Source organism: Puma concolor, chromosome B2, assembly GCF_028749965.1.
Source record: "Puma concolor isolate L17-30 chromosome B2, mPumCon1.1.hap2, whole genome shotgun sequence".
Classification (NCBI taxonomy): domain Eukaryota; kingdom Metazoa; phylum Chordata; class Mammalia; order Carnivora; family Felidae; genus Puma; species Puma concolor.
In genome coordinates, this window is record NC_141671.1 from 80,934,338 (window position 1) to 81,480,646 (window position 546,309).

The 546,309-nt window shown below is 38.4% G+C and overlaps 5 protein-coding genes, 2 long non-coding RNA genes, 1 other non-coding gene and 1 pseudogene across 18 annotated transcripts; 6 read left to right on the forward strand and 3 right to left on the reverse strand.

Annotated features, from left to right (window-relative positions):
* Positions 1-24,392: 24,392 nt before the first annotated feature.
* On the reverse strand, positions 24,393-338,439 carry RNGTT (RNA guanylyltransferase and 5'-phosphatase). Of its 2 annotated transcripts, XM_025925311.2 has the most exons (16): positions 338,309-338,439; positions 329,040-329,149; positions 323,066-323,169; positions 322,878-322,966; positions 308,930-309,005; positions 307,405-307,645; positions 295,994-296,103; positions 294,695-294,796; positions 252,546-252,681; positions 237,628-237,699; positions 232,233-232,397; positions 185,422-185,490; positions 162,462-162,562; positions 77,410-77,476; positions 28,617-28,740; positions 24,393-27,136 (listed from the first exon to the last, which is right to left on the reverse strand). In XM_025925311.2, exons 1-16 carry the CDS (start codon positions 338,370-338,372, stop codon positions 26,973-26,975), a joined length of 1,794 nt encoding a protein of 597 aa, XP_025781096.1. In that variant the 5' UTR covers positions 338,373-338,439; the 3' UTR covers positions 24,393-26,972. The 2 variants fall into 2 exon arrangements, with proteins under 2 accessions (XP_025781096.1, XP_086563525.1); XM_086707399.1 differs by lacking the exons at positions 24,393-27,136; positions 28,617-28,740 and adding an exon at positions 57,344-57,817.
* On the forward strand, positions 192,842-194,643 carry LOC147581075 (ATP synthase F(0) complex subunit f, mitochondrial pseudogene; annotated as a pseudogene).
* On the forward strand, positions 338,314-385,141 carry LOC147581076 (uncharacterized). Of its 5 annotated transcripts, XR_015251383.1 has the most exons (7): positions 338,747-338,889; positions 339,735-339,855; positions 351,948-352,619; positions 368,705-368,881; positions 381,081-381,705; positions 384,730-384,811; positions 384,971-385,141. It is a non-coding gene; the product is annotated as an uncharacterized LOC147581076 (long non-coding RNA). The 5 variants fall into 5 exon arrangements; XR_015251382.1 differs by lacking the exon at positions 384,730-384,811 and having other exon boundaries at positions 338,748-338,889; XR_015251379.1 differs by lacking the exons at positions 384,730-384,811; positions 384,971-385,141 and having other exon boundaries at positions 338,314-338,889; positions 381,081-382,030.
* A 19,217-nt stretch (positions 385,142-404,358) lies between these two features.
* On the forward strand, positions 404,359-411,404 carry PNRC1 (proline rich nuclear receptor coactivator 1). The gene is made up of 2 exons (XM_025926174.2): positions 404,359-405,051; positions 407,045-411,404. Exons 1-2 carry the CDS (start codon positions 404,512-404,514, stop codon positions 407,486-407,488), a joined length of 984 nt encoding a protein of 327 aa, XP_025781959.1. The 5' UTR covers positions 404,359-404,511; the 3' UTR covers positions 407,489-411,404.
* Positions 411,405-412,657: 1,253 nt separating this feature from the next.
* SRSF12 (serine and arginine rich splicing factor 12) lies at positions 412,658-438,788 on the reverse strand. Of its 5 annotated transcripts, none has more exons than XM_086707400.1 (5): positions 438,566-438,760; positions 429,502-429,608; positions 428,130-428,231; positions 427,834-427,975; positions 412,658-422,243 (listed from the first exon to the last, which is right to left on the reverse strand). In XM_086707400.1, the coding sequence occupies exons 1-5, from the start codon at positions 438,628-438,630 to the stop codon at positions 421,874-421,876; spliced, it is 786 nt and encodes a 261-aa protein (XP_086563526.1). In that variant the 5' UTR covers positions 438,631-438,760; the 3' UTR covers positions 412,658-421,873. The 5 variants fall into 5 exon arrangements, with proteins under 5 accessions (XP_086563526.1, XP_086563527.1, XP_086563530.1 ...); XM_086707401.1 differs by lacking the exon at positions 438,566-438,760 and adding an exon at positions 438,112-438,409; XM_086707404.1 differs by lacking the exons at positions 429,502-429,608; positions 438,566-438,760 and adding an exon at positions 429,031-429,165 and having other exon boundaries at positions 428,130-428,241.
* Positions 438,789-439,764: 976 nt separating this feature from the next.
* LOC147581077 (uncharacterized) lies at positions 439,765-461,346 on the forward strand. The gene is made up of 3 exons (XR_015251384.1): positions 439,765-440,169; positions 452,837-453,002; positions 461,217-461,346. It is a non-coding gene; the product is annotated as an uncharacterized LOC147581077 (long non-coding RNA).
* Positions 461,347-466,720: 5,374 nt separating this feature from the next.
* Positions 466,721-482,049, forward strand: PM20D2 (peptidase M20 domain containing 2). The gene is made up of 7 exons (XM_025925884.2): positions 466,721-467,458; positions 469,548-469,696; positions 476,687-476,829; positions 478,131-478,285; positions 480,397-480,532; positions 481,556-481,663; positions 481,876-482,049. The coding sequence occupies exons 1-7, from the start codon at positions 467,003-467,005 to the stop codon at positions 482,028-482,030; spliced, it is 1,302 nt and encodes a 433-aa protein (XP_025781669.1). The 5' UTR covers positions 466,721-467,002; the 3' UTR covers positions 482,031-482,049.
* Positions 482,050-496,519: 14,470 nt separating this feature from the next.
* GABRR1 (gamma-aminobutyric acid type A receptor subunit rho1) lies at positions 496,520-534,390 on the reverse strand. 2 transcript variants are annotated; one of them, XM_086707406.1, is made up of 9 exons: positions 534,189-534,390; positions 508,392-508,498; positions 506,644-506,711; positions 505,417-505,640; positions 504,544-504,626; positions 501,741-501,881; positions 499,690-499,842; positions 497,831-498,027; positions 496,520-496,919 (listed from the first exon to the last, which is right to left on the reverse strand). In XM_086707406.1, the coding sequence occupies exons 1-9, from the start codon at positions 534,245-534,247 to the stop codon at positions 496,626-496,628; spliced, it is 1,326 nt and encodes a 441-aa protein (XP_086563532.1). In that variant the 5' UTR covers positions 534,248-534,390; the 3' UTR covers positions 496,520-496,625. The 2 variants fall into 2 exon arrangements, with proteins under 2 accessions (XP_086563532.1, XP_025781101.1); XM_025925316.2 differs by lacking the exon at positions 534,189-534,390 and adding an exon at positions 523,982-524,480.
* Positions 534,391-536,360: 1,970 nt separating this feature from the next.
* TRNAK-CUU (transfer RNA lysine (anticodon CUU)) lies at positions 536,361-536,433 on the forward strand. Its single transcript has one exon. It is a non-coding gene; the product is annotated as a tRNA-Lys (tRNA).
* The last annotated feature ends 9,876 nt before the right edge of the window (positions 536,434-546,309 follow it).

The window sequence follows — 546,309 nt, forward strand, 5'->3', positions numbered from 1 at the left end:
AGCTCCCTTAAAGATCTTCCTGCTCTGGCCACTGATGGCAAAACTTGCTCAGAGCAGAAGGGTGGGAAATGGCTTCTTCTGGAACCAAATTCAAGTGGAATCCCAAATCTGCAAAAAATGTGGCTATGCTTCTTGTTTTAGTCCCTCTTGGAGGTGTTCCCACTCTTCACACACATTCTTGATGCTTCTCCCCTTCCCTTCTTCAATTTTCAGGACCTCAGAATGTAACCCTGAGGAAGTCGGCTACGTTAGGCATTAAGCTTGAAAGTACAGACATTTCAGTGAAAGCAATGTAATTGGGGTGTAGACTCTGCGAAATCAGCTTCTTGTGTCATCACACCCCTAAAGGTGAAGTCATGAAACTCAGGATACTGGAGGGTTTTTTGTTTTTTTGTTTTTTTTTTACTCAAAATGGATGGATGGATGGATGGTTGAGTGAGTAGTTGGGTTAGTGGATGCATGGATGGATAGATGGGTAAGTGGGTAGATGCATGGATAGAAAGAGGAAATGAAAAGTGAGGAACAACAGGCTCCATGGCCCCTTGAAGACCCTATCCAGTGTGTAGCAGGGAAAAACTACCAGTCTTCTTGTCTTCCACGACCTGTCGGAAAATCCAGCTCCTCCTTGGCCCCGGCCCTGACTGACTGCTGCGTAAGTAACAGACAGGACTGGGAGTACTCTTACGCATACCGACACCTGTGTCTCTGCCTTGGCTAATGCGAGAGCACCGTGTCTTCCAGAAAGACAGATAGTAATAGGAAAAGGCCCTGGGCTGAGAACCAAGACACAGAGCTATTCAGCTTCAAGGCTAAAATCAATGAGCCACCATTACCCTATTCTTACCTTAAAAGTGATTCCGCAGAATAGAAAAAAAAAATTCTGTGTTTACTGGCCATGCAACATGTCTTCCTATCCTAGCAGGAACGGGAACCTGGGCATCAGAACAGTGTGCCCAGCAGATCTCCTTCCCAGCTGCTAGGCAGCATCTTGGCCCCAGGCACCTTGTGACTCTCAAAGCCTTCGCCTCCCAGTGGGTGGGAGCCGGGCTGGGGCCTGGAACCCGCTACCAGGCCCGATATCTGAGGTCAGTGGTGCTGGGACAGTAGCCTGCAGGACCCCAGATGGGAGCGTCACAACGAAGGCAGAGACTACTCTGCCCCTCCTAGCTCACCAGGGAGCTCTGTAGGGGCCAGACTGGCTCCTCCCCCAGACGCCTTCTGGCAAATGGTCCTTTGCTGGCACATACCTTGAGGAACATGTTTGCTGGCTCTGAGCTGGCAGGTGAGATGGGCATGAGTTTCATGGGGGCCTTCTTGGAGGGGGTTACGCTAGTCTGCTTCCTTTTCCTTCCTCCTCTTTTCAACAGTTTTCCGGCTTTCCACTCTGTCTTAATGCTCTGGTCCTAAACTTTTTCCTCTTTTCAGCTTTGTCAAATCTTCCCTACTCATCTGTTCTGCCTGCCTCCTCCATATCCCAGCATGTTACGGGCCTCCTGAGATCCAGCTTCCTCCTTGTCAGGAAGCCCCTGCGCCAGATCCTGTCTAACTTCCAGCCTGGAACTTCCCTTTAAAGGGTGGGTATTTTCCTCCTCAGATCCCCAGAGCAGAGATCCTGCTCCTCACACCCTCTCTGGGCCCTGTGGAGGACCCAGGACTGAAAACTGAACAATCTGCCCCACCGTACCCTCTGCCAGCCCTGCTCATGCCTCAGGAGCCGCTAGCCACATGTGACTCTGTGCGTTTACATTTACAGCCATTAAAGTGACACAAAACGTAAAATTGATTATTTCAATCAGATTAGCCACTTTTTGGTAGTTACCTGTGGTTAGTGGCTACTATGTGAGACCATGCAGAAAAACATCTCTATCATCACAGAACGTTCTCCTGGACAGTCCTGCTCCCCACAGGGTTTGGGTCCTAGGGCTGAGAAATGCCCTGACATATGGAGATGGCAGACACAGTCCTAACCATTCCAATCTGAACCCTCATGCCCCTAATGTCCTCCTACATTTCTTTCTGAGAAGACTTTAGCACTAAGTGTGAGTCAGAGAAAGACCCCCAAGTCCCTAAACATAAATACATATTGAAATTTTAAGTAGTCAGCCCTCTGCAGTCACCATTGTCCATTCCCCATACCCACTTCCCTGGCATGCCCCGCATGAGAAACATGAGGACTCAGGGAAGGCAGGGACGAACCAGACCATCGTGTTACCGTGAAGGGGAGCCAGCTAGTCTTGTCCTCTAGGGCAGGAATTTGAAGCAAGACTTATGTTCTGAGAATTCTCCCAGCCAATGCAGGCTGGGATCAGAGGCTGCCTCAGCTTTCCAACCAACCCAACTGATCAGGAAGAACAACCACCAGTCTTGTTCCGCTTGCACTTTTGGGGCCCCCCTGCCCTCCATGCACACTCCCACGTGGCCACATGACCAGCAGTCCTCAGATAGGACCTGAGTCCCTGTGCACACAACACAAGAGACACAAGGAACACTACTTGTCTCTGCCCTCTTGGCACCAAGAGTCCAGAAGGTGAGGCAAGACCAGCCTTCAAAGCGAAAGGCAGATGGGTGTTCTGTGGTCATCCTTCTATCCACTCCCCTTCCAGATTCTGTTCTTACAGAGTCCAGAAGGGGCCCAGCTGTCTGCAAATGTGGGAGCCTGCCAAGTGGATGTGGGAGCCCTGGCCCTTGCTTCCTTTTCAAATGCTTCCCTGATGGGTTTATGGGCAGCAGAACTTTCCCACCTGGTTCTCCTCCTGCCTTGAGATCTCATCTTCACCTTCTTACTTGTAGGCACCTCTGCCTCACTTTGCCCTTAAATGTTGCATGCCCTGCCTTTCTGCCTAGAGCCTCTCCTTCATTCCATTCACGTCTGCTGATTGGTTTGCATTTGCTGTTGCCCACGTGTGTTCTCCACACCACCACGTGGTCTGGGAGCCTGGCCTCCACACACTGAATTACTGCCTCCCTTGCCCCCTAGCCTGCCACTGAGTCAGCCGACGAGAGACATCAGCAGGAGACGGGATGACCAGAGGAGAAAGAATGAGGTCATTTATGACCCTTTCCTCCTCACCCTCCTCCCCTGTCCTGTTGAGATTCTAGTACGCCTTCATTTTTCTCAGGTCTCTTTTTCACATTTGTCATGGCCACCAGGCCCCAGTCACACTGTCCCCTCCTGTTGTTCTTGGCTGGGTACTTCATCATCCCTTATCGGTCCCCTTAGCCTTGCCTACACCTCTGTAAATTTCTTTAAACTCTCTTCTTCTAACTCTTCTGCACGGGCCACCTGTGCTTTGCCAGGACCCAGAATGATCCAGCATCCCTTCCCCATTTGGAGCGGATTCTGCTTACCTACTGCTACATAACAAGCCACCCTTCACACAGTGGCATAACACAGCAGTGACAGAAGTCTGTGTTACTTCTCACGGTTCTGGCTCTTGACACAGCCCCACTAGGTGGTTTCTCACTTCAGGTCTCTCATGAGGCTGTGATCAATGGTAGCGCGGGCTGGAGCCATCTCTGAAGGCTTTCTTACTTGCACAGTCCAGCTATCAGCACCTCATCTGGGGCACCTACCTTAGGTCTTTCCATTTGGCCTTGCCTTCCTCATAGCATGGTAGCTGGGGTCCAAGGGCAAGAGACTAAGAAGGAGCTATGTGGAAAATGATTTGACTTGTTACCTGGTAAAAGTCACATAGCACGACTTCTATTGCATTGTATTTGTTAGAAGCTAGTCACGAAGGCAAGTCCCTATTCAAGATAGGAATAGTGTTAAAGAATTTGTGGACATGTTTTAAAATCTGCACAGATGGTAGATTCCAAATCTGATCCCTTCTCCTCCCACCTGCCACCTTGATCTATGTCCTCCACACCCTGTTGGGTCCCCGAGGCAGAAATGAGAGTGTCTCTCCAGACTCTTCCCTGCTCACCCCACACCCACTGGGCACCAGGCCTGTTGGCCTCCCAAATTTCTCTCACATACCTCAGCTCCCCTCCATCCCTCTACCACTGCAACAGTTGGGCCTCCATCTTGTCCATTGGGTTCTCTACAGGGTCACTGCTGACCTCCCTCCTCCCTCCCAGAGGTATTTTAGGCCACCACTGGAACGTACCTCAGACCATCACATGGCCTTTCACTTTCTTGAGTAGGAACATGAGGACTAGAGAAGGGAAGGACTTTGTCCAAAGTTACACAGCTAACCAGAGGCAGAGGCAGGCTGGAACTCAGCCCTGCTGTCCACAAGGGCTGGGCACCTTCCAGCAGCACCCTCACTGCTTGAGGGCAAATCTTTAGGTGTTCTTGGAAGGCACTCTCCCAACAGAGGCCTGGGGCAGTCTCTCTGCCTCTTCCTTTCAAGCCCAAAATATGGTCTCAAATTACTGGGTTTTGCAAAGAAATTGTTGCTAGAGGAATAAATAAATGGCTACTTTTATTATTTTCTTTATTCCAATGTACCAATTTACCAGTTAAGTAGGCATTTCCAGATTTCTGAGTGTCATCATCTCATGAAGGAACTATTCTTGCTCTTAAGGAACTTCCATTCTAAAATTAAACAAGACAGACAGAGGAGATAGACACACACAGAGAGACACTATGCCTTTCTTTTTTTGGTAAGGGCTGGGGGAAGCGCAGAGAAAGGAGAGAAAATAGAAGAGGAGAGAGAAAGATCAGCACTGTTTGGTGGATGGAAATAGCATGAGAGACAGCAGAGAACTTGATGGGATCCGTCCCCCAGAAGAAGGGATTTCGAAGCTGCAGCACAACTATTTATTTATTTTTGCATGTGGAATCAGCCATTTTATGCGACTGATAAAATCAAGGACAATTAGACCAAATTGAGCTTTAATTTTGGATTGAAAGTGTGATTCTTCCACAGAGAACTCCCTCCCACAACATCTGAAATTACTAACTAGCTGCGGAAGGCACCCGGAGCCAGCAGCCCAGATAAGTGTGAGCTTATTGCTTGTCAAAAAATGTAGACACTGATAAGATCCGGTGCTCCTGCAGGGGCATTAGAAAGTCTAGACAAGATGCAGATTAAGGTCGCACCTTAGGGAGCATTATTTAAAACATTTGCTTGTTTACAGTTCGTTCAACTTTGGAACTGAGGAAGAAAAAGGGGCCCAGAACCCCTGGAGTACCTGGGCTGCTGGTTTGGGTTGGAGAAGAATTGAGGTGGAGGAGGTATTGGTAGGACACATTCCACTCAAGAGCTAAACCTCCCTTGTAATGTCATTCTTCAAAATGTGCTGAGCCTCCCCAAAGCTTCAAGAAACAAAAATTCCATCACCTTTTTTCTCTTTTCTCCCTCTCCTCTCCTTTGCCAACCTGGTCCATAGCAGCATAACATCCATGTTAAAAGTTCAGACTCTTGGAGGCCAGCTGTGGGGTGGGACCCCTCCTGACCTTACCATCTCAATGTGACCTGGACAGGTGAGTTCTGTCTGAGCCTTGGGGCCCTCATCGCTACGTGCCAGTAGTGACGGCACCTACCTTGCAGGTGTTGACAAGATTGATGAGATGATGTGTGTAAGGCGTTAGCACCATGCCAGGCACAAAGTCAGAGTTCAAAAAATGCTTGCCATCATTATTCTATTTATAACCATCATCGTATACAGCCCGTCATGCTTCTAGGCCACTTTCCCTGGTGCCTGCTGTCGCTCACTAGTGTCCCTCCTCTCTTGGCTGGTCTTCCCTTCAGAAGTTTCCATTCCTGTTGGGAAGCCAGAATGCCAGGCCAGGATGGGTTTTCTCACTGTGAGGAGTGTGGCACTCCACACGTGTCCCTCCTTGGGCCCCTTTGGCCAGACAGAAGGGAGAATGAACCAAGCTTTTCCCAGCTGCAGCAGGGATGCATCCAGCTAAGGTCAGGGGAGGGGTGGACAGAGTTCATCACTGGCCTTCTTCCCCTAGGGAGCAAACTTCGAGCTCGTTGGTGAGGAAGTGCCAATGGTTGAGATATAAGGCTTCCCGCTTCCTGGAAGCATTCAGGAAGCACAAGAAGACTCTGTAATGAGAGACTACCCAGCAGGGGGACACTTGGCTGGGCCTTCAAAACCTTCCCTCTATGTTCTAGATTGGTGTCTGGTCTTGAAAATGTCCGACAGCACCCAGGCCTTTCCTTCTATGCTTTTTGAACCGTGTTTGACTCTCCCTTCCTCAGTTGAACCTAGATTTCTCTTTCCCTCAGGAGAAAGAGAAGCAGAGGCTGAGCAAGCTCTTGGTGAGCACAGGGGCCTTGTGGGCAAATGAACTGGATGGAGGAGGGAAAGGAAGATGCAGCGAAGAACTTGCTGTCACCCTGTGAGAAAGTTCCTGGAGGAGTCATTCATTTGAGTAACACTACCGAACACAGTTTCTGTCCTGAGGGGGCTCACAAAGGAAGGGAGGGATGACAGATAATGTAAGATACACACAGGGCCTGCTGGAAGCCTACAGGAGGGGTCAGTAAAGGCTTTGGGGAAAAGGAAAGGTCTGGCCTAGGATGTCAGGTAACAAAGCAGGAATTAGGGGGTAGCCAGGCTATGGGTTGGTGGAAAGAAAGTCTGGCATGGTGTGTGTTTGTGTGTGTGTGTGTGTGTGTGTGTGTGTGTGTGTGTGCTACAATCTGTTTAGGGTGGCTGGAGGTATAAGTGTGAAGGGGGTGGGGGGGATGTTAGGAAATGGAGAGGTTGGCAAGGGCCATATCACAGAGGCCCTAAAGGCAGTGTTACAGAATTGGTATTTTTCTCAAGTGGGTGATTGGAAGGCCCTAAAGACGTTGAAACAGATGAATGCCACAGTAGGACTGCATTTTCCATCAGCCAAGACTGCCTTTGTCCCAGCAACAACTGGTTAGGTATCGGAAGGTCACAGCCCAGCCGCTCCCTTTCTGCTTTGGTAAATTGAGACCCGAGACAACATTGTTGTCCCTGCCTTTGCTTAGCAATTGAAGTAAAACAAAGTCGTCTCCCATGTCTTCAGAGGCCCTTGAAAATGTATTTTTAGGGGTGCCTGGGTGGCTCAGTCGGTTGAGTGTCCGACTTCAGCTCAGGTCATGATCTCTGGGTCTGTGAGTTCGAGCCCCATGTCAGGCTCTGTGCTGACAGCTCGGAGCCTGGAGCCTGCTTCAGATCCTGTGTCTCCCTCTCTCTCTGCCCCTCCCCCATTCATGCTCTGTCTCTCTCTCTGTCAAAAATAAAAAAAAATTTTTTTTAATTTAAAAGAAAATGTATTTTTATTTTGTATCAGAGTAGCACATGTATATAGGCTGAAAAAGTCAAAGATGTAATAGAAAACAGCTGTCACTGACTCATCTGTCTCCCTCCTGAATTTCATTCTTCAAAGACAATGTCTTCTGGTATTTACCTCCACATCTGCAGGCAGCATGCATGGAATGCTGTTTTCAGTTTTAGACTCATCGTGGAAGACGACGCCGTCTCTCCCATTTATATACCGCCGCCTCCTCTCCATTTTCTCAATATATTTACATCACTGCTGTTAGCGAAGTCAGTGGCTGCTTTAAGTCAGCACAGCTGAGCCACCTGATATACTAGAACATTTTTTTCAGTTCGTTTTTTGTCTTTCCTGGAGTTAGTAATTGTCAGTGTGCTTTGTTTTTTAATAAAACAATTGCTGACTCATTCCCAAACTCTCCAACTGAGCCCCAAACCTCCTTGCTGGATCTTTGAAAGCAAACCTTCTATAGGATCCCTTGTTGTTGTTGTTTTCTCTTAGTTCCAGGTGGGAGGTGCTGCTTTCCAGGCTGCCAGCTGGCACAGGGGGGCTTCTTTTCACTCTCAGCCTGGAAAACCCATTTGCCTTCACAGGCCCTTTTGGGAACCATCTGGGGACCCTGCTTCCTCAGGGAGAAGAATCTGTACAAAACTTGAAAAAAAAAAAAAGCTAGAATAATTTTTTATTTTCCCTTTAATTGTACTAGAAACTACTCTTAGCCACATGCATGCCTTGGCTTTCTGAGGGTGCAAAACTGAATCCCCTCTTGGGTTTTAAATCCACTATAGCCTCTATTTTGCCAGTCTGATTTATACAATGGCATGCAAGAAATGCAGCTGTTATTACTTCCAGGTGCACGCGCAGTAATTTAACTAAATGCCATCAAAGCCTTTATAAGTAAAAAGGCCTCCTGGGCTTATTTCAATGAATAGATAAAGCTAATTTGTAATTAGTACATTTAGTTGTTAATATGCAAATGAGGCCGGCTGTTATCTGTAATTAGCACCAAATTCTTGATTGCTAAGGATGCTGCTAAAATACTGAGGCGAGTCTGTCATCCTCACTCAAGTCTCCAACTACCTGAGGCTCTCCCAGACCTCACTCTGGCCCAGACTCCCCCCCCACCCCCCCGCCGACCCCATACCCCCCGCACTCCGCTCCCAGGTGTGCAGCTGCCTGCTGAAACCCTCCTCACTGTTCTAGAAGCACCTTGAACCTGCCTAATCTGAACTCATCCAGTTCTGTTCCTTCCCCATATTTGCAGCCCCTTCTAAAAAACCATTCCTCCAATACACCATTGTCTTCTCTTTCTCCTCCTTCTCTGGCAGAATTCCCATCACAGAATACACCACCATCCAGCGAGTCACCCAAGCCAGAAACACGGCTTCCACCTGAGCTTCTTCCTCTTCCTCTCCCTCTGCATCTCATCCATTTCCAAGGTTGCTGCTTCTTTTTTTTTAATTTATTTTTTTTAATGTTTATTTATTTTTGAGACAGAGGGAGACACAGCATGAGCAGGGAAGGGGCAGAGAGAGAGGGAGACACAGAATGTGAAGCAGGCTCCAGGCTCTGAGCTGTCAGCACAGAGCCCGACGCGGGGCTCGAACTCACAAACTGTGAGATCGTGACCTGAGCCGAAGTCAGACGCTCAACTGACTGAGCCACCCAGGCGCCCCCCCAAGGTTGCTGCTTCTTATTCCACCCTCCATCACTTCCCTAGGACAGGGCGCACCCACCCTTCCCACAGTTTCCCCTCCTTTCTTGGCACTCCCATTTATTGCCCACGTGCCAGCCAGCATGATTTTTCCGACCGCCCCCTCACGTTACACCTTTCAAGTCTCAGTTTTGACATGGCATCCACTGGAAGAAAGATATCCAAGATCCCCAATCCCCAGGTCCCCAGGTCTGACACAGCAGGTCAACCCACTCCCATAACACCCCATACCATCTCCTGTAGCATTTAAGCATCCAGCACAGTATTGGCTGTTCATTTATCTGCTTCACTTCTTAGAATGGGGATCCAGTAGACCATCAACAAATACTTGTCAAACGAATGACTGAATTGGTTTTCTCAGATTGTTTTTACAAGTTCTCCATCAACTTTTGCTATTTGATTTTTGTTTGCAAATAGACTCCTACCCCTGCGTGCAAGGGAAAACTGTCTTAACCTTGATCAAAGGTTGGTAGTGAATACTGAGTTAGAAAGGCCTCAGTGAACCCTTGTGTCTAGTCTTATTGCAGCCTCCAGGTAAATGCACAGTCCACTCTGGAGGGCTGGGATCTCCCCGTCTCTGAGCTGTGACACCTTGCACCTATGGGGCCCCCTGTTGGGTCTGGGTAGCTTCACAGGTGCAGGCAGAGGGCTGCCGATGAAGCCGGAGGGCCGTCAGCCCCGCCACACTTTGTACGCTTCCAGCCTCCATCGCCCACATCTGCAGCCACCCAAATGCATATTAAGTCCTTTGATGGCAGGCTCTAAAAACATGGGGAAGATTTTCTCTTTGGTAGGAACATTTGAAATAACATCTTTTCAAGTGTGTTGAAGATCAGAATATGAATAAGATGGGGGTGTGGTAGGGAGGAGTAGTGGAAGGAGGGGCTGGGCCCCGCAGCTTGGTCTTTTCTGAAAGGGGTGGTGGTGAAGCTTGCTTTCTTTTCTCTGCAAAATGACAAAATCACTGTGGGGACATTTACAGCCAGAATTTTTTTGACATCTTTTTAAATCTCTGAAATCATCAAAAAGAAAACATTCTACCATGTGCATTGGCACGAGAAATGCTTTATGTCGTGGGGTTGTCTACAAGACACTAATGGAGCCTGGTTAGCTTCATGGAGATTGCTCTCTGAGTTTTCGGATCTTTGAAACGTTACTTATAGTCCCCTGGGCAGCATTTACACCATGTGAAAGGTGGGGTGGAGAGTACTAAGTCCTTACTTCCAAGTCACTGCAGACACGGCCAGCCCGTCAGGTTGGAATGGAGGGGCAGGGACAGCAATGAAAATACTCGAAGTACAGGACACTGTCCAACTGCCGGTCACTGACTTAAACCAGCCTTCACAGTTGGGTGCTGGAGGCCAGTCCTGGACCCCTAACTCACCCCTAAAAATTGAGGAAAGTGAAGGAGACTTAGAGCTTTATTCACAAGGACTAGGAATGGAGCCCAGCGATCTTGGAGGGTCATAGAGCCTTTGGCTCCCTCCCTCATCCACCCCACCCCCCACCCCTTGCGGGTGGTGACTTATTGGGCAAAGTTCATGAACAAGCACTTGGCCTGGAAGACAAAAAAACCATAACACTGAAGTCCCAATAAGGAGGCAAGTGGCTTTCATCCAAAGTCACATGACCACCTAGAAATAAATCACGTACTTCCCATATTTTCCACCTGACATCCCATTGTGGCCATCAGTCCAGCCTCAACTTTTGCTGCCCAGTTCATTGTCCTTTAGGATCCAGTGTGATGCCAAATCCAGCACCTACTGGCACTTAGTGACAACTAAGCAAAGATGCGCTGACTGTAGGGACACCTTTTCATGTTGCTGACTATACTGTTCTTTGTGTGGAAGGGCAAAAATGGCGGTGAAAAGAAGCTGGGGCCTCTCAGAGGATGAGCCTAGGTGGACGCCACAGCCAGAGCCTGAAATAGACTCTTCAGCACAGCGTGACCCTGGACTGTGCCCTTCTAGGAAGCTCAGGACATATTATGGGCTGGTTCTGAGGCATAATCTCCACATCTGAGAGGGGCTCTGAGTAGTATAACCCCATATGATGGATGAATGTAGGTTGGTCTTTCCGTTTGGATGTAGGAGACAAGGTCAGCTTTGTGTCCAGGATTTCTCTCCTATCACAAATGCTTAAAAAAAAATGTCTGATAGCTTGCTAGGTGCCAAGAATAAGGGAGTCACCTGGTCAGAACGTATTTCATGGCAGTAAGCACATGGAAGTGACAGTGCTGCACAGGTGTGCTCAAATGCCACAACTCCAAACATGTCCAAGAAACTGCTCCTGGATCGTAGAACCCTCTGGGCATTAATTAGGCAGAAGCTCTAGACCATTCCACAAAAACATGTACATAGACACAACTTTCGCCTAGAATTCCCCCCAAAGCAAGACCTTTGAGAGTTCAGTTATAGCCTCCAAGTTAAGATACTGGTTTAGAAGTTGACAGAAAAGTCCCTCTAAAAAGAAGATTCTTCACCGTAGTAGTGTGCAAAATATTGAGTTCTCTTTGAACACATTAGAAATTATCGGTTTTCTCCAAACTAAGATTATTTACAACATCTCAGGAATCTTTCTGTCAATAAAGCAAGACACACCTGTGGCATGAAAGAGAAACAATTTGTCTCCGAGGAGGAAGGCTGGAAGGAACTGGTTTTCTCCAGAATGCACATCAAATGCAATCCTGATTCCCTCCAGAGATTGTCTGAGTTGGGGTGTGTCACTGATGTTTTCTTGGGCAGGTCTGCTTCTGATCACTTATCTGGGCAGCGTTTGTCTAGGGTGTGTATGGCGACAATGTTACTAATGACTTTTGTGTGGGTTCACTCACCCTGGTGTGATTTATTGCCAACGGATTTATTGAGCTGTGATTTGGTGTAGCTGAAGCATACATTACCTCACAGCTGGAGCAAAGCTCCAGGGGGGTTGGCTCCTTGTTTTCATCTATTTCTGTTACCACCTTTTCCTCCCCAACATTCCAGATGCACTCTCCAGAGTAATCACCAGAACTGGAAATTTTAAGAATTCACTGTCCAATCCCAACTCTTCACTGGGATGATGGAAGCACTGGGTTTGGGGAAAACGTTTCCCCTGGGGCAGCTTAAATGGAGTGAGCTGCTTGGCAGGGCATTGGCTGGCTCCAGGAAGGGCTGAGAGAGGACAGCTTACGATGCACAGTCAGCGTTCTAGGAGGTTGATGAAGCCCACTCTCCGCTTAGCAAGCTCTGCCACCTCGGTGCGCCTTGCCCAGAGGAGGCAGTGTTTCTAATCCCATGGGCACATTTTGGGCCCTAGGAATGACCCCCTACTGGTGGGTGTGATGACAGGCCCAGGTCAGGGGTGGAGAAGGAGGGTCCTCAGAGTATGCCCCTGTCTGACCACGGTCGAGGCCTGAGCCTCCGCAGTAACAACAAATAGGATAGGGCCCAGCTGTCTGTTGGGTATTGGTATTTGGGACAGGGGTTTGCTGTAGCATCCGAAGATCTCAGGCCTCTCAGGCTAAGGCACTGCTCCCTGCCAGGAACATTCGAGTTGGTGGCAGATGCGAATCAATATCCTTTCTGCATACAAGTTGCTGCAAATCATTTTCCAGGGTTTTCTCTCTAGCTACCTTATATCTTCTCAACCTTGGGGTGAGTTCCAGGAGAAGAACTGGGTCTTCTGTTTTTTTAAGGTCCGCCCACTGCATCCGCCTGGCCCCAAACCTGTAGAATTGTGTTTCTGGGCTCATGCCTCTGTACATGCAGTCATGAGTCCCCCTGCAATGTGTTTCTGGCCACCAGCAAAATCTGAACCGACTAGAGCACACCCCACCCTGAAGACCCATGTCAAACGCCACCAAGAGGCCACGTGGAGAAAGCAGGCAAGGGGTCAAGCCCCAGCTCCGCCTCGTCCTGGCCACATGATTGCGAGCCCCAGTCCACTCCCCTGTAGAGCGGGAACAGTGGTGACTACTTCCCAGAGCCGCCAGCAGGGCTAGTCACGGGCTGGAAGAGGCTTGTTCATTGTAAAGTTCTCCACGTGTTTGTTCAAGAATACGGCCCTTCCTCCAGGCAGCAATTCCCTGAAGCCAACCAAGCCTCTTTCAAACCTCCACAGCCGTGTGTACGCTTCATATCTCGCCCTTCTTCCGCACGGGATCATTTATCACTCATCCGTGCAATACGTGCTTGCTGTCCGCCCCACCCCCAGCCTTGGCCTCAAACACATTCCCACTGGGGAGCTTGTGAGGGCCAAGATGACAGCTAGCTCAGAGGTACACGCGTGAGAGCCTCCAGCACATACGAGGATTGCTGCCTGGGTTGTGGGATAAATATTCAGGTTCTAAGAAGAAAAGACGTGCAGATACACACCGCGGTGAGGTTTCCAACTTCAAGTTTTCCTCTGCAACAAAACTGTGTTTTTCTATTAGCAGCAGGCTTAGCCAGCCATGTGAATAATTTTAAACAGCCTGAAAAATTACCATTGATTTCAAAGCATTGATTTTCTGCACCACAGTAACACATTAAATCTCTTTTCTGAAAAAGACAAAAGAGAGCTAAAAGAATAAACTTTCAGTCCAAAGGGTGGGGGTAAGGGGTCCTTACACAACAAAATTAATTTAGTAAGTTGCCTATTTTTATAGTAGATGACCTGTGAAGGACATTCAGCTTCTATCCAGAAAATCTTGTTATATAAGAAGTAAAATTTGGAGCCCCTGGGTGGCTCAGTCGGTTAGGCTTCCAACTTCGGCTCAGGTCATGATCTCAAGGTTTGTGAGTTTGAGTCCCGCAACGGGCTCTGTGCTGACAGCTCGGATCCTGGAGCCTACTTCTGATTCTGTGTCTCCCTTTTCCTCTGCCCCTCCGCTGCTTGTGTGCGCACACTCTCTCTCTCTCAAAAGTCAATAAATGTTTAAAAAATTTTTTTAAAGACCGAAGAAGTGAAGCTAATGAACTGCTAGCTGCCAGAGTGGAGGACAGTGTGGTGTGGACTACAGGGCTGCCTCTGTCCGCTAAGACCTAGTGCCCAGAGGCAGGCAGGGGGAGACTGAGACCAACCCCCCAGGCTTGCGTCCACTCACGGTTACCCCAAAGGCAGATGTTAGGTCTCCCAATTGGAGTCCTGTGAGTCGGGTCATCTCTGGGTTTGACTTGTTTTGTTACTGAAACCACAGGTTTAAAAATGGAATGTTCGTTTTCAGCTCAGAAGAAATCTCCTCAGGCATATGTGTGATGATCTAAATGTATAACCACCATTCATAATTTTTTCCAAGACAACTTTGTTTCTGTGACCTTTAGCAATCTTGTTATACCCAGTAGAAAATGCTCAGAGCTAAAACGGTTCAGTAATAACTTGGTCTCTAGGCTGGAAAAAAAAAATTCCCACTGTCCTTTACCCTGTCACTCCCCGACTGCCCCCCTGCAAAAAAAAAAAAAAAAAAAAAAAGACCCTGAAACTTCTATACTTGGTTTCAAACTCAAAGCATATTTTATTTATTTATTTATTTATTTTTAGAATGCATCAGTTAAATCTGTTCATCTTTTTTGAGTTGAGGGACTGGAAGAAATCACACATCGTTTCTGATGTGATATACCCATGGGCGGTTTTGCATCCTACCCAAAGATAGCTCAACTTCATTTTAAGATGTTTTGCCTTCTATGGCAATCAAAATCAAACTTTTCTAAGTAGACATGTGCTTGTAGGTTACGCAACTCTGAACACCCATCAGCGGTGCGTGTGGTCTTTGCTTCACCTTGAATAAACTTCTAAGTCCTGGAAAGGTGTGTGTGCACCTGTGCTCCCCATGGGTATCCGGGCGCCTCATGTTGCACAAGCCCCAGGATGAAAAGAGGGCAAAGGGCGGACACTTCTGTGGTACATATGGGCCTTGGCAAAGGTCAGACTGTCTGCCTAATTGGAGGCAATTGTCTTTCCTCCCATCTTTATCTCCATAGGGAGTAACACCAAATGAGCACAGAATCAGAAAAACAGGGACCAGCTGTGCTAAAGTCACCTAATATTTCTGGGTCTCACTTTACTTACCTCTAAAATGGGACCAGATGCCCTAGAAGGGGACTTGCAACTCAAAACTCAGTTTCATGCTTCTTCTCTCCAGGAAGATCTCAGGATGTGATCAGGGTCCAGGAAGTAACTCTCTCCTCCTCAGATTTCCTCCATCTATCTGGCCTCCTGCTTGTTGTTACACTTGTCTTGCTTCTCACCCCAGGGCAGTACCGTCCCTTCCACATGCCTACCTGGGCTCCCTCTAGCCCTGCACCCTACAAGCAGCCCTTTCCACTGGATCCCATCAAGAAATCTGGGGTAATATATTTGTCACCAGGACAAGCTCTAGATAAATATTTGTCACTGTTCCTGGGCAACTTGATTGTGTCTATTAACATAAATCCCTTAGAGTCATTTCAGTTTCCTCAAACTTTCTGCTTACCCCTTCTCCTAAAGGAAACTGGATCTTTCTCCAACTGTAACACTCTTTTAAAGGAGGCCATTACATTCGGTGAAATTATTCAGGACCTACTATTTATTTGTTGGGTTCAAGAAATGCTTGTTGAGCAAGTAATTGAATGGACAAATGTACCTTGTTGGGTGCTATAGTAGACTCAGAAACAGACAGGCCCTCTTCCCAGCTTTTAGGAGGGTGGTCTATCTATGATGGTGGAAAGGATGAAACACACATAAAATAGCTGGAATACTAGCAGCCCCACTCTTCTTTTTACAGCAACACTGCTTGTAAATAATGAAAGACACTAGCTCAATATTGATTGAGAAATAGTCACTTCCCTAACCACCCCCTGCAAGTTCCTCCTCCCAGCTATCCTGCCTCTCCCTTGGTATCCAGACCTCCCTACAACCTAGCAACAGAGAGGGTTCCCTCGGCAGGGAACGTTCAGTATGCTGTTCCAGAGCTGTTCTGATTGGTCAGCACCAGTGCCTATCAGTTGGTTAATATTTTTTCTATCACTAATGAATATGAATTAACCTCAGGTAGATGCCAAAAATAAATGATAAAAGTAAGTAAAGGAAGGAGATATTGAGAGACTTGGTTCCACTCCTTAGAAGTGGACACCAGTCTTAAGCCTGGCCATTTAGAAAGGGCATCATTATTTCCTGGCCACAGTGATTGGTTCACTAAGGGGTAAATGACCAATCAGATACAGTGAAATGTAATGAAACTTTTGCTGGGACTGTTAGTAGATAGACAATTATTCTTTATGATGGATGTGAATTGAGATGGGATTTTTGAGGGACCAGGAGCTACCATATGAAGCCCAATGATACCTGAAGCTAAGAGTTGTAAAGCTCCTGGATAAGCCACTCCTGAAGTCATTCCTGCCTTCTGGACTATTTAGTCATCTCGAGTAGGTGAGTTTGTTTTCCTGTCATTGTATAACAAAAAAGTTCTGACACTGGAGTGAGGCAGCAAAGAAAATACAAGTGTATGAGAGATGGAAAGCAGTGCCCCGCCATTTTTCTGTGTAACTTGGCTCTACACTCTGATCTTTCAATCTGGTCTCCTCACTCTCTCCCATTCACCCAGGCCATCATCCCCTTCCAACTTTCTTGATTTCTTACCCAGTCTAGGGTTAAATCCCTCATCTTCTCAACCTTGTTCTGTTTTTTCTTTGCCAATCTCTAGCCCTAGGCCAATGGAACATTCTTCTCAGCTCTTTTCACATCATGAAAAATATAGAAAATGACAGTCTTTGAAGGGCACCTGAGGGTAAGCTAAAGCATTAAAGGTGTCTATGTGGGTCTGGGCAGTTAAAGGTCCATTAGATTTTCTTTATATTATAAAATTGTGGTAAGTAAAATACAAAGTCCTGAGAAAAATACAGCTTTATATGAAACTTCAAAATAAAATCCTTTCATGGGGCGCTTGGGTGGCTCAGCCCGTTAAGTGTCTGACTTCGGCTCAGGTCATGATCTCACAGTTCATCAGTTCAAGCCCGGCATCGGTCTCTGGGCTGACAGCTGGGAGCCTGGAGCCTGGAGCCTACTTCAGATTCTGTGTTTCCCTCTCTCTCTGCCCCTCCCCTGCTCTCTCTTTCTCTCAAAAATAAACATTTAAAAATAATAATAAAATCATTTCAAAATGATAAATGAGAAATTTGAGCTTGCTTCCATGAACATGCCTTTCTAATATCAGGTTTAGTGTTTCAAATGCTGTCCTAAGATCCTGATCAAAACTTTTTAATGATAATCTCTTCAACTTCTTGGTAGTCACTATCAGTGAGAAACCTTGCACATGTTGGGAATAAAAAAATTAAAACCATTTTTTGGCAATCTTTCAAAAATGTGAACCATTGAAATGGTATTTAAAGAATCCAATTACATGTTCTGTTTTTCACTTCTACATATGAATTCATTGTGATTTCTTGCTGACAATATTTGTGATAAAGCAAACGGACTTCCAATCCAAGAAAATTATTCCTACATAAATTACTTCTAAATAATGGCGAGGCCGTAATGTGCAGAAGGCACATGCATTGTTAAAGCAGTATTCTCGTCCTGAAATGAATACCACTATAATAGTTTGTCAGTCACAGTGGACAGGAATATGTGACACACAGGAAGGCAGAGACAGCGCCACCCGCTAATGCCCTCCCCAGTTCCCAGGAGCCCCTCCTGATCAGCCACACCCCAGGTCATGTGCTCAGCTGCTCCACGCTCTTCGTCCCAGCTGGGCAGTGTCATGCTCTGCCACCGACCTCACCCGGTCTCCACGGTAGCGCCCCAGCATCATGTGTACTTCAGGTTGGTCATTGGGTTTTCACCTGAAGGAACCCCATGGTGCTCCCTCTCAGGAGCCCAGAGACTTTCTCAGCTGGAGGCAACAGTTCAGGTCCCACCCCGCCACCCCAAGGGCTAAGAGGTTCAACACCTCTACAGCAGACCTACTACCCCTGGCCACACACAAAGGGGTCTTGAAACAGGATGGGAAGCTGTCCGGACAGGTCATCGCAAAGGAAACACACGGAGTAACCGTTACCCTTGGGAATATTCCTTCCTGTGTTGACAGATTAAGCCCCAAGTCCAGCCACCTCCTTTTCCTCATATTTTCTCTGGTTTTTCCCTTGACTCCAGCCATCCCCATCATGTTTCTGGAGGTTATCTAGAAGCCAAATTCAAGACCCTTTTTCTCAGTCCTTCGCTCTCCATGACTTTCCTGGAGCAATCGCAACTATTTTTTACCTCCTCCATCAAGAAACCTTTCTCTTGGCTCCTGCAGGCTGTGGCTTCTTGACATGATTTTCTTTTCCTTACTTTCTTGATCTTTATTTGACCTTATTACATCTTGATGCCTTACTTTACTATTTTTTTCTTCCACCCACTAACATGAGGGATGCTGACCCTCTTTTTACTTCCTGTCTTCTACTCACACTGCTTTTACCATCACTGCTGTGTGAACAGATTTAAAATCTGTCTGAGCTCCATTCTAAATTTCTGCCTTGTCTTTGGCCAGTTGCATCTGAATCTCCTGACAGCACCTCCCGCTTACCACGCTCAGAAGCCCCTTCCCCGTCTCAGCCCCAAATCAGCTCTTCCTTCTCACTTCCCTGTTTCTGGGCAGGGTACCACCATCCCCCCACCTTGGTTCGATCCCTTGAAGGTAACCTTGGCTTCTCAACTGATTATTGAATCTTGATGGCTCCTGAAGGCCTGCCACATCCCTCTCCTCCATTTCTGTACATGCCACCCTTTTCTAGGTTCTTGACCTCTCACCGGGATTAGTACAGTAGCCTCTCGGCTGGCCTGTCACCTTGTTTCTCTTTCTTCCGCCACCTTAGACAAATTACTACCAGTTCCTTCTCACAAAGAACTCCCATAGTTAGAAGGTTTCAATAGCTCTTTATTGTGGCCCAAGTCGAGCCTAACTTCTTAGCCAGACATTCAGATTCCTTCGTAATCTGTCCCCGGCCTATCTATGAAGCCCTAATTCACTTATAGATTTAGAAATACTTAATGAACTTCTATACTTTGTGCCAGACTGGCCTAGGCCCTGGAAATACAACAGTGAATGAAATCACATTTTAACTCCCATTCTAAATAGGAGAGTGTGACAACAGCTAAATGTGCAAACATGTTAGATCAGCACTTGTAGAAGAATAAATGAGGGTAAGGGGTAGGTGGTGATGGGAGTAGTTTAGATGGGATGGTTGGCCAGGCCTTTTTGATGAGGTGGCCTTTGTCTCGAGACTTGAATGAAATAACAGTGAGTCTTATGAACAGCTAAGGAAAGAGCATCTGGGTAGAGGGAAGAGAAAGTTCAAAGTCCTTAAAGTGGGAACATGCTGGGCAAGATGACAAAACTACAAAGGAACCAGTGGGACAAGAATGAACAAGGCGGCAAGAGGTGAGCTCAGAAGAGGTGGCTGGGTGCCATGTTATGTAGGCCTTGTGGACTATGACATGCTTTTAGAATTTAATTCTGAATGAGGTGGCAAGCACTGGAAGGTTCTGAGTAGTTGAGGGACATGTTCTAAAAAATATTACAGACAGCTGTGTGGAGAATAGATGGGTGAGGGGATGAAGGAGAATGAAAACTGGGATACCAGTTAGGAGGCTATCACCACAATGTAGGCAAGAGATGGGACGAGAGACGGAGAGGTTGAGGAGTTGTCAAGTTCTGGTTACAGTCTGAAGGTGGTGCTGACAGCACTTGCTGATGGATTGGACGTGGAGTGTCAGAAGAAAGGAGTCAAGGATGATTCTGAAGCAACTGGAAAAGTGCAGTTGCCATTAACTAAACTCTACAAGAAGACGGTGGGGAGGGAAGCAAGTCTGTGGGAGGAGGAAAGTTCAGTTTGGGGTGTATTCAAGTTTGAGGTGACTGTTAAACATCCAAGTGAAGATGTCAGCTTGTCAGTTGGATATTTGAGTCTGGAACTCATGAGTGGGATCCAGGCTAAAAATAAATTTGGAAATTATTTGTGTATAATGGCATTAGTGTTCAGGGATTAAGAGAGAGCTCTTCCAGAGAGTCTACACAGAGGCCAGGGCACTGAACCTGGCTCACTACAACATTTAGAGGCTGAGAAGGTGAAGAGGGCTCAGCAAGGGAGACCAGTAGGTAAGACAAAAGAAAACCAAGATACTACAGTGGCTTGGAAGCCAAGTGCAACAATGATTCAACAAAGAGAGAGCAGTTTGTGATTTGCTTTAAAATAATTGTGTGTGTGTGTGTGTGAGAAGGAGGATGGGGCGGAGACAAGAGCAAATGCATCTTGACTGAGTCTCGAGTGCGGGTACAAACAGGAACTACAACAAAGTGATCATTGCTAAATATGGGTAGGTGGGAGTTCACCATACCATTTTCCTTACTTTTGTGTATGTTTGAAATTTCCCATTAAAAAGAGAAAAGAAAAACAAGAACAGGAGTGAGAAACTGTTAAATGATGATGGTACAGACAGGTCAGTTAGGAGAGTGGACCGGACCCTGCAGAGGGCACTGGCAGTGGTGATAAGAGCAGTCTCAGTAGAGAGGAGAGCCTGTCGGCAGTGGGTTCAAGAGAGAACATAAGGAAAGCATAGGAAATGAGCGAGTGCGATCACCTCCTAGGAATTTTGCAGGAAAAAGGAATAGAGAAATGGGTAGCCAGAAGGAGATCAAGGGGCCAAGGGTGGCTGGTTCATTTGTCATTTTAAGTCAGAGTGATTGCAGCCATATTTGCTACCGCTGTCTTCCACACAAGCTCTAGACAAACTCTTCCAAAGCACCCTTCCTTCCCCACGTTTTCTGTCCACACCGGCCTACCCCATTCACCCTACCCATCCATTAAGGTCTAGAACGCCCCCTACCTCCTGCACCATCCCAACTGTATGTAATGTTTCCAGGCATACAGTTTCTACCCACATGCAGAATTTTCAAGAAATTTTTTATGTTAGACTTTCAGTTGCCGTGTTGCCTGGCTAGGCTCTCATGTTCAACGTGTATCAGAGCACACAGTGTGTTTATACCAGAGATCAAAACTACACAATGTTCCCCTGACAGCTTTCAGAAGGGAAGCAGAACTTCTACAGAAACTACAAAGTTTCTGATTCCTTTAGATCCTGGAAGATAGCTTTGGAGAGTAGCAACAAGAATCCTATCTTTCACTTGCCTTTCCCACTCTAAAAAGACATGGCTAGAAGCAGCAATTTACGCTAAGGGATCACGGACTGGTATTTATTTTTAAAACTAACTGCAAAGCCTTAGCAGTTACCAGAGGACTTCTCTTTGAAAACATCAAAAATTGGGCGCGAGTAGGTGGGTAGGGAGAAGGAGCCTTCTAGTTTAAGATGTGGCAGTCTCAGTGAAACTGCACCAAAAAATAAGACGTGATTAAGAACACTGCTTCCCTCACACCTCCCTCAGAGCGTATAACAGCCAGGAGGCCAGGGCACTTTAAGATTCCTCCTGCTGAGAAGTTTCCTCAGCATTTTCGGTGCAAACGGCAAGAACAGACAGGATGCTTCTAATCAGGATTAAATACAAGAGGCATCATAGATGGCCTCTGAAGAAATTCTTAAGAAATGAGATGTTATCAGAGCTTGTATTATGAGGAGAAGGCCAGAGTGACAAAAAAAAAAAAAAAAAAAAAAAAAAATCACGTTCCATGTGCAGCTAAGCCGAGGGAGACCAGAGCAAATGCATCTTGACTGAGTCTCGAGAGCGGGTACAACGGGGCATCCGAACCTATCTCCTGCCCTAATTACTACCAAGGGCCTGCTGCTGTCACCCCGGGTATGGGTCGAGAGCCTCGTCTGGAGGGGAGACCAGGGGAGACGATCACGATACAGTGTGAGATCTAAGAGGCTACCTATGGCAGGAAGGCTCCCTTGATCCTGACATCAGGGGAGGCTGGGGGTTTCTGGCAGCAGTGGCAGCACCACGAGCAAAGGTTCCTGGGTTTATTTATTTATTTATTTTTAATTTTTTTTTTGTCTTTAGTTGGAGATAGTATTTTTTTTTTTTAACATTTATTTATTTTTGAGACAGAGAGAGACAGAGCATGAATGGGGAGGGTCAGAGAGAGGGAGGCACAGAATCCGAAACAGGCTCCAGGCTCTGAGCTGTCAGCACAGAGCCCGACGTGGGGCTTGAACTCACGGACCGCAAGATCATGACCCGAGCCGAAGTCGGCTGCTTAACCGACTGAGCCACCCAGGCGCCCCAAAGGTTCCTGGGTTTAGAGGACACGGCGTTGTGGGAACAGCGAGGCATACAGCTGTATCAAGGGGCAGGCATGATCCAAATCTGGATGCAGGCTGAGGCCGGATCATGGAGGCCCTTTGATGTCATGTGCCAGGGAGCTCTCACCGGGGAGCAGGAGCGGGTCTGCAGTCATGAAAGGTCATTCTTGGTGGCAGTGATCTAAAGGAAAAACAGACTGACTACGTGCCCACCTCAAAGTTGTGACCATTGGCGACTCTGTTGTTCGGGTTCGTTGTCAAAGCCAAATTCTGTTTTTCTGTGTTGTATGTGACATGTTTATTTTTGTACCTTAAACAGCTGAGGGTGTCATCCTTTTGGAGTATCTGTCAATGTTCAGACAACTCATTTTTCGCCTGTACGCTTTACATCTCAAGGGCACAATATAATCAACAGTTGTGAGGTAATTATACTCTGATCAGCTCTGGCTATGAAAATGACCTCTAGCTATGGAACCAGGGGCCGCTTCTTCCCTTAGGGGCTTCTTGCCTGCCTCCCCACTTACATACAAGCTGCCTGGAATTCCACCTATGCAAGGATTCCCAGCACCGGTCCATGACAATGATTTTACCAGTTTGTGGTGAAATGTAGAAGCAAGGGATAGTGTAGAGAATCTTTCACAAAACAAAATTTGTTCTATATAAAGACATGTCCTTTCTTCTAAGTTATGTCCTACTTCCTTTTTGGGTGTTAAGATTCCCTTTATTGTATGCAGTAATGGCAACATATTATTTCGTAAAGCCGTTGCAAGTTAAAATAGTTGGCAACCCCAGATCCATGCGCTCCTTTTTTGAAATGTGAAGTCTTCTGCTTAGAAGCCTGGGGGGCCCCTGCTCTGAGCGCCCTCCACCCCCACCTGTTTATCATGCACAGTGGCCACCCGATACCAGAGTCCAGTGAGAGGAGGGACACTTCTGGGTTAACCGAGGCTGACACCAACCTGCCAAAGCATCAGAGTTGACAGTCAACTATGCGACAATCAGGAAAATTTTGGCCCAGTGTGTAATTTAATCGCTTATTTCTTCCTAGTTATGTCTTCGGAATTTAGCATCTTAATGAGAATATTAAACTTGTTTTCATGGCCTCTGTGTCACTCACATTTAAATATTGCCAAATAAGTGGTTAAATAATAAGGCCCTAAAAATATGTTTACTTTGCCGATCCCAAGTTCATCTCCTTGGTTTGGAGAGAGATGCTTGAAACCCATTTCCTGTTGGCACCAAAGAAACAGAGTTTGGGGCCCCTGGCACAGAAGCAGCCCCCAAGCCGGGACTGCAACAAAGCTGTGAGGAGTACCGAGCAATAAATCAGGAGCTGGAGTCAGAAAGGCCTTTGTTGGGGTCTCAGCTCACAACTTACTAGCTATGTAACCAAGGGTTAGCTATCTAAGTCTCAGGTTCCTCAACTACAAAATGAGGTTAATAATGGTCCCTACCTGCACAGAGGAGTTGTTTTGGGGACGGTCTTGGTGCTTGGTGGATATTCGGTAGTGGTAATACTCCCTTCATTGTGAATATGGGCTATTTAAAATCCATGAGCTTTTACAAGAATCATGTCAGACCTGAAAAGGCCCTTTTTGATCATCTGGCTCAATCTCGGCCTCTTATAGATGGGGGGAGGGGGTACAGGGTGAGACCTAGAGAGAACACAGAGCCGGTGAGAGGCAGAGCCTAGACTTGGTCTCTGGGGTTAGCCCAGGGTTTTTTTCCCCACCACATTAGTTTTCCCTGCCTGCGAGTCGAGTATTTGGTTGACTTTCAAGGTTTTTTGACTGGAAACGATTATACACATAATTCAAAACCGCATCATTTACAAATTTTAAATGGCAAATTCCATGGTACAAAAATACAGAGTCGACAAAAAAATGGACAGGTCATTACTTCATCATTTCAGAATATTTACTGCTGAGTATTCTGAAAGAATTAAATGTGTTCAAAATAACGTGACAGGATATCCACCCATATAATAGAGTGCTAGGATGAGGTACACGGACAGAAGTACTATAAATATCACTTAAAGATGTGCTCTCCCCTGCTCCCCTACCCTCCAAAAAGAAAAGGCGCAAGCTACATCCCCCACGTCAATCCAATTTCTTGGTTTCTCAGGAAGAAGAATAGAGGATTTTCCAAGTCTTTATGCTAATTCTAGAATGCAACAAAACCAGATGGATTACAACGGGTATGGCTGACAGAGGCAGGATAACACCAGCAATAAAAGGGACACAAAATCATTAGGTAAATAGAGGGACACAAAGGCATCACCAGCCAAACTGTTATTTTAACTCAGTGGTTTTATTACAATACGCACTGACACACAATTAGAGAAGGAATGTCCTGACGTTTTCTGAGCATTTCATGGAAAGCAAATGTAACCATCCAGGCAGTCGAGTCATCCGCATCTTTTCCAAATACAAAGCAAAAGCTTTTATATGTGATAACTCAAGAAAGCAAAGTTTTCTTATTCTTGTCTACAAAACTTCAGTGTCAGAAAAGAGTTGCTGTGAAGTGGCCTGAGAAGGGAAGGGTTTCTTTCCTTCCTGATGTCCCAATTCCTGCCTCTCAATTCTCCCCCTTGACTTTCTAGATGACTTCTGATGATACTGCAGACGACAGTGTGTTCGGGGGCTAAATGGGATCTACTTATTAGGCCGGCTATTATACTTCACTGTAATCGAAAGGAAAGGACAAATTAAGAAAATTAAGTTTTAGAAAATGCACAAAGGCAAGGAAAAAGTATCTGGGTGTATTAAAAATGAGATGCTCTTTTCACATAACTCATTTAAAAGGTTACAATTACCATAAACATTTTAACTCCATTAAAGATCACTGGCAAAAGCTAGCTCTTATATCTGCAAAAGGGCTCTGCACTTATACAGGCTCAGGAGAAAGCAACATAGCGTGTGAAAAGTCACTGACCCTGGTGAAGCAGGCATCGGACTGTTTGGAGTTGCATAGGTATTTTTTCAGATCCACTTTGTACAAGACACTATGGAACCTTACAAATTTCCACCTTTCAACAATCATTGTGGCAGTCAGGTGTTTTAATCCCTTTAGTGCCCAAACTCACAAAAGCACTCTAGGAATGAAATACTAAAATGACATTCTAGATAAATTCACTACATGTTACATAACTTGGAAAGAATAAAGGAAAAAGCCCAAGCATGACTCCTAGTATTTCATATAGAAAAGCACTACAGGAGAAAACTTTGTTTAAAAACATTAAAACTCAGCTGAATATAAATACATTTTTGGTTAATCTGTGCTATATCAAATAGAAATCCTGTCAGATATTCAGTCAGCTGGGTAACTCATTTGGATTTTTCATGTCTGATTGTATTAGTAGAAGAATATACACTGCTGCGTATACTTACATATATATGCATATCATATATAAAATTCAGATCATGAAAATTTGTTTTAAATACACATATACTTAAAACCTGTACCTCTAAAAATAAATATATTCGCCTCTAATAGGCAAATTCTGAGAGTTCCTTCACAAACCAATCAGAACACGGCTTCTCAACAATGGCAGATGACCAATTAGCTGCTCTTTAAATCCATTACCTACAAGTAAATGTTTTAAAATTCAGGTGTACAACAGAAATAGCATCCTGAGAACAGAACACAGATAGAATTCTGGCTTTGAAAATAAATGTCTTGGCTTCCTTGATGTTTAGTTTCTACAGATTAGTCTACTCTTTGCCTCTGCATTTATCTAGCAGTGGGAGAGCATTTTCTAGTGACAGCATTCTATTCCATTGACATCACCTTCTAATCAAAGGAGTCAGCTGGCATTTCCTTTGCCGCTTTGTTCGAGGGAACTAACACAACATCGTCTGTATTTGATATCATTCCCATCATCACAGTGAGTTGTGTGTTTTAATGTAATTTACAATGTGCTGATACCACTGAGGTAAAGCAGAAGTAGCCCTGACATTAAAAAACAAAAAAGGGAGGGAGGGAGGGAGGGAGGGAGGGAGGGAGGGAGGGAGGAAGGAAGGAAGGAAGGAAGGAAGTAAAAGGGTCTCCCAGGAGAACAACACATAAAAGGAACCTGGTGGTATATATCTAAGTTCTATGAAGTAACTGAAAACCACTGCCAGAATGGACACATTGGATATCTGATATTTTAGTTCAAAGAATAGAAACAGATGAAAATACTCAATATACTTCCTTTAGACAGGATGCAATTCACAAAAACGGGGCTTTACTTTTTTACTTTTACATTTCTAAAAAAACTTCTTAAAATGAGATAAGCCAGACTGAGTTGTTTAACATAATATAATATATAATACTTGACAACCTTGTCATTTGTTTTTGAACACAAGAATCTCAGAAATGTAGGAAATCCATGATAAACGACAGCAAGAATGTTTAATGCCATTGCCTAGATTTTTCAAAAGGAGAATTTACCATAGTTGAAATACAACTTCTAAAAAATACAGTGTTTTATATGCTCACAGTTCCAGATTACTAACTTTATAAATTAAAGGTCAAAGTTATCCATATACAAACAAGGCCTCTTTTGCATTGATTTCAATCTCAATTAAACCTTTGGATATTTCAATCTTCAGATTCCACAAGGTAAGGCTGAGTTTATCAGATATAAATAAACTGTGTGAAGTCCATGATGTATCGTAGCACTGAGGAAACAAATGCATCAAATATTTACAGGCCGGCTACAATACCTTTCTTTCTTTTCTTTCTTTCTTTCTTTTTTTACAAAAAATTCAAATGCGTATCAGCATCAGGCCACATTCACTTTTGAATTTCTCTGGCTGCAAAAATGGGGCAACAGCATTCTTTCTCACTCTTTTTTCCTCTCAATCCTCAAGTCAGAGGCGGGTCTTAGGTCAAAGGGCGAGGTCTTTTGGGGGGCGGTGGAGGCATGAGCTCTGTGTCAGGGTCCAGATGATGCTTCCGCTTCTGTCCTTGAGAAGCCGCCGCACATCTGTCGATGAACTCAAACAGCATCTCCTTGGTGACAGGGTTGGAGATGCTGTTGCACACAGCTGTGGACAAAGGGAGACACGTGTCTCACGCGAGGGTTAATTAAGGCAGCTGACTCACCACAGGGGGATGCCAAAGGGGAAAGGTTTGCATCCTAATATGCTAAACACTTGCATTTTACGGATTTGGGTGACTCGCTTCACACATTAAACTATTCTCCTCCCTCCCCCGCCCCCTAAAATGGGTGCTTTTCTGGTGCCCACTCTTTCTTGAACTGTTCATTTTAAAACAAAACGTTAAGTATCTGAATGATAAGCATGCCTTCACTGTGGCTGTCCATCGCTCCAAAACTGTCTTCAGGTTTTGAACGGAGCACACAGCGCATCACACTCTAGTCTATATTCAACCAAACTTCTACGGAAAACGTGTAGTCTCTTCTCTGAGAAAGAGCTCCTCCCTGTCACGATGGCACCGGCCACCATTTCCACTGAACAGGGAGGCTCCGCTGTAGCTGGCAGATCATACATACTCTGTTGTTTTAACAACTTGTTTGAGGAAGTAAGGTATTACAACAACATTACGAATAAACGAGGCATCCCTTCTTATGTGGTCAAAATTTACTACCAGTCCTTTAAATCCTATTTACATATTTAGCTCTGGAAAAAAAGACACTGGCTTAATTTTTCCCATTTTCAAAATTAACTCATCTTGTCTGAACACAGATGCTAGTTCCAACAAAACCTTTAAATGTACAATAGTAACTTTTCATAAACTGCAAAACTGAAACTGGCAATTTCTGTATTTTCTCATAAGCTTATCATATAATCAGCAACATCACTGACTGAGCAGTCTAACAGCACACAATGCTATTAACCTTCAATCTTGGTTTTTATGTATGTTTTTCAAATTCACTAAAAACGCGGTCCAGAGCAACTACTGCTACTAGTTTAGCTTGTAAACTTCATTACTTTGTGATGTTCGCCGTGAAAGAAACTTACTATTCTGAATTCGCAAAGCATTCAAGTTGTACCCAAAGAACACTATGAAGGATAGCAGAGCAGGTTTTAGGAGGTTTTTGTTTTGTTTTGTTTTGTTTTTTAATGGTTTTCATTTACTTTGTTCTCCATTGTTTGTAAAGCTATTTTAGGAGCTGGAAATTACATTTTCCCCTGCTAATTTTGTCTTTTACCATCTGGCAAACAATGGTTTTTATAGTTTTGAATAGATCTGAAATTATCGTGGCTTTTGTTGTTGTTGTTGTTCAACAAATTCAACTTGTATACAGCCCATTATCCTGCCCTTTACACTTCTCTTCTGGGCGCAGGGCGTGAGCCCACAGGCCTCGGGACAACCTACAAGCCCACTGGAGCCAGTAAAGTCACAACCCCTTTCCCAGCCACAAGGGTAGGGTCCGAATGACCCTGTGGGTTCGCCCCATCAAACAGATCAATAAAGACAGCACATTTTGACTCCAAAACCTTAACGCTCTCTCTCCCTCTCTCTTTTTTAACATAACAAACACTGGTAGATTGTCATACTCACCCATGGCAGTGTTGTAGGCATTAGGAAAACTTTTGTCTGTTCTCTGTCTCATGAAGACCCAGCTGTTATTCTCGAATTTGCATTCTATAATTTTGTTGTCATACTGTTTTAGCTCTTTTGTCACCTGTTTTAAAAGAGAATTGAGGAAAATATTTAAATCATTTAAAAGGCTTTTTGCTTCCACTATGTGACAGACACATTAGGGAATGCCAAAAACACCTCGGTAACTCTTCACGCAGAGCTTTTTGTCATCTCAAGTGTCTAATCAAGCCTAAGGATGTGGTGTGCACTCCCTTGTACACACATGCTCATTAATCCAACATTTTATAAATAGTTGTGGAAACGGCTGTCAATATATAGCAATTAAAAGAGGCTAAGCAGAAACCAGCCACTTCTGGGCCAAATGCAAATATGTTACCATAGGGACCAATGCCTTCAATATTTCTGTGTCCCTATGGCTTTCAGAAATTGCGTATGCTGCTTGGGTTCATCAGCTTTCAGAAGGGTCTCACCATCTAAATTCCCCTGTCAAAACCTAAGAAGTTCCCTTTACTAGTTAAAAGTAAAAGTTACCCATAAAAGGTAAACATTAGGATCAGATTCAGGTAATGCGCATCCTAAATATTTTGCTTTTCAAGCAGTGATAACTAACCCAAACGCTAATCTCAGGTTATTTATTTACCCTTTCCATCTCTAAACTAGTATGAGTATACAGAGGAAGCCACTTTAGATTTTGGTTGGTGGGTTTTTTGGCTACTTCACCTCAGATGATTGAATATGAATTACAACTTACTCTATCAAAGCTAACAAGTATCCATGGTAACTATAAAACCTTTTAAAAGATATTTCATCAGGCTGTGAAGATGGCTTTCATAAATAGGAACCTAAGCTTATCTTTGCAGTTTTCAAATCAAATGCCAGTCATGGTAATATTTTAATTCAGTCTTCATCTTTCACAGCTAACAACTTTTCCTCACAATATGGTAGATTGCAATCATTTAAACTTCATTAGCATTATTTGAAATGCTCTCATTTTTTTTCTACACACATATTCAATACCACCTAGGAATATGAAGGGAAGCAAATTTTTATAAGATGCTTTCAACTCAGAGATTAGGCAGTACATGTCTTCATAAAAACTATCAGATTGTATTCCTTTCCCTTAATGAGTATCATACTTGATTGGATTATTTGCATTTTCAACAAATCCAATAGGACAGATACATTCAGTGGCTCTGGAACAGATCTGCCCAAAAAAGTGATGTTCTACTTATAGCAAACTTTTGCTAAAATTATTCTCAAATATTCATTATTCTAGTCTCAATTCCCCTCCCTTTCTTCCTAAGGATCCACCACCTTTAACTTTTGATACGTTATCTATAGCCAAGTACTAGGCAACTCATTCAGCGAGGTAACCACATTTATCACAATGTAGGGTCTAACAGAGGTACAGTCGCCAAACCTTTCAGAATCTCCATTTTGTAATTTCTAAAATGGACAAGGAGTCCCTAACTTACTGGGACACCGGAAGAATAATAAATGAAAGGACCTGGCATATAGTGGCCAACCAGTAAAATTCTTACGATAAATATAAAATTAGGAACTAAAATACTGCCTTCAAAAAATAAAAAGTAAAACATACTTTCTAAGTAAATTCACTAAAGAAACCAGGATGACATGGAAAGGTACACTTTGAAAACAGGTGTCAAGAAAATTATATCACATGTATCACAAAAGACAGGCTTGTATCGCCTGTACTTCACTGACCAGCAATTGTCCTAAGTCTGTATCACAGAGCATATCGTTCTGGTGTTCCTGGTTTCAGAACTGCTATAAATTATGTGTTGCTCAATCTGACTACAGCAATTAAGCAGTATTACTAAGTATCTGTGTATCTATTTGGGCATGCATTAACAACAACTGGGAAACAGCTTTCTGAGAAATGCAGGCACCTGCCACTATACTAACCTAAATGTATGTCCATGTTCAAGAATAATCCATTATCCTTATTGATCACATCAGTTGTATTCCCAAGACAGACACACTGCAAGGTACTCAATCGGGTTAGGTAGTAAAATATATTTAACTGACAAAAATAATACTTCTCATATGTGCACAAACTAAAGACAGTTGTCACTAATGGTCAGATCAAGAGAATGATTGCCATACAGGGAAGAAGTTTAATTTTAGTATCCAAATTCTAATTTGTTACTATGACAATAATCATCCTCAGCCAATTACGTATTATTATTTACTAAAACAAGACCTTGTCAGGCCTTCTATAATCAACTGTGTTACCCTAGTTTGAGCTAATAAGAACAAAATATTTATAAATCAAGATTTCATATCTGTACCCATAATTACATTGGATTAATGAGATTTTACTGTTTTTTTAAAGAGCAATATACTATGTATTTTATATTGTAAAACATTTTGTTCATGTATCCATCTTATTGAGAACCACACTTTTTACACTATTTGAATCTACCAATATAATGGGATTGAAAGACAGTCCAATGAAACTGGATCTTGGATCTCTGGAGATTTTAAATTAGCAGCTCAACAGTAAGCCCTGAACAAAGAGCCCACAACAGAGTCAGGTACAATCACAGGTGCTCCACTCTGCACTCTTTTTACAGAATACGTTTTGTAACTAGGTGCTGGGCAACCTACACTACCAAGTCACAAAAGGCAAACCATCAGTGTTGGCTGAGCTGACCTACACCGAGCAGGCAAAGTTGCATTTCTATTTCTAGTGGTGGGATGAAACCTCTAGAACTTACTTTCCCTGTTTCGGGAGAGTTGTTTTGCTATCAAGAGCGCATATTTCTTTTATAAAGAGACTGCACAAAGGCTTGGGGGAGGGGGATTTCTCTGAACTAATTTGCTCTGGAGACTTTTTTTTTTTTAAGTTTATTTATTTTGAGAGAAAGACAGAGAGAGACAGATGGAGAGAGACAGAGTGCATTAGCAGGGGAGGGGCAGAGAGAGAGAGAGAGAGAGAGAGAGAGAGAGAGAGAATACAACAGAATCCCAAGGAGGCCCCACGCTGTCAGCAAAGAGCCCGACACGGGGCTCGATCTCATGAACTGTGAGATAATGATCTGAGTCGAAATCAAGAGTCAGACGATCAACTGACTGAGCCACCCAGACACCTCTGGAGACACTTTAACAAATACCTTAGAGAAGCCATCAGTGGGTTGTTCTATTTTTAACGTTTAATTTTGGAATAATTTTAGATTTACAGAAAAGCTGTGTAGACGGTATAGAGAATTCCAGTATTCCTGTCACCCATCTTTCCCAAATGTTCATATTTTATATCTCATGGTTCATCTATCAAGTCAAAGAAATTCACATTGGTACAACACCATTAACTCCACTGCAGACTCTTCAGGCTTCGGTTTTTCCACTAATGTCTTCCTCTGCTCCAGAATCCCATCCAGGAAACCACACTGCATGGAGTTATCATGTCTCCTTAGTTTCCTCTGATCTGTGACAGTTTCTCAGACTGTCCTTGATACTTTTGAAAAGTACTAGTCAGATACTTTGTAGAACATTCCTCAATTTGGAACTTTCTGACGTTTTCTCATGATTAGACTAAGGTTATGGAGTTGGGGACAAACGCCAAGAGGTGAAGTGTGTTTCTCATTGTGTAATATGTGGGGGTATGTGATACCGACACAACTTCTTCCTGGCGATATAAACCCTGACTACCTTGTTAAGATGGTGTCTGCCATGGTTCACTACTGCAGAGCTACTGGTTTTCTCCTCTCCATGCACTATTGCTTAGTTATGAGTCACTGTGAACAAACAGCCCCACTCAATGCTAAGGGAAGTAAGCTCCACTTCATGGAAGGAAGAGTGTCAGAGAAGTTGTGGACGTTTATTAAAACCACCACAGATATTAGTAAGTTTCTTGAGGTATTTTAAGACTGTACAAGTATCCTGTTTCTCCTTCAAGTTTTGCTCATTAATTTTAGCATTCATCTGTGAATCTTGCCTACAGCAATTATTCCTGTGGTGTTCTCATGGAATTTTCTTTTTTCTCCATTCCTTCTACATTTATTATCTGGACTTTTTTTGTAAGGAACTTGTCCCCCTCCCTTCCTTTATTTATTTGTTTATGTATATTACTATGAACTCATGGATATTTATTTTAGTCTTTGGGTTATAATAAACTACTACTGTCAATTATTTGGTTGGTCAAAGTGTTCCAGTTTTGGCACTGGGAACTCTCTCAGGTTGGCTCCTGTGTCCTTTTAATTTGCTTCCACTTTTACTTACTTATTTATTTTTAGACTTTACTTTCAGGCAATGCAAGATAGTACTCCAGGCTCATCTCGTATTTTTCTCTGCCTCAGCACTAGAATCAGCCATGAGGTCCTCTACCAGGAATTTAGAAGAACAAAATCACTCCTCAACAGTCCAGGCTATGCTAAGAAAGTAATGCTACCACCTGTTCAGGTCAGAATTTAAAATTATTATTGAGAGAGACAGAGAGAGAGACAATGAGACTCCAAACATGAATATATGTTTCATGCATAGTTTCCACTCCCATCTTTTGTGAACTGTTCTCTGGAGCTAAATTAAGTTGACCATTTTTTTCTTTTTAAAGTTATAATTCTGCTCTTTGATAATTCAAGTTCTATTTCTATAGTATGACCGAAGGTAAATCTTAAAAACATATCTTAAGTAGATAAAACAAAACTCTTATTTTCATGTAAGTAACTCTAATTTCTAGTACTTATAAAGGTGTAGAAAATAAAATAACAAATTTGAAATGAAGTTTTCTGGGGCACCTGGGTGGCTCAGTTGGTTAAGCGTCCAACTTCAGCTCAGGTCATGACCTGGTGGTAGGTGGGTTCAAGCCCTGTGTCGGGCTCTGTGTTGACAGCTCAGAGCCAGGAGCCTGCTTCAGATTCTGTGTCTCCCTCTCTCTGTCCCTCCCCCATTCTGTTTTCTCTCTCTCTCTCTCTCTCTCTCTCTCAAAAATAAACAAACATTAAAAAAATTGAAAAGAAAAAAAGAAATGAAGTTTTCCTTGTGGTGTCAGAACAATACAAATAGCTTAAATCTGAATTATTAATCTTTTAGAAATACTATATTATAGTAGGGTCTTGATATATTACTTTTAGAAAGTGCATCCACTACTGGAGAAACTAAAAAACTGGACAAGTTACCCTCTTAAAAAAAATGTTACACTTACCACCACCACTCTGTATAAATAACACACTTTGCATTTTCTAGGTTGGAAACAGAGCAGAAGTCTCTCCCTCATGAATGGTGGGTCTTCAAGCCACCAATCAGGTGTTCAATTAATGAAAGTGGCCAATAAAAAAAAGGCAGCTAGAAATTCTGTCTTATTTATTGTAAAGGTCATTACTGACAAGTCACAACTCTAGGGTATGGAATTGCCACTAAACTACAGATTATTACCTTCTAATAATATCAGAGTTAGTATAGTTCTTACTCAAAATGTAATATACAGATAAAAAAACATTATGACCATGTTGGCATGGTCATGGTGGAGTGTAGAATGAGGAATGACTTTTAACCTGTGTCATGCAGTATTTTCCAAACTTTCTGTATTATATGTGCTTAACTCTCATAATTTTTAATAATGAAAAATTCCTTAAAAAACTATTTCATAAAATGTAATAAACATCAAATTGGTTTTTAAAGCAGAGGTACAGAAAAATAAGATAGACATTTATAGAAAGCAAAGTCTTGGAATAAGGCCCTAACACCACAGTTCCCAAACTAAGCAATGAGGTATCCTGGTGTGCTGCCACAAACTCACAGAGGCATTGTGGGGTATTTTAAATCTTTAGGGAAACAGTGGCATGTGTTGGACATCATACAAACTACTAGTTGCAGGGAGTTCACAGTTTCAGTAGGAGATTCCTTGAGATGACATTATACCTTTGCAAAGCTGAGTTTTTGGCAGTTATTGTGATAAAAACCAAGTACCACAAAAATCAATGTGGAACAGTAAACGAAGTTGGTGGTGTATAATCTGACTCCAAGGATGGAGAAGTTATACAGTCCTTAACATGTGCTAAATTGTTAAAATCTAAATACTTCTTAAATTGCTTGGCTCTATTCCCTCAATCAGTGGAGGTGTTAGGTACTTCTTTTGGCTTAGAGATGCTGTGTATGAGGCAAAATGAATGAAGAAAGTTTGACAGTCTCTGCCCTAATTCCTTTTCATTCATTTCATTCATTCCCAGATTCTAATCCCTAATCTTACATGTAAGCTTGTATCTAGCACTTAGTGGAAACGAACCAGAGTTGTGAACAACTTTGCTTGAGGTGTAGAATATAGATTCATGGTAGAGAAGGAGAATTTCTATCACGTTAATTTCACTGGTTTTGATCTAGATCACTCAAATATGTATTCCCTGGGACACCTGGGTGGCTCAGTCAGTTGAGCATCCAACTTCAGCTCAGGTCATGATCCTGCAGTTCGTGAGTTGGAGCTCCACATCGGGCTTGTTGTTCTCAGCGCAGAGCCCACTTCAGATCTTCTGTCCCCACCCCCACCCCGGCCCTTCCCTGCTCATGCTGTCTCTCTCTCCCTCTCTCAAAAATAAAATTAAACACATTTAAAAAAACTTTAAAAAATATATGTATTCCCCACTAATTTCCCCACTGTCAGCACAGTACCCAGTCCAGGGTAGATACTCAAAGAGAATGTTTACCGAATTCAAGAGAATCACGAGCCTCAGATTATCAACCAATATATGCTGCTGATGGCTGGTTAGGTAAAGTAACCTAGTACAATCTCTAGTCTTTCTCTGCCTCGTTCCTCCTTTCCACCTTTTCCTTCTTTCTCCCCAAACAAAACTAAAGGTGTTAGGGCTTAAATATCCTAAGTCTGTCATCTGAATAAACATTTGTACTATTTTTGGATGCCTAACATGGAGGTGATACCACTACCAGTCTTTGCCATCATGGCATTAAAAGCAGCACTTCTGCTTCTGGCAGTAAAGAACAAGTATAGAAAGTGAAAGATTTCTTTGTGCCCTCCCCCCACTGGTCAAGCAGTATCAACCATTTCTAGAATGGTATGACCTCATTTTTATATAAATGAATCTTAACTACTTATTCATTGAGCACTTAGTATGTATCAAGCATTATAAACTTGTGGCCCATACATATAATCTCATTTAATTTGCACCACAATCTTATGAGGTAGGAATTATATTACTGCCCTTTGACAGGTGTGAAGCCTAAAGCTTAGAGTAGACGTCCCACCCAAAGTCACAGATCTAGAAAATGGAACAGCCAAGTCTCAAATACAGGTCTTCCTGTCCAATACCACAATGCCATTTCACACCCACCGGCTATTACAAAGCCGGGCACTCTGTGGCCAATAAATGTAGAATTAAACAAATAAGGTTATTTTCCTGCTCAGAATTTGGCTGAAATTGGGTGTAGAAACCTCTGCATATGTAAGTGTAAGAAGTCAGTCATATGCCAACACAAAGAAACTGGAGCTAATTCAACCACGGCAACGTGCTGTAGATCCATCCTTCCCACCATTTGACAAATATTGAGCAGTGGTGTGTCAGGAACAGGGTTGTAGACTAGAGATACAGACACAGTCCCTGCCCTTTGGCATGTATAGTCTAGTAAACAATCAAGTAGAAAATTACAAATTATGATAAGAGCTATGCAGAAAACAGATATGTAATAGAAGCTAATACAGGGAGAAAGATATCTGATTTTTGTGGGGTAGTTTGAGGAGATAATATTTATTTTGAGACTTAGAATATGATGAGAAGCCAATTTATAGAAATAAGGAGGGAGAGGGAGAGCAGGAGAAAGAGAGAGAGGGAAACAAATGGGAGTGGTGGAGGGAGAGGGGAGTCACACATCTCAGGCAGTGATTACCAGTAAGCCCAAAGGTCTGAGGTGAAAAAAATCTTAAGATCTTCGCATGCTGAAGGAACTGAAAATAAAAAGTGTTCTCTACAAGCCTTTACAGAGGGTTCCATGTAGCCTGACTCCTTCCCAAGCTCTTCCTCTTCTATGTGATTCCCTATATATACCCTTTCATACCATATATATAGAGGGTCCAGTTGCCTACTTGATACCTTTATTTGAAATTCCCTTAGACTTACCAAACCTGACATGTTCAAAACTCAACTTTTTATCGTCCCCCAAAACTGCTTCTCTATCTCTATACGTGGGAGCTCCATTCACCCAGTTCCTCATGTCAGAAACCTTGGTGCCCTTTTCTCTCATATTCAATTCATTACCAGGGTCTGCCTACCAATTCTACCTCCAAAATATATTCTGCATATGTCCATTTGTCCCCTCTCTCACTGTTTCTCAGATTCCTACAATAGTGTCTTCATCCACATTTTCCCCATCCTATCAATTCTTTACAGTGCAGCCCGATTGGTCTTTGAAAAGTGCAAATCCAATCAAGTCATTCCCTTGCTTAAAATACAAATAAAAGACATACAAGTTGGAAAGGGAAAAATAAGACCGTCTCTATTCACAGAAGACATGATTACTTACATAGAAGGAATTTACAAAGATGCTCCTAGAACTAATAAGCAACTTTAACAAAATTGCAGAATACAAGTTTAATACATTAAAACCAACTGTATTTCTCTGTATTAGCAATGAACAGTCAGAAATGTAAAATTTATAAAAAATAGAACTACCCTATGAGCCAGCAATTGCACTACTAGGTATTTATCCAAGGGATAAATTTATTTTGAAGGGGCACATGCACCCCAATGTTTATGGCAGCACTATCAACAATAGCCAAAATATGGAAAGAGCCCAAATGTCCACCGATGGATGAATAGATAAAGAAGATGTGGTGTGTACACACACACACACACACACACACACACACACACACACACACACACACACAATGGAGTATTACTCGGCAATCAAAAAGAATGAAATCTTGCCATTTGCTACTACATGGATGGAACTAGAGGGTATTATGCTAAGCTAAATTAGAGAAAGACAAATATATGACTTCACTCATATGAGGACTTTAAGATACAAAACAAATGAACATAAGGGAAGGGAAGCAAAAATAATATAAAAACAGGGAGGGGGACAAACCATAAGAGACTCTTAAATATGGAGAACAAACGGAGGGTTACTGGAGGGGTTGTGGGAGGGGGGATGGGCTAAATGGGTAAGGGGCATTAAGGAATCTATTCCTGAAATCATTGTTGCACTATATGATAACTTGGCTGTAAATTAAAAAAATAAAAGAAAAAAGAAAAAAGATTAAAAATAAGAAATGTAAAATTTAAAGGCTCATTTACAATAATTTTCAAAAACATGAAGTACTTAAGTGTAAATAAAAAACATATGTAAGATCTGTATGCTGACAATTATAAAACACTAATAAAAGAAAAAAATTAAGGAGGACCAAAACAAATGGAAAGATACACCATGCTCATAAATTGGAAGATTCAATACTGTTAAGATGTCAGTTCTTCCCAAAATGATCTATAGACAATGTAATCACAAGGAAGATGCCAACAGGATTTTTTTTTTTTAACAGATATCAACAACCTGCTCTAAAATTTACACAGAAAGTCAAAGGAGCTAGAACAGCCCAAACAAAAAGAATAATGTTGGAGGGATGATACTGATTTCAAGACTTAGTGGCAAGCTATAGTAATCAAGACAATGTGGTACTGGTGAGCAGAGAGACACACAGATGAGTGGAACAGAGTCCAAAAGTAGAACCATAATTACAAGGTCAACTGACATTTGACAAAATTGCAAAGGCAACACAAGGAAGAAAGGACAGTCTTTTTAACAAATGGCACTGGAGCAACTGCATACCCATGTGCATATCCAAATGAGCAAGTAATCACCTCAACCTAAATATTTCACTTTACACAAAAATCAACTCAAAATGGAAAACACACCTACACAGGAAACCTAAGACTATAAAACTTCTTAAAGAAAACGCAGAAGAAAACCTTTGTGACATAGGGTTAAGCAAAATTTCTTAGAAACAACACCAAAAACATGACCCATGAAACAAAAAGTTGATTAAATTTTAAAACTTAAGCTCTATTTTTTTTTTATTTTTATTTAAAAAAAAAATTTTTTTTCAACGTTTATTTATTTTTGGGACAGAGAGAGACAGAGCATGAACGGGGGAGGGGCAGAGAGAGAGGGAGACACAGAATCGGAAACAGGCTCCAGGCTCTGAGCCATCAGCCCAGAGCCTGACGCGGGGCTCGAACTCATGGACTGCGAGATCATGACCTGGCTGAAGTCAGACGCTTAACCGACTGTGCCACCCAGGTGCCCCCCCCCTTTTTTTTTTTTTTAATGTTTATTTTTTATTTAATGAGAGAGAGACAGAGAGAGTGCAAGCAGAGGAGGGACAGAGAGACAGACACAGAATCCAAAGTAGGCTCCAGGCTCTGAGCTGTTGGCATAGAGCCTGATGTGGGGCTCAAACTCACGAACCATGAGATCATGACCTGAGCTAAAGTCGGATGCTTAACAGACTGAGCCACCCAGTTGCCCCGAAACTTACGCTCTATTAAAGATACTGCTAAGAGAATGAAAAGTAACACACAGATTAGGATAAAATATTTGCAAATCACATATCTGACAAATTATTTGCATTCAGAATACATAAAGAACTCTTAAAACTCAGTAACAAGCCACAATTTAAAAATGGGCAAATAATCTGAACAGACACTTCACCAAAGAAGATATAGGAATGACAAATAAGCACATGAAAATATGCTCAAAACATCATTAGTCATTAGGAAAACACAAATTGAAATCACAGTGAGATACCAGTATAAACCTATCAGAAGGTCTAAAATAAAAAAAAATTACAAATATGAACAATATCAGGTGCTGACAGAAATGTAAAGCCACTGAAATCTTATACCATTTTGCTGGTGGGAATGCAAAATGGTATAACCACTTTGGAAGGAAGACACTTTGGCAGTTTCTTTACAAAGTTGAACATACACCTACCGTAAGAACCAGCAACCTCACTCCTAGGTATTTACTCAAGAGAAATAAAAGCAAACATTCACAGAAAAACCTCAATACAGATGTTTATAGTAGTTTTACTCATAGTCATCCCAAACTGGAAACAACTCAAATGCCCTTCAACCGCTGAAGAGATAAACAAATTTTGGTATATCCATATGAAGGAATACTACTCAGCAATAAGAACCATTGATAAAAGCAATAACATAAGATGGATTTCAAATGCAGTATGCTAAGACATGACATCCTGGAAAAGGCAAAATTATAGGAACAGAAAACAGATAAGTGGTTGCTGAGTTTGAATGTGGGAGGAGTGGATGATTACACAGGGGTATCCCATGGGATTTGGGGAAAAGGTGATGAAACTGTGCTGTCAGTAGTCCCCCCTCCCTTATTTGTGAATGGTGTGTTCCAAGACAGATATCCAAAAATGTAGATAGTACTGAACCTACATATTCTATGTTTTTTCCTATACATACATATCTATGATAAAGTTTAATTTTATTTATTTATTTATTTAAAAAAAATTTTTTTTTTAACGTTTATTTATTTTTGGGACAGAGAGAGACAGAGCATGAACGGGGGAGGGGCAGAGAGAGAGGGAGACACAGAATCGGAAACAGGCTTCAGGCTCTGAGCCATCAGCGCAGAGCCTGACGCGGGGCTCGAACTCACCGACCGCGAGATCGTGACCTGAGCTGAAGTCGGATGCTTAACCGACTGCGCCACCCAGGCGCCCCGATAAAGTTTAATTTTAAAATTAGGTAGAGTAAGAGATTAACAACAGTAACTAATAATAAAATAATTATAGCAATATACTGTAAAGAAGTTATGTGAGTGAGTCTCTCTCAAAAGATGACAAAATGCTTACATGAGATGAAGTCAGGTGAATGATGTAGGCATTGTGACTTAACCTTAGGCCAATACTGACCTTCGGATGATACTGTATGTCCGAAGGAGGATCATCTGCTTCCTGACCACTGCTGACTGTGCAGATAACTTGAAACCACAAAAAGCAAAACCACAGATAAGGGGGAACTACTGTATTTTTATTCCAGTTATGGTTATACACCTGTATGGATCTGTCTGAACTCACATAACTATACACCAAAGGAGTGAATTTACTGTATGTTAAATTTTAAAAGGTGAATTGAAACAAAAAGAAACAACGATATCAGTTTCTTAAAAAAGCAAACCTGGGGTACCTGGGTGGCTCAACTGGTTGAGCATCTGACTCTTGATTTTGGCTCAGGTCGTGATCCCGGGGTCATGGGATCGAGCCCCATGTCTCTGTCTCTCTCTCACACGCTCTCTTTCCCTCTGCCCCTCTCCCCCACTTGCGCGCGCGCGCTCTCTATCTCTCTCTCTCTAAAATAAAAAAAAAATTTTAAATACTATAAAAAAAAAAGTAAATCCAATCATGTCATCCTTTGCCAATGGCTTCATGACAAAGCACTAATTATCTTTCTAGCTTGTATGAATTGTCTTATAGCTCCCTACACCTTTCCAATATTTATCATTACTTGTAAATACAATTTTTGTTGATTATCTATTTAATAGCTGTCAACCAGAATGGTTAATAATTATTGAATACTTAGTAGGTGTTGAGTACTGTTCTAAGTGCTTTACATGGATTAATTTATTTAATCCTCATAACAACCCTAGGAAGTTATCTCCATTTTTCTAGATAGAGAAGCAGAGGCACAGAGGAATTGAGTAATTTGATTAGGATCTCATAGCTAGTAAGTGACAGAGAAATGCATTGTATTCCTACTAGGTTTCCAAATACATTATCTAACTTAATCTGTATAAGTATCTTTTTCCTTTAAATTTATTTATTTGTTTTGGACAGAGAGAGAGACAGAGAGAGAATGAACATGAGCAGGGGAGGGGCAGAGAACAAGGGAGAGAGAAGACCAAGCAGACTTCACACTGCTGGTACAGAGCCGGATGCAGGGCTCAAACCCACAAACCATGAGATTATGACCTGAGCCTCAATCAAGTCAGACGCTTAACCAACTGAGCCACCCAGGGCGCCTGTTAATCTGTATAAGTATCTAATAAGACTTACAGAGGTAGAAACTGAAGTAATATGCATAAGGATACAGAGTTAATTTGTTTTGGTAGCAAAATTCAAAGTCTAGGTCTTTATGAGTCAAAAACACGTGCCCTCCTTATCCTTAAGAATCTAGGCTCTACACTGAAAAAATATTAAAGGAGGCAAAGATAGATTCCACTTGTGGAAAATTTCACTTCTTGTGTATAAACTGTAATTTAAATAATTATTTCCAGGGAGTACATTCCACTTGGGAGAGTCTGTGGGTGAGAGACAAAGTGATGTGTGACGGATGAAGGGCAGAAGGGCATAACATATTGGCTTGAACAGAGCACAGTGTCTAACAAGTTTCTTTTTCTTCACTTTCTCCAAATGCACACCATTCTGACCTGCATCATCTCTGCTATTTGCTATTCTAGTTGCAGCACAAACCACAAATCATAGCAAATTGCAGAATTTCTCAATCATTAAGGATTTACAATAGGTTAATTTTAAAATGGACCACATCTCACAGCTGCAAAGCTTTTGTCTGGTTTCTAGACCAAATGTGAAGCCATTAGTGGATTGAAGACCTTTCTGTGGGCATGACTCGTGAAAAGAAAAGGTCATGTGGACAAAACAGGCAGCTCTGCCAGGTAAGGTGAGGTAATGGTAATGGCTTACTAAACAGGGCGCCAAACTTTGTGACACGATGCATCGCTCCCTGTTTAGTACCGAGCATGATGAGAATTATAAACAGATCGTGGATTCAGTGCATGATTGGGATAATAAAAACAATACAGAACCAAGGAAAGCTTTAAAATCTACCATTAACATGGGGAGAAGGCTAAAAGCAATATGCACATCTAACACTTTTTTTCTTCCTAAACAGTTATAAGTATGATGAAAGACTCATCTGATGTTGCTTCCTTTTATTTTTTTTTTTTAATTTTTTTTTTCAACGTTTATTTATTTTTGGGATAGAGAGAGACAGAGCATGAACGGGGGAGGGGCAGAGAGAGAGGGAGACACAGAATCGGAAACAGGCTCCAGGCTCTGAGCCATCAGCCCAGAGCCCGACGTGGGGCTCGAACTCACGGACCGCGAGATCGTGACCTGGCTGAAGTCGGACGCTTAACCGACTGCGCCACCCAGGCGCCCCGATGTTGCTTCTTTTTAAAGATATCTGTCCCATAGCCAATGCAAATAATTCATAAGATATATTAGTTAGATTGAATTTGATAAATGGTCTATTCACTTCTGGCAGTAACAAACTCCAAACCAAAACTATTTTAATGACCATTAAATATCCACGCTTAACAAAGTTCACATTATACTAGATCTAAGGTTTTAGTGAGGCAATCGTTAAGATGTCAATGCATAGTTCAAATTTACTTCAGTGAGTCCTTCATATACTTTCCAAGGACTTGCTAACAATTTGGAGCCAATCTATGTTCATTTTTTTAATTCCTGTAGCAATGCGTGCTAGGTTTATATAACTTTATCTCTTTTCTTGAACTCAATTTAAACCCAGCTATTCAACTGTGCTCTTTTTATGGTGTACAGACCTCAAGAGAACTGTCCTCCACATGAATCTACACGCTGTGTGGCAATAAGCCAAAATGCTATAATAATAAATGAAAATTTCCTTCCTAGTCTGCCTACCATTTAGAACACACCAACAAAAATGTTTAAGTTCTTCCCTTTTGATCATCTTCTAGAGTAAATGCTTTCCTTTAAAATGACCCAGCTTGCTCTAGTAGCACTAATGGGCACCAAAACCCACAGACCCACACATCCCTGAGTCATTAGCTTAGGTACCCACAACACCTTAGTATAGTGATACCGCTTTTGTGGTAACTAGGACCCATCTGAACAAACAAAGCTTTCTAGGATTCCTTTCCTACAAGTTTGTACCTCAGGTCAATGCAGATTTGCACTGAGATATTCTGACCACAGTACCTGTAACCTGCCTTTGCTATGTCCACTCGGCCATTCAGAGTCATTCTTTCACTCCTTGCCATGCACACTGCATTCTATCTTTATATATGCTTTCTCACCAACTATATTTCTTCTTCTTTTAGAAAGAAATCCTGGAGTTACTGACAAAGGTTTTACACAAATTCAGAGAGATAGTAACACTGCTTAGAATCCAAGGGTTTTATTTTGTGTCTTTATGTACTCTTTGAAGGATATTCACAACAGATTTATTTAAATCTGCCTCATCAGCTCCATGTATCAGGCAATCCAAAACCACTAAAAAGATGTTGGAAGTTTGAAAATGATTACAACAGGGGTGCCTGGGTGGCTCAGTCAGTTAAGCTGAAGTCATGATGTCACCTTTGGTGAGACAGCCCTGCATTGGGCTCTGTGCTGACAGTGTGGAGCCTGTTGGGATATTCTCTCTCTCCCTCTCTCTCTCTCTCTCTTTCTCTCTCTCTCTGCCCCTACACCTGCTTGCTTGTTCTCTCTCAAAATAAATAAATGGACTTTTTTAAAAGAGAAAAATTATTTTCTCCAAAACATCACAATCCCCTTTCATAACATCCAGTATTTCTGACCTGACAGGAAACTTAAGATCATCAAATCAAACACTTTTATTCTAAAATATTTAAATACTAAAGTGCATCCTCCATTATCTCTATTAATTAGTGTATCTTTATGTTTGTGAACATTCATGTATTGAGGAAGTATAAAACTAGGAGTAAATAGAAAATTCATTATTTTGGTAACTGGTATGCAAAAATAACTTAATGTTTGTATTTTCATCAGAGCTATTGACTTTTTCAATTTTGACTGAGATTTTTCCTTCATAGGAAAGGGAAGGGAAGGGAAGGAACTAACATTTATTAAATAACTACTATGTAGCTAGCACTGTGCAAGTCTCCTTATATACATTATTGTTTTATAATAATTAAGACATTAAGGATCAGAGTCTTTAATTAATTCTTTCAAGGTTGTGTTTAGATCTAGAGCTCTTTATCAAACTGTCTCTTAGTAATATCAAGGAAATCCAACATACTAGAGGAAAGGAAAATTTTATTATTATTCACTCCTAATCAAGAAATTACTAAATAGCTAAACCAAAGAGTTAATGGAGTATCCTTTGCAGTCACCACAAAATTAAAGGAGACACATGAGCTCTAGCAGCAGGTCATGTTAAGTTTAATGTAGTGATCTTCTAAAATAGAAGTAAGAAACTCAGACTGCATGGGACAAAAACAGATAAAAAAACCCCACCAACCTCAAGTGTCATGGGTTAATTAACAGCAGTCTGGAGAAAAGAGGTCTGGAAAGAAGTCAGGAGGAATGAAGTAAGAGAAATCTCAAAAGTGGAAAGGGAAAAAACGTGGAGAGAAGACAAAGGACGTTCCAAGTGTCCTAAGCCAGGTCTGTGAAATGAAGATAAAGTGCTTTTCAGTTGAGTAATACATAACCAAGGAAGATTTCAGTGATGATTAGAGTTGTTTAAATTTTTAGTAGGCTTCAGTGATTTAAAACAGTGTTTTCGGTCCTGGCAATTGGTTTATCTGCTTTTATTTTCAAATTTGAGGTGGGGGCGGGGAGGATCTCTGCAAAGAATTACGCACGTACATAAAATGCGCAAAACCACTGGTTATTATCTAAAGATTTCTACGTTTAGAAGCACCAGACTGCTGAACCTTTGAGAGATCAGAATTGTCACAATTCACAAATCCTGAGGATTACATGTGGAACCACATTAAATCTGTCATTTAGTCTCCCCCTCCCCCTCCCACTCTCTTAGGCTTTTGTTCTAACCCCGTCCTGGTGAGGATAATTGGAATGTCTCCTAGTGGATATATAGAACAAGAATCAAAATTTCATGGGCAAAGAAAACCCTACAGCTTTGGACATTACCACTCAACTGCTCTTATCAAGCCTTCAGAGAGTCTATTCTGAATAAGGTAGCCGTGGTTAGCTATTATTTTCTGGGCTATAGTGCTGAGCTACTTGGAATTAAGTCTGAAGATAAGTAAGGTCAGTGGCTTTTATCTTTCCTCTAAAAAAGTATCTGGCACAATCTTGATGCAGAATCAAAATAACGTATCGGGTCATATGGTTGGCAGGAATGCTATTAAATCACCAGTACTTTCATAGGATATTGTCACACCAGTGTGTCTCCCTCTAATTTTGACTAGGTCAGCTCAACTCTGTGACTATCAGAAATCACCATTTGGGGGGCACCTGGGTGGCTCAGTCGGTTAAACTTCCGACCGGCTCAGGTCACAATCTCGTAGTTTGTGGGTTCGAGCCCTGAATCGGGCTCTGTGCTGACAGCTCAGAGCCTGGAGCCTGCTTTGGATTCTGTGTCTCCCTCTCTCTCTGCCCCTCCTCCACTAGCACGCATGTGCGCTCTCTCTCTCTCTCTCTCTCTCTCGAAAATAAACAAACATTAAAGAAAATTTTTTTAAAGAAATCACCATTTGAGTCTCTGAAGAGTGTTCCTCCTACCAACACCATGCTGTGAACCTCTGCCCACTTTCAGGCCACTATACCCGCAACCCTGAGCTCCCACCGCTTCCACTGTGGTGGACTATTGTGCCAGGAGCACACTTGCTACATGAGGGTCTGCTCTAGCCAAATGACAATACAGGAAGGATTTCTGTTTTGGGGGTTTATTCAAAATTGGAAAACACTATGGAAAAGTTACAAGCTGAGAACACATCATCTGCTTTGTTTGCCAGCTGCCAGCTGTCACAGAAGACACAGTGATCACCTCCTGGTACTGTGCCGTGCCCAAAGGCTCCAAATTGTCACTGCTCTGTCTTACCACCACACTTGAGATGTTACCACTATGATTTCCATTTTTGCTTTTGGAACATTCCAGGAACAACAGTCCTTCAGATTCTACCATCTAATTGGTGCTAAATTTACATATAGTTATGCATCCCCCACTTTGGTGTTAAATGGGATATTCTAGTCCTTTTCTGTCCTTAGGACAGGAGAGGGGGAGAAGTCCCTGTTTTAACTACTGCACAGCCTGGAGTTTTACTAGCAGATAAATGCTGTGTAGCCCCACTCCACAGACTACTGATGGCAGAGCAAACAGCTGAATCTAAGCCACAACTAAACAAAACTAATCACGAAACATGAACTCAGAGTTAAATAGGTTGGCAATGGTTGGGCAAGTTAGGGGAAGAGGCAGACTGAACATCTGGGACTTTTTAAAAAATCTGACATGATAAAAGGAAAAGTAGCTCAATCTTAGTTACATATCTTTTTGGTGGTTTTGTTTTCCAGCAATGTTTTTTTTTTCTTTTTTTCTTAAATAACTTTTTAGAAATCAAAATCCAACAGTGAGAACAATTATGTTAATAATGCCAGGAAATTTGTTTGCTTTGTTAAATTGAGCTTCAAAAGCACTTCAATTGAACACACATTTGTGATCACAAGTAATGCCTACTCTTACATCCGTTTAGAATGTTTACTTTATTACAGCTTATTATAAATGTAAGTCTAAAATGCAGCACCATGGCTGCTCAATTTCCAGCCCATAGCTTTATGATAATCATACGAAATGTATTCATGTGTCAACAGAACTGTCTAACAATGCCCCAAATGGGGTCGTTAGCTGCTCTGTCTTTCTGATGGCTACACAGTTCTGTGCTCCATAACATTAAGAAACTGCCACAAGCAGAGAGCGCTGTTGGAATTTTAACTTAGTTTGTACCATGTACTGTTTTGCCACACTTGGCTCAATTTAATTGCTACTCTCTCAAAATACAGGTGAGCTCCTACAAAACAACTGACCCTAAATACCCAAGCACAAGAATGGGATAAACTGGCTCTGTTACTTTATTTTATGGTTGGGTTTCACGTGGCAGAGGGGATGAGGCTGGAGAACTCCTCTGTACTGGATGTTCCCTATTGCAGGCCGTGGTAAAAGGTACCTGGGAGATACCTTCTGTCACCCTGGCATCTCACAAAGGAGTAAAGGAACACCTATGTAGATCCGAGAACTGGAAATGGATAGGGGTGGAGAGCACCCATCCCTCTCAAGTCCTGGTTGCCCTGCAGCTCTCTGGCCTTCCTCACTTTGCAACAAGTAGCCCATATAACTGTCTGGTGCAGGGATTGAGGTCTCAGGCAACATTTTCTCAACTCAGCATTTTTCTGAGGCTCTATTACACAGGGGCCAGGCCAAGGGTTTTACTGTCAGGAAACAGGGTCATGTGGTAGTAAGCTATATATATATTTCTGCTTCAGGTTTTTGTGTGTACTCTTAAGAACACCTATTGATAGGGGCGCCTGGGTGGCGCAGTCGGTTAAGCATCCGACTTCAGCCAGGTCACGATCTCGCGGTCCGTGAGTTCGAGCCCCGCGTCAGGCTCTGGGCTGATGGCTCAGAGCCTGGAGCCTGTTTCCGATTCTGTGTCTCCCTCTCTCTGTGCCCCTCCCCCGTTCATGCTCTGTCTCTCTCTGTCCCAAAAATAAATAAACGTTGAAAAAAAAATTAAAAAAAAAAAAAAAAGAACACCTATTGATAAAACTGTGCAAATGCTTAATCAATTTTAAGACAATTCACTTTTTAAACCCAGCTGCCTTACAAAGAGTAGTAAGTCCAGAATCTTGCCTGGAAGGGAGCATAAGAGCTCACCTAGGCCAAATCTCTTTTCAGATCAAAAACACTGAAGCTCACAGAAAGCTTATCTTTGTCCAAACCATATGTCTCTTTAGGAGCAAAGTTAGAATGAGGGTCCAGACTTCTGGCACTTTGGTCCAGTCACTGATTCTGTGATCTAGAAGACAATCCTTAATAAGCAAAAGGGATAATTTTGCAGGCCAAATTTTCACTCGCAGTCCTACAGATTTCACCAAAGAGAAGACAGTTCATATCCCAACCTACTAACACACACACACACACACACACACACACACACACACACACACACACTTCATAAAACATTTATATCCTTACGTCAGGCACTTTATATCCTTGCTTCATGCACTTTGCCATTTTCTCTTCTATTTCATTAAAAGAAAAACAAAATTGACTGAGATCCACTGAACTGCTTTCAAGACCAACCTCCAAAGTTAGAAAAAAGCCTCACAAAGTATGCAAAAAAGAATGGATGGTTCGAGCAACTATTAAGGAAGTGGGGGTGGCATTTCACCTTTTCTGTCTTGAATTGTATGAAAAATGGAGGTGGACACCTCTCAGGACAGGAGTCCTCCCGCTCAGGATGCCAAGCTAGACCTCATCTCAGGGCTCCTGCCACCTTGCACATGTCATCTCCTTCTTCAGAGTGACTGCACTGTGAAGAAGCTGCCCTGGGCCAGGCACAGACTCTCACCTGTCTCTTCTGTAGTCCCTTTGGCACAACATGCTGGTGAAGAAGAGCTGATGCTTGACTTTAATAATTTCAGATAACATTTTTATGGCATTTTTCCCTAGGGAATTGAGCCTATTCTGTCAGTTCCTGAAACAGCATGTGATATATTACTTTATAGTAAAACTTCTTCCTTCTGTTTATATTCTCCTCCTCTTAGATGGCAAAGCTTTCCTTGAGCAAACAAAACAAGTGACCTTGTTTTGTTCACTGCCAGGTCCTGCTGAACACACAATGGGTGCTCAATAAATATGTGTTTAAAACAAAAATCAAACTTGATGAGTATTACAGAAAGAAATTATAGAAATGACATCACATGTTACAACATTCCAGCCACTATTCAATGACTTTCATCCTCTGGACTGACCTGGCTCTCTTCCTGATCCAGGCATTTGTACTTATTCTTCCCTCTGACTGGCACATCATTCACTCTTCCTCTCTGGCTAGCCACTTCTGCTTTACCAGGACCACTTTCTTTGGAAAAACCTCTCTGATTCCCCAGATTTTTGTGCTTTCACTGATCTACTCACAGTATGCTAATCGTCCCTTATCTTACTTAAAAAGACAGCCCACTGAATTCTCTGCATCTCCAATTTGACAATAAGCTTGATCAGAATGGAACTTTCATACAGTGCCTAGCACACAGTATGTGCTCAGTTAAAACTTTTCCATGCATACATGCATGAAAAGTTATGTACTTCTGGCCTGAGAACAAAACCAAACCAAACTAGAAGTCCAACCTAATGACCCAGTCATATAGGCAATTAGAATGGATCAACCATAGCTTTCTGAGCAGAGGTCCCTTTAAACCACGCTGCCACATGGAATTAGGCTTCTCCTAGCTTTGTGGATGTGGACATGATTTCTAGTGAAAGAGGAAATAGGGATGTTAGCTACTGGGGAGATCTGAAGAGGACAAGAAGAAGGAGAAAATAAGCAAGCAAACCCACTTGCAAGCATTTTTAAGTCAGATAGGAAACAAACATACAAAATAGTTAAGATACCCTGTTCATTATAAACCAAGAACTTTCTGCCTCCTAAAATATGAAAGATAATGACACATCCATTCAGTATTTATCAATACTGTTCATGGTAAGAAAAAGGATGAATGCATCAAAGTGGCCAAATGGGAGAAGCACTAGATAATACACACTGTAAACATGTAAATTTTAAATAAGTAATTCACTTATATAGCCTTACTGACAATAACTCAAATTTTATAAACATTATAAACATTAACCCTTTAGATCAAAAACGTCTTTATAAACATTAACACTTCACATTCTTGTGAGCTAGTTTTACAAGACTGTAGATTTAAACAGTGACTTAGGACCCATGTAAATAAGGATGAATTCAAAATAGATGTCTACCTTCTTGCTGTTACACTATACTGAGCCTTTATTTCCTTCTTGAAACAATTTCCATGTATTTTCCACAATAAAAATCTTAAAAAAATATCTCCATCAAGATTTTCTACCAAATCTGCAGATACAAGGATCAGCAAATTGTCTCAAGAAACAGGACTGGCCAAATTAGTTCAAAGTGGCTTTGGTAAAAATATTCAACAGGACTACACAAAGCTAAAAGGCCACAGGCTGAGAAAAGACATATGACAAGCCACTGAAAGTCTGCCCTCAGAGTGTACACAGGGGTGGCTTCAAGATTCTAATTTATCATTTTACTAATGATCCAACAGATGATTTCATGAATAGCCTACTAATAAGATCTAAATTCAAATTTGAAGACTCTTTTGAATATCCATTAGGGAGTGTAATATAATGAAAGAATTTCAGAGGAGAAAGTTTTGCAAAAGAAAATTACAGAAAATAAAACATAATTTGCAAAAAAAAAAAAAAAACCATAAAAGATGAAGTCCTGGTAAATATTTAATATGTAAGGGAAAATGGAAATGCTGTAATCACCATGGAGAGAGAAGTCACAGTAGACAGATTGTCAGAACAAGATTTAAAATGAGACATTCCATTATATTCATATATTATTGCTATTAATAGTTCTCACCTCTTTTAACAGAAAGAGAGGCATATTATTGTAGCAGGAGGTACTTTTGGAGGAAAGACTCTTGAAGGGAGAAAATATACCTTACTGCTGACTGGAGAATTAGGGTTAAGTGTGAGCAATTTGTTAGGCTTGCTCTTTCTTCCATCTTTCTCTCTATATTCGCCCAGAAAATTATAAAATGCTTTTAAAAAGTAACAGGGAAGATATAAACACAGAAGCAATTGTTCCTTTGTATTTGTTCTCTGTGTTTGGTGTGTGGTGTGTGTGTACATGTGCACATACTTTGCAAGTACAGGTATGTGTATGTATATGATGCACATGATACGTGTGTGTGTGTGTGTGTGTGTGTGTGTGTGTGTGTGTGTGTGTGTGTATATATATATATATATATATATATATATATATATATATATATAATATATGTAAGTATTTTCCAGATTTTACATATTAGATCCAGACCTTTCAAAAAGCATGTAGGTGATGTTTGGATACAAAATCTAAACAGGTGCCCTCCTCAATGGCACCTGTTGGGATGAGCACTGGGTGTTGTATGGAAACCAATTTGACAATAAATTTCATATTAAAAAAATAAAATTTTATTTTTAAGGTGCAAAAAAATAATTCTAAAAAGTTAGACAAGGATAAATCAAATCTTCCAAATGAGGATAGGATAAGAGCAGAAGACTTGGCTTTCATTTTTGAACCTTCTAAGGCCTAGAATGATGAACAAATCCCAGCCCTCTATGTACATATACATCACTGCCTGTTTAGTCAGAAAATGGCATATTCAGGAATAGAATCCTACATCATTGGTGATCAGTCCTGCAGCCTTTAATTTCATCATTTGGATGTATGTGCTTATTTTTATTTATAGCCTCCAGATCTGCAGATATAGGATTTGTGATTTCTAGTATTTACCCTATGTGGAAATGTATCAGATTCAACCCCCTCCTGCTCCTTAGTCCAAGAATAGGAACATATTCTCCTTTTTTTAGGGATATAGGTCATTTATACAACAAATATTTCTTCAGCTGGTATCACTGTGCAATCATATTCTAATGAGTCAAAAGAGCTTCCCCTACCACCACCTGGGGGGAGGTAGCTGAGAATACATTTGTATCAGAAAGAAACCAACCACAATTCTTCTACGGTCAGGGCTATCTCTAGCATCTGCCCTGCAGCATGAGGAGGAAGGGCATCATTTGACTGCTGTCTCTGATGCATACATTGTCAAGCACCCTGACTCCAGTAGATCTAGTTCTTTTAGGAAAGCCAGTATGGTTGCTTCTTACAGACCTAACATTTTGAATTCTGCTTTATAAGGAATGCTGTTTTAGAGTAATTCCCATTTCTTACTGCTAATTAATATATCACCCTTTGGTAAACCATATCAAATTTATAAGAAGGAGCAGATCTATGTTACCATGTGGTCAGTCATGGAAGGTTTCAAGTTTACTTTCACCTGGCTCCAAAGCTGTTACTCATATAGTCTGATAGCACTCTCAACGCATTTTATTTGACTCTGAATATTTTCACTTTCTTTTATAAACCTCTAAAGCCAAATGGTCATAAATGTATTTTAGTTTGGGTGAAAAAAAAAGAAAAAACTAGAAAGGATCTTGCACAGGATTTAATGAAAAACCGTATTTCTGATTTGAAAAAATTGTTTTAAGGCAAAGATGAGAACCTCAAGTCTCCTGTCCAATTCTGAGCTCCTTCCAACATACCACACTGCTTTCTTTTTACTTCTTCACAGATAACTAAATAACATGCAATTTAAGGGCAATTCTGTACAGTATCTTCCTCACCTTGCTACATTATTGAGACAATTTAGGAAAGAGGATGACAAGAAAACAGTAAGAACTTTAGAGTAGGTAGGACTAAGTTAAAATCCTGACTCGGGTCCTTCTGATACATGTGCAGTGCACTCCATGCTACACAATCCTTAGGCTCCATGCTATTTAATTTGTAAGCCATGTAACCTGGAGTACAATGCTCGCAATCTGCCAGATGGTTGCTGTTGGGACTTAATGAGTTAACTTATGTAAACCATTTGGTAGACATCAGGGGACACAACTCCATTAGTCTGCTTTCTTGTTATTTCCTGGGGTTATTCTGCACTCGATTTATGTAGGAAAACATGAAAATGTATTACATAAACAGAAGAATTTTTCTTCCATTCCAGTTCCTTTGACTTCCATTTTAAACAAGAAAATAAAACTAAATAAACTGAAGAAACTAAACCCCATTGTGGTTCACGCTTACTTATTCAATATATGCTTTATAATAAAACTATTAAGGGTAGTAAATGAAGGCAAATAATGAACTATTTGGTTTATTTGCATTCTATTTTTTGTCACTCTGAATTAGAAAACTGTTGGCTACACCAAGAGGTTATTTATGAATTAAAGTCAAAGTAAAACCTGGTTTTGAGACAGAACACCTTGAGCTCATAATATCTCCTAAGTTGGAACCCTGTGTCACGGACATGATGAACTCCTGAGCATAGCATCCCCGTGTGCCCTGTTTTCTCAGGAGAGGTGTATCAAGTTTTCGGCAGCCCACGTCCTCTAGGTCAGATATTCAAAGAACATACCTGTGGTTTTAGTTATTTACTCACTCAGTTTCTCATGTCATAACTTCTCATGTGAAAAAAAAACTGTAAAAAGAAAGGATATCTGGAGATCCTAATGATCTGGATCAAAAGGTAATAAAAGTATAAGGTCCCTATTTGCAATGGCTTATTAAATGCCTTGGAGGAAGGGTGATGGTGGTAGAAGGAAACACCATTTTTTTAAAAACGGCTTTTATAAACCTGGTATTGTGGTAAGTACTTTGTCCACGCTATTCTAAATACTTCATACAATAATTCCAAAAAGTAGATACTGTTGTTCCCATTTTATAAATGAAAAACAAGGTATAACCCATCAAAGTACATAAATTGGGTTAAGAATCTCACCAGGTTTAGGGGCGCCTGGGTGGCGTAGTCGGTTAAGCGTCCGGCTTCAGCCAGGTCATGATCTCGCGGTCTGTGAGTTCGAGCCCCGCGTCAGGCTCTGGGCTGATGGCTCGGAGCCTGGAGCCTGTTTCCGATTCTGTGTCTCCCTCTCTCTCTGCCCCTCCCCCGTTCATGCTCTGTCTCTCTCTGTCCCAAAAATAAATAAAAACGTTGAAAAAAAAAAAAAAAAAAAAAAGAATCTCACCAGGTTTGTCTAGTTCTAAAGTCCATCCTAAGGTTTAGGGGTTAATGTGATTTTCAATTGAATGGCAAATCATCCTTGTGCATTTTAATAGATTCATGAAAAAATTTCCATAAAGATTCCTAAAAACTAATTATGAAAGTTAATCCTACACCCCATGAAGGACATAAACATGTCTCACACCCCAGCCTGCCACATTTCTCACAATTAAATCTACATAAAAAAAGCACAATAGCCAAAACAAACTAAAAATTTAAGGGTTCTATTATTTTGGATAAGATATACTTTTTCTCTAAAATGCTAAATTTCCCTATTGGTTACATAGCATGAGCAATTTTCTCCCAGGAAATCTCTTATATTTATAGCAAGCTAATTACTCTCTAGAAGTGATTGTCACATGCATGCGGATGGTTTTAGGATTCAATTTTGTCAAAAGCTGGAAAATTAATTCATGCCTCATCCCATGCAAGCCTTATGTTTTAAGAGATTAAAAGCCACCACAAAGACCTATTACCATGGAATTTCTAAAGAGTACCCTTGACTAAAAAATTCATTAATCTAGTTTTCTTTAGATGATATAAGCTACCAGACAGTTTGTTTGCTGTGATAAATTCAAAATTCCACCTAATTACAAAGGGAATATCTGTTTATTAGAAAGAACAGTGTTATGTCTTAAAGTTTAGCCAAAAAAAATCTTACATCTTAATCATGAATGTACTTTATTACATTAAAGCAAAAGATTTCAGGAAATCAAATGCTCACTAATTTTCTTTTCTTTTCTTTTAAAAGCATATCAGACATATAGGCATTATTAGTTGCACAAATTGAGGTATTCACTCTGCTCTCTACCAGTTAAGAAAAGGCACTTTTCCCATCTTTACAGCTGTTTTTAATACACACTTTTCTCAAAAGCTACAATAAGCTATTTACTACACAATAACTGTTTTCTCTCAAAAGACAAATGTAAGCAACATTTTGAAAACTTCAATTTGTTGCAATATATAACTGCTGAGTTTCTTAATTTGTATCAGCAAAAGTGAATTATGCTACTTTTGCTGCTGTCAAACAACAAACACTTAAAACGATTACCAATTTTGACTCTTGAGTTTTTTTCAGCTGAACATGGTAATACATTTCAAAAATGATGTCAAAGATGCCACTTGACTACCACAAATATGGAATCAACATATGGTGTATCCCTGAAGAATATGAAGAACCTTTTTTATTTTAGAGGAGGCAACATCTATTTTTTTTTTTTTTTAATGTTTATTTTATTTTTGAGAGAGACAGAGCACTAGCAGGAGAGGGGCAGAGAGAGAGGGAGACACAGAATCTGAAGCAGGCTCCAGGCTCTGAGCTGTCAGCATAGACAGCATAGAGCCCCGACGAGGGGCTCAAACTCACCAACTGCAAGATCATGACGTGGCCGAAGTCAGACACTTAACCGACTGAGCCACCCAGGGGCCCCAACACCTATTTCTTAATCTACAGTGAGTCTCACTAAAGCATGTCATACTATTATACTCCAGCAGTTATGATGATTTCGTACAAGCAACCCTAAAAAGTTTAATAGGTTTCCAAGATTACCTATCGACATATACAGCATGTACTATTCGCATACTTTAGTCTGTGAGGTAACTTTCTCATGTCAAGCATGGAAAGTGGCAAGTTAAGATATACAAAGGTAGGGGCACCTAGGTGGCTCAGTCGGTTAAGCGTCTCACTTTTGATTTCAGCTCAGGTCATGATCTCACAGTTCATGAGATTGAGTGCCAGATGAGGCTACACACTGACAGCACAGAGCCAGCTTGGAATTCTCCCTCCCTCTCTGCCCCTCCCCTGCTCACGTTCTCTCTCTCAATAAATAAACTTTTTAAAAAATTATAAAAAAAAGATATAAAAAGGTAAAATCTTAAAAGGTAAGTAAGAATACAGGAAAATGCAAATACAACTCAGAGACAGTGCAGGTTCGGTTCCAGACTGCCACAATAAAGTGAGTCAAACGAATGTTTTTATATAAAAGTTATGTTTACACAATACTGTAGTCTATTAAGTGTGAAACAGCATTGTGTAATAAAATGTACATGCCTTAATTTGAAAGTATTTTATTGCTAAAAAATGCTAACCATCATCTGAGCTTTCGGTGAGTTGTAATCTTTTTGCTGATAGAGGGTCTTTGCCTCCATGTTGATGGCTGATAACTAATCAGGGTGGTGGTTGCTAAGAGCTGGGGTGTGACAATTTCTTAAAATGACAGTGAAGTTTGCTGCACTGACTGATCTCCTTTCACCAATTCCTTGCAGTAAATGATGTTGTTTGACAGCATTTTGCCCACAGTAGGACTTCTTTCCAAATTGGAGTCAATCTTCTTAAATCTTGCTGCTGATCTATCAACTAAGTTTATGTAATATTCTAAATCTTTTAATGTCATTTGAACAGTCTTCACAGCATCTTCACTAGGAGATTCCATCTCAAGAAACCATTTTCTTGAGATTGCAGCAATTCAGTCACATCTTCAGGCTCCACTTCTAACTCTACCTCTCCTATTTCCACCATATCAGCAGTTACTTCCCCTGCTAAATTCTTAAAATACTCCAAGTCATCCGTGAGGGTTGGAATCAACTTCTTCCAAACTCCTGTTAATGTTGATATTTTGACTTCTTCCCATGAATCACGAATGTCCTTAATGGCATCTGGAACAGTGAATCCTTCCGTTTTCAATTCACTTTGCCCAGATCCATCAGAGGAATCAAAACGTATTTCTTAAATAATAGACTCGAAAGTTGAAATTATTCCTTGATTCATGGGCTACAAAACTGATGCTGTGCTAGCAGGCGTGAAAACATTATACATCTGCATCAGCACTCTTGGGTGACCGGATGCATTGTCAATAAGCAATAATATTTGTGGGGTTTTAAAAATTATTTTATTATTCGTTTTTTCATTATGATAAGTAATCACCAATTTTACCCATCCTTCCACCCACCTCCCCTCTGGTAACCATCAGTTTGTTCTCTATAGTTGAGAGTCAATTTCTTGGTTTCTCTCTCTCTCTCTCTCTCTCTCTCTCTCTCTCTCTCTCTCTCTCTCTCTCCGCCCCCCCTTTGCTCATTTGTTTTGTTTCTTAAATTCCATATGAATGAGATCATATGGTATTTGTCTTTCCCTGACTTATTTCTCTTAGCATTATTGCTAATGCTACATTAATGCTACAAAAAAATACAATAAATATGCATGCATTCCTCTGAATTTGTGTTTTTGAATTTTGGGGGTAAACACCCAGTAGCAAGATTACTGGATCATAGGGTAGTTCTATTTTTAACTTTTTGCGGAATCTCCATGCTGTTTTCCACAGTGGCCACACCAGTCTGCATTCCTACCAACAGTGCACCAGGTTTCCTTTTTCTCCACATCCTCACCAACATCTCCTTTTTTCTTATGTTTTTGAAATTAGCCATTCTGACAGGTATGAGGTGATCTCTCATTGTAGTTTTGATTTTTATTTTCCGGCTGATGAGTGACGTTGAGCATCTTTTCATGTGTCAGTTGGCCATCTGGATGTCTTCTTTGGAGAAGTATCTGTTCATGAATGAGCAGTAATATTTGGAAAGGAATCTTTTCTTCTGAGCAGGTCTCAACAGTGGGCTTAAAATATTCAGTAAACCCTGCTGTAAACATATGTGCTGTCATCCAGGCTTTGCTCCATTTATAAAGCACAGGAAGAGAAGTTTTAGCATAATTCTTAATTGCCCTAGGTTTTTCAGAATGGTAAATGAGCACTGGCTCCAACTTAAGGATACTGGTTTCATTAGCCCCAAACAAGAGAGTAAGCTTCAGAGCCAGGAATTGACTTCTCCTCTCTAGCTAATGAAGTCCTAAGATGGCATCTTCCAGTATAAGGTTGTTTCATCTACATTAAAAAATCTGTTTAGTAACTAATCTTCATTGATTATCTTAGCCAGATTTTCCAGAGAATTTACTGCAGTGCTACAACAGCACTTACTCCTTCACCTTACACTCTGATGTTATGGAGATGGCTTCTTTCCTTAAACCTCATGAACCAACCTCTGCTAGTTTCAAGTTTTACTTCTGCAGCTTCCTCACCTCTCTCAGCCTTTGTAGAATTGAGGAGAGGCAGGGCCTTGCTCTGGATTAGATTTTGGCTTAAGAGAATGTTATGGCCGCTGTGATCCTTTACCTAGACCACTAAAACCTTCTCCATGTCGACAACAAGACTGTTTCACTTTCTTACCATTTGTGTTTTCACTGGAATAGTACTTTAAATTTCCTCTAAGAATTTTTTCATTGCAATCACAATTTGGCTGTTTGGCACAAGAGGCCTACCTTTTGGCCTATATTGGCTGCTGACACACCTTTCTCACTAAGCTTCATCATTTCTAGCTTTTGATTTAAAAGGAGAGTATGACTCTTCTTTCACTTGAACACTTGGAGGCCACTGTTGGATTATTGCCAGCTCTGAGGTCAGTATCATGTCTTAGGGAATAGTGAGGTTCAAGGAGAGAGAACAGGCCAGTTGGAGGAGTCAGAACACACACAGTTATCAATTAAATTAGCCATTGTAAGGGTATGGTTTGTGGTGCCCCAAAACAATTATAATAGTAACATCAAAGATCACTGATCACAGATCACCATAACAAATGTAACAGTAATGGAAAAGTTTGAAATATTATGAGAATTACCAAAATGTGACATAGAGGCACCAAGTGAGTAAATACTGTTGGAAAAATAGTACTAATTATGGCATTATGGCTGAACCATTTCTGAACACGTATTATTCATGTATGCAAGAGAACTCAACATCCTATGTTTAAGTTGGAAGGCCCCTAAATAAAAATTCAGAAAGGATCCTTACTAATTATAAAAGAGATAAAACCGTTTTTTAAGAGGTTCCTCTTAATAATATATTGCTTTTGGAGCATGTTGGTAGCTCAGTCAGTTAAGCATCCGACTTCGGCTCAGGTCATGATCTCATGGTCGGTGGGTTTGAGCCCCGCATCAGGCTCGGTGCTGACAGCTCAGAGCCTGCAGCCTGCTTCAGATCTGTGTCTCCCTCTCTCTCTGCCCCTCCCCTGCTCATACTCTCTCTCTCTCTCTCTCTCTCTCTCTCTCTTTTTCTCTCAAAACTAAACATTAAAAAAAATTTTTTTGGGGGGCACCTGGGTGGCTCAGTCGGTTAAGCGTCCGACTTCGGCTCAGGTCATGATCTCGCGGTCCCTGAGTTCGAGCCCTGCGTCGGGCTCTGTGCTGACAGCTCAGAGCCTGGAGCCCGTTTCAGATTCTGTGTCTCCCTCTCTCTCTGCCCCTCCCCTGTTCATGCTCTGTCTCTCTCGGTCTCAAAAATAAATAAACGTTAAAAAAAATTTTTTTTTTAATAATATATTGCTTTTATGAGATTGCCTGGAATCTAACATTAGCATATTTCTAGTTGGGTAGAAAAGCTCCCAGCTTCTGTGAAAGCTCCTGTGTGTTTTCTTTAAGATGCCCATGTAAAGTTGAAGTTTACTGCTACCATGATTATAAATCATAAGGACTCAGACACAGAGATGAGCTCTATGCTATAGAGATAAACAAAGTATCTAAATCTGCATGTGACTTAAAAGAGGAGTATGGATTATAAAGCACACTGCATCACTAGTGCTGTGACAAAAGGGAAAGCCGTGAGGCACTGACTGACAAGAGAACTGAAAGCAGACCTGGTTCAGTCACTTTGCTGGAGAAACTTGAAGATACACATGTGCAAGTTAAGTTGGAGAAGTATTTTAAGCTTCAAAGCTCTTTTATATCAGTCGGTATGGTTGTGAGTAGCCGTGACAGAGACATCAGCTACTGCCACAGTGAAGAAAGGGAGACTTGGAGTAAAGACAGCAGGCTCACTGAAGAAAAAAACCCACTGCAGACAAAAGATTCCAAGCGTAACGGCTGATGCTTTTTGTCTTCCTGGCTGTATTCAAATAAGTAAGGAGAATCACATTCAAATATTTAGAACCACAAGAGCAATGCATGTGATTAAAAGAAATACAAGTTAAGTGTGTAGGCCCTTTAAATATACAACCCCCCCCCCCCCACCAGTGTAGGACTACTGCATGAAGGAAAACACAGAACAATTAGCACCCACCCCCCTCATTAAAAAAAGAAAAGACAGGAGCACAATGTCCATGAATGAAAGTACTATATTTTTCCAGGAGGATGTAGAGATCCCTTAGGCTCACTGGTCAAAGCTTATTGATACACATAATTAGTTGCAAATTAAGGTTACTGTATTTGACAAATTCAGTTACCTGATTTTCCCTATAAATTTTGGCACTTAAGTTACTGGCAGGGGAAAAAAAAATAGAAGCAGTATGAAAAGAACTGTCAGAATCTGACTGAGAAATGACAGCTGACAGCAAATCACCAACCACAAAAGCACAGTAATCTTGAACCACTTTCTGAGGCAGTAACTGGCTTAAGAGTCATTAACAATTCCTGAGGCCATCACTTTATTAAAGTACAAGCTAATAGCCTAAGATGACACTTGAAATAAAAGTTATATAAATTATAGAACACTTTAAGAAGGTAGGGAGAAGTTATTAACTTAAATGCTTGCTTTAAAAAGCTATATGGGAAATATTTCACGAAATGATGATGTTGGATAACTGAAGTCTTTACTGCCTTGGACTTTAAAAAAAATTTTTTTTAACATTTATTCATTTTTTGATAGAGAGAGACAGAGTATGAGTGGGGGAGGGGCAGAGAGAGAGGGAGACTCAGAATCTGAAGCAGGCTTCAGGCTCTGAACTGATAGCACAGAGCCCAACGCAGGGCTCGAACCCACAGACCGTGAGATCATGACCTGAGCTGAAGTCGGACGCTTAACCGACTGAGCCACCCAGGAGCCCCTACTGCCTTGCACTTCTGTAGAGTTTGTTTTTTTGTCAAAGTGTTGTATGGGCCAATTCCCTTGAAATACTTGATCAACAATCTTGAATGAAAAATTTAAACCACCAATATTTACACAAAAACAGCACTGCAAGAACAAAGAAAGTGAGTGGGCTTAGGGAGTCAGAGAAACCTGGTTTCCAATCCCAATTATATGATTTACTGGTTGCATGATCATGGGCAAGTTATTCAACACTTAACTTCTCTGTGTCTCAATTTTCTTATCTAGACATACAAATATCTACTTTATTAAGACTGTTATAATAGTATAATGTGTCCTGGGCACATATGTCCTCAGTAAAAATGATTTCTTTTGCAATTTATAAAAATACCTTATTTCTATTCACATCTAGTACAATTAAAATCATATGTTACAATTCCATAATGCCAGAGCTAGGTATTTAAAATTATCATTGATCTTAACACAAACCTCTAACTTTGAAAATAATGTCAAAACATTATTATTTCCAAAGAGAAGAATAGATATCAAGCCAGAAATATGCAATTTCTACTACTGGGTAGTATATATCACTACAGTATGGGTTTCTGCTTTCAGATTACCATACAGAAATACTGAAAAAAATGTTTAATGAAAATAGTACAGTATAGGAAGTAGAAATTTAGAATTATGTCTTATTCAATACTAATTATTATTTATTTTTAACTCAGTAATAGACTCTCGATGCTATGTTTTAAAAGTCACAATTTTAGGGGTGCCTGGGTGGCTCAGTCAGTTGGGCGACCAACTTTGGCTCAGGTCATGATCTCAGAGCTCATAACAGCTCAGAGCCTGGAGCGTGCTTCGGATTCTGTGTCTCCGTCTCTCTCTTGCCCCTCCCCAACTTGTGCCCACTAGCTCGTTCTCTCTCTCTCTCTCTCTCAAATAAATAAACATTAACAAAAGTTTTTAAGTCACAATTTTAGAGATAACTCTCTGAACAAGCTGTGAATACAATAAAAAGGGTAATTACCACCTTCCATGGTGGAAGGGTATACTGAACTGATTTCTTTTTCACAATAAAAAATATGCATTGAAAAAACCTGAACCAATCAATCTATTGTCTTTTTCCAGAATACAAGTCTCCTCTGAAAAATATATCTAACAGTCTTAGGCTTAGTCTTAATTCCTCAAGACACACACAAAAAAGAGATGAAAACAACTGAAATAGCAACTATGGAGAGGCAGGCTCTTTTATGACTTGAACGGTCAGATTCAAAGATATAACTAGCCATATTAAGAAACGTTCTCTAATGCATTTTCTTGTCACAAGTAAAAGTTCAACTTGAGCAGCAACATAATGTCAGAAACAACTAATAGAAACATTAATTTGAACTATTTTTATATTAGTTCCATTTCTTTCTCTTAGCGAACACTTCAAATAACATGAAAAAGACATAAAAATATTTTACTATCTGATAGTTATGACTTTAGGAATTCAGGACCCTTTTCTTATTGTCCACGCCAGTGACCTTTATTATTAGTTTATTTAGCTGGGGCCTAAAGAAACCATCTGGAATACTTATATAAATTGTCAGGGAAATGTCATTTCTTTACGCTGAGCTTGGTTCTCACCTAAAAATTTTAATGTTTCTCTAAAAAGGTATTAGGGTCCCCTTGCCTTGTTCCAACTTAGAAATCCTTAAAGTGGTCTGTACGGTCTTGCTGTTAGTATGGTTGGGTTTTTAAAAATATTCTCTAAGGGGCACCTGGGTGGCTCAGTCGGTTAAGCGGCTGACTTCAGCTCAGGTCCATGAGTTTGAGCCCCACGCTGGGCTCTGTGCTGACAGCTCAGAGCCTGGAGCCTGTTTCAGATTCTGTGTCTCCCTCTCTCTGACCCTCCCCTGTTCATGCTCTGTCTCTCTCTGTCTCAAAAATAAATAAATGTTAAAAATATTCTCTAATACCAAATCACCTCTTCAACCATATTTCCTTACATAAGCTTTTGCTCTTGTATCCAAGGCAAGTCTTTATAGTTCCACAACTTTGCATTTTCTGTTTTCCTGAAACACCTGTCATCCTTCTATCCCTACAGGGGGTAAACAGAAAAAGACAAAGACAAACACTCACTCTCTCTCAAACACACACACATTCTACTATTCACCTTATTGGTAAGACAACACAGTTTGCATTTCCTTTCTAAATCCCAACCCAGCTACCTCAGTCCACAGTTTTCCTCAACTTTTGACATTTATAGCTAATTCCAAGCATTTGACACATCACATCCTATTCTGAATTGTTCATGATATTTTAACAAAGAGATTTCTTCCATCTCAGCAGCCAGACTATAAATAAGTTGCAGGCATATAAAATATCTTATTAATCTTTATATCCCTATTCTCCACCAAAATACCTTAGATATATATACTTAGTTGATGTTCCTTTTTGACTAGCAGGTAAGTTTTGAAAACAGTATGTATAGTCAAGGGAACAGGGAACTGCAAACATCAGAGAGGAGTGGAAGTTAGGGAGAATAAAGGTACAATGGGATGGGAAAGGCTAATGGGAGGAACTTACATTTGCTACAGTGGACAGTAGGAAGCCATGTTGGTGGCAATTAAAAATGAAAAAAAAAAAAAAGCAAACAAATGCAGGGTAAACTTATGAAAGGCTCTGAAGGCCATAAATAGACTGACTTTATGCTAGAGAGTGTCAAAATGCCTAAAACAGAGACGATCAAGGAGTGTAAGGTGTTGAGGAGGAAAGTGAGGTAGACCAACCTCAAGTCACTCAGGAGAGGTGGACATTAACTGTCATGGCTAACAGAACTGAAGCCTCAAGGAAGATTATGTTCTCATTAAGGACATTTGAGACGCCACCGAGGAGTGGAATTCAAAGAAGAGACTTGTCTTTACCTTTTTTCTACCAAGTGATAATTTTTCACGAGTTTATTGCTTTAATAAATTATTCAGCCAGTAAAAGTGTCTAAAAATCAACATCAGACTTAAGATTTTACTTCTTATGGATAAGGATGACTTCTACAAGAGCTTGGGGTCTATATCTTTTAACAGGCTATAATAGTGTGGAATAGTTCACCACTAGTAGTAACTTACCCTCACCAATATAATTTTTACCTTTTCCTCATGTGGTTCCATTCCACTCCAGAAATCCCCACTTCATGACATCTAATGACCCACATCATGTACATATTCCCTTATTTCATTCATCCTTTTGCTAAACCAAAACCACCCTGAGAGTATCTCCTTGCTTATTCTCACAGTCACTGCGTTTTACATCATCCAATTACCCTTGTGCTATGCAACCAACCTACTCATCCTGAAACTTAAAAAACATCTGTTCCTTCTCCTTGCAATTCTGCTATAATTCTTTTTGCAGCTAAAATCAGCCCTGAGTCATCAAAATGCCTCCAAGATACACTGATCTTGAAAAACATTAAAATGTTTTAATTCCAGCTATGCTCACAAAGCAAATTCAACTTTGAGCCAGAAAATGAGAAACTGTTTATCACTATATCTAGCAAAACTGCCACACCTGGTTAAAAAAAAAAAAATCTTGTAAATGAGATATTAACTTTTTCTTAAGCTAATCAGAGCACTCAAAATCTCAGGTGATTTGTTTATATACCTGATTTCCTACCACCTGGTATCTTTCTTAAAGAAATAAATTAGATTTCCAGAGACTGTTTAAAATTAATAACCATACAAGACTTTCACCCAGATCTCTTGAACATTAAGAAGTATTAAAGGTAAAAGAAGAAATATTTAATATAAAATAAAAATAATAAGTAGGGTTGGCCCTTCTAAAAATAATACCTGAGGAGGGATATATGACAAATAAACTTCAAACTAGATGCTTTGGGAACAGAAAGAAAAATACTTCATAAAGACATCAGAAGATACTATAATTAGAAGGCTTTTAATATCTCACAGATTCACAAGTGTTCCCAATACAAGAACACTCAGCTCTTGCTGTTAACAACCAATGAACATAAACACTCAACGCTAACTAAATAAGTAGCAAAGGTAAGATTATAACTTTGAGTTCTTTATACTCCAGTATCTTTTTACATAAACAAACCACAATGATGCTCTACCTTGATCCTCGTGGTGAAACCATATTTCTTTTGGAAGAGTCATAGAGTCCAGCCAGCGTCTTAACTAGTATTAATCAATTATAGGGATAATTTGGCCTATTATACAAGCAAAACTCAGAAGGAATTCAAGGACTATAATAATATCGTATATGATAATAATGCAACATAAATAGTAACTATACAGTATACACTAAATACTAGACACTTAAATAATACTCCATAGAAGGCAATAACTGCTACCTGTTGGCAACATAATCTTGGATTTGTTACTCAGCCTTCTAGGTCTTCCTAATCTGTAAAACTGGAAATGCTAAAAGTACCTGCACTTTATATACTGTTTCAGAATTAATTAGAACAGTGCCTGGCATTAGTGCTCAACAAATGTTGTCTGTAATATTTTTTTTGCTTGATAACAGTACTAAAACTGTGTTTTCAGTTTTAAAGAAATTAATTATCCTATTTTTTCCTTTTTCATGATAGAAAGTTTTCAAATACTGACAAAGAAGAAAAAAGATGAGATGCCCAAAGAGGTATCATATGGTTACAATATTTGATGATAAATGAGAAAAATTATTATACATTAGGCATACATTAAACTTAAATACTCTTATTTTGTTTCTTAAAGTCTAAGCCCCTTTGCCCAAAACAAACAAGCAAATAAAAAGTTTACATTAAATGACTTTTGCACTAGATAACTTCTTTTATTTAACTAAGACTTAGAAAAAATAAAATCTGATATTAAAATATTGCAATATATTGAGAACAGATTCTGGACAGTAAATAACCCAAAATGTAATTTCAGGTGTCTATCCAAATAGATTCTGAATAGGTATTTTTGTTTATTAAAAAAAAATTTTTTTTAATGTTTATTTATTTCTGAGACAGAGAGACAGAGCATGAGTGAGGAAGGGGCAGAGAGAGGGAGACACAGAATCAGAAGCAGGCTCCAGGCTCTGAGCTGTCAGTACAGAGCCCGACGCAGGGCTTGAACTCACAAACCATGACATCATGACCTGAGCTGAAGTCGGTCGCTCAACCGACTGAGCCACCCAGGCACCCCTGAATAGGTAGGTATTTTTAAAAGAATGTGTATATAATGTATGCTGACTGATAATATTTTGAGTGTTATAAGATTTAAGTCTTAGAAGAAATCTTAATTAAAAGTACTTTAATATCATAAACAACATATTATTTAGCAGATGAATGATCACCTGTGAAACTATTTCCTGGGTATCAGAAATGCTCTGATCTGGTGACACTATAGAGAAGAATTTAAATATTAATATTAATATTAATTAATAAAATGTTTTAGTAAAACCGTAAATATTCAAATGGTACCTCAATGCTGACCTATATTTGTAATGTTAAACTTAAATTTGTAATAGTTTCTCCAAACCTTATCTTGCATTGCATTTAGCATAATTTGTGAATTTCTAAAACTATAGAGTTGTCATTTTTACTTTCGGACAAATAATTCTACAGATAATAAAACTAGGGGATATGGAGAAAATGAATATTAAACTCACTATTTATAAAAAGCTATTTTAAAAGAGTATTAGATTTACTGGACTATACTTCTGTATTTTTGTTTTAGAAAATTAAAGATCCCTCCTATCCATGTCCCACAGTATTTATTGAGGACAGGGTATCACTTCATGCAGCAGTTTCAAACTTCTGAAGGTGCTCAAAGTAGCAACTTTAGTACTGCCAATTAAAATTTTGGCAACATTCACTGATTTGTATTATCTAGTCTCAGAGTTTCTGCGTTTGTTACTGTTGTTGAAGAGCCAAAAAAGACAAGAGCAATCTGGAGCTTTCCCAACTGCCTGATTCATGGTCACAGACACATGAAATGGGTCTTTTCTGTATTCTTGGCAACTGAGGAGGGGAGGTTGTTTTTTGAAACTTTATTAGGCAAGAAGATGTGTGAGTATTCATAACGGAGTCCTAGAGAAATTATTTTTCTGTTTTGTGGGAATAAAGTAAAATATATAATTTCTAGAGGTCTCATAGAAATCTAGATCAGAAACTGGAATTATTTGTCTGAAATATGACTTCAGCCATAGTCACTTTAGGTGTAACCTTTTGTACTGAAATGGTTATCAGTGCCTTTGAAATTCCAGTCAGAGAACTACTTCGTTTTAGAAGTAAAATATTGGTAGGAAAAAACGCAAGGGGATGAGACGTACCATGTTATTTCCTTTCACCAAAACTGGAGAGCCACTGCATTATAAATACCCAAACATGCATGATATAGTATCATTCACTTCTCTGAGAACATTTCAAAATTACAAAAAAGAACTGCTTATTCTTTTTCTCTCCAAACCACATTTAAGAAGAACTAAACTTGATATAACTAAGCTAAAATAATTTCTAACATTTGTCTATAAAGTGTCTGGCTCAAGAGAGAATGAAAGTCACTGGAATTTCCAGCTAAGAAAAATGCTAACTTTCTTAATTGGAAAATAATTTGAGAACTATATTTAAAATGTTCTCAGAATAATGTATTCATAAAATCTACATTTCAAATAAAGCTACTGATGTTAATAATTTACAACCACAATCTTAAATTAGAAAATAAAATTAATTTATATTGCCTCAAAGATATCCCAACTCAAGATGTACTATATATTAGAAAAATAAAGTTCTAAGGCACTAAATATAAATATGTATGTTAGAGCCAGAGTTCTAAATACTTTATGATTTCATGGCAAATACTTAATAGTTAAAAAAAACATCAAAGAACAAAAACCAAACCAAACCAAACCAAGCTCTTAGATACAGAGAACAGACTGGTAGTTGCCAGAGGTGGAGGGGAGTGGATGAAATAGGTAAAGGGGGTCAAAGGTGCAAACTTACAGTTATAAAATGAATAGGTCATTGGGATTTAATGTATAGAATGGTGACTATACTTAGTAATACTGCACTGCATATCTGAACATTGCTAAGAGAACAAATCTTAAAAGTTCTCATAATAAGAAAAAACAATTTGTACAACTATGTACAGTGATGGGGGTTAATTAGGCTTTGGTGATGATCATTTCTCAATGTACACAAATATCGAATCATTGTGTCATGACACCCAAAACTAATAAAATTTTATATCAGACCTCTATAAACAACAATAACACTTGGTTTTCTAAGCATCCTTAATAATAATGGTAACAAGTATCTATTTTATGTGCTTTTATGTCTCAGGCACCATAACAAATGCTGAGGATCTAGAATTGTACAAGACCAGTGTCGACAGGGCTTATCGTCTTGTAGACAAGTATTCTAAGGACAGGAAGATAAGAACACTAAAACTGAAATGTGTGACTATAGACAGGCCTTACGTGTTACTAAATTTTGGCAATAATGCTGCCAAAACCACTGCGGTAAATATGGCAGGATAACTACTACTATGAATACCTGTTAGAAGCCTAGTCTGCAGTTACTATGTGACTTGTTAGTAGACAATGCATGATTTTAACATCCAGAAAGTTACAACATGGGCTCACCTGACAGCCCTGCAGTAACCCTGAAGCACTTTGTGAGCAAGTATGCAGGAGAAAAAGTTGTCAGAGACTTAAGAGCTATTGCATACAGGTAGGAAGACTTTTAGCTTCCCTGAGGGTTTGTTTTTTTGTTTTTTTTTTTTTAAAGCTTCTCTCACGCTTTGAATCTGTTTTCAACAAAGGGATAACCATGTCTTCCCTTATTACTACATGAGACACTGAAAATGTGCCTCTTCTTACAGTATTAAGAAAATTTAGCCATTATTCAATGAATATGTTGCACAAATCCAGATCTGATTCCATTGCTTTCTCTCAATTTCTCACCTATCTCCATTTCTTTCCAATTTCTTCTCCTAGGGGAGATGTTACCTTTATTTCTTTCTCTATCCTCAAAATACATGAAATTACTTGGAAGACAGAGTAGGCGTGGAAGGCTCCCTTCTGTTCTTGAGAATGAATTTTTTTAAAACAGAAAATAGCTTTACTTGGCTGTATGAAACATCTTAATTCATTTCTCATTTACCTTTTTCTCTACTTTCCTCCTCCCAACAACTATGACATCTTATCATTTTCTTCTCCCTCCAAAGCCACTCAGAGGGCTGTCATCAACTCAGGGGCAGGTAAACTTCCTCATGATCATCTGCACTGCAGAAGGACGGCAGTCTGCTGCCAGAATCTTAAGGCAGCATGAGCTGGACAAGTCCTACCCTGCAGCAGTGTTTGCCAGTTTGCCAAACTGAGTTGTGACCCGTATTCCAAGAGAGAAGTCAATTTAATGGGTTAAGACCAGCATTTAAAAACCAAATCAGGAGTTCCTGAGTGGCTCAGTTGGTTGGGCATCCAACTCTTGATTTCGGCTCAGGTCATCTCAAGATTCGTGGGATCGAGCCCCACAGAGTGCAGAGCCTGCTTGGGATTCTCTCTCTCTCTCTCTCTCTGCCCCTTTCCTGCCAGAGTGCCCCACCCTCACACATGCAACTGCACATGCACAGACGCTCTCTCTCTCTCTTAAAATAAATAAACACTTTTAAAAAAAACAATAGAAAAATAAACAGAACAGAATGGGAAGTAACTATTGCATCACACTTACTTTGAAATTCCAGTCTATATTGTGTGTATATAAATATATGTATGTGTAGAACAGAATCTTAATAGAAATACATTTCTTACCTTCCTACAGGTCATAGTCAAAAATTTGGAAGCTACTAAACTAGAATACTCAGTTTTAAGGACTACATCTTTACCTGATGTAATACTTCAGACATTTTAGAAATTTAAAATATGGATGCTAAATATTTTCTTTTAGTAAAAAGTGCTGATCTAATATATATATTATTTCCTAAACTCAAATATTTTCTAAAAGATCATCAGTCAAATTAGTTTTCTTAGTGTTTTTCAGTCTTTTAATAATTCAGAGTCCCCACTTGACCTTTATAAATTTAACCAACCCAAGAAATTAAAACTGCCAAGTCACTAGCAATCTCAAAAATATTTTTAAGTAACAAACGACAATCCGAACACAATATACCTTAAAGAAAAAAATATTCTACTTTTTTTAAGAGAAAAAAGTCTGAGGGATGGTATGAATTTCCAAATATGTTTTCAAAAATGAAGAGATCACCATTTATTTGCATCTGTTGCATATGCATATGAATGCAAACACCAATACTGTATTTCCTTGGCTATAAAGAGATTTTTAAAAATTCAAGCTCCAAAAGCTTGGAGTAGGAGACTGTGATGAATGGCACCCCGTTCCTCGGGAAGGATGGAAGCAGGATCTAAGGCAAGAACTTAGCTGTACTGACTATAAAATAACTGCCTCAGAATAATGGTTATATTCCTTACTTTTCACATATGGTTGCTGTGTGGAATTCATAGTTAAAATACAGAGGACATTTTTGAGCCATTCTGCAGTGTCAAAGTGGAAACTGTCTGACTGAGCCTCACAGCCTCTCCCACTTCTTAGGCTGTCAGAGCTGGAAGAGGCAACTAATACCAACCCCTGCAGGGAGGGACAGCCCTGTGGCCTTGAGTCTTTCCAGAACAACCCCTGAGTTGATTAAAAGTGATGTTGACAGGCTTCAATTCTTCTTGGTTTTATGGATTCTGGCTGCTAAGTAGAGCCTCCAGGACTAGAAACCTACAGGAATAGCATTAAGATTTTTACTAGACTGTGAGACTCTCTAGAAAACAAAACAGAATAATAAGGATAAATTGTAAACTATTACTTAAACTTGAACATGTCTATAAAAATAAGCTACGAATAACAATTTATATACACACAATTAAGACAAAGGTATTACATAAAGATATATGGAAATACCATCCCCCCAAATAAGGGATTACTGAAAAACTTCTGACAGCCTGAAAGGATACAAGTAGAAATTAAGCAAAATTTTGCTTTAATCAAAACTCCCCTGTTTAATTTCAAAGACTGAATATAAAGGTATAATGAACTGTATCTCTTAAGAAAAATTAAGTCATGTATAACCTAGTACATTTACAACATTAATTTCAATAAAGTTAAAAGAAGTTAGTCTTGGATGAGGGTGAAATCTGCTTCATTTATAGCATAAAACAATAGCGGTGAGTATGTGAGGCAGTTCCTGACTCTGAATGACAACTCATCAAATGATCAGTGTTTTATTTAGTTTATTATATTTTAGGATAAAACAAAAGACAATCATGCATGTTTAAAATCAAGATGACAGGGGCGCCTGGGTGGCGCAGTCGGTTGAGCGTCCGACTTCAGCCAGGTCACGATCTCGCGGTCCGTGAGTTCGAGCCCCGCGTCAGGCTCTGGGGGCTGATGGCTCAGAGCCTGGAGCCTGTTTCCGATTCTGTGTCTCCCTCTCTCTCTGACCCTCCCCCGTTCATGCTCTGTCTCTCTCTGTCCCAAAAATAAATAAACGTTGAAAAAAAAATTAAAAAAAAAAATCAAGATGACAAACTTCCCCTAAAAACTTAAATGTATATGCTTTCAATACCTTTTTGGTTAATTGAAAAATCTGGGAAAACATATTTTATTCACTTTTTAGGGTTCTTAATTTGAGGTCCCTAAATAACCTTCAATAGAGTCCATGAACTCTCTGAACTTATAAATAGAAGTGCGTGTATGTACATTTTTCTAGAGAGAGGGTCCACAGCTTTCATAGGATTCTGAAAGCGATTAATGATCTGAAAAGAGAGTCACTGCCTTGGGTGAAACTTATCTACACAAGGACTGAGGTTGTTTGAGAAAAGAATGTTCCTGATGACTTACAGAAGTTGTTAAGAAATAAAGGTTAAGTTGGAAAAACGTCCCCTAAAAACAGTAAAACCTGAAACTAGTATGAAGATGTATTAGTCTAAGACTATAATGAAGTCACATGTTTGTATATATTTGTGTCTTTATCTAGGACTTGGCTAAGAAACTAGAACTAAAAGATGGGTAATAATGGAAGGGTGTGTATGTGTGTGAGAATGGTTGTAATGACTTATGTTATACATTAATAGTGCAGGTATCTCTTGTCATGCTACAGCAATTTCTGAAGTCATTTAACATTGGTCCAAATATCTATTATCCTTTTTGTGTTTTTATTTTTCTCTCTTTCATCTTTATAAAATGGAGCTGCTTTTTAGAAATACAACTGTAAAATGTATCTAATAAAAAGAGCCTCTAACACCAAGCCACTCAAAACTTAGATCTGTGATGTTAGTGAATAATTCTTTTTCCTAAATATTCAAGTGAACAGTTTCCTAGCTTATTTACCAAAAAAATTCAACTAATCTGCTCTTAAGGAAAGCAAACCAGTTTCCATTTATTAAAGGTTTATCTGATATCTATGCCACACAACACTGTATCATTACACTTAGTTTATTTAATGAGAGAGAAATGAATCTAACAAGTATTAGTATTTCATGTCCAAAGAATCAGGTGCAAGGTAAGGGAGGAAATGAACCTTAAATTTCTAGTCTAATCTCAGTCATTTAAACTATGATTTTTTTATTGTTTTCCAGTTAACTTATAAATATTCTAATTAGGTGAGGATCTATATAGCATTTTTAAAGACACCATAAGAATTATGAAGGAACTTGAATAATTAATAAAGATAAGAAATCCTTTCACGGTTTATGAGAGAAACCTTTCTGACAGCAACATCAAAGGATAAAGGTGCCCTACAATAATAGGCCCTTTTCTTTTGAGTTGATTATCTAGGCATAAAGGGTTGACAAAGGATTGACCTCTGTCACTGAGCTTGTTAGGAAAGGCCTGGATAAAGAAAATGTTATGTTAATAAATCAGGTGAGTGACGGAGGAATTAACCTCATACATATATTAAACTATGTTTTTGAAACATGTAACACACACACAAATTCTACCCCTCCCTAAATATATAATACAAGCCTCTCACTTTTTAGCTATTTCAGTTCTAATAAGGAAAAACAGGATTTTCCAAACCAATGGACAGAAAAAAATTAGGCTTTCAAAATGTTCCTGCAGAAACTTATTAGGATTCCTGGCAATTCTATTGAATTCGGTGAACAGGATAGTGAGAGAGGTTTATGAAGAAACTCTTGCCAACTCATGTTCCAGGGACATTAAAAATAGAAGAAAACAAATGTACCTGAATGCTTGTCATTACTTAAGAAAGAATAAAAGTTCAAGAGGGTCCACAAGTTAAGATCCTGATGATGAACTTTTGAGAGTGTTTTTATTTAAATTAAATGAGTGGAAGTATTTAAAGAGGTGCTGATGCTATGCTAACCAAAATAAGATTTTTCATTAAGAAAGTCCAATAATGTTACTAAACCTCAACATTAAATATTTTTTATGTCCTCTATTCAGGCTCAGTCTTTTCTCAAAAATCCTTGTTTTTCAAAGCATAAAAATATATGTTATTTACACAGGTAGAAAGGAATTTGAACTCATACCCCTCAACTGGAACAAGAAACAACTCATGGAGCCAAGACACAAATGTGAGGAAAAATCAGAAAACTAAACAAAAAACATAAAACAAATTTTATTGGCCTATAAGAAAATATTAACAAAAAGTTATAATAACAAGAAAGAATGATCTCAAACTGTCCTTTATATTACTACTTTAAAGTTCATAACATTATTCCACTTCTTACATGAAAGCTTAGATGGACTCTAGGATTCAACCCTTAAGTAATATTACTATAAAAACAATGTTTGATGAAAGATTGAGCACTTTCCCTCAAAGATCATAAATAAGGCATGGAGGTCTGTTCTCACCATTTCTATTCAACTCTGTGTGTAGGCTTTAGTCAATGTAGTAAGGCAAGAAAAAGCAGTAAAAAGCATCCAGATCAGAAAGAAAGAAGGAAAACTGTCTTTTATAGTAGATGGCATAATCATTTATGTAGAAAATCCTATGAATATGCAAAAAAGGACTAGAATAATTGAGTATAGTAAAACTGCAGGATTTAAAGTAAACACATAAAAATCTTTTTATATACTAGCAATGAACAATCAGAAATTGAAATAAAAAATATCTCCATGGTCAATGTCAAAGCAATTACTGCCTCTATTTTCTTCCAGGAGTTTTATGGTTTCAGGCCTCACATTTAGGCCTTTAATCCATTTTGAGTTTTTTTTGTGTGTCGGGTGGAAGAAAGTGGTTCAGTTTCATTATTCCACATGTAGTTGTCCAGTTTTCCCAACACATCTGTTGAAGAGACTTGTCTTTTCCCATTGTATATTCTTGTCTCTTCTGTATTAAATTGATCATATAAGCATGGGTTTATTTCCAGGCTCTCTATTCTGTTCCACTGATCTGTGTCTACTTTTGTACCAGTAGTATCCTGTTTTGATTACTACAGCTTTGTAGTATATCTTAAAATCTGGGATTGTGATATTTCCAGCTTTGTTAAATTTCTCTAGATTGCTTTGGCTATTTGGGGTCTTTTGTGATTCCATACAAATTTTAGTAATATTTTTTCTAGTTCTATAAAAAATTCTGTTGGTATTTTGAGAGGGATTACAGCAAAATAACAAGCTTTTGCACACTAAGGAAACCATCAACAAAACAAAAAGGCAACCTTTCACTGTTGGCAAAAATGCAAACTGATACAGTCACTATGGAAAACTGTGGAAGTTCCTCAAAAATTTAAAAGCAGAATTACCATATGATCCAGTAATTTTACTACTGGGTATTTACCCAAAGAAAATAAAAACACTAATTCGAAAAGATATATACATCCCTATGTTTATCACAGCATTATGAAAGCAACCAAGTGCCTATCAACAAATGAATGGATAAAGAAAATGTGGTGTATACACACATACACCACACACACACACACACACACACACACACACACACACACACTGGAATATTACTCAGCCATAAAATGAATGAGATCTTGCCACTGCCATCTGCAACAACATGGATAGACCTAGAAGATATTTTGCTAAGTGAAGTAAGTCACAGAAAGACAAATACCAAATGATTTTATTCTTATGTGGAATTTAAGAAACAAATGAATAAACAAAGAAAAAAAAAGAAACAAACAAAAACCCAGACTCTTAAATACAGAGAACAAACTGGTGGTTGCCAGATGCGAGGTGGGGGAATGGGGATGGAAGGAGTGAAATAGATAAAAGGGACTAAGAGTACACTTATTGTGATAAGCATTGAGTAATGTACACCACAGGTGAATAATTATATTGTACACCTGAAATGAACATACGATTGTATGTTAATAATATTTCAACTAAAAAAAACCCCTTTTTTCCTGCATTAATTGTAAACAAAAATTATGCAAAAAATTTTTTATAAAAATGTTAAAAAAACACTTTTATAACACCACAAATATAAAATATTTGTGGATAAATCTATGAAAAATGAAAAAGTTCAATTTAATAAAACAAAATACTGTTGAGTAATATTAAAGATTTAAATAAATGGAGAAATATGTGGTCTTCACGAATTAAAAGATTCAGTATTGTTAACATATCATTTCACATCAAATTGATCTATAGATTTAACATGATACAAGTTAAAATTCTAGTGGGCATTTTTAGAGAATTTGGCATTTTAAAATTTGTATGGAAATTAAAGGAACCTAATTAGTCAAACAACTTTGGAAAAGAACAAGGTTGGAGGATTTACCCTACCTGTCTCCATGACTTATTATAGAGACACAATAATCAAGATAGTGTGGTATTGGCGGTGGGGTAGACACGAAAATCAATGGAACAGAATAGAGTCCAGAAATAGATTCGCACACACATAGTCAATTGATTTTCAACAAAGATGCAAAGACAATTCAGTGGTGGCAAGAACAGTTTTTTAAAAAATGGTTTTGGAATAACTGGATATCCACGTGCCAAAAAGATGGGGGGTTCGACATTCCTCTATACCTTGAACTTTGAATCTTATATTAAAATTAACGCAAATAGATATTACATCTAAATGTAAAATCTAAAACCGTAATGATTCCAGAATACAAAGGAGAAAAATCTTTGTAACTCTGGTTAGGCAAACATTTCTTAGATCAGTACCAAAAGCATGAGCCATGGGGAAAAACTTATAAACATTAACATTAAGAACTCTGCTCTTTGAGAAGCCTGTTTAAGAGAATGAAAAGACAAGCCATAGCTGGGGGAAAAGCTGCAAATCTTAAATCTGATAAAGGACTTATATCCAGAAGATATAAGAATGCTCATAACTCAACAGTAAAAAAAGAGAAAAACAACCCAATTTAAAAAATGGCAAGATTTGAACATGCACTTCACTAGAGATGTACAGATGACAAACAAGCACATGGGAAGATGCTCAACATTAGTAGCCATGACAGAAATGCAAAATAAAACTGTAGTGAAATACCACCCTGTAACCATAAGAATGACTAAAACGGCCATTGCAAGGAAATCTCACACCCTACTGGTGGGAAAACACTTGGGTTATTTCTTAAATATTAAATATACAACCGCCATTTAATCCAGCCATTCTCATCTTAGGCATTTACCCAAGAGAAATGAAAAGTATATATCCACACAGAGACTTGTATACAAATGCTCAGAGCAGCCAAAAAGTAGAAACAACCAAATGTCCATCCACAGGTGAAAGGATAAAGAAACTGTGCTATTACCATACAATGGAATACTACTGTAACAATAAAAAGAATGAGCTATTTGTAAGTGCAACAACATGGATGAATCTCAAAATAATTATGCTGCGTCAAAGAGGCTGAGAGAGGAAAAGGAGGAGAGAGGGACAGGAGAAATACTGTATAATTCCATTTATATAAAATTCTAGAAAATGCAAATTAGTCTATGATGACACAAATCAAATCAGTGGTTGCCTGGAGACTGGAAGGGAAAAAAGAAGGGCAGGAGTGAGGAATTTCAAAGAGGCACAAGGAAACTTTTAGGGGTGATGGATATGTTCCTTATGTTGACTACAGCAATGGTTTCACAAGTGTTAAGAAGTTCAAAATTTATCAAATTACACACTTTAAATACTGCTTTGGCCAAATTTAACTCTACCATGGGCAAGAATATTAAAATAATCAATTCTTTGAAAAACTGAATTACTTCTTCAGCAGAAATATGCAAAAACAGTAATTCACATTCATAATTTTAGTATGTTGATAGTTATCGGCAGGTGCCTGGTGGGTTCTGGACAAGTGAACTACACCTAAGAAAAGTATACTGGAAAACGAACAATCATACCTTGATTTGGGCAAAGGGTCTTTCATAACCTCCAACATAGAGCAGGCCAACGTTCTGAGGAAGTAACCTACAAAAAAACAAAAACAAAAACAAAAAACCCACATTATTTTGAAAATACTCTTCCCTATATAAGAAGCTTATATAACCAACAAAATTTGTATAACAGATAAGTAACATGAAAATTTAATATCTTTGCAATTATTCTGGTCTTTTGCACTATGGGATAGTAACTAGCGAAGGAATAATTCTTTTTTTTTTTTTTTAACTAATTTGGAAACAGATTATCACAGGAGGGTACTTTATTTTTGTTTGTTTATCCAAGTATAATTAACATACAATGTTACATTAGTTTCAGGTATACAATATAACGATTCAACAATAATTCTTGTATTTCAGAAAATAGTGGTAAAGGCTGAGAATGGAAACTTCAGAAGTAGAACAGTATGACATTTAGTAATTCTTGAAAATTACTACACGATGTCTCTGGAAAAAAGTGAAAATAAGTAAAGTATGTAGTTAAAATTCTATAAGGATTCAATTCAAGAAACACTATCTATACCATGTACTACAGGAGATAATACAAACCTAAATAATTCAGTCCCAAAATTCTAACAGGAAAACTAGACACATAAATAAATAACCCTTCCAAAAGGTGGTCTCTGATAAGTGCTACATAGATGTATTTGCCACTGCAAAGTAGTGATGTAAGAGGTACTTCCTATGGAGGGAGCTGGAAAAGTTCAAATAGTTGGCATTTAGTTTAGTCTTAAAGGGTAGATACGGCAAAGGGATAAATTTAAACAAAGCCCTGAAAATGCAGAAGATGTGAGACAAAAAGTGGACAAGTATGGCTACAATGAGGGATAATTTAGTTGAAGATGAAAAGTCAAATGATGTTTGGAATAGACCAAGAATGTCAAATGTCATTTCTTTATTTTATAAGCAGTATGGAATCATATTTTTATAAGATGTAATTATTCTTATAAAAAAATAAATGCATATGAAAATAAAAAGCAAACCATATAGAGAGTAAAAAAATAAATAACTAAAGGTTACCTTCCCTGCATCATCCTTTCCTTCCTATTTCTACTTCAAAGAGACCCATCATTCCTGACTGTATTAAACATTGTGAATGAAGAACCACAATCATTAGAACTGTGTTTGGGGAGTGTGCAGTGGCACAGGGTATGAGAAGAGTATAATTAAACATTCTTGTGAGTATTTCCTTTTTCTTTTATATCTTTTCTCAATGGACACTGTGAGTAAATGGACACAATTCCAGTTTTAACGTTACTATACATAAAGAATATGAAAAAAAAACTCGCCTGTACTCCTTGCTCAAAGCAACTAGGCCAAAATACATCTCCTCAGAGTCTAGGTAATTAAAGTTAATAGCCTTTTATGGCAGCAGGCAAAACAATTATCTCAAGGATGACTGTATATTCTACTGCATGAATCTGAGAATAAAACACTGAGTAGTATTCTAAAGTGAACAAAAGACTGCAAACTCCAAATTATCAAATGGAAAATTCTCAGTGTACTATATTGGTCTAATCATAAAAAACCAGAACACAAGATTATCATAACCACTCTTTTTTTTTTCTTTTTTAATTTTAAAGAGAGTGAACCAAGGAGAGGAGCAAAGGGAGACAGAGAGAGGGGGAGGGGGGAGAGAGAGAGAGAGAGAGAGAGAGAGAGAGAGTCAGTCTTAAGCAGGCTCCATGCTCAGTGCAGAGCCCGACATGGGGCTCAATCCCACAATCCTGGGATCATGACCTGAGCTGAAATCAAGAGTTGGAAACTCAGCCAGCTGAGCCACCCAGGCGCCCCTATCATAACCATCCTTTTAATTTTTTTTTTCAACGTTTTATTTATTTTTGGGACAGAGAGAGACAGAGCATGAACGGGGGAGGGGCAGAGAGAGAGGGAGACACAGAATCAGAAACAGGCTCCAGGCTCTGAGCCATCAGCCCAGAGCCCGACGTGGGGCTCGAACTCACGGACCGCGAGATCGTGACCTGGCTGAAGTCGGACGCTTAACTGACTGCACCACCCAGGCGCCCCACCATCCTTTTAAATTTATCATTAGTGACTTCAAAAATCCTACTTAATTCCAAGATATGCATTTCTTCATATTTTAACTTCTCTGAACATTGGATGCCTCTGATATTCTGTGGTGTCTTATAATCATTGTCACCAGGTGACAGCTGTGAGATGGTTTTGCAGTTAACTTCCATTGACTCAGTCTAGGAAGGCTAAAAAAGGATACTCTCAAAGTACCTTAGACTTCATGAAATAAGGTAGATATTTAATCTCCCAGGAATATCCTCTGCTCCTTGACATTCTTTAAAGGCCCAGAAAGCATTAAAGGTTACTAAAAGAATGTTACTAGATGATGAACACAATCCTGATTAAACCAAGTTAGCAAAAAGCTACTTAAGTTTAGAATATAAGTGATACTTGTAGTAATTCATTTTAGCAGGTTGTTGAAGGTCATAAACACGACTAAAGGGATTTGTTCACTGAATACAAGTAGAAAGCATCAGAAATGTCTCTGCCATCAATTAACATATAAGGAATTAAATTCCTCACAAATCATTGCCAGTATCACAAATTTAATGTTAGTTATATATAGCAGTGGTAATTTATTTCCTATATAACAAATGTTCACAAAAACCTTAATAAACCCCCTTCAGAAGTAAGAATAGTCACTGTTCATACAAATAGATGTTAGAGAAAGAAGAGAGTAAAAGCTGGCTGACATTTAAAAATCAATATGCATCTAATTACTATGTATACGCATTTCAGGAAGCTTGCCAATATACCATTTAGGGTGTCTCCCTTCCTCCAAATTGCCTATCTTACAGCTAGCTACCTTTCCTTAAACAGGAGATTTCTCTAATGTATCAATTATGTAGCATATATATGTGTTTCACTTTTTAAATACTGTTCTTTTTTCATTCATGTACCTATTATTACTTACCACAGATTATATTACCACCACCAGATGAGTGGGTTTTAATATGTACCATAATCTAAAGGCCTGCTATGTGCAAAACAATGAACACTTTGAGACATTTTAAGATGGGGTATTTCTTTAACCATTGTACCTCTCAGAAAATTATTTTGCCCAATTGTATACATAGTTATTGTCAAATAATAGGCACCATTTTTTGGTGATAGAGTACTTGTGTATAATACAGCAATCACACATTTTAAATCCCCAGAGTAAGGCATTAATTGAGCACTCACATGTGCATTCACATTTATATGTTAAAATAGAAACTCTGACTCATTCAGTACCAGAAAATTGCTTTGCCCTTAAGTTATATGAACATCAACATAACCCTTATACAAATGCTAACAACTCCTAAAATATTTGCTTGTAACTAAATATTTCTATAGTGTGGCTATCAAAGGGGATGTTTTTGGAAAGTAGCAATAAGACAGGGGAAGTGGGGGGCTGGAGGAATGAGATGTACCCATTAGAGTTTTTGAAAAAGTAAACCTAGGCAAGACTAATGTTCATTTTGCTTCAACTCCCCAAATACAAATATTAACAAATACTTGTCCTGGAAAGAAAGATGAGAAGTTATTTCCAGAAAAGTTTCTCACATAAAGGAAAAATAAAACTTGTCAGGTAACAGAATGAACATTATTTAAAAGAAACAAATTCACCATAACCTAATGCTATATCTATATCAGATGTAAAAAAAACAAAACAAAACAAACAAAAAAACCTGCTTTAAAAGGAAACTGAGTCTATAATTGCTTCAAATTAAAAGTTAAAAAAGGAATCATTTTAAAATATGTAAGCTAAGTAACTCAAAATTAGCAGTTCTGTCTACAAGCCCTAATTACAATACCCCCTGATATATTTTTCATCTGTAACAAAATATCCTGAAAAAATTTACAGTATCTTTAACACTGATTAATATATCCTACATCTTACAGAAACAGCATCCAATGTATCTACTAGTAGGAAAATAGAGAATGCAAATGCACTTAATATGGTATCAATAGTGGCCTTTTGCATTTGAGAAAATGCATATTACTGAGAAGACCTCAATTATTCTCTAAGACTCCTTGTAGGATGTAAATAAAAGTAGCATATGCCGTTAGGCCCCAAAAAAACTTGGATGAGCCAATGAGTAAGTTTATTATTATCTTTAGAGACTTTTCATAGCCTACACTTTTCTATTCTGGTTTATTTTCTAAACCTTAGTACAGGCTTAACAAATGCTCTAGACTTTTGTTTAAAAAAACAAAAACAAAAACAAAATAAAACAAAACAAAACAAAAAAGCCAACCACCACCACACCACCAGTACCACGTTTATATAAAGAATCTGGGTCGCCGGGGTGGCTCAGTCAGTGGAGTGGGCTGACTCTTAATTTTGGCTCATGTTCATTTTGCTTCAACTTCCCAAATACAAATATTAACAAATACCTGTCCTGGAAAGAAAGATGAGAAGGGTTATGGAATTGAGCCCTGTATCAGGCTCTGTGCTGACAGTGTGAAGCCTGCTTCGGATTCTCTCTCTCTCTCCCTCTCTCTGCCCATCCTCCACTTGCACATGCATGCTCTCTCTCTCCCAAAATAAATAAACATTAAAAAAAAAAAAAAAAAAGAATCTGCATGTCAACAGAAATAAGTTACCTGAAAATGATGTTTGACTAAGTGAAATATACATTAAGTAAAATAAATAAAAGAAATAATAAATAAGACTGGGGAAGGATAAATACTGAAGCAAACAACAGAAAGCTGCATCATTTTGCAAAAGGATATAAGAAGAAATGTTGACCTACCAGTATTCAGAGAATAAATATACTTGTAACTATTTTATCACCAGAAAAAAGTCAAGGTAAAAAATATTACTGAGGTAAAGCAAGATACCTCAGAATAATAACAGTTCAATTTGTCAAGAAATTTATATGCATTTAATAACCTAGCTACAAAATATGTAAAACAATTAACAGTGTACATGATGAAATTAAAGAAATCCACAATCACAGTCAGAATTTAAACTTTCCTCTCTCAGTAAATGATGGGAAAAAAACAGAGCACAAAAGCAGTAAGAATATAGAATAACTCAAGGCACCTGTGTGGCTCAGTCAGCTGAGTGTCCAACTCTTGATTTCAGCTCAAGTCATGACCTCATGGTTCATGGGATTGAGCCCTGCAATGTGGAGCCTGCATTGGATTCTCTCTCTCTCTCTCTCTCTCTCTGCCCATCCCCCACTCACACTCTCTATCTCACTCTCAAAATAAACAAACATAAAAAAAAAAACTATTAAAACAATAATATAGAAGAACTCAGCAACACCACTAACAAAAACATATAGGACACCATCCAACAGTTGCATGGATCACATGCATGGATCACAGAATATGCATACACAGAAACTGTATAAAAACTGGCAATATGCTGGACCATAATGCAAATTTAAAAAAATAACTTCCATTACAGTCTCTAAACACAAGATGTCAGTTAGAAGTCAAGAACATAAAAATAACCAGAAAATCCTCATGTCTAAAATGACAGAAATACATCAATAAATAATCTATAGGACAGAAAGGAAATCCAGAGGAAATTATTAAATATTTTTAACTAGATAACAAAATAAGAATATATCAAAACTTATGAGAGGGGCGCCTGGTTAGCTCAGTTGGTTAAGCCTCCAATTCTTGATTTCAGCTCAAGTCATGATCTCATGGATCCTCCCACTGGAAACTGCACTGACAACAGGGAACCTGCTTGGGATTCTCTCTCTCTCTGCCTCTCTATCCCACTTGCACGCATACATACACTCACTCTTTCTCAAAATAAATAAACATTAAAAAAAAGAAAAAAAAAACTTGTATAGCTAAATCCAACTTAGACAGAAATTTATAACCCAAATGTATATGCCAAAATTCAACCACCTTAAGAAATTAGAAAAATAGCACTAAATTAAACTTAAGGAAAATAGAAGAAAATAATAAGCAGAAATTCACGAATAGAAAACGTACATTAGACAGGATTAAAAAGATTTAAAGAAACTATTTCTTCTAAAAAAAAAAAAAGGTTGAATTGATAAATCCCTAATGGAACTGACAAATAAAGCACAAATAATCACTATCAATGACAACACAAAGAACACAGCTACATATACCAAAGAATAAGAGGATATTATAAAAACTTTTACACCAACAAGTCTGAAAACTGAGGCTAGAAAAACTTTTAGAAAAATACAATGTACTAATAAAACTGACACAAGAAAAAATAGAATATCTCAGTTGTCTTACTGTAAAAATTTTTTAGTGATCTCTACAAAGAAAGCAAAAGATCTAGATGGATTCTTCACCAAATTCTACCAAGTATTTAAGGGAAAATTAATTCTAATTATACACATTTTTCCAGAAAATAGAAAAAGGAATATATTTGTATTTTACCAAGTCAGCATAACTGGCACTCACACATGAAAATGCAATGTTGATCAAGAGAGAATGAGAAGATAAGCCATAGACTAGGAAAAAAATATTTGCAAGACATATCTGAAAAAGAACTGCTACCTGAAATATTAAAGAGCTCTTAAATCTCAACAATAAGAAAATAGGCAACCTAATTTAAAAAAGGCCAAAGACCCAGACACCTTGCTGAAGATATATATGGCAAGTAAGCATACAAAAAGATGCTGAACATCACAAGTTATTAGGGAAATGAAAATTCAAATAAGCTACCACTCTCTACCTATTAGAATGACCAAAATCCAAATACTGATACTGCCAAATGTTAGTGAGAATGTGGAACAAGAGCTGTCATGTATTGCCAGTGGGAATACAAAACAGTATAGCCACTCTGAAGAACAGTTTGGTAGTTTTCTATAAAACTAAACATTTTCTTACCATATGATCCAGCATCATATTCCTTGGTATTTACTCAAATAAGTGAAAAACTTATGTTCACCTAAAAACCTAGCAGCGAGGTGATAATAACAGAAAAAACTATGTGCTAGGAAAGAGAGGATATATGGGAACTCTCTGTATTTTCTGCTCAATTTTTTGTAAACATAAAACCGTTCTAAAAATAAAGTTATTTGCTTTAAAAAATGCAATGGTGATAATATAAGAAAGAAAATGTATAGGTCCATTTCTCTCATGAACAAAAATGCAAAAAGGAGAAGGAAAGCCCCATATTAATGAAGTGAAATAATTTATCATGTTAATGGATAGGAAATCCCAATGTTGAATATACTTAATGCAATGTTAATAATCCTGACAGAATCCTTCTGAGAAACTTGTTAAGGTCATTACAAAATAGACATGGGAAAGCAAAAGAACAAAAATATAAAAGATTTCCCTAAAAAAAAAGAACAGAGTAAGAAGACTGGCTCCAATAACAAAAACGTGGTATTAGCGTAGAGCGGGCAAGTGGACCAGTGGAATATAACAGATTCTGGAAAGAGATCTATACACACAAACACTTGATTTATTAAAGGTGAGACTGCAGGAAGTGGAGAAAAACCTTGTAAGTGTTAGAAGGAAAACAAACATGGGTAAATTCCCCTTTAATCTTAATATGACAAAAGAAAATATTGGTAAATCATACTATATAAAATTTTTAACCAACTATCAGGGCAAAACTAGCATAAGTAAAGTCAAAAGATACCCGACAAACTTTGAGAAAACATTTGCAACATACACCACAGGAAAGAAATGAATAATTCTATTACTAAAAACTCTCAAAAACTGAAGGGGAAAAGGGCCAAAAACCTGATGAAAAAAATGAGAAAAATAAATAAAAATACAAACACACACAAAAAGGACATTAAGAATATATAAAAATATACAGGGTGCCTGGGTGGCTCAGTCGGTTGAGCGTCCGACTTCGGTTCAAGTCATGATCTCGTAGTTCACGAGTTGAAGCCCCGTGTTGGGCTCTGTGCCGACAACTCAGAGCCTGGAGCCTGCTTGGGATTTTGTGTCTCCCTCCCTCTCTACCCCTCCCCTGCTTGTGCTCTCTCTTTCTCTCACTCTCAAAAATAAACAAACATTAAAAAAAATATATTAAAATATTCAAACTTACTCATAATCAGAGAAATATATATTAAAACAGCCCTAAGATACCATTTCTCACCTATCAGATCGCCAAAAATTGAAACATATGGAGAATACATTCTCTTGGATAGGCTGGTAAAAACAAAAGGTCTCATAACCTGTTGCTGAAAAAGCAAACTAAAAAAAAGACTACGGCAATGCTTCTGGAAGGAAACTTGGCGAAATCTAACAAAATCACATATGTACTTAGCTTTTGACTGGGTAATCTCTCTTCTAACAATCTGCCTTGAAGACATGCGTCCAAAAATTGAAAAGTACGATATACAAGGCTATTCATTACACACTATTGGTATGCAAAGTATTGGAACAGCCTAAATACACAGCACGGTAGTTATGGTAATCCACACAATGGAGTAATATGCAGCTGTAAGAAATAATGAGGAAGATCTTTATTTACTGATAGGGAGCAATTTCTAAGATATACTTACTGTTTAGCAAAAAAAAGAGAAAAGTACAAAAGGAGAGTATGTTATTCTTAATGTAAGAAAAAAAAAGTATTAGAAAATATTCAGGTATCTGTTCGTTTGTGCAAAAGGATTTCAGGAAAGCTAAAACAGACACTCAGGAGATTGTTTCCTTTAGGGGACAGGTTATTAGGGTGAATGAAGGGAAATTCCATGAGAATATCTTTTTGTAAATCATGACTATTATAACCATGATAATGTTTCATACAACAAATAAATAAACAAGTAAGTAAACAATCAAAATCAATCAGAATGTTGAGGGAACCCAAAATGGAATAAAAATAACTGTATTACAAATGAATAACATCTGACATTAAGGGGGATGGGGATGAAAACTGACTTAAACTAACTTCAAAAAACAGTATTTTGACTATATTTCATAGGGTTACAGATTGAAAGAACTGTACACAAATACAGTCCTTGAGCTAGTAAACTTCTTACTCACAAGGGTATGGGTTAGTAATTCTGAAAATGTTGTATGTATAGTAGGATTTAACAAACAAACGTTAAAGATAAGGAGATGCAGCTTTCTCACTGTACAAAGAGTTACATATAAGCAAAGGGGAAAAGCTAGAATTAACACTATGCTGTATTAGAATCAGACGTATTAGCAGGAATTCATAGCTTTTAATATATTCACAGATGGATAAAGAAATAAATATAAATGTGTGTATAGGTACATGTTAGTATATGATACATTCCTAACTCTGCCAACTGAGAGGGCTGTAATGACACTAAGCAGCAATAACTAGACCAAGAATCTAGATTTTTCTATCATTCACCACACACAAACACAAATAAACACTGGGGTCCTTGTAGAAATGGCTGATCCCCGGACTGAGAGAGGGAAAATATAAGAAGATCCTGGAACACCTTATAGAACTAGAAAGTAAAAAGTGCAGAAAAATAATGAGAATGTCAAAAAGACATAGGGGCCCCTGGGTGGCTTAGTCGGTTAAGCGTCAGACTCTTGGTTTCAGCTCAGATCATGATCTGATGGGTTCATGAGTTTCAGCACTGTGTCGGACTCTGTGCTGACAGTGCAGGGCCTGCTTGTGATTATCTCTTCCCCTATCTATCTCTCCCCTGCTCATGCTCTTTCTTTCTCTCAAAATAAATAAACAAAAAAAAAAAAAGACACAGAAGCCAAACTGAAGAAGTTCTCAATAACCAAAGTCAAAATAGCAACATAAAATGACAGAGCTGGATTATAACCTACAAACTAAAATATTCTTAAATCCTTACTAATAAAAATAAACATATGAGAAGAGGGGACAGTTCTTCTTTAGAGTAAAATCCCCATTGATACATTGAAAAAATGAGGGAAATTGAAATTCACCATTATTTGAAATATGCACCACATCAAAATTGAAAAACACAATAGTGATGATTATTGTAGGCCAAAGCCACTGAAAGATATTAGAACTAGAAGATGAGAGTATGATGAGAAATCTGATATTTGCCTAGTCTCAAAGTTTCTCTCCCCAGAAAACACTTACTAAATCCAAAGAAAATATAGCAACTTTAGGGAAACCCAACAAAGTAACCAAACCTAACATCACAGTATTAAGATTTATCAACATGTCCCTCCTTGCTTCCCGAACATGCTCACTGAGGACACAATATCACTTCCATGGTGTTCCTGCCAAAAAACACGAAAAGGATCAAACTAAGGGACATTCTATAAAATATCAAACCAGTATTGACCAACAAGTGTCAAGATCATGAAAAACAAAAACGAAGTATTGTCACAGATTTGATTAAGGAGACATGAAAATTAAAAGCAATGTGGAATCCTAGAGGAGAAAAAGTGGGGAAATCGTCAAAATTAGAATAAGTAATTTGGTTAAGTTCATAGTATTGTACCAACATTTATTTCCTGATGTTGACAATATGGGAAAACAATGTGAGAGATATACAGGAATATTCTGCAATATTTTTGAACTTTTCTATATGCCTAAAATAATTTTAAAATAAAAAAATTTTTAGGGGCACCTGGGTGGCTCAGTCAGTTAAGCGTCCGACTTCGGCTCAGGTCATGATCTCACAGTCCATGAGTTCGAGCCCCGCGTCGGGCTCTGTGCTGACAGCTCAGAGCCTGGAGCCCATTTCAGATTCTGTGTCTCCCTCTCTCTCTGCCCCTCCCCTGTTCATACTCTGTCTCTCTCTGTCTCAAAAATAAATAAAAGTTAAAAAATTTAAAAAAAATTTTTTTAATGTTTATTTATTTTGAGAGAGAGAGTGTGCAAGCAGGGGAGGGGCAGAGAGAGAGAATCTCAAGCAGGCTCCATGCCACCAGCACAGGGTCCAATGTGGGGCTCAATCTCACAAACCATGAGATCATGACCCATGCTGAAGTCAAGAGTTGGATGCTTAACCAGCTGAGCCACCCAGGTGCTCCTAAAATTTAAAAAAATATTTTAAAACATGTCATTTGAGACAACATGGATGGACTCAGAGGGTAAGTATGCCAGACAGAGAAAGACACACACCATATGATTTCAAGTATATGTGGACTCTAAATGGGTGATGGATATTAAGAAGGGCACTTGTAATACTTTTAATACTGGGTATTATAAGTAAGTGATGAATCACTAAATTCTACTCCTGAAACTAATATTACACTATATGCTAACTAACTGGAATTTAAATAAAAACTTGAAACAGCAAATAAATAACAAACAAAGCAAATGAACAAATAAGAAAACAGATTCTTAAATACAGAAAACAAACTGATGGTTTGCCAGAGGGGAGGCAGGCTGGGCAATGGATAAAATAAATGAAGGAGATGAAGAGGTACAAACTTTCAGTTACAAATAAGTCATGGAGATGAAAAGTACAGCTCAGGTAATATAGTCAATAATACTGCAATAAGTTTGGTTAATTATACTTATTGTGGTGAGTATTGAGTATATGTAGAATTGTTGAAACAGTATGTTGTACACCTTATTAACACTGTCCATTATACTTCAAAAGGAAGGGAGAGGGAGGGAGGGAGGGAGGGAGGGAGGGAAGGAAGGAAGGAAGGAAGGAAGGAAGGAAGGAAGGAAGGAAGGAAGGAAGCCTGCCCTACCCCCATACCATACCCAAATATTATCTCAAATGGACTGAAGAACTGAACGTTAAGAGCTGAAACCATAAAACATCTACAAGAAAACATTGAAGTAAGCTCCTAGACATCAGTCTTGGCAATGATTTTTTGACACCAAAAGCAAAGACCATAAAAGCAAAAATAAACTAGTGGAACTACATAAACTAAAAAGCTTCTGCATGGCAAAGGAAACTAAACAAAATGAAAAGGGAACCTACACAACAGGAGAAAGTATTTGTGAATTATGTATCTGATAAGGGGCTAATAACCAAAATATACAGAGAAGTCATACAATTCAACAGTCACACACACACACACACACACACACACACACACACACACACACACACAAACATACACACACACACTTAAAAAATGGGCAGAGGAACTAAATGACAAAAATGGCCAACAGGTACAAGAAAAGGTGCTCAACAGCACTAAATTACCAGGGAAATGCAAATCAAAACCAGAATGAGATATCACACTTCACACCTATTACAATGGCTATTATAAAAAATAAATAAATAAAACTAAAACAAGAGATAACAAATGATGGAGAGAAGGCGGAGAAAAGAGAACCCTTATACACTGCTGGTGGAAATTTAAATTAGTACAGCCATTATGGAAAATAGCATGATGGTTCCTCAAAAATATTAAAAACAGAACTAATATGTAATCCAGCAATTCCACTTCTGGGTATATACCTGAAGGAAATGTCTCAAAGTGACACCTATACCCCCCATAGTTACTGCATCATTATTTTACAACAGTCAAGATATGGGAATGACCTCTGTGTCCACCAGTGGATGAATGGATAAAGAAAATGTGCTATGTATACGAAGTGGAATATTATTCAGCCATTACAAAAAGAAAGAAATCCTGCCAATTGCAACAACATAAACGTGGAGGACATTGTGTTAAATGAAATAAGTCCTACAGAGAAGACAAATAAATACTAGATGATCCCAAAGTATGCAGAATCTAAAAAAAAAAAAAAAAAAGAAAAAAAAAAAAAAAACAACCTCCCAGAAACAGAGAACAGATGTGTGGCTACCAGTGCTAGGAGCTGGGGGAAATGGGTGAGGGTAAAGTTACAAACTTCCAGTTACAAGATAAATAAGTTCTGCAGTTTGTGATGTACAGCACGGTGGCCAGAATTAATAATACTGTACTGTGTATTTGAAAGTTGCTAAGATATTAGATCTCAAAGTTCTCATCGTGAGAAAAACATTTTTGTAACTATGTGAGGTGATGCATGTTAACTGAAGTTAACGTAATAATCATTCACAAGATATACACATACCAAATCATTATGCAGTACACCTTAAAATAATACAATGTTATACGTTAATAATATCTCAAAACTAGGAGGAGGAGAAATGGCAATTTTTAAAAGAGATCATTAAGCTACTGAAAGAAGCTACTGAGTAGAAGAAATTTATAAACATGCATTATATCCTAAGTGGGGCACATGCATATCCTAGGACACAGCCATTCCAAGTTAGGTAGATACCCGTCAGACGTGTGTGTGTGTGTGTGTGTGTGTGTGTGTCCCCTAAAGCACACACAAATAATGTTTGACTGTATGGGTAATCACCCCAAATGCCATCTATCCAAATGCCTTTATATAATATGATGTTTTAGACAGTGTGAAATGTGATGTTTTAGAGAGAGAGTGAAAATGAATGAATTGCACACATTATGGATGAATTTCAAAATAATGACACTGAGTAAAGGAAGCCAAACCTAAAACAACATAAGGTTGCGTTTATGTAAGGTTCAGACAGGCAAAACCAAACTATGCTGTTTAGAGATCCAAACCTAAGTTATAAAAGTATAGAAAAGTGAAAGGATATAAGTCTGGATAATGGTTATCTTTGGTGTGAGGGATATGAGAAAGAGCATGCAGGAGGCATCCAGGATTTCAGAAATATTTTCTTCCTTGTCCTGGGTAGTGGTTAAATGGGTTCTGGCTACACAAAGTTTCACAAAGCTGTATATTTAATTTGTTTTATGTACTTTTCTGTAATATTACCTTTCATAATGTAAGAGGTCTTTATATAAAAAGCACAAAGAAAGAAAACAATATAAGCAATCAGTAAGAGGGTGAGAGTGACTCCTAAATGAGGGGTATAATATTAATTTATAAATTAACATATTTTAATATTCCTGTATAAATAGATGAGTATTTTAAGAGATAAGCTCCTAGGGAATCCAAAAGTCACTCATCTCTTAGTACTCGAGCTACATATTCTATGGCATAAATAGGAAAACAGAACTCACATATCAGGCCATAATGGTATTTTAAGATTGAAAAAAGGAAATATAATTACATTAAAAATATATAGACACATTTTCTACTCCCAGCCAAGACTGAGTCACAAGAACTCCATTAGGCCCTACTTCCACTAAACAACTAAATATACGATGTTACACAACGTTTTTCAGAAACTGGACAAGAGATAGTACAGGTCAGTGGTACCTGAGAGAAGGAAAACAAAGGAAGTGATTCCCACCACTGTCACAGCTCACTACCTGGAGTTTTTGTACCACCATGCAAAAGAGGAGAATCCAGGCCTATAAAACCTAAAATATTTACTATCTGGTCCTTTAGAGAAAAAAATTGTCAACTCCTATCTAAAGAAATGAAAGTAGATGTCCACAAAAAGACTTGTACCCAACTTTCATAGTAGCTTTGTGCCTAACAGCCAAACACTAGAAACATTTCATATGCCCATCAACAGATAAATGGATAAATTGTGATACATCTATGTAATAAAATGCTATTCAGCAATAAAAAGAAATGGTTTATTGATAGGTTTAACAACATGGATGAATTTAATATTGAAAGAAATGAGGGGGAGCACATATTATATGCTCCTATTTATATAAATTCTAGAAAATGAATACTGAACAGCAGACTGGTGGTTGCCAGAGAAGGGAGTGAGAAGAAGGACGAATTAGAAAGGGACAGGAGGAAATCTGGGAGGGTGATGGAAATTTTCATCACTTTATCCTGGGAGTGATTATTTTACGTGTAAAAATCAATCAAATTGCACACTTCAACTGTGTGTAGTTTATTATATATCAATTTACTCCTTGATAAAGTTGTAAAAAAAATGTACAAACTTCACTTCCCAAATTTTGTTAAATATATTTAAAAAAGAAAGTCTACAACTGTTCACAGGCCATATAGCAAACTGAGTCTACAAGTAAGTCTAAACTGATTATTTAGACTCTGACTTTTTCTTTTTTAAGTTTCTTTATTTTGAGAGACGAGACAGTGTGAGTTGGGGAGGGGGAGAGGGAGAGAAAATCCCAAGCAGGCTCTGCACCTTCAGCGCAGGGTCCAATGTGGGGCTTGAACACACAAAAGTATGAGATCATGACCTTAGCCGAAAACAAGAGTAGGACGCTTAACTGAGTCACCCAGGCACCCCTCTGATCATTCTAAAGGAAGAGATCTGTTATTTGAAGAACTGTTTGTGTAAACATGAAGCAGAATCATATGAAAGTGGATCTTAACAGGGAAACCATTAAATATATATAGCTCCCTGCCTAATTTGTTATCTAATGATCCTAAAAATTATTCTATGGCTTACTTATACCTACAAAAGAAGAAATGGGAGAATGACTTATGCAGGAATTAGCCTCAAATCTAAACATCTGAAATCATGGGAATCACCATCATATCCATAAATGTTCATCTCCTTGACAATGACACCATGATGGATGGATGTGTAAAGCACATTTGTTAAAAGGTTAAATGGAATAAAACTTTCATTTCCTGTACTGGCAAACTCTGAATCTTATTTTATTTTTTCCCCTCTATTTTTGTTGTACTAGCTTGCCCTGTATACCTTTGGACAAGAATTTCACGGTGGAGTCCTCATTTTCCCCTGGGAAAATGTAGGAATAGTATGGTAAGAAGCCATTTCTGCAGGAAAAGAAGTACAAAAGATGCTCTGGAGAGTAGAAACAGAGAAATTTACACTGAGTGGATATAATTCACAATTCAATTTTTTTCAGTCTAAATTATAGCACCATGTCACATGTTACCAGCTATTTCAATAATAGCTATGATCAATCAAAGAGAAAAATGTTGTTGTTGTTTTTTTAAATCACAGACCCCAGAATGACTGAGATTGTTAGATTCCACACTGAAAAAAGAATTACCGCAAATCTGAATTTCAGCCTCACTGAGCTCTTTACAAAATGCTGACATGTGAACTATAACCAAAAATACAGAGAACTGCCTAAGTATCTCATTGATAGAATACATATTAAATTGGCCTTCTCTCTGCTATTAATTTTAATTTGAATATTCCTTTAGTAAACATTATATACTTTACATATTAAAGTATAAATTACAGTAGGTACTGAATTATTATTTTTTCACTGCTAGCCATGTACTGGCAATCTTTATTTCTTAAAGTAATTAATTCATTTATCTTTTTCATGACTCTATAAAAATGAATCAGCCTATTCTGAGTTAGCTCAATAGACAGTTCCTCCTTAATTCATCAGTATGTTCTTTTGTTCAAAGTAACTACTGTAGTCGCTACTGACTGAAGAGCTGGCAAAATAAAATAAAAGAACTTGAACTACCACAATTCATTTTATCCTTTATTGTGATATCTGTTCCAAATGTATTTTTAATTAATGATATAATACTAAAATTCTTTAAAAATTACTTCAAAATTTAAAATGACTGTCTAGAATGTTTAATTGCATGCAATTATTTTGTTTATAAATAACAATATTTATCCTTGATATATGCCTCAATCAACTAACAATTAAAAGTTAAAACGTGTAAGTTAGTTCAACCTCAATAATGTAACAACTATAATCAAGTAATCAAGACAAAGTTTCAGAATCTCGGGTACTGGGCTGATAAGAGGAAATCATGAAATGTCCTAAAGAAAGACACTTTCACCAGATAGTGCCATCAATGTTATAAAGCATGATAATTTTAACAGTTCTTAAAACGATTAATATAAATCAAATGTTACCTAACTAGGACCACATTTTATAAAAGACTTAAAGACCCCCATATCCTGATGGTTAGGCTAATTAGATTATCCCTGAAAAGCGAATAGAGGTTATCTAATAATCACAATATTTTTCCACTTACTTTTCCCATTCTATTAAGTGATTGATATGAATTCTTGAAATGGGTTATGGTCATTACAACTTTAAAATATGTTCAGCACATGGGGCGCCTGGGTGGCGCAGTCGGTTAGGCGTCCGACTTCAGTCAGGTCACGATCTCGCGGTCCGTGAGTTCGAGCCCCGCGTCAGGCTCTGGGCTGATGGCTCAGAGCCTGGAGCCTGTTTCCGATTCTGTGTCTCCCTCTCTCTCTGCCCCTCCCCCGTTCATGCTCTGTCTCTCTCTGTCCCAAAAATAAAATAAACGTTGAAAAAAAAAATTAAAAAAAAAAAAAATATGTTCAGCACAAACATTATGGACAGTCATATAATGTTATCTTTTCCTCAACCTAACCAGGCTTTCAGAATGACTTAAACAAGACATAGTTTAAAAGCCTATTTTTTTACGCATCAATAGTTATAGCAGTTATTCACAATAGCCAAAAAAGGTAGAAACAATCCATATGCCATAAAAAATTAATAAAGAAAATGTGGTACAGGGGCGCCTGGGTGGCGCAGTCGGTTAAGCGTCCGACTTCAGCCAGGTCACGATCTCGCGGTCTGTGAGTTCGAGCCCCGCGTCAGGCTCTGGGCTGATGGCTCAGAGCCTGGAGCCTGTTTCCGATTCTGTGTCTCCCTCTCTCTCTGCCCCTCCCCCGTTCATGCTCTGTCTCTCTCTGTCCCAAAAATAAATAAACGTTGAAAAAAAAAAATTAAAAAAAAAAAAAAAGAAAATGTGGTACACACTACAATCTAATTATTATTCAGCCTTTTTAAAAAGAAATGAAATGCTGGGGGTGTCTGCGTGGCTCAGTCGGTTGAGCCTCCAACTTCAGTTCAGGTTCATGATCTCACGGTTTGTGAGTTCAAGCCCCACATCAGGCTCTGTGCTGACAGTTCAGAGACAGGAGGAGCCTGCTTAGGATTCTGTGTCTCCCTCTCTGCCCCTCCCCCACTTGTACTCACTCTCTCTGTCTCTCAAAAATAAACAAACATTAAAAAAAATGGAATGAAATGCTGACATGCTACAACATGGATGAATCCTGATAATACTATGCTGAGTGAAATAAGCTAGCCACAATAAGATAAATGTATGATTCTACTTATATGAAGTGCCTAGCATAGCCAAGTTCATTGAGACAGAAAGTAAAACAGTGGTTAACAGGGACTAAGGTGAAGAAAGAACGGTGTGTTATTATTTAACGAGTACCCAGTTTCTGTTTGGGATAATGAAAAAGTTCTGGAAATGGACATTGGTGATAGGTGCACAACATTGAGAATATACTTAATGTCACTGATTTGTACACTGAAAAATAATCACAATGGTACATTTTATGTTACACATATTTTATCACAATTTTTTCAAAAAAAACTTTTAAGTTTATTTATTTTGAGAGATAGAGAGAGAGTAGGCAGTGGAGGGGCGGAGAGAGAAGGAGTGAGAGAATCCCAAGCAGCCTGATGTGGGACTCGAATCCCGAGCCTGATGTGGGGCTCGAACTCACAAACTGTGAGATCGTGACTTAAGCTGAAACCAAGAGCCAGATGCTTAATCAACTGAACCACCCTGGTGCCCCCATCACAATTTTTAAAAGCCAAAAAATATCCATTCCTAAATATAAGTCTATCAATGACTTTAAACACTTTTCTCTTCTTGATTCCCAAAGATTGTTCCAGACCTCCTCCTTTCTTCAAATCTCAAGCCCATCCTTTCATCACCAAAAAACACTTCGATTTCTCACTGAATGGAGAAGATCTAGTCTTGACCTAGAAGTTTATCCATCTTCCATTCATGTGTATTTCTATACATATATTCTTAGCTTCTTGTCTCCATACTAAAGCTCTCTAGTCCTCCATTTAGTCGATATCTTCCAAACTTTTAACACTTTCTCAAAGATCTGTAATCTTTTATTTTCTTCCACTCTTAACAAGAAGGGTTATAAGGTCAAAAATGGTAATTCTCAAGTTGAGTCAACTAAAAATCACTACAGAGTGGTAATATTTATGGAAGTAACCCACCTAAGAGAGATGACTCATGATGCTATGGAAATGGTGGCTTGAAATTATGGAGTAGGGCCGATTCCTAACTGTAGTGCTTATTAACTACATAGCTTTAGGCAACTCATTTAACTCTTTTTTAGCCTTTTTGTTGGGCAAATGGGTATAGCTTACTTCACAGCGATGTTCTGAGGATTAAATAATATATGTACTCAATGTCTATTAAATCAAAATCAGTTGAATGCGTTAAATGACCAAAGTATACTCTCAAGATACATAACATTTTAAAAAGAAGAAAAAATTGCCTTGTGTGAAATATATAAGTTTGTGGTTAATGACAAAGAAAAGAGTTTAAAAATATAAACCTGTCAGAATTCATATGGCACATGCATGTCCACATGTATGAAAAAGAAAAAGGGAGGCAGATGGTCAGAAGGGATAGAGACTGACATAATGCAAAGATAAGTTATCTGGATGCTAGAAAAGTATTTACTAACATGGAAAACCTGACTTTCCAAGTTCTACAGCTTGAATGATATCCTTCAGGGATCACCTAATCCTTTTTCTTTAATTACACAGACACAAGGCAATCTTCTGATGAGTAGTTAAGTTTCCTTAATTTACAGTAGTTAGACTGGAAATGAGATACTGTAAATAGCAGGCCTAAATACGTCTGTACAGTTGACCCTTGCACAACATGGGTCTGAACTGCACGGATCCACTTACATGCTGATTTTTTTTTCCAAAAAATACAGTATAGTGCTCTAAGTGTATTTTCTCTTATGATTTTCTTATAACATCTTCTCTGCCTTACCCTTACTACAAGAACGCAGGACATAATACATATAGCATACAAAATACATGTCAATCAACTGTTTATGTTATCAGTAAGGCTTCCAGTCAACAGTAGGCTGTAAGTTTTGGGGAGTCAAAACTTATACAAAGATTCTGACTGCATGAGGAGTTGGTACCCCAACCCCTGTGTTGTTCAGAGGTCAACTGTGTATTTGTGTGTGTGTGTGTGTATACACATACATACGTCATGATATATCATTATAAAATGGTACTAAAAACTACAAAAGCAATGATAATAATAATTATTGTTATTTATTGACAACATCAACATGAAAGACCATGTGCTAACTTAATTTTACATTACAGTGGTCTTCTCCTCTCTAGTATTAATTTTTTTTTTTTTTTTTTTTTTTTAAATTTTTTTTTTTTCAACGTTTATTTATTTTTGGGACAGAGAGAGACAGAGCATGAACGGGGGAGGGGCAGAGAGAGAGGGAGACACAGAATCGGAAACAGGCTCCAGGCTCTGAGCCATCAGCCCAGAGCCCGATGCGGGGCTCGAACTCACGGACTGCAAGATCGTGACCTGGCTGAAGTCGGACGCTTAACCGACTGCGCCACCCAGGCGCCCCACTAGTATTAATTTTAATTTAGGACTGTCATTTAATCTTGCCAAAGAACCTCAAGAGTTCCATTATTATCCCCATTTAATAGATATGGAAGCTAACAGAAATGACTAATTTGCCTAAGGGCACACAACTTGTAAGAGGTAGAACTGGGAATCAAAATTCTCTTTCCTCTGCCTCTTCTTAATTTTCATGTTGTACAGGTACTGTTTTAATAACTAAGAAGTTTGGTTAAGGATAATTAATTACCCACAGCATGATCAACTCCAACAGAAACAGTGTGGGGCTTGCAAAGCTCTAGCCAACCTCTTCAGGTGTGCAGAATATCTCTTCAATCAACATGGCCTACTTAAGAAGAGAAGGGGGAGAGGAAAGGCAACAACAAGGGAGGAGAATTAAGTCAAACCTGTATTCGTCTTGGCTCTCCCCCATCTTCTTTCTCCCTCTTTATGAAAACTGAATCATTTATTGTATATGCCAGACTTTGGGCCAGCTACCAAAGATACACAGACAGTGCCTGTATATAAGTCCCTCGGGAGCTTACATCCTTAAAGAGGCAACAGATTTGAAGTAGTTAAACTACAAGTAACTAAGACAAACTGGTAAGTCCTATTATAGACCCACATGAAATATGTATTGTGGTAATCTGAATACTAAAGACTTAAATTCTGAAAGTAGAAGGGAACATGTTAAGTGGAAACCCACACACTGGTTTTTAGGGAATTCCTTTTGGATGCACTATAATTTCACACTGGAACCACTAACAGGAGCTTTCATAATTTAAGACTCTCTTATCAAACATCATGAAATGTCATCATGTAAGATTTTGGATTAGAATCCCAAGTTTCTAGTACAGTGTACAGTGCCTGACACAAAGTGGGTGTGATCAATGGTTGCTTGCTAAGAAAAAACAAAAGTAAAAAAAGGGAAGAAAAAACGAAACAAAAAACAACACATACCTCCTTGGGGAATAACTAACCACTGACAATATGCTTGGAAAAAAAATACTTGGAAAATGTAATACAGATTTTTAATTTTTTTTTTTTCAACGTTTATTTATTTTTGGGACAGAGAGAGACAGAGCATGAACGGGGGAGGGGCAGAGAGAGAGAGAGACACAGAATCGGAAACAGGCTCCAGGCTCTGAGCCATCAGCCCAGAGCCTGACGCGGGGCTCGAACTCACGGACCGCGAGATCGTGACCTGGCTGAAGTCGGACGCTTAACCGACTGCGCCACCCAGGCGCCCCTGTAATACAGATTTTTAAATGAATGGATATAAAGCAAATTTATATGTAGATTAATTTGCTATAAAATATTTTGATATGCAAAACCAAACCTGACAGCTAAAGTTATAGCACGATCTAAACAAGATAAAGACTACCTGGTCTTAGGGAAATTTAAAGTAGGATTCCTACAAATGAGATGACACATAAGGCATAATAGAAATAATGAGGAAGCTTAACAGCTTCCTAAAAATCTTTAATTTAGTTTTAGAAAAATAAACCTGAGGTACTCATGCAAAATTAAAAAATGTTGCTGTGTTACAGCCTTAGCAGACTAAAACATCTGAAACTATCTGTGGCATAATAGCAAACATATATTATTTTGTAAATTCTCTGATTATGGCTAGTAGGGCCCAAGATACTTTATTTCTAAGGTCAAACGTAAATATTTTACTTCATTTCCTAAAGTTGGTTATTATTATCAATTCACAGGTTCAGAGCCTCCTTTCATTTTCTAGCAGGTGATACCAAAAACAGTTTGGGATTTAAAACAGCCTCTTTTTAAGACTAGAATTTCTGCTTCAGGTATCTGAATTGATTATATGTGAATTATTGGGATGGGAATGGGAGGAATGAGAATAGAGAAGGAAAAAAACAAAGTCAGGAGAACATAAGGGACACCAAAAATAAAAGAACTTCAGTTTACTAGCCAAGAAGTATTTTTTTTTAATCTGCTAATATTCCTTGACTCAAAAAAAAAAAAAAAAAAAGTACCTTTAATTAAGAAGAGCAAGGCAGCAGCAACAGCAGGCAAGAGGCATGAGGCAAATCTTAGAATCAATATGAACACTGAATACGTCATCAATGCATTGAAATGCCCTTTTTAGGGGGAGAGGGTGGGAAAGTAAGCCTGTTCTAGCACTTAAGTGAAATAAACCAATGTGTTGCTTCTGAGATCAGATTGATTTAGTGGAGGTATCATTACATTGTATCCTACCAAGTACAATGCTTGTAAGAATAACAATCTTTGCTATCAAATGAAACACATAGCTGGGGCACCTGGGTGGCTCAGTTGGTTGTGTCTGACTCTTGATTTCGGCTCAGATCATGATCTCATGATTTGTGAGATTCAGCCCCACATAGGGCTCTGTGCTGATGGCACTGGGGCCTGTTTGGAATTCTCTCTCTCCCTCTCTTTCTGCCCCTCCCTCCCTCCCTCTGTCTCTCAAAAATAAGTATTTTTTTTTAAATAAGAAAAATAAAACACATAGCTAATAAAAACAAAAAGAGAATGTGGAATTTTCTAGATATGGATGCAAAGAAATTGTTACTATAAATAAGCAGCAGCACTGGTAGATTTTCTATCAGATATCATATAAGAAATGCACTGTAATATGATTCTATAATTTAAATGGTTCCAAGCAGAAAATTGGAAGATTTCAACTAGTACTGTTTTTAAATAGAATTCTACTACTATACCTGAAAATAGCAAGTACATTTCAACTATTTTATGAGGTAAAATATAATTTGGTAAGGCAAGTATCAAGGTAGCCTGAAATAAACAATTCCATGTGTATACAAGGCACAACAAAATTAAAATCCAAAAGTGCACAGATACTGAGTGAATTTAACTATTTTATAAGTACTTAAGTTAAATTTCAACAGTCTGTCATTCATTAGAGAGGTACTCAAAAGATTATAAGTACAGTACTGAAGAACTCCTGAGGAGAGACAGTAGATTAGAGTCTTTATCTAATATTGCCATAACTAAAATCATCCAAAATACTCTGCTTCATTTTTTTTCATAGAGTACAAATGATGTTGTTTATAAAGTACCTACCGATGTTGCTTAAAAGTACCAAATTTGCATTTACTAAAAGTTTTTTTGAGTGTTTTATTTTGTATTTACTGAAAGTTTTAACCATAGTTTAAAAGTCTCATGTGAGAATGAAACTCAAACTATGTAGCTACTCACAAAATATGAAGAGCACAGTACTTTCAATTATAACCAGTCCAGGCTGTGAAAAACATAAAATAACCTCATACATGTAATGCCAGTTTGAGATGAAGAAATTTCATGGATTAAGTATATGTTGATACAAATAACTGAACACAAGTATGATGGTTCTGTTTAAGCCACTGATTCTCCATACATCTCTCTCAGGGCAGGGAGGGGAGAGTTGCAGGTGCTAGGAACATTATGAAAGGAAAGAATCCCTTTATACAAAGACCACTTGTAAGACAGAATTAATATACTAATTTATAATTCCTCATAGGAATATGTAATATTTTAGCTTAACTTTTCTTCTGCTTGTTAATATTGTATAATTCTTCCTTCCATTGTTATTCCCCAAGAGGGTGTTCTGCAGAAATAAATGTGGAAACTGAGCCATCACAATGTAACAAAAAGCGGTAAGAATAAAGAAAATCGATGCTGACTGCATCATCAAGAAAACACAATGAATTACACTGACAAGAAGTCCTCTTGCAGTAATAAAAGTGCAGAAATACCTTGATGCTTACAATGCCTTGCCTCAGAGAAAGTGACATGTCAGCATTCATATGAGACCATGGCGGTAACAGGTTTATATAGTTACGTGTATAAAAGAGAAGAGCTGAGAAGTTTCAATACAAGACTTTGCTATCAAGATGCTTAACATCTAAGAATTTAGATCTTATTTTCTGATTTCCTTATCATCAGCAACTGGAGGAACTGTGCTTCTTTACTGTCTTGTGAATGTGCCACAGTCCCCTCTACCCGAAATATCCTACCTTCTTCCAGTAGTACTCATTTCTCCAGATATAGCTCTAGTGCCATCTCCTGTGGAAAGCTTGCTTTGACAGACCCACCGCCCTCCTAATTTATGACTGTTCTGAATTCCTGTGCAGCATCAACAACCTGTGCCACACAGTTTGATCCTTATTTGTATATTGTCATACACAGTACACCATTGCCTCATGTTCTTTCATTTTGTTTTTCACGTTTTTTAAAAAAGGCAGACTGCCACACGTTTCTGAAGAAAGGCAGAAAACACTTCATTTGGATGTGTCAGAGTCTTGGAAGCTTGACCACCCTACATTCTCCTACAAACATACTCTGAGAGTCTGCTGGAGGTTCCAGCAGGGGAGTGCAGCTACTCTTATACCCTTGACAGAAGTACGGTTCTCTCTGACCACACACGCAGCTTAGGGAACAGAGCACACGGAGCACATGGAGCGGTGAGGGACGAAAGAGATCCCTGCCTAGCCAGCCAGATCACCCTAATCAACCCTGACAATCATTGGGGTGACAGATGTCACGGCCAGATTGCTCTCACATCCTCATGTATTTGTTTTATCACAGCTATGTCATAATTCCCTATGGGAAAACTGTATGTAATATTTCTTCTACACCCCTCACATGGCTTATCACTGTCCTAGGTATTCACTAAGTTATTCAATAAACATTTGTAAAATAAATAATAATAATTATACTAATGGCCAGTATCAGTATATACTAATATCAGTATATACTAATAGCCAGTGAACTAATCACAGTATCAGACACTGTGCTAATTGACTTGCATTCATTTAATCTTCAGAGTACTCCATGAGGCAAGTTATAATTAATATTAATGATATTAATATTAACCCCATTTTACTTATGAGAAAAGTAAAGCTTAGTTTGATAACAACCAGGATCATAGTTCTGAGCTTTCATCTTGAAGTAATATGCTATCCATAAAAGACATGGAAACTATTACACTTGTCTCAATCCACGACAAGTTTCCTAAGTAGAAAAGTAGGGAAAATGAAAAGGCTAACTACCCAATTAATGCTTCAAAATCACCAAATTGTCTGGCGTCCTTAAAGTCAGTGCCTCTATTTCCACCTGGAACTCAAAGGCAAATGCCACACACTAGGCTCAGTAACCTCAAACAGGTGAATTTCATGTTAAAATAAATATGCTTTTTTGGGGCGCCTGGGTGGCGCAGTCGGTTAAGCGTCCGACTTCAGCCAGGTCACGATCTCACGGTCCGTGAGTTCGAGCCCCGCGTCAGGCTCTGGGCTGATGGCTCAGAGCCTGGAGCCTGTTTCCGATTCTGTGTCTCCCTCTCTCTCTGCCCCTCCCCTGTTCATGCTGTCTCTCTCTGTCTTAAAAATAAATAAACGATGAAAAAAAAAATGTTTTAAAAAAATAAAAAAAAAATAAATATGCTTTTTAGCTTCCCTCATATTTAAAGAACATAAGTAAATGACAGGGAATCCATCATTCTCTTCCTTATTAGGGTAAAATAGTCATTAATGAAGAAGGAATGATAATGGCTTTACTGAAAAAAGACTAACTGTCCCTCTCCATTAAGCTCATTGCCTCCCAGCAAAATTCAGAATTTCATCTTAAGATTATCAAACAAAAGATCCCAAGATTAAGAAATTTAGCTAAAGTTTTAATTAGATGGAACAATCCCTTGTTCAAATGCCAGGATAATAGGGGATAAGGGGTCAAGTATAATTTCAAGATTCCTTTGAGGAGATAATGCATAATTACTTCAATAATGGAAATGCACAGTATATATAATGTGACCTATGATGAATATAAATTATATATATATAAATTATATATATGTATATATATATACCTACAATGCATCTATAATATAAAGTAATAAACCATGTTTACTAGATTAGATATTTAAAAGATCATTTTTTTAAGGAAATTTGGTTCCAAATTTCTCTTTCTCTCCCTGAATCCTCTAAAACTAACAATAGATTTAAGACTAATCTACCGATGACTGGCCCTATAAAAAGACACTTGCTATATCAAGAGATAGGATGTTACACAGAAAACAATTCCAAATAATGATTAAACCAATAAAAAAAAATCTAGCTCAAAAGTAATGAGGACATAAATGTTTTCTAAAGATCCTTGAATAAGGCAGAAAGGCTGTGATTGATCCCACACAATGAGGTTGTATTCCTATCATTTCACAGTGGTTGTCATTAAGAATAGGTAAGTTAATAGAGGGCTGAGAAGTTGATTTCCCAGCATCTCATAATATCAAGAAACACATTCAACAACAAAGACTTTTTTCCTCATAAAAATTTGCTATTCTGCATTTGCAAACTGTTGGACCCAAGAGAATAAATCTTCTACTCTCCAAGACTCAATTTTCAATTTCACCAGTTATAATCTATCTTAAAGAATAAGCATGGAGATTTAGTTTTTTAGTGACTCTTATTCCATGGAAATAAACTTTCCACAGTCAAAAAATTTTAGTACATTTAGAAATAAATGATGCCCTATTATAATTTGTGAAAACTAAAAATACAAAAAGTCTAGTAGCACCCTAGGCCTTCACCAATGATAAAAAATACCAGAGTAGGAATGTAATTTTTAAAGACTTCTTAACTCCTGACTGTGTGCAGAACCAGGTGACACGTGTTTTTCAAACCAATACACCAGCCAAAGTATACAATATCCAACATCTTTCTTTCTTATGTTTAATCTCACAAATGATACGATTATAATCAGTAAGAGAAAGAATGACTGCTCTCCACAAACAGTATAGGCATTAACTCTACTATTTCTCTTCCCTAACAAAATTTACTAGGTAGAAATCCATTTAGGAAAAGGAGAACACAGTGGTCATATCAACTAGATTGTTCCATCTTAAAAGTTTAAATTATATATTTTTTGTTCTATCAATTTATGACCAATAAAAAACATTTTTAAAACACCAAGGAGTCACAGCTACGTAAAGAAAAAAGGGACTTATACCTGACATACAGGACATGTAAGCTGAGATAGATCCATCTTGTATCTGCTATCTTTGTACTTCATGAAGGTGTTGATTGGCTATGCTAGAAAGGGATAAATCACATTTCGGGGAACAACTATCATTTGGTTTAATCAGAGATAAATCTAAAACAGAGTGACTCCATCAGAGGATTAAGAAAATCACTACCGTGAGCTCTTCATGACTTCTTAGAGCATAAGTCTCAGGGATTTTATTCTTGTGGGCAAGGAAATGGGTAGGAACTGTTTCTCAGAGGATAGGTAAATAGTTCTCTAAAATATGGGAATACAAACTAGGTCAATTCCTAGCTGTCACTTTTTCCTAATTTAGAGAAATTTTGATGGCAATACTTTTCTAAATCATGACAAATGCTATTATCTAAAGCACTCATAACCTCTCCAAAATACAAAAGGCCTTCAAAGCCACAGATACTATGTTTTATGCTGGAACAATAGACTCTACCCTCAAGAACATTATTTTTTAGTGAAAGATACACAAAAATCAAACTCCATAATTCAATGTAATAAGCTGAACACATAGAAGAAGGACCAATGGATTCAGTGCAAAGGGGACCACCATTAAGACTTCATGTGCTTCTGTTTCATTAGAAACAGTTGGGTTTTTTTTTTTTCAGTAGTACTTTAAAAAAAAAAATTTTAACTTTTATTCATTGCTGAGAAACAGAGCAGAGTGTGAGATGGGGCAGAGAGAGAGAGGGAGACACAGAATCTGAAGCAGGCTCCAGGCTCTGAGTTGTCAGCATACAGCCTGATGGAGGGGCTCAAACCCATGAACCGCAGGATCATGACCTGAGCTGAAGTCACACGCTTAATGGACTGAGCCACCCAGGCACCCCTCCAGTAGTATAATTTTATTTGATGCCATATCAATACATTTTGTAATTTAGGTTGAAGAACTTAGATTCTCCTAGGCCTGGTAGGAAGTTCCAGTAAAGCCAGGGTCAGGGGAAGGAGAGATGGCCTTTCAGACTTAGAATCCAAGGGCTCTCTTTTCCAGGTCACAGTAACAAACTATTTCTTTCCAATCTCTGTTTTGCATTACTGGGCCCTGGAGGGCTTCTGCAGCCAGCATAGTTTGCCCTAGGTACCTGGCTACCTCACTGACCACTGTCCCAAGAGTAATAGCCCTGCTTTCTGGGGTGACACCTGTGAACTTTGGAATGTATGTTTTTGCTCGCAGGCTGAGATCTGCTGCTGTTAGATTCCTCCACAACTCCTGCTTCTCTCTTCTCCCTCCTTGCCCTGGCAGCTAATGCCCAATGTCAGATGCCAGCTTTGGGCATGGAGATTCAACGTCTAGCTTCTAGACTATAGGGCTGGTGGCCGGCCTTTGTGTAGTTCCTTGGTGCTGCTACTTTCTGAAGTGTTACCGCTCTGGCCCCTGGGTTCTTACTCATGGCTCTGCTGGATTACAGCCACTTCCGGCAGCACTTTGGAATTTGAAGATTTTTCTCTGTCTTCTTATTTTAGTAAAAATGGAATTTATGCAGTTTCATTTATTTTCCCTGTTGTTGTATATGTTTTCCAGGAGGAAAAGGGATGGTTTTTAATGCTAATATAAGCATCAGATTTTGGCAATAACATCAAGTAGGCATATGCCTTCCTCTGAGAAACGAGGAACCTAAAAGGTGACTAAGGCCACAGTTTTCACCTCTTCAAAATGCACCGTATTCAATTATTCATATGCAAGGGTGCCTGGGTGGCTAAGCGTCTGACTTCAGCTCCGGTCATGATCTCACAGTTTGTGAGTTCGAGCCCTACATCAGGCTCTGTGCTGACAGCTCAGAGCCGGGAGCCTGCTTCAGATTCTGTGTCTCCCTCTCTCTCTCAGCCCCTCTCCTGCTTGTGCTTTCTCAAAAATAAACAAATGTTAAAAAAATATATTTTAAATTATTCATATTCATTCAGTGAGTGAATTGCCAATACCTATGACTTTTAGAGGAAGGAGGATGAAATCTCAATTAACAAATATTTATCTTAAGAAAAAAACCTATGCTGGGACACTAAACAGCTTTCAATCTAGATTGAGACTGAATGGGAGAAAAATATAAAGAAAGAAAATAAGGTCAAGAGGGACTCCACAACTGAACTGCTTTTGGAACACAAGTTAAGCTGCTGTAGTCATTTAAATACATGTATGTACTGCAATATTTAAGATCATATGGCTAAGTGCTGTCCATAAATACAAGGCACGTAGTTTTAAATTTTCTAATAGCACATTAAAAACAATAAAAAGATGAACAAGATGACATTAATTTTAATTAGTCATACAAAATATTATCATTTCAATATGGTAATAAATATCAAAGTTATTAGTGAGATATTTTACTCCTTTTTTTTGTACCAAGTCTGCAAAATCTGGTGTGTGCTCTGGGCTTACACATCTCACTTTAGACTAGCCACATTTCAAGGGCTCAATAGCCCTGTGTGCCTAGTGACTACCATCCTGGTGAGTGCAAATGGAGAGTAAGCAAACCATCTGTTCGTTCAGGGATGTAACTCAAACAAAAATTCGCAGAGAACTCTACTGAACAAAGAAAAGAATTCTGCTGCATCTCAAAGTAGAATCTATTATACTCACTGAAGCCAAGAGTGGAAAGTAACCGCTCATAACACTATCTGCCTCTGTGAAGACTAAACAAACTAACATAGACCTGGGCCATGCAGCCAGAACCTATCACCAGACAACTTTCTGGAAGGCTAGCAGATGGAGATAATATGCAGTAAATAATCATCTTGAACCCAGAGGCCATACTCCCTTTGTAGAAAAAGATTCCACCTTAATATCATCTATTTTGTTTAAATCAAACTGGCAAATTTCTCATTTAGATATCTTAAACTTTTATAATCTATAAGGTTACCTCACATTACTTAGATTAGCTTACTTTTTAAAATCAAGAGTTCTAACTATATTTCAGTCAGCTTGATATTCCTCTATTACATATTTCTCTCTTTCAGCCTTGTACTGTTACAAAAGTACAAAGTAGGAGTTATTCTAGATGATGTAAATAGCATAATGTTTGTATACAGATGAATGCAATTAAAATTGCTTAGTGATTCTTTGAAAGTTTTTGTTTCTTCTTCTGCTATAAACTGAATGTGTCCCACACAAATTCATATGTTGAAACCCTAATCCTCAGAGTGAAGGTATCTGGTGGTGGGACCCTTGAGAGAGGATTAGGGTTAAATTAGGTCATGAAGGTGGGCCCCTCATCATGGGATTAATGCCCTTAAAAAAAGAGGAAGAGACCTGGGATATCTCTCTTTCTCTCAGCCCACACACATCAAAGAAGGCCATGTGAAGACATAAGCAGGCAAAAGGCCCTTTCTGAGAACCCAACTATGCTGGCACCCTGATCTCCAACTTCCAGGCTTGAGAACTGTGAGAAGTAAATGCTGTTTAAACCATCCAGTCTGTGGTCTTTGTTAGAGCAACCTTAGCTAAAACACCCTCAGTAAGACTAAATATACTTTCAAAAACATAGAGCATGAATTTATTAAGCAATATATAAGTACACTTCTACTCAACCTGTGTGCAAACTACATCCAGACTTCTAAAACAGCCTAATCTAAAATAACAAGGTTTTATTGTATGTATGTATTTAAATGCACTATATTTGGTCTAAAGGTTAAAAACTACTGCCTTCATCCAACAAAAATTCTAAGTATGTTCTTAAAAAGAAAAAAAAAAACATGAGCAATAGATACACGATTTCAAAAATGGGAACAAAATATAAACAAATGGTATTTTCATTGAAATGGATATTACACACCAGATTTTAATTATCATTCACACCATTTCCAAGCATAGTATTTAAAACTCTTCTCCTTTTTAAATGCTGCCTTGCAACCACACTAATCTAAACAGTGAAGTATAATCTGTTCATGACTGGTATGCAGAGGTCTAGAAGGCAAATGATCTCTGAAGAGACATATTTCCATTAAATAGTAAGTCCATAGCATTTTGTACTATCCTATTATATACAAATTTAGGGGACAACAAAATGACATCAGAAAAGGAAAATTTTATAGAAAAAGGTATATTCTCTCTCTCCTTGAAGGAGTTGAAAGAAACTGGGCATCTTTTTCAATGACATGATACATTTACATCTACAAATGAACCTTTGTTTCCTTCATCATTTCTAACTTTAAATAAACAGAAAACTACCTTATTCTTGAATAATCTCCAAATACAACCTTTAATCTTTCAATATTCAACCTTTCAATATTTCTTATAAATACACCCAAACTAGTAATATTGTATCCAAAATGATTCCCCCTAAAGCTTTACATTTGAATTATAGCATTGCCATTTAGAAATTTGCTTTCTAAAAATCATCAAGATTATATTCTATATACTTAGTTATTAATTCTTTGTAATTTGTAATTGTAATTTCTTATAATTGCATCTTTCTAATTATTTAGGACCCCTAGAGACACCTTACCAAAAATAAGGTTTAGTCTGTATCTTGACAATCTATAAACCCAGCACATATGCCCAAACACACATGTATATACCCAAGACAACATATAATGTAGTTAAAGTACAACAGTATTGTGTAACATGCATTACTGGTTTCATATTACTAATAAAAGCTTGCTTAATGAGGGGCGCCTGGGTGGCGCAGTCGGTTAAGTGTCCGACTTCAGCCAGGTCACGATCTCGCGGTCCGGGAGTTCGAGCCCCGCATCAGGCTCTGGGCTGATGGCTCAGAGCCTGGAGCCTGTTTCCGATTCTGTGTCTCCCTCTCTCTCTGCCCCTCCCCCGTTCATGCTCTGTCTCTCTCTGTCCCAAAAATAAATAAACGTTGAAAAAAAATTAAAAAAAAAAAAAAAGCTTGCTTAATGAACAGACTAATTTTTACATAGTAGTTTACAGACTCTGTTCACACACACTATATCTCATTTAATCTATTTACAATTTTATACAATTATGCTTAATGGGCCTACACTATCAACTTACTTTGGATAACTATTGATTGACAAATGTTAATTTAACAGGTTAACAGGCTTCATGTAGTGTATTCATAGAGAGAATCAACCTTCAGTGCCAAGAAGTTTAAATTTAAATTAAGAATTCTCAATAAATACTTCAACATAGTGACCCTCCCTATAAATACCTAAGTATATAAACTATTAAACAGATGAGTGGGGAAAAGAGAAGAGAAGGAAACAAACCACAAGAGGCTCTTAAGGTAGAGAACAAACTGAGGATTGATGGAGGAAGATGAGTGGGGGATGGATTAGATAAGTGATGGGCATTAAGGAGGACACTTGGGATGAGCACTAGGTGTTGTATGTAAGTGATGAATCACTGAATTCTACTCCTGAAACAAATACTGCACTGTATGTTAACTAAAATTTAAATAAAATTTAAAAAGGCAGATGGAGTATAAGAACCATTCATTAGGTCTCTCACTGATCCATTTATTCAATTTTTTGAGTACCTACTTAGTAGCAAATATGATTCAGGTTGGACTGGCATCTAAGTGACATTTATTAGAATGGAATTTATATTTTAAAATAATTGAGCTATGATCACCTGATTTTTCTTCTTTTCAAGTTTTTATTTAAACTTCAGTTAGTTAACAGAGAGTGTAATATTAGTTTCAGGGGTACAATATAGTGGTTCAACACTTCCACATAACACCCACTGCTCATCACAAGTGAGTTCCTTAATTCCCATCACCTATTTGACCCACCTCACCCTCCCCCATCCCTGTCCACCTACCTCTGGTAACCATCATTTAGTTGAGTCTGTTTCTTGGTTTGCCTCTCTCTTTTCTTCCCTTTGCTTATTTGTCTTGTTTCTTAAATTCCACATATGAGTGAAATCATATACTATTTGTCTTTCTCTGAATGACTTATTTCACTTAGCATCATGCTCTCTCTAGTTCCATCCATGTCATTGTAAATGGCAAGATTTCATTCATTTTTATGGCTGAGTAATATTCCATTGTACATATATACACATCTTATTTATCCATTCATTAGCTGATGAACACTTGGGCTGTTTCCATAATTTGGCTATTACAGATAATGCTACTATAAACATCAAGGTGCATGTATCCCTTTGAGTTAGTATTTTTGGATTCCTTGGGTAAACAGCTAGTAGTGCAATTGCTGAATTATAAGGTAGATCTATTTTTAACTTTTTGAGGTCCCTTCATACTGTTCTTCAGAGTGGCTACACCAGTTTGCATTTCCACCAACAGTGCAAGAGGGCTTCCTTGCACATCCTTGCCAACGTTTGTTGTTTCCTCTGTTATTGATTTTAGCCATTCTGACTGGCACAAAAATGGACACACAGATCAATGGAACAGAAAGGAAAACCCAGAAATGAAACCACAACTACATCGTCAGTTAATCTCCGACAAAGCAGAAAGGAATATCCAAGGGGGAAAAGTCTCTTCAACAAATGGTGTTAGGAAAACCAGACAACAATATACAAAAGAATGAAACAGGACCACTTTCTTATACCCTACACAAAAATAAATTCAAAATAGATTAAAGACCTATGTGAGACCTGAAACCATAAAAATCCTAGAGGAGAGGCAATAAGGCAGTAAGCTCTTTAACATCGGCCTTCTTTCTAGATAAGTCTCCTAGGGCAAGGTAAACAGAACCAAAACTAAACTACAGGTACTTCAGTAAAATAAAAAGCTTTGCACAGTGAAGGAAATAATCAACAAAACTAAAAGACAACCTATGGGATGGGAGAAGATATTTACAAATGACATATCTGATAAAGGGCTAGTATCCAAAGTTTTACAAAGAATTTATAAAACTCAATACCCAAAAAACAAATAATGCAATTAAAAAATGGGCAGAAGACATGAATAAACATTTTTCCAAGGAAGCTATACAGATGGCCAACAGACACATGAAAAAATGCTCAATGTCACTCATCATCAGGGGAACAAAATCTTAATAATCTAACCATGTTAAGAAAATGGACTATTTCTTAAAATTAAAATTTTTAAATAAAATTAAAAATTAATACATTGACTTGACAGCCCAATGAAAAGCAAGCTGAAATAGAAACAAAATCAATATATCCATATTAAAAAACCAGCTATCAGGAAGGGGTCACTTGTTTATCTTATCTTACGGGAACTAAATTCAATTCAAAACATGTACTTGAGTATAGGCAAAGTATAGGCAAAAATGTAAAACACTTTTATAGGTACTGTGGGGTCAAGTTAACAATTCACTATAAGGCAAAATACAATAAATGTTAACAACAACAAAAAAAAAACCATGAAACTGCAATTAGTTTGGACTTGGGAAATAAAATTTGTAATAAGTTTCATTATATGCAGCCCTAATCTTGGACAACTGAGATAAGAACTTTAAACTTTATTATCAACTCAAACAGAGCCATTTTAAAGAAAATGCCCACTGTGAAAAACAGAAGCGGTAAATGGAAAAGCAATACATTATTACCCAGCTTTACCTCACAATGACCAGAATCTTAACAATAGAGTACAAAAGGAGAGTCCTAGAAATAGGAGAAAAGGTTCAAAAAATAGCAGAGAAGAAATCTCCACGGGGCTACAATATTAATCGCTACATCAGGATTCTACTTCCAGACAATACTGCAAATATGTTTCCCTGGTCAATATATTTAGCAGAATAAGAGCTAAATCTAGAACCCAAGACCCTTACTTTTTTTTTTTCAACGTTTATTTATTTTTTTTGGGACAGAGAGAGACAGAGCATGAACAGGGGAGGGGCAGAGAGAGAGGGAGACACAGAATCGGAAACAGGCTCCAGGCTCCGAGCCATCAGCCCAGAGCCTGACGCGGGACTCGAACTCCCGGACCGCGAGATCGTGACCTGGCTGAAGTCGGACGCTTAACTGACTGCGCCACCCAGGCGCCCAACCCTTACTTTTTAATGATAACCACTCTAAAAAGAAAACATATCTTTATTTTATATAAATATTTCAAAATGAGAAGATAAATATGGAGTAAAATATTATTAAATAAACTAGTTCCCAAATTCCAATTTACTTGATCCAATAGTATTGTTTACCATGATAGTATTGATTATAAACCTAACATAAATTTTCAGTAAGTTTTATATTGCATATGTACAATATATAAGGTATAGCTATGCAATATAATTAATGGCAAGTATATGCATTATGTCTGTTATATATACACCACTTTTTCAGTTTTTCCATAAATTGTAAAAATTCAAATAACTATCATAATTCTTGATAAGGAGAAAATATTTTTTGAAATTATTGTCTTGTGTGTACAGACATTTTATTATGCTGCATATGAAAAAAGGGATACAATAATGATGAAACATTCTTGATGCATCAGACTGAAAAATTAGATATTTATGGACCATGTCTGAAGCTAAAGTTCTAACTGGATAACTCTTTTTCCCCCCTTGCTCTCATTTTGAAAGATATATAAATTTAATTTGGTTACTGCCATGGTCTACTGGACTGAGCACAGACGGCATTAAAAAAAAAATTCAGAGTTCCAATCTTGGCCTATTGTTCCAGTTCTAATCTCAATTCACTGAATGCTCTTGGATAAGTCATAAACTAAATGACATTTTTCAATTTCCTCATCTGTAAAATGGAGATAACTATCCTATAAGTCATTATTTAAAACTGAAATTAAAAAAAAAAAAAAACTTAAAAATCTGAACTGAATACTTGAACATTTGAAAATCACCTGACTCATGGGAACCTTAATCTTTCAAATGGTGTGAAGTAGGCTCCAAATAAATGAGAATTTATAATTTAGAAAAGATGCTTTGACTGGATCACCAGTTCCAGAGGTGATCTATGGTTTTCTAATAAAAGACCAGACTCCTTTACAATCTGCAGCACAAAATTAAAAGAGAATACAAATTGATATATTTGAAAACTACGTTGGTAGAAATGCGGCAGGTGTTTATTTTAGTTACATCTTCCTGTCCCTCAATTCACAAACATCTTGAATGGAGACAAATAGCTTTCGTAAAGAAACATGCACCACTTTTGACTCAATTCAGTAAGTAATTAGTGAGTAGCAACACTGTCAACTGTTCTTAAAAGGTTACATGTAAATTAAATGATATGTTCCTGGGACTTCAGCTTACAGGAAGATGAAGACGACAAGCTTTTCCTTATTTCACTCGCTAAGTACAACTAAAACCTAGGGACATGATATGTAACACAAGAGTAAGGAGATTCTAAAAGGTGGAGAGGAGGCACAGTCCAACTAGGGAAGTCAGGACCCTAGGGACAACATGATAATGAATATCCTGGGTTTTCTTTTTGCTTCATATGTTTCAGACAGTACCAGAGAAGCCAGCAAGCCAAAAACATCAATGGGAAAAGATAAAACCCCCCAAGGAAAGTCTGCTCTCTTTATCCAGGAAAGGGGCAATCTAACAAGATGGAAAACTTTCAGATAATTATCACTCTACTCTAGCAAAACACTACAGAAAAAACTGCCCATCCCTAGCCGTAACAACAAAGGCTAAGTGGGGAGCCTAGACTTCCAACCTCACCAGACTAGAACAAGGAGCTCCAACCCTTTGACAGTGTATGGACAGAGAAAGCTGAGTGGGGAGGCAAGGTGTATGAGACACTCCCTGCCATAAAGTCAGTGAAGACCATGGTGAGAACCTAGACTTCTATTTCCACCCTGCTCTAAAGAGGCATGACTCCATCTGTCACCGGGGTGGTTTAGGAGAATCAGGATTTCACCATCAGCCAGTGGTAAAAAAGGTGATTGCCCTTTCAAGATAGTGTCTGTAGAGACCAAATCGGGATTCTGAATTTATATCCCTGCCCAATGGAAACGAGGGGCAACCTCCATTCTCCCTACAACCCCTGTTCTATAGACCCCAGTGGGAAACCCAGAATTCTATTCCAACCTGTCAGTAACTAAGCAGCATTTCCTTTCCCCTGCTAAAGAGTTGTCAGGGTAGACCTGCTAAAACAAGAAGCTTAAATAAGACAAGATGCAGAGTCTGATAACACAATGTCCAATATGTCCAGATTTCAATAAAAAATGGTTATACTGAGAATCAAGACAATCAAGACAATTCAGGTATGAATATGTTTTTACTTACTTTTATATAATTTATGAATATCACTTAATCATTTTTTAATGTTGACAGAAGTTTCTAAAATTAATGACAAAACCACAGATCCAGGAAGCTCTGAGAACACAAAGCAGCATCACTACAAAAACCAAAGACAAAGAGAAAATTTTGAAGGATGTCTGAGGGGGAAAAAAAACCCTCACCCTACCTATAAAGAAACAAGAATAAGAATTACATCAGATTTCTTGGCAGAAATCATGCAGGCAACATGAAAGTGAAGAGAAATACAAAGTGTAAAAAGAAGAAAAATCCACCAACCTAGATTTTTTTTACCCAGCAAAATTATCCTTCAAAAGTCAAAACTGAAGGAATTTGTTGCCAGAAGACCTGCCCTGCAAGAAGTGTTAAAAAGAAGTTCTTAATAGAAAAAAAAAAAAAAAAAAAAACATTACATAGGTCAGAAACTCAAATCTACATTAAAAAAGGAAGAATGTCAGAGAAGGAATAAATATTATTTTTCTTATTAATTTACCTAATTAACTGTTAGGTCAAAGTAGTAATAGTATATATGTACTGAGTGATTACTGCAATTGCATAAATGAAATGAATGACAGCACTGTTTTTTAAGGGATGGGTCAGAGAAACTGGGAACAGTCTGTATGGGGGCTGGGGGATGTATAGGGGAATTCTTTGTACTATCTGCTCGATTCTTCTATAAACTTAAGATAATTCTAAAAACTAAAGTCTATAAATAAAACAGTCACATGAAAGCATATGATGGATATATCAAAAAGTAAGAGAAAAACTATTTGATTTTCACTGTAGCCAAGAGAAATGATACAGCACTTGATTAACGGAGATAATATGTGTAACATGCATGACATAAAAAGGGAAATTTAGCACATTAAACACAACCAGTCTATACATGATATTATTATTATTAACAAAGTAGTAAGACAAAAAGTAAAGCAAATTATGCAACTGAGAGCTTTTGTTAGGAGTTTTTTAAGTTAGAGGATTCCTCATGTGGGATCAGTAACCAACAATCCACAACTGAAATATTTCTAGCTGGATTTGAGGTGAGCAAGATGGAAAACAAGAGTAAAGTGAGGAAGCAATACAAAGAAACAACAGCTTCATATAACACAAAAATCATTCAAAAAGTATCATTAAATAAATATCTTTTAACACAGGAAAACACCTTTGGAACAATAAAATAGGAAACAAGTTATTTTTATAAATCCTAAGATACAATAACTTCCCAGTATCTGTCTATATAAACTTCAAAAGTAGAAAACATGAAATTTTGATTGCAGCTTCACTGGGTGATATCCCTGTCTTTGTTGAATAAATATTTTAATTAACATTTTCCTATCCATAAGATACAACATTAGCTCATTAAATTATGGCACAAATAAAGTACAGATGTAGGATCAATAAAGTAGCTGGCAAAAATAACAGCACCAATCTAGTAACGGCTGAGGAGGAAGCTAAAATGCATGAGCAGGTTGAAACATGAAAGAAGAGTCATAAGAAAGGGCAAGGTATGAGTTTCACATATTCAAAAATAAGAAGTCTTCACTGATTTCAAAAAAATAATTTGAAAATATGAAGACAAGGTTTGTGTTTGTGTATGAAAATAGAAAGTAATTAAATAAAAGAATTTTTGCTTTTAGAAACTATTTTCTATCAGATAATGATAGATTTTTTGTAATTGCATCTCATGTAGAACAGATTGAAAAGACTTTAAAATGTTAAAAATGTTTACAATTCTACCAGTTCAAATTTCACACTTTAGAATTAGGATATATTCCCCCCCATGCAACTGCTGTGTAAAAAATTTTTTTTAAATTATGTCCTACCTAACACATGTTCCATGTATCTAAGCTAACATTGTTTAATTTTATTATAAAACCAAAGTAAGTCCAAAATTTGAATTGCTATATAAAGTTCCTATTAAAATGTATCCTTCAGATATAACATGAAGTAGCAGAAACTTTTTAAAAAGAGTATCAACCAAATATATGAAAAGTATTCAAGTACTTCTCATACCCAAGTAGATGACTTCTCCTAATCTCTTTAGTTGATCATATTTAATTTTTATACACAAACCATTAAATAACATATAGAACACATATGTACACATTAATACTATCTTAGAAGAATCAATAAAATGAATTCATCAATTACCTCCCAACCTGCCAATAGCTAGATATCATCCTAGTCTTCTTCCAGAAAACCAAATTTATGCTGAACTCCCAATGTTCCTTTTCCAGAAACAAAGATATCACAAAAGAAAATAAAGGAATTCTGAACAGAAAAGTAGAAAAGGCTGCTTAGGAGAAAAATCAAGAGGGCCACTCTGGAATTTAAAACTGCTCAGAAATAGAAGAGCACAATCAAAGGCAATCAAAAAATGATACAGAATACTGCTTTACTTTGTCAGCCCCCACTCTCCTCCACATACTGAAGCCCAAAGATGTAACATCATGGTCCAACAACCATTACTCAGGTCATCAGCAATTATATGGTCAAGAGCATACTTTCAAAAGACCTAACAAAGAGCAATTAGATACAAGAAACTATTAATACTGGTTGTATGGGGGCGCCTAAGTGGCTCAGTCCATTAAGTGTCCAACTCTTGATTTAGGCTCAGGCATGATCTCACAGCAGTGAGATTGAGCCCTGGGATGGCTCGGCATGAAGCATGAAGCCTGCTTGGGATTCTCTCTCTCCTCCTCTTTCTCTGCCCTTCCCCGCACACATGGGTGTGCTCTCTCTCAAAATAAATAAACTTTAAAAAAAAATTAAAGAAAATAGTGGTTCTATGTGAGTAATACAGAGGAAGAACTTTTACTTTTCACGGCTCCAAAGTTTTGTTTTCCCCCCTCATAAGCATCTATTAGTTTTATAATTGAAAATAAACCCAAATAAATAATTATCAGTATAATTTCTTAGCCTTCCAGTTGCTATAAGCAAAATCATGTATTCTCTTCACAGGGATAGAGATCATAAAAATAATCATATAACCTAAAATACTATAAGAAAGAAGCTAGAATAATCATATGTACTTCATCAACAGATGATATGCCCTTCCATTTATGGCATGATGACAATGCAGCATAAAAACAAGAGGTCCTGCATTCTGTGAAAATACAGGATAAACAGAAAATGTTGGCTCAGACAAGTAAGACGGATACAAAGCCTAAGACAAAACAAAATAGTGCTTTTAACAACATGTATTAAAGTAGAAAGTTGAGAGTTTACTTTCCAAAAGGGAGGAAGAGTCAATGACACAGAAATCACAGACAACTAAGAGGAAATGATTGTTTAACTGTTTAAAAGTTCATCAATTCTGTTCAAACATATTCTAAACTTACAATGGAAAAGCATTTAAGAATGCTTTATGGGGCGCCTGGGTGGCGCAGTCGGTTAAGCGTCCGACTTCAGCCAGGTCACGATCTCGCGGTCCGTGAGTTCGAGCCCCGCGTCGGGCTCTGGGCTGATGGCTCAGAACCTGGAGCCTGTTTCAGATTCTGTGTCTCCCTCTCTCTCTGCCCCTCCCCCGTTCATGCTCTGTCTCTCTCTGTCCCAAAAATAAAAAAAAAAAACGTTGAAAAAAAAAATAAATAAAAAATAAATAAATAAATAAATAAATAAAAAAAGAATGCTTTAAAACGATCTAAAGCTCCTGACTTTTATGTTGTATCTGCTTTAAAAATTAGTTGAAGGTTAAGCATTAAATATAGGTACATGACAGCCTATCAGAACACCTCTCTACAGCAGCATCACCATCAAAACTATATGCTTCCTTTATCTTTCCTATTTGTGATCTGGAAGGAAAGGTTTTAAATACATTGGGGAAAGAAAGATATCACAAATTTTTAGTGGAGACATGAGCAGAACAAAGGATGCTCTGACTGTGATGAAGAGTATTATAGTTAAATAAGGATTTCCAGTCTCACCACTTATATTCAACATAGGACTGGAAGTCCTAGCCACATCAATCAGAGAAGAAAAAGAAATAAGAGGCATCCATGTTGATAAAGAAAAAGTTAAATTGTCACTATTTGGAGATTACATACTATGCACAGAAAATCCTAAAAACTCCACCAAAAACTATTAAAACTAATAAATGGGGGTGCCTGGGTGGCTCAGGCAGTTAAGCATCTGGCTTCAGCTCAAGTCATGATCTCTTGGTTCGTGGGTTTGAGCCCCACACCAGGCTCTGTGCTAACAGCTCAGAGCCTGGAGCCTGCTTCAGATTCTGTGTCTCCTTCTCTCTCTACCCTTTTCCTGCTCATGCTCTCTCTCTCTCTTTCTCAAAAATAAATAAACATTAAAATGTTTTTTTAAAAACTAATAAATGAATTCAGTAAAGCTGTAGGATACAAAATTAATATCCAAAACTCAATAGCATTTCTATACACTAATAACAAAGTAGCAGAAAAAAATAAAAAAATAAAAAATTCCATTTACAGTTGCACCAAATAAAAATGAAATACCTCAGAATAAATTCAATAAAACCAAAGAAGTAAAAGACTTCTACTCTGAAAACTATAAAACATTGATAAATTGAAGATGGGGGCATCTGGGTGGCTCAGTTGGTTAAGCATCTGACTCTTGATTTCAGCTCAGGTCATGATCTCACAGTTCATGGAATCAAGCCCTGAGTCGGGCTCTGAAGCTGAAAGCATGGAGCCTGCTTGGGATTCTCCCTCTCTCTCTCTCTCTCTCATATCCCTCCCCCACTCATGCTTTCTTTTTCTCTCTAAATAAATAAATAAACTTAAAAAAAAAGAAATTGAAGATTACACAAATGTAAAAATATTTCATGCTCATGGACCAGAAGAATTAATAGTGTTAAAATCCCCATACTACCCAAAGCAATCTACAGATTCAATGCAATCCCGACCAAAATACCAACAATGTTTTTCATAGAACTAGAACAAATAATACTAAAATTTGTGTGGAACCACAAAAGACCCTGAATAGCCAAAGCAATCTTGAGAAAGAACAAAGCTAAGGGAATACAATCTCAAATTTCAAGATAAACTACAAAGCTGTAGAAATAAAACAGTATGTTACAGGTGCAAAAACAGACACATAGATCAATGGAAAAGAATAGAAAGCCCAGAAGCAAACCCACACTTATATGGTTAATTAATCTACAAAAAAGGAGGTAAGAGTATACAGTGCAGGAAAGACAGTCTGTTCAATAAATGGTGCTGAGAGGGGCACCGGGGTGGCTCAATCAGTTAAGCATCCCACTCTTTGTTTCAGCTCAGGTCATGATCTCATGCTTTCGTGAGCTTGAGCCCCATATCAAGCTCTGTGCTGATGGTGCCAAGCCAGCTTGGGATTCTGTCTCCCTCTCTCTCTGCCCCTCCCCTACTCGTGCTGTCTCTGTCTCTCTCAAAATAAACATACATACATACATACATACACACACACATACATACATACATAAATAAACAGCGCTGGAAAAAACTGGACAGCTACATGCAAAAGAATGAATGAGACACGTGTGTGTCTGTATGTGTGTACACACACACACACACACATACACACATACAGACACACACACACACACACACACAGAGTGGATTATTATGTAGCCATAAAAATGTTGCCATCTGCAACAACATGGGTGAACTGAGAAAGACAAATACCATATGATTTCACTCAAATGTGGAATTTTAAAAACAAATGAATCAACAAATGACACTGTAACACCATATTCAAAAATAAACTCAACTTGGATTAAAGATCTAAGGGTGAGACCCCAAACTATAAATATGCTAGAAGACAACACAGGCAATAATTTCTCTGATATCGACTGTAGCAACATTTTTCTAGATATGTTTCCTATGGCAAATTAAACAAATGCAAAAATAAACTATATGCATCAAAATAAAAAGCTTTTTCACAGGAAAGGACACCATCAACAAAACAAAAAGACAACCTGCTGAATGAGAGAAAATGCTTGCAAGTGATATACCCATAAGGGGCTAATATCCAAAATATATAAAGAACTTACACAACTCCAAAAAAATCTAATTTAGAAATGAGCAAACAGGGGCACCTAGGTGGCTCAGTCCATTGAGTGTTCGACTTTGCATCAGGTCATGTTGGGCACTGTGACAGGCTCTGTGCAGACAGCTCAGAGCCTGGAGCCTACTTCAGATTCTGGGTCTCCCTCTCTCTCTGCCCTCCCCTGCTCACACTCACTCTCTCTGTCTCTCTCTCAAAAATAAACAAACATTATGTTTGTTTTTAATGAGCAAATAGGCAGTTAAGTGTCGAACTCTTGATATTAGCTCTCAGGTCATGATCTCATAGTTGTGAGATAGAGTCCCACCCATGTCATGCTCTGCACTGGCAGCATGGAGCCTGCTTGTGATTTTTCTCTCACCCTCTCTCACTGCCCCTCCCCCGCTCATGCTGTCTGTCTCTCTCTCAAAATAAATAAATAAACATTAAAAAAAAATAAGCAGAGAACCTCAATAGACATTTTTCCAAAGAAGACACACAAATGGCCAACAGACACATGAAAAGATGCTTAACATCACTCATCAGGGAAACGCAAATTAGAACCTTACATCTGTCAAAATGGCTAAAATCAAAAACACAAGAAATAATGAGTGTTGGCAAGGATGTGGAGAAAAAGGAAGCCTTGTGCACTGTTCATGGGAATGTAAATTGGTTCAGCCACTGCGGAAAACAGCATAGAGGTTCCTCAAAATCTAGAAATACCGTATGTTCCAAAAAATTCCATTACTGGATATTTACCCAAAGAAAATGAAAACATTAATTCAAAAAGATTTATGTACCCTTACGTTTACTGCAGCGTTATTTGTACAACAGCCAAGATATGGAAGCAACCTAAGTGTCCATCGATAGACAAAAGGATAAGGAAGATGTATGTGTGTGTCTGTGTGTGTGTGTGTGTACACACACACACACACACAGACACACACACACACAGAGTGGATTATTATGTAGCCATAAAAATGTTGCCATCTGCAACAACATGGGTGAACTGAGAAAGACAAATACCATATGATTTCACTCAAATGTGGAATTTTAAAAACAAATGAATCAACAAATGACACTGTAATAGCGTTGTATGGTGACATATGATATACACTTGGGGTGAGCATAGCATAACCTATAGAGAAGCTAAATCACTTCGTTGTATACCTGAAAGTAATGTAACATTGTGTATCAGGTATACTGAAGTTTAAAAACAATTTATTTTATTATTATTTTATTTTAGAGAGAAAGAGAGGGCACATGAATGGGGGAAAGACAAGGGGGAGGGGGAGAGAGGGAGGGGGAGAGAGAATGAATGAATGAATGAATCTTTTTTTTTTTTAATTTTAATGTTTGTTTATTTTTGAGAGAGAGAGAGACAGAGTGTGAGCAGGGGAGAGGCAGAGAGAGAGACACAGAATCGGAAGCAGCCTCCAGGCTCTGAGCTGTCAGCACACAGCCCGACGTGGGGCTCAAACTCACGGACTGTGAGATCATGACCTGAGCCGAAGTCAGACGCTCCACCGACTGAGCCACCCAGGCGCCCCTGAATGTATGAATCTTAAGCAGGCTCCATACTCAGCACAAAGCCCAACACAGGCTTGATCCCAGAATCCTGGGATCAAGACCTAAGTGGAAATCAAAAGTCCAATGCTCAAACAACTGACCCACCCAAGGCACCACCACTGCAAAAAATTTTTTTCAACAGCACTGTAGTTAAATGAACCAGATCTATTGACAAGGCTGAGAGAAAACTTACCATCAAATAGTTCTTCAAGAATTCCAAGGTAAGATTAGATTGCCAATAGCTAACAACTAAAGTTTGGCAGCATTTACTTAAAATTTATGTGTCAATTTTTCAAACTTTAAAGAGTGGTTACTGAATAGTGATTAGAGATTAATTTTCTAGAGTTACAGTTCTAAAGAAAAATAGATTTTTATCCCTATTCTTCCATTTACATGCCAGGCAAATGGAGAAGCATTACCTTTCATTTGGAGAAAAATACATAGACCACAGAAGCAATGTCTAAGAGGAAATAATCAGGCATTACAGGCTAACCCTTCAATATCCAAGCACATAAAGGTATGCTAAATTTCACAAAGCTGTACCAACAGTTTTAATCTGAAATAGTAATAGAAGAAGTTTACATTAGTCATCTTTTATATAAAAAGTACACAAAAGGGAAGTATAGAATCCTTATTCAAATAAAATATTATTCAGGGAGCAGTCTGAAAATCAGAACTATAATATAGAAAGTTAAGTCTTGGAGTAAGACAAGAATTTGAATACTGAGTCCTTTATTTAATAGCCATGTGATTTTAGGCAAGTTACTGAACCACTTTAAATTAGTTTACTTACTTCAAATGAAGATAGCAAAACCTACTTTATAGTCTTATTGTGATGAACTGAAAAAACAAATATAAACTGCTTACTAAAAGCCTGGAAATGTATTAACACTTTGTTGGTACCCTTCTCCATTTTCCCCAAAGATCTAAAAATACCTTATTTAAGCTACATTCTAATACTGAACTTATATTCACATTTGCTACCATAGAATGAATTTCAATATTAAATAAACTTTATCATCTCCAGAATATATCACTTCAAAGAAGGAAATAAAACAGCTCTGTAAACAACCAGTAACTGCTCTAAAATAGTTGAAAAGAATAGGATCACTATAAATACATAAGATAATAGAGAAAGAGAAAACTGATCACCACATTGGCTCTTTTTCTCAGGAGAATCTTACTTTGGTTATTTAACATGAATAGTTTTATGTTATAAAGTGAGGCTGATCCCTCATAAGAAAAAAGGATTTCTGTGTATTGTCAACGTAACTTATACCAAACAAGGTGAGTAATTTTGGAGAAAATAATTTGAAATCTCAGAGTTGTAATAATCTGTCACCAAAACACAGCAATACTTTGAAAAGGATGGTTTTTTTATCTACTAAAATAAGATAAATCTAGAGTATTTAGAAAGTTAACAAAACAGCTCTCATTTTCTTTAAAAATATGTTTAATAAAATAAGCAGCTAAGGAAATTTATCGAATTATGAATATTTTTCATTGCAAATAAATCAACTTGTTTCTATATGTATATAGTTTTAGTCTACTTAAAGACCAAAACAACAAAAAAAATTTCTAGAAATAGAAAATTACCATTAGAACACTGCAGTAATAATTGTTGCAAAGCAGGATCCACCAATGGAAGCTAAAACTAATGGGTAAAAAGAAACAAGATATTTGCATAGACTGACTCCATCTTCCCCAAGCATTTATTAACAACAACAACAACAACAACAAAGCACCTTTACAGAGGAGACACCTAGCAGCCACCACCTTAACCAAGTGTTGAAGGAACAGCACCGGAACTAAGACATAGCTATTTACATCATCTATTCTCTGATACGATGTACTGAGAAGGGCACATCACTTGTGTGTTATTCTTAGGAAAAATGCACAACCTCAGTCTAATCAGTTAGATACTGTACTGTTTCCCCAAGACCACCCTCATGCTCAATCATTCCCTAGAAGGGCTGACAGGACTCAGAACTTGTTACACTCATGGTTATGGCCTATTACAGCAAAAAGAAAAGAATAAAAGTAGCAAAGGGAAAAGGCACATGGGGCCAAGTCCAGGGAAAACCAGGCACAAGCTAAGTGAACAGTATATAGGAACTCTGCAATATTTTTACAGGTATTCTGAAAGTCTAAAGTTATTTCTAACCAAAAAGTTAGTATTATCTAGATTTTGAATTGTTATGGGGTGCCTGAGTGGCTCAAGTCAGTTAAGCATCTGACTCTTGATTTCAGCTCAGGTTATGATCTCACAGTTTGTGGGATCAAGCCCTGCATCAGGCTCATGCTGACAGCACAGAGCCTGCTTAGGATTCTCTCTCCTCTCCCCCTCCCCAATTCACGCATGCATGTTCGTTCTCTCTCTCTCTCTCTCTCTCTCTCTCTCTCTTACTCTCACTCTCTCAAAATTAGTAAAGTTTAAAAATAAAATAAACATTATTATGGAATTTTCAAACAAATTCAAAAGTAAAAAAAGGAGTACATGACAATGAACATGAAAATGAACTGTCACATAAACCTATTCTACAACAAACATCACCTCATGGTGAATCTTGTTTCATTTATTATCCCCATGTTCACTCATACCTCCAGATTATTTTGAAGTAAATCACAGACATGATACCATTTCATACATACATATATATATATATATATATATTTCAATATGTATTTTTACAAGTCATTTCTAAACACAACTACGATACTCTTGGTTCCATCTAAAAAGACAGTTCTCCATATCATTAAATACCTAGCCTATGTTCAAATTCTTCCTATTGTCTAATGTTTGTTTGTTTGTTTGTTTTTTAAGAATATCCTTATATTTCAATGAGTTAATAAATCAGTGACAGCTCTTTTGGTTCTGTCTCCCCTGACTTTGCATTTTATTTTTCAAAGAAACCAAGTCATTTATTGTGTAGAGTATCCTATAGTCTGGATTTTGCTTTCTGTATCACCACAATGTTATTTTCCATACTACTTTATTCCACTGTACTTCTTGAAAACAGGTGGTTAAATCTGAAAGAGATTCATGTATGTCTATTTTGGTATAACTACTTCATAGGTATGTATCAGAAGATGCATAATGTCTGGTTACCTCTCTTAATGTGATGTTACTGCCACTGATGATCACTGCCTACATCTAAACTATCCAGTATGGTAGCCACTAGCCAAGTATGACTATTGAGCACATGGAATGGGGCTAACTGAAACAGACATAAGCTGTAAGTATAAAATACACACCAAATTTTAAAGCCTTAGCACAAAAAAAGGGACTATAAACTATCTTGTTAATATTTTTATTGATTACATGTTGAAATGGCAATATTTTAGAAATACTGTTATATAAAATATGCTACAGAAATTAAATTCATCTGCTTCCACTTTTTAACTGTAGTGATTAGAAAATTTTTAATTACATGTATACCCACATTATATTTCTTTTGAACAATGATGACCTAAATTAGTTAATGTTTCACAAAATGATGATAGTCTATCATTCCTTCTTCATTACTTGGCTGAAAAAACTTTGATAAAGAAAAACCCAGCCTTACTGACTATTTGCTTACCTGAAGTAAATTTTATATAGTAAAGTCAGAAGAAAAGACTTGATTCTTTCCCTTAACAGCTTTCAAAACAATGACTTGGTTTCCTTATATCCTCTAAATATAACAGTGCCAGTTATCCACTGTAATTGATTTACTACTTCTTAGCTCTAAATCTACTTTTCTTGCTTTGCTTTTGGATTCCAGATCGGGACCCTATAACACTTCTCTCTGGCCAGCTGGTACAATGCCAGGCTTTATCAATATAGAACAGTGAAGAGACACTACAAGGTCATTGCATACATTCTGGTATGCTTTTCTTCATTGATGCAACTGTCAGTTGAATACTGTGTAGGAGGCCAAGTGGCCCTCACCTCAGAGGCCTGAGCAAACCAGCTCTGGCTTACTGACATTCTCTGGCAAATTTCTTCATCACCAGAGTAGCTTTCGGCAGAGACTGGCTCTGGTTTTCCGCCATTCTACCGCAAACTTTTCACCACCTGCCTGCTTCCTGCAGTCTACTGGGGGCCTGCTGCTGTCCTCTCACGCAATTTTCAGATCTAAGTCATTCCTCAAATCCACAGGCCCTTGATGAAAGGGAAGCTGGGTACTTCTAAGGAAAGACCTTGTAGTATTGCTGCAACTATAAATTTTCTACCAAATCATCCCCAGAGGCGCCTGTTCCTTTTTAATAGAGTAACCGTGCCATGGAGAAAAATAAATATACAGCCCTTTCAGAGCTTACTATACACTAACTCCAGGAGAATGAATGCTAATTCTTGGGGACATAAAGCACCACTATGGCCCATGAGTCAAAGTCAGGACTTAAAGAAGCCAAGTGATAGGTGAAGTCTTAGCACAAGTTTGATTCACAGTGCACCCTGTTAGTCCACACACTCACCCTGTAGTTAATTCTCCATTGGTGAATGCATACCTGGAATCATTAAACATACCTGGCATCTGGAAGAACCTCTAAAGCCACTCTCTTACCCATGTGCTAAGGGTCATTATAGTAAAAAAGGATAGGAAGAAGCTCCTGGAACTTCTCTGTATAACAAGATATTAACAGCAGAAGCAATATTGTATCCTTGGGGGTACTGCAGAGATTATTGTTACAATCAAAATTAGAAAGAAGCAACAAGAGTGATACCTATCACATTCCCATTTAATTCACCAGTTTGGCCTGTGCAGATGTCAGGTGGATCCTGGAGAGTGACTAGACTACTGTAAGCTTAATCAGGTGGTGCTTCCAATTGCAGCTACTGTTCTAGATTATTACTAGAGCAAACTGACACAACCTCTGGTATCTGTTACGTAACCACTGACGAGGCTAATGTCTTTTTCTCAATACCAATCTGTAAGGAACTATAAAAGCAGTCTGTTTTACCTATGAGGGTCAACAGTATACCTCACAATGTCTATTCTCTTACTCTCTACCATAATATAGTATAGAGAGATTCCCAGTGCTATTTTACCAGGGTGTTCCTCATGATTTTTGCTTGCTCTTTAACCTTCCAAATAAACTATATAATCAACTTGTGCCACCCCAGGAAAAATAATTAATGGCATTTTTATTGAAATTTGGTTAGATATATAAACTAGCTCAAGAAGAATTAAATCTTTGTGCTGAGTTTTTCTATCCAAGAACATGGTATGTCTTTCCAAATGTTTATTTGGGGGACTTTGAAAGATGTTTTATAGTTTTCCTCATATATATTTGGCACATTTTTTTTATCCACTTACCCTGAGGCATTTTCTCTTTTGCTACTGTAAATGAGATCTTCTCTTCCAACATATATCCTAATTGGTTTTTGATTTTGCATATACAAGGCTATTGAATTTACAAAAATGTTTCACTGTATCAGTGTTTCTATACATTCCTGTGGAATATACTCATCTAAAAACAAATAGTTTTACTCCTTTCTTTTCCAATTTCTATGCCTCTGATTGTTTTGTCTTGCCAAACTGATTGGCTAATACCTACAATATAATATTACATAATAGAGTAGATATTGACCATTTTATTACTCCTGAATGTAACAGAAAGACTTCTAGTGAATCTGACTTCTAGGGAAGTTAGTGATTTTTGGTGAGATATATAAAATCACGTTAAGGAAGGAGGCACCCATTAATTCTTATTTTACCAGGTGGTTTTTATTTTTTTTTTATTTATTTTTTTATTTTTTTTTCAACGTTTTTTATTTATTTTTGGGACAGAGAGAGACAGAGCATGAATGGGGGAGGGGCAGAGAGAGAGGGAGACACAGAATCGGAAACAGGCTCCAGGCTCCAGGCTCCGAGCCATCAGCCCAGAGCCTGACGCGGGGCTTGAACTCACGGACCGCGAGATCGTGACCTACCAGGTGGTTTTTAAATGAATGTGTAATAAGTAGTGTGAATTATCAAGATAATTGTATGATTTTTTTATCTGTATCTCTAATGAATTTTACTACACTTGATTTTAGCCAAAAGGCTGAGAAGCGATTTTAATGAATTTTACTAATGGATTTTATTGACATGCCCTTGTATTTCTAGAATATAGCCCACTTGGGCCATGACATGTTGTATTATTTTTTTAATGTGATATCTGTTTCTTCATGAAATAAGTATTTATTTTTTTCTTTTTATTTCAGTGCGTACTGAAGTTGTGTTTTTAAAAATTATTATTTTTTTACTGTGTATAGGTCTGGCTCTGTAAAGTCTGGGTCAATAAGCAAAGAAGTAATTACCACACAGTGTGATAAATACTATACACACAGAGGGGCCTAGCCCAGATGGGAAAAAAAAAAGGGTTAAGGATGGTTTTCTGGAGGAGATTCTTGAGCGTAGATGTGGTAGTAGTAAGTAATAGTAGACAGCAATAGTAAGATATACTAGAGTAGATAGTAGTAGTAAGATGTAAATATGAGTAAGAAGAAGGGACCAAATCAGGAAGCTTCCACTCTTCACCATACTGAGAAGTTTGGACTTTATAATGAAGTCAGTTAAAGGGCTATGGATAGATGGAGAAGTGATAAAATTTAATATCTGGGTTGCTTTCTTTATATGTAGATTACTGCAGTTAGCCTTCTAGCTGGTCTCCTTGCTTCCACCCTTCATTCCTGCCCCCAGTCCATTTTCAACGCAACAGCTAGAGTGATTCTTAAAAAAATAAAATAAAATTTTAAAAAGTCTAGTTGTGTCACTTCTCAAAACCATACAATGCCTCCTCATTCACTCAGAGTAAAAGTCAAAGTCCTTAAAATGACCCAAATAACTGCTCTGTGATCCCTCTGTTCTCCCTTTGCTTACTGTACTCCAGCCAGTTTCTGAAATGCACCAAGCACATCACTTCTGCATTAGGACCTTTGCATTGGCTGTCCACTCTCTATATTTTCCCTCTTCCCCCATTATCCGCATGGCTAAATTCCTTTGTCTTTCACATCTTGGCTCAAAAGTCATATTCGCAGTAGAAATATATTTAAAGTTGCACCTTCCCCACAAAACATTCCTGATCCCTCTTACCTTATTCTACTTTTTCTATGTAGTCCTTTATAATAGCCCATAAAATTTCCTTATATTTTAATTCAAATTATCTCTCTTTACTAATGTACCTATAAGAATTCTTTTTAGTTATAATCAATCTATTACTTTATCTTAAAATACCACTTGATATTCCATTTATCCTCTTTAATGTTATCTCATTCAAACAATAATGTAAACTTATATCCATTAAGATGTGCTACAGAGTGGTGGTTTCAAATAAATTTTTAGTATTTAATTTCTTCCTTTTCTTTTTACATTTTGACCTCCTTCACCCATTTTTCCTACCACTTGGCTCTGACAACCATCAATCTGTTCTCTGTATCTAAGAGTTTGTTTGTTTTTAGATTTCACATATAAGAGAGATCATACAGTGTTTGTTCTTCTCTGACTTATTTCACTTAGCATTTTCTTTACCCATTCATCCACTGACAGGCACTTAGGATGCTTATATGTCTTGGCTATTGTATATAATGCTGCAATGAACATGAGGGTGCAGATATCTTTTCAAGTTAGTGTTTTCATTTCCTTTGGATAAATATTCACAAGTAGAATTTCTGGATCACATGGTGATTCTATTTTTAATGGGTTTTTTTTTAGCGTTTATTTATTTTTGAGACAGAGCATGAATGGGGGAGGGTCAGAGAAAGAGGGAGACACAGAATCTGAAACAGGCTCCAGGCTCTGAACTGTCAGCACAGAGCCTGAGGTGGGGCTCGAACTCACGGACCGCGAGATCATGATCTGAGTCGAAGTCGGCCGCTTACCCGACTGAGCCACCCAGGCGCCCCTATTTTTAATGTTTTAAGGAAGCCCCATATTGTTTTCCATAGCAGCTATACCAATATACATTCTTACCAACAGTACACAAGGGTCCCTGTTCTCCACATCCTCAGCAATACTTGTTATTTCTTGTCATTTTGATAAAAGCCATTCTCACAGGTGTGAGGTGATATCTCATTGTAGTTTGGTTTGCATTTACCTGACGATTAATGATGTTGAGCATCTTTTAATGTACCTGTCGGCCATCTATAGATCTTCTCTGGAAAATATTTATTCAGATCTGCCCATTTTTTAACCAGCTTTTTTTGTTATTGAGTGGTATGAGTTCGTTATAGATTTTGGTATTAGCTTTTATATACAATTTGCATATTTCTAACCACAAAGCCAAAACCTAAAATAGTACATACACAAAAGATAAACAAAAAGGAATATAAGCATGCCATTAAAGAAAGCCATTCAACAATAAAGGAAAAGAACAAGAAAGAAAAATAAAGAGGAACAACAATAACAAAACAGCCAGAAAACAATTAACAAAATGGCAATAAGTACATACCTACCAATGAATACTTTAAAATTTTTTTAATGTTTTTTATTTTTTTTTAATGTTTATTTATTTTTGACAGAAAGAGACAGAGCATGAGCAGGGGAGAGGCAGAGACAGAGAGAGACACACAGAATCTGAAGCAGGCTCCAGGCTCTGAGCTGTCAGCACAGAACCCGACATAGGGCTCGAACTCGGGAATGGTAAAGACCATGACCTGAGCCAAAGTCAGGTGAGATCTGACCTAAGCCGAAATCAACGCTTAACCAACTGAGCCACCCAGGTGCCCCTCAACAATTACTTTAAATGTAAATGAACTGAATTCTTCTATCAAAAGACCTAAAAATGTTGAATGGATTAATAAACAAACAGGAACTCTCTATATGCTGCCTATAGCAGACTCCACTTCAGAGGCAGGAACACACACAGAGGGAGAGTGACGGATGGAAAAAGATATTCCACACAAATGTAAGTCAAAAGAAAGCTCGACTAACTATATTTATATTAGAAAAAATAGACTATAAAACAAGATGTAGAGTAAGAGACAAGGATAGGCATTACATTACGATAAAGGGTCAATCCAACAAGAGCATATAACATTTATAAATATTTATGTAACCAACACAGAAGAACCTAAATATACAAAGCAAACATTAACAGACCTAAAGGGAGAAACAGCAATACAGTAATAGTAGGGGACTTCAATGCTCCATTTACATAAACGGACAGATCATCCAGAGAGAAAATCAACAAGGAAACACCAGTCTTAAATGACACATTAGACAACATGGACTTAATAGATATATATAGAACCTCCCATCTTAAAAGCAACAGAACACACATTCTTCTCAAGTGCACATGGAATATTTTTCCAGGATAGATCACCTGTCAGGCCACAAAGCAGCCTTAATAAATTTAAGAGGACTGAAATCATATCAAGCATCTTTTCCAACCACAATGGTATAAAACTAAAAATTAACTACACAAAGAAAACTGGAAAATTAACAAATATGTGGATATTACACAACATGATACTGAACAACCAGGGCCAAAGAAGAAATTAAAGGAAAAATAAAATATGCCTTAAAACAAATGAAAATGGAACTATACCAAAATTTGTAGGAAGCAGCAAAAGCAGTTCTAAGAGGGTAGTTAGTAGTAACAAATGCCTACCTCAAGAAAGAAGAAAATCTCAAATAAACAACCCAACTTTATACCTCAAAGAAACAGAAAAAGAAGAACAAACAAAACTCAAAGTTAGTAGAAGTAAGGAAATAAGGATTAGAGTACAAATAAATGAAAGAGAGGCTAAAAAGACAATAGAGAAGATCAATGTTAACTAAGAGCTGGTTCTTTGAACAAATACACAAAATTGACAAGCCTTTTGCTAGACTCACCAAGAAAAAAAGAAGACTCAAATAAATGAAATCAGAAATGAAAGAGATCTTAAATTGATACCACAGAAATAAAAGAATCAAAAGAGACTACTATGATCAATTATATGCCAACAAATTGAACCTAGAAGAAATGGATAAATTCCTAGAAACATACAACCTACGATTATGATGAAATAGAAAGTCTCAACAAATAGATTACTAGTAAGAAAACTAAATCAATAATCAAAACCTCACAAAAAATAAGAGCCCAGGCATCACTAGTGAATTCTACCCAACACTCAAAACAGGATTAATATCAAGCTTTCTCAAACTCTTCCAAAAAATAGAAAAGGAGAGAACTGTCCCAATCTATGAGGCCAGTATTATCCTGACATCAAAACAAAAAAAGAATGCCACAAAAAAAGAAAATTACAAGCCACTATCCCTGATGAACATAGACAAAAAAATCCTCAACAAAATATTAGCAAACCAAGTTCAATAAAACATTAAAAGATTATATACAATGATCACATGGGAATTACTCCGGGGATGCAAGGATGGTTTGACTTTCACAAATCAGTCAATGTGATATACCACATTAACAAAATAAAGGATACAAATCATATGATCATCTCAATAGATGCAGAAAAAGCATCTAATAAAAACTCTTTACGATAAAAACTCTTAACAAAGCAGGTATAGAAGATAGATACCTCAACACAATAAAGGCTATATATGACAAGCCCATAGCTAACATCATAGTCAACAGTGAAAAGCTGAAAGCATTTTCTCTAATCTCAGTAACAAGACAAAGATGCCCACTCTCACCACTTTATGTAACATAATGTTGGAATTCCTAGCCAGAGAATTAGGCAATAAATAAATACTTTAATGCTGGTGTCTATGTTATAATTAAATTGAAATAAATTTTGCTTCAATAGTATATTATATATGCATTGTTTTGGAAAAATAAACCTTGATTTTGAAATTACATATTTAAAACTTTAATGCTACTTCCCATGAAGGCAGAGATTCTCTTTTCCTTTTTTTTTTTTTGTCCTAAAATATAAAACTGTATCTGGGCATATTAAATATTTAACAGATGCTCACTGAATGAAGAAAACAAGAATAGAAAATAAAATATCAGCAGTTATTGAGTACAAACTCTGTACAAGGCAATATGCCCTTTACATATATTATTTTACTGAATGAATGAATGAATGAATAACTGAGTGAAGGATAGGAAGATAAAGGTTATATTTTAAATATTATTAATGACAACTACAGAGAAAACAAAAGTTCACTCTCCATGGACCTGTTAATAATTCTATTTGCTATGCTACTTGTTAATTCTAAGACCATTTGCCTTCATATTTATCCTACAGGTGAATTACATATTTGGATGCATACTGGAATATTTAACCCCAGGAACTGCTAATGGATAAAACTATTAAAAGGTTAAATGGCTAACATAAGTTAGTACTTAAGTTACATGAAATTTATTATCGAAGAGCAAAATATTTTGGAGTATGCCTGTTTTTTTAAGTTTACATCACATGGAAACTATAATCTCCCAGAGACTTAATATCAGACAGACTGTACTAATGACATGATCTCACATGTAATCCTTGTGTTTTTATTTAATTTCATAAACTGTGCATATCAGGAGGAATACAAGTTATCTCACCAACATATTTACTTAGTGAGTAAGCAATGGGGTTTGACTGAAATTTAAAAATACTATTACTTCTACCTTTCTAACTGTTTAACAACCCAGGAAAGATTCTATATCTCCAATTTTTTGTGAACAATACTGAGTACATACTCACGTATAATTAAATGCACAATGTTTTTTAAATTATAATGCTCCTCATGACAGAATTACAAAATCTAATAACATTATAAAAATCAAGTTTATGAAGCATATTACACAAAAAGTCCCTCATTCAACCCCAAAGGTTTTAACAATTTAATCATAAAAAGGCTCATTAATTTCCACAAGTGAGGCAGAAAATTCCTTAGTAGTAAAACACCTTAATCAGGATACATCAATCAAAACCAAAAAACAAAAACAAACAAACAAACAAAAAAAAACATCGATCAAGAAAGCTAGCATGTCCTTACAAACACTTGGTCAGAGAGTCATATTAAGACAATATCAACCTTAAGGTCGATATCAAATTATACATAGCTATGTAAGTGTCATACCACCTGACATACAATACATATATCTGTTTGCTTTGTCTTCTTCCACTGGGACGTAAAATCTATGATGGTAGGGACTTTCTCTTTACTATTCAGTGCTAGACAGCCCTGCCCCTAAAACATCATTTAGTATGTGGTAATGACTCAAAAAAAAAAAAAAAAAAAAACTTTTTAATTGAATGAATGAAAGTGTATAACTTTTCATATGGCTATGATAAATAAACCAGACAGATCTTTCATTCTGTCTTCTTGAACACATTTTATCAATAAAACCTTAAAATTTTTCTTGAATATACCATGTTGTATCAAATCTAAGAGGCTACTGATATAAAGAGCCACAATTAACTTACTTACCACTAAGAAATAAAGAGCCACCACGTGACAAAGGCAGTGGATGCTATGGTTGGCTACCAGATCTCTCCTCTCCAGAAACGAGGCACTCATCTTCCCAGGTATCAGGAGTACTGGATGTTGACAGCTCCCACTTAAGTAACTCTCTGGGAATTGCCCACAGCTGAAGGGAGCCCCTTCACCCAAGGTTGGGACTTCCTACTGTTACTGGCATATAATGATGTGGAAGTGCAAAGGGCCAGCCCCTGTATCTCAGTTAGGGACAATTTTGAGGGACAATCTCAGTTCCAGAGCTTCCCACATGTCACCCGAGCCTTCTGCTGCAAGTGCACCACAATTCAACTTTTCTCCAAACCAGCCCTACTTCTGTCATTCTCTTACAGATGATGTTCCCGAGGAAATTCTCCAATAAACACATGCATGCAAATTTCTGCTTCAGAATTTATTTCCTAGAGAAATCAACTTAAGACAGACACCACTGACTGAAAGTCCATCCTGATTTTAGAGATGTTAAAATGTAGGGTGGGGGAAATGTGCACCTTTTTTTTCTTTAATTTTTTTTCAACGTTTTTTATTTATTTTTGGGACAGAGAGAGACAGAGCATGAACAGGGGAGGGGCAGAGAGAGAGGGAGACACAGAATCGGAAACAGGCTCCAGGCTCCGAGCCATCCGCCCAGAGCCTGACGCGGGGCTCGAACTCACGGACCGCGAGATCGTGACCTGGCTGAAGTCGGACGCTTAACCGACTGTGCCACCCAGGCACCCCAATGTGCACCTTAAAATTGTTAAAGCACTGTAAATGGAATTAAAGGATCACAGAGAAGTTTTAAAATTTAATAAAGTACCACGACTTACCACTACTAGTGCCTTATGTGAGGAAAGAGTTGACTTTCTCATCTGGGTCAAAGCAGAGTAAAAGACATCAGGCTAGAAAGCAGAAGTCCAGAAACAGATCACCATGAGAAGGTGAACAAACTGTCCTAATATCTGTTGGTGTCTGGGACTCTGAACTTCAACAAGGCTCATAACTGAGTGGGGGGTTGGAGGGAAAAGGGTGGCAGGCGGTGAAAGTCAAACCAATTTCATCTAAAATTCAAAAGTCAGGAGGTCCTAGCTGACATCTAAATTACAACAAAAAGACCTACTGAAAAATCTTCCCCCAAAAAACACAGTAAATAAATAAAGCAAAGACCTGGAGTGAACACTGGGTCAAACCTTACCAACACAATTACTGAGTAAACTAATAGACCTACTCAATCACTCTCAAGTTCAATTCTCCTTATACAATAATGAAATATAAAATAATACTAATACAAGCTTATTCAACAAGTCAAAGGGAGTCCCGGTGTTGGTGCATATGAAATACGAATGGAAATCTTATTAATTGGAAACTAATATGTGTTACCCAGGTAATTTCCATACTAAACTGTATAGGTTAAATAAAAGGAGACTGAGCTATGAGTAAAAATTATAGAATGTCATTGTTTATAAAGAACTATGAGAGCTCCACTTTTAGAATGACAAGCAAGCCACTGATTTATCTAAGTAACTGAAGTACGGTTAGTTGTTAATAGGGCTAATATTTATCCCTATGCTTCACTGGGCAGTGAGGTTCAAAAAATTTCATTTTCAGGGCTTCCAATGAGCAGAAATATATAATGTATTAAAACATTCTGTTATGTATAACATAGGATATACATGAAAAATAAACTTTTAAAAAACATGACACACTTTAAAGAACTTCTGAAGAGCAACTTATGTAAGTAGCCACTGAAATTTTGGCAGACATAATTACAGGAAATTTTGCCAGAACATGTCTAATGCAATTATTTCAAAAATACTTCCAGGACTTTTTGTAAGCATAAGGATTCCAAATCTGAGGTACCTTCAAAATGACACCTTTGGTGTTTCACTGAATTATTACAATGTTCTAGGGCATTAGAGAGGGAGGAAAAAAAAAAAAAAAAAAGCCCTTGATCAACAACAGTTGTATCTGTGTATGTCTCCAAAATGCTAAAAAGTCTAATCTAATTTCATTTCTGAAGCATGACAAAATTCTAAAATGAAAGCTGGTAATATTCAAGTGTAGTATCTTTTATACTCAAATATAAATTATTCAATACTAATTTATCCAACAAAAATGTATTGATCATCTATTCTGTGAGAGATACAAAGATTCATTTATTCATTGAACAGGTATTTATTAAATGTTTCCAATGTATAGAATGGTATATCCTGGGGGAAAAGGAAGAGCTTATTATTCCAAGGAGCACAAGGATAGAATAAAAGAAAAAAAACATTTAGTCCATTCTTGTTATTCACAGTAGATATGTTCTATAAAGTCACCAAGAACACCAAATTAGTGAATACTGAACTACTGCTCATAGGGGAAATACAGCATTAGGTTCCTATAATCCTCTGATAATATTTTTGTCAACCAAATAGTACATAACCTTGCTTCCTGTGTGTTTCTGTTTAAAGACACATTATTTAATATATATTGTTGATTAGCACTGAACTCACAGCCAACAACACTATAACTCATGCCTGAATGAGATTTATCTAACACATATTTTCTCCAAAATGCACATCACTGCTTTCTTACACTAAGAAACACTAGACAGCAGTTTAGCACTACACTTGGAGGTCATTTAAACAGCAAAATCACCAATAAAAAGCACAAAAATGTGAAAAACATAGCACCACAAGAAGGAGACTTGTTTACAATATCGGAGTTGAAATAAGAAAGCAGAGCACTGCCTTGTTCAACCTCAGTTGGGAACATGTACATCAGAGGATTCCAACTTTCTGTCACCCTGTGCATGTCCATGAATGATTGCAAAAGCTCCACAAATATTAATTTTGAGGTAACAAATTTTAGCAAGTAGGCAAATTCAAAGCCAGAATCTGAAAATAATAAAAATCAACTGCATACAGTCAATCATATATATTGAGAGCAGAAAGTTACTTCAGAGATAATTTTTCTAACATTTTCATTTTTCAGATGAGAAGAGTATATGATGTTGCATGATATAAGAAAGGTCAGAATCTAATCAATGAAGGTCCCAAACCAAAAACATACGGCACTTCACAGAGAACGAAGAATATCAGGATAGCTTAATTGACTCTGCAGCACACTGAGACCTTAGTAAATTAAGGCCCAAAACACTATTATTAGAAAATTTAGTAGCTGGGGCACCTGGGTGGCTCACTCAGTTAAGCATCAGACTTCAGCTCAGGTCATGATCTCACGGTTCATGGGTTTGAGCCCCATGTTGGGCTCTGTGCTGACAGCTCAGAGCCAGGAGCCTGTTTCAGATTCTGTGTCTCCCTCTCTCTCTCTCTGCCCTCCCCCACCTGTGCTCTGTCTCTCAAAAAATGAATAAACGTTAAAAAAAAATTATTAAAAAAAAAAGATAATTTAGTAGCTAAACATCAAAATGGAATGATGAGCTTTCACAGCTTTCTTTTCTAACATATATTTGGACTGACCATGCAAAAAACAATGGAAATAGACAAATGCAGAAGACAGAGCGGGGGGTTGGGGGAGGAATGGAAGGAAAGAGAATTATGTTCATGGACCAAAGTCTGATTAAATGGTATGCAAAGTGACAGGTGATTATAATTCATTTAAAAAGAGTAAATTTAGTAAATTAAAAGGAATCTAGTGAAATGTTTATGACTTTCTAACATCAAAGAAAACAAGAATAAGTAAGTGGTAACTTACCAATATCAGAATTTTAAAGTACAACATATTTCTCAATGCAGACAGATACATGGGACAAAATAACTATCCTGGACAGATGTTAGGATATGTAAAATTATGGCACAAAATACAAACTATATCATACCATATCAGAAGACAAGTTGAATATTTTAAACAAACAAACAAACAACAACAACAAAAACAGAAACTAAACTTGAATCCAAAGGGCAATTCTCAGTTGTCATTAAGTTGACTTTTAGACATTATTTGACCAAAGCCATCATTTCTAATTCCTTGCCAAGTTTTTTCCAATCGTCTTTTTTGCTGATTCCTCCTCTTCTCCCCAGTGTCTAAATGTTGCCAGGCCCAGAGCTCAATCCTTCAACCCCTTCTTTGACATTTCTTATTTAGCTGTATAATCTAGTCTTAGAGTTTTAAATTCCATCTGTATACTGACAATGTCCAAATATATCTCTAAGTCTAAATTCTTTATATTCATCAGCTACTTAACATATAGAGATGAATAACTACTACACTATCAAACTCAACATATTCAAAACTGAGCTCTAAACCTTTCTTCCTAGACCCACTCTTCCCATATTCTTCCCCATTTTCAAATGATGGCAACTTCATTCTAGGTTTCAGGCAAAAATCCTAGAGTCAACCTTGACTCCTCTCTTTCTCTCACATCTGTCAGCTCTATGTATCAGTTATAGTTTAATCTGGAGAGCAGAACCATCCAGTGATATGGACTCAGGAAGTGATTATAAGGATGAGACCTTACACCACGGTGGAAGAGGAGAAGGAATAAAGATCACAAAGGAGATGATTAAAGGATCTGAGAAAAGTCACTGACCAGGGACCATAAGGAGCACTTATAAAGAAGTCTGTGGAAACCTGGTGCCTTTGTGTTTGATGGTGGGCCTGAAACCAAGGACAGCTGGACACACAGATGGGGAGAAAATCTGGTTGTGAACTGGATGTGAACTCCAAGGACAAACTAGAACCATGTCTATTTTTTACAGCATCTACACTTGATGACGTTGGTGACTTGAAGAAGACTCTATTTCCCTTTCCCAGAGCTGTACATGTACCTGGCCCAGCATTCAGAGAAGCTAAAAGAGGAGATCAGTGCCAACAGCTTGCAGGTCCAACTACTGTCCTACACCATTCAGGTAAGCCAGCAGAGCAATGACAATGTGCACATCTGAATATAACAGCTACTATTGCACTTCGGCCACCCAAATATCACACATCTCTTGAGGCCAGCTTTAAACTGCTACCATACAAGGAAAGGAATTGTAATTTTAATTCAGCTAAATTTAAAAAAAAAAAAAAAATCACCACACTTTACCTCCAAAAGATATTCAGAATCTCACCATTTCTCACCATCACCAATGTTACTACCCTAGTCTTATTAAGTCAAAAGGACTCTTGCCTGGATTCCTGCAACAACCTCTTCATTGGTTTCCCTGAAACTTTCCTATCCATTCTCATCACAGCAGCCAGAGGGGTTTTTACAAAATGTAAATCAAATCATGCCATTTCTCATCCCCAAACCCTGCAATGCCTACTTCCCTCAGACTAAAAGCTGAAGTCCTTACACTTGCCATGAGGTGAGATAATACAAGGTCTGATCTTTACTACTTTTCCCTCCCTCATTTACTCATCTCTTGCCATACTCTCCATCATACTGATCATGGAGCCTTTTGTTCTAGCTGTTTCTTTTGTCTGGTATGCTCTTCCCCCATATATCTGTTTGGCTAGTTCCTTCATCTCTTTCAACTCTTTGCTCAGATCTTACTTTATCAATGAGACTTAAAATACTTTAACTTGTCCTTCCCCCCTTCCAGGCTACAACACTCAATCTTTTATTCTATTTCTTCAAAAGAAAAAACTTCCATGCTACTTGCCTGTCAACATATCATTTAATTCACTTATCTGTTATACTTATTGTCTGTCTCTGTTGCCTAAAATGTAAATTCCATAAGGCAGGGATCTGATTCTTTACAAATGTATCACAGTTTCTAAACCAGTAACTGGCAAATAGAGGGTGCTCAATATTTATCTGCTTAACAAATGAGTCGACTGTAGTTCTAAAAGAAGAGAAGAAATGCGGTAATGATAATATTTGAATAAATAATGGCAGGAGATGTTCGGAACTGATAACAAAAAAATACATATAACATTTTCCAGAAGCCTAATAAATTCCAGTTGGGAAAAAAATCCACACCTAGGCTCATCATAGTATATCTGAACTACACTAAAGACAAAGATTGTCTCTTAATCAAAGAAAATAAAAGTTACCTTCAAAGGAGATAATTACACTACAGCTGATTTCTCAACAGTAACAATGAAAATCAGAAGGCACTGGAAGATCATCTATACATTAAAGACAAAATTTGTTTACTTCAAATCCAATGCCCAGTGAATAAGGATAAAATAAACACTGCCATAAAAACAACTGAATTTACTACTAGCGGGACCAAAAAAAAAAAAAAAAGTTAAAGGATGTAAGTAACTACCGGCAGAAGTTCAGTAATTTCACAGAGTAGAAAGTATAAGATGATAGAAGCAATGCATAACAAAGGAAGTTATAAGTAAATAGGAAAAGCAATCAAATATTGATTGTACATAATAAATTAATGTCTGGTGGGCTTTAATATAAAAAAGTCAACAACAACACTTAAGTTGGAAAGGGGGTGATTAAAGTACACTACTTGAACAGGTAAAGATGTCAACTTTAGACTGAGTTAAATATGCATGCTAAAACTTCTTTGGGACGTCTGGGTGGCTCAGTCGGTTAAGCATCTGGCTCTTATTTCAGCTCAGGTCACAATGCCACGGTTTGTGAGTTCAAGCCCCGCATTGGGCTCTGTGCTGACAGTGTGAAGCCTGCTTGGGATTCTCTCTCTCCGTCTCTCTCTGCCCCTACCCTACTTGCTCTCTCTCTCAAAATAAATTTAAAAACTTAAAAAAAATTTTTTTTTTTAATTTCTAGAGTAACCATCAAAAAATAAAATTTCAAGTTGAGCAGGGGGAAAAATCTATCAAAATAAAAGAAGGCAAGAAAGAATAGCAAAGTAAACACAGAAAAGGTAAGATACAAAACATGAGAGGGCAAAATTTTTTCATATACATGACTAATTCAGGTAAATGTAAATAAACAAAATGCTTCATTTAAAAGATAAAGACTGTTCATTTAAAAGATAATGATAACCAAAACAAATAGTAAATCCATCTAAATGCTGTTTACAAAAGAGAAGTCTAAAACTATAAAGAAAAAGAAAGATTAAAGTTAAAAGATAAACAATATATAGCAGGTGTATTCATTTCCTAGGCCTTCAAGAGTAACACAGTACCACAAACTTGGTGACTTAAAACAACAGGAATTTATTGTCTCACACTGCTGGAGACTAAAAGGCTGAAATCAAGATGTTGGCAGGGCAGGTCCACACTTCCTCGGAAACCTGTAAGAGAGAATCTTTTTTTTTTTTTTTTTTTTTTTGTCTCTTCCTAGCTTCTGGTGGTTTGCTGGCAATCCTTGGCATTCCTTTGTTTACAGCTGCAGCCCTTCAATCTTTATCTCCATCATCCCAGGGCATTCTCTCCTCATGTATCTCTGTATCTCTTCCTTTATTATATCTCCTCGGATGACACCTGTCATATCAGATTAAGAGCCTACCCTATTCTAGTATGACCTCATCTTAACTTACATCTTAATTACATCTACAAAGACCCTATTTCCAAACAGGGTCACATTCACAGGTACCAGGATATTCAACATATCTTTTGGAAGGACAAGACTCAACCTCCTACACCGGGCAAATAGTAACCAAAAAGAGATGAGGAGAGGGGGAAGAGAAGAAAAGCTGTCAGAGTTCTAGTAATATCTAATGTCAGAATGTACTAGGTGAGAAGAAAGGTATTACAGTAAGACCATTAGGAGTTCTTGCACTAGTCCAGGCAAGAGAATGCTAGTTTGAACTAAGTTCACGTCTAAGACACAGAGGAAAGTCAACAGATTAAGTAATATCTGGGAAGTAAAACGATATTACTTCATAGGATAACCAGATAAAGGAGGACAAAGATGACTTAATAGGTTTTTGGCTTATGAAACTGGTTGAAATATGTTGCCAATCTCTGTCTTCTAGCCAGAGTAACTTTCTGAAACACAGATAATATAGATTCTTTTTATAGTCTTCACTAATTCTCCAAGGTTAGTCCTTGGGAGTTAATTCTTTACTCTGGCTTTCTTGGTCTATCACAATCCGGTCCTGGCCTCCTTTATTCAAATCGCCACTTCTACAAACTCTATTCAATAAACATTCCATGAGATTACATGACTTCTTTCAGACTGTACTTTACCTTAAATGCCAAGTTGACGCATTTACAAAGCTCTGCTTAAAGGAACCATCTTCGTTAGAACCTTCTTTCTGCTATTATTGACAATTAAGATATTTTTATATGTAATACATAAGATTGTCTGGGCTCCTGTAGTACTTTATTCACAGTTATAGTACCATATCTGTCACACTGATGTTTATCTACATTTATCTCCCCAGTCAAGCTACTCACACCTTCAGAGTAGGGCTTATCCATCTTTTTATTCCCAGCACCTAATAACATGGTTTGCACAGAGTTTTCAATAAATGCTTACTGAATAGTGATTCATCAGTTATAACTAACACTGCTCCTTACTATGAGGCAAATCTAAAAGTAAACGGAACACAAGTAGGATTGTGATTTTTTTTTTTATAAATTAGATTCTGAAAAAGATGAATAAATGTCTTTGTTTCTTAGTAATGAATTCATGCAATTTATAGTTAATTTATTCTAAACTCCCTTGAGACCATGTAATATGGTCTATACTTTCTACAATAAGCCCATATTTAAATGCCCAAAGCAATTTTTAAATCTAAGTAATACACATGGCAAGCTCTACCCATAAAAGTTAAAACATCACCCAAAAGAGATACATTAGATGATATTTAAGGAATTCAGGTATCATATAAATAATTTAGATTGTCAATTTCCAAATAATTAAATGAAAATAAAATGTACTTTTTAAAAAAGCTGTAAAAGCTAGATTTCTTTTGATGACTGAAAATGTGTCTGAAACCTGCTGTGGCTTCTGTTTATCAATTTGAACCTAAAATATCTTTAAGCTGCAGACACACAAAACTTCTACTTAATATAGGTTTCTAATTAAAAGAATATAAGGTAGTAATTTAGTGTAAATACAATTATTACATCTATACTATTACACTGGACAATGCTGGTATAGTATACGGGCATTTAGGAAATCCAGAGCCTCAATTTCTATTACATAGTGAAATGCATTTCCAACAATTAAAGTGTAATTTTTTTAAACAAAAGTCATAAATAACAGGTATCAATATACTAATAAATTAAGATATTAAAAATAACCATGAGCACCACTACTACATGTAGATTTACAAAAATCTTGGATCATAATTGTTCCTACTATCCCATTATTCAATACTTGGAAGTCCACTTTGCTAAGATAGTTTTCTGATGTACACAAAGACAAAATGAGCTCCTTTCATACCCTCCCCCCATATTCTGTCCCCTGAGAGTCAAAGCTTAATATGAGTTCCATTTTCCAGAGATAAAAGGACTGCATTAACAATGATGTGCCCTAGCTTTCTTCTTTTTACAATAAATTACCATATTTATATTTTGATGCTGTCATACGCTACAGGATATTAAATATCCTCTTGTCATAATTAACTCTTTAAACCAAATTAAATGGCTTGGCTCAAAACGGACTGTGGAAGTTAAAAGAATATAATTCTATTACTCATTATTTTGCAATTATTTTAATAATCAGAGCTATTTAATTTATTCCATAATTGATATTAACTGAGAAATACAGTGGCTAAAAAGCTCAAATCTTTCCTCCTTTAAGATATAAACAAGAATTTGAAGTTGGGAGTATTTAGCAATAAATATTTGGTAACTTCACAAATACTTTAGGCCAAATCCTAATGCAAAAACTACAACCAATTGCTAATTTAAAAAATCCCATCCGGAGCACCTGGGTGGCTCAGTCAGTTAAGCGTCCGACTTCGGCTCAGGTCATGATCTCGCGGTCTGTGAGTTCGAGCCCCACATCGGGCTCTGTGCTGACAGCTCAGAGCCTGGAGCCTGTTTCAGATTCTGTGTCTCCCTCTTTCTCTGACCCTCCCCCTGTTCATGCTCTGTCTCTCTCTGTCTCAAAAATAAATAACATTAAAAAAAAAAAAATCCCATCCATAATTATATCAAATATAAGCCACTAGGCTTAGTGATATTTTTATTAAAACATAATTGTTTCTGCAGTAGACTAATGTAATGCCAAGGAAAATTAACTCTCCTTTATATAGTCACTACAAACAGAGAAGTACATTTTTAGGAGTAAATGGAAATTCTCTACTTTTCAAGGACAACCTAAAAATTTCTGAAGACATAAAGGTAAAGAAAGATTCTAAAAGAAAAACAAAATTTGTTGCATATGGTCTAAAAAAAAGTTTCTTCTAAATAACAAACAGAAATAACAAAATTAGGATTTCAAATTAACTTTAGGATTTTAATAAAAATACAAATCAATGAGCACTATTAGAATGTAACCTTTTATTTCCTTCAACATTAAGGTGATAATTTTTTTTGCAAGTTAAACCACAATAGAAGGATTTATGGTTATGTGAAATTACTAAATAAGCATTCTTCTTAAAAATATTATGTGAAAATATACTTGAACTTAGAGAAAGGTTCTGAAAATAGGGTATATTCAAGGTATGAAATGACCACCAATGAGCACCAGAGCCAGGTGAGTTTAAGTAATTGATAAAAATCTGATAATTAAAATATAAATTCCAACAAACTTTTTGAAAGAAGTATAAAGAAAAAATAAAAACACAATGCACATGATTTATATCTAAAAGGACAGATTTTACTCACAAAAAGCAAGAGAAGCAGGGGAGTAGCTAAATAGTGTATCAAGCTTCTTGTCTTACACATGGGAGTTAAGAGACAGTTTCACTCCAGAGTGAGACATTTAGAGTTTAAAAAGCTTTTGAAAAACTTAAGGGTGATTACAAATAGAAGTTAAAACACAACACACAATACCAGACCATAATGAAAATCTCTATCCTCTCTGTTACAGACTGAATGTTCATGTTCCCTCAGATTTCTTATGTTGAAATCTAATTCCCAATGTGATGGTATTTTGAAGTGGGGCCTTTGGGAGGAAACTAGGGTCATGAGAGTGGAGCACTCAGGAATAGGTTTAGTGCTGTTATACGAAGAGTCCAGAGGGGTGCCTGGGTGGCTCAGTTGGTTGAGTGCCAGACTCTTGATTTCAGCTCAGGTCATGATCTCAGGGTCATAAGATCTAGCCCCACACTGGGATCGGTGCTGAGTGTGGAGCCTGCTTGGGACATTCTCTCTCTCTGTCTCTCTCTTTGTCTCTCTCTCTCTCTATCCCTCTCTTCCACTCCCTCTCTCTCTAAAATAAAAAAGCAGCAGCAGCCACCACCACCGCTGCCGACAGAGAGCTGGCACCCTCTTTTACTGCCATGTGAGGATACAAGTCTGCAACCTGGAATAAGGACCTATACCAGAACCCAATTATGCTGGCACCTTGATCTCAGACTTCCAGCCTTCAGACCATAAGAGATAAATGTCTGTTGTTTAAGCCACCCAGTCTATGGTATATCGTTCTAGTAGTTTGAGCTGACTTCTGGATGTGGGAATGAGGTAAGAGGGTTATGAGGAATACTTTTGTGATCATAATTTATAAAACAAGTAATAAAAATGAATAAATATATTTTTTAAAGTCAAAACCCAGAAGGACTACTTGAAAATTAAAAACAAAAGATTAAGGGGCGCCTGGGAGGCTCAGTCGATTAAGTGACATCAGCTCAGGTCATGATCTCACAGTTCCTGAGTTCAAGCCCCACATGGGGCTCTGTGCTGTCAGTATGGAGCCTGCTTTGGATCCTCTCTCCCCCTCTCTCTCTGCCCCTCCCTGCTGGTGCTCTCTGTCTCTGTGTCAAAAAATAAACATTAAAAAAATTAATAAATAAAAGATTAAGGATCATAGTAAGATAATCATTTAAACATGTCTGACTCATGTCCAGCTCCAAATTATCAGCCTTTTAAGCCAAGTAAGTGTCTTTTGAACATGGAAGGAAAGTGATTTGTGGCTCTCTCCTGCATAGGCTGAGAAGAGCCCTAAGATGAAGACTGAAAATTATCAAACTGTGGAAAGAGCACACACACCACAGAAATCTGTGAAAATCCTAGAGATAAAAGAAACACTGACCCCACGTGATGTGCCTGACCTTCCTGGCCCATTAGGGGCTAGGGCTGAAAACGTCTGAGGCCTGAGATGGGAGAATGGGCAGAGTAAGAAAGCAGGGAGGCTTTCCCAGTTATTTACTACAGGAAACTAGAAGCTTCTATGTAAGTGATGCAGTGGAATAAAGATCACATATCTTTCCTTCTTGTGTGGGCAGCCACCATTTATAGCACTCCAACAATCAGATCTGAGCCCCAATGAACCAATACAGAAAAAATAAGAACACGACAGCCCATCAAGGAAGGAAAAAGAACCAAACTGACATTAGGCTTCTCATCTTCAACACTGGAACCGAAAGAGAATAACAACGAGAGAAAACAACTGCACCTCAGGAATTCTATACTCAAGACATGATTAACCTATCAGGAAAAAGAAAGATACATGCAATTATGAATGAATTAAGGGTAATAACCTATGCTATTACTGAAAAACTTACTCAAGAAAAATACTCCTGAGAGAAAAATACTCAGGAAATGATTATCCAGAGAACAAGTGAATCTGAACAAAAAATGGAAAATGAAGGAAAGAGAAAAGTGGTAGGCAATAAATCTTGCCCTATATAAATGCTACTAAACTTAAATTAGATAATGACAAACTGGAAATATGTAGTACAGCAGCCAAAACTCTATATTCTTCAAATAAAAGGAATAGGCACAGTTGTAAGACAAATTCTTAAAAAACAGCCTTGAAGTGAAATTTAAGATGTTTTAGTAATATCTGTAGGGTTGGGTTGGGTAGAATTTCTGGTAAATATTCCAATAAAACTTAGGTGGGGAAGGGTAGTGAGAATAAAAACACAATCACAAAGTTACACCTTTCCCAAATTAATCCTCAACACTGAAATTTTCCAACATCAGGCTCCGAAGAGCATCTTTTACTCCCATCTTTACAAGTTTAGGTAACAGCCTTAGGCATTGCCATCTGTCATATAAGCATTTGTTTTTTTGTTAAGTTCCAGCATGTCATACATCAGACGCATGATTATTTATGTGAATTAAAATATTTCAGGGGCGCCTGGGTGGCTCAGTTGGTTAAGCATCCAACTTTGGCTCAGGTCATAATTTCACAGTTCGTGAATTTGAGCCCCACATCGGGCTTTGTGCTGACAGCTCAGAGTCAGGAGCCTGCTTCGGATTCTGTGTCTCCCTCTGTCTCTCTCCCCAAACCTCTCTCTCTCTCTCTCTCTCTCTCTCTCTCTCCCCTGCCCCTCCCCCACTCATACTCTCATACTCTGACTCCATCTCTCAAAAATAAACATAAAAAATTTTTTCAAAGATATTTCTAAATGGATTTCAAGCCTATTTTTCCTTGCTAGACCTCAATTTCAGTTATCCCAGATTGTTCTTACTCATTTGATAGTTTTTCCCACTACAGTGCAGCTTTTAAAAAGGTAAAGACGTGGAGCACCTGGGTGGCTCAGTTGGTTATGCATCCAACTTTGGCTCAGGTCATGATCTCACAGTTTGTGAGTTCGAGCCCCACATCGGCCTCTGAGCAGACAGCTCAGATCCTGGAGCCTGCTTCAAATTCTCTGTCTCCCTCCCTCTCTGCCCCTCCTCTGCTCACGTTCTGTGTCTCTCTCTCTCAAAAATAAACATTTTAAAAAAATTTAAAAAGGTAAAGATGCCCCCTCCACATAAGGAAGAGGAAAATAAAAAGCTCTGAAGTGATTAACATTTGGTAGAAGTGTTTTATAAGCATTACTTATTGTTCCATAATAAGTAAAAGCCTGTTTGATAGAAAATTACCAAAATTAATTTTATAACAGTGTTGTCATAAAGGTAATTCAGAAATTCAATTTAGAAAATATTAACTAAATATACTCCAGGGCCTGGTACATCAGAAAAAAATAAATGAAATGAATGCTCAACAAGGAAAGGGTTGGCAAAGAAGTAAAGGAAGCGAGCTTCTGAGAGATATTATGCTTTTGTTGAAAGGTGTGTACTGCTCCAGGCATTATCTGACCTCCTCAGATCATATGCAACAGTTTATGCACACATTCCTTAGATGTCATGTTTTATAACACTGACAAGTTTAAATAATATAAACCCTCTTTTTAAAAAACATAGAATGTTCCATATTTGGGATATGTTTAATGTTTCCTCATGGTTAGATTTAAGTTATATATCTGCAATCAGAATACCAGATGAATGAAACACATGATGTCCATTGTCTCCCACTGCTGATGTTCATTTCGATAAGCCAGTCACAGGTTTATCCTATTTCTCAACTGAATAATTACTATTTTCCCCTTGTAAGTTAGAAGCAATCCATAGAAAGATATTTCATAACCATAAAAATATCCTACTTCTCATAAAAATTTCTCCCCTAGACTTAGCATCTATTGATTATTCTTGCTTGAACCAATCTTTACTAGGACAGTGGCGAAATGTTTTCTACCTCCAAGATTCCTTCCACATTTCCCAATGAACATTCTACTTCAAGCAAGACTACATTTTCTCTCCATTTATTATCAGTATGGGCTCATGGATTCCTATTTTTATCAAGGTTTGTGATTCATTACTGTCCTTCATTATGTTGGTGCTCACCCTGTCCTAAGATCTGGCCAGTGGGAGTCCCTTTTAGTTGACTCCTGTATGCCCCCATTTTTTCTTTTTTGACCACTTTCTTACTTTCTGGCATAAGAAGATGTTCTAAGTTCACCCTTTTGCTTCCCTCCCTAGCCCTAGAATAAGCCATTTCTTTGAGGATGTCGGGTTCTTTCGAGTGGGAAATGGTATTAGAAAGCAGCATCTTGGTGGTAGATACACTCATGGTAACTGAGGTGTCTGCTTCCGGGTTCTGTCAGTGCACAGAGCTAGGAAAAGTATTTATATAAATATGTATACTTATATATGCCTATATATTTGTATATATGTGTAAACATATATACATATTCAATTACTTTAAAAATTCTAATCCACTCCATAGGATTCTTCACTGTCTTCTATTCCATATTTGTGTCTTCCTCATTCCTCAATGAGAACACTGTCTCCTAAAATCAGTACTCATTTGTTCAATCCCATAAAACAGTTTTACGTTTCTACACTGCAAAAAACAAATCTACTAAAAAAGAATTTAAAATTTGTTTACAGTTCTCTCCATCTCACTCCTCCAGAGGGTCTATAAGTCAAATACGGTGTTCATAAGTTATTTAAATGCTCCCCCACCCAGAATGTGATTCAAAGGAGCAATTTAACTGTACTTAATTCATACAATATTCCCCAGAGATATCTACCAAGTGACAAGCTTCTTGTAATGTAAAAGCTAACTTAGAGAAATTTCAATTAAGGAATACATACCTGAGATTAGAGCAAAAGACACAGCAAAAAGGTTCTCATCATAAAGAATCATTTTAAAGTGAATAAATATAAAAGTTAAACTCCAAAGAACCAAATGATGAAACAAAGATGATCCCAGTTTCTCATTTAAATTAATAAGTGAAAGGAAATAATTTGACTCCAGTGAGGTCACACGCAGATGTTCTGAAACCACATGCTCCTATTCTCCTAATAGTTACTCACAGGCACTTTGACTATGATATTTATTCTTGGTAGATGGACTGAGAAAGATTTTCTGCAGGAAGTAGGGAGGATGAAACAAAGGAGTTCACAGGAATTAGTAATACCTAATACAGATAGCCAGGCAGAGGAAATGAAAAGCCAGCTGAAGCTCCTCCTTTCTTCTCCTAGCCCACAGTGGAAATAAAACATAACCAAGAATTTGAGATGGGCTACATGCGTGATGGGCATTAAGGAGGGCACTTGTGATGAGCACTGGGTGCTGTATATAAGTGATGAATCACTGATTTCTACTCCTAAAACCAATATTGCACTGTATGCTAACTAAAATTTAAATTAAAAAAAGAAAAGAATTTGATACAAAAACCACCTAAAGGACTAAAATCTAAGGAAGCATCTGTCTTAAAAAACGTTTAGGCGATGAGACTATTTCAAATAAGATAACTAAAGCGTTATTATGGACCATTTGCTAAAAGATGAAAATAGTCATTGACCAACTATGCCAAATAGCTTAATCATTAAGCATACCATGTAATAACATTGGCTACAGTAGTGTTTTTATCTCTAATATCACTTATTTAAAATAATTTTTAATGATGCAAGTTAAGAGTGAAGCATTTCATTACAAAATAGAGGCAGAAGAGAAAAAAACAAGAGAGAAAAAGGCTCAGTTCAGCAAAGAAATAACTTTTCCCCGTATAATTTATTAGCTATATTCTTGCTGACTTAATCCTTTCTTATACAAGAACATTTTTTTCAACATTTTGAATATTTTACCACTATTATTTCCTTCTTAAAAATAAAAACACTAGGTCAAACAAGCATGAGGAATAAAATTAATCATTCTATTTCTTAAATAAACTTGAGCAGAAGGAAAAAAAAACCCTCTAGTCAGCAGAGTAAGAGGACATTTTCATACATTTTCTTTTTTTTGTTTTTTTTAATATTTATTTTCAAGAGAGAGCAAGTGCAGAAGAGGCAGAGAGCAAAGGAGACAGAGAATCTGAAGCAGGCTCTGAGAGGTCAGCACAGAGCCCCACGTGGGGCTCAAACTCACAAACTGTGAGATCATGACCTGAGCTGAAATCAAGAGCTGGATGCTTAACTGATTGAGCCACCCAGGCGCCCCTTCATACATTTTCAATAGGAGGTAAAGTGGAATCATGTAGTTGATTCTACTGATTTCACTGTGCCAGCATTTCTCAAATTGAAATGCATAGACCTGAGCAGGTTAAGACCTGAGCCCCTTAATAGAAGGCAGATGTCAAGACCCTTGCAGAAAGACCTAGCAACACTACCTCATGTACAGAGTATAAACCTTCACTGGCAAACAAAAACCTGTAGGCCATATCTAGCCTGACACCTGTTTTTGTAAATAAAGTTTTATTAGAACACAGCCACACTCATTCATTTACATACTTTGTGACTGCTTTTGCACTACAATGGCAGAGTTAAGGAGCTGTGATAAAGACTATATGGCCTGCGAACCCAAAAATATTTACTATCTAGCCTTTTATTAAAAAAATATGGGGGCGCCTGGGTGGCGCAGTCGGTTAAGCGTCCGACTTCAGCCAGGTCACGATCTCCCGGTCCGTGAGTTCGAGCCCCGCGTCGGGCTCTGGGCTGATGGCTCAGAGCCTGGAGCCTGTTTCTGATTCTGTGTCTCCCTCTCTCTCTGCCCCTCCCCCGTTCATGCTCTGTCTCTCTCTGTCCCCAAAAAATAAATAAACGTTAAAAAAATAAATAAATAAATAAATAAATAAATAAATAAATAAATAAATAAATAAAAATAAAAAAATATGTGCTGGCCCTTGCTGTAAATCTTCCTCTAATTATTCTTCAGAAGACTGGCAGCGCTTGCTAGGGTGATTATGCCCTGGAAAAAAGAAATACTTGAACCAGTCAGGGATTACCAGACACTCCCTTTAAACAGACATTAATTACCAGGGATGCAAAATGCCAGCAAGACCTGTCAAAGAGAGCTTAGGGTGGGTGATCAGGTGATAAATGGGTTTCTGGCTCAAGTTTAAATCTAAATGGGGCAGTGTGTCCACAGATATAACCTGTGGTTATTTTCCAGTTCCTGAAAGTATAACTGGAAGAATTTCCACCTTTGCTCTCTGACCCAGGGCGTAAGCCTTATTATACTAGGAAAAGCCACTGAAAGCCCCTCGAACTTGCTCTCCCTACCAAGGATAGAAAGCAAAAGCAATAATGCAGCCATATCCCCAAGACAGGTACAGAGATTAGTGCCACCATCAAAGACTTAAAAAGATACTGGAGTGATAAATATCAATCATATATCCATTTAATTTAGATGTTTAGCCTATACAGAAGGTGGATAATCATGAAGAATGATTACAAATTACCATACATTTAATCAGATTGTGACAGCAAATGCTGCTGCTGTTCCAGATGTGCTATCTTTAATGAAGCAAATCAACACAATCTGAAATCTTACATATAACTACAAGTTGGCAAATATGTCTCTATATTAACTGAGGTACTATCAGAAGATACTTGCCTTGGCCTGGCATGACCAACAATATAATTTATGGCCATCAACTCTCCTGCTTTTTGCTATAATATACTTCATAGAGACAGTGGTCATTTTTTCTTAATAGTTTAATATAGTTTGTATTATGTGACATGCAGTGGACTGAATGTTTGTATGTATTATCTCATTCACTTTCCACAAGGGATAGGCACTTCTATTATCTACATTATACAGCTATAGAAACACAAGTTAACACAAAGATTTAACCTAAGAGTGGCAGAGCTGAAATTAAAATCTAAGTGGTAACCTTCCAGAGCCTCTTTGCTTAAGAGGATCTACTATACTAAGTCTGGTGAATAGAAGAGCTATTTTGTTTGCACATTTATCTATTTTTTAGTTGACTGATATTTGGATTGTTTCCACTTTTTGGCTATTATGAATAATATTGCGAAGAAGATTCATGGACCAATATTTTGTGGACACAGGTTTTCATTTCTCTTGCATATATACCTGGGAGTAAAACTGCTCAGTCATATGATAAGTCTATCTTTAACATTCTAAGGAACTGCCAGAGTGGCTGCACCAATTTACAATCTCAATATCAATGTTTGAGGGTTCCAATATCTCTATATCCTTACCACCACTTTTATTATCTTTATTTTTTCCAGAGATGGTGATCATTCTAACATTACATAGAATAAAACATTTATCCACAATACTGATGATTCTGGACTTACACTTATTAAAAATGAGGAATGGGGCGCCTGGGTGGTGCAGTCGGTTAAGCGTCCGACTTCAGCCAGGTCACGATCTCGCGGTCTGTGAGTTCGAGCCCCGCGTCGGGCTCTGGGCTGATGGCTCGGAGCCTGGAGCCTGTTTCCAATTCTGTGTCTCCCTCTCTCTCTGCCCCTCCCCCGTTCATGCTCTGTTTCTCTCTGTCCCACAAATAAATAAACGTTGAAAAAAAAAATTTAAAAATGAGGAAGAAGCAAAAAGTTCTTTAGATCCCTTAGTAATACATATATGTGAGACAAAAGATGAGAGAGCAAATCCACAAAATTAAGGAGTCCATTACTGAAGTAAGATTTTAAGCAGTCCAATGGCCTAAGAGCTGTCAGATAGCCTCTCCAAGGTAAAGACAAGTTACTACATGTGCACTATTTACTACTAAAAGGGGGTTGGGGGAGCGGGGACACAATGCTTGAAAAGCATTTATAAGTTGGGATCAGAGAAAGAGAAAGCTCTGTAACAAATCCAAGCTATAGTATAAGCCATTCTGCTACTTGAACCTTATAGCCCATCATATCCATTGTCTAGAGCTTTGGGCAAGGCCCAATAAGAGAATCATACCAGTCTTCAGGGTTTTAGAGCAAAAACATGCCATTTCCTAAAGATCACCAATCTTTTAAGAAACAGATCCTAGCTTGCTATTGGACTTTGAAAGAGACTGAAACACGTAACCACATGATGACTTAAGTTGCCCATGATGAAATGGGTACTATTTGACCCACTAAGCCATAAAGTGTCAGGACAATAGGAACATACTATTCATTAAGTAGAAATGCCACATAAGATACTGGGCTTGAGTAAGTCCAGAAAATACAGGTAGAGGTATGGTTTCTTTACTTAGGCAACTGCTTTCTTCTCTTCAATCCACACCTAATATCAAGGGGGAATTTCTTATTACCAGATGGGGGAAGGAAAAAACTCAGAAACAGTTTAAAGTTCCATGATGTCCTAGAAAAAAAGGGAAATGGACTGCTGCATGACAACAGCCTGAAGACATCAGTGATGGGAAATTCTACCAATGGGCCAAGCTTTGAAACATACAGCCTGGACTGAGAGATGATGGCCAGAAGCATAAATTTACACTGACTGCCGATAGTTCAGAAAACTGGTCAAGGATATGGAAAAAACAGGATTGGAAGATTAGTGACAATGAAGGTATGGGGAAGGTGGGAAAGGTACGTAAAGGGGACACTCAGAATAGGCATGGATTATGAAGAAATAGGTATTCATTACAAAGGAGGCTTTCAATAATCAGGTGGCCAAAATGACTCATTCTGAATGTCAATTCTTTTATTTCCCCAGCCATCCCAGAGTTTACTCAAGGAGTCCTTGTGAAAATGGCAACAGTGGAAGAGGCAAGGCTATGCCTGGGCTCTTTCCTCAACACGGATCATCTGGCCACAGCTACCACCAAGTGTTCAACCTGCCAACACTTGAGACCACAATGAATGAGTCCCTTGATATGGCATCATTCCCCAGGAAAACTAATCAGCCACTGACCCACAGAGCAAGGATCACTATGATCACTAGAATGACAGCATATTGTAAGTCTTTTGGTAGGTTGATTACACTGACTTCTATCATGGAGAGAGAAGCAGTTTATCCTTACTAGATCACATAAATATTCTAGATAACATTTTTTTTTCTCTTTAACACTTCTACTAACATCACCTTCTATGGACCTATTGAATGTCTTACTCATTAACATGAGTTGCCATAGGGGCACCTGGGTGGCTCAGCTGAGCATCTGACTTCGGCTCAGGTCATGATCTCACGGTTTGTGATTTCAAGCTCTGTGTTGGGCTCTGTGCTGATAGCTCTGAACCTGGAGCCTGCTTCCAATTCCAGTCTCCTCTCTCTGCCCCTCCCGTGCTCATGGTCTGCCCACCCCCCCCCCCACTCTCTCTCTCGAAAATAAATAAACATTAAATTTTTTTTTTTTTAATTTAAAACATGAGTTTCCATAAAACTTACTTCAAAAACAATTGGGGCAATGGGCTCAACGCCTTGAAATTCACTGGCCTCACCTCCCACCTAGAAGCAGCTGGCTTAACAGAACAGTATAATGGTCAACTGAAAATTCAATTACAACACCAGTTAGGAGACCACATTTTAAAAGGATGGTAGTGGGCTCGGACTTTAAATCTGTGACTAAATATATGGTGTCGTTTCTCCTTTAGCCAAAATACAGGAGTCAAAGACCATCCTTATCTCAATATGATTCCTAATTATCTACTCACAGAATTTTTGTTTTCCATCCCAGCAACTTTAATGTAGAAATTCTGGTTTGCAAATAAGAGTGCTTCTGTATCAAGGGACACAAGAATACCCCACTGAATTAGAAACTGAAACTGCTAGTTGACCATTTTGTGCTTCTCATGTTATCTGAACCAACAAGCAAAAAGAGAGACAGACAGAGAGAGATGGATTACTCTGCTAGCTGATGTGACTGATTCTATTACCAAAGACAAGGCAGATTGTTGCTACAGAAACCATTAGGAAGGGCTATGTCTGGAACCTAGGGTATTCTCTGGGGTGCTCCCTGTCCAACAGTAAAAGTTAATGGAAAACTGCATAAACAACAAAAAAAGGTAAGACCACTGAGGACCAGACCTATCAGGAATAAAGGTTTTGTGTCACCTCACCACATTTATGTTTTAGCCTAGATCATCTCAGAACAAAGGCAAAATGAAATGGACAGAGGAAAAAGAAAGCTTCAGCTATGGTCTTATGACCGGTGTCAAGACTGCCGATGCCGACTAACTTTACAATTCAGTCATTAAGCAACAGTATTTGTATGGAATCATGACTGAATCTGAGGAGTGATTAACATCGCCCAGTGATAGACAGCATGACTGTCTCCTAGAAATGGGTAAATGATTAACTGGGAATTTGTGTCCCTGTACTTCGAAGGGACAGTAAGAATATATGCACCTCAAGTGAAAGAATACCATTTTTGCTGTTTTATGGAAATTCAAGCATGTGTAGAAGTGAATGGATGATAAGTAACTAAAGACGTGGACTGAGGTAATATTAAGCTATCGTCGCTTCACTTCAAACTCATTCTCTTTGCTCCAGTTTGTTGTATAATTCTTGGGGGCAGGGGGTAAAAGACTAAAGAAGAAAGAAGGGACCTATTCGCTCCTGTCTGCAGCAAAAGTTCTCTACCCTGGGGTGACAACTGATCCCAGTAGTACCAGTTGACTCCCCTGAAGTTTCCAGCGCAGTCCTCAGATCAACTGCATTGGGCCTCCTCTGAAAACTCAGCACCTGCTAGCCAGTACTGTACACGTCTTCAGATGTCAAAATTTAGAGCCATAAGATATATCCTCCAAGATCTTGAGGCAACACCACCAGCAGCTGGCAGTGACCTTCTTATAAGCTCTCCAGGGCCTTCTCCAAGCTTTTCAGTTTTTTTTTAAATATTTCATTTTTTATTTTTAGAAAGAGAAAGCAGAGGAGAGGGGCACGGGGGCAGAGAGAGAGTGAGAGGGAGAGAGAGAGAGAGGGAGAGAGAGAGAGAGAGAGAGAGAGAGAGAGAGAGAGAGAGAGAGAAAATATGAATCACAAGCAGGCTCCAGGTTCAGTGTGGAGCCCAATGCAGGGCTCAATCTCACTATGTGAGGACCATGACCGAAGCCAAAATCAAGAATCAGATGCTCAACTTACCGAGCCACCCAGGTGCCTCTAAGCTTTTCAGTTTTAATAATTCACCTCCATTCATTTGTTCCCCTTTGCATGGTAAGTGCTTCCTGCAGTTACTATCTCTTCAACATATTTTTGCCTTTTCAGTTCTTTAATAACTGATTACCATTCTTCATATTAAATCAATTATGTTAAAATATTTGCTGTTTTTGTTTTTGACTATACCCAAATTGTATCTATTAACATCACATAACTATATGTGAATATAAAATCAAACAACAAAGTTGGATGGTAGGTCTGAGTTCAGTTTCAAACCTTTAAGAAAATCTTGTATCTCAACAGTCTGGACCAATTTATAAAAGACACTATTTAGAATGTTATTAGCAACTTTCCTAGAAACACATATGAAGATATAGATGGAGATCTCTCAAAAGATTTATACAATAAAAAAAAAAAAAACAACACTGGATATTTCCAATCTTCCTATTATAGGTGATAACTCAATATAATTCTTTTTTTTTTTTTTTCAACGTTTATTTATTTTTGGGACAGAGAGAGACAGAGCATGAACGGGGGAGGGGCAGAGAGAGAGGGAGACACAGAATCAGAAACAGGCTCCAGGCTCTGAGCCATCAGCCCAGAGCCCGACGCGGGGCTCGAACTCACGGACCGTGAGATCGTGACCTGGCTGAAGTCGGACGCTTAACCGACTGCGCCACCCAGGCGCCCCATCAATATAATTCTTATACACACACCTTTTTGTATTTTTATGTTTATATATACAATTCACCATTTGATATTTCTTGAGTGTTTATTATATTCAAATCACCATGAACCACATAGGGGCGCCTGGGTGGCTCAGTCGGTTAAGTGTCCGACTGTTGATTTCAGCTCAGGTCATGATTTCCCGGTCTGTGGGACTGAGCCCTGAGCCCTCCTGCATTGGGCTCCCCACTGAGAGCACAGAGCCTGCTTGGGATTCCCTCTCTCCCTGCTCCTCCACACTCTCACTCACATTCTCTCTCTCTCTCAAAATAAATAAAAACTTTGAAGAAAGTAAATATGCGCTTTTAAATCAATTTTAATTAAAATAACAACAAACACTTAAATGCTTATCAGGTGCCATCTGTTCTAAAATATTTTACATATATTAGTTCATTTAATCCTTGTAAATCTCATGACTCCAATTTCTATTATATGAATGAGGAATATGAGGCACAGAAAAAAGGAGTGTGCTCAAGGTCACACAGCTAATAAGGATATTTAAACCCAGGCAGTCTAACTCTAGAATATGTGCTCTAAACTACAAGGCTATACAAATAATAAGCTTACTCCACTCACTATAAGTCATGGAGACTGTACTCAAGAGTTAGCAGTTTCCAGAATATAGACTACCTTCATAATCCTAGCTTTTCACACAATGACCACGGTTTTTGGTTGCAGATAAATTAATATAAACCCACAATATTTTTAAAATAACATATAGCTCTCAGATGAAAATCTATATAGTGTGCCTATAAAGTTCAACACAATGTAAATAACTGAGATATAGAGAAATTATTTAGGTCATGATAAATCAAAGTTAATGCACCCCAAATTTTCAGAAATGATACTAAAAGGAGTTAAATAAAAAGCAAATTTTAGGTTTTAATTGCCATTAACAGGGCATTCAACATAATGCATTTTTCTATTTGTATTAAATTTCAATCTCATAAGAATCTATACTATACCCACTTTATTACAGCAGCTGGAGACATTTTCAAGGATTGGTACTTGTATTCTATCTTTTAAGACATTCTACTCCATTCTATGCTTTAGATTAGATGAGCTTTTAGATTTAAAAATACTTACAAGTACAATCAAGAGAAGAAATGAGCTTGTCTGATGGTATTTTAATATCTTAGAGTCACTGCATTGGTCACATGCTATGACTCTTACAATTTAGAGACCTAGCTATTCTCCTTTCAAACTATTACAGGCAGATTTCTTAAAATGCTCTCTAACATACTGCATCTAACATAAGCATTAGATACAAGCTCATTTATTTAGTGGAAACTGCTATAACACATAACATTCTTTGTGTTAAAAACCCATATTACTCTGGCTAACTGAATATTACATGTTTTATGTAATAGTTATCACACCATTATTTCATATTAAATAAATACCCTATTTTTGAAAACTGACACCCATGTTTTATAAATAAATTATGTACCTACACCAATGTAACTTCCATATTCCCATCATAAAATCACCTTCAATGCTGACATTTTGATGTTTTAAAAATGCACTAGGATCAGGGCGCCTGAATGGCTCAGTCAGTTAAGTGTCCGACTTTGGCTCAGGTCATGATCTCGCCGTCCGTGAGTTTGAGCCCCACATCAGGCTCTGTGCTGACAGCTCAGAGCCTGGAGCCTGTTTCAGATTCTGTGTCTCCCTCTCTCTCTGACCCTCCCCCGTTCATGCTCTGTCTCTCTCTGTCTCAAAAATAAATAAACGTTAAAAAAAAAATAAAAAAATAAAAAAAGCTGCACTAGGATCAAAAGTAAATCCTTTTCTTTTTCGGTAAGAAGACATTGAAAAATAGCTAAAATTTTAAAAGAACAAAATGTACATTAAAAAATACTAAGAACAGGGGCGCCTGGGTGGCGCAGTCGGTTAAGCGTCCGACTTCGGCCAGGTCACGATCTCGCGGTCCGTGAGTTCGAGCCCCGCGTCAGGCTCTGGGCTGATGGCTCAGAGCCTGGAGCCTGTTTCCAATTCTGTGTCTCCCTCTCTCTCTGCCCCTCCCCCGTTCATGCTCTGTCTCTCTCTGTCCCAAAAATAAATAAACGTTGAAAAAAAAAAAATTTAAAAAATACTAAGAACAAAGCAAAACTGGGATGACAAACTACTAAACTGAATTCCATTCTGCTGTATTCAAATGCAGTGGACAACTGCAAGGAAACAGTTGTTTCCTTGCTACTTAGAAAATGGACATTCTATATATGGCCTCATGTAGCTTTTTAAGTGCTAACAATTATGACCCATAAAAAGCAAAACAAAATAATTTTTCAAAACTCAAAAAAAATCAATAAAACACACACAAGGGTTTATACTCCTTAACTCTGTATTATAAATATAGTATTAGACAAAATAGAAAATTAAGTAATAAAGCAATTTAAAATTTTTTATTTTACCTTTGTACTCATATTTCACGAGAACCATATTCATCTATGTCTTTTATGGGAAAAAACGATGCAGGCAGCCTATCAGAATCAATCCCTCAGCTTCCACTGCTAGAAGTGAAGCAGTCTTCCAAAAGGCATTTCCGAAAAACATATCAGGCCTACACTTGGCTTGCAGGACTATCGACATACAGGTTCCAGAATTTACTGGCAACTCAGAATATCTGTACACCAGATACTTTGTCAGGAAGAATGATCTTGAATTTAATACTTATTAATACTTATCCAAAGATTTTATACATATAGTTTGGGGCAATTTCAAAAAATTGATTGATAAGATTTAATTATCAATATTAATAATTAATAGCATATTAATATAAAGCATTTTTATAATGTTGATTAACAACAAAAACAAAATGTTAATGATTAACATTAATTGGTATTGATATTAATATTGTTTCCCAAGGATTAAATAAGAGAAATAATGTTTAGGTAAGTACTGATAAGAAGTAAACTCAAGGTTATCCTTTCTCACAAAGAATCTGGTATACAGATATTCTGGGTTGCCATGTTATTTCTTTTATCTACTCTTTGATTATATATATATTCCATACAGTCCTATATATAGTCCTATAAATACATATATTCCATACCATCCTATAAATACTTAAAAACTCATCTGTCCTTGGATAAACTCAGACCAATACAGAGTGAAATACTTCCAAGAAACAGTATTTGGGGCCCCAGATAATTGTTCTAACTAAACTATACTATATACTAAGTCACAAACTCTTATTTAAGGATGTAAAATATTAAATACCCTTATTTTATGAAAATTGACACTCATATCATTTATTACACTCCCTTTTTTTACTTAGGATTCACCACACTGCACAGTATCCTTCATCTAAAAATGCACAGTCTTGCGGCACCTGGGTGGCTCAGTCAGTTAAGTGTCCGACTTCAGCTCAGGTCATAATCTCACAGTTTGTGAGTTTGAGACCTGAGTCAGGATCTGTGCTGACAGCTCAGAGCCTGGAGCCTGCTTTGGACTCTGTGTCTCCCTCTCTCTCTGCCCCTCCCCTGCTCACACTCTGTCTCTCTCTCTCTCTCTCTCTCTCTCAAAAATAAACATTTAAAAAAATAATACCAAGAGCACACTTTACACACTGTATGTTAGCCAATTTGACAATAAATTATATTTTGAAAGAAAGAAAGAAAGAAAGAAAGAAAGAAAGAAAGAAAGAAAGAAAGAAAGAAGGGACTAACCACATTTCTTTAAAATAAATTAATTAATAATAATAAATAAATAAAAATGCACAGTCTCTTAAGAAACTTTATCTTCTGGAGTCTGGATTCATATAACTGATCCTTTGTTCCATTAGCTACAAAAAACAAATCTGTAGTTTACCTTTGGCAAGCAAAAAGGATTCCATAGCATGTACTGGTAACCTTTTCATCCTTTTGTCACTGTTATTTACTTTATGATTTCCTTGACCAAACATTACTTACTTTGTTGTTATATATTTATTTAACATCATAAAAATTTGTGGAACAAGGTGAAATGAAACAAGGAATTCTAAAATAGCAACCAATAAAGTCATATAAGGAAGATTAACCAGTAAATGAAAAAAAACACCTAATGAATATTATGAAAAATCCTAATGAAAATCAACAATTAAAACCTGACCCTAATAAACTATGGATAAACGTTTGCTATGTAAACGCAAGCATGAAGTAGTTTCTTTCAAAGTAAAAAGGGCTTACCTCAAAACATTTAGTTATAATAACAATGATCATATCTTACTTTTATAATTCACTTGACAGGATTACTTAAGTGAAATCTATTTTCACTTTTACAATTTAACAAAGTTCATTTTTTATATGAGAAATATCTGTACTTTTAAAGACCAAAATTAGTAAAGTTTAAAGGATGCTACAAAACATTACTAGCTCTAATAGCTGAAAATCAGATGCAGAGGTATTATACATACATTGTAAAATAAAGTATTTCACTTTTGCAGAGGGAGGGTAAAGTATATGTAAAATATCCAGTAAACAGTGAAGCCTTATACAAACAGTATTATTTCATGTAAAAATGATGGGAAGTGCATACTTACCCTTCTCCTCCCATTCTTGTTATCTTTAGGCGAAAATCCACAGAATTCAAACTAGGAGGCTTCCATTTCAAAATATCATCACATCGACCAGGTTTATATTTCTAAAGTGAATTAAATGACAGTGATTAATAACAAGCTAAAAAATAAACATATCAACTACTTTTTATAGTATGCTTTGTATTTTCTTAAACTGCAATACAGCTGATATACAATGTTATATTAATTGCAGGTGTACAACGTAGAAGTCTGACAATTCTACACATTACACACTACTCACCACAGTAAGTGTATTCATCATCTGTTGCCACACAAAGTTATTACAATATTATTGCCTATGTTCCCTATGCTGTACATTTCATCCTCATTACTTATTTATTTTATAATTGGAAGTTTGTGACTCTTAATCCCTTTCAATTACTTCTTATTAAGCAAAACCACTACTTCTTTTCTAAATGTAAGTTTTATCTTAACTGATGAGCGAAGCTAGTTACTGACCTTCTTAGTGACAACCTTTCTCCTTTTCCTGCCAAAGTATGCAGACCCTTATTTGTGAAAGTCCATAAAAAGAATGAAACCTGTTATTCTCTCCAATCCTTCTAAAACTGGATAGGAAGTTTGATAGTTTAAAAAAACAAAAACAAAAACAAAAACTGTTTTTTTCTTGTTCAGCTTTACTGTGGCATAATTTACAATGAATAAAGTTAACCAGTGAATTTTAACGCATGGATTCAATCCACTTAAAAATTTCATAATTTGTGCTGCCTTTTGTGCCCTCTTTAAGGAATCTTTGCACATCCTAAGATTGCTACAATTTTCTTAGAAAATTTTACCATTTTAGCTGTTATTTGGGGGTATAAGACCCATCTGAGGTTAATTTATTTATATAGTATGAAGTAAGGGACTAGGTTCATTGGCATATGGATGTCAAATCAATACAGGGCCATTTGTTGAAAAGATTATCTTTCCTCCCTGAGTTGCCTTGGCACCCTTGTCAAAAATTAACCACTTACAGCTACAGATATATGTCTATTCTCACTAATCTGTTACACTGAATAATATGACTTTCCTCCCACTAACAGCACACTGTCTCAACTACTGTGACTTTATAATAATTTTGAAATCTAGTTGTGTAAGTCCTTAAACTTTGATCTTTTTCCAAACTCTCTTAGCTAATGTTTTATTTATATTTCCACATAAATTTGGGGCACCTGAGTGGCTCAGTTAAGTGTCCGACTTCGGCTCAGGTCATGATGTTACAGTTCGTGGGTTTGAGCCCTGCATCAGGCTCTGTGGTGACAGCTCAGAGCCTGGAGCCTGCTTCGGATTGTGTCTCCCTCTCTCTCTGCCCTTCCCCCACTCACGCCCTGTCTCTCGCTCAAAAACAAATAAACATTAAAAAATTTTTTCCACATAAATTTTAAAATCAGCTTGTCAATTCCTATGAAAAATAAGTCTACTGGGATTTTAATTAATATTGCACTGAATCAAAAGGTCAATATAGGGAGATATGACATTTGAACAACACTGAAACTTCCAATTCATGAACATTGCAAATCTGTTTATTTAGGTCTTCCAAAATTTTTTTCAGCAATGTTTTCTGATTTTCAGTATATAAGTCATAACACAATTTTTGTTAAATTCATTCCTAGTAATTTAATATCTTGGTAGGATTATCAATACAAAAAATCAGATGTGTTTCTATAACAAACAATCAAAAAAGGAAAGTAATTCCATTTACAGTAACATCTAAAAGAACAAAATACCTAGGAATAAATTTAAACAAGGAAGTAAATGATCGTATACTGAAAACCAGAACATTACTGAAAAAGTTAAAGAACTAAAAATGGGAAAACATTCCGTATTCATAGATAGTGTGATATTGTGATCTACAATAAGAAATAAACATTTGGTCTTTCTAGTACAAAACTCCTAAAACCCTTGGAATTCCCTAAACAAGGCAAGCAATAGAGGTCTTTTGTCCTGTCAATTGAAGTAGATTTTGGAAAGCACTTAACATTGAAGGCTGGTTGCCAGAGCAGCCAACCAAGTGATTAGCGGGTAGGAATTTTCAGTGCCACTCCCCCAACTTCTGAGAAGGAAAGAAGGGCTAGAGGTAAGATTCAACCACCAATGGCCACTGATTTAATCAGTTGGCCCTATCTAATGAGGCTTCCTTAAGAAAACTAAAAAAAGAGGGTTCGGACAGCTTCCAGACTGGTGACCATGTGAAGACTCAGGAAGAGTGGCAAGCCTGGAAATGGCATGAAAACCCTGTGCCCCTCCCCCAGTCCTTGTCTATGCACTGATTCCACCCAGCAAATTAATCAAACCTGAGGGGGGGTCATGGGAACCTCTGATTTATAGCCAGCTGGTCAGAAGTACAGGTGATAACCTGGGCTTGCAACTGGCATCTGAAGGTAGGTTGAGGAGGCAGCAGTGTTGTAGGACACAGCCCTCAATCTGTGGAATTTGACACTACCTCCAGGTGTCAAATTTGAGCTGAACTGTTGTACACCCAGCTGGTGTCCTAGAATTGCTTATTGATGTGGGGAACCCCCACATACACACTGGAATTGGCCTCAGAATACCAATGTAGGAAGGCTTACTATTGCTAAGATGTCAATACTACCAAAGCAATCTACAGATTTAATGCAATCCCTTTCAAAATTCCAACAGCCTTTTGTGCCTCAAATTCGTAAGGAATTACAAGAGACCCAGAAAAGCCAAAATAATCTTGAAAAGAGAACAAACAAAGTTGGAGGATTCACACATCCCAGTTTCAAAGCTTGGTACAAGGCTACTTGTAAACAGAGATACTGGCATAAAAGTAGACATACAGACCCAACGGAAAAGAATTGAGAGTACAGAAATAAACCTATACATCAATAGCCAACTGATTTTTTTAAGAAGAATGCAAAGTCTGTTCAATGGGGAGAGAATATTCTCTTCAACAAATGATGCTGGGATAGCTAGATTTCCACATGTAATATAATGAAATTGGACTGCTTTGTCCCACCATATAAAAACTAAGTAAAACTGGACCAAGGACCTAAATATAACAACTAAAACCATACAACTCTTAAACAAAAGCATAGGGATAAATTTTTATAATCTTGGATTCTTAGGTATGATACCAAAAGCACAAGCAATAAAAGAAAAAATAGGTAAATTGGACTTCAAATTACAAAACTTCTGTGCATCCTAAGACATTATCAAGAAAGTAAAAAGACAACTTACAAAATGGGGAAAATATACAAATCATATACCTAATAAAGATTTAGTATCTAAAATATATAAAGAATTCCTACAACTTAATAACCAAAGACAACCCAATTTAATACTGGCAAAGAATTTGAATAGACATTTCTACCCAGAACATATAAAATGTCCAATAAGCCCATAAGGAGATGCTTACTATCATTACCCATGAAAGAAACGCAAAGCAAAACCACAATGAGATACCTACTAGGGTGACTATCACCAGGGGAAATAACTAGTGTTGGAAAGGATAAAGAGAAATTAGAACCCACATACATTACTATAAGGAAGATAAAATGATGCGGCCACTAAAGATAACAGTTTGGTAGTTCCCCAAAAAGCTAAACACACATTTACCCTATGATTCAACAACCCCACTATTAGGTACACAGCCAAAAAACAAACAAACAAAAACAAACAAAAAACTGAAAACACAGCCCCAAAAAACTGAAAACAGGGACTCAAACAGATACTTATATGTGAATGTTCAGTGTAGCATTATTCACAGTAGTCAAAAGATGAAAACCTATGTTCCATCACTATAAGAATGGATAAACAAAATACGGTATGTATACTCGATGGAATATTATTCAGCCATAAAAAGGAATGGAATTCTAATGCATGCTACAAAAAGAATGAACCTCGAAAACACCATTACAAGTGAAATAAGCCAGACACAAAAGTATAAAAGTTGTATAACTCCACTTATAGGAAATATCCAGAGTAGGCAAATTCATGGCAACAGAAAGTAGATTAGAGGTACCAAGAGCTGGGGTGGGGAAAGGTGAGCTCTCACTTAATGGTTACAGAATTTCTGTTTGGGGTGATGTAAAAGTTTTGGAAATAGTAGAAAGAGTTGTAGAACACTGTCCATGCAGTTAACGAGATTACAGGAAAAATAAGTGTTTTAAATGTATTCTGGCAACACAGTAAGAAAACATTTTAGTTAAGTGAATTAAGAACTGATTATAAAGGAATGATCATTGTAAGCCTTGACAAATGGGTAATATTCACTTATGCAGACTTATAGCATGAAGTAAATACAAATAAAACACAGGAGTAGAAAAATATTAGGATCTACTGAAGGAGAGGCAAGTATGTCTACAGGGAGTGGAGCCATATTATGAGAAAGATATTCACTGGGATGGAAGAATTGCTAAGTGTTCTCATTACAAATATTTTTCTTAAATATAAAAGTCAAACTGCATTCTAACACAGTTTTAAAAATTTGAGAAAAACTGCAAAAACCCTAGTCACAGGATTAGTTATTTCAAACATAAGTCCAGGGGCACATGGGTGGCTAAATTGGTTAAGCATTCGACTTCAGCTCAGGTCATGATCTCATGGTTCATGGGTTCGAGCTCTGCATCGGGCTCTGTGCTGACAGCTCAGAGACTGGAGTCTGCTTCAGATTCTGTGTCTCCCTCTCTCTCTGCCCTCCCCCACTCATGCTCTGTCTCTCTCTCTCTCTCTCTCTCTCTCTCAAAAATGAATAAACGTTAAAAAAAAAAACAAAAAACTTCAAACCGAAGTCCATACAACATCAAATTTAGTAAAACTTACATTGTACTAACAAAGACAAACCATTGGAGCTGATATTAAAGATATTTTATCTGTAGCAAATTTAAAAATATATGCTATTTCCCCCAAGTCTTATGTTTAAACATGAATGAATATAAAATCAAATATATAATATTTCAGTGGAAGTTTCATGCATTTATTTGCCCTGAGAGATTCACTTAGGTAACATACATCTTTCAGAATGATCACAAATAAATCTCTTTAGACTTATTGAATATAATATTTTTAAAAATGCCAAAACTGCAGAATTTTCCAGTTGTCAACCCATTAATGAGAAGACTCTGATAAAATTCAGTCTTTTTTTCTAATAAAGCATACCTGACAGAAATGTCATCGACCTTTTAGTGAGAGTGGTTCACTGTGGTAGTGAGGGGTAAAAAAAGAGCAAGGGAAGAAAGGAAAGTCAGCATCCATCTCAACCCCATTCACGACCTCAGCCAAGAGAATGTCAGACAAACCATCATTTACTTCTGTTCTCTATTTATGAGCATGAGTATGAGACTACTTAGAAACCAATACCAATCTAAGTTATTAAATGCAGGAAAGGTTAATTGTGTACAGTTTTAAAATATTTCATAACAGGTAGCTAATGACCAATTCTAAAAAGAATCTGAATATATAATGTTATTTGTATAATAAATATTAAATATCCTTCACATTCTTCTCTCCGGAAATCAAGAGCCAAACTTGAATCTAATGAGAAAACAGCATGTACTAATTCTGTTTTTACACAGCAATAATTCATAAACTTAAGTCATTCCTCATCTCCTTGCACACCAAACCATTTATATTCATTTGAAATACCAGACTTGATATTATTGGGAATTCAAAGCACCTTTATGAAAATTAATGAAATTCATATTAATAAATTTTAGAAAAATATGGTAGTTCTCAATTACTGAATGTAAATTCTACAATGACATAGATTCCATGAATAAAATGTATTTAAATACTTATTAGAATGTGAATTCTACTCCAGCAAAAATCGTATCTAATTCTGTGCCTACAAAACACCTAGTACAATGCTCAACAAATACTTAATAAAAATTTGCATTTTATTGTGCTAAACTTTTAAATTCATTACAAAATATTAGTCTCGGTATATTTAGGTTTACTTTTTAAATAGAATAATTTAGATTATGAAATGACTTAGATTAGCAATATTTGTGAAAGATTAGGTGCATCAATCACTACCAAAAAATCCTTTTTTCATGATCCCCAAAATGATAAGGGCAAAGATATTATATAATACAGGGACTTAGTCTTTTAAAATTAAATATTTATGAGTTACCCAACTTAAAATACAGAATCTTGCTGAACTATAAACATGGATACAAAAACTTTTTTTCAAGCTACAATTTTCAGTGTTTAATTAGGGAGTAATGCATTTTAATTTCATTAAATTCACCAGCATGTATCTAGATTTAAATAATTATTGAACCTATATCTAACTGATACATATTTAGTTCTATAGAAATAAATCTGGTTTTAGCAGGTAAGCTGTGAAGTACAAACTTGGGGGTAGATTATGTCTGAATGCAATCACCGATATAACCCAAGATATCTATCATCCTCTTAAAGAAAAAATGTAATGGATACAAATTCAGAAACAGAGTAAAAGATGTTTGGGAAAGTATTTATCAAATGAGAACAGAACCTGGCGTAGAGGTAGAGGATGGCCATATGCCAAACAGAAGTCTCTAAAACAGGGATAAAATGAAATGGAAGCATAAGTGATATATTAGTTGGATAAAGCTGCAGTTCTCAGCTAGGGATGATTCTCCCCCACTTTCCGCACCTCCATATTTGGCAATGCCTGCGTTTTTGGTTGTCACACTAAGGAGGGGTAGGGAGTGCTGCTGCCATCTAGTGGGCAGAGACCAGAGATGTTTCTAAACCTAAAACCTGCAGGGCAGCTGCCCACAACAAAGAACTATCCAGCCCAAAATGTCAGTGGTACCAAAGTTGAGAAACTCTAATGTAAAGGAAGCTGACAGTAATAACAGCAAAGAGGAGAAGACATTTATTTCCTTTTTGCCTCTACTAACTACTAACTTCATGATTTTAAGAAAGTTCAAAGTGGGACTTTATCTATCTTGCTTGTAAAAATGCAGGAATAGCATTGTTTGCCTAAAAAATGGTATCTAGACCAGAGATACCTAATACTATGCAGCCCTATGCTACTCTATGATTCCCACTAGTAAAATGTGAGCAGTTATGTTATCATATTCCATCTAGGCCCTACACTGAAACCTGAGGCATAATGCCTTCTTCACAAGGATCACACCCTGAAGCTAAGAAAGATCCCTGGCCTTACTATATTAATTTTATTTTGATTATTGTTCTAGCATTTAGTTTTAAGGAAAACAGAAGAAATCCTATCTGGTACTGCTACTGGATACAGGAGTAAAACAACTCCAGACTTAGTGACTTGGTTATTTGTCCATGTTTCATGGAGAAGCAAATAGCAAATATCCATTGTACAAAATCAAGACATATAAATACCCTATATGGGAGAAAAGTCATTCAGTCAACACACAGTACTTAGAGTATGTACCCAGTTATCACACCAGTTGGAGAAGATAGACTAACAAGATAGTGAGCTCAACCACAATGAGGCTTCTGAACTCGTCATTTGAGTGTAAAATTATTAGAGAATTGAAACAATTTCTTGGTTTATTCAGATTGGAAAAATTACCCAAAAATATTTTCAGATTACTATTTCTGCTCTCTTATTCACAAGTCTAATTAATTTCTTCTTGCTATTGTTGTAAACCTGTGGCTAATGAAACAATTTTTGAAAAAAAAATACAGTTATACAAAGACTTCTGAAACTTCAGCTTTAACTTCTGTATCTGGGCAGTTCCATAGAACTACAGTGATTTTAAAATTTAGCCAATAAGGAAACTGGGATAAAGGTGGGTTAAATTAAAATAGCCAATTAATATCAAGACCAGTTAACTGACCTGAATAAGAATACTAGAGAAATGAGCAGACCTGAAAACATGCAGTAAACTCCCTCTTTACAGATAAACAAAATGACAACCAGACTGGTTACAACTTGTCCAAAACACTCCCAAATTGAAGTAATGCAAAAATCTTCATACCATTAACAAAATAAAATGTATCATTTGTCCAAAAGCAAATGATGAAAGGTTGAAAAGGGTAGATTAAATGATCTCATGAGTTGAGATTATAAAACTGTTCCAAAGGAAACCAATTTTAAGTCAGTGGTTTTCTAATTACTCTAGTTTTGTGCAGGGGGATGAGTAGGAGGAGAAAGCAACTGGCAAGTGGCCTGGATAGTGGGGAAAAGACAGCTCAGAGAACCTAATAAACTTATTCAGCATCTAACCATTTAGCTCAAACTACCCGTGAAAACCGACTAAGCCAAGTATCTAGACCTATCTTCAGCATGGGCCTAAATCTCCTAGGGCACCCTGATCCTCTCTCTGGGCCCACTAAAGTATCTCCACTCCTCCATCAGTCTGCACTCTCTCACCTCATACACTGTAATGTAATGTGCCACTATTTCAAGTTTCTCCATAGAATGCAGGTGCTTTATCCATTTTTATTATTTCTAAAACTCAGCAATGTATATGACATATAGTAAGCACCCAGTTTATTAGATGAAGGAATGAGCTAATACATTCCACAACTCCAGGTTAATACCCACTTAATACCTAAGATTATTGTCATATGGTAAAAAATTCCATTAGCTTTTAGACCTAGCAGACTCACAAAGTTTCTCCTTTTCTCTGGTAGACACAAGTCTAAATAAAAGCAGTCTACTGATAGATGATCAAATTCTAGATACAAGTAATACCTGCAGCCTAGTGACTTTTATACATCAACTAAGTTAACCACTTTTTTGCTAATTTATACTACATAATATCACTAAAATACTTTTCTATGCTTCTAGCATTGGTATGAAGAATTGCTATGACACACAGTGCTCTCAGATGGAGGGCAGATAATTTAGTTAAAAAAGGCAACCGGAGTAATTTTGCCCTCCTGTCAAAACTTTAGTTTAAGAGAACAACTCAATTTCTTTATAAAACAGTGATTTAATAAATCTGGCTTTAAAACAACTCCAAGAGTCCCAATTATCTCAGGAAGCAAAGAAGCTCTCAAAAACTTCATAACAAAAATAATTTTATAATTTTATGTTACATTGCTGAACATGGAAACACACACACACACATACTCCTTAAAAGAGAGATGACAGAAAGCAAAGAATAGCAAAGAAAACACATACACAGATAGAGGTATCACACAACAGGGCATGGTAGACAGGGAATGGAAAAAAAATCAATATATATTACTACATAGGCTTATTCTGCTTCATTAAAAACCATCAGAGAAACATTAACATTAAACATTTATCAGAGGTTTTAAAAAACTATTAAAGTCATATGGGGTAAATTTCAACATCAGAATCAATTTTGAATATACATTCTTCAAGTATCTATTCTCTCCCCTTTTTTACAGTTACTCACAGCATATAATCCACTCCTTTAAAGCTCCAAGTACACCCACAATAAAAGTGACCTCTAAATCTTCATCTGTAGTCCAAGCCAAGTGTTCGCTTGAGGTGTGGGGGCGGGGGGCGGGGTGCTGTCCTCTGCATCATAGAAGGTTTAGCAACATCCCTGGCCTCTGCTCACTGATACCAGCACCAACAACCACCCCCTTTCAGTTGTGCTAATGAAAAATGTCTCCAGACACTGTCATATGTCATCTAGTGAGTGAAATGGCCCCAGTTGAGAACCACTGGTCAGAGTATGCATTCACTCTTTTTCTTTTCTAGCAAATATCTATTGATCAACTAGAAGGTCTGTGTCAACCTCTGCTAGAGGCCAGAGAGATGAAGGTAATGTGGGTTTTCAGACAAATAAGCAATTAAAACAGATTGTGAGTTTTATGAAATGTGCAGTTCAGAGCTGTAACGGCAGGAAATAAGAAGATATAACATATAATCAAAACAATCGAGAAGCTTCCCAGAGGAAGTGAAATTTAAACAGAAGAGTTATGGGGGGGTGCCTGGGTGGCTCGATCGGTTAAGCGACCGACTTCAGCTCAGGTCATGATCTCACAGCTAGCTCGTGGGTTCGAGCCCCGTGTCAGGCTCTGTGCTGACAGCTCAGAGCCTGGAGCCTGCCTTGGATTCTGTGTCTCCGTCTCCCTCTCTGCGCCACCCCTACTCGTGCTCTGGCTCACTCACTCGCTCGTGCTCTCTCTCTCTCTCTCTCTCTCTAAAATAAATAAACATTAGGGGCGCCTGGGTGTCTCGGTTGGGTGTCCAACTTCGGCTCAGGTCATGAGCTCACTGTTTGTGGGTTCAAGCCCCGCATCAGGCTCTGTGCTCACAGCTCAGAGCCTAAAGCCTGCTTTGGATTCTGTGTCTCCCTCTCCTGCCCCTCCCCTGCTCATCTGTCTCTCAAAAATAAATACACGTTAAAAAAAAATTTTTTTAATAAACATTAAAAAAAATTTTTTAAGCAGAGAGTTATAGGGAAAAAGAAGGAGTGTAAGCACAAACAAGAGAAAGTACAGTGAGACATTCAGAATGTATACAAAACACAGCACCTAATACTCACCCTCTGAGAACCTACTATGGTATAGGTACCAAAAATATCAATGTGAAGGAGATCAATGTGGCCTTTGCTTTCATGGTACTTATAGTCCAGTTAGGAAAATATGAATTCTTAAAATAACTAAAAATCACAGTATGGTGTGAAATGCTTTGGAATCAACAAAAGTTCTGTGGTAGCTGGGGAGAGTCGCACTCACCTAGCTGGAACTGGCTTTCCCAAACAAGCAAAACACCTAATGTGACATTCAAAGGATGAATGGGAGTAATACAGGAAAGAAAAAAACAGTTTGAGGCAGAAGAAACAGCTTGTATAAATATGTGCTCATTATAGAATACTTCAGTTTGCAGCTTTTACAAAATCAACCGGTCTACCAGCAGAAAGAGCCACTAAAGTTATCACCGAAGTTCAACAAAAGGAAAATAAATTTTTTTTCATTCTAAATGGACAGAATGCATCCTTTCAAATACTTCCTTCTAAAATTCTGAATTGTCACAAGCATAAGAGATGGGAGATGTCAAAAATAAGCCCTATCTTGTTGCTGACCCCAGTATGTCCCCAGATGCTAAAATTAGAGCATTAACAAAATATACATTTAAAGATACAGAGGAACAAATTCTGAAAAGCAAAGTGCTAAATAACATGCTACCTTATGTTATTATGTATTAACATATGTGTAATTGAAATTGAAAAGTTAAATTAAAAACTAACAATAATAGATAACAAGAAGGGAGGACATGTGAGAGGGAGGCTTTCTTCTATGTATTATTATTTTTTTTTTACAACATGTTAAAATTTCTGTATTGTCTGGTTAAAAATTAAAAATATACCACTGTAAAACACAATTTTTAAAAAGTATCTGCCATTAACATTTCAACATTAAACCTAAGTTCTCCATAAAAAAGAACTAACCTTAATTCATTGTGTTTAATATGTATCATTTATACGAACACTGATTTTGTACATTATATATTTACCTATTGGAATTCACTGATTCGTTCATTTTTGTTAAGTCCTTATTTGTATTTATTTCCCCTTGCTCTGCTACCAATATGTCATCATTAGCAGTGTCTTTTAGTTGTACAATAACATTATTTATCTATATTCAACTGAGACTGATTATGAATTATTCACCTTTAGCTGTTTATTTTGTCAACAAAATTCAATGGAAGTGAAATATCTTATTTATTAAGAAAACTAGAAGAAAACAAAGCAAGCTAAGAATATTTTGCTGCGTTCTAAAAGTTGAAAAAGGAAAAAAATTAAAAATAAACAAGGTGTATTTTCTTTCTTGGCACTTCACTATCACAGTTCTTTGGAAATTATTATATTTTTCAGTAAAAAATAACACATTTTGAGAAAAGATAGAATGACACTTTTCCAGTCTGCCAGGAAACAGAGCCCTTCTTCAAATGAAGACCTATCAAAATATGCAAGCAAATGTCATGGAAACAGAAGCTCTCACCATGGTAACATCATCTCTGCTTCAGAGGAAAACCACTCTAATTCGTCATGTACTCCAAGACAAGGCATTAGACTAATTCCAATTTTCATTTTACAATCTATCCATAACATTCAATATACCTGGCAGTAGTAAAGGTTTAATAAAAACATTAATATTTCACAAGAAAGCAATATTAAAATCAAAGCTGACTCAATTTACATGCAAACTGATTAATGCCAGATACAAAATCAAGCTGACCCACCTTACAGAAAATCAAGATAGTGATGAAAACAAAAAAAAATTGTATCACGACAGCTTAAGAGTAAATACTCTTGACTCAATATGGGAACAATTATATGTTTAATATTCACACTATAGCTGGTAGATAAAGAAAAGCCTTTTTTAAAAATAAAACAAAGAATTTTTATTATTTTTATTATTACTACTATTTTGCAATTCATTATATATTTGTTTTTATTTCCGTGATGGATTATTAATGGCACAAAAATTCTTACTTAGAAACATGAGTCTCCAGATGACAAAAGTAAAATCAAATATGAATTTTAAAAGGCTAGAAATTAATCAGTTACTACCATGAATAAAATTTTACTATGCTACGTAAATCATTAAAATCTTGTAAGAGCCAGTTAACAAGTATTATCAACTTTGTAAATTAAATTAAAAGATCTTATAGCCATCAAGTAAAATAATTTACTACCTATAGCATATTAAAATGCCAAGTCATTTTAAAATATTTATTTTTAGATGACAAACCACAAAAGGTTAGCAATTCAAACTGTCAATAAAATCATAAAACTGAAAACCTTGTATATGAGTCTAATAAAACCTAACTGGTTTATGGTATAGACTAATAATCAGATGATCACTTCAGTTTGATCAAAGTTTGAACCTCAACCCTTAAAAATACATAGGTTTATATTAAAATAAATAGCTAATTTTTTCTTTGAAGAAAATACCCATTTTCTCTCAAAATATTTAAATATTTTATCAAACAGCTTACATATGAAATTTTTAAAAACCATGTTCGTGAATAAAGTAATATAAGTAAGTCACCTTTAAGTAAAAATCAGTTATTTTTACATCAACAGCAAAGCACATGGGGAAACGAATAAGCAGCATGTGATAAAGAGAGTAAACTGCCTTCAAATCTAATTTTGGTTATTAAATTGAGAGTAAGGGGAAATCACTAGAGAGAAAGAAGATCACTCTAGATGCAACAAGAAAAAAAGACTGAAGGGAGACAAAGTGAATGTTGCAGGACCAGTCAGGATGCCACAGCAGCTGACCAGGCAAGAGGCAACAAATGGTAAGTCAGATCAGAGCCATGGTAGTGGTTATGGAGAGAAAAGGGAATAATTTATGAGATATTTAGGTGATAAAGCAGGAAGATTGGCAAGACTTGGACATGGATTAGAGGGATGAAAGAGGGGAAGATGTCAAAGATGACATCTAGATTTCTCATTTAAGAAGCTGCATTTAAGTAAGTGGGGGTAGGAAATGCTGGGAAAGGAAAGGTGTTTACAGTTTGCATATTTGCTTGTTTCTGAAAAATTCAAAAGGCAGTATCAAGGTAGGCAATTAGATAAATATACATGGAGTGTAAACAGAAATTAAAGTCTGGCTTACAGGAAATAACTAAAGCCATGAGTGCAGATGAGATTTCTAGGGAGAGAGTAGAGAATGAGAAAAAAATGAAGGTCCAGGACACTGAGCCTTGAGAAAGTCCAAACTTCAATGATTAGTAGAAAACGAAGAACTTGAATGAGATGGAGGAGAAATAGTATGACTAGAAGAAATTAGGAACATGTGGTGTCATAGAAGCCATGAGAGTACTTCCAAAAACAGTGCTGAAAAATAAAATGAGCTGAAAAATAATCTTGATTTTGCAATGAAGAGAGATTATCAAAAAAGCAAATGATTCAAATGATATTTACTAAGGCAAAGCCCTTTTAAAAATACAATCTTATCCAAAACTACAATATACAAAAGAAATAAGTCGGAGCTGCTGTGATGTAAACACAATGCTTACCGAGTAACCTATCCCTCCATGTGATCCCGAGGTAGTTCACAGAAAACAACAATTTTGGAAATTAGTGTTTTGAAACCATTGGGCTAATCTTGGAAGTATCTTTTCATCTCAGATTTTCTATAATTCTATAAACAATTTAATCTACTTTGTTTAAATTGAGGCTTTCACAATAATTAATGGCTGCTCTGTGTTTTAGTAAATATCAGATACTGGTTTATTCCTTTATAATCACAAAAAAATACTCTAAGCTCTATTTTCCTGAACACACCATTAATTAACTTTGCTTTCCTTTTTCTTATAAAAATAATAAACTACGTGAAACACAGAACATTAAATGAAATGGTAAGGAAACTTTCCTCTAAGCTGGTGCTGGGAACTTTGCCCTCAACAGAATCACCACTTTTATGGTATCTTTATCACTATTTTTCAGTATTTTCTCAAGATTCAAATATTTTCTCTTTTTTCTTCTTTTTAGCAGGAGTAACATTTTCTACCTTTTATTCAACTTGAATTCACTCACTGTAATTAATATAATAGAGCAGAATTAACTTTTTGCTAAGTTTTAAGTAACTAGCACCAAATAAATATAGGCCAAAGAGTTTTTTCACAAGTAAAAGCACCAGAATCCTCTCATCTTTCACCATTCATTTGTTTCTGGAATATTTCTGTAGTATCAGAGAAGGGATCAGAGGTTAAAAATCAAGCTCTGTCTACCCCAACCAGGACCGCCTCTCCACTTTACACAGACTCACTCGGATTGCTAGAATGGTCACTCAATCAGTTCTTTTCTTAATTTATTTGAATTGTTGGGTCAAGGGAGCCAAGAGATGCAACACCACACTGTGAGAAGTTTTGAAGATCTTCTGATAAATGTGGTGGACTGAACAGGTGCATTTATACCCACTTTGATTTGAAACCTCACTAAAGTAGGAGTTACAGAATAGAGTTATCAACAGAAAAGGAAATACAGGAGAGAAGACAACAGCAGAAAACAACATGTCAATACATTTTTGAAAGACAGAAAGGAGCTGGAGAAGTTAGTAAGGCACAGAGCCCAGAAAACTGAATACTCAGTGCTTGCAGAGGAGGACACCAATGAAAGCAATTCATGCTACATGCCACAGTTCCCCAGAATGGATTAAATAACGTAGGAAACAGATAACCAAGAAGGCTGCCAAGGGGGACAGAACTGAAAATAAGGAGAATGGTTGAAAATCTTTATAAGGAACATTAAAGTCTCTAGTTCCCTCCTCCACCCTGGGCAAAAGGCAGGAGATAGATACCCTTATTCTGTGGAAAAAGTGAAGGACAGAAGCTCAGTCCAGAAGATTCAAGCATAACTGAAGAGGCAAACTGAAAGTTCAGCAAAGCTTACCTACTGAACCTTGGGCCCTCGCCCCCTTTATCTTCTCTGTTCCAAGAATGCTAACAGCCAAGCAAAGCAACCAAGAAAGACCCTGAAGTCTTGATCTTTAAAGAGGCCAAAGAATTCCAGAAAAAAAGAACTATAGATTCTAAAATTTGGATAACTCCCAACAGGCTGTCAGCCAGAGCCCGCCTTGGATCCTCTGTCCCCTTCTCAGTCTGCCCCTCCCCCACTCGTGCTCACTCACACCTGTGCGCGCGCGTGCTCTCTCTCTCTCTCTCTCTGAAACAAACATTAAAAATTTTTTAATAAAAGGTGAAAGATTTACACATATGATTTCATTCATGTGGAATTTAAGAAACAAAGCAGATGAACACAGGAGAAGGGAAGGAAAAACAAAATAAAAACAGAGACGGAGGCAAACCACAAGACTCTTAAATATAGAGAACAAACTGAGGGTTGCTGGAGGGGTGGTGGGTGTGGGGATGGGCTAAATGGGTGATGGGAATTAAGGAGGGTACTTGTTGGGATGAGCACTATGTTATTTGTAAGTGATGAATCACTAAATTCTACTCCTGAAACCAATACTACACTATATGTAGTAGTAAATTCAACTAACTTGAACTTAAATTTTAAAAAATTTTTATTTAGATTTAAATTTACATGTATTTTAACATGATAATAAATACCATATTATATATATCACTATGACTATATACCACATTAATTTGCCATAAGTGCCCATCACTTACCCTGCCTGCACTTAATTATTAAAGCTGAGTTCATGAAAGTTTTTAGATTTCCCCAGAAGAAAAATGTAGAAATGTTGGCAAATTTTACATTAAAAATTAGTTCTTAGTCTGATTAAGGTTCCTAAATTCTCATTCAGAACTTGCTTTAAATAGCCCAATGAAGGTAATTTACAAATCATACAAGGGCAGAATAAAAATTTATATTACGTATTAGCGTCTACAGCTATTAGATGGAAATACTGTATCAAGCTAGATAACTGTGGAAGGTTGAAAAATGGCCCCAAAGATAATTGGGAAAGTTTATCCAAGTTTATCCAAGTTTTTTTTAATGTTTATTCATTTATTTTTGAGAGAGAGAGAGAGAAAGCAGGGAAGGGACAGAGAGAGAGGGGAAACGAAGAGTCCAAAGCAGGCTCCAAGCTCCGAGTTGTCAGCGCAGAGCCCAATGCAGGGCTCGAACCCACAAACTGCGAAATCATGACCTGGGCCCAAGTCAGAGACTTACCTGACTGAGCCTCCCAACCACCCTGATCCAAATGGTATCTATACCATAAATAGAAAATGGTATTGCTTACCCCTAATAAGTAGTCCTAAAATTAGCTATGATGAATATGAATCAGGGATACTAAGTTATCCCTGACAATATATTGCCTTTAAATAGTGGAAAACCAGACCCACACTTATTTGATTGAAAAGGGAAAGATTAGCAAGCCTTCGATATTAAAAACTAGAAATAAATAGACTTTATAAACAGAGTAAATAAAAACTGGAATGGGATTGAATTTCTCATTGTGTGATGCAATGTCATTTAATACTCCATCTCTGGACGATTTAAACTCACATCTCCCACCACTGGAAACTACAACTGTGTGTAATCAATGCTGCTCTTACCTCTTTACACAGAAAACTTAGAGCTGCTGAAAAGGAAAATTAAGGTCTTTCCTTTGGATATGCAATAGCAATCACAAAAAGGCCATTTTACTTGGTAAAGACAAGGAACTTGATGACAACACATAAGCACAGTGGTTTCAATACCAAAGAATTAGGCAAAAGAAAAAATGTAAGTATTCTTTCTTTGAAAGCAGTGAAAAGAAATCATAAGAGTCATGAATTATTAGAAAAATAGATCTTAAACTCTGCTTCCTTTAGCAGAATTATCATGAATACAGTGCTTGATAAGGTCATTCAAGTTCACCTACTTAATAGAAACTTATGCCTTCATTTTTTGAAAGACGTAGAAAAGTCAAAAGTCTCTGTGTAGAAACCAAGTACATTCTTACCTGTGGCTTTGGTAAATCAAAAGTTTAAAAATGGAATATATAGGACCCCACCTGTGGTGGTGGCCCAAACTAAGAACACAGTATGTAAGAATAGAAAAATCAGATCGAAATTGCAAAGTAAAATCATAAAAAAATAATAAATGCTACAAAGTTGGATACAATGAAATTTTGGATATGAGCAAGAAAATAGCTCTCCTGGATACATTTATGCTAAATTGGAGCCTCTTCTGGATGGCAGAGTTAATACATTTTATACTCAGAATATCCTTTTGAAGATTTAACACAAATACAATAGAAATGAAAAAAAAATAGAATTGGCAGACATGTCAGTAAGTACCACATCCTTCTTATAGCCACATGACAATCTATCAATTAACAGTGAAGTCTCACTGAAGGGCACACTTATACACGTTGTGAAAGGTATGCATTTGTGGTAAAAATTAAGACATAATTGACAAAGTGTTGTACTTCTGAGAAATAAAACTAGATGGAAAATGATCATGAGAAAATACAATTACAAATGAAACACGGACTAAAATCATTAAACTTTCATGGAAAATGAAAAGGATTAACCAAAGACTAGTACAGTATAGTGCTATATTATCAAGTAAACTTTTATCAAAATAAGTAGTTGTGAAATATTTTTTATAACAAAATATTGTTATAAGTCTTTTGTAGATACATACTAACCTAAGGATCTGTTAGGCTAAATTAATAAGAAACTGACGTCCACTGATGAACAAAATGTGATCTTTGCAAAGCCATTCCATATACTATGTATAATTTAGCATGCAAAAGTGAGAATTCTATTGAAATGATGGCAGGAAAAAAAAAAACAATAGAAATAAACTCATAATGGTGACAATGATAAACTTCACAAAAACTCTATCTATTGCAACAGTCTAAATTTCCATTTAAGAGATGTATTGTTTTTAGGAAAATAAAATAAGAGTTTATTCTCTCTCTTATTAAGAATTCTTTACCCAAAACATTTTCCCAGATGTTGGCAGGAAGAAGGAATTCTTAAGTGTTGATTTATATTGACATACATTGATCATAATATGATCATTTCAGAATTTCAGAGCTAAGTTATTAATTATAGCCTGTACATTTTACAGATAAAGAACTGGAGAACCAAAGAGATATTAAGTGGCTTATCTTAATCAGAGACCAATTCTAACCCACTGAGAAGTCTCTGAGAAGAATATTCAAGTAGCAAATCTAACATTATTGTTTCATGAAGAACAAATAGGTGTTTGCATTTGGGACTCTGCAAGGAAACAAGTGAGACTTTAAGTCACTGAAGACTTCCATAAAAGAAAAAAAGACACAGCATAAAATAGATTATACATATGCATGTATAACAAGAAAAATAAAATAGCTATAAATTTTTAAATAGTCTGCCTATATTTCTTTTTGGTCTGATTGCTGAGACTAGGACTTCCAGTCTGCCCTGTTCCTGACCACAGAGGAAAAGCTCTCAGGTTTTCCCCACTGAGGATGTTATTTGCTGTGAGCTTTTCATATGGCCTTTATTATTTTGAGGAATGTTCTCTCTGTCCCAACTTTGTTGAGGGTCTATATCGTGAATGGATGTTGTATTTTGTCAAATGCTTTTTCTGAATCTGTTTAGAGGATCACATGGTTCTTATCCTTCTTTTATTGACGTGGCATATCACATTGATTTACAACTGCACCAAAACCCATAAGATAGGAATAAACCCAGCCAAAGAGGTAGAAGATCTGTACTCTGAAAACTATACAACACTTATAAAAGAAACTGAAGAAGACATACACAAAAAATGGAAAAACATTCTATGCTCAAGGGTTGGAAGAACAAATACTGTTAAAATGCCTATACCCAAAGCAATCTACACATTTTTTAAAATGTTATTTTTAAGAGAGAGAAAGAGCACACAAGTGGGGCAGGGGCAGAAAGGTGGGGGAGGGCAGAGGATCCAAAGCAGGCTCAGTGCTGAAAGCAGCAAGCCTGATGCGGGGCTCGAACCCATGTCCTGCGAGATCACAACCTGAGCCAAAGTCAGATGCTCAACCAGCTGAGTCACCCAGGTGCCCCAGCAAGCTACACATTTAATTCAATCCCTATCAAAATACCACCAACACTATTTACAGAGGTAGAACAAATGATCCAAAAATTTGTATGGAACTACAAAACACCCCAAATAACCAAAGCATTCTTGAAAAAGGAAAGTAAAGCTGGAGGTATCACAACTCCAGACTGCAAGTCATATTACTAAACTATAGGGATTAGGACAGTATGGTACTGCCATAAAAACAGACACATAGATCAGTGGAACAAAATAGAAAACCCAGAAATGGACACACAACTATATGGTCAACTAATCTTCGACAAAGCAGGAAAGGAATATCTAATGGAAAAAAGTCTCTTCAGGGGCACCTGGGTGGCTCAGTCAGTTAAGCGTCTAACTCTGATTTTGGCTCAGGTCATGATCTCACACTTTGTGAGATTGAGCCCCAGTCAGGTTCCACTCTGACAGCACGGAGCCTGCTTGGGATTCTCTCTCTCTCCCTCTCTCCCTCTCTTTCTCAAAATAAATAAATAAAACTTAACAAAAAGTTCTTTTAAAGAATTTAAGGAAAGAAGCAGTGATAATCATAACAAATGAAAATACAAGGCACTTCCTAACTCTAGGCAAAAAAAGTTTTCTATGAAAATAAAATATTATACAACTTGACTCAGATGTGAACAATATTTATGTTACAACAGAAATACAAATACTGAATATTCATTTGACCCAAAATGTGATATAATTATAATGGGATGACAGAAGGAGAAGGGGTGATGTTGGAGGAGTGAAAGAGCTCAATCCTGTTCTTCAACAGCAGAGAGTAGGCAGATCATGTATAAAACAGAAAACCAAGGAAGAGCAGCATAAACAGATTTTGTAGAAATAGGGAGGGAAAAGAAAAAAACACAGCTAAAACAACAAAAAATAATCCCCTCCAAGGAGTGGTACTTTGAGTGTGGGGAAAGTAGAAGAGAGAGCGCTATTTTTCAGTACAAGCCAAGATATTTTACTTTTAAAACCATGGGCATGTATTCTTATGTGTTACTTGAAACTTATAATATTTTTCCATAATATTACCTTCTATATTTTGAATGTACAAAAAAAAAAAAGGAAAAAACTGTAAGTAATAAGGAGGCATAAATCCTCAAAAAACTATTACACCCAGATCTAAATTACATATATCATGATTGAGCAGCATTTATGTCAGAATGTAAGGACAGGTCAACATGAGAAAATCACTGTAACTTACTACATTAATGTTATAAAAAGGAAAACAACATGGCAATCTCAATCAAGAGATACCAAGAAAGCATTTGTTAACTCCCAAAATCTATTTATGATGGGGGGGGGGGGGAACTTTGTATGAACAGAAACAAAAATTTCTTGGCATGATAAAAGTTATCTAACTGAAATCTACCAAAAACATACTTAAGAGAGAAAATTTAGCCACATTCCCTTTGAAGTTGAGAATAAGGTATGAATGTCTCCCCCTCCTCCCCCCAATAAAGTGTATGTTTCAGCCAGTACTAGAGGTCCTGGCCAATTGGTAAAATTAGACAATTATTAGAACTAAGACTATTCAGCAAGATTCTTGAATCAACAAAATAAATCAATCAATGTGGCAGTACATCAGAAGTACCAACAAAGACACCATTTACTGTGAAAATGGAAAATAAATATATAGAAATTAGACAACAATTAAAAACTCAAACTCAATTAGAGAACAGAAAAAGACCCGAAAACAGCTAAACCTTATTCATTGAGATGATTTAACACTGTAAAAACATCAATTTCTCCAAACTAAATTCAAAGCAATTCCAACTGAACTCGTAATTCCAACTGAACAAGAATTTCTGGGTAACCAGAGAAACTATTTCTGAAATTTATATGTTAAACCAAATGTCCTCACATACTTAAGAAAATCCTGGCAAAGAGAGACTTGCCTTACCAGATATCAATTACAAAGTCATTATAATGACATGTGTGGTTACTAGGATGGAAACAGACTAATACATTGGCTGACTTTCCTAGACATCCCAGAGACTGACTTCCATGTCAGATCATTTCTCTTACATTTACCAAAATCTCACATACACGTGAGTATGAACCGATGAGTTTAACACAGTAAAATTTACTGTAATTACTGTTATCTTTAGACTTTATTTCAATCTAGGGAGATTAAACCTGGAAAATACTAAAACTCAAAGATCTAGTAACTTCCATCTTCCTAAGATAGCATTTTCTACAATTTCTATCCCCAGCCTCTAACTTTCCTTCATCACCTCTTCCCTCAACCACAGAAGAGTTTCCCTCCACCTGTTTGGCAAAGGGGACTGGAAGGAAGACAGAAGACAATCACATATCTACATTATTTTTAAGCCTACATATTAAAGTTCTAGTATTTATGTAACTTATATATAATATAGTGTTTAATACCCAGTTTTCAAAAATATTAGTTTCTTTCCCTTTTCCACAGGCATCCAGGTTGAGGTCTCTCAATACAACTTCTCAGCTACGCCCGTGCCCTAATTTCTAAGGATAGAGTTACTGACGGACCAATGGAGCTTATGAGACAAACTGCAGCACGTGATGAGGTATATAGCACATGAAATACAACTCTACCAAACATGAACGTGAGTTAGAGTCACATGGAGAGCTTATTAAAGCACAAATTGCTAGGCTCCATCCCAGGGTTTCTGATCAGTAGGTCCAAGGTGAGCTGCTTTTATAACAACTTTCTGGGTCAGGCTAATATTCCTTGTCCACAGGCTACATTTTGAGAAAGAGTGCCCTAGAGAGAGCACAAGTTGTCATAGGAGGGTAATTTTGCTCTCTGGGGGAAAGTAGGCAGTGATTGCATATATTTTTGGTTGTCACAAACTGAAGAGATGGATTAGGGGAAGAAGTAATCCTGGCACTAGTAAATACAGACCAAGGATCCTGCTAAACACCCTACAACACACAGGACAGTCCTCCACAGAAAAGAATTATCTGGCAAAAAAAAGGTCACTGGTGCTAAAGTTGAGAAACCATACTATAGAGTAAAATGTAGCTTATTCCAAAATATGACTTGATCATTCAAAGTTCTTCAGTGAGTCTCAGAAATTTGACATATAATATCCAAAGAATTGTATTTTAAGTATTAAAAATTATTTGAATTTTACTCATCCATCCATGACAAATTTAGAAATATTAGTATTTAAAGGTAGATTGGGCTACAGAAAGAAATAAGCGTTTATGTAATATTACTGGTAGATTTCTAGTACAGAAATAATTAACATTCATTTTGCAAGAACTAACTTCCTTGAAAAATAAGGATCAATAATATTTACTTCTTAAGCTGAGTGAAGAGCTAACAATTGTTCATTTGACCATTACATATATTTAGTAGAAATATTTTATAATAACTTGTTTTAAGGAAAAGCAGTTATCAATCCTAAGTAAATATACCTCAGGAAAATGTACTTTATATATACAAGCAGGTATAGACACATATTTACATACATAATACATACTACAAGTGCTCACGCACATGCACACGCACAAACACACACACATTGCTATACACACACAAATGAACTTACTCCAATAGGCTGAAAGATAAGTCCATCCATTTCATGGCTGACTTCTTTGGCAAAATTTCCTTCAAGTAGCTATAAAATAAATACACATATTTTAAAAAATAATCACTTAAAGAGTATTTTGATTTTTTATAAGCTTTATAAAAACAATATATATGCTTTAAGAACTGAAATACAAGGAAAGGGCTCAGTCGATTAAACATCTGACTCTTGATTTTGGCTCAGGTCATGATCTCACAGTCATGAGACTGAGCCCCACATTGGATTCCATGCTGAGTGTGGAGCCTGCTTGGGATTCTCTCTCTCCTCTCTCTCTTACCCTCCCTAGCTCATTCCCTCCCCCAACCTCTCTAAATAAACAAACAAACTTAAAAAAAAAAAAGGAACTGAAATACAAAAAGGGGGAGATAGGTGATCCAGAGAGACCTAAGTTAGTTAACGTTTGCAAGATATTCTTTTTTTTTTTTAATTTTTTTTTCAACGTTTATTTATTTTTTGGGACAGAGAGAGACAGAGCATGAACGGGGGAGGGGCAGAGAGAGAGGGAGACACAGAATCGGAAACAGGCTCCAGGCTCTGAGCCATCAGCCCAGAGCCTGACGCGGGGCTCGAACTCACGGACCGCGAGATCGTGACCTGGCTGAAGTCGGACGCTTAACCGACTGCGCCACCCAGGCGCCCCTGCAAGATATTCTTAATGTACGAAGATTGTCATTCATGTCAGGCTAAATATCTTAAATAGTCAAAATAACAGAGAAAATATTTTTAAAAATATATATTTGAGCCAGCACAAAAGGAAGGAAGACAGAAGCCAAAAGCAAAGTGAAATAAAAAATTGAGAAGTAATAAATACAGGGAATAAAGTATAAAACATACACAAAAAAAGGAAACAGCAGAACTTGTGAGGGGATAGATAGAGGCTGGGGGCAGGAGACACATCCCCTGAGAATCTGTAACCATTAGTGAGCTCAGACATGGGATTGCAGTCCAAAAATATAGTATTTGTGTCTTCCTCACATGCATAAGCAGAGGATTTTTAATTTTTTTCTTTTTTGTCCTTTTTGTCGTCTTTTTTAATATATTTTTTCAAGCAGAGAAATTCATTACAAGGGATACACAGTATAAAATACAAATGACAGTTTTTTCAGTGTCTTTATCTACTAAAGAGTAGGTATAGGCCCAAAGCTATCCAAAATTTCTGAGCATGTAGTTTTAAATGCTTCTGTTTACCTTTTAAATGCTTTTTATTATTATTTATTATTAAATGCTTGTTTTCTGTTTAAATGCTTATTTTTACTTTTTAAATGCTCTTATTACATTGAAGAAAAGAAGATGTGTATCACTGATGGAAGCCCAAAACATTGATTTCTGTATTTCAGAGAACAGACGCACTTTCACAGAGCCATAGTCTGACGAACTTAGAGTGCAGTCAGGATAGGTCTGGAATTCAAATACACTGTATCCAAAATTTTAGATATGCTGTGGGTGATACATCTCTTTAACCACAATCATATCCTCTGGAAACCACTACATCTACAGGGAAATTTGTATTCCAAAAGCAACAACCAAAATTTCAAGTTTATTTCACATGCAACAAAATCTGAGTCTCTTCCCCAAGTGTGGCTTCATCTTCTCTGCCATTTCATTCTTCAGAATCTGTAACTTCTCTAAACTGAGGGCAGTTCAGCCAAGAAAAATAAGAGTAATCCTAGTATCTAACTAGTTTAAGACCAATTTGGCTTCCAACATCTAAATTCATTTAAAACTATAATGCTCCTTAGTCAAATTCATAGGGACAGAAATTAGGGAGCTGGGGGGGGGGGGGGAGGATAAGGAGTTAGCGTTTAACAGGTACAAAGTTCCATGCAGAAAGATGAAAAAAATCTGAAGATGGATAATGGTGATGGCTGTACAACAATGTGAATGTCCTTAGTGCTGCTGAACCATTGTTTAATGATGGTTAAAAAGGTAAATTTTATGTATATCTTAAGACAATTTTTCTTTTAAAAAAACTGTAATGCTCTTGAAATTTTCTTTATTTCTTTTGTTTCTTCTCTTCCTCTTATCACAACACAGAATTCTTAAGTGGGGAGCTGGCCAATTGGGAATCTTAGAGCCATATTATCAAGGGTCTGGCCAAATGGGCAGAAATTTCAGGATAGTTCTGGCATTCATACATTTGTCTCCAATGCACTCATAGGTTTAAATGACCTAGCCACCTGAGGAAGAAATTTGCCAAAGTAAAAATTCCATGTGGATTAAAAATACCTATTTCTTATAAATTCCTTTTAAGAGAAAAAAAATAAACTATAAGCATCAAAGAGTCAAAATAGGTTACATTCTTGCTGGGAATTTGGAAAGCAATGTTAAAGCCTTTATTTCATGTATGTGATATATTTACCCTAGAGGAAAAATTTTTTGGAACTTGTACTCATATTGAGAAGTATATATATTAATACCTTCATGTTCTATTTCATCTGTTTTTAAAAATCCATGAGCTATGATGTATAAAATTTCAAGCAAGGGAGAAAAGTATAACCTTAATATTTCCTGCACCCAATTATGTAAGAAAAGGTAACCTCCTACATTCATAGACATTCATAGCCCAAATTCTGCCGAGGAATAACACAATGAAAACCAAATGCCACAATCACGTTTTTAAAAAAAAGAAAAAAAAATTCTTGGCTTTTTTTTTTTTTAATTTTAAGTTAAGGAGGGTCTCAAACTCATGACCATGATATCAAGAGTCCATGCTCTACCAACTAAGCCAGCCAGGTACCTCTAAAAAACATTTTTTTAAGTTTTATTTGAGAGAGAAAGAATGAGCAGGGGAGGGGCAGAGAGAGAGGAAGAGAGAAAGAATTCCAGGCAGGATCTGCACTGTCAGTGCAGAGCCTGACGCGGAGCTTGAACTCACAAACCATGAGATCATGACCTGAACCAAAACCAAGAGTCAGACACTCAACCAACTGAGCCACTCAGGTGCCCCCCCACACACAATCTTTTCAAAGGTTAAAAGAATTTGTCCTCCTTTAATTGTAGAAACATCATTTACAGCAAGTAAACATAGCTTTTCCATTCTTAAATCAAAAATCTCCGTGTCTCCCTCTCTGCCCCTCCCCCACTTGCACTCTGTCTCTGTCTCTCAAAGTAAATGAACATTAAAAAAAATTTTTTTTTAAATCTCAAATTCATATAATGGATCGTTCCTGTATATAAAGTATGTATAAAGTAACATAGAGGTGGCAAGACTCTAAATAATATGATGCTACCTGTTGAGAAATGAAAGTAACTTCATTTTTTTATTTTACTCTGACTTTTTGTGAATCAGAAACCTCTTTGGTCAAAACAAGAAACACTCCTTGTTTTACTCCTTGTTGATCACTACAGACTTTCTATATTTAACTTTGTATACTTAACACATCAACATTTATAGTAGCACCTATCATGTATTAAAGACCAGTAATAAAGTGTTGTTGTGCTTGGTTCTTAACATATATCATTCAAATTACATAATTCCTCACAAGACATGTATTTCTGAGCTTTGTATTATTACTTAACTTGCCTCAAAAGGAAACTGAGTCTATTGGAGATTAGGTAACTAGCAGCTTCAAGTCAAACAGCTAAAAAAGTAAAATCACTTGGAATAGACTGCAATTAAAAATAAGAAAATAACCAAAGAAAGACTTCTTTGCCTCTGAAATAAATGTTCCAAAGATATTTGCAACATCTGAGGGGGTCTGACTCAGTCGGTTAAGTATCTGACTTCCACTCAGGTCATGATCTCACAGTTCATGAGGTTGAGAGACTGAAGCCTGCTTTGGATTCTGTGTGTGTGTGTGTGTGTGTGTGTGTGTGTGTGTGTGTGTGTGTGTCCCTCCCCCACTCATGCTCTGTCTCTCTCTCTCTCTCAAAAATAAACATTAAAAAAACCCAACAGACTTTACATGTATTGTACCATGTACTGTACGAAAAAGGTACATACAAAGGGAGGTTAAATGCTTGAAAAAAAGACTTTCTTAGGAATAGACATGAAATCTAAAAATTTTATTATATAACTTATCATTAGTGGATTTACTTGTTAATATTTGAAATTATATACATAAAATATGTTAAATTAAAAATACTCTTTTTGCCCATTCACAATTCTTGAAAGAAAATTTATCCTAACTTGTTATGGGCATCTTCTATATATCACTGCCTTCATGATTACAGCCAATATTTAAGTCATTTAACATATTTCCATTATTTTCACTCCCATCTCTAAGTTATAGCATACTTCAAATTACACATGCAACTGTCACAACAGATATTATCCCAAGTTAAAAGTACCAACTGAGTAACATTAGTAAATTTTTTCTCCATTCATTCTATAGGCCTATATTCATAATCTTAAAGTGTTTAGCTCCTTTAAAGTTATCTTGGGGCACCTGGGTTAAGCATCCAACTTTGGCTCAGGTCATGATCTGGGGGTTTGTGAGCTCGAGCCCTGCATCGGGCTCTCTGCTGTCAGTATAGAGCCCACTTTGGATCTGCTTCCAATCTGCTTTGGATCCTCTGTCCCTCTTTCTCTCTGCCCCTACCCTGCATGTGTGTGTTTTCTTTCTCTCTCTCTCTCTCAAAAACTAATTAATTAATTAAAGTTATCTTTAAAAGGCTGGTTTAAGAGAAAGTTCCACTTTCACTTACTATAACAAGTGTCAAGAGAATGATGCTTCTAATCTGACAATTATAAAAAGCAGATAATCTATAAATTCTTAACTTTGGTTAAGGCTATAGAGAGCTGAGGTCTCTAGGCAACAGAATGAACTGAACCCCAAGCTCTTCCAAGGGGAGATGAGATATAAACTGATTCACCTTTGGGAGAATTCAATTTTGTATTGATTCCACTTTTGGCAGAAACTCTTTTATGCTCCACACTCTCAATAAGCTCATTAACAGCAGTCATGTGCTGAAGGAATGTGGGGTTTTTGGAGCATCAAAGATACCTATATAGCAACACAAACCCACCTGAAATAGAGAACAGATTGATTCAACCACTAACCACCCCCCTTCAAATGAGACCTAGTAACAAACTGAAAAAAGAGATATACCCATTACTAAGCACAAATACATTTACCTCAGTCTCTACTGTTCAAACAGGAAAATATATATATATATATAAATATATATATATATATCAACCAATAAAAAATATATCACACATACACAAAGCAAGAAAAAAAATGATCTACATTCAGTAGACAAGACAGCCAACAGAATAAGACTCAGAGATGTCTCATGTTTTAGAATTATCAAAGACTTTAAAATAACCTTAATAGCCGAAATGTCCATTGACAGATGAATGGATAAAGAAGATGTGTGTGTGTGTGTGTATGTATACACACACACACACACACACACACACACACACACACACACACACACACACACAATGGAGTATTTATTACTCAGCAATCAAAAAGAATGAAATCTTGCCTTTTACAACTACATGGATGAAATTAGTCAGAGAAAGATAAATATCATATGACTTCACTCATATGATGACTTTAAGATACAAAACAGATGAACTAAGGGAAGGGAAGTAAAAATAATATAAAAACAAGGAGGGGGACAAAACATAACAGACTCTTAAATATGGAGAACAAACAAAGGGTTGATGGAGGGGTTGTGGGAGGGGGGATGGGCTAAATGGGTAAGGGGCATTAAGCAATATACTTCTGAAATCATTGTTGCACTATATGCTAACTAACTTGGATGTAAATTTTAAAAATAAATATATAATTAAGAAATAAAATTATGGGGCGCCTGGGTGGCGCAGTCGGTTAAGCGTCCGACTTCAGCCAGGTCACGATCTCACGGTCCGTGAGTTCGAGCCCCGCGTCAGGCTCTGGGCTGATGGCTCAGAGCCTGGAGCCTGTTTCCGATTCTGTGTCTCCCTCTCTCTCTGCCCCTCCCCCATTCATGCTCTGTCTCTCTCTATCCCAAAAATAAATAAAACGTTGAAAAAAAAAATTAAAAAAATTAAAAAATAAAATTAATAAACAAAATAACCTTAATATTTTTTTAATTTGTATTTATTTTTGAGAAACACACACACACACACACACACACACACACACACACACACACACACAGAGTGTGAGTGGGGGAGGGGCAGAGAGAGAGGGAGACACAGAATCCAAAGCAGGTTCCAGGCTCCAACCTGTCAGCACAGAGCCTGACACGGGACTCAAACTCACAAGCCGTGAGATCATGACCTGAGCGAACTCAGACCCTTAACTGGCTGAGCCACCCAGGTGCCCCAAACCTTAGTTATTTTAAAGGAAAAGGTGGAAAATATGTATGGACAAATGTGGAATTACAGCACAAAGAGATGAAAACTATAAAAATGAGACAAATGGAAATGAAAGATATAAAAAACAGTATCAGAGAAAAAAAGAATGCTAATCAATGGGATTATTGACAGACTGAGCACAACAAAGGAAAGAATCACTAAAGAAGAAACAATCTTGAAGAAGAAAAGTGTAGCACTTCTTCCAACTGAAATACAAAAAAGGGGGGCGCCTGGGTGGCGCAGTCGTTAAGCGTCCGACTTCAGCCAGGTCATGATCTCGCGGTCCGTGAGTTCGAGCCCCGCGTCAGGCTCTGGGCTGATGGCTCAGAGCCTGGAGCCTGTTTCCGATTCTGTGTCTCCCTCTCTCTCTGCCCCTCCCCCATTCATGCTCTGTCTCTCTCTGTCCCAAAAATAAATAAACGTTGAAAAAAAATTAAAAAAAAAAAAAAAAGAAATACAAAAAAGGTGGCAGGGGTGGGGGGAACAACTGAGAATCAAAGACCTGAGAGATTAAAAAGACAGAACATCTGTACAACTGGAATGTGATTTTAAAAAAGAAAAGTGGTAAGGAAACACAAAACAACTAGGAAGAAAAAATGCCTCAGATTATGGCAAAATTAAACACACATATGAGCATGCACACATAACACACACCCCAGTGGAAGCCTAGAGAACAAGAAGGATGTAAGAAGAAAGTATGTACAAACTCCAGCAAGAAGGAAAAAAACCTTACATGCAAAGGTACAAAAATAGGAATGACAGTAGACTCTTTGTCATGAATTATATAAGCCAGAAGATAATAGAACACCAGTTTAAAAGTACTAACAGAAAAACTGTAAACCCAAAACTCTTTAGCAAATGAAAATCTTTAAAAAATGAAAGCACAATAAAAAAATTTTTCAGACAGACAAAATTTGATAAGATGAATTTCCACCAGGCCAAAACACAAAAGATTTTAAAAGAAAGTTTTCTGGCAGAAGAAATAAGATCTAAACAACAACAATAAAACCTGTATCTAAACAAAAAATAGGAAGAGTTGTCAGAAATGGCTGACAACTAGATATAACAGACACCCAGGACTCTAAGATGGCATTCTCCATACCAATGAAGAAGAAGCTCATGGACGTCAAACGAGGAGAACAGTCAAGCTGGATACTGATGTGGGATTTCACCATAAGGGCATTGCCAGAGCATTGCAGAGAGGTTATTACCAGTATTACAACAAGTATGTCAATGTGAAGAAAGGAAGCATCACTGGCATTTCTATGTGCTGGCAGCTTATGTGCTTTTCAACTATGTCATTACACGGAACACACACATGAGCCGCTATGCAAGCACCACCGAAGAGGGCCCGGTATGGAGGCACATTCACATTCCTGACTATGACCTTTGCCTGGCACCTTTGAATCCTTTAATTAGGATGAATCACATCCTAATTAAGAATTAACACCAAATAAAAGATGACTGGTGGAAAAAAAAAAGGAAAAAAAGAAAAAGAAATGTTTGAAAACTAGAATAAATATAAAATATTTGTTCTTCACTTCATTAAAAGATAACTAAAGCAAAAATATTAAAACATTGTGTGGTTTATAACATATTTAGAAGCAAAATATATGATAGGAAATAGAATGATATTGTTGTATGGGTCTTACCCTAACTATAAAGTGATATAATATTATTTAAAGGTCAACAGTGAACGATTAAAGGGATATACTCTAAACCTTAGAACAACTCCTAAAATATAAAACCAAGATTTATACCTAATAAGCCTAAAGTGGTGCTATAATGAAATCAAAACATCAAGTAATCCAAATGATGGCAAGAGGGAAAAAAGGAAATGAGAACACATGGGCAAACTGAAACCAAGTAGTAAGGGGATGGATCCAAAACAAGCCACAGTATTAGTTAATTTTAAGTGGTACAAGCACCCCATGGTAATGGTAATAATTAAATTTAAATGGTACAAGCACCCCATTTGACAGAGACTGTCAGACTGGAAAAAAATAATCAAGAACCAACTATATGCTGTCCAGAATAAACCCATTTTGTATATAAAGATTCAATTAAATTAAAAGTAAGACAGATTAAATTTACACGATGTTATAGCTCAATTATACCTCAATAAAGCTGTTTGGATGGAGAGACAGAAAGATAAATGCATAAGGACAGAAAAGATATTAAATCCTAACACTAATGAAAAAAAAAGTGGCTAGCCTATATTAATATTGGACAAAGACTTAAGAACAAGAAATATCACTAGAGATAAAAAGGACCTATAACAATCTTAAATGTATATGCACCTCAAAAAAAAAAACCTCAAAATGTATTTTTTTTAACTGACAGAGCAGTTAATAAAAATAAGGCAAAAATCTCAATTATAAATGGAGAATTTAATACTCTTCTCTGCATAAATGATTCAACAAGCAGAAAAAAGTAGAGGTGAAGATGTTTTGAAAAGACTATGTCATGGCGCCTGGGTGGCTCAGTCGGTTAAGCATCCAACTTCGGCCCAGGTCATGAGCTTGTGGTTTGTGGGTTCGAGCCCTACATCGGGCTCTGTGCTGACAGGTCGGAGCCTGGAGCCTGCTTCGGATTCTGTGTCTCCCTCTCTCTCTCTCTTCCTCCCCCACTCATGCTCTGTGTCTCTCTCTCAAAAATAAATAAGGTTAAAAAAAAATTTTTTTTAATTAAAAAAAAAAGACTTAGAGTAAGCAATTAGTGAGGTTCTGACAGGATTCCTGGAGGCCAGCAATAAGGAAATCAAGGCCAGCTATCTGGAAAGTCAGAAGCCTATCCTGGAAGCACTCCAAAACAAAGCCACAGGAAGCCTTAGCAAACCAGCCAGCCTCAAGATGGCTGACAAAGGCCAAAAATCCCTGACCAAATAAGGAAGAAACAGCACGAAATCCCCACCCCAAGTAATAAGTATTCTACTACTTAACAAATGTCAAAAAGAAAAAGAAACCCAACTGTCAGGGCATACAGCTTCTGCCTGCACCCGCTCTTGCTCTCAAGGTCGTTCTTTCACGAGCTCTCACTCCCACTCCCACTCCCTCGCGCTTGCTCTCTCACTCTCTCTCAATCAAGCTCATGCACTCTCATCTCTACTTTTCACTTAATAAACTTTCTTGCTTGTGTTACTCATGCCCTATGCTGCTTGTCTGTCCTTGAATTCATTTGTGTTAGAAGACCAAGAACCTTCTGTGACTCTTTTGTGATTGGCTGGGTCAAGGTCCCAGGGTCTGAGGTCTCTCCAAGTCACCCAGTAACACTTAATAGAAGAACATCAGACAGAAAATCAGTAAGAATACAGAACACTACAGCCACACTGAAACAACCTGACACCACTGACATTTATAGAACACTCTACCCAAAAACAGGAAAAAACACTTTTTTCCAAGTACATACAGCACATTTATAAATCAAAGTCATACAAAGTATGTGCTCTAATCACAATGAATTAAACAAGATATAAGAAAAAGATATCTGGGAAAACCTCCCAATTTTTGGAATCTTAATAACGCGCTTCTAAATAACCAATAAATAAAAGAAATCAAAAGGAAAACTTAAGTATTTCAAACTGAATGAAGATGAAAATATAGTAATTGAGATTTGAGGGATGTGACTAAAGTGTGCTTAAGGGAATTTATTGCACTAGATGACTAATTAGAAAAGAAGTCACAGGGGCGCCTGGGTGGCGCAGTCGGTTAAGCGTCCGACTTCAGCCAGGTCACGATCTCGCGGTCCGTGAGTTCGAGCCCCGCGTCGGGCTCTGGGCTGATGGCTCAGAGCCTGGAGCCTGTTTCCGATTCTGTGTCTCCCTCTCTCTCTGCCCCTCCCCCGTTCATGCTCTGTCTCTCTCTGTCCCAAAAATAAATAAAAAACGTTGAAAAAAAAAAAAAAGATAGTCAGGAGGTTTGGATATTTCTTGACAACTATTTAAAAAAAAAAAAAGAAAAGAAGTCACAAATCAATGATATCAAATTCTACCTTAAGAAACTAAGAACTCCATAGAGAATTCAGGAAGTTCTGAAAAAAGAAAAGAGCCACCTAGACTGAGATCTTAAGTCCAGTGAAGGGAACCATGCACCCCTAAGGTGAAGAGGGTACAGTCTCAGCTCACTGGATGACAGAGAAGTTGATGAAATGTCTTGAGGAAGTGTCTCACAAGCTTTTAGAGATGGAAGTTGTGGTTAGAAAGCAGTATGTCTGAGTTTAAAACTTCAACGTAGGAACAGTAGCCAGAGAAAAGCTGCCAAAGTGAAAGTGACTAAATCAGAAGAAAGTCACTAAGATGACAATTGCAAAGAAATGGAAAACCCAGGGTAATAAACAGATCAAACCAAACATTAGGGAAGATGTATTCAACAAGGGCGATGGGCAGTCTGAGAGAATTTAAGTCAGATGCAATCTCCAAGGAAGGAATTGTTAACCAAGGAGCCAAAAAGACTTTCCATATACACAGTTAAAATAGTCAGGTTTTATTTTAATAACTTAAATAAGCAGATAATTTAAAAGCTCACTTTGGTATTCTCTTGTCTCCAGTATTATATTCCAAGATAGAATGTTCTATACTTTTAAGCTACTTTGGTTTTTCCCTCTTCTATATTTTAAGTAAAACTTATTTATGAGTTGCCCTGCTATTCTTATATAAGAAGTGCTAACCTAAGTTTTTCTTAGATAATTTGTTGGAGGATAACAACTCAATAAAAATAAAATTTCAGTCAGTGTCCATTAGACAGGTATTTCCTGATTGCCTACTAATGCTAGAAACCTAGCTAGCTTTAAGGATACTGGGGACTCAGTGATAATATAAGCCTAGGCCAAAATGCCTAAACAACACCTTAATTTTAATTTATTAGTAAAAACATTAAATGCAATGATGTAATTAACCACTTCCTGTCAATCCTTATGCAGAAACACAGTTCAATTTAAATTACCCAAGTTGTTTCTAAAACACTTCTAAGAAATTTCTTAAAAAGCTATCTTACTTTTAAAATGTAAAAAAATTGTTTAAATAAAATATAAAAGTTTAACTGCAAAACCCTGAAGAAGCTTTAAAGTGAAATATGTGGTGAATTATCCTAAACTAGGATACATTGTTTTACAGAATTACAATCTTATTTTCCACCAGATCAAATCAGAAGACAATTAGATAACAGGTAAAATAGCAGACATAATATACTGAATAATTATTAATGAAGCATTATAGTGTGTCATAAAGTCTTACTTATAAATTTTTAACTTGCTTACCTATTAACATAATCTTATCACTTGAATACCATCTGAAACATCCTAGAGAAGGCATATAACTTTCTATTGACCAGAGATTGGTGGAAATGACAAAGGTTATATCAGGTGATTGAGTCTGAATTGACATTTTATGTGTCTATGAATCAGAAAGTAATTGGAAACCAAATCATTATAAATGCATAAGCAGAGTAAGATAATGCAAAAGGGCTTGAAATTAGAAACATTAGAAACCAAACAGAAACTGCAAAGTTACAAAGCATAGAAAGGAACCTTTTACAAATAAGTAAAATGACAGCTTAAGACTACAATGAAGAAGAAAATGAATCTGCAATGTAATTGGGAATGCAAATTGGCAATATCAATTCATTACAATAAAGAAAAATACACCAAGGGAATACTTAAACAAGAAAAGAATAAACTATCTCCATTTTTCTCTTCTGGACTGTTCTACTCACATCAAACATTATCTGAGCAAATATCGCCACACAGCCTCAAGTGACTGCCTGCGAATACTAAATACAGTTGCTTATATCTGCTGATTATTTAAATATGCTTTCATAACTCCCCTAAAATTCAAGGCTTTATTTTACCAATCCCCCCAAAATGGAAATTTCCACCCACCTAGATATTATTCTTCATTCCTTTTCATTTCTAAAGTCTAATTTCTGGTTTAGGCTAAGACTATTCAATGCTTCAAAACCCTAAATAATTCTTCTAATCAGTACAAAATCATTTTACAAAACTCATCCTTCCTGCTCACCAAAAAGCCACTATCATTACCTCATTTTAAAAACAATGATTTGGGGTGCCTGGGTGGCTCAGTCAGTTGAGCGTCCAATTTCAGTTCAGGCCATGATCTCATGGTCCATGAGTTCGAGCCCCACGTTGGGCTCTGTACTGACAGCTCAGAGCCTAGAGTCTGCTTCAGAGTCTGTCTCCTTGTCTCTGCTCCTCCCCCACTCACATGGGGGAGAGAGAGAGAGAGAGAGAGAGAGAGAGAGAGAGAGACACAAAGACAAATAAGCATTAAAAAAATTTTTTTTAAAAACAATGATTTGTGGGGTGCCTGAGTGGCTTAGTTGGTTAAGCATCCAAATCTTCATTTCGGTTCAGGTCATGATCTCACAGTTCATTAGATGGAACCCCACAATCTTGGAACATTCATCCTCTCTCTCTCCCTCTCTCTCTCTCAAAATAAATAAATAAACATTTAAAAACAATGATTTGATTTCCATTATTAACCAATGATGATTCAACAACTGTATCATTCAAGGTAGCTAATCAAAATATAAATAGCTTCTGGAATACTATTACTGGCCCTGTCATTAACTCATATTGCTACAATTAAAATTAAGCATAACAGATCTGATGAGCCCCATGTGACAAGTTAGAAAATCTTAAGAAAAAATTTCTCTGGGAAATAGGGGTTCTTTATTATTTGTGGTAGCGGTCAGTCTTACTTTCACCAAAATTCCCTCATAATTCTACAAAATAAAGTCAACTCACCCTCAGGGAACAATCAAAGTTCTTTGTGCCAGACTTCTTTTTAATCTCAAAATTGAGGCATCATTCATTTACTCAACAAATAATCATTTAGTGGCAATAACTGACAGCCATTCTATCAAATGTTTGAGATTTAAAAGAGATCAGTTTTTATCCTGAAGGAACTAGCATCAGGGTCTAGCATGGAGGTCTCAAATTCAAATATTTCTAAGTGCCAGGCCATGAACCTCAACAGGACTGGGCATAAGATACCAAGGACTAGTAAGAACTATGATGAACTGGACAGCACACCCTCATCTATAAGCAAATTCAATGTTTTTTTGGTTTTTTTAAGTTTTATAGGAGCTTAAACCTTCTGGATCATACCAGCTTATTACTTCTGGTTAATATGGATCTATAAAGACATAAAATAATAATTTTATAGTAAGTGCCTTTAGTAGAGTTGGTTAAAGACTTTTGAGAAAATAGAAAATTATAATTTCATCTCTCATTCAATTATATTCAAACGTTTACTGAGTACTAATTATGTATCCATGAAAACGAAAAAAAAAGATGAGAAGAATGAGGTAAAACATCTAAACATTTTGTGATGTGCCAGGCACTTTTCTAAGCACTTTATATATAATAACTCATTTTAGCATCATAACAATTTTATGAAGTAGGGACCATTATTATCCCCATTTTAAAAGTGAGGCTTAGAACTTGCCCAAAGTCACACAGCAAGGAACTGAGAATCCAAAATCATTCTGGCTCCAGAGTGCATGTTCCTAACTGCTTTTCTATACTAGTGTGTCACATTTCTAGAAATTTTCTCCTAATCTCTTGTCTAGCTTATATGCTCCTTTAACATTCTCTCACAGCATCCTGTGCTTCCTTCCATCACAGGATTTTCCTCTTTAATTGTCTGACTACCAAATTGAGCTGTAGGTTTTTCAAGGTCAATAAAATCACACACATATCATTGAATCTTCAGCATCTATTACAGTAAACTGGCACAGAGTAAGCTCTCACTCTCACAAATGTGTACTAAGTAAATATAAAATGAATAGCACAGTTTTGGGAACAATAAAAATAAGCCAAAAGATATAGTTAGATAGAAAACACATGGAATGTATTATTCCAAGAAACTGTGTAAGATGAAAACATAAAAAATTGTAAGAGAGGTTTAAAAGCTGGTAATATACGTACAGATTATTAAAGCGTAAGATATTTTTAAAGATGAAATCATCTCTCATAGCTAATAATTTCTTCCAAACCATTCCCTTTATTACCTTCATTATATTCAGCATAACACTAATACGGTCCTAACTGGTCTTCTTGCTTGTAGATTAATTTCCTCTCTCCAAACTATTTCTACTCACCTCCACTATTTAAAACAATGTTATAAGTCACAGTCACAACTAAAAATCTTTAAGTCTTCCTCACTGCCTATATAGTCCAAGCTTCGTTAGCATAGTTTTTAAAGTACTTTTTTTCTGGGATACCCTTCCTAAATGTTTTCCAGGATGTTTATATAGACTGCAGCTGGTAAAAAAGTATAGACGAGTATCTCCTTTGTGGGTAAAAAAGCATGACCTACTAGTTTGGAAAAGTATTAAGCACTTTTGGCAAGAAAAAAACAGAATTGATAACCATAAACATGTATGTGATACATAAAAATAAAATTAAATTACATAAGTGGCTGGTCTGAATACTGCCAGAAAGGGGACAAAAATTAGAGAAAGAAAAAAAGAAAGAAGTTAAATATTTGTAGTATGAGCATAAAGGTGAAATCATCATAAATTTTAAGACTTTCAACAAAGAGCTCTCTGGTAAAGGGCAAAACAATACTGTATCTCACTAAAAAGTACATCCTTTGTTTGAATACGTGTGTCCTGAAGCACTAACTTTACCAAAAGAGAGGTCTGGGCTTTGCCCTCCACTACTGAGAGATGATCTCTAGGACCCTGAATGTCCTGCCTGACAAGCACATCTTTGTCTGCCTGAGGTGTCTGGTTACCAGAGACTCTACCGATGTGATTTACAATGGAAACTTTGGAACAGGCCATATTAGTCCCGCCCTGCAGAGAAATGGAGACTAAATCTATTAGCCCAAATCTTCAGGGGCTGAAGACTAAAGGTCAGCCATGCAAGCAATACGTGACTGAACTACAATATAAACTTTGGACGCCAAAAGCTCAGGCAAGCCTCCCTGGTTGGCAATACTCTTTGGGTATTGTCATGCAGCTTATTGAGAAGAAATGTTGTCCTTAACTCCCTAGGAAGAGGACCACCAGAAACCTCACATTTGGGTCCCAGATTTTGCGCCATGTGGTTCTTCTTTTGTTATTATAAAATTGTAATCGTAATTACAGTACCTTCCTGAGTCTCTGAGTCATTCTAGTGATTATCAAACATGAGGGAATCCCCAGGAGTCCCAGAATTTGTAGCCAGCAGGTCTGAGGCAGAGGTGGGCCTGGCAGCCAAATCTTAAAGCTAGTGTTGCAAGTGAGGACAGTCTTGTGGGGACTACGCAGTTGGCCTGAGCTCACTGCAATAAGTTTTTGTCAGTGAATTTCTCTAGTTAATACAATTTAAACTGTCCTCAAAGTCATAATGGTCAGCAGGAAAACATATGATTTCCCTTGTTGGGCATTACTGCCAAGAGGCTGCTCAAGAAGTTGCAGAATTATAGAATGAAGCTATAGTTCCCCTGTCAGTTAATGGGTAAAGTGACCCAATTAGCCACCACAGATGAGATCTTCAAGAGACACTGACTATCTCTGGATGAAGATAAGCCATACGGGGATACCAAATGGCATTTACCTGTGAACTAAACATGTTCTGTAGCCTAATAAAATATGGAAAAATGGTAGTGAGACCTTAAGAAATATACTTTGCTTTCCATAATATAGAAAGTATATAACATTTCCCTTACTTTTTGTATTAACTTTAAACTAGCATAGAAATAGAGATCATATAAAAATAGGACCTAAGATTTATATCTAGACTGCTGTATAAAACACTTCATGAACAAAATAGCAAAATATATTATACCTCTGTTATAGTCCCCCCCCCCCCCCCAGGTACTTAAAGTTAGGCATTTATCAACAATTCAATGCACCAAAGCAATTACATGGTTCACTGGAATTTTACATAACACCTTTAAAGAATATCTGCGGGGCGCCTGGGTGACTCTGTCGGTTCAGCATCCTACTTCAGCTCAGGTCATGATCTCATGGTCCGTGAGTTCGAGCCCTGCGTCGGGCTCTGTGCTGACAGCTCAGAGCCTGGAGCCTGCTTCACATTCTGTGTCTCCCTCGCTCTCTGCCCCTCCCCCATTCATGCTCTGTCTCTCTCTGTCTCAAAAATAAATGAACATTAAAAAAAAATTTTTTTTAAAGAATATTTGCTCTCATTAACTGTATTATCATTAGCCTCCTATGTCCAACTTAAAATTCTTACCAGTTCTCTTTCATGCATCTATTTACAGATTCTTTCCCAGAAACATAGTTCAGCCTGGTGAGAAGTTTCCTTCTCATGAGGTGTACACGTGTGTAAACAGCATAGGTGGACAAATATGTGCACTCACAGTCCCTAGACTAAGACCAAAAATTCTAAGGACATGCAAAAAGAAAGTCAAAAGATAAAAATAGGGAAAGAAATGAAAATCCTTGTGAATGAGGAAAAAGAATGGAGAGAACTAGTGGAAGAAACCCATGGCTTATGATGGGGTATTTGACACAAAATAATAGGTTTCAGAGAGAAGACTTAGCAAAGTATATTTCAGGTACTGGAAAAGCAATGTGCTTAAACCAGTAACAACCCCACTATGGATTTACTACTCTTTTGTTCTTGGGTATATAAATCTATGAGTCAGTCAAGATTCTACTTGAAAATAACATTAAAAAAAAATTCTTAGGGGTCCTCCTAGAATCAATAATAAAATCTAATCATATATTGATAAAACACTGATCTACAACACACCAACGTTTTTATAAAAGGTAACCCAGATATGTGAGTACTTAAATCTCATGTTTTCCTGGATGTGATCATAGTCTAAAGACCAGGGTAGGGGAATGAGGGAAAGGGGGAGTGCTGCAGGCTGAGGGAAACCACCTCTCTCATCATTTCCAAACAGGAATATGGATACCTTGTACTGAGCATAAACAACTCTGGTCTCATGTGCATAAAAGAAATCCTAAACTTACTTAAAGCTTTCACTTAAATGCTCTTCTTCTCAGACAGCAAAACGTAACATACATGGTATCATGAACCTCCTCATACTAGGCATCTGAATTATAGTTACTGTACCTCATCAATATCAGACAGAACTGAAAGCTACATTCTTGGGTCTTTCAAAGCTTGGTTTCTCTGATCATCTCATCTAAAATAAAATGTAGTCAGGGGCACCTGGGTAGCTCAGTTGGTTAAGTGCCCGACTTTTGATCTCAGCTCAGGTCATGAGCTCATGGTTCCTCGGATCAAGCCCCGAGTCAGGCTCTGCACTGACAGCTCGGGGCCTGCTTGGGATTCTCTCTCTCCCTCTCTCTCTGCCCTGCTCATGCTTACATGCTCTCTCTTTCTCTCTCTCAAAAATAAATAATAAATAAAATGAAATGAAATGAAATGAAATGAAGCGTAATATTTTCCCCCTCCAGTTGTTTAAAAGGAAAAAAAAATACTCTCATGCCTCTTTCTTTCTGATTCTATGCCAAACTCTGATTATAAAACATAACCTGTCCCTATGCCTCCTTCATTACACTCCCCCACCTCACTCACCCATTGGTTTCAAAATATTCTATCTATACAGAGGTAGGATGATTCAACATTTAACAGTTTAAGTTTCTCTATCCAAATGTAGTCTCTGTGAGGTTAAGTATTATGTCTAATTGTTCCTGAATATTTTAAGCATCTAAAAAAACATAATCAAATACACTATCATAAAAAAGTCAAAACAAATGTGGAAGATTACTTCATTCAGAAAGATATTAATTCAGAAATATAGTTATTATTATAATACCAATGGACTAGAAGAAATTATTTAATATTTAGAATACTGTTTTTCCTTACCTTGAGTATCCTCCAAAGTACTTTTTACATAGTTTTAAAAGATAAAGTGGATAATATAAATCATCTTTTTTCTAAAATGACTTAGCATCTCAAAAGAAAAAAGAAGGGCATTAGAGGAACATTTCAATACTACCAATACTAACAGAGACAGTAACAGAGAAAGTAAGATGGGGTTCAGAGATGAAAGAGCCCCACGAAAAAAATAATGAAAAGGCCAAGTTCTGAAAAGGTGCTGGAAGAGCTCGTGCAACCAATAAACATGCTCCGCAACCCCCATCTGAATGGTTGGATCTGCCTTCTCATAGTAATTTAAAGCTATTTCCAAGACTTTACTTTTTACTTTTGTATAAAAAGTCCTAATCCTCTGGCATCAGATACACCAGCCACTCTAACGCTAACTCTAATATTTCAGTGCCAGCTGTCAAACTCCCAGAAAGGACATGTGCACATGAATCATGGTTTTCTTCTTCCTGTGCACCAGCATACATGTGGACAATCCACCCCAAATCCCAGTGTCCAAGTTCCTCGACTTTTCAATGCCGGTGACATTCTCTTCTATTTTACCTCATTCATGTCTTACACCACTCACAAACTTAGAGTCACAGACCTCACTGTGAAACACAAAATAATAAAACGTCTGGAAGATAACAAAAGAGAAGATTTAGATGACCTTGCGCATGGCAACAGCCCTTCTGGTATAACACCAAAGGCCAAAGGCGTGATGCACCAAAGAAATAATTGATAAGTTGAACTTCTTTAAAATTAAAAACTTCTGTTCTACAAAACAATGTCAAGAGAATGCGAAGACAAGCCACAGACTAGGGAAAAATACTTGGAAAAGACAACGTATCTGATAAACAACTGTTACCCAAATATACAAAAAACTCTTAAAACTTAACAATAAGAAAGTGAATAATCCAATTAAAAAAATAAGCAAAAGTCCCGAACAATCACCTCACCAAAGATATATAGCTAGCAAGTAAAGTAAGCATGTGAAAAGATACTCAACATCCTATGTCATTAGGGAGCTACAAACTAAAAGGACAATGAGATACCACTACACACCTATCAGAATGGCCAAAAACAAAAAAAACAGACACTACCAAATGTTGGAGAGGATGTGGAACAATAGGCTCTCTTGGGCCCTGCCAGCGGGAAAATGCAAGACGGTACAGCCACTTTGGAAGACAGTTTGGCTGTTTCTTACAAAATTAAAGATACTCTTACCAGATAATCCAGCAGTAGTGCTCCTTGGTACCTACCCAAACGAGCTGAAAATTTATGCCCACACAAAAATCTACGTGGGAATATTTATAGCAGCCATATTCATAATTTCCAAAACCTGGGAGCAACACCAAGACATCCTTTAGTAAGTGAATGGATAAACAAACCGTAGTACATCCAAACAATGGAATATTATTCAGTGTTAAAAAATGATTTGGAGCACCTGTGTGGCTTAGTCAGTTGAGCATCAAACTCCTGATTTCAGCTCAGGTCATGATCCAAGGGTTGTGAGATCGAGCTCCATATCAGGCCCTGCACTGAGCATGGAGCCTTGCTTAAGATTCTCTCTCTTCTCTCTCTCTCTCTCTCTCTCTCTCTCTCTCTCTCTCTCTCTCTCTGTCCCTCTCCCCAACTCACACTCTCTCTCTAAAAATGAATGAATGGGTGGATGGATGAATGAATGAATGGAATATAAAAATATGAAAATTAAAAAAATTATCTATCAAGCCACGAAAAGATACAGAGGAACTTAAATGCATATTACTAAGTGAAAGAAGCCAATCTCAAAAGGCTACACACTGACATTCTCAAAAAGGCAAAACTAAAAAGACAATAAAGAGATCAGTGGTTGCCAGGGGTTAGGGAGGAGGCAATGATGAACAGGCAAAGCATAGAGGGTTTTTAGAGCAGTGAAACTATTCCATATAATACTGTAATCTATAGAGATCCATGTCATTATACATTTGTCAAAACCCACAGAACGTATAGCACCAAGAGTGAAGCCTAAAGTAAACAACAGATTTTGAGTACTAATGATATGTCTAAGTCAATGGAGGTTCATCAATTATAGCAAATGGTGCAAGACATTGATAGTCAGGGAGAGGCTGTCCATGTGTGAGGGCAGGGAATATATGGGAATATTCTGTACTTTCCCCTCAATCTTGTGGGCCAAAAATTGCTCTAAAAAAATAAACTATTTAAAAAAAAATTTTTTTTTAATTTTTTTTTTTCAACGTTTATTTATTTTTGGGACAGAGAGAGACAGAGCATGAACGGGGGAGGGGCAGAGAGAGAGGGAGACACAGAATCGGAAACAGGCTCCAGGCTCTGAGCCATCAGCCCAGAGCCCGACGCGGGGCTCGAACTCCCGGACCGCGAGATCGTGACCTGGCTGAAGTTGGACACCTAACCGACTGAGCCACCCAGGCGCCCCTTTAAAAAATTTTTTAATGTTTATTTATTTTTGAGAGACACAGAGTGTGTTGGGGGGAGGGGCAAAAGGAGAGGGAGACACAGAATCTGAAGCAGGCTCCAGGCTCTGAGCTGTCAGCAACAGCCCCAGACAGCTCTTTAACTCACGAGCCATTAGATCATGACTTGAGCCGAAGTCAGATGCTCAACCGACTAAGCCACGCAGGCGCCCCCAAAAATTAATTATTTTTAAAACGAAAGAGAAGGGAGGGACGGATGGGGAAGGGTGAGCTATTGAACCATAAAAAGCACTAGAAGAACTTTAAATGTATACTGCTAAGTGAAAGAAGCTAATATGAAAGGATTATATACTATATGATTTTAACTATATGACATTCCGGAAAGGGCAAAATTACAGAGATAGCAAAAAAGATCCATGAATGCCAGAGGTTCAATGAATGCCAAAAGGGACGAATGCAGGAACACAAATTACAAATTACTCTGTATGAGCCTGCAATGGTAGATACATGACATTTTGCATTTGTCCAAATCCATAGAATTATATAACACAAGGAGCTAACCCTAACATAAACTATGGACTTTAGTTGATATTAATATTGGTTCTGCAATTGTAACAAATGTACCATACTAATGCAAAAATGCACCATATTAATGAAAGATTGTAACAGGGGAAACTGTGTACTGAAGGAGAGAAGGTCTCTAAGAACTCTGTACCTTCAGTTCAATTTTATGTAAACATAAAACTGCTCTTAAAAAATAAAGTCTTTTAGGGGCGCCTGGGTGGCTCAGTCAGTTGGGCGTCCGACTTCGGCTCAGCTCATGGTCTCGCAGTCCGTGAGTTCGAGCCCCGTGTCAGGCTCTGTGCTGACAGCTCAGAGCCTGGATCCTGTTTCAGATTCTGTGTCTCCCTCTCTCTCTGACCCTCCCCCATTCATGCTCTATCCCTGTCTGTCTCAAAAATAAATAAACGTTAAAAAAATTTTTTTTAATAAATAAATAAAGTCTTTTAATTTTTAAAAATGCAGTATTGGAAAGGAAACATATAGACCAATTTTTATCAACAATGTACATAGAAGGGGGAAAAAAAAAAAAACAATGTACAGAAGGGAAGGGAAGGGGAGATCCAGCTGATACAACACTACTTACTGAGCAGACCCATTCTTTCCCCACTGCTCTATAATGTGACATGTGTCATAATTCAAGTGACCATGTATTTGGGCCTGTTTCCCAACTATTTTGTTCCTATACGTTTTTTTTAAGTACATGTGGTACACCAAGATGTTCACTGCAACACTATTTGTAAGAGTCCAAGACTAGGAACAAGCCAACCATCTATCAATAATAGAATGGATAAATAAATTATGATATACACAGTATACTACAATAAATATGATCAAACTATGTCTACATGTAACAACAGAGATGAATTGTACAAATATGAACTGAGAAAACACAAACACAAAAAACTCATATACTATTTGATTCCAAAACAGTAATATTACTGCTCAACAAGAATATTATTAATTTATTATGATACAAGTTTAACAATAGTGATTATCTCTGGAGAGAAGGGGTTGAAGGACAGAGACTAGGAGGGCACACAGGGAATACTAGTAGTGTTCTAGATTTGTGTGAGTTCGTTTGTTTAAAAACATTTTCTTTATATAAAGAAAGAACTGGCTAAATTTTAGAAAACATATGTTTCACATTCTAAATAAATTTCTGAAAAGCACACTAAAATATAAGGAGCAGAATCAACTATGCTAAAAAACAGATGTGTGAAGTATAGGAACATTTTAAGAGCTTTCCAATAGTACAAAAGAAAAGAAGAAAAAGATAAAAGATAATCTATACAGAAAAATACATATTAAACAAAATTTTAAAATAAAAAATACATACAGTAGGTAAAGCTATATTAGTGGACAAACAGAAGTAGTTAACATTTCTAAGCCAAACAGGGCTAAAACTTAAACAGGAAAAAAGTATGTCAACTTATTTTGATAATAAAATTCATAATGGACAAATAAAAGTAATAAATGTTTATGTGTAAAAAATAACATGTTAAAAAATAAAAGAATTTAATACTAAGAGACTTTACTATTATTCCTCAGAGAATGTTTATAAAAACTGATGATCTATTAGGCCATAAAGAAATTCCCACCTAATTCCTAGAGGAAAATTTGTCCCAACAGAACAAAATAAGTTACAACTAAGAAAAAATAATAAATTGAAAACAAAGGGAAAAAGTTGATAAACTTGAAATTTAAAAATATTCTGTTAAGTGTTGTTTGTCAAAATAAAAGAAAATTACAATCATCTGCTTCGGGGCAGACAGCTATAGCAACAAAATTACTAACACAGACCAAGATTAGGGATAGAGGAAAAGTGGCCAAAAGTGAGTTAGACAGTTTTTCCTTGGGAACTTTTCCCAATTCTAAACATTGGCAAAATTTAGAAAATCTAGGCTTTCCCCTGAGCAGAGGGACACTCTGAGAGACAGAGAAACAAAGGAGAAATTTTGTTTGACTCACAATAGAGAAACAAAACTGGGAAGGGATTTAAAGATATAGCTGAATTTTCCCTCAAGATTACTGCAGAATTTTGAAGTTACACAGATACACAAAAAACAAAAGTTAAGAGATAACATTTTATCTAACAACAATAAAATATGAAAATTTTAATGAAATTTATACCTTTTAAAAAATTACATATTAACAAAATTCACTCAAAAATGTAAAACCTTGAGGGGCACCTGGGTGGCCCAATCAGTTACGCTTCCAACCCTTGATTGAGGCTCAGGTCATGATCTCACGGTCATGAGATGCGGCCCTGCATTGGGTTAAGGCACAGAGTCACCTTTTTCAAAAAATTTCCTTCTCTGAAGTGCCCTACAAATTATTTTAGGGCTGAGTGTATTTAAACTTGCACAGAACAGTTCATTATTATGTAAATAACACTACTCTCAGAAAAAGTTAGAAATAATCCATTTCATGTAACATAATGAATACAAAAGCCAACTATAAAATCAACCTCTATCACAGCGCCTGCATGGCTCAAGTCAGTTAAGCATCCAACTCTTGATTTCAGCTCAGATCATGGTCTCACGGCTCCTGAGTTCAAGCCCTGCATCTGGCTCTACAGTGACAGTGCAGAGCCTGCCTGGGATTCTCTCTCTCCCTCTCTCTGCCCCTGCCCCACTCATGCTATCTCTCTCCCCCCCTCTCTCTCTCTCTCTCTCAAAAAAAATATATAAAATAAAAAATCTCTATCTACTATCAACTACAGATCAATCTCTATCAGTTATTCAGCAGTTCTAGGTGGTGGTCTAGGCTCTAGAAATATGTCAGCAAATCTTCTCTCACATTATCTATCTTATCAAAAAGTGTGTCTATATCACATAGGAGTATAAATGGGTGGCATACCAATTAAAAACAAGTGATCTAGAAATACATCAACACTTAAAATATGATGGCTTAATTTTTTTTTTTTTTACAAAGCTATCAGTACAACCCAGTGAGTATTTATTTGCCAATAAATAGTATTGGCATAACTATGTATCTATATAGAGAAAAAAATGAACCTCAATTCCTACCCCACACTATAATTAATTTGAGTTGGATAAAACATACAGACATAGAAACTAAAGCCACAAAGCTCTCAGAAGAAACAGGAGAATATTTTTCTGACAAGATTAAGAGAAGAAAAGATTTCAAATTTAAGCAGGACACACAAAAAAAGTACTAACCATAGAATAATTGATATTAAATTCACCGAAGTTTAATTTAACTCCTGTTTATCAAAAGACACTATTTAGAAAATGAATCAGCAAATTACAAAATTGGGAGAAATTATTAGGAAAACATATATCTGACAAAAGATCGATGCCCAGGATATAGAAAGAACTTTTCCCACAAAGAGATAAAATAACCTAATTAAAAACGAAAATTAAAAGTGAATGGAAGTCTATAAATTTCTTTGAAATGTATCCAAAACATGGACTAATGGGTGAATAGAGGAAGAGGTACATGAAATAAGTCGTGTTAAATCAGGGGCACCTGCATTAAGCATCCAACTCTTGATTTCTGATCAGGTCATGATCTCGCGGTTCATGAGTTCGAGCCCTGCATTGGGCTCTGCACTAACAATGTGGAGCCTTCTTGGGATTCGCTCTCTCTCTGCCCCTACCCTGCTTGAGCGCGTGTGTACACACACACACACACACACACACTCTCTCTCTCTCTCACACACTCACACACACACACACACACACACTAACTAAACCAAAAAAAAAAAAAAAAAGGAAAGATGTGTTAAATCAGATATAGAAAAATGTAAAATCCAAATGGTATGTGGGCAGTACATTCAGTACAATAAAATTCATTCAACTTTTCTACATATTTAAATGTTTCTTAGTGAAATCTTACTGAACAATATCAGAGATCAGAAAAGGACTAAGGAGGTGTGCTGAAAACTAGAAAGAGGCAGCCATAAGATCTGAAGACAGCTCCAAGCACACTATAAATGTCTTCAAATGAAATAAAGTATCACAAATGAAAGAAGCAGCACTGGTGAATAGCAACTAAATGAAAAAGTCATAGAAAATGAGAAGAAAGGTAGGCAAAAGCTAGATCACATAGTTTACTATGTGCCAAGATAATGAATTTAGATTCCACTTTAATGTTTTAAAAAGGATCTATGGTATAGGCACAAAAATCCTAAATAGTAGCAAATTAAGTTTAAATATACATTAACTGTGCTATATAATATGGTAGCTGCTTGTCTATTTAGACTTATGTTAATTTAAATTAATTAAAAACCAAGTTCTTCAGGTGCACCAACCACAAGTCGAGTACTCAGTAGCCTATGTGTCTAGTAGGCACTGTAGTAGGCAACAAAGTTTATAACAGAACATTTCCATTGTCACAGAACATTCAATTGGACAGTACTCCTTTCAAAGAAAATACACATAACACAAACATAATGTCAACAAAAGAAATAATTTAAGAAAGTGAAATTTTCTGTAAGTTTTCTTAAATCACAAAAGTAGAAATAAAAATAAATGTAGAAATATTTACAAAATGCCAAAATTCTTACCAAATAAAATGCTTTTAAAAAATTCTGTCAGTTATCACAGAACATATTTTGAAAGGTACATTCAGAGCTGAGACAATAAATTGATAACCAACACTTCCAGGGGCACCTGGGTGGCTAAGTCAGTTAAGGATCAGACTCCTGACATTGGCTCAGGTCATGATCTCACGGTTCTCTCTCTGCCTCTCCCCTGTTCACTCACACGCATGTGCACACATGCTCTCTCTCTCAAAATAAAAAACATTAAAACATTTATTTTAAAAATTCTCCTCTAAAATGGTAAAGGATCCATCAGGCCATATTCAATTTCAATAACAAACAACATTATTATCAGACTAGATCATGTAAAACTGAACACCAGAAATACGAGAATACATAAAGTTATCCTCATTTTATCTTGCATCTGCCTCTAAACCAAAATGGTTTCACCATTATATCTGTAACTGCATAAATAAAAAACAACAACTAAGGATAATCCCTGCAAAACCTCTAGAGTATGAACAGATCTTCACACAAAGTTTTAAACAAAGATTCTTCTCTTCACCCATAGTTGCATAACAACCTCTCAAAAGTTCTTTTTCTTTTACTATAATACAAGTAATACAACATAAAGTCACAGACATATATATATATAAATCACAAACCTTAAGGCTTGATTTTCTTTATGAACTACCAGTCTTGGACATACTCTTAAGAACTTTCTATTTAGAGATAGAAGAAGAAAATAAAAGCAGGCCATACCTAGAAAATAAATCTGAATGCCAGATGAAATGCATAAATATAAATAAAGCCTCAATTTCCTACCTAGCAAAATATACAAAAAAATAATAAATGAATAGGAGCATCTGGGTGGCTCAATCAGTCAAGTGTCCAACTTTAGCTTGGATCATGATCTAGCAGTTCATGGGTTCAAGCCCAGTGTCGGCCTCTGTGCTGACAGCTCAGAGCCTGGAGCCTGCTTCATGTTCTGTGTCTCCCTCTCTCTCTGCCCCTCCCCTGCTTGTACTCTGTCTCTGTCTCTCAAAAATAAATAGACATTTAAAAAAATTTTAAATAATAATGAATAAATTCTAATAAGCTACATGAGTACATGCCTTTGAAAAATTAAATGTAATAAAAGAATAGCTTTCATAATTCTGTTTAATCCTCTCAAATGTTATTAGATAGATCTTCACATTTATTACTTTTTCTTCCTATATAGCAAATATTTTTAATAAAGCAGTCAAACTGGACATGAGAAAGTAAAATGACTCCAAGCAGAGAAAAGCAGTAAATTTACTGCTAAGAACTTTCAAGAGATTATCAGGTCTTTCTTTTATTTTTTTATTTGAATGTGTGAGATGAGAGAGAGGGATGGAGTCTTACTTATTTTTTTTTTTTTTTTTTTACTTAGTTTTTTAATCAAGCATAATTTCCTTAAAACCACTCAGGGTCAGTTCCTTGCATGTTCTCTGACTAGGACCTAACTACATACAACCCTACAGGGAACATTAACTGCACCAAAGGGGAAAAAAAGGGAGTTGAAAGAGGCAAACAAACAGAAAATGCAAAAAGACAATCTACTATTTCAGGAGAAAAAAACTTTACATGTGTAAAATAATCCAAGATCAGCCTTAGTCATATTAAAGTAAAAATGGGGAGTTCACAAAAGAGAAAATGAATTATTTTTGCCCACTAGTAGAAAAATAAATAGGCATTTAGGCAAAAATGCATAAGTCAATCTTACCGCTTTATAAATGGCTAAAATTTTGGAGTGGTCTTTCTACCCACTCACATAACAGATGAATACAAAAAGAAAGAAAAGAAAAGAAAAGAAAAGAAAAGAAAAGAAAAGAAAAGAAAAGAAAAGAAAAGAAAAGAAAAGAAAAGAAAAGAAAAGAAAAGAAAAGAGAAGAGAAGAGAAGAGAAAAGGAAAGACAAGACAAGAAAAAAGGCAGCTTCTCAGACTAAATACAAACAGCTTTGAAGTTTAAAATATTGTCTGTCTAGCAGCTGTAATACAAACTTTCCAAAACATCTGCTGAAACACCTAAGAAAAATGCAGAATGAAAACTTCAAACCTCATATTAGGACGAAAAAGTCCACATGCTACCACAACTTAAAGACTGATAGGTCTCTATTCAAAAGGTTGGTCAATGCGGGCACCTGGGTGATTCAGTTAGTTAAGAAGTCTACTCCTGATTTCGGCTCAGGACCCTCCCCTACTCGCACACTCTCTCTCACTCTCTCTCAAAGTAAATAAATAAACTTTAAAAAAAAAAATTAAAAGGTTGGTCAACGAACCTTGCATATCATACAGACAGCAGGCCTGACCAACAAAAATGACTCCTTCAGCACCTGGGTGGGTCAGTCGATTGAGCGTCCGACTTTGGCTCAGGTCATGATCTCACAGCTCGTGAGTTCGAGCCCCGCGTCAGGCTCTGTCCTGACAGCTCAGAGCCTGGAGCCTGCTTCTGCTTCTGTGTCTCCCTCTCTCTCTGCCCCTAACCCACTCGCATTCTGTCTCTGTCTCTCTCAAAAATAAATATTTAAAAAAAAATAAAAATTAAAAAAATGACCCCTTCAAATTCCCTCCGTGTCTACTATAGATCACAAACACAAGGTTTATACCAACCAAACAGAAACCAGGTAGCTGTTCTTCCACATGTGTCTACAACATCATGGGGCAAACTGCTCCTATACCCTCTCTCTCCCCGTGTTTTAGATGGTTTTCAAAGAGTATCTATAGGGGGTCCCTTGGACTCTTTCAGACAGTCCATGAGGTCAAAAGTATTTTCATAATAATGCTAAGGAGTAATTAACCCTTTTCATCATCACTGAGTATATGGTGCAGTTTTCAGAGACAATGTGACATATGACACCACAACTGAATCCAGCCGTCTTCCATGAAGCCAGACCTTTTTTAATCCACAAAAAGGCAAAACAATGCCAATCTTGTACTAAATTGTTTTTGCTTTAGAATATTTAATTTTGCACAAAAATGTTATTTCTATTAAGATAGTAGGTTTATTGTTTTAAAATAAACATTTGCAATTATAATTTCTAATATGATAACTATCATTAGATATAACCCACATAAATTAAAAAAACTCTCCAGGTCCTCAATGATTATAATGAGTATAAAGGAGTCCAGAGACCAAAAGTCTAAAAACTGGTACTCTAGGTAATCTAAGTCTCTTATGGACCTTCACTTCCTTTGCTGATACAAACATCGAGTCAAAGAAAAGAACTGGGAAGGAAGAATATGTATATTGGTTTCATGTTCACTCATAAAGGAAGTGCCGGAGTTGCAAAGAGACAGGAAGTTCCCAGAGAGCAGAATATATTGAAAACTAATATCCATAGACTCCATCTGTTCAGAGGATCATGCAGTAGAAGACAAAGGAATAGTCCATTTCACTCTAGCATAGTCCCAGCTAGACAAATGACATGAATGTAAACTAGAATGCCGACTGAAATTTAAAGAGTGCACACAAGAAGGATCTACAACTCTTGCCATCTAACAAACAGTAGGAAAAAATAAGATCATCACAAAAACTCACAGGAAAACTAAAACTTTAAAAATAAATTCCATTTTTAAAAATCCATGAAAAAGAAATAAATTTTTAGAAAAGTTTTGTATCCTCAGTAGGATACCAAAGGACAAAATCTTTTTAAAAAAAAAAGACAAAGAGAAATAGAGTAATAAGAACTGGATGAGGAGAAAAACAAAACAAAGCAAAACAAAACAAAACAAAAAAACAACATGAGATTAAAAGAAGACGAGTAAAGCAAATACTTAATATTACAGAGAGGGTAAAAAAAAAAAAAATCCACATTAGGGAAAATAAACCAACATTAGGGAAAATTAAATCTTTCTTATGAGACCAAGCTCAAGATTTTCCAGAATGCAGGAGGGGGAAACGGAAAAAACTGAATCACTATATTGTATAAAAAAATCAATATCCAAGATTACATTAAGTATGTCCAAAGAAACCAGAACACTTAGAACGATGCAAGAAAAAAGGGCATTTAATACCTACATGCCTTTCTTGAAAATGTACTTTAGTCAGCACTGTAGTTAGCACTGTAGTTAAAGATGTTACGAACTTCACCGACTCTGGTCAGAGACATCAATAAAGTGATAGGAATTAAATTAACTCAGAACAATAAAAAGCAAGTGGAGGACAACCATCAGAAGATGAAAAGGATTTCAATAGATTTCTGAAATACAAAGAGGATAGAAACCTATTGATATTAAGCCAGAACACACCCACAACAATGAGGGGGGGGGGGGGATCTTCACTGAAGAAGAAGGAAGAGCTGATCATCAGTAAAGTGATAGCTGAGGGGAACAAACAACTCTGAAAATTGCTAGGCTACCAAATAAGAACAACAAGGATCACGCATCACCTAGCTAATGTATTTGGAGATCTCTGCCATTTGTGTTTCAGAATACAAAAAAAATATGTTCTTTATGATATTTCTACTTTAAAAACTGACTTCTGCTTACAATTTCCTTCATCTAACGGTAGCAAATAAAATTCCAGTGATACATAGGCATATCTCCACAGAGAAACCTGAACTGTGATTCTGTATACATTTCTTTAGTCGAAAATAAGTCTTGTAAGAGAACTTAATGTCATCTCTAATAAAAACTATAAATCTGCCCAGTGCCTTAATCAACCCCAAGGCTTTCAAATTATTTATTGCCTTGAAATTACAGCATGAACATTGATGCAGTTCTCTCCTTCACCTCTTGTAAATCATCTCAACAATGAAAATATTTTTATGTGTGTATTTATCAAGGAAATTTTCTTAAACTAACTCAAGTTTTCAGCAAAACTCAGAGGCAAATATAATACACAAACTCTAAAATACAAATGTAGACTATAAAAAGTAGTTAGAATCCAAGAGAAAAGGGCTAAGGAAAGTTCAGAGTGTGGCTGGAAGAACTAGCCAGCAGATGCCAGAAATTATGCACAAAAATACACTCCGAGAGTAAATGGCTTTCTTAAGCGAAAAAGAGAATTTCGATGTTTGAAATACTGAGTACATAAGGCAGAATACAATGAGGTAGAGACAGAACCACAGACAACTGAAAAGAATCACAGAGAAAAGGCATTTGCCTAGAACAAGCCTGAGTCTGGCCAAAGCAAAGCTTTGAGTAATATAATCTAAAATATCACTTCCTATATTCTCCTCTCATAGCAACCTCCCACAAATAACTGATCCAGGAATATCTAATTTCTTTGAAGATAGGTAATATTAAGGGAACTGACATAGCATCAATACAAAAGTACTGAATGAAAAGAGGTAGAAAGGTAATATGAGGTAGAACGGTAATACTAACAGTGCAAACTTCACAGAAAAATACTGCCATACAACAGATGACAATTATTACCACATACTTGATCATGACTTTTTAAAAATAAAACTCTCACTGATATAAAGCAGACCAACAAAGCAGAAATGTAAAAAGATTCGAGGAAAAAGATGGCATAACAATTGAGTAATATAAAAGGTAACATGACAAAATACAGGAAAATAGTTCAAGGGAAAAAATCATCAGCACAGAAATGAAAGAATATAGCAAATACAGAACAATAATATAGAACAAATAATAAGAGAATGGAGATTTAAAGGACACAACAAAATGAAACAGAACAAAGGAAAAAGAAATTAAAGGGATCAGAGCATCAATATTAGATTTAGAGCAATGGTTCTCAAAGCAGGGTCCCTGGACAAGCAGTTGCGTTTCACTTGGGAATTTGAGAGAAACCGCAATTTCTCATGCCACCAAAGATTTACTAAAGTCAGAAAATCTGGAAATGGAACCCAACAGTCTGTTTTAACAAGCCCTCCAGATAATTCAGATCCACACTAAAGTTTTGGAACTGATGCCTCGGAAGATGGAAAAAGAGACACAATATGAACATAGCCAAAATGTCCAAAGAGGAAAACCAATCAGTATAACATCACAAATATTTAAATATAAACAATAAACTTAAAACTTGAATCTGCATATTAAGAAGGGCATAAGTAACAGAGAAAACTGACCTAGAAACAGTGAACTCCAAGACATATCTAGAAAGTTAGTGAACTTTAAAGATGAAAAAATAATCTTTTGAGCAAAGAAACAAAAAGATTAAGTTAATTAAATGGAGGGGGGAAGAAACAAAAAATCAGATGGCATCTTATTGCTTCACAACAACATTAAATATTAGAATACAGTGGAACACTCACAGGTTAAGCATGAGCCAGGATTTTTATATTCCTTTAAATGACCCTTCAAAAATAAAAATGACAACAAGTAAACACTCTTAAACATGCAAGAACTAAGGGATCACTGTTCTCATGAAATATTCTTGAGAAAACTACTAGGAGTTAAAACTTCAGCTAAGCAAGAATGGGAAAAGGAGTACTATTATCAAAGCAGTAAAGCATAATTAGCTATAAAATAAAACAAATGTGGGGATTAGGAAGAAAAAACAGAAAGTAAATATCATCTACCCCAATAATATGAAAATAATATAAATAAAAATTGAGAGAAAAAAAAGGAGAAATGATGGGTTGGAATTCCCATCTTTGGAATTTAATGTTAACAAATCAAGTAGTAGAATATGAGTATACTTCACAGTAGGAAAATAATATCATTTATTAAAAACTAATAGTGGAGAAATGGGAGTAAAAGAACAAAGACTTATATTATGCATAGGTAGGAATTTAATAGGTAATACTTAAAGAAATACAAAACTAAAGATATCATAGAAAGATACAATTGTGAAATTAATCACTAAAACAAAAATACAGACAACCCAAATACCAGAAAACTAGAAATGCATGCACCAACACACATTTTAACAGCAGAATGAAAGACCTGTGGTTAACTATGAAAAGAGAAAACAACACAATAACAGCATCAATATCCAATATATTTTTCACATGGATAAATGTAAATGGAATAAATCATCAGTTAAAAAAATAAAAGAGTTATTATACACATGTCGATGTAAGTAAGAACTTGGACAGAAATGTTTGTTGCAACATTATTCACAATAACCACCAAGTAAAACAACTAAAAATGTCCATCAACTGAAGAATAGATAAACAAAGTTAAATATCCACACAAAGAAATATTTTGGGGGCCATAATGAGGAATGGCATACTGATTCATGCTACAACATGGATGAACCTTAAAAACATTATGCTATATGAAAGAAATCAGGCACAAAAACACCACATTTTGAATGATACAGCTTCTATGAAATGTCCCCAAATAGTCAAATCTATAGAGACAGAAAATAGACTGGTGGCTGCCAAAGGCCAGAAGTTAGGAAGAATTAGGGAATGGTTGCTAACAAGTACAGAGTTTCTTTTGGTGGCGATGAAAAATGATCTAAAGTTGATTGTGGTGGTGCTCATACAACTCTGAATTGCGCACTAAATTGAATTCATTGAAATTGTACATTTGAATGAGTAGACTGTACGATACGCAATTACATCTCAATAAAGCTGTTTAAAGTTCTAAATAACAGAAGTGTTACAGTGTGGATCACAAAGGAAAACAAAACTTCACTGTATACAAAGCACATACCTAAAATAATATGATTCAAAAAACCTTTGAAGTAGTATGATAAATAAAGGCAAAAACAAACAAAAAGAAACAAGGCTCACAATATTAGTCACAATCTTAAAAGTCAAGACAAAAAAAAAAACTTTATAAGTCTAAGGGAATATAAATCCAAATGAATAAATAATTATCTATGAAATTATCATCACCAAAAAGCACAGTATGAATATTCATGAAGAAACTTTAGAAGACACTATAATTAAACAGCCACTAGTGTTAGGAAGATTTCATTCACCTCACTTAGTCCATGACAGATCAACTGAGCCAAAAATAAAAACGAATATAAAGGCTAAAACAAAAACATAATTAGTAAGGCAAATTTGATTGACATATATAAATCTTAACTCTGAGTTGATAACACCTTTTAAAGGGTCTGTGAAAGAGTCCCAAGAACTGATAACACCTTATAATAAATTCCAAAAAGCAGAATATACAGATAATATCCTTTCACCTTAACACGATAAAATTTAAAACAAATTCAGAAAATAAAGACTTCTACCTTGAAATTTCAAAACTCTTTAACAAGCATGAAAAAAAGCAAAAAAGAAAACAAAATTGCAGACTTCTTAAAAACATGACAAAACTTACTCAGTATCCTATTCTAGTTACCAGACTACGTATGGCAGGCGCAGAAGGAAATTTTAAAGTACTAATATCTATAAGAAAAGAAGGAGAGTTAATGAATTCAATTGCCCAACTAAAAAGATAGTAAAGGACAATAAAGAGAAATACAAACCAAAGATTAATAAATAATAAAAGTAAGTTTTGCTTAGGAAAAGAGCAGAAGTAAGAAACAAAAGAAAGCTGGTTTATTGTGGAGGGGAAAAAACTTAAATAGCTACCATTATTCAGAAAAAAGCAAAGAAACAAATATTCAACTAATAAATCTGATAGGAAATAACCACAAAAACAAAAGAAATTTAAAGTCTTATCATCAATTACTTTGCTCAACTCTATGCAATTAATTTTAAAATATCAATAAAATGGCTATTTTGCTAAGAATGATAATTTACCAAAACAGGGAAGTCTAGTTGGCTCAGTCAGTTAAGTGTTAGACTCTTGATTTTGGCCCACATCACAATCTCACAGTTCATGGGTTTGAGCCCCCTGTCAGGCTCTGCACTGATAGCACAAAGCCTGTTTGGATTCTCTCCCTCTCTCTCTCTCTCTCTCTCTCTCTTTCTCTGCCCCTTCCCTGCTCATGCTCAGTCTCTCTCAAAATAAATCAATAAACTTAAAAAAAAAATAAAGAATGATAATTTACCAAAACAGACTCAAGAAGAGAAAAAAATCTAATCAAACCAATTTCCATAGAAGAAGTAGAGGAAGTCCAGTATCTGTTAACCCAACCCTAAACACTAGGACTCAAATAGTCCATGGGAGAATTCCATAAAATCCATCAAAACTAGATAATTCCAATGCTATTAAAACTACTCCAGAACAGCAGAAGAAAAAATCCTAAGTTCTTTTTGTGGAGTAGAACATTGATGTAAAAGTTACCAAAGAGTTACAGAACAAGATCACTTATTAACATCAATACAAAAATCCTAAATACAATGCTAGAAAAAAAAAAACCGTTCATTACATCATTTAAAAATAATACACTATGGAGAAATAATCCATGTTCATGGACAGGAAGACTCAACAGTGACAAAATGTCAGTTTTTCCCAACTTGATCTATAGATTCAATGCAATCCCAATCAAAATGCCAGCAAATTATTCTGTGGATATCAACAAACTGACTTTAAAGTTTATATGGAGAGGCAAAAGACCCAGAACAGCCAACATAATGTTGAAAACAAAGAAATAAAGTTGGAGGCCTGACACTCCCTGACTTTAAGACTCACTATAAAGCTACAGTAATCAACATAGTGTAGTATTAGCAAAAGAATAGACAAACAGATCAACAGAACAAAACACAGATCCCAGAAACAGACTCACATAAATATAATCAATTGATCTATGATAAAGGAACAAAGGCAATACAATGGAGCAAAGACAGTTTTTCAACAAACGGTTCTACAACAACTATCGTATTCCAAAAAATGAATCTAGACATAGACCTTACACCCTTCACAAAAATTAACTCAAAATAAATCATAGACCTAAATGTAAAAAGCAAAACTATGCAACTCCTAGAAAATAAGGTAGGACAAAACCTAGACAACTTTGGGTATGGTGAATCCTTCTTAGGTATAACACCAAAGACACGGATCCATCAAGACATGGATCCATGATCCATGTGGTTTGAGAAAACAAAACACATGATGGAAAAAATATCTGAAAAAGCACATCTAATAAGGACTCTTATCCAAAATATCCAAAGACTCTTAATAACAAAATGAACAAATCAATTAAAAAATAGGTCAAAGACCTTAACAGACACATCACTAAAGAAGCTATAGAGATGAAAAATAAGCATATGAAAAGATGCTCCACATCATATGTCATTATGGAATTGCAAATTAAAAAAAAAATTATTTGTGCGTGTGTGTGTGTGTGTGTGTGTATATATATATATATATATATATATATATATATATATAATCACTACACACCTATTAGAATGGCCAAAATCTGAAACACTGACATTATCAAATGCTGAGAAGGATGTGGAACAACAGGAACTCTCATTCACTGCTAGTAAGAATGCAAAATGGTAAGCCATTTTGGCGGTTGATTACAAAACTAAATATACTCTTACCATATAACTGAACTATTGTGCTCTTTGGTATTTACTCAAAAAAGTTGAAAATTTATATCCACACAAAACCTACACGTGGGTGTTCACAGCAGCTTTATACATAATTGCCAAAATGTGGAAGCAACCAAGAATCCTTCAGTAGGTAAATGGATAAATAAACTGTGGCATGTCCAGACAATATAATATTACTCAGCACTAAAAAGTGAGCTATCAAGCCATGAAAAAGACATAGAAACAACACTTAATGGCATATTAATAAATTAAGGAAACCGATCTAAAATAGTGTGATTCAAAAAATAAAATAAAGTAGTATGATTCCAACTATATGACATTCTAGAAAAGGTAAAACAAAAAAAGTATAAAAATCAGAACTTGCCAAGGGACAGGGGAAAGAGAGGGATGATTAAGCAGAGCATAGATAGGTACGGCAATGAAAATACTCTGTATGACACTATCCTGATGGATATGTTATTAATATATTTGTTCAAACCTACAGAATGTACAACACCAAGAATAAATCCTAATGCAAACTAGACTTTGGGTGATTATGGTGTCAATGTGTGTTCATCAGTGGTAACAAATGTAACATTCCAGTGAGTAATGTTGATAATGTGAAAAACCATGCATATGTGGTGGCAGCAGGTGTAAGTGAAATCTCTGTACCTTGCTTGAAATTTTGCTGAGAGAGAAGGAGCTAAGATGGCTGAGTAGTAGGAGGACCTTGGGCTTGCCTCATCCCTCAAACACAGCTAGATAAATATCAAATCATTCTGAATACCCAAGAAATATATCTGAGGACTATAGAACAAACTGCACAACTGGAGGAAGAGAAAAGCCACACTGTGAAAGGTAGAAGTGCAGAGACATGATTTGGGAGAGAAACAGACTGCAGGTGCTGTAGACAGGAGGAAGGGAGAGAGAGAAAGAGGAGTACACAGGGGATCGCACAAGGAAAACACCTCCCCAAAGCCACTGACTGGGAAAACAAGAGGGGCTGATTTTCTGAAGTTTTTACAACCAGTGGAGCTCAAAGAGTGTAGTTTTAGAGGCCCATGGTGTGGCCAGTGGTGGAACCCAGCAGGCGCTGCAGTGCTCCTGTGGATAAGGAGGGCAGATAGCCTGGGAGCAGACAGTGCCATCTGAGGATGCCCTGGCAGGCACTGGGAGAGATGCTTCCCCCTTCTTGGAGCACATCTGGAAGAGGTGGCACTGCCTCTCGTGAGTCACAATCTCATGGTTCATGAGTTCAAGCCCAGTGCTGGGCTCTGTGCTGATAGCTCAGAGCCTAGAATCTGCTTCTGATTCTGTGTCACCCTTCCTTTCTACCCCTCCCCCACGCTCTCACTCACTCTCTCTGTCAGAAATAAAAAAAAACATTAAAATAATTTTAATAAAAAAATAAAATAAAAATCAGAAAGGAACTCATTGACAGTAATACAATAATAATGGGGAGTTTTAATGGACAGATCATCTAAGCAGAAAGTCACTGAGGAAATAATGGCTTTGAATCACACACTGGACCAGATGGACTTAACAGCTATATTCAGAACATTTCATCCTAAAGCAGAATACACATTCCTTTCAAGTGCACATGGGGCATTCTCTAGAACAGATAACAACTAGGCCTCAACAAGTACAAAAAGATTCAGATCATATTATACAAGTTTTCCAATCACAGTGCTGTGAAATTTGGAGTGAATCACAAGAAAACATTTGCAAAGACCACAAATATATGGAGTTTAATGAATGTCCTACTGAAGAATGAATGGGTCAACCAGGAAATTAAAGAAGAAATACAACAATACACGGAAACAAATGAAAATGAAACCATGACAGTGGAAAACCTTTGAGATGCAGCAAAAGCAATCATAAGAGAGAAGTATATAGCAATATAGGCCTACCCCAAGAAACAAGAAAATTCTCAAAATCACAAACCAACATTACACCTAAAGGAGCTAGAAAAAGAACAATAAGTGAAGCCTAAAGCCCATAAAAGAAGGGAAATAATAAAGATTAGAACAGAAATAAGTGATATAGAAAAAAAAAAAAACAAAAAACAAATAGCAGTGGAACAGATTAATGAAACCAGGAGCTGGTTCTTTAAAGAGTAAAAGTGTTAAACCTGTAGCCAAATTTATCAAAAAGAAAAGAGAAAGGACCAAAATAAATACAATCACTAATGAGAAAAATCATAACCAACACCACAGAAATACAAACAATTATAAGAGAACATCATGAAAAATTGTATGTCAACAAATTGGGCAATCAAGAAGAAATGGATAAATTCCTATAAACATAAACTACCAAAACTGAAATAGGAAGAAATAGAAAACTTGAACAGACTAATAACCAGTAAAGAAATTGAAGCAGTTATCAAAAATCTCCCAACAAACACAAGTCCAGGGCCAGATGCCTTCCCAGGGGAATTCTAACAAACATTTAAAGAAGAGTTAATACCTATTCTTCTCAAACTGTTCCAAAGAATGGAAATGGAAGGAAAACTTACACATTTATTCTACAAGGCCAGCATTACCTTGATTCCAAAACCAGCTAAGTCTCCACTTAAAAAAAGAGAACTACAGGCCAATATCCCAGGTAAAGTTGGATGCAAAAATTCTCAACAAAATACTAGCAAATCGAATTCAACAGTACATTAAAAGAATCATTTACCACAATCAAGTAGGATTTATTCCTGGATTGCAAGGGAAGTTTAATATTTGCAAATCAATCAACATGATATACCACATTAATAAAAGGAAGGGTAAGAACCATATGACCCTCTCAATAGATGCAGAAAAAGCAGTTGACAAAGTACAGCATCCATTCTTGATAAAAACCTCAACAAAGTAGGAACAGAAAGGTCATACCTCAAGATAATAAAGGCCATATATGAAAGACCCACAGCTAATATCATTCTCGATGAGGAAAAACTGAGAGCTTTTCCTCTATGTTCAGGAACAAGACAGGGATGTCCACTTTCACCATTGTTATTTAACATAGAACTGGAAGTCCTAGCCTCAGCAATCAGAAAACAGAAAGAAATAAAAGGCATCCAAACCAGCAAGGAAGAAGTCAAACTTTCACTATTTGCAGACAACATGACAATCTATGTAGAAAACATGAAAAACTCCACCAAAAAATTACTAGAACTGCTACACTAATTCAGTAAAGTTGCAGGATACAAAATAAGTATCTAGAAATCTGTTGCATTTCTATATACCAATAATGAAGCAGCAGAAAGAGAAATCAAGGAATCAATCTCATTTACGGTTCCACCAAAAACCATAGGATACCTAGGAATAAACCTAACAAGGAGGTAAAAAAAAAAAAAAAAAAAAACCTAACAAGGAGGTAAAGAATCTGTACTCCCAAAACTATAGAACACTGAAGAAAGAAACTGAAGATAACACAAAGAAATGGGAAAACATTCTATGCTCATGGATTGGAAGAACAAATATTGTTAAAATATCTACACTACCCAAAGCGATCTGCACATTTAATGCAATCCCTATCAAAAGACCAACAGCATTTTTCATGGAGCTAGAACAATCCAAAAATGTGTATGGAATCCAAAAAGATCTCAAATAGCCAAAGCAATCTTGAAAAAGAAAAGCGAAGCTGTAAGCATCACAATTCCACACTTCAAATCATATTACAAAGCTGAAGTGATAAAAGACAGTATGGTACTAGCATAAAAACAACACAGAGATGAATAGAACAGAATAGAAAATCCAGAAATGGATCCACTACAATATGGTCAACTAATCTTTGACAAAGCAGGAAAGAGTAGCCAATGGAAAAAAGTCTCTTCAACAAATGGTGCTGGGAAAACTGGACAGCAACATGCAGAAGAATGAAACTGGACCACTTTCTTACACCATACACAAAAATAAACTCAAAATGGATAAAAGACCTAAATGCGAGACAGAAAACCACAAAAATCTGAGAGGAGAACACAGGCAGTAACCTCTTTGCTATCACCCATAGCCACTTCTTACTAGATATGTCTCCTGATGCAAGGGAAACAAAAGCAAAAATGAACTTATTGGGACTTCACAATAAAAAGCTCTGCACAGAAAAGGAAACAACCAACAAAACTAAAAGGCGACCTTCGAAATGGGAGAAGATATTTGCAAGTGACATATCTGATAAAGGGTTAGTATCCAAAATCTATAAACAACGTATACAACTCAAACCCCAAAAAAATAATCCAATTAAAATGGACAGCAGGCATGAATAGACATTTTTCCAAAGAAGACATCCAGATAGCTAAGACACATGAAAAAAAATGTTCAATATCACTCATCATCAGGGAAATGCAAATCAAAACTACAATGAGATATCACCTCACACCTGTCAGAATGGCTACAATTAACAACACAAGGAAACAACAGATGTTGGCAAGGATGCAGAGAAAGGGGAACTCCCTTATGCTGTTGGTGGGGATACAAACCGGTGCAGCCACTCTGGAAAATAATATGGAGGTTCCTTAAAAGTGAAAAATGAAACTACAATATAATCCAGCCATGGCACTACTAGGTATTTGCCCAACGGATACAAAAATACAGATTCAAAGGGGTACAAGCAATCCAATGTTTATAGCAGCATTATGAACAATAGCTATATTATGGAAAGAGCCCAAATGTCCATTGACTGATGAATGGATAAAGAAGATGTGGTGTATATATATGCATACATACAATGGAATATCACTCAGCCATCATAAGAATGAAATCTTACCATTTGCAACAACATGGATGGAACTAGAGAGTATTATGCTAAGCAAAGCAAAATAGGTCGGAGAAAGACAAATACCATATGATTTCACTTATATTCAGAATTTAAGAAATAAAGCAAATGAACATAGGGAGAGAGAAGCAAACCAGAAAACAGACTCTTAACTAATGAGAACAAACCAAGGGTTGCTGGAAGGGAACTGGACAGAAGGATAGGTTTAATGGGTGATGAGGATCAAGGCAGGCAATTGCTGTGATGAGCCCTGGGTGTTGTATGTAAGTGATGAATCACTAAATTCTACTCCTGAAACCAATACTACACTATATGTTAACTAACTTGAATTTAAATAAAAATGTGAAACTTAAAAAAAAAAAAAAGTTGTGAACCAAACTGCTGTAAAGAAAAGAAATAACAATAATAATGAAGTCTTCAAAAATAGTAACAATACATTAAGCAGGACTTATCATATTAGGACATATTTTCATATAATTCATGAGATAAATAAATCTAACAGAAAAAGATAATTGTATTATATCTATAGATGAAAAGTCATTTGGCAATACTGAATACCTTTTTTTTTTAATGTTTATTTATTTACATTGGGAGAAAGCTCACACTCAGGGGAAAGGGGCAGAGAGAAAGGAAGAGAAAATCTTAAGCCAGTTCCACACCGCCCGCAAAAAGCCCCATGTGAAGATCAATGTCACAAGCCACGAGATCATGACCTGAGCCAAAATCAAGAGTAGGACGCCCAACTGACTATGCTACCAGGCACCCCATAAATACCTATTCTTGAGTAAAGGTAAAACAACTCAATATTCTGGTTTCTCTTCGGACTGCATAAATCTTTCAGCTTTTAAAAGTAAAACAACTCAGCAAAAAAGAACCAGATACTTGTTTAACCTGATAAAATAGATTTCAGACTCAGAGGCACCACATACTTGTAAGCAACACTAGAAGCACCGCCATGCAAATCAAGAACAAGATCCCTATAACTATCACTGCAATTTAAATCTGTATTCATAGGGGCGCCTGGGTGGCGCAGTCGGTTAAGCGTCCGACTTCAGCCAGGTCACGATCTCGCGGTCCGTGAGTTCGAGCCCCGCGTCGGGCTCTGGGCTGATGGCTCAGAGCCTGGAGCCTGTTTCCGATTCTGTGTCTCCCTCTCTCTCTGCCCCTCCCCCGTTCATGCTCTGTCTCTCTCTGTCCCAAAAATAAAATAAACGTTGAAAAAAAAAAAAAATCTGTATTCATGCATAACTGAATCAGACAAGAGAAAAATATATTAAAAATCTAAATAAAACTGTGTCTATTTATACTTAATATGATTGAATACCTAGAAAATCCAAGAGAATCAACTGAAGAATTATAAACAACAAAATATAGTGAGAACTGGAAAAATAAAGTCTGTATACCAAAATCAACAGCTTTCTTTTTTTTCTTATTTTTAAAAATGCTTTTTAATGTTTTTATTCATTTTTGAGAGAGAGAGAGAAAGACAGAGAGAAAGAGAGAAAGAGAGAGAGTACCAGCAGGGGAGGGGCACAGAGAGAGAGGGAGACACAGAAAGCCAAACAGGCTCCAGGCTCTGAGCTGTCAGCACAGAACCCAACACGAGGCTCAAACCCAACAACTGTGAGATCATGACCTGAGCCAAAACTGGATGCTTAACTGACTAAGCCACCCAGGTGCCCCCCAAATCAACAGCTTTCAAATTTAAAAACTTGTATAAAAGGCATCTGCTAAGTCCTACAGGTAACAGCACCCTTAATAGTTAAAATAGACTTTTCCTATTCCAAAGAAAAGGAATAAATATGGCTGTATCACTCTCACTACCTGTATTCAACATTAAATAAGAGGCTCTTAGCCAGTCTAAAAAGGCAAGAGAAAAAATAAAAAGGTATCCAGATTGGAAAGGAAAACTAAAAGTGCCCTTTTTTTTTTGTTTTGTTTTGCAGAGGACATGACTGTCTATGTAAAAAGATATGATGGAATCTATAAAAAGCTAGTACATGGGAACCTGGGTGGCTCAGTTCATTAAGAGTCTGACTGCAGCTCAGGTCATTATCTTATACTTCGTGGATTCAAGCCCCATGTCAGGCTCTGTGTTGACAGCTAAGAGCTTGGAGCCTGCTTCAGATTCTGTGTCTCCCTCTCTTTCTGCCCCTCCCCCACTTGTGTTTACTCTCTCTCTCTCTCTCTCTTTCTCTCTCTCTTTCTCAAAAATAAATAATTAAAAAAATAATCTAGTAAAGTAATAAGTGAGTTAGCAAGACTGCAAGAAAAAAAATCAATATACAAAAATCAATGTATTACTATATGTTATCAACAATTAAAAATTGAAAATTTAAATACTATTTATAATACATCAAAGAGTATGAAATCAATCTGAAAAAAGTCAGATGAGTAAAACCACAAAAATTTCTTTTTTTTCTATTTTATTTTTTTAATTTACTCCAAGTTAGTTAGCATATCGTGCAATAATGATTTCAGGAGTAGAATCCAGTGATTCATCCCCTACATATAACACCCAGTGCTCATCCCAACAAGTGTTCTCCTCAATGCCTATCACCCAGTTAGCCAATCCCCCCACCCACAACCCCTCCAGCAACCCTCAGTTTGTTCTCTGTATTTAAGAGTATCTTATGTTTTGTCCCCCTCCCTGTTTTTATATTATTTTTGCTTTTCTTCCCTTATGTTCATCTGTTTAAACAAAAAAATTTTCTGAAATTAAAGACCTAAATAAAAGGAGAGAAATACCAGTTTGATAAACTGGAAAACTCAACACTGTTAGGGTATCAAATCTTCTCCCCCAAATTGATCTATATATTCAATGCAATTCCAATCCAATCCCAGCATGCACTTCGTAGATACTGACAAACTTATTCTAAAATTCACATGAAAATGCTAAGGCCTAGGGGCGCCTGGGTGGCTCAGTCGGTTAGGCGGCCGACTTCGGCTCACGTCATGATCTCGCGGTCTGTGGGTTCGAGCCCCGCATCAGGCTCTGTGCTGACAGCTCAGAGCCTGGAGCCTGTTTCAGATTCTGTGTCTCCCTCTCTCTGACCCTCCCCTGTTCATGCTCTGTCTCTCCCTGTCTCAAAAATAAATAAAACGTTAAAAAAAAAAAATTTAAAAAAAAAAAAAAAAGAAAATGCTAAGGCCTAGAAAGTTGGAAGGTTAATCCTATCTCATTTCAAGGTTTAATCTGAAACGTAATCAAGACAGTGTGGTACTAGTGTAAAGACAGACAAATACAATCAAGGGAACAGAACAGAGTCTAGAAAAAGACCCAGACATTCCATGACAACTTAGTTTTCATAAAGGTGCAAAAAGCAAGTCAATGAAAAAAGGGCAGTCTCTTCAATAACTGGTGCAGAAATAATTGGATATTCATATACAAAACAAACAAAAACTTATCAAGTGACTAAAAATAACTCCAATGTCTAAAAATAACTCAAATGTCTAAGACTATGGAATAGTTAAATTATGGTACTGATAAGATGAAAATCTTTGCATCTGTGAAAAAAAAAGGAAAGGGGGGACTATCTCTACATACCAATATTGGGGTAAGGGGACTCAAAATATATTAAGTAAAAAAAGCAAAGAATAGAATAAAAGAAAGAAAGAATAAAAGCACAGAATGGTGTGTTAAGAATCATCTCTTGGATAAGGTTGGTAAGAATAGTAAATGTATTTGCTTATATATGCATAGGAAAATTCTGATGGATACAGTTATAAGCTAATGGCAATGGTTATTCTTCTGATGTGATAAATGAATAGAAAACTTTCATAGAAACTTTTTGCTGTGTGACTTTAAAAATTTTATAAACATATTAATCCATTCAAATAATACTCTTTTAATTGGCCTTCAAGCTGTAAATACAAACAAGCTGTAAATACAAATAAGCTGTAATCTGAGAAGCTGCTATTTGTTTTTACTATTTTGGATGCTGTATTCTAATTATGTATACTAAAGTTAAAAACTGAACAACTCATTATCTCTTCACTGGACTTGACAGATCAAATGACAAAATGAGTAGGTTGTTAACAGAGCTATGTTAAGTCCTAAAATCAAAGTTATCTCCAAGATTTTATAGATATATAGAAATAAAATTCTATTATTCTACACATTTCTGTGCATTCTTCATAGTTGTAAATTTTGTTTAAATCCACATAAAAACTAGCATTCCTCATAAAAAATGATACATACTTCTCTCAAAAATGCTTTATTATTCATAATATCACTATTTCACCCATTCCCATTAGTAATGATAAAAATAATAAGAATCTCTACAGCAATCATCTGTTACATGTAGCTACTATCCTATAACTGGTGTTGCTGTAGTCTTACCCTTTAGACCAACTCTGCTACAAAATGTGCTTTTCTTCTTTATTACATGGAACAAAAAAAAAACAACAGAACTGGAAAATGAGAGGAGGAAGTTATACTTAAAATTCCACATACTAGAGTTCTTTTAATTTTTTTTTTAAGTTTACTTATTTTGAGAGAGAATGCACATGCGCACGTCAGCCGGGGAGGGGCAGAATCCCAAGCAAGCTCCGTGCTGTCAGTGCAGAGCCTGATGTGGGGCTCGAACTCATAAACTGTGAGATCATGACCTGAGCCGAAATCAAGAGTCTAACACTTAACTGACTGAGCCACGCAGGCACCCCTAGAATTCCTTTTAAAAAAAAGAGTATCTTAGAATTTTTTAGGGGTTATATAAGCTAAGTGTTTAAACAAAAAACAGGTTTTACTAGTGAAAAACTACATGAAAAGTTGTTCAACCTAACTGCTTCACATCCCTTAAGAACAGTTCTAATAGTAATCCACCGCAAATATTTCTAAGTAGCACTGGTTGTAACTAAAGAAACTGTATGATCTAAGACATTTTCTTAAATGTTGAACTTGAATTATGACAGCACAAGCTGTCAAGTTAGTTTTTTTAAAAAATGAATGCAAACTGAAACCATGTGGCCTCTGCTCAACTTTTACACTGATTTATAATTTAGAAAGTGTTTCTATAAGAATGCATTGCTCCAGTTAGCAAATTTTCACCAATGACATAGTCCATGTTAAGTGTCTATCAACCTTATCCTCACCCTTACCCTACAGATTGGGCAGGGCACAGAAATAGATACCCCTTTAACATCCCTGCTGCCAAAACAGACACAAAAGGCAAGCAGCGAGCTGTGGGAAGATCATGGCAGCAGGGATCAACCAAGAGTTCCATGCCAAGCAGGTGTTATGCAAAAATTCCATAAAAACAGAATAATAACTTCGTATTCATTGACATGAAAAATGATAGGCACTGGACAGTGCTGGGATTACCGTAGCTATTATATCCAAGGGCTCATTCCAAATTAAGTGGACATGAGCAGAAGCGGGTAAAATACTACAAAAATTTACATCATCTAGCATGTGGGATTATATTAGAAAAGAGTTTAAAATGCATACTTGCAGATGTTGCTATACTTCCTATATTATTCTATCATAACCACCCCTTCTCCAAAATATAATAATTTCATGTTGCATCTTTACTGTCAAATACTATGTAGTAGTTAAAAATAATGAGACAAATCTCTAAGCACTAACCTGAAAATAATTTCCAAGCCACACTGTTAGATAAAGAAAACAACAATCCCAGAATGATGCATTTTAAGTGTCAAAACAACAGAAAGAAACAAAAGAAAACCCTCAATCTATGTACGTATGCAAATGCTTTTTTAAATAGGAGTAAGTACCAACCACTGGTGGTTGGTGAACTTCAGAAGGCATAACAGGTAATTTTCACTCTATCTCATTCTTTACTGTCTACAGCTTTTTAAAAAACATAACATAGACCAACAGCCATGAATCAAAAACTATTATGAGAAACAAGAAAGGAACCTAGTTTAAGTTTCCACCACTGAGAATCTTACTCTGGAGAAGACTTGGGAATTGCACAAGTTTGTCCAGAATAGTGCTATATTCAATTAAAATAATTTCTGGAAAAATCAAGACAACTGGGCAGTAATATGTCATTCATAATCCTCTCACAAGCTGAATTATGACACACTGTAAGGACTAATTAGAAAATTTTACCTTTCTTGAAGTATAGATGTCAAAAAATGGCTTATTTCTGACACTAAATGGTTCCTGTGTTTTGTCAATGAGCCCAGTCTTCATTTTTTCATGTCGAGGACTTATTATTTCTCTTTCTATACACTGCAGACGAATATTAAAATCACAATCTCCAACTGGCTGTGCCTGAATCAAATGAGACAATTATTTCAATTTCAATACTAAAAACTATTTTATCAGCATAATTATTAAAGCCATCACAATGTACATAGCAGTCTATGTAAGGAGCATCTTTAAAGTTGTCCAGTGCACAGATTGCACAACCACATGTCAGTCCTAATTTGACTAATAAACACACCTAAACACACACACATAGACACACAAGAGTTATTTATTTTAAAATTATAAATGCATGAAATAGTATAAGAATGATACAATATTCTCCAATATAAACTGAAGTTTTCACATCTGAATTAAAGTGTTAATATACTGACTAATCATTTTTATTATTTGAATTAGTACAATTATATGAACTAATAAAACCAGTATGAAACTAAAATCCACATAATTCAGGAAAGTATAAGCAAATAACATATCAAAATAAGCAACACAGTCGCCTATAATGTTTTTTGTTGCTTAAAGTGCTAATACATCAACAAGTAGAAAATAATTATTAGACAAATACATTCTCAACTCTGAAAACTAATCTAGAACAAAGTTTCCATAATATATTCAATTATACAGTTATAAAGTTCTCTATATACAGTATATATACAACATGGTCCATATAAGTGGTATCTATGATTTGAACCATGAAATAAAAAGAGTGCATATACTTTTTACATAAATTGAAGGTAGGGGCTTAAACTATCCAAATGGTATAGACAAATATAGTTTATAACACTTCATCTGGTGACAGTATCATCCAGATAAGTAACATCACCTCATATCAAGTACCCCTCTTTTTTATTTTGCAGATGGGACACCCTTCCATGAATTTTTCTCACCTTTTCATCTTCTTCCTCTTCCCTAATCTATATCACCCAACCTAACGTTTATACAACCTAATGCTTACAAAAGGGTGGCAGCATTTGCTTAAGCTGTAGACATTAAATATGCCTTGAGAATGATTTTTTCTCAGCTTTGAAAGGATGACAATTTTGATACTCAGCAAAGAATAATAAGCCCTAGATATGAGGTAGTACATGTTCCCTTTACATAAAGGCATACAACTGTTTGTAAAACGTATGTATTGAAGAAATGTTAGTCAATGATCACAAAGTTCATGTGTAATCTTTCCCATACCACCTACATCATCAATAAGGCTGAAAAACCTGAAATGTTAGGCTTATTTATTATACCTATTAGATGAATTCAGATCCCTATAAAATTAATGTGGAACAAGTAAGTCCTCCTTTTTTAAATAAAAAGCCTAACTGTTTACAAATATGTAAGTTGTCTTAATTCTCTCCTAAATACTTTTCACTTCAAAGTATGTATACATAAATTCATCAAAACAACAAGAAAAAACTGAAAGCAGGTTCATCTGCAAATCTATGCTGCCTATACTAAAGGAGGCAGTTGATAGATAGATGGTAAATCATTGAAAACAGACAACAGGAAGAACTCAGTAACTATTAACTAACTGGCCTTCTAGTTTTGAATTCTTTCTCACTTCAAAATACTATCTAAGCTGCCACTGTAGTTCATCTTTCAAAACAATAAAAGTGTGAGCCTATCATGAACATAACTAAAATGAATCAATAGTGCCCTATTACAGAACTAAGCTAAAATGCCTTATTCAAGTCACCTGACCCCAATCCATTTGCTTTTCCTGCTGTGTCCCATATCTCCCCAGACATCAAGTACACTAACAACCACCTAATGCTCCTGACATCCATGATTCTATCCTTCAAAATTAATCCATGTAACTTTCTCTATCTGCAAGTCAACACTTCAGTAACTCAACTACACCCTGGCTAAACTGAAATACTCTCACTTCTCTAGTGCCTGTCATACATTTCTATATCCCTAACATACCTGCATTGTTGTTATACTATCATAATTCTTTACATTTATTCCTCGTCCATGAGTCCAGTGGTCCACAAATTTCTCTTGATTTTGTACCCAATCTAAATACATACCTAACAAATGTTTATAATATATGTATGTTAATTTCTAATGAATTGCATACATGTACAACTGTATATTATAACACAGACAAAAACTGAATACATAAACACAAACAAAAAATTTCTTCTCAAATCTGTGATAACGGCCTTCTTTGGAGGCCAGTGTACTCTTATTACAAACTCCCTGAAAGCCAGAAATTATGTCTTATTCACCTATGTATATCCAATACCTAGAACAATATATATAAAAGATGATTAATGAAATTCTTGTACAAAATAAGGGAACTAAAAAGATTTTTAACGATTATTTAAAAAAATGACTTTTTTCTAATAGTGACCTTGGCTTCGTGATTCAAAATAAGCTGGCTAATCATCAAGGCTCCATAATAAATTAAGGAATTAAATATATGATGGTTTCAATTATAAATATATACTAATATCAGAAATGTGGGGGAAAATGTGACTTTAAAACCAATGAAATATGGCAATAGGCACTCAATAAATATTTATTGAGTAAATAATTACAGCCCTAGAGAGTTAAAGCATAACCTAATCATATCACAGCAAAATATGGATGAATTTCCTAAACGGGATGCAAAAGCACAAACTTTCAAGTCCAGTAAGTTTGATTTCATTAAAATGAAAAACTTCTGTGCATCATTAGATACTAATCTGCAAAAGATACGGTCACATACATAACCAAAAAAGTATTAGAATCCAGAATAATTAATTCCTACACATTAAGATTGACAACCAAATAACAAAATTAGAATATTCAACTTACAATTAAATCACACACTAAAAAATCCAAATAAGTAAAAATGAACGTTTGAAATGCCTTAACTTCATTAGTAATATGGGAAAAGCAAATTAAAACAAGATGAAATACCATTTCATACGCATCCAATTAGCAAAAATTTTCAAGTCTGATAATACCAACTGTGGTAAGCTGTTACACCTACTTCTGAGAGGAATTCAACAAGGTAGCAAATACACCTAAAGTTGCCAATTCAGAATCTCTGTGATGTAGGTTTCTATATCATAGGCAGGAGTGAGGAACTGTACTTTTTAAAAACACATCTCAGGTGTTTACATCCCAAGAATGAAAACTGTCCTAGACAAACTCTGATGTATGCACACAAGAATATATAAAACTGTTCAATAGTTGTATAACAGCAAAATATGGAAACCCAAATGTTCAAAAGGAAAAAAATTTTTTATATATTTATGCAAATTAATACTCAATACTAATTAAAATGAATGAACTAAACCTATATGTATTAATACAGATAAATCTCAACAAAATAATGTGGACCAAAAAGCTGAATACCACAGTACAGTACAATGGCATTTATATAACACTAGAAACCTCTCACCACAATACCATATTATTTTATGGACACACACATAGACAGTACAGATATTAAAAACATTCATGAAAATAATAAATATCAAATACAGGGTAGAAGTTTCTTCTGCATAAAAGGTCGTCCTGTTTTGGATGAGAGAGGTGTGCACAAGAAACTTCTACTAGATCTGTAATGATTTATTTCTTATCTCAAAAAATAGGTAAAAATGACAAAATGTTAAGCTTCAACATATCTGATGGTTAATACATGTATATTCCTTAAATTATTCTCTATACTTTTGTATACACTGAAACTTCTCATATTTATTTTTTAAAGAATTAGAAGGCTATTGTCAAAGTTTCCAGGCTAAGAAGTGAACCTGCACTGAACACATATTAAAGCAGAGCTCAACGTCAAAAAGCAAAGAAGACAAAACTTCTCCAATCACAACAAAACAACGCAACCACCACCCTTCATGTCTCATTATGGGCCAATGAACATTATTCCAAAATCTGTGATAAGGATAGTCAATTGTGGAAAGCATTACTTTTGAGGAATACAGTAATCACAAACACAAATATATATATTGAATACACACACACACACACACACACATATATATATATATATATAGAAAATTTCCAGGAAAAAAAAAAAATGCCTTTTTTAAAGTAACCTGGATTAACGCATCCTGAATCTTGATACTGTAATTTAAAATACATACCCCAGGGGTGGCTGGGTGGTTCAGTCGGTTGAACGTTCGTCTCTTGGTTTCAGCTCAGGTCATGATCTCACAGTTCATGAGATCGAGCCCAGCGTCAGGCTCTGTGCTGACAGCTCAGGGCCTGCTCGGGATTCTCTCTCTCTCCCTCTCTGTCTGCCACCCCCTACTCATATGCATGTGCATTCTCTCTCAAAATAAATAAGCTTCAAAAAATAATACTAAGTAAAATACATACCCCAAAAGAGAACTTTTAAAAATTTGTTATAAATCTTCAAAATCCTAACACTTAGACAACACTTTTAAGTCCAGAATTCTTAATTGCTTTTAGTCTGCTTTGAATACTAAATGACTATGCAATTTGAATAATGTACGTCTAGAGAAATGATTATACCTTTTCGTAGGTGTACACTGTTGAAAGAGTTTCTTGCATTTATAGAGTCATCTTGTATTGTCTAAATAATGTAGACAGTGATACTAAAATTAAACTAAACAGGCAGATTTGGGGGCTGGTCTAAAACTATAGCATGGGTAGAGAATGTAATTCCTATTTTTTGATATCTGTTTATAACAGAATTATATATTTTGTTTTAAGTTTCCTGCCTGTACTCATGAATAACATCTTTATGTCCCCAAGTTACATGCTCAACACCCAGAATCAGCTTCTCTCTCTTTTTTTTAAGTAACAGTAATAAAATTTGTGGATTTGTTTTTTTAAGTGGGTATAGAATAACTAAAACCAAGAGTTTACATCCTATAAAATGCTGTCTTATTTATCAGTTAAACTATTTTTCTTTACTCACCTGAAGTATCTAAAAAAACTCTAAAGACAAAGAAATGTAAAAAATTATTAAGATTTCATACGAGTAACCTCAGTCACAATTTTTCTTTCCTACTATCTCTAAGGCAGTAACACTTCTTAAAAATTTTTTTAATGTTTATTTATCTTTAAGAAAGAGAGAGACAGAGTGCAAGCGGGGGAGGAGCAGAGAGAGACAGGGAGACACAGAATCTCAAGCAGGCTCCAGGCTCTGAGCTGTCAGCACAGAGCCGGACACGGGTCTTGAACTCACAAACCCTGAGATCGTGACCTGAGCTGAAGTCAGACACTTAACTGACTGAGCCACCAAGGGACCCCGGCAGTAACATTTTTTATGTGTAAAAATATAACTATTATCTCAAGGGCAATTTTATAAACTATAAAAGGTACTTACATTGAATTTAATTATGTCATATATCAAATACCTAGGAACAGCCTGTCCATTTACTCTGTCAATAATCATTTCCTTGAAAGAGAAAAGAAAAGAAGGTAAGTTTCTTCATATTTTAATGGCAATTTCTTTAATTTGATTCAAACGTAATGTACACACAGCAAGTACATAAATCATATAATATACAACCTGATGAAACATTAAAGTGAACACACTTATACCCAAATCAATACACTGTCTGCATTCCAAAACTCCCTGTCATGAATTTATTCTGCACTAAAAGAAAATGATATGACAATATCTCATTATGCTTTTACTATTTGAATTACTATGCTACATTTTGTTTCATGTTTGAATTACTAAGCAGCTATTAGAACAAAGGAACTATAAATTTTAATTCTAAATATGAGGAACATTTTTAAAAATAATTTTGTTAAATCATTATTGCTTTAAATTTTGTTACAGGCCAATTATTTAATCATAAAATCTATAAGTATAAATGGCGTCCTTATTATAAATATAATCCTCATGTAAGTCAAATCCCAGATACAAAATCTAATAGCACACCTAAAGGAACTAGAAACAGAACAGCAAAGAAACCCCAAGGCCAGCAGAAGAAGAGAAATAATAATGATTATAACAGAAATAATACAAAATCTAAAAAAACAGTAGAACAGATCAGTGAAACTAAGAGCTGGTTTTTTTAAAAAATAAACAAAATTGATAAACCCCTCGCTAGACTTCTCAAAAAGAGAAAGAACCCAAACAGATAAAATCACGAATGAAACTGGACTTATCACAACCAACCCCTCAGAAATATAAACAATTATCAGAGAATACAATGAAAAACAATATGCCAACAAACAGGACAACTGGACCACTGGAAGAAGTGAACAAAATTCCTAGACACCCACACACTACCAAAACTCAAATGGGAAGAAATAGAAAATTTGAACAGACTCATAACTAGTGAAGAAATTGAATCAGTTATCAAAAATCTTCCAACAAAAAAAGAGACCTGGGCCTGCTGGCTTCCCAGGGGAATTCTACCAGACATTTAAAGAAGAGTTAATACCTATCCTTCTCAAGCTGTTCCAAAAACTAGAAACGGAAGGAAAGCTTCTGGACTCATTCTATGAAGCCAGCATTACTTTGATTCCCAAACCAGACAGAGACCCCACAAAATAGGAGAACTACAGGCCAGTATCTTGATGAACATGGATGCAAAAATTCCTAACAAGATACTAGCAAATCGAATTCAACAGCATATAAAAAGAATTATTCACCATTATCAAGTGGGATTCATTCCTGGGCTGTAGGGCTGGTTCAATATTCACAAATCAATCAATGTGATACATCACATTAATAAAAGAAAGGGTAAGAACCATATGATCCTGTCAATAGATGCAGAATAAGCAGTTGATAAAATACAACATCCTTTCTTAATAAAAACCCTCAAGAAAGTCAGGATAGAAGGAACATACTTAAACATCATAAAAGCTATATGAAAAGCCCACAGCTAGTATCATCCTCAATGGGGAAAAACTGAGAATTTCCCCAGTGAGATCAAGAACATGACAGGGATGCCCACTCTCACCACTGTAGTTTAACATAGTGTTGGAAGTCCTAGCCTCAGCAAACAACAAAATGAAATAAAAAGCATCATATCTGGCAAAGAAGAAGTCAAACTTTCACTTTTCGCAGACATGATACTATATACATGGAAAACCCGACAGACTCCATCAAAATACTGCTAGAACTGATACATGAATTCAACAAAGTCACAGGATACAAAATCAATGTACAAAAATCGGTTGCATTTCTATACACCCATAATGAAGCAACAGAAAGAGAAATCTAGAAATTGATCCCATTTACAATTGCACCAAGAACCATAAAATACCAAGGAATAAACCTAACCAAAGATATAAAAGATCTGTATGCTGAAAACCACAGAAAACTTATGAAGGAAATTGAAGAAGACACAAAGAAATGGAAAAATATTCCATGCTCATGGATGGAAGAATAAATACTGTTAAAATGTCAATACTACCCAAAGCAATCTACACATTCAACGAAATCCCAATCAAAATTACACCGGCATTCTTCTCAAAGCTAGAACAACAGTCCTAAAATTTTATAGAACCACAAACGACCCCAAATAGCCAAAGTAATGTTGAAAAAGAAAACCAAAGCAAGATGCATCACAATCCCAGACTTTAACCTCTACTACAAAGCTGTAATCATGAAGACAGTATGGTATTGGCACAAAAACAGACACATAGACCAATGGAATAGAATAGAGACCCCAGAGGGGTGCCTGGGTGGCTCAGTCACTTAAGCGTCCGACTTCGGCTCAGGTCATGATCTCATAGTTCGTGGGTTTGAGCCCATGTCGGGCTCTGTGCAGACAGCTCAGAGCCTGGAACCTGCTTCGGATTCTGTGTCTCCTCTATCTGTTCCTCCCCTGCTTGCGCTCTGTCTTTCTCTCTCTCAAAAATAAAGATTAAAAAAAGAAGAAGAAGAAGAAGAAGAAGAAGAAGAAGAAGAAGACGACGACGACCCCAGACCCCAGAATTGGACCCACAAATGTATGGCCAACCAACCTTTCAAAGCAGGAAAAGTATCCAATGGAAAAAAGAGTCTTTTTAACAAATGGTGCTGGGAGAACTGGACAGCAACATGTGAAAGAATGAAACTAGACCACTTTCTTACACCACACACAAAAAGAAACTCAAAATTGATGAAAGACCTAAATGTGAGACGGGAAACCATCAAAACCCTAGAGAAGAAAACAGGCAACAACCTCTTTGACCTCACCCGCAACAATTTCTTGCTCCAAAGGCAAGGGAATTAAAAGCAAAAATGAATATTGGGACCTCATCAAGATAAAAATCTTCTGCACTGCAAAGGAAACAACGAAACTAAAAGGCAACTGACAGAATGGGAAAAGATACTTGCAAACGACATATCGGATAAAGGGTTAATATCCAAAATCTATAAAGAACTTAACCAAACTCAACACCCAAAAAACAAATAATCCACTGAAGAAATGGGCAGAAGACATGAATAGACACTTTTCCAAAGAAGACATCCAGATGGCCAACAGACACATGAAAAGATGCTCAATGCCACTCGTCATCAGGGAAATACAAATCAAAACCACACTGAGATACCACCTCACACCAGTCAGAGCAGCTTAAATTAACAACTCAGGAAATAACAGATGCTGGCAATGATGTGGAGAAACGGGAACCCTCTTGCACTGTTGGTAAAAATGCAAACTGGTGCAGCCACTCTGGAAAACAGTGCAGAGGTTCCTCAAAAAACTAAAAATAGAACTACCTTATGACCCAGCAATAGTAGTACTCAGAATTTATCCAAAGGATACAAGAGTGCTGATTCATAAGGGCACATGCACTCCAATGTTTAGAGCAGTGCTTTCAACAACAGCCAAATTATGGAAAGAGCCTAAATGTCCATCAACTGATGAATGGATAAAAAAGATGTGGTTTATATATACAATGGAATACTACTTGGCAATGAGAAAGAATGAAATCCTACCACTTGCAACAACGTGGATGAAACTGGAGGGTATTATGCTGAGTTAAATAAGTCAATCAGAAAAAGACAGATACCATACATTTTCACTCATATGTGGAACTTGAGAAACTTAACAGAAGACCATGGGGGAAGGAAAGAGGAAAAATAATTTCAAACATAGAGTGAGGCAAACCATAAGAGACTCTTAAATATAGAGAACAAACTGAGAGCTGATGTGGGGAGCAGGGGAAAGGGGGAAATGGGTGATGCGCATTGAGGAGAGCACTTGTTGGGATGAGCACTGGGTGTTGTATGTAAGCAATGAATCACGGGAATCTACCCCAAAACCAAGAGCACACTGTATACACGGTATGTTAGCAAACTTGACAATAAATTATATTTTAAAAAATAATAGTAATAATTTTGTTAAATCATTATTGCTTTAAATTTTGTTACAGGCCAATTATTTTAATCATAAAATCTATAGGTATAAATTATGTCCTTATTATAAATATAATCCCCATGTAACCCATATGGTCTTTCTTGGTCCCATGCCCCTCTACTACGATCAAAGGGAACAGGACAAGAGAATATATTACATATCATAGCCATTAAGTGGAAAAAACTTCAATTATGCACTTGGACAAAAAAGAGATAAAGGACATTAAACAATAATTACAGAGAGACACTGGGGTGGTTCAATTGGTTATGCGGCCAACTCGTGGTCATGATCTCACGGTTCATGAGTTTGAGCCTTGCACCGGGCTCTGCACTGACAGTGCGGTGCCTGTTTGGGATTCTCTCTCCCTCTCCCTCTCTTACTGCCCCTACCCTGCTTGTGCGCTCGCGTGTGCTCTCTCTCTCTCTCTCTCAAAATGAAAAAATAAAACTTTAAAAAAAATTTTTTTAAATTAAAAAGATGATTACAGGTACATAATGCAGTGTTTTATAAAATTTTAATTCTCAACAATATTCCAAAAATTCTTTCTTTCCTCATATTCTTCCTAAAAACTAAGCAGGGTTTTTTTGTTTTTATGATCTAATTTCACGACAGAAAATCCACAAACAACCATCTAAAATTACAAAGAACACAATGATTTAGGACAAATATACTTTGTTAAGAAACTATTACTAATTAATCTCTTTCCCAAATATGTATTTGTTAACCTACAGGTATTTATTTATGGTTATTATCTTGAACCCAACCCATGGCATAAATTAAATCACTTTGTTATCTTAAACTGTTTACTAAAATATTTTTACTTAAATACTTGTATCTGAGAATTTTATGAGCCATCAAGATGGCACCAAAAACAGGATTATTATTTTCAAAATTATTTTCAATATAAGGTTGGAAATTAAGTGAACTTCCAGGTTTAGATAGCAGACATCACAGCATTTCTCTCCCAAATTACCTGATGAAATGAGCAAAAACATATCTTCCTTTGGACATTAAAAATAGCAAAAAGGAAAATTTATTATCAGCAAACAAAACAAGTAAAAGGAAATATGCAAGTAAGCATTAAAACACTGAAAACTACTAAGACTCTGGTAAAGCAAAAAGGCACACCAGGGTTCAGCTCCAAGCTCGCCAAATCCCCAGAAGCTCTACTTATAAAATGATAAATTCTTGATAATTGTCACTATTCTACTCAAATACAGATAGAAATGAACTCGGTAGTTATTCTTGTCTTCCTTCTTCTCTCTTCTGATAGAAGTAATAAAAATAGCACAATACTCTTTCTGCCTGAAGAAAGACTCCTGGACTCCATAATAAATTAAAGAAATAACCTGAGCATTACTGGAATAATTTATGATTCCCAATTAGCTAAAGACAACATTCACCGAAAGCTTTCTAAAAAGACCAGAACTCAAGGATTCTAACAAAAGACCCAATACGTAGGCTGAGTTATTCCCAAATGGCCTCCCCACCACAATGTCCCCCTTCCCTACAGCTGCCACCATTGCCCTAGGCTACAGAAAAGTAGGTAAATATAAAATACCTAAGCTTAAAACTTTGGTTAAGAAAAGTGGAACCCTTGGGCACTGTTGTTGAGACTGTAAAATGGTGGAAGCACCTGTACAGTGGCAGTTCTATGGCACTATGGCAGTTCTGTCAAAAAATTAAAAATAGCACTTCCATATAATCCAGGAATCCCACCTCCGAGTTTATATCCCAAGAACTGAAAGCAGGGTTTTGAAGAGGTATTTGTACACCCATGTTTATAACATCATTATTCCAATAGCTAACTGGTGGGAGCAACCCAAATATCCATCAACAGATACGTGGATAAATAAATGTGGTATACAGATATGACAGAATGATATTCAGCTTTGAAAAAAAGGAAATCTATCCCATGCTGCAACATGAATAAACCTTGAGGATATTATGCTATGTAAAATAAGCCAGAAACAAAGACAAATCCTATATGATTTTTACTTATATGAGGTATCGAAAGTAGTTAAAATCACAGAAATAGAAAGCAGAATGATGGTTGTCACAGACTACAAGTAATGGGGAGCTGTTTAATGGGTACAGAGTTTCACTTTTACAAGATAATGTTCTGGAGGGCTGTTGCACAAAACTGTCCACATAGTTAACACGATTGGGCTTGTATCCTTAAAAATGGTTAAGATAGTAAATTTCATGTTATGTGGCTTTTACCACAACTATAAATTAAAAAAAATTTTTTTTAATAAAACCCAGTTAAGAAGGGAAAACAAATTTCCTCTTCTAATCAAACTGGAGAATCAGGAACTAGATTTACCATCTTGCCTGAAAAAAACCAAGTAGACAAAATACAGGCAGCAATACCAAGGCACTGGACATCTAACAACAAAGGACAGTAATCTGTAGGACACAATAAACTATGTGAGCCCTTACAATTGTCCCAGTTAATTGCCCAAGGGGTTTCCAGGGCTTCAGAGCAGGCAGGGGGATTCCAGGTAAAGCTCAGCAGCCTCCCTGAGTTGAAAAAGAAAACAAAGCAAAAAAAACAGAACACGTTGTTCAGGGAGACCAACAGGACTAGAGTTCTCAGGGCAGAGTATAACAGAGACAGAAAAAGACAGAGACAGATGGAAAGAAAGAACTACAGATATCCTGACACAGACTTCCATGAATGTTCAACAGAGCATGAATATGAGGAAACTACTCAAGGCTGGGAAAAGAACCACTAAAAAGACTTAGAGGGAACCATACAAGCACTGAGATAAGATGGGGAATAATGCCTGCTGCTAAAAGCCAGGTTAATTCACAGGGCACTGAGGACTCAGAGAAGCATCTTGTCTCAATAGTAAAGAATAACTATCCCTACACCAAACTCTGCTTTAGTCCACCTAACAAATCTTAAAAGCAAGACTCGAAAAGTATAAACCAGTTCCAAGTAAATTACATGCATCCCAGAACAATGCTCAAAATATTTACAGGAATACAAACATATCAAGCCTCCAACAAGGTAAAATTTTAAATGTCCGGCATCTAGTCAAAAATTGAACAGGTATGCAAGGAGGAAAAAATGTATATATACATACAACCCATCAGGAGGAGAAAAACCAATCAAAAATAGGCCCAAAACTGAGAAACATGTCAGAATCAGCAAGCAAGAAAATTAAGACAATTATAATAGTATTCCATATATTCCAAAAGTTAAGCAGAGATATAGAAGACATAAAAAAGACTCAAAATGAATTTTCAGAGGTGAAAACTACAGTGCCTGAGGTGAAAAATACTATGAATACAACGAATAGCAATTTAGACACTGCAGAAAAAAAGATTAGTAAACTTGAAGACACAGCAAGAGAAACTATCCAAAATAAAACAGAAAAAAGTTTGTTTTTTAATGAAAAGAGCATTGATAACAAAATCTTCAAACAGGTGAAGGATAGAAATAGTGGTAAAAAAATGTTCTACTTTTAATGAAAATTGTAAACTCATAGATAAAGGATGCTCAACAAACCTAAACGTGGAAAAAAAAAACTGAAGAAAACTGCAACAGGGGTGCCTGGGTGGCTCAGTCAGTTAAGTGTCTGACTTAGGCTCAGGTCATGATCTCACAGCTCATGAGTTCAAGCCCCACGTCAGGCTCTGTGCTGACAGAGCAGAGCCTGGAGCCCACTTCAGATTCTGTGTCTCCCTCTCTTCCTCTGCCTTTCCCTCTCTCCCTCCCTCCCCCTCTCTCTCTCAAAAACAAACATTAAAAAAAAAAACCACAAAACTAGAAGGTACATCAATTTCATATTGCTCAAGAATCTGTTAGAAATTGCTCCATTGTCTTTTGGTATTAAGTATTGCAGTGGAGAAACTTAGACCTTAAATCCTTCAATTGTGGGCCCCACCAAAAAATAAACAAAACAAAACAAAACACCTGCATGTTTTACTTTCCTATCCTCTGTACTTTTCTATATTCCATTCCTTTTTACTGAAGATCCCAGGTATCCACCCTTCTACCTATCCATCCAATATTTCCTGAGCCGAAACTACGTATTAGACATAGCTCTAAGTGCTGGAGAAATTAAGCATACAGTCCCTACCTTCAGAAGAGAGTCCCAGAAAGAGAAGAGAATAGTTAAGTAGCTGGGTCCAATGAAGAGTTACAGCTTTAATGATAGATGGCCATATAGAGTGGCCATGTAGCTTATTGTCTATATCAGAATACTTCTGATATATTGCTAACTATACCAAGACAACAGACATAAACCTACACTCTTTCAGCCAAATAAGGAAAGGAATACCAAATACATAGGGAATAAGCCTAACGAGGAGTAGTTATTTCCACTTGAAGAGTAAGAGAAAGGTATGCTAAGACACTTGGGACCCATGAGTTGAACCCTGAAGGACACAGTGGTCATTTCCTAGCAGAACAGTGGATGAGCCAAACTGTATTACAAAGGCATGGAAATGATGGTTTTGAAGCAAATTGTCCAAAGCTCAGTATAGAGGGAGGTTATGTTTCAAGGGTTCACAATCAAAGACAATGGCAAAGACACAGGCATGGCCCAGATATAAAGAATATTATGTTTAGCAGTTTGGGTTTCATGCTATGCGCAGTGGGGAACCATTGAAGGGTTTTAATGAGAGGAAATAATTAACTGTTCTCTGGAAACCTGTAGACCTCCAAAGCTCATCTCAAAGATAACCCATTCCTTGAAATCCACTCAACTAAGGCCACCTAGGTGACGAAATGTTCTGGTATTAGCAGTAATGGTGGCATAATCTTGTGAATATACTAAAGACTACTAAATTATACAGCTTAAAAGGGTGAATTTTGTAGTTTGTGAATTATATTTCAAGTTTTAAAAATAAAAGTAAATTTTCTTAAATCCTAAGATCAGTTCCTCAGAATGAAGGAAAATGATGGAACGAACCCCAGATACACAGCATACATTAAATGTCAGCTATATACATTTAATTATACATATTCTGTAAATATAGGCACAACAAAATGACTAAAAGAAGATACAACAAAATGTTAAAATGTAACCTCTTCTTGACAGTTGAATTTTTTTCTACTTTATGATATACAGACTTTCTAAAATTCTAACAATGAGTATGCATATTCCTTTATAAAACATTAACAGTTGAACAGACATGCCATTTTTCCAAGATTCTTGCTATTAACTTTGGTGATTAACTGCTATATTCTCCTCTTAGCCTCAGTATAAAATTAACTGAATTTCACTGATTGTTTCAAATGAATTAATGCCATACTTCTAAACTCCTATTTTCTGCATTTTGTGGGTCAAAGAACATAATTTAGAGAGCAAAACAAAAGCTTCAATGCTCACATATGACAGCCAGACAATTAGGTAGTTTGAGTTATTCTTGGATTTGGAATTTTACAAAAACAATTTGCAAATAAAAATGTAGAAGAAACAGGAAACTACAGAGGACTGTTTTAATTAACTAACTGGAAAAACAGATATGGCAACTATAATTCTGGTCCAAGTAAATTGACATCATGAATCATATTGCTATTTTAAAACTTCACAAGAGTCTATTATGCAGTTTTCATTTGTCCAAGTTTGGGGTGAAAATAAATAGTATTGCTCAGTTAAATCTGCAGATGGTTAAACATCTCATTTTTAAGCATTATTTCCTACCTGGAATGCCCTCAGCCCATGTCCAACAAAAATCTCTTTCTAAAGAAATCTTTCCATATCTAATGCCAATTCCTCTATAAAACATCCTTCATTCCAAACTAAGTGGATATAATTTATTTCTCCTCCAAACCACCACAGGACTTCTGTAAAATACCAGTCAAGTTATTGTTTTATTTGAAGGTCTCCCATGTCACCGCCAATTTTTCTCCACCCCTACCCAGTGCAGTAAAAGCTCTCAAGGGTGAGGCCTTCTTTTCAACCCTCTGCACTCGGCACAGCAACTTGAACATGAAACGCATTTAAAAACATGAGTTCAACAACAAACTATGCTAAACTATGACAAATGCTGTAACTTAAAAGTCTTTTTCTTCCTTTTATTTTATTAATTATAATGCTAAAAAACTCTATTGTAAATGAGGGTAACACAAACAAAACTATTCTTGCTGTTCCCCTGAACTAACTACCAGAGCTGTCACACTGGCTGTGCAGGTTACAAACGGCAAAACTCCAGGGGTACCAGTCATACCATGTGTGTGTACACGTTGCACACACATACACATACATATGTTACAAATGTTTGCGTATATATACACATATGTGTCATTTTATTACAAAATGGCATTTACTGCACACTGTCACAGGAATGAGAATTTACTAGCAGTCCCCCAGAGTAGACAGTATAGATATCTCTTTGTTTTGTGACTCTATTTACTCTGCTCAGTCTCTGCCACTCCATCCAACTATGCTACCCTCATCCTGCCTTTAGTACCTGCTCATAGTCATCCTCTCAACCTGGACTCCTACCATCACTCATTAGGAACCACCTAATACATTCCTTGATCTCACTTCCACTGCTCTTCACACGACCTCAACCTCTCACCCTCCTCGATCACATCCCGAACCTTCTCATCACCCCAAACTATACCTCAGAAGTGACTAATTCAGTGGCGCCTGGGTGGCTTAGTCGGTTAAGCATACAACTTCAGCTCAGGTCACGGTCCCGCGGCTTATGAGTTTGAGCCCTGCGTCGGGCTCTGTGCTGATAGCTCAGAGCCTGGGTCCTACTTTGAATTCTGTGTCTCCCTCTCTCTGCCCCTCCCACACTCACACTGTCTCTCTGCCTCTCCCTCTCCCTCTCTCTCTCTCTCTCAAAAATAAAAATTAAAAAATTAAAAAAAAAAAGAAGTGACTAGTTCAAACATCCTATTCTCCCATCACAGTCTTCCATCTTCTGGTTTGCACATTCAAATAACTAGCTGGTAAATAAAAACAAACAGCATAGGATGGGGGCCACAAGCATTCAGGTCACTTGGAAAGTGAGATTCCCTCTGTTAAACAAATATATATTTTATGCATGTGATTTTCATCAGGATCATTCTATCATTGAGAATTTAAGTAAACATTCACAAGCCACTCCCTATCATCCCAATAGTGGATAAAAACCAGAAAGAGGAGCAAATTTCATCTTGATTAAGACAAAAAAAAAAAAAAAAAGCATTCTCATACAAATTCCAAAGAATTATTAGCCACACATAATTCAACCTGGCTCACAAAAAAGATACAACATTGAAGAAAGTTTGGAAATTTTTTACACGGAAATAGCATCCCTATAGAAAGGGAGACCTGAAGTTGCAGGAAGTTTTATAATAAAGATGTAGAGTCCCTTTTTCCTCCAAAGAAAGACAGTGAAGGTGTGGCCAAGAGATAAACCATATAACCCAAAACAGCAGAGAAAGATGAATGGTCTTAAGACAAGCCTACCAGAGATTACTCTGCAGGGAAAAGTATAAGCTCATTGTTGTATAGATTTGCACATGAAGTACAGCCTAACTTCTTAATCAATAGCGTATTCACCCAAAAGCTAAAGAGAGCAAAATCTAAGCGGCAAACTTCAGAATGGCCAAGAGATTGGGTACACCTGGACTGCCAAACATTAAACTGTATGCTAAAGTCAGAGTATTAAAATCAACCTAAAACTACCACTGAAAGACCAAAATATTAATGGAATGAAAAAACAAATCAAGAAAGAAACAATGATATATAAGGGAATCCACTATACAATAAAAATAATATATCCAATTAAAAAGGAAAAACGGACACAACAATAACAAAAAGGGAAAAACAGATTCACTGAATGGTGTTGAGACAACAGTTTAGACATTTGGAAATAAATCATATCCTTATCTTATTCCTTCTTTCAAAATGTATTTCAGATATTTCAGATATTCAAATGTATTTAAATATACAAATAATACCATAGAAATACAGGAAGGAAACACTGGTGGGTATTATAACAACTATAAAGCAAAAATACGAATAGGAAGGAAAATGAGTAAAAATTTCTTAAAATGACACAAAAGGCAAATATTAATTACTAAGATGTTTCGGGTGCCTGGGTGGCTCAGTTGGTTTAACATCTGTCTCTTGATTTTAGCTCAGGTCACGATCTCACAGTGGTGGGATCAAGCCCCGTGTCAGGCTCTGCTCTGACAGAGCAGAGAGCATGCTTGGGGTTCTCTCTCCCCTTCCTCTCTCTCTCTCTCTCTCCTAAAATAAATAAGTATTTTTTAAAAACCCTATTATAGTAGTTTATAATTTTACCAACATAAATTTACCTATATAAATTCAAACTCGTGCCACAGAAAACACCAAAAAGTAAAATACATTTTTTCCAATATCCATGTCAGAAATACCCTAACGGACAAAAAAACTCTTATAAATCAGTAAGAAAAAGGTGAAAACCCAATAGAAAAACATATAAAGGATCTGAGCCAGCAACTCAAAGAAGAAACACAGTAACTCATAAAGAATAAACTGTTAAACCTCATTAACAATTCACATAAATGCAAAAAAGAGGTAAACATTTACTTACTATGTCTCAGATACTGTTATCAGCACTTTATAAACTATCCAACTTAATCTTCACAACAGCACCAAAATCTAAGTACTATTTTTAGCCTCCCTTCACTACAGATGAAGAAACTGAGTAAATTATTTAAATCCCTCATAAAATAACTGATAAAGCCAGTAAGGCACCATCAGTTAAGCGTTAGGGCTCTTAACCACTATGCTATACTGTCCCATAAAATAAAAAAGAAGTCTTTCCCTCATCCAATTAGAAAATATTCAATTTTCAAAACCCAGCATTTAAGACAACGTACATATCCTTTACAAATGGTTCGTAGAACTGTGCATGTGTTTAAACGTTCTGGAAAGAAGGGTACCAGTTACATCTGTCAATATTTATAATTGGCATGCCACAGCATGGGGAACAAGGTATAGCCTACTACCATCCCTTTCTTAGAAGCACTACTCCTCCTGCACTCCAAGCGGGAGTGCTGCCATCAAGTGACCAGCCTCCAGTGTCACTCTTCCATGGATACGTAACTCAGGCAGGCCTTTTGAAGTTCTCCCTGGGATTGACATATGGATGTTGGAAGAGAAAGAGTTTTCTTTCTGCTTGCACTATAATGCAATTTGCCTCTCATGTAAAAGAGCCTTAATGCAGAATGAGACCAAACAGACAAGTAAAGCAAAGAAAGAGAAAGAACTTGGCCAGTATCCTTTGAGCCCCCAGATCCAGCCAGAAGCAGGCCAACCTGAAACAATGATTTGTGCCAATAGAGTTCTTTCTTTCCTCAGTTACTTTAAGTTGGGCTTCAGTGACTTGCAATCAAAAGTTTCTTAATACACATTATAATCTTACCTCTAAGAATCTTAGTTATAAAACTGCACAAATGTGAAAGGAAAAAGATACAAGGATATGCATTCAAGTGTCTTACCAAAAAAAAAAAAAAAAAAAAAAAAAGTCAAAATGCCCACCAAAAGAGGACTGGTTAAATAAATTACAGAAGTGTTTCTTAAACTTGCCTGATTAGAATCACTTGAGCGTTTTCTTTTTTCTTTTTTTTTCTTTTCTTTTTTTTTTTTAAAGTTTATTTATTTTGAGAGAGAGAGTATAGGAGAGGGGAAGAGAAAGAGGGAGAGAGAATCTCAAGCAGGCTCCATTCCATCAGCACAGCGCCTGACACAGGGCTCAATCCCTTGAACTGCGAGACTATGACCTGAGCCAACATCAAGAGTTGGATGCTTAACTGACCAAGCCACCCAGGCGCCTTTCACTTGCATGCTTATTGAAAGTACAGATACTCTGGCCCCTGGGAGAGTCTAATTCATTAGGTTGAGGTTGGGCTATTGAGATGGCTCATATTTTTAAAGAGCATCCCCTACAAAATTTTCACAGTCAAGATACTTGGATACCCCAAATTATAGTGTTTACATATACAATGGTACATCATTCAGACATTTATGTGAGAAAGGTGTCCAAAACAAATTGCTACATGGGGAAAAAAGACAAATCACAAAAATACATGTAATACTTGGTTCTCTTCACACAAAATATGTAGCTATACCTGTGTATATATGTTTAACCAGAGCACTCATTTTTAATCAAAGCAGAGGTTCCAACATTATTCAGAATCTTACTGAGTCCCAACTACCCTAAAGCACCTATGTTCTGAGTTGCTATTACTAATAAAAATGTTACATACCACACAAGCAGACATAAGACAACACTGTGGCAAAGAGAAAAGTCTGGAACAATGTTCATCAAAATGGTAACAGAAGTTATTCCAATGGTAGGTTCAGGTGATTTTTACCAGCTTTTTTCTAATGTTCTATATACTATTTTAATTTTTATTTACAATGAATAAATATTTTCAGAATTGGTTGGAAGAAAGCTGTTTGTATGGAAGAAAGTTAAAATATTTTTAACCAAGTAATTTTATGGATTATTAAATATAGATTTTCTGAAATGGGAAAATTCTTACTAGCTTTCAAACTTCAAATGTTAAAGTACAGTGGTTGCTTTCAAAGGCATGATTCTCTTTAAAGAGCCAAGGGAAATGTGGTATGTTGTATCACTTAATTAAAATTCAATTTTGACATATAAAATAATAAAAGTAGTCTTTTTGAACAAGAATTATTTTTTTTAATCACAAAGAACAAAAAAAATAGATTTAATTTTGTTCATTTACTCTCAGACTCAAGACAATGGTCAAGTGAAAACGAAGGTAAGAGATAAATGAAATTTAACATCCTAATAAAAACGAGATTTCTTTCTTTACAGGTCAATTATACCTCAATTTAAAAAAAAAAAACTAAAAAAGAACTAGATTGTAAGTTTCCTATTGGATTAATAAAAATACAATTTGCAAGAGAAAGAAAACAACAATGCTTAATTTAAAAAACAAGAACAACAACAATATATGACTTACCCCATCCAAGAGAGTATTTGATAAATGTATACGGAGATCTTTACGAAATGGAAATTCCAGATTTGAAACATGAAACACCGAATTATCTCTATCAATCATAAAAACTTCATTTGTGCCATCGATCAACATCATATACCTGTAAATGAAACATTAAAAAAAGTAATATTGGTGTGCCTGAGTGGCTCAGTCGGTTAAGCGTCTGACTTCAGCTCAGGTCATGATCTCACAGTCCGTGAGTTCAAGCCCCGCGTCGGGCTCTGTGCTGACAGCTCAGAGCCTGGAGCCTGCTTTGGATTCTGTGTCTCCCTCTTTCTCTCTGCCCCTCCCCACTCATGCTCTCTCTCACTCTCAAAAATGAATAAATGTTAAAAAAACAAATTTTTTTTAATAAAAAAGAAGTAATATTAACAGTGCAATTCTAGCATAGGGTCGTAAGAAATAACAGTTCTTTTTCCTTTGACTTACAATAGTTGCATAAAATAACGTTCACTAGATCCCCCCACCTCCTGGCCCCAACCATTATCATTCGGATTAAATTTTTAAAATATTTTTTTCTATAAAAACACCCTTTTTTTTTTTTTTTGGAGACAATGTGATGTCAAAGAGCAACCTTATGTCCCATCTTAAGAGAGAATGGTTCTCTAACTTTCATTAGATCTTAAACATCAAAGTTTACAAAACACACATACATCTATATGTAACTACTGCATTTTCTTAGCCCAACAATTCTATGAATTAGTTATTACTCTCTCCACTTTGCACTAGGGAAAAAGAGGAAACAAGTGATTTGCAAATGGCTGGACCTCAAACTATCCAGTGTTCTTCTCCTACACTTCAGTTAGCAAAACAGCTAACCTTTCTCTTTGAATCAAGATTATGATATAGCCAGATATCATCATTTCAGGTACAATTCTCATTCATTTCTATAAAATTAAAGTTTTAAATATATTAAACATTAAACAAAATATCTTAAACATTTTCAACATTCCTAAGGATTTTTAATCAGTCCTTATCTTCTTAGAGCCAATCAATTTATGGGGCAATTTCTATACTTCAAAATTCATCATTCCTCAAATGGTCAAGTTACCATCACTGCTTCCCCATCAGTGGATCATCAAGAACGAAACTGTACTTCACACCATATATAAAAATAAAGTCCAAATGGATTCCAGTTGAGAAAATCACAGATGGATAGGCTGTGCTACCAAATGAATATGGCAATATGTGGGATGAAAATGAAGATGATATCCAGGTCCCAAAATCGCCAAAGGAGAAAAAGTTGACAGAAATAAGAAAGTTAAAAGGCATAAGGCTCAAAAGAACAGAATTTTATTTTACTAAGTTGTTCTTGCTGGCTGTTCATTAAAAGAGTGTAAGAGTAATAGTCTGGATATACTACTGAGAATGAAGAATGCTGACCCACCTGCCCAACCTCCTGCCCAAAAGATATGTCAGAAAAAAGAAGCAACAACTGAAAGATGGAGCTCAATCAAGTTAAGGCCAGCGGGTAGAAGAAACATTAAAGGAAACCTTAAATGAAGAGATGGAAGGTAACATAATGGAGGTTAATACAACAGAGGATAATTTGTTTCCCATAAACAAATGTTCTAAAGAGCAAATATGCATGTTTAGGAGAGGAGAGGAGAAATGGGAGAGCTGATTAAGGTAAAAGACGTGTGTAACAAACAGGCTGAAGAGCAGCAAGGATGATGAAAAGAGCTTACATTTGGAGACTAAATTGGAAGCATGCTGTTACTAGTGTTTTCAAAATAATTAGTCCCAGCAGGCCCCTGGAGAGAAGGTGGAGAGCTCAGGCCCTTGCTACATATTGAAACAGCTGCAGCCCTAGCAGGTATGGGTTGTGGACAGTCAGGTTACACTAGGAAAAATAAAATCAGCCTCAGTCTGGAATGACTCTGAGAGGCTCCTAAACCAACTACCAGGCCAGCAGGGTGGCAGACAACAGAAATACTTTGTTCCCAAAGCACTCCTGTACATGCTTTTCAAAAGCAGCAATTCCTGGTTGATAGGGAAAATCTAGATTCCTTGGAAGAAGTCAGCCTTGCCCTGGATTATGTTTCAAACAAAATTTACATCACCATAAGGAAAGGTCAAATAAAAAACAACTGTGATATCTTCTGCAAAAATGGTACTGAAGATATAATCCATCACGTTGTTCAAGGACTTAGGCCAGCACTTTGCAAAGCTTAATATTTGCTTTAAAATGTATTTCGTGGCAAAATGAATTAGTGAAACAATATATCTTTCTCCTAGAAAGTCAAGATATTAGGATGTCAAGGTGTTAGGAATATTTAGTTATGAGAAAACATAAAAAGTCTCCTTACTAAAAAAAAGAAAAAAAAAGAAGTCTCTTTATTGCAATAAAAAGGAAAAAAAGGCATCCAAAATGGTAAGGAAGAAGTGAAACTTTCACTATTTACAGATTACCTGATATTTAGAAAACGCTAAAGATTCCACCAAAAAACTACTAGAACTGATAAGTGAATTAAGTAAAGTCACAGGATACAAAAACCAACGTACCAAAATCTGTTGCATTTCTATACACTAATAGGGAAGCAACAGAAAGAGAAATTAAGAAGCAATCCTGTTTACAATTGCATCAAAAATAATGAAATATCTAGGAATAAACTTAACCAAGGAGATGAAAGACTTGTACTCTGTAAACTATAAAACACTGATGAAAGAAATCAAAGTTGACACAAATAAACAGATATTCCATGTTTATGGACTGGAAGAAAAAATATTGTTAAAATGTCCATACTACCTAAAGCAATCTACAGATGTAATCCAATCCCCATCAAAATACCAATAGCATTTTTCACAAAACTAGAACAAATAATCCTAAAATGTTTGTGGAACCACAAGAGACCTCAAATAGTGAAAACAATCTTGACAAAGAAAAACCAAAGCTAGATGTATCACAATTCCAGACTTTAAGTCATAGTACAAAGCTGGGGTATTTAAAACAGTATGGTACTGGCACAAAAAAAAAAAAAAAAAAAAAGACACACATAAATCAATGGAGCAGACAGAAAGCTGAGAAACAAACCCATGAATATATGTTCAATTCATCTTCAACAAAAGAGTTAAGATAATGTGATGGGAAACAGTCTCTTCAACAAATGGTATGGGGAAAACTGGACAGCTACATGGAAAAGAATGAAACTGGGCCATTTTCTTATACCATACACAAAAATAAATTCAAAATGGGTTAAAGACCTAAATGTGAGACAGGAAATTATCAAAATCCTAGAAGAGAGCACAGGCAGCAATTTCTTTGACATTGGCCACAGCAACGTTTTTCTAAATAGGTCTCTTTAGACAAGGGAAACAAAAGCAAAATTAACTATTGGAACTACATCAAAATAAAAAGCCTCTGCACAGCGAAGGAAACAATCAACAAAACCAAAAAGGCAATCTTTGGAATGGGAGAAGATATTTGCAAATGGCATATCTGATAAAGGGTTAATATCCAAAATCTATAAAGAACTTATACAACTCAAAATCTAAACACACACACACACACACACACACACACACACACACACACACACACACAAATAATCCAACTAAAAAATGGGCAGAAGACTTGAACAGACACTTCTCCAAAGAAGACATACAGATCACCAACAGACACATGAAAAGATGCTCAACATCACTCATCATCAGGGAAATACAAATCAAAACTACCATCAACTATCACCTCACACCTGTCAGAATGACTAAAATCAAAAACACAAGAAAGAAGTGTTGGTGAGGATGTAGAAAAAGGAACCCCCTTGCACTGTTGGTAGGAATGCAACAATGCAGCCAGTATGGAAAACAGTATGGAGTTTCCTCAAAAAAAATCAAAAACAGAATTACTCGATAATCCAGCAATTGCACTACTGGGGATTTCCCCTAGGAATATGAAAATACTAATCCATTGCACCCCATTGTTTATTGCAGCACTATTTACAATAGCCAAATTATGGAGGCAGCCCAAGAGTCCATTGATACATGAATGGATAAAGATGTGGTATACACATACAATGGAATATTACTCAGCCATAAAAAAGAATGAAATCTTGCCATTTGCAACAACATGAATGGAGACAGAAAGTATATACTGCTAAAACAACATAAGTCAGTCAGAGAAAGACAAATATCATGATTTCACTTATATGTGGAATTTAAGAAACAAAGAGAAACCAAGAAGCAGACTCTTAACTATAGAGAATAAGTTGATGGTTACCAGAAGAGAGGAGGGAAGGGGGATGAATGGAATAGGTAAAGGGGATTAAAGAGTACACTTATCATGATGAGCACTGGGTGATGAACAGAATTGTAGAAGCACTATATTGTACACCCGAAACTAATATAACACTTTATGTTAACTACACTGTAATCAAAATTAGAAACTTAAAAAAAAGAGTCTGTTTATCTTATTTATCCCATTATCCTTAAAACTTAATCCTGATATCTGTTAGTATTCAGCAGAATTAGTGGTCTACAGTCACAATTTGAGAATGGCTAAATTATGCTAATAAATTTTAAAATTCACAAAAAAGAGGTGGTTTTCCTCTTCTGTTCATATGATGACAAAAATTATATTTCCCTTTTCACTGGCTGCTCAGAAGCTCAGAATTAAACATAATGTTGAAATAGAATAAGTATTCAATCCCAGGGTGCTGGCATATTTTTTTTCCTGTCATAATTATTTTCTATTCATCCATACTTTAACACATATATATGAGATATATAGATATATATATAGATATCTTACTACCAGACCTTTCTACTTCAAGTAGAATATTAAAAGAAAATACCGTCTATGTACACTTATTGTAAATAGATTTAAAAGATCAAGGAAAAAAGGCTTTAGAAGATAGAATTCAATATAAAGGATTGCTCATGGGAAACAAGCTTGTATCTGCAGAGAGATACCAGAGAAATTATTTAGCAGTTGGTATTCAGGGATTCTTCTGCACATATAAATTTTCAGGCTTTGGAACAAAAGTTTCTGGGGTATGATTTTTTTGGTTTGAATTCCAGTCATTCCAAATCATGTGTTCTTTTGTTATATGATATCTATGAAAAATAAGGAGCTTGTTCATGTTAGGGAGGAAAGATAAAGAATGTAAAAATATTCCACATGACTCCAAAGTCTCTGAAAGCAGCCAGATTCTTTAATTTAAAAAAAAAAAAAAAAAAAAGGCCACTATCCCATATACTGTTATATGCTGGCAAGACACTAAACAAATAACCCAAGCATAGTTAAGTGTTGAAAAGGTAAAGTACACAGCACTACAGGAGCATACAAAAGGTGGGACCTGTCAGAGCGTGGGGGTGGGGAAAGACATCCCAGAGGGATTCTCATGGAGCTGATCACAGCACGTTATCATCACTTACTGAGCAATGACCATGCACGGAGCAAGGAGCAATGTTCAGAGTGCTTGACATTAACACATTTAAGCCTTAAAGCAATCCTACCATGTAGGTAAAATTATTATCCCCATCTTCCAGATGAGGAAGCTGAAACACATATTAAGTAACTTGCTCAAAGTCATAAAGCCGGCCAAATAGCAAAGCTGATATTAAAACCCAGACAATAGCCTGTCTCTAACCTCCATAGTGTACTGCCTCTGGCATGCATTATGCAGGAGTTAGCCAAGCAACTATGGAATGGGAGGGTAAAGGAAAGGGAAGTAGGAGTGCTGACAGAGTTTGGCACACAGTCTACCAGGTGCAGTATCTTTGAGACAAAAACAAATTTGCATGTTCTGGCAATTAAAAAAAATTTCAGAATACTAAGCATAAAGAGAAAAAGAGGAAATGGCATGGCTTGAGGCTAGAGAAGTAGTTCCAAACTTAGGAATTAATGAAAATCTCTTTTTCAATTTATTACTAGACAATGGAAAATCCCTTCTAGGAGACAAACAGAAACTATATGGGTAATTCAAACACAGGAGATTTAATAGAGGAAACTGGTTATATAGATATTGAAATGTTGAAAAGGTAAAAGGGGAAGGCTAAGGGAATCAAGAGATTAGTAACTGCAGGAAGCACTACCACCAAAGGGCTGGGGGAACAAAATGAAAGAAGTGCATCATGAGAAGCTAGGAACCTGGAGGAAGGGCATTATGGGGCTATGCCTGAAAGAGGGTGAGGATCCATTGAGCTAGGTGTTCAAACCTCGAAGGAGTAGGCACCACATAGCTGATACCTTGGCCTCGAAGGAGAAGAGCCCTGCAGCTCAAGTTTGAAACTCTATGGAAGAGACACAGAAAAGAGGTTGCTCAAACTGCTAAGGGGACACAGCCCAGTGGGTGAGGAAGAGATGCAAGTGGCACTACATCTATCTAGAATGTACCACCCAGAAGCTGGTACCTGTGAGAGGGAGCAGCAGGGCTGGTGCTGGGAGTATCAAAAGAAGCTGGAGAATGAAGTGATAGTTATGTTTGGCTGCTGGAGGTACAAAGAAACTAGAAACAAGCAAAGTCCTTTCTCTTATCTCCCAAATTCCTGCCAGGGCTCCCACTGTTAAAATCCAACAAGAAGTGAGCTGGCAAGGGGGTCTGAGAAATGTAGTTTGCAGAGTCCCAGTCTCCCACTATGATTTAAAAGGTGGACTAAAGCTGAAAAATAATAAGTAAATAAAAAGGCAGACCACCGAAAGGCTTTTAGCAAAATTACAGCATAATCTGATTTGCATTTTTTAAAGTTCACCCCCACATAATGTGTTGGAACCAATCTGTAGACCAGAGATATTATGAAGCTTCTGTTGTATACCAAGTGGGACTACAGTAGCAAGGATTACTCAGAGGTAAATGGATAAACTCAAGACATTTAAGAGGCAAATTAACAGGACAATATGCTATGGATTAGATATGGGAGTGAGGATATAGGAGAAGTCAAGGATGACTACCTAGCTTCCAGCATGAGTAACTGGGTACACTTTATTTACTGAGCCATGGAGCATTTAAGGAGACTATTTGATTTAGCTTGGCAGAAGTGACAAGTGACAAGTGACAAAGGCCAAAAGGCCTTTCCTCGCAACCAGGTTAGAAATAGGCTCAGGTTCTAAACTAGACAATCAAATATTCCCTTCATAAAAATTTTAAGTTCAATGAGTAACAGAGAGGCACAGGAATAGCTCAAAAATTATTCACAGCAACAGCAGAGTCACTGTCAACAAATGCCAATGGTGGCTTCCTACTCAAAATGTTCCTGTGTCTGACCTTGCTCAGGTCCTTGATGCCTGCCTGCCCTTGATTCATACCCACTTTCCCAGACTGGTTCTCCTGAGAGCCTTCCAATTTATTCCTTTGCTGAAATTAGCCAAAGTCGGTTTCTACTGCTTACTTCAATATAATGCTAATGGATATACTGGTTACTTTCTTTTTCTTTTTTTGCCCACTGTATAACAGGTGGATTCACGTACTGTAAATGTGCCTATGACGTAACCTCACTGGTTTGTCCCCCAACCTACCCTTAATACCAGGGGTTACATGATCCTAGCTCCTTACATAATAATTTCATATGAAGATTCATGCCATCTATTTCCTGTCCTTCAACAGAGACAAGTATGTAACGTTAAGCCCAGAGTTTACTTTCCCTCTGTATCTTTTCTCTCCTAAGAGTATACAGCCAAACCTCTACTGTTTCTATACCAGCTACATTTCCTCTCGTCTCTATTACCAATAGAATTGCACCCAAGTCCCTGAAACCTAATTCTCAAAGTTCTAAAAGTACACAGAAATAAATTCAGGTATACTAAAGTTTCTCACAAAGAAAATTCAGTTTAGAGACACTTCCCTAGATACAATTATAAACCTTAAGAGCAGGTGACCAGACTCTGCCCCCTACCTACCTACACTTGTCACACCCTGTTCTACAAACAATGCAAAACAGCTGACCTGATAGGTCAAACACCTGCTTTCTTCCTTCCCAATGGGGGGCTTTTGCACACTTTGCCTTTTTCTCTTACTAGCTCACTACTCAGTAAATTTTATCTACTGTAATCACTTTTACAAAGTACATCCATGTCTCCTTTAACCCAGTTTTTTTTTCCTGTTTCTTTCAACTCCTAAAAAAAAATGTTATGTATATTTTACCAAAAACTTTCTCAAATAGAAAGACATTTTCCTCCTTCTTATCTCATTCACTTAGTTCCATTAATGAGCCTAAGAACACTCTGATCAAGGCTAGTGACATATCGATATCAAGCAAAACTGAAAGTCCTAAAAGACTTTCATCCACCTACACAAAATAATCAGTGTCACAGAGTCCCCTTCACAATCTCCATAATACTCTCACTCTCTTCCTTATCCTGTAAAAGCAAATCAGTATTCCCCAATAGAATTTTTAAACTAATCAAAATAGTGTTTTTTATAAACTTCCTACATTTGTTACAATTATAGTTTGGTTAGTTACCAGTGTTGGAATAGTACCTTCTGTCATTTTTCAAAGCTGACATATAGAGTAAGTAATATAGGTACCTTAGGAATTAAGCAAGCTCTATAGCCTAAGTTAGGAATCCAAACACCATTTAAACTAGAATTCTATGGAAACACAGCCTAAAGTCTACCAAAATAAGTTCAGGAATCTCAGACAAAGACTTCTGGTAAGTTTAGGAATCACTGTTTGCATTACTTTCACAAAAGGAACAATAATTGATGACAGAACAAGTTAATCCTACACATGAACTTTACTTTTAAACTAATTGCTATTTACCTGTTTATGTGACAAAAATAACATTTCAACCCCCGAAAGAAAAACTATTTAAAAGACAAGTAGAGCTTTACCTTATTTCATCTTCCAGAAACTCAAAGAATTCACATGAAGGTCATTCTATTTTCACACTAACAGAACACACACACATATACAGTAATACCACCACCACCACCACCACCACCACCACCTGACCTTTTTAAAATTTTTGAATGCTGCTAACAATCACTGAAATGAAGATACAATTCTAACATATTCTCTTCATCAAAAACTACCAAAATTTTCATTCAGCATTATAAAAGATTCCAACCCAACAAGCAATTTGATTTTGATTTACTGATTCTATAAGCACAGAAGTCTTCTTCAAAAAGATCAGCTCTTTTTTTAAGACATTAGGGAAAAATTAAGCAAATCTGAGTAAAGTATGGATTTTAGTTAATAAAAAAAGGATTAGCTCTTTTTTAATCCTCATATCACATCAATTTAAGGTCATGAAACAGATGTGATTAAGGTTTTATGGTCTTAAAGTCACTTTAAGCCCTCAGCTTCATTCTATTAAGTGATCACTTACATACTCACAACAGTAATTAAACAGACAACATGTATTATTTAATTTTAAACTGCAAAGCCCATTCACTTCCCCACCAATTTAATTGTCAAATCTGTCTAACCAGCCTTTGATCTTAGAATGCTGATTGGATGTTAAATGGCAAGCCAACAGCATGCCACTGAACATTTAGACAACTCACCAACATGTAAATATCTTCTACCTAAGCACAGCCATCTTTATTTTATATGTTGTTTACACAGCAAATTTTCTTTTTTTTTTAATATATGAAATTTATTGTTAGATTGGTTTCCATACAACACCCAGTGCTCATCCCAAAAGGTGCCCTCCTCAGTACCCATCACCCACCCTCCCCTCCCTCCCACCCCCCATCAGCCCTCAGTTCTTAGTTTTTAAGAGTCTCTTATGCTTTGGCTCTCTCCCACTCTAACCTCTTTTTTTTTCCTTCCCCTCCCCCATGGGTTCCTGTTAAGTTTCTCCGGATCCACATAAGAATGAACACATATGGTATCTGTCTTTCTCTGTATGGCTTATTTCACTTAGCATCACACTCTCCAGTTCCATCCACATTGCTACAAAGGGCCATATTTCATTCTTCCTCATTGCCACGTAGTACTCCATTGTGTATATAAACCACAATTTCTTTATCCATTCATCAGTTGATGTACATTTAGGCTCTTTCCATAATTTGGCTATTGTTGAGAGTTACACAGCAAATTTTCTACTATGTCTCTTCATCTACTTTTTTTTGTTTAAGCTTGGTACTTGGTAAAACTTAGTCTATGGAAAAATCATCAGTCAAACAACTCTCACTTTTATTTCAATTTAGGTAATTCATCGCAAGCAAATCTTGAAGACCTAGGGATATCTACCATCAAAAAAAAAAATTACAAATTCTCAAAGCTTTCTCATTACAGTATGTGTGCTTATTTCTATTAATAGGTATTAATAATTTTCAAATATAGATGTTTGTTTCAAGACACCCCCTTCAACCAGCAAGATTTAGAGTATTGTTCAAAGCTTAAAAATCAACACTATAAAAGTTTAGCAAGGCATAGGGCCCATGTCAGTTTCTAAATTCCTCCCTCCATTCCACAGAATTATTGATACATAATACAAATAATCAAGTGTGTAATAAGATATAGCGCAAATTTGTTCCAAACCACCCAACAATTAAAAAATAATTTAATCTGCTTACTTTGTTTACATGTGCCAATGGTACAAATGCTATCATTATGGGCTGTGGAAAGCCTATAATACCAGACTCAATAGTGCTTGCTATCTAGATCCCTAAAGAAACAGGCAGGCAGATTAGAACCAAAAATCTCATCAAATATTATGAAATGATTCTAATGGTCTAACTCCTAAGTATGTACTTTAACTTCAGAATTGCAACTTCTTTATCCCTTTCTCATTTTGACATCCTCTACTGCTCAAAAATTTGTGCATGCCTGTTTCTAAGCCTATATATCATAATAGTACACCATCTTATTCCAAAATACATATCTTCAAACTCTTACTCAAAACTCCCTTCCATGAACTCTCTCATACCAAAAACAGATCCTATCCAAATCACTCTATCACTCCCAAGTTTTCCGAAAATTATAATTCTATTATGTACAACAAATAATCGCCTCTGGTAGAAGAAAAGCATACAGGAAGAAAGTATGATCCTTAAAATCCATTTTAAGGAGTTTCAGCTTTACTTTGTAGTTGATCATATTTATAGCTGAAATGAAAAAAAAATTAAAAAAAATGATATACTCTAAATTTATTTGCCAACTTTAGAGTTAAAGGTATTTGTATTATATACCATTAATTATATGTGAATATATAGTAAATAAGGTTGAAGATATCTAAGGCAAGATAGAAGGCATCAACAAAGAAAAACACATGGAATGGGGTGCCTGGGTGGCTCAGTCAGCTGAGTGTTCAATTCTTTATTTCAGCTCAAATCATGAGCCCAGGGATGTGGATCAAGTCCTACATCAGGCACCATGCTGAGCGGGAGCCTCCTTAAGATACTCTCTTTCTCTCTCCCTGTCTCTAAAATAAAATTTAAAACATTAAAAAAAGAAAGATACATGGAAGTCTACAATGGTAGTTAAGAACATGTATCCCAGACACTCTTCTTAGGCCTGTGATTCTGCACAAATCACTTGACTGCTCTGAGACTCAATTTCCTGGTCAAAAGTCTTCACTTCTCAGGGTACTTGAAAGAATTAAATAAGGTAGTCATCAAGATAAAAAGCTTCTGCACATTGAAGGAAACAATCAACAAAACTAAAAGGCAACCTGCTGAATGGGAGAAGATATTTGCAAATGACATATAGGATAAAGAGTTAGTATCCAAAATCTATAAAGAACTTATCAAACTCAACACCAAAAAAAAAACCCAAATAATCCAGTCATGAAATGGGCAGAAGACATGAATAGACACTTTTCCAAAGAAGACATCCAGATGGCTAACAGACACATGAAAAGATGCTCAACATTGCTCATCATCAAGGAAATACAAATCAAAACCACAATGAGATACCACCACATACCTGTGAGAATGGCTAAAATGAACAACTCAGGAAAAAAACAGGATGTTGGCAAGGATGCAGAGAAAGGGGAATACTTTTGCACTGTTGGTGGGAATGCAAACTGGCACAGCTGCTCTGGAAAACAATATGGAGGTTCCTCAAAAAATTAAAAATAGAACTACCCTACAACCCAACAATTGCACTACTAGGTACTTATCTGAAGGATACAAAAATACTGATTTGGTGCACATGTACCTCAATGTTTATAGCAGTGTTGTCAACAATAGCCAACTTATGGAAAGAACCCAAATGTCCATCAACTGATGAACGGATATAGAAGATGTGATGTATATACACAATGGAATACTACTCTGTGATCAAAAAGAATGAATTATTGCCATCTGTAACAACATGGATGGAGCTAGAGTATATTATGCTAAGCAAAATAAGTCAGAGAAAAACAAATATATGATTTCACTCATATGTGGAATTTAAGAAACACAACAGATGAACACAGGGGAAGGGAAGGAAAAATAAGATAAAAACAGAGGGAGGCAAACCATAAGAGACTCTTAAATACAGAGAACTGAGGGTTGCTGGAGGGGAGGTGGGTGGGGAGATGAGCTAAATGGGGGATGGGCATTAAGAAGGGCACTTGTTGCGATGAGCACTGGGTGCTATTTAAGTGATGATGAATCACTGGGTTCTATCCCTGAAACCATTACTACAATGTATGTTAACTAATTTGAATTTAAATAATTTTTTAAAAAATAATTAAATGAGGTAGTATACCCATGTTCATTTCATAACAGCACTACTCACAACAAACAAGTAAATTGTGTGAGCAACCCAAGTGTCCACTGACAGATGAATGGGTAAGAAAATGTGGTACACAGTGGACTATTATTTACCATTTAAAAGGAAATTCTGACGTGGCACAACACAGATGAACTTTAAGGGCATTGTGCTAATGATATAAGTCAATCACAAAAAGACAAGATATTGTATGGCTCCACTTATATAAGGTACCTAGAATGATAAAAGTCAGACAGAAAGTAGAATGGTGGTTGCTAGGGGCTCGGAGAAGAAGGGAATGGAAACTATCATTTAATGGATATAGTGTTTTAGTTTTGCATGATGAAAAGAGTTCTGAAGAGGAAAGCTAGTTGACATTTGTGTACATCATGAATGTATTTAATATCACTGACCTTAAAAATGGTTAAGATGTTACCATCTTAAAGATGGTAACATCTTTCATGTTATATATATTTTACCACAATAAAAATAATAGAAAGAGAGAAGGAATTAAGCAAGTTACTACATGAAGGGTTCAAAAAGTACCCAGTACATGGTAACAAAATGTCAGCTATTATTATATTGTGTCCAAGGCACATAGCAGTAGTTCATCAAAGGTGGATATCATTCTCATTAATACTACAACTAGTATTTTACACAATCCAAAAAAGAGTTTAGGTTACTGACAAAACAAACTCCGGGTAAGACAGAAAGGATCAGTGTTAAAACTCTGTAGACAGGAAAAAAGACAATCCTTCTAATGAAAGAAGAAAAAGAGATAAATGCACAAATTTTGAAATGTAGAAAAACAAACCATAGATTACCCACAGCCCACAAACTCAAGCTTGTAAGTATATTTACACAAAAGTAGACAGCAACTACAGTAGTTACTTAATTCATTTCTCCATGAATAGGTGTCATCCAAGTAAGTTCTGTAAAATCAGAAGCTGTACTACTTGAGTGAGCAATGACTCAAAACAGAACTCAAATTGGGGCGCCTGGGTGGCGCAGTCGTTAAGCGTCCGACTTCAGCTCAGGTCACAATCTCGCGGTCCGTGAGTTCGAGCCCCGCGTCAGGCTCTGGGCTGATGGCTCAGAGCCTGGAGCCTGTTTCCAATTCTGTGTCTCCCTCTCTCTCTGCCCCTCCCCTGTTCATGCTCTGTCTCTCTCTGTCCCAAAAATAAATAAAAAAACGTTGAAAAAAAAAATTTAAAAAAAATAAAAAAATTAAAAAAAACAGAACTCAAATTAAAAAACAAATCAGGTGGATTTCTCAATCTGTCAAGAAACTTGTTTTCTAAACACTAGAATGATAAAAACAAAACTGAGCCTAAAATATTCCAGTGTATTGCAACAGTTTCGTAAGATTTACTAACAAGAATGGTACATATAAATATACAATAACTCCAAAAGCTATTGTATATAATAGAAAATTATGTTTTAATCCCACAATCTAAAATAAAATTAGTGACAGCATAAACTAAATTATAATTAAACTTACCTAAGTTGATATTTCCCTTACCAACACCCTCCCCCCCTCAAAAAAAACGTAATTATCATAAAATAAGAGCTGACTGATAAAGTCCCCTCCTATGTACAAGTTTACAAAATCAACTAATTAGCAGAGTTAAGGTAAATCTAACAAGTAGAATATCAAAGCATGCCTTTCAACCAGTGAACAGAACAGTCAAATCTGGACTGAATTTATTTGCTAACTGCAACATGCATCTTGCTAATTGCCACTTCGGTGGACTAGAGTATGCTCTCTCTTCCTTTCCACCAATCTACAAAGAATTAGAAAATCAGGAATCTTAAAGGAGTAGAAGAGTTCTCACATAGTCCCACTTCACCCAAGTAGCAGGTGCACATACGTGAGCACACGTACACATTTACCTCACCTCCAGCCCTGCAACAAACCTAACACCACATAAGGCACAAGAAAATCCAGGCTAGATTTAAATGCAAGTACACAGACACTACCAAAGACACAAAATCTAGTCATATTACCTCCTCCAGTTCTTACAGGTCTGAAAACAAAGTATGCATTAATAGTCACTTCACATAAACAGAAACTTACGATTTACCCTTCTATAGGAAGAAGCTTCTACCTCAAAAACTAGATTTGAATATAGATATTTTTAATACCTTCTAAGTTCACTTAAATTTGTTTCTCAATGGTTACCTAAAGTCCAAAATGTAAGCACTCCAAAACAGTAAGTGGACACAGACATAGTTGAAAAAATTCTAGTTCTTCAAATCCTCAAAAGCAATACAGTTAGAAGACAATCTTATGATACATTTTATTTATTTTTTTTTTTAAATTTTTTTTTTTCAACGTTTATTTATTTTTGGGACAGAGAGAGACAGAGCATGAATGGCGGAGGGGCAGAGAGAGAGGGAGACACAGAATCGGAAACAGGCTCCAGGCTCTGAGCCATCAGCCCAGAGCCCGACGCGGGGCTCGAACTCACGGACCGCGAGATCGTGACCTGGCTGAAGTCGGACGCTCAACCGACTGCGCCACCCAGGCGCCCCTGATACATTTTAAAAATGTATCAAGATGAATCAAGTTGGCTATTCATTAAAAATGAGTTGCCATTTAATTAGGTGGAAAGGAAGATTTCTCCTGGTTTTTAAATATTTCCTACACAAAGAAGTATGGCTTTTTTGCCACATTAAAAAAATAAAAGCACGGGGCACCTGGGTGGCTCAGTCAGTTAGGTGTCCGACTTCAGCTCAGGTCATGATCTCAGTTCATGAGATGGAGCCCCATGTCGGGGTCTGTGCTGACAGCTCAGAGACTGGAGTCTGCTTCGAGCTGAATGGCTTTCTCAAGGTCACACAAGAACACAGGGGCAGAACCAGGATGTGAAAGTGGCTCTGAGCCCCCACCTGGATGTCCCACAGTATACTCTGTCCTTCTCCACCTTCTTCTGTTTTCAGGCTCTTGGGCTTGGCTTTCCTTCTTCCAAGGATTCTGTGACTCCCTCTCTCTCTACCCCTCCCCTGTTCATGCTGTCTCTCAAGAAATAAATAAACGTTAAAAAAAAAATTGTTTTAATAAAAATAAAAGCCCAACAATTGCTAATTAGGTATAGGCTGCTGAACATCCTGAGAAACTGGAGTAGATTCTTGCTACTTAATATGTGGTCCTTGGACTAGCAGCCCTGGCATTGCCTGAGAACTAGTTAGAAATGCAGAACCTTGGGCCTCACCCCAGACTTCCTAAATCAGAATTTACATTTTAACAAGATCCCCAGGTGATTCATATGCACATTAAATGATGAAAAGTTCTGGATTAAACAGCCTCTAACCATCCTTAACATTCAAACTGCAAACTAAGATAGAAAAGCCAAACAGATGAAATCAAACAAAAAATTAAAAAATTTCTTAAACATATGGAAAAATGAAGCTTTTGCTAAAGTGCCTGTCCAAAAGTCAATTCCAAATAGATTTTTTTCTCTCTTCTTAGCTATAGAAATATTCTTATTTTGATGACAACTCAGGTAAAAGGAACAAATGGGAGTACAAAAGAGCAGAAAAAGAAGACCAAGCAAGATCATCAGTTAGTCCCAATCACAGTCTTCTAGTTTTCACATTTTATATTATGCAACTTTTGAAATTTTTTATTTTATTTTTTTTTGAGAGAGTGTGTGTGAGGGGGCAAGGGTGTGCTAGTCAGGGAGGGGCAAAGGGAGAGGAAGAGAGAATCTTAAGCAGGCTGCATGCCCATCTCAGAGCCAACGCGGGGCTCCGGTCTCCATCTCACAACCATGAGATCATGACCCCGGGAGAAATCAAGAGTTTAACTGACTGAGCCACCCAGGCACACCCTATATTATGCAACTTTTGAAACTGACTACTGGCTAGACTAACTGAATGAATGCTAATATAGTCTACTTACGGTAAAAGCTTCCAATGAGTCCCATAAAAGGTTCACCTAATAGCCCTTGAATTATAATTGAAAATGGAAAATAAAATGTTGGGGGGGGGGGGTTGCCTGGGTGGCTCAGTCAGTTGAGCGTCTGAATTCAGCTCATGATCTCACGGTTTGTGGGTTCGAGCCCCATGTCGGGCTCTGTGCTGATAGCTTGCTCAGAACCTGGAGCCTGCTTTGGATTCTGTGTCTCCTTCTCTCTCTGTCCCTCCCCTGCTTACACTCTATCTCACTCTCTCTCTCAAAAATAAGTAAATATTAAAAAAAAAAAAACAAAAAAACTGTTGGGGGGATGACTAGGGGCAAATTACTATAGGGTCTTCCTGTGCCCCCTGCAGGACAAGTCCTTGGGGATGTCTTGGTAAGGTGACATTACCCCCTTTCTTTTATTCTTCCACTCACCAGAGTTAAGTAGTCTGCTTCCCTTTCCACAGCAAATTTTCATTTCCCTGTCTTCTGAACCACTATGGAAAACACTCTCTTACCACTATGTCAAACCCAGCTCTTTTACGTTCCTCAAAGACCACTGGGCTAACCAACTGACTCAGCATTCCAGGTGGCCTTAACCTTCAAGAAGACTGAGATAAAGGATCTCCTACCTTATAAATCCCTAAGAATAATTCAAGAAAAAGTAGGAGTTAACATTAAAAATTTAAATCAGAGTTTCAAGGCTAAGTAATCATTAAAACTCTGACACATTTAAAAATATAAACAAAAGGTTTAACCAGGCACCAGCAGTAACAATTCTCTTTCTTTGTCCCAAGTACCGAACTGCCCAGTGGCCAGAAGTTACATAGATTCTGGATTTATACCAATTATTAGTCAGCACTGTTCAGCTCAGGGTATTTCCCCTCATGACTTCCTTCTCGTTGCCCCTGTTGCTTTTATTACTCACCCTTCACTAATCATTCTCCTAAGAACTCCTACAGTCTTAGAGTTTAGGCCATGTCATTTACATGCAATTGTATTTCATGTTGTACTCTCATGCATTCCCATGTTAATACAGCAATTTGATTTTGACCCATTCAAGCGCCTGAACCAGGTCTTTTAATTTTTTTTTTAAGATTTTTTTAAGTAATCTCTGCACCCAACATGAAACTCATACTCATGACCCTGAGATCAAGAGTCACAAGCTCTACTGACTGACCCAACTAGGCACCCCATGAACAAGGTCTTAAATTTTCTTTTAAATATGCACTTCTCAACTAATTTTTCTCTCAAAACTTTGCCACTGAAAGTGACCACACATTAGAATATTTTATTTGGTAGTTCCAAGCACATGGTCAGAACAGCTACCATTTAAAAAATGTCAAAAATTAGGAATTTTCTTTAAAGCAAACATCTTTTTATTTTCATATCATTTTTACCAGAGCAATAAATATTTTGTTACTTATTTTAATAAAAGGGAGAGAAAGACCTCATCTATAACGATTTTACTTGTAACACAGATATTATACTTTACCGTAAAGATCCTCAACTACTTATGTTAAACTTATAAAGGGAACTAATAGTACAACTAAGGTATTTTTAAGAAAGACATACACATAGGGAAAACGTAAGTAAGACTATATCTAAGAGTACCAATTGTTCTAAATTAATTTTAATTTTTCCATTCATTAGTAAATAATACTTAATGGATCACACTATTAGAAATTAACTGGTTTCCACTAGTCTTTGTTCATGTTCGCATAAAAGCACCAGGAGATATTCTAGATGTACCACTCTCAATAGCTAAATACTAAATACAAGTAGCTAAATACTAGTGAGGCTACAAAAATAAATATAATATAGACTCATAATATCAAGGCAACTACCAAGGCCAGATCACAGAGTAGACTCAATGTTCACTTGCTTAAAGTTATAACACAAGCAACAATTTCATTTGTTGTACTTATATACTGTAGTCTGTACCTCTAGCAACAAGTTTATATCATCGGGCTACTATAACACATCAAAGGCTTAAATATCATTCTAAATAATTCACGAAGAGACAAAATTTAGTTCTCTGCCCATCAAAAGTATTTTAAAAATTAAATTTTCTAAATCCCAAAATCTTGCTAAAATAAAATGTGTCCAAGAAAGCTCACCTGCCAGCAAAAATATCAGCAGCAGCAGCAACATTAGAGCTGGGCTGAAAGCCAGAAACGCAGTGTACCAGGATGGGCTGCCTATAAAATCTTCAAATCAGACCTCCCAATTTTAAAAAGAACTGTCAGAATTACTCATTTTCAATTTCTTTAACTAGTTCACAGATACTAATGCAAACTTTTGGAAACCAAATTACCATAAACATGAAGAAAATGAACATAGTCCCCCAAGAAAGTAAAAATACTATATATGATTTTTAAAGAAAACATATGGTCATAGAAATTTCTTTCCTAAAATATAATAGAGCACATATGTCAAAATCACTACTCTATATACCACACACAAATCAAATGACTTTTCTATCCTAGGACCATAAATTTCACTATCTAAAATAAAGGAGTTACATTCCAGCATCAAGTTTTTCTGTTAGATTCCTTTGCTCCCAACACAGACAAGTGAGAGCAAAAAAGCCCACATGGGATTAAAAAAACAAACAAACAAACAAACAAACAAACTTCACATCATTCTTTCACTCTTTGAGATTCCTATGTAAGAACAATGCATTTTTCTGAAGCAGACAAAATACTTTTAGGGATTTTAATATAGTGTAATCATAATTTACAAAAATACTTCCAAAATGACACTACCGTTTTGATGCAATGCACCAAAGAATATGTCAACATTATCAAAACTACCATGCTTTCGATACTCTTATATACATGATTCTCCCTAATCCTTACTAAATTCCTAAACATCCCAAACTAATATTATAGGTATGTAACAGATGTACAATGCACTGGGAACCACTAGAATTCTACTGCTACAAAAGCAGCCTGAATTAAAGCTGTTACTCTGCTGCCACCTAGTGAGGTAATAAAATGCCAGAACCAAATCAAAAGTGACTGGAAAAAAATTTTTCAGGGATGATATGATAAAAAATCTTTCAGGGATTAATAAATCATTAAAATATACTAGTTTAGAACATGATCTTTAAAATACACTGCATAAAATGCTACAATTTTACTTTAAAAAAGATATGTGTATATTCCCATAAACATATTCTAGAGCATAAAGAATATAGCAATAATTACAATAAACTATCATATGTAAAATAACTCATATGAAAAAAATTACCTAAAACACTATCACAGTACGGTTATAAGAGCAAAATTTTCAAAACAATCTAAATTTCTAGCCATACAGGATTTGTCCAATAAATTATGGTACATTCTATACAATGGAATATAGGAGATCCAGTATGAGTCCTTTTCCTCCTGAGACATATCAAAATAACAAAAAAAAAAAAAAAAAAACTTTTTACATACATACGTAGCCATCTGGTGATTTTAAAAATATGACCACAAGTCCATAAATTCTTTGACACTCCCCACCCCTTCAAAAAGTGGAACTTAATTTTTCTCCCCTTCAGTGAAGGCTGGATTTGTATCTCACTTCCAGCAAACAGAATATGGCACAAGTGATTTTATGTCATATTTGAGATTAGATTATAAAAGACTACTTCCATCTTGGATACCTTGGAGTAACTACTCTCTTAGATCACTTGCTCTTTGGGGATGTTGGTTGCCATGTGGTAAAGACTCGGGCAGCTGTAGGGACCCACTTGGAACCCCAATGTTTGTATGACAAGTATTTTAAGCTGAAGACAGTTGAGACTCAACAGATGAAGAATAAAGCCTCCTCAGAGCTTCACTTAGCTGACTAAAAGCAGAAACTTCTGGAAGTAGAGCTGCCATAAATTCCCTCTTTAGGGAGGTTTTACTCCCAGAAAGGAAAATAAGAGTGAAACTATCTTAAATCCCCTAGGGGGCAGGGGGAGTATTACAGCCCTGAAGAAGACAGAAAAAGACCACTCACCCCAGCATAAACAAACATTATTATAAGCTTTCTTATTTCCCATTTGTTCCCCTAAAAACACATTTGCCTTTCCCAAAGAAACCCTTTTGTTCTTTACATAACAGTTTTTCCTTCCGGCTCCTTCTTCCCTATTAACTTAGGTATATAAACCCCTAACTTGAGTCTTTTAGCAAACCACTTCTTTTGTGCACTCCTATATGCATATGAATAAACTTTGTTGGGTTTTTTTTTTCTTTACGGTCTTTTGTCAGTTTAATTCACTGGCCCCCAAACACAGAATCTAAGAGGGTAGAAAAAAAGGTTCCTCCCCCCACCCCCACAGCCTGTGGACAGACCCACAGTGCAAGGAATGGAGGCTTCAGGTCTAAAGCCAGTGAGGAACTGAGACATGGAGCCCTGAGATGACAGCAGGCTTGGAAAAGCTTGATGGCAACCTCATAAGAGCCATAACCACACAACTGAATTGCTCTCAAAATCTATGAGGTAATAAATATTTGTAGCTTATTTAAGCTGCTAACTTTGGGGGGTAATTTTGAGGTAATTTGTTAGGTAGCAATAGATAACTAATGCAACACACAACGATGAAGATAATGAAATGAAGGGGGGAAGAGCATCTGCAGATGAACTATTTCAGTAAATTTCTGATCAACAAGAAATAGATGGAGAAGTGCCAAGAACCACTGCACAGAGGTTACAACATCCACAAATGAAGCTGCCCATTCTGCAAGGCCCCAAAGAAGATCCAGACAACTACAAAAGATGACTAGAGTAACAAATGGACCAAAAAAGAGGGACTGGTTATTTTTAACTAATGTAAAACAATTACATCCCTACAACTCACATACATAAGACATGTAGGTTACCTCCTAAGCAAAAGGAAAAAACAACAACAGCAGAGGGTTCTTCTCTAAAGCAACTGAACCAAATCCTTAGAGGAAGAAGTAAAGCAACTGTACACACATGGGCAATGGTGCCCCAAAACACAGACCTCTCTGAATAGTGAGATTAAAAGGTCCTCCAGCACAAGTACTTATTAAAAAGCAAAGGTTTGGGGCGCCTGGGTGGCTCAGTCGGTTGAGCGTCTGACTTCGCTCAGGTCACGATCTCACGGTCCGTGAGTTCGAGCCCCGCATCGGGCTCTGTGCTGACAGCTCAGAGCCTGGAGCCTGCTTCGGATTCTGTGTCTCCCTCTCTCTCTGGCCCTCCCCCCGTTCATGCTATGTCTCTCTCTGTCTCAAAAATAAATAAATGTTAAAAAAAAACTAAAAAATAAAAATAAATAAAAATAAATAAATAAATAAAAAGCAAAGGTTACAGTTGACAAATCCAGCCCACATTCAGAGCTTCCAAACAGCTTTTCTGCCTCATTTTTAAATGCAAATCGCCAACCAAGAATCACCATACGTTTCAGGAAAACCAGAAACATGAAGAAAAAAGATGGCTCGAGAAAGAAAAAATAACTCTAAATACCCTCTATATAGTATTCTCATAAGAGATTTAAGAAGTTGATCAGGCACCTGGGTGGCTCAGTCAGTCCAACTCTTGATGTTGGCTCAGGTCACGATCTCACAGTCCATAGGTTCGAGTCCCATGTCAGGCTCTGCTCTGACAGCACAGAGCCTGCTTGGGATTCTCTCTCCCTCTCTCTCTCTGCCTCTCCCCCTCTTGTTCTCTCTCAAAATAAATGAATAAACATTTTTTTAAAAATTTAATTTTTAAAAATGCAGAGGTAGTAGCAGCTCACTAATCTCCAGGTGACACTTTTGTTTCTCCATCCTTCTAATTCCTTTGTACTCAAGTCTATGTGTTAAGTCCCTATATGTTTGAGAAATTAGAGTCCTCTTTTCACATGATAAAAAAAGGAAATGTAATCTTTTCCACTAATATAACTAGTTCCAGTGAAGACATTTTTAGGTATTTTCACCATTTCAATTCAACCAGAGACCTAAAATATTGTTTTAAAAACTATGTTCACCAAACAGCATGTAAATATAAATGAGGTTGACAATATTAAAGTTAGAGTTTAATATTAAATATTAAACATAAGAGAGGTAGATGAAGGCAGGGAACTTTATTTTTATTACATTTATTTATTTTTGAGAGACAGAGAGAGCACAAGTGGGGGAGGGGCAGAAAGAGAAGGAGACACAGAATCCGAAGCAGGCTGCAGGCTCTGAGCTGTCAGCACAGAGCCCGACGCGGGGCTCGAACCCACAAACTGCAAGATCATGACCTGAGCCGAAGTAGGATGCTCAACTGACTGAGCCACCCAGACGCCCCAAGGCAGGGAACTCTTAAAGTCCTCATCTTACAATATGAAGAGTCAACAAACACTCTTATAGGGGTTATCAGAACAGTGAAGGGAAGTCTAAATATTCAGGCTTGATCAATAAAGAACTAACAAGAGTATAACTAAGATGAGAAACTAGAAGTAAAGGGAAACACAAAGATTTTGTGCTACATTCCCCATAACCACTCTAAAAATTCACCTAAAGTTGATTAATAAAGAGATATAATTATATTATTTAGATTTACATATAACCACAGGATAAGTAAAAAATAGAAATCAAGTGGTTGCCTTTACTGAGCAGGACTGATGGAGAAAAGGAAGGAATGGGGCCCTCCATTATATGCTTTCCAATATTGTTTTTTTAACCATGAGCAAGTATTATCTTAATAAAGAAATAATTTGTAGTCATCAGACAAAAAATGTTTAATGAAATGGAAAAACATTTAGGATGGATTAGGTAAAAATAGTAGATTACTGAACTGTAAGTCACAGATATTAAACAGTTTATGTAGAAAACATAATAGAAGCTCCATTAATAGCAAGGATCACTGTAATAAATTTCCAGCACTTTGAGTGGTAGTTGGCACATAATACACACTGAAAAATACCGTGGAATGAATACATTTTCACTTAACTAAACAAAATAATACACACAAGAGAGGAAGGTCTAAGTGCATACACACCAAAATGTGAGAAGCAACAACCATCACTAACTGTGAAGATTATGGATGCTTTTCATTTTTGTCCTTTTCCTTATCTTCATTTCCTAAATTTTCTATAATGAATACAAATTACTTTCATAATGGGGAAAAAGTTTTTAAAACACTATCATTATTCATTATTACAAGACCAGAATCACAATACAAAGACATTTTTATGACATATCAAGTCCAAGTTAGAAAAATTCACAACTACTAATAATGGAAAAGGTTTAGTAAGGTACAGGCATCTTCACTGATCTTGACCTAATTAAGAAGATTTGAAAAGCTTTCACTATAATGGAATACTGCAAAATTATTATTCATTGCACAAATCGGGTAATTAGTTGCAATCCTTATATAAACTAATCTCATGAACCTACCAGTTCTACAGATAAGAAGTCTTTCTTGGTTATGCTTTTTAGAACTTCATAGTCACACAAATTAAATACGTAAAATACTGGGTTTTTTTTTTTTTTTTTTTAGTTTATTTATTTATTTTGAGAGACAGTGCATACACAAGCAGGGGAGAGGCAGGGCTAGGGAGAGAGAGAGAGAGTCCCACGCAGGCTCCACACTGTCTGCACAGAGCCTGACACGGGGCTCAAACTCACAAATGGTGAGATCGTAACCTGAGCCAAAATCAAGAGTCAGATGCTTAACCAGCTAAGCCACCCAGGCACCCCAATACTGTATCATTTTAAGTGGTTCTCCATCAGAGAGTAATGCCACATCCACTGCTCAGATTTCGCTTAATCTGGAATAAAATTTAAAAGCCACTTACAATGGTTTAGGCAACACCATGTATGAAAAGAGCAGAAAGATATGAAAATCATTTTCATTTTTATACAGCAATCAGTCTTCATAAAAAGAAAAGATCGAAAGAAATATTCCAAAAGTTTGTTTTATTTTTTATTTGTTCCTGACATAGCTGATTACTTTCAATATTCTTTTGTATAAAGCACACATTCTTTAAAAATCAATGATCATTCTTTCAACAATTTTTCACTGATTCACAAAGAGGAACAGTTTTTTTTCCCTTTTTTACCCAAACCAGTAGTTGCCATTTCTATAATCATACATAATGGACTGTTAGAGCACTTGAGCAAAAAACCAATTTGTAAAGGAATTGTGAAAAAAGAAGCATGAAATCCATTTAACATCTCACCCGACAGACAGCTCCAGAGCTAAAATAGGGGTAGAGGACAAATGTTCTTCAGCCTAGGCAGTAGCACTATTCAATACTAAATAACAAATGTGTTTGTATCTCTTACTTACTCCACTATCAAAATTAAAAGTTCATGAAGGATATCCAATATTATACTCCTAAAATCACACTGAACACTCATATTTCATATGGAATACCAAGTAATACTCTTTAGCGGCTCTTTGGTACCTCTCCTTATTGATTGTCTTGTACTATACATAGTTTTACTACAACTCTTATATCTTAAAGCTGCTTCAGAGTAGGAATTCTATTTTGTTTACCTACAGTATGCCTATCATCTTTGAGACCTTATAAGGCCTATAGTCGCTTGATAATTACCTAGTCAAGCAATAAATACTATTTCTGCAAACATACTGATTCTCCCATCAAGTGAAAGTTGCAATGCTATTCCAATTACCATCACAAAGCAACATGAGGAAAACTGGTAAAGTTTTCCTATATTTTACTTAAAAGAGAACAATATATATCATATCCGATTTATATGGAGGCTCAGGCAGTGAAGGAAGAAGGTAGCAGGCAGGTAGATGGAGGCATAATGTACACAGGAACCAAACATCCAACTCTTAATATTGACTATCCCAAGGAGTGGGATAAAAGTTCTCACAGGAAGAACTTTTAATCTCCCTATATAATGTTTTATAAGGAAGACAATATCAGAATAAGTAGAAACTAAGACAAAAATGCACCTATAAGAATAAAACAGTAAAATTAACCAAAGAGATGTTGAAAAAGAATAATGAAAACATCATCTGGCAATATAGAAATAAAAGAAATACAGTTTATAATACAGTACAGTGGTAGGGATCCCAGGATCTGCAGCCTGACCACCTGCATGCAAATCCTGTTACTTAAGTCCCATTACTGTCACTTAAGTAACTGTATGGATTTGAAAAACTTACCCTTATGTGCCTCATTTCCCTAATTCATAGAACCAGAATAATAACGATATCTACACTTCAGAGTATGTGCATGAAATGAGCTACTCTATGTAAAGTCCTCAGAACAATGTCTAGTATACATAAATGCTCATCAAGTGTTACCTGTTAAAATAATTATTGCTAAAAAAATAAATTGTTGCTATAGCCAAAACCCAAAATAAACTTGAGCAACCACAATGATATTTTTAAAAATGCTAATTAAAGCAATAACAAAATTTTATTTTTGACTGTCAACTTGTCTACATCATTATTTATGAAACTACCCAAAATTGCCAAGGATGCAGTGAAATGGGCCCTTTTAGGCAATGGTATTTGGGGTGTATCACAGAGCCTTTGGCAATATGTATCAAGGACTTCAGAACTTTCCATACTCTTTAAGTATCTAAGTACTATATTTACTATATTCATCATAACCTACACAAAGATGGGTATGAGATCATTAGTTATATATAACAAAAAAATAAAAACAGTTCAAATGCAAGCAAATAATTTTATCTTGACAAGAATTAAGCCATAATTTAGTATACTTTAAAAATGGAAAATGTTTGGGGCACCTGGGTGGCTCAGTCAGTTAAACGTCCAACTCCTGACTGGCTCAGGTCATGATCCCAAAGTCGTGCGATCGAGCCCCACATCCATCTGCCTGCCCAAGTAAGATATGCTCGTTCGCTCTCTCTCTCTCTCTCTCTCTTTCTGCCTCCCCCAGCCCATGACTCACATGTGCATGCTGTAAAAAATAAATGAAAAATAAAGCAAATTGTCCATGTCAATATAAAAAAATAATACAAAAATTTTAATACAGTTTAGTTCTGATTTTGGCATATGGTAGATATTCAATAAATATTTACTGACTATATGAATAACCAAAGAGACAAAGTCAATCTCTTTGTCCTATATTATCTTCTTTCATGTATTTGGGCCCTGTAGCCTAGCTGTATTTTAAAATACATATGCTTAGAGGCGCCTGAATGGCTCAGTCAGTTAAGTGCCTGACTTCAGCTCAGGTCATGATCTTGCAGGCCATGGATTTGAGCCCCGCGTCGGGCTCTGTGTTGACAGCTCAGAGCCTGGAGCGTGCTTCAGATTCTGTGTCTCCCTCTCTTTCTGCCCCTCCCCTGCTCATGCTCTGTTTCTCTCTCTCAAAAATAAATTAAAATCTTTTAAAAATAATAAAATAAAATAAAATACATGTGCTTAGAAATATTAACAAAAAAAAAAAAGGATTTTCTTAATATTTCAAAGTTCTAGATGTTTGCTACACCTAAAATAAGGGGAGCTGCAAATTCTACCTCGGGGTTGCACCTGTATTTGCCACAGAGGTTTTACCTGTTTCTGTTTAGCTCTAAGCCTTCTCTACCCAGATTTGGTAACAGATATTGAATTCAGTTGATTTTCATGTTTAAGTACCACCACTTCAGGGACAATCTCTCTATAAATTAGGAATAACTCTCATAATTAGCATTTAGTCAAAGAAACTAATATTTAAACAATCTTTTTATCCATTAGTAAATCCTAAGGATGTGACCAGCTGATACCGATTTCAAAGTTTGGTTTTAAGATGTTAGACTGTTTTTTGACCAATACCTACTTTTCTTCTGGTGCAGTAACTACACTACACCCTAGGAGAATCGTGAATGAACTCTAGGAAACTAAATGCTGGGTTGCATGTAAAAACAGTTTTCCGGGGTGCCTGGGTGGCTCGGTCGGTTGAGCAACTGACTTCGGCTCAGGTCACGATCTCACGGTTTGTGCGTTCGAGCCCCGCGTGTCAGGCTCTGTGCTCACAGCTCAGAGCCTGGAGCCTGCTTCGGATTGTGTCTCCCTCTCTGTGTCTCCCTCTCTCTGCTCCTCCCCTGCTCATGCTCTGTCTCTGTCTCAGAAATAAATAGCCATTAAAAAAATTTTTTTAAAAACAAAAAAAACCCCACAGTTTTCCAAGGAGTCTTTAGCTATAACATCCATTGAACACTATACTAAGTATTTTATATGCATCTCCTGTAATCATTTAATGAACAAATTCTCAGCCGTATCCTTAAAACTCAATGGCTGGCTAAACATTACTCTGATTCAGATCACTGATTTTTACACTATATTCCACAGGGTACCTTAAGCAATAGCTCCTAAACTGGACTAGAAATCAGAATCAACTAGGGTGCTTTTCAAAGTAGATTCTCCACAACAAGCAAGACCTACTGAATTTGGATCTCTAATTTTGTTGTTGTTGTTTTTTTATAAAAGTATCCTATACGGTAATATAACCATGATGGTAATGTAACCCAAACACCCAGTGGTTTGGGGACTGTTGCCCTAAAAAAGTCCCACGGTGACATTAAAGACCACCCGGAATATAACCACACATGCTCTCTGAAAATGTGCAACACCCAAAGCAGCACCACTTTGACTTATTTTATATAGTGAGGCTCCACATAAGAGTCAGGCTTTAAAGAAGGAGTAAAAGGAGTTCTGCTACTTTCTTTTTTTCACTAATTTACCACCAGATATCAACTATAGCTTTAGATCACTAAACAGTGTTTCTGACTGACCTCTAATTATTCTTTGTTAGTCTCTCTTCTCCATGATAAAACAGAAACACAGGAGTCACAGCATTATTGTGTTCCTACCAGTTGCAAGAAAACTGGCCTGGCTCCCTTCCAGTAGGTTCTATGAAATTACTGCAAAAAAAAAACAAAACAAAACAAACGAAAAAAAAAAAAACAGGGCTAGAGTCTGTCAGTGAGGTAATCTGCTCTACACTCTAAGGGTTTCTGCTTATCACCAGAGGTGTGATGCTAAACATTTAGTAAACCCGAACATTAACTATATAATGAGAAAAAACTACCATAAACCAAGTTTTAACAGCCCAAATACTAGAATACAGAACAATAAAGAAAAAAGCTATAGAAGATCAGAGTTGTATTGCTGATTTTGCCACTACTTGTATGATTGAAGCAAACACTTTATTTCTGGATTCTGACCCCTTAGACACTTCTACAAAACTCTAAGTTTCCCTAGAACAGTTCAAAATTTTAAATCCTTTTCAGGTATAACTTTATATAGTAGGAAGTTTCTAAGTATTGAATATGATATATGGTTTTAATTAATGCTTATTAGTAAATAAGAGATAAATTCTTATGTTACATATCATAAGGAACAATTTGCTTTGCAGTCAAAAAAAAAAAAGGAGCTAAAGCAAATTAGCATTTGCTCTAATCCCTTCCCTCAAGTGGAAATGAAAAATAGCTCAGTGAACAAATCTAAATTAAAGTAGTATACACATTACTTAATTGATCATAATTTGATTTACTCATTTTGTTCCTAAATAACATAAAACATATTTTGGTTTTTGTTTGTAGTTCACTGAAAATTATTCCAGAGACATCTGAAACCTCTTTAATATTCTTCTCAGCATGTCAGACTTTTCTAGTCTAGTGTTTCATTACCTTATCCTCACTGTTCCTGTCTGAACATTCAGCTCCAGTCATTAGAATAAACATCTGCTACAAACATCATTAATGAGATACATATCAAAGGATCCAAGCAACCTACTAACTACCTGGGGTAATTACACTGTTCTGTATAAAATCCTTATAGCAGCAAATACAGAAATTGCCTGAACATATTATAATTAGTTTATCCATACAATAGCTATTTCTGTAAGTCACTAAGTACATTATTAGGACATATAGAGCATCACCATACATGGAGGACTCTATTATAACAAAGGCATGGAATGTGATTTTTATGGGGAAAAAAAGGCTTAAACTTCCTTTAAAGTTATACATTTCCTGAGTTACCTACATTACATAAAACACCTTGTCAAAGTACCAGGGGCTTACCAATGACTTACTATTAACAGGAAGAAAACTTTTTTCTTTTAATTTTTTTTTAATGTCTATTTATTTTTGAGACAGAGAAAGACACAGCATGAACGAGAGAGGGTCAGAGAGAGAGGGGGACACAGAATCCGAAGCAGGCTCCAGGCTCTGAGCTGTCAGCACAGAGCCTGACGTGGGGCTCAAACTCACGGACGGTGATATCATGACCTGAGCCGAAGTCGGACGCTTAACTGAGCCACCCAGGCGCCTGGGAAGAAAACTTTTTTCAACTTTTATAATTTACTGAAGCAAATTTTAAAACAAAAATACTTTTGTATTAAACGTAGGTTTTCCTACTTTAAGCTCACTTTTACACTTTCTTATAAAGAAAGGAAAGCACATTTGAGTTGTAAGGAGAATATATTTGATCACGGATTGGCAAACTTTGATCCAAAGGTCCAATGTGGCCTGCTACCTGTTGTTGTAAATAAAGTTTTACTGGAACACAGTTACATTCATTTGTTTATGTAAACAAATGAATTTTTGTGCTACAAGGGCCGCGCTCAGATAGTTGAGGCAGGAATAACATGGTCCACAAAGCTAACAATATTTACTATCAGGCCCTTGCAAAAAACATTTGCTAAACCTTGGATTAGATGAAAACTTAAAACTGGGGATCCTGTCTTAAGCACTCCTGATCCATTTGGCACCAGACAGAGAGCCCTGGAGGTATGAGTTTTCAATATAATTTCTGAATGGATGAAAAAAGGAGATTCCCAGACCAGGGTTCAGAAAGAATGAATCTGTCTACAATTTCCTCCAAGAAACATTATGTAAATGTATCTCGCTTACTTAAATAGATGTGTTATAAAAAGCTGACTATAAATTACATTTCCATAAATGCCTAAGTGGCTTTTTAATTCCTGCAAAAATTTTCCTTGTAATCCAAGTCCCACATTTACCTTATAAATTCAATTTTTCTTAAAGCAGGGTATGCTTGTATGTGTGTGTATATTATATGTAAGTCAGAAGATAAGTATATGCATATATAGCTATCTTTTCTCTACTGACTACTGAATGTTAAGTGTTTTAATTACTTCATTTAATCCTTTTACAACTCTATGGAAATAACAGATCATCCCTACATTACATAAATCCAAACAAAAGTAGCTGTTTCTTTCTTAAGTCTATGTAGCTTTAAATTCTATCCTAATGGGTGTCTGGGGAGCTCAGTTGGTTGAGCATCAGACTCTTGATTTTGGCTCAGGTCATGATCCCAGGGTCGTGGGACCGAGCACCAAGGAGCCTGCTTAAGATTCTCTCTCCCTCTGAGGCGCCTGAGTGGCTCAGTTGGTTAAGCGTCTGACTTTGACTCAGGTCATGGTCTCGCAGTTTGTTCAATTGGAGCCCTGCATTGGACTCTGTGCTGACAGCTCAGAGCCTACCCTGGAGCCTGCTTCAAATTCTGGGTCTCCAGCTCTCTCTGCCCCTCCCCCACTCGCACTCCATTTATTGTTGAGAGACAAACATTTAAAAAAAAAAAAAGATCCTCTTACCCTCTACCCCTCCCTTCCACTCACGCTCACTCTGTAAGATATATCAAAATTAAAGAATTTCACAATCACTATGTTTCCCTTATCTTTCATGTGAAGACATTAGCAGTTTTTCACAGACCAATTCATTCAATAAATATTTATTAAGTGCCTATCATGTGCCAGGCACTAATCTAGGCACTGAAGACACACTGGTTAAAAAAATAAAAATCCTGGGGCACCTGGTTGGCTCAGTCAGTACAGCATGCAACCCTTGATTTCAGGGTTGTGCGTTCAAGCCCTACATTGGGTGTAGACCTTATTAAAAACAAAAAGAAATCTATTTGGCAGAGAGAATAAATAATTCTTTTTTTTTTAAGAAGATAAAAATCCAGCCCTCGTGGAGCTTGCCTTCATCATGATTAATTCATAAGAAGACTTTTGCTTATCTATTACAAATCATTCCATAACTTTGCCCTTTTTCTATTATCAATATAGTGTGAGTTATTACCTTTGACTTTGCTACCTATGTGACAATAGTAGTTACAAAAAAATAATTTGGGGATGCCTGTGTGGCTCAGCAAGTTAAGCATCCAACTTTGGCTTAGGCCATGATCTCACAGTTTGTAAGCTTCAGCACCACGCTGGCCTCTGTGCTGACAGCTCAGAGCCTGGACCCTGCTTCAGATTCTGTGTCTCCCTCTGTCGCTCTCTCCCCCTCCCCCACTTGTGCTCTCTCGAAAATAAAATAAGAATAAGAATAAGAATTTGGTTTTTACCTAGATAACGATTCACAACTAGTTGAAATTAAATTTATACTATTTAATCTCTAGATTAAAAAGAAAATAAAATTTGAAGGGGAAGGGAAAATAAAACATGAGATTAATTCTAAAATTTTGACATAGTTCTATATCTTCATCATTTTTTAACAGACACTGAATTAATTTTGAATGAATGAATTTTAAAGACAGATCATTTCTCTTTATTGCATTACAAATTACAGAGAAATTCTATTATAAAAGTTCTTATTACCTTTACCAGAATATTCTACAGGATCTGTGAAAAGGCAGAATTTCATAATTACACAACAGTTCAATTCCAGCTGCATGTGCAATACCCTGATATCACTTATCCTGATACTGGATTTCCACCCAACTATAACAGACCCTCACCTTCTCTGCATCTCCACTATGACCAATACTGATTTAGATCTACCCTTGAAATTCTCCCATGGGTCAAGTTATATGTAGTAGTTCCCTGGACATATCACACTTTGTTTATGCTATCTGATTAAGTATTGTATTCTTTCATTTAATCACTTAATGCTAAGCAGTATACTAACTGGTTTAAAGTAATTACCTCTTTTAATTCTTACAACTTTAATAAGAATAACACATCTTCTCTGACTTATATAAATGATCTAGACATATAACAAGAAGAAAAGCTCTCCAATTCATTTTAAAAGAGTAGTACAATCTTTGTATCAAAACCACACAAAGTACAAAAACATACAGATCCATGTCACTTACAAACATAAATTCAAAAAACCATCAAATTGAATCCAACATCATGTTGGAGAAGAAGTAGTTCAACTTCAGAAAATCTATCAGTTTAATTCACTACTAAGTAAATTAACAGATTAAAGGTAAAAACTCATATGACTTATCTCAATAAACACTAAAAATGCATACAATAAAATTCAATGATGATAAAAATTCTTAGCAAACCAGGAATAGTAATTTTCTTAACTAGATCAAGGCTATATAGTAAAACCTACAGCAAATACCATACTTAATACTAAAACTGAGAACTGCTCCTGCTAAAGTTAGAAACATGACAAGATTACCCAATACCATATAATTCTGCATTGTCTAGAAGTCTAATACCATAACATACAAGTACTGATTATAAGACTGAATGAAAACAGAAAATATTTCCAGATATGACATACATAGGAAATTCAAAAAATCTATAGTCACACTATTAGAAAACATAGTGAGTTAGTGAACAAGAGGTTCAGCAAGATTGCTAGTACAATATCAACATGCACAAATGATTAGTGTCCTCATGGAACTACTTGCCATGGGTGAGATGGTACTTCTGAATTCAAAGCAAGGAACCTCCTTTCAAAGTCAGTAGGTATTAGGCATTTCCATTTAAATTTCCAAGTAATGATTTCCAAGTTTAATGGCCTCCTTTCAGGGCCACATGCAAACAGGCAGTTAATTACAATATAAAAACACAGGTTCTTTTTTAAAATTTTAACAAAAGACATGTGAGATCTCTATAGTGAAAGCTACACAACACTACCCAGAGAAACAGAAGAGGACTTAAATAAATGGAGGGATATACCAGGTTGATGGGTTGGAACATTCAGTACTGGTACATGTAGATTAGATGCAAATCAAATGAAAATTCTAGCAGGCTTTTTCAGAGAAACTAAAAAGTGGATTCTCACATTTAAAAAACACGCAAACAATCTAGAACAGTCAAACAACTTTTAAAAAACAACAACAATGCTGGAAGGCTTATACTACCTGATTTTCAAACTTACTATAATCCTAAAGAATTCAAGACATTACGGTAAGGATAGACACATAGATCAATGAAACAGTAAATAAAACAACAGCTATACAGTAAATTGATTTATAACACATGTGCCAAGACAATTAAATGGAAAAAGGATGGTCTTTTCCAATAAATGATACTAGAACAACTGATTTTCATTGAGAAAAAAATTAACATTGACTCTCACCTAACACATATACAAAAATTAACTCAAAATGTATCACAGCCCCAGTGTATAAAATTTCTAGGAAAAAAACATTAAGAAAAATCCTGCAGCCTTGAAGAAAGCAAATATTTCTTAGAAACATCAAAAGTATAAACCATAAAAAAATGTAAATGAAAACATGTCTACACAGACTTACATACTCACAAATGTTTACAACTTCATTTAAAATGGCCAAATTGGGGCGCCTGGGTGGCGCAGTCGGTTAAGCGTCCGACTTCAGCCAGGTCACGATCTCGCGGTCTGTGAGTTCGAGCCCCGCGTCGGGCTCTGGGCGGATGGCTCAGAGCCTGGAGCCTGTTTCCGATTCTGTGTCTCCCTCTCTCTGCCCCTCCCCCGTTCATGCTCTGTCTCTCTCTGTCCCAAAAATAAATAAACGTTGAAAAAAATAAAATAAAATAAAATAAAATAAAATGGCCAAATACCAGAAACATCCCAAATATCTATCACAGGTGAATAAATATAGTATATCCATATACTATAGTAAGACTCCATTAAAAAGGAACAAATTGTTATTATACACACTAACAGAGTTTTAGAATCGTTATAAATTCATTATATTGAAAGAATAAAGTCAGACACAAAAAAGTACACATTGTGTGATTCCATGTATATAAAATTCTAGCAAATGCAAAGCAATCTGTAATGACAGATGTTGGATTACTAGGGCTAGTGGCAGCAAAAGGGATTGACTATAAAAGAACAGGAGGGGTGCACCTGCTTGGGGATTCTCTCTCTGCCCCTCCCCCACGTGCACTCACTAGCTCTCTCTCTTCCTTTCTCTCTCAATAAATAAACTTAAAACAAAAAGGACAGGAGAAAACATTTAGGATAATAAAATGATCTGTATCTTGATTATGGCAGTGATTTCATGGAGGTATACGTCTGTCAAAATTCAATGAACTATTTGCTGCATATACATATACATATATGTATATACATGTATATACATATATGTATATATATGTATACATGTCAACTACATTGACAAAAATAAAGCAATAATGTTGTAAGCCATGTGGAAAAAGTTTATGTCTGCTTTTGGCACAGTGAATTGGTTCAGTTTCTCTAATAATGAAGCAATGAATAACAAAAGCCCTATTCAGAGCAGTAATCCCCCTGTGGGGGTCGGAGGGGATTTAAAACCCTCAGTTTTAAATGTTTTTCCCATTTTAAGTATTAGTTGGACACTAATATTTAAACACGTATGAAACAAAATATTAAACAAAGATCCTACATAAATTTGAAAGAGGCTACATGTTTTAATGAACTTTCATTTGAATGGTGTATGTGGAAATTTTAAAAACAATTTGGAAAATAAAATGAAAGGATCTCAACACAAACCTCCAAGAAAAATATAAACACTGTACTAGATTACATAAAGTAGCTCAGAAACACAATATAAAACTTCTACATATTTAACAGTTTGGGTAAAATAGCTTCCCTTCTACAAGAAGAATAACAGCAGTGAAGGCAAAATACCAGGCACAATTAAAAACTATTTTGCATTTGTTAACTCAATTAATTATCACAAAACCGAAGAACTGATTTTAGTATAACCTCCATTTTACAAACATGGAAAGTGTGATCACAAAGGTAGTAATACGATGAACCAAAATTTCAACCTGGGCAGTTTGGTTTCACAGTCTGTTATCTCAGTCACTATGCTATGTAGCCTTTTACAGGGTAAAAGTGTTCTTTCCTTCCAATTTTATGATTTCTTGACAACAATACATGTGTGCACACATACACCCCAAAATAGGTTATGCCCAAATATATCAAGAATTATTTGTTAATACAGGTTTCATTTTAAAAATGTATTAGCTCGCATCATAGGGGTCTCAGAATAAGAGAGAAAGGGGGCCAGAAAACTTATTTGAAGAAATAATGGTTGAAAACTTCCCTAACCTGGGGAAGGAAACATACATCCAGGTTAATAAAGCACAGAGAGTTCCAAACAAGATGAACCCAAGGAGGTCCACATCAGAACACAGAGTAATTAAAATGTAAAGATTAAAGAATTTTAAAAGCAGCAATACAGAAGCAAAAAGTTATGTACAAGAGAAAGCCCATAAGGCTATTAGCGGAGTTTTCAGCAGAAACTTTGTAGGTCAGAAGGGAGTGGCATGATATATTCAAAGAGCTAAAAAATACCTACAACCAAGAATACTCTACAAGGTAAGGTTATCTTTCAGAATTGAAGGAGAGATAAAGAGTTTCCCAGACAAACAAGAGGTAAAGGAGTTCATCCACCACTAAGGGCCTTACAAGAAATGTTAAAGGAACTTCTTTAAGGTGGAAAAGAAAGGGCCCTAATTAGATGAAAAATTATGAAAAAAAGAGAAAATAAAGAGGATAAAAAGCCAAACATAACACTACAGAAAGTCATAAATTGTAAGGAGAGTAAGAGAAGAACAAATGGAACAGAGAAGCGCTACAAAACAACCAGAAAACAACAAAATGACAGTAAGTACATACCTATCAATAATTACTTTAAAAAATATATTAGCATCTACTATATATCAGGGCTATTCTAGAATGCACTTTATATCAACACTTCACTACAAACTTACAACCCTAAGAATATTATTTTCATTTTACATATGAGAAAACTAAGGCTCAAATTTGCTTCATTTATGCAAGGCATGGAGATACAAAGTTAAGAGGACCAAACCACAAACGCTACTTGTCTTCCTTGAAAGCAATGTACTCTTAACCACATGTGTTGTCTCTCTTATTAGTCTTATTTAGAGCTGGTAAGCTCGGTTTCACAGTAACTTCCAATACTCTCATTTCACCTAATTTTTAGGTGTTAATTAAAAGTGTTAATTAATGTTGGTTCTAATTTCCAAATATGTCAATGAACCTTTAAGACTTAAATACTGCTTTTTAGATATAGAACACTCAAACTTGTTATTCTGTAGTATTATTTACATTTATGCAATATATCCATCAAAAAAATCAGTTATAAGCACAAACATGTCATTAAATCTTAAATAGCTCCGAAATATGTATATATTCACATTTTACAAGTCCTTTATCAAGTACTATCAATTACAATGCCATGGTTTCATTAATCACAAATTACACATTAATTTTAGTATAATTCTCCCATGGGTCAAGTTATATGTAGTGCCCTAGATATAACACATCTTATTTATGCTATCTGATTAAGTATTGTATTCTTTCATTTAATCATTTAATGGTAAGCAGTATACTAACTTCTATCTCTGTGCTCTTTCTACTCCTCAGTAGTTTTTCTAATGACTTTCTTTCTTCCCTTCTCAATCCATTCAATGAACCAAAAGATCATGAAAAATATTTAGAGGAGGGGCGCCTGGGTGGCTCAGTCGGTTGAGCGTCCCTCAGGCCATGAACTCGCAGTTTGTGGGTTCGAGCCCCGCGTCAGGCTCTGTGCTGACAGCTCAGAGCCTGGAGCCTGCTTCGATTCTGTGTCTCCTTCTCTCTCTCTGCCCCTCCCCCACTTGTGCTCTGTCTCTCAAAAATAAATAAATGTAAAAAAAGAAAAATTTAAAAAAGAGGAAAAGTATAAAATAAGAATATTTCAATCTATAGAAGCTACAGATCTCTCAAGAGCATAAAACACTCGATACTATTCTGAATACTCCGAATAGATATTCATTCAATATCTACTAGCATAATGCCTTGCTGATCACTGTTGATATAAAGGTACAAAAGACAGGCTTGCTCCCTAATCTTGTGAAGCTTACAATATAGTAGGAGATACAGAAGTAAAATAATTAGAAAGGAAAAAGTAACTTCTGATAATGAAAAGTGCTATGAAGAAAGAAATACTATGTTCTGACAGAAGGAGACATCTCATTTTTAAAAGTCTGATTTTAATGAAATGTAAGACACACAATTATTAAATCTTCTATCAAACAAAATGATTCCACCTATTTCTGAGACTGCAGTGGATTAGTGTTTACCAATTTACCTATATAACTAATACAAATTTCTCACTGTTTCATTTTTAAGGAATTCTGTATTTCTATCTATATTCTTTGGCTTTACAATAAGGAAATAGTCCCTATTCAACAATGTTTTAGAACTTACAACAGATTCCTGTCAAAACTGTCACTATTACCTCCAGGCCTTGTCCAGACTAATAAAAATTCCTAGGCATTACCTTTTATTGCTAACTCTATCCAGGTCTCATAGCACACTCAATTTCAGAGATCCTTCCATCTAAATACTGTTGCTAGATACAATAAATAAATAGCCAATAAACTAGGGAATAAGGATAATAAAAAGAGGTCCCTAACCCTATCATAACATGACCTTAAAAAATTTTACTGTTTATTTATTTTTGAGAGACAGAGCACAAGTAGGGAAGGGGCAGAGCGAGAGAAGGAGACACAGAATCTGAAACAGGTTCCAAGCCCTGAGCTGTCAGCACAGAGCCCAAAGCGGGGCTCGAACTCATGAACCAAGGCGCCCTTTCACAACATGGCTTTAAATAAAGTGGGGTACCTAGCTGGCTCAGTGGGTAGAGCATGCGACTCTTAATCTAAAGGTCATAATCTCACTGTCAACCACAGTGGTGTAGAGACTACTTAAAAAAATAAAAAAATAAATAATAAATGAATACATAAAGTGGAGTCTAGGGCTCATGGCTATTGATCAGCTGTTCTAATTCCATGGGTTCCTAGACCATTCTACAGCCCTCCGAGGTTCTTTTCACCCTATAAATCACAGAAAGTCCCTCCCCCATGCTATTGGCCTTAAATTCTACTGTGCCAAAGAAAGATTTTGCACTAGTCCAGAAAATATGTCACATAAATTTTTCCTCACAGATTAAAGCATCACAAGACAGAGTAGTTATTCAAAAAGATATTTAGAGGTTCTCCTTTTGTTTTTGGTGGAGCACAGGTCCATGAGAAATAAGATATTTCCATTATCAGTCAAAACATCTTAGCTCAAATTACTGTAGCGAATCATTTATAGGTCTGACAGCATTGAGACATGGGGAAAGGAGCATACAAATGCAGAGGAGGGAAAATAAATGTAGGATGGCTGAATACAAATGGCAAATTTTACAGACTTTGTTATTCTGCTCAAGGTTTGCCAAGATCACAGCCTGGATATTATGGAGAAGACAAGGTAGAAAGGAAAGAATATCCAGAATATGAAACTCATCAGATCAAAACTATGCCTCACTCCCAAATCCCCGGGGCCATTTTATAGTATCAAGTCTGGAGAAATGCACCTCATCATTTTCACTCCTTCTCCACTCAGAGGTAGGAAGCTGTTACAAAGGTAACACTGTTACAATACTACATATCTATTAATAAACCCTAAGACATTGTTACATAGCTATTAAAAATATATATCAACAACTTAACTTCTGCTAATCCTTACTACCAATTTAATAGATTCCAAACTTATTCTAATCCAAAAAAATTAGATATAATTTTAACATTAAAAATAATCAGGGAATTTTTATTTATCCTTCAAAATTATACATCCATAAGGAGGAGGGCATGGAAGGGACGAATCATCCCAATTGTCTGTATCTGAATCTTTAGCTGTATCAATCCTTATAAATTTATCCTTGTAGAATGAACAGTCTTAGAAGCACACAAGGCAAAATTAAATTTACCATCTGATATCTCTATATTGCTTAAAATTTTACCATGTATTAATATTAATTTTTTAATTTACTTCATTTTTAAATTCAAAATAATATGAAAAAATGAACACACATATGTAAAACATACTTGTTATTTAACTATTTGGATTCACTACACTAAGCATTAATACAACTGCTTTATAACCAAAAAAAAAAAAAAACCAAAATCAAGACCACAATGATGATAATGGTTATCTCTATGTGATAAAGTCACTTAGTTTCTTCTTTTCACTTGTTATTTTCTGAACTGTGTTTAATGAGCCTGTGTTACTCATAAAATCCACCCCCCCAAAAAGCTAGAAAATGCAAGGTTGGAAGGAAAGATGGGTTTCCAACAGAGAAAGACAAATGAAAGGAAATATTTTGATATATTCCCTAATAAAATATGTATGTATGTATATATATATATATATATATATATATATATATATATATATAATTACTAAAAAGCAAAGCATGTTGAAAAAGTGTCATTATATTCACCTAACATTAAAATCAAGTTGTACCTGCCCCACTCCATATCTTCATAGATATCTCTTAAGGTCACCACAAGCACAATGTAGATGAAGATAACATGATCCAAAAGGTGTAACTGCCACCTTGACATTCAAAAGCTTCTTACAAAAATTAAGTGCAACCTACATCATCTTCAAAATAACATTTAAAAATGAAAAGGTGAAAACAGCATCTCAGAGAAATATCTGCATCCCCATTTTAATTGCAGTATTATTCACAATAGTCAAGATATGGAAACAACCTAAATAACTATCAACAGATGAATAAAGATGTGCTATATAAATACAATGGATTATTATTCAGCCACAAGAAAGAAGGAAATTCGGCCATTTACAACAACGCAGATGGACCTTGAGGACATTGTGCTAAGTGAAATAAATTAGTCAGAGGAAGACAAATACTAGATGATAGCACTTACATGTGGAATCTAAAAAAAATCAAACTGATAGAAACAGAGACTAGAACGGTGGTTACCAGGAGCTGAGAAGGTAGAGGAAGTGAGGAAGTACTGGTCAAGGGTATAAAATTCCAGTTACAAGACAAATAAGTTCCAGGAATCTAATGTACACCATAGTGGTGACCGTAAATAATACTGTATTATACACTTGAAAGTTGCTAAGACAACAGATCTTAAATATTCTCACCACAAAAGAGAAATGGTCATTATGTGAAGTGATGGAGATGTTAGCTAACAGTACTCATCTTGCAATCTTTTTTAAAATTTTTTTTTTTCAACGTTTATTTATTTTTGGGACAGAGAGAGACAGAGCATGAACGGGGGAGGGGCAGAGAGAGAGGGAGACACAGAATCGGAAACAGGCTCCAGGCTCTGAGCCATCAGCCCAGAGCCCGATGCGGGGCTCGAACTCACGGACCGCGAGATCGTGACCTGGCTGAAGTCGGACGCTTAACCGACTGCGCCACCCAGGCGCCCCTCATCTTGCAATCTATACATGTATCAAATCAACACATTCTACACCTTAAGCTTACATAATGTTATATGTCAATTATATCTCAATAAAACTGGGAAAAAAAAAAAACCTAAACTATATATATGTTCTGTCAATTATTCTGAAATATTGTCTTTATTTTGAAAAAGTTAATAGGACTTCTATATTAACATCTGTTAAAATAATTACTTCAACTATCAAAACATTTGATGAAAAAATACATATTGCAATGCCATAAAAATAAGGATTACAAAATAGAAAAAGTTAAATATTACTGAGGATCATAAAATTTATACTAATTAAAAGCATAAGAATATCAAACTGAAGATAAGCTTTGTTGTAAGACTGTAACACCCACAAGAGTGTATAAAAATCACAAAAAGTATTAGCAAAAATTAAGAGAAAAATATCCGAAGGAACAAAATAGAGAACAAAATATTCGAAGGAACAAAGTATCAGAAAGACTAGGTAATTTTTAGATTATAAACTGACAACACATCTGTTAATTTTACAAGTGCTCAACAACCACATAACACAGGTGGTGGGCAGCAGACATGCCAAAAAGGACAATATCATCAAGAGAAAACACTCTCAAACTTAAATTTGGTATAGATTTATGTCAAACTAACAGAACTTGGGGGGCAGGGGGACCTGGCCGGCTCAGTAGGTGGAGTATGGAACGCTTGATCTCAGGGTTGTGAGTTCAAGCCCTACGTTGGCTGCAAAGATTACTCAAAAATACAATCTTTTTTTTTTTTTTTTAATTTTTTTTTTCAACATTTATTTATTTTTGGGACAGAGAGAGACAGAGCATGACCGGGGGAGGGGCAGAGAGAGAGGGAGACACAGAATCGGAAACAGGCTCCAGGCTCTGAGCCATCAGCCCAGAGCCTGACGTGGGGCTCGAACTCACGGACCGCGAGATCGTGACCTGGCTGAAGTCGGACGCTCAACCGACTGCGCCACCCAGTCGCCCCAAAAATACGATCTTTAATAAAAAAGAAGTCTGAAACCAAAAATGAAGCAGAATGAGAGAAACTGACTTACATAACTAAGAATACTAGCAAAACAAAAATTATATATTTGAAACATGATTATTTTGCTGTTCAAGTCAGAAATTCACACTCCAAGAGTACAAACCTTCTTTACCAACAAAGCAGTATTCTTCAAGTATTAGAATTATTTGTATAATTTGTTTTAGAAATCTAACTTACCGAGTACCATCTGCTTTCCAGCTTACTTTATATGGCTTCTGCTCCAAAAGTTTAATATTTTGCTTGTCCATGGAAACAGGCTGTGCTCCAGGGAATCCAGACCTTAAAGAAGAACATTTTATTACTATTATGGCTGGCATCCATACAAAGCAATACGTCCTAAACCAATCTCACATTAGTCACACACTTACCACAACATTCTCCCTATCATGAGATTAATGTCAACTGGAAAAATATCAGCTTTCCCAAGAATGCTAACAAAACATTATCTTCTAGACATTTTGGATGTGAGTTAACAAGATTCCAATTGCCACTACATACTATAACTATTGGGCTTTTTAAATATTAATATTCATGATCTAAAACTAAAGCAGGTATGTTTACAAGTTTACTTCAGGAAGAAGTTTCAATCTTGCTTGCCTTAATTATCGTACGTTATTCTAGACCTCATATTCCTCCATCATGACTCTGCCAACTTGGCATTAACTCTACAAGGTTGGCAAATTTCTGCTCAAAAGATGCCCAGAAGTGACAAAACAGGAGAAATATAGGTCAAGATTGAAGTACACTGGCAAGGGTTTAACACAACACTGAAATCATTATTACTTCATTTCATCTTTTAGTTAAAATTATTTCTGGGTAATTGATCTTAATATACCAGTCAAAAAGTTCTTTATATGAAGAATTTTTAACAATTAGCAATCCTGTTTCATCACGTTCCAGCTGTATTACAATTTTCTGCCACAGACAGCAACGATCAACAGAAATGACCATAGACAAGACCTGAGAGCAAAAGATTAGAACAATGAACTCTCTCCTGAACCTCCTCCCACAAAATGACTGATAGATATTTTCAGGTCATGGTGGGGGGCAGAACATATTTATATAAATATACTTATATACATAAAACTGATTCCCCCAGTTTCTGATTACAGAAAAACTGGAAAATGTGGTACATTCAAGTGCCACCTATTCTCCCTTAATAAAATGATCTGGTGATACAAACATTAATCAGCAATAGTAGAATCAAGCACACTAAAATACTGGATAGTGACAAAAGTAACTTTCTATTCTATTCAGAAGACATGTCTGAGTCATTTCATTTTGACTCAACTGTCTAGTAGTCTAATTTTGACTCAACTGTTCTTGAAAAAAATCTGATAAACTCTTGCTTGATATCTTTTTAAGCACTCTGTGTAAACATTCAATCTTCAAGGAGCAAAGAAACTGTGCCAATGTTTGCATTAATGTTAAATGTTGCAGAGTAAGTTTTACTTAAAACTTTAAAATGGTTATTACCCTTCCCAGCCACAGAATTGATGACACTTCTGCTGTACCTCTCCTAACTTTGGTTGAGTTGTTACTTGAGTTACACCTTTAACAGTTACACCTTCCAGGAAAATAGCACCCTTAAGATAAAAAAAAAGGAAGAAGAAGAAAAATATTTTGTTAGAAGTGAAAATCTATTTCCAAAGTCAAGACTGAAAGATAGACTTGCTTATTTTTACGTCTGAGCAAATATATGAAACAGAAATGGTCTGCTCCAGAAAGATCTATAAACTCCCCCTGGGATTCTACACTGACTTTCCTTAATCCAGCATATGCTTTTTAATGTACATATATAGCCCAGTGTCTATATCATATTTCAAAGTACTCAAATGGACATTACTCATTAATAACAGCAATAACAACTTACCTACCATTTACTCAGAGGTAGGCAAAGGATCTGACATTTTACAAACATTTTCTCTAATTCTTATAACAGCTATGAAAAGTAGATTACAGTGTATTTATATCACAAATGAGTAAATGAGACTGAATGCAATTTATTTGAGAGGTAAAAACAGAATTTGAACTCAGGTCTACACTATACCATTCACTAATAGCTCTCACTACGGACAGAAAGAGGAGCTATATCTCTGATGGAGTATGGATTTTAAGGGGATAAACACCCACGATATATATACCTTTGTAAACTAGAATAAGAGTGTAACAGTAGACAAAGTGGTAGAGTCTTCAGATATAAGAAAAACTATTACTCATCACTGAATTTTTAATTTAAATTCTTAAACTCACAACTACATAAAGTGTCTTATTGTACTTCATAGCAAGCATATTTTTAAAATATCACAGAAGTGAAGCAGATGGAGAATTTATATATGAAATAAATAAAGAACACTCCTGGAAATTTTAAAGACTAAAAATACAGTCTAGATTCATGTTACAATTACTTTCAGACCCATAAGAGGGCTGGCATCAGTCTCAAGAAAAATCCATAAAACAACTCTAGCTGTTAACGTAATTAAGGAATAAAAAATATGGTCTACAACCTGCAATGATCAACCTTCTGGCAAAGATTTGGCAACTCGAGCCACTTGGAAAGGAAAAAAAAGAACACAGTATTTAGTCCATGTATGTCCCTGTCAAATCTGGAAGAGTCCTGAGTAATCCAGCAGACACTAGTCCTACTTTTTGCCCCTAATTCTGAATCACTTTTTATAGTTATCTTATATGTCATCAACTCTGTTTTCCATAATAAGCACACTTTAGAGATTTCAAGAGCCAAAGGATTAAAGAGTACCATTCCGCTCATATGACACCATCACCTCTTTTTACCTTCTGCTTTAGGACCATTCTACCATTAAATACAATAACTAAAGAATGAGGATAAGAACTAGGTTCACAAGATATTTAGTGATTGAGATACTCAGATAACTGCAATATCCTTATAAAGCTATATCCTATATATACTCATTAAAAAGAGAAAGCATTCAGAGAGTTCAACATTCAGCACCATTATTCCAAAGGTACTAACAGCACAGGATTTTTTTTTAAGTTTTACATGAAAAAGGTTTACTCATGAGCATGTATTTCCTGAGGAATATTCAGAAATCAAGGATAATTTCTGAAAACCAAGGGCCAAAGTATCATAAATTATTCCTAAAAACATAAATATTCTTTTTTTGGCAAATAAAAAGGACCAAAACACAGAAATAGGATCAATATTCAACCAAATACTTTCCTAGAATATTACTAGGACATATTTTAATAATTCTATGCAGCTGAACAAGCTAAATATTTTTTTTAAGTTCATTTATTCATTTTGAGAGAGTGAGAGAGCAGGGGAGGCGCAGAGGGAGAGAAAGAATCCAAAGCAGGCTCTGTCCTGCCAGCAAAGTACTGAATTGATATCTGGGATCATCTCTCTCTTTTTTTTTTTTTTTTTTTTTTTTAAGTTTATTTACCTTGAGAGACAGAGACAGAGTGAGTCGGGGAGGGTCAGAGTGAGAGAGGGAGACAGAGAATCCCAACCAAGCTCCACGCTGTCAGCACACAGCCTGACACAGGGCCCCAGCTCACAAACTGGGAGATCAAGACCTCAGCCAAGATCAAGAGCCAGACACTTAACCAACTGGGCCACCCAGGCACCCCAAGCTAAATATTGTTTTTAATTTAAAAGAATAAATATTGAGCCTCAGTACATACTTAACAACTATTAAGCTTGTTTATAAAAGATATGTCCAACCATCTAGCAAATGCCTCTCATTCATTTATGTTTCTTCTTCCTTAATCTTTCCTACAATGTCTCAATTTCTTTTTTACTGTCTTCCCCTACTTTCTTCTGCAATAATAATTAATCAGAAAATGGTAGAAATATGTCCATTAAAAACAGTAAGGCTGATGCACTTTATACACCAATAATATTTAGTAACTTTTTAGCTTAATTTGCTGTTTTGACTGTCATTACAAGTTTCCTTTGACAGAAATATATTATTTAAAATTATGTAATAATTTCAAAAAGGATCACTAAATCTAAACAGTAATGTCTTAAGTCTGGAACTATTTTCAAACATACTATAATTGAGATTCAAAGTCAATGACATTTACTTTCACTTTTTAACAAACTACCATTTCAGTTTGTGGGAATAAAGAAATATCAAAAGTGAAAAGAAGATAATGTATGCTTAAGATGAAAGAAGTGTATTTCATAAACAGAGTCTGCCAGACTTAAAATGGAAATTCATATGGCTATCACAAAAAGGAAAAAAGGAATCAATGATCAGTCAGAGGGAAATTGAGGGAAGTTTTACAGAAGATGGGGTCAAATTATATGTAAGAAGTGAGTGTTATCTGTGTGTGTGTGTGTGTGTGTGTGTGTGTGTGTGTGTGCGTGCGTGAAGGAATGAGTAAGCAAGTATGTGTGTAATGTGTAAGAAGGATATTTTAGTAATGAAGAAAAGGCACTAACAGTTTTATTCAAAGAGATGATCCCAGGGCCACCTGGGTGGCTCAGTCTGTTAAGCATCCGACTCTTGGTCTTGGCTCAGATCATGATCTCCAAGTTTCCTGAGTCCGAGCCCCATGTGAGGAGCCTGTGGGATTCTCTGTCTCCCTCTCTGGCTCCCCCACTCACGCTGTCTCTGTCCCTCTCAAAATAGATAAACTTTAAACAGAGAGAGTGAGAGAGAGACATGATCCCAGCCATCAATTCAAAGAAGCAAACAACATAACTATAGGTCATACTCTTCCAAATCAATACAAGCATGTATTCAAAAGATGAACAAAGGTGTCAGGAATGTGAGGGCCACGTACAGGACATGCGTGACTATTAAAAACCCTAAAGTCACTATCGGAATTCACTACAATGAGTCCATCACTTCAAACCATAGTCATATCAATATGAGTCAGGAAAGGGGAACTCCAACAAAAATAAAGTGTCAAACCAAAATAAGTTCACTGTGTTGAGATGTGAACCATAAAAATTAGTCACTCTTGGATTGCTTCTGTTAACTATCTTCAACTCAGATTGAAATAACAGGAAAACGAAAGTTTTCCAACCATTGATTTGCCAATTATTTACATCTACATTTCTCATGACTGTCACCAATACTTTGACATCACCCAAAATCAACTCTCCAGTCATCTTTCCTCTGTGATGGTCCTGTCCTCACTGCTTTGGAGCTCCTTCTCCTTGGTTAATCTTATCACTAATTACCTTCCCAAAGAGTTCCAATATAATCCCTAGAATCTCTTTTTCATAAATAACCTATAACCTCAACCTTTTTCATGAACACCTCGTCCCCTATGTCTTAACTAAGAGCTAATTCTCCACCAAGAAGACCACTTCTCTCTTAAATAAAAGCACTCATTTTCCCACTGCCCAAGTCCCATAGGGACAGTGTAAAGCATTCACCTATATCCTCACTTGTTCTCCTTGCCTCTCAATTAGACTTAAATCCATTCAGCTGTATCACTCAACTGCGGTAGAGCAGACATCCACTGTAGTTGGTGGCACAACAGCTGCTCTCTCATCCACAAAGACAGGACCCTAACAGCCATGTTACATGACATTACAAGATAACATCCCACTCCAGCCAAAGTTGATGGGAGCATGAGCAAACCACTAACTCAGTCTGAATCCATTAGATTCTCTCTTCTGGTAACCTGGAATTGGGATTCAAAAGTCTCTGCATGTGGCTAAAATTACAACATGTAAGCTCAGAAGATACAGGACAGTTATAATCTCCCAGGTAAAAAAGGAATCACAAAGAGCCAGTCTCAAAAGACAAAGCTAGTGAAATATATGACACAAAAGGAAAGAAACAGAAATAGAAAAAAAGCAAAGATGAGAAAATAAGAACAAAAAGCAGAAACTAAGTTCTAAATAGCTTTCCAGGTCCAGGCTCCAGTCCCTTCCTGAGATCTGGCTTTGAGTCCTACCCATTCACTCATAGTAATTTCTTCTTCCTATTGAAGCTAGTTTGAGTTAATTTCTGATACTTGCAACCAAAGAGTCTAAAGTAGTAAAACACTCTATTCTTCGTGTACTGACATCCAGTCATTTCTCCATGTTCATCAAAAACAGTATTTCTCACTGCACTAACTTCTATCATTACATTGGTAACATCAACATCCATTAGATAATCTTTACCCATCAAACAACCTAGGCTTCACAGTTCAGTAATTTCATTTGCAATGACCATCATCTTTGCATAACTTGAACAACATGCTCCATGGCCACACCATCATCATTCCATACTGCTCTACCTTTCCATTCATCAATTCAACTCACACTAATTGAGTATGCACAACATCCTAAAGCCAACATGCCATTCTTTGACTTTTTTCATTGAATAGCTTAACTCTTTTACCCTAACTATGCTCACTGTTCAATTTCACCAAGACTAACAGTCCCTTCACCTCTCCCTCTTCTCAGTGTAACAGCCCCCAGCCTTACCTTACTTCCTATTCAGCTAGACTCCATGGCTGATAACTTCAATTCTTCTATGCCTGATATCCTCAGTACTCCTCAACCTTTTGTCCTTCCATCACACCCATACTAAATATACCCAACCTTGTATCAACCTACCATTAATCTTCTCTACTCCCACCCACAGACAGCTGAAATTCACAGAGGAAAAAAATCACAGTCTCAGTGCTATGGATGAGATTTCCCTCCTCTTGTGGAAGACCTATTTCTCCATCTGCTTTTGAACTCCATTCCCTTTCATTTCCTCAGACATTGCTGTATCATTTATTCCCTAAATTATTTTCAAGGTCATTGACTCCACAGCTGCTTATCCACAAGCAATAAATATGCTGGAATTTATTCCATACTAAACAGCCTTTCTGATTCTATCTGCATTAAGCAGTCACCCTTCCTCTCCCTTTCTGATCATAACTAAACTACGTGAATGAACAGCCTGTACTAGTGTGCAGAAAAAGGCCAATACACCAAGTCTGCTTACAAGGTTGGTGCCTGGGAACAAGATTCTCAGAGTGCTCTTAGTCAACTGATAAGGGTGATTCACCATGCCTAGACTATCCGTACGAACAATAGGGCTTATGCTGAACAAACACTTTCCTTCTGGGATTGTGTAACTTTTGGTACACACATAGGCTGCCTACGTGACCAGCCATTACTAAAAACTTGGGCACTAGGGCTCTAGTGAGCTCTAATGAACTTCCCCAGGCAGAAACATCAGACATGTTGTTGCATCTTCACTGATGCTGGGAAAGTAAGCTCTGTACAACCTCTCATGGGAAGAAGAGAGCATAAGAAAGCCTACATATGGAATCCACCAGACTCCACTTGTCTTTTTCCCTTATGATACAGTTGTATATCCTTGGAATATCACTATAATAAACCTTGGCTGTGACTACAACTATATGCTGAGTCCTAGTAAATCTCCAAAAGTGGGGGTGGTATTGAGGACCCCCTAACACAATTCTATCTCCATTTTCTCACCTCCCATCAGCTTCTTAAAATCATTAATCTGACCTGTCCCTACTGCATATTACAGAAAATAATCCTCATACTTGTCCCCTCTGTGACATTTCATACTATCAAGTCACTCATATCACTACCTAACTCTAAACTATTTTTCATATTTCTTTGTCCTCCTGTGCTACATCCAGGAAGAATTTCCTAGATAAATCTTCCAGCTTGATAATTTCCTCTACAGCTAACTTCATTCTGCTATCCAACCCACCTGCGGGGTTGTTAGGTTGGTTTTTTGTTTTGTTTTGTTTTGCTTTAGTTTTAGTTTATGTGTTTATTTTTGAGAAAGAAAGAGCAAGCGGTGGAGGAGCAGAAACAGAAGGAGAGAGGGAAAGAATCCCAAGCAGGCCCTGCAATGTCAGTGCAAGTCCCAACATGGGGCTCGAACCCATGAACCATGAGGTCATGATCTGAGCCGAAATCAAGAGTCCAACACTTAACCTACTGAGCCACCCAGGTGCCCAGGGAGGGGGGTTAATTATCATTTCCAACGTCTCTAATTGGTTCTTTTTCCTAATAGTCGGTCATTATTTTATAGATTGATATCTTCTCTCATCTTGCAAACAAATGTTCTGTTCGCTTTTTATAAACTGCTCCCTCTGGTATTACCTAAAAAGAATGAAGTAGTTAAAATTGTACTAAGAAAAGATATCCAGAGGTGCCTGAGTGGATCAGTTGGTTATGCGTCCAACTCTTAACTTCAGCTCAGGTCATGATCTCACAGTTGGTGAGTTCAGGCTCCACATTGACAGCACGGAATCTGCTTGGGATCCTCTCCCTTTCTTTCTGCCCCTCTCCCACTCGTGCTCTCTTTCTCCCTCTCTCAAAATAATAAAGAATCTTAAAAAAAAAAAAAAAAGACATCCAAGTTTTTAAAAAAGCTGCAGAAAAATACATTTACATTACAAGAGGGTGGAGAGCATAGGGCCAAAACTCAACATATGTATATATAAATACATAGGACAATAAGTATTTAGAAGGATAATCAAAAAGTAGAGAACAGTTGGGAGTGGGAGTGAAAAGACCTTCACTTTTTACTCTATACATTTCTAGATGTTTGTATTTTTATTTTTTAAAAAAAAAATTGATCTTTATGCCATTTGTGTACACTTTTAAGCTAGGGAAGTAAATGGGAAGAAATTCTTCTAAGATGACAAAATGCCAGTGGTAGACAAAGGCTGAAGAATTTTAAGCTGTTTTTTTAGTTTTCAAATTTTCTTTAATGTAAGTATACTACTTTTAATAAGTAAAAAATATATTTAACAATTTTAGAATTTATGAGTATGATTTGAAAAGAGGGGGAAAAAACTACCTAAGTGCTTTGAAATCAAAGCTACCCGTTTTCTCCAAAACAAGAGAAGGGAAGATTTCTGTTTTTGGCAATGGCAGACTAGTTTATTGAGATCAATTCTGCAGCCACGAGAAAAAGCTAGATAAGATGTTAAAATCACCTGTTTGAAGACCCTGGAGAATCACAAAGGCAGTAAGAGCTTGACGGGCCAAGAACTCAGAAGGAAAGGAACCCAGAGAGGTGAGCTAGACATCTGGTATAGAATTTCCTCTACAGGCACTGTTTTCAAAATGGTACCTGGGAAGCTAAACACAGCTTTCAAGAATATCACAGGAATGGGAAAATAAAAACTGGAGTTCCAGGCCCCTGAGGAGGAAAGCTCCTGGTTATTTCTCCAGGCTTTCAGTTAGGATCCCCAAAGGTCTATACTCTAAGAATTCAGTTGCATCAAAAAGAGACCGGCCCCCCAAAACTAAAGACTAGTTTCTAAATAATTCAATCCTGACTGAGTTAAGATGCCCTATTCCTAACGCTGTGTAGCAACAAAAGTAAATGTTCTCTGAAGAAAACATTTTATTCTCAAATTATTTCTACAATTTCTCAGACCTAATGTCTAATGATCACAAATATGCAGGTATGCCAAAAAAGAAACAACAGACTAGAAGTCAAAAGGACATGAGAAGAAAAACTAAAAAAGACCTAGAAGAGAGCTACATCAATTAGTCATCTGACAAGGTTTTAAAATAACTGGAATTAATAAATTCAAAAAACTAAATGATAAGATGAAGAATTCCAACAGAGAAACTGAAAACTGTTTTAAAACTCAAATGAAAATTCCAAGAGTGAAAGTAAAATAACTGAAATTATATACTCAATGGATGGATTTAACATCAGCTTATAGCTACAGAGGCATTAGTACACTGGAAGATAGGTCAGAAGAGAATACCCAGTTTGAAAACTGAAAAAAAAAAAAAAGTGGAAAATATAGAAAAGAACATAAGAAACAGTAGGAGAAGTGGGGGGAAAAGCCTACTGGGTGTATCTCAGAAGGAAAAGGGAAAAAGAATGGATCTGAACCATATTTGAAGATATAATGCCTGAGAATTGTCTAAAACTAACAATAACAACAACAAATCCAACAGTAGATTCAAGAATCACTATAAATAGAAGGCAGGATAACTACACAAAGAAAACTCCAAGTAGAAATATCATAGTAAAAGTGTTGAAAATCAAAAACAAAAGAAATTAGCTTCAGAGAAGCAACTTCTTTTTTTTAAACAATTTTTTTAATGCTTATTTATTTTTGAAAGAGAGAGAGACAGAGCATGAGCTGGGGAGGGGCAGAGAGAGAGGGAGACACAGAATCTAAAGCAGGCTCTAGGCTCTGAGCTGTCAGCACAGAGCCCACTGCAGGGCTGGAACTCACGGACCACGAACGAGATCATGATCTGAGCCAAAGTCAAACCGAATGAACCACCCAGGCACCCCAAGAAGCAACTTCTTAATAGAAATGCATTATGGAGTATCTTCAAAGTGCCAATCCAAAATTCTACACTGAGAACAAACATTCTTCAAAATGACAACAAGAAAAGACATTCTTACATAAATACTGAATGTGTTGCACAGACCCACATTAAAGAAAATACTAAAGGGAACTCTTCAGTTAGAAGAAAAACTATCCAAATGGAACCATAAAAATATATGAAAGAAAGAAGAACACAAGAAAGGATAAATATGTATATTTAGATAATTATATCTAATAAACATTCACTGTACAAAATGATGATGAGGATGATGCCTTATGGGGTTTAAAATGCATGTTGAATTAAGATACACAATACCAAAAAGGCAGGAAGAGGTAAACGGAATCAAAGATTCTTGCATTGTTTAAAAAGTGGCAAAAGTACTAATATATACCAGACTTTAACAAGTCCAAGACAGATACTGAAATCTTTTTTCTTTTTTAATGTTTATTTATTATTGAGAGACAGAGAGAGACAGAGCATGAGCATGGAGGGGCAGAGAGAGGAGGAGACACAGAATCTGAAGCAGGCTCCAGGCTCTGAGCTGTCAGCACAGAGCCCAACGCGGGGCTCGAACCCACAAACCACGAGATCATGACCTGAGTCGAAGTCAGACGTTTAACCTACTGAGCCACCCAGGTGCCCCCAGATACTGAAATCTTGAATAACTACTAAAATAACAGTAAAAGAATGTATAACTACCAAGCAATGGGTTGGGGTGATATAAAAACAATTAAGCATAAAGAAGACAAGAAAGAAAAATAAAAAGAACATACCATAAGTGGGAGGTTGGGAGGGGAGACTGCTAAGTTTTAAATCTAATTACATCAGTAAAATAAATGTGTATGGACCAAATACTCCAATAAGGCAAAAACTGTTCACTGGATAAATAAAAGCCAACAACACAATGCTTATAAAAGACATACCTTAAATAAAAGATAATGTTTGAAAGCAAAAGGATAGAAACAAAGATAATCCATATGAACACTATCCAAAAGAATGTTTGTGCAATCAATCATACTAACATTAGATATTTCCAATGCTAAAAGTGAAGACACTGGGAAAATACAATAATCCTTTACACATATTTGTATAAACTAAATATCACTCCAAATACATAAAGCAAAACTTGACAGAACTAGAAAGAGAAATAGGTAAATCCACAATCATAGTAGGGAAACAAGATTTAGGATTTTATTTTAAATGTTATTTATTTTCCTGAAAGAAACGTGCCCATCTTGGCTATGTTTCTCTTAGTGCTGCTGAAGCTCACTTGCAACTATAGACATTTAATAATACTTGATATTATAAAATAATTGTCATTTTTAAAGGCCCCTGCTTCTGGGGGGAAAAAAAAGGAACCTGCAAACTTTAGTATATTTTGCAAAATATTAACTCTTTTCTTTAAACTCTTTTATACAAGTACTATATTGTAATTAAAAAACACATTAAGCACATATATGTTCATATTTAATGTTGTTCTTAAAAATATAGTTGAACAAAAAATGATACTAAAAGAAAGTAATCATCTATGCTATGTTATGCTATTAGCCCTTCTTTAGAATGTGATTCTTATTTTTCTAAGTATGTGATTCATTGACCAATGAGTTATACTAACAGAATAAGTTGGGTTTTTTTTTAATTACTTCTATGTTTCAAAGCAATGAACACTTTTCAGTGGCCTCAAAGTCTTGAAGTTTGAAATATGTGAGTACATATTAAAACTATGTTTTTCAAAGAGGGACTTTGTCTTAAAAGTCCAAATGACTATATTATATGATTTACATAAAATCCTTGCCTGTGAATCATTGCCTACTAATGACTTGTAGACTTTGACTGCTCAACTATGATATCCCACGTTCCTTAATTATTAACTTCATTAAATTTAATTATCTCCACACTGTCCCTTTGGACTATACCATATACTTGGGTATGCACAACCAGTACTCTCCTTTTCAGCGTCTCTCCTGAACCCCCAAGAAAAGAGAACTCCTAATGGTTTTGTTTGGCCTTTTAATGGGAGTTGTGCATAGAATCAAGAAGATTAATGGGAGTTGTCCACAGAAGAGTCTTCTCAGTTCAACTTTACAGAAAATATGAAAGTATCACCCATGAGGAGGAGCAGAATTTATATGTAAAGGTATTTTAACTACGTGACAATTTTGTAGATTAGCAAAAATTTTCCTATGTGGTCGGAATCTCCCAATACTTTGCAAAAAAAAAAAGAAAAAGATAGTAAATTCTCAATCTAACATGTAAGAGTTCTTTGGGGGATGGGCTAAATGAGTGATGGGCATTAAGGAAGGTATTTGTTGGGATGAGCACTGGGTGTTATATGTAAGTGAGAAATCACTAAATTCTACTCCTGAAACCACTATTATGCTATATGTTAATTTGATTTAAATAAAATTAAAAAAAAAAAGAGTTCTTTAGTTTACCTAAGAAACAAAAACAAGATGAACTTAAACTTTTCCCATAGAAAAGGGAGACTCATGGCTATCAAGTATCTTTAGAAACAGCCAGAATGAAATAACCTTATAAATCCAGCTAAACAAACACATAAATCTCAATAAACCTGCAGAAGAAAAAAGACTATAATATTTTTAAACATTACCAGTTTTAACCGTTCTTTTCTCCTTTTGCCGAAGGAGGCACTTGACCCAGGTTCTGATTCCTTTTTTCCATCTTCATCCTCATCTTCATCTTCATCATCCTCAAAACACCAATCAGGCAATAGAGGTGGGGGTGGTGCTTCCTCTATATCACCATAGCGACGAAAAAGTTCTTTCAAGTAATCGCCCTTATAAATTCCTGGTGGTCTGGCTTGAGCAAAAGTAGCAACTGCTGCTTCAATGCTATGAAAACAAACACCACGGAGTTTCCTCACTACTCTTCGTTTCTGCAGATTTATCAAAACTCACTCTTTCTATTTCATACACCAAATGAAGTATAATACATTTATTAAATTGACAAATCACAGTCCCCACTCCCAAGGCATTCAATCTATTAAGGGACAAATTCCTTCTGAAATAGATTTAATATAAGATACATTGATAATTCCTAAAACCTCGAGGTAAGCTGCAATGAGTATATAGAAGAGATCTGGGTAAAGTCTGTGAAAAATTTTAAATAAAGCGTTGAAGGTTGAGGTCTGACTCTAAGGGAAATCAAAGAAATGTGAATAGCCATATGAATAAAAGTAAAAGTCTGCTAGCTTTTAAGAACTTTCAACAGACCCAGGTAACAAGAGCAAAGGTCATCACACAGAGGCTAAGCATAGGTCAGGGCTGACACAGGAGCCTGGGGTTATTGTGAAAAGCACCTGAAAGCCCAGAAAGTCAAAGCCAGAAGATATGCAGCTGAGAACATATAAACAGGGAAATATACCATCACATGTGTACTTCAGCTGATTATATTCAGAGAAGGACCTACTATGTGAAAGGCTTTATAAGCAAAAATGATGACACTCAATCAGTAAACAAGAAAGTTCAGGGAGTAATATTCCATATCCCTGAGGAATTTCAGGCAACAAAGGTTCTAATCTCTCAGGATCACTTCAATAAAGGCATGCTTCAAAGAAAGTAACTCTGTCTCAAAAATACTTTCTCCACATACCATTCTAAGTTTTTCCTAATATTCTACAGCTATTTTAAAAAGGTATTACTAAAAAAAAAAAACGAATAAGAGATGCCTAGCTGGCTCCATCCAAACAGCATTTGACTCTTGACAGAGTCGTGAATTTCGAGCGGCACTTTGGGCACAGAGCTTACTTTAAAAAAAAAAAAAAAAAAAAAAAGAACAGAACAATAACAACAGTAGTAACTTCCAAAGGCGAATGTAAACAAAATATTGAAGAAAAAAAAAAGTATCTCTGATAATTCTGGAGTATGTGAAAAAATCTGGAAAAGAAAATACATAGTATATAAAAATCCATAAGCACTCAACTAAAATGCTACTTAGTACAAAACACCAGGTAATAAATGGTATTCTAAAGATTAACCAAGTCTAAAATGAAAACCACTTCAAATTTTTAGTCATGACTTCACCAAAAATTTAGCAATATAAAATGTTAAAACTAAAAAATTAATACACTTTTTATCAGTTACCAGTCTTCTGCCATTATAATAAGAAACAAATACCTCCAATCCATTTTCTCCACCAAAAAGGCACATATGAGGAAACCAGTGCGATTGAAACCATGGGTACAATGAACACCTAGAAAATAAAGTAGCCTTGATTTAAAATGATCACTTCAGAAACCACATCTTAAAATTCCAACCTGCAATCAAAACATTTTAATGATTTTATAAAATTACATTTTTAAAAACCTGGCTCTCTCTTATTAGTAGTAACTTGTCAATTTAACTTGCTTAGAATCTAATTTAAAGCACTAGCTAGAAGTTTAGTATATATTGGTTACAAATTATCTCTAAGATCTAAAGATTTCTCTTAAAACTAAATGATTCCAAGTACTCTAAATAAGAAGACTGGGTTTTTGTTTTTGTTTTTTTAATTTTAGTGAGAGAGGGGAGAGAGAGGGAGAGAAAGGGGGAGGGAGAGAAGGAGGGAGGGGAAAGGAGAGGGAGGGGGAGAGGGGGAGAGGGGGAGAGGGGGAGAGGGGGAGAGGGGGAGAGGGGAGAGGAGAGAGGGAGAGGGGGGAGAGGGAGAGGGAGGAGAGGGAGAGGGAGGAGAGGGAGAGGGAGAGGGAGGAGAGGGAGAGGGAGGAGAGGGAGAGAGGGAGAGAGAGAGAGAAAATCCTAAGCAGGTTCCACACTCAGTGCAGAGCCCCACGTGTGGCTCAATCCTGTGACCCTGGGATCATGACCTGAGCCTAAATCAAGGACCAAACATTCAACTGACTGAGCCACCCAGGCACCCAAGAAGGTATTTTTATCAAACACACAACTCTAAAGGATGGACGTGCGCGCGTACAGAAAACATTTGACTAATGGATAGTAAGTATTATAAAAATAAAACTACTTTGAAGTTCTCTTAGAAACCAAATGATAGCATCTTTACATTACCTTACAAGATTTAAAATAAATTTTCAGAAAAACCTGAGAAAAAGGAATTTATTTTTCAGGATATTTTCAAGATTAGTGTGATCCTACCTCTACATTCCAAAAAGCTGCAAATGAGCTTCATAAATTCCAAATATGACTGCATTTTTTTTCTAAGTTTATTTATTTACTCTGAGAGAGACAGACACAGCACCAGTCGGGGAGCAGCAGAGAGAAAGGGAGGGAGGGAGGGGGAAGAGGAGAGGGGAGAGAGAAAGAGAGAGAAAGGGAGAGAGAGGGAGAGAGAATATCCCAAGCAGGCTCCATGCTGCCAGCACACAGCCGGATGCGGGACTTGAACCCATGATGCCGCAAGATCATAAGCCAAATCAAAAGTTGGACACTTAACCAACTTAGCCACCAAGGCGCCCCCTGACTGCATTTTTAAATTATTTTAACTATTTTGAAAAGGCAATTAAAACAGCTTGGTGGACACTACTAACATAACATTACTGCCAGATTAACTCACTTTTCTTGCAAACCTCAAAAATGAAGCCTGTCCTGTTATCTCTGTTTAATGGAAGGATATCCTGACATTTAAGACTATACCTTCTTAACAAACTACTCTTCTCTTTGTATATAAAGCATCCTGATAGAGGGTAACCAAAATCAAATACAGAAATAAACTAAAAGTTAGAATTACAAAACTTCTGGAAGAAAATATGGGAGAAAACCTTTGCAACTTTAATGTAAGAAAAGACTTCTTAGACAAAACATGAAATAAAAGGAAGTATTGACAAATTGGACTACTTCATGATGGCAAATGTTTGCTCTTTGAAAGATGTCATTAAAAAAATAAAAACAGGGGCGCCTGGGTGGCACAGTCGGTTGAGCCTCCGACTTCAGCCAGGTCACGATCTTGCGGTCCGTGAGTTCGAGCCCCGCGTCAGGCTCTGGGCTGATGGCTCAGAGCCTGGAGCCTGTTTCCGATTCTGTGTCTCCCTCTCTCTCTGCCCCTCCCCCGTTCATGCTCTGTCTCTCTCTGTCCCAAAAATAAATAAACGTTGAAAAAAAAATTTTTTTTTTAATAAATAAATAAAAACACCAGCCACAGAATATATTCAAGTTACATATATTTGATAAAGGACTTATATCCAAAATATGTAAAGAACTCTTACAATTCAATAAGACAAGCGCCCTAATATTTTTTAAACTGGGCAAGAGATTTAAATAGATGTTTTACAAAATGATATGTGTAAATGGTCAAGAAGTACAAGAAATTAATTTTCATGAAAATGCAAACTAAAACCACAATGTAATTGAAAATACTGACCATATCAAATGTAAGTGAGGATGTACAGTAACTAAAACCCTCATGCACTGCTGGTAGGAATGTAAAATCCTTTACATCCTTTAGAGATCACTTTAGAGAACAGTTTAGCAGTTTCTTAAAAAGTTAAACATACACCTAAATCAAATGACCAAGACATTCTATTCCTGGTTATTTACCAAAGTAAAATAAAAATCTATGTGCAAAGACACATATAAAGATGAATGTCCACAGCAACTTTATTTATAATGGGCCAAAAACTGTAAACATCCCAAATGTCAATTATCAGGTGAAAGGATAAACATGTAGTATGTCCATGCAATAACTACTACTCAGCCATAAAATGAATTAGTAATAAATGCAATGAGGATGATTTCAAAATCTTTATGCTGTGTGAAAGGAGCAGAAAACAAAAAAGTATGTATACAAATTTCATTTACATAAAATTCTAAAATATGCAACAATTTGTATGGAATTATGAATACGGAATATTGTATGGAATAATTATGGCCAAAGCAACCCTGAAGAAAAATAACAAAACTGCAGGTATTGCACTTCCTGATTTCAAACTATACTACAAAACAGCAGTGATAAAAACAGTATGTACTGGCATAAAAAGAGACATATAAGCCAACAGAACATAACAGGTAACCTAGAATTCAACTTCGGCATATACGGTCAACTAATATTCGACAAGGGAAGCCAGAACACTCAATAGGGAAATGACAGTCTATTCAACAAATGGTGTTCATGCAGAACAATAAAACCAGACCCCTATCTGACACCAGTCACAAAAATTAACTCCAAATGGATCAAAGACTTAAACATCAGACCCAACGCCATAAAACTCATAGAAGAAAACATAGGGAAGAAACTACTCAACATTGGTCTTGCCAATGATTTTTTGGATATGACACGAAAACCACAAATAACCAAAGATATATAAAGAACTCATATAACTCATTAACAAAAAAACAAGCCAATTAAAAAATGGGCATAGGATCTGAATAGACATTTTTCTACAGACATTCAAACGGCCAAGAGGTATATGAAAAGATGCTTAACATCAATAATCATCAGGGAAATGCAAATCAAAACCACAATGATGTTATCACCTCACACCTTTTAAATGGCTATCAAGAAAACAAGAGTAAGTAAGTATTGGCAAGGGTGTGAGGAAAGGGGGAACCCTCACACACTGTTGGTGGGAATATACATTGGTTCAAAGACTATGGAAAACATTATGGAGGTTCTCCAAGAAATTACATATAGATCTACCATATAATCCAGCAATTCCACTTCTGGGCATATACCTAAAGAAAATGAAAATAGGATATTGAAGAGATATACGCACTTCCATGTTTATTGCATCATTATTCACAATAGCCAAGATATGGAACAATATAAGTGCCCATCAACAGATGAATGTATGAATAAAGAAGATGTGGGGTGTGTGGGTGGGTGTGAATGAAATATTTCCATTTCCAACAACAGAGATGGACTTGAGTATATTGTGCTAACAAGTGAGGTAAGTCAGACAGTAAAAGACAAGTATCGTACAATATTACTTATATGTGAAATCTAAAAAAGCCAGACTTCTAAAAATAGAGAGTAAAACGGTGGTTACCAGAAAATGGGGGGTGAGAGGGGGTGATACAGGACAGGGTTATTTAAGGATACAAACTTGCAATGAGTAGCAAATAAGACCTGGAGAGCTAATGCACAGTATAGTGAATACAGACAATACCATATTATGACCATCAAACTTGCAAAGAAACTACAATTTAAATTATTCCAACCACTAAAAAGAAAAAATAATTACATAATGTGATAGAGGTGTTAGTTATTGTTACAATGGCAATCACATTACAATGTATAAATACATCAAATTAACACATTACAAACCTTAAATTTACACAATGTCATATGTCGAATATATTTCAATTAAAACAAATTCTAAAAAATACAACCTATAATTATAGAAAATGGAAAGAGATTTTCTAATCTACAACTAAGAGTTGTAGAGAGGACGGACACAAATGTGCTGAACCTTGACTGTAGGTTCATGGGTATCTACACCACTAAATTGTACATGCAGTTTACTAAAAACCTCAATAATGTTGATTGTTTTTAAAACTAGATGTTGAAGTGAGATGCTGATATAAGTCTGCAATTGGCATTAATTACATATTCTAAATATTAATGTTCATCAATATGGCCTTGTTTTCAGCAATTGACTCTATCAAAAATGTTGTAACTTTAATACGTTTCTAAAGGTATACCAATAAAGTATCATTTTCATGTCATTTCTGTAACAGGGTAAGAGTTCTTTCCAAAAGAAGGTTTTTGCTACTTAAAAAAAAAAAAATTAAAAACCCGTATCTTAGAGTTACCAACAACTAAACCAAATCACCTATTTCTACATTCATAGTAAATAATCATTAAAATTTAAAATAAAAACTTTAGGGGCGCCTGGGTGGCACAGTCGGTTGAGCCTCCGACTTCATCCAGGTCACGATCTCGCGGTCCGGGAGTTCGAGCCCCGCGTCGGGCTCTGGGCTGATGGCTCAGAGCCTGGAGCCTGTTTCCGATTCTGTGTCTCCCTCTCTCTCTGCCCCTCCCCCGTTCATGCTCTGTCTCTCTCTGTCCCAAAAATAAATAAACATTGAAAAAAAATTTTTAAAAAAAATAAAATAAAAACTTTAGCCAATGAACAACACTCAACTAACAAGGATACAAAGGAACTGCAGACAGGAGCAATCCGTGCAAATAAAAATATATATGAATCAAAACACTACATATGGTTAACTATAAATGAATCAGAATGGCTAAAACATGGAAAATAAGAAAGTAATACCAAATGCAGTTGGAGACAATGAAAGGGTCAACATTCTGAAGAAACTTGTGTACCATACTAGAGATTATAAGGGCAATGGAGAGATGGAGAGATACTAAAATTTTTTAAGCATGGCAATAAAATTATCATGTTTTAGAAAACACTCTCCAATGGCAGCTCAACAGAAGGGCAACAATGAAAGCAAGAACAAAACTAAAGAAGCCATCTCAGTAATTTATGTGAGATAAGGGTCTAAACAACAAGGGTCATGGTGACGGGGATAATGAGAGAAGGGAGACTGAAGAGACATTTAAAGCAGAACCTCCAGGGGCACCTGGATGGCTCAGTCAGTTGAGTGTCTGACTTCAGCTCAGGTCATGAGTTCAAGCCCCGCACTGGGCTCTGTGCTGACAGCTCAGAGCCTGGAGCCTGCTTTGGATTCTGTGCCTCCCTCTCTCTACCCTTTCCCCATTCATGCTCTGTCTCTCTCTCTGTCTCTCAAAGATGAATAAACATTAAAAAAAATTTTTAATAAAAAATAAAAGCTTTAAAAAAAACGGCATAACCTCCAATCTGAGGGGTGAATGACAATCAACACAGAGAAAAGATGTAAAAGGAGTCTCTGGTTTGTGACGTGGGTGACTAATTGGGCAGTGGTACCAGTGACTAGGTTAGAACAAGGCAATGAGTACAGCTGGTGGCGAGGAGTTTAAGGTCCTTTTGGGACCTACAAGTATTTGGAAATGATGGCAAAGAGCTTCGCAGAGAAGTGTGGCTAGAATTACAGATTAAAGAATAACCAATAAACCAATAATCGATAATCAATAGTCAACTATGGAAGGGGTCTATGGCATAGATAAGATCACTAAGAATGGGTATGTAAAATAAGAGAAGAAAATTAATGAGATCTGAGGAAAACCAACCTTTCAAGAATAAGTAAGGGGGGAAATCTACTTTAAAAAAAAAAAAAAAGACTAAGAATAAACCATCACGGGGTCAAGAAAACAAAAAGAACATGGGGTCATATTCAACAAAAAAAGAGGAAGTTTCAAGACATGTGTCCAACTGTGTAAATGCCACATAATGATAAGAACTAATAATCACTATTTGACTAAGAGTGCATTGGGGGGACTCCACATTGCAATGGCATGAATGGGAAAATATGGATTCAAATCAATCTTTCAAAAAATCAGCTGGGAAGTGGAAGGGGAAGGGTTTTCTTGAGGGGATGAGGTATCATTTAACATTAGAGACTTAGATATGTTTACAGGCTAAGAAGGACCTGCTTAAATCACAGAGGTTGACAATAATAGATAACAAAGATACAACTGAAATGACGTTTCTGAAGAAAAGGGATTAAAAACAGAGATCAACCTTGAACAGAAAAAGACAGCCCTTAGAAATAAATGACTGTAATCATGAAACTCTACAAAGTCCATCATCTCCATTGCTTTTTAAGAAAAGGGATTTCAATGGGGCGCCTGGGTGGCTCAGTCGGTTAAGCGTCCGACTTCAACTCAGGTCACGATCTCGCGGTCCGTGAGTTGGAGCCCCGCGTCGGGCTCTGGGCTGATGGCTCAGAGCCTGGAGCCTGCTTCCGATTCTTTGTCTCCCTCTCTCTCTGTCCCTCCCCCGTTCATGCTCTGTCTCTCTCTGTCCCAAAAATAAATAAACGTTAAAAAAAAAAAAAAAAAAAAAAGAAAAGGGGTTTCAGAAGTTACACAAAGTTAGCTGTACAGACTTTTCTGCCCAACATGAACCTAACCTAACATGTACATTTTCTTCTACTTCATATTTTAGACCAAAGTAAGCAAAAAATATTCTAACTTTAAATCTGTTTCTCGGGGCGCCTGGGTGGCGCAGTCGGTTAAGCGTCAGACTTCAGCCAGGTCACGATCTCGCGGTCCGTGGGTTCGAGCCCCGCGTCGGGCTCTGGGCTGATGGCTCAGAGCCTGGAGCCTGTTTCCGATTCTGTGTCTCCCTCTCTCTCTGCCCCTCCCCCGTTCATGCTCTGTCTCTCTCTGTCCCAAAAATACATAAATGTTGAAAAAAAAAAATTAAAAAAAAAAAAATCTGTTTCTCACCTAAACCACTGTTTTTGCATCTAATTTTTACTCTAGCAACATAAAATATTTTTATGAATAGAAAATGAAAGGAAAATTGGCGATGACATGATTAAGTCATGAAATATAATTTTAAAAAGTACCATGGCTTTTAATATTCAAGATTCTTTGTTATGCAAACACATGAAGTTTTAGTCTTATTATACTTCAAAACGTTAATAAATGACTTGAGTTTTTTTTTTTTAAGTTTGACAACTTCTTTTTTTTCATGTTTATTCATTTTTGAAGACAGAGAGAGACAGAGTGCAAGTGGGGAGGGGCAAAGAAAGAGAGAGAGACAGAATCCAAAGCCAGCTCCAGGCTCTGAGCTGTCAGCACAGAGCCTGATGTGGGGCTCAAACTCAAGAACTGAGAGATCATGACCCAAGCCAAAGTCAGATGCTTAACCAACTGAGCCACCCAAATGACTTGCCCCAAAATGACTTGAGTTTTAAAGTAAGATAATATTATAAAAACCTTCACCAAAGCAAATCTCTATGGAAAAATTTGAAGATTATATATTTGATATAAAAAAATTCCATTAATTAAGTAGTATACTACAAGTTTAGAATGATAGATCTTCAGTGTTAAAAAAAAAATTTTTTTTTTTTTTCAGTTTTCCTCAGTTCATTATGAGAATGGGTCCACCTAGTGGCAAGTAAAGCAGAGTTCATATCTTAAGATTGGTTCACTATTAACGATTTCAAGTCAACTTATTCAAATTTGTTTTCATTTTCCAGGTAAGCTAATACAATGAAATAAATTTATATGACATGTCAAAAAATATTAACACTAACGTATGTATTACGGGAAAACCACAGTTCTTTAAAAATCAAATCAAGAAACAATCTCCCCAGCAAAAGGAGAGAAAGATGAGCTGTAACAATAGAAACATACATCCTGGATAAATAAATACAAATTAGGAAAGAAGGGGTGACTTATAAAGGGCAAGTGGCAACCTACCTGTTTAAATAAAGCCTGATATCAATATACACAATTTCCTTTCTATCTCACTAGTCAGATTAATTAATTTTTAAGATCAAAAAACTTATCTGATCAATCTAAATCAGTGCTTCTTCCCAGAGGACATCTGGCAATGTCAGGAGACATTTTAATGGTCACAACTGATAGGGTGCCACTAGTATCCAGTGGGTAGAGGCCAGGGATGCTGTTAAACCTACTACAAAGCACAAGAGAGCCTCCCAAAATAAAGAATTATCCACTCCAAAATGCCAGTAGCACTGAGGCTGAAACACCCTGATCTAAGTGAGCAACAAAGAGGAAAAGGAAACAAACAGTTATTAAGAACTTACTATGTACCATCTTAAATATCTTTTTTTTTTTTTAACGTTTTATTTTTGAGACAGAGAGAGACAGAGCATGAAAGGGGGAGGGTCACAGAGAGGGAGACACAGAATCTGAAACAGGCTCCAGGCTCAGAGCTGTCAGAACAGAGCGCGACGCGGGGCTCGAACTCACGGACCGCGAGATCATGACCTGAGCCGAAGTTGGCCGCTTAACCAACTGAGCCACCCAGACACCCCTTAAATATCTTTATTAAACCAAAAGTTTTTGGCCAAAATAAATGTATTCTACTCATGAAAATACACATTCACAAATCTGTTACAATATTTATAACTGGAAATACATAATTAATGCCTGTAATTAGGTATCTATTATATATAATCAACCATTTAAGAAATCAGCTGTTTCCCTTTTAACACAAAACAGATTTTTTAGATTTCTCCAGTCCACAAAATTCTTACTGTCAGAATTATTTCTGTACATGCAAACAAATATGTACACGCAAACAAATGCATTATAGTTCCATAATCCCTTATTTGTAACTTTAATTTCATTAAAAAGCTCTAAAAAAAATTAAGGTTTTTGGTAAATCATTTTGGAGACAAAACCTGACCTGAACTGATGTGACATTACTTATAGTCTATTTTTCCCACTTAGCATCAATAGAATATTCATACATTTAACTGCAGAAATGTTAATGTGTTTAATTATGGAATGGTCTCTAACACCAAGAATATCTCTAAATACTATGTTCTAAATAGGAACCACTAAAAGGAACCAATCTCCTTAGAGAAATAACTGATTCCAGGTCTGGAAAACATCATGTGCCAGAATACAAGGAAACCATCAAAGACTAATGGATGATAACAAAAGAATACAGAAACCAACTTGAAAGGGCTCCCAATGCCCTAGGATGGAGCAATGCAGACATTAAGAATAATGTAGTTCAGTTGGCTGAGCATCTGACTTCAGCTCAGATCACCATCTTCCAGTTCGTTAATTTGAGCCTCACATCGGGCTCTCTGCTGTCAGAGTACAGCCCACTTCAGATCCTCGGTCTCCCTCCCTCCCTCCCTCCTTTCCTCCTTGACTCCCTCTTTCTCTCTCTGCCCCTCCCCCACTCATGCTCACTCTCGCTCTCTAAAATAAAACATTAAACAAAAAAGAATATTGACTGCAACTGATTTAAATATATCAACTATATAAAAATTATCTCAACAATACAAATGGATAATTTATTACAAGGTTCAACTTGTTTTCCTAAACCTGAGAGAGTTAATCTTTCTGGAACTATGACATCTGTTTCCAGATGTTAACACGTTGCCCTCCTTTGAATTCTTTAAGTACAGTTAGCATTTACCCCTATGATAGCTTCTCTCAAATGCAGAAACAGTTGTCACTCAGATAAAAGCCTCAATACTCTTTTAGGCTGTATCTTCTGGTTGTGCACCTAAATATAGGTGTATATATGTGTACTCGTTACATATATTTTTGTCAATGTGTAAATATATACACACATATCACAGTACTGTATGTCATATATTTCCATGTTATTGTTCTCCTGTTAAATAAAAGTTCCATAGTGTATGACATTAATGACTGCTTTTATCAGATATGTAAGCTGTTCTCAGTTTTTATTACAAATGAAGCTGTGATGGAGGAACCTGTGGCTCAGTCAGTTGGGCATTCAACTTCAGCTCAGGTCACGATCTCACAGTTCAGGAGCTCAAGCCCCACATCAGGCTCGCTGCTGTCAGCGCAGAGCCTGCTTCAGAGTCTCTGTCCCCCCTCTCTCTGCCCCTCCCCTGTTTACGCTCTCTCAAAAATAAATAAAACATTTTTTAAAAATTAAAGAGGCACCTGGGTGGTTCAGTGAGGAGCCCTGCATGGGACTCTGGGCTGACAGTCCAGAGCCTGGAGCCTGCTTCGGTTTTTGTGTCTCCCTGTCTCTCTGCTTCACCCCGACTCATGCTGTCCCTCTATCTCTCAAAAATAAACAAACATTAATAAAAAAAATTTTTTAGTCAAGAAAAAAAACAAAGCTGTGATGAAATTCCTTTCACATAAATTTTTATGTCCATCTCTACTTCCTTAAAATGAATTCTTAGATGTAGTATTGATGAGTCAAAAGTATCTAAATGCTTTTAAAGATCTTGAGAAATCCCACCAAATTGTCTCTACAGAGAAGCAGTATCAATTAACACTCTAATTAACCATGTATAAGTGCATCCAATGTATCCAATCCTTGACATTAAAATTTTTTAAATCTTTGCCAATGTAACAGCAGACGGTAACAACATATATTTTGTTTTGTAGTTTTTGTTAACAAATAAAAAATTTTTTTCATGTTTCTTGGCTATTTATATTTCATTTTTTGTAAGTTGCATTTTCATTGTTTGCCATATTTTTCCATTGAAGAATGACTCTTTTGCCCACTGGATTATAAAATCTCTTTGTACATATTTTTTATCTGTCATATGCTTGAAATATTTTTCCAAACTTATCAAATAATCTTTTTGCTCTGTTTCCGTTCTGTTTGGTAGTACAGAAATTCTTTTTCATTTTCATGAGTTAATCTAGAAAACAGGGTAGCAACTAACTAGAGATTTGAACTTTGAAGTCAAAAACTGGATTAAAACCTGGCTTAAATATTTACTAGATGTGTGACCATGGGCAAGCTACTTAATTTTGCTGAGACTTATTAGTTTCCTTATCTGTAAAATGGGGATACCACCACATACTACATAGTTGTTATAAGGATTACATTCATTCACTTCATTCATTCATTTAAAGTTTCCCATCATATCTGCCAGGCAAGAATAAACATTCATTTATAGCAGCAGTTACTATTATTACTAATAAATGACACACTTTAATTCTTGACAGCAGCTCTCAAATTTAAGTGTGCATTAAAAAAATCACCTAGGGGGCACCTGGATGGCTCAGTCGGTTGAGTGTCCAACTTTGGCTCAGGTCATGATCTCATGGCTTATAGGTTTGAGTCAGGCTGTACTGACAGCTTAGAGCCTGGAGCCTGCTTCAGATTCTGTGTCCCTCTCTCGCTCTGCCCCTCCCTCGCTCATTCTCTCTCTCTCTCTCTCTCTCTCTCTAAGAATTAAAAAAAAAAAAAAAAGAACAACTGGATTCCTAGGCTTCAGCCCCAGAGTTTTTGATTATGTAGGTCCAGGATGAGGCCCTAAAACTATTTTTTAAACAAACATTTCTAATAAACATCCTCAGGTAATTCTGATGCAAACAGTCCACGCACACTCCTAAAAAAATATTTATGGATTCTCCCTTTGATGATATACTTGGAATATCCTACCTTACTCTGGAAATAAATAAATGCTTACCTGTATTTTCTCCTATCATCTTACAAATCCTTTTAAAAGTATTTAATTCATCTAAAATATATGTTATTATATACTGGGCTAATTTTCTCAACACCATTTGTTGAATAATCACACCTTCCCCCTATGATTTAAAAAACATCTCCTCTACCACCAGGGAACTTCTATAGTTTCCACTGCTTTACCCTATGCTTTAATAACTGGTAAGGACAATTCCCTCATTACTTTTGTTTCTCAAAATTTTCTTGCTCATAATATTGCCTGTTTAATTTGCCAAACAAGTTTTCTCCGTGCTCAATGTATGTTGTCTTCCATGGCAACAGTAAATTTTACAAACAGAAAAAATTCATAGTAATTCTTCCGAAGTCTCTCTGGGATTTTGCTTAAAATTACATTAAAAATTGGAATTAGCAGAGACAAATGTCTATTTCTTCAGGTCTTTTAATATCCAGGCATATTTCCTTCATAAAGACCTCCTACACTTCTTAATAACTTTATTCTTTGGTATCTCATACTTCCATTACAGAAAAGAGAAGTGGTTTAGAGTGTGAACTTACAACTCAGATTGCTTAGGATATGATCTAAGCTGTAACCATTACTAGCTGTGTGAATGACCTTGAGCAAGTCACTTAATCTTTCCAAGCCTGTTTCTCACCATAAAATGGAGGTGACAATAATGTCTACTCAATAGGATTACTGTGAAAAGAAAATGAGATAATGTATGTAAAATGGTTTACAGGGTGACCAGCAGAACATAAATGTTCAATAAATGTTAACCACTATTACTAATAAGACCATTCTCTAATTTTATTTTTAAAAATGTTTATTTCTGAGAGAGAAAGAGAACACACGAGCGAGGGAGGGGCAGGGAGAGAGACGGAGACAGAGGAGCGAAGCAGGCTCCACGCTGAGAGGACAGAGCCCAATACAGGGCTTGAATTCATGAACCATGAGATCATGACCTGAGCCAACGTCAGACCCTTAACCAACTGAGCCACCTGGATGCCCCTCTAATTTTACTTCCTATTTACTGTTTATTTGCAAGAAAGTTGATGCTTTCTTACTTATCTGTGTCCAAATATATCCCCTGAGCTTTCTTACTAGTCCTAGTAGTTTTTCAGTTAATACCCTGAATAGAGAAAATACTAGCTGCTTACAACTTCAATTCTCCTTCTTCTTCTCCTTCTTCAAAGGAGAAATCGCAAAAGAAAATATATTAACAACAAAAAAGTTTTAAAATACTACTTCAAAATTAAAAGGCAAATGAATTGGAAAAATTTTCCAATAGAACATATACAAAGTTAATTTACGGCATTTAGATATCAGGAGAAAAAATTATTCAATAAGCTGTGCAAAAACAAAGAATTGGTTATATAGAAAATATTTAAATTAGATCAATTCAGACCATATGACAATATAAATACCAGAAAGACCAAAGATTCAAAGCTAAAAATCAAACCTTAAAAATTCTAGAAGCCATTCCTAGTAGTACTGTTTAAAACAGGGGGGGAGAAAAACTGAAAATAAGCCAAATGTCATTTTAAGTAACTGTCTTTTTTTTTTCTTATTTAATACATTTGTTTATTGCCGCCTTCCACCTCCCCTCCCCCTTTCCACCCCCCCCACACTAAAATATAAGCTCCAGAAGAGCACAGACTTTGTTTTCTTCACTAATATGTTCCAAGAGCCTACATCTCGCAAAGAGTAGCAAACAATAAATATCTGCTGAAATGACTGTCCATCAACAGAATGGATAAATGGTAGTGTATTCATGATGAAATGTTATACGGCAGCAAAAATAAACCGCAGTTACATACATCATCATGGATTAGTCTCAGAAATACAATACTGAATGGGAAAAGAAAGTTTCACAATACACAGTATAAAATGCAATCTTATAAAAAGCAACTATGTAGTGTTTAAGGGAAACTTTCCCAAAAGTATACCCAAAGAGGGGCACTTAGGGTTTTATCTTGAAAAATATAAAAATTACAAAAATGTATTTCATAGTTTACAAAAGTTAGTCTATTACTTTAATAAATACTTCCTAGCGATTACTTAAAAAAGAAAACAAAAAAACTTCCATATCACCTCACCTGCAAAAAAGAAAATGGAAACTCAATCACAAAATAAAATATTCAAACAGTGGTAAAGCCAAACATACCTATAAGTTCAGGTGGGTTTCTTTCATTAAACCGCTCACACAGACGAATAAATGTCTCGGTATTCTCAGTTGTAGGGCACTCACCATGTCTAGTAATATGGAAACATTTTTTTTTTTTTTTTGAAAAAGAAGAAATTGAAATTTCAGCAAAAGGTTTCAATATTATACAAACTTAATACATGACTTACCCTTTACACTGAAGTTTTATATATTTGATTCCTTCTTTTTCTATGTCATTTCTGTCATAGAACCTTGAAGTGTTTGTCAGGTCCACTAACAAGCCCATTTTAACCTTAAAAGAAAAGAAAAGAAAAGAAAAAGGGCAGATTTACTAGTAACTGAATTTGTTCCAAAACCAACTGACTAAATGGCAATACTCCAGTTTCATCCATCTATATTGAGGGAGATTTTAGTTCTGCCAACGAACTACTGACAACAAATGCATCACTCACTTAAGTCTTATTCAAGGCACTAGAACTTAGCAGGCACTAAGTGAAATAAATTAACCCCCAAACTAACGATGGAACAAGAACATAAACAAAACCTACTCCATTTCAACATCATAAAAGTCTACCTAAAAAAAAAAACCAACATGGATATCATTTTCTGCATCTCCCACTCCACCTATGATTTATTAGACAAGATGATAAAACAGGAAAGGCCTCCATCTAAAAGGTACCCCACTCAAGCTGCAGGCACACATCAACCCAGCATTCCAAGCAGCTATCACAACATCACATGCTAGGCAGTTAAATGCTAAAGTGAGTACTAGATAAGGCAAAAAGTGTGTACAGTCAAAATTCTCTTGTAAATCCCTTAAATAATCAATGAAGAACAGGGCATAATTGTGCAATTCACTGAAGACTCAATCCCATCTCTCAGCAGTTTTTCTTCCTGCATTGGAACAAAAATCATTATTTCTTCTGTTCAGCACTAAGTTGGCTTATGATCAGGGGCCAACTGGTTTAAAAAATAATTAACAACTAGAATCACATTCAGACTAGTAAGATAGTCTCACTAAGAAATGCACACCTGAAGAGCGCCTAGGTGGCTTCAGCTCAGGTCATGATCTTGAGATCCGTGGGTCTGAGCCCTGCGTCGGGCTGTGCTGACAGCTCAGAGCCTGGAGCCTGCTTCTAATTCTGTGTCTCCCTCTCTCTCTGCCCATCCCCTGCTCATGCTCTGTCTCTCTCACTCTCAAAAATGAATAAATGTTTAAAAAAAAATTTTTTTTTTTTTAAAGAAACGCACACCTGAACTGAGCCAAGTAAAAGAAGAGTTAATTCATACATCTTCCACCTCATTCTGAAGTATATACTCTCTGGGAAGAATGGCAAGAGAAATAATCCATACTTCTTAAACTGTGATTTTTTTCACTTTCATTGCTATTGCTTTTATTGAGTACCTATTATTGATGTGCCTAAAGGACACAGGAATACATAATTTGACTCCATTATTAGAGAGCAAAAAAATGGCAAAAACGTTTATATTTCATATACAACAAAACTGACAAAACTGTGTTTCTAAAATATTAGCTACCATAATGTACTCCACTGATGTCTCCAGATTCCTTAGTTCAAATGCAGATGAGAGACAGGTCTACCCATCAGATGAGCTCTTACTTATAGAAGTGTATTTTTGATGGCAATTTCTACAATCTGCCCCACCTGGGCCTACTACTCTTCCCACATACCTTCTGCAGTGATCTAATTCCTTCAGAGGACATGTATTGTCAAACACAAACATTTAGAGCTTATTAATACAGCTGTTCAGGGGCGCCTGGGTGGCGCAGTCGGTTAAGCGTCCGACTTCAGCCAGGTCACGATCTCGCGGTCCGTGGGTTCGAGCCCCGCGTCGGGCTCTGGGCTGATGGCTCAGAGCCTGGAGCCTGTTTCCGATTCTGTGTCTCCCTCTCTCTCTGCCCCTCCCCCGTTCATGCTCTGTCTCTCTCTGTCCCAAAAATAAATACACGTTGAAAAAAAAAAATTAAAAAAAAAAAAAAATACAGCTGTTCAGTGAGTGAGAATTAGAACCCGTGTTGTGTGTCTACAGGTCTAAAATAACAAATGGATGAAAAGTGGTGATAAGCAAGAAAATATGAGTTTTCTAAATACACAGGAATAGTTTAGCCAGGGAAACTGAGAAACTGTACTATAGGACTTAATTGCCCAGAACCCCATATATATGTACATGTGTGTATGTGATATGTCTGTGTGGATAACATATTTGTGTGTGAATCTGTTTGCATACACATACATACATACATATATTACATATACATATTTATTTTTCATAATAATCCCAATCCATGAAGTAAGCATATTAACAGTATCTATCTCATAGAATTCTTGTGAGATTTAAATGAAGTCCTTCCTCCGTGCCAAACACTATTCTACATGCTTTCTATGCACGAATTTTATTACTTTATTTACAGATGAGGAAACTGAAAACAGGAAGAGATACGTAACGTGCCCACAAAGTTGTAAGGGGCAAACTGGAAATCAAAGCCAGGCTATGTGGCTTCTAAACTCAAACTATAATTTTCAATATGATTACTGATAATGAAAATAAAAATTAAAAGTTTACAAGCTAAAATAAAAAAACATTAACATATAAAGACTCAAGAAAACTACACCAAGAAAAGGGATAAGAGGTTTTCAAATCTAAATGGCAATTTTTCTAACTCATGATAGAAGCCTTGCACATAATGCAGGGCACCTGGGTAGCTCAGTCGGTTAACCATCTTCAGTTCAGGTCATGATCTCAGTTTCTTGAGTTCGAGCCCCACATCAGGCTCTCTGCTGTCAGCACAGCACCTGCTTTGAATCCTCTCTCTCTCTTTCTCAAATAAACATACAAAAAAAAAAAAAAAAAAAAAGACTTGCACATAATGGGTACTAATATTTGCTGAATGTACTAGAATGGAAGAGTACAAAGATTAGTATTAAAGGCTGAATTATGTCCCCTGAAAAGATATGTCCAAGTCCTAACTCCTAGAACCTGTGAAGGTGACCTTATTTGGAAACAGGGCTATAGGATCTTTACAAATACACTCAAGTTAAGATGTGGTCATACTGGATTAGGGTGTCTTTAAAAGACAGAAATTTGGACAGACACACACAGGAAGAATGGTAACAAGAGAGACAACCCACAGAGCTCACGCTAAGGAATGCCAAGGATCACAGGCAATCACGAGAAGCTAGGAGAAAAGGACGGAAAAGATTCTCCCTCCAAGCCTCCAGAAGGAGCAAAACTTTGCAACACCTTGATTTAGAATTTCTGGTGTCCAGAACTGTGAGAGAATAAATGTTTTAAACCACCCAGTTTGTGGTAATTTGTTACAGTAGTCCTAGGAAACTAATCAGCATTATGTCCGAATAATGTAAAAATTATAATGTTTCATTTAGAAAAATAGTTTGGCACTTATTGTAAAACTAGCCATGCACTCAGCAATCATACTCTTGAGTATTTATTCCAGGAAAACAAAAACTACTGTTCACACAAACACCTGTGCATGAATGTTCACAAGAGCTTTATGTGCAATACCCCACACCTGGAAATAATTCAAATTGGTTAAATGGTTATTTAACCACTCAATGTGGGAGGAGTTAAATAAACCTGATGATACATCCATACAACTGACTACTACTCAACAATAAAAAGGAACAAACTTTTTTTTTATATAATTTATTGTCAAGTTAACTAACATACAGTGTATACAGTGCAAATTCCCATGATTCATCACTTACATACAACAGACAGTGCTCATCCCAACAAGTGCCCTCCTTAATGCCCATCACCCATTTACCTCCCCCTACCCCCACCTACCTCCCCCTTCAGCAACCCTCAGTTTGTTCTCTGTATTTAAGAGTCTCTTATGGTTTGCCTCCCTCTCAGTTTGAAACTATTTTTTCCCCTTCCCTTCCCCCATGGTCCTCTGTTAAGCTTCTCAAATTCCACATATGAATGATAACATATCTTATCTTTCTCTGACTGACTTATTTCACTTAGCATAATACCCTCCAGTTCCATCCATGCTATTGCAAATGGCAAGATTTCATTCTTTCTCATTGCCAGGTAGTATTCCATCATATATATAAAACCACATCTTCTTTACCCATTCATCAGTTGATGGATATTTGTGCTCTTTCCATAATTTGGCTATTGTTGATAGCACCGCTGTAAACATTGGGGTACATGTGCACCCCTATGAATCAGCACTCCTGTATATTTTGGATAAATTCCTAGCAGTGCTATTGCTAGGTCACAGGGTAATTCTATTTTTAATTTTTTTGAGGAACCTCCACACTGTTTTCCAGAGCAGCTACATCAGTTTGCATTCTCACCAACAGTGCAAGAAGGTTCCCGTTTCTCCACATCCGTGCCAACATCTGTTGTTTCCTGAGTTAATTTTAGCCACTTTGACCAGTGTGAGGTGGTATCTCAATGTAGTTTTTTTGTTGTTGTTTTTTCTAAATGTTTATTCATTCGGGGGCAGAGAGACAGGAAGACAGAATCTGAAGCAGGCTCCAGGCTCCCAGCTGTGAGCACAGAGTCTGACTTAGGGCTTGAACTCATGAACCGTGAGATCATGACCTGAGCGAAAGTCGGACACTTAACCAACTGAACCACCCAGGAGCCCCTCAATGTGGTTTTGATTTGTATTTCCATGATGATGAGTGATGTTAAGCATCTTTTCATGTGTCTGTTTGCCATCTGAATGTCTTCTATGGAAAAGTGTCTATTCATGTCTTCTGCCCATTTCTTCAATGGATTGTTTTTCGGGTGTTGAGTTTGTTAAGTTCTTTATAGATTTTGAATACTATCCCTTTATCCAATAGGTCATCTGCAAATATCTTCTCCCCTTCCGTCAGTTGCCTTTTAGTTTTGTTGACTGTTTCCTTTGCAGTGCAGAAGGTTTTTACCTTGATGAGGTCCCAATAGTTCATTTTTGCTTTTATTTCCCCCGCCTTCAGAAACGTCAAATAAGAAGTTGCTGCGGTTGAGGTCAAAGGGGTTGTTCCTGGTTTCTACTTCCAGGATTTTGATGGCTTCCCATCACATTTAGGTCTTTCATCCATTTTGAGTTTATTTTTGTGCATGGTGTAAGAAAGTGGTCCAGTTTCATTGTTCTGCATGTTGCTGTCCAGTTCTCCCAGCACCATTTGCTAAAGAGACTGTCTTTTTTCTATTGGATACTCTTTCCTGCTTTGTCAAAGATTAGTTGACCATACATTTGTGGGTCCAATTCTGGGTTCTCTATTCTATTCCATTGGTCTAGGTGTCTGTTTTTGTGCAAATACAACACTGTCTTGATGATTACAGATTTGTAGCAGAGGCTAAAGTCCGGGATTGTGATGCCTCTCGCTTTGGTTTTCTTTTTCAATATTACTTTGGCTATTTGGGGTCTTTTGTGGTTCCATACAAATTTTAGGGTTGTTCGTTCCAGCTCTGAGAAGAATGCTGGTGTAATTTTGATTGGGATTGCACTGAATGTGTAGACTGCTTTGGGTAGTATCAACATTTTTACAATATTTCTTCTTCCAATCCATGAGCATGGAATGTTTTTAAAAGGAACAAACTTTTTGTTGAAACTTGGATGGACTTCCAGGGCATTACACTTAGTGAAAAAAGCAAATCCCAGAAGGCCATATACTGTTTTATTCCATTTATACAACATTCTCAAAATGACAAAACTACAGAGATGGAAAACAGATTAGCAGTTTTCAGTGTACAGGGATGGGAGGGGAGGAGTCTGACTATAATGGGGTGGCAGAGGGAGTTCCTTCGTGGAGATGAAACAGTCCTGTAACCAACACCAGGAATCTATACATTGGATCAAACCACAGAGAACTATACACACATACACACAAATGAATGCACGTAAAAACTGGTAAAAACTAAATAAGATCTGTAATCTATTCAAAAATACTGTAATGTACAAAGGTCAATTTCCTGCTTTTAATATTGTACTACAATAATATAAGATGTCACCATTGGGAAAAGCTGGGAGGAGGGTTGACAGAACTCTATGTACAAGTTTTGCAACTTCCTTTTAGTCAATGAATTATTTCAAAATAAAAAGGTTTTTTTAAAGCCACCTGAAGAACAAGAAAGGGATAAAGTATACTAAATCAATATCAAAAATGTTTTGTTTCTTACCTTCAGACTCTTTAGATAATTTGAGAGCATACTGGGATGGAACCGATTTTCTTCAGCAACTTGACTATCATATCTTGGTCCTAACATTGTCTTCAGAGGTAAGAATCTTCCTAAACAACATTAAGATGGGTAACAATTTTCATTAAAGAAAATGTTCCAAGTTGAAACTATAATTAGCAATTCTCAAATCACTTTCTTAAAATGTTTTAAATAGAACTGTTCATGAAGTATTCTCAATCTAAACTACACCTTTTAAAAGTACCACCTTAGAATTTTTAAATAAATTCCAGAAATTGACAATCAAATATAATAGCAAAAGAATAATTACCAGTGAATGGAACTTCCAAAAAGACTCTTAAGTTTGGGGAACAGGGTGGGGTGCAGGGAGTATGGACAAAATAGGTGAAGGGGCTTAAGGAGTACAAACTTTCACTAATAAAATAAGTCACAGGGATGAAATGAACAGCATAGGAAATAGAGTCAATAATATCGTAACAACACTGTATGGTGACAGAAGGTAACGACACATCATGGTAAGCACTGGATAATGTACAGAATTGTCCAATTACTGCCGTACACCTGAAACTAATATAACATTCTATGTCAACTATAGCTGATTAATAAAATTTTTTAAAGTAAAAATAATAAAAAATTAAAAAGCATTGGGTAATAGTTTTTTTTAAAAAGACTAAGGTTTAGGGGCGCCTGGGTGGCGCAGTCGGTTAAGCGACCGACTTCAGCCAGGTCACGATCTCGCGGTCCGTGAGTTCGAGCCCCGCGTCGGGCTCTGGGCTGATGGCTCAGAGCCTGGAGCCTGTTTCCGATTCTGTGTCTCCCTCTCTCTCTGCCCCTCCCCCGTTCATGCTCTGACTCTCTCTGTCCCAAAAATAAATAAACGTTGAAAAAAAAAAAAATTAAAAAAAAAAAAAAGACTAAGGTTTTAAACTACTACATTAAAAAGTTACTGCCTTAAAGTTCTTAAAGATAATACAGGAAAATTGATAATGGAGTGAATTAAATCAGTTCTTTAAAATTCTTAATTTTACTTTTTTACTATGAACCTTCTCCATCTTATGCACTTTATCCTGCATTCCAGCATAGGGATCATGCTGACAAGCATATCAACCAAAATCACCTTTCAAACAACTATTATCAGTGATCATAATTTCAGCAAGACTAACTGACCTCTTTGACCTTTTTTTTCCTGAATCATAGTATAAGCATAAAAGTAGCCACCTCATATAATCAATTTTAAAATCAATTATTTTAACTGATTTATATCTTAAAACACAATATCCATAAGAATAAATATCTACCTAAAATAACCTCAATAAAATCTTAACATCTGTTCAGAGGTTTTAACCTAAATCTCATAAAAACATAATTTTTAAAATTTTTATTTTCTACAAAACTACTCAAGATCACCAATAACTTCTACACTGCAAAATCCAATTGTCAATTCTCAGTTCTCAAAGAACTGGTCACTGTTCAATTCAACACCACTTTTTAAATTCAATTTAATTTTTAATTCTTGAATCACGTTTTCACTTGGCTTTCAGGATACTACATATGTCTGGTTTTCCTCCTATATCTCTGGCCTCTACTTCTCAACCTCCTTTACTAGCTCCCCCTAACTCCCTGACCCCTCAATGTTTTGTCCCAGGGCTCTGTCCTCATACCTTTCTATCGACATTCACTCACCTGGTGTCTCATCTGGTCTCACAGCTTTAAAAGCCATCAACGTGCTGCTGACTTAACAATGTGTATCTCCAGTCCAAACCTCTCCCTGAACTCTAGGCTCAGATATCAAACTGCCTACCTGACTTAATCTCCACTTGATGTCAAAATATGTCTCAGACCTCATTTCCAAACCTGAGTTCTCAATATTCCAACTCCAAAAGCTGCTCCTCTCATGGTCTTCCCCATCTCAGCAAATGGTTAACATTATTTTTTTTAGTAGCTCAGGCCAAACCGTTTAGAGTTATCCTTGACCCCTCTCTTTTTCTCATACCCCATGTCCAATCCATCAGCAAATCCTCTCGGATCTATCTTCAAAATATATCCAGAATCTGATCACTTTTCACTTCTCACCACCTCTACCATCATCTCATCTAAATTCTTATACTTCATTTAGCTTATTTAACAAATAGTTAATAAGTACTTATTATGTACCAGGCATTGTTTTAGGTACATGGAATACATTAGTGAAAGAAAAAAAAAAAAAAAAAAAAAACAGATAAAAATCCCTGCCCTCACAGAGCTTGTATTCTATTGGGGAAAAAAATGAACTATAAACAAGAAACATAACAAATAAGGAAATAATATGATATGTTAGAAGATTCATCCCATTAGACCCTCTCTCCTCCTCACTGCTGTCTCAGAAGTCTGATCCTGTTTCCATCAGCTCCTCCAGGCTTCACTTCTTATCAACGTCAGAGTCCACAGCTGATCATCATAATCAGTCCCTTCTAAACACCCTTAACCTCCTTCCTCCTCCCGCATCACTCGACCACACTCACCTGAGAAAAACCCAGACCTCAACAAACTCAACCACCTGACTTCTTTGGCCCTACACCTGTGCAGCTCAGGGCTCCCAGAGAAAATCTCACAGCACAGCAGATAGCTGACACCATCAACCATAATCACCAATCTCAAAGGCAATCCTACCACACGCCACCACCTTCCGTGACAAATATTTCACATATTCCTCTTTCATAAAATATAGCAAGCTTCCCCATCCCCTTTTCAACTGACAGCTTTATGCTACACCTCAGTGAAAAGGTAAAAAGAAACAGAAATAATAATATAAGCTAACTTTGCATGCTCACCACATATCAAGCACCATTTAAAACATTTTACACAAATTCATTTACTCCTAACAAAAAAGTAAGTGCTGTTATTATCCCCATTTTACAAGTGAGAAAATCAAAGCAAGAGAGATTAACTTGCCCAAATGTCACACTTTATTCTAATAAATGGGGAAAAAGAGGGATTCAAACTCAGGTGATACAGATGTCAACTATTCAACAATGCCTCTCCACCATCAGACAAAAACTTGTCTCACCTTTGCGGTTAATCTACAAACCTTTCTGTATCTCAATTCATCTTCTCTTTCATCTCCCATCCTTCCCCCATTAAAGGCAATCCCCTCCCCTCTGCTCTGGATTCCCTTCTGTGTTCCCTCCCCAAGGACCATGAATCAACTCTTCCTCCCCTCCATGTTGTTACCAACTTTTCCAGTATCTTAGCATCTCAGCAGCATCTCATATATTTGACAACTCCTTCCTTCTCAAAAAATTCTCTTGGCTTCCATGGCAATCCATGGTTGGATTACACCATCCCCAATTTCTGGCTACTCCTTCTCAATTCCTACATTCTCTCTTTTTTCCTCTACCAGACTTCAAAATTCTGGATTTCTGTGGATTCTGTCCTAGACCTTCTCCATTTTCTCTATTCTCTCTAGAAGGTCTTATCCACTGCCATGGCAGAAACAATGCTATCTGTTGACCAAATTTTTTATTTTCCTCTTCCAGGGCACATGGAAAGACTACATTTCTCAGCTTCTCTTGTCGTTAGGTTAGGGCCATGTGACTGGATTCTAGCTAGTGGGATATCAGCAGGGATTAAACATACTACCAAGGCTGGCCACAAAACCCCCCGAGAGATCACTCATTCCTGCTCTTCCCCTTCTATGACAACCTTAGAGGTCGCACATTTAAAAGGATGGCAGCACAAGATGTAAAGAGCCCAGAGGTTCACCACATGGAGAATTACCTACAAAAGCTAAGCTGACAGACAATGCATTGAGATATGAATGAGAAATAAACATGTTTTGATTGAAACCCCTGAATTTGGGAAGTTGTCGGCTAAAGAAACTAGCATTACTTATTCTGATTAATCAACTACCATGTCTTTAAATACTGTCTTTATTTGATGATTGTTAAATGTGTATCTCCAACTCAAACTTGTTTGAATTCCAAACTATATATCCAACTGTATACTCAACATCTCTTCCTGAGTAATCAGCACCTTAAGAATACCTCTTCCAGGGGCACCTGGGTGGCTCAGTCGGTTGACCGTCTGACTTCGGCTCAGGTCGTGATCTCACAGCTCGTGAGTTCGAGCCCCGCGTCGGGCTCTGTGCTGACAGCTCAGTGCCTGGAGTCGGCTTCTGCTTCTGTGTCTCCATCTCTTTCTGCCCCTAACCCACTTGCATTCTGTCTCTGTCTCTCTCAAAAATAAATAAACATTTTAAAAAAATTTTTTTTCTAAAAAGAATACCTCTTCCAACCCACTTCTCCCCAATAAGCCCTAATGATACCTATCATCCTACTGCATAAGCCAGGAACTTAGGACTCATTTTTAACTCTTTCCCTCATTCTATATCCAAGTTCTGTCCATTTTCCCTCTTTAACATCTCTCAAATCAGCCTACCACTCTTCAACTCTACTTTTAAACCATCACCATTGTCTTTCACCTGGACTATCACAACAAATTCCTAACTAGTCTCCCTACTTCCATTTTTATCTCTTTCACTTCATTAAACATAGAGCAATCAAAGTAAATTTTTTTTTCCAAGTAAACTCTACACCCAATGTGGGGCTCAAACTCACGACCCGGAGATCAAGAGTCACATACTCTACGGACTGAGCCACCAAGGTGTCCCTATTCAAAGCAAGCTTTTTTTTTTTTTTTTTAGTTTTGACAAGTTTTTTTTTATTAGTTTATTTATTTATTTTGACAGAAAGAGAGAGTGTGATTGGGGGAGAGACAGAGAGAGAGAGAGAGAGAGAGAGAGAGAGAGAGAGAGAGAGAGAGAGAGAATCCCAAGCGGGCTCTATGCTGACAGCGGCACTCAAACCCACAAACCATGAGATCATAACCTGAGCTGAAATCAAGAGTCAGACACTTAACCAACTGAGCCACCCAGGCACCCCCAAAGCAAGCTTTTTAGGGCGCCTGCCTGGCTCAGTCCACAGAGCACGTGACTCCTATCTTGGGGTTATGAGTTCAAGGCTCACATTGGCATGGAGCTTACTTGAAAAAAAAATCACCTCATTCCAGTGCTTTAAAAACTGCAATAGTTTGCCAGTATGTATGATCTGGCTCATACTCTCCAACCTCATATCTTCACTTTCAGTCTGAGATCTCTCCTATCATCATCCTATCCTAAAGCCTTTCCAAAAAAAAAAAAAAATACCCCACAATTATCCATCTAGCAAACTTCTATTTATTCAAGATAATTCATGAATCACCTCCTCCAGGAAGCCTTCCATAATCCCCTTCTTCTTCCTCATCACCTCTTCCCCAACCTCAAATAAAGAATTAGGCTTATCACCTCTGATATTCCATTATATTCTATAACAGTTGTGATTGTACTTGTTACAACATAACTATCTTAAAATGATTTTTCTATTCCCATGAGATTATGTACTCTTTAAGGTAAGGGACTATGTCTAAATCATCTCCCTAGCCCCAAGGACTAGCAGAAAGTAGCCTCTCAAATATTTGCTAAGTAACATGACTCCAAAGCCACCATCCCTATCACTAGACTGTTTCATATTACATTCCCACAGTTAGTTCCTGGTGGGTTCTTCACATAGGAAGTTCAAGTAAGTACCAAGTAATTTTTTTTAAGTTTTACTTATTTTAAGTAATCTCTATACCCAACATGAGGCTTGGACTCACAACCCCAAGATCAAGAGTCATGTGCTCTTCCAACTGAGACAGCCAGGCGCCCCAAGTACAAGATTATTTTATGTTGAATGATCTACCTATAAGAAATGAGAATTTTGCATTCTTCAAAGCGTTCACCTGAAATCTATCACTAACCAGGTGGAAAAAAAGGATTCTTCAGAAATAAAACTTGGCCCTATCTTCTGGAGCTCTCTCTCATTGGAAGTCTGGTTTAATTAAAGAAGGTGACTTCATAGTGAAACAGATTATATATAATTAGTACCAACTTCTAAATCAGGAAAATCATTAACATCTAACACCAATGAGATGCATCTAATGTCTACAGTGAGAAAATTTAAGCAGCCATAACACATCTTCCTAATATGCCAAAAACCAAAGAATTATCCAATAAGCATGGATTATGTTTATAATCAGAAAAAAAATAAGAGGAAGAAAATATGAGGCAGAAAATGGAATGTGAATTATTCCTTATTTTTCACTGAAGACTACAAGAATATAGCTAGTATTTCTCGCTCTACCTGTTATAAAATATCGCTAACCTTGCATTTCCAAAATAAACACTTCTAGGATATACAGACAGAACTTTGAGGGAACTTTGGAGAAACTTACCAAGAATTGTACATTGTATTCACTTTACTTTCTAATAAGCATCACAAACCAAAGCAGCATTGATTACTATTAGTAAAGACCCAATTTGATTGTCAAGAGGCCTGGGGTTCTGTCCAAGGACAATTAATCAGATAGGTGAGCTTAGTATCTCACCAAGCCACAATAATTAAGAATCTAATTTTTGGAAGCCAAGATATTCCAACACAATAATAAAGAAAAGCTTTATTCCTGGCCCTTCGTTCCCAGTAGAGGGAGAAATAAAGGCACACAACTCTATTTCTCAGAGAGGCATAAAGCTGCCTGAGTTAGCGCCTTGCCTGCTGCTACTACCTCCAGTCAGTGTCACATTCCTTCCATTAATCTAACAGTAAGTCAGTATTCTGATCTCTGTCACTGCCAGCCTCCAGATTACATTAGAATTCTGGTATTAAACCGTTTTTCTAATTCCAAATTTTAAAAATCACTTTGGCAAGGACTTCTTTATGATTTTGTTTTTCTCACAAATCAGTGCAGGAGATAACTCTAACAAAAGAATCCAGGAAACATGCTCCAAACTAGAAAAGAAGCCAGGCATCTAAGTTTAGAGGTTTCTTCATAGCTCCACAGAGAAAACCACATGTAAAACAGAAAGAATTCACTACTAAGTTAGAGATGGTAATGGGAAAAAAGTCAAAACGACTGAAGATTTAAGACCTACGAAGAAAAATATAAAGAATTGTGATCAATTCATTTGAATAAGTACAATGATTATAAAATACAAACTGTTTTCATTTCAAGTGCAAATACACGTAAAAATGGTTAGAGCATAAAGAAAAAGGGGAACCTGGGTGGCTCAGTCAGTTAAGCGTCCGACTTCAGCTCAGGTCATGATCTCGTGGTTCTAAGTTCGAGCCCCACGTTGGGCTCTGTGCTGACAGCTGAGAGCGAGACCCTGCTTGGGATTCTGTGTCTCCCCCTCTGTCTGCCTCTCCCCTGCTCATGCTCTGTCTCTCTGAATCTCAATAAATAAACGCTAAAAAAAAATTTTTAAAAGAAAAACATTTCCTCATTCTAAGACTTGCTTAGGTGATCTTTCAATATCACTTGTCCACAGTGGATATGGCTTTACTGACAAGATTTTACATAAAATGTAAAGAAACGCTGACAAATTCAGGAGAACCTGAATAAAAAGTGACAACAGAATCTCTTCCAACAATGTTAAATAACTAGTCAGATATACTATACATATGTACATAATAAGCAATCATGGGGGCGCCTGGGTGGCTCAGTCGGTTAAACGTCCGACTTTGGTTCAGGTCATGATCTCACAGTTCATGGGTTCAAGCCCCACATCAGGCTCTGTGCTGACAGCTCAGAGCCTGGAGCCTGTTTCAGATTCTGTGTCTCCCTCTCTGCCCCTCCCCTGTTCATGCTCTGTCTCTGTCTCAAAAATAAATAAACGTAAAAGAAAAAAAAAAAGCAATCATGGTTTACTACAAAACCTTTTAATTTTTGTTGCAAAATACCTTCTAGAATAAGCAGTAATAGTTAAAATTTAAATCTCTCACTCTTGCAAAAAAAATAATAAAATAAATAAAATAAAATAAAATAAAATAAATCTTTCACTCTTCAAAAGACATTGTTAAGAAAATGAAAAGGCAAGCCACAGATGGGAGGGAAAAAAATTTAAGCATACATCCAACAAAGGGCTTGTATTTACAGCTCAACAATAAGATAAAAACCCAATTAAAAAATCAGTACGAGATTTGGACATTTCACAAAAGATATGTGAATTGCCAAGAAACTCAACATCAAACCACAATATTACTAAATACCTACAGTCGGTAAAATTAAAAAGATTGGTCATACCAAGTGTTGGAGAGGATGTGGAGCAGAGACCTCTCATACATGGATGGTGGGAATGTATGTTATGACTTTGGAATGTTAAGACTTTGGCATCTTTTTAAAAGGTTAAACATACACCTACCATATGATCCATTCCTGTCCCAGAAATTTACACAGAGAAATGAAAGCCTATGTCCAGACAAATAACCATACAAGTTAATTTGTAATAGCCAAAAACTGGAAACAACCCAAATGACGGATCAGCAAGTGAATGGATAAACAAATGTGATATATCCATAACAATGAATACTCAGCAATAAGGGATGAACACATATACATACAAAAACACGGATAAATCTCAAAATAATGCTGAAAGAACCGAGACCTCCCCCTCAAAAAAGTGTACATATTATATGTTTCCATTTCTTTTTAAAAATTATAGAAAATACAAACTAATCTATAGTGACAGAAAGTATATAGGAAGTTGCCTGAGGAGGAAGGGATTACCAAGGGGCAAGGGGAAACTTTGAGAAGTGATGGTTATCTTCACTATCTCCATTGTGGTGATGGTTTCATGAGTGTTTCAGTGAAGTGTGTGCACGTGTGTGGTCAATATTTACCAAACTGCACTTTAAATTTAAGGCTTACTGTGCGTCAAACTCAATAAAGAGGCAAATTTTCACATTAAAAAAAAACAAACTCTAGTCTCACGGTCGATCCATTTCACCACTGGGAAACTTCCCCTCCTCTTCGGCCCTCCACCTCAAGACTGACACTTGTCCTTTCTCCTCCCGAGAACACTGGACAGTTCACAAACTTCTGACTAAGCTTCAAAGTAAGGCTCACTGTGTTCTTGGGTCCTCTGCTCCTGCCACACAAACCTCCGGTCTACCTTCCCGTTCGCAATAAAATAGTTAGCCTCACTGGTGAGTGACACTTGCCCCCACCCACCGACCCACCCCCCTCCAATCCATTTTCCCTAACACTCAACCACGAAGCTTCATCGGACAGAGCACATCTCGGTCCTGAAACACCACAAACAATCACAGAACCACCGAAAGCTGCGCCCCTCAGACGGCCCAACCCTGGGTCAACCGGTAAGCAGGGATTCGAACACTCCCCCTCCCAGTCCGGGTTACCTGCCACAGGCTGGCCGCGCCGCGGACAGTTCAGCCACCGCGGCGGGATCTTGTTATGAGCCATGTCTCGGGGCCGTGCAGAGCCACCCCCTCCACCAACGTTCGCCGCGCCAACGCCACCGCCTCCTTGCGATCGGGTCTGCACTAGGTGTCCGAGGCACCCGGATCCCGGCCGGGGTCCAAATCCCAGCAGCTTCTACCCGGGAAACGTCAGCGGCGGCGCGCCACTTTCATTCAGGATCAACTCCACCGCTCTAAGCGAGCCCACAATGCAGCGCTACTTCCGCCCCCAAAGGCCCCACCCACTTCTTTCCGAGGTCAGAGGGGAAGACCGAGAAGTTCCGTAGAGGGACGGGAAAGAGTTAAAGCCTTGGCGAATGGAAGGGACGCGTCTGACGTCGCCCCGCCCCGCCGAGATTCCGGCGCGCTCTTTGGGCAGCTTTGCGCAAGCGCAGGTGGCATTGTGCAGGTCCCTGCAGAATGACACGTATTTTTTCCCACCTAGACAGCCTATACCTCCCCGAAAATGTAGGGAAGCCAAGCCTCTTTCACGCGTAGACTGATCCGCAGCTTCCCCAAAGGCATGTATTTTACTGGTAAAAGGGTCCTTCCCACCACTGTTACAGATCTAAAGCCTGATCGCCCTTTATTCTGCCAAGCTTGACGTCCTGGCGGGATCTGGGTTTGATCTGGAATTTGGGAAGTTCTCCCTGATGCGGTTCAGGGGAACAAGCCTTAGAGAAATTATAAGGGCGAGAAATTGGAATGCCAGAAAAGAAGAATTTGGGGAGGTGTACTTCTAAGGGTCCATGAAGTATCTAAAATTAATCCCAAAGCATTTTTCGAGAGTTTTGTTTACATTTCTGAAGAAAAGTTTCCGCGTATTTGGGAGTCCCTTCCATTCGATGGGGGCCATGTCTCAAAGTTACTACCTTGTGTATAATTGTCAAAGGCAGGAAGTGCCGGCCGGAATACCCACTAACTGGCGGTGTTCCTTGCCTTACCAAACAAACGGTCTCTTTCCCTTCGAGTTAAGCAGGGGTGATTGGAAGCATTTTATAAACTCGGTCCTGTAATAAGACCTGTAGTTACCAGAGTAAAGTATTAAACGTAAAGCTGGATAAGGGGAAATTAATTATAATGTAGCAGTTTGGTTTTAAACAATGCTATATTTGAACTGCAAGGTTGTGAGGTCGGGTGGGGGGTATATTTTAAAAAGTCAGTGGGAAATTTGGGAGGCAGCTCAGCCCCTGAATGCCTGGACTCTCTTAGTAAGATTCAGAATTCCCCCATAAAGAAAGAGGGGCCAATGGCTATCTCTCTGAGAGCCTGAGTTAGGTAACACTCCTGGTCTACCTTGAAACACTGTAAGGGCCACCTTACAACTACTGACCTTTTTGTGAGTGTATCACACCTCTTCTGACAGGACAAGATAAGATCCAGTTTCCTTACATACCAGAAGTCGGCCTAAATAATGCCCAATTCTCTGCATACCATGCCCAGAGTGGTGAAGTGTTTGATCCTCCAAATCTCTACGGATGGAAAAGGTGAGCCTAATCTTGGGAGAATATCTCACTTTTCGGTTTATTCTGACATGTGTGTAAGGGTGCTCCTATCTGGCTTCCCAGAAGTTGGCAAAATGTCAACGAGTGATAGTCGTTGTTTTGTGTGTTCTTGGTTTTTGGTTTTTGGGTTTTTTTTTTTTTTTTTTTTTTATCAATTCCCATTTTCCCTCGCTGGCAGGGACTAAGTTGGTATCACGTATGCTCGGCTTCCTTCCTCATTCTGGTGACCACCCCCCCCCCCCACCACCACCTCCACCTCCTGCCTGTACTTTACCAGCTACAGTACATAGAAGAAATTCAGAAGGAGATCATGGTGGGCTAAGCTTGGAGCAAAGAAGGAACATGAGTCACATCTCACATAGAGGTTGAGGTTCTAAGCTCAGGATATGGGGCCAAGGAAAACAAACTCAAAACTCTGTTCCACTGCTGAGCACCAAATGAAGTCACTGACTGGCATTTAGGGTCATGTACAAAAAAGAGCGATCTTCAGACAACAGACCCACACTTTTCACAGCCAGTTTCTCCCCTCTAAGCTTCACATCTTCCTCGAGGGCATAAGTTCAGAAGCAGAACAATAAGTAGCCTCTCCCTCTCTTGCTTGCCTGCACAGGCCCAGGTAAGTTGATAGGAGTGGGTACAACGCGACTTCTTTGCAGTCAGATTCATAGCTGCCAACAGCTACTCTAATGTTGTAAGCCAAAAGAGGATGTACTGTGGAGCTTCTTATTTGCACAATCTCCCTCCAAGCCTAATAAGGTATTAGTAATTTTATGTTTTCAACTTTAAGTTCAGGCCTGTTATTAGTTTAATTGTGGGCAAGCAAATAGATATGTTGAAGTCCTAACCCTTAGTCCCTCAGAATTTGAACTTATTTGGACATAGGATCTTTACAGAGGTAACCAAGTTAAAATTTGGTCATTAGAGTGGGCCCTAATTCAGTGGGACTGGCATCTTAGGATAAGGAGAAATCTGGACTTGAAGACAGGCTTACACAGAGGGGAAGATGATGTGAAGACACAGGGAGAAGACAGCCATGTGACTAGAGGAATGCATCTATAAGCCAAGGAATACCAAAGATGGCCAGCACATACCAAAAGCTAGAGGCAAGGAAAGATTCTCTTCTGGGGCTGTCAGAGAGGGCATGACCCTGCCTACAACTCGGTTTCAGACTTCTAGCCTCCAAAACTGTGCGGCAATCATCTGTTGTTTTAAGCCACTCAGCTTTGGGTACTCTTTTGTAACAGCTCCAGGAAACTGATACAAGGACCCTAAAAACGTGGATCTGCCCTTGTTGCAACCCATGCTTTCTGGATCTAAAGCTCTTGAAGCCAGTGTCCTCTGGACCAAAGTCCCTAACCTTAGTGTAAATGCAGACAACTTTTCCCAATCCCTTTTAAAGGGAAATTTACCTGGCACACTCTTAGGGTTTTAGTGCCCAAAAGTCTGTTCTAAAGAACTCAGACATTCAGCCATTAGTACTAAATCACTGTTTGCTGTAAGAGCACTGAGATCTTCAAAGGCAGTATTAGGTATTTCTTCAGGTGGCAAGCATTAATTCAAGTATCTGCCAGCATCTCCATAGTCCTCACTGCCCAGGGATTTACCATCCCTGTTCCTGAGGTGGGATTCCATCCCCAGAAAATGCCCTTAGACCCAGAGGTTCATCTTCCAACAGAGGACTCTTCCACTGACAAAGCATCACAAACTGGGGGGCTTAAAACAACAGGAATTGATTCTCTCACAGTACTGGAGGCTAGACGTTCAAAAATCAAGGTGTTTAAAATCAAGGCTAACAGGGCCACCCTTTTTCCAAAGCCTCTGGAGAAGTATCCTTCCCTGCCTCTTCCAGCCTCTGGTAGCCCCAGTCATTCCTTGGTTCCAACCTCTGCTTCTGTCTTCACATGGCCAACACCCCCCTGTGTCTGTCGTCAAGATGACGTTCTCCTGGGGCGCCCGGGTGGCTCAGTCGGTTAAGCGTCCGACTTCGACTCAGGTCATGATATCATGGTCCGTGAGTTCAAGCCCCGCATCGGGCTCTATGCTGACAGCTCAGAGCCTGGAGCCTGATTTGGATTCTGTGTCATCCTCTCTCTCTGACCCTCCCCTGTTCATGCTCTGTCTCTCTGTCTCAAAAATAAATAGACATTAAAAAAAAAAAAAAAAAGATGACGTTCTCTTCTCTCTGTGTGGCTAGGTCCTAATTTCCCTCTTCAAATGACCCCAGTCATATTGTAGTAGGGCCTAACCTATTCTAGTAAAACTTCATTTTAGCTTGATTCCATCTACAAAAACCCTATTTCCAAACAAGGTCACGTTCACAAGTACCAGAGTTTAGAAGTTCAATGTATCTTTTGAGACAATTCAACCCATAACACCCACCCTTACCTCTGGAAGCATGTCCAGGCTTGCAGAAACAAGCTTTTCTGAACCCAGGAATTTGACTGCTGTATGTTACAGGGGCTGAGGGCAGGCCACTCCAAGATAGGTCACTTTGGCATGAAGATTATTCTGAGCTGAAGGCAATTGAGACCTTGTGGATTCAAGAGAAACTTTTGTCTCTTCCTTAACTGCATGGAAGAATCTAAATTGGGGGGTCTTTCCCAGAATAAGGATAAACCTTATCTGAGTGACCCATCTCTATTGCAAGGCAAACATCTAATTACCAAACATCTCTTCGTCTTATTGCCCCATGGTGTGCATTCCTTTTCTTTGAAGTCCCAGACCCCTACCCCTTCTCTTTAGTTGGGGATGACCTCATTTTGCTTGACGGTCTTTGGAATTTCCATGTCTTTGAGGATTCCCTGTACGGACACTATTAAATTTTATTTTCTCCTGCTTATCTGTCTCATGTCAATTTGATTGTTAATCTAGCTAGAAGGACCTTGAAGGGGACAAGAATTCTTGCTCCCTGAAAATGTCTTCCTTTTTAAGAGTATCATGCAGTTTTTTAGAAAGTCAGAAACTGAGACAGAGACCTTAAAAATCACCTTCCATGCCCCTCCCTGGTTTTGTATATTGCTAGCAGCTGCAGAGAATGAAATATATGAGCAAACTCAAAATCACCATCTCTTCCCACTTTCCACCAACAGTGCTACACCTGCTTGAAGAGTTTCAAGTCTGTAGTCCGTGCTTTCAAACTTACTCTCCCCAGAGGCTCCAGGTATTTTCTCAGTGATCCGAGACTTCTAAAGCCCAATTTCATGTCTACACATTGTTAAAAGATAAACTGAGGCATATTAAAAATGTTAAGAGAAGGGGCACCTGGGTGGCTCAGTCAGTTAAGCATCTGACTCTTGATTTCGGCTCAGATCATAATCTCATGGTTCATGAGATCGAGACCCAAGTCAGGCTCTGTGCTGACAGCTTGGATCCTGCTTGAGATCCTTTCTCTCTCTCTCTCTCTCTCTCTCTCTCTCTCTCTCTCTCTCTCTCTCTCTCTCTCAAATAAATAAGCTTTAAAAAAAGAGTTCATTTGAGCAAAAATCATTTTGAATTGGGGCTTGCTAAACTGGAAATGGTTTGAATCACTATGGGGACAGGAGCCAGGGGAAAGACTTATACAGAGAAGGTGTAGAAGCAAAGAAAATAAATTATATTTGGCTATACCTTAAAGCCTAGTTGGCTGTTTGGGATTAGTTGTCCTTAGCATTTTGATTTCATAACCTGGAGGCACTTACAGGCTTAGATTTTGGTTTGCTTACGTAGCCTGCCATGACATTAGAGCCACTTCAGTCTAATGGCCTCCTTGTTTAATTCATTCAACATCAATTCCCAAACAAGGACTCAATATGACGACTCCAGTTCCAGGGGTGCAAATACATGCCCAACCCTGAACAGGCTTCTACATAGAGAGATCTGATTCCCCACCCACACGTTTGTGCAAGAATATTACATCTCTATTTTCTATTAATCAACCTAATCTTAATTCTGAATCCCTTCCTACTAAATAGGTAGTGTGGGGGAGGAAAAATAATATTTCCTCTACTCTTCTGAGTTTTTAGCCATTATCTCCTGTAATAAGAGAGATTAACAAGAAAAACAAAGTTTATTAATATGTATACATCAGGTATAGATGGGAGATACTCAGGGACACTTAGTAACACTTCCCACCAGAAGGCCCAAGACACCACCTTGTCTTCAAGTAAAGACAAATGAAAGATGTTGGGGAGGGGGGGGGTGGTGTGCATTTATGTGGAGTGACCAGGGAAAGCAGAGTAAAATGTAAACTTTGTTATGCAGATTTAAGTGGCGCTTTCTCTGTTGATAAGTTTCTTATAATTTTAGAGTCATCTTTCTCTTCCGGGTACCAAAAGGGACACATGCTCACGAATGGGGGTTTCCTTTCCCCTATAAATGGTGAAATTCCCTTACACAACAGTAACTTCCACTCTTTTCAGAATTTCTTCTGTGTCTGCTGTTGCTCAAAAATAACCAGTTCAGGGGCGCCTGGGTGGCGCAGTCGGTTAAGCGTCCGACTTCAGCCAGGTCACGATCTCGCGCTCCGTGAGTTCGAGCCCCGCGTCGGGCTCTGGGCTGATGGCTCAGAGCCTGGAGCCTGTTTCCGATTCTGTGTCTCCCTCTCTCTCTGCCCCTCCCCCGTTCATGCTCTGTCTCTCTCTGTCCCCAAAATAAATAAACGTTGAAAAAAAAATTAAAAAAAAAAAATAATAACCAGTTCAAAATAATCTTTCTTCCAAAGAGGTATTCTTCAGCAGGAAATGTTAGCACTGGCATTTGGGGGGGGGGGGGGGTTTCCCCCACTTCTATGCCTAGAATTACATCTTCGTCCCGGGGGCTCAGACAATATATCCCCAGGCAAGGTTGGCTTCCTGCACTGACACTTGACATGACTCCTTCAGCTCTCTACTGATCGTTGACCGTACTATGGGAGAAAGGGCATCTTTTGTGAGGCTGGAAGCCCTATTGCACAGGCCTTTTCTTTCTGAATGCACCTGTAGCTATTTCTCTCCGTGGCACTACAAGAGATCAGGGCCCAGTAACCAAAATCTAGAGTCTGGAGAAATATCCAATACTTTCCTTCACTAAGCAGACAGTCCCCCAGCAAGGATTAAATAAGTACATGTGACTGGATAATGTTTTGAGAAATTAACTTTTTTGGTTCAATGACAGAATGGACATATCTCATGAGAGAAGCATCAAAGATGATTCCAGTCTTCCTGTTCTACATAGGAAGGTCTCCAACTTTCTCACTAGCTCCAAGAATCCTAAGTCTATTATTTCAAATATAACAAGCATTAAAAATTGTATATTGGATCATTTCTTCTGCATGATGATAAGTTGGACATATTTGAGTTAAAAAAAAAGGAACTAGAATTCCCCATTTCTCTACAACCAAAAATTAAACTGTGTATGGCCACTAGATGGAGCTAAAAACCAGGTAATCAAGCCTTCTACTGTTTCATTGACCAAGAAAGTAGGTCAGTGAGTCAGGTTCTTCAATTACATTATGTGTGTGCCTGCTCCAAAGGTTGAATTTGGCCCTGGTTCACCAAATTCAGAATAACAGGTCAGTCTAACCTACAAGTGATTGAATAACAGTGACTAGCAGAGTGCCTCTGCTGTGCAGTTTACACAACTTTCTTCAATGGAAAATATAAAAGATTAGAAGGAAAAATAAGTAACTGCTTTCTAAACATTACTGTCAAGTCATGATGGTGTTCAGAGATATAAATAGCTATCTGTTTCTGTGTGCCATAAAAAAAAAACTTACTTCTACTTTGAATTATGCAGAACGTTGTCTGACTTTCCATTTAAGAATAATAAAATTTTATGTATGAATTATGCTTTACCTTGCACAAAATGTTCAGATTCTCCAATTTGTGTCAATCCTCACAGTTCCATAAGGTAGACATTGCTATCATCTCCAGTTTATAGATGAGGAAACAGGTTCAGAGAGGTTCAGTAACTTGCCCAAAGCCTCACAGCTTGGAAGCTAAAGACCTAGGCTGCGAGGTGCTGTGCCATGCTGGAACCTGCCAGCAGTCAGGAGACCTTTGTTCGTAATCCAAGCTCTGCCACCCATGCATATTAGGCTTTGAAAAGGGGAAATCACCCTTCAAGACCTGATTTGTTGTTTTCACACTTGAAAATTATTAGATGGTCCCTAAGGCAAAGTGCCTTAAACTTAAATGCACTCAATCCCTTGGGATCTCTTTAAAATGTAGGCTCTGATTCATGAGGTCTGGGGCAGGGCTGAGATTCTGTATTTTTTTTTTTTTTAATAAGATGGCAGCTTTATTATTTTTTAATTATTTTTTAATTTTTAATTTTTGAGACACAGAGAGAGAGAACATGAGCAGGGATGGGGCAGAGAGAGAGGGGGACACAGAATCCGAAGCAGGCTTCAGGCTCTGAACTGACAGCACAGAGCCAGATGTGGGGATCGAACCCACAAACCACGAGATCATGACGTGAGCTGAAGTCAGATGCTTAACCTACTGAGTCACCCAGATGCCCCAAATTTATAAAAAACATTTTCGCCTACATTAACTCATTTGACCCTACCAAACCTTGGTGAATTAGATAGGGAAGATATTTTCCCCATCACAGATGAAGAGACAAAGTCTCCAGAAAGGTTATGACAGACATAGCCAGTGTCTCCTGACTCCAACTGCCAAGCGCCTTTCACCGCACCGCACCACTTCCCTACCCTACCTCATGGTTCAACATGCATATACATCTATGAGCAAGGAGTGTGGCTGTGCTATAGATAAAGGAAGAAGAGAGAAAGACGTGGCATAAGCTTGGGATCACCTTATTAGGAGAAATGAACGAATGAGTAGTACACTGAGGCAGGTTGATGGCTAGGGAACATCTGAAGTTTCTGGTGATGTATTTCAAAACGCCAGGTTTGGATTCCACAGAATGCTAACCTCAAAGGTCATTGACTCACTTATTGAATGTTTGTCTTTTTTTTTTTTTCTTTTAAGTTTACTTATTATTTTGAGAGAGAGAGAACACAAGCATGCAAGCAGGGGAGGGGAAGAGAGAGAGAGAAAGAGAGAGGGTCCGAGCAGGGTCCTCATTGTCAGCACAGAGCCCGATGCGGGGCTTCATCTCACAGATTGTGAGATCATGCAGAGCCGAAATCAAGAGTTGGACACCTAACTGACTGAGCCACCCAAGCTCATAATGGTTATCTTCCATTGGGCCCTAGTTTTAGGCTCAGAAAAAGTATACTTTAAGTCTACTCTTTTCAATTCATATTTCTACTGAATGCTGACTATGTGAGGAAATCCAGAGATTACAAAGATGAAGACCCATCATTGAACCATAAAAAGCTTATTATTTAGTAGGGAGGACTTATTATTTCCGTTACTCATGTATCGATTCATTTAAAAATATGATGTAGCACCTTGCTATATGTCACGTACTATCCAAGGAGAACAGTGACAAATGAACACAGCAAGGCCCTGACCTCAATGACTTTACTTGGCCAGCACAGGGTATGGAAAAAGTCAGCATAAGCGCCACAGGGGGGCGCTGTGGGGGGCTGCCCACCCTTCCACAAATCACAGAGAGGGATATCTGTCCCAATCTTGAAGAGTCAGGGGAAGCTTCCAAGAGGAAGTCACATAAGCTGAGCTGAGCTGGGGGTCTGGGGGACCATATGTGCAAAGGTCTAAAAGCAATGGTGTGTGGTAAATATTTAACAGCCATCTCTCTGGGGATAGGCAAGCACGCCCTAATTTGTAGATCTTGCCAATGTCCTTGATATCAATACTCCCACCAAGGCAGACTTTAAGCTCCCAACATGACATCCCTAAACATGGGTTTGGGAAGAAGTAAGTACTTCACAAGCAGGTACAAATCAGCTCTAGAGTACCACTGCCTAGAGGTGCAAGTACATGCTGTGAGGAAACCCAAGCAACTCTGTGGGGTGTGTGAGGCTTGGGCAGCAGGTAGGGGAGGCGAGTGCAGATAGAAGAGGGAATAGGGAGAGGAAGGCTGGAAAATGACCAAATGCCACTTCAGAGTTTGGAGGTGATCCCAAGGTAAATATGGAGTCATTGAATGGTTGTTGTTTTTTTAATGTTTATTTTTGAAAGAGAGAGTGAGAGAGAGAGAGAGAGAGAGAGCACGCGTGCACGGATCTTCTGTTCCCCTCTGTCTCTCTGCCCCTCCCCAAACCCGATGTGGGGCTCAAACCCACAAACCGTGACATCATGACCTGAGCTGAAATCAAAGTCAAACACTTAACTGACTGATCCACCCAGGTGCCCTTCATTGAATGGTTTTAAGAAGGGAGTGACCCCATTGAGAGTAATATATAGAGAGTAATGGAGACAGAAGCCCGATTACGGTATTCTGCAGTGTGAATGAGAAGTGATAAAGTGGACAGAGTGGAGACAGTGAGTGCAGGCAATACCTATACTTGCCTGTGAAGCAAAAGGAGCAAGGAGCTAAGGCAGTAACTGTTGGAAGCCAAACTTGAAGCCAAAGGGTTTGATTCAGAGATTTTTTTTTTAATATAAAAAAAGATGATTACACTTCAGTGAATTACAATTCAATGAATATGACAAAAAGCCAGTGGAGAGAGAGATGAGGGGACAACTGATGGAGTGTGCCCTCTGAGGACAGGGAAGGATAGGATCCCAGGTACAGGATAGAGTACAGGATAGAGTAATAGAAGTACCATGAGATTACAGGGTTGTAAGTTCATGGCCCATGTTGAGCGTAGAAATTACTTAAAAATAAAAAGATATCTTAAAAAAATAAAATACAATAGAAGTACCATGAGATTTAACGTTTTATTCATGCTAAAAAAAAAAAAAATCCAAAGTAGCACTTTGAAGGCAAGACCCTAGTCAGTTTTACTCAATGCAGTAGCCTCAGAACCTAGAATGATGGCTGGAAATACAGCAGGTATTTGCTGAGTGAATTAACTCATGAATGGATAAAAGTAACCATTATTTAAACACACTTTGAACCAGGACTGTGAAAGTTATTTTCACACATATTCTTTAATTCTTACAACAACACTTAAGAAGTAAATAATTATTTCCATTTTACAGATGAGAAAAGAGAAGCTCAGATTGAGAAATGAAAGAGTTCAGGACGTGCCATCCAAATTACATTGCTTGGGGCTATTGATTATTTGGAGCTGAAGGTATTTCAGAAACAGCAGATGCAGGAGGGTCTTTCTGATTACCCTTTTCTACCTAAAAACAAAACCATAAAATTTCCCATGAGAAAAGTACCCTCCCTGTACCAGGAAGAGAAAAACATCCTTATTACCAGAAGACTGGGAATTGACACAGAAATGGGTCTGTACAAACAAACTTACTAATAGCCCCTTTCTTCCACTGGCTTCCTTTTCATTTATCTCCTAGCCACTTTTCCACAATTTACTGCCCTTCACTGAACCCCTTTGTCGTATCATTTCGTCACAAATTTATGGTATCTTTGTCTAAAAGGTATAAATGCTTCCTGTTCTGGTCACTTCTTCCAGTCTTCATTTTCTTGTGAAAGCTCTCACACACATGCAAAAATGTAATAAAATCTGTCCACTTTTCTCCTATGAACCAGTCTTGTATCAGTTTAGTTCTTAGGCCCACCTCCAGAACCTAAGAAAGGAGAGGGGAATTTTTCCTCCCACACAGAAACATAACCCATAACCACACAGCTAATGAGTGGCAGGCATGGTATTTGATCCAGATCAATCTGATTCAAAATTGTGGTTTTACCAATGACTATGGAAAAAAAAAAAAAAGACTGTGATTTTAAGTGTCTGGATTCTAAATATTCAATAACTTTGTCAGATTACCATATTAGCAAATATTGATGCCTTAACCCACTCCAGACCAATTGAGTTGGAATCCTTGGAAGTGGGGGGCGCGTGAGTGGCTCAGTCAGTTAAGTGTCCAACTCTTGATTACAGCTCAGGTCATGATCTCACCATTTGTGAGATCAAGCCCCCACCGAGCTCTGCACTGACAGCAGGGAGCCTGCTTGGGATTCTCTCTCTCCCTGTCTCTCTGCCCCTCCCCAGCTTGTGCACATGCTCGCTCTCTCTCTCTCTCTCTCTCTCTCTCTCTCAAAATAAATAAACTTAAAAAAAAAAAAAAAGAATCCCTGGAAATGGGACCCAGATGTCCTATTTTAAAACTCTTGTAGGTGATTCTAATGTGCACAGAAGGTTGGGAACTGCTTCCTTGGGTCACTTTCTAATTTGAGGTTGTAGGTATCATCTAACTGTCATTTTATTTTGAGGCAACATCTCTGCAAGTCCACCAAAGCAAAGATTTCTTCTTCTTTTTCTTGGGTTACTAAAGTACCAGGCACACACAGTGAGTCTCTTGTAATTGGAAAGTGTCAGCAATAACACCTATCCAATACCTTGTGGAGAAATACTAAATATTTGAAGTAAAAATTTAAAATATTTGAGAAAGGAAAAGGAAGACTTTTGCTTACTTGCATCAACAGAATAAGTAGAAATGAGCTAATTATGGAGAGACAGAATAGCATTACAGTTAAGCATGCTGCCCTTGGAGCCACAAATCCCAGCTCTCATGGTCACTAACTTTATGTCCTTCAGCAAGTCTCTGAACCTCTCTGCTCACTGCTTTCCTCCCCTAGGAAATAGAGACGATGTCAGCAACTCCTTCACAGGATTGTTAAGAGAGTGAAATGAGCTAATATGTGTGAAGCACATGCAGCTCAGAAGCATTCTGGGTCATCTAGGGCTGTTATGCCTATCTTTCCCTGCTAGGGAAAGAGGATTTTGTCCGTTTTCTTGCCAACCATATCTCAAGTCCTAGAACAGGGCCTGCCACAATGTGGCCTCTCCATAAATGCTGATTATTGTTGTCATTTTTGAAATTAGATAATTAAAACAAATGTTATGTGGTGTGTGCCATTTAAAAATAGTCATTGATTCTAAAGCTAAAAATATACCATTTGCTCATAAATCATGTTATGCCATCATACTTTCAAAGGAACTTGGTGAGCCACCATAAGATAAAGAAACTGAGGGGCTCCTGGGTGGCTCAGTCGTTTGAGTGTCTGACTCTTGATTTCAGCTCAGATCATGATCCCAGGGTTGGGTTGAGCCCTGAGTGGGGCTCTGCACTGAGTGTGGAGTCTGCTTGAAATTCTCTCTTTCTCTCCTTCCCCTCTCCCCTACTTGTGCTCCCTCTCTGTCTTTCTAAAAGAAAAACAATAAAGAAATTGAGAGCATCGTTTCAAACATATGGTGAGACATAACTATACAGAACAAATTGATGGTTACCAGAAGGGAGGTGGGTGGGGGGGATGAGTTAAATAGGTGATGGGGATTAAGGCGTGCACTTGCTGTGATGAGCACCAGGTGATATATGGAAGTGTTGAATCACTATATAATACACCTGAAAGTAATATTACACTGTATGTTAACTAACTGGAATTTAAATAAAAACTTTAAAAATATATGGTGAGGGGCGCCTGGGTGGCTCAGTCGGTTAAGCATCGACTTCGGCTCAGGTCACGATCTCGCAGTCCGTGAGTTCGAGCCCCACATCGGGCTCTGTGCTGACAGCTCAGAGCCTGGAGCCTGTTTCAGATTCTGTGTCTCCCTCTCTCTCTGACCCTCCCCCGTTCATGCTCTGTCTCTCTCTGTCCCAAAAATAAATAAACGTAAAAAGAAAAAATTAAAAAATATATATATGGTGAGACAGTCAAACCTTAAATTTTACATATGTCATCATCCAAATATTTTTAAAATATTTATTTATTTATTTATTTTAAGACAGAGAGAGTAAGCATGGAAGGGGCAAAGAGAGAGAGAGAGAGAGAGAGTCCTAAGCAGACACTGCACTGTCAGAACAGAGCCTGACTCAGGGCTCTATCTCACCAACTGTGATCTGAGCCGAAATCAACAACCAGAGGTTTAACCAACTGAGCCACCCAGGTGCCCTATCATCCAAATAATATTGACTTTCGGTTAGATTTAAAATATGCAAAAATGAAAAGCATTAAATATTAAGATTATGGAATTTAGTGATTTTACCCTTTTCCTCAGATTTCTTTCACTATTATTCCACCATCATTTCTTTATCTGTTTTTCCTCCTGACAGCAAACTGAGAGCAACCTCATCTGCTCTTGAGAAAGAGAAAGAAAAGACAGGAACTAGTCCAACAGTTGAACTGCACTGAATAGTTTAATGCTACCCTTTTAACAGCTGGAAATTTTTCATGGAATGGTTCCAACCACTCCTCAACTTGGGAAAAAATCATTAAGGAACCTTCTGCCTTACAAGCAATTCATAACCCCTGGCAAAGTTGAATCTAAAAAATATACAACGTGCCTATGAGTCATCCTTAAAATACTTCTTCAATAAGCTTCTGTAATGGGGAAAAATTATCATTCCACACAAGCTTCTGAGACTTGTTACCACTTTGCAGATTGAATAACCCTTGGAGACAAGGCAATCTACCAGCTAGACAGCCTGGAAACAGCTTCCAGACCAATCAGCTGCTGGGAAACAGTTTTTGGCCCAATCACCCACCTGGAAACTGTACATGGACCACTCGCTGTCTTCTAAGAACCACTTCTCCTAAAATCTGCCACTGCTGCCTTGCAGACCAAACCAGAGAGAGAAAATATACCTGAATTATTTCTACACTGACCTTGTGAGTCCCAGCCCATCTGTGCCCTTTTGACAAGTGCTTCGAACTCCATGCCCCTCAGTGGAATTCATTCTGTATTGAATAATTTTTTGGCCAAGCCCTATCCTTTGTGGAAAGAGGTAAGGAATAAATACATTTAAGAGTATATCATTTTGTACATTATAGCGGGTTTTTTTAATGTTATTTTATGGTTTTTTTTCATTCAAACTAGGTGATTGCCAACCTTAGCTGCACATTGGAATCACCTGGGGAGTATTAAAAATCTTGATGCCCAGGCTTCACCCTGGACCAATTAAATCAGAATTTCTGTCATCAGTCTTTATTAAAGCTCCATAGATTATTCTAGTGTGTGTCAGGGAGCAAGAATGTCCTGTCCCCTTCAAGGTCTTTATAGCTGGACTAAGAATCAAATTGACACGAGACAGATTAACAGGAGAAAATAAAATTTAATAGCATTCCTAGGGGGAATCCACTCAGACATGGAAATAAGGTATATATGTCATTCTGAATTAAGGAGAAGGGAGTAGACGTCTGGGATTTCAAAAGGAAAAAATGCAATTCACAGGAAAATGAAAAGGAGTGCATGTTTGGTAAACAAATGTTTGCTGGGCCACTCAAAAACAAGGGGACACAGAGGACTTTGATCAAACAGGCCTTGCTGGATTCCTCCCTGTCTACCATATCTAGTTCCTAGTGTAAGGTAGTTCTTTATGGTGATAGCTCTCTTCTTGGAGCAGATCCTCTATCTAAATGCTATTTAGGCAGTTGAGGGGGGAGGTAAAGAACTTTCCCTAAACCTGTTGGATTTCGATTGCTTTTTAACTCAAAATGATCTTCATGCCATAATGGCCTACGCTTGGGACAGCCTACCCTTGGCCCCTACCTATGCATCTTAAGTTGAAAACAACTGCCTAACTAGATCTTAAGAACTTGCCAAAGGCAAGCAATTTCTTGCATTTTGCATTATCTCACCCTGCCCTGCCTAGACAGTTTTTCTGCCCAGCCCTGGCAATCAGTAAACACACAGGGAGTTTCAGCAAGGTGCCTGGGATCTGGGGTAAGATCAGGACTACGTCACCCTCTGAGCTCAGTAAGGGAATATGGAATAGTTGTAAGAGCTTGTTATTGTGGACTCAGGTCTGTGTTTGAGGTTTATCTCTATCACCATCTAACTCTCTGTCCTAAACTAAGTTAAATGTAAAATGGGGAAATGAAAGTATCTGTTTGAGAGGATGTCATGAAGATCACATTAGATAGTAATAAGTAAAGCACTTAGCCTGGCCCTGGGTACTTGCTCCATAAATAGCCAACTAAGAATAAACACAAAATTGTTGAGATGACCCACTTGCAAAAGTAATCCTTCCTAAGAGATGATTTGTAACATTAGCAGGGCTTAGAAAGTAACCTGCAGTGACAGTGTTCAAAGTGTATCCTCAGGCCTGTTATTTAACTCAACAGAAATGTAATCGAATCAACCCTCCTGTAACTTGAACATTTCAAGTAACATTATAGTAATGGAAGTGTCCTTGCCTGCACAGTCGATAAAAAGAAGAAGGGGCACCTGGATGGCTCAGTGGGTTAAGAGTCCAACTTCAGCTCAGGTCATGATCTCACAGTTGGTGAGTTTGAGCCCCGCATCAGGCTCTGTGCTGACAGCTCAGAGCCTAGAGCCTCTCTTTCTGCTCCTGTGCCGCTTGCGCTCTGTGGTGGGACTATTTTTATTCAAGCTTTTGAGAGACTCTCTTGGATTATTGGAATGATAAGAAAGAAACTGCACTGCTAGTCCAGCTGCAACTTGACTCTTTAGAATCAATAGCCATTTTGGATTCAGGAAATCCTTGGAGAATATCAAACCTTACCCTATTACAAAGCCTCCTGGATCGGGGAGTTAGAACTATACATATAGCAGCCTGGTCTTTTGTCCTTGAGAAACCTCCTCTCAAAACCTAGCACATAGTAGGAAAAACTTTTCAAAATCTAATTACATTTACATTTTAGTTTGTTAGGGCAGGAACTTCTGTTTTTAATTAACCTCTGCTGGTCTCCATCTGCATGCAGGACACACAGTGAACTTGATTTTTCCAGTATCTTCAAGAAGCCTTAGGAATAAATCAATTATAGATCTATTAACTCTTTCAAGCTATACAGCTTCTGGCTCATGACATTTCACTTTGCACCTGCCTCTCCATCCCCAGCTAGGCATCTTACCAATATGTATCGCTGGTCATAAATGAAAATAGACATTTCTTCTGCTATGGATATAAAGGGAGGGACTAAATCCGCTCTAAAAAATAGTCATTTTTATATTCCCCAGAAAATAAACTATTATTTAATGATTCCAACTATTTTCTAAATGATGCCTTCATATCCTCAATGTAATTGCAGCCCTTTAATAAGCTTTATTTAATAAATAGTACTCCTGAGGCTTGAGAGAGCTCATATAGGAGTTAACACGCATAATTTATTTCCCAGGGTATGGATAATATAGACTCAAAATTGTAATTTGTCATCAGTATATACTATGAGTATAACATACAGTGACAATTTTTTCTTTTTTAAAAACTTTTTTAATGTTTATTTATTTTTGAGAGAGAGAGAGAGAGAGAGAGACAGAGACAGAGATGGAGCACAAGTAGGGGAGGGGCAAAGAGAGAGGAAGACATAGAATCTGAAACAGGCTCAGCTCTGAGCTGTCAGCACAGAGCCCAATGCGGGGCTTAAACTTACAAACCTGTGAGATCATGACCTGAGCCAAAATCAGACACTAAACCAACTGAGCCACCCAGGAGCCCCTGACAATTTTTTCACATACATTCCTAGTTGTTTGATATACATCCCTAGTTGTTCCAGTCACATTTGTTGACATGACTGTCATTTTCCCCATTGAGTTTCCCTGGCACCTTTGTTGAAAATCAGTTAATTGTATATGTGTGAGTCTATTTCTGGATTCTATTGTGTTCCATTGATCTATTTACACCAATATTACACTGTCTTGATGACTGTAGAGCTTCTTAGTAATCTTGAAATCAGGTAGTAAAGTCTTCCGACATTGTCCTTTTTCAAGATCATTTTAGCTGTTCTGTATCCTTTGCAATTTCACATAAACTTTACTACCAGCTTGTAAATTTCTTTTAAAATTATCCTGCTTGAATTTTGACTGGATGGCTGTAACTCTATAGATCAATTTACAGAGGGTAGGCATAATACAACTATGGAGGCTTCCAATTCATGAACAATTAACCACTCCATTTATTTAGACATTTATCCCTATAATATTTCATAGTTTTACTGTACAGGGTTTGCACATTTTTTGTTAAATTGATTTATTCCTAAGTATTTTATATTTTTATTTTCTTGTAAATCATATTATCTTTCAGTTATATGTATGGCCCAGTAACATAAAATATATCTTGGTGAATGTTCAATGTGCACATTGAACAGGGGTGCCTGGGTGGCTCACTCAGTTAAGCGTCTGACTTCAGCTCAGGTCATGATCTCATGGTTTGTGGGTTTGAGCCCCATGTCGGGCTTTGTGCTGACAGCACAGAGCCTGCTTGGGATTCTCTTTCTCCCTCTCTCTCTGCCCCTACCCTGCTTGCACTCTCTGTTTCAAAATAAATAAATAAACTTTATAAAAAAAAATAAAATAAAATTATTGGATCATCTAAGTATGTCAGGTCAAATTGGTGAGAGTATTGCTTAAATCTTCTATATCCTTATTGTTATTTTGTCAGTTATTCTATCACATACTGATAAAAGAGTACTCAAATCTCCAAATATAATTACAGATTTATTTCTTTATTATCAATTTTTGCTTTTACATACTGTGAAGCTCTGTTATTAGGTGTATATACACTCAGGAATTTTACTTCTTCTTGATCAGTTGCCCCTTTTATTATTACAATACCATTCTTTATCCCTGGAAATACTCTTTTTCTTTAAATCTGTTTCCTCTGATATATAGAAATACTAGCTTTCTGACGTTCAGTGTTTGCATGGTATAGATTTTTTACTCTTTAATTTTCAAACTGTGTTTTTATATTTAAATGCATCTCTTGTAAATAGTATATAATTGGGTCATGCTTTTTATCCATGCTGATAATTGCTGTCTTTTTATCAGACTATTTATTCTGCTTGTATTTAGTATAAACACATTAAAACATTATCATACAAAATACATATAAAGAATTACTAAAGATTAAAAATAAAAAGGCTGGGGGGCGCCTGAGTGGCTCAGTTGGTTAAGCATCCAACTTTGGCTCAGGTCATGATTTCCCAGCTTGTGAGTTCGAGCTCCGCGTTGGGCTCTGTGCTGACAGCTCAGAGCCTAGACCCTGGCAGGTTCTATATCTCCCTCGCTCTCTGTCCCTCCCCCATTCGCACTCTGTATCTCTCTCAAAAATAAATAAATAATTTAAAAATGGTAATAAATAAATAAATTAATTAATTAATTAAATTAAATAATAAAAATAAAAAAAATAAAAAGGCTGGGGCACCTGACTGGCTCAGGGTCTTAATCTCAGGGTCATGAGTTCAGACCCCACATTGTGAGTGGAGCCTAGTGAGAATAAAATTTAAATATTAAATAAATAAATAGGCAAACACTCCTATATATATATATATATATATATATATATATATATATATATATATATATATGTATGTATGTCAAGGCATAGGGAAATATGTTGCAGGTGTATTTAAGTCTACCCCTTCATTATTTATTTCTTATTTGTCCCCTCTCTTCTTTGTTCCTCCTTTTTGGTCTTCTTTCGGATTGAGTATTTTTTGTATTCCAGCCTATCTCCTCTATTGGCTTTTTTTCTAACATTTTTAAAGTGATTGCTAAAAATTACAATATGCATCCTTAATTCATCACAGTCTACCTCGAATTGGTATTATACCACTTCATGTAGAATGTAAGAGTCTTACAACAGTACACGGTGACAATTTTTGATAAAAGTTGTATCTTGTTTGAAACTTCAGATTTATATATGTGTATGTATTTATTTATTTATTTATTTATTTATTTATTTATCAAAACTCATTAAATAGAACATTTAGGATGTTTGCATTTCACTGTATATGACTTTTACCACACACACACACAAAAAAGGAAACATAAAGAAACATTAAGCTCTAGTTAATGATATGCATACTGACATGTCAAGGGATGAAGTTTACTGATGTCTGCAACTTACTTTGATACACATCAAAAGATAAGATGAATTGATGAATGCCAAGAAGAATGGCTAGATGGATAAATACGTGACAAAACAAATATAATAAAACATTAGTTGCAGAGTGTAGATAATTCTTTCAATTTTCCTCTTTCTTTAAAAATGTTCATAATAAAATGTTTGATAAAAAAGCCACTATTCTGGGGTGCCTGGGTGACTCAGTCAGTTAAGCGTCTGACTTCGGCTCAGGTCATGATCTCATGGTTTATGGGTTCGAGCCCTGCACCAGGCTCTGCCCTGACAGTGAGGATCCTGTTTGGGATTCTTTTTCTCCCTCTATCTCTGCTCCTTCCCTGCTCGTGCTGACTCTCTCTCAATATAAATAAATAAACTTTTTAGAAAAGCCCCTCTTCTAATGTGACATGAAAATTAAAATCTAATTTGTTTTGTAATGTCAGTTAATTATATAATGAAACCTTAAGGACAGAAAAAATTATGCACATAAATTTTGTTGTGGTGATGACCTTAAAGCTCTATCTCAGTAACTCCTTGACCTTCTTAATTCCAGACCTGGCCTGAATCCTAAATTCAGCACTGTCTGCAAGGCTGCACAAGATCTCACCCTTGTGTGCATTTCCAGCCTCCTCCAGCAGCCCTCTTCCCCTGGCTGTCTGCCCACCAGGCATATGAGACTTTCAGTTCCCTGAATGCCCTGGGCTCCTGCTTGCCTGAGGCCCCAAGGCCTCCACCGAAACTGTTTCCTTGCCTGGAGTACCACCCTGCAACACCCTCTCCTTCTTTTCAGAAAGTCATGCTCATTACTCACTCAGGTTTCAACAGAAATATCATTTCCCCGATGAAATAGTCCCTCATCTCCCAAAGTAGGTCAGGTTCCTATCCTGGAGGAACCCTGGGAAAGCACCTCACAGGGTCTGAGTTGCTCCGAAGCCAGCACAGAACCATGGAATTTCCCTCTTAAAGATAGCAGATGTCCTTAACAGGTCCTGACCTTTGTAACTTGTCCTTAAGTAAGTCACTCCCCTGCTCAGAAATCGGGAGGAGTATGTGTAACCTCTAAAAATCCCTGACTTAAAAGCCAGTTTTGGTTTAGAAATAATGCTGGCTTGCTTTTTATGTTACATAAGAAGAGCAGTGTGCCCCCTCAGTGCCCTAAATGAGGTAAGAGAGCCGTGATTGGAAGTTAGCCGAAAACCCAGAGCTTCTGCCCTCAGGAAGCGATGTGACAGAGGCAGAACAAGATGGAATGAAGATGAGACTAAAGGCAGGAAAACCACTTATGAGGCCACTGCAAATAACCAAAGGCCTGAATTAAAGCAATGAATGCTTTAATTCATGGAAAAAGAGAGAAGGTGACAGATTGGAGGAGAAGGATATATTGGTCTTTGCCACAGCACATGGCATATGTGGAGGGTGAGTGAGGAGCATTTGGGTAAGAGGATGGATTGGGGACTCCTCTTTTGTCCTCAGTCACCACAGCTTTGGGATGCCAGTACAGTAAGTCCTAAGCTGAATGACATTTAGGTCTCTACATAGCATCTCCCACAAGCACCATAACCCCAAATGTCCAAACTGATAAATGTTTATGATCTATAATATTAAGCAATGAAAATAACACTGATTAGGGGCCCCTGGATGGCTCAGTCAGTTGAGCGTCCGACTTCAGGTCATGATCTCAAGGTTTGTGGATTCAAGCCCTGCATCAGGCTCGCTGCTGTCAGCACAGAGCCCACTTCAGATCCTCTGTTCCCCTCTCTCTCTGTGCCTGCCCCCCTCTCAAAAATAAATAAATGCTTAAAAAAAATGATAACAGAATAAATTTATTAAAAGTTCTGGTTTTCTGGAAGTACCCTCCACAATATATCTCCTATGTCAACTCTTTTTTAAAAATAAGACTTGGAACAATTTCTCAGAAAGCATCATTTTATATTATAACAGAAATCTATTCTTTTGATAATGTTAGTTGAAGTAGCCACTGAGAAACAATCAATTTTAAAAAGAACATAGAGTACTTCTACAAAGATTTATTACCGATATGGATTTCTTTTTTTAACTTAATGACTCACCAGCAAAATCCTTTAGAATTGGAAGGCTCTGTACTTTGCAAGATTGCCAAATTGTCACTGATTTATTCCCCTAAGTGTAATTTGAAAGAACCTGCTGTGTAAATCTGAATACTGTAAACCTATAAACCATGAATCTTTTCAAATCTACTTTTCCTATTAATGGTACCTAATGCCTGAGATAGAATCACAAATTGGGAGGAATCTGGGCCTATTACTGTGCTAAACTTCTGTGCAAAAACAAAGAAATAAACAAAAACTGAAAAAGAAAGGGAGAGAGAGAGAATTTATTAGTCCGTGTTCCTGAAAAGGCCAGGGCCGAGTTCACTTACACTATGGCTACATACAAGGCTTCAAATGATATCCAGGAATTTCCCTACCTCCCCTCTTAGCTCCGCCTTCCTCTTGGTTGGCATCACTTTCAGACAGCTTCTGAAGCTTCTGGGCTTACCTCTTCCCAGACTAAAGTCCTATAGAAAAGAGAGTTCCTTTCTCTCTCTGAGTGAAGAGTCAGTGTTCCAGGATGGTGTCAGCATCAGTCTGGGGCACACTTAAATTAGGATAATTAAAAAATAATTTATTTTCATGTTTTATTTACAAAAGCTGATTCTTAGCACTTCCTCCCAAGTCTGTGTTCAGTGATTTCACACTAGTAGCTTACAATGGGCCACGATGGGAATATTTACACTAAGCAATTGGCAAATGCTACAAATTAAGGCTCTTTCCCTCCTCCCCCCCCCCCCCCCAACCCTGGCCATTTACTAGCACACCACTGAACTATTTGCAAAAGTGTAGGAAAGGTGTAAAGTTCTTGCAAGGACCCAGGACTAATAGCAGCAGAGGTCCAAAGGAACCAGGGGAGAGACTTTAACCAGACTCCAGAAGGAGAGAAGAGCAGTGACCTTTAATTAAGGGACATGGGCAGTCTGAAGGGGGTATCACAGGAAAGGAGCTGAAAGATAAATATCCTGACCACTTTCCGCACCAAAGTGGGCGACAATGTTTTATAGATTCTGGAAAGAAAACGTGAAAATGACATAATCAATTGTTAATTAATATTATGAGGATGTGGAGTATTAGCTTCCAATTTATTTGCCTAATGCTAAAATGTCCAGTGCTAACTTTGGAAAGTCCCCATGCTTTCCTTGCTGGAAACTCCCATGGCCAGATAGTTCAGAGAGCCAGTCTCATTCTCCTCACATGGACTTCCTGTGTCTACTGGTTTCAGATTCACTTTTATATACAAGCCTGAGAATTGCCATTGAACTAAGAATTTAGTATGTGAAAAATGGTGTTTCAAAACAGCAGAGGAAAAGATAAAGGGTTCAATAAATAACATTGGGACAATGGTCTAGTCATTTGGAAAATATAATAAAATTAGTTCCCTATCTCATACCAAGATCATGTTTCTGATCTTAGCAGGACAGAAAGCCTTAAGTAAAATACGAAAAGCAAAAACCATAAAGTAATGACTAGGTAGGAAATATTTGCATATGCAGATAGATATGGATACTACGTAGATATTTATATAGGTATTTATCAAACAAAATATATATAAAGAACTACTAAAGATAAAATGTAAAACGGCTGGGGCGCCTGACTGGCTCAGGGTCTTAATCTCAGGGTCATGAGTTCAAGCCCCACATTGTGAGTGGAGCCTAGTGAGAATAAAATTTAAAAATTAAATAAATAGGCAAACACTCCAATAGAAAAGAGCGGGAAAGAGTATAAAAAAGCAATCCTAAGAATAGATGTCCAATTTCCTTAGTAGTTAATTATGGAAATAAGAATCCACTTTACACTTATTTGCTTTGCAAAAACTAAGGATTTGTTATATCAAATGTTATGTCAAATGTGTGTGTGTGTGTGTGTGTGTGTACGTGTACAAAGATCAAAAGAGCAAAATCCTAGTTGAGTATCAGGTTGGGAAGTCCCCCTGGGCTAAGGAGGAGAAGAGAGAGTAACTAGAACCTGCCAGAGTCATTGGCAAAGCAGTCTGAAAAGTCAAGGGGGATGGCCCAAGACAATCAAGGTTAACACAAGTCCAGAAAGGCTCTCCAGCTGCTGGATGGAGGAGACGGCTTGGAGCCAGGAATCCTGTTTTTCTGATTTGTTTGGAACGCTACAAGATATTGAATCAAGACAGGCCTAAACATAAGGAAGATTATTACAAATAAGGTCCAGTTTCAGGAGAAAGGGCCTTCTGAGGATCACACCCAGGTGCAAGGGCTGGTGGAGCCAGTTTTGACAACCTACCAGCCAGAGTTCAAGACCAGGCTAGACCAGGCTCTAGACCTGCATTCTGAGCTGCAAATACTGGGCATAGTAGATGTGTCCCTATGGTGAATCAGGCATGACGGGACCTGGGTGGCTCTCAAGCATGCTAGCTCTGGAGACCATTTCCTGACTGCCTAGTGGGGAGGGTTACTTTAATAGACCGGGCCACAGCCTTTCTGGGACCTGAAAGATATGGCAATATTATAATCAGCACACAGGAGTGGGAGGGCTGCAGCAGGCAGAGGCTGGTAGTATATAGCATAGGAATGACAAGTTCCAAAGAACTTTCACACACTCTAGCTCATTCGTTCCCAACCTGGTGGGCTGGCTTGCCCAAGGACTGTAATTATCCCAAAATATCTCGACACATTTCTAAATTGCCATTTATAACATAGTTTTTACAACTCTTTTCTAAACCTACAGTTAAGACATAACTGAGAAAGTCGGCTCCCCAGAATGGGAGCCCCTCACAATAATATTCATTAAATAATTATCCAACATTTCTAAATGTAAAATGCATTAAATAATCTTTTATCAATAAAAATTATTTACTTAAGCTTAATTTGCTCTTTTATTTCCACTAGCCAATGTAAAGTTAAATGTCCTGGGAAAAAAAGTCTGCACAACGAATCCTACTTTTCTGTGCTTCTTGTTCTCTCCATAGTTTCCTTTTGTGATTTTTTTTTTTTTTTTTTTTTGGAACCAGACCACTTTGCTAAAGTATATTAAAGAGATTAAAGAGTAGACAAGAAGATAAATCACTTGCCTCTAGTAAATAGTACAAAGGCCATCCATTCTATTCAATCCAGAAGTTTAGTTGATAAGGCTGCTTCGTATGTGCATTCTATTCAAAAGCATTTAGAATTCAAAAGCATTCTAAAGGAGATTAATCTGAATTGTGAGGAGATGTTTGGTTTTCTTCTCTTTAAATTCCACTCAAGAGCGCTGTTTATTTTAATAGGGCCAGGCAAATTTTACAGATGTAAAATTATAAGAAGTTTTATGTGAAAAATTCAGGTTAACAGACACCACATTCTAATGTAGTCAGCAATGATTTGTGGCTCATAAAGGCACCTAGGGCAGCTGCCAGGCTGGCTTGACCCTTAATCCAGCTCTGCCAGAAGTATTCACATTTTCATTTGGCACGAGAGTGGGGCACCAGGGTGGCTCAGTCAGTTAAGAGTCCGACTTGGGCTCAGGTCATGATCTCAAGGTCTGTGATTTCGAACCCATTTTGTGTCAGGCTGTGTGCTGACAGCTCAGAGCTTGGAACCTGCTCCGGATTCTGTTTCCCTCTCTCTCTGTCCCTCCCCAGTTCATGCTCTGTCTCTCTCTCTCTCTCAAAATTAAACATTAAAAATTTTTAAAACAAAAAACAAAAAAACTTCAGTTGACACAGCCTCTTGAAGTAATGGATTCTGTATTTTAATGGATGCTATATAAAGAGCTATTTTTGTTGTTGTTGTTGGGAAGACTGTTAGGCTTCAGGAATGTTACCTATTTCTATTTTTTTCCGGATTTGAGAAAATAATGAATGATTATTCCTCATGAGTTTAAGACTTCCACTTTTTTTTTTTTTTTTTGCAAATGGAATCTTTTTCATTTTTACCGCCATACATAATTCTCTCTGCCCTTGATCATTTTTAATGTCCTCTGCTGGATCTTTTCTAGAGCTATTGTATCTTTGAAAAGCAGAGACCAGAGCCCCATGAAATATTCATCATATAAAGTATTCCAGGATCAGGCGCTTCTTCAATTACAGTCACCTCTCTTCTCTACAACAATCCCCAGACCTATTTCAATCATTTCCCCTGACACATCTCCCAGACCTGTACTTGCCAGAGACTGAACCTCATTTGAGAATCCATGGCTGGTCCCTCCATCTCCACATGAACTCAATGCAACCGAAACAAAACCCACCCTTGATACCACAAACTTTCCTCCATCAAATATTAGAGTTTGAGAATGTGCCAGACATTGTGCCAAGTATGTAGAGGTAGGGATAGGAGGTGGTTTCAAATATTAATAAGCAGTAGCCCTTGAGAAACATACAGTCTCACAGGAGAGACATACGAATTAAAAATTATATATCTAGGGGCTCAGTCGGTAGAGCATGTGACTCTTGATCTTGGGGTCATGAACTCAAGCCCCACATTGGACTGAGAGCTTACTTTATTTATTTATTTATTTATTTATTTATTTATTTATTTACTTACTTACTTACTTACTTACTTATTGTTTTTAATGTTTATTTATTTTTGTGGGGGGGCAGATAGAGAGGGGGACAGAGGATCCAAAGTGGGCTCCTAGCTGACAGCAGAGAGAGAGCCTGATGCCGGGCTTTAATTCACCAACCATGAGATGATGACCGGAGCCAAAGTCGGATACAACCGACTGACCCACCCAGGTGCCCCAATATAATTTTTGTAAGCTTAAAAAAGCAAGTAAGCCACCTGGGTGGTTCAGTCAGTTAATGCCCTGACTTTGGCTCAGATCATGATCTCACGGTTTGTAAGTCTGAGCCCAAGTCTGGCTCTGTGCTGACAGCTCGGAGTCTGGAACCTGCTTCGGATTCTCTGTCTCCCTCTCTCTCTGCCCCTCTCGTGCTCGTACTCTCTCTCTCTCTCTCTCTCTCGCTCTCTCTCTCAAAAATAAAAAAACATTTAAATATATATATTTTAAAAAATTATATATCTAGGGGCACCTGGTTGGCTCACTCAGTTAATGTCTGACTTTTACTTTTGGTTCAGGTCATGATCTCACAGTTTTGTAGGTTCAAGTTTTGTGCTGGCAGCTCAGAGCCTGCTTGGGATTGTCTCTCTCTCTGCCCCACCCCCATACTCATACTGTCTCTGTCTCTCTCAAAATAAATCAAAAACCTTAAAAAAAGTTTTTAATTAACAAAATTATATCTCTATATGTAAATGTTATGGGGTTCAAGTCACCTCTAGGAAGTTGTGCTCCTTTCCTATCGCTGCTATGACAGATTACCACACATTTAGTGGCTTAATTCAACACAAATGCGTTCTCTTTCTGTCTCTCTCTATATTTTTTTAATTTTATTTAAATCCAAGCTAATTAACATATAGTGTAGTACTGGTCTCAGGAGTAGAATTTAGTGATTCATCACTTACATATGACACCCAGTGCTCATCCCAACAAGTGTCCTCCTTAATGCCCATCACACATTTACCCCACCACTCCCCCACCTACCTCCCCTCCAGCAACCCTCAGTTTGTTCTCTGTATTTAAGAGTCTCTTACGTGGCACAAAAACAGACACTCAGATCAATGGAACAGAACAGAGAACCCAGAAATGGACCCACAAATGTATGGCCAACTCATCTTTGACAAAGCAGGAAAGAATATCCAATGGAATAAAGACAGTCTCTTCAGCAAGTGTTGCTGGGAAAACTGGACAGTGACGTGCAGAAAAATGAACCTGGACCACTTCTTACACCGTACACAAAAAATACGTACACAAAAAATCAAAATGGATAAAAGACTTAAATGTAAGACAGGAAGCAATCAAAATGCTAGACAAGAAAGCAGGCAGAAACCTCTTTGACCTTGGCTGCAGCAACTTCTTACTCAACATGTCTCTGAAGGCAAGGGAAACAAAAGCAAAAATAAACTATTGGGACCTCATCAAAATAGAAAGCTTCTGCACAGCAAAGGAAACAATCAACAAAACTAAAAGGCAACCGATGGAATGGAATATCAGATAAAGAGGTTAGTATCTAAAATCTATAAAGAACTTATCAAACTCAACACCCAAAAAACAAATAATCCACTAAAGAAATGACAAAAGACATGAATAGACACTTCTCCAAAGAAGACATCCAGATGGCCAACCAACACATGAAAAAATGCTCATCATCAGGGAAATACAAATCAAAACCACAATGAGATACTACTCACACCTGTCAGAATGGCTAACATTAACAACTCAGGCAACAACAGACATTGGTGAGGATGCGGAGAAAGAGGATCTCTTTTGCACTGCTGATGGGAATGCAAACTGGTGCAGCTACTCTGGAAAACAGTATGGAGGTTCCTCAAAATATTAAAAATAGAAATACCCTATGACCCAGCAATTGCACTACTAGATATTTATCCAAGGGATACAGGTATGCTGTTTCGAAGGTGCACATGCACCCCAATGTTTATAGCAGCACTATCAACAATAGCCAAAGTATGGAAAGAGCCCAAATGTCCATCGATGAATGAATGGATAAAGAAGATGTGGTATATATATACATACATACATATATATGTATATATATACATACACACATTATATGTATACACATATAATATATATATAATATATATATAATATATAATATAAAATATATATAATATATATTTACACATATAATGGAGTATTACTTGGCAATCAAAAAGAATGAAATCTTTCCATTTGCAAGATAATAATAAGGGTATTATGCTAAGTGAAATTAGAAGACAAATATCATATGACTTTACTCATATGAGAAATTTAAGATACAAAACAGATGAACATAAGGGAAGGGAAGCAAAAATAACATAAAAATAGAGAGGGGGGACAAAACATAAGAGACCCTTAAATATAGATAACAGAGGGCTGCTGGAGGGGTTATGGGAGGGGGAGATGGGCTAAATGGGTAAGGGGAATTAAGGAATAACTAACTTGGATATAAATTAAAAAATAAATTATTTTTAAAAAAGAAACTAAAAAAAAGTCTCTTATGGTTTGCCTCCCTCTCTGTTTTAATTTTTTCCTTCCCTTCCTCTGTGTTCATCTGTTTTGTTTCTTAAGTTCCACATATGAGTGAAATCATATGATACTTATCTTTCTCTGACTTATTTCACTTAGTATAATACACTCTAGTTCCACCCATGTTATTGCAAATGGCAAGATTATATTCTTTTTGATCATAGAGTAATATTCCATTATATATATATATATATGTATATATATATATATATATATATATACCACATCTTTATCCATTTGTCAGTTGATGGACATCTGGGCTCTTTCCATAATTAGACTATTGTTGGTAGTGCTGCTATAAACATTGGGGTGCATGTGCCCCTTCATATCAGCACTCCTGTGTCCTTTGGATAAATGTCTAGTAGTACAATTAAATACCTAGTAGTAGTGGGTCATAGGGTAGTTCTGTTTTTAATCTTTTGAGGAACATCCATACTGTTTTCCAGAGTGCCTGCACCACAAACGTGTTCTCTTATAGTTCTGGAGGTCAGAAGTCAGAAATGAGTCTTTAGGACTAAAATTAAGGCGTTGACAAGACTGGTTCTTTCTGGATACTCTGCAGGTAATTCCTATATCTTCCGTCTTTTAGAGGCTGCCAGCATTCTTTATCTCACCCCAGTCTCTGCTTCCATTAACACTTTGCCTTCTCCCTTCTCTGACTGTCCTACCTTCCTCATATAAGGAATCTTGTGATTACACGGGACTCACCTGGAAAATTTTACGTCACTTAGTCACACCTGCAATCTCCCTTTACCATGTGAAATCACATACTCATAGGTTCCAGGGATTAGGACATAGACATCTTTGGGGAACCACCATTCAATCTATCATTGAAGTCAAATGAGCAATGTCTTGAAATAACACTTCAATATTAAGTGGTAGCAATGACTAACTTTTATTTGGCCTTTGCTCTGTACCAGACACTTTCCTAAGTACTAGACACGTTATTTTTCTCCTTCAGTCTTTACACTAGCCCTTGGAGGCGGTGCTTGTTGTAAGCCCCATTTTACAGATGTGGAAAGTGAGTCTCAAGAGATTAGTAACTTACCCAACAGCCCAGCTAGCAAATACAGGATTCAGATGAAGGTGTCTGACCTACAGCCTTTGCTCCAAACCACTGATAAAAAGGGAAATGAAGGAGAAGGGCATTCCTGGACAAGAAAACAGTATCTTAAAAAGCTCAGAAGCTTGCAAGAGCTTGCACATTATAACTGTAATGAGGATGTAAAAGGAGGAATGATGGAAGACAGAAATGGGAGGGGAGATAAGGATTTGATGGTGATGGACTCCATGGTGGGTGGCAGGGTCCTGTGGCTAATGGTCAACCATTAAAGGGTTTTATTCTTTATTTTATTTATTTAGAAATATTATTTATTTTTTAATAATAATAATAAGAAATATTATTTATTTTTTAAGGGTGCCTGTGTGGCTCAGTTGGTTAAGCGTCTGACTTCAGCTCAGGTCATGATCTCATGGTCAGTGAGTTTGAGCCCCACATCAGGTTCTGTGTGGTCATCTCAGAGCCTGGAGCCTGATTCAGGTTCTGTGTCTCCCTCTCTTTCTGCCCCTCCTCTCCTCACACTCTGTTTCTCTCTGTCTCTGAAAAATAAATAAACCTTTAAAAAAAAAGAAAATAATTTTTTAAAGTTGATTTACTTACTTTTGAGAGACAGAGAGAGCAGGGGAGGGGCAGAGAGAATCTCAAGCAGGCTCCACACTGTCAGCCTGGAGCCCAACATGGGGCTCGAACCCACAAACTGTGAGATCATGCCGTGAGCTCAAATTAAGAGTCAGATGCTGAACCACTGAGCCACTCTAGGTGCCCGTAATGGGCTTTAGAAAGGAGAATAACTTGATCAGATAGTTGTTTGAGAAAGATAACTGTGGCCTCATTTTGCATTTTGGAAGTAAATGGCAGAGGTGTGAATATAGCAACAAGGAGACCTGCTGTGAGGTTTTTCAAAGATTCCAAATAAGCAATGGTGGAAGCCTGAACTAGAGCCTGAGGAGTGGGAATGGAGAGGAAGGCCAGACTGCAGCCTCGAAGAAGGGGCAGAATCTATTGGGCCTTGCTGACTAATCAAGGTGAGTGTGAGGCAGGTAAGGAAGGCGGAGTTAAGGATGTCTCAAGTTTCTGTCTTGGGCAACTGGTGTCAGTAATTGGGATGAATAATAGAACTTGGAAGTATTAAGACTGTATAGAAAACCCTCTACTTATATTAATAAAGTAATTCTCCACCACCTGAGAAACTGAACATTAATGATGCAAGTTACTCGGGTGCAATAGCCCAATCACAGTGTCTCTACATCCTAGCCACCTGGTCTCATCCTGTTACCACAACCTAATGGAACTGACTATGGTGGTGTCAACAAATCAAACTGCCTACCAACCATAACATATTTAAAACCTGTGTAATCTTGCTCTGTCGCTGAGAAGATATTCTAAGAGGACTTTTAAAAACATAAAGCCTTTTCTCTCTTCTCTGGGAAGGTTGGGGCTAACTGAGGATGAGACAAACACCACATGAAATAATGAACAAAATTACAAGAGATTTATAATTAAGTGCTAAATTATGAACTACATTCTATTCAGAGGAAAGTGATATATGCTATCAGCTCCCTCTGACCTGTCAGCACAGAGCCAGACGTGGGGCTCGAATTTATGAACCGCAAGATCGTGACCTGAGCCGAAGTCAGATGCTAACTGACTGAGCCACCCAGGTGCCCCGAAGATACTAATTTTTATTGAGCATCTACTACCAAACCACCACCCTAAGAAGTATTGTCCCATTTTCCAGGGAAGGGAAAGGAATTTCCTCAAGTCACACATTTACTTATGGGGCCGACCCAGGGCATGAACTCAGGAGAGACTGTCTCAGAGGTGGCGCTCTGGGAAGGCACAGCAGAAGCTAAGACTGTGTAAGGCACACGGGGACTGGTTTGGACAGGCTGATGGGTGTGGCAGAGCAGGGAGAGTCACATGAGGAAAACCAGGAAGGCAGAACTTGGCACAAGTTGTTAGTTCTGCCAGAGAGGAGACATTCTGACTGGAGACTTTCAGTTCGCCCACCACTGCTGGGTGTTTTAAGCATTTCAGTTTGGCAGTAAACATAAAAAGTTTAGTTACAGAGGCGTAAGCCTGGAATACTCAGTGACGGGCTCACTGCCATGAATAATTGTGACAAAACAACAGCTGTTACGAGATCATGAGGCAGCGAGCCCCACCTCAGTACACTTGTGTCCCACCTAAGGACTTTCCAAAGTTCGGGGAAACCAGGCCAGCTGAGCATTCAAATCGCCACTCCCATCACACTCCAGGTATGTATTTTATTGGCGAGAACGATGACTAACTAGTGGGCTGACTTACATGCAAGTTCCTACTTGGCCTTTTTCCTGTCAGCAAAATTTACTACTGTCTTCTAACTCTCCTCCTACTTCAGTATTAAAAATTGTTACTCTCCCAGCAGTAAAGCACATCCAGCCAAGTGACAAGCAAAGAAATGTTAAGGAGAAGTACACAGACAATATGGGCTGGACTTCACCAGGAAGAACAAGAGCACATACTGGCCAGGAAGTGTTGCAAGGAAGGAATTTTCTAGAGCCTTATGCAAACCTCAGTTATTATCCTGGGCAATGTTGCAATTTCACTTCTGGTTTATATTAACTAGTACTAGAAATACATAAGGAATGACCTAATTCTTTTCCTTTCATTAGAACTCTACACTGGTAGGCTGTTTCACTTACTAATTCAAAAAAATCAACATTGAGTATCCCTTTGAGCTCAACACTGACTTAAGTTTTGAAATATGTCATTACAATATTTAATAAATATGGATTCCTTTTTTTTAGCATTTATTCATTTTTGATAGATAGAGACAGAGCATGAGTGGGGTAGGGGCAGACAGAGAGGGAGACACAGAATCCAAAGCAGGCTCCAGGCTCTGAGCTCTGAGCACAGAGCCTGACGAGGGGCTCGAACTCACAAACCATGAGATCATGACCTGAGCTGAAGTCAGATGCTCAACCGACTGAGCCACCAAGGCACCCCAAATATTGATTCCTTTTAAAAAGTTTTTTGAGATGTAATCTTACATTCCATGAAATGCACCCATTTTCAGCGTACAATTTAATAACTTTTAGTATATTGACAGAGTCGTGCAAATATCACCACAATAAGAATTCATTTTTGAGCTTTTTTTTTTGAAGATGTTTTTTAAGTTCATTTATTTTGAGGGAGAGAGCCTGCATGAGCAGGAGAGGGGAAAGAGACGGGAGGGGGGGTGGAGAGAGAGAGAGGAATCCCAAGCAGGCTCTGCACTGTCTGCTTGGAGCCCAACATGGGGCTCGGTCTCACAAATGGGGAGATCATGACCTGAGCTGAAATTATGAGTAGGATGCTCAACTGACTGAGACACCCAGGCAGGTTCCCCTGAAGATTTTCTTTTTAAGTAATCTTTGCACCCAGTGTGGGGTTCGAATTCACAACCCTGGGATCAAGAGTCATGTGTCCCTATTATATGCTCTTGAAAATTATCTACTGAAAAATTCAAATAAAAAACACAAGCTCAGGGGCACCTGGCTAGCTCAGTCCGTAGAGCACATGACTCTTGATCTCAGGGTTGTGGGTTTGAGCCCCATGTTGACTGTAGAGATTAGTTAAAAATAAAATCTTTAGTAGGTTCCTGACTGGCTCAGTCAGTAAAGCACATGATTCTTTTGATTTCAGGGTTGTGAGTTCAATCCCGTGTTGGCTGTAGCAATTACTCAAAAAAAAAAAATAATAATAATAATAATAATAAATGAAATCTTTTTTTATTTTACAAAATTTTTTAAGTGGGCTCCATGCCCAACATAGGGTTTGAACCCACGACTCTGAGATCAAGAGTCACATGCTCTACTGACTGAGCCAGTCAGGCACCCCCTAAAATAAAATCTTTTAAAAAAAAATAATTTTCAAGAGTAAATGATAAGCCACAAAAAGGTTTGTATTCCAAGTTATTAATTAAACTTATTATCCAGTTTTACTTGAGTGGCCAGAGGTCTCTCACACTGCTCTTTCAGAAACCTGTGTTTGGAGAAACAGTGTGTCCAGATAATGTGATTTATTGTTATAGCACATTCTGTAGTTTGACTACTACTTGATGTCCCTGAAGTAAATGAGCACTGAGTAAGGAGGGGACCATGCCCTCACATACGGTAGCTAGCAACCAAGGGACTCTTAAAGTTACTAATGAGTTCTTTTGGAGATCCAAAGAATCAGCTATTTTTAATGATTCTTGATAGCACACAAGGGAAGTCCCCTCATGGATCAACAATGTCAAGTATTTCTACTTTTGCTTTCAGCCTTGATTCTAATTCCCTCCACTCACCCACCTCTCTCACTGTGACCTTGAAGTATAGAACAAATCTCTTTCCAGTTCTTCCCTTTCCCACATGGATCTCTATGACCTTGATTTTGGCTTTATTTGGTTTGCTTTCCTTTCATGCTTGAAATGATTCTTCATCCACTTTCTCTGTCAAAAGTCATCTTTATTGCTGTCTCCTTCTCCCCTCTCTTCACAATCTATTCTGACAGCATATACTGAAAGTTTTGCTTATACTCAGAAATTTGAAACTTGGTGTGAGGAGTTTCTGAACTCTGGTTCTGTAGTTAGCTCTTTCAGGATTTTGCATTCAAAATCTCACTCTTAAGCTTCCCACTCTCACCATCACCTCCTGCTGCCATCTGAGCTCTGACTTCAATAATTCTTCCTTATTCCAATGGATGTATGGTCCATTGATCCTAGAACCATTTCACTGTCCACAATGTCCTCATGTCTGTCCTTAACCAGCTTCTATCCATGATTCATTACTACCTACACCTGACCCTCCTTCAGACTTGCCTGGCAAATCCTAAACCCATGGCAAAAAATTGTCCACCTTTGCACCAAAAAGAACCAGCACTTTCAAGACCTTGGTTTTAGCCCTTACAACTCATTTATGCACTTGACCATGGCAAGAGGAAAACAGCCAATCACGTGGAGTGGCTCACATAAAATTATGACCACTAACCCCAAGGCTGCCTTTAGTGCTGCCTGACAATCCTGTCATATTTCCCTAAATAGTTCACTTTCCACTCACCAAGACAACTGTTTCACACCTTCTCTTCTCGCCTCAAACCTCACACAGCTGATGACCCGATCTCCCATTTTCCTAAGAGAAGCAACCAGAAAAAATGTCTTCCATGTGCTCTGATCACCAACCGCATTTATCATATTCTCTGCCTTCCCACATGGTGTCACAGATAAACTATCTAAGCTCCTGTCCAAGGTCATCATCTCCACTTGGACACTAGATCCAATTTTCTCTCATCTACTCAAAGACATTGCTACACAATTATCCCTCTCTCCTGAATAGTCAAATTGTCCTCTCCACTAGATCATTGCCATCACCCTATCAATATATTCTAAAATATCCTTATCTTAACACAGGACAGCATTTACCTTTCAACTCCACATCTCCCTCTTGGCTATTACCTTACCTCTCTGCTTTCTTGTAAACAAAACTTAAAAAGTGTCTATACACACTGTCTCCACTAACTCTCTCTCTCATTCCCTTTTGAACTATTCCAATCATGTTTTCACCACAACCATAACTTTTGTCAAGGTCACCTGCGAAGTCCATGTTGTTAAATCCTGTGGTCATTCTGAGTCCTCCTCTTACCTGATCCCCTAGCAACATTTGCACAGCTGATCTTTCTCTCCTCCTTCCAACACTTTCTTCACTTGGCTTCCAAGAGAACACCCTTACTTCTCCTCCTGTCTCACTGGCTGCTCCTACTCTGTCCCTTTGGCTAGTTCCTGCTCATCTGCCTGACCTCTATGGATGGAGTCAGTGCCTCAAGGGTTAGTTCTTAGAACCTTCTCTCTTCTCTATATTCTACCCCCACCCTGACGATCTTAGGCAGCCTGTACCTTTAAATACTGTCACTAAACTGATGATGATTCCTAAATGTACATCTCCAGACAGATCACTCCCTTGAACTCCAGATCCATATATTCAATTGCCTACTTGAATCTCCAATGTATATTCTTAAGCACATTAAGTGTATATGTGCAAAAGAGAATGCATGTACATGACTCCGCCTGCCCTAAAGCTATATCCCCTTACAGTCTTCTCCATCTTAGCAAATAGCTTATCAGCTGCACTGCCGAAACCTTTGGTTTTACCGTGATTCCTCCCTATCTCTCACACTCTTATGTTCAAGCTGTTGACAAAATCGGCTAGCTTTGGCCTCAAAATATATCCAGAGTTCCACCACTTTCATCACCATTATCATTATTCCCCTAGGCCAGGATTCTGTCACCTCTTGCCTGCACTATGGCAGCTGCCTCCTAATTGATCTTGCTTCCAACTTAGACTCTCTATAACCTTATAGCCACAGCAACAGAGAGATTCTGATCGCGTCCCTCCTCAGCTTAAAACATTCCAAGACTGCACTGGTTTCCTATCTCAAAGAAAAATCTCCCATCAAAGTCTTTACATGAACTTCAAGCCCTATACAATCTCATTCCCCTTATCTCTCTGACCTCATCTTTTACCATTCTCCTCCTTAGTGTGTTCCAGCCACATCTGCTTCCTTGCTATTTCTCAAAGCCACACTCAACCACTGTTTCAAGGCCTCTGCACTTTTCCCTCTCTTTTTTGGCAAGGGTCCTTCTTTTATAAGGTTCTGGTCCACCCTCCCCCTTCTCTTCTCTCCTTGTTCCTTCCATTTCCCAAATATCTTCATGAGTTTCTCCCTCATTTCCTTGAGTTCTCAACTCAGATGTTGGCTTTCAGTGAGACTTTCTTTGATCACTGTATTCAAAACATCAAAAGCCAAAATTCAAAACTCTGGTCCTTTGCCCTTTCTATTCCTCTTCCCCATAGAACTTATTACCATCTAGTGTACTACATATGTTGTCAAAGTTTACTTATTTATTTTGAGAGAGAGAGAGAGCATGAGCAGGGGAGAGGCAGAGAGAAGGAAAGAGAGAGAGAAAGAACCCCAAGCGGGCTCTGCACTGACAGTGCAGAGCCCGATGTAGGGCTCGAACTCACGAACTATGAGATCATGAACTGAGCTGAAACTGAAGAGTCAGAGGCTTAACTGACCGAGCCACCCAGGCGCTCCTGGTGCACTACATATTTATTTGCTTATTTTTCACAGTACCTCTCTCTCCACAGAAACTTAAGTCTCATCCAAACAATAAATATTTATTGGATGGATTAACAAACTGAATATTTATTGAATAGCTACTATGTGCCTATTTTAGACACTGGTGGTATAACAGTGAACAAAAAATGACACGGTCCCTGCCCTCAAGCAGCTTGTATTTTAGTGCTAGAGACAAACAATGGACAAATGAACAGTATCGATGTGGCGGGACGTTTTTACCGCAATACCCAGGATTCGTGGTCTTGCCACTTCGGAGAATGAAGAGGTGGACACAAAATGAGCAGCAGGCAAAAGTTTATTAGAGTAGAAGATTAGAAAGTAATAGAAGGAAAGCTCTTTCATTGGAAAGTGAATACCTAACGACTAAAGGCAAGGGTCCTTCTTTTATAAGGTTCTGGTCCACCCTACCCCTTCTCTTCCCCCTTGTTCCTTCTCAGGTTCTATCCTTATTGGCTTGACAGCTAGTGTTGGGTTGTCCATTCCTGACTGGCTCATTTCCATTGTATGAGGGGTGGTCTATGGCCATGCTTGGGTCTTTTGTCAAATTCCTGAGGGAAAACCTGAGGGGAGGTAGGTGGTTTCTGTTAAGAGGAACCTGACACCTGAGGGGGTTTGCTGTGGTCAGACACTCCCAGCATTGTTCCAAAATATGTGTTTTTCCACACCAGGGACCTCAGGCCCTCATCTTTCCCTCTCTGCCTATTTTATCCTATCTTTCCCTATTATAGTGATAAGTGCTATGAAGAAAATAAATCATTTAAAAGGATAGAGAGCAGTGAGAGTATCATTTTAGATGGCATGTGAGGGAAATTCTAAGGCAGCACTTGACAAGAACCTTGAATAACATACAAGAGGGAGCCCTGCAGAGGTCAGAGGGAGAGAATCCAGCAAGTACAGAGCTCCTGAGGCCAGGCCAGCTTGGCATGACCAAGGAAAAGCAAAGCCAGCTCATGGGGAGAGAGCAGAACAGGGTACAAATGGTAAGACTGGTAGGCAGAGGTTGCAGTAAGAACTTGGGATTTTTCTGTGACAATATGGGAAGCCGTTGGAGCGTTTTGAGCAGGGCAGCAGTAGGATCTGATTCACATTTTAAAGGCCTGCTTTGGTGCTGTGTGGAGAGCAGCCTCTGGAAGGGTGAGGCAGGGCAAAGGGAGACCCCTTAGGAGGTCACCCAAGTATTCAGTGAGCACGGAAGTGGTGATAGCAACGAAGGTGGAAGAAACAGTCAGATTTGAATACATATGTATCACAGATTGGATGTGCTGATGAATTAGATGTGAAATGGGAGAGAAAAAGATCAAATGATTATCCAAGGTTTTGGCCTGGGCCCCTGGGGCATATCCTTTACCAAGATGGGGAACCTTTGGAGGAACAGGTTTGGGGAAGATGGTGTTTAAATCGAGATGACCCAGGGAGTGGAATATAGAGAAATCTGAAGACTGGACCCTGGCACACTAAGGAAAATGAGGAGGAAGAGACAAGAGACAAGGAGGGATGCAAAAGACATAGGACAGAGTAGAGTCCTGGAACCAAATAAGGGGTGGCAAGGAGATGTTTCCAGTGAGAGGGAATGAGGGGCGGTTGGCTGGCTCAGTTCATAGAACATGTGACTCTTGATCTCAGGATTGTGAGTTTGAGCCACACATGGGGTGTAGAGATTACTTAAACCTAAAATCAAAAAAAAAAGAAAAGAAGAGGAACTGATAAATTGGGTCTAATGCGATTGAGGACTGAAACGTGATCATTGGATTTGACAATGAGGAAGTCATTGAAGAAATAGTGTCAGTGGAGTGGTGGGTGAGCAGAAAGCCTGATGATGGTGGGTCAGAATGGATCTGACAGACTCAGAATCAAGTAGTACTAACGAGAGGCCTTGGGCAAATAGTTAAACCTCTCTGCTATCAGCTTTCTCGTCTGCTAAGGGAAATAGTAACTCCTTGCTCAGAAAATGTGGTATAAATTAATAAGAATTCAGAAAATTTTGAACTATATGCAAAATCAACCTAAATGTTTTAATGTTATGTTTAATGATACATGTTTTTAAAAATGGGAAACAAATATATATTAAAGCCCTACTATAACACGCACTTTTCATGCTTTTAAAAACATTTTTTTAAGTAATCTCTACACCCAACATGGGGCTCGAATTCATGATGCCAAGGTCAAGGGTCACATGCTCCATCAACTGAGACAGCCAGGTGCCCTGCACTTGGCATGTTTGATCTTATTTAATTTTGATTAATCCAAATATAAACATGCTATATAAAAAGACCGAATAGTGCAGCTCTTCCTGCCCATTGGTCTTATCCCTGTGCTAATTTAATAAAAACACCTTTTTCGGGGCCATTGGGTGGCTCAGTGAGTTGAGCGTCCAACTCTTGATTTTGGCTCAGGTCCTGATCCCAGAGTCATGAGATGGAGCCCCAAGCTGGATGCTGCGCTGAGTGTGAGCCTGCTTAAGATTCTCTCTCTCTCTCTCTCTCTCTCTCTCTCTCTCTCAAATAAAAAAGTTAAAAAAAAACACCTTTTTGCACTAAAAAAATTAAAAATTAAGACCAGAAAGAAGTAACAGGAAATGTCTCATTTAATGTTCTTCATGTGATCCTGAACACTTCATTTTATTTAATCATTGAAATGCTCAAAATCTTTCTAAAAGGATTTACATCTGACTGTAATCTGGACCTTTGATATTCATTTTAGAGAAAGTAAACACCCACTTAGTAACATTTTCAGATATGACAACCTTGTGGAAGTTTGTTCCTCAAAACCAAACAAAACAAGCTAGGGGTTCTTTTCTAAAGACATGTTAACCAGTCTAGCTACGTACACATCTCCCTAGTATCAATTTGTACAACTCGTATTCCTTTCTGTGATTCTGTTGGGTTTTGCCCTGTTCCTTTGTAACACCGTGCTTCCTAGTAAAAGCTCCTTCCTCAGCCTCAGGGCCTTTTCCCCTGCCTTTTCTGACAAGGAGTGGCCCACCCGCCCCAGCCTCTACCTTGCAAAACCACCCTTTTCCTTTCTCAGGGTTTAGACACAGTGCTTTATTTTTAAAGAACATCCTTCTCCAACACAGACTTGGGAAGGAAACTACTCCAAATTGGGAAGAGGGTTTTCATCAAAGAAAGATCTAAAAAGCATTGTCTTAAAGGTTTTATTTTTAAGTAATCTGTATGCACAACATGGGGCTTGAATTTACAACTCCGAGATCAAAAGTCACATGCTCAAGGGACGCCTGGGTGGCTCAGTTGGTTGAGCATCTGACTTCAGCTCAGGTCATGATCTTACTGTTGGTGGGTTTGAGCCCCGCATCGGGCCTTGTGCTGACAGCTCAGAGCCTGGAGCCTGTTTCTGATTCTGTGTCTCCCTCTCTCTCTGCCCCTCTCCCACTCCCGCTCTGTCTCTCTCTCTCAGAAATAATAAACATTAGAAAAAAATTTTTTTAAGTCACATGCTCTATAGACTGAGCCAGCCAGGCACCCCTAAAAGACATTGTTTCAATTCTGCATACTTTTGAGTACAAATGTGTACTTTTGTTCCAGAATGGATATTTTTGAGCAAAAATATGAAACCTTGGTCACCTGGGTGGCACAGTCAGTTAAGCATCTGACTCTTGGTTTCAGCTCAAGTCATGAACTCACAGTTCGTGTGATAGAGCCCTATGTCGAGCTCTTCTCTCTCTCTTCCCCCACCCCCCCCATAAAATTAAATAAATAAATTTAAAAATACTAAACCTCTTCTCCCTGCTGCTTCTGAACCTCTGTCTTCCTTGTCCAACACCCTTTCACCATTTGGCCTCGCTCCCAGACAAGGGCACCCTCCCAGACAGGGCAGTTTTAGAGGTGGGAAATCAGGCATGCTGAGGGTAGACTATTTGAGTTCAGCCTTACACATTGTACAGTGTGGTGGGAAATATACTGGCCTGGACACCAAGTGATCCAGCTTCTAATTCCAGCCCCATTGGGGGCCTCCGGCACATCACGTGTTTATCCAGGGCTTTAGTGGCCCTGTGTGGAGAACATGGACCAGAAGTGCTGTCGGGTTCTTGCTATCCCTGCTCCTCAGATGAGGACACTAAGGCATGGAGATGGGAAGGTATCGTGATAGATTCCTCTGAGGGTGTCAGAAAAGAGTAGACACTGAGGATTAATTCATTGTTTGATTTCTCTTGGCAAAACAGTGTAAGGAAGAAAAATAGCATCATAGGACAAATGAGGCTTTTCTTCTCATGAAACCAAGTACAGATGCTTTCTGATTTACAATGGTTTGACTTAAAGTTTTCTTTTTTTTTTTTTTTTTTTAGTTTTTTTTAATGTTTATTTTTGAGAGAGAGAGAGAGACAGAGACAGAGTGTGAGCAGAGAAGGGTCAGAGAGAGAGGGAGACACAGAATCTGAAGCAGGTTCCAGGTTCGGAGCTGTCAGCACAGAGCCCAACATGGGGCTTGAACCCACAAACTGAGATCATGACGTGAGCCGAAGGCGGACACTCAACCAACTAAGCCACCCAAGCGCCTCTCAACTTAAAATTTTCAATTTGACGCTGGTGTGAAAGCTATACTCATCCAGTAGAATCTATACTTTCAATTTTAAATTTGGGTCTTTTCCTGGGTCAGCGATACATGGTATGATCCTCTCTCAAGATGGCGAGCAGAGGCAATCACGGCTCCAACCAGCCACACGATCACGAGAGTGAGCAATCAACATACTTAAAACCCTCTGTACCCACACAATCGTTCTGTTTTAACTTTCAGAACAGTATTCAATAAATTACACAGATACTCAACATTTTGGATAAAAGTCTCTATGTTTGATAATTTTGCCCAATTAGAGGCTAGACTAAGCTATGATGTGTGGCAGGTTAGTGTGTTCAAAGTGTTTTCAACTTACAATATTTCCAATATATGAGGGTTTATTGGGACATAACACCATTGTAAGTGGAGGAAGATCTGAAATGGAAATTTCAGACATTTCTTGGAAATGCTAGTAAATAGATTTCTTGAGTCATTTTCAAGATGGTTATATCTCTTGGACCTGGGATTAATGGGTCATTTCTATTTCCTTTTTATCTTTTTATGTGTTCTCTGAATCTTTTACTAATACATATTAGTTCTGCAATCAGAATGGGTACTTTAGGAGAAAAAAAAGAAGAAAATGGCTTTAACCGTACAAATGGAAGAGAACAGGAAAAAAACTTAAAAACTAATAATGATGAAACTGACATTTATTACGTGTCATTTATTATATATTGGACAGTAACTGGCTCATTTACTTCCTCTCAACTCTGGATAAGAAGCTATTTATTATTACTTCCATTTTGCATATAAGAAAAATGAAGCAGAGAGGGGTCAAATAACTTCAGAAGTCACAGAGCTAGTAAATTCAATTGCTGGGACTTCACTTAGCTAGTCTAACATCAGGGCCCTTCTATTTATCACCTGCCTCATAAATGATCTAAAAATGAGGTATAATCTTATATAACTTCAGAGAACAGATTTTTCATACTAATTACATTTTATTTAGGTTAATATTCCCTGAACACACATTAACAAAAGGCTGGAAGAAAGTGGTTTGAAACTATGGTAGATCTGTGATTTAATTTAACTCCGTGTAGACCAATGGTCGTCTATACAATTAACTCTAGCACAGAGTTGGCTTATCCACTCTGGTTTATCCACTCTGGTTTATGCCAAATCTGTGCTACAGTTGACAACATAGACAACCATTGGTCTATGCTGTGTTAAATTAAACAAGGAGACTATTAGACCTAGGTGGTTCTAATGTCTTTTAGGCCTAAGTAAACCCATAAATATCTCAAGGCTTAGAAATCAAACTTGAGGACAACCAATCACAAACAGCCAATGAGTCTTTGTGAATAAGACAAATGCTTAAGCTACAGCTAATCACATGATTTCCTTGCTTTGTTTCCACCTTTCCTTTGTAAGTCTTCGTAACTTCTGCTCCTAACCACTTCTGATTTGGCACTGCCTTAATCCCACTGATATTTGCTCAAATAAACTCTGAAAAATTGTGATATGCCTCAGTTTGTCTTTTAACGGCTCTGATATCTGGCTTGTTTTACGTAGGTACCTCAAAGAAAGTTGAAAGAAGGTGATTCAAATTGCCAGGAAGAGTTTGGGAACATCCACACTGCCAATCAGTTTTTTAAAACAAAATTTTTAAAAAGGCATAATCTATCCACGGAACAAGACTACGTCAGCACCACAAATAATCAAGGACAAATCACACACAACGAAGGAAGTGCTCATCACTGCTACCCGTTTTGTGCACACAAGATAGTCCCTATCTCTCAACTAGGAACGTCAGCCACTTTAGGCTTTTGAATGTTGGTCTTTCTCCTGTTGTCTTCTACCTACTGACTTTTCAATCAGCTCTCCTCCTGTGGCCGGATCCATTTCACGGCATATCACTCCCACCTCAGAAGACTGGGTCACAGAAGTGATTTCAGGACTCATAAGTGAGCAAAGGCCTCAAGCTCAAATATTAGCTGAATGACTGAATAATTACTATAGGTATGGTCCTCTGGACAAGCGATCTGCCTAATATCTCAGGGAAGGAAAGGCCACAGAACTGCAAGCTGTAAGAGAGATTACCTACACTAACCAAATCAGGTTCTGACTGAGGAGGGTAAGGGAGTTCAGCAAAGCGAAAGAGACCAACTACCTCCATTTTGACCTCCATCTGTACTTGGTAAGTGATTAAGTTCTTCTTTCCAGCTTGACTCTTAACTCTGGCAAAAGACCCTGCAGGCAAAGCATTTTCTAATGGGAACTGAAACTATCCCCTCAAGCAACAAGGACCACCCTGAGCCAGCAAGACTTGGCCCGTGACAGTGATCAACCAGACCTTTACTGCCCACCCATGCATGTACCCACTGACTTTTTTCCCACATTTTCCTCATATAAACCTGGGAGTATTTTCAGCACTTTGGAGACAGTCTTTGAGATGCATGAGTCCCCTGTCTTCTCAGTGTGTTGGCCTCACTGAAATAAATTCCTGTCTTGTTTCACCACCACTCATTTCTCTGCCTTTGGATTTTGTCAGCAGTGACTGGCCGAACCTGGTCTGTTTAGGACCCCCAGAGCTAGGTGCTCTTGCACCCCTGTACCCCGGCTACACTGATGGGTCATTTCTGGACAGTCATTGCCGCATGAGATTGGGGCTCTCTTTCTTATCTTGTCAGAGGGCCAGAAGTTTTCCAAGATGGAAGAAGACCCCTCCCCTCCCATTGTTTTCCTCCTCAGCCCTCACTTTCTGGTATACAGTGCGTGTTGTAAGTGCACAGTGGCGGATCTCTGTGTTTTTCCTTTCCAGGTGGCCTAAGTGGCAAAGAAGGTGGGAACCAATTCCTTCTAGGGAAAAGACCTGTCCATCCTGTTCTCTTTTCCTCTGGTATCTCTTCAACTTCCTGTCTTCCATGTGACCAATTTGGTAGTAATATTTGGGTTTAGGGTTAAAGAGAAGTAAGGGTCATCCTTGCCAGAGCTCCCTGCCTCAGGGTTTCGCACACAAGCCCAGCAACAATAAATTAATGCAGCCCGGATTGAAATCTTATCACACTATATCTCAGAGGTGCAAAGAAAATGTTGGAGATGGAACTTTAAAATCACCAATTAAAGTATTTTACTTTTCTAATTTAACATAGTCTCCTTCCAGGTAATAACTCCCAGTAAGAGCTGTTTCTCTCCTTTTTTCTTTTTCTCCTTAAGTAGGTGTCTGGAGGGCGGTGCTTAGGTGACCTCATGCTTCCAGAGCCTTGCTCTTTGGATATCACCAGCCTGTGCCTCAAGAGTGCTAGTCTGGTCTTGTCCCTGAGCTGCCAGTCAGAAGGGCTGCTCTCCTGGCTCCCAGCTCTCATGGCTGGCAGGAACTTTTCTTGCATCATCTCCCTCCTTCCCAAAATGAAATTTGTCAACACCTACTTCCCAGAGCCCTACTAGCAGAATGGCCACTGGGAAACATAATTTATGGGAGAGACGAAAACACATATATGCACCCCCAACATACCCTTTGTCACTTTATGTTGCCTCATCATTGTCTGTTGTCTGATTATCACTCTGGGAACCCTGAGAGGGAAAGAGTCTGGAATTTGGGGTTATCGCAAATACTTCATAAGGTCAAGCTCTTAACAGGTAATTTCTAGTATTACTTCTACATATGGCATTCTTTCTCATTATACTCTTATACTCTCCTCATGTACCCCAGGAAAACGTTCAGGGATTTTCTGTTTTGCTTGCTGCTATAACCCCAATGTCTAAGTAGTACATGGCACAGAGTAGGTGTTCAATAAATATTTGTGGGATGAGTGAAGGGTTGATCACATCTGCTGTGGTGGATTTATCCAGGTCAGCTCTCAGAGGGGATCTTATTTCCCTTACCTCCAGGTGGTCGCAGAGCAGCACACGGAAGCTGATGTGTTGTCCACAGCGCGCGCCAGCTCAGAGGTGGTAGCTGAAGCAGTGGGGCTTGGTGAGGTCCCTCAGGAAGAGCAAGAGGGAGGACAAATGGGGCCAAGAGTAGCCCAAAAGGAGCAGTTCTCAAACTTTTAAATCTCAGAGCCCCTTTATAGTTTTAAAAATTGTTGAGGGCTCCCAGAAGCTCTCATGGGTTGTATCAATATTTATTGTATTAAAATTGAAACAAAACTTTTAAATATTTATTAACTTGTTTAACAAAAAAACCCACATTACGTGTTAGGATAAATAACATTTTCATTTACAACATAACTATCTTTGGGGCACCTGGGTGGCTCAGTCAGTTGAGCATCCAACTCTTAATTTCGACTCAGGTCATGATTTCAGCATCATGTTATGGAGTCCTATGTAGGGCTCCATGCTTAATATTCTCTCTCTCCTCTGCCCCTCTCCCCTACTCATGAGTGCTCTCTAAAACAAAACAAAACAAAACAAATGAAATGAAATGAAATGAAATAAAATAAAATAAAATAAAATAAAATAAAATAAAATAAAGCTATCCTTTCCAAAATAAAAGTCACTGAGAGGAGGGGCAGTTCTTTTTTGGCAAATTGCCTATGTCTGGCTTCACTTGATCTTAGCCAAAAGGCCGAGAAGCGATGCCTATGTCTGGCTTGATAGAAGGCAGCTGGGTTTCATGTCTGCCTCTGTATTCAATCTGCTGTGATATGTTTTAGTTGAAATTCGGCCTCATACAGACACACAGTGGGAAAAGGAAGGATCTTGGGGACTGCAGGGGTTCTCTGACCACATTCTGAAAACTGCTGTCCTAAAACGAAAGGTGCTGTAGCAATAATGATGATCTCCGCTACAGAGCCTCCAGCCCTCCAGGGAGTCCAGACCCTGCTATTAGAACAGAATCCCTGTTTCTCACCCTCCTCCCACCAGCCTCTCTGCTTAGGATTGCACAATTCTTTAATAATGTATAAAATGGCTGACAGCCTTGAGCAGCAAAATTAGATAAGATGTAAGTTCTTGGAGTATGCTGGTCTTGGGTAGAAGGAAGCATAACAGGCATCTCAGAAAGGGGATGAAGGAAAGAACACATGCATTCTTAGTAAGGAGAGGAAAGAGGTTATGAAGTTCAGGCGCATTTGCAAGCAAGTATGTTTCATATTTGCACCCAGTGCCTGGGCTGAAAAAAGGAAACAAACAATAAAGCTCAGCCTGCTGGGTGTGTGTGGAAGGAGCTGGTTCTCAGAGGGGAGGAACTGGCCTACGCAATTACATTCTACTTCAGTATCTTCTCAGGACTTGCTGGAGGGCCACAGCTTTATCCCCATTGGTTGAGGATCTCATGGAAAGATAGTCGACTCTACCAGGTACAGTTCTAAGACCAGTCAATTCTCAACACGGTGGAGTGGCCTTGCTACCACTGGTGGGAAGGCTTCAAGTAACACTTTCTGTTTATAAACCCTTCCTCCCAGGCTAATACCAGCAACCACCACCTTCACTGTGTATCTTGCTTACCTGCTTTACAGAGGGAAGGCACAGCCAACAGCTGTCACTCGCCCTCGCAGCCTCCAAATACCGCAAGTGGCCCAGCTCTACCTGGAAGGATGTATGTATGAATGTGAGTGACTCTGTACTACTGTGGCTAGAGGCAAAAGCCACACCCTGGAGCCTTTTAATAAACAGATGACAGGTCCAAACTTTGTCATTTGTTGTTGTTTTTTTTTTTTAATGTTTATTTTTCAGAGAGAGAGAGAGAGAGCAGGGGAGGGGCAGAGAGAGAATCTCAAGCAGATTCTCTGATGTGGGGCTTGAACTCACAAACTGTGAGATCATGACCTGAGCCGAGATCAAGAGTCGGACACTTACCCAACTAAGCCACTCAGGCACCCCATCTTTTGTTTTTTTTAGAGAGAGAACGAGCAAAGGGGGAGGCAGAGGGAGAGAGAGAGAGAATGAGAGACTCTCAAGCAGGCTCCATGCTCAGCACAGAGCCCAACGCAGGGCCCAGTCCTACAATCCTGGGATCGTGACCCGAACTGAAATCAAGAGTTGGATGCCCTAATGACAGAGCCACCCAAGTCCAAACTTTGTATCTGGAAATTTTCAAGGATTTTTCTTAAATACTATGAAATAAACTTACCATCTGTGCTGCACTTACTTCTATCCTGGCTTGTGACATCTTTTGCATTATTGCTCTACGTGGCTGTTTAGGTGGCCCAGGAGCATGACTGGCCTGTTTAGCACAGTAATCCCCAAATCTCATACAGTCTTTGGTACACAGAAAGCACTTAAAAGTTTTTAGTTAATGAAAGGTAAGCACATTAATTCTGAAGATCTTACTATAATGTGTACCACACATTATGCCATTTAATTAAGATTATCTTGTAAAGCTTATCTTCTTAAGAAGGTATAAGTTCTTTGAAAGCAGGAAATGTATATTTGTGAGGGTTTTGTTTGTTTTTTTTTTTTTGGAAGGGGGGGCAGGCAGGGTGTGGAGGGACACAGTGAGTGTGGAGCCTGACATGGGCTTGATATGGGACTCGATCCCACAATCCTGGGATCATGACCTGAGCCGAAATCAAGAGTCAGACACTCAACCAACTGAATCACCCAGGCGCCCCTGTTTGTGAGGTTTTTTTAGACGTTTTGCATAGCAACCTATATCCACCTATCTTAGGGGAATGTTCCCCAGATCCTTCTAAAAGGCACATCTTCTTTTATACAATGTTAAAAGCTATATTTATGTATCATTTTGCTACAGAGTAGGACCTGCTTATTTTTTTTCTCAGTCTCACTAATGGTTTTAGATAGAGAACATTATTAGTTTATGTTCCAATAATATTCCTTGTTACTCAGAAAAAAATGTCAGCTAAAGGGCTTGTTTTACTATCCCTTATGTAACAAAATCAGACTAAACATGAAAGCATATGTTTAACATACCAGCTCTGCTTTTATCTGTTTAAAATGGAAAAGCTTCCATAGATTTTTTTTTTTTTTTTTTTTTTTTTTTTTTTTACCTAAAGTGGGATAGCAGTTCCTGGGAAGGAATATACAATATTTCGATGAAAAGATTGACAGACATTAAAAAACCAATATGAATAAATTAATAGACCAGACAGAGAAATTTCCCATGTGGAAAGAGATTTCTGTGTCTCTCCAAAAACTCACTCTACCTATTAGCTCAATGAATAAGTATTAACAAGGATTGGGATTTTTGTTATTGATGTTATTTTATAATGCAACAGTTTTATTGAGATAAATTCGCATACCATAAAATTCACACTTTCAAAGTTTACAATTCAATGGATTTAAGCACATTTATAAAATTGTGCAACCATCACTACTATGTAATTTTAAAACATTTTTATTAAAACAAAAATTTTAGTGGCCTGGGTGACTCAGTCAGTTGAGCATCCAACTCTTGATTTCAGCTCAGGTCATGATCTCACAATTCATGAGATTGAGCCCTACATCAGGCTCCATGCTGAGCACAGAACCTGCTTGGGATTTTCTCTCTCCCTCTCTCTCTGCCCCTTCCCTCCTAAAATAAATAAATAAACTTAAAATTTTCTTTTAAATAAAAAATAAAAGTTTTTTGTTTCTAAAAAGAAACTCCATACCCATTAGTGGGCCCTCCACCCCCCCCCCCCCCAATTCCCTCTTCCCTCAGCCCCTAGCAACTGCTAATCTACTTTTTCTCTCTATGGATTTGCCTTTTCTGGACATTTCATATAAAAGAAATATTAAACTATGGGACCTTTTGTGTCTGGTTTCTTTCACTGAGCATGGTTTCAAAGTTCACCCATGTTGAACCATGTATCTGTATTTCATTCCTTTTTATGGCCAAATACTATTCCATTGTATGGATATACCACATTTTGTTGGTCCATCCCATTAATCAACAGCCATCCATTAACTGACAGACATTTGGGTTGTTTTCACTTTTTGGCTATTATAAATAATGCTGCTATGAACATTTATGTACAAGCATTTGTATGTGTGTATATAACTATATATTTTATTTCAGTTCTCTTGGGTATATACTTAGGAGTGAAATTGCTAGGTTATAAATAACCATGTTTAACATTTTGAGGAATTGACAAGCTGTTTTCCAAAGCAGCTGCACCATTTTACAATCCTACCGGTAATGCATGAGGGTCCTAATTTCTCTATATCCTCACCAACATCTGTCTTTTTATTATTATTATTATTATTATTATTATTATTATTATTATAGCAAGCCTAGTGGATGTAAAATGGTATCTCATTGTGGTTTTTTATTTGCATTTCACAAATAATTACTAATTTTAACATCTTTCTATGTGCTTATTGGCCACTTATATATCTTCTTTGGAGAATTGTCTATTCAAATCCTTTGTCATTTTTACATTGGGTTATCTGTCTTCTTATTGTTGAGTTGTAAGAGTCCTTCACATATTCTGGATATAAGTCCCTTATCAGATATATGATTAGGAAATAATTTCTCCCATTCTGTGCATTAGGTTCTGTCCGTAACTCTAAACTCTGGGCAAATTACTTCACTTTCCTCATCTAGAAAGTAAGAGGATTCAAAAGACTCACTTTAGAATTAGCTTGTGTATCACTGGGAGCAGGGCTGGTGACCCAGAGTATAAGACACCAAGAGTTTCCATGTGATTCTTCTTCTGAAATACCAACATTATTAAAAATTTGGGGATAAGCAGAATCTTAAAAGTCCAGAGGAAAGAAAAACAGTACGTGCTGAGAAAATGGAAATTTTGACTCTGTTGAGAAACTGGTGGCAACAGTATCACAGTTGTGTCAAAGTAATCAGGATGAGTGGACTCTGGAGAGATAAATTATGCCTGCCTGCCCATCAGAACGAAGGAGCTGAGCATGTGACATTGCAGCATGCCTCCAGAGCTATCTTTTTTGGAAAAACAATGTTATTTTGTGGCTTTTAACTTTAGATCACTTAAAAACCATTAACTCACACAAATCAGCTCATCTTCTAACTGCCATTATTTTATTTTATTTACTTTTATTTCTATTTTATTTACTAGATGGTATCTAGTTCTACTTCTCACTATAGTCAGTTTCAAAAAAATACAAAAACATCACAGATCCTTGATTTTCTTGATTTTTAGTGTTAGTTTTTGATCTTCCTGTTTAGAGTGTAGTACTTTTGGAAAACTATATTTTCCACACCAAACATAGATAGGTGTTTACAGACAGGAACTTGGAAGTATAATTTTTAAATGGTTAAAAGGAAAAAAATAAGGGCAAAATAATAAGGGAAATTGAGAATAACTTGAAATCACCAAAGGTTGAAACAAACAGGTCTTTGATTGTCCCTGGGAACCTCCAAGATGAATTTGAGAGGACAGAAGATGACAAATAGCACTTCTACAGCTGCACCTTTTGAGTCATTAGGAAGGAGCATTGGATGTTCTTAGATGCTTATTTAAAATATCGGTTCTAGTCTGTGGTGAATGTACACAAACCAAAACCTCGTGCTTTTCCTGTTTGAGAAGCCCCTGACCAAAAAATGGGAAGAGATTTAGCTTCTGCAGCCATATTTAAAACCCAAAAATGTATATCTGATATGGGCCTAGCATCCAAAATATAGAAAGAACACTCACAACTCAACAACAGCAAAAGATAAACAGCTTAATTAAAAACCAGACAAAGGCCTTAAATGGACATTTATCCAAAGAAGATATACATATGGCTAATAAGCATATGAAAAGATGCTCAGCATCAATTGTCATTAGGATAATGGAAATCAAAACCATGAGACATTGGGGGTGCCCGCCTGGCCCAGCCAAAAAAGCATGTGATTCTTGATCTCAGGGTCATAAGTTTGACCATCTTGTTGGGTGTAGAGATTACTAAAAAATAAATAAATAAAATTCTAAAAACCAAACCATATGATACCACTTCATACCCACTAGGATGGCCATAATCACAAAAACAAACAAGCAAACAAACAACAACCAGAAAACAAAGTGTTGGTGATGATGAAGAGAAATTGGAAGCCTCATACATTGCTGGTAGGAATGTAGAATGGTGCATTCACTCTGGAAAAGTTTGGTGATTCTCCAATAAACATCTGCTTACCATATGACTCAGCAATTCCACTCCTAGGTATATACTCAAAAGAACAAAAACTTATACACCAATGTTCATAGTATCACTATTCACAATAGCCAAAATGTGGGAAGTAGTAATCCAAATGTCCATCAATAAATGAATAGACCAACAAGATGTGGTATATCCATACAATGGAATAGTATTTGGCCATAAAAGGAATGAAATACTGATACATGTTATGATATGGATAAACCTTGAAAACACGCTTAGTAAAAGAAGCCAGCCACAATAGGCCACATACTATATGATTACATTTAATGAAATGTCTAGAAAAGCCAAGTCTATAGAGACAGAAAGCAGTTCAGTGGTTACCAGGAGCGATGGAAGCAGGAAATGGAGAGAGACTACTTAATGGGTAAGGGTTTTCTCCCAAACTGATCAAAATGTTCTGGAACTAGGTAGTGATAATGGTTGCACAAGACCGTGAATAAATATACTGTTTCTGAATTGTATGCTTTAAAATGGTTAAAATGTTGGAGCGCCTGGGTGGCTCAGTTGGTTAGCATCTGATTCTTGATTTTGGCTGAGGTCATGAGCTTACGGTTCATGGTACTGAGCCCTGCAAAATGCAGGGCCTGCTTGGGATTCTCTCTCTCTTTCAAAATAAATAATTATGAGAAAAAAATTAAATGGCAAATTTTGTGTTATGTCTATTTTGCCACAATTTATTTTATTTTATTTTATTAAAAAAAATTTTTTTTTGTTTTTATTTATTTTTGGGACAGAGAGACAGCTCGAGCAGGGGAGGGGCAGAGAGAGAGGGAGACACAGAATCCAAAGCGGGCTCCAGGCTCCGAGCTGTCAGCACAGAGCCTGACGTGGGGCTCAAACTCATGGACTGTGAGATCATGACCTGAACCGAAGGTGGACGCTCAACCGACTGAGCCACCCAGGCGCCCCAATTTTGCCACAATTTAAAAAATAACACAGGAGTGGGGGAGGGAATAAAGAAATAAAAATTAAAAATAATTCAAACTTTCAGGCACCTGGATGGCCCAGTCAGTTAAGCATCTGACTTCGGCTCAGGTGATGCTCTCATGGTTTGTGAGTGTGAGCCCTGTGTCGGGCTCTGTGCTGACAGCTCAGAGCCTGGAGCCTGCTTTTGGATTCTGTGTCTCCCTCTCTTTCTGCCCCTCCCCCCCACTCAAAAATAAACATTAAAAAAATAATGCAATTTTTCAAGGAAATGTACATTAATTTCTTGAAATAAAAATCCATAGCAAGGGGCTATTTAGTTGAAAGCACAAACAAGCAAATTACAAATTGCTTGAAGCTCCCCTCACAATTGATTGGGCCCAAAGTGGATACCAACACAAGCTGGGTCATTCAGAGGCTTTTCTTGGGAATTTAGAAGAGGAATTCCTATGTTTGACTTGGTCACGAGATGGGAAGAAGCCTCACTGTAACAGTTACCAGTATGAATTACTAGTATGTCCCAGAGCTCTCCTCATGCTTGGTTTGTTTCCCATGGATTCCTTGAGCTTGGCATTCTTACAATAACTCTCATTTTAAAAAATACCATTTTGCCTGAGTTATTTTGTGTGGTTCCTTTGCCTTAAAACCAAACTTCTATTCCTCATACAGGAGAGTTTTTAGGTATTTTAGGACATTTAGGTAATGTAATATTACCAATTGTATTAGGTTCCCACTGCTGCTATAACAAATTACTATAAATTTAGTGGCTTAAAACAACAGAAATTTATTCTCTCACAGTTCTGGGGACCAGAAGTTCAAAGAGAAGGGTCGTGCTCCCTCTGAAAGCTCTCAGGGAGAATCAGTTCCTTGTCTCTTCCAGCTTCTGGTGTTTGCAGGTGTTCCTTGGCTTGTGGCCATATCATAATCTCTGTTTCTGTGGTCACATTGCCTCCTCCTCTTCTGTGTGTCTGTCTTCTGTATGTCTCTTACAAGGACACTTATCATTGGATTTAACACCCACCCACATAATTCAGGATGATGTCCTCATCTCCAGTTCTGTAACCTAGTAACATCTGTAAAAATTCTTTTCCCAAATAAGGTAACACTTAAAGGTTGTAGGAATTAGGGTATGGACATATCTTGGGGCATGGGACACCATTCAACACATTCCACCAGTATATAATGTAATATATAATATAATATAATATAATATAATATAATATAATATAATATAACATAATAATGCCACAGTGAAACATATGCCCATTTTAAAGTCTGCTGATGCATGTTGGCAATATGTATCAGTGTTCGATATTGCTGACATTGCTCAAAACATGTTTTGAAATTTTTTATTTGGTGTTGCCCTCCGAAATTTAGTCATGATCTTTGAAAACTATAATGGCCATGGTCGAATCACCATATATTTGTACAGTGTAACAAGCACTTTCACATCCTTGGGACCTAGAATTACCCTGAAATAGTGGAGGCAGATCCAACTGGTAGAGAGTTTTGTTTTCTTCTCAACAAACTCAGTGCCTTTATTTTCCTGAAGACCAAATAGCATTTGGAGCAAACTCTGGGAAAGAGGAGGGCCATTGAAACTGGGCAAACTAAATTTTGGCATCAGAATGCCCCAGATGGTATGGTTGGAAAAGTCCAAGGCATTCTTAACTCTCTCTTCCTCCTCACTCCACATCATGTCTACCAATAAACCAAATCCTACCGTTCCATCTGGAATATTTCTCATATATCTGATTCCTTCTACTCCCACTGACTATGCCTTAGTTGCCTCAGACCCTCCTTATCTGAACCAGTAAAATATTTTCTAACTTGTCTCCTTGCCTTTCAGCTTTGAGTGTCTTGCCCCTCTCTTTCTATGCTCTCCAAAGTATACTCACCTACAGATGTTGGCCCTACTCACATACATACCTTCCAGGGTCCCCACAACACAGACAAGAAATCGTAAGTTGCTCAACAGGGCCCTGAGTGGCCCTCTCAGTATGACCTCTGTCTAATTTTACAACTTGTCTGAATTAATTTCTGTTTCCTACCCCTGCTTACCTTGCACAGTCATGCCTTTATGCCTCCACTTTAATTTTAACATCCTGTCAGCTCTGCTTTTTAAAAATCTATGCATTATTTTTAAAGTAAAATAAGTACTACAAGGCCCAAAACAAAACCAAAGGGCTCCTGGACTCCCTCTGACCACCCTTGCTTCCTGTCCACTCTCTCCATCCCCCAGGAAACCTCTTTCAGCCCTCTTACCTGGTATTTAGTATTGACCTTCATACTTTAAAACAAAATGCTAATAGCGGTATATTTAGTTTTTGGCTTAAGATATAAACTGAGGACTTTTTACTATGAAGATGAGATTTTAGCTCTATTATTATGCAGATCCTACCTATATACATATGTATGCAAATATTATATATGTACATTCCCTTTCCCCATCCTCCTAATGTAGTTATAGCTTGAGTTTGGAGTCTATTGATATTTGGTGGTTTGCATATGATTGGTTCTACTACAAATATATTCTTTCTTGTACTTTTGTTCTTCTTTGGAATTAATCATTGTCTTGTTCTTTCCTTGACTTCATTTTCTTTGCTTCATTTTCCATTTACCTAGCATTTATTCATTCCCCAAGTTCTCTCTGCCAGAAGCACATCTCTTTTCAATTCCTTCAAACATATTGAGGATTCTATCAGTTTTTGTCTTTTTCTTAGAAATCCTCCCCCAGAATCTTCTGTCCTCCTGCGTCAGTCTGGGCTGGCTGCTTCCCATACCACCCTGAGCTTACCTCTGCCCTCCTTCTTGAAATTCCCTTTGCTCTTCTCTTGTGTGGGAGGAGTTTCCTAGATCTCATGTCTTATTCTTCCTGGGTTTCTTCTCTTTAATGAAGTATGTCTTCTAGTAGCTTCCTGAGAAAAAGTGCACAGGGAGTAAATTTCTTGAGCTGCTCTGTATTTGAAAGATCTTTATTCTACCCTTATACTTGATTGATAGTTAGCCAGTTCAGGCTGCTATAACGAAGTACCATAGACTGGGTGGCTTATAAGCAACAGACATTTATTTCCCACAGTTATTTGCTAAGGTTTATTTCTTCCTGGAGAGTGGAAGTCCAATCAGGGTGCCAGCCTGGTTGGGTTCTGAAGAGAACGTTCTTCTGAGTTGCAGACTACAGATTTCTCATTGTATCTTCACATGGTAAAGAACTGAGAGAGGAATCAAGCTCTCTTATGACTATTTGAAGGGCGCTATCCCATTTAGGAGGGCCTCCCAAAGGTCTCATCTCCTGATACCATCTCATTAGGAGGCAGGGATTCAATACATGCATTTTGGAGGGACACACACATTCAGGCCGTAATAGGAGATAGATGTCTAGGTTGGAATTCATTTATCCTTGATTTTTTTTATTTTAATTTTTTTTTTTTCAACGTTTTTTTATTTATTTTTGGGACAGAGAGAAACAGAGCATGAACGGGGGAGGGGCAGAGAGAGAGGGAGACACAGCATCGGAAACAGGCTCCAGGCTCCGAGCCATCAGCCCAGAGCCTGACGCGGGGCTCGAACTCACGGACCGCGAGATCGTGACCTGGCTGAAGTCGGACGCTTAACCGACTGCGCCACCCAGGCGCCCCTATCCTTGATTTTTTTTAATGTTAATTTATTTTTGAGAGAGAGGCAGAGACAGAGACAAAGCATGAGTGGGGGAGGGACACAGAGAGAGAGAGAGACACAGAATCTGAAGCAGACTCCAGGCTCTGAGCTGTCAGCTGAGAGCCCAATGTGGGGCTTGAACCTAAGAACTGTGAGATCATGACCTGAGCCAAAGTCGGATGCTTAACTGACTGAGCCACCCATGTGTCCCTATTTTTCCTTGATTTTTGAAGTCATTGTTCCATTGCCTTCTAACTTTAAGCTGGTATTTTTTAGATACTGTTCCAATTCTGAGGCTTTGTACATGCCCTATTTCTCCCATAAAAAGATTTTAATAATCATGTTCTTTAACAAATTATTATTATTACCTTATTACCTTACTTGGTGTAGGCCAATTTTCATCCATTATGTTGAGCACTCAGTGGGCCATTTCAATCATCAGACTCATGTTCTTCAGTTCTGGGAAATCAGTGTGGTTTATTTCTTTTGAAACTTCTTCCTCTCCATTTACCCTGTGTTCTCTTTCTGAAATTCTTGCTTGGAATATTGTGTCTCCTGGACGGATCCTCTAATTCTCTTTTCTGTCCTATTTTTCAAACTTTTCATCTTTAAATTTTACTTTCTGGGAGATTGCCTTAAATTTACATTTTATTTTTTTTTCACCTGGGGTTTTTATTTCTGCCATGATATTTATACCATCTTTTTTTTTTTTAAGTTTATTTATTTTGAGAGAGAAAGAGAGAGCAGGCGAGGAGCAGAGAGAGGGAGAGAGAATCTCAATCCACACTGTTAGTCCAGAGCCCGACATGCGGTTCGGACTCACAAACAGTGAGATCATGACCTGAGTCGAAACCAAAACCCAGATACTTAACCGACTGAGCCACCCAGGTGCACCTATACCATATTGTTTTTGCTCTATGATGTACTATACTCCTAACACTCTAAGGCTATTAATTAGAGGGGCTTTTTATTCCTGTTTGTTCTCCTTGTCTTCCTGCTTGTTTCTTTGCTTGGGTCCTCAAAAATCTGGTGATCCTTGCCTGACTGCTTACATTTTAAGGTATAGCAATAAGAAGTTGACTGTAAGCTCTGTGTACACAGCATACATTATTGGCTAGTGGGCATTGCTATGGGATGATCTGGTCAGCTGTATCTTAAAGAACCTCCGGTGTTAGTATTTAACCTAATTACATATATATGCATTTAACCTAATTATTTACATACACACACACACACACACACACACACACACACACACACATGCAGAATAACTGTAATGTGCTAACTTACTAGGTAGGCCAAAAAATTACCCTCTTCTCTCCTCTGAAACCCAAAAAGCTGGTGACATCATTTTAGATCTAGCATTTATAGCGATGAGTCATATCTGGCTGTGAGTCATAATCAATATCTTGGAGAAAACTTGGCAAAACATCAACATCACAGCTTCATTCTGAGCTTCTCTGTGAAGTTGGTTGTGCTTGCTCTTCAGCTCTGCAATCCAAACAGTATTTTGGTCTTTCTCTGTACATTCAGGGCTTTTAAAAAATGATATGACTCGGGGAATGTTAGTTTTATCTTCTCGTACAAATCTTAAATTTCCAAGGATAAAATAAAGACACAGTAAAGATAAATCAGACAATGAGGATTTGACTGTTTTTGTACAAATCTTAAATCTTTCTGGATGTTATAAGGACATGGGAATGTTCTTTCTTAGAAAGAATTAGCAGAACTTCATTGGCCAAATCTCATTTTTGCTTTTTATGCTCTGAGGTTACAAACAAGAAACAAACTCTACCCAGTCTCGCTCAAGTTTAAAAATCACAAGCATTTCTCTAAAACAAGTATTCATTTTGCAACCTTTTACATCACATGGTTGAAAGAGCCATAGCGTCTGAAATTCCACTGTGTCATATCACCCTAAGTTCAAGTAAAAATTGGGACATTGCAGTATTTTGTAAAAATGAAATAGGCTGTTTTCCCCGTGGAATTTTAGCTACTTAGATGGACAGGATTGAACCGATTACTCTGGGACCTGAAAAATAAAGATGATTTAATAGGAAATGTTTTAATCTACTTCCCTTAATTTATCTTAAATTTCCTGGAAATAGTTTAACTCCTATCTTCTGGAAATGTCAAACGAAATTGTCAGAAATAACCAGACTTATTAAACAAATGGATTTTCATGTTTTTGCACTGAATAAGAGTAAGAACACTTTCTATCGGGGCTTCATAGGCAAATAAAAACTTAATTTGCTGGGGGGGGGTTGTTTATTTTTGAGAGACAAAACAAAAATTTTAATTCTCTTGGCTTTAAAATGAAGAACATCAAAAACAAAAATCTTACTAAAAACAAACAAACAAACAAAAACTTTATTAAATCACAGCAATTACATTTTCTCCCCAAACTGTCCTCTCTGGGTTTTCATGTTCTTGTTAAGGCTATCTTTTCTTTCCAAATCAATCAGATTTGAGAGTTTGGGAGCCATCTATTTTCCTCTCCCTTCTCCCTACCGCTCCTCACCCTCATCCATCCCACCTGCCTGATCTCTGGATTCAACTCATATTGTCAATCACCAGGGCTCAGGCCTTTATCTCCATGTCCACCATTCCATTTCCTTGGACTGTGTTAGCTAGAGTCCTCAGGTGGCTCACAGCTAAGTTATTGCCATGTATCTCACTGCCTCCCGTCTCTTTTTAGAGGAGTTTCAAGCTTAGTTGCCTAAAGAGTCAGGTGAGTAAAGGAGTGAAATGAGTTGGCTAAGCACAGGCCTTAACTGAAAGGACAGCCTCCACTCAATTGCAGCTATTGTTTCACCAGGGATAATGGGATAGTGTCACCAGAAATCCAGCTTTCCAAGAAAAGTCAGAGATCCCCAGAGTTTCTATAGGTTCTCTCACTTCCCTTGGATTCCTGGGAATTGTAGGTACAAGAAGAGAGATGTTTGGGACCTAGAAGGTAGGTTATGAAATGTACTAGGCTGGCCAAACCTCAATGCTTGTCATGTGTACAGTCCCTGAAGTGGCCCTAAATGGTTCCTTATTCATAGGTGCCTCATCTTCCTGGCTCACCATCCTAGCCGACAGCCACCAAGAGGAGGTCTAAGAAAGTTCATTTGAACCAGGATGATGGTAATGAATCATCCAATCATCCAATCTGGACCAATCCAAACTGGACCAATCAGTTTTTCTCTCTCTCTGGAATTTGAACTTTAGATAAACAGTGAGTTAATTGGTAGTGATAGTGGATGTGGAAATACACAAAAAGCACAAACAGAAAGAGTAGTTGACTCATGGGAATACCAGAGCATTTAGAGTAAGGATCAACAAACATCTGCTAAAGAGTGACAAAATTACCTAGTAACTAGAGTTGCGTGGGATCTTGAATAAATTTCGAGTTTCCAAACTTTATTCCTGGTCTGTTAGGCACTATATTGTTATTCCTGTGTCTCCTATGAGTTCTGGGAATGAAGGTTTTCTTTAAAAAAGGAAAGGGAGGGGCGCCTGGTGGCTCAGTCAGGTAAGTGTCCGACTTCGGCTCAGGTCATGATCTCAGGGTCCCTGGGTTTGAGCCCCGTGTTGGGCTCTGTGCTGACAGCTCAGAGCCTGGAGCCTGCTTCAGATTCTGTGTCTCCCTCTCTCTCTGCCCCTCCCCCGCTCTCTCTCTCTCTCTCCCCTGCTCGCTCAAAATAATAAACATCAAAAAATAATTTAAAAAAATAAAAAAGGAGGGGTGCCTGTGTGGCGCAGTCGGTTGAGCGTCTGACTTCGCTCAGGTCACGATCTCACGGTCTGTGAGTTTGAGCCCCGCATCAGGCTCTGTGCTGACAGCTCAGAGCCTGGAGCCTGCTTCAGATTCTGTGTCTCCCTCTCTCTCTGGCCCTCCCCCCGTTCATGCTCTGTCTCTCTCTGTCTCAAAAATAAATAAATGTTAAAAAAAATAAAAATAAAAATAAATTAAAAAATAAAAATAATAAAATAAAAAAGGAAAGGGGGTATAATTTTACTCAAACCTTGATAAATTATAAAACGTTTGTCCCAACTGCTTTTTTCTGTGGTCCTCTGCCCTTCTCCATTTGTTATGATGTAGAACATCATTCTGGAATACTTATAAGAACACTGCTTAACTAAAAATATATCAATAGTCAATAAAAATGTGCCAATATTCCACAGAGTGAAGTCACACACACAAAACTGGTATTACATTTTTAATTACTTGATCGAGAGTAGTTGCAAGTAGGGATGGGCCTGGATGTCCCAAGTTTTACAAGGAGTTTAAATCATGAGAACGACATTAACTCTTGAGAGTTACAAAACACTATGGGGCAGGAATTATGCTCCAATTCCACACTTTCAATATTTAAGGGAGGGGAGATAAAATCAGAGTGACAATAAGAACGGTAGGAAAAATTAAAAGATAAAAAGGGGAGAAAGAGATAAGAGACAAAGTAGAAGGGCTAAGATATCAAGGATAATGAAGTGATTATACAATTGATAACTGATATGACATATAAGGATTATACACACATGGACACAATTGCAGTTTGGGTGAGGGGTTAAATTTTTAAGATTATGTTGGTAAGAAAACTAAATTTTTTAAATAATGGAATAAATGTTTTAAAAGTTTTTCATAGTGTTAGAATTAAGTTAGAGTTTTAAAAAGTCAATGTACACTCATGACTTGAAAAAGAAATGTCTTCTGGGGCTCCTGGGTGTCTCCGTTGGCTGAGCATCCAACTCCTGATTTCAGCTTAGGTGATGGTCCCAGGGTCATGGGTTTGAGCCCAAGTCAGACTCCGTGCTAAGCGTGGAGCAGCCTGCTTGGGATTCTCTCTCTTTGCCTGTGCCCCTTTCCCTGACTTGCTCTCTCTCAAAAAAGAAAAAAAAAGAAAAAAGAAATGTCTTCCAATTTTGTCCAAAAATGGCCTAGCAGTGATATTATTCTAATCCCAATCTGTGCTCATGAAAAACAATGTCATATTCATCCTTGATACCCCAATTTTTCCACTAATCTTTTTCTTCACATAAAGGAACTAAGATTCTTTATAAAACAGTTCATTCCGTGTTTTGGGGTAGAGAAAGCTGAAGATAATCTGGAACATTGTCTTGTGTATATGAAACAAGAATGTTTTCAAATATGCGTGGGAGAAGTGCTGAAGAGATAACAGAACCATCTTAAAAGGACTTTCACTGGCCAAGATCTAAAGATTTAATCAGGAAAGGAAAATGATTCTAGATAATTGAAACTATGTTAATCTATGAAAGTCCATGATGATTCTCCAAAGGAAAAAAAGTTTACAATTTAGTAAAAAGTAGTTTGGCTATAAAAGATAGTGAATGTGATAATATAGATATGTTGCTTAAGTTGAATAAATACAGAGTTAGATGTATTGGGTTTTTAAAAAATCTAAAGCATATAATAGTTTATAAAGTGCAGGCATTCCTTTTCTCTAATTGCAACAGTAGGGAGGGATGAATACAAGACATTGGGAATCAGCCAAAAAATCCTGGAAAAAAATATAAACTATACCAACTACAGAAAGAACTGCTCCACATCATTTGTCACACATAACAACTGGGTAGAAAAGAGATCCAACAGTTTTCAGCACTAGGGTAGGAAAATGACCAAGGAGAAAGAGAATTCCACAGTGTGTTTCATGATGATAATTCACCAAATGTCTTAAAGAAAACTAATTGCATAGACTCCCTCCCTGTCTTATGAAAGGTGAAAACTTTCAATGAGCTTATTAATTATAACAAATTAATGAGGCAAAATCAATTTGCAACAAATGAACAATCCAGCTCAGTATATTATAATAAGAAGAAACTGGGTTCTGTAAGGTGGCCAAATAAGGGCACTTGGGTGGCTCAGTCAGTTAAGCATCCGGACTCTTGATCTTTGCACAGATCATGATCTCCTGGTGCATGAGATCAAGCCCCACATCAGGCTCTGTGCTGACAGTGATGAGCCTGCTTGGGATTTTCTCTCTCACTCTCTCTATACATCCTCTGCTCACTCATTCACTCTCTCAAAATAAATATTTTTTAAAATGCTTTAAAAAAGGATGGGCGAATGAAACTTAAAAAAAAAAAAGGCATCATTTCAGAAGCATTAGGTTGCATTCTGTGAATGGCAAGGATTTAAAAAGTTTTATATGAGGGGCGCCTGGATGGTTCAGTCAGTAAAGCGTCCAACCTCAGCTCAGGTCATGATCTTGTGGTCCGTGAGTTCGAGCCCCGCGTCGGGCTCTGTGCTGACAGCTCAGAGCCTGGAGCCTGCTTGGGTTCTGTGTCTCTCACTCTGCCTCTCTACCCTCCCCACCTCTCAAAAATAAACATTAAAAAAAAATTTTTTTTTGTTGTTTTATATGAAAGGAAAACCAGTCAGGAGGCACAACCAAGCCTATGACCCAACTCAGATTAAGTTGGCTGAAACCCCATCTGGTCTAAATAATAGGCTTTTTCTTTTGGTTTTATATGTAGAATGAAATAGAATCACGTTATCTATAGTATTGTACCCCAAGGCTGCCACTAGCCCTTTTAAGACCTTTGTATCAATAAGGCAAAGACATCTCATCCTCCAGGTAGCTACTGGAAAGATGGCTTTTAAAAGCAGAGTGACAGGTGTATTTCAGTACTCCCTTGCCCCTTTGACCAGGCACTCTGTGCAAAGTACAACCCACATAGGCCTGCTGCCCCTGTTAGGAAGGTCTAAGAAATGAATGTGGTAAAATGACTGGCACCTCAGAAAGGGATAAGTATAGGGATAACAAAGACATTAATTTCAACCTGTGGTAATAGCACTTTAGTAGCAATTTAAGTATCAATTTTGTCATTGTGAAATTTTGTGCATATTGTTTGCTTCTAAATATAAACCTTCTTAAAGCTTATTTGTTTATTTTAAGAGAGAGAAAAAGAGAGAGAGAGAGGAAGGGGCAGAGAGAGAGGGAGAGAGAGAACCCCAAGCAGGCTCCATGTTGTCAGCACAGAGCCCTACACCTGGCTCTATCTCATGAGCCATGAGATCATGATCTGAGCTGAAATCAAGAGTCGGATGCTTAAGTGAGCCACTGAGGTGCCCCTAAACCTTATAATTCCAGTTAAACTTGAGAGTATGTTGAGAAGGTTTGTGATCAATGCTTAAACGCAGAGAAATTTTCACTTGTTAAGTTTAAATGTTTTGATTTCCTGGTTGCGTTCAGTGGTTAGAGGAATATTATTTCACAGATATGAAAGATTAATAATTTGAGCTTATGCAAAGTATAACTTGGAGGGTTCCTCTTTTCACACAAGTGTCCCTTAGACATTTAAGATCTAAGCAATAGATAGGTAGAAGAAATGGAAATAAAGCCACAATAAGGGGGAAAGAAAAACACTAAGAGCAGGAGGAGAGAACAATAATATTCAAGGCAGAGAAAGGGAGAGAAGGACAGAAGTAAAATGTAAAAGATAAAGGTAGACAGGAGAGAGAGCAGAGAAACCCAGAGGGCTCTGAAGTGTTTATGCAGGTAAACTGCTTATTTCACATATGGCTTTAACTCTTTTCCCTGCTCTTTAATAACTGGCTTACCTTTTTTTTTTTTTAAAGTAGGCTCCACACCCAGTGTGGAGTCCAATGTGGAACTTGAACTCATGACCTTGAGATCAAGACTGGAGCTGAAATCAAGAGTCTGACTCTCAACCAACTGAGCCACCCAGGCACCCCTCAATCATTTATTTAAAAAAACAAACAAAACAAAACAAAAACCAAAACAAAACAAACAAACAAAAAAACTCCAAAACTTTCTCTAGAGAAACTGTTGACTTAAAAATAAAACTAACACATGCACTGGAACAAAAGTCTTCAAGAACCCTGAGAGTCCTCCCAAAACTTGCTTTATGCTTGGAATGTCTTGCTACCTCCATGATTAGCCCTTTGGGCCCAGACAAGAGCATCTAGCCTCTTCCTTTATATCACACAGCACAGATGAAAACAGGTTTGAGTATTAAAATAGGCTTTCCTAAAGGCTAAGGATCTATAGGAACTATCCACAAAGAGTGACATGAAATTCAATAATCTGGTTTACAAAACCTGGATTGCTCTCTCTGGTGATCCAGCTCCCTGTCTCTTCATGGTGGGCACCATCTTAACACCCATCACCCATGTGGCTGCATCTGCAAGGCTACCTTTCTTAAAAGACAGAATCCAGGGTCTTAGATGAGGCCTACCCTTCAGACCTCAAAAATATAAACTTACATACCACATAATAACTCCACCATTCACCCAAGAGATACACACAAATAGGTGTCCTCCATCAAGGGCCCCTATGAACTGACTACCAGTTAGCAGCCTCCTGGAGGGTAAATTATTCCCTGGGACAGTGTGATATTACCCGCAGATAAAGCCAAACCTTAGGCCTTGGGATATAGTGAAAAGAGGACTAAGCATTAAGAGTTCAAGGGATTTAGTTGCTGACTCATTTTGTGACCCTTAGGTCTAAGTTATTTTATCTTTAGAGCTTCATTTACATCATAGGTAAAATAGAACTTATCTCTATTCTACTTTAAAGGATTGGGGTAAGAATAAAATGAGTTAGATGAAAAAGTGCTTTGAAAAAGTATAGACTCTTACAAAAACAGAAGAAGAAATTACATCATTCCAGAGTCTCTGTAATCTTTGCCTGTTCTTCTCCACCAAATTTTGCCAGGCCATTCTCCTCACCCGATCTGGAACCCATTGTTAATTTGCAGACCAGTGGATTTGAATTAAAGGTTCTGTAGGATCTTTTACAACTCTGGAAGTATACTATTTCCTTTCATCCAGTGAATATGAGCACTTACTTTGCATCGTGTTGGAAACACAAAAATGAGTAAAATCCAGCAAAAAATGATAAAACCTAGCAATCAGTAATTATGGAATGTCATATGAAAAGTTTATACAGATTTCCTCAATTCATGAGGGGGTTAAACCATACGAATAAAGTTTTGGATGCATTATTTTAGATATTCCCTCTGTCCAACTTTGTTAACAGCCACGAAACCTTTATTAAGCACTACAAAGCTGAAAAATACTGGCTAGAGGCTGTGAAGATACAGAGATGCGTAAGATTATCGTGGTGGTCTAAAAACCTACAATCTAGTGTGGCAGGTAGTATGGATGATGTTAAAACTTTGGTCTTGCCATCCCTGGACTGGAGTTCAAATTCTGCTATTAACTTACTGTATGATGTTTGACAAGTACCTTTTGCCTTTCTAAGCCGGTTTCCTCTCCTACAAAGGGGTTTAAAATATAGTACCTATTCCTTAGCGTCGTCGTGAGGTTCGAATGACATAATTTATGTAAAGAACAGTTTCTGGCACAAAAGTGCTTGATAAATAGCCACAATTTTTGTGTGTGAGCTCTGAGGGGAGATGATGAGCGTGAGATTTCCGTAACACACAGCTAGCAAAATACAGTTATGTTGCAGAGCTGTTTCACTTTCTCCTTTGAGACGCAAGCCTCCTTCTTTGCTTCCTCCCCAGTGTCAGGCACCGTTTCGTGATCCCAAACCTTCAGGTATAAAGACAGTAATATTTCCAATGCTCAATTACGTATTCATGGGGGAATTCTTTATATACTAAGGGGCCAATTTCAATCAGTAAGTCACTCCCTTAATTCTTACTCTGGATACCTTGGCTAATGAACAGCATTGGTAGCCTGAGTAATGAAAAAAACGTAAGCCACACTTCGCCAAATATAAATTAAATGTGGACCGATTGCCAAGTACGAAATACCTATAACGTTCTTTGAAATCTTAAAAAAAATGTAACAATGTTGGGATTGAAATAAAAAATACTTCCCAAGGTCAGTGGCTGAGGAGGCATTAGTGGCCCTGATGTTTCTCGACTCTTCTCCCGCCCCCATCCCCATTTCCCAATTCAGCCTAGACCTAGCAGTCCGACCACTGCCTTCGGGGCAAGGTGCGGGGGCTAGAAAGAAGGGTGGGGGAGGTGGGGCTGAAACGGAACTTCATTGTTCGCGGGACCGACTCTTCCCGAAAGAGCCCGTTGGCAGCGCCTGCGCAATGTGCGCTCTTTGTGCGGGGCTGCAGCAAGCTGGTTGTTTGTGTGTGTCTGTTGGAGGCGTTGGAGGGAGAGTCGGAGGGGCGTGGTCTCTTCCGTCGCATTCTGATTGGGCTCTCGCAGGAAGGTGGGCGGGCACAGGGCGGAGCTTCTGATAACAACACTCGGCGCTGAGGCTGAGGCTATTTGTTGCTGCGCCGCCACCGCCCGAACCATGGTCCGCGCTCCACTCGGGCTCTCTTAGCAGCAGCCGCCGCCGCCGCCCTGTGATCGCTGGCTTCACTTCCTCCTTCTCTTCTTGCTGAGCCACTTTCCTCCTAGAGCTATGACCGTCGTCTCCGTCCCACAGCGGGAGCCACTTGTCCTGGGTGGCCGTCTTGCGCCCCTGGGCTTTTCCGCCCGCGGTTACTTCGGGGCCCTGCCGATGGTGACCACGGCCCCGCCGCCTTTACCCCGGATCCCGGACCCCCGGGCACTTCCTCCCACCCTTTTCCTCCCTCACTTCTTAGGGGGAGACGGTCCCTGTCTGACCCCGCAGCCTCGCGCCCCAGCACCTCTGTCCAACTGTAGTCTAGCTACGGCGGGAGGCACCCCTCGGGCAGCACCAAAGAAGCGGCGAAAGAAGAGGGTGCGGGCCAGCCCGGCGGGGCAGCTGCCCAGCCGCTTCCATCAGTACCAGCAGCACCGGCCGAGCCTCGAGGGCGGTCGGAGCCCCGCGACGGGCCCGAGCGGAGCGCAGGAAGTCCCGGACCAGGCCGCCAATTTGGCCCCGGGTCCTGCGGCCGCAACCCAAACTGAGGAAGCGAGCCTTTTCCCTGGCCCGGTGCCGCCCGCGGTGCCCGGCCAACCCTCATTCAGAAGAGAGGTAAGGGCCGCGAGAGGGACTTGGGGACTGTTGGGGAGTTCCGGCCCTTCGATGGGTCCGGCCGAGCTCTGGAATCTGGGGCCCTGCACCGAGGGGTCGGGAAGGGGGGGGGGGCCGGGGTGAGGGGCGGCTGTTTACTCGGGAGGGAAGTTTCCGTGACGCCCGCTCTGTTCTAGCCCGGGGAAGGAGGGGGAGGGGGAGGCATGCGCTGGCGCTGCTGATTGGCTCCCGGAAACCAGCCAATGAGAGGAGCGGCTGCGCCCCAGCAACAGCCCCGATTTAGAAGGCTGGCTGCGTTCCAGGGGGTTTCGGTATTCGGGCGCGCGGTGGGGTGGGGGAGGGAAGGGGCCCGCGGGAGGCTGACGTCAGCGCGCGCTACGTGCGCAGCGCTCCGGCGCTCATGAAGGAGGCGAGGCCGGCTGGCAGTGGTAGGGGAAAGGGTGGGCGACCGCTTTCGGCTCCCAGACCGTCGGTAGTTCCAAGACTAGTTGGCGGTGCGCGTGCACTGTTTCACCGACCGGTTGTGGGACTTGGTGGGCCACAAGCGGCTCCATTCTGTTTGGCTTGCTTTTTTGCGATGAGAGGTGCCCCGTGTGCGGCGCCGGCCCAACTGGGGCTGTGTCCCTCGCCGGCAGACCTGCTTAGCTATAATTTTATCTTTAAAAGTTGGCAGGAGCGGTGGCAGTTCTTGCCTCTTTGAAACGATAACATTTGCTTGCTAGTCTATTAGATGAGTGGAATTGTTTACATATACTTTATACTGTACTGGGCTTTATTAATGGAAGGTAATTTTATTACTTGTGTCCAGAATGATGAAATTTTAGAAGTTATAAGATGAATTGGCGTTATGCCACCCAATTTCCGTAGTGTTGGGTTAGGATCAAAAGTTAGAGCCATTTCTTGTTAGAAGAATACTGGAGAGATTTGTAGTTTCTCTCGCTGTACCCTTGGAAAAAAGTCAAATTTGACCGCCGTGATTACTTAATTATCTTAGATTCCGGTTTTAAAATTCCGTGGCTCTGAAATATGAGTAATAATGTAAAAGTGAGCTTTTGTACGTCTTGTTTCCTGGTTACCAGTAATATTCTTTTATAGAACTGTTAAAACCAGGGAACGCTGTTGGCAGTTACTGACACGGAATGTTACCTGGTGCCCAGCTTTCTATTTTTGTGTCCCGCTACCCTACCATATTCCAAGTGTTGGAAGGGCAGTGATCCTGATGAATTACCGTATACTTTTCCATTGGGTCGTGGCTCTCTGTGAGGATCACTTGAGTTACGAAAGTGATTAGAACTGGTGCCGCAAATTTCTTGAAGCAGTTAAACCAGGAAGTGGGGGCAGGCGGAAGCAATTTTCTTATGTATTTGCTATAAGTATGTATACTTGGAAAAGGTAGTGATTAGTATTTAAATTTTTATATTTAAATATTTGAAATTTTGTTTTCAGAAGTTGGGAGGTAATTTTTCTGTGTTAGCCATTATCAAAACAATCACTTAAAATACAGTTTTTACTAATCAAATTATTCTGCAATAATTTTAAAAGGATTTGTCTAAAAGGTAAATAGTAATCTATAAACATAGTTTTTATTTTCAACCAGATTCAGCCAATCAAAATGAACGCATGTGAAAATTTCTCTTGGCATTATCGTATTGTAAAACCTCTGACTTCGGTCAAAGAAAGGAGGTTGCATATGTTTGGAAGGGACCTCATTACTCTTACAGTTACAGAAAGATGAACTTGGGGTTACTGGTTTTTTTTCCCTTTGACATTTTAGAACTGATTCCCTACATTCCATATTGGTGGCAGTGGTGATTATATTTTTAGTAGTAAACTTAGATGTGTGCTTATTTTTAAGTGCAGTGAGCACATAAACATTTAGTCAGGTCAGGAAACTAAAGTCCAGGAGAAGAAAATATACTAGATACATGCTGTGAGGTTCGTGACTAATTTTTATCATGAACTGTATTCACTTTTATGTTCCTTGTCTTTGTAGGTTTTAAAATCAAAGATGGGAAAATCGGAGAAAATTGCCATTCCCCACGGCCAGCTTGTTCATGGTATACACTTGTGTGAACAACCAAAGATAAACAGACAGAAAAGCAAATATAACTTACCACTAACCAAGATCACCTCTGCAAAAAGAAATGAAAATAACTTTTGGCAGGATTCTGTTTCATCTGATATAATTCAGAAGCAGGAAAAAAAGCCTTTTAAAAATACTGAGAACATTAAAAATATGCATTTGAAGAAATCCGCATTTCTAACTGAAGTGAACCAAAAGGAAAATTATGCTGGGGCAAAGTTTAGTGATCCACCTTCTCCTAGTGTTCTTCCAAAGCCTCCTAGTCACTGGATGGGAAGCACTATTGAAAGTTCCAACCAAAATAGGGAGTTGATGGCAGTACACTTAAAAACTCTCCTAAAAGTTCAAACTTAGATCTCAGATTGCAGTATGTCTGTAAAACATTTTTTTTCCAAAATCCCTGGACTCTTGAAAAGAAAATTGGTACAGAAATGGAAATTTGCCTTGTAACATACAAGTGCAAAGGAGTTTCAAAAATTACAAACAACTTGTATTATATTTTATATTTTGTAAATACTGTATACCATGTATTATGTGTATATTGTTCATACTTGAGAGGTACATTATAGTTTTGTTATGAAAGTATGTATTTTGCCCTACCAAATGGTAGGTGTTTTGTATATATACAGTGGAGAAATTTTAAGTGTGCTAAGGCACATGGAAGACCGATTTATTTGCACAAGGTACTGAGATTTTTTTTAAAGAAACAGCTGTCTAATCTCAAGGTGAAGATCTAAATGTGAACAGTTTACTAATGCACTACTGAAGTTTAAATCTGTGGCACAATCATTGTAAACATGGGGTTTGTTTGTTTCTCTAAATTGGTTTTGCCTTCTAATCTGTAATTACTGGAAAACTCCTATTCCCATTTTTACCAAACTTAATTTCTGGGTTTTGGTTTATCCATTCAAATTTAAAATACCTCTAATTTTAATGCCAACAAAATTGGTTGTAATCAAATTTTTAAATAATAATATAATTTGGCCCCCCCTTTTATACTAGTCTTGATTCTTTGTGTGTGACTTTCATGTTTGAATGTGTGACTAGGAGATGGATTTTTAACTTTCCATTTTACTGGCTAAATGTCTTAGTATTATTACTAATTGTCCTTCCTCCTTCTGATATTTAGAGGGTCCAATAATTTCACCGTACTACCTCTAAGGGGAGGAATTCCCCATTTTGCAATGGAAACTTGTCGAAAGTAAAGCTGGTTAGTTTATAACTTAGAATATATTTTTATATATGAACTGTTTCATAAAGTACCATTTGACTTACCATATAATTTCAATGAAAGAAGATGACACTTGGTTTGGTTTATGATATTGAATGGTGGTACTTAAACCAAAGGAAGTGTAATTGATGTTAAAGTAGGTGGAGATTTGGATTCTAGAGTTTGCTGAAAGAAATATAGTAGCTTATGTAGTTTTACTTTAAAATTCAAACTTTGTTTTCTAAGGTTCTAAAGGGCGAATTTTCCCTGTGTGGTTTTTAGTTCTACAGAGCTAAAATTTATCTTGAATAACAAAAAAGGTTGTGGGTTTTTTTTTGTTTTTTTTTTTTTGAGTTTTAGGCAATACTTAGACAGGAAAAGAGTGTTAAGAGGGTATATATGGTGGAATAGATAAGGTGCTACTATCTTTTCAAGAAAAGTCTTAGGTCTTGCACATTTGGTTCATGCAGGAGGGGAGACTTTCTGGCTATACAAAAGTGGGTGGTGTGGACACAACCTGAGAATCACTGTTACTGATGAGCTGTGCCAGGAGGGTATGGTAACTTGTTACATAGCCACCACAAAACCTGAGAACTAGTTAACAGAAGTGCCTGCAGTCTTGTTTACACAGTTCGTACATAATCCAGCCAACCATTCTTTGGCCCTGGCTATAAAATGCTTCATTCTTGCATGTATGTAGAGAAAGCTATACTTTGTTATTATATGTTATACATAGCTAGCATTAAATGCATTAGAAAAACTAACAACAGTAAGATTTCAATCTTGTAAAAGTTTTTTTAAGATTTTTTCAAGAAGTGTTAACACTGGTACAGGAAATAGGTTATTATAAAGTAATGGGTTTTGTAATTTGAAGAGTGAATAAAGTTGGCTGAATTACACTACAGCTGACCTTGTGAAAAAGTATTAGCAAACTTAAAAAGTTAATTTTGACGTTATAGTAAAATGGTATTCCGCAGCCTTAGTCTCTTCGGACTGCTGTGACAGTAGAAGGTGTGGGTAGCTTATATAAAGTTACTTCTCAATCCAGTTAGCCGGAAAGTCTGAGATTAAGGCACCAGCAGATAATGTCTAAGAGCCCACTTCATGGTCCATAGATGGGAGTCTAGGGGCTTGGGTGCTTTCTTGGACTCCTTTTGTAGAGATATTAAGCCCATTCATGAGGGTTCTCATTTCCTCCAATGGTACTGTCACTGTTTGGTTTTGTGGGTATATAAAGCAAACACTTCAGAGTCACCAGCTTCGGGCCTAAGTTTTTACCTAGTAGCCTGGTAAAGGGGCTCATCATTGTAAAGGGCTGAAAGGTTTATATGTGAGTGGAAATTGTTCTATGCAGTGGCACTTCACTATAGAGCATACCTGGATGTGAGGTATTATGCTGAAGTTGCTTTTAGATAAGAATACAATTTGATACTACTCAACTCCTACTACTGATAAAGTGGCACATACTGCTGATACAGTAACACCATAGGACTTTTGTTTGCATTAATCTTGGTGCTAAGTATTTTAGTGTCCTTGTAGGCAGATAAAGGAAAAAGAAGGTAAAAGACCAAATTGCACTATTAGAAGGTTGACAGGAATCATTGTTTTCAAACTTAAAGGTAGTTTGTAAGTTAAAATACAGATTTTAAGGTGGTTTATGTGGTTTGTGAGTTAAAAGACTAGAATGTATCAGGCAAATAATGGACATTTTATTAGGACCAGAATTCAGGTTTTTAGGCATCCAGTTGACCTTTGAATAACATGGGTTTAAACTGTGCTAGTCTACTTACCCATGAGTTTTTATGAATACATATGTAAATATAGTATAGTACTGTACATGTTTTTTTGGTTTTGTTTTTTTCCTGGAGCTCACTTTATTGTAAGAATACAATATGTAATACATAGAAAATATGTGTTAACTGACTCTTACCAAGCTTCTGGTCAGTAGGCTATTAATAGTTAAGTCTTAGGGGAGCCAAGTTAGGTGCATTTTTGACTGCATGGGAGTTGGCACCCCTAGCCCCCATGTTGTTCAGGGATCAACTGTACTATGTAATCACCCCTTTCCTTCGCGTTATTTTAGTATAAAGCTTGTGTGTCATACAAATGTGGAAGTGAAATGGGGTCAGGTCATACCACACTTGGGGAAAACCACTTGTATTTCTTTTCCCTGGAACATGATCAAGCTAGCTAAAACCCACATTACTTGCTTTTGTCTTTACTTGCCCTCTTTTCAAAGCCCTAACTCAACTTTTGGTGATGAGAAGGAACAAAACCTAGGCCCTATCTCTGTGCTGTGCCCCTCAGCATCAGGCTCCAGAATGGATCTGGGAGAGGGCAACTGGCAGCCCACCCAAGTCAGGGTGAAATTGTGAGGAGCTGTTGCTGCGGTAGATAGGCTAGACTCTTGGATACCTTGTCGTCCCTCAACCCCCACCATCTTCTCAAAAGCAAAGCATTTAGATGTCTGAGGGAGGGTTTGGGTTGTCCTGACTCAAAGCCATCCACCTCTGCCCTATTCCTGGTTCCTCCAGAGGCATAGTTGGAGAAAGAACCATATTAAATGGTTTAAGAATTCAAAAAAGGGCTGCTTTTGAGATTAAGGAGGCCTTCAAGTGGTAGCATAAAGGCAGGCAAATTGTGAATGGGGACACCAAGCAATCCCTTCTAGAAAGGAAGGGAAAGAAGGGTTTAAAGATGCAAAGGAAATTCTATTTGACATTCACATTTTGTGTGAATCTCCATTCCTGCCATTCCTGCTCAAATAGATGCAAATACCTTCACAAATAGTTGGAAAATCAATTTTAGAAATTCTGACCATAGTTTGAAAATTTCCTCAATATTTAGTCACTAGTTTTTAGGGGTTTTTTTTCTAGCAATGTGTTACAAATATTGAAACCAATGAGTTGGCTTAGATCTGACATCTCTCCCAGTCTGATTCCAGAAAATGGTTCATTCCTGTAGTTTTGATAACACATTTCTGTATAAGATTATAAAAATTCTAACAATGAAACTAATACAGAGTCCCTGTCTTTTGGAAAATAAAACTGTCTCAAAACACCCCTTCCCCCCTTGTTTGACATTTCTCAGTTCCTTTGTGACATTTCTGAGCAGCATGTCTACAGTTTAATGTGCGGGGGCTTACATGTGAAGTATGTTCAGGAAATACAAGGATAAATGGCAGAACAGAAAGCTAACTACAGGTGGCTGGGGAAGAAATGACAGATGTAACTAAAATACAAGTTGCATTCCCCTTCCCTACAACAACAAATGCCTGAGGGGGTGAAAACAAGTCATTATTACCAGAAGGTAGTGACTAATTCTGGTGAGTAGGGATTGTCTACTTCAGAATCTGGTATCTTAGAAGCAGCACTGAATTGGGCCTTAAGATATTTGACATAGTATTTGACATGTTAAGAAAAATAATTGTCAGAGTAAAAGTGCATGGACAGTGGTGTAAAAAGATGTGGAAGACTTGCAGAGAAAGGAGATACAATATATTGAAGGGTGTACTGGGGTAATAACCTGAAGGGCCTTGAATGTCATGCCAAAGAGTTGCAACTTTATTCTGCAGGCATGGCAGAGCCATCAAAGGTAAATAAGGGAAAGAGATTCCTGCTTTAAAAAGAAAACGGGTGAAAATATGGAGAACAGCTTGGAAAGGAAAAGCTTGAGGAAAAAGTATATGTCAGTAGTTTAAAATAAAAGAAATGGGCTTAAGGACATTATCAGAGGGAATACCCAGGCATGGACTTATACTTGGGAGATGTTTTGAAGTTAGAATTAAGACTTAACCAACTGCATGGAGGGTAAGAAAAGAGTTTTTATTTATTTCAGGGTTGTTTTTTTTTTTTTTTTAACGTTTATTCATTTTTGAGAGAGAGCGAGCGAGAGTGTGGGGGAGGGGCAGAGAGAGAATGAGACAGAATCCGAAGCAGGCTCCAGGCTCTGAGCTGTCAGCACAGAGCCCAACGCGGGACCCAAACTCACAAACCGCGAGATCATGACCTGAGCCTAAGTCAGTTGCTTAACCCACTGAGCCACCCAGGTGCCCCAGAAAAGAGTTTTTAAATTGGGCAGTTAGGGAGATTAAAACTAGCAATTAGAGAACTCTAGAGGGGGATCCAAATTATAGAAGGTAATTTTGATTTGCATGTTGAATTCTGAGGGGCGTTTAGGATAGCCACATGGAAATACACAGCAAGTAGAAAATAGCTCAGGCCTAGAAAGTATAGCTTTGGTAAGTGCACAGAAGCACTAATTACAACATGAAAATGGAACTGAAATATGAAATATTTTGTCTTCCTGTAGCCTCTCTTTTTCCCTCACAAGGCTTAACACTTAACAGTACTCTTGACCTCACCCTTTCTGCCTCCCATGGACTCTGAACTTCACCTATGATAGCAAATTGGTTTGTTGGTATTGCCTCTGAATGGTGTTAAATGCTGGTTGGTTCTCTACGTACCTGTAAAAGTCTGTTAGGAAACCGTTTTCCAATTTAAGTTCTGAATTCTGATATTGGGGGCCCACTTGGTGCAGAGAGAAAATAATAAAGTTTACTTCTCTTGTTAGTCCGAGATTTCAAGCTGGGTAAAACCAACCTTTTATAGTTTATTTTATTTTTAAAGATTTATTTTTATTTTGAGAGATAGAGAGCCAAGGGGGGGCGGGGCATGGAGAGGCAGAGAGAGAGGGAGACAGAATCCCAAGGAGGCTTTGCACTGTCAGCACAGAGCCCATGCAGGGCTCAAACACAGAGATCAGGACCTGAGCTGAAATCAAGAAGAATCAGATGCTTAACCAACTGAGCCACCCAGGTGCCCCTTATAATTTTATTTTATTTTTTTAGTTTACTTACTTTGAGAGAGACAGAGCAAGCAGGGGAAGGGCAGAGAGAGAGAGGGAGAGAGAGCATCCCAAGCAGGTTCTGCGCTGTCAGCACAGAGCCCAATATGGGGCTCAAACTCACAAACTGCAACATCATGACCTGAGCCGAAACCAAGAGTCTGATGTTTAACCATCTGAGCCACCCTCGTGCCCCTCTTATAAATTATTTTAAAAGTAATCTTTAGGCCCAAAGTGGGGCTCAGAACTCACGACCCCAACATCAAAAGTTGCATGCTCTACCTCCTGAGCCAGCCAGGCACCCCTAACATTTTATACTTCTATTTCCCTTTTTGGTGCATCTCCCATCTCTGAATGACCATCATATTGCCGAATACATTGTCCTTTATTTAGAGGGTGGAAGGCGCTCCAGTTTCCATGGCTTCTACACATACTTGGGTATGGAAAGGCTGTTGGTTTCATCATCCTCCCATATATTAAATTTTTGAAAGACATTTGCTGAACTAAATACGTTTTAAAATCACGGGCCTGTCTTGCTAAGCATCCGATTCCTGAGCTAACTCCTCAAAGTTGTTTTTTTGTACTCCTTTTTCTCCTGAATCCATAAATCTTCCAAAAATCACCAAATACAATTTTTTTTACAATGATTTTCAAATGGAGAGAGTATGTTTTGAGATGAGATGGCAGAAGTGTGTACATGCAAATCATGTATAATTCAGGAACTACTTCTTTTTAATCAGAAATTTGAGAGTACGTTTTATAGAATGCTGTTTATAAACACAAATTTAATCTTTGAAAGAAACTTTCTTTAAAGTTTTAGATAAGCTTCTTTGTAGGTATGGGGTGGATTTTTAAGAGTTATGGATAATCTATTTTATGCTTCAACTAAATCCCTTTTCTTTAAATTTCTTGGATTAGGTTGTCTTGAATTAATCTCTGACAGTTTTCAGATTGTTACTTTTCATATCCTTTGCAATTATCTTGGAATTCTAAATTAAATATGCTGAAATGTAGAAGTAATGTTCCTAACACCCAGGAACTGTATTTATCAAGTTTAAACTCGTGCTATAATCTCAAATAGAATTACAGTTTAAGATTTATAAAAGGTGTTGGTTGCATTTACTGAGGGTCCATTGTTGAGATCTTAGAATTCATTTTATCTTTTTTGTTTGATTGTTTTGTTTTGAGGGAGAGAGAGAGAATGAGAGGGAGGATCTTGAGCAGGCTTCATGCCTAATGCGGGCCTCAATCCCATGACCCCAGGATGATGTCCTGAGCCAAAACCAAGAGTTGGACACTTAACTGACTGAGCCACCCAGGCTCCCCTTAGAATTCATTTTCTAAAGCAGAATTTATAGTAATGTTCCCTTAGTGTAGAATCGGTGACACAAATGTAAAGTTCTTTCTGTTCAAGGAATAATTTATCATGCATTGTGGCATTAATTCCAGTCTCTGAATTAAGTAATGGTAGGAACAGAAAAAATGGGAGGATTGGCAGAAGCAACCTTCATGGAAAATTATATGCACCTTTGTCAAAGGAAGCTATATGGTATATTCAAGCTCCATTTAATTAGATCATGTATCTTGAACATGTAATAACTTAAAAGACATTGATAATAATAATGAAAATACTTCATTTCTTTAGTGATTCACACAATAATAGCCTTTATGGATAAGAAAGGATTCAGGGAAGTAATTTTTCTAGTCTAATACATAAAGTGGCAGAAAATATGTGGTATTTTATATCTGGTTGTAAAGATAAGAGATACTAATGAAACTCCTCCATAGCTACTCCTAAATTATTACAAATAGTTTATTCTAAAATTAGAAATTATCTTGATTAGTTGCCAAAACCAAATTACAAATGGGTTCTTAGCAGTCTGGAGTCTTGGAGAGGGTATGGCACGTAGAAAACATTTTGATGACTTTTGATTATTTCCAGCATGCAAATGTCTTATTGAAATTGAACTCAGAATTGCCTTCTACAGTAAGATCTTTTTTTTCTTTTAAGGTTTTATTTTTAAGTAGTCTTCATACCCAACATAGGGCTTGAACTCAACCCCAAAACCAAGAGTTGTGTGCTCCGACTGAGCCAGCCAGGTGCCCCAACAGTAAGATCTTTAAACAGGAAGATCTTTATTATATACTGTACTTAGCAATATAGAATCATAGAGAGCTTTGGTTCTTCCTATCAAAACCTTGGAGATCTACAATTACAAGGGATCATCTTGCTATAAAATAAGGGTTATCAATGGTTGAAATTATCCTTACTCTTTAAGCGATCATTTACTGCTCTCGAATTTTAGAATGAAAGGGTTAATATCAACGATCGGATTGCCCTTTTCCATTAGCTTTCCAAAGGTCCTACTCATTGTGCATTCCTTAATCATCTGTGTTCTATTAAGTTCCTGTAATCTGATGCTTGAGACCACGACCTGAATTTCCAAAGAAGAATTAGGTTTATAAAGTTATTCGACCATTTTCTGATCATTTTTTAGCTAACTGAAATACTCTATGAACACTCCAGTTTTCAAAATTTTACAGTTAAATTCAACATAATTGGAAAATAGATGGATATACTGTATATATGTAATATATATAGTAAGCAAGTACAATCTACTGTTAATTGTAGAATTTAGGTAGTTGGTATACGGGTATTCACTGCAGAATTATTTTTTTACTTGAGTTTTGTAACAAAATGTTAATAGAATTGGGTAACATGAAGGCTGCTTTACTAGTTCATTCCAACATTATATGTAAGTTGAGTAATATGCCAATAATTTTAAAAGCTTACATGTACCATACAGGACAAATAATCTTTGAGGTTGTAAACTGTACATCTCTGGTTATTTTTTCTTTGCACTTTCAAATAGTCTGGTTAGTTGGTTATAACACTTCTAAAAGAACAACTCTAGTTAATGACAAACACCAAAGCCTTTGTAAATAAGAACTGAAAGATTAGAGAGAGGATAATGTATTTAAGCATTGGCTTATTTGGGAAATCTGACAGTTGACATTAATGTTAATATTGACATAAATGTTAATGCTTGAAGAAAGTTTAATTAAGGGAGGATGAAGAGGTAGATGGAAACTACATAAAGATTATGAAGGGGACTTATCACTGTCCATGGTTTGAGAGCAAAGTTAAAGTATCTACAGTGTAACAACTTTAAGAAAATATGTACAACTCCCAAAAGAGAAGAAAGGAGATGGCTGAAGGGCTGGTTAGCATTGAAGTGACTTGGGAGTAGGAGGGCAAGGGAGTGTAAAACGCTTAACTCTTGGTTGGTTCCTACTCTTGAAACCTTTAATGCTGAATTAATACCAGCGGTGCCAATGGAAAGCTAAAAGTATTTAAAATTATTCCTTAAGAGATATAATTCCAGTTTCAATGACAGCCATGTTTCAGACAAAAACTGCCACCTTTTCAGTCAAACAAAACCTCTTAAAGAGCATCAGTTATATTTGACCTCTAACAGGCAGCTTAAAGCTCTGTATAAAGTACTTTTCATGAGATATTTTAGAATAAAAAATTTTCATCATGTTTTTAAGTGGTATTTTTTAAAAAAACTCATTTAGTAGATTATATGTTGAGAGAATTACAAAGTATAAAACAATGCCAAAAATGGTTCGACTTTATATACCCATTAAAAATTGTACAGAATACCCTAACAAAACCAGAACATTAGTATTCTTAATTCAGCTACATTTAATATTTTAAGGCCAAAATTTGAAGGTTTAGTGACAATGAGGAGTATCAATGCTTTTCTGCAAGGTTCTTTTGAAATTATATAAATATTTCACAATGTGTTAAAGTAATCTTAAATAACAATCCTTCTCATTTTTAAAATAATAAGATTGCCTATAGGGTGCCTGGATGGCTCAGTCAATTAAGCATCCACTCTTGATTTCGACTCAGGTCTTGATCTCACAGTTCATGCGATCAAGCCCCATGTGGGGCTCTGTGCTGACAGCGAGGAGCCTGCTTGGGATTTTCTCTCTCCTCTCTCATTCTCTGCCCCTCCCCTGATTGCATGCACTCTGTAAGTAAATAAATATTTTAAAAATATATAATACTGCCCAGAAGAGTCTGACCAGTTGTATAGCTTATGTCAATTTTGAAAAGGTCTTCAACAGACTACTGTTCTCAACTTGTAAAGTATTATTTTCACAAAGTAGATACTGCCTCACCAATGTAATAGAAATGATTCTTAATCCCTTCCCCTCAAAAAAGCCATTAAAATTTATTTACTTAATATTAACTTACTATTAAAAGAAGTTGGCTATCACTTGGGGCTTGGAAGACTATTTTATACTGAGATTTTTCTTGAAATTAAAGTCAACAGCATTTTAAGTCTATAGTATTAGGATAAGCTAAGAAAACTAGAATGTAGTTATTTCTTTAGGAAACAAGTGATCATCATAGCAAAGAATTCTGGTTTTCCTCAATCTAACTCTACTATACCCTTTCTAAAAAGTGCATAGGATTTAGGCATTTAGTTCATAGAAGTACACTCATAAACTAGAGTAGTAATTTTGCTTTGTGTTCCAATTACACTTTAAAAAAAATTTTTTTTTAAAGTTTATTTTTGACAGAGAGAGCATGAGAGTGGGGAGGGGCAGAGATAGAGGGAGACACAGAATCCGAAGCACGCTCCAGGCTCCGAGCTATCAACACAGAGCCCGACGCGGGGCTCGAACTCACGAACCGTGAGATCACGACCTGAGCCAAAGTTGGGCACTTAACCAACTGAGCCACCCAGGCGCCCCCCAATTACACTTTTTTAAAAATTTTCTTTTTTGAGAGAGAAAATCTTAAGGCTCCACACTCAGGAAAGAGCCCAATGCAGGGCTTGATCCCACGACCCTGGGATCATGACCTGAGCCGAAATCAAGATTGGATGTTCAACCAACCGAGCCACCCAGGTACCCCAAGGTATCCTCGATTTTAACTTGTAATCTATTTACTATAAACATGTAGGTTGGATACGGTGTTTTAAATTAAATGAACCATATACTTAAAATCACCTTTTATAAAACAGTAACCATCTATCTACTCACAAGTTGGTACTATTTCTTTCTTAAGTTCACAGTTGCAGTATATTCCTAGAATGTAAGACTCATATATCCCTTTACTCTAAACAGAATAAAAACATAATTTTGGAGGGAAAATACTACTGATGCGGTATAATAGTCTGTTTCCTATTTCAATCTTTTTTCCACAGGATTCCTTTAAGTAAAAAAAAAAAAAAAATGGTACATCATTATTGTATTAACTTGAGATAAGTTGAATCAACCTGGAATATCTAACACTTCTGTCAGAGAATACATTTCTAAAAAGGCTTATTGATTCAATTATCTTTATATTCAATTTGCTTAACTTTATAGGTATACAAGACATACATTTTCCAGAGGGCCTAAACTGACCTCATAAACCAATGCCAGAGTTCACGATATGATCATAAATACCCCCATTCATCAAGGGAGTGATTTAGATGATAAGGTGTATAATCCTCATGTAATACTTGAAAGTGTCTTCTAGTCATCTCTAGATAAGTTATGAGTCCAAAATCCCTATCTCACTGAACCACTGGTCCTTAAATTCTTGGGATTCATTGGCTTGTTTGAAAACCTACAGGGGATAGACCTAAAGCTTTGGTTCTACGATGCCAAATTAACATCTCTGCACCAGACCGTACTGCTTAAGTTACTAAGTATCATGTTGAGGGTAGAGTTTACATATATATTCAAAGCCACTAAACCTGGGGCTTGAACTCACCACCCCAAGCAAGATCAAGAGTCACATTCTCTACCAACTGACCCAGCCAAGCGCCCCTAAGTAGCATATATTTATCTACATACAAATACTCCAAGTATTCTGTTTGGAAAATACTTAATTTTTAATTCTAAGAAATTACAATTTTAATATAGTTTAGAGGAAGTGTAAAAGTATTTCTAAATACTTCCTTTACATTTTTACTAATTTTGCCTTTTGCAAAAAAGGGATGAGAATAAAGGCAGACATCCTTATTTGTAATATAATAGTATGTCTTAGAATAGTTGTATCTCAAGTAAACATTACAAATAATAAAGTCTTGAATTTATTTTCATTTAAAAGTAAGCTAGCCCAGTGACAAAGTTTACCCTAGGGTCCAAATAAAAAAATCTGCCATATTCCACTGTTTGCAGCTACAAAATATCAGCTCCTATATGGAAATTATTATTCATGATGAGAAAGAAAACAAGCAGTTGTAGTGGCCAGTTTTATATTCTTTGACATTAACTTATCCTCCGATCCTGAACAAATGTAGATAGTGCCCTTATGCTAAACTTGAGAAGTACCTGAGTAAATATATTATCGTTAAAGAAAATGATCACAGATGTGTAAAACATTTGCTTTATTAACAATCTCACCCATAAGTATCCTCCCTTAAATGGTTCAAGAAACAATGCAATAACCAAAGTGAATCCTGAATAGAGATATACCCAGAAGACAATTTCTCAAGGAACTAGCACAAGTGTCGATTTCCACTAAGACACAGAACCCATTTTCACTTATAATCATTTACTTTCCTAATTCTATTTTCTCCTTTCCCTCTAAACATTATCTTAGTTTAGCATATTATCTGTCAAAGACTTCTTCCAAAAAGCATAACAGGGAGAGGCAGTGTAGAGTCCAGCCACCGACGACTCCCAAAATCTAATACCTGTGTGACCTAATGCAATCACTGAACCTCTCTGCATCTCTCTTTCCTTATCTGCAGTGGTATTTATCTCATACAGCTGTTGTGATTATGAGTGAATCATATAAAACTTATAAAGCAGTGTCAAGTCAATGCTCAAAAAAGTCTGAACTATTATTCCAGTTTTTCCATCAAATAGGATCCTCCTAAGAAGCCTAAAGATTACAATGGAAAACCAAATCAGAGGTAAATCAAAGGATAAGCATGTTCAGAAACACTGCCATATGAAAAAAATAAAAACAAGAAAAAAGAAATTGCTGTATTAACTTTTTACTAAGATATAATTAAATGAAAAGTAAAGACACTATAATCGATTCTTACTTAGCATTTCAAATGATTGCGTATGTGTGTGGATAAACCCAAACATTTATTCAGAAAATATAAAACATTACTATTGATATTTGTCTGTTCTTTCTTTGGACTATCCTTTAGATTTTCAACAGTGCCATGTAATTTTATAACTAAATTTTATTACAGCTGAACACTTCAAAGAGTTGCAGTTTTGAAACAAATTCTACTATGATTAGAGAAAATGTATCCAGAAAGTACTGTACAGTATACATGAATTTATGGTACTTGTCCAAATATCACCAGCATATTATTTTGTAAAGTTGTTTCTTACATAGGGTCTAAAACGCAAAGAAAAATGGAATTTGTATTAAAAAAAAAAATAGAAGCAACACTGGCTTCTATACGCCAAAAATAGAAGACAGATTTTTCTTATGCACTCTAGATACAAATATTAACTGTATGGACTGAGAACTTTTAATTTTCAATATAATTCAACAAAGTACACAAGTAGAACTCTATAAATATATTCCCTATAATAATCATATGCAAAACCATTTTATCACAAATACTACCAAAACCCTCTGAAAAACATAAACTACAAACACATTTTTAAAGAAATTCTCAGTTTTAACAACTACAAAAGCAATAATAAAGTTATTTGGTTTATAAAAATGAAGGGCAGTGTAAAGTAAATCTGAATACCACAAAGCTTATAGAGGATGCAGTCTTGAATTCCTTACTACAAGTTACTAAACACTTTCAAAAATAATAGGACTTATTCTACACAATTTAAAGTCTTGAGCTAGAGCTCTAAGAAGAAATTCAGTAGATGAAAAGTAGGTATGTAGAAATAATGTTATAAAATATGATTTTTATACAAAATGTACCACTACTCTTCAAATGTATAAGGCTTAATATGAGTATTTTTGGATTATGAGTGCTGTATACAAGTTTTAGAGTAGTCTCCAACCATTCAAAATTCAGTATTTTTTATATGTTTTGATATTTCTGAAGTGAATGAACACAGTACAGGATGTAATTTAATGTCAACTTTATACTGTTCCACATGGTAAAAATAAAAGCTTTTTTGAGCTCAGGAGAGAATGTATCTTTTGAATTCTTGATCTCTATATAGATTCTTCTTTTAGGAATGTCAGAATTTTGTAATATGAACTAACAGCCACTAGGAATTGGTCCAAGTTTAAAGAGAAGATACAACAGAGACATAAGGTGTCAAATAGTTTAAGTCTTCCCTTTGCAATTATACAGTCATTATTTTTTACATAAAGTAAAAGTGCTTTAAAGTAAAAAATCTTTATGTAAAATGTATCAGTATTACTAATACTTAATATCCAAGTAGAATTTTCTATATTAATTTCATTTTACCCATTTCTTTTGAAAAGTACCATTCTGCCACAAGGTAAACAAAAAATGGTCCATAAAATGGTGACATCAGACACATCATAATTTGTGGTATGGGCCCTTTAAATTGAGACCAAATCTTTATTAACCCAAAGCTAGAGAGACTTTATTTGTTGCACATGCCCAAAGTAACTCACATTTTCTATAAGCCTTGAAGAATTTTTATTTAGCATAATGAGAGGTTTAATGACTTATATTCAAGACTATGTAGCACTCTTCTGCTGCTGTTCACCAGCTGTTTTTATGATGATAACTCCGAGATCTGGAATGTGATCGAAAATGAGAGTGTTTTGCTGTTTGTGCTTTAGCTTCAGAATTGGTATACCCCTTGGGAGATTTACAAGGGGATCTTGCTATGGAGTCAGAATGTCTTCCATGTGATCTTGATTTGGTTCCTGAGCTAGTCTGCTTTTGAGGTGAACTTGATTGTGATTTTCCTATTGACTTGGATCTTTTTGGTAACGACTTGGACCTTGACCGTCCTCTAGAACCAGAATTCCTTCTTGGAGTTCTTGACTGCCTTGCTGAGGTAGACCGCCTTGGTAGTGATTTGGAGCGAGATTTAGATTGGCTATAAGAAAATCGCCTGTGTCGAGACCTGCAAATATCCATAATGTTAACAGTATATATTTCACACAAAAACATTTAATAGGTCTAGAAACAGCAACTTCAGGAATGTATACATTTTACATAATATTAGTTATGATTTCACTGGATAAACTAAAAGAAACAATTTTAATTTTGCTATGCATGCTTTTAGTTCAAATGTAAGTACCAAGTCTGTAATATTTGTTATACTAGAATGTATGACCAAAATATTTTTACTTTGCTAGATTTATCTTATGATACAGGTCAGTTCTGAAAAATGCCCTGCATAATAAATCTGGGTTATACAACTCCTAAGAGGTATGAAAATCTGAAGGGAAAAAAAGATTAAAAAAAAGACAGAGAGAAAGTAACTATTTAAAGTTTATTAAATAATGCTTATAAAAACCAAAACCAAAACCAAATGCAGGACTTTTGAATCCCACCATGATAGAGCAACTTGTATTAGACTAATCTTCCCACGGAAAACAGCTATATAAAGAAGCTAAACAACATTTATAAAACAACTGTTCAAAGGTATTAGAGAATAACCAACCAACCCTAGCAGAACTTGAGGGGTTACAAACCATGGCTCTTTTACAAAGACCATGTTCCAAATGTTGGCATGGTGGAACTGAACCCAAACAGAAAATGGCTATTTGACTAAGCATATTAACAGACAAATTAGGATTCAGGACTACCAAAATGGTTGGGACTAAAGAGGCAAAATCTCAGAGATGAGAAAATGGCAGACAAGAAATCTCCTAAAATTTGCCTACAAATTCTCTTCAAGTCACTGGCCATCTTTTAAGCTGTGCACATAAAGGATGAGACTCCTAGAGGTCAAGAAAAATAGCAGTTGGAAGATTCAAGAATTAAGATGAAATTCTATCAGACACACAGTGCTGGGGAGAGAGGCTGGAGTTCAACCCCCAAAAGGTCAAAGAGCCTTGAGTAACAACCCAGGCTTTCAATTAAGAACCCAGAAGGGCCATATCCTACCGATCAGTCTTAACAATGCCTCAAACAAGCCTTGAAAAGATCAAGGTGATCTGCCAATACTCCTCCACCTACTAGAAGAAACTTCCTTTGGAGGATATCATCCAAAGCACTGCAAGTTTTCATCGACGATGGTCAACATCCAATAAAGAAATCCATGAAATATGTCAAAAATAGATAAAAATGACTAAAAGCTAAGGAAATACAAGACAAAAAAAAAAACCAGACCCAAAGTAATTTGGATATTGGCATTATTCAGACAGGAATTTTTAAAAATGACTATGACCGATGTGTTCAAGAAAATAAGAAGACAGGCAAAACAGATTAAAAAATGGAGAAATTCAACAGAATATTGGAATCTGTAGAAAGAAACAAATGGACATTTTAAGAGCTGAAAATATATATCTGAAATGTAAAAGTCACTAACTAGATAAATTTAACAGCAATCTATATACAGAAGAAAAAGTGAACTGAACTATAAAACAGATTATTAGAAAAACATATATACTGAAACACAATGAGAGAAAAGGAATTTTAAGAAATCCAGAACAAAGCCTAAGAGATATGTACTACACAGTCACACAGCCAAAAAGAAAAAAATGGATGAGGCAGAAGCCATATTTGAAGAGATAATAGCCTAATATTTTCCCAAACTAATGAAAAGCATCAACTCACAATTTCAAGCAGCTCAGTAAACCCTGGAGAATAAGATACATTACCTGTAAAGGAGCAACATTAAGACTGACAGCTGACTATAAATATCAAGAAACGATAGAGTAATTTTTTTTCTTTTGCTTATATAACAAAGGTTTTATTACTTTAAGTAAAACTGTTAACAAAGTGATAGCTTTCCCAGTCGGCTTCTTAATGCATTTAACAAGTAACATTCTTGATAGAATAATTTTAAGTGTTTGTTTACTTTGGAGAGAAAGAATGTGAGTAAGGGAAGGGCAGAGAGAGGGAGACAGAGGATCCAAAGCAGGTTCCATGCCGAGAGCGCAGAGCCCAATGTGGGGCTCGAACTCACAAATCGAACTCACAAATCGTGAGATCAAGACCTGAGCTGAAATCAAGAATAAGACTCAAGTGACTGAGCCACCCAGGTGCCCCACTAGTTTGTTTTTTTATCCATATCCACTAAAGACAAAATAAGAGACCTCTTTTTAGTCTAAGATAATAGCACTTATACTGTATTTACTTATAGTATATGTTAGGCTTATACATACACTACTTCATTCATACGCATGCACATATGCACACACAAAATCTGATCCTTATGAATGTCATGAGAACTAGGTAAGATTTGCATTCTTTATACTATAATTTTACAAATGGAAAAAACTGAGGTCAGAGAGATCAAGCAATGATTTTATGATGAGTACAAACCAAAACAGCATTGTTACAAGATGTGGTTCTTTCTATTCCTGATACTTCATGATGATTTGGGATAATTGATGGACATTTTTTTTTAAACTATAACCTAGTTTTTAAATGTTTTATTTATATTTAAGACTGAGAGCACAAGTGGGGGAGGGACAGAGAAAAAAGGGGACAAAGGATCCGAAGCAGGCTTTGCAATGACAGCAGTGAGCCCTATGTGGGGCTCAAACCCACGAACTGGGAGATCATGACCTGACCGAAGTCAGACACTCAAACAACTAAACCACCCAGGCGCCCCAATAGACATTGTTAAATTTTCTCCAGCTAAGTGTTATACTTTACTTTTACTAGAAGGCATAAAATGATGTGAATATTTGCCGTTTTTTGATTAATCAGGAGAAATACTGGTTAACTATGGCTTTAATACATTTGGGAAACAACTGACATTCCTAATGAATAAAATGGGCAATTTACTTTTCTTTTTTCTTTCAAACTTGTCTTCTTCACAAGGGCCAATGGATATTATTAAGTTACAACAGTGTTGCATTAGGCACAATATTATACCTCCTTTAATCTTTGATATAAACATCATTCATTTAAAAATAAGTAAATAATTCATTCATTTTATACATACCACCTGTATCATTCTAAACTTATGCTAAAATGTATATGTATAGTTTCTACATATGTATAGTTATATGTATACATATATAATCTATATGTGTATAGTATATAAATATAAAATTCATAGTAATATAAACTGTTGAACATTACTCCCTTATATCCTCCGTAAAGTCAGAAGCAGTACCACTGTTATCAGTGTGGCTTTCCTATATATAAGGCATGTAAAAGTTTTTTAAAATCTTGATTTGCTTTCACTATGTTTTAAGTTCTATTAATATAATTTTGTATTTTATTTTATTTTATTTTTTTTTAATTTTTTTTTCAACGTTTATTTATTTTTAGGACAGAGAGAGAGAGACAGAGCATGAACAGGGGAGGGGCAGAGAGAGAGGGAGACACAGAATCGGAAACAGGCTCCAGGCTCTGAGCCATCAGCCCAGAGCCCGACGCGGGGCTCGAACCCACAGACCGCGAGATCGTGACCTGGCTGAAGTCGGACGCTTAACCGACTGCGCCACCCAGGCGCCCCTAATTTTGTATTTTAAATATAGAAACTATACATCCAGAGCTAAATCTCAAATAATCAATCAATGGGAAAATGGCTTTCCCTTAGCCACGGACAAACTTGACTGTTCTCCATAGATGCAAAGGAGGTTTTATATTCTTATACTATCAGAGAAACTATGATAAAAGAGATCATGTTCCAGATAGGACTGTTTCTAAATATTTCTTCACCAATCTCGGTAATGGCTCAATCCTGACTGGGTTTTCCTGGATTATAAAAGGTGCTTAGGGCTTCCTCCCTGCTTCATGCCTCCCTAAGGATGGGCCAAATCAACATATTTGTTCACACACAAGGAGAGGTACTGAACTGATATGTAAGATTCTAGAGCCCTGACAGGGCCATATTTTCTAGCAATCAGGATTCCTGGATATTAAAAACTCATAGAAGGTAGATGTAGTTCTCACTTCCTATCTTTGACTTCCACTTGGCTGGAGGGATTGGAGCCAGGTCACTCCACAGTCTTGTTTTTAAATCTGGGAACCTGGGGCAAAGATTAACTCTCTAGCTCTGGTACATATACCATACACTGCGCTTTTTCTTGGCTAGGCTCTTGGAGTTGAGGAACGGAGGGATCAGAGTGAAAGTGAGCAGCCCTGGTGATCTTTGATCTGAAGTTATATGGGCCTATATAGAGTTTAGGTGTACTACATGTGGCACAGGAGCGCTCTTATTTCTCACAGAAAAAAGGATATTCGTATAAATGCTGATCATTTTTTTTACATTTTTTAAACGTTTATTTATCTTTGAGAGAGAGAGACAAGGATGAGCAGGGGAGGGGCAGAGAGAGAGGAAGACACAGAATCTGAAGCAGACTCCAGGCTCCGAGCTGTCAGCACAGAGCTGGATGCAGGGCTCAAACTCATGGACCATGAGATCACGGCCTAAGCTGAAGTCAGATGCTTAACCGACTGAGCCACCCAGGCGCCTCTTTTTTTTTTTTTTTTTTTAAAGTAAACTCTACACTTGGCACCTGGGTGGCTCAGTTGATTAAGCGTCCGACTCCGGCTCAGGTCATGATCTCATGGTTTGTGGGTTCGAGCCCCGTGTCAGGCTCTGTGCTGACATGGACCCTGCTTGGGATTCTGTGTCTCCCTCTCTCTGCTCTTCCCCCATTCATGTTCTGTCTCTCTCTCCTCCAAAAATAAATAAACATTAAAAAAAAAAAAAAGTAAACTCTACACCCAACATGAGGCTCAAACTTATGACCCCAAGATCAAGAGCAAGAGTTGCATGTTCCACTGACTGAACACCAATGCTGATCATTCTTAAAGAAAATTTACCTTAAAATTCTATATGTCTATGAAAAAATTACAGCACTAAAACTCAAGATAAATACAATTATTTAATAATTTAAGAATGCTAATACAATTTCAGTTATTATTTAAATAACTTCAAGTTAATTAATTTTCATTGTGTTTTACTATTTTTTTAATTATTTTTTATTATTAGTGATTTACTATTATTCTAACAGAAACAAAGTCCTGGCTAGCAATATAAATAACCTGCAAATATCTTTTTCTGAAAAAACTTACTATTTTCATGTCTTCTTAGAATAGTACCATACTTATAATTTGTTTTTGAAAATAATTTACCTTTTATAAATATATTGATTTACATTAATTTTAAGTTCAATCTCCTGTCACAAGTGATTATATTTCTTATGAGTTTTTAGTCATCCCGAACTTAAATTCTTAATTATTCTGTTCAGTTAGGAAAATTTTATTTTTTTTAATTCCACTTTATATGTCAAGTATACATTTTAAAATTTTTTGTTTTTTCTTCAGTACATATTACTTTTCTATTTAAAAAGCTTAAAATTAAGTCTGTCATGAAATAAAAACACTGGAAGGTACCCAATATACCCAAGTTAAATAACAATACACTTCAAATAGAGAGGAGCATATCGTTTTTAAAAAAGTTGACCTTTATGTATATTATACAAAATGATTCTGAGGCCTGTTTTTGAAAACCCTTTAAAATGTTTTCCAGAAAAGTAGAAAATTAAGTTTTCAATCCTCCTGTATTTTGTACTCACTCTTTAAGGCTATCAGATCGTCTCCTATTTCTTCCCCATGAAGAGCTTCTACTTCGAGTTCTCCTTTGGCTGGGGCTTCTTGACCGCCTATGATCACTTGGAGAACAAGGGTGACGTTCTTTTGATTTCATTTGGCCTGGTGCTAGAATACGAAATAATTTATTACCTGAAAACCTCAGTAACAGCTATTCAAATAGTATTCTTTTCTGAAAGAATTTAAAATAAAAAAAAAAAATCTGTCAGAGCTAAAACTCATTCTGCTGAATAAACAAGATCTAATGTTTAGTCACACTTACTTTTTCGATCACCTTGTGCAAACTGTATTTCAATTTGACGGCCACATACCCACTTTCTATTGAGGTTATAAAGAGCATCTTCAGCATCGCGAACATCTTCAAATATGACTAGCTGTTAAGGATACTTTGAACGTCAGATATCAAGTAAAAATATTATTTTTATCGAATTATTTACATGTGACATGAAATTAATAGGAAAAAACAACTCCAAGTTATTAAGCTCACATCTTATATATATATAATCAGAAATTTCACTTTTATTATGAAAACAAAATGTCCCCTTATGATTTAGTGTAACTAAATCATACTACACTTCTAATGCACACATTAGTGTAGCTGCAGTATGCATTTATAATGTGAAAGAACATGTTATGAGAAAAAAATAAGTCCAACACTGGCTAGGATTAAAAAAAAAAATTGTTTAGGCTCTCCCTTCTTTCAGGTAAAAGATTCATCAGGTTTTTCAGCATACAGAAGCCTTTATTCTGAAATTATAATTACTCTTTCACTAAAAGGCTTTTTGATTATGACATTTAGGAAAAATTACTTACTATAAACAAAACTGCAAAGATACATGTAACTTAAAATATTACACCTTTGAAAATGATATTTACTTTTGAACCTACTATTTTAAAATACTTTTATGTTTTTATTACTTGGGATATAATTATAAAAAAAACACAAAGCAATCTGTGAACATCTGGAGTTACATATATTGGTTTGTAATACCCCACTAAACTTCCTTACCTACGTAAATTATATATTAAACCTAACTAAAATGGAAATAAACTATAGAAAATGACTAGCTGTTTTTCAGGAGGTTGTTCACTGGTTTAATTTTTTAAAAATAGAAAACAAAAAGCTCAAGAAACGCAATACAAAATGAGACTTTGGCAATTACCTCAATGTCACTTGATCTTGAACCTTGACCTTTACTCTTTAAGGCTTGCAAGATGGACTTTATAAGAGACGCAGAACCAACAAAATCAGACTTGGCTTTGACTCTGGAACTCTGAATAAATGTAGGAAAGCCGAAGTCTCAACCTGGTGTTGGCTTTGTCTTTTGCTTGATAAAGACTTCCCCTCTTCCAGGTCTTTATATCTGTGTCCACCCTCCCTCTTTACTCCTTGATGCTTGAACTTTAGGTGCCTTTTTTCTCGCCTGCTTGGTTTATGCTTGGATTCTAGCTAACAGGTTGGTTCAAACTGGGGGGTGCTTGCCAGCTACTGTGGACTGCTTTAGATTTTCTGAGATAGAGAAATAAACACATTTAATTAGGCAATGTTAATCTCATAACATATGCTCCTGAATACACATGCATATCTGCACAGATATACAGTACATTCACATGCACACAGTAAAACAAAGGATATTGAACATAAGCAAATCCTCTTGGGCGGCGGGTGTAGAAGTCAAGTGGAATGTAAACGTCTACTATAGGGCCATAGCGACCAAACTCACGGCGCAAGTCCTCAGGCCTGAAGTGTTTTAGAAATAAGGCAAAGAAATATGAATAGCTGGATTAAAATATTTTGCCTACGGAAATCCAGTTGAAACCTTCAAAAGAAAGTATTATCTAGACCAGTATTATCTAAAATTGTTGTAACAATCACCCAGGGTTTAGGAAGGAGGAAAAAAGAAAGCAAATCCTCAGGCCTCACTTGTAGAGATTCTGATTTAAAAGATCTGCATTAGGGGCTGGAAATCTGTATTTTTATAAGCACTCCAGGTGGCTGTTCGGATTGGGGAAAAAATGACCAAGGAAAGTTATTATCCATCTTTGAAAGTGACTTTTATTAAAAGAGATTTCAATTGTCAATATAAAAAGTTCTGTTAACTATTTCATTAAGAACACATTCATTTGCCTCACTATAATTTCACATTTATGTTAATTTTGTTTTCAGATGGCAAGGATTAGCTGCTAAAGAAGTCCTAAAATTATTTCTCAGGCTTTAAAGAAAACTGTTTTACTATTAAACATAAAGCAAAGTAACTACTATTCTTAAATTTGATAAGTATTTTTAAACCTCCTATATGCCTTCTACTGTGACAGGTACTAAAAGGGGGACACCAAAGGAATATTTAGCTTATTTGTCTTCACGGAGCAACAACTTAAACTGAAGAGACAGAATACTTAGCATTTATAGCTGACAATTAGAGTACATTTACAATCCAGCTACTGTTCACCTTAATGCTAACAATTTTATGGTTGTTTAAAGGTGAGGGCACAGACAGATGAATTCGCCTAAGGTCAGCAAGCCAGCATATGATAGAACTAGAATCAAACATCCACAACCTGACACTCGTCTGTGTTCTGAATCACTGCACCGTACCGCCTCATGGAGATCTTAGAGATTCAGCATCAAGCTATGAGCGCAAAACATGGCCCAGAAGAAATAAGAGTCCTTCAAAACATATTATGCAGAAAGAAGACTCAAGATGACTGCAAAGCTGCTAGCTTGGGCAAATGGAAGAAAGACAGTGTCCGTGACAGAAATTAGATAGCTGGAAAAGAGAAGTTAGATTGATGAGGGAGGAGAGAGGCAAAAGAAATGCTGGATTTGAGGTGATGGCCGAACATCCGTAAGAGCTCTGTAAACAGGGGGCCTGGCTGGCTCAGTAGGTAGAGCATGTAACTCTTGATCTCGGGGTTGTGGGTTCGAGCCCAATGTTGGGTGTAGAGATCACTCAAAAAAAGAAAATAAAATCTTTAAAAAAAAGAGTTCTGTAAACAACTGAAAATTATTATTAAATAAATTTATTTTCAAGACTAAAAGTCAGTGATTAAAGCTAGAGATGTGAATTCACCACACAGTGCAACTGACATGACATCCTTTATTGTACTTTTCTTTTTTTTTATTTTTATTTTTTCAACGTTTTTTATATATTTTTGGGACAGAGAGAGACAGAGCATGAACGGGGGAGGGGCAGAGAGAGAGGGATACACAGAATCAGAAACAGGCTCCAGGCTCTGAGCCATCAGCCCAGAGCCTGACGCGGGGCTCGAACTCACGGACCGCGAGATCGTGACCTGGCTGAAGTCGGACGCTTAACCGACTGCGCCACCCAGGCGCCCCTGTACTTTTTTTTCATTTAATACTTATTATAAAATGTTTAATTGTCTGCCTTCCCTGAAACTATTATCTTTGGAGGGTAGTGACAATGTCTTTCTTTCCTTTACTCATTCAACAAATACTTACTGAGCACCTACTCTGGCCAGCCTGTAGCGATGTGATGGAGAACAACATTCCTGCTGCCAGCCTTGTGATGGAGAACACAAGACAACAGGGTAATGACTCTCAGCCATTCCTGAGTATTAGAATCATTTGTGAAGGAGATGTTATAAAAACAGGTACTCCAGCCTGATGCATTAACCTTGGACACAATTAGTACTTCCCCTGGTGGGCCCCAGGTAGGTTTAGTTTTTTTAAGGGTTTCACAGGCAATTCTGAGAATCAGGGTTGAGAATCCCTTTTTTTTTTTTTTTCAACGTTTATTTATTTTTGGGACAGAGAGAGACAGAGCATGAACGGGGGAGGGTCAGAGAGAGAGGGAGACACAGAATCGGAAACAGGCTCCAGGCTCCGAGCCATCAGCCCAGAGCCCGACGCGGGGCTCGAACTCACGGACCGCGAGATCGTGACCTGGCTGAAGTCGGACGCTTAACCGACTGCGCCACCCAGGCGCCCCGAGAATCCCTTTTAAAGCAGGTGTCTTCACCAGTGTACCTAGCATTGTTGCTTGGCACAAAGTAGGCACGCAAAATATTGAGTTACCATTTAATAGTCAAGGAGACTGAGAATGAGAGAAGTTACCTTGCCCAGAGGTACATATAGCCAGCAGCAAAGCTAGACTTCAAATGAATTTTCTGAGGCAACCAATCCCTTCAACAAATGTGAGTGCCTGACAGGAAAAGGATCCTAGATGGTGTAATGGAGGTTGGGGCAATGTGTGTCACGGAGGCCTGGAATCCCAGAAGCCAAGGGTGACAGAAATCTGAAGAAGCCAAACTTCCAAAAGAGCTGGCTCCCATTGTCACCACTGCCACAGCTATTAGCTGTTGTTTTGCTCTCATTTATTTCTGTATTTTTGGTGTCATCTATTTTGACATTCAGAAAATAGAGAATACAATAAACACTTATGTATCCACCAAGATTTATTATATCTCAATATTTGTCATCATTTTCAGTAATTTTTTTAGAAACAAGATATATTATTCTATCTTAGAGACAATCATTGGTGTTTATTATTCCTCTGCATAACTTTGTATTTTTACTGTAAATTAATATATCCCTAATTACGTGTTTTTGTATATGTCAAACTTCATATAAATGGTATCAGACTATTTATATAATTTTACTCCTTCTCCTCCCTTGAAATTTTTCTATGTAGCCCTAGTTCACTCATTTTAACTCTGTATTGGTATTATCAATAAATCACAATTTACTTATTCATCTTTCTGTGGATAAACATTTAAGATGCTATCTGTTTTTTAAACTGCAAACTATGCTGCAGCATATGTTATGATACAAGTGCCATGCAGAGCTCTGCTAGATTCCTGGGATGCATCACAATGCAACTGGTGGGCCGGAGAGCACGCTGATCTTCAGCTTCTACTGAACTACATGAAGAGAACTACATGTTCTCCAAAGTGACCAAATCAATCTATACTCCTCAAAACCTACGTAAGAATTCCACTGCTCCACCTCTCATTAACATTTTTAATTCTTGTCATCCTGAAGCATATAAAGTGAATGGGTATCTTAATGTTTTAATTTTAATTTACCTAACAACCAGTTAGGTGCAACATATTTTCATGTGTTATGGGTCAGTTGTTTCCTGTTAATACCTACCAGCAGTATTTCTGGGTTAAAGAGGATGTGTAATTTTTATGTACTGTAATTTTTATGAAACTGCCACAGTCCTGCAAAGTGGCTGTGCCATTTTATACTCCCACCCACAATGTATGAGTTTCAGTTAGGCTAATCTTTGTTAGCACTTTCTAGGTTGTCAGATTTTTGGTTTTTTTGTTTTTTATCTTAGCCATTGAAGTGGGAGTTAAGTGGAATCTCACTGTGGTGGTTTTTTTCAGTTTAATGTTTATTTATCTTGTGAGAGAAGAGCAAGGGGAAGGGGAAGAAAGAGGGAGAGAGAATCCCAAGCAGACTTGGTCGCTGTCAGCACAGAGCCCTACATGGGGCTTGATCTCACTAACAGTGAGATCATGACCTGAGCCTGAATAAAGTTGGATACTTAACCAACTGAGCCACCCAGGAGCCCTCTCACTGTGGTTTTAATTTGCACTTCCAAATCACAAATGATCTCAAGCACTTTTTCATGTGCTAATTTTCCTTGTGAAGTGTCTGTTGGAGCTTTCTGCCCATTTTTAATGTTTGTCTCTTTTATTATTGAGTTGTAAAAGTTCTTTACATATTCTGAAAAAAAGTCCTCTGTATTGCTTTGTGTATGTTTTGTGAATATTTTCTCTCAGTCTGTAGCATGGCTATTTACTCTCTTAATAGCATTTCTTTTTTTAAAAAAAAAAAATTTTTTTTTTTAACGTTTTTATTTATTTTTGAGACAGGGAGAGACAGAGCATGAACGGGGGAGGGTCAGAGAGAGGGAGACACAGAATCTGAAACAGGCTCCAGGCTCTGAGCTGTCAGCAGAGCCCAACGTGGGGCTCGAACTCATGGACCGCGAGATCGTGACCTGAGTCGAAGTCGGCCGCTTAACCGACTGAGCCACCCAGGTGCCCCAATAGCATTTCTTAATGAACAAGAATTTTAAATTAGAGAAATCTAATTTTTCAATATTCTTTTTTCTTTTATGGTAATTGCTTTCTTTGCCCTATAAGAAATCTTTGCCTATCCCCAGGTCATAAAGACATTCTTCTATGTTTTCTTCTAAAAGCTTTATTTTGTTATCTTTTCCATTTCAATTGATGATCCAGCTCAAATTGTGATGTGAAGTAGAGGCTGCAGTTCATTTTCCCCAGTATGCACTGTCCATTTGTTGAAAAGATTTTCCTTTTTCCTTTTTCCACTGGTACCTTTGTTAAACATCAGCTGACTCTGTAAGTGTGGATTATTTATGGACTCTCTATTCTGTTCTATTAATCTATTTGTCCATCCTTAGGCCAATATCACACTGTCTTGATTACTATATATTTTTAGTAGGTCTTATGTCAGGTAAGTCTTCCAACTTCAGTGATCTTTTTCTAGATTATTTTGGCTAGTCTAGATCCTTTCCATATCAATATATTTTAGAATTAACTTGTCAGTTCCTATTTCATGTATTTTTCAAATTTATTTATTATTTTTTTTAGTAATCTCTACATCCAACATGGGGCTTGAATTCACAATCCCAACATCAAGAGTTGCACACTCTGACTGAGCCAGCCAGGTGCCTCTGGCTGATCAGGAATGTCTTGAATCTATAATATAATCAGTTTGGGGAGAACTGATAACTTAGCATTTTGTTTTCGAATCCAAGAACATGGTATATCAATTTATGTTGTCTTCTTTCTCTTGGCACTATATTGTAGTTTTTTGTGTAAAGGTTTTTATTACATGTTTTGTTGTTGTTCTTGTTAAACTTATTTCTAAGTCTGTTTTTTGATACTAAGGCAAATGAAATTGTTTTAAAATTTTCATTTTCAACTATTTACTGCTAATATATAGAAATAGATTTTTCATAAGTTTATCTGGTATTCTGATAACTTACTAACTCATTACTTAAGGTTTACATAAACATGTCACCTAAGAATAGGGACAAGTTTTGCTTCTATCTTTATAATTTTTATGTTTTTTATTTATTTTTCTTCCCTTGTTACACTGGTTAGGGCCTGCAACAAAATGATGAATTGAGGTTGTAAGAGTGGGCATGTTTGGCTTGTTTTGATCTTAGGGGGAAAACATTCGGCTTTTACCATTAAGTATCTTGTTAGCTATAGGCTTTTCATAGGTACCCTTTATTGGGCTGGGGAAGTTCCCTTCTATTCCAGTTTGCTGACACTTTTTCTCATGAATCTTGCTGAATTCTGTTTAATGCTTTTTCTGTATCACCATCAATATCAATATAGTCTCATACACACTGTAACCAAAGAATGCTACTAATTATGTCAAACGAGGTACTTGACCGTTGCTTCCCAACCTAACATGATGTTATGCATCAAAATGAGAATGTTATATTTGGGATTTGGACATTACTTTGTTCCATTAGAAAACTGTATCTGACATTTAAAAAAAATTATTCTTCTACATAGTGCAAAAGCAAAGATATTAAAAGTAATATTCTTCCTGAACCAGATCTTGTTTCACCAGTGAAAAGAAAAATAATACAAATTAAAACAGCATGAAATGTATTTAAAAAATTTTTTTTAAAGTTTAAAAAAAATTTTTAAAGTAATCTCTACACCCAACGTGAGACTCAAACCTATAACCGTGAGATCAAGAGTCACATGCCCCACTGATTATGCTAACCAAGCACCCCTAAAATGTATTTTTCTTTCTTTAGTTTTTTTTTTTTTTTTAACATTTATTTATTACTGAGAGACAGAGAGACACAGAGCGTGAGCAGGGGAGGGGCAGAGAGAGAAGGAGACACAGAATCTGAAGCAGGCTCCAGGCTCTGAGCTGTCAGCACAGAGCCCGACGCAGAGCTCGAACTCACAAACTGTGAGATCATGACCTGAGCCGAAGTCGGTCACCTAACCAACTGAGCCACCCAACCGCCCCAAGTCTTTCTTTAGTTTTGATACTCAATTTCATTCCAAAAAAAATTTAAGCTAAGCCATAATACCTTTTAATGTCTTGTGCTTTATGGCACATATTAAAATGGCTACTGCAAAGAAGCATTTAAAAAAATGTTTTTTAAGTTTATTTATTTTGTGTGAGAGAGAGCACACGGGAGAGGGAGAGAGAGGGAGAGAGAGGGAGAGAGAGGGAGAGAGAGGGAGAGAGAGGGAGAGAGAGGGAGAGAGAGGGAGAGAGAGGGAGAGAGAGGGAGAGAGAGGGAGAGAGAGGGAGAGAGAGGGAGAGAGAGGGAGAGAGAGGGAGAGAGAGGGAGAGAGAGACAATCCCAAGCAGGCTTTGCACTGTCAGCACAGAGCCCAATGTGGGGCCTGAACTCACAAACCGTGAGATCATGACCTGAGCTGAAGTCAAAAGAGGGATGCTTAACCGAATGAGTCACCTAGGTACCCCTTTTTAAAATTTTTTAAAAGTTTGTATTATTTATTTTGTGTGTGTTTGTGTGTGTGAGAGAGAGAGAGAGAGAGAGAGAGAGAGAGAGAGAGAGAGAGCACACACATGGGAGGGGCACAAAGAAGTATTTTAAATAAAATTTGGCTTTGTTATAGTTGCCACATTACCAGTTAACTTACACTGCATGCCACCCTGTACAAAAAAGCTTTTAATATAGGTTACACGTAATGATTCTACCTTCACAAAACTACTCAGCAGCTGGGCAATTTTAGGTAAGAAACTTAATTTCTCCAAGCCTCAGTTTCTAATCTGTGAAATGGGATTAATAAAGAACATACATTACAGGGTTATTGGGAAAATCTAGTAAGATAATATATGCAAAATGTTTAGTACAGTGTTTAACACATAGTGAATACTCAACAAATGTCAGTGATTATTATTCCATTAATACAAATCTAGATGATTGCCCCCAGTGGCAGTACTAAAAAGTGGTGAAAAAACTGGAAAAAGAAATCAATAAATCTCAATTTTCAGTCTTGATTACTCATGGTGATTATCTAGATCAGAAAACATGTGTCATGTGATGTGTTTTATTTGGCCTTAAGGTGTGCTGAAACATAAAACTGCCAATATTTTACAGCTTTTAAATCTACAAAAACAGGAATCTCATATAATTCAATTTAATAAATGCCAGCATTTTGAAACAGAGTTTACACAAACACAGGTTTGTTTCTTTAGAAAATTAGGACTTTGTGGCAACAAGTCCAAATGTCTATGTAGTCATTAGCTGCAGCTAGTATTACCAGTTGCCATCCCCTTTATATGGCATGAGTTCTTTTCTATTTGCTACAATCCACACCATCCTATTGTGCCTTATAACCCAACAACTTCACTCATTCATATTACCCTGGCTAGCCCCTGTGGCTACTGGAATTGGAAACCTCTCTCTCTCTCTTTTTTGTAGACACACTAGAGAGACTAGATGCTTATTTAGTATTCAGGTGGTCTTTAACTGTGGAATTTTTTTTTTTTTACTCTACCCAAATTATAAATATTTGTTTTCTATGTATTGATAAACAGGTTGAGAGGAGAAATATAAACACACGCATCTTTTAGATGTCATTAAGGTATATTAACCCACACTCTATAATTGTGGCATACATAATAGTAGGGATCAAATAAAAACTGAACATTTACTCCTCAAAGGTAAACGACAATGATTACTCCAGATGGCTCTGGAGTCAAGGGCTCCAATATTTGAATATCTGAAGCCATTAAGCCCCAGTTAAATCATTAAAACTCTTAAGCTTCAGGTTTTCCTTGTGTATTATAAAGATGATATTGCATACCTAAAAAGGTTGAGCGGCAAATAAATTAGGTAAAACCAGTGAAATGGAAACGTCTATTTATGCCCCTATCCCACCCTCTATCATTCATTCCCTCTGGCTCCTGTTAAGGGAGAAAGTGCTTTATGATGAAGAGGTCATTCCTTAATACTTATGTTTAAGCACTATGTAGGCAAGAATTCTCAAGGCGGGGAGGGGGATGTGTGGACCGAGAGCATCTCACTGGACCAGGGAAGTCTATCCAAACCGTTATCATGGGTGTTTACACTGCACTCTGAACTTTATAGAAAAACATAAATCTCTTTCACTGAAGCCATCCTTTGTATTGTGCAGCAAAATGTAACCAGCATCCCTTGTAAGTAGACCACACTCAGAACGGGAAGAGTAAGGCCCAAGGTACTACGCATTATTTTATAATACGTTCTCACCATCCCCAATTCCTCTTCATCTAGGACACAAGACGCGCAGCTTTATCGGGGCACGGCGACAAAGGAGTCGAATCGCAGGCACTGGCCCGAGGGAAAACACTCTCGGCCAGGGGCGGGGAGGCACCCTGGCTACAGGGAAAGCAGAAGCCTGCGCGCCGCGGGTCCTCAAGCAGAGGATGGGCACCGATCTCCCGGGCGCGGGGCCCGGCCCCGGGGGTGCGCTGCGCCGGGGCGGAACGCCGGCCGGGAGAGGGGAGGCGCGAGTCCCGCCCCGGCCTGGAGCAGCCCGAGGGTTCGCACCGCTCCCGGGAAGGGCGCCTCCGCGGAAAGCACAGGCCCAGCCAGAGGCCGGGCAGGCGCCGGGCACAGCCGGGGGCCGCGACCCGGCTCCGCTACGCTGCCGTTACCCGGCCCCTCCCCCGCGCGCCAACCTGCGGCCGCAGCCGCCGCTCACCTGGTGGCGTCTGCGACGTTCCTGACGAACAGGGAGGTGTTGGGGGGCCTCGTGTAGCGCGACATGGCCGCTTCCTCCGTTGCCTTTGGGCCTGCCCACGGCCGCCAGGCTCGCTCCGTTTCTCGCAGTCGCCGCTGCCGCCACAGCAGCTCCGCCGGCCCCCGGCGCGACCCCCTCCCCTCGGCCTCGGCCCCGCGAGCGCGCAGCCGCAGAGGCGGGCGCGGGGCGGGGGGGCGCTGCGCTGCGCGAGCTTGTCCGTGCAGACCGCGCGGGGGCGGAGCCCGAGCCGAGGGGATCCGGGGAGGGGGAGGCGCGGGGTCCTGAAGATCCAGGGAATCCGAGGAGGGGGCGGTGCTGGGGTCCGCCAAGGTCCGGGGAGGGGGCTGTGCGGGAGTCCCGGGGTCCGAAGAGATCCGGGGAGAAGACGGCGCGGGGTCCCGCAGACCGAGGGAATCTGAGAAGAAAAGGGGAGGCGCAACAGAGGATCTGGGAGGGGGCGGTGTGGAAGGGTCCCAGGTTCCGAGGAGATCTGGGGATGGGGCGGTGCCGAGGTACGCGGGGATCCGGGAAGGAGGGGAGCTTGGAGGCTGGAGTCCGAGGGGTCTGGAAAGGGGGCGCTTGGGGTCAGAGAGTGTCAGGAGGGCGGAGGCCAGCGGGGTCCTAGGAGCTGAAACTGAGGCGGAGGATAGAGGATCCGGAGAGAGGGTGTTGGGAGTCGTCGGAGTGGGTGGTCGTGAAGGTAGAGTTCAACTGCTGAACAGCGGATGGCCCGTGGGGCCTTCATCCCTACATCCTCAGCCCAAGACCTTGGCACTAGTTCCGCCTACGGTTCCTTTAGCCCTGAGCCTAATAAGGCTTTAAAATTGTGAGGATTCGGGGTTTTGTTTGTGTTTTGATTCTTCACTTAGGGCACACTATTCAGGTGTGGATACATTCATTTAGATGTTTGCTGAGTGCCTACTATGCACCAGGAATGTGTTAGGTGTGGGATATAGCAACACTACAGGCCAAGTCCCAACCCTTATTGTAGAGAGAGGGTGCAACAATAAACGAACAAATGAGGACGTGATGTAGAAGAAAGCAATGAAAAGGCAGTGGCAATTAAGCAAATTAAAAAATTTTTTTTTAATTTTTATTTTCTCTGGAAGGAGAGAGGCAGAACGTGGGGGGGGGGGGGGCGGGGGGAGGTGTGCAGAGAGAGAGAGAGAGACAGAATCCGAAGCAGGCTCCAGGCTCTAAGGTGTCAGCACAGAGCCCAATAGGGGGCTTGAACTCAAGATCTGTGAGATCATGACCTGAGTGAAGTTGGTTCCCCAACCGACTGAGCCACTCAGGCGTCCTGGTGATTAAGCAAATTTAAAGTATCCTCCTTCCCTTGCTCCAAAATGTAGCCCAGCCCTTTCTAGTTACACTTCTGCTTTCAGGTTTACTCTTATCATTGGCACAGCGTATTACCCAGCACTGTAACAAGGTAACTTGTTAATTATTATTTTCATACGTTTCTGTTTATTTAGTAATCTCTACACCCAGCATGGGGCTCGAACTCAAGACCCCGAGATCAAGAGTCATGCACTCTTCCCACTGAGCCATCCGGGCACCCCCAGGTAACTTATAATTATTGATAGCACTCCTTTTTATTCTCAGAAGTGGTAGATTTTGGAGGATAAATAATAGGGTGACCCTACACAGCTCAGACTCAAAGGCTGTGAGAGTTTCCCAAGGTCTAGAACCGCTTCTGGAACAGTGGCCATTCATTTAAAAAAGAATTACTTTGGCATAGTAGGCACAGGACTACACGGAATATAAAAGGGATGAGGAGGTGTGGTCAGCGTTCCTAGTCTCATAGAGCTTACAATTTGGTAGGGAGGGAGAATCTAAAAACTAATAAAGACATAGACCATGACAAGGGCTGTGGTAAGAGCTCTATGCTGAAGGAGAGGGGACCTTAATAGTGGTTGGCAAACAGGACTAGAGTGTTACTGAATTTTTACCCGAAGTCTTGGGCAGGTATTTCAAGACTGAAGAAGAGCAATCCATGCACTGAAAACAGCATATGCAGTGACTTTGAGGCAATATAGGAATGATAGGAGGCAAACGAGCAAAAAGCTGAAGAACAGGAAAGTGAGGCTGGGGAGCAGACCTGGTTTATAGTAGGGAAGTTTGGAATGCTGACTATATTGGTTTCCTAGGGCTGTCATAACAAGTTACCTCTGATTCAGTTGTGTAAAACAAGAGAAATTTATGGGGCATCTGGCTGGCTCAGTCGGTGGAGCATGCAACTCTTGATCTCAGGGTTGTGAGTTCAGTCCCACATTGGGTGTAGAGATTTACTTAAAAATAAAATCTTTAAAAAAGACAGAGAAATTTATTCTCTCACAGTTCTGGAGGTCAGAGGTGTAAAATCATGGTGTTAATAGGACCACACTTTCTCTAAAGGTTCTAGGGGAGAATCCTTCCTTGCTTCTTCTAGTCAGTCTCCGGTGCCTGCAGGCATTCCTTGGCTTGAGGCTGCATATTTCCAGTCTCTGCCTCCATCTTCACATGACCTTCTCTTCTTCTGTCTTATAAGAAAACTTGTCATTGGATTTGGTGCCCACCCAGATAATCCAGGTTTATCTCATGTCAGGATCCTTAATTGTAGCTACAAAGACCTGTTTTTACAAATGAGGTCATATATGGGAATTAGGGCTTGGACATACCTTTTCTGGGGCCACCATTCAACCCATTACACTGACCTTGTGGGGAAAAGAGACTTGATTTTGTGCGAAATGAGTCATTAATAAACCTATTGCCTGACATATTAAGTAGGGTAAAAACTCCATGTAAACTGTGAATTTACTTAGTTAAAAATATATGTATTTATGTGCCCAGATGTAAATAGGATTTTTTTCTGAGTGGAGGCATTATACTCTGAATTTTACTTTCTTCTTCTTACCTTTGATACTGTCAGATTATTATTTTTAAAATCCTTTTTAAAATTGGAAATGCCTGGGGCACCTGGATGGCCCAGTCAGTTAAGCATCCGACTTCCACTCGGACTATGATCTCGTGGTTCACAGTTTGTTTGAGCCCAGTGTCAGGCTCAGTGCTAACAGCTCAGAGCCTAGAGCCTCCTTCGGATTCTGTGTCTCCCTCTCTCTCTCTGCAACCCCCCCTGCTCACACTCTTTCTCTCTTTCTCTCAAAAATAAACATTTTTTAAAAAAAATAATAACAATAAAATAAAATTGGAAAAGCCCTAGAAAGCTCTTTGCAGTTTGAAAAAAAGCTTTTGTAGGAGTATGTGAAAAGTCTTACAGTGCACGAGGAGTGGGTTTTTGTTGTTGTTGTTGTTCCTATTGCTAGAAGTATCTGAAGAAAGGATTTTAAACTATAAAAGTTTCAGTTAGAAACTTGAACTTTGAAAGTAGCTGGAATTGATTTAAAGTAAATTGTGGAAATGGTAACTGTAAGGAGATGGATGTGTTAAATAGCTTGACTGTAGTATTTATTTCACTGTGTATATATCTCAAATCATCATGTTGCACACCTTAAATGTGTACACTATTTAATAAATTAATTTAGTTGTGGAGCCATAATTATGTACATAAAAAGGTATGCACTTCCTGTTTCTGAATATGAAGTGTAAAGAAGTGTCAGTAAGCTGTTTTCTAGTTGGAAGGCCCAACGAGGGACATGGTCAAGAACGGACAATGAAAGAAGGTTATACAACAGTAGGCTTAGCCAGTGTCTTGACCAGGTCCTCAAACCAGCTGCGATGAGTAACTGTTGAAACTATACTTTGCCTTCTTTTTTTTTCAACGTTTTTTTTTTTTATTTTTTTTATTTTTGGGACAGAGAGAGACAGAGCATGAACGGGGGAGGGGCAGAGAGAGAGGGAGACACAGAATCGGAAACAGGCTCCAGGCTCTGAGCCATCAGCCCGGAGCCCGACGCGGGGCTCGAACTCACGGAGTGCGAGATCGTGACCTGGCTGAAGTCGGACGCTTAACCAACTGCGCCACCCAGGCACCCCTGTACTTTGCCTTCTTAAAGCAGTGGGGAAAAGGCTTAAGTCAAGACTAAATACCCTGCCTGTCACTAGACTCACAAACATTTACATATTTACCCTAAGTCCTAGAATTTAGCTAGGTGCCATTCAGTAAATCAATCATTGCTTTCTTTACCAATGGTATCCTACAGGCTTGGGAGAGTTAATGTTCTCTCTAAATTGCCAGAGAATTCCCAAGGAGTATACCACTGGCAAAAGCTGACCATTGTTTAATAACTATTGTCCCTCTTTCATAGCAGAGTTTAATATACTGGGGTTTTTTGCAGTAACTACTGCTTTCCATTTAATACATTTTATTGTGGGGTTTTTTTGTTTATTTATTTTTGAGACAGTGCAAGCCAGGGAGTGGCAGAGAGAAGGGGACAGAGGATCCTAAGGGGGCTCTGCGCTGACAGCAGCAAGCCCCATGTGGGGCTCGAACTCACGAACCAAGTTCATGAACCGCGAGATCATGACCTGAGCCAAAGTTGATGCTTAACTGACTGAGCCACCCAGGTGGCCCTCCATTTAATACATTTTAAAAATGTCAGTCTATCCTCACCACAAAAAAATAATAATTATGTGACAGCATGGAGGTGTTAGTGAATGATACAGTAGTAATCATCTTGCAGTATACAAAGGTGTACTACATCTTGTAGTATACAAATCAACACTGTTGTGCACCTTAAACTCGTACAGTATAATATGTCAATTATATCTCAATAAAAATAAATAGTATGTGTGCTGTCGAAGTGAGCACTAAAAATAAGTAAAATAAATAAAAGTCATGATCTATGATTTTTCCCCATAAGAGACAGACTTCAACTGGAAAATATTTTAGGAAAGTCGAAAAAGTTATTTCCAGTTTAGATACAAACATTTCTTTATCTCACTTTTCAAAAGTAAACAGATTTTAAACTTTTCACTGAAATCACACTTCCATAAAGAAAATAGTAAGAAAAATTAAGAATCTTTTTTTAACTTGTTAAAATTTGTCTTGCTGAGCAACTCTTCAAAATCAGTAATCTATAAGTTATGTTTAGGGGCGCCTGGGTGGCGCAGTCGGTTAAGCGTCCGACTTCAGCCAGGTCACGATCTCGCGGTCCGTGAGTTCGAGCCCCGCATCAGGCTCTGGGCTGATGGCTCAGAGCCTGGAGCCTGTTTCCGATTCTGTGTCTCCCTCTCTCTCTGCCCCTCCCCCGTTCATGCTCTGTCTCTCTCTGTCCCAAAAATAAATAAACGTTGAAAAAAAAAAAATTTTTAAATAGAGGCACAGGGGCGCCTGGATGGCTCAGTGGGTTGAGCGTCCGACTTCGGCTCAGGGCATGACCTCACAGTTCATGGGTTTGAGCCCCGCATCAGGCTCTGTGCTGACAGCTCAGAGCCTGGAGCCTGCTTCAGATTCTGTGTCTCCCTTCCTCTCTGTCCCTCCCCTGCTTATGCTCTGTCTCTCTCTCTCTCTCTCTCTCTGTCAAAAATAAATAAACATTAAAAAAAATTTTTAAATAGAGGCACAAAGAACTTATTTCTAATGTTTACTCTTGAGCCCTGTCTCTGGAGGAGATTGCCGATAGCTAACTTGTCATTTAGAATCTGAGCACTTTGGGGCGCCTGGGTGGCGCAGTCGGTTAAGCGTCCGACTTCAGCCAGGTCACGATCTCACGGTCTGTGAGTTCGAGCCCCGTGTCGGGCTCTGGGCTGATGGCTCAGAGCCTGGAGCCTGTTTCCGATTCTGTGTCTCCCTCTCTCTCTGCCCCTCCCCCATTCATGCTCTGTCTCTCTCTGTCCCAAAAATAAATAAACGTTGAAAAAAAAAAATTAGAATCTGAGCACTTAGGACTTGCTGTCATTCTCCACCTACCTGCCCTCTAAGGCAGTGGGCCATCTTAGCTGGATATCTCTCCTCTTTTTGTGACTTTGGAGCATCTATTCCAAATGGTAGACAGGAGAAACACAACCCTCTCAATTTCAATGGCAGATTTTATGGATAAGTTTGAAAGTATATGACACTGTTTCTGGATTACTAGTAAAGTTTGAAATTCAAATTTCTAATTACCATCAATGACCGAAAGATGCCAAGACTGGTTTATGAGACCAAGCAACATCTTTTATTTTGAAGCAATCCTGTAGTGTATGTGGCTATATAATATAACTAATTTTTCTTCCGCTTCTTAAATGGATCAAAACAGGTTAATTATCAGGTCTGTAACTAAGGAGTCAAATCATGAAAGACTAGTGTATCTTAATCAGATTAATGAACTAGTTTTTTTTTTTTAAAAGGGCATTTGTTGCAGCATTACTCTTTGTCTGTCTCTCTCTAATTTGAGAGAGAGAATGAGCATGAGCAAGGGAGAGAGGCAGAGGGAAAGAGAGAATCGTAATAGGCTCCATGCTCAGCAGGGAGTCTGGGGACCCTGACATAGGGTTTGATCCCATGACTCTGGGATCATGACCTGAGCCAGAATCAAGAGTTGGATGCTCAACTGACTGAGCCATTCAGGTGCTCCTGAACTAATTTTGTTTTTAACTGTCAACTTGGAGCACAAGAACTGATTGAAAATTAACTTGTACTTGGCTATGTGTGAATGTCTTGCAATCTGTGCGATGAAAAGTATTTTGAAGAAACAAATTGAGGATTAATGAAGCCACCTGATAGTGAATCTCTCTTGTGCTGGCAACTCACTCCCCAACAGATGGTGCTAGCTCTCCTCTAGTTAGAGCTGCTCTGGTCTACCCTTTCTTAAAATGTACCATGACGTCAAAGGTAAAGAGTAATGTGGTGATTTGCAAAGAATGCATTGTAAACTTTCTTCTATTGCTCCTGAACTTTAGTTTATAAGACATTATTCCACACAATATAGTTGAAAAATTTATGATCATATCCTCTTTTGAAGTTGATTTCTTCCACAGCAGCTCTAGGAAATAATTTAAAAGGTCATTTATATGATAACAATGCTAACTTTTTTCAGAAAAAGTTAGCTTACCGAAGGTCTGTCACTTTACCCAACATATTCCCTAAAATGGCACTTGGATCTTGAAAATGTTAGAGGTAGTGGTTAATGTTTAGTGATGATCTACTGTATTTTAAAGATAGTTACCAGGAACTGGGGATGAAGTTATGCTTCCGAATTCTGAAAGTCTTGGCCCAGTATTCCCCAAACTTAAGTCATTTTTGTATATCCTATGAGATTTTTGCCATGATGCACTTCTTTACCGTAATAGGCTTACTATTTTTTCTTTAAATTGGCTTACTTTTATTTTAAAAGAACACTCTATCACCAATATTAATTTTAAAAGTTTCACAGAGGGTAGTCATTACAAAATATCATTTAAAAACTTTTTTTAATGTTTATTTATTTTTGAGAGAGAGACAGAGAGTAAGTGGGGGAGGGGCAGAGAGAGAGGGAGACCCAGAATCTGAAGTAGGCTCCGGGCTCTGGGCTGTCAGCACAGAGCCCGACACAGGTCAGTTCACAGGAGATCATGACCTGAGCCGAAATGGGACGCTTAATTGACTGAGTGACCCAGGCACCCTACAAAATATCATTTAAAAAAAAAAAAAAAGTAAATTCTAGCCAATTACCTTTTTTTAAAAATTTTTTTTTAACGTTTATTTATTTTTGAGACAGAGAGAGACAGAGCATGAATGGGGGAGGGTCAGAGAGAGGGAGACACAGAATCTGAAACAGGCTCCAGGCTCTGAGCTGTCAGCACAGAGCCCGACACGGGGCTCGAACTCACGGACCGCGAGATCATGACCTGAGCTGAAGTCGGCCGCTTAACTGACTGAGCCACCCAGGCGCCCCGAATTACTTTTGTCTACAAAGGTTCCAAGACCGAGGCCTGCTCTCCCTTAAAAAGGGAAATTAATCATTCAATAGAGAGATGTTAAAGCCACACTAGTACCAAACTAAAACTCTCCCCAATGTAGAGTATTAAAAGGGAACCAATTCTCACCCTATGCAAGTCAATATTTAAAGCTGCGTCAGTGTAACACATAAAACCATCTGTAGTAGTACCACCAATGGTAAGTTGTCCTACATTTGGGGAGACATTCTAGCTAGAGAGAGATGCACATGTAAACAAAGCATTATAATACAGTTTCATTAGTGGTACACAAAGATTTCAGGGTACTATGTAGAACAAGATGGAAACATTAGCTCTCTGTGGAGAAGGGAGGCTGCAAGTTATGGTAGAGAAAATTGATGTTTGAGCATTTATTGAAGGGTGAGTATAAAGTCACTGAGGAGCAGAAAAAACAGGACATTTCAGAGACAGTGAACTACCTGGTGGTGGGGGTAGTGTGGTGTGTTCAACAGGGGCGGGGCAGGAGGGGGGGAGGAAGAATGCTAAAGAAGTTGGAATGGAGATTAGGAACCGAATTTTGAGAGGTTCTGTGTGTGTGTGTGTGTGTGTGTGTGTGTGTGTGTGTGTGTGTGTAGCTTTGTCTTAATTCTTTTGGTAATGGGACTCCATCAAAAGTTTTTAAACAGGGGATTAAGAAAATCAGATCTGGGGCGCCTGGGTGGCGCAGTCGGTTAAGCGTCCGACTTCAGCCAGGTCACGATCTCGCGGTCCGTGAGTTCGAGCCCCGCGTCAGGCTCAGAGCCTGGAGCCTGTTTCCGATTCTGTGTCTCCCTCTCTCTCTGCCCCTCCCCCGTTCATGCTCTGTCTCTCTCTGTCCCAAAAATAAATAAACGTTGAAAAAAAAAAAAATTTTAAAAAAAAAGAAAATCAGATCTGTGTTTTCTAAGGATAATTCTGGCAGAGATGCATAGGATGAATTGCAGGGAGTAGTGAAACAGAGCCTGGTGCAAGCAGATCAGTTAAAAGTCTCTTGCATGTAATGTGTTTTCTCTTGAAAACAGTATTTCTTAAATCAGAAAAAGACAAATACTGATTCCACTTAGATGTGGAATCTAAAAAAGAAATCGAGCTCATAGATACAGAGAACAGACCGGTGGTTTCCAGAGGCAGGGGATGGTGATTAGGCAAAATGGGTGAAGAGGGTCAAACGGTACAAACCTCCAGTTATAAGAAAATGTACTGTGTGGTGACTATAATTAACAATACTGTATTATATATTGAAGGTTGCTAAGAGAGTAGATCTTAAAAGTTCCCATAACAAGAAAACAAAATTTTGTAACTACGTGTGGTGATGGATATTAACTGTACTTATTGTGGTGATCATTTCATCATAGATACACATATCAAATCATTACGTTATACACCTAAAACTAATACAATGTTGTATGTCAGTTATATCTCAATTAAAAAATATATACACCCTGTGTAACCAACACTCTAATCTAAATATAGAACAGTTTCATCACCCCCAGAAATTTCCCTTATTCTGCCAGTAACCCTCTTCCCCAAACTTGATCACCACTTTTATTTCTATCGACATGTAAGCAGAACTCTGTTCTAGCTTCAGTGCCATGGAAGGGCTTCAAGCCACTGTAGAACTTGGCTTCAGGTGTTGTAGGGAAACCACAAGAGGTGGTTGTGGAACTGGGGCCGGATAACGGGAATCTGGACTTTACCCTCTGTGGTCTCCAGCTGGAGTCAGTGGCGTGTGCATCTGTCATTGGCTTTTTGGTGGGTCTCATATTTGTTTAGACTTCTCCAGTTGTCTAGAAACTGACTTTATGTGAAATGGAGAATGCAGCTTTCACAAACACTGGTTGAAAATTTCACAAACACCAGCTGAAGTAATTCAAGGTAGTGTCAACCCCTTGATGAGCTTGGCTCTGTTCAAAAGGGGAATGTTGGGGTTGAGTCATCTTTGGGGACACTAGCCTAAAGAAGGAGTCATCAAAAATTCAGAGCCAGGTGGATACCTATGGAAAGCTGAAGAGAACAAACTTTAACCTGAAGGAGGAACTAATTCCCCTGATAAAAGAACTTAATGAAGAAAGATCTAGACACTCAAGGCCAGAAGAAATGATGGCTGAAGTTATAAGAATGATCTGGTCCCTGAGCTAGCAGTCACCATATCTCAATAAGCTTTGCAACAGATCCCTCATTATCCCTCCAAAGGGTGGGCTTGGTCTGAAAGCAGGGCTGATTTTTCCCTCTGCTCAGGCCTCCTGTGCTGCCAGGCCACATTCACCCAGCTGTGCTCCGATACGAGGTTCATTACTACCCCCGATCCAAGGACATTGTTCCTGTGGAAACCTCCTTTTTCTTCCCATTTCCTGGGAAGCACTTATAGAGAGCCCTCTTCTTGGGCTGGAGTTTCTCCTGCACCTCTGAATCCTAAAAACAGAAGCTCTTTTGAAGTGAATCGAAATTTCAGATGAACCAACTATGGGAACCAACATCATGAAACTAGAGACTTTCAAAATGATGTCTCTTCAAAAAGAATTTTAATCTCATTCATCAGTATTTTATTTATTTGATCTGATTTTATCTATTTGAGAGACAGAATGAGCATGAATGAGATGGGAGAGGGGAACAGGGAGAGAGAGAGAGAGAGAGAGAGAGAGAGAGAGAGAGAGAGAGAGAATCTTAAGCAGCCTCCATGCTCAGCGTGGGGTGAGGGGGGTGGGGATAGAGGTGCCTATACAGAACCTGATCCCATGACCCGGGATTTTGACCTGAATCACCCAGGTGTCCCGTCATTCATCAGCATTCTATGTATATATGTATGTAGGTATGTATGTATTATTTTAGAGAGAGAGAGAGCAGGGGAGAGAGAGAGAGAGAAAATCCCAAGCAGTCTTCACACCCAGTGCAGAGCCTGACCCGGGGCTTGATCCCACAATCCTGGGATCATGATCTGAGCTGAAATCAAGAACCGGCTGCTCAACCAACTGAGTCACCCAGACGCCCCCAGCAGCATTTTAAATGCTACTTCAAGGAGGTGCCTGGATGGCTCACTGGGTTGAGCATCAGATTGGATTTTGGCTTAGGTCATGATCCCAGGGTCATGGGATCAAGCCCCATATTGGGCTCTGTGCTGAGCATGGAGCCTGCTTGGGATTTTCTCTCTCTCTCTCTCTCTCTCTCTCTCTCTCTCTCTCTCTCTCCTTCTCCTCTGCTCAGACTCTCTGTATTTCTCTCTCTAAAATAGAATAAATAAAAATAAATTTTAAAAACTGCTACTTAAAGGACTATACTTGTGCTCAAAATGACATCCAATAGAACTTTAGTTCTCAGAACACTGTTTTATAAATATTTTTATACAGTTTTATAAAGTTATTTTTACTTTCTTTTTCTCTACACATAGTATCAATATTGTGTTTTACTTAACTATATATGCCGTTTATCAATAGTGTACAATAGTGTATAATTGCAAGTGGATTCTGGGGTTTTTCACAGGGTCCCAGACAAGATTGATCCCTAGCTGTGTCTAGTGATTCAATAACACACATTTTACTGGCTTTTCCTTTTTGCCTGTATCACTCCCCTGTTTTCTGGAATTATCTTCCAAATAAGTCACCTGCACTTATGAGTCCCTGGCTCTGCTTCAGGGGAATCTAAGCAAAGACATTGGAATGTGCATCCAGCCATACTACATATAAGTAGATTCTCTTGCCTTCCATCACTAAGGTTGTAGTTAATGTGGACATTGCCATCAATAAATGAAACTTAGTGACATCTCTCTGAACGTCAGTCCTTGTCAGAGAGAGAGCATGCAATGACAATGTAATCTCCAGACGGTGCATGCCTCTGGTCCATGAATTCTCTAAACCTCTCCCGTGCTGTGCCTTCTCACGTTCCTGAATATATCAGTCACATTAAATCAATGAGATTGAGCTGCTCCTTGCTTATTCCATTGTTTTTCTGTATCATCCAGAAAAGTATTGGAATCTTTGGTCATAGGTGTCTTTCAATAGTGGTGCAGTCTCAGTAAGTGTCTGGCAGCAAGCTAGTAATTTGTTTTCAGTAGAAAAATGGTGAGCAGTTGCATTGGGTAATTTTAGGAGCTGAGAGCCTGGAGAAGTTCTGCACTTAAGCCAATCCTGTATGTGTCAGAGACCGCCTCATTAGAGCTAGTTGCACACCCTGTCAATCTCGGAGTGGATGATAAACATCAAGAGAGAGCATTGTCCAGTGCAAAACACTGGGCATGAACACAGTCTCTTTATTTATTTATTTATTTATTTATTTATTTATTTATTTATTTATTTATTTATTTATAATCACCTGCAGCCTCTCAGGCCAACATATGCCCTTGAACTGAGAGTTTCAGAACTAGAACAGGGGTCAGTTAGCGGTATCTTTAGGATTCATGGTCACAGGCCCTTAGACTGGCAACAGGGTCGAGCTGGTAGAAACATTCTTCAAAAGTTTAGTGATTCTCGGCTCTCTGTTCTTATTTAAGAGAAAAACACCAAAAAATGGATTGGAAGCTTGGCCAGGGTGTGTTAATTGGTGGCTTCACTATACTAATACTTAGGTCTTATTTTGTAGATGCCCAAATATTGGCAACTGCAGGTTTTTTTCCTCCTGGGCTAAGTTTTTGTTTATTTGTTTATTTGTTGTTGTTGTTCTATTTTTCAGGAGAGAGAGACCCCTTTTATCCTCCTGTAGAAGGTGCAAGCCTGGCTATTATTCTACGAGCTGAGTAGGGGCAGGGCACTAAGGTTCTCACAACTCAATACATGGAATTTAACTTAACCTTCCTTTTTTACCATTTGTCTTACTTCCCTGAAATATCCCTGAGGCTAGAGCTCTGTTTTCACTTTTGCAGTGAGAATACCTGTCTTCTTCTGTTGGGATGGGAAAGGCACCCAACACCCACCCACCTAGGTGCCTGGCTATGCAATGTTAGAGCTGGCATCTGGAGATCCAGCTGCTCCTTATATGGGCTTATAACTAATCTTGTCACTTCAAAATGGCAGGTACTTCATTATCCCTCCAAAGGGTGGGCTCGGTCTGAAAGCAGACACAATTAGATACTCTTTTAGGTGGGGTTCCCTAGAAGCAAAGCCTGATATTGGGATTCTTGAGCAAGTGATTTATCAAGGGCTGGCTCTCAGGAAATTGTTGGGGAGTGAGGGATGCAGGATAAGGCCAGAGAAGCTAAGCAAAGGTGTGGTTTCAGAAGATATCTAGCCTTGGCCTGATCTGTTGGGGAGCTCTAGAGTGTGTATTGCCCTGCTATAAGGCAGGGGCTTTTATGCCCGAGCATCAGTCAGTCATGCAGGTAGTTCAAGATCCCCAGCATCTCTAGGGAGGGTGGCTCCCCTAAGCTGTGGACGATCAGTTTGCTACAGCAGGGTACAGATGTAAATCCTTAGTAGTCAACACTGCAGCAGCTAGGATGGGTGCACTGTCTTGCTGAAGGGAATCAGGGCAGGAGAGCAATAGCTATTACTACAGGTACAGAAGTAAAGAAGAGGAAATAGTCATTTAAAATTTTTTAAAGTTGGGGTGCCTGGCTGACTCAGTTGTTAAGAGTATGGGACTCTTGATCTCAGGGTAGCGAGTTTAATCCCCATGTTGAGCATAGAGATTACTTAATAAAACTTCAAATGTTTTAAAGTTAATAAATATTGTAAATACCAGAAAATCCAGAAGAAAAATATTACAGGTGCCTGGAACCTCTCTATGGTACTATTTCTCCTTTCTTACTTTACTCCATAGACAACTTTGATCCCTCTCTCTCTCTCTCACACACACACTTTTTAAGTTATCTGTATGCCCAACGTGGGGCTTGAACTCACAACCCCAAGATCAATAGTCACATGCTCTACTGACTGAATCACACAGGCACCCCTGATCTCTTCTTCATATGACAATGGTTTGTAATATTTTCTATAAGGAGCATAAATTTAGTTTAGCATGATTGGTTGAAATTTGTTTTTTATTATTGATAATCTGGAAAAGTTTTTTTTTTTTTTAATGTTTATTTTTGAGAGAGAGACAGAGACAGAGACAGAGAGACCGAGAGAGAGACAGAGTGTGAATGCGGGAGGGGCAGAGAGAGAGGGAAACACAGAATCCAAAGCAAGCTCCAGGCTCTGAGCTGTCAGCACAGAGCCTGACATGGGGCTCAACCTCACAACCGCAAGATCTGACCTGACCCAAAGTCTGATGCTTAACTGACTGAGCTGCCCAGGCACCCCTGGAAAAAGTTTTTTTTAGCTTCATATTTCATGACTAGTAATGACTCTGATGTCATGCATATTTTTAGAATTATTGTCAAATATACTAAAGCCTCATATGAGCTGTCAAATTTCAAGACATTTCAAGTTTTCTTGGGCAGTGATCAACCTTATTTTTTTTTAATAGGCCGCATTCATCAATCAATTTGTCTGCCATATCCTATCTCAGATGAATATAATGAGCTTTATGTTATCCTTATTGATGCCAGTAATTTGCATTAAATCAAGAATCATTTAAATCTTCTTCCAATGACTGATGTGTCATCAGCCTTTGTCAAGAGCAGCTGCATCAGGTATGCTGAGACAAAATCTAGTACTTTGCAATGCCTGTATAATGTATGACTTCATAGACAGATATACTCATTGTGTATAGTCCTCCTAAGTTTGTACACTGCAAACAATAATTCTGATAAATTCTATTATGTGCAATCTCCTTCAAAAGAGGGGGGAGAAACTATGATACATTTATAGTTGTATACATTGCATTGTTGAGTATATCACGAAAGGATAGTACTTCCTGTTTGACTAGGAAGATGAAAATATATTCTTGCCTTCCTAACAATTTTACATATCTAGTGTTTGGAAGAATTTCCAATAACTGGCTTTTTTTTTTTTTTTTTTTTTTTTTTTTTAACGTTTATTTATTTTTTTGGGACAGAGAGAGACAGAGCATGAACGGGGGAGGGGCAGAGAGAGAGGGAGACACAGAATCAGAAACAGACTCCAGGCTCTGAGCCATCAGCCCAGAGCCCGACGCGGGGCTCGAACTCACGGACCGCGAGATCGTGACCTGGCTGAAGTCGGGCGCTTAACCGACTGCGCCACCCAGGCGCCCCGCCAATAACTGGCTTTTACCTCCATTTATTTCAAACCTTGTTTCTTCTCCTCTACCACATACTTATGGTGCCATCCATTGGAGGATAAGGTCACATTGCAATATGACCTTTGGTTCTGCACCTCCAATGTAACAGGATGCCTGGTGAGTTGGCATAGCAGACAGTAGGAATATTACTGGAAGCCATTTCTATCCTTGGACAACCAGCAGTACTTTCCTCTACACAGAGGTGACTACAATGCACATAATTATAGTCCAGTAACTGAAACCAAACGTACACCCAGTTCAATTTCCCATTACATGGATCCCAAAATGTTTATGGCCATTCCAATGTGACATGACCACATAGGGAAAGTCTTTCAGAAGAAAAGTCAGAACAGAAAGAGATCTTAAGTCTTAGGTGACTGTGATTGAAATATCTTCTTCAAATTTACTCCAACATATGACCATGTGAAACCATTTCTAAGCCCTTTTCAGCCCTTGAAGATTAAGCTCCATCGAGCTTCATGGTTCATCTGCCCCTGGGTAGAACATGTGGAATAATATTTATCCAGGAACATTTAGTTTATTTATGCTGGTGTAACAATAGCAGTAGGAAAAAAACAGCCACTATGTTCCAAATGTTCTTGAGATTCAGGAACACTCTTTTATTCACAAATCCAACCCTTCTCTTTGATCTTAATCACTGGTTTTTGAATAAATTCTTCCCAAATTTCACTTCTGTTTCTTCCTCTTTCTTGTCACAGGAATTTTGAACTGTGAAGTCTCATTCTTCTTGTTAGACCTGTGTTTCCAAGAATCTTGCTGACCAAGACTCATCCTTACCAAATGAGTCATGTTCATCTAATTCTGCTAATTCAGTGCAATTTAATACACAAAGTATTTTTAAGACATATATCTATATTATGCTTTAATCACTTATTTCTAACCGTGTATATTAATATACTTTTATACTCAGAAAATTTCCATGTTTTATATACTTATTAATCTTACAAATTCCCTCAGAATAGATTTATTTCTCTTTTGATCAATTTTTTTTAATGTCTATTTATTTATTTTGAGAGAAAGAGAGAGAGAGCATGTGCGAGTGTATGTGAGTGGGGGGAGGGAAGACAGAGAGGGAGAGAAAGAATCCCAAGCAGGTTCTGCAATATCAGCACAGAACCCGATGCAGGACTCGATCTCATGAACCATGAGCCCATAACCTGAGCTGAAATCAAGAGTCAGGCACTCAGCCAACTAAGCCACCCAGATGTCCCTCTTGTGATCAGTTCTATATTTTGTCATAAAAAAATATGTGGCAATATGTCAAGGGATGGTGGCCAACTTCTCTGGTATGAGTAGCAGAGGGTAAAAGTGGAATCCACTGCCACAATATTTTCGGTCAGTTTTTAAGGTTTTTCCACTTTCATAAGCTTGCTGTCCTGTCACTATTATGGATTGGTTAAGCCGGTTATCTGTAGAGTGATGTAATTTCCTTGCATATATGAGTCTCAATACCACTGAAGTCTTTACTAATTATTGCTGTTTCAGATACCAAGTCAACCAAAGTTAACTAACAAACACTTGCTCAGCTTCTATATTGATTTAAAAATATACAATAAAACTGGGGCGCCTGGGTGGCGCAGTCGGTTAAGCATCTGACTTCAGCCAGGTTACGATCTCGCGGTCCGTGAGTTCGAGCCCCGTGTCGGGCTCTGGGCTGATGGCTCAGAGCCTGGAGCCTGTTTCCAATTCTGTGTCTCCCTCTCTCTCTGCCCCTCCCCCATTCATGCTCTGTCTCTCTCTGTCCCAAAAATAAATAAACGTTGAAAAAAAAAATTAAAAAAAAATATACAATAAAACTAATGGAAATATTAGTACTCAAAAGTCAAAAAAGGACACGGGAAACACTTCCTAGAATTTTCGAGTTTGAAACTGGAATCTAGGTTAAAGTGTGTGGAGTTTGTTTATTTCACAGCCTTGGGTATTTGAAGATCAGATTCTCTTAGATTAGCAGTACGATAGATGATCCTATTGTGCAATGTAGAAACTGTGGTTTAACATGATCTTGCATAAAACTTAACCATTAATTGAAAACAGAGAAATAGACTGGTCATGAGTTGGCAACTTTGGTCTTTCTACTTGTTTATTTACTTATTTTGCTTAGTTTGTTTTCTTTAACTTCACCTTCAATGTTCAATCCATGAGCTAAAAATGCATATTTTGTGTGTATATTTTATTATATTTATTGCAGACTTAATTTTTAAAAAATATTTAAATAGGGGGCTCCTGGGCAGCTCAGTTGATTGAACACTTGATCTTGATTTTGGCTCGGGTCATGATCCCAGGGTTGTGGGATAGAGCCTTATTTTGGCTCAGCATGGAGCCTGCCTGGGATTCTCTCTCTTTCCCTCTGCTCCTCTCCCCTACTAATGCTCTGTTTCTGAAATAAAATTAAAAAAAATTTTTAAGGGCCACCTGGGTGGCCTAGTAAGTTAAGCAGCTGACTTCGGCTCAGGTCATGATCTCACCATTTGTGAGTTCAAGCCCTGCATCAGGCTCTGTGCTGACAGCTCAGAACCTGGAGCCTGCTTCAGATTCTGTGTCTTCCTCTCTCTCTGCCCCTTCCCTGCTCGTACTCTATCTCTTTCTCCCTCTCTCAGAAATAAGTAAACATTTGGGGCACCTGGGTGGCTCAGTCGGTTAAGCGTCCGACTTCAGCCAGGTCACGATCTCGCCGTCCGTGAGTTCAAGCCCTGTGTCGGACTCTGGGGCTGATGGCTCAGAGCCTGGAGCCTGCTTCAGATTCTGTATCTCCCTCTCTCTCTGACCCTCCCCCGTTCATGCTCTGTCTCTCTCTCTCTCAAAAATAAATAAACTTAAAAAAAATAAAAAAAATAAACATTTAAAAAAATTTTTTAAATAAGACTACAACAATGTAAAAGTGTCACTATTGCATAGTTTCCTCATTTCCCTTCTTTTTTCTCTCTTTCTCCTTCAAATGCTTTGCGTTATTCTTCTTTTTTGTCATTGTAGTTTCTCTAGTAGTCTAAAATTATGTGGCATAAGATCTCTTTTAATGATGAATGTAAATCACTGGACATTACAGGAGAGCCTGGGTGGCCCAATAAGTTGAGTGTCTGACTTCGGCTCAGGTCATGATCTCATGGTTCATTAGCTCGAGCCCAGTGTCGGATTCTGTGCTGACATCTCAGAGCCGGAAGCCTGCTTTGAATTCTGTTTCCCTCTCTGCCCCTCCCCTGCTCAAGCTCTGTCTTTCTCTGTCTCTCAAAAAAAAAAAAAAAAAAAAATCATTGGACATTCCAGTGTAATAACTTTAAGTCTTTTATTCCCATCTCAAATATAATGGCATACATTGTAACACAATTAATTTGATTCTGTGCTAAACCCTGATATCGAATGTTATAGTCAAATACGGGCTTTAAAGCTTTCAAAGAATATGATAGATCCATCTTACATGTCCTCGTAATTGGAGATCTCTGAATGGTCAAGTGTTACTGGAGAAAGAAACTAATATCTGGGTAACAACACACTTGGGTAAAATTACAAAAAAACTTTATTTATTTATTTATTTTTAGTGTTTATTTTTGAGGGAAAGAGAGCGTGTGCGAGTGGGGGAAGGAGAGGGAGGGGGAGACAGAGAATCCCAAGCAGGCTCTGTGCTATCTGTGCAGAGCCCAATGCAGGGCTCAAACTCATGAACCATGAGATCATGACCTGAGCCAAAGAGTTGGATGCTTAACCAACTGAGCCACTCAGGTGCTCATAAACTAATTTTAGGTAAGTAAAGACATGAGAGCCTCAATTTTTGCCATGTGGTATAAATTAGGCAATGAATAAACTGTTTGCTTGTCTAAAATGATAACATAAGTGACATTCTAGATTTTTAGGGGCAACTGGGTGGCTCAGTCAGTTAAGCAGCCTATTAGCTCAGGTCATGATCTCGTGGTTCACGAGTTTGAGCCCCTTGTCAGGCTCTGTGCTGACAGCTCAGAGCCTGGAGCCTGCTTCAGATTCTGTGTCTCCCTCTCTCTCTCTGTCCCTCCCCCGCTCAAGCTCTGTCTCTCTCGGTCTCAAAAATAAATAAACATTAAAAATATTTTAAAAAATTAAATCATATTTGCCTGAAAAAAATTAAAATACTGAATTAAATATCTCTTCTCTCATAATTCAGTTTGAATGAACTTTTCTCAAAAGCCAAACTAATTTATAACAAAGGAAGCTAGTTTTAGTGAAGTCAAGTAGATTATAATAACAATAATTAAATTTGTGTTAATTGACATACAAAACTTATTAGAGCAAAATAAAAAACTTATTAGAATAAATAGGACTGTAAAATGCAGCTTTTGAGGAACACCTTAATCTGATTCACACTTATCACTAAGAAAGGACATGAAATTTCAAGGAATGCTCTCTTGAAAGGAAATGAACCCTTAAAATTCTTATGTCATCATAATTGTATATAAGAATTTTCAGGGGTGCCTGGGTGGCTCAGTTGGTTAAGTATATAACTCTTGATTTTGGTTCAGGCCATGATCTCATGGTTGTGAGATGGAGCCTGTTTGGAATTCCCTCTCCCCCTCTCTCTCTCTGTCCCTCCCCTGCTCGTGCACATGTGCACACACACACACACACACTCTCTCTCTCTCTCTCTCTCAAAATAAGTAAATAAACAAACTTAAAAAAAAGAATTTTCAACTTCTCAAGGAAAATACTTGGAAAGCCTTTATGAAGAATTTGTCTAATTCTAGTTATGTGTTTACTATAGATGTCTCCTTTTAGAAATATTATAGCTTATAATGAGATCTTTATTCAAAACAAATCCTCTGCTTTGCTGCTATACAGTTATCTGGGACTTCTGGCGCTTGGTAGATGGTGTGAACTAAACTGTGCTTCCCCCACAAAAAAATTAATAGGTTGAAGCCTTAACCTCCTATGTGACTGTATTTGGAGATGGGGCCTTTAGAGAAGTAATTAAGTTTAAATGAGGTCATAAGAGTGGGGCCCTAATCCAATAGGATTGGTGTCCTTATAAGAAGAGGAGATTCCAGAGATCTTCCTCTTTCTCTCTCTCCTTCCCTGTCCTCTCCCCACCCCTGTGCAATCATAGAGGAAAGGCCATTTGAGGACACAGGGAGAAAATGGCTGTCTGTAAGCCAGGAAGAGAGGCCTCACTATACCAATCCTGACGGCAATTTGATCTTGGACTTCTAGTCTCCAGAACTGTGAAAAATTAATTTCTATTGTTCAAACTACCTAGTCTCCGGGATTTTGTTACGGTAGCCTGAGCAGACCAATATAGTATATACATGCATAGATACAAATAGCACATTATATAAAATTCTGGGACAACAGATTGGCAAGGTCTGATGTGGTGCATAGCATTAGAGATGGCAGCGCCTTGGGGAACATCAAAACATCACTTTTGAACATAGGTGATATTTCCAGTTAAAAAATCACACCTAAGTAATTATTATTATTATTATCATCTTTTAGAGAGATGAGAGAGAGTGTGAGCTTGGGAAAAGGGCAGAGAAAGAAAATCTTAAGTAGGGTCCATTCTTAGTGCAGACCCCAATGTGGAGCTCTATCCCACGACCCTGAGATCAGGACCTGAGCTGAAATCATAAGTCAGACTCTCAGTAGACTGAGCCACCCAGGCGCCCCACGAGCTAAGTAATTTGATGGTGGTGATGCATCTGCTTTGTTTAGCTCATCACTAAGTTACAGATGCTAACAATATTTCAAGAACCCCAGAAGAGACTGAGGAGTTGTGATGTCTATCATTTTCATTTGAAGCATTTCGTATACCTGGACTTTTTTTAAACGGAGAGATACAAGGGGAGGGCTTTCCCTGGGTTCAGATATCCAAAGGACATGTTGAAGGGACCAGGGTGCCATCAAGGTCATCCTGGGACTTTCATCCCAGAACTCTTAGGGTACACTCTGATGAGCTGATGGTGACCAAGTGGACCACTTAGGGGGTCAGAGAGTCAGTGCACTGATGCCCACTGCTTGGATTTGCCAGGTTCTTTTTCTTTGATCTCTCCTGGCTTGAAAGACAATTATTAAACTTAAGAATTAGGGACATCCTTTCCCACTGGTATGTGTCAAAGTACATGTACACAGATGAACTGACTCACCCTAGTACAGTGAACAGGTGGCTGATGTTTGTCCAGAAAAGCCTCGGTTTGAGGACTCTGCTGAACCAAGTCTGCATGCTTTCAGCAGTCCTGTGGGCAAGGGAACCAGAGGCAGCTGGAGTAGCCGTGGAGTGGTGCACGGGAGGGGAGAGAAGAGACACCGTGAGGGGTAGAGCGACTTAGGGGGAAAGAGAGAAGCTGAAAGAGTTTAAGGAGATTTTACACTATAGGTATGATGTAATGCTGTCTTTCTTGCCCTTCAAAGCATTCAGTAAAAACTGTAATAATCACCAGTGGATTGCACTTGAATTTAATGTATCAGTCTGGCCTAAAGATGAAAAAAGAACAAACATAAGAGCCACAAAGGGGGCCCAGCCACAGACTACATTTGTAACCCGCACATGAACACATATAGGTACACACAGAGAGAGACAGAGAGGAGAGAGAGGAGTCTGCAAGCATAAGTACCTCCATGGTAATTGTTATTATTCCATAGCAATAATCATATGAATGGTATCATAAATCATAAATAATTTTTATTATTTTTGTTTTGCTGAGTTTTCTGATTTTTATGGTGAACAGGTAGAAAACTAATGTTAATAATCTAATAATATCAGCTGACATTTTTGAGTGCTTACAGGACTATATGTCAGGCACTGTTCCAGTGTGTACATGCACTGAGTCCATTTAATTCTCACAACAGCCTACCTGTGAGACGGCAGTGTAGATACCACTATTTCCATTTTACAGATGAGTAAACTTGCATGATGTATTACATTTAAAAATCAGAAATAAGAGAAAAAAGAAAATCATTTAAAAAGAAGACGTAAGGGGCACCTAGGTGGTTCAGTCGATTAAGGGTCTGACTTTGGCTCAGGTCATGATCTTGCAGTTTGTGAGTTGGAGCCCAGGGTGGAGCTCTCTGGTGTCAGTACAGAGCCCACTTTCACATCCTCTCTCTCCCTCTCTCAGCCCCTCTCCTGATCGTGCATGCCTGTCTCTCAAAAATAAACATTAAACAATGTTTTTTAAAGAAAATAAAAGATCATGGGGCGCCTGGGTGGCTCAGTCAGTTAAGCATCCAACTTCAGCTCAGGTCATGATCTCATGGTCCGTGACCTCAAGCCCCGCATCGCGCTCTGTGCTGTCCGTTCAGAGCCTGGAGCCTGCTTCAGATTCTGTGTCTCCCTCTCTCTCTGCCCCTCCCCTACTCATGCTCTGTCTCTATCAAAAAATGAATAAACGTTAAAAAAACTAAAAAAGAAAAGAAAAGAAAAGATCAAAAGGAAAACGGGGATGGGAAGAAACAACCAGAATCTAGAATGTACTGTGTCCTTTCTTCTCCCCTTCTGTGATCAACTAAATCAAACCAAAAAGCATACCTTACTGCCAAACTGTGCTTTAAAAATAAAATGTTTTATTGAAGCAGATAAGTAGAATGATTAAAAGATGGGGTCCTGGGGCTGGGGGAGTATCTTTATTCTAGAATGGGTCTTATACATAACTGAGTTCAATTTAATTTACAGGTGAGAACGTGGGTTGCTTGAGGAGACACAGATAAAGTGTCAAGGCTGGGATGAAATCCCTGTCCCTTGATGCTACATTAATACAGGATACACAATTTAGAGGCATGTTTTATTTTTTTTTTTATTTATTTTTTTTTTTTAAATTTTTTTTTTCAACATTTATTTATTTTTGGGACAGAGAGAGACAGAGCATGAACGGGGGAGGGGCAGAGAGAGAGGGAGACACAGAATCGGAAACAGGCTCCAGGCTCTGAGCCATCAGCCCAGAGCCTGACGCGGGGCTCGAACTCACGGACCGCGAGATCGTGACCTGGCTGAAGTCGGACGCTCAACCGACTGCGCCACCCAGGCGCCCCCATGTTTTAAATGTAAAATTAACAATAATTTGTTATAATGATCACTAATATTTAAATGTTCTCAGCCATTACTTAAGCTAAGCTAGGAGCTATCCCTAGAGTTGATCAGAGTCCCTGAAAAACTTTTAACGTGGAAATCACCATGCTATGGGAGAAATATGTACAACCCTTTGAAGGTTTTCAGGTTCTTGTAGGCACTTCTTTTTGTTGTTGTTTTCTTTTTAATAAACCACTTTATTGATGTATGACTGACATACAAAATGCCATATGTATTTAATGTATACAATTTGATGATTTGGGATATAAGTGTACACCTATGAAACCATCAACACAATCTATGGTATAATAAACATATCCTTCACCTCCAAAAGTTTCTTCCTGCCCTCTTTATTATGAGTGTGTGTGTGTGTGTGTGTGTGTGTGTGTGCGTGTGTGCGTGTGTGCGTGTGTGTGATAAAAACACCTAACATGAGATCTATTCTCTTAGCAAATTTTTAATATTGTCAACTATTGGCACTATGCTATATAGTAGACCTCTAGGATTTAGTCATCTTGGATAATTGAAACTACCCTTTGCATAACTTTGTACCTTTGACCGCTTCTGTCCAGCCATTAAATCTTCTAGCTTTGCTCTAGTTTCAGTTTAACCAATTGTCAATGGCTTATTTTGTGTCATGTTAACAAACAGTAAATATTTAAAAATATTAACTAGTAAGAAAGACTTAACTTGGCTTTCCTATCTTTTCTGGTCAGGCAAAGGTTTCCAGAAACCTTTCATTATTTTGGTCTCACACCTTGCAGCAAAACAGAGGGGAGAGGCATTTTATGTGGAAGCCCTTGAGGAACATTGTAATTGTTTTTTCCTTATCAGTTTTATTGGAAATGTTTAGTTTGCTTCTTGTTTTATCTACCAGCATGCCTCTAATTTGCTAGATGCTATTTATTAATTTTTTTAAAAAAAAAATTTAACATTTTTATTTATTATTTTTGAGAGACAGAGAGAGACAGAGTGTGAGCGGGGGAGGGGCAGAGAGAGAGAGGAGACAGAACCTGAAGCAGGCTCCAGGCTCTGAGCTGTCAGCACAGCCTGACATGGGTCTCGAACCCATGAACCATGAGATCGTGACCTGAGCCGAAGTCGGATGCTTAACCGACTGAGCCACCCAGATGCCCCTATTTGTTAATTTTTTAGACCACACATTTTTTATTTATCAATGACTCTTCATTACCACATCCGTTGTAAAACATTTTGAGTATTTTCAGCACCCTGTGACCATCTTCACCATCCATTCCTGCTAACGACTTTAAAATAAGCACCAGACCACAATCCTCAATAAAAACCCCAGGCCCCAAGCAAACATAAGACTCACTCTCCTTTCCTTTCCCAGTCTCCTGGACGCTTTGTCTGTATCTTCACCCTCACTCTGCCTTTAATAAATTCGGCTCTCAAAAATAAAAATAATAATGAGCACCAAAATGACCAAGACGTTTGAGAAGTGAATCCTTAATAAAGGTAATTACTAACCATGGTATGCACCTGGCCAAGCTACACGCATGGCTTGAGAGAGGAATCTCACAAAGGACCCTCATGCACTGCGTTAGGTCCAAGCTCTAAATGTTTTATCAGTAGGGGTAGAGGAGCAATAAGAGTTCTCTCCGTTTTTCTGAACCATAACCTCAGGAGAGAAGTGTTCTCACCCAGCACAAGCCAGGCTACGTCTCTGCGGTGTGGTAGTACACATGCCCTAGGGAATCAGGGCAGAGGAGAAGCCTCCTCTGAGACAACCTCACTGTCCTCATTTCCAGGAACCGTTATGGTCAGCAGAGCAGCTAATCTCACTGCCAGGAGGGATGGGAGCCAAAGGGAGCCTCAAATAACTGTGTACCAGGACATTCTGGGCTTTGAAATAGCTGCCTTCACCTCATGGGCCATTTGAAGAAATCTATACAGAACTTAAAAACAAGCTGTAATAGAATCTTACCCAGCAGAAGCAAGATTCTGCCAGACATTCTTGCTCCTTCCCTTTGTTTTTTTTTTCCCAGAGTTTCTTCCTCAGCTCAAATTTTTTCCCTCTCTAGTCACTCACTCCCCAGATAGTTTAATTCTCCTCTGGATATAATCATTATGCATAGTAGATACGAGGAAATGCACTTTCCTTAGTTATTCCACTTTCCTTAGTGCCACTGCTGGTCTCTTGGGTGGAGGGTTCCACCTCCTCTTGACACATCTAACGCACACCCATCAGCTCAACCCTCATGCTCACACTACCCCTATTTTGTTTAACGACTTTACCATCTACATAGTTCACACTACAAACCTCAGTTATCTTACTTTCTTCCTTCTCTCCATCGCGCTCCCCTCCTGCAGACACATTTTATCAGGCACCAAGTCCTGTCACTTCTGCCTGTGGAAGGTTTCTGGAATCCTGGGATTTTGCAGAAATGGGTTAGCTTCTCTCCAGACCAAAGTCTGTTTCCAATTTATCTTTCACATAGCCATTAATTATTCTTCCAGAACAAATATCCAGTTTTGCCTCTCCCCTGCTTAATATCCAGTAGTCGCCCACTGTCTGGATAAAGTTTTATTTCTTTATCAGTGTGTACACGGTTCCTCCACGTTCCTTCACCCTCAATCAAAATTCACCTTTTCTGCTGAATTCTTAGCTCACTACTTTCTGCCAAAATGACAGTCAGGTTTTCGAAGATCTTAGCCCAGAAGTGGTTTTGTAATGTGCTGTCTAGTTTGAGTTGCATGTTTACATCAACTAGAGAGTTCTCTGGAGGAAACAGAAAGTATTCCAGGGGGAGAATGGCAGGGGGTGGGGGAGGACGGTGAGGGTGATGTTGCAAATGACCAATATCCTAGAGTGGCACCATATTTTGCTTACTCTTCATGCTGGCAGTGGTAATAGCCCCAAATCACCCAGTGCCAGGGTTTGGTTCTGGAGGAAATTGTGCAGATTCCAAATATTGTTTTTTATTTAATGTTTATTTGTTTTTGAGAGAGAGAGAGAGAGAGAGACAGACAGAGAATGAGCAGGGTAGGGGCTGAGAGAGGGGGAAACAGAGGATCTGAAGCGAGCTCTGTGCTGACAGCGGACAGCCCAATGTGGGGCTCAAACTCACGAACCTCGAGATTGTGACCTGAGCTGAAGTCAGACCTTAACTGACTGAGCCACCCAGGCACCCCCAGGTTCCAAATATTGTTAAAATGAAAAGATAGTCGGTAAGATTCCCATGCACTTTGGGAACCAATTCCTTTATACTGTATTTTTTAAGGTTTTCCTATAAGTTTTATTTATTTTCTGGTGAAATATCTACACCCTCTCATGGATGAAATCATTTGCACGCCTTTTATTCCTTTCTCCCCTAGCACTTCTGAGGAGGATGCACATTCAACAAATTATCATAATTTATTAAATAAAAGGGTACAAAGCACCATGAGCAAGGCATATAGAGTGCCCACAATGGAAATCCAACACGCACGTGCATGCGTGTGCACACAAATGGAACAGACCTTGAAACGTATCTGTCTTTTCTCCAACTCAAGTGACAGCTTTGTTAATTTATGACCAGCAATATAAATAGCTTCTATATAGAATTTATATGTATGCCTATTCTGTTGTTGTTTATAGCCGTCTGGTAAGAACAAGCAAACATGGGCTCTACTGATGTCAATAGGCAGAGTTGCTACAGCATATTTATTCAAAATAAGTGATTGCTGTGGGTTCTGATGTAAATAGACAAGCTACAGATACATTTATGAATTTGGATGTCTGCTTACATAAGCAATAAAGTATGGTGGCTACAAGCAGGCCACGGGGAGCCAGACTGGCTCCTGTTCCATCCTGGGTCCACTATTTACTATCTGTGTAATCTTGGACACTGCATCTGTAAAAATAAATAATCACATTAACAACCTCATAGGTTGTTATGAGGATTAAATAAGTTAATACCTGTAAAGCATGTGGCACATGTTAAGTGCCTGCCACAGGGTCAATGCTCTACAAATGTTACCTATTGGTTTTGCTCACATAAAGCAATAATATTATATTTCATAGATAAAGGTGGGGGTTTTGTCAGAGGTATACCAGGGTATGATTTACTAAGTATAGACAAGGGAGTCCAGGGATTTAATACCACATTTGTTACCATCAGGGCTGAGATTTAGTTAAAGTGTTAACTGAGAATGACAGTATTTTCAGAGTTCGAATAGGACATTTACTCTAGTATTGTTAGCATATGAAATGGTTAAAACAGTAGTAGAGTCTTCACGTAGGCAGCTTCCTGTCGACTTACTTTCAAAAAAATGCACTTCTCTAATTATATGAATATATTGTGTCCCATTTAACCAAATTGTGACAAATTAAGGGAAGAGGTGGAAGTGCCTGAAAAGCTGATGGAAGCTTTCAAAATGCAGAACACCTTAGAATATCAACAACAGTTTGTTTTTCCTTCAGACTTTGGGTTTCATTCTGGAGGCAAACAAGAGTACGGTATCTTGAATTTCTTCACTGGGTAATTTAAAACCCGGTGATATTGTGCACAGCAGCTGCACACATCATGAGTTCAGCATCAATTACAAACGAAACTGGTCATATGTTGTCCTTCATAGCTGTTACTATGTTCAAATCAAAAACCCAAGTCAACAAAATGGTATGAATATTGACGACCATAAGTCTTTTTATTAACCCTTGGGTTTGGGCTTTAAACAAACCTTCATTTTTAAATTCTTAGTTCTTATCTACCCAAATAGACTATACTTGCTAATTACATATCCAGTCCTTACTATACTCCAGTAAGTGTCCTTATGAGAAAACTATACAGAGTAGTTGCAGCTTTTAGATAATACAGCAACCTCAAGAAGAAAGTGAGGGCAGTACTGAACACTTTAAGAGTATAGAATCTATAGACCAGTGTTCTTTGTATAGCATTTACATTGACATCTAGTTTTAGGAACTAAAAACCTTGTATAACTTTAAATTGCTATTTTAGAAAGGGGAGTGGCGTTTTTCAAGGACTATGTTCCACTTGGTCTCTCTCTGATGCCAACTAACCAATATAGCCGTTCTCATTCTGCTGCTGTGGGAAACAAGCAACAACAGAAAAGTAATAATGAGTTGAAAACAATTCAGTCTTAAGCACAGCCAAGGAGATGAAAGCGAGAGTCCCAGAACACCTCTCTTCCCAGCGCTCCCGGCCCGGGGCGGAGCACTTGCCAGCCAAATGAGGTGGGAACCTTGTACCCGGCGAGGCGCTGGAGGCGGGGCCCCGGGACTGTTCCCCCCGGGAGCAGCGGAGCTGCGCTGTGGGCCCCTCCCGGATTCTAGCGGACCCCGGGCGCGGGCACTGGAGCGCGTGTGCAGTTAAAAGGCAGCTACCGAGCGGGCAGTCGAGCGGAGTGTTCGCGGGTCACCGGCTGCAGGCGCGATGAGACCGGGAGAGGAGCGGCCCTTGGAGGGGGGCGCTTGCAGCGGCGTCTCCCAGCTGGAGCTGCTGAAGCTGCGCGCCGCGGAGCGCATTGACGAGGCGGCCGAGCGCCTGGGGGCCCTGAGCCGCGCGATCTGGAGCGAGCCCGAGCTGGCCTACGAGGAGCACCGGGCCCACGGCGTGCTGACGCGCTTCTTCGAGCGCGAGCCTCCAGCTGCCTCTTGGGCAGTGCAGCCGCACTACCAGCTGGCCACGGCCTTCCGCGCAGAGTGGGAGCCGCTGGGGGTCCGTGCGGCGCGGCGCCCGCTGCAGCTGGGCTTCCTCTGCGAATACGACGCGCTGCCCGGCATCGGGCACGCCTGCGGCCACAACCTGATCGCCGAGGTCGGGGCGGCGGCCGCGCTGGGCGTGAAGGGGGCCCTGGAGGGGCTCCCCGGGCCGCCTCCGCCGGTGAAGGTGAGGTGGGGTCCTGGCGCGGGATTTTCATCGCCTGCCCAGACCGGGTCGTACCCGGGGACGGCGGGACCCGGCGCTTCCCGTGCGCACCTGCCGCCTCGGAGTCCCGGCCTCGCTTTTGCCAGAAGGCAGAACTCCTGGATCAAAGTCAGTAGTGCTTGAGGTGCCGACCCAGCGACTTTTTGCAGATTTTTGTTTCCTCTTCTGTAGTTGTAAACGATTGAGTAGACTGGCCCTAAGGAAAGAACTTAGGACCAAGCCTGGTTTTCGTTGTGATTTATTTTTGGTAACAGAATTAACTGCGATTTGCTGACGAGGTTGTGCAATCTCTGGAAGAAGTAGTTATTGTAGGGAAACCTCCAGCCCCTCTTTATTAGGCTCCAAAACCTCTTTTGTTTGTGGCAGTCATAGGAGCTGTTGTGATTCGAATCGTTGGTATTTGGATAGGAATTTTTCAGTCATTGCAACTACCAAACCTTCCCTCAAAAATTGGAGAAGTGAATGAATACTACATAGATGAGTTCATCCTTAAGTTTTAATATTTATTTCATGATATTAAGAAATTTCTCCTTTAAGTGGGGAAATGTCATTTATGCTTGTTGCAGGGCAAGTTTAATCTCGTGTTACTGTGTTTTTTCAGATGGTATTCTTCATTCTGCGAGCTAATTCAATCATCAACATTTGGCTTAATAAGGGCAAGGCTGATGTTTTATTTTCATATTCTATAGCCCATTTTTTTCCCAATGTCAGTAACTTTTCTCTTTTATCTTAACAGTTCTATCTTTTGTAGCTTTTTCTCTTTAGCTGCCTTCTCTTTTCAGCTTCTGGCGGCTTGTTTTTTGCATCTGGGTAGGTTTTTGTTTTGGGGGGGCGGGTCCTTTGCTATTGCATGAAACACGGGAGAGATTTAATTTTAACCAGACTTATGAAAGTTTCAGAGACGTCAGCAAGATTTAACTTGAAGTCATCAAATTTAAGGAGTCAAGGGTTCAGAGTAGAAAGCAGGTTCAATTATGAGTTCGAGTGCTTTGTAACTTCCAAAGAAGGCTCGACTTTGGGAAACGTACACCTTTGAATGGTAATGCACAGTTTTAGCAAGGTTATCAGTCCTCTCTTAAAATGGAATTTATGTTGATTCCCTTAACAAGCCAAGACTTTTTCCAATTTGTTTCATTGTATTCCTGTATATGATCTTGAAAGTGTATTAGTTGTTTATAATTTTTCTTTGCTTTTAAAAATTGTTTGAAGAAGTTAAGCTTAAATATCAAAGTAAAATGTTTATTCTGTAAAGTTCTCTTTTGTTTAATTAGGTGTTTGGTGACCAGTAAATCTGCCTGGTTGAACTGGTGGAATCGAATTAGTAAGTTTGTGTAATAGTCGGCTGTTTCTAACTGTGGTGTTAAGGTTTATTTAATGTTCTTTATAAAGGTTTAATGAGTTAAGATCTTTTAATGAGTTAGCTCAGTAAGGAATCAAGAGTTCAGGTCTGAGGATCAGAACATCTAATCCTTGCTCTGCCTGGAGACTTGCAGTGTGTCCTGGGACAAAACACTTCACTCCATGCCTCAAAACCACCATCTCTGACATCCCTGAAATGATGACATATACTGCTCACCTACCTCACAGGGTTGTTGTGGGGATAACTAATAAGCAACTGGAACGTTCCTAACCAGTAAAGTGTTTATGAATAATTATATACATTACTAAAAGACTTAGTCAAGAAGAAGCTTTAAGAAATAAGTCCTAAAGAATTTTGAGGAATTAATTCAGTATATAGTATTTATCTTTTTTCATCTTTGCCTTTAGTTATATAAAATTGAGTTATAAAATTAGGAAAAGTTTCCTGGTGCAGCTTTAGTGCATACTTTGTGCCAAATTGGTATAACACTGTAAATTTAAATGTGTAGTTAACTTAGCACCGTAGATTTATGCCCACTGCATTATTTAAGTGTCAGAGAACAACACCTCTCTCCATAGTTCAAGGACTTTAATGTAGGTTGTGAATACCTATGCAAGGGAACCTGTTTGATATTTTCCTGCGAGGATTTTGTTGTTGTTGTTTTGCTCTGACACAGGTATATCCTTCTAGGTAGTTGTCCTGGGAACGCCTGCAGAAGAAGATGGTGGTGGCAAAATTGATTTAATTGAAGCAGGGGCTTTTAAAAATCTTGATGTTGTTTTTATGGCCCACCCATCCCAAGAGAATGCTGCTTATTTACCTGATGTGGCTGAACATGAGTGAGTAATCAAGTTGAAATAAGCTCCTTAGTGGAAAAGACTATTAAGATATTTCTGTGTCCTAACTGGAGACTAAAACCCGGTACTTATATATTGAAAAGTAAGTTGAAAAATGATGATGTGATGCCTTACTTGATTTCCATTGAATAACATTTGGTAAGCCTCTTCTATTTGAGATGGTGTTTGTAATTGGACTATTAACCTAGTGCACGGGGCACCTGGGTGGCTGAGTCGGTTAAGTGTCCTGACTCTTGATTTTGGCTCGGGTCATGATCTCATGGTCGTGACACTGAGCTCCGCATCAGGCTCCAGGCTGAGTGTGGACCCTGCTTGGGATTCTCTCTGCCCCTCCCCTGTGTACATGCACACTCTCTCTCAAAATAGATAAACACTAAAAAAATAGTTCCTAAAAAGCATTAAGACTAGCAAACAGAATATGTTGACGCTTGTATTCTATTCTGAACTATCTGAGAGCAATTAGGTTTCTAGAAAACATCTATCCTTTGACATGGGTTGTCTTTGCAATTGAATAGATTTGTAAGAGGCAGCTTTATTAGGGGCACCTGGGTGGCTCAGTCGGTTGAGCATCCGACTTCGGTTCAGGTCATGATCTCACAGCTCGTGGGTTCGAGCCCCACGTCAGGCTCTGTGCTGACAGCTCAGAACCCAGAGCCTGCTTCAGAATCTATGGCTCCCTCTCTCACTCTTTGTCCTTCCCCTGCTCATGCTCTGTCTCTCTCTCTCTCTCAAAAATAAATAAACATTAAAAAAAAAAAAAGAGGCAGCTTTATTAGACTTGGGAAGAAAACACACTTCTCTAGTTTACTTCTTGTAATTTGAGTTCTTTGCAAAGAGGGTAAATTATATTTCTGAGAGAAAAGACAGAAACTAGCTGTGGATTTTAGTGGAATTTGCATCTGTACTCTTCTGATTTGTCCGGTGCCGAAACATTTTATTTAGTTTCCTGTATGTGGAAGAGCTCACTTTTTTGGATCGCTGAAGTGGATTGAAGTTTGCACACCAGAAGTTTCAGTCACAGTAGTTAATGGGCCAGTCACCGGGCCAGTCTCCAGGAGCCACTGTTGATCTGCTTCGGGAAAACCACATGTTCTCCTCTGTGGGAGCTAGGGAGTGATAAAACCATTGCAGCTGCGCTTCTAGGTGGTACTCACGTATCTTCCAGCTCAGAATGACCCGAGGCCTTGTTTTCACAGGATGACCATTTTAATCTTCCTTCTTATCACCAAGAGTTGATGCTGTGGCAGCAGGAAGAATCTTTCAACTTTGGTTTTGGGGGTAGTGCATACTGGAACACCTGCAGAGGATCTTAGAGGTTAGAAGTCTCTGCCAAGGCCTCTGGCTAGAAGAGGCCTGCAGCTGTAGGCTTACCAGCCCGTTAGCCTTCTAGGACTTCGAGTTGGGCTTCTTGGCCTTGATCCATCAGCCCAGTTGGCCTCAGGCCTTTTCTTAGTCTCTGGCTTCTTAGAGTTTTCATTGGCCATCTGTTAAGATGGAAAAGGGAACAAGAATACAAACTAATTTTTGAAAATATTATGATCTTTTCATCCTAAAAATCTCCAACAATAAGTAAGATAAAACAGTATGTTCATATTGACCACCTTTCCTGCATCTTGTCCCTTCTTGAGAGGCATGTATCCTTCCAGGACTTTTTTTTTTAACGTTTTATTTATTTTTGAGACAGAGAGAGACAGAGCATGAACAGGGGAGGGTCAGAGAGAGGGAGACACAGAATCTGAAATAGGCTCCAGGCTCCGAGCCATCAGTCCAGAGCCCGACGCGGGGCTCGAACTCACGGACTGCGAGATCGTGACCTGAGCTGAAGTCGGATGCTTAACCGACTGAGCCACCCAGGCGCCCCCTTCCAGGACTTTTTGAGCATAGTTATAAACCTAAATAGGTACATATATAAATTGAATTTTAAGGGAGGATTCTTTTTTCCCCCTTAAATATTCTGCTAAATATATTGTTGGTCTGGCTCTTCCTTTTGATTTTTTTAAGTTTATTTATTTATTTTGAGAGACAGAGAGGGAGTACCAGTGGGTGCATGTGCAGGGTAGGGGCAGAGAGAGAGAATAATCCCAAGCAGGCTCCACACTCAGCACAGAGCCTGAAGCAGGACTCAATCCCACTAACTGTGAGATCATGGATACTCAGTGGACTGAGCCACCCAGGCACCCCCCCGTCAGTTTGTTTAAAATACACTTTTTGTCTTATTTTTCCTTTCCTTTTCCTATGTTCATCTGTTTTGTTTCTTAAATTCCACATGAGTGAAATCATATATTTGTCTTTGACTTATTTCGCTTAGCATAATACATTCTAGTTCTATTCACGTTGTTGCAAATGGCAAGGTTTTATTCTTTTTGATTGCCAAGTAATATTCCATACTTTGGCTATTGTTGATAGCACTGCTGTAAACATTGGGGTGCTTTGAATCATCATTTTGTATCGTTTGGGTAAACACCTAATAGTGCAGTTGCTGGGCCATAGGGTAGTTCTATTTTTAATTCAAAAAAATTTTTTAATGTTTTATTTATTTTTGAGCGATAGAGACAGAGCACGAGTGGGGGAGGGGCAGGGAGAAGAGACACCGAATCTGAAGCAGGCTTCAGGCTCTGAGGTGTCAGCACAGAGCCCGATGAGGGGCTTGAACTCACAAACCGTGAGATCATGACCTGAGCAGAAGTTAGATGCTTAACTGAGCCACCCAGGAGCCCCTATTTTTAATTTTTTGAGGAACCTCCATACGTTCTTCAGAGTGGCTGTACAGTTTGCATTCCCACCAACGGTGCAAAGTGTTCCCCTTTTTCTGCATTCTTGCCAATGTCTGTTGTTTCCTAGCCATTCTGACAGGTGCAAAGTAGTATCTCATTGTGGTTTTGATTTGTATTTCCTTGATGATGAGTGATGTAGAGTATCTTTTCAGGTGTCTTTTAGTATCTGGATGTCTTCTTAGGAAAAGTGTCTATTCCTGTCTTTTGCCTATTTCTTGACTGGATTATTTATTTTTTGGGTGTTGAGTTTGATAAGCCTTTTTAACAGATTTTGGATACTAACCCTTTATCTGATATGTCATTTGCAAATGTCTTCTCCCATTTTGTCCATTGCCTTTCAGTTTTGTTGATTGTTTCCTTCACTGTGCAGAAGGCTTTTATCTTGATGAAGTCCCAATAGTTCATTTTTGCTTTTGTTTTCCTTGCCTCCAGAGACCTGTCAAGTAAGAAGTTGCTGTGGCCAGGGTCAAAGAAGTTGTTGCATGTTTTCTCCTCAAGGAGTTTGATGGTTTCCCATCTCACATGTGGGTCTTTCATCGATTTTGAGTTTATTTTTGTGAATGGTGTAAGAAAGTGGTCCGGGTTCATTCTTCTGCATGTCACTGTCCAGTTTTCCCAGCACCATTTGCTAAAGAAACTGTCTTTTTCTCATTGGATATTCTTGCTTACTTTGTCAGAAATTAGTTGGTCATACGTTTGTGGATCCATATCTGGGTTTTCTATTCTGTTCCATTGATTATGTGCCTGTTTTCATGCCAGTACCATACCGTCTTGATGATTACAGCTTTGTGTAAAACAGCTTGAAGTCCAGAATTGTGATGCCTCCAGCTTTGATTTTCTTTTTCAACATTACTTTGGCTATTCAGGGTCTATTCTGGTTCTATACAAATTTTAGGATTGTTCTAGCTCTGTGAAGAATGCTGGTGTTATTTTAATAGGGATTGCATTGCACGTGCAGATTGCTTTGGGTAGTATCAACATTTTAACAACATTTGTTCTTCAAGTCCATGGGCATAGAATGTTGTCTTTTCCATTTCTTCGTGTCTTCTTCAATTTCTTTCATAAGCTTTCTATAGTTTTTCAGCATACAGATCTTTTACCTCTTTGGTTAGGTTTATTCTTAGGTATGTTATGGTTTTTTGTAGAATTGTAGATGGGATTCGTTCCTTGATTTCTCTTCATGCTGCTTCATTATTGACATACAGAAACGCAACCGGTTTCTGTATGTTGATTTTATATCCTGCAACTTTGCTGAATTCATGTATCCGTTCTAGCAGTTTTTTGGTGGAGTCTTTCGGGTTTTCCGCGTAGAGGATCATGTCGTCTGTGAAGAGTGAAAGTTTGACTTCTTTGCCAATTTGGATGCCTTTTATTTCTTTTTGTTGTCTGATTGCTGAGGCTAGGACTTCCAGTACTGTGTCGAATAACAGTAGTGAGAGTGGACATCCTGTCATGTTCCTGACCTTAGGGGGAAAGCTTTCAGTTTTTCCCCATTGAGGATGATATTAGCTGTGGGTCTTTCTTATATGGCCTTTATGGTGTCAAGATATGTTCACTCTATCCCTTTCTTGAGGGTTTTTATCAAGAAAGGATGCTGTATTTTGTCAAATGCTTTTTTTTTTTGCATCTATTGAGAGGATCATATGGTTCTTATTCTTTCTTTTATTAATGTGGTATATCACGTTGATTGATTTGCAAATATTGAACAGGCCCTGCAGCCCAGGAATAAATCCCACTTGATCATGATAAATAATTGTTTTAATGTACTGTTGAATTTGGTTGCTAGATCTTGTTGAGAATTTTTGCATCTGGGTTCATCAGGGATGTTGGCCTATAATTCTTCTTAGGGGGATCTTTGGTTTTGGAATCAAGGTAATGCTGTCTTCATAGAATGAGTTTGGAAACTTTCCTTCCATTTCTGTTTTTTGGAACATTTTGAGAAGAATAGGTGTTAACTTTTCTTTAAATGTCTGGTAGAATTCCCCTGGGAAGCCATCTGGGCCAGCATTCTTGTTTGTTGGGAGATTTTTGATAACTGATTCAATTTCTTTGCTGGTTATGGGCCTGTTCAAATTTCCCATTTCTTCCTGTTTCAGTTTTGGTAGTGTGTGAGTTTCTAGGAATTCGTCCATTTCTTCCAGATTGCCCAGTTTGTTGGCATACAATTTTTCATAGTATTTCTTATAATTGTATTTTTGTGGTGTTGATTGTGATCTCTCCTCTTTCATTTGTGATTTTATTTATTTGGGTCCTTTCCTTTTTCTTTTATGATAAAGCTGGCCAGGAGTTTATCAGTTTTATTTATTCTTTCAAAGAACCAGCTCTTAGTTTCATTGATCTGTTCTACTGGTTTTTTTTTTTTTGTTTGTTTGTTTGTTTCTATATTGTTTATTTCTGCTCTAATCTTTCTTATTTCCCTCCTTCTGCTGGCTTTGTGTTTTATTTGCTGTTCCTTTTCTAGCGCCTTTAGGTGCCTTTAGGAGTGAGGTTAGATTGTGTATTTGGGACCTTTCTTGCTTCTTGAGATAGGCCTGAATTGCAATATACTTTACTCTTAGAGGGAGACAAACCATAAGAGACTCTTAAATACAGAGAACAAACAGGGCTACTGGAGGGGAAGGGGGTTGGGAGGATGGGCTAAATGGGTGATGGGCCTTAAGGAGGGCACTTGTGATGAGTACTGGTGTTGTATGTAAGTGATAAATCACTAAATTCTGCTCCTGAAACTAATACTACATTGTATGTTAATTAACATGAATTTAAATTACTAAAATAAATAAAAAGTAAAATATGCTCTCTAAAATGTTTTAAAATACACTAAAAATACTAATGCTGAAAAAAATAACCATTAACACTTATTTTCCTATAGTTAGTTGTATGTTAATTATACTTAGATTTGAACCCTGAAAGAAATGGTGCTAGAGCCATTTTCATAAAGGTCATCCTCTTCCATTTTATATTTATCACCAGTTTTGTTAAAATTCCAGTTTCAAGGTGATGGTGATAAGATATATATCAAGGAACTAACAAATATCCTAAAATCTTAAAAATATATTTGGATGCTTTTAACTTGTTTTTATTTTGCCAGCAGAATGTTTTGAATTCATCAAGGAATATGAGCATGCCAAGGATTCTTGAATCTAGTTTGTTAAAAAAAAAAAAAACTAAGTCTAGAATAGCTTTTTGGTAATTTAAATGTGGGTACTATTACTTAGGCTTAAAAAGTGTTGCCTAGGGGCGCCTGGGTGGCACAGTCGGTTAAGCATCCGACTTCAGCCAGGTCACGATCTCGCGGTCCGTGAGTTCGAGCCCCGCGTCAGGCTCTGGGCTGATGGCTCAGAGCCTGGAGCCTGTTTCGGATTCTGTGTCTCCCTCTCTCTCTGCCCCTCCCCCGTTCATGCTGTCTCTCTCTGTCCCAAAAATAAATGTTGAAAAAAAAAAAAAAAAAGTGTTGCCTATACAAGTCATCTTTATAAATAACTATTTAATATGCAATCCTTTCTTTAACCCTTATTTTTTATTGTATCTGAGTAGTTAAATTGGTATGAGAACTATTTGGAAGTGCAGTAACATAACTGATAAAATTTTGAGATATTAGTGATGCAGGTGTTTTGGAACACTAATAAAATGTTGGTCAGGAACAACTGACTTAATGCTAGAATATCTTAGGATATTGTGAGTGTAATCTGGTATTCAGAGGTTGTCTTAATTCATTTCAGATTGTCACCTATTTCTGTTTTCCTTCACCTGCCCTCCCCCACTTAAGATAGAATTATCTGAGTTTCGCAGACATTTTATATAGAGTTATTACTATGCAGTGTAGAAGGAGACAGGAGCCCTCTTTTTGTAATTCCAGTGCCTAATACAGAATTGCATGTTTGTTTGAATTGAGTTGTGTACAAATTAAATTTCTATTGGGAGTTGGTTGAACAAAATTCTCTCTCTCTCTCTCTCTCTCTCTCTCTCTCTCTTTTCTCTTTTTTGGAATGCTTTCTTTGTGTCAGTCACTGTATTACATAATAGTAAACTACAACTAAGGTATATAAATTGCTGTGTTATTTCTACAAATGATTTGCAAATAAAAATTCCAGCAGTGTTACTTAATTCTGAATACTTGTTGGGTAATTCTAATTACGGTACCTGGATTTTCTTTAGTGACTTTGAAAAGAGTAATTCCAAATGATGTTTTGTTTCCTAGTGTGATTGTGAAATACTATGGAAAAGCGTCTCATGCTGCTGCATATCCCTGGGAAGGAGTAAATGCATTAGATGCTGCTGTTCTCGCCTACAACAATCTGTCTGTGTTGAGACAGCAAATGAAACCAACCTGGAGAGTTCATGGTACGAATGTCAAGTATGTTGTGTAATGGATGGTGCTTAATATATTTCAGTGCCATGTAATTAACATTTGATTTTTAAAAATTGTAAACATTTTATATACTTTATATGAATATTCCGAACTTTTTAAACAGTTTCCAAAATTCATGTGACAGGATACTAGTATGTTTGTATGTGTTGGCTAAGAAAACAATTAAAAAAGTATTTATGTATAAATGGAATGGTCATTTTGAGTATTAGAGATAATGTTTTATGTAAGGATGTACATGTTTTCTGTGGGTATTTGAAAGTTGGATCTTGATTTTCCAGTTATCCTCACTGTTTTTTAATGGTAACAAATCATTTTCTCAATTTAAAAAAGTTATGGTTACTGGTTTTATTTTCTCAAGTGCTGATAAAATGAGTAACATCTTTTTAAATTATGTGTATCACCTTAATGTAACTACAGTAATAAAGTATGATCTTAAAGGTATGAATTTATTTTTTAGTTATTTTCTTATGATTTGGGAAACTGTTATACTTTAATATCTATTTTTTACCTGATTTTGTTATAGGCTTAAATTAGTTTGTAATTGCACTTTGACCAATGTCCTACCTTAGTTTTTCTAAGAGAAACATGTAAAAATAATTAATAATTTTTAAAGCAGATCAAATAAATTTAGATTTTGTGTATCTATTTCAGTTATTATTTTGAATGGATAAATCTTTCCTCTCAGTGTAGTTCCAAATAAATGTATTTGTTTTGACAGTTAATAGCACTTAGTGATGTTCGACCTGCATCGGTTTCTTGCTGGTATAAAAATTATGTTCCCAGAGCTAAATACCATTGAAAATATTCATAGGAATCTGGAAATACGAGGATAATTATAGAACCTTGTGCCATTTTTTTTTCTTTTAAGTCAAAAGTTTATCAAAACGTACAACTATTACTACTTTATTAAGCCTACTGAAATAAACTCTTTCAGAAGTCTTAAGATTGTTATAAAAGTTTCTAAGAGTTTCTTTATAATCATGCAACATAATTTCTCAACATCGTTAAATTCCTTAGAATTAAGTATGGATAGACAATTTTTTATCTCTTAGCCAGAAAGCATTGCCCTATGTATAGAAACTTTTGTACAAAAAAAAAAAAAGAAAAGAAAAAAATTTTGTACAGCACATCAAAAATCATTGATTGGTATATCTGTGAAGCTAATAAATTGAAATTGTTTTTCTTCATGTACATATTGAAAATTCTATGGGTGTATTTAAACTTAAAGAAATGGTCTCCAAGCTCAATTTCAGTAATTTGGTTCTTTTTATAGGCATAATAAAAAGTGGTGGTGTAAAACCCAATATCATTCCGTCTTATTCTGAATTAATCTATTACTTCCGTGCACCCTCAATGAAAGAACTTCCAGTTTTGACCAAAAAGGCAGAAGATTGCTTCAGAGCTGCAGCTTTGGCTACTGGGTGTACAGTAAGAACTTTTAAGAGTTAATATAAGTTATAATCAGAGGTATATCTATATGGGCTGGAGTTAAGTTAGAGTATTATTAAATTAGATTAGAACCTAACTTGCCCCTTTTTCATTTGGCAATGTTTAGAGTATGTAAGATCAGTTGAGTGAATGGGTGATGTGAAAGTCTTTAATTCATACTTGTTTTACTCAGTGCCCACATAGAAAGGACTATAGTCATCTTATTGCACTGTAATTAGAATAATTCTTGATAATGCTGAGTTCCCTGCCTTTTTGCAAGATATAGCTTTCCTTATTGGCAGTTGTGTTTTCAGAATTGCTCAGTATAGTTCCTATAAAGGGAACTTTATGGCAAAATCAGCAAAAGCTGTTTCGGGTGAAATTATTAGATATGTGCAGTAACGATATAAATACTTATGGCTTGCTGGAATGAAAGTTAAAATAGATGCAGAAGTTAGTGAAGAAATATTGTTCATTTAAACCATAAAGTCAGTGACGTTTCTGTGCCAGTCACGTAGGGTATACAGCAGAACGAGAAGTTTCAGAATTACATCAGTCTTTTCCTGGGCGGAGGTTGTAGTCTAGTGGGAGAGACAGGATCTGGGTCTGTTCCTCTCAGCCTACTGATTTGGTAACTTTAGAAAACACCATTTAATAACTTTGGGCCTCCATTTTCTCTTGAAAAAGGGAGATAATAATATACTTTATGTTCTTGTGAAAATTAAATGAGAGAATATTTGTTAAGAGTTAGGGCCTAGACCTCATACTTACAACTTATTTGTTTCTGCTCTCAGATGTATGATTTGTTCACATAGTAATAGTGTCTCACAGTACTAGTGATTCTCAGCATATATGGTAAGTGTCCAGAGAGTAAAAAATTAATCCTTTGTCCCTTATTTATGAGACCAGTGTTCTAACCCCTGAGCTACAGAGCCAATCCTTTATCCCTTATTTATAATTATAAATATAAATATTGATAGAATAAACACATGAACTATTACCGTTAACTCCGAATCTCAAGGCATAATATTCCCTTAGGATAAGGTTCATTGTTACTGGATTTTAATCTATATTTTAAATAGTCTCTTAATAACTTTTTATATTTTGGCTGACTTGTAATACATGAATGACTATTATATATTATAAGTATGTTCTTTCTTTCTTTCTTTCTTTCTTTCTTTCTTTCTTTCTTTCTTTCTTTCTTTCTTTCTCTCTCTCTCTCTCTCTTTCTTTTTTTAAGTTTATTTTGAGTCAGACTCAACCAAATGAGTCACCTAGATGCCCCGGTTGTCATTATTTCTAGCTTAGATGTTGCTAAGAGTAGAAGAAATGTCAGCTCTGCCATTTTATAATTGACTTTTACTAATGCTATGGCTATTGCCTTTAGTTTGTGGAACTATTATCCATTTTGATTTAATCAAAACTAAATCTATAAATCCTCTTAACTGTATACCTATAAACTGCTTATAATTCTTGACACACTGAAACGCTGAAGTTAATAAATGAGGACATGGGGTTCCTGATGGCTCAGTCGGTAGAGCATGCAACTCTTGATCTCAGGGTTGTGAGTTCGAGCCCCACGTTGGGTGTAGAGATTACTTTTAAAAATAAATAAATAATAAATGAGGACCGTAGCCAACCCTTCTTCATCATAAACCTGTCTCTCCTAGGTACCTTTATATCTTTTGGACCAGTTATTGGTGTCAGTGTTGGCTTATATTTTGAATATGAGTAAAGCTTAATTTTTTTCTTTAAGAGGCTGCAGTCTAGAGCAGTGTTCCTCAGTGTCTGCTCTTTAGACCACCTGCATCAGAATTACTTGGGGGTCCTGGTTAAAATGGAGATTCCTGGGCTTCCCCCACACCCTATATAAGTTACCGAAGTTGAGACTTGCTGGGAGAGTGAGGTGACATCATGTTGTTTGGTGCATATGTAACATGAAGGGGATAGGGCCTGAGGGAAGTCTTATTACCGATTTTTTTAAGGTAAAATATTTAAGAGAATTTATATCTGTAAGGGAAAGTGTACCCTCTTAAACCTCTTGCTGATTTGAAAATTAGATAGTGAATTTGAGTTTTTTATTTCAGAATTTGTCTTACGATTTTTTTTAGGTAGAAATTAAAGGTGGAGCACATGATTATTACAATGTTCTTCCCAATAAGAGCCTATGGAAAGCTTATATTGAAAATGGAAAAAAACTGGGAATAGAATTTATTTCAGAAGATGCAATGTTGAATGGCCCTTCAGGTAATCAGGTTCTTTCATATATACTATATTGCACTGTTTGAGGAAGGAAAATACCATCTTTGGTTAGAGGGTTTTGTTCGACAGCTTTGGAGGTAGGGAGGTATTGCTCTTAACAATATTTTTCACAAACTTAATGGTTAGGGGAACGAAACTAAAGAACTCTTCAGTGAATGTAAAGTGTTAAATGAGCAGATTTGTTTTTAGAAATAGCGTACTATTTCCTTTGTATTCTAAATAGTTCTAGTGTTTAAATTTGCTTAGTTCTAATTTTAAAGTAAGCTACTTAAAGGAGAAATAGAATTTTAATTCATTGTCAGTCCTCAGTAAGGCTAGCAAGTAGTTATAAGGAGGCATGCCAGTTGCTGAGGAGTAATTATTATGGTTGTTTACTACTAGTTGTTTAGTAAACAACTTAGAATTTAAATAATTATATTGAGGACTATTTTAGAGTTTTTCCTTTTTAAAAGGATCATTTCTAATATGTTTCCATGTTAGAGATGTATCTACTAAAATATAACAATAAATGCTGATGAAGTGGACTCAAAAAGACTTGGCCATAGAAATGGGGTGTTGATGTCATTTACTGAGATAAGGAGTTCAAGAGAAAGCAGGTTGGGGTATGCTATGTTGGTATATATTATTAGTATGTTAAGTTTGATGTGCGTACAGGATTTCTAAGGGGAACTGTTCAGTAGACTGTGGAACCCCCAAATGATGCCTAGGTTGGAGATGTAGGAGTTGGCAATATCTGAAAAGTAACTGAAAACACAGGAGTATTTGGTGTGCTGGTGATTGCCAGCACTTAGGAGACAGGTAAAGGAAGCAATTTAGAGGAGACAGATAGTGACCAGAGAAAAGGCCAGACAATCAGGAGAAGTCAAGTCATGGAAGCCAAAGGAGTAGAGAATTTCTAGAAGGAAAGGAGTGGCAAATCATGTCTGGTGCTATAGAGATTGGATACGTACAGTCTGGCATCTATTGGACTAACAATTAGAAACCCATGGATTGTCTTACTTTTCTAAGGATCTACTGATTTTGGAAATGTTACTTTTGTGGTTCCTGGGATTCATCCATATTTTTACATTGGATCTAATGCCTTGAATCATACAGAACAATATACTGAAGCTGCAGGTATGTGTTACTAGAAGTGAATGTGTGGACATATGTTCTCTTTTTGTGGTAATAGCTCCATGTTTTTTCATTAGCTAACTTTACCTCAGAAAATACTGTATTCTGGTGGGCATTTCAAGAGGTGGTTTAGATATCGAGAGCTAACCTGAAAACCAGTGTATAAGTTTATCATAAATAGGGTGGTTTCTTCATTTATTTTCTCCACCTTTTAGGGTCACAAGAAGCTCAGTTCTACACTTTGCGTACGGCCAAAGCTCTGGCAATGACTGCGTTGGATGTTATTTTTAAACCAGAGTTGCTGGAGAGAATCAAGGAGGACTTTAAATTGCAACTTCAAGAAGAAGAATTTTTAAATACAGTAGAATAAAAGGAAGACCTAGGAGCCACTTATGGATCATTAAGAAGTACTGATTTTTTTCTTGAATCTTTTTTAATAATGGAGGAGGGCATGCTTAATTTTTAGTCTTAAGGGAATCAAATTCCTCTTACCTGAAGAGGGAGGCCATGATCCATGATGCAGAGAAAACACATTACCTCATATCTAAAATGAAAAATTTTCAGGGGCGCCTGGCTGGCTCATTCGGAGGAGTGTTCAACTCTTGATCTCATGTGGTTGTTGAGTTTGAGCTGATACGTAATGGCATTTCTTTTCTTTTCTTTTCTTTTCTTTTCTTTTCTTCTCTTCTCTTCTCTTCTCTTCTCTTCTCTTCTCTTTTCTTTTCTTTTCTTTTTTTTTAAGATTTTAAGTAATCTCTACATCTGACATGGGGCTCAAACTCACAAAGCCACAAGATTAAGAGTTGCACGCTCCTCTGACTGAGCTAGCTGGGCACCCCTGTAATGGCATTTCTTTTTCTTTTTCCATTTCTTTTGCGATGGCATTTCTTAATCTGGATGATCCATGGCTTATCAGTGATAATATTTTATAAATTCATATGTTGTGGAGCTATATTTTAAAAGATCAGGGGATTTCAAACTTTATATTTAGAATTGATCCATGAAAGATTTTTTTTTCTTTCTTTCTCTTTCTTTCTTTCTTTCTTTCTTTCTTTCTTTCGGTATAGGATGGTAAAATAATTTTAAAATTATTTTAAAATTTAAAATTTTTAAATTCAGATTCTAAATTTAGGAAAAGTTCATTTTGAACATCTGATTATATCTATGTTGACTTAGAGAATCTTTTCATTGATAGTAAAAGCAGGATTTTAATCAGAAATGCTGTGGGAAACAACTAGAAGTTCAGTACAAAGAATAAGCTTCAGTTTTACCATTTGAAGGAAAATGAATATTTTTTTTTTTTTTTTACATAATTAACTCTGAGAAGTGGCATTAAAGTGCTATTCCTAATTCTGTATTTCTGTACTAGGAAAACATATAGACAGATAGGGTTAGACTTTTCCTGTGAAGTGTTTGCTTGGTAGCATATTCTAGAGGGACTTACTGAGAAAGGAGCAATGTCCATTTGCTTTGAGTGTCAGCGTCATGTAACTGGTCACCTCTACCCAGCAGCCCTATTCAGATTTCTGCTCAGAAGTCAGCCTGTCCAGTTTACTGAGTTTAAGGGACAGAATTCTAAGCCTTCTTAGGCCCCATGCTCTCTCAATATTAATTTAAAAGTATTCTAAGTTTTTCTTGGTTCTTAGTGTGAGTTTCTTGAACATGGTAAAAGAATGTGAAAAAAGTACCTGGTAAAACAAATCCTTTAAGCTGTGAATATAGTAAACCTCTAGTGTACTTTGTTTTAAAGGAACTCCTCAAAGTTGAGTGTATTCCAAAAACATAAGGGGAAAGAGAAAAGTAAGCGTTTGGCCTCTTCTGCCACAAGCAAGTCACTCAGGACCAGGAGCCTTGAGGTCCCCACTTGGAAAGTTAGATCACTTATCCCTACAGTCCTTTGAACCTCTAAGTTCCTGTTCGATCTGAGATTATTTAAAATTGAAAAAAAAGACAGGTGTAATTCTGGGGACAGTTAGTAGTTGAGAATTGCTTTTCTTCTATATCAAGGGACTACAAGCTATGGCCTCATTTGGTAAGCACCTGATTGTATATGGCCAGCATGCTAAAAGTAATCCTTACCTTTTTTTTTTTTTTTAATATTTGTTTATTCTTGAGAGGGAGAGAGACAGAGCACCAGTGGGGGATGGGGAGAGTGAGAGAGGGACACAGAATCTGAAGCAAGCCCCTGGTTCTGAGCTGTCAGCACAGAGCCTGACGCGGGGCTTGAACTCACGAGCCATGAGATCATGACCTGAGCTGAAGTTGGATGCTCAACCACCTGAGCCACTCTGGCACCCCAATCCTTACATTTTTAAGGGATCATAGGGGGAAAAAAAGCATCAGAGACCAAGACCAGATCATGTGACCTCTAAAACTTAAAATATTTACTACCTGGCCCTTTATTTTACTTATTTTTTTTTCAATATATGAAGTTTATTGTCAAATTGGTTTCCATACAATACCCAGTGCTCATCCCAACAGGTGCCCTCCTCAATACCCATCACCCACCCTCCCCTCCCTCCCACCCCCCATCAGCCCTCAGTTTGTTCTCAGTTTTTAAGAGTCTCTTATGGTTTGCCTTCCTCCCTCTCTTTTTTTTTTCCTTCCCCTCCCCCATGGTCTTCTGTTAAGTTTCTCAGGATCCACGTAAGAGTGAAAACATATGGTATCTGTCTTTCTCTGTGTGACTTATTTCACTTAGCATAACACTCTCCAGTTCCATTGCGACAAAATGGCCCTTTACTTTAAAAAGTTTGCCAGTCTTTGTCCTATATAACAGTAAAATAGAATGTTTGTCTTTGACTTCCATCATATCATCAAATCTTCTCCTAAGATAAAACTTCCAGCCTTTGAACTGAAAACATGGAGAAAAGGGTTTAGATGGCAGTGCCCTGGCGCTGACCGCTGTAATGCATGGGCAGTTTGTCTTCGTTTGGAGTTCTGGAACTTCAGAAGTTTGTTTCTTTTAGCATTTACTTCGCTCTGAGACACAGCTACCCCAGTGCCTTAAGACTCCTCTATGCAAGCTAGCCTTCCAGCTCTTCACATCAGCTTTTAGAACTGGATCTTCACGACATGCTTTGTCTGATTATTTGTAACCGCAAATAGTGCTGACTATTACAGACGAGAGATGGATCAGCAGAGGCTTCAGGCTGAGACTTGGGTATATCCAAGATCACCGGTTTGTATGGATGGAATTAGTTTCCTCATTATCAACTTAATAAATTTCCCAACTACAGGTTTTAAATTCCTTTTATAAGCCTTGTACTCTAAGGAGCACAGTTTTATCTTCTAAAGCCACGATAACTTTAACAGGTAACCCAACACACTAGTATTCTCTTGTTTTTTGTGAAGTGCCACAAGTTCATTGTTATTCATACAAAGTATTTTGTGTTTTGTTTGTGATTGGTTTACTTTTTAAAAACAAATCAGAGAAAATTTCAGGTTAACGATCCCATTGTTACTGATTGACTTGCGCTCCGATAAGTATTCTCACATGAGAGAACGGGAACGAGGTGTGGTGTTGCAGCTGGGGTGAAGGTGTAGTCTGCACCAGCACTATCTGCCATAAGCCACAGTGTGGAACTAATGCTGATGTGCCACTGAGATTTGCGTCCCATCTGAGTGTAATACTGTATTTTCCTTCCAATTTTTGAAAACTCTGATCAGAATACGGATTTATTCATTGGAACATGTCATGGATTTATCACATCAGAAGAGGTTGAGAACTGATTCTCTAGAGTCTATCCAGAAGGATGGTGTTTGTTGTTGTTGTTGTTTATAAAGTTTATTTATTTTGAGAGAGAGAGAGAGAGAGAGAGAATCCCAAGCAGGCTCTATGACAGCACAGAGCCTGACATGGGGCTCAAACCCATGAACCGTGAGTTCATGACCTGAGCCGAAATCAAGTGTTGGATGCTTAACTGACTGAGCCACCCAGGCGCCCCTGGTGTTTCGGGTTTTTTTTTTTTTTAGTCCTAGATCTTACCTTGACATTTTATATTATTTTACTTTAATAGTATTTAGTATAATTCAGATTCTTTAAATCCCTTTCTGTTTTTTATATACCAGTGAGTTAATTGAGCCACATTACACTAAAAAGTATAAATAAATACATACATAAACGCCGAAGTCAAAATCTCATTCCAGAGGAACCAGTTATCACCAGTATTCATTATGCCATTTGAATTTAGGAGATTGCTTCCTTCATAACATAGATTTTCCTTTTGGAACTAAGCTCTTTCTATACCCTCCTACTTCAGTGGCACGTTTCCTAAGTAACAGTGCTGAATTTTCATAAACATTTGTACTTGGCTTAAATTACCATGGTTGGTTGGTTCTCACAGGATGCATTAAATCTCCAGAGATTTTGGAAGATAAACAAGGAAGCACTAGGTTACAGGCGAACAGTGTCACTTTTAGATAAGGAAGGGTTATATTGAGCTCTTTATACATAAAAGAGGATTGCTTGGTTTTAGGAGGTTAACAAATGAATAGGACTTTTTAAAATTTATAACTTCGTGTCTTGTTTTTGAGGAAACTCACAGACCGTGAGATCATGACCTGAGCCGAAGTCGGATGCTTAACCAACTAAGCCACCCAGGCACCCCTATTACATGCCTTTTTAATGATCTTTCATTGCTTGTATCCTGAAATGAAAGTCTTTTTCTCCAATATTAACTTTTAGCCATCTTTGTTAAATTAACAGACTTTAAAATGTAGAAGCCAATTTGATGATTTAAATTTAATTACAGACTGAAAATGTTTTCAGTGACTTAACTTTAAAAGCAGGCCTGACTACAGAATGTGAATAAAACAATTATGTGGTACTGTTAATTACTAAGTTGCTATATACCATATAATAAGACTGAGTATAGCTAAAATTTAGCTTGTCTCTTTTTGGACTGCTTTTCATATTTTATGAACTAAGGAAATTTATCCTTTTAATTGCTTCTTTGTATAGCACTCAGAAGGGCTGGGGCATTTAGCATAAACTAGAGCATTTTCATGTGTTTGTGAAAGTGTATAAACTGAAAGTGTTTTGATTTCCCAGTCTTCCAAAGGCCTATTTATTTGTTGATATGTTATGTTGATATTTTAACTGTTATAATTTCAGCAGTTGAGTTCAGTGAACATTTCTTGAGGACTGCCTACTTCTTTTTTTTTTTTAATTTTTTTTTTTAATGTTTATTTATTTTTGAGACAGAGAGAGACAGAGCATGAATGGGGGAGGGTCAGAGAGAGGGAGACACAGAATCTGAAACAGGCTCCAGGCTCTGAGCTGTCAGCACAGAGCCCGACGCGGGGCTTGAACTCACGAACCGCGAGATCATGACCTGAGCTGAAGTCGGCTGCTTAACTGACTGAGCCACCCAGGCGCCCCAAGGACTGCCTACTTCTAAGCACAGGGTGTTAAGAAGAATAAACTTATGCCTGAAAAAACTAGTGGTTGGTGGTGAGTCCTCATAAGATTTACTTCATCTGAAAGGAAATCATCCGAAAGCTACTATCTTGGAAATTTTTGAGGAAAAAAATACCTGAGTCAAAAAAAAAAAATAAGTAAATAAAAAAATAAAAATACCTGAGTTGTGTCAGTTTGTTTGGATAGAAGAAATTGATATTAAAAGTCTTTTTTTAAAAAGAATGATTACCTAATACTTTTTTTTTTTTTAACCTTTCTGATAGTTGTTTTTTATACGTTTCTTAGTTTTTACCTGAAGCATCTCTTTAGTCTTCTGGAAAATGTCCTACATAGCATACTAGCCTTGAAACTATCAAAAATAAATGTTCATTGTAAAATAAATCCGGTATCTTTGTGCTAGCAACGCTTTATAAGACTATAAGTTATGATGAATTACTTTATCTTTTTTACATCAGGCATTTTGCAGTTCATTGGTGTAGTTGAGGATGATGCATTTTGATACGTATCAAGTTAATATTTTCAAATCAGCGGTCTCTACTACCATCAGGTGATAGTAGTTTTTGTAATTTCAATATGTACATACGAAAGTGTGTATGAAAAAAATCTAAAGTGATAATAAATATGTTTAATAGCCATCATCTTGTGGTTTTTTCAGTGTATATACAGAGAAATAAAATACATGAGGTTAAAGTAGTTACCCAAATAAATCGTGATACATTATTCTCTTCCTCAGTTTTACAGGTGATGACTTGCTTTTAAATGATAAATGTTGGGGCACTTGGCTGACTCAGTCAGTACAGCCTGCAACTCTTGGTCTCAGGGTTGAGAATTCAAGCCCCACGTGTGGTATGGAGTTTACCTAAGGTAAAAAACTAGGGGCGCCTGGGTGGCTCAGTTAAGCATCCGACTTGGTTTCAGCTCAGGTCACGATCTCATGGTTCGTGAGTTCAAGCCTTGCGCTGTGCTCTGTGCTGACAGTGTGAAGCCTGCTTGGGATTCTCTTTCTCTGCCCGTCCCCTGTTTGTGCTCATTCTCGCTGTCTCTCTCTCAAAATAAATAAACTTAAAGCCATATTATTCATATAATTGATTCATAAAATATAATTCTTTTAAGTTCTGTTTTTTAAAAATGAATGTGTCACTAGTCTCAGAAACTGAAAAATGCCAGTGCAAATTGTATGTGATAAGTGATACATGATTATAGCATTAAAGTTTCTTTAAAAAGGATTTTCAGGGCACCTGGGTGGCTCAGTTGGTTAAGCATCTGCCCCTTGATTTCATCTCAGGTCATGATCTTACGGTTCACGGGGTCAAGCCCCAAGTTCGGCTCTGTGCTGACAGCATGGAGCCTGCTTGGGATTCTCAGTTTCCCTCTCTCTCTGCCCCTCCCCCTGCTTGTGTGCTCCCTCTGTCTCTCAAAAATAAACTTAGAAAAAAAAAAGGTACTAAAAATATTTTTTTTCAACTTTAATACAAAGTAATTCATGTAATAACTAAAATGCAATGGAACAGGTTTTTAGATTCTTACTGATGGCTGAAGAACAAGTGCCTCAGAGAAAAAAATTACAAGTGCCTTCATATGAGAAAAATTTAGGCTGTCTTTCAAAATAGAGTCCAATCCTTTTTTTCCAATGATTGAAAGGTAAGATTAGCTTTGGTTAGTCCAGTGGATCAAAGTATTAAATCACCTTAAAAAATAAACCTCAGAGATATAAAATAGAAAGAAATGTAAGGTCAGGGTCTTAAATAGACAAGAATCTTGTTTAGGTCAAATACTAAGTAGACATTGCCCCCCTGAGAACAATAAATTACTCTAGAGAGCTTGAATTTTATCTATTTGTGATGTCATTAATGTCTGATGAAGTATTTTGTTTAGCTCAAGAGAATGAAAAGCAGTTCAAAAACTTCATGTTTTCCCCTTTGAGCTTAATTTATTCAAGGAATACCAAACCTAAATCTAAGCATTACTGCCTGTAAATGATATGGACTCAGGATTAATGATCACTTCCTCCATACTCTGTCATCTGACCTGACACATTCCTCACAAGCAGATCATGTATTGTGGTAGGAGAACCATACCTCCCAAGTCACAAAACCCACTTAACGTCGGTTGTGTGTTAAGAGAGAAAAAAATCTATCTATCTATCTATCTATCTATCTATCTATCTATCTATCTACATTTAAAGAGCTTATGATAGAAAATCCCTGGCAGAAAGAGATTGCAACCATCTCCAATCAGATTTTACTCCATGTTCCCCAGCCTCCGATGTTGCCATTTTGTCAAGAGCATGCTATGAAGGCGCACACGTGAGTTACGTCTTTCCACAGTGTCAGCTTGATTCAATCATAAAGCAAAGCTAATCATAATTATAAAGCAGATTCAGAATTCAAAACTCAATGACATTTCACCATGTGATTAACTTGGTTTCTTTCACAGCACACAGAGCAGAGCATGACAAAGGCACACAACAAACGAGAGGAGGAAACGATCCCAACACAAAGTCAGTTTGTGGGCATACAGTTGAGATAAGGCCTTGGTCCAGTTCAGGTCAGCTCTTGGCACCTACTTATGTTCAAGCGGTGAAGGGGCTCATTTTTGTTCAGGTATCAGTTGGCCAGGGCCTTCGGTGACTGCCTTCTTTAAGTGGTCAGACCAGAGGGGTCATGTCTGAAGAGCAGGACAGTTTGTTGCAAACCCCTCCCCCCTTTAAAGGAATTTAATGGGTCTTGGGCCCTGCAGACCTCCTCTGCTTCTGCTTGTTAACAGTTTTGGGGTGTCAGTTGTTGCTTGTCCTGGCAATATCTTGTAGCTGCAATACCCTTTACTCTTTGTGTTATTGCTTGACACAGACCCCTGCTTGACATGAGTAACTGCATCTTGCTGTCTACACTCTTCTACCCTCTGTCACTTACTGAGTTCTCCTGGCCTAAATATGATTTCTTTTCTCTATTGATCCAAGACTGGCCAAAAATGAATTTAGGAAATCAAAGGGGAAAAGAATTAACAAAAGTTTAGATCTGAATTAATTCACAAAGCGCAGATTTCTTATTTTAAGATTACAACATAATTTCAGTAACAAAACTTTTCTGTCCTCACCTTGATTTGTCACAACTATATTTATTATCTTTTTAAAAAAATATTGATTTTGGGGGCACCTCGGTGGCTCAGTTGGTTAAGCGTCCGACTTCAGCTCAGGTCATGATCTCACGGGTCTGTGGGTTCAAGCCCTGCGTCAGGCTTTGTGCTAACATCTCAGAGCCTGGAGTTTGCTTCAGATTCCATGTCTCCCTCTCTCTCTGCCCCTCCCTGCCTCACACTCTGTCTGTCTCTGAAAAATGAGTAAACCTTAAAAAAAAATTGTTTTTTTAAATATTTATTTTGAGAGAGCACACGTGCAAGGTAGGGAGGAGCAGAGAGAAGGAGAGAGAATCCCAAGCAGGCCGGAAGCTGACAATGCAGAGCCCAATGTGGGGCTCAGTCTCACCACCGCGAGATCGTGACCTGAGCCGAAATCAAGAGTTGATGCTCAACAGCCAGAGCCACCCAGGTGCCCCTGAAATGGAATTCTGATATGGGTGGGGAGATACTTGAATTAGGTATCCTGGGAATTCAGAATGGGGTAGGTGCATCATTCAGATGATGATGAGCACTGTAATTTTAAAGACAATAACTCTGGAGCTGAATGTCATGTATATGCTGAGGACAATCTTAATAGCAAAGACAGCAATCACCCAGAAAAGTGAGAAAGCTACTGTACTGCCTAAAAAGAAAAGCTGTCTGACATCTCTCCTGTTTTCAGCAGGTTCAGCTGTACTTCTGTTTACTTTTTATCTGTGAGATTCTTCGGTATTCTTCTATTTCTTTCTTAAGCTAGTATGAGTGCATTCCATATTACCCATATTATCAAATACCACTAAGGTATAGTTTCATCCCATTTGTGATTTTTAAAGCCATAGAAAGCTAGGAGCCTAGAATCACACTACTATAACATAATGAAGAATATTAATCTCAAATCAACATCCATTCCAGACATTTATTGTTAATGTAAGGAAATAGTCCAGAGTAGGACCAGAATAGATGTCTAAAAGTATTCACCACAGTATTTTATCCAATATTAGGGGAAAGATTGCCTTGTATATTTAAAATATACAATTATTTTAATGGCTGCAAAATATAAAGAGTTTTTAGTAGCAAAATGGTGATGCTATGTCCTGGAAAAGAACCCAAATTGATTTATATGTAAAATTGATGGCAACTATATAAAGATGTATAGGATTATGAGTTTTTTCTGCTTTTTATAATTTGAACTTTACAATATTCCCCTCTCCCTCCGCCCCTCCCCCCAAGGAAAAGGGAGGAAATTCACCTCCCAAATCTGCATTTAGATCCCAAGTAACTTGAGATTCATACTCCCTTAGAATTAAAAAAAATTTTTTTTAAGTCAGCTGAGGTTTGTGGTGGAGAAATATTTTTTTTAAAGATTCCAGGACAAACACTTCTTCCCATTTTGTAAAGCCATTTGTGTTTTTTAAGCTGGGTTTGGTGTTGGAGGGCTGTAGACTTTAGGGGCAGGGGTACTTGACCAACTTGTTTAGGATCAACAAATCAGCCAGAACTCCTAACACAGTGCTTAGCACGCATAGTAAGCACTCAATATTGAGTTGTTGAATGTCTGAATGCAGCTCTTCTGTCACTTCCTGTGAATGATAATAAAAGATGTGTGGTTATGTGATCCTAGTTCAATGCATTGATAACTTGAATGTACATATGAATTGTGGAGGCCACTTTTAGGCAAAGGCTTGAGCAATGGGAACCTGAGCAAGGTAAAAGGGCCCACAATGAACACAGAGCTGAATACAAACAGGCTCATTAAGTCACCCACCTCAAAATAACCGTTGGCCCTAATGGGCTACTAACAGCCAGGCACAGTTTCCAAGATTGCCAAAAAAGAAAATCCCATATGTCCCCTTACTCTATGTAACTGTGCCCCTCACCACTGCCTCCTGGCAGACAGTCTCTCCTTTGCTGTCCTGCCTGCTGCTCCCTTGCAGTGTATTCAGTAAACTTCTCTTTTGTTCTCCCTGGGCAAATTCTTTCACTTCTATCACCGTCTGGGCTGCTGGGTTGCCCAACCGAAATCACCTTAGGGATCATGTTAGAATACAGGTTCTAATTGAGTAGGTGTAAGGCAGGTACTGAGATCCTTTCTTTCCGAACATGTTCCTAGGTGATGCCACTACTGCTCTGGAGATATTTGAGTTGCAAGAATCAAATGGTATTTTTATCCTAAGTAAAAATAGATGCAGCGGGACACGTGGGTGGCTAGTTGGCTCCGACTTCGGCTCAGGTGATGATCTCGCGGTTGGTGAGTTAGAGCCCCACGTTGGGCTCTGTGCTGACAGCACAGAGCCTGGAGCCTGCTTCAGATTCTGTGTCTCCCTCTCTGCCCCTCCCCTAGCTCACTCGCTCTTTAAAAAATAAACATAAAAAAAAAAAAAATAGATGCAGTGAATACCCCAGAGTAGAAGTCCAACTTGAGGAATGCTGATGTGGAGGACAAAGGCAAAAAAGAAAAAAACAAAAACTTACAACTTACAGCCCATTGACAAGTACTTGAGACAGCCAGAGTGATCTTCCTCTAGAAGCTCAACTCCCTTGATGTTAATACTTTGCTAGAGGCAAAAGGCAACCTTAGCTTGACATTAGCTGGACCTCCAGGATCCTGTAAGTCTTCAACATGCAAAAATCCCTTTGGAAACTTACTTTACCTCTACCCCCTCCCCCCAATATAATTTGTTAGTAATCATCCTCTAAACATATGGTCCACTGATATACATCTGAAGGGTCTCATGACTAAGGTTTTACTAGACAGTAAATGACCCCTCAAGGTCCTGGAAACCTTGTTTCCAAATTCCTTAGAGACTTACCCTATCCCTAACCCCCTCCCAACTTTGAAGTATATAATCAGTCACTCCACAACCCCAGTGCAACTCTTTCTGCCCAAGTGTCCTGTCCCCATGCTGTAATAAAACCACGTTTTTTTTGCATCGAAGATGTCCCAAGAATTTTTTCTTGACCATTCGCTCCTGAACCCCAACATTTCACCTGAATGCCATGGTAGTTAAATTGTATTATGGGACAGTATTACCAAGTGGAAAAATAGTTGTAAAGCTGTACCGTTGTTACAGCAAGTACTCGGCGCCCAGGAAGAGACAAGCCACACACACTCGGGGAATTAGAAAAGACTGTTGTGCACTGGTGCTGGCCCAGCGGAGTCACCTCCAAAGGCTGAGTCCCGAACCTTGGCATCGGCCTCCTTTTATGGCTGGGATGGTAGGAGGTTGAGAGACAAGAGAAAAAGGGGAGGGGGCCCTTATCATTGGTGCCATCTGGGCAGTTGGTGGACACAGGAGGCAAACAAGATTACAGAAATTGAAAGTATGCGAGGGGAATATCCATCCGCAGGCATCTGGCTGGCCCCTTTTAGCTTGTTTTTACTAGCTTTTCTTCTCACCTTAAATCTTCAGTTTTTAGGTAAATCACCGGACATATTTTGAGTATAATTATGCTGTATTTCATAGCTGAAGGCAATTTTGCAAAAATTGTTAACAATCTGAAATGGCAAAGCCAGTAACTATGCAGCCAGGTTCATATTAAATTGTAGTCATGGTATTTTGGGGAGAAGCCAGAACTCTAAAATTGATTTTCAAGTAAGGATAGTTGTGTGCAGATGTACAACATGAGAAAACGGTGCCAATTTTGGGTGAAGATTGAGAAATTTTCAGAGATCATTTTTTTCTTCTCTCCTCATGCTTGAACTATTTTTCTAGGCATATCATTAAATTGGGCAATACTAAAGTTGATTGCTTTCCAATAGAAGGTCTAAGAGAAAGAAACCTACTGGAAAATTACAAGTGGAACCTTGTTAAAACATGGCTGAATGAGATTTAAAACTTGGCCTTTGTGTAAAAGAAATCCTGCTATTGTGGCCAGTAAATTTCCTAAAGCAATTTCCATGTCTCTTTATTTAATCCTTATCAAATAACTCCATTGACCACTCACCCTACAAAAATTTCCACTTCTTTGGAATCCATCATTTTTAGGGACAATGTTTTAGAATTACATTCACCTAAATTCTATGTTGCAGCAACAAAAAAATTAAGATTATATTTGTTGCCCGAACCTGTTTTCTTGCTCCAGTGGTTTTTCCCCAGTGTTAATGCTACTCTTAGAAATGTCAGGGGGGTGTCTGGGTGGTTCAGTCGGTTGAGCATCTGACTCTTGATTTTGGCTCAGCCCGTGATCCTAGGGTCATGGGATTGAGCCCTGCGTTGGACTCTTCACTGAGTGTGGAGTCTGCTTGGGATTCTCTCTCTTTCTTTCCCTCTCCCCATCTCATGCTTTCTCTAAAATTAAAAGAGGAAAGAAAGAAAGAGAGAAAGAAAGAGGAAGGAAGGAAGGAAAAGAAAAAGAAAAGAGAAAAGAAAAAAAAGAAAAGGAAAGAAGGGACATCAGGGCACCAGTGTGCATGAGCTCAGAGAAAAAGGCCATGCTAGGACACAGCAAAAAGTCGCCATCTGCAAGCCAAAGAGGGAGACTTCAGGAAAAACCCAACCCGCCAACACCTTGATTTTGGACGTCCAGCCTCCAGAACTAAGAGAAAATAAATTTTTGTTGTTTAAGCCACCTGTTGTGGTGGCCTGAGCAGCTAACACAGCATCACATATGAGTTTCCCAAGCAAAGTAGGTGGAAAATCAGATCATGTGGCCTGGAAACCTTGCAAGATGACTCAGAGTGGCCCTGGTCATGAGGAAGAAGTGAGTGACAAAGATGTTTGTGAAGAGTTTGATTGAAATTGTTTCAGAAAATAAGCATGAAAAAAAAACAATGTTTAAATTTTTTTTAATGTTTGTTTATTTTGAGAGAGACCGAGCATGAGAGGGGGAGCAGGGAGAAGGAGAGACAGAGAATCCCAAGAAGGTTCCGTGCTCAGCACAGAACCAGATGCAGGGCTGAATCTCACCACCATGAGATCATGACCTGAGCTGAAATCAAGAGTCAAGACACTTAACTGACTGAGCCATCCAGGCGCCCACCCCAAAAATTTTTTAAATACTAAAAGCTAATGTTTAGCTATTTCATTTATATCCCTTTAAGTATCTTGAGTTTGCCAAAAAAACCCTTTGTTTTCATGAGTTTTCATTGGGGGAAATGGAAGATTACCTTGTAAGTAGAATTTGTGCAAATATGGTTTCATTTTCAGATTAGAATGAAGTATAGCTCTAATATGAAGAAATATGTAGTATGGATGCTCAGTCCAATTAATTTTGGAAATACAATGACATTATTGTGTATAGAATTTACTTTATTAAAGTGAATTTTAAACAAATGCTGTTCGGATAAGTTTGGTGGGTGTTGATCCTGTAGATACCTAGTCTGAGTAACTTATTTGTTTAAATAATACATCAAATTAGAACCCTCTCCTTTATCCCATGCTCTGGCAAGAGGTGGCCATTGTTTACTGGTTCATAGAAAATGCTGGTATTCATTGAGGTCAAATGGAGATGTCCAGTGATGTCTTCCCATTTCTTTTTCTTTCTGGTGTTCTTTTTTTCTTCAGAATCTATGTGGGCATTTCTCATCCTAATGAGTTATAGGTTGTCTCAAATTATGCATTTTCTTGAAATGTTTATGTAGAAAAAAATCTGTCTATTCCTGAGTTCCTCAGTGAAGATATCACACTACTGAGAAAGGACTTCACTTTGAACTGGGACATGCTCCAAGGTGGAGATACACGAAGCAGTGATTATGAAACAGGAACACTTAACAGAAATTTTCTAGGCTAGTTATTTCTATGACAGAACTGACAAAATGCATGCATAGACCCTCTTCTTTAAAATTTCCCTACCAGAGAAATTCCCCACCAAATCAGAAGCCATTGTATCAATCTAAAGAGCTTTGCTTCAGAGAGGTGAAACCTCATGAACCATGAGACACAAACAAAAATAGAAATACTATTATCGCCTTGCATTAAAATAAACATGCATTTCAATAAATATTGAAAAATAGGTAATAGGCTATGAAGTGAAGCATCAATTTTGGCCAAAGCAGGGATTTAGGTGCATGCATGTTCCATGCAGGTGATCTTTAGGTGCTTCCCAATTCCACCTAGTCCCAGAGAATATAGTGATGTGCACATAAAGGGCATCATTCATGTGAATAAGCACCTAGGGTCTAAAAGAGGTTGACTACAGGGTACCCACAATGCTGGCAGTGTGCTTTTCCAGGGAGTCCCAGTAACAACTATCCCCAGTTGCTACAGGTGTCCAATTCCTGCAGCACCATGTATAATTCTGTGGACACAATAGATGGTTATTAAGTGCAGATTAAACCAGTAAGTGTCTTGTCAATGTCGTTTTGGAAAGCTGGAGAAGAGTGGGTAGTGGGAACTTTAATTTCATCATAACCTTAAATTACTCTCATCGTACAGGTATTTCTGTGGTACATACAGAAGAATGTGAAATGTATAGAGTTACAGGCGTTTATGAGAAAATAGACCAGTATATTAAATTGAATAAAATATATGCTGCTGGAAAAATTATCCTGGAGTATTTATCAATGGCATGTGTGTCGATCCTCATGCTCACATAGCTGCTTCTCTGACTTTTCCTCTGGGGGGAGCTCCTCTCTGAGGCCAAGGTCAGCTGCACCATCATCTTGTCCGGCTTCTCTCCATTCTCCGGCGTGTAGTTGCCCAGGTCGTTAACCTCCCCGTCACTGTAGCTGCCATCCAGCATGACCCCACGTGGCTGGGGTATTCCACAGGTGCAGGGAAGCTGCGAACACAGCAAACACACACTGGGATGCCAGCTCAGCTTCATCTCTCGGAAGCCCTTCACAAGAAACTGCAATAGTGGACGGGGTTGCCGTTTCTAGTTTCTTTTATTCCCAGTTAGGGGCAGGGCGTGGGAAAATAATGGTGGTGACACTGTAGTTCTAAAAGAGCAGGTATCCGTTTTTGTTTGAAGTCTACAAAGCAACTCTTAGGAAACATCACGTTGCATCAGAGACCGATGAGAATGTTCATGATCAGATAATTGCCCTGTTCTCCATGAGATCATAAACGGATGTAAGCCCTGATAAAATGTTTTCTGGTAATGTTATGTGTGTGTGATGTGATGAGGTGGGGATTGAAAGGTGTAGCATTGTGGAGAAACTTCACTCTTATTTAGTTCTGGTTTTCTGGAGGAGATAACCATGGGACCGCAGACAGGGGGAAGAAAGGAAAGCCAGGCGAGAGGGAAGATGATCGGGAAAATGACGGGAGATGCACAAGATCACATATGAAAGGAAAGTTCCCAGAATGGAGGATGTACCTCCCTGGAAGGTTTTTTATCACACCTCTGTGTTCACAAATAATTGTTTCACAGTGTTGAATTGTCATCGATTTTTAGCACTAAACACTGAACACCACCAAGATTAAAGGGCCTATGTCTTAGTTAACTTGGCTTAGCTCCTGGCGTATGGTAGGTGCTAAATAAATTTTTGAGTGACTGAAATATGTAGCCCAGGGTAAAATTAGCACTGCGTTAACATATTATTTTGTTTGATCTCCACACCAATCGGTGGAGAAGGTTGAGGATGGGATGTCACTACCCACTTCTACAGAGAAGGTCTGACCTTCTCACAGTCCATAGCCGGACCAGACTCTATCCCTGAGCACTTTCTTTACTTATGGTAAGGTCACCTTCTCCCGGAGCTTCCGCTCCTTCCGCTCCTGCACCGTGGTCAGGTAGTTGACAGCTGCATACTCCAGCACCGAGAGGAACACGAACACAAAGCTGACCCAGAGGTAGATGTCCACCGCCTTGATGTAGGACACGCGGGGCATGGAGGCGTTCACGCCCGTGATGATGGTGGACATGGTCAGCACGGTGGTGATACCTGCACACAGAGCGAGAAAAAAAGCCCGTGTTTGTCTTTCACCAAACACACTGGGTGGCTTCACGCCTCTGTTCTTTGTCCTTTCTGCTCCTTGGGCCTAGAATATCTCCATCCCTGCCTCTCTGTCCCTGCCCCCTACTCATCTTTCAAGATGTAGCTTTTATGAAGCTTCTCTTACTCCTCCACTGCCCCCTGCTCACCCTTTCCTCCATATACGAACATATTCATTAGAGCAAACGTATCACTTTGTCCTTCTGCCCCAGACATTTGGGCAGCAAGATGTGAATTTCCATTCAATTGTTTAAAACAGAGTTTATATATATGAGCGGGTATATATGTGTTTCTTGTAACTCTTTCTCCAAAAGGGAAACAAGAGCACAAGGTATATTTTAGTATTTGTGTCCTTGTTGCTGGTCTTGCAGTCCTGGGCCTGTATAATCAGCCATCAGGGCAATTATGGCACCTACCCCCGTGCTGGACCCGGCTGCCCGTTCAGCAATGTTGACCTGAGGACTCAGAGGTCAATTTTGCCAAGAATGATGTTAACCTCATTTAATGGGGATTAGATTTTGAAAACTAGAATGTTTGTTTATTTAGCACAGTAACTATTCAAGTGATAGAACAACTGTTAAAGGACAGGGCATTTGTCAATGGTATTTGCCTGGGATTTCAAATTAAGCTCAGAATGTTTGCTTGGCAAACACCAAATCACAGGGGACTGGGGTCACCTTAAGGGCCAACTCCAATTCAGTGTCACTAAAATCTGAGGGGAGGGGTCACCCTCTCCCTTGAAGCCTCTGAATCATCTGAACAATGGGGGTGTGTGTGACTGAGTGGGTGAAATATTTGAAAGTGGGGAAGAGAGTTGATAGCAAGTACCTATCCATGAAATGCTTACACAATAGGGATTTTCAGACCTGAGTATGTATAAGAATTATCAGGAGACTGTTCAAAATGTAGGTTCCTAGTCCTTTCTCAGAGATTCTGATGCTATACATGTGGAAGGGACCCAGGATTCTTCATTGTTTGTTTTGTTTTTAAAAATTTTTTTAAATGTTTATTTATTTTTGAGAGAGAGAGAGAGCGAGTGCAAGTGGAGGAGGGGCAGAGAGAAAGGGAGACACAGAAACCGAAGCAGGCTCCAGGCTCTGAGCTGTCAGCACAGAGCCCTACGATGACGATAACCGATAACGCGGGGACTCAAACCCACCAACTGTGAGGTCATGACCCGAGCCGAAGTCGGACATTTAACAGACTGAGTCACCCAGGTGCCCCAGGATTCTTCACTGTTAACAGATCCCCCCAGGGATTCTGTTGCAAAGATTCCCTTGGGCCACCTTTTGAGAAGCCCTGTTAGAGAACATGATTTCTTATGCAGGTGAGCAGAGAAAGCACCCACACACCGGGACCACTGACCCCAGAACATGGTTCTAAGAAGACTGAAGGTGGGTTATTTACATTAGCACTTGTGGGGACCTGGAAACAGTTCTTTTGCCACATAGGTTCTTAAGAATGGCATTTTACTTGTGAATCAATAACCCGGTTTTTCCAAGTTACAATGCTAACAGGGGTTTACAATCAATTTGAAATGAATTGTTTTTATCTGGAAGAAATGGCTTGTATTTTCAGATGCCTGGAACGTGCACTTGAGATGTTCCTTACCTAAAGGGACTCTGGCGGGCACAGCTCTGCGGTCGATCCAGAAGGACACCCAGGACAGCATGACCATCAGGGTGGCAGGAAAGTAAGTTTGGAGCAAGAAGAAGAAGATGTGGCGTCGCAAAGTGAAGTTAATGTACAGACGGTTGTACCAGCCTGGGGGACACAGGAGGAAAAGATAGCACACGCCATAGCCACTCAGCAACTTCACACAACACATTTTATCTGGGGAATCGTAAACGCCTTAGACACTTCCCTGGAACCTTGCCATACCTTTATAAATTGGGAGGGAGAAAAAAAACAGGGAATAGAGTGATTATATGATAACCTGAACCACATGGGTGAGTCCCTCTCAAGAAATCCTTGGCCCCTGTCTTCTACATAAGTGGAGCCCCTTGAGACGGCCATTTAAGGCTTATTACTCATCCTTTGGGACAGAGCCCAGCAAAGTCACTGTCACTTGATTACTTGGAAATGCAGACTCTCAGCCCCACACCAGATCTATTGAATCAGAATCTCTTTTCAACAATACTCCCCACATGATTTATACGCACAATAAAGCTTGGGAAACATTTATTTAAACAAGCTCCTTTGGATTTCTTTATAGAGGAAAATGTTTCAAAGTTAAAATACCCAGCTAACCATAACATTACATTTCAGAACAGTGAAAGGTCGCCGGCTCAGCTGTGCTTTAGCTCTCCCCTCGTGTTCTCTACAAGGAAAAAATATGAATGGAGGAGTTCTAACGAACAGGAGAAAGAGGAAGGAAAAGGGGAAGGCAGGATAAATGGGAGACGACGAGGACTGAAAATAAAATGGAGACTTGGCGACATTAACTTGAAAACTTGGTGTCCTAGACAATTATAATGCAATAGTGATCATTGTAAAACAGTCCCAGAAAGCGAGTGTAGAGGTGCGATGGACTGAATGGGTCCCCGCCAGATTTGTATGTTGAAACCTAATCCTCTGTGTGATGGTATTTGGAGGTGGGGCCTTTGGAGGTGATTACATCATTAGTGGGATTAGTGCCCTTATAAAAGAGAGCCCAGATCATTCCCTTGTGCCTTCCCCCATATGAGGACACAGGGAGAAGGTGGCTGTCTATAAACTAGGAAGTTTATAGACATCAGACACTGAATCCGCCAGCATCTTGATCTTGGACTTCCCAGCCTCTAGAACTGTGAGAAGTAAATCTCTGTTGTTTAGAAGCCACCCAGTCTATGGAATTTTGTTATAGCAGCCCGAGCAGACTAAGACAAGAGGAAATGTTAGAATGCTAAGGTGAAGTGGAGATCCCCTGAAAAATCAAGACTCCTGAGTGATGTATACAGAAGATGAGATGTGCTGCATTGCCATGTGTTGGAAATAAAACAGTGCCTCTGTTGCAGATTATAAAGACTTAAAAGGTTGCACTTCTTTGTGCAGTCATGCGATGTTTTTGGCAATAGAAGCTTCATAAAGATTTGAACAAGATCATCCTGAAAGATGATTAGTCAAGACAGAGACAAAGTTTGGAGAAAGCTGTTCCCCTCAGCTGCCCAGAGGAAGACCACAGAGCAAGCCCTCAGGCAACCAGAGGGGGTGAGGCCACCCCGACCTGAGCACTGAGGCTCACAAGATCTTAAGGAGGACCTATGCAAGCAGTATGGTTAAGAGAGGACTGTCTGGGGGGTGGGGATGGGGCGGAAAAAAAGAGAGAGAGAGAGAATTGGTTGAATGGAGCAGAGAGAATGGAAATCAACAGACCTAAAATTGAACTGTTTGTTGTCTATAAAGGAAGGGGCCCTGGAGGTCCTATCAGGGGTGAGATGCCAGCTGCTAAACTGGCAAAGTAATTGGCTCAAACAAACCTCCTCCCATAGCTTCTGTTTGAGTCTTTACTAATATTTCCTAGGTTATCACTTCCAATGCTTTGGTGGTATCTGAAAATCACCTTCCCCGGTGTTTGCCATCCTGATTTAGGGATTTCCACCTTTGGCTTCAAATCCAAGCACACAAGCTCTGCTCGCTTGACAACCAAGCCCCCACTCCCTGCCCCCCACCCCCACCCCTACCTGTGCTGCTATAGAAGGCCAGCTTAGTGGTGGTGTGGAATTCTTGGATGAGGAACTGTGAGAGTGAGATCCGCTCATCTGTCTTCAAGGAGTCGTTGCCTTTTTTCCAGTACAGCATGAGGTCATCCTCTGTATAGGCATCTGAAAGGATGGGAGACAGCATCAGGCACGGCCGGCGGCCGTGGGAGGACAGGCCTGCCTGTGGGGCTCCGTGGAAGCAGCTCCAGACCTCCCACACGGACGACTGGGATTGTAGTAAGAGAGTCTGAATACACAAACCACAGTCTAAACAAAGCAAAACAAAATCCACATTAATTCTCCCCAGTCTTCCAGAAGTCATCAGAACAAAGCTGTCAAGCCTAAATGCTCATAATGCCTGCAAAAGTGCTCACTTCACAATTCAGCCTGCCATTTATTAGGTTAAAACAAATGAAGTTGTGGGGCACCTGGATGGCTCAGGCGGGTAAGCATCAGACTTCGGCTCCCCTCCTCTCTCTCTCTCTGTCTCTCAGACGAATATTAAAAGAAAAAATGAAGTTGCTATGCTTGTAGATCAGAAATGGATAAATGGCTGCAGTATCGCATACGGTTCAGCCTTACAAGCCCAGGCTAATTTAGCCCTTTCTTTTCTCCTTTCAAAGTGTAGGAATGCATCCATTGATGGCGAACCTATTGCAATACTCTCAGGTAACAAGGGGTGCATTCTAGCAGGAAAGGAGCCACAAAGTGATGGCAGCAGGACACAAGTCCCTTTTCTGCAGGCCTCCTCTTGCTCTTCCTACCCAGGGAAAAATCCAAGTGATTCTCCATAAGGATCACTCCCTCTGGTGATCCCACTTTAGGTGAGCCCACATCTTACTCCGGTTGAACAAACCTACCTGCGGCCTGGACAGAGCTGAGGTAAAACCTCACAGTTGCCGGTCCAGTCTGCTCATGTGTTAGACAGTTCTTGCCGGAGCTCCCTGACGCCCTATTTCATTCCTCTATTTTCTTCTATTTCTTACCCTTGACCTGCGTGATAGTTGGTGTCATGTATCCCCTCCACTTGGTTAGGCTACAGTACCGTTATTCAATCAAACACAAATCTAGGTGTTGCTCGGAAGATGCTTTGTGGGTGTGACACCTACCACCAGTTCACTTTAAGTAAAGGAGATGATCCAGGATAATCTGAGTTGGCCTGATCCAATCAACAGAAAAGCCTTAAGATCAGACCTGAGGTTTCCCCAAGAAGAAGAAATTCTGCCCTTCCTGCCTCCACGGGCAGGATCAGGTCCCACCCGAGGGTTCCCAGCCACCCTTCCTGACAGCCTGTCCTGCACGTGTCAGACTTGCCAAGCTAACCCCCAGGCTCATGTAAGCCAATTCCTTGACACTAAATATCTCTTACTATGTATCTCTGATATTCTGCTTCTCTGTGGTACCCTGACTGATGCAACCTGGAAAAAGCTACATTCCTGACGGAGCCGCCTGGGTGTGGTAGGGAAAACAAGGTTCTGGAGTCAGTGAGTTTAGTCCGTTTTAGCACTATGTCCTCAGGCAAGTTACACCCCTCCTACCCGTAACAGAGATAATAGTAACCTTCTCACAGGATCTGGTGAGGATTACATGACAGCAGGTGGCAAATCACTGTGCAGTGGGTAGTGATTTCCTTGGTCCTAGGATTTATTATTCCCTTTTCCTACATTCAGTGCCCTATGGAGCTATCTGGCCCCTGCTATGTGGGGGGTCAACATCCCTGCCCTCCTCAGCCCCAGATGACTGGAGCCAGGGCACCCCTGAACCATTGCCACAGTGCAGGTAGGCTTACAAAGGTGTCCTGGGCCAAAGAGATTCCTCACTAGGGCTTGGCCACCAGCCAGGAAGGGCCAGTGGGCATGTGCTCAGTTGGAGCGGACCAGCTGGAGTTATGGGGGAGTCCAGACTGCACCCACCAGAGGAAGCGTTTGGGCAAAGACTGAAAAACAGAGCAGTCGTGTAGAGAGCTGGAGATGCAAGCGGTTAGTCCTTGATGCTGCCTCAGCCTTGCCCTTCCTGGGGCCTGGCTTTGAATCTGTCCAGGACTTTGTGTGCAAGTGTCCCGATGCCCCTCAGTTGTGCCTGAGAGTCTCAAGCAGGACGTGTGCTCGCCTGGGCAGTTCCCTCCGGCGATTGTTGCCAAACTTGTTTTTGTCAAGAAATCTTTTCTTCCACAGAAATCTCATTCAGAGGAACAATTAAACAGGTCAGAAATGAGCTCTATGGATGGACGGTGTGTAGAAACAGCTACAGAAGGAGATCCGCATTTGCTGAGCCCTCTACCACCCTCCCCAGCTCTGGTTCCACAGAACCAAGTTTAAAACCGTTATGGGAACAGAAGGTTTTAGTTTCAAACTTATGCCTGATTTTCAAAACAACTCTGGACTTAGGTTTAATATCTTAAAAAGTCATTTGAGGGGCATGTGGGTGGCTCAGTCAGTTGGGCACCCGACTCTCGATTTTGGCTCAGGTCCTGATCTCACAATTCGTGAGATTAAGCCCCAAGTCGGGCTCTGCACTGACAGTGAGGAGCCTGCTTGGGATTCTCTCTCCTTCTCTCTCTGCCCCTCCCCCAGTCACATTTCCTCTCTCTCTCTCTCTCTCTCACACACAAACACACACACACACGTACAATAAACAAACTTTTAAAAAGATACATAAATAATTGAAAAATCACTTGAAAAGCACAGCCAGGAAGGAGGAGCACATGCTGTTCGTGCTACTGACAGTTCTCGGTGTTTGCGATTACTCGCGGTTTGTGTGCCAATGTCCAGGACAGTCTACTCACAACTTTCAATTTCAAGTGAGCACGTTTGCGTGTCCAGGGGAAATCGGCTGAAGTCCATGTTGCACATTGCAGTCACTGTTACCCTGCAAGCCAAAAGACAGAATCCAAATTTTCAGAGGCTGCAAAATACAAGTGCAAAATGATCAAACAGAAAAGGCCTCTGTTTCCTTCCCATGTAACTGCCTCCTTATAATTGATAAGCAAGGTGTCAAGACTTAGGTAAGTAGCCTGCGTATAATAAAGTCATTGGAGTACTCCGGTTTTTATGTTTAACTCCAGCGTCAGGGTGAGGCCAACAGGGTGTCTATCTCTGTAAATTCTATCACATTGAAGCATATTAACAAAGCAATGACCTCTATCAATATAAACCTGTGAAATAAAAATTCATGTGATATTGTTTCCTAAAGGAAATCATAGGAGCATATATTGTTCTCTTGTTGATAAATTCCATTTTTTCTGTTCATTTGTTGATTTTATCAATATTCGATATTTGTATGCAATGTATCAGGAATAATATTAATGAGGGGCACCTGGGTGGCTCATTCGGTTAAGCATCTGACTCTTGATTTGGGCTCAGGTCATGATCTCACGGTTCATGGGTTCAAGCCTCGCATCGGGCTCTGCCCTGACAACGCGGAGCCTGCTTGGGATTCTCTCTCTCTCTGCCCCTGCCCTGCTTGTGTGCTCTCTCTCTCTCTCTCAAAATAAATAGAAAAAAACATTTTCTAAAAAAAGAAGCAGCAGCTAGCTATTCAAAGCCAAAAAAGCAAAACTGCAGGTGTGAGTGGTCAAATGATTTGCCTTTCTGCCCAGGCTTCAGATGTAAAAGGACCTACAGGAAGAGGCACAGCCTGAGGGCTGGGAGGGCCTTACCGGAGACTGTAGAGCACTTTTCCATCGGGCTGGACCCGCAACATGACATTGTCCGTGGTGGTGTCGTGGATGAAGGAACGCTTGGAGTGCACGAAAAACATGTCGGGGACCCAGATCTTCTTCACCAGACGGCCGTCAAACGTCATGCTGAGGTTGTTGGTGCTCGGGAAGGACAGCCTTTCGTCCTTCCAGTAGTGCCTCAGGTAGAGGGTCATCGTGAAGTCCTGGAGGGGAAGGACAGAGAGGAGAACCCCACACACTGAACCCACTGGGTGTCAGCAGGACACTGTGCACCCCATGGAGCCGTCAGTGGCTGAGAATGCAACAGCAGAGTAGAGGTCTTGCTTCCAGTCCCTGGGGTTTGCTACAGTAGGAGGGGGACTGCAGGGGAGGGACACAGCAAGAGACCGCTAGCAGAACCCGTGTCCCTGAGACCCACCCCATCCCCTGCCAAGTGCCTCCACACTGACAAGGTGCTACTGTCAGCGCTTGTGACCCTCAACATACTGGGGCGAGTGGGGGGCTGGGCGGGACCAGCTAAGCACCCCAGCTCCTTGGCCCCTCAGCTGGGATAACCGTGAGGCGTGTTCTCTGTTGACTCCTGGAGTACCCCCAGTGGGACTGAGATTCCTAGTAGTAACTGGCTTGAGGCTCAGGTCTATGTGCTTCCTCCCCACCCTCATCTCACCTCCCCCCACTCTCTTCTCGATTTTCCTGGGATCACTTCTCAACTTGTGCTAGAATGCTTCTCTCAAGTCTGCTTTTTGGAGAACCCAAACTAAGCTAAGGCTGTAAAAAGTCCTCTAAGTCGAGGAGTTGTAGAACATTCTATTTTTCCACCTAAACTCATTAAAAAGGAAAAAAGGGACACTTTTCAGCAATTCATCTGCATTTCCGCAGCCAGATATAGGATCTACAGTTGTGGGATATCTGGCAGCTTCAACCGTGGACCTACGGTTTATGTTTGAGAGCCTTTGCCCAGAGAACCATCCCGATGGCAAAAGGCACGGGAGGGAGATCGGCTTTGTCATCTGGCTCTGCTTCGTTCCAATTGGGTGGTTTTTGGCAAGTGTCTTAACCTTCCTGAGCCACCTATAAAATGAGTGTGGGCATTCCCGTAGCCAGAGAGTTGTGAGACCCAGTGAATTCGGGTGTGTGGACCTCCTGGCCCAGCATAGGCCCTGTGTGAATCCACCTGCTACAGCCCTAGAAAAAGAAGCACTTTACCATGTCGACCTCTGAGATGCTGTCCAAGCTCTCCACCTGCACATCCACACCCACAGGAATGGCTGGACCTGCAAATGGGGCATGGCAAGAGCATTTATTCTTTCTATTTGAATTTTCACTATAGAAAAGACAGGCATAGGAGCATTTCCCCCCCTGGAGCCCCAGTTTCCTCAGTTTCCTGTCAGACTTGAAGGTTTGGTGTCCCCACATTTCAAGCTCAAATGAAGCCAGAAATCAAAGGGTTGGATCATAGGCTGCCTCCCTGGAATATTCCAACAAAGGTTTAAAAAAAAAAAGAAGTTTTGGGGCATATGGGTGGCTCAGTTGGTTAAGCGTCTAACTTCAGCTAGAGTCATGATCTTGTGGTTTGTGAGTTTGAACCCCATATTGGGCTCTACGCTGACAGTGCAGAGCCTGCTTGGGAGTCTCTCTCCCTCTCCCTCATTCTCTCCCCCGCCCCCACTTGTGCTCTCTTTCTCTCTCTCTCTCTCAAAAATAAGTAAATATTTTTTTTTAAAGTTTTCTTTATCTGAATCATTCAGGTGATTCTGAGATGATGAGGTTAATATAAAGCTTTCTTCTTTGATTGCACATACTTACCTAAAGATACAATGAAGACCTAGCTCAAAGCTGAGTCTAATCTAAGGAGTTACTCCTTAGCATGGGGTTATCCACTTTATTTTTTATATTTGCCTCCTGATTTTGCGGCCTCTTGTGTCACGGAAGCCAGTGTCTCTGGCCATGAGAAAGGCTCTACCTGGTTAATAGGCACCCAGAACCAAAGCCACATTCAGGTCATTGGCCAAGCCCACACATCTGTACCTTTGCCACAGGATGGGGTAGCTTCCAAGGGCAACATGATGCAATAGGGTGGCCTTTGGCATTTCTAAGCCATGCAGTCTTCCTATCCGTAAAGAGAAGGAGAAGTAGACTGCTGCGCCTTTTCCTCCCTGCTTTCAGGCACGGGGGGGCAGGCATGGGGCAGACTCAGATTATCATGGATTGAGGTAGGTTTGGATCTAACAGGAGCAGGTTACAGATTAAATGAAGACTCCCTTCTAGAATCTGTTTATTCTTCGGGTCGAGGTGGCTAGAAGAAATAAAAACATGGGGACGCTTTCTAAAATAAATTTTTTATTGCAGGAAGAAACCCATGTAGATGAAAACCCTATTTGACACTGAGCAGGCTGAAATCTGGCAGCTGCAGGCTAAGCTTCAAAGTGCCATGACATCCCTCTGCTCTAGATCATTATTTTCTCAAGCTATTTTCATTTAATTAAATCCAGCAGACCACACTGTGCCCTCAGATACACACCCCTCGTTCCATCTGCCAGCTCCCGGATGAGAATGGATTTAGTCCAAGGTTGTGGTTTCAGAGTATTTTCAGGAGGCAGCTTTGGGATGTAGCAGCCCCATCTTCCCCTTGTCCTTCCCGCAGCCAGCTGCTGGCCTCACTGATCCCAAGCCTTCCTTATCAGGAGTAGTGGCCTGAGGACTGCTCAGCTAGCCTACCCTCGCCGTCGGCCAACAGGCACCTTCTGAGAATGTGTTTAGCAGGGCCCACGGTGGGGCTGGGCAGGGGTGATGCTCAGAAGACACTGTGGGTTCCATCTTGGCCACCAAGCACGACAGAGATGGACCTGACCAGGGGAGAGCAAAGCTGGGTGGTCCCTTGCTTTGATTTATACCCAGGCATAGGTGAACAGACCCGAAAAGAGAAGACAACCATGGCGAGTTGTGGCTCATACCTCCAAAGCCAGGCCTCATGCTGAAATCATGGTCGTCTATCCTCAGAAGCTGCTCTGATTTTGTCAGTGGCGACTTGGTGATATCGGGACTTCGTTTCAGAATTGGACTGCCAAGAGGGGAGAAATGGGTTGAGCACATATTCCAATCAAAGCAGATAAAAAAATTTCTTGCATTCAGATGTGATCCTGACAGGTTCGATGGGACGTATGATTTCTTCTTTTAAGCTATTGGATATGTTCTTTCCCTCTCTCCAGCTTTCTAGAGAAATGAACTGACCCAGAAGGTCCAAGACAGTAGTTTAGAATCATAACTGAGGAGCTTTAAAAACACCAATGCCCAGGCCCCACCTCAGAATTTTGGATTTGGGTGCTCTGGGAATGGGGCCTGGCAATTAGTATTCTTAAAAGCTTCCCAGATGATTTTAATGTGTAGCTAATGCTGATAACTGCTGGTCCTGGCCTTACTAAGAAGTCTATCCCCCTCCAAAGCACGATGGCCATTCCGGGAGGGTTTGAGCTAGAGGGGAGAGGAAGTGGGTGTGGGCAGAGCTTGGTACCCTTGGCTTCTGTTGGCCCATTCTGTGGAAAGAGGATGGATTTGCCCTTGGAAAGTCCACCATCCTTATTCCATCAGAGGCAGCTTCTTGTTCTGCTGCTGGATTACACCTAGGGCCATTTTTATTTATTTTTATGTTTTCTAAATAGGTAATGCATTTACGGGGTTGGACAATTTTAGAAACGGAAATGCAGTGAAAAGTTTCCCTCCCATCTCTGCCTCTACCACATTTCTCCCATCCCCAGGTATCTCTCTGAATGATTTCTTGTTTCTTTGCAAGGTTTCTTGTAGGTACAAGTAAATACAAATATATGTCCTTAGTTCTCCCTTTTTTATTTTTTCTATTAAAAAAAATTTTTTTTAACGTTTATTTATTTTTGAGATAGAGAGAGACAGAGCATGAACGGGGGAGGGTCAGAGAGAGGGAGACACAGAATCTGAAACAGGCTCCAGGCTCTGAGCTGTCAGCACAGAGCCCGACGCGGGGCTCAAACTCACAGACCGCGAGATCGTGACCTGAGCTGAAGTTGGCCACTTAACCGACTGAGCCACCCAGGCGCCCCAGTTCTCCCCTTTTTAAATTTTTTTTTTTAACGTTTTATTTATTTTTGAGACAGAGAGAGACAGAGCATGAACGGGGGAGGGGCAGAGAGAGAAGGAGACACAGAATCGGAAGCAGGCTCCAGGCTCTGAGCCATCAGCCCAGAGCCCGACGCGGGGCTCGAACTCATGGACCGCGAGATCGTGACCTGAGCTGAAGTCGGCCGCTTAACCGACTGAGCCACCCAGGCGCCCCAGTTCTCCCCTTTTTAAAACCCAAAGTTAACATATAAACTCTCCTACTTTTTCTTTTTTTCTTTATTTAACTATTCTTTGGATTTTTTTCCATATCTAATTATCCCAAGCCTCTTGTTCTGTTTTGTACTACATAGCATCCATTACATGGATGCACTGTAATTCACATGACCATCCTCAATTGGTAGATATTTGAATTGTTTCTAGTTTTCTGCTATTATAGGCAATGCTTCAATGGCCTTGAATAGTCTTCATCCAGCCATCAACACCATCTCTGGAATCCACAGAAATAACTGACTACCTTCCTGCTCCTCCTTATGCTAACACCAGTCATGTGTTCTCTTCAGGGTGCCATCACACACACCTTTCCCCTGGATGCAGTGGTTCCCAAACTGTGGCATGCATCAGTATCTCTTGGAGGGCTTCTTCAAACCTAGGTTCCTGAAACTCCCTTTTCTTCTGATGTTTCTGATTCAGTACGTCTGGGCTGAGGCTCAAGAATTTGCACCTCTAAGAAGCTCCCGGATGCCCCTGATGTCCCTGATCTGGAGACAACACTTTAAGAGCCACTGCCCTGGCTCATCTTATTCTCAATATATATGGTTTCCTCCTTTTTAACTATGTCCACCTTTAAGTCCTTTGCCATCTTCTTTCCTGAAGAAACCTTCATCATTGTGGGGAGAAAAAAATGTGGCGGGGAGACAGAAAAACAGGGCTCTGACCTTCACTCTGACGCTGTCTGGGTGGTGCCTTTAGGCAACTTGTTTCCTGAGACTCAGTTCCTTAACTGATAGAAGGTAAGCTCTGTGACCTGACAAGGGGTGTGAGGAATAAATGAGATAATGTGCGTGCAAGTACTCTTCAAACTCTAAAAGGTACACAAATGGAAGGAGTCACTGTCGTTACTGAGCTGGTAAGGAAGTTTCCTTCCAAAGTAAGGGAATTAATGTGCTCACAGCAAAGGAAGCACTTCGGGGAAAGAATTTGAACTAGTGAACCAGGACCAAGCTACGCTGCTTATGGATGTAAGGGAGGAAGAAGCTAGGGACTTCAAGAGGAGGAAAGCTGGTCCCCGTCGCCTCCCTCATCCTCTCTCTCACCCAGCTGAAGCCAGGAGCCCCGCCATTTTTCCTTTCCAGTTTTCCTTTCCTCTGGTCCCCCACCTTCTGCCTCCAGCAAATGGACCAGGGGTGGGGACTGCTTCTGAAAATCACCACAGGTGACGTGTGAGGAAGAGACCTCTTTAGAATGGTGTGCATGTGTTGATGGCCATGCTTGACTTATCTGCCGGCATCTTTGTGTGCTTCTGTCTCTGTGTACGATGAACATTAAAAACAAAGGCATGCTAGAGACAGTCTAGGTACTCAAATCAACAAAGTACTCCTCACCCTTCAGATCTACTGCCAATATTGTCAGAATAAAATATGAACGAAAAAAACAAAACTATGACGCTTCACTGCATTAATTTAGCCTTTTGCTGAGCATTTTCCCAGTACTCACAGGAGCAGGGATTTGGAGGATTAATTACTTAGACTGGTCTGAGGAGATCTGACTTAAAAACCTCTCCCCCCTCGGTTTACCAGAAGGTAAACCTCTCCCCCTTGGGCAGATCAGAAATTGATGCCACTCTTTACTTGAATCTACCACGAAACCGTTACTACAGAGAGTAACACATTGCCAGGTGGACTGTATCACTTGGGCATCCTTGCCGTCTGGCTTGTGGATTCAGCCACATGGGCACTGGCAGGAGATGACAGAGCAGGGCATTTGTTCCTCAATCTCTTCCTGCCTCAATGCCAGGGACTAGCAATGTCTGTGTTGCTCTGTAATTACAGATAATCACAGTATCTTCAATAATTTCCAATAATACTATTTCCCCTCCAGGCCTGTGGGTAGTCATGGCTTCCTTCTGTTCCTAGTCCTGGTTGGTTCCCTGAACCTTGGCCACAGCTCTGCGAGTAGTCCCTTTGTTCAATTATTGTTTAAGCCCTTTTGAGTGCACTGCTGTTTTCTGCCAGGACTCGAATGATGCACACACATCGGGACTGATGCATAGGGATTATGTCATCTGTAGCAAAGTGGAACAGAGGCAGGAGCTCGGCAGGAGTGGGTCCCAAGAGTGGGTCCCAGGCATAGGGAAAAGCTAAGATTGGAGGGAGGGCTGCTCCTTGGGCTACAGGCCATCACAAGTGATGGTCGGCAGGGACAGGATGAGACCACAGGCCACCAAAGGCAGAGTCTTATCTTTAGCACCTTGTACAGTGCTGGGTTCCTGTGGGCTCTCAACACATGTTAATTGAAGGAAGGAAATGGCCCCCTAGATGGGCATCTGAAAAGGGAAGCAGGAGGAACTGAAAGAAGGGCTCAGAATGGAAATTGAGCTCGACCCAGTTCTTTCTTTGGCTTTGGGCCAGCCTGAAACAGAACTGGGCTCTGAGACGCCACTGCCTTTCCCATCGTGAAGCCTAGATTCTAGCCTAGAAAAGACTGATAAACAAGATTCTTAAAGTCTTTTGCATTGATGTTTAATATTTTTAAATAACATTTTTTCCCTTATGTGCCCATGTTTTAAAAATTATAAAATAAAGGAGAAAATAAAAACCATTCAAAAATAATCTTTGCCAGGGTGCCTGGGTGGCTCATCAGTTAAGTATTGGACTCCTGATTTTGAGAGGTCATGGTCAGGTCATGATCCCACAGTTTCATGAGTTCGAGCCCCACATTGGGTTCTGTGTCGACAGCGTGGAACCTGCTTGAAACTCCCCTCTCTCTCTGCCCTTCCACTGCTTACACTCTCTCTTTTTCTCAACAATGAATAATAAATAAATAAAAGAAAGAAATAATCTTTGCCATCTGTATATACCCTCATCCTTTGAAAGGAGAAAGAGAGAAAAAGAGGAGATACTGTAACTTGCTTTTAAACTCAAGTTGCAATGTATCATGAAATCTTCTACATGGCATTGGCATCTTTTTACCAGCCAGAAGTATGATTATTCATTTTTTTAAAAGTAGGCTCCACATCCAATGTGGGGCTTGAATTCACAACCTCCAGATCAACAGTCACACACTCTACTGACTGAGCCAGCCAGGCACCCCTGATTATTAATCTTGAAACGAAGTATGACACACAGAAAATAATAGGAATAACCAACAGTGCTTGAGTACTTACTATCTGTCAGGTACTATGCTAACTTACATTACATGTATTATCTAGGGTTAGTCCTCATAACCTTGAGGTAGGCTTTATCATTATTCCCATTTTATACATGAGGAAACTAAGACACTCAGAGGGTCTCAGTAACTTGCTAAAGTGATGGATCCAGGAGTCAAATCCAGAGGGTCTGGCTCCAAGGGTTGGAAGTAAGGTCAGTACAGTGTCTTGTTGGAAGATTTGGCTCTGATTGCCTGGAATTTGGGTTAGATGTAAAAGGTCTAAGCTTATCTTTCCCTCGCATAAGAGCTAGCATGGACTCAGCGCAAAATCGATGCCCACACATTTATTGAATGAGCCTCTGGGAAGTTATGGAGAAAGCACAGACATGTCCCAAGTTATGATGATATAGGATAACATTTGAAACAGCTTTGGGGGCAGTAAAGTTTTGGGCTGTACATTTTTTGAACACCCATGTTCATCCTATCCTTTTGGACAGAATGAAAAGTTCTGACCTATGGTACATCCTGACATTTCCTTCTTATAGTTCCTAGTCAGCTCGTGTGTGGATGGTGTTTTCCCAAAGCACATCTCAGAACTCTCTCAGAGGTTAGGTAGAGCAGGGTTGGGAATCGATGATGAGCAAGGGGTCTGCTGTACATCTCCCTCATTTGGCTAAGAGCAGAGCACCTGATAAGTTATACTTCACTTTGCTGATGAGGTCACCTCTGAGAAGATAGAGAACTTAATTTTGACAAGGAAGGAATCCTTTCAACTAGCTAATGGAAACACTCTTGTTTTCGTGGCATGTGTAATAGCCACGTATACATAAAGGCTCTTTCTCCGCCTCAGCTCCCCCCACTTCTGTCCCCCACAGTTGCTGGTTACACCTCTATGCCTTTGCTCCTGCTGTCCCATCTGTCTGGAAGTTCCTTGCCTCCATTCTTCATACTCCTTACCTAGACAATGCCTTGTGTTCCCAGATCAAGTATTACCTCTTCCTGGAAGAATTCCTAGGTTTCCATCCTACCCCCCCAAATCAACACTTCTCTTCTTCACATGCCTTATTAGAATGTGCAGCAGCCTGTGTGGCCAGGGGCCTTCTGACCACTTCACGCACTTCACCGTGAGCTATATCAGGGTGGGATCTCTCTCGTACATCTCTGTAGCCCCAGCTCCTGGCAGTGTGAGGAAATCAGATTTCACAAAAACACGTACAAAATATAAAAGGAGAAACATAAACCTAAAGGTGTATCCTAAAGAGTTGAATGGACCTGCGAGAAATGTGCCAAGGAAGCCAAGGCTTAAACGAGGTGAGACTCAAGAAAGGTGCTAAAGGCAAGGAGCTTTCCCTAAAGTATTCTGAGCCAGAAGAGTCAGCAGAGGGAAATACACTGCTTGGTGGGTAGGCAGCAATGTTAACAAACGGTAAGGGTCAGGCCGGGAGTCTGCTAATAGAATCCAATCTCCATCAGAGAGACTGGCCTTCGCATTGGGAAGGGAGCAGTAAAAAGAAATAGTTGCTGCCCAGCATGGTGAAAATGCTGGCATGAGATCATCTAACTCAGGGTATCTCAGTATGAATGCACTTTGGGGTCACCCGAAGAACTTGAAACTTCCCAAGCCACACAGCACACCAGGGGTGGGACCCAGCCATCAGTAGCTTTCAAACCTCCTCTGCCAATATTGAGAACCACTTACTGTTCCAGCTTTTTTAATGGAACGCAAGCCTACAGACCCAGATGTATTACAGCTTGGGAAACTTAAGGATTATGCAGCAGAGAAAATCTGGAAAATAAGAGAGAGGCCAGAAAACTGAAGATGGGAAAATGCTTCTTGATAGTCACAAAGAACAAAGGGTATCATGAAAACTGTGGAAGTTAAGCTCCAGGTTGTCTCCTGGCCATGTGCTAGAACTTTGATTACAAAGACAACTTAGGAACATTGCTGTGTCCCACTACGTCGATGGTGTGAAACCAGTGAGAGCTCAGACAGAGCAAGACATCCTAAACCCTAAACTGATCTCCTTTCCCTGGGTGGGGCCTCCATTTGGCAGATCCGGGGAGTGTCACTGGGTGATGTGCGTAGCGTAACTGTCCTCAAAGCAGAGACGAGCCCTAAGGGAGTCCAGGTAGAATGACAGTCTGCACAGGAGCTTCTTATCCGTGCCCATGACAAGATGGCATAGGTGGGGCCCAGGGTCTTCAGGGGTTTCCTGAGCTTTACAACATCCGAAGCACTTTCCCATAGTTTGGCTCACACTGTCCTTACAATAACCCTGAGGAGACAGACATAATTGACTCCACTCGACAGAAGAAACAGACTCGAGGATGTCAAGTGACTTGTCTAAAGTCATGGAGTGACTATGTGGCAGCTCCAAGTCCCAAAGCCGAGCCTTCTTATCGTTTGGAGCCAGTCTTGCCACCGCTGCCCCATCTAGCTGAGGGGCTTTGGTGATGGATTCTCGGGGTTGCCTGTAACTGTGCCTGCCCAAGCCAAAACTTCAAAGGAAATCACCACGGGCACAGCCAGGGTTCCACCTTACCTTAAGGGAACATAAGTTCAGAGCTATGATGGTAAGTAGGGTAAGGGCTTGGGAGTGGGCACTTAGCTGGCTGTTTTACATGGATGGCCAGCGAACCTTTCCCTGAAAGTGACAATCAAGCAGAGGCCTGAAGAAGATGAGAAAGCAACCTCCCGATGCCAGAAAAGAGTGGACAGAGGCCATGAAGTGGGGCTGCACAGTGTGCCCCAGGAGCAGCAAGGAGGCCTGTGTGGAGGTAGAAGGGAGGTTGGGGAGGAGACATGGGCCAGACCAGCCAAGTTTGCTCTGCTGCTTACCTGAGACTGAACACGGGGCTGCTTTCCAGTGTGCCCACCGTGAGTAAGGCTGCTAGGATATGTTTTGTTTTGTTTTGTTTTGTTTAAGTAAAAAAAGTTTTTAAACATTTATTTATTTTTGGGAGACAGAGAGAGACGGAGCATGAGCAGGGGAGGGGCAGAGAGAGAGAGAGACACAGAATCTGAAGCAGGTTCCAGGCTCCAAGCGTCAGCACAGAGCCCTACATGGAGCTCGAACCCACGACCTGGAAGATCATGACCTGAGCCGAAGACAGATGCTTACCCAACTGAGCCACCCAGGAACCCCGCTATGATATTTTGTACACATTGCTCTCTGAGGCATTGACCTAGCAGGGAAGATACCTGCCAGCACACGGTCTCAAGCCCCAGCTTTTCTGGCTGTTGACCGAACACCACACGTTTCTGCTATCAGTTTCTGTTTCCTCTGCTGCGAAACAAGGGGTTGGGTCATGGGGGAGCTTGGAGACCTTTCAAGTCTGTTCCAGAAGGCATCATCCCTATGGTACTAAAGGCACTTTATAGCTCTAGCCCTATGGGTGGATGGCAATGTGGAAAGGGTCAGTCCACTGGCAGAGCCCCACAAATATGGTTTTGGCTTCCTCGCAGACCCCCCAGCACAGGGTATATGTGAGTGTGTGTGTCCGTGTGCATTTAACTTTCATTTATCTAATAAGGATGTTACCCTAATGTTATTTATATTACATTTCTTGAATTGCTATAGAGGCTGTGCATTTTTCCACGTAGTGAATAAGTATTCTGTATTTTTCCTTGGGTATAAATAGTTCATTTCTTTTGATTTCTTATTAAGTGGAATTTTGGGTAAGTAACCGATAATCTGCTTTTCAAACCACAACCTCTAAGAATGTGTGATGGGTAATTTTATATGTCAACTTTGCTAGGCCATGGTACCCAGTTTTTGGTTAAATACAAGCCCGGATGTTACAGTGAGGTTTTGTTTTTTTTTTTTAATTTTTTTTTTCAACGTTTATTTATCTTTGGGACAGAGAGAGACAGAGCATGAACGGGGGAGAGGCAGAGAGAGAGGGAGACACAGAATCGGAAACAGGATCCAGGCTCCGAGCCATCAGCCCAGAGCCCGACGCGGGGCTCGAACTCACGGACCGCGAGATAGTGACCTGGCTGAAGTCGGACGCTTAACCGACTGCGCCACCCAGGCGCCCCGGGTGAGGTATTTTTAAACATGTGATTAACATTTACATCAGCAGACTTTCAGCAAAGCAGGTTGCTCTTCATGGTGTGGGTGGGTCTCATCCTATCAGATGAAGGCCTTAAGCGAAAATGCTGAGTCCGCTGAGGAAGAGGGAATTCTGCCTCCAGACTGTCTTCAGACTCAAGATGCAACATCATCTGCCACTGAATTTCTGGACTGCTATCTGCCCCGTAAGTTTCAGACTTGGTAGCCCCCACAACCACATGAGCCAATTCTTTCAAAGGAATAAATCCTCCTCCCCACCTCTCCCTCCATACATACGTATATATTTCAGTACATCACACAATATATCTATGTAATACCATATATACAGATAGACAGATACATATTACATGCATCCTACTGGTTCTATTTCTCTGGACAACCCTGACTAATACAGGATTTGTATACTCATGGACACCTAAGGTCTGCACACCTGTGGGAGACCTGAGCTTCCTGGAACCAAAAGACAGCAGGGATTGTGTCTGGTGTGGGTGGACCAGCCCAATTTCATTTGCCTTCTGATCTTATCTAAGAGTCCTAGCTCAAGGTCATCTGATCAAGCCTTCTTCCTGTCACCAGTGACAGACTCCTGTTCCCACCAACCTGGCAGCTCCTTGGCACACAGGCCTGGGCTGCTATCACCCTCAGTGACAGGGCACAGCAAGAACATGCTTGTCACCCTGCGTCTCTGGTAAAATCTTGACCTAGATCATCTCTTTTATCTTCTACATACGTCCCAACATAAATTTCCTATGCCTTCCCATTTGAAGACACTGGATTGCTTTCTTTTAATTTAAATCTTTGATTTATTTTCTACCTATTCTCTTTATCAGAATTCTCAGGTTGTATTTTTCCCATTTATTAAAGTTCTTCAGCTACTTTCTGGATACCACTTTTGACCTTGGAGAGATCTGTCTCTATTTCCAATGCTACCCCCTTTATAAGCAAACTTTGTTTACTGATCATATACTATCCACCATGTACCTACATGCCTTTGAACACTTTAGGCTCTCAATAAACGTCTTTTGAGTGGAATTCCCATCACTAATTAAATATATCAGCTTTTACAAAAACAAAACCAAGGGTTCCCTGGGTGGCTCAGTAGGTTGAGTGTCCAACTCTTGATTTTGGCTCAGGTTATGATCCCAGGGTTGTGGGATCGAGCCCCACATCAGGCTCCTTGCTGAGGTAGAGCCCATTTAAGATTCTCTCTTCTCTCCCTCTGTCCCTCTCCCCTGCACTTCACACTCTCTTTCTCTCTCTAAAATTAAAAAAAAAAAAAAAAACCTATTTTAAAAATAAAAAAAACAAGACCAAAATAAGCATCCAAATAAAGGGTATGTTTGTCAAGGAGCCAGCTTGCAATGCATTTTGATAAGTGAAGTGACTAAGTGAACTTGTCTACTTACCCCACATCTCGCCCTCTCACCTGGAAGTGGAGCAGGACCAGGCCTAGAAGAGTGAATAGTAAAGGCCCACAAGGGGACTTGATGTCATAGTAATTATAAGTCACAATCACTTGTTTGAAGTGAGGCAGCTTATAGTATGGGAAGGAGCTCAGATTTGTCACCAGTCAGACTTCAGTGTGAATCTCAGGGTAGCCACAAACTAGCTGTAAACTTGGGCAAGTTACTTGATCTTTCTGTGCCTCAATTTTCCATAAAATGGGGAAATAATACTAACTTTACAAGATTGCTATAAAGATTAAGCCAGAAAATGTTTGAACCACATAAAACGGCTGACATTCAACTGGTTTTGACCTAGAAAAACATTTTCATATAGTTCAACCTAAACCTTACATCTGTCAATGTAATGTCCTGTTCTCACTTTATGATGGTGAGAGGAGGGCACTGGACATGGAGAAAAGAGGGATGTGGAATTCTGAAGGGATTTTTCACGACCCTGCCACAGGCATTGTACATCGGGGGGCTTTTCTCTTCTGATCCTTAAAATGAAGGGATTTCTAAGGTCCTTGAAATTCTGACATTCTGTAAAAATTATTTGATTAAATGTCTGTCACCTCCACTAAACTCAGCATCTCAAGGGACCACCATTGCCTCCACCAAGCCCTGGGCACAGTACCCAAAGCATAATGTACTGAGTACATATTTGTGGGGCGAATAAAGTACAGGAATAGCAAAAATCAGAACTCATTTATTCATGCTTAACACTTCTTGAGTATCTATCATGTATCCGATATTGTACTTGAACTTAGGGAGACAAAGATAAAGGTGCTAGTGGAGTCCTTGTTATGAACTGGACTGTGACCCCCCCCCCCCCATCCATATGTTAAAACCCTAACTCCCAGTGTGAATATATTTGGAGATAGGGCCTATAGGGAAGTAATTACAGTTCAATGAGATCATAGTAATGGGACTGTGATCCAATAGGACTCACGTCCTTACAAGAAGAGGAAGACACCAGAGATGCCCCCTCTGCCCCTGCTGGCAAACACAGAAGAAAGACCATGTAAGGACAGAGCAAGAAGGTGGTTGTCTATAAGCCAGGAAGAGAGCTTTCACTAGAAACCGAATTTGCTGGCACCTTGACTATGGATATCTAGCCTCCAGACCTGTGAGAAAATAACTGTCTATTGTTTAAGCCACCCAGTCTGTGGTAATTCATTATGGTAGCCTGAGCAGACTAACACAGCCCTCAAGGAGCTCATCATCTAGAAGCCGAGGCAGATGAGGAGGAAGTGCTAATGCTGAGAGATTAGTCCTCTGAGATGGTACAGACTGGGCTGTGGAAACTCCCAAGTAAGTCGCCCAGTTGAGACTGAGAGGCAGGGGTGGAGGAGGGCCAGGAAGGCTCCTCCAAGAAAGTGACGTCTCTGGTAAGCATAGGAGCAAGAAAAGAAATGAGCAGGAGAGAGAGGAAAGGGAAGGAGGGCGTCATGAGATGGGAGCAGCCTGAGCACAGGCCTCAGAAAACAAGACTGAGCGAAAGGTAATAACAGGACAGAACCAGGAGCACAAAGAGAGTCAAAAGTTCGAGCAAACCATCTGGAGAATTGGGGGACAAGATGAAGAGTGGACACCACTTACTCAGGAGAAAATCAAATTCCAAGACACTCTGGGCAATCAGAGACCCAGTTCGTAATTAAGTGGCTTGTGCTTTGTCAGGACAGGGGTTTGAGAGCAAATGGCTCTTGCCTCATCACCACCTTTCCCCTGGCTTCCTTGCTTCATCACATGAACCCGCTGGGTCTCTTCTGGCCTGAAAGCTCTCGCCTGTCAACCTCACCAGTTGCAGCCTTTCTGGGCACAGCTGAGTTGCTTGTACGAGTTACCTCTACCCGCCCCATCTTCTCCCCGCTCTTCAACCCACCGCCCTGCTCTTCTCTTCTCTGACGTCGTCAGTGGCTCTTGGCTGCTGTGTTTTTGTGTGATCTGACCCTATTGTTCACTCCCCCCTTCTGGAAACTTAACACTTTGCCGGAATGCCTCTCTGGTGTGTAAGCCTCTTGAGGGCAAAACCTGTGTCCGATTTAGTCACCGATGAAGCACTCATTGCCCAGTGTGGTGTTGGGCCCATAACAAGCATCTGACAACTCTTGAGTAAATGGCTGTCTTGGCCTCTTTGACACCCCTCTACTCCAATCATGTGCCCACTTCTTTGGTCCCTCATTTCCAGTGTCCTTCACCAAGGCTCCTTCCTCTGTCCTCTCCTTAAATGTTGCTCTTCCCTAAGGTTCTGTCCTTGATCCTATTCTCATTTCATGCAACATGGGGTCTTTGGGTTTCCTCCTACCACCTCCTGTGAGGACTCCTGTTAAATCTACATCCCCAAGCTTGATTTCCCTCCTGAGCTGTGGACCTATAGCCTCCAACTGGACAGCTATCTCTTAGCATCTTGTGAAGGCACATTCACGTCCACATGCTCGTACAGAATACCTCTTTCCCCCAAATCCGCCCCTCCTCCTGTTTCCTTTCCCTGGCACCACCCTCTACCCAGTCACACAATCCAAATACCTACTAGTCTTCCACCCAAGCTAATTCTGACAATTCTAGCCCCTTAAAGCTCTCAAATCCATCTCCCCTAGTCTTGTTCTTTCCACAAATGTCCTACTCCCGGCTTTCAGCATCCCTCACCTGGGCTAAGGCATAGACTCTGGATTACTTTCTCTGTCTCCCCTCTAGCACTCTTTCTGGCCTCCCACCATACTGCTACCAGTGTGATCTCTCCAAAAATGGAAGTCCGCTGAAGCAACTCGGACCCTCTTTACCTTCAGAATCAACTTGAATTCTTTAGCATAGCAAAGCAAGTATAGTAACAGTACTTCCGGCTTCTGGTAGATCAGTTTGCCCTCCCAGAGCAAGAGCTGGCATTTGTCCCAGGGCCTGCGGTGTAGACAGGTTATGCCTCCATTCCTCCAGGGAGGAGAGAGAAACAATAACTATTGATTCATCCTGGAAACATTGCTCAATGCCCTGACATTCTGATGTTTACCAAGCATGGATCTGTGAAAGGAACTCCACCTGGATGTGCCTCCCATGGAGATCTCGGAGGGGAAAAACACTTGAATAATTTGCCAGGGTGGAGACTACAGTGAGGCAAGTGAGAAAAAAACCTAAGGAGGCACTCTCAGGATCATGCAAGCGCCTCCTTCAATTTTGCACCATAGACACCGCACTTGCCTCACCCTGTTCTGTGAGTGTGTTCATCTTGCTTCCCGTTCCATTAGGATAAATTACGAAAAGAAGCCTGGATACAAACTACTAGCATCTTATGAGTTTAGATTCTGGATGAAATTAAGTGATCCCTTTAAAAATTTAAGTTACATATGGGTACCTGGGTGGCTCAGTCAGTTAAGTGTCTGACTTCGGCTCAGGTCATGATCTCACAGTTCGTGAGTTCGAGTCCCACGTCGGGCTCTGTGCTGACAGCTCAGAGCCTGGATCCTGCTTTGGATTTTGCATCTCCCTCTCTCTCTGCCCCTTCCCTGCTTGCACTGTCTCTCTCTCTCTCTCTCTCAAAAATAAACATTAAAAAAATTTTTAATAAATAAAATAATAAAAATTTAGGCACATTAAAACTTAATCTGGTTGGTGGATATATAAATTGGATCCACCAATCTGGAAAACAGTTCGGCCAAATATATTTGGAGATTTAAGGTTCTTGTGCCACTTCTAGGAGTCTATTCTAATTAAAAAATCACATATGTAGGGGCACCTGGCTGGCTCAGTCAGTAGAGCATGTGACTAGCCCAGGGTCTTGAGTTCAACCCTTATGTTGAGGATAGAGCTCACTTAAAAATAAACATGTATGTAAACAACTATTCTCATATACAAAGATATTCATGTATAATATTTATAATACTTAAATGGTGGTACATTTTGCATTATAATGCAGTCACTCAAGTGATAATTATGTAGACATTAAATAAGTAAACATGCAGACAAAACCATATAAATATAATGAGTTTACAAAACTGGACATATAGAATAATCCCAAACTAGTCAATACCCAGGACATGCTTAGAAAAAAAATAATAAAAGATTGAAAGAAAATGCACAAAAATGTTAACATTAACACCCATAAACTTCTGAGCTTAGGGATTACGGGTGGTTTTTGTGTGTTTCTAAAACATTTTTCCCATTTTTTAAAATGTTAAATAATGGTCATGTATAACTTTCATAATAAAAAAAGAAAGTTCTTTTAAGCAAAATTTTTTTTTTAAAGAAAATCTGTTTCACTCTCTGGGACTTCTCTTCACCATTGGTATTTACCAACTGGTCGCCACTCCAACTCTGGTTTAGGAGAGAGGCTGAGAAGTTTTTGACGACAACCAATAGGGTTTGTTGCTGTTGTTGCTTTTAATCCTCATGAGCACATTTGGTTCAGATAATCTCTATGGCTGTAGCGCTCCACAAATTCCACTGTCTGCCCAAGCAACTCCTGACTCTGACAGAACCAGGGCATATGGCTTGTACACAGCAGTCCCCCTCAGCGTCCAGGATTTACCGCGATCTCCGGATATTTCAGCGCCTAGCTTTGCGATGTTGCTAAAATATCCTGAAACAAGTGCTGTGAGCCATAGCTGGCTGTTCGGAAGCCTGTGGGGGGTAGGGAGGCTCTCAAGACCCAGGAGGGGGACATGGAGGAGCTAGATACCCAGCTCTCTCATTAGCCCTGAACGCTAGAAAGCTGGATTTCCTTTCACATAAATTGATATTTCTGACCTCTATTTGTATTTACATCCAGAGATAAGGAGCCCTGAAGCTTAATTTGGACCCAATGCCGATAAAGAAACTGAGAGTCAAGATGCCCTTGCTGCCTCTATTTCCTCATCAGTAAAGAGAGCTGGATTAGGTTTTCTCCAAATGGGCTATTTTATTGATAAATGTCGGGCAAGCAGGTGTGCCAGTGTGCACTTAATCACCAGCACCCTCATCAGAGCTGCCTGAGAGGCCGAGTGTCAGAGGGTGTCTGTTTCTGCCTCAGATGCCGCTCGGACACCACTTCAGCCAGGGTGGCACATACCGTTGGCATCGAGCAAGGGTCCGGTCTGCAGGCAGGTCCATCCTTGCACCCTTTCCGCTTACTGGTAGGGGATGATCCAATGATCCATCTAGCCAGACAGCTTGAAGAAAGCTGCCTTGTTTTCTTTTAAAAGATGTTAAAAAGGACCCACAAATCTAACAGAAATAATTAGAACTAACAGAATCATTTTCACTAATTAGAGGTCCCATGGAATTTGCAGACTTGTTTCCACCTAGGTTGCAGACATCAAATAAATGCCTTTAATTTTTTAAGAAACATACATATATTCTTTTTTCCCAGAGTCTATCTTTCACCCAGGACAATTCATAAGAGATTTAAGAATATGCAACGGTAGCACTATATCTAATCTAGCATCATTAAAAAACAACAACATAATTCTAACTTCCTAAAAGATAGAAAGCAGGAGAACAAAGGGAAAAGTGGGGAAAGGCATCCACATAAAACACAGTATTATGGAAATGATTCTGGAACAATACCATTAGCTCTATCCCTAAAAGTCCACTCACCTGCCCTTCTTAGACATCTCGTGTATTTCTCTTCTTCGCCAATGCACTCTGCTTTCAGTGGCCAAAACCCATCCCCACCACAACAGGAAGATGCCAACTTTCATATTCTGGACAGCCACCATGGGTTTCCAAATCCAAATGGTTCTCTCAAGAAACAGCAAAAAGGAAAAGGATGTTCTTTTTGTCTCTTAAGACATTATTGGTCTGTTCATTATTACAAGGATGTTTACTCATAAAAAAAAAAAAAAATCAACCCACAGTATGCAATCTGGAGAGCAGGAGAAAGCAATTTCCACTAAACCTATAAATCCTCCTACGTCAGATGTCAGGGATTTTCTGAACTGAGGTTGAAGCCCTGTGTTCCTGTCGAACAATTATTTCGACCAGTCTAAATTAGTTCATCATCAGATGCGGTGAGTATGTTAGTAAAGGTCTGTATTTTCTGGTCCAGTGAATAGAAGGAAAACGGACCAAAGCAATTTCCAAAATGAGAAATGCCAGAGGTGCTGAACCACTTCCTATGCCAAGTTAATGAGCTCCTCCCTGGATCTATTTTAAGCTTCCAGCCATTATTATTTGCTTTAGCTGAAGGCTGGATTTGTACAGAGCCCCGCCCCCACTCCTTCCTATACTGAATCCACAGAACCTCTGGGCTTCCTACCTGGGCAGGTTTTCTATATGGCTGAGGTTGGGAGGGCTAGTGGGGAAGAGGCTTTTTTGTCTTCATTTGCACAGAAAGAACTAAATTTTCTTGTCAGCTGTATTATTTGTATTATGAACTTCTCTAGACTTTTCACATTTAAAAAAATACCAGAAATAAATTAACAGTAGCCATTAAGTCTGTGTTATCTATTGTTAAAAACAACGGGCCCAAAATGGAGTCACTTAGGCTAAGCTCCATGTCACCAAATCAAGACTTACTTTCAGCTCTCCCAGAAATGGAATCTTTTTTTTTTTTTAAGTTTTGTTTATTTTGAGAAAGAGGGAGAGAGAGACAGTAAGCACATGAGCAGGGGAGGGGCAGAGAGAGGGAGAGAGAGAATCCCAAGCAGGCTCTGCACTGCTCATGCAGAGCCCAATGTAGGGTTCGAACTCAGGAACTGTGAGATCATTACCTGAGCTGAAGTCAAGAGTCTGACACTTAACCAACTGTGCCACCCAGGAGTCCCCAGAAATGGAATCTTAAATCAGTCAATCAGGAATCGCCTAATTAGCACTAGTTAGGTAATCTACCTGACAGACCCTTGTCATCCCCTAAAAAAAAAGCAATCTTGCAATAACCAGTCCACTTAAAAAAAATTTTTTTTTTAATTTTTTTTTTCAACGTTTATTTATTTTTGGGACAGAGAGAGACAGAGCATGAACGGGGGAGGGGCAGAGAGAGAGGGAGACACAGAATCGGAAACAGGCTCCAGGCTCTGAGCCATCAGCCCAGAGCCTGATGCGGGGCTCGAACTCACGGACCGCGAGATCGTGACCTGGCTGAAGTCAGACGCTTAACCGACTGCGCCACCCAGGTGCCCCCCCCCAAAAAAATTTTTTTTTAATGTCTATTTATTTTTTGAGAGAGACAGAGTGTGAGCAGGAGAGGAACAGAGAGAGAGGGAGACACAGAATCACAAGCAGGCTCCAGGCTCCGAACTGTCAGTACAGAGCCCGACATGGGGCTCAAACTCATGGACCACGAGAGCATGACCTGAGCTGAAGTCACCACTTAACCAACTGAGCCACCCAGGCGCCCCTAACCAGTCCACTTTTTTGTCAAGTATAACTTCTTTGTCGCCCACCTACACTGCACTTCTGCTTCTACAAATCTCTCATTTTATAGAACTCCTCAGAGCTCTTTCCTAGCTACTAGATTAGATGTTGCCTGATTCAGGAATCAGATCATGAATGAATAAGATCTTCAAAATGTACTCAGTTGAATTTCTTTTATTGTTTATTTATTTTGAGAGAGAGAGAGAGAGAGAGAGAGAGAGCAGGGAAGGGGTAGAGAGAGGGAGAGAATCCCAAGCAGGCTCTGCACTTTTGGTTCAGAGCCCATGCTAGGCTCAAACTCTCAAACTGTGAGATTCATGACCTGAGCCAAAATCAAGAGTCAGACACTCAACCGACTGAACCATGCCTCTTCAGCTGAATTTTGTAAACATCATAGTTTTTCTTTTCTTTTTTCTTTTTTTTTTTTTTTGTTCAAAAGACTGCTATAATCAACTGGCCAGAGTTTGTGTCTTCACCAAAGAAAAGCAGTCTCAGAATCTCATGGAAGAAGACAGCACAAGGTCCTTCAAACTACTGACTCTTCAAATCTTGGCTGACATGGCTTGGATAATTTTCAGAGAATTTTAGCAGAAGTTAGTTGGGATTTCCAGGCCTCTTTATAGTTGAAAAGCAGACAGTTTCATGAAACTGCTAACCCGACATCCATCAGAATGAGAATTAATTATATAAGATTGAACCAATTACTGCAGGAAATTGTATTGAGGTTATTTGGAATATTGTTGATTTGCTTTAATGCTCTATTTACTGGATGTGTAAAGAAGCCTTTTCTTTTTCTTTTTATGCTCTATGCTATTCACAATAATTTTTTAAATTCTGCTGTTGTAAACTAAAATGAGACATTTAAAAATGATATATGATTCTCACCAACAGTCAATTACCCTCCTTGGAATTCAGAAACTTACCTAGTCTCTTTACTTTTCAATACAGTTATTTACATATGTTCCATAAGAATCTGTCCTCCTTTTTGCCAGAATATAACTAAAAGACTCCATTGTGCAATCAAGGCCTTGCCTGAAATATTGTCATCATCATACTCAGTTGACTAGATGTGACTGACAAGCCATTTTAAAGAACAAAGTTTGGGGGCACCTGCCTGGCTCAGTGGGTAGTGCGTGACTCTTGATCTCGGGCTTGTGAGTTAAAGCCTCATGTTGGGTGTAGAGACTACTTAAAAATAAAATCTTTTAAAAATAAATTAATTTAAAAAATAAAGAACAAAATTAGGCTGTAATTATGGAGTCAACGTCTGCAAAGTCCTCTGAGGAAAACTGGCCTGGACTACCCTTTTTAGGTAGTAAGAAAGGTCATTTCAAAGGTAAGCCATTGGGGTAGTTTTCAAAACCTCAGGAAGAGAGGAACTTGCCCAAAGGTACTGCAGCTAAAGGCTGGTGGAGGATCTTGGGACAACAAATAAGACATGCTTTTCTTTTTTTTTTTTTTTTTTTAAATTTTTTTTTCAACGTTTATTTATTTTTGGGACAGAGAGAGACAGAGCATGAATGGGGGAGGGGCAGAGAGAGAAGGAGACACAGAATCGGAAACAGGCTCCAGGCTCTGAGCCATCAGCCCATAGCCTGACGCGGAGCTCGAACCCACGGACCGTGAGATCGTGACCTGGCTGAAGTCGGACGCTTAACCGACTGCACCACCCAGGCGCCCCAAGACATGCTTTTCAAAGTCCAGTCTAAGATTCCTTATGATAACTTGTAGGTAGGAGTTAACTTGGTACCATTTGGTGCTGTATTACCCTAGATTTTGCAAAGCAAGCTGAAAGAGGCCTCTCTGATCAATCAACAATCTTGATGCCCCTATTTTAAGTAATCAGCCAAACCTAAAGTGACCAGCTTTTTTTGGTGACCAAGAATAATCTTTGAAATTATGTATGATCACAGGGGGAAGGAAGTCTGTCAGGAAAAGCTGTCAGATATTGAAATGGTCGAAAGAGATTATTGCATGTCCTTACAGTAGAATGCAAAGCTTTGTCCAATGGACCCTCCTCATTCTATAACGATGTGGCCTTTGATTGTCTTTGACCAGGTTATTTTACAGCGCCATAACAGTAGACATTAACATGTAGAAAACTGACAGTAATATATTTTTTCTGCCCATAACTATGCAAACTATTCCTTTTTTCCAGTAGAGAATACAAATCTCTATAAATCAAATCCTCAAATGTACTAGTTGTAATATCTTATTGGTCCTCTAACCAATTAATGAGTTAAATAAAAACTTTGACATGTGTCATAGTTATATGAAAGTTGTGATTAGATCTTCTTATATAAATTATCCCTTAACAGCACTCAATAAATAGATGTTGAAAATAATTCAACATATAGAAATAAAGGCAGAATATGTGATGTCTCCAGAAGTCAATGCAAGCCAAGCATGATTAGATCATTGGTGGGGAGTTGCTGACCTGAAGAGCCAAAGTGGCAAAGAAAAAAGATTCTGGGGCTGAGTACATAAAAATCTCCAGGTTGAGAAGTCATTGAAGGGACCATCAAATGGCTCTTTGATGCTCATTTTGGAAAATGCATTTCTTTCTTGTTTGGAGGACCCTGGGCATAACCAAAGAGAGCTAATCCAGATGGCCTCAAATATGCATTTCCAATCTTCTCTCAGTAGCTTAGCAGAGAGCCAGCTCAGCAGGTCTGAGTTAGCTCAATGGAAGGACGGGCTGATGCTAGATGCCCAGCCTTCCCAATTAGGCCACTTCCCCCACCAGAAAGCTCCAATGGCAGAGCCCTAAGGGGAGGAACCCTGTCTTAGAGCCCTTTCTGTATTTGGACCTAGCCAACCATACCCAGCCCAAGCACCCTTCTTGGGGGGATCATGAGGGCTCAAAAAGTCATGTGCACTTTGCTACTTCCCTACTTATAGGTGTTTATTTATTTATTTATTTATTTATTTATTTATTATTTTTAAGTAGGTTTCACACCCAGTGTGGAGCCCATGGTGGGGCTTGAACTCATAACCATGAGATCAAGACCTAAGTTGAGATTAAGAATGGGACGCTTATCCGAATGAGCCACCTAGGTGCCACCCTACTTATAAGTGTTCTTAATAAATGTTTTTTCTCCCATCAACACCATGTGACTCTATTGCAGAGAATATCCATGACATTTTTTCAAGACAAGGACATAAGAGGGGTTTATAAAGAGTATATGTGGTCTAAGAGCACCAGTTGGGGCTAACATCCAGATTCAGGAAGGTAGAGGGGTTAGAAATCATAATCCAAGGCTTATCGAGGACCCACACTGACCGACTCAAGTATAGTATTTCCAGACCAATTTTAAAAACCACTGTTTTTGACCAAATCCTCCTTTTCCTTTATTTAGCATGACAATCTCTCTTTCTAATTTCTTTTTTTATTCCTCAATTATCATGGCCTTCTCTACATCAATGCAGGAACTCCAGAGTAGTAATTCCTTCAGTAGAGAAAGGAACAGGCAGTAGTTGAGGCTAGTTTGCTTTCTCATTGCTTCTTCTAAGCTCTTCAAGTGTCTCCTTGCCTCTGGCCCTCAGAACCAGCCCAACACTCCATGCCCAAGGCACTCACTGACCAAGAGGGTCAACTTCAGACACCACACTCCTGGTTGCTCCAAGACAATGGCCCTGGGCCTTCATGAACTGTTTCCAAGTTACTCACTCCAGAACATTCTCTACATGCACACCAATTTTGCTCTGACTCTGAGCTCAGTGTCTAAATGTGGTTTCCCAGCTTTGGACTGAGGTTTGCCAGGAGGGAAATCTGAGATAAGAGATGCCCTAGTGGCTCCTGTGATAAACAGATTTCATATCTGTTCTTTCCCTTTTCTAATTACTCATTTACTGTTATCTCCCTGAACAAGATTTCAGTCATCAATGAGACATATCTCTTTTGCTCATCATTTAGAATCTTAGCTGGCTCACAGGAGGTGCTCAATAAATATTTAGTGAATGAATAATGAACATATTAAATGCCCAATGCTTTTATTTCCTAAGGAAGAAAATACATAAATACATTTAATTTTTTTCTAAGTTTAATTCTGAAGCATTTCAAAATATAGGAAACAATTTCAGATACTCATGTATTGATAGGAAAATGTTCAACAATGTTTGAAACAAAAAATATTTTTCTCTCACCTTGAAAGTTCATCCAAACCCATCCTATGTAGCTCATCGTTTTTATAAAATAACCTCTCCTGATCACAATAACTCATCTTAAGTTCTCTCTGTGTGTACTGGTATCACTTATTCTGTACTGCAAACGGCATTTTCTTAAATGTTTATTTTTGAGAGAGAGAGAGAGAGACAGAGTATGAGTGGGAGAGGGGCAGAGAGAAAGCGAAACACAGAATCCGAAGCAGGCTCCAGGCTCCGAGCTGTCAGCACAGAGCCCAGCGTGGGGCTCCAGCTCACAAACTGCGAGATCATGACCTGAGCCAAAGTCAGACACGTAACCAACTGAGCCACCCAGGTCCTCCAAGGTTAGCTCCAGGTTAACATTTAATTATCTACTGCCTAAAATGGTTGGCTACTTATTTCACATACACTGTACTAGCCTTCTTTCTCTAAGGGCAATATAAAATGTCATTAACTGTATCTTATTCATCTTTTCATCACAGCGGCACCCAGCACAAGACTTTGTACACTGTTGGTTGAAAAATTACATTCCTTTTTGATTCTTTATTTCTCATAATTATGGTCAAAAAAGAAATGTTTCATGAATGCTTAGACAAATACATGTTTCATGAATGCTTATCTGGTGATTCTCTGAACAATCTCTCAGACATTTGGCCAAAATCCTTGGGAGGTTGGGCACTCGGTCTCCTTCTTATGAGGCAACCCCTACTTCCTGTTTTGGCAAGTTCTTTCCAGTAGGAGCCACAAGTGAGTTTTTAAAATGTAATTTTTAGTTTAATTTGATTAGAAGTTATGAACATCAACTAGCAACAGAATCAGTAAGAAAAATACGTATATAGTCTCCCACCTTTGAAACAGAGAATGAAGGAAGGCAGCACTAACAATTCCTATTTTTTTTAACTATCATGGTTTGCCATTTTGGATGACTTGAATTTTTCCCCTCCATCAGACTAAAACTAGTAATGAGAAGAGCACTTATGACATACAGAGTATTTTCAGTATTTTCACATCTTGGGTGACTTTGGATATGTTTTGACTTGCTGTACTGCAATCTCTCATTTGGAATAATCCTTCTAAGCCACAGATCCATCTAGGACTAGCAATAAATAATAAGTACCTATAAAGTGCTATGTCAATGAAAAGAATGATATCACTGAAATAATTTGCAGCAACCTTTTCAACAAGTAACCTGTATAAAAGCAATAGATCGTTTAAAAGTAGTCAAAAGTAGTGCCTCTCGGGGCGCCTGGGTGGCGCAGTCGGTTAAGCGTCCGACTTCAGCCAGGTCACGATCTCGCGGTCCGTGAGTTCGAGCCCCGCGTCGGGCTCTGGGCTGATGGCTCAGAGCCTGGAGCCTGTTTCCGATTCTGTGTCTCCCTCTCTCTCTGCCCCTCCCCCGTTCATGCTCTGTCTCTCTCTGTCCCAAAAATAAATAAACGTTGAAAAAAAAATTAAAAAAAAAAAAAAAGTAGTGCCTCTCAAGAAACGAATCTTAACTACAGAGTACAAACTGATGGTTACCAGAGGGGAGTTGGGGGGATGGGCGAGTTCGGTGATGGAGATTAAGGAGTGCATTTATCATGGTGAGCACTGAGTAATGTATAGAATTGTTGAATCATAACATTGTGCGCCTGAAACTAATATAACACTGTATGTTAACTATACTGGAATTTTTTAAAAAGATAAAAAATTAAAAGTAGTGGTCCTCGACCACTATTTCAGTCCACCCACTGGACTGAAGACTACTGGGTGACTTTGGCAAAAGCCAAGGGAGTCCATCAATCTATACAGATACTATATCTGCAAAAAATAGAGGCTTGACTCAAGCAGGCTTAAAAAGGAACGTATTATCTCACAAAACAAGAAATCCAGGCTGCAGGTTTGTTTGATTTAGTGGTGTCATCAAAAACTCAGGTTCTTAAAAAACAACAATTCAGGTTCTTTCCTTCTTTCATTCTTTTATGTGTTTTCTGTTTCCTTACTCATGGTTGCAATATGGCTGCCAACGGCAGTAAGTTTCCTTATTCATATCCAGTGGGAGAGAAAGAGAGAACACCTCTTCCCAGACCGTGGAAGAGAAGCCCTTCCCTTAAGTTTGACTGGGCCAAGTAAGGTCATAAGTCCATCGCTGGACCAGTTACCTTCACTGGGGAAAATGTGATCTGATTGAGTTGGAATAATCAGGATCCACCTCTGGATTGGAAATGGAGCAGATGCTTGAACGAAACTGGAACTGTGACTCAGGAAGGAGGAAAACAGGGTGAAAGCTGGCTCAGCCACCAGTGGTACTCACCACAGGTGTGAAGTCTGTGCACTGTGAAGACTAATGCACGACCTGCCTTTGCTGCTGTTTCCAACCGCCTTAGTGGCTTCTATGATCGATCAAATGCAAACCCATTTTAGAAGTGTTTTGCAAGTACAGCTGAATTCATAAGGGCCTTCAGCCATATATTTTCTCCACCTAGTGATATTTAAATTATGACTACAGGGGCGCCTGGATGGCTCAGTCAGTAAAGCACCCGAGTCTTGATACCAGCTCAGGTCATGATCTCATGGTTTGTGAGATCCAGACCCACATGGGGCTCTGCTCTTATAGCATAGAGTCTGCTTGGGATTTTCTCTCTCCCTCTCTCTCCGCCCCTCCCCTGCTTGCTCTCTCTCTCTCAAAATAAATAAACATTAAAAATTTTCTTTTTAATTACGACTACAGTCATCTGATTAGGAAGGAAAGAAGGAAGGAAGAAAGGCTGTTTGTGATGTCAATCTATCAATTACATCACTGATCCTGTGCGGAGTCAGTGCAGCCCTGTCTCCCTCTGCTGGAATCATGTTAAAATTGTTAAGGCACCTTTTTATCATTTCCAAGTCTGTCTTTAACTGAAACACAGAGGCTTCTAGGTTCAAGTATAACTTCATAAAATGTCCCCTAGTTTCTTGTTGGTGGAGTTTGATATGCTTGTCACAGTTCCAGGGGAGTCGCTGTGGAGAAAAAAGGAAATACTGTGAGGTCAATCTATTCCTAAAGCCCCAGTGACCGTTTGGAGCCCTTCGTGGGGTAGCTGGGATTTAAGCAGGGTGTTGATGTGAGGCTCCCTCAGTGGCATGATGTGGTCTGAGAGCTAAATGCAAAACACAAGGACTTCTTTCATTGTCCCCAAACCAACCCAATTGCTGAATAATTGCAGTTTGCTATTGAGTGGTCCTGTGGCATTTACAAAACACTGTTATATCCAGGGTTCCATTTGGCCCCGAGAACCAGCCCTGGAAGCAGGCACAGGAGTACTACTTCTACTTCATCCACAAGAAACCTGAGGCCCCAAGACATTAAGTTATTTCTCCCAGGACATGTGGGTAGTAAACAGGAAAACTTGTACTTTTGATCCCAGAGCCTGTGCTTTTCCATTGACTCTAACCCCTCCCCCTTCCTGAAATGGCTGGTCTGCAAAATGATATTATTTGTCACATAGTCTTCTTCTTTTTTAAATTTTTTTTAGTGTTTATTTATTTTTGAGAGAGAGACAGAGTGTGAACGGAAGAGGTGCAGAAAGAGGGAGACACAGAATCCGAAGCAGGCTCCAGGCTCTGAGCTGTCAGCACAGAGTCCGACACAGGGCTCGAACCCAAGAGCTGTGAGATCATGACCTGAGCCAAAGTCAGACACTTAATCCACTGAGCCACCCAGGTGCCCCTGTCACACAGTTTTTTTATTTAACATGTTGCCCAAAGCATTTAGAAGACATCTCAGATCTTTTAGTTAATTAGTTCTGGATTCTTCCCTGCTAATTAGGGGAAATGATTCATTTGAACGAAAGAGAGGCTTTTTGGCCACAGTAAGAATGGATTCTTTGACTAAGAAGCCACGTTTGGAACTGCTCAACACTTGAAGAAAAGAATGTAATTTAATTTTACCATAAAATAAACAACAGGCTTAAACTGAACTCAGCAGCAGCAAAGAAGGATGTAACAGTTGTGCAATTTTTAATGTCTGACTATTTAACTTTTTGTAGCATGTGACTGCCTTGACTCCCAGATTAACTTTCGTTGCATACCATTTCTTAAAATAAATTAACATAAATTTCACTGTCTCTTTGAATCTGTTGAAAAATAAAAACAAAATGGCTAGCCTCAGAGTGTATTCATTTGTCTCCAGTTTTTCAAATGACTTGGTTCTTTGCTTTAAGGAGAGAAAAAACACTGGAGACCCTTAAGAGTCAGTGAAATGAATGCTTTTTTGTAGATTTGTGTCCACTTTCTGCCCTCTGAGGGCCAATACTGGGCTTTCCTTAGGGACTTCTGAACTCACCCCAAATCTTGCTCCATACTCTGCCATTCCAGCAGGAGAACATCCAGGATAGCTCCCATGTGATTATAAATTCACAGGTTAGTGGAGGATTGCAGTCCTTCATCAACGATAGATAGAATCATGTCTTGGTCACTGATGGATAGAATCATGACCATTCCAGCTGGGGGAGGTGTTGGTGCTCCCCAAGTTCATCTACCTCATTTATGAACAGAAAGCAGATCCAGATGGGTAATTTGGTTTGGGCTGCTTTTTCCAAGTGGCTACAAAGTTGTAGGAGGTTCTCATTCTTATTAGCTCCATTTAGGTACCACTGGTAACTTCCTGTTTTAGTCAATGCTGAAGATAGATAGCCAATCCCTGGTGATGTGGTTGTGGGGGCCATAACTCCTACTTCTAATTTTTCTGCAGAAAATGCTAAAAAAAGCAGCACAGGTGGTTTTCTCAGCCTGTTCTTCTCGGGTTGAATATTCAGTTTCAGGAGTTGCTAAATTTCACCTAACTTTAGAATTTCCACAACTCACATTCTGAAACCTCAGTGTTAGGGACATGTAATATTTTAGATAACCATGATCATTCTGCTTAAAAACTGAACTTTATTTTCAGATCAATTTGGAGGTGTTAATTAGTGGTCCCCAGGAATTTTATTTTAAGTTTTTATTTATTTATTCATTTAAGTAAGCTCTACACCCAACGTGGGGCTCAAACTCATGATCCTGAGATCAGAGTCGTAGTCTCTTCCCACTGAGCCAGCCAGGTGCCCGCCCCTCTTTTTTTTTTTTTTTTTTTAAGGAGTGGTCCCCAGTAATTTTAAAAGAAAAAAGAAAAAGGGGCACCAGGGTGGCTCAGTCGGTTAAGCGTCCCACTTCAGTCCAGGTTGTGATCTCACTGTTAGTGAGTTTGAGCCCTGCGTCAGGCTTTCCCTGTCAGCACTGAGCTTGCTTGTGATCCTCTGTCTCCCTCTCGCCCCTCCCCTGCTCGTGCTCTTTCTCTCTCTCAAAAAACAAATAAACATTTTAAAAGTAAATAAATAAAAGAAAAAAGAAATGCTGTGCTGTCCTTCCCCTCTCCCCAGTCCCCACCCAAAAATGCAAGGTGCCTTCTGACTCAGTTGTCCACAGCGTCTCGGACAGAAGGGGGTGCAGCCTGAAGTACAGGGGTCTATAAGAAGCAAGGCCAAATGTCCAGGCAGTGAGGATAGACATGCCAGTAAATGACCAAATGGTCTTGGATATGGGGATGCTTCCTTCTTAGCATTCAGTGCTGCAGGGTGTTTCCCACCTCACCAGGGCACCAAACTGTGTGTCCTGGGAAAGTAGGAGCTCACAGGATCTGTTCCATCCTGTGGGTGGTTCTGATTATCTCATAAATGCAGAGTTTTCGCTGAGAATATGGCTGACCCAGCAGTCTCACCACAAACCTCCAGGAAGACCGAAATGGGAAATCAGTAAGATTTTAGGCAAACTTGCAGTTTCCTTCTGTTATATCTTGGAGACAACTTACCAACAAATCTGAATATAGCAACCCTCCCACAAGGAAATAAAGGCGGTGGATGAAGACGATTACTGTAAAGTGAGCTGCTAGGAGGAGGTATAATGACATGTTTTTAGAAAGGCAGATGGCACAATAGTAACAGCTCAGATTCGAGCCAGTTCTATGGATTCAAATCCCATTTATGCCGTTTATACCTGTGTGGCCTCTGAGAGGTAGACCTGTCCGGGCCCTGAGTTCTTCATCCATAAAATGGGAATGATAGCAGTAGTGTTTACCTTTTAGGAAGGTAAATGAGTGAATAAACAAAACATGCATGACACATGTGAAATATTCCACCGTAAGCTTTTAAGGGAAAAGCGTGTGAATTTGTCAGAGACAACACTACCACCTTGCACTCACACAGAGCTTTAAGCTGACAGATACCTTGTATGCTTTCTCTCATTTGCTTCTCAAAAAAAAAAAAAAAAAAAAAAAAAAAAACCCTGCGAGGTAAGCTAGGTAAAAACTAGTGCCTCCATTTTACACAAAAGAAAACTAAAAGTCCAAGAATTTCTCCACTGTAAAATGGAGCAATTAATCAGGAGTGACTCATTTCTAAATTGTAAAGCATTTTCAGACCAAGCCTACTTCCTTCATTTGATTGCAATTGGAAGACAACAACTTTTCAAAAGCACATGAACTGCCCAGCTAGCTCAGTCGGTAGAGCATGAGACTCTTAATCTCAGGGTCGTGGGTTCGAGCCCCACGTTGGGCGGTTACTTTTCCTTTCTCTGAGACACCTGGGTGGCTCAGTCAGTTAAGCATCTGACTCCGGACTCTTGAACTGGCTCAGGTCATGATCTTATGGTTCATGAGCCCGCTTCAGATCCTCTGTATCCCTCTCCCTCTGCCCCTCCCCTGTTCTCTCTCTCTCTCTCAAAAATAAACACTTTAAGCTCATGAATTCCCCCCACTTCCTCTCCCCCATCTCAAAAAGAAATAAACTTTTTTTTTTTTAAGTTCATGAATTGGTAATTGTTCCCTTCATCCTCCCATCGTCCACAAACTCCTCATTCACCCAAAGCACGGTTCCAGATGCATGCTTGTGCCTCAGAGCTTTAGTCGAGTATCTTTGATGAGCATGTTTCTGTGATAAGTCAAGAATATACTCACACACACCTGTCAGTTTCCTTATTTATAAGCTACAAATTTATTACTTACAGATTTATTTAAGTTATTTATTATAGTTATTATAGAAAGCTTTACTTCTCCAAACTGAAAATGATCTAAATGTCTATCAACAGGAGAATGGATAAAGAGATCATGCTTTATTCATACAACGGGATACTACTCAGCAGCAAATAGGAATGAACTACAGATACTTGCAACAACATGAATGAAACTCAGAAATGGATGTTGAATGAAAAAAGCCAGACACAAAAGAGTACATACCTTATGACTCCATGTATATGAAGTTTGAGAAATGACAACACAAATCTAGTGGTGATAGAACCCACAGCAGTGGTTGTGAGGTTAGGGGGAGGTGGACATAAGGACTGACTGGAAATAAGGCATAAGATTTGTCAGAAAGGTTCTGTCTCTTGATAGGAAGGTGGGTTACTGGGTATACACACTTGCTGAAACTCACTAAACAATACACTTAATTAAGATCTGCGCATTTCATTGCATGTAAAACATACGTCAATAAAAGCTGTCAGCTGTAGGTAGTTTACACAGTAATAGTTTATTAAAAGGTAGCTTTTCCAGAAATACAGATATGACTAGACATGCCAACCATGTAGATGCCCATATTCATGTGGACTATTGATTAACATGAAGTAGACAAGAACAGAAGAGGATTATAGAAAACGAAAGATGGCTTTGTTCTTGGATATTATGACCTTAAGGTAGGCAGTAACTTGAATCACAGGCACACAAATGGTCCAAATTACTAACGCATTAACTAACACATTGTTATTCACAATATATTGTTTTAAATGTAGTCTTGTTTCTTTTATTAAGAAAGAAGTTCCAGAACAATAGACTCCAACTACTTACCTCACTCTGGTATTTTTCTTATTATTACTTTTTAAATGTTTATTTATTTTTGAGAGAGAGAGAGAGAGAGAGAGCAGGAGCAGGGAAAGGGCAAAGAGAGAGACACAGAATCTGAAGCAGGCTCCAGGCTCTGAGCTGTCAGCACAGAGCCACACGCAGGGCTCAAACTCATGACCATGACCTGAGCCGAAGTCGGATGCTTAACCGACTGAGCCACTCAGGTGCCCCTCTTATTGTTAATATACTTATATCATATTTGCTGATCGACTCAATTTCTAAAGTTATTCAAACTCAGAAGAAGCTCTCCTCTGTGTCACATTTACATCCTTCAAGCCAGCAGGAGATCTCAAAACAATGTACTACTGTTAACAAAGAGGATGGGGGGGGCGGTGACTCAGGGCGAACCCTTCATTATTCCTGGGAAAACAATCTCAGACTGATAATCACCTTGGAGGGTGTTCTGTTCTCTTGATTCTAGTATTCGAGGCCCCTTAGAGTGTGAGGGGGACAGACCAGCTCAGCCCCTGGAGACAACAGTCACGCAAACAGGTGGAACAGTTAGTGAGGGTACGGGCTTTAGGCCCTCACAGTCTATCCCAAGGAGAATGGCCTCAGATTTGCTAACCCCATTTGCTTGTCCCTAAAATTGGCAGAGTTGGAGGAAATAAAACTCCTGCCCTCTTTCAAAATAAACGATGGCAGGGACTCAGTTCCCAGGTCCTATTTCTGGGCATAGAAACATTCCAAGTCTCTGAGCTCAGTAGTAACAGAAGTTCCTGGCATCAACACAATGCTTTAGAAAGACCCATGTATCTCTGCCCTGCTTCACACTTGAGAATAGGAACAAGAAGGTATCTGGGTGAGAGGAAGGGAGGAGGCAATGACTGAACATTTTGTCTTTTCTTATGACCTTCCTAACTGTTCTCAGCTGGGGCTTCATGGAAACAAGTGGCTGTGTTCTTGGGTGGTATGGCAGGAACTGCTCTTTCCTACACTATGTATTTTTCCTTTTCTTCCAGAATACCCTATTTTTACCTAGGTATATGTCTATTCCAAGCAAATACATTTCCCAGCATTCTTTGCAGCTATATGCGGCCATAAGACCAAGTTCTGGCCAATGAGGAAGTGTGCAACAGCCCCCTGGAACTTTCCTTGAAAGATAGCTGGCATGCTTCATTTTTCCTTCTTCCTCCCCTTGCATACATCCTGCCTCTTCAATTGCAGAAAGATCGTTAGGATTCCTAGCACCATCTTGGACCATGAGGTCAAGGGCCACACTCTAAGGGGAGCAAGCAGTGAGCAGGAAACAGCCTGAGTTTTCATGAGACTACATGGAACAGAGCTACTAGAGCATTCTGGATTGCTCCTTGTGGGCTTCTTTCTTTTTAACACCATGTTCTTTACATGTAGCTGAATCTAACTGAAACTGGTGTAGGTGACATTCAGCAAGTCACTAAAAGCAAATGCATAAACCTGGATAGTATTCAATGACACCAAGCCAATTTTTTCAAAGGAGTTTTCTTGAGGCCAGAGATATGCTCTAGGAAACTCAATGAAAAGCATGACTGAGTGAAGAATCCTGAGAGGTGACCCATGTCATCTTCCAACTTCAGAAAAAACACATGAAGTACCAAAGTCTGGGCATTTGTAGGTGTCCCAGTGGGTCACAGGCCTGAGAAGATGGAATCTCCAGACAAAGGGAGAAGTCTTAACCCGAGTCACATGCTGTTACCAATTCATGTCATTTGAGGAGTATTAACTAAATTCTGTAACTGGCAGAAGAGAGTATCTGGGTAAGCATTTTTCCTTTGAAAATTAGCTGTCTGCCAGTATGCAAGTTACTCAACCTCCCTGGGTCTGTTTTCTCATCTGCAAAATGAAGAATGAATCCTCCTCACAGAAAGGGTGCCTGGGTGGGTGGCTCAGTCAGTTGAGCGCCAGACTTCGGCTCCATGTCAAGGGCTCACGCCCCACATGGGACTCACTGCTATCAGCACAGAGGCTGCTTCAGATTCTCTGTCCCCCTCTCTCTCTGCCCCTCCCCCTACATGCTCTCTCTCCCAAAAATAAATAAACATTTTAAAAAAGGAAAGTGGTCCCCCAAACCACGAACTGATCCATGACAAAGTTTTCATCTATCCTTTTGATGAAAATGGCTGGCTGAAATGTAAACCGGATTCTCTTGCGAGGAATTTTATATACTCTGTGATCAGGGTTAGTATTAAAATGTTTGTTGTTTTAGAAATGACTGCAGGGGCACCTGGGTGGCTCAGTTGGTTCAGCATCCAACTTCGGTTCAGGTCATGATCTCATGGTTCGTGGGTTTGAGCCCCGCATCAGACTCTGTGCTGACAGCTCAGAGACTGGAGCCTGCTTCGGATTCTGTGTCTCCCTCTCTCTCTGCCCCTCCCCCACTCGTGCTCTGTTTCTCTATCTCTCAAAAATAAATAAACATTGAAAAAAAATTAAAAAAGAAAAAAAGAAGTGACTGCAATCACAGGGGCACCAGGGTGGCTCAGTCAGTTAAGCGTCCAACTTTGGCTCAGGTCATGATCTCATGGTTTGTGTGTTCGAGCCCCACGTCAGGCTCTGTGCTGACAGCTCAGAGCCTGGAGCCTTCTTTGGATTCTGTGTCTCACTCTCTCTCTGCCCCTGCCCCACTCATGCTCTGTGTCTCTTGAAAATAAATAAATGTTAAAAAAAAAAAGTGACTACAATCACAGATGGAACTGATATTTTGGGTGGTGGGGCATTTTAGGGTGGTAGGGTGGTAGGGTAGACTCCTCTCCTTTGCCTACATTGTATTTTTCCTGGGCCAGGCACTGGGCTGAGTGCTTCAGACAGGTTAACTCACTCCTCACATCCACCCTAAGACGCCAGAATTACCATCTTTTTTCCCCCCAGATGGAGAAACTAAAGCTCAGAGAGATTAAGTACATTGCTCAATGTCAGATGGTTAGCAAAATGCATTCACGGAATCTCCAGCCTCCCGCCTCCACACTGAACACGAGTAGGATATTTCAGTAGCTAACAGGAAACGGCATAGTGTAAGTAAAGCCCCTGGCACAGTGTCTAGCACATAGTGGGTACTTCATTCGTTCCTTCCATATTTACTGGGCATCCACCATGTGCCAAACACTGTTATGCCTTGAGAGACAGCAATTAAGAATATAGATGGAAATCCCTGTCCTGTGGCGCTTACATTCTAGGACTCATTACATCTGTGATGGCATCTTCTGCTGCAGCTTTCACCTACATGCACTCTTTCTGCTCATAGGAGGAATGAAAAAGGTCTGTGGCCATGTTCAACTCTACAACCCTACAATGGCAGAGCAGACATCAGGGGAGAAATGGGGCCCTCGTGCCAACAGCTGCCAGCTTCCTCCCGGAGGCTGAGCAGTGGTGCTCTCTTAGGGAAGAGGAGAGGTGATGGGGACTGGAAGAAGTGGGTGAAGCGTGAAGGTTGGAGGCCAGAAGACCAGGACCCAGGGCTGGGAGCTTTTTCCAAATAGTTTGGGCAGATATGATGTCAGTGCAGAAACCTAAAGTTCTGTGGGTGGTTGGTGCCTACTTGCCCCTCCCACCTCTAACCTCCCTTCCACCTGTGCCACCAACAAGCCAGGCACCTTCGGGATTGATCCGAGCAGTGCCGATGGGAGAAGACTGAGGCTTCCCTGGGGGCCGGTGTGTCTCAGACTCCACAGCTTTCGTGCAGGGAACCATGCCAAGTGAAAGGACTTGGGGTCAGAAGTTCTGTTGCAGTCCTGGCCCTGTAACTTGACGTATTTACCTCTTATCTCCTCTGTGAACCCTACTTCATGGGGTTCTTGGAAAGATGAAAGCACTGGGCACTTGCTTACAGTAGGCTGTCTTCTTTGTTGTGTTGGTTGCTTTGCCCAAGAGCAGGATGAAAAAATTGTTGGGAAAAGAGGAAGGATGAGCTTCTGTTCCTTCCTTACTGTTCCCCCACTCTGGATAGGTCCATTGCCTTGTCCCCACACCCTCTGCTCATTCCTATTCTCCCATCTCTCACCCCTGGAGTAGTCCCTGAAGCACCCCCAGAGAACCCACTGGGTCCCAGGGAACACAGTTTGCAAACCATGCAAACCAAGTCGAGACAATACTCTCCCAAAGAAATTTATTTCAGATTTTAGTATCAGTCTTCAAAAAAAGCATCAGTGTTATTTAAAAGAGAGACAGAGAGTGAAAGAGGACTTCAACTACCTCCATTCTGACCTTGGTCTGTATTTTCTAATTGATTAGGTTCTTCTTTCCAGCTTATCTCTTAACTCAGGCAAAAGACCCTGCAGGCAGAGCATCCTCTGATGGGAACTGAAACTACCCCCTGAGGCAGCAAGCACCGCCCTGAGCCAGCAAGACTCCACTCCGACTCACTCCAGGACAATGTGCAATTTGATCTTCGCTGCCCTCCTGCACTTTCCCACCAACCTTTGTCCCACATTTTCTCACATAAACCTGGAAGTATTTTCAGCACTTTGGAGACAGTCTTTGAGACTCTAGTCTGCTGTCTTCTCAGTGTTGGCCTCACTGAAATAAACTCCTTTCTTCTTCACCACCACTCATTTCTCTGCCTTTGGGTTTTGTCGGTGACAAGTGGCGGAACCTGGTCTGTGTGGGACCCCCGGAGCCAGGTGCTCTGATACCCCTCTGCCCTGGCTACAAGAGTGGGGACCATAATAAAATCAGAAACTCGGGGCGCCTGGGTGGCGCAGTCGGTTAAGCGTCCGACTTCAGCCAGGTCATGATCTCGCGGTCCGTGAGTTCGAGCCCCGCGTCGGGCTCTGGGCTGATGGCTCAGAGCCTGGAGCCTGTTTCCGATTCTGTGTCTCCCTCTCTCTCTGCCCCTCCCCCGTTCATGCTATGTCTCTCTCTCTCTCCCAAAAATAAATAAACGTTGAAAAAAAAAAAAAACTTTAAAAAAATAAAATCAGAAACTCTTGGGGTAGTGGGACTTGGGCACTGAGATTTCTTTTTTTAAACTCCCCAGGTGACTACCATTAGCCAGAGCTAGGAAAGCACGGATTAAGGAGGATAATCACAACATAAAGGAAATTTCTTAATGCTCAAATGCATAAAAATGCTTTGAGGATGCCAGTAAGGTAGTAATAAATTCTGCTTTGGGAAGGAAGAGGATGTCAGGAAATCAACAGAGAGGAGGTGACATTTAAGCTCAACTTTAAATGATGAGCAGGGGTCTCTAAGGCCTTGCCACTTGAAGCATGGTCTGCAGACCAGCAGCTGGAACATCTCCCAGGTGCTTGCTGGGAGTGCAGATCCTGGGTCCCCTCCCACACCTACTGGATGTAAGTGTGCATGTTAACAAGCCCCCCAGTTTACTCATGTGCACTGTAGAATCTGGGATGCCTTGGGCTAAATGGACAGGGTGGAGAAGAGCTTTGCCACCACAAACCTGGTCGGTTTAGATTAAACAATGGTTTACTATAGCCGAGGTTTATCTTTCAATTTCTCTTTTAAAATAAATCCCAAACCTAATGTTCTCAATGGCTGACCCAAATGTCATTTCGTAATGACATCTGAAGGTCTGAGGGTGAGGATTGAGTGCTTTATCCAATCTACTAATGGCGAATGTTTTTATACTATCCGTGCAGATGCTCACCGGTGACTCCGGGGGTGGGACAGGCTGGGACAATGCAGCCTCCCGGCACGGGATTTGGGTCTCTGTGCAAACCGGCCAGCACGTTCACCCTCAGATGGGTTGGGCACGCAGCCTTCCTTGTGGGAACCATTTTAACTCCTGCCACATTTCCTAGTGACCGCGTGGGGGTGGGGGCATCAGCTGCTTCCAATCCAGTGTTAATCCCACAAGCACAGCTGTCTGTTCTTTTGCAAAAAAGGAAAAAGGAAGAGGTCTATGGTGGTGGGGTTATGAATCGTGCTGGTCTGTACCATTTAAACGGGACATGCAACCCCCAAACTATAACCTATTGACTATTTCAAGAGTAAGGAATTTGAGAAACGGCTTGTGCAGGAAGGACTTTCTGACCGTCCCCTGAAGCAAGTCATAACCTTTATGTGACAGCTGCCCTTTCCACACCCACAGGAAAGGAGCACCCTTATCTCCAAAGATGAAGGGACACAGGAAGGAATCTGAAGAAACAAGGCTTGCTAAATCCCCCCACCCCCATTTACTACACTTACCTCATACCTTTTGTCCTATCGTATCTTCCCATGACGCTTCACACTTCATCAAATCTAGCACAAAAACACTCAGGTTTAACCATTTCTTTCGGTCTTCATTTCTTTACAAATCCTCGGTGTCACATGAGACTTACATTAGATAAATATGTATGCTTTTCTCCTATTAATCTGTCTTTCTGTCTTTTTCAGTTTCACTTGCAGACTCAGCAAGGGACTCTAAGAGGGTCGAGGAAAACTTTCCTTCCCTATAACAGTGTAAGTGATGGAAACCCATACTGCTTTGCCCTGGCCGCCCTGAATAGCTGTGGGTCCCACAGGCCAGCTTCCAGCCTCAAGAGCTAGCCACGTGTCCTAGTTGACTCCAAGTTTTTACCTGGGTGTAGGGGTGACTCCATGCCCACATGTCTCAGCACAACCCAGACCAGCTTGGGTTTTCTTTTCTTTCTACTCTTTCCAACCTCATTTCTGCCCATCTAAGTAAGGGAATAAATTGCCCTTTTTTCCTGAAAATACTATGGGAAATAATAATTGCTTCATGAAGTCCACCTACCTAAATGTGTTGAACACAATTATGGAAGACAGCACGCTTTGGTGGGTATGTGGTAGGGGCAATCCTTCCCACCTCAGCGGGGCTTATGTGAGAATTGAATTGGGAACCATATATCCACTCTCGCCACAGTGCCAAACACAAGAGAATGCACTCAATACCTGGCCCTTTACATAATGAGGTTGCTTTAACATCTGTTCTATCTTCCCTGATGGCTGAAGCAGTGGCCACACTGTCTCCGGTGGTACCCGCCCCATGCACGTGGGAACAGAGGATGGCACAAGTCCTCAAGACTGTTGCTGGTCCACAGACCTGGCAACTAGGTTATAAACACTGTTTTCAGACTGGTCCCCTAAATTCCAATATAATAATTTGGGAAACCAACCACTGAGATCACAATCCTCATTCAGGCCAGGTATGCCACTGTGTTATGTTTAAATCCTCCAAGAAAACAAGAGTCTAAAATATTCTTTCCATAATAGATAGCAGTAATTCTCTGAGCCTTTTCCCTTCTACCTCCCTAAATCACTTATAGTTAGGTCCCTCTTTTTTAACATCTCCCTGTGTGCTTGATCCCACCAAGCCTTTGGCCTCCATCTTGCCATGTCTGATCACAGTGTTTATCCTTCTCTATTTTTATGGTTAGCATTTGCCCCCAGCTGTACCCTCCTCTGTTTGAGAGTCTCCCTTCTTCCAGTTTCTAAGGCACAACAGTCTTCTGGGTCTCCTACTTCTCTGATCAGTCCTTCTCTTCCCACCTAAAAATAAACTCCTAAACTCCTGTCTGCAGACTTCTTCTCTTCTGCTTTGCTTCTGGAGCTCCACCCACTCTGATAGCTTCACTGAGCTTTGAGCTTCATTGAGCATCTAAGAGGGAGCCTTACCTCCCTCCAGCCCCAGACCAATGTTTATAACTTTCATTCACATCTCCACTTGTCTGCCAGGACCAAACTCCTCACCCTCCACAGGGAATAGCTCTTTCCCCTGGCTTCCCAGTTTCTGTTAATGTCAGCACACAGGCTGTGGCTCTCACATATAACTGAACTTAATGTGAACTTTCTCCACTATACTTATCGTTATTTTTCCCCCTCATCGGTTCCCTCAGACTACGCAGCTTTCCATTTTTTGAATTCCTGGTCTCCCTTCTGCAGATGTTTACAAAAATACTGAACCAAATCAAAATGTCTTTGAAGAGTTCTAACTTTCTAAACTTTCTAAACCTTCTAACTTTCTAACACAGAGCTCTGATCATCTTCAACATGTGTGGCCCAGACCAGACCAGACAAATCTCTTCCCCAGGTTTATTCTAAGCAGAATGAACCTAAAAGGACTCTTCATATCAGGGTCATGGAACTAGAAAGATGGGAACCTGAGACTTTTGTACATTTGGTAGGGTATCTGCCCACTGTCTCCTGAACACACCTCAGCTTTCCTTCTGCCATGTTACCATCCCCACTCTCCCTTTCTACCAGTTGAAATTATATCTACCCATTGCTCAGAATTTACCACAAATAGCATTTATTCCTCAAATTCTATGATCTCTCTCTCTCCTTTGAAACACATCCACTGCTGGGGTGCCTGGGTGGCTTGGTCGGTTAAGCGTCCGACTTCGGCTCAGGTCATGATCTCACACTCCATGGGTTTGAGCCCCGCATCGGGCTCTGTGCTGACAGCTCAGAGACTGGAGCCCGTTTCAGATTCTGTGTCTCCCTCTCTCTCTGCCCCTCCCCTGTTCATGCTCTGTCTCTCTCTGTCTCAAAAATAAATAAATGTTAAAAAAAAAAAATTGAAACACATCCACTGCAATGTAAACTTCTTAATCACTGAAAGGTGTTTCCCATTTATTTCTGTATCTGCCATCACCCA

Excerpts from the sequence above, each read along its gene's own strand:
- PM20D2 (XM_025925884.2), top strand. The coding sequence starts at position 467,003 with ATGAGACCGGGAGAGGAGCGGCCCTTGGAGGGGGGCGCTTGCAGCGGC. Across the intron at positions 467,459-469,547 it reads GGCCGCCTCCGCCGGTGAAG|GTAGTTGTCCTGGGAACGCC; the intron begins GTGAGGTGGGGT and ends ATATCCTTCTAG. Across the intron at positions 481,664-481,875 it reads ACAATATACTGAAGCTGCAG|GGTCACAAGAAGCTCAGTTC; the intron begins GTATGTGTTACT and ends TCCACCTTTTAG.
- GABRR1 (XM_025925316.2), bottom strand. The coding sequence starts at position 524,103 with ATGGTGGCTGTCCAGAATATGAAAGTTGGCATCTTCCTGTTGTGGTGG. Across the intron at positions 501,882-504,543 it reads CTCACTTGAAATTGAAAGTT|ATGCCTATACAGAGGATGAC; the intron begins GTGAGTAGACTG and ends CCATCCTTTCAG. Across the intron at positions 499,843-501,740 it reads GGCCTTCTATAGCAGCACAG|GCTGGTACAACCGTCTGTAC; the intron begins GTAGGGGTGGGG and ends TGTGTCCCCCAG.
- SRSF12 (XM_086707400.1), bottom strand. The coding sequence starts at position 438,630 with ATGTCGCGCTACACGAGGCCCCCCAACACCTCCCTGTTCGTCAGGAAC. Across the intron at positions 429,609-438,565 it reads AACGTCGCAGACGCCACCAG|GCCTGAGGACTTGCGCCGTG; the intron begins GTGAGCGGCGGC and ends AAAACACTTCAG. Across the intron at positions 427,976-428,129 it reads TGCACAAGGTGATCGAAAAA|CACCAGGCCAAATGAAATCA; the intron begins GTAAGTGTGACT and ends TTCGTATTCTAG.
- PNRC1 (XM_025926174.2), top strand. The coding sequence starts at position 404,512 with ATGACCGTCGTCTCCGTCCCACAGCGGGAGCCACTTGTCCTGGGTGGC. Across the intron at positions 405,052-407,044 it reads AACCCTCATTCAGAAGAGAG|GTTTTAAAATCAAAGATGGG; the intron begins GTAAGGGCCGCG and ends TTGTCTTTGTAG.
- RNGTT (XM_025925311.2), bottom strand. The coding sequence starts at position 338,372 with ATGGCTCATAACAAGATCCCGCCGCGGTGGCTGAACTGTCCGCGGCGC. Across the intron at positions 322,967-323,065 it reads ATAAAACTTCAGTGTAAAGG|ACATGGTGAGTGCCCTACAA; the intron begins GTAAGTCATGTA and ends CCATATTACTAG. Across the intron at positions 77,477-162,461 it reads ACAAGAATGGGAGGAGAAGG|GTTACTTCCTCAGAACGTTG; the intron begins GTAAGTATGCAC and ends GTTTTTTTGTAG.